At 41.0% G+C, this 492,390-nt stretch overlaps 4 protein-coding genes across 5 annotated transcripts; 2 read left to right on the top strand and 2 right to left on the bottom strand.

Moving 5' to 3' along the window:
• Positions 1–5,895: 5,895 nt before the first annotated feature.
• On the bottom strand, positions 5,896–271,450 carry LOC306758407 (receptor-type tyrosine-protein phosphatase N2-like; the record flags this gene model as incomplete). The annotated part of the gene is made up of 22 exons (XM_079243734.1): positions 5,896–5,967; positions 9,917–9,990; positions 19,367–19,431; positions 24,307–24,360; positions 32,915–33,081; positions 33,522–33,641; positions 42,285–42,362; positions 50,355–50,428; positions 53,141–53,288; positions 61,626–61,820; positions 72,884–73,096; positions 123,940–124,004; positions 175,183–175,262; positions 199,451–199,537; positions 209,130–209,503; positions 212,867–213,153; positions 214,892–215,162; positions 217,150–217,294; positions 219,451–219,565; positions 230,337–230,450; positions 249,903–249,953; positions 271,363–271,450. The coding sequence occupies 22 exons, from the start codon at positions 271,448–271,450 to the stop codon at positions 5,896–5,898; spliced, it is 2,937 nt and encodes a 978-aa protein (XP_079099860.1).
• Positions 271,451–283,980: 12,530 nt separating this feature from the next.
• Positions 283,981–300,831, top strand: LOC306758406 (properdin-like; the record flags this gene model as incomplete). Its single annotated transcript, XM_079243733.1, has 14 exons — positions 283,981–283,986; positions 287,241–287,480; positions 288,001–288,055; positions 291,368–291,506; positions 292,995–293,158; positions 293,252–293,419; positions 293,949–294,158; positions 294,239–294,406; positions 294,494–294,685; positions 295,975–296,148; positions 296,298–296,516; positions 298,530–298,605; positions 299,756–299,807; positions 300,757–300,831. The coding sequence occupies 14 exons, from the start codon at positions 283,981–283,983 to the stop codon at positions 300,829–300,831; spliced, it is 1,938 nt and encodes a 645-aa protein (XP_079099859.1).
• A 3,617-nt stretch (positions 300,832–304,448) lies between these two features.
• Positions 304,449–373,735, bottom strand: LOC306758204 (extended synaptotagmin-2-like). 2 transcript variants are annotated; one of them, XM_079243434.1, is made up of 24 exons: positions 373,615–373,735; positions 372,035–372,427; positions 354,458–354,499; positions 352,360–352,494; positions 352,185–352,261; positions 351,614–351,686; positions 348,452–348,541; positions 338,609–338,664; positions 329,122–329,242; positions 328,741–328,917; positions 326,309–326,391; positions 324,999–325,047; positions 324,432–324,521; positions 324,211–324,306; positions 321,780–321,881; positions 316,550–316,624; positions 316,244–316,330; positions 316,006–316,155; positions 314,599–315,029; positions 311,009–311,107; positions 310,800–310,931; positions 310,619–310,724; positions 308,933–308,982; positions 304,449–308,841 (listed from the first exon to the last, which is right to left on the bottom strand). In XM_079243434.1, the coding sequence occupies exons 1-24, from the start codon at positions 373,618–373,620 to the stop codon at positions 308,796–308,798; spliced, it is 2,766 nt and encodes a 921-aa protein (XP_079099560.1). In that variant the 5' UTR covers positions 373,621–373,735; the 3' UTR covers positions 304,449–308,795. The 2 variants fall into 2 exon arrangements, with proteins under 2 accessions (XP_079099560.1, XP_079099561.1); XM_079243435.1 differs by lacking the exon at positions 321,780–321,881.
• A 10,829-nt stretch (positions 373,736–384,564) lies between these two features.
• On the top strand, positions 384,565–469,887 carry LOC306758881 (vasoactive intestinal polypeptide receptor 2-like; the record flags this gene model as incomplete). The annotated part of the gene is made up of 13 exons (XM_079244307.1): positions 384,565–384,615; positions 414,386–414,491; positions 430,175–430,288; positions 441,958–442,049; positions 453,775–453,872; positions 456,330–456,462; positions 457,500–457,650; positions 458,805–458,865; positions 464,602–464,671; positions 465,608–465,699; positions 466,950–467,079; positions 467,153–467,194; positions 469,726–469,887. 13 exons carry the CDS (start codon positions 384,565–384,567, stop codon positions 469,885–469,887), a joined length of 1,302 nt encoding a protein of 433 aa, XP_079100433.1.
• Between the last annotated feature and the right edge of the window lie 22,503 nt (positions 469,888–492,390).

The raw sequence follows: 492,390 nt of genomic DNA, 5'->3' as shown, positions 1-492,390 counted from the left end.
CCCGCTTACCTCCGTTATCTGGGTAGCTCCCATTATCTCGGGGTTAGCTCGGTTAGCTTTTAGCTACAGAAGCCTCAGAGTTCACTCGATGTCCATCATCCGCCATGATGCTCACAGCCCCCCTCTCAGCTCCACCTCTTTGCCCATATTTGTGTTTTCCGGGCGAGATGACGCGCATGACGCTACCAACATGGTGACGGTAGGAACCGCCCACCGACCTTCAATTCAGCTCTTCAGGAACCTATGGGTGACGTCACGGAGACCCCGTCCATCTCTATATACAGTCTGTGGTTCTAACAGGTAGACGCGCCGTCATGTATTTCCCTGCTAGCACTCTGAGGAGCCCCTGTGCGGTCTACTCTGTCATTATGATACATGCGCCATGTGTGTGCTCTGGTTCTTTGGATGGCATGGTGATCGGTGGACCAGTTACCAGTGGTGTTTTTCTGATTCCACTTCTGCGTCAACTTGGGGGACCGTTTTTTCCTAAACTGGAACTGACTGGTCTTTTTCCTCCTACGTGGATAATAAGAATTGTCGCAGGTGGTCTTGTGTGTTGAAAATAGACCTGACTAAGGCTACTTTGGTGTTCACGTTTAACACTACCTCTGAACCCCTTTTGTCACATCCTCCTCCTAGTCGATATCGGGGTGGTACTTTTAGTAACTCCTGTTGTCATGTGAGGTTATTTGTGTATGTTCCGGGCCCTCGCCGGGACCCGTTAGAAGATTTTCTCTTTGCAGTGATGTCGCATCGGCTGTCCTATGCTGATTTCCCTGTTGTAGGTCTTTTCCCGGGTCCCACGTCTGAACTTGAGAAGTAAGTGGATGGTTGCTTTGTGATGACTGGCATGTCTGCTCAGAGTAATAATTGGTTATTGCTGGCTGAGCAGGTAGAAGTGTCCCCTATCCCTTTCAGATATGTATTTCCTTGGGTGTTCCTTTCCTTGTTACCCGCACACAGTCCCCTCCTCTCTGGTTCAGGTGTGACGAAGTGAGATTTTACTTGCTTCATGAGCTCCTCTCTGGGTTCTGGTTTTGTTGGGGTTTTGGTCCATGCTTGGTGTGACACTGTTTATGCTGTTAATTTTCTGTGGCCTGCGCCGGCCTTTGGTGGTGGTACAGTGGTCTGGTTCTTAGGGGCGTGCTGCCATCGAAGTGGGCTGGTATATATGCCCCTGTCACCCTTCTCTTGCCTACAGCTGTCTTCCTGGGTTTCCCATCTGCCCCCTTATCCGGTCACTCGGTCCAGACACTCTGTTCATCCTGACGACTCAGCTGCTTCTGCCTACGTCAACGCTATTGGGGTTTCATTGCAGTACTTGCTGCCCTTTTTGTTCTGTGTTTGCTGTGTCGTCCCGTGTATCAGAGCCTTGTTGGTTAGGCTGATTGACTCTGCCTTAGGATGTCGCATTCCTCGGCTTGTATATTACTCTCTTCCTGCTTCGGATCTCCCTCTCTTTGATCCTTTTTCCTTCCTTTTTGATAGTGATGGCTTTTCTGATTCTGACTCTGACATGTGAGTGTTTTTCCTTTCAGGATGATTTTCTTCAACCCTGCCAGGAGTGACCATTCTGATGTTTTAGTTTCCTGCATCTCTTTGGGTAGTTAGTGTTATTTTATGGGTTTGTTTTGTTGCTTTGTTATGTTCATGAATTGTTTCTTTTGTGTTGATCCTGAAAGGATCAAAAGGGGGGAATGTGGTGGAATTATGCGTATAGTGTAGTTTTAATATGTTACTCATTTATTAAGTTATATTAAGATATATATTCTGCATAGTTAGAGTAGTTCAGTAAGCTTGCTTTAGTAGATTCATGCATAAAACTAAGTGTTCTGCTCAAGGCCTGTTTCAGCTTTGACTGTTATCTCCAAGCTAGCAGTTGTTTTGACTAGTGCTGCCTGCAAGGGTTGTTTGTGTATGCTTAAAGAACACTGTAGCACTCTGAGCAGGGGCAGAGCTCTCGAGACCTCTCGCCCGCAACATCTGTACATGCCCAATAAATTGAACAGAAAACAGTTGATTTATAGATTTATTTCTCATCGGATAAATTCCACAACAGGTGCATTAAGTCAGTGTAGTGGAAACACTGAACTGATGGAGGGAGAGCTCTGAAGACATGCTTTACGAATAAAAGTTGAGTCATTGCAAAGATAACATCCACTTTCAAAATCAAATACTTTTAGATCTATATGGTTTACATAAATGCTTTATTTAAATGAGCAAAATGGTGATTTTCACCAAAAAGCGACAAATATTTAGATAAGCTCACTACGCATCCTTAATCTACACCACTTAACGTTCATGTGTTTAAGGAAAAGGGTAAAAAATGTGAACAGTGGAATGAAAAGTAGCGATTGTTAACCCTCAGGTTTCCCCTTCAACTCCCACCAGAAGCTAATGGTGCTGGAGCCACTTTAGAAAAACAGAGATTGTTTGGTGCCCTGAAAAGCAGATGTTTCACCACCCACCCAGATGGTAAAATGATGGTGTTTAACTGCATTTTCACACAAGTAAGAACTGCTTTATAGTGCTGCATGAACAATGAGACTTTATTCACAAGTTGTTTACACCAATAGAACAAAATATCTTTTGGGTGTATATACAGTGTTAACTAGCAGAGCAGCCACCTCTTTATACTTGATGGAGTGTGTGTGAAGTAACAGCAGCCAGACTGTGGTTGAACATATTCTCTGGGGGAAAAAAAAAAAACATCCTTAGTTTTGACTTGCATTCAAATTGTCAGGCAGATTTGGGTAAATCTCTGTTTCTTCTCTTTTCTCATGATTTAAAGGCTTCATGACTGACTTGCTCTTTGAAAGGCAGAAACATTAAAATTTCAGTCCACATTAAACAGGCTGTCAGAAGAATTTCTTGCAGCATGTTTGGATTTTGTGATGAAAAATGGAGTTGATCCCATCGTGACATCTTTTTGCATCACATAGTTGCAGCAGCCATGATCATCTGTGTGAAGAGGGCAATCCTTGGCTTGTTCACTTTTAAGGTTGTTTGGCCATCTTATTTGTTTAAGATCTTTTGGCAACAACAAGCATCACATCCACATGATGAATAGTCATGCACTAGTAAAATAGTCTATGCAAGTCAAACACCTGTAGAAACAAAACGATGAAACTGACTGAAAATATTTAAATTATGTGGACATCATAGAAACTAGAAGCTGGTTTCCCCAAATCATCTCAATATGGTCTAAGCTTTGTTTGCTATGATGATCCCAACACTATACCGAGCCCTGATATACAAGTCTTCATCAAAATAAAACATTCAAAAGTTTATAGTGTCTAAATATCCTAGATCAGAAATGCGGAGTAAATCCTGCAGACAATTTCAAAATTCATGATGTATTTTCAGATTTTCTTCTCCTTCCAAGGTAGCCATCATCATATTCATTTCCAGACAGGAGGGAAGTTAATCTGCAGACTGTTCAGACTTTGTCTAAATGATTCACAGTAAATTTACAACATGCTTGAACCTGAACCAAAAATTTGCTCTGCATTTTGTATCAATAATTAGTTTAATCAAAAATTGGCACCTAAATAAAGCTGCATTTGGTTCAACTTGGAAATTAAACTTGGAACTCCGTCACACTTTATTTTTTTTCTATATTTCACTGTGTAAACTGCCTTGATATAAATGTGATTCATCAAATACAGTGTGTTAAACAGCCTTTCTTATTAACGTCTTTTTTTCACCCTATGTTAGTTTGCAAAGTGAGACATTTCTAGAACCTAAAAAATAATATGAAATAACGTTTTAACTTTTAGGAAATACTAAAACATCAAGCTCAATTTAAGCATTTCAACTTATAAAAGTGGAAAATGATCTGAAATCTTCTCATAATATGTAACTAAAACATTTTCACTGTGGACAACAGATATTAGAAATAAGAATTGAGTGAAGAAAGATTTAATTTGCTGTAAATGGGTAAAAACAGAAATAATCCAGGTATTTGTTTCCATTACATCTGGAATTGCACAGAAACTAAATATTACAATTAAAAGGGCTAATCAAAACCTCCATATTTAGAAAAAAAAACCACTCAAATATCTAAAGTTTTTCTCTTTAAATAGTTTTTGATATGGTTTGACAGTAGACTGCATTCATGTGTCGCCGGTCGTGACGTAGGGAGGTCATGTGCCCACTTCATTTCCAGTCAAGATAGCACAGTGTGGAACAACAAACAGCAAACTGCTGAGTTTTATCATTAATTTGAAAGGTAAATGAGGGACAAATACTTCAAAAAGCCTCTATAGCACGCAGAAAACCCCAAAATAACGCGCCATGGCTACCTTGCATAAGTTGCAATTCTCATAAAATCTCGTCAGCCAGATGAGATTTTACAAGAAATGAGGTTTATGCACTATGTTATGTTAGTCAAAACTTAAAAATATCATTTTTATTTGGCAAAAAAACTAACAGAAATGCAGCTTGTGAATCTTGAATTAACAGCAAAGCCATTAAGTTTAAGATGATTTTTGGAAAACCAGCCGAGTGTCACTGCAAACTACTTTGCAATACAATGCAGGTTCAACTACTGTACATGTACGAATCTTCCATCAATGCTACATATAAGATTTACTATTCAGGAGCAAAACAATGTCGTTTCATCCAAAACTTAGTCATCACAACACTTTGTTTTGCACTGGCCTCATTTCAGCTTCAATATTTAACTTCTAAGAAATTAATTTTGCTGCAGAAATGATTCAAGGACACCATCCAACTTCCTGCACCAAGGTTATTAAAGGCCGCATGTTCTCTAGTGTTATTCACAGGTACTTTCATTAAACACAGGCACAGCCAACGTTTCACCCTCAGGTTAATCCACTGAAATAAGACCAATATAAAACCAAGCATTACTCGCTCTCCTTATTTTCAAGTGGCTTGTTTTTCAACCCGTCCTTGTTCTTTTCATTTTAAGGCAGAAAAAGTGAAACTGCATTGACAAAACACAATTAGTTGGCCACAACATTGCTCTCACTAATATGAATTACACTGAAGAAATCATACTCCTGCTATTTCACCACATATTTATTTTACCTAAATAAGCAGAATAGCACTAACTGTTCTGTTTCAGTTTTCACCACTTAGTTCGACCAAATATTGGAGATTAAATCACTCGTATCTACGAACCAACACCGAGTTACACTGTGACACTCTAAGGTACTGCATAAAAACAAAGAACATGGCACTAAAAATCAGTTGCAAACACAACTTTGAGTTGGAAAACATGATTAACTTCACACACACACACTCAAAAGCATCAGTTCAGTTTAACACTCAAGTTTGGCAAACAGAAGATGAATGCTGTTGAGGAAATTAGCATTCAACAAGGTTTAATTAAACTGAGCATGCTAATTCAAAATAATAAAAAGTTGATTCTGTCGTAGCCAAACAGATTCACTAAACTGATGCCAATGAGGTTGATGCTGATCTGGGAACAGAAACTATTATCAATACATTCCCAACAGAACAACGAGGAAAAAGATTTTATATTCCACCAGAATGAGCTTAAATGTTATGAGATGTCACTTTGGAAAAACAAGCTGCAGAGATCATTACCACAAAGGAAAGGCTTTGTACACGACTCATCTGACTGCTAACTGGCACAATGTTTACTAAGTCGGAAAGCTGTGGAGAAATGGACGTTTGCAAAAAAAAAAAGACAAAAAAAGGAAAGACATCGAGATGCAAGATAAAACGCAGGCAAAGAGGAAAAGACATGGGAGACAGACAGGGAAAAGGTATGGAGCAAAACTTAAAGGAATATTGATGGAGATATGGCGAAGAAAAACAAAAGGAGGGATAACATGCACCGCCCTCCAGCTGGACCAGCAGAGGAAATGCAGAAGAAAACTGGAGGAGGGGCCTTGTTTTGTTGTTTTACTGGGGAAGGACTTTCAGAATGGCGTTCACCTCTTCGGCAACGGTTGTCAACGCGAACTCAAACTGATCCTACAGGAAGAAAGAGAAAAAGAAGGGTTGGTGAAAAGAAGTGAAACTGTGCAGACGATGGACAGTGAAGGTTGGATTTGAGTGATGCATTCTCCCAAAACAGCCTTTTGGCAAAGAAAAGCAAATGTTCCTACAAACTTGGAGGAACAGCCCGGGGTGGATGACACAAACCTGTAAATCTAAATTTAGCTTTCATGATTGCAGCTTCAGCTTTGTTTGCTAAAATTGGTTTAAATTCAAACATGTTGCATCCATCACTATAGATAAGCCATCTTTAATCTGAAATGGCTAAAAATCAAGACCAGGATAAGAAAAGTCTAACACTGATGCTGGGTGTTGATTTCAGGCTCATCTTCACACATGGAGCATTTTAGCCTGAACCATAGTGGCGCAGCTTTGAGTTTGGGCAGAACTTAAAGCCACCACCTTGCGAAGTAACTTCATTTCCAGTGCTGGGTACTAGTATGAACAGAAAAGTAATTGCTTTAAAGCACCTATCTGAGGTTAGAAGGTTTTATGCTCTAAAACAGACAAAGACCAAACACAAGACACCGGGTTTAATTAAAAATGTGTCTATCTTTAGCTTCTTTGGTTGGATTGGTGGAGCTAATGGAAGTGATAAAAACACAGGGATCCTTGCTGGATTATTTTTGGGAAAATATTGTTGAGCTGAAATTTGTGTAATTATAACATCTATCTAAAATATGCCAAAGTTAAAACAGGCTTTCCTAGTCCTGCTCCTGGAGACCTATTTCCCTGCTTGGCCCTTAGTGGACAGGACATCTGACGGGTGTTTCGATAAAAGGATTTTTCTGTGTGTGCCATTTTGTCCACATCTAAATACACAGATTTGAGATACCAAAAACAAACTTTTAGGAAAGCATCTTCCATATTCAAATTCAAGGTTTCCATATTTTGTCTGGCTGTGCTGTTTAAATATGGATTTAGAAAACTGGTGCTTTTGGCTCCCAGATTGAGGTTTAGCACCACTGCCATTAACCACCATGTTTACGTGGGAATGGTAGACGTAGCTGCGACTGTGCCGCCGCTAATCCCATCAACAGGAGTTTTTACGTTTAAAGTTTTTCTGTGATTTTACAGGCGAATGAAAGTGATGTGTTGCTGAGGACACTGTTGGATAAAATACTAATTTTTCAGATTTATTAGCCTTTGGATTGGCCAATATGTCTTCATTATAGATTGTTACATCACCATCTTTTGATTGGCGACAGTGTTTCATTCATGTCTGTTTTCATGTGTACAGATATTTATTTTCTTTAGTAAACATCAGGAGATAATAGGAGAAAACCAGTCATATCCATGTGGAAAGAGCCTTACATGTTTCTGTGTTTCAACACATCTGCTCCCGGTTGCAACAAACTTGACTCAGATCAAATGGGCTTGAGCAGAGCTTGCCAGAGATCAATTTCATTAGAATCAGGTGTGTTGCAGAAGGGAAACATCTAATCCCTGCAGGATAGTGGGCCTTCAGGACCATCAATGATGGATATGGCCCATTATTTAGAGCGAGATGGTCAAGAAAATCTCTAAAACAGGATCACCAACATTGGTCCTCAATGGCCGGTGTTCCTACTGCAACACAACTAATTCAAATAAGTGCTGCACAAGTATTGTGGCAGGAAAACAATCAATATCTGCAGGAGACTGGTCCTCAAAGATCAGAGTTGGTGATATTTGGTCTAAAAAAATGGAACTGGACTGGGAGAAATGGAGTTGAAAGGTTAAAGTTTCCCTCATTAATGGGATTTTTTTTCTGTAGACCCGGATATAGATGGATAGAGCTTAACTTATATAATTAACGGTGATGAACTTGCAAAGATTAAAGATAAAATGTGCAGGTTCTAGAGGAATCTCCACCACCGGGACGGGCTTATACTGATGCAAACATAGTTGTAAACATGAAATCTCTGTTGATAGATTACCCTTATGGTTACAGCGTGGATCCTCTACGATCTGAACATTACCACCCCCCCCCGCCTTCCAATCATAATCAAACATGATGTTGGGAGCGCTGAGGCTGGGGCTCCGGACCACGGGGGGAATCAGTGTGAGGAATGAAGGGAGAACGCTGTGACAGCCATTCACTCCTGGAACACGTTTTAATAAAACAAAGATCAATACAGCAGATGTTTTATACACATTCTTGTTTTTCTTTCCAATTATGTTCTCATATCAGCTGATAATTGTTTTTAAGACCAGCCCGGAGTCATTGTAGGAACAGTGTGATAAGAAATGTGTGTGTTTTCACATTTAAAAAAAAACAAAACAAAAACGCGGAGGTCTCCGAGGCAGCGCAGGTTTCATTTACAGGTTATGTATTTCAATCCTGTTCGGTAAAATGCTGCAATTATACATTTAACAAAAATAAATGTGCTTTTCTCCTCCAATAGACACAAGCATGCTGGATTTCTGAAACTAGATGAATACATTTGCTTGTTTAGAGTCTCATCAGCGGCTGTGTATACATGCACACTAATCTTCTGATTATGGTCTGGACATCAGCTGCTTAGAGAATATTTCAATCATATTTCGTGTTATGTTCCAAGAATAATTCCATTAGGTTATGCCAACATGGTGTCCCATGTGTGTGATATTTGCATCTATCCATAAGCCACCATATCTTTTAAGACCCTGTTTCTTGGGTTTGTCCTTGTTTAAGCAGCCATCTTGTTTGGTGCTAACTCCACTGCCGGATTTGGTGTTGCCAAGTCTTGAGATGAAAACAAGCAACCCAATATAAGAAAACAAACCCAAAACAAACAGAACATTCTTCAAAGTTGTTCAAAAGCCCAAAGTGGCCTATGTTTATGGAGATGAAGGCATATGTTGTAAATTAGCAGCGCAAACTTCAGTAGGCCACTAAAACTGTAAACAAACTGTTTATGTGTCTAAATAATTTGCTCGATGCTTAATCTGATTATTGTTTAGACTGAGTAAAACTGGTTTTAATTGGGTTGATACCAGAATATTACTGTACATGTAAACACTATTGTGCAGCCACAATGTACCTGTTTTGCCAGTATTTTCAGAGAGGAGTCAGCAAGGACAGCTCGTACACTGTCTCCCTACTAAAACGCACAGCTTGACAAAACCACTGGGCAGCATTTGCACTGACTGAGAATTAAATCTAATAAGTGGTAATCAGCCCATGGTGCACATTGGCTACCCAACAGTGCTCCTGTGGTGCTCATTTAACAAATATTTCATGCCACAAAGCTTGATGAAACCTTCAACTTTTGCAAATTCAAAGGTCTGAACCATTGAAATGATCAATTGGAACATTTTTGGCAGGCTTACTCCATTAAAAAAAATAAATAAAAAAGGCTTTAAAACCATTTGTTGGATTTTGCACCAACGCACAAGAGGACAAAACAATAGAGTGACCTTGTGTTGAAGATTCTGCAGCAATTTCATTTAATTCCTATGAAATCCATTTGGTCAGGGCTCCTGCTGCCCTCTAAATTGTGCCAAGTCTCAAGCTGACAGATACCAGGGAGTCAACAACAGACAAAGCTATCACAGCTTATTAGTTGTGCTGCACTGCTGACATTTATTTCACCTTTTCTGTTAGAGTAAAAACTGTTGTACAGGGCTGGTAACACTCAGAGATGCTTCATCATGTACTTTATGGGCCAAGTTTTACTGCCACAAATATTTCTGGTTTATTTCTCTGCCTATATAGTCCATTCATCATGTAGTTGCCGGCTCCTGCTGGTCTGAAGTCGCTGCAGTGTGTGAGAAGCTCCTCTTACAGACATGCTATTATTTAGATTTAAGGACTGTGTGTAAATTACCCATTAAAGACTTCATCAGGTCTTTAAAATGTAAATGATAGATTTAAGAGGTTGTTGGTGAGGAATCTTTATCCCCTGTGGTGTAAATCAGAGGTTTTCCACATAAACAAACACTCAGATTTCAGGTGTGTTACCTTAGTCTGGACCATTCCCGGCCTCTGGTCCCGCAGGTGCTCCAGAGTCGCAGCAATATCAATTTCCTTGGCACCTATCGTTGCACACAAACAAAAAAATGTTGCTAATTTGTGTTCAAAACAGCAGTGAGATAATCCTGCAAACATCTGTCAAGCTGGTGTTTTATACCAATTCCCCCTTTGAAGAGGAAAAGGAGATTACATTCATCCTCTTTGCACAAACACACAAGCCCCCACAAACAGCTTCAAGGTGATGTTTTGTTCATGGGATGAAAAAAGATCAAGAGGGTGAACAAACTTTTGGAGAGGACTTTGTGTGGGGAAATCACAGGCCTGCATGTCTGTTACTTTCTAAAGGGGGACCAATCTCAAAGCTCCTTGTTGTTCTGTGGTTGTTGTTAGCTTTTCATGAATGCAGCCTGCGAGGGCTACCAAGCCCCTTCCAAAACCTAACAAGCCCCAGTGTGTGAGTTGGTGGAATCCCAGTTTACTTGCCAGTCAGCCCATCTGGATGCCAGACTGGCACCACGCCCTCCAGCTGACAGCAGTGTCTGCATGCAGTCAGCTGAATGACCTCTGCTAAGATAACGGACTTTTATATATTGCAGAGAAATCAACATCCTTTTATATAAATACAAATGCACAAGTTGGTGTGTTAAATCAATTGCTCGCTATTAAAATACGCAAAATTTAGAGGATTTGCCCAAGCTAGGTCTTCAACTCAACTCAACTTTATTTATATAGCGTCAAATCACGGCAATGCCATCTCAAGACGCTTTACAGATAGAGGGGAAAACATAATGAAGGCCAATTCATAACAGCCTATATAAGGAAACCAACAGATTGAGTTGAGTCCAACTCAATCTCCCATCCTGAGCAAGCACACTGGCAACAGTGGGAAGGAAAAAAACTCCCTTTTAACAGGAAGGAAACCTCCGGCAGAACCCGGCTCAGGACAGGCAGCCATCTGCCTCTGCTGTGTGGGGGGAAGAGGACAGAAAGACGACAGACAACAGGAACTGCTACTCCCGGCCAGGGAGACCTGCTGAGACAGGAGACATACATGTTAATGATGCAACACTGTTATGTCTTCAGCCTAGCCTTAAAGGTGGGGAGGGTGTCTGCTTCCCTAACACTAACTGGGAGCTTATTCCATAAGAGAGGGGCCTGATAACCAAAGGCTCTGCCTCCTGCTCGGCTCTTTGAGACTCTAGGAACCACAAGTAAGCCTGCAGTCTGCGAACGAAGTACTCTGCTTGGTATATAAGGAACAATGAGGTCTTTGATATATAGTGGTGCCTGGTTGTGGAGGGCTTTATATGTAAGGAGAAGGATTTTAAATTCTATTCTAGATTCAACAGGCAGCCAATGAAGAGAGGCTAAAACTGGAGAAATATGATCTCTCAGCAAACGCCATCTAACTACGCCCATTTCATCACAAAGAGCAGGGGTGTCCAGCTCTGATCCTCAAGGGCTGCAACTCTGCAGGTTTTAGATTCAGATGTGCTGCAGCGGGAATCTTCCAAAACGTTCAAAACAGTGGCTCTGAGATGTAGGGACAGGACACGTCTACCTGGAGAGGTTGCTGACCCATAGAAATGGACAGCCAAATGCACATGCATGTCTGTGGATGGTGGAAAGAAGCTGGAGTAAATTAAGGTATGATCATCAATGTTTATGTATCAATTGAAATGTAAGACATGAATGTAATGCACTGAGACGAAATGGGTAGCTCAAGTAACATTCTGCAGAATGAACACCATGCTGTTACAGAGCTTTATAGCGAGCTATATTTTATGGATTACTCCGAGAAATACTCTAATATTTCCAGAAACCAGGGACGTGTGGCTGGTTGAAGTCTTTTAAAACCACAATATGTTTATTCTAAGCTGCAGATTTATAAACCAGCAGAAAAAGAGAGGTCTGGGTTTGGAAGTTGATGGGGTGGAACTGGGAATCTAAGCCTGCGTTCACACTGCAGAATTTATTGTTTTGTTCCCAGATAAGATTTTATTTCTCTGGTGGTTGTCACATTATAAGTTGTTGCGGCCGACAGGCGCTGAAGTGACATGAATCTGCATGAAATCACACCCAGCACGCTGTGTTCATGGATTTAAACACGGATTCTTTGCATGTGTGTTGCCGGGCAATCAGAATAAAAAAGATTCTCATGAATAGGTTTCATTGTTTACATTTGAAATGGCTGCATTCTGCATTCATGGCCAAAATTGTCACATCTGTTTTGGGCTGATTTGTTTGACTTTAGTTACATAATTATGCAGATGCATCATAACTACAGAAAAAAATGTCCGAAACGTTCTTTTTTTTTTTTTTTTTTTTTTTTTTTTTAAGTTAAAAGACCTGTAAGTTTACAAAGTTCTGCATTATAATAGTTCAGTGTAAACATCAACCACAGTTTCCATTTCATCTGAGCAAACATGTGACTTTTATGTTGACTGGTCGAACAGACTGATGGACTGGCAACTTGTCCACGTTGTACCCTGCTTCTCACCGACTAACAGCTGGGAAAGACTCCAGCTGCAACAAGATTTTCCTAGAAATTGGGCCAAGAAGTATAGAAGATGAATAAATGAAACATTAAATAGATTTTATTGAACATTTATGGTTTAAAATGGTCAGATCTAACATGTATTTGATAGTGAAAATGATGACTTTAATGTAAGAACTCCATTGCTTTTGTAAATGTTGGCGTAATAGTAAAGGAAGATTTTGTATGCAAGACTTTTGAGTGGAAAGATGACAAACATGGGTTAAGTCAGGGTTGCCCAAGTTCAGTCCTCGAGATAGACTATCCTGCAATTTTCCACATGAATAACTTGTTACCAGGCTTCTGCAGAGCTGGATGGATACAGAAGAGGGAATTGAGCTATTAGTGTTGGATATAAGATGCATGTGAAGGTTAAAGGATAGTAGATCTCAAGGACCGACTTTGGCACCTCTGTGTAAAATGCAGTGAATGATTTCCCAGCTGGAATTAAAAAAGTAGAATAAATATATATTCTGTGAATATAATGTCACTTTTAACAACGTTTTTATAAGTATTTCTTGTTTTTCCATGTAAAAATTTCTCCTGGCAGGCAAACAGAGTGCACTCTTTCTTCCAAACTCACATTGCCAAAGGGGGGTAATTACCTCAGGTACCCAGGCGCTGGTGTGAAAAGCAGAAAGACGAGACGATTCTTAAAAGCTGCAGCAAAATAGATGTTAAAAAACACGGAAGACGTCTCCAGCAAAGAGAGAAATAGCTGAAGACTGAGAGAAAAGGGACAACAGAGCTAAGTGGGAGCAACAATTAAATTCACAAAGACAGACAGAAAGAAAAGAGCATTTTCTTTCTGTCTGTCCTTTTTTCTTCTCCCACCTTCTCCTCCGTGATCCAAAAAGCATAAGAATTACTTTCTGCTTGTTGTGACGCATAGCGCCGCTTTTTCTGCCCGCTTCACACCATCTTCTCTTTCTGTTTCACAGGTTTTGTGAAGGTTTTTTCTTCTTCCTCTTTTTCCTTTTCACAACACAATAGACAGCCTGAAACGCTGCAACACACGAACTGCTTTAATTTTCTTTCTTTTTCAGGAAGGGGGGGGCTCAACAAATGAAGGGCTATTGTGCACTTTCTGGTAACCCTTAAAACGGACGGTATTTAGGATAAAGTGCTTTCCCTTTTTTTTGTACGAAGCTCCCTTGAAGGAACGGAGGGGGAAAAAGCTTGGTATAAAAACTCGGCCTCATTTTGAGCTTCACTCCTCTGTAAGACTCCCACTCTGGGGTGGAGGTCGAGCAGCATCACTGAGAAGGGTGGGAGGAGGTGCTATAGAAGAAGAGAAGCAGAGAATGAAGGGGGGTTGATGGGGGGGGGGGGGTCAACGGGGCCCTTGAGGAAGCCACGAAAGACCCTGAAGCTAAGCGCTGGGCACACCAGCTGGTGTGGACCTGGTTTAGAGAAAAAAAACAGAATGAAATGCAGGGATGCTGAAAAGCTCACAGGCACTCGACAGGTTTCGTAAGATTCTTAAGATGAAGGGAAAAGTGGCGGGTTTGTGTGTGTGTGTGTGTGTGTGTGTGTGTGTGTTTTGCAGGAGCCTTTTAGCAGAGAAGAAAAAAAAAACCGTGAGAACCACAGCAATCCTGCTTCATCGCCATAACTTGGATAAATTTACAATTCATTTCTCGCAAGAAAAGCTGCTGGAATGAGGAAAAAAGGGTCGACTGGTGGGAACGTCTTTGATCAAGAGGGAGGGAGCCTGCAAAGCTTGGGGACCCAAGCTACTCAGGACAGAACAAACCCCTGAAATACAGGACACTGAATGCAGAGCTGCTTATGTAATTGGAAAGATAATTAGAAACTTGCAGAAGTACAAATTTATGCAATGATATGAAGAAAACAGAATAAAGTTTTATTTTAAGTTGCAAAATACTCCTATACTTTTAATAGTAGGAAAGTAATAAAATATTAAAAAATAAGTTATTAAACATTCTGTCATGTGCACATATTGGCTTACATTTGGCATAATTTGCAGGTATAAATGCTGTAACTTTGTATTGTACGTTAACATTGAAGACGAAATACATAAATATCTCCACAATGCACATTTTGAACCTTTAATTTCTTAAAAGAAATTAAAGACAAAAGTCAAATATGTTGTATTATTCGTAAAACTAATATTAAAGGTCACTTTCTGAAAATATTTTTGGGAAGGGACAATATATTTTTTAGTGTAAAAAGTTCAAATTTCCCCAGGTTTTAAAGTTACAAAGAAATTTTAATTGATTATTTATAAGACTAATTTTTCACATTCATTTACTTTTTTAAAAGTTCCATCTATGAGACTGAATTTTATTGCTTAATAAACTTTCTTGTCACATGAACTTCAAGTCTGACAGATTCCCAACAGGCTGCTAGAAGGCCAACATTTAAACATTCCCTCCTAATAAAACAGGGAAATATTAATGTTATTAGATCAGTCATATTCTATTTCTGTGCCATCAAGCTAACCTACAAAACGGTGTCCATTAAAACACTATAGGCCAGTTTATTCCCCGTTATGTTCGTAAATGGGGACGTCTGTTTTACATCGTCATACGTCACCACCCTCGTTTCACACATCTTTTATGGTGCTGTAGTTGCTAAGTCAGTTTATCCACTAGTGGGCAGTGCTGAGTTCAGAGTTCACTTCCATGTTTCGACCATAGACTGTAAAAGATGGACAGAGCCTTTCTGACATCACCCATAGGTTTCTGAAAAGCTACAATGAAGCTCATTGGACGGCTCTCACATTGCCTTCTTGGCAAAGTCACGCACGCTGTTTCTCCTGGAAACTACATAAATGAGTAAAGAGGTGGAGTTGAGAGGGGAGGCTATGGGCGTGGGGGTGGATGACTGACATCTATCAAACTCCAACCTGGCTGTAGATAAGAGCTAACTGAGCTAAACCGGAGCTAATGAGAACTAACCAGCTAACGGATGTAGGCGAGCAAAAGCGACGTCACTCTGTTTGCCAGCTAAACAATGCGGTAAGTGGTGCATTCTGCCTTCTGAAGCCGGATATTGGGTACCTGTTAATCAAAAGGACATGTGCCCAGAAATTTTCCGGTTTCACTGGCTGAGTTTCAGCTACACAACTCAACGCTGCCCCCGCAATTTCCAGTGGAATTGCTCCGTTTTCTCGGCCACAAGATTTTCGAATCTCGACCAAGTTACACACATAAAGGAGACAAGAGACGGATAGAAGAGTCCATATGTCTTTATCTTGAGAGCATATGGAACTTAACAGATCTTTAATGCAATTACTTTAGCGTGTGTTCAGCGCGTTTAGCGCGTAACCCCCCCTTTTAGAAATTCATCTTGTCTTCTAATAAGCAAATACTAGAATTTATATCTTCCTATTTAATAGATTCTAATATTACTTTTTTTTTCATTTACCAGCATCTAATATATGTGTGCAATGCCCTACTTTGATTTTATTATTGAATTTTCTAACAATGCAAATTATTTCAACTAATTGCGGAAAATAATGCTATTAGTTGTGATTAAAAGGTCCAAATAGTTGCCCAGAACTTATTCATGTGCAACAAAATATCTACAAAAGTACATAAAGTGCAGTTAATGAGAAATTCCTGAGTCTGACTGATGGAACAGATAAATTATTTACATCAGCGATAAAAGATGAGCGTCAAACAGTTCAGCTGCTCCAACGTACTCCACGTCAGGTTGGTTGGGATTCTCATACTTTCACCTCCGAGGATTTTCCTGTTTGAACCTGAAGGATTACACCAGTCCTGGATGAGTTCAGCTTTTCCATGATACCTCAGGTTCATAAAACCCGTTCAAAGGCAATTAGATAAGCTGAAATACAGAAAGCCTTCAGAGCCCTAAAGAAAAAAAAAAAAAAAAGGAAGCTCTTGTTCACTTGATGTAAAGGCCATCTAAAGAAAAGATTACACATTGTGTTATTGGGGTTGAAATCCTCTTTTATCCTCATAATAAATCTCTCTCACCCTTCCTGGTCTCATCTTTTCCCGCTTGCAGAGATTGCCATTTTTCTTTGGAAAAGAAGTCAAATGTAGAGTTTAAATGATTGTTGTGAAGCTCTGATCTCGCTATACTTTTTCAGCCTTTTGTTATTTGCAAAGATGTGAAAATAAACCTCCAAATGTTCAAACACTGGGATACTTAATAGCTTTTTAAAATGGTCATGTTTTGAGTTTCTTTGGGTTCGACCAGAGCGCTGGATTAGAACAAACTGCAATCGAAGGGAAGCATTCAGTTCACATTGCCATTTTGTGAAATTAAAGTTATTATTCAGGACAGACATTAAAGTGTCCAGACTCCGTCCAACGGCCCCGCCCAGCGCCGCCCAGCCGCTACGAGCCAAGGAGTGTGATCACAGTGTGACAGCCTGGGAAACGGCCACTCATGCCCAAACTGACCCTTTGATGTGGAATTAAAGACCCAGGAGCTCGTTCTGCTGCTGCAGCAGTGCACACAATGCAACAAAAGATGCGCAGACAGGAAATCACTGCTGTCAGGAAGGAATCCCAGTCTGAGACATTACCAGTGGACATCACCAGAAACCTAAATGTGGTCAAATCCAACTTTTCTTCTCCTTTTACTTAAATATAATATGAACCCGTGTCTTCCAAGACCATATGAGATGAGAGCAATGGTTTTACCATTCCTGCATAATTTAATGCCATGGTAACCATATATATATATATATATATATATATATATATATATATATATATATATATATATATATATATACATATATATATATATATATATATATATATATATATATATATATATATATATACTAGTGGGAGAGATCATATTTCACCAGTTTTAGCCTCTCTACATTGGCTCCCTGTTAAATCAAGGATAAAGTTTAACCAAGTTTGACCAAGCTCCAATGTACATAAAAGATCTTATAGTTCCATATATTCCAAATAGAGCACTTCGTTCTCGGACTGCAGGTTTACTGGTGGTTCCTAGAGTCTCAAAGAGTACTATGGGAGGAAAGTTTAGCTATCAGGCTCCTCTCTAATGGAACCAGCTCCCACCGTGGGTTCGGGAGGCAGACTCCCTCCACACCTTTAAGATGGAGCTGAAAACCTTCCTTTTCCATGATTCTTATAGTTAGGATATGAGCATCTCCTGAGTTGGAGTCTGCATGTACGGGACCCAACTGTCCAGGTTATGCTCTTTGCTCTTATAGTTATGGGTAGTCTAGATAACCATTACTTATGTAGCAATGGGGATGTTACTTGATGCACTGAGAAGTACCTCGCTCTATTACTTTAATATATTAATGTATAAATATATGCCAGTATTGCTGTCTCTAACTTATTTCTCCTTTTTTCCACAGATCTTCCTGAATAAGTGCAGTTGTACATGTTGATCTGTCTTTCCTGTCGTCTCCACCCCAACCAGTCGAGGCAGATGGCTGCCCTCCCTGAGCCGGGTTCTGCCAGAGGTTTTCTTCCTGTTAAAAGGGAGTTTTTTCCTTCCCACTGCAGCTCAGGATGGGGGATTGGATCCAAGTCATGACTCGATGCAATCAGTTGGTTTCTATTGTAGGACATGTATGAATTGGCCTGAAATTATGTGTATGTAAAATGCCCTGTGACAACATTGTTGTGAAGTGGCGCTATAGAAATAAAGCTGAAATAAATTGTGTGTGTGTGTGTATATATATATATGTATATATATATATATATATATACATATATATATATATATATATATATATATATATATATATATATATATATATATATATATATATATATATATATATATAAATACAAACGATAATATGCCCAAAATGTGGCTACATTGTATTTCAGCTATAAGATTTTCTAAAAAAAAAAAAAAAAAAAGAAAAATTCTATTAATTAACTCAAACTTATATTGTGCTCACACTGCTGCACTGGCTTTGAGCCCTGATGACATATCAAAGTGTGCACAGTCAGCTAAACTTAATTAAAAACAGGGACACACACACACTGTTCATGGTTTCTGTGTCTGCATGTGTGGTGAAAGTAATTACACACAACTAATGGATTAATTCATCCAGCAGTTTTAAGGGACAGTCTGTCTGCAACATCAGCTACACCATTAGGGGAAAATAAGCGGGTCCCAGAGATGACGTCCTGGTCAGACAGGTTTTAATAATCATGTGCAGTTATGGTGGTTTTACTTGGATCAGAATCCTGACTTTACTTTCACTTTGCTGTTTACTTGAAAACAGCAAAGTGTAACAAGAGGTTTGAATCTCTGACAATGTGAGGCTGAAACTCTGTAATATGCATGTTACGATTATGAAAAATAAAAATTCCAGTGCAAAATGATAATAGCAGAGATTCAGGCTTTCAAAAATCTATTCAAGGGTATAAAACTTATTTTCCAACCTGCAAAGCTTTATTTCAGGTTTTCATTTTTCACACTATTTTTTTTATTGACTTTCAAGGTTTTGAAACGTTTTCTATTGGTTTTAGATTATGGCAGAATTTTAGTCCCATATTTTTACCTCCATGTACACCAAGCTGACTCGTACAATTTTAGCAACCTTTTTATATAATCATCCTGTACAAACACTCACATCATGTCTTAATATTTGCAGAGTTTAACACTGTTTTGTTGACTTAAAGCAGTAAAGATCAAAACATCAACTGAGATCTGGAAATAAATATTCATTGCTAATGAAGTAAATCTATTTCATATGCCGATATAAAAAAAAAAAAAAAATCTTCTCAGCGAGTGAACAACCATAATTGTGTGTGTTAATGCAAAGTGTCAGTATTCATTCTCACTCATTACCATAATTAGCTAATTAAATGTCATTTCATGGAATGAAGTAATGTGGCAGAATAACATGGTTGCCATGGAAACATCTGGACATGTGGAGGTGGGCGTGCAACACCAACCTTTTGCCATCTTGTTGAGGACCATGTCGATCAGGATGTAGGTTCCGGTCCTTCCTGCGCCATCGCTGCTCGGTGGGCGAGAGAAAAACAGAGAGAGAGAGTGTCAATTAAATTAGTTTCATGTCTAATCATTTCAGATCACCAATTAAACCTTTTTCAGGTTGTATTTCCATTAGTTTCCCTATAATATTCACACTTTTCATTTTTTCCTCTTCAAATCCAGTTTTTTTTCATTCAAAGATATGTATGAAAATATGCAAAACCACACCAACAATTTATTAGCCAGTATGTGGAGTATTCAGCTTTCTTCTCATGCTAAATGATCTGCAGATTACTTTAAAACCACACCTAATTAAAGACAGGTCAACATGTTTTCATTTTTCTTTAAGCATTCTCATGTATGATGTGAAACTGGCCATGCGCTTGTAAAAGAACATGTACCAAATTTATAAGGATAAGCTGCTGCTTTTCTCTGGCGTTCAGGAAGAAGTGTTTACCAAACCATTCCACAAGGATGTTTGGAGATTTCTGGATATCTAGATGACCATTACTCATTTATGCCCAAAAGAAAAGAGACAGCTTGTCTCTGCAAAACAAAGGGAAATTTTGTGGAACCATTTTTAACCAATCAGAACATTTGGCTACGTGTTTGTGAGATGATTGGTTTGAAAAGGGCATCCTAGCCGCTTTTAGGAGTAAAGATGAAGAGGTCTAATGGAGCAATTCAGTGTACAGTAGTCTGAGGATGAAGCTGGAAACCAGCAATGAAAGCTGATCTTTCTTCACTTTAAATTATTTATAAGTGGTGCATCCACATGTAGAGGTAAACATCTACTAATCCAAGCACCGAAAACCCAGTTCACTGCTGCTCTTACTGGATCTGAATCCATTTAAGATGGAAAAATTAAATGGAAAAGCTGTCCTATGTAAGGGCGCCATGATGTGGTATTGACAAGAACTGATTTCAAACAAATGAAATATTAATGTTGTTCTGATCACTGTTAATAAACATTACATTATTATGGTTATGGTTATTTATGCAGAAAATCTCAATAAGCAGAAGCAAATTAATTAATATCTGGCTACCACTGACATTTTTGGCCCTAATCTGAGTTTTAATACATCATTTGAGCTTTAAAAGAGAGGAACAGAATGACACGCTGGAAAAGGAAAAAGGTAAAAGGAGACTTCACCTTCTTCTAACAGATGAGAAGCTAGCACCTGTGATGATACATGGGGGTGAATTAGCACACATGGCACTGGTAACCTCCACATCTGTGAAGACCTCATCTCTGCCAAATGCTATTAACAGGTTTTGAAGCAACATAATTTCAACCAGATGTCATGTTTTTCAGGAATGCCTTGATTAATTCAGCAATACTTTGAGAAAACCAGAACGCTGTTCCATAGTTAAAACATCCAGGTGCTGGACTGACCCGTCTGCAGTCCACACCTGTCACCAACTTAAACCTTTTAGAGTAATAGATATAAAAAGACAAAGGAGGCTCCAGACTGTTGAAACAAGCAGATTTCAACTGATTGCTATAAGACGTGCTGATGTAACAGAGTGGTAAACTCTAACATGAACATTTTAAATTTGCATAATTATTTTCATCATGTTTCATCATGTGACAGTTTCCTTGGACATTTCCTCCACTGAACTGAGGGTTTGGACTCGTTCTGGACTTGTCATATCGATATTAAAAGCGTAATTAGGTGAAAACTAGCTTGAAATACAAAGTTACAGGATTGAGCCTGATTAGTTTTTCCATTGCATCATAGTTAGCAGTTTTAGGCTGTCAGGGTTGTTTTTTGTTTATCCTGATAAGAGAGAGAAATTAAATTTGAAATATTAGCAGGCATTTGGAAATATCTGGAAGACTGACTTAATTAATCCTAATAAATTATATTAATAGCTGAATGCCAAGGCTGCTGCACAGTTTAGATGGAGGTATTAATAAAGATTTACTCTGATAATGCTTAGTCTGTGTTTTCTATTATCTTTTTGCGTATTTTTCTAATTGAAGTGAAGATAGACGAAGTTCCTGTCACGTTAAGCAGATAAGATTTGATATGTTAATGAGTCTTTCCTTGCTGTTTCAAGGGGATTAAAAAGCTTCAGGTGTGTAACTGAGCTTTTAGGTTTCACAGTGAAATAACATCAAAATGTGAACTTCTGTCAAATCAACAGATGTAAACATATTTTCTCCTGTTCTATAAGCATAAATCTAACTTGAAACAGTGTGCAGAGATGAATTAAACTCAGTAATGTATGTGGGAGAAATATTTTGCATCCTAGATTTATTTCAAGCATTGAAAATGGATGTGTACGCCCTGTGAGACTATTTCATGGGCTGCTGTGTTATCCAGCAAACTCAAGTGTGTGCTGGCATGAGTCCATATTTCCAGAATATTTCATTTTCACTGAGACCTCGGTTATTTTCTGCAGTAATTGAGCAGTACCACAGCGGCACGAGTGCGTACGTCTCTCTCGTATGGCTGCACCTTGCCAGCATCGTTACAAGGTGATCAAAGTCTGCGGTGTGTGTGTGTGTCAGTACACGCCTGAGGGGCTGTAAGTAAACGTGTCAAGATGTCTGCTGCCTTCACTGGCTATTTCAAATGATTGAAACAGAAAAAGGAAAGGAGAGAAAAAGGATGCAATGGGAAGAAGAAGGGAAAAAAAACGCTGTGTGATTATTGAATTTGTGCATCTGCACTCTTCCGTTTGCTTCCTTCCTTTCCTGATTGCTTCGCTCTGTGTACATTAGGGCAATAAATGGTTGTGGGATGTTGGCTCTGATAGAATCATTTGGAACTGAAAGCCTCTACAGGAACAGGGAGAGATTCTCACACTCTTCTTTACTGCAGCATGACACACGCTTGGCTGCTTGGGTTTGTACTGGTTTATGGTTAATTGTGAGAATATAATGACTTAAAAAGAACCTGTTAGCGCTCTTGAGGTTCAAAACACACAACTTTATGTCTTACTTCAGTCTAATGTAGACTAGAAAATGCATACGAGTCACCCTCTGATGGCCACCTTCATTGTTTTTTATAACATATAGTGTCTGTGGATCGCTGTGTTTTCCACTTTTAAGTTGTTTCTTCAAACCCAGTTTTTCTTTTTGGCTTTTAAATCATTTTGAGAGGCTGGTCATTTTTATCATTTTCTGCTCTTATCTTTTTAAATGTTTTTAAACAACCTTGTTTTAAGTATTTTAAATTCTCCAGTGTTTAAATTTAGTGTTTTGCTGTTTAAATGTGGTTATGTGTGCAGCACGTTGGACAATGAATTGTTTTAAAGGACTTTAAAAATAAAGAGTTGAGAAGATTAATATACCAAATCATTAATTACTTATAGTTATAAATGCTGTACCTTCTGAACCTTGAAACCCACACAAACTATTTATTTTCTACTATCAGGCTGTGTAGTACCTGGATTTATACTCGCGCAGAAATTTGTGCATAAACTCAGGGTTACAGAGCAGTAATTACTGCTCAAACTCAGCGAGAAACTCCAGAAATCTGGAAGCACATAATCAGAAATCGACCAATCGGAAGGAAGTACTTTCCTATAAATGCGCTGCAAACAGGAAGGCATGTTGGGTTTGGAAGAGGAGGCAAAGCCTCTTCAAACCTTTGCAGAGCATACATTGTTAAGAAAGAAATGTTTGGGCCCTAGATTGTTTTAGAGAAAATTCTCTGTTTGGTGGCCTCCACCCTGAGTAGCTGTTAGCTTAGCATCCTGTCAGAATTCCTTCCTGGTTCACCGACCTGAGCACGCTCAGACTGCTGTCCACTGAAGGTAAAGTCTAGGCACCCTACACAGACAATTGTCCAAAAAAAGAGAAAAATACATGCAGGTTTTTATTTTTACCTCTCAGTAAAAAAAAAAAAAAATATATATATATAATTATAAAAATATATAATATTTTTATAATCAGAACAAGACTACATGTTGTTTGCAGTGTTGCCTAATGTATAAGTGTTACCAAACATGTATGACTGGTATATGTGGGTTTCTTCTAATTACATGGCAAATATTCAACTGGTTTACAAGCATATATGTATTCATAAAGCTGTATCATATTTAATACATACAGTTTCTGAGACCTTTTGTATGTGTTTATGGGAGAAATTTATTTAAAACCCTGTTATATGTGATCATAAAATTGCTTCATGCAAAATGTTGATCTATCATGCAGTAAAAAGTGGTAAAATACAAAAAATTTTGTTAAAAAGCCAAAAGAAGTTTGATCGAGGGTTCCACATGTTTTTTTTTTTTAACAGTAAACCTTGATGAAGTGGTCCATGAAGCCTGCAGTAGAGTGTACATGAAGGAAATGGTTTCATTGTAGTGGCAGTGATTCTATATGAACTAGTGCAGGAGTAAAGTGATGGACAAGAGGGCTTTGTGTTAAAAAGCCTGTTTTTCTTTCATCTGTGGAGAATGCTTTTGCAAAAACTGGCAGATTTTTCTGCTCAACACCAACTTAATTATGTCTCACTGGTCTGAGTTCATTCCTCAGGCGGTGGAGGAAATGCAGATGTGATTACACTTATGTAAATACAACAGTGGCAACCATGCCTACCTCCATTTACTCCCCCTGTCCCAGTGGCTCTGACCAACACGTCGGAAACACTAAAGTGCCTCCAATTAAAAGTTACCGTCCTGTATGGACAAAAACAGCTTTTTCCTATCTTTCTCCCTTTTTTAGGCCAGTGTCTCATTTAAAACACACATCATCCTCCACATACTGATAAGAACTAAAGCAGCTGGTGGGAAAACCTCAAAAGACCCAGCCAAGCAGAACCTAAAGTCATCTGAGAGAACTATTTACCAGTATCGCTGAAAAGCTTGTTTGCCTGTTTTAGGCAACAGATCAAGTGATTTTGAGCGTATAAACATGAAAAGACTACTTTAGCATAATACTTGCCTGCAGTGGACGATGATGGGACATGAGCGACCCCGGTAGCACTTGTTAACTTTCCTGCAAACAAAACAGAAACAGGAAGTCAGTGTTAACTCAACATATACAGAATCACATGGTCATCACCCCAAATGTGTGTGGGCTCTTTAAGAGGGGGGATATGCAGAAAGACTTTCAGGCTGTAAAGTTTTAAAGGCAATTACTACTTTACAATCACTGCAATAGTTTCAGTACTTGGTGACGGCGTTATCCCACACATGCCCCAATTAACACCTAGTTTTGTACCTTTTAACTACCCAATGCTATCCTCATTTTTCAATCATTTCACTTGTTTTCTTATCCCAACAAACAGCTAAATCCCTACATTTTATTGGTGACTGTTTACTGAGACAATGGTATTCTTCGTACACATTTCCTGTCTCCAATCATTGAGCTTACATGACTGGAACAATTTTTTTTATGGAAAGAAAGAAAGAAACTGCAATGATCTTCAAAGTGGATATAGTTGGCATGGCCAAAGGAAAAGTCACCATCTGGGCTTGACTAAGCAGATACTGTAGCTACAAGCCTCCTGGTGGATAGTTGATTGTCTAGTTGATAGGTGGTGATTATCTTTCAGCTATATAAGAATGCAATAAGAAGCTTCTCATTTCCTAAACAACCAAGCGGAGGGACACATCTGGTAGTCGTGGAAAAGACACTAGTCTGTTTCACCCATAAAGACCCAACTCGTGAAAAAATGATCAGGTAAGTCAACTTTTTTTTTTATTATGAGGTCTTTATTAGTCTCTTTGCCAAAATGTATGATACAAAAGTACCAAAATATTTCAAGGATATTTACCATTTATTACCATCTGATAGTTCACATTTTTATTGTGTAATCTTCTTTCTGGTGTCCATAAAGGGGCAAAGACAAGAATCAGATTATGTTCCACAGGACTTTAAACTATACCATGAAGTGATGCCAAATGTCTCAAACTATATGTGTATATATATGTTTGTCATGGTGGGTTCCAATAGCTTAAAGAAAGGTCAAATCAGAGAAAACATCTAAGGAGACGCAGAAGCTACTTAAATTGAGTTAAGAACTGTCCAAAAAATTCAAAACTTGAAGGGTAGCTGTGATGGAAACTCAATGGTTTGGGCCTGAACAGCTGTGTAGCTGTAACAAAACCACTAATGTGAGACTAAATGGAGAAAAAGGCTTCAGTTAGCTAAAGAGCATAAAGACTGGACTCTGGAGCACCAGAAGAAAGCCATGTGGTCCAGATTTACCCTGTTCCAGTCCAGAGTGATGGGCCATCATGGGTGGAGGAGGTAGATGAAGTGATGATACATATGTCTACTGTACAAGCTTGTGGGGGAGTCTATGAACTGGGGTTGCTTAACCCTTTCATGCATGAATTAATAAAAAATATAAATACAGTATTTTACCTCCACAGACAAATGCAATAATATTTTTGTTTATTAGTGATATTTAGAATTGATTATGATTTATTTTAATCTATTCTATAAAATCTGTTATGACAATTATATGATGTAAATAATCTATAAAATATCGCTGTATCATTCTCTTTTCCTATTTATCTCAAAGGCAAACTTACATGATTACATTATGTTCAGTTATATCATATATTTATTCTCCAGTGAAAGGAAAAGTGTTGGATGACTCACTAACATCCACTGAAGTGGTTTATTTACAAAAATACCATCCTTATTCATGAATATGCAAGAAAAAAAAGCTTGTAAATAGGCGTCCACTGTATGGCCACTATGCATGATAGGGTTAAGATGGTCGGGTTTAGGTTCAGCAACATTATCTGTCCAACGAATGAGGTCACCTGATACCTTAATATACTGAATGAGTAGGATGTTCCATCTTCAGCCATGTTTAAAGATGACAAAGCCAGGATTCATTGGGCTCAGATTGGGAATGACTCGTTCAGGAAACAGGAGACATCCTTTTCACACAGGATTCCAGTCATGAACCCCACTAAGAATCTTTTTGGGATGTACTAGAGAAGGCTTTGCACAAAATGAATGCAGCGCTGGGTAGAAATAGACCTTGCGGCAGTGCAGAAGCTGATCGAAACAACGCCACAGCAAAGGCTTCGTTAGTCAAAGCTAACTGTGGTCAAACAAAGTATTAGTGTGTGACCTTTTAAATTTTCTTTGTCCAGGCAGTGTATTTATATGCACTGCTTCTTCTATACGAGCACAGTGAAGCTGGAACTTTTAATGTGGTAAAAACTTCACTTCTTGTTCATCAAAAAGCCCCACGGCTGGTTTATCAACACAAACACGCAGCCGCCATCGGAGAAAAGAGAGGAGACGCTGACTTTGATCCCAGCCGGAGAATCCTTGATTCTTTTTCATGGTTATATCTCCAAATAACAACGCTCATTTTAAACCTGTAATGTTTTCAGGAAGCCTGAAATCTACAGGGTTGCTTCGGTTTATTTATAACTACAAGTCCGAATGGGTATTAAGTGTTTTGACTGAAATCTACAAGCTTTAAATCGGAATCATAATACATTTTCTTATATTTAAGCCAGTATCCCAGCATAACGAAATGTCTTCCTATACAACCGGTCCAAGAATAAACAAACAAACATACATATAACAGGACCAGGCAGACTGAGGCAGCAGTCACCAGAGGCACACCTTTCTACAGATACTTATATCATATTTTTACCAGGATTTGGTTTTTAAGACATGTTTCCTTTATTACTCAGGTTTACATTGAGACCATCATGTTTCTCATCTTTGTTTGAACAGCAGGTTTATCAGTAAATCAGTGTAACAGAGTAACAAACAAGAGGAGAACTGGCTTTTTATCCATTTACTTGTATACACTGGACTCTTGGACCACTCTTCTGGAATGATCTCCAGGAACGCAGTCGAATTGCCTTTTTGCTCAGAAAGGTTCCTAACTCAATTAAATCACCCAAAGTACTGCAGCTAACAGACAGGAAATCTCTGAATATGAAAGAAAGACATTTAGGGTCTTCCTTTACTTCTCTTTTAGCATCTGCTCAAGTACTTTAAACTCCTCTGGCAAAGAAACAACCGGCCCATCATTGTGATGGGAAGCAGACACATTTATTCCACAGTTTAATGCAGCTACGACATTCAAAAAATGGCCTTGTTTAGGATTTATGTAGATAAATGACAACCTGGAACAACTAATTATTTCATTTTTGCAGCTTTTCTTGCTTATTGTACATTAAACTACATTAGTACTGAAGTAAAATCCTATAATATAAGCATTTATAGCCTGCATAGAACAACAGAAGCAAAAAAGACAAATCTACTTATCAGATTTTTGAGAAATATTTCTGGAACAGAAAGATGTTGCAGCTGACTGCATTTTTGTTGCACTCTTATGAATTACAATAATCTTCCCTTATCTGGTTTTTAGTCATGGTTTTGAGTATTTAACTTGGCCATTTGTGTGTTTTCCTGCTGTTGCTCCAGGCTAGAGATACCAGATCTGGAGCTATTGGGCCAGTGTCCTGCAGGTTTTAGATGTTTCTCTGCAGATTAAAGGATCATTAAGATGCTTGGCAACCAGCTGTTGTTAAACTATTTAACTAGAATTAAGTTAGTTGCAGTAGGGGAATGTCTAAAACCTGCAGGAATTGGCCCAAGAGGTCAGGTCTTTAGGTGACCCCATAGTTGTTTTCAGTTCCACATTTCTACATTCATTAGGCTCTATACTTTAAATTTCTTCTATTTTTCTGCATTTCATTTTAATCTAGAATCTTAAAGCAATCCTCTTTTCTCAAGGTAATAAAAAAATTCAGAATCATCACTAAAATAGTCCAGACAAGACTGATCAATTCTTATACCAATGCATCAATACCCTCTGGGGTGGAGAAAATCAAACTGAAAAATTGAATATCAGGATATTTTGCTTCAAAATTTTAAAATCAATTTTTTTGTTAAAATAGTTGGCTTTTTTTTTAAATAAGAATCATTGATGATCTTTTCTTTGTCATTTTTATTGTTTTCATTGATCTTTTTACTCCTCTTCTTGGCCATTACAGCAGCAGAATGATGGTCTGGCTGCCGTGTTGTTTTTCCGAACTGAAATCAAGAAAAATGACAAGCAAAAAATAGTTTTGTATATTTTTTGTTTTTGATCTACAAAAATCAACAATATAATAGAATTGTGAGAATCATAATTTTCAAATCGGCACCCGAAAAATTGGAATGGAATCGAAAAGCACACTTTCGCAGCCCTAATACACTGTGTGCAGGTCTGTATAGATGCTGATCTAAAGAAGATTGTTTTCCGCTAAGATCCTTCTGAAGCTTCTGGTCATCAGCTCTTGCTTGGATGAGTTGAAAATGCAGTTAAAACATGGCCTCAGGAAGGTGAATCTTCCTGTTCCAAGGACACCAGTGGTCAAACAGGAATGGGAATTTTAGCCAGTGTACTGCGCCACAGGGTGAAATTAACCAGCATTAAAATAGATGTTGGTTGGCACTACATTAAGATTGTATAGAAAAACAAAGCAAGTTCTGCTTTAGACATCGCATTAAAGATCCAAGATGTTCAGCTAAAGTGGTCAGGAAATAGTCAAGATCACAATATCACTATACGAGGAGGCTCGTACTACCTGAATAAAGTAACGGCAACCTGAAAGACCTGAAGGTTACCGCAGAAGAGAAGTGATCTGAACTCCCAGTGGAGGCATAGAAATCCTATCAAGTCTTGTTCTGATGAGATGAGGAAGGTTTTAGCATCATGGACTGGATGGTGTCTTTTGTGTTCAAAAAATATTTTCAAATGTTTAAATGTGCTTTTATAATTTCAAACAGTATTTTACCGTTTCTGTAGCTTCTTATTTACATCAGAAATACATTAATTTATCAAGACATTAAAATAAATAAACTAACTAGACATCAGAATTTCTCCGGTATGAATAACTCTGGACCCCGTTGTACAGAAATATCAGTGATATGGTTTACATGTGTGTCTCAGTTCCTTTTACTTTAAGTTGGGATTCCTTTGACCAAGAAGCAACATCACATTGGCTGAAGTCAAAGTTTCTCCACCTAACCTCCCACACACACACACACACACACACACACACACACACACACACACACACACACACACACACACACACACACACACTTTCATTGTCCACCACACCAAAACTGAAAAGCCTGAGCTCACTGCAGACAATCACAAGTGACGTTACCATGGAAACAGCCAGCAGAGGATCGCCGACAGGCAGGGTGTGGGTGTATGAAGGAGTGTGATTTTCAAAAGAAGTGCCCCGTAAGAAAGATTCTTGCTTGACAGAAATAGATAAAGAATAGATGGCAGCAACAGTGATGAAGAAGCTGATGAAGATGAGGATGATGAGAACACACAGAGGGGAAAAGACTGGATGTCCACTCAAACACCGTGAACGTGTGAAGTTAAAAACCTATTTATTTAACATGTCTTCCTGACGAATCAACATGCAAACGCTGTGAGACAGAAAAAACAATGACTTTTCCAACGTGTGTGTAAGCAACGCGCACACTGCAGTGTGACGCTGGCCTATGACCTCCCTGTTTTACACCGCTTCACACATTTCCATACATCTGCTTCTGCGACAACATAAAGCAAGAAAAGGGATCCAGATTATTGGTGATAAATCCTTCGGGTGTCCTTTTACCTCAAAAACATTTCATTGTAGCAACACTGACTCTAGCTTGTCGTGCACGTGTGTGTATAGTGGAGCGTCTATACCTCCAAAAAGTGGAGGTACAGACGCTGCGCTATGCACATCTGTCTACTTTAACTTCTACTCCCTTCCTGCCAAAAACTGGATCAAATGGGTTTAAAATGATGACAGCATCCTTGTGCGCAGAATCATGCAAAGATACCACCATAGTATGAATTTACTTTCCAATATAATCCTGTTCAGCACTGGATGCAGTTCTCATGATTTGCTGTTTCGACAGAGATGGAGGGAGACTGGACAGTTTGGCACCACTAACATCCTCTCAAAGGACAATACCGAGATAAGCCGCATTTTTAGTGTGGACGTTTTACAAGATTAAGGGTCAGAAATGGTCAGGAGAGACAGAAACCGACCAAGAGATGGATGGAGGGTGGGGAACAAAGACAAAAGCAACCAGGAGCGGAAAGGAGGCATGGTGAGAGAGCCAGTCAAGCAAACCAGGAGCAAGCAAAAAAGGCAAGAGGTCATCTCAGATCACTGAGCACATCGGGGATAGAGAAAGCAGAGAGGGAGGAGTAAAGAAAAGGAGGGGAAGAGGAGTAAAAGGCTAGGAAGGGTGGGGAAGGACCCATGAGGCCCCTTGGTTGTAGAGTCACAGTCTCCAATGATCACTTTTGTGACTATGCAACTGGGCTCATATTACTAGCTGCAACATCACAAAAATGACAGTGGCAACCGCTAGTTAGCTGGTAAAACAGGAAGGAGAAGCTCAGAGAGGATTTGTAAGCAATGCTTCTGGTGAGTCCAGTGTGAGTTAATAACATGCTGGCACAGGCATAAGAGAGATATTTCAGCCCGTATCCTCGACCCACCGAGGTGAAAAAAAAAAAAAAAGGTAACAGAGGCAAAAAAAAAGGAAAGGGCAGGTTGTTATCGTGAAAGTACCATAGCTGTAGCAATAAAAGAGAAAAATATCCCCTTCTGCGCTTTCTTCATTGTGTTCTGACCCCGACATCCTGTGAGTAAAAGCAATATTTCCTAAGAGATGGTGGACGGTGACGCCCACCAGACCCTTTTATAAGAGCCGTGACCGCACACTTTTACTCTTCATATCCCACCTAATTGATGTGCGGCAGTAGCATGACAACACCAGGCCCAGATAGAAAACCGAGTTGGGGGTCTATTGCTCAAAAAAGTCCACAGTGAATCAAACAAAAAGGTGCCAGGGTGGCTCCCACCTAATAGGCAATACAGTATATCAGTTTAAAGAGGTCGAAGGGGAGAAGGAGGGGATTGTTTGTAAAGGCGCCAGAGATAAAGGATCAGTCCGTCTGAGTTCCTTCAATACATTTCCAATTACTCTGTTATGGACTGGAAATTGCCCAGGGTGTCGGAGGATATAGACACATTTTTTTGTACTAGATCTCACTGTCATGTCAGAACTCCCGTAGAGCCGAGAGGCTGACTTCGGTGCTTTTTAGGAATGACCCCATGAGGGTTTTTTTTTTTGGCTCATTTTCTGTTGTTTTTGGTTTATCTGGTTAAACTTCTTGCCAAGTACAGAGTAAACAAATGAATGAGGAGCAGAGGAGAACGGCCGATCCACGTGAAAAGCAGCTGGGTTCCTGTGCAGTACATTAACTCGCATGTCTGCACACACAGTTAATTCAGGTTATGGTTATAGCTCCACTAGCCCATTCAGTTGGACGATTGTCTCTATGCTAATATACAAGTACAGGAAGGGAAAGGACTTACCGACTGAGGTGTGTATTCCTGTGGTGTTATGTGGTTATACAGCCAATCTCATTTTGTTTGTACAAATCTTTATTTTTCAGTTTACCAATTACCTCATCGGGCTTTACATGTTTATCGGGACATTACAGAGGTTCATTGATGTCCCTGGTTGGTATTGTGTCATTGTGGACTTGTTTTGTTTCATAAAGGGTACTGTTGAGCAAGTGCAAAGCACTGATGCCGGTTTGAGTGCCATGGAAATGAAGGATGAGATCCGACTTTGGGGGATTCAGTCTAGGATGATTTCACCGCACCGACATGTTTACATTTAAAACCTGATGAAACGTTTGATTTATTTTTCTTTCTTTTAATATTAACATATAGTAAGGAGTGTGGTAAATGATTCATCTGAGCAAAGTGGCCAAATATCCTGTACAGGCCTTTTGTTTTTTACCCTTCATATTCCCACCATCTCTGTTTTCATATGGGCAACTGTAGCAATAAATAAAGACATTTTTATGCTGTTGATGTTCAACTAAACATATATATACTTGCATTTCTTTACAAGCGGACTTCTATAGCTTTGGGATTTTTTTGTTCAGGAAAAGACTAAATATATATATTTAAGCTGATTTTTTTTCCCTATGGATTAAAAAACAAACAAACAAAAAAAAAAACTAATAAAACAAACAAAAAAAAACCCAAATAAAACAAACAAACCCTGAATCCTATAGCTTTTTCCCCATCTTTGCTATAGAAATGAACTTGTATATCAGTTGGAGTACTACTGAATAAAGTTTCTATTAAGCTTCTAGCCTTAACGCCTTCATTATTAGAAGTAACCTGTAAAACTTTAAATGAAATTTAATTCTACAAGAAGCAGTTCCAGCATCAAAAAATAAGAGGGGCATCTTTACAGCTATGCAGATGACTGTACCTCTGGAGTATATATTGTCCCAATAAATAGAATTGGAAGTTTTTGCTTTGGTAATCTAGAGAGGGATGTTATTACTGCTCCTTATTATGTGTTGTTTGTCTCAGTTCATGCAGGCGAGTTGAAAGTGAAGCACACCACAGTAAAAAATAAAGAAAACTCCTTTCCCATTAAAGAAGTCAGTAAAAAAAAAGTTCAGTAAAATAAATGTTTATGAACCTGATTTTCAGATGTTAAATGTTGGGATGAAGCTCCCTACCTGCGGAAGTCGAGAAGCGTCCGGCTGGTTCCTGGAACGTTTTGGTTCAACCAGGTCAAGAAATGGAACTGAGTGACGGTTCGTGTCTCGTTGGTCTGCATGTTCTTCAGGTAGAAGCTCCGAACCAGGAAGTCGTCACACCAAATGTGCTCAGACACAAGGTTCACCTGTAAAGACCGGGTAAACGTAGCTGATGATAATCTGATGTGTGCCACTGAGGAACACATGCAGCTTAGTTTCATTAAAATCTATCCTGGGACAGGTTTGTTATCAAGAATGAAAATTTGGCTAAGATCTCATGGCAGCGTTTGCTTACACTGCACATCGAACAATTACTCTAAAAGGAAGCCCTGGGTGTTGAAACCTGAGCTGGAGAATTGCCTGGTTTCAGGCAATCATCCGTTTACAAGTGGGAATGAATGAGTCCAATCAAAGCTGGCTAATCAGGCACTGAAATATCACAAAGCTTATTCAGAATCAGAATGAATGAGAGTTTTTACTTTTTTCACACCTTACAGACATCTTGCATAGAATGTAAAACCTACACTGTAAAGCTACTCCAGCCCAACCCAAGACAACCAGTCCTACAATGAAGGAGTCATTTTACCTCATAGATGTGGTACAGGTTGGATCCTTCATCAGGCCAGTAATGGTAGCACTGCTTCACCCCACTCTCGACGAGAGGCGTTAGCATCACAATAACCACGCATCCATTCTCCCAAACCATCTGCAAACACAACACAGAGATGTAAATATCTGCCTCTCTGTCTGGATTAGTAGAGAGAAGATGGGACAAGTCGGTGGTTTCTTGTCTTAATTTTATATCTGTGATCTCACAAGCTTTAAATTCTGGCATTAGTCATATTTTTTTTTAACCTGCCAAGTTATTCTGGAAAAGAACAGCTGATCAATGTTTGGGATTAGATTTGTGACACAAAGACCAAGAAAGACTCTGAAGAGGACAAATATTAAATATTTAAGAGAGAAAAAAACTGCAAAAAAAAGGTCTTTTCAAAAGTAAAAGTTGCTATCAACGATCAATTTAAAAAAAAAAAAAATTGTGTAGTCTGTGATGTGTCCGAATGTGCCATTTCTAGGGGCGTCTGAATATCCGGAGGGAAAAAAAGTAGTCCAATCAAAATTACCAAGCATCTTGAAAGGTAGTGAGCATCGATGGTCACTAGACTGGTCAATAAAGACCACAATGCTTTGTAAGCAGCAGCTCAAAATGGTGCAAGTGGTGTGAACATCAAAGAAGGTTAAAAAAAAACAAAACAACAACTAAATTATTAATTTTATATATTTTTTGTTGAAATAAGCAATATATATATATATATATATATATATATATATATATATATATATATATATATATATATATATATATATATATATATATATATATAAGATAAGAACATATTTTTACACAAACTTGGACTGATTTTGAAACAATGTGTGGGGGTTGTCATGGGGACAGTTGGTGGTCACATGATCTGTGACATAATGTAGCCCTACATAGTAAACAAGGTGGTTTAGGGACTAGTGTGAACGTTTGGACACAGCCTCAGGGTTTTCTTTGGTGTCAGTTTTTCCCATGCTTTGTTTTTGCTGCCATCTTTGTACTTATACTTCCTGACTTTCCTTTACAGATTTTTTGTTTGCACTTCTAACACAAACCTCTCAAGTAGGTGGGTCTAATGAGAACTCGTTTCCCATTGGACAGTATTTTTTTTGTTTGTTTTGAGAGACAGTTCAGTGACCTGGAACTTATGCGGTGTTAGCTAGTGGACTCTCCAAAGCTAGTGGTTACACAGAGACTTCTTCACTTGTTAACTACGTTGGATTCTTACAAAGCTGAAATTAAATATTAATAAACACATTGAGTTTTAATATAGTAAAATAAAGCTACATTTTACTTTAAGTATGTTAAACCTGATCATATCACAAATCTAAACACAGTGATATGTAGGATATTTCTATTGACAAGTCGAGTAATTTTTAGGAGAAGGAGTTATGTTCTTATGATGGAGAATTTCATCAGGAAGAAAATCTCAAATTAAGCTTTTAACAACTCAATAATCTGACAACAGAAACGGCGACATGTGTCCTCATTCACCCACTCATTCAGATGCTAATCTAAGGACTAGCTTGAATCGTCTGCTAGCTTCAAGTTTAGAAGAGTAAATGCGTTTTGGGGTTGAAACAAAAAAGCACCTTAACACCTGGTCTGCTTTAAATTTAAGAAATAATCTACAAGGAAATCAAGCATCATGAAAAATAACTGCTGTTGATGCTATTCATGCCCCCGACTGGGCCACTTGACAATGGGACCTCGTTTGCTCTGGAGATCCATTCAACTCTGATCAGAGGCAACAGTCGGCTGTTAATGGGAGCCATAAAACAATACCAGTCTGACATTATCGTATTGCATAACCATGACGGCTGCTCGTGTCGTCCAGACTGATAATTCTTCAACATTTCCTGCGCCAAGTTTTCGCACATCTCTGCCACCTCCTCCTCTCACTTCCACAGTGTTTCACTGATTAGTTTCATAGATCTAAAACTGTGACGGTGCACCTTTTTTTGAGAAATGGTGTTAATTTGCTTTAGTTGAGAGGAGGAAAACTCTCCTGCTCTGGTTGAACAAGCTCTATCTATTATAACATGAGATTTTGTTAAAAATGCTGATTTTATTCAAGCGTATATTTTCCAAGAAAAATTAACTGTAGGCAAGTTCATTCCAAAAGTTTTATAGGGTAACTGTCTTTCAGGCTCACACCAAGGATGTTGAAGATGTTCTGTAACGTGATGAATGTGCTGCAATAACCTTGGCCAGCGCCTGATTAAGCACTTCGATAAGACAAAGTAATTCTGGTTAAGTCAGCTCGGCTGCATCACAACAGTAAGGCCGGATAAAGCTTCAGTAGAGGCCTGTAAAACACACAGATGCTGAGATGAATCCATGATGAGCCATATCACTAATGATCTCTCCAGCTTAAGGCCTGTGTACTTGATGTTGCCTTTTTATGGACACATATTCCTTGTGGGACCTTTCCAAAAGCCTTGTTTAGCTTTATAGCTGCTTTTAGTTATATATTTTAAGGTTTAAGATTTAAGGTTAGACTGCACATTGACGTAGTGGTTACAGCAAGAAGGTCGCTGGTTCGAGCCTCGGCTGGGGTGGGGGGGTTTCTGTGTGGAGTTTGCATGTTCTTCCTGTGTATGTGTGGGTTTTCTCTGGGTACTCCGGTGTCCTCCCACAGTCCAAAGACATGCATGTTTGGTTCCTCTACATCAGAAACCCCCATCCCTTGTCCTCAGGGACCGGTGTCCTGCAGGTTTTTCTAGCGTTCCTGCTGGAACACACCTGACTCAGACTCAGAGAAGCTCTGCACGTCCGCTAAATACACATTGATCTGAATCAGGTGTGTTGCAGCAGGTGGTTCAGAAATGTCTTAAATGCATTGCTAATAGTGGAAAAAAAAGGCCTTTTTCTCTCTTTCTGAGAAGCATGAATATTATTTCAAGGTGATAGAATAGGACAGTGAGAGGCCATGACAAAACATTTCTTACCTTAAAGGCCGCTCATAACAGATATTTTTTTTTTTTTAGATTTTTATGTCCAATATTCTCTTGCAGTAGAAGAAGATGTGAGATTTACTTTCAATACTTAGGTTATTTCATTGAAGTAAATCTTTCTCTCACTGGCTTCAGTACAATCCCAGAGCATGATTAGTTCACTACCATGCTTAACAGTTTCAAATATTTCCTATTAAGATATTCCTCACTTCTTTTAATTTTAAAACGTTTTAGTTGATATTAGACAAAAATAAATAAATAAATAAATAAATAAATAAATCAGTCTTTATGAACCTGCAGGACACATTTTGAAAATCCACCTTCTTTAGATGTTCTATTCGCTTAATGGTGCAGATGCTGGTTCTTTCAGAGAGGATGGTGGAAAATATGTAATTTTGCTCTTACCCCAAAGAGCCAAGTAGATCAAAGTTTTGTAAAGCAAAATTGAATATTTTACTTATTTCATTTCATACATCAGGCCAGAAGATATGCTGTACATAGTTAAAAGAAAGACACAATAACTTACATATATTAAACCTTTTAAAAAGGAAAACCAAAGCAAGAAACTCAATTAAAAGCAATGGCTTTTTTTCTGCTAGTTTGTTCCAGATGTTAGGAACATTATACTCAAATATACATGTGATAACGGGCCTTAAATGGAGCATTGTGGAACTCCACATGCCAGTTTTGCTTGAGTCGCTCTATAGTTGCCAGCAGATAGAAAGTCTGCGTCTTTGAAGTAGGGGGAAGTTTGGCATCTTCTTCTAATCATCTGATGCTCTGTGATAATTTGTAGATCTACAGAACAGCTCAGAGGAAGTTATAAGTAACGGGACGAGGTGTGAGGAGTCATTGCTGTCTTGTCATTGCACCCAACGTTACGCGCTGACGTTGCGGTAACGTATTGTGTCATTTCCTGTTTCCCTAGCGTGTGTCACTGCGGATTGCTACGAGCCGTTGGCTCCTTTAACTTCTTTCTAACTTCTATCTATTGTTAACCAACCACTCACTTTAGCGCACAATATCTTCCCAAACCACTGTTCTATATATTGCATTTATTTTTGGGATCTTTGGCTTTCTGTTTACTGACTTAAACAGCTCAAGCACTCGGTTTTAGCATGGCTGCTAGCTCTCTTCCCACACCCCGGTCCCCTGCCTTTTCTTGCTCGGTGTGTCTGATGTTTAGCTACTCCTCCGCCTCCTTTAGTGATAACGGTAGGTGTATTAAGTGTAGCAGCTTGGCAGCCTTGGAGGCGAGGCTCTGTGAGTTAGAAGCCCAGCTCCGCACTCAGTTAGGGAAGCAGTTAGTCAGCAAGCCCCCATTAGCCAGTGCGGAGCTACCAGTCAGGGCAGCCATCCCGAGCCGTCCCTCAGCAGTTCCCGCGCAGCCGGGAGCCGAGGCGGGCTGGACGACGGTCAGGCGGAAGCGTAGCCCCAAACCAAAACCCACTGGCCACCACCGACCTGTTCACGTTTCTAACAGATTTTCCCCGCTCGGTGACACACCTGCTGAGGCAGAAACCCTGATTATATGTAGTTCCATAGTCAGAAACGTGGCTCTAGAGACACCGGGGACCATAGTCAAATGCATTCCTGGGGCCAGAGCGGACGACGTCGAATCGTATTTGAAACTGCTGGCTAAGGCTAAACGTAAATACCGTAAGATTGTAATTCACGTCGGCGGTAACGACACCCGGTTACGCCAATCGGAGGTCACTAAAATTAATGTTGCTTCGGTGTGTAACTTTGCCAAGAGCATGTCGGACTCCGTAGTTTTCTCTGGTCCCTTGCCAAATTTAATCAGCGATGACATGTTTAGCCGCATGTCATCCTTCAACCGCTGGTTGTCTAGGTGGTGTCCCGATAACAACGTGGGTTTTATAGATAATTGGAGCGCTTTTTGGGGAAAGCCTGGTCTTATTAGGAGAGATGGTATCCATCCCACGTTGGATGGAGCCGCTCTCTTATCTAGCAATAACTTTATTTGATTACTCACTGACCAAAAATAAATTCTACTATAGTAGATGTTTATCAGACAATAATATTACAAAATTTAAACAATCAATTGAATCAATTTTTTCACATCTACCATGTGTTAGCATGACTGAGAGTCCCCCTTTAAGCCTTACTCCTGCTCAGATTGATCAACATGCTGATACTATAACAGCTTCAATGCGTACAACCTTGGATAATGTTGCTCCCCTAAAGAAGAAGAAATTAGGTAAGATTATGAAGGCTCCCTGGTTTAATTCCCAGCTTCGAGCTCTAAAACAGGCATCAAGGCGTTTGGAAAACAGATGGCGTTCATCAGGACTAGAGGAGTCTCACTTAACCTGGAAAGAAAGTTTAAGCGTATACAAAAAAGCCTTACGTACGGCAAGAACAGCTTATTATTCATCATTGATAGAGGAAAACAAAAACAACCCTCGGTTTCTTTTCAGCACTGTAGCTAGGCTTACTAGGAGCCGGAGCGCTGTGGAGCCATGTATTCCTTTCTCACTTAGCTGTGATGATTTCATGTATTTTTTCAGGAATAAAATTGACACTATTAGAGATCAAATTCACAATACTCTTCCTTCTACCTATAATGTTGAGCCTGTTGTGGTCTCCGAAGCATCCTTAGAACCAGGATCTGACTTGTGTCTAAATAGTTTCTGTCCTGTCCAACCCTCTGAATCAACTAAAATAATAGCTTCATCTAAACCATCCACCTGTATCTTAGACCCTCTCCCAACGAGCCTCTTTAAGGACATTTTCCCTTTAATTAATACATCACTACTAAATCTTATCAATATGTCTTTAGTGACAGGATATGTACCACAATCATTTAAAACTGCTGTAATCAAGCCTTTATTTAAAAAGCAATCTCTGGATCCAGAGGTGATAGCAAATTATAGACCTATATCTAACCTCCCGTTTATGTCCAAAATTCTGGAGAAAATAGTTTCAGCTCAGCTACATGCCCACCTGAGCAGAAATAATTTATGCGAGGAGTTTCAGTCAGGATTTAGAGCTCATCATAGTACTGAGACAGCATTGGTGAAAGTTACTAATGACCTTCTTATGGCCTCAGACAAAGGACTTGTGTCCGTACTTATCTTGCTTGATCTTAGTGCTGCATTTGATACAGTCGATCATAACATTCTGTTACAAAGACTAGAACAGGTGATTGGAATTACAGGTACAGCGTTAAGCTGGTTTAAATCATATTTATCTGATAGACTTCAGTTTGTTCATGTAAATGACAAGTCCTCCTCCCAAACTACAGTAAGTCATGGAGTTCCTCAAGGTTCTGTACTTGGACCAATACTCTTCACGCTATATATGCTCCCTTTAGGCAAAATTATTAGACAGCATGGAATAAACTTTCATTGTTATGCAGATGATACTCAACTATACTTTTCCTTTAAACCAGATGAAACAAATCAGCCCAATAGGCTACAAAATTGTCTCATAGACATAAAGACTTGGATGTCTAGAAATTTTCTCCTCTTAAACTCAGATAAGACTGAAGTAATTCTCGTTGGATCTGAAAAACTCAGAGCTAAATTTTCCGGTTTTGTAATGAACCTGGATGGCATTACTTTAGCTTCCAGTGCTACAGTGAGAAACCTTGGAGTAATATTTGACCCTGACCTGTCCTTTGGCCCACATATTAAGCAGGTTACTAAAACAGCCTTCTTTCATTTACGTAATATAGCCAAAATTAGGGACATTCTGTCTCGGAGTGATGCAGAAAAACTGGTTCACGCTTTTGTTACTTCGAGACTAGATTACTGTAACTCTCTATTACTGGGCTGTCCTAAATATGCCCTGAAAAGCCTTCAGCTGATCCAGAATTCTGCAGCCAGAGTCCTGACCAGAACCAGCATGAGAGATCATATTTCTCCAGTTTTAGCCTCTCTTCATTGGCTGCCTGTTGAATCTAGAATAGAATTTAAAATCCTTCTCCTTACATATAAAGCCCTCCACAACCAGGCACCACTATATATCAAAGACCTCATTGTTCCTTATATACCAAGCAGAGTACTTCGTTCGCAGACTGCAGGCTTACTTGTGGTTCCTAGAGTCTCAAAGAGCCGAGCAGGAGGCAGAGCCTTTGGTTATCAGGCCCCTCTCTTATGGAATAAGCTCCCAGTTAGTGTTAGGGAAGCAGACACCCTCCCCCACCTTTAAGACTAGGCTGAAGACATAACAGTGTTGCATCATTAACATGTATGTCTCCTGTCTCAGCAGGTCTCCCTGGCCGGGAGTAGCAGTTCCTGTTGTCTGTTGTCTTTCTGTCCTCTTCCCCCCACACAGCAGAGGCAGATGGCTGCCTGTCCTGAGCCGGGTTCTGCCGGAGGTTTCCTTCCTGTTAAAAGGGAGTTTTTTCCTTCCCACTGTTGCCAGTGTGCTTGCTCAGGATGGGAGATTGAGTTGGACTCAACTCAATCTGTTGGTTTCCTTATATAGGCTGTTATGAATTGGCCTTCATTATGTTTTCCCCTCTGTCTGTAAAGCGTCTTGAGATGGCATTGCCGTGATTTGACGCTATATAAATAAAGTTGAATTGAATTGAATTGAAATTCTTTCAGATTTAGAGATGAGCTGTAGTTCTGTTTTACTGCATGACTCATTAGGTTTATATTTACCCTCCTAGTAGAACTGAAAACAAATATTTTTCAAAGCGAGGCAGAGATGGAGGAACGAGGCAGGAGGATAATGATGCCAGAATGGTGGCAAAGCAGTGGGAAGTTGGTGTATAAAAAAGTAAAAGAAAAGGGTAACGAGTTTAGCTTCTCTGACTGCAGAGGAAAGAGATGAAAAAGAGCATGAAGAAGGTTAATTGAGACTGAACACAGAATCTATCTACAACATACAGACGCACAACAACACTAACCTTTTCCCCTTTTGGCTGAAAGATTCTTTTGTTTAAATCTGATGGGATGAGAAGTAAGAGGAAACTACCAAACCTTTCACGTCTGAAAAATCCAAATTTGATCAGCATCTTGGGTTTTTAAGGCTCTTTAAAAGGCGAAGGACGTTTATGCTGCGACATTATGAATATTATGTTTAAGATGTTTTATTTTAACAAGAACACAGTTTCAAAGGTTCTGTCGTTTACAAATGAAAATATTAGAAGCTGCAAATTTGCAGTCAAAATGGCCAAAAAACAGAGAATTATTTCTGATAAGACAAAGTCCGGAAACAAGAACTTTTTGTCTATTGAAGGATAAATATGTAATAATATGAAGGCAGGTGTTGCTGGTAGATGAGCAGTAACAGCAGCTGAGATTTCTGCTCTCCTATTCACGTCACCGTATCACCAGGAATGCTGCAGGGACCAAACTTGTTTGATAAGGAGACCTTTCAATGAACACAAACACACACACACCCACACCTCCCTAGTGCTCCACTCTACAAACACATGTGCTTCAAGATGGCCAGAATAACTTATTGATCTCCTGCTATCCCGACTCAAGCCCAATCCAACATTTGAGACAGTAAGAAAAGTGTTTGTCGTCCGCTGCATTAACAGTATGTCCCACTGTAGCCTGCTGTGTGTGTGTGTGTGTGTGTGTGTGTGTGTGTGTGTGTGTGTGTCTGTGTGTGTGTGTGTGTGCAGCTGTGGTGGAGGCAGTGAGTATTACAGGGAAGGAGAGATTAATAATGACACCCACAGAACAAGCTGGTCTCCTGTGTGGCTTGGTGCACTAATAAAAATCGGCTAACTCTTGTTTAAGAAAGGAGACCGTATCGATTTTTCTGTCATTATTGTGTGTGCGTTTGCATTTATGTGTGTCCTTACCTGCCAGAAATCTGCCACAGTGGAGGGTAGGGGACCTTGAGTGGCGATGTATGCCGGGTTTCTCGGATCATGATCCATCTGTAGGGAGAGGAAAACAGAAGAGATGAAGCTGGACGTTTTATCTTTTTCATACAATAAATCCCCTTGTGTTATAATTAATCACCTTGTTTTCATTTTCTTTCTGATTTTATTTGTTTATTTATAGGAAATAAGAGATTCTGAAGATCTTCTAGAAAAAAAAAGAGTCTTCATAGACCTACTTGCCGACGAATTAGCATGGTAATATGTCAGACCAATGTAAAGTCAATGGGAACGCTCATATCAGTCACGAATTCCATCCAGTCATTTTGCGAGTTTTATTTTTTCGAACTAAAGACCTTTACACACCCAGACCGATGCCAGTAAGCGACAGGAATGTGCAAATAGTTTGGAAGAGAATTATATATCTACTGGACGCGAATATTAAAAATAATCGACCCCAGTTTGAAAAATAAACCTCTGCAGCCACAACCTGTACTGTCACCAGTCATCGCTGGGCCGCAAACACAGCTTCCTAACAAGATCTTTGGAGGCTACAGCAGCATCAGAAATTTTCCAAATTTATACAAAACTAATTTTTTGGGCTTTATTCTATTCAAATGTGAGACATGCACACAGCTCTTCTGTCCTGCCTGCTTTAAATGATCAGACCATCATGTGGTTTTTCTCACCTCCACCAAAGCCAGTTATTCAGCAACCAGTCGATCCACAGACCACTAAAACCTGGTCTAATGATGCAGAAGACTGGTGATCCAAGCCCTGGATCGCCAGTGAGCTGACAAAGCTACCATTGATGAAACAGAAAGCGTTCAGTGAGGGAGACAGCGCGTTCTTGAAGACAACATATAAAACAGCAGCTCCAGCAGAACAATGTCAGCGACTCAGGAATGAGAAGATCATCAGCTTCAAGTTAAAGCTGGGGTCGGTAATGTTGGGGAGCTAGGAAGATGTGGAAGTGGCGCCCTGCCTTGGCTCCTCCCCCTCTGGTTTTGTTCCTTGCGTGATCCAAGGCTTTTTTATTCGCAGCTTTTTCCACCAACGATTTTCTCTTTCTCGTCTGTTTAGCAGGAGGAGGAAAATAAACCGAACCGAGTCGGGAAATCCTTCCTGCATTTTCTCAGCTATGTTTGCCTTTCGAGTTTCTTCTTCACTACTTTGTATTTTCATCCCAACACGCCGTTTATATGCAGGGTGTGGCTATCAGGTATGCACTGCTAGAGGGGGAGGAGGGGAGCCGGGAGAAGAAGCTTACAAAATATAAGAAATGAACAACTTCATTTTGGTCCAAACGTTTGGATTGGTCAGAGTTTCTACAGATTTACAGTAAACTGAGGGGTCTAACTATATTTCTTAATGTTCATGATAACAGAATGTATAGACTGCTATCAGGATGAGGGACCCCTTCACCCAGAGTAAAATGTCTCAGAGCAAGATTACCTCCCCCAGCTTCACAGGGGGATCAGACTGATGGAAGTCCAGGCGGAGCTATAGAGCTGAACATGTAGGTTCAGTTCCCAACATCATTTAAAAAACAGAGAACCCACCCACATCTGGACCAAGGCAGCACGTTGAGAATCAGACTCTTTGACTTTTCAGACACTTTTAATGTGTGGAAGCTCCATGAATTCCAGCGGGATACCTCCACAACCACCTGGATTTACGACTACCTCACAGACAGACGGACCACAGGCTGTGTGTGGGAGATACTCTGATTACTCTGCAGCTGAGGGGTGTTTTAGTGAGTACAGAGAACAGTTCAGCCAATTTGTGGGTTTACGTCCTGGAAGAAGAGGTGGAGGTGGTGGAGGAAGACATGAACTTAGTGTCCCGCTGGACAAGAGACTAGACTGAAAATGCAAAACAGAAGCATCTAGAAGAAAAGCAGGAGCAGACTCTCCTGTTGGAGGAAATCAAGATCATCCAATGTCTGCACCAAAATCAGCTTTGCAGCATCTGTTTGGAGAGCAACATCAGAACCAGAGACTGAACAAACTGATCTATGAAGCTGGTTCTGTGCTGGGAAAAACTCAAACCGCTGAAACTAACGGTCTAGAAAAGAAAATGCTGCACAAGCGGCTAAATATAATGAAAAATTTTTCACACTCAGTGTGGAATAAACCTAAAAAGTCTTATTACTGCATTTCAGTTTCCGTCAGGGATTAATGAAGTATTTTTCATTTTATTAAAAATGTGCAAAATATTTTATGAGTAACTTAGCGTTCTTGCAAATGTATGTTTCAATCACATATACTGAGCCTCACATATAATAATATCAGTGTTATAAAAGGTTCCTGTGCGTGCAAATGCACAGAAACACACCGGCTCACATGCATGATTAGCTTTTATGTGGGATTTTGAGACACTTGTCACACCTCTGAGAGATCAATAGTTATTTCTTCAGCAAGAACAGCAACAAATCTGACTGACTTACAAGTCCTGCATGATGACGGCAAAAAGAAAAACCTCAGCGTTGTGTTGCCTTGGTACACCATGCACAATTTAGCTAAGAAAAGGAGGCGAAACACTCAGCAGGACTTCTTTCTAAACTCTAAATGAAAGTACTGAGAGCACAAGACTGACGAACGTGACAAGAATTTTAGAGAAAGTGAGCGACATCCCTGCTTATAAGCAAGCAAATTGTATGCTAAATGTAATAATTGGCAAGACTAATTTAGCTGGAAGCAATTACAGAAGAAAGGCCGATAATTTGGGTTTTTTTTCTGCACACCAAATGGTCTTTAACGTTTCTGTTCCTTTTGTGAATGCCAAACAATAACGCACCTCTAATACACTTAAAAGGTGGCAACGCAGAGAGAAGAAAGGTCACATGCTTTCAGGGATGTTTTGCTCGTTAAAAGATCCACAGCTGGAGCGGAGCTGCAGGCAAAAGAACTAGCTGGAGGCGGGAAAGTTGGTCTTTGAGGGCCGCTGTGTGTCCCTGCTTCAACACAACTCAAATCCAATGGATTCAACACACTATGAAGTTCTGCATAATGACTTATTAATTTGAGTCAAGAGTCTTGGAGCAGGGATACCATCTAAACTTGCAGGGTTGTGGCCCTTTAGGACCAGAGCTGGACACCCCTGCAATCAGTCCTTAAAGTGTCTCTATGATGCACATTTCAGTCTAATTTATTTTAATATGCAAGTCCAGAAGGGCAAGAAATAATCAAGCATTTTCCACAAACCCCTTCATTCATTTTCTATTGATCCTGTCAGATCAGCCCCTGTCAGAAACAAGCGAACAGAGGAAGCTCCGCCCTCTGTCCTGCCTGCGGGCTGCATCTGATTGGTCAGATGCTACGAGTTGTTATACTGAGCAGTAAAGGTGGGCGTGGCTTTCCTCTCATGAATGTGCACAACCTAGAGAAGACGTCACTAAAATTTTGAAGCAGAAAAAATTCTTTAAAACCAATCGTTTCCGTTGCCACGGAAACCGAACGTGGAGAGTGCTGGAAAACTCAAACATGCGTTTAGGCGATAAAAAAAAAAGGCGTCACTCATATGTTTGATAAGTATTTAACGTTACAACACCGTAGAAAGCTCAGAAAACTAGAAATAGCATCATAGAGTCGCTTTAACCTCCACCATGCTGCAACATTCAACCTTTGTCCAACACACTCGAATCAAATTAAAGTCTTGTTACGTCTGCAGAGCTGGATGACATGCAGGAGAGGGGATTCAGATTTTTTAATTCAAGTGTGTTTGAGAAGGGATGCATCTAAAAGCTGCAGGATGGTAGGTCTCGAGGACTGGACTTGGGCACCCCTGGTCTGCGCTGCAAGAATCTGGAGTAGCTCAAGATGAGAAACTCCAGAAGTGGCCGACTCTTAAGTGAGAGGCGAATGTTGTCCTATCTTCCTGTCTGTTGCTTACGTGCATGGAAAATGCTCCACAGATTGTGTGTGTGTGTGTGTGTGTGTGTGTGTGTGTGTGTGTGTGTGTGTGTGTGTGTGTGTGTGTGTGTGTGTGTGTGTGGAGGGGGGATTTTAAAGAGAAAGGAGAGGGAAGCAAACTGACGTGAATAAATCAAATCAGACATGAGGTAAAAAGAAAACTAAAAGGATGTCGACGTTCAGAGATGAGATGAAAGGAAAAGAAAAGCCTGGAGGTAAAAGAAAAAAGAGTCACAAGGACGATGAGAAGTCCGCGATGATGGAAAGACAGACACATCAGGTCTGTGGACACTCGGCTTCACTCTTCACTTTGTTTCTCCGCCTCTCTCTCCTTCCCAACCTCTGCAGAGACCAAATGCTTCCTGACATCTCCGAGTGTCTCTGGAATTAAACCCTGCCATTAATAATGGCGAAAAAGGACGAGTGTCTTCCTCTCTCTCTGTTCGGGATGATGTGACGGGTATCGTTCTCCCTCCTGTTTGGTTTTTGTCATTTTCCCCGGAGGAAAGGACAAAGTCAGACTCTGCAGCATGCCGCTCTGTCTTATCTGGAGTTTAATGAAGGTGACTATTACTGCTGTCTGAACCACAGCGGGGCTCAGACTGTGTGTATGTTTTGCATGCGTTGATTGTATTTGTAGTTAAATGGATGAGCTGTAATTGTGAGTCTATATTTTATCAAATAAAATAATTTATGCTGCCTGATTGAAATTGCAGAGGCTGTTAGGAATTTTATTTATTCACCTTTTCTGAATCTTGATTTGTTCTAAAGTAAAACATGTAAATTATTTAGACACTTTAGGATGCGACAGACATTCACTGCAGGCTTTAAACATGTAATTTTCTCTTTTTTTATTTTGCAAAAATGTCTTAAATTATGTTGGCAAAACGTGTGTGTGTGTGTCAGTATATGAAACAAACATTTTCAAGATATATGGGAACATCTCTTTCACCTCCACAAACCACATCCATTGATTGGACTGAGATCTGATCACTGAGGAAGTTCAATGACTTTGTCATATCTAAGCAACAAAACAAAACAAAACAACGAATGCTAAAAGCCGTTCCCTCATCCTGCTAAAAGTGTCCATTACTGATCATAAAGGGATCAGTGTAATCAACAACAGCGTACAGGAAGGGGTGGTTAACGGATGTTTGGTTGTAAGCGACTAATAGAAAATGCAAAATGAAAATAACCACACACACCTTAGTAATTGCACCAGCCTGAAAGGCAGATAAAAGCAGAGTTTTTATATTTTTATGCCGATGTCTGATGCTAAAATGTTTCTGCCATTTAGAGCATCATTTAACCAAGCAAGTTTTTTGTTTTTTTTTTCAATTGTTTATTGTCCATTTTTTCCCTATCCGGGACCTGATGTAGCGTTAGCTTCATTTTAGCTGATGGATGCATGTCGCCGACGCTCCTCTTCATGTATTTTTGGTGTCTTTCTCTCTGTTTAAACTAGTCTGGACCTTCTTCAGGTGCCAACCACAGCATTTTATTCCCTCTGAAAATGGCTCCTGACTACACATAAGCTGCTACAACAGTAAAACACTTCTATCTGGCGCATTTAAAGTCGTCTGCCCTGACATTTGGTCCAGTTTTTGAAGATATTCTTGGCCATATTTACATGCATAAACGACTCAGCTGCTGCAACATGAGTGGCAGATTAGCAGTTTGCTTTAATCAACCAGCAGTTTGTCATGTTTACTATTTTAAAGTAAAGCACAAGCTAAAGTCTTGGAAAGGAAACTCTTATCTGTAATTAGACTCCTATGTTGCTGCGGCCACTCCAGGAAAAAGAAAGTTTATTTTAATTAAAACTGGAAACAGCGACGTTTCACTAAAGACACTCGTATATATGACTATTACGCTGTTATGAGGTGGAAATGAAAAGACAGAAGATTTAATTATTCACAGTCTTTTTCATTCTCTTCAGTCTAACTCTTTTAATTCCTTTATCAAGAAAAGTCAATATAATTGCCAATGAAGTCTGTGAGGCTGATTGAAACTTGAGCTGTGTGCAACGTGCATTACAATGACGGTGTGCACGAAATTTTGTGTGTATGTTTAAGTGGTATGTGAGAGATTCATTTGGTCTTAGTAAGTGTATGCATGTGTAAGTGTGTGAGACAGAATAGCTGTCTGTGTGCTGTAGGTGCTGTGGGGAGCAGCGCTGCAACTAGCAGGCAGTTACAGGGTTAAAACTAGGTTGGACATGCAGATATATCTGCTTAGTTATTTACTGAATGATAATCAGCCTGTCGGCAAACAGGACAACATCATCCGATGGGGGGGGGGTCAGATCCTGATGCTGCTGCAGAGATATGGCCTTGGAATCGATTTAGTTACGGTTAATTTAATCAGGCATGAAGGAAAATAAAATGTTATTTACGTCACTGTGCTGGCAACAGATTAATGGGCCATAAAGGAACTACATGCAAATATGCAAAACATGATTATTTTTAAGGCATTTGTATAATGAATTGGTTAAGATAATGTGATGGAATAACTGTGTGATTATTTTTGCCTCCACCAAGTGTTTGCTTGTTTTTTTTTTGTCTATATGCAAAAACTGCTGAAAGATTTTCATGATTTTTTTCTCTGAGAATGGGTCTTGGTCTAATTTAGGTTCCAGCGTTTCGGATCACCATCTACATCCGGGTCTTATTTGGAGGATTCTTTACCATGGGGAGATTTTCAGTATATCTGCATATAACTCCACAATAAATGGTGAGAAATCCAGGACAAAATTAAGGTATAAATTATTATATTAATCTGGGAATCAAATAGTGCATCCATATAAAATGAACGTAGGACTGGAAAATAGACTGGAAATCACAATATGTGTGGAAATGAGCTGCATGGTGTAGGTCTGTGCTCTCCAATTGTTTCTTTTAGTGTTAAAAAGCATTGTTCCATTGCATTAAAGGAAAAAATAAATACAAAATCAGCTGGTTTTGTCCATCAACCATTGACCAAATTATTTTTAACATCAGTATCACCTCATTGGACAAGCTGGTATCCCTAATCAAAGCCTACATGACAGTCGATCATCTGTAAGCAGACATCTAACAATTATTTATGAAGTGGTTTTATGGTTATTGACAAGCTGCTGGAAGATGATTGCAAACATGTCATCCGTTCTGCCGCGTTCTGGTCGAAGCGTGGGAGAGCGCAGTTGGAGGAAATTCCGTAAATAACCACAGCACATACCATACATTCAAATACATTCATGTTTTATTATTAGTGAGTGGGAGGTGGGAATGGGTGCTTGACAGTCTGAATGCGTGTTCATGTTTCTGTGTGTGCATTTGCATGTCTGTGTGGGTGTTTGAACACACTGTGTTGTCTGTATTTGTGTGTGTGTGTGTATTTCTGTGCATGCTAGCTCAGTTTGTGCATCTCTTTGGGTATGTGTGCCTACATGTGTTTCATCCATTTTTTTTTACATTTGACAGGGTTTGCTCTTTTGTTGCCGCATAGTTTTGATTCCTACTCTCACACACTCTCAGCCGGGTTTTGGTGTGACGCCCAGATTTGAAATGCATAACGTTTCTGTTGCTTTTAATGGAATACCACTGTATCTGCCTCAAGGGGGACGTAAACCTACTACTCCAACACGGGTTCCCAAATTGATTCACTCACTAGCTGAATTCACATAGCTCTTTCTTCCTCTCCTTCCTCTTCCCACAGCTTGTTTTGCTGCTTAAATCTGTGCTCTGCCAAAAACATAAAAAAAATGGCCCCAGCAAGCCAAAAGTAACAGTAAACACAAAGTAGTGTCAAATTAGCATAACCCAAGGTCAGAAACAGTTATTTCCCAAGACCCTCCGGATCAATTTTGTTTTCACAAATGAGGAGCGAGCCGAGGGGCTGCACACGTGTCCTTTCTCACACCTTCCCCAGGCGAATACTCGCTTGGGGTATTTGCTGTATAGCAATCATTAATATTCATGGTGCAGAACATGCACGTAGTGTGAAGCTGCCACTGAAGCGAAGCAAGCGTTGCAACAAAATTTATATTGGGTGGCGGTAGGTTGCTTTTGTTTTCTGCGACGCCCTGTGGGGACTGTGGGAGCCTGGCATCGCGGTGGCGTGAAGCGCAGAGCTGGAATTCAGGGGAGGTACTTACAATTGGGCTGGCGTTGATGTAATCAGAGTTGCCTTGGCTGCTCTCCACCTTCAAGGTGATTCTGGAGTGATCATCTGCAAGAAAGAAATGAAGAATTCAGGGCGTTTTGTCTTGGTAATGTGAGGTTTGGTGCGATATATTAGATGCATTGCAGTGGGGTTTAGAATATCAGAGTACACAGGACTATGACCAAGTACAGCACAAGAGGAGCTAAAGGTTGATCAAAACCAAATATATGAGGTGTCTTCTCAGTTTTTTCTTCTTTAAGGCATCACCAGACAGGTTGTAGTGTCTGGTCAAGGTTTCATCGAACTAATATAAGTCCTGCAGAGATCCATACAAGAGAAAGTTGTTGCTGCCTTCAGTGGAAGATTCACACAACTTTTTAGCTTCAGGACGATCTGCTGCTCATCTCTGCTCAATTCAGCTGCTTTGAAAGGATCAATTTTTTTTTTTTTTTCTGAAGCCTGCAGTGAAAGCAGTAAAACAGTTCAGAGTATTTTGGTTTTTTTCCGCTTTGCAGAAACAAGAAATGCTTCAAATAGGAAGCACAATTTGTTCCTGACAAACCGCTTTCCCAGCTGACGATCTGGATTTCATTAAGCCTCGGCCTGGTGGAGAGAATGGGACAGCGCTTTTTTAGACGGGCTATTTCTACAGAAGCTTAGAAATTTTAATCATTGATGAGGTCTGTGCAGGAGAGCTTTAATAGAAAACTAATTTACAACCCTTCTGCTCACTGCATCTGCTCCCAGCTTCTGATAATAGAGGCCAGGCTCTGAATGTGCGGAGGAGTGTTGCTGAGAGGTGGCGAGCGTAATGCCGCTATGTTTTGGGCGACTGATATCAAGAAGAGCCGCAGCTGAATTTTAGGTTTCACTCATCCTTCATGGCTTTCTGTGCTTCACCAGAGGGGGAGGACACAAAGACATCAGTCCTTGTCCTCTCTTGTAAACATAACATTCACAGTATTGTCGATTTTAACATCAGAACATAGAAGAAGTCGCACTTCAGACCCTAAAATCTTTTTCATGGTTCCTCACAAGATTAAAGAAAGCCTCTCTTTGTCTCTGTGTGGGGCCAAGTGGTCTTTTGTAATTCCTACTTCAGATTAGAAGCTCTACATGAAAATATCCCTGGTATCCACCATTACACACAAAAAAAAACTTTAAAACATTATCAAAAAGCCAGAAACATGAAGAACGGTACTTATAGTTAGGCTATAAAACTCAAAACAAGAGTCTTGGAGAAATAATGAGACCTGTGTACAACAAAGGAGCCGACTGGCCTTAATGCCACTTCAGCATTCCTAAAGCCCGTTCCTAAAGGAACGTTATCCCCGGTCCCCATAACCCTGAGAACTGTCGGACCTGGATCGTCCTGAACTCTCCCCTCTCACTGCTTTATTAACACTCATAGTAGCTAGGTACTAAAGGGGTTGCTGAAAGTACACAGTTATATTTTAGCTGAGTGTTCACATATGACCCAACTTGATTTAGTCAAAATGCCGCTGTTGTTTGCTTTCAGAAGACTTTAAAGGGCAACACATTTGATCTGAACCTGCAGATGCAGATGGTACGGAAAGCTCTCAAACTTCTTAGAGCAGGGGTGGGCAACTCTGGTCCTTGAGTGCCACAGTCCTGCATATGTTAGGAGTTTTCCTGCTGCAACACATCTGGTACACATCGGACCTAATTAGTCATTGATTTGAATCAGCTGTGTTGCAGCAGGGAAACTCATAACATTTGCAGGACTGTGACACTCGAGGACCGAGTTGCCTACCTGAGTCTAAGAGATAAAAGGACATTAGCATTTTGTTATGGCTGGTGGCCTAAAATCTCATCAACTCCATCATCACTATGAGGACTGGCTACACCTGGGCGTCGACCAATTGCTGGTTGGTGATTGGTCGCTCACTCCCCCCACCTACCCGGGACTGGTTGGATCTCTGCAGAGTGCCAGCATAAAAGCCTCCATCAAGCTTCAGTCGTGGCAGTTGTGTTTGGTTTGGACTTGGTGCCACAACTTGCCACTTTGACTCTGCATGCGACAGTTTTGACTTTTGGAGTGTTGGGATCTACTGTGTTCAGTAACTGTTGTTGGGTTTTGCTTCCTTTGGTGAATGCTCTGGTTTCTGTATTTTGTTGGTTGTTTGTTAAAACCCCACTTTTGGCTGCTTGTTGTGACCTGTGGGTCTAAAAATAAATATATTTTTGTTTTCTAACCGGGTTTTTTCTTAATGTAATGTTGCAACCCCTTGTTCGCCTGGACATCCTTTATCTGGGGTCGTAACATTAGTGGGGGCTCATCCGGGATTTGTGTTACCCTATCATGTGACTTGTGTTAGTTGTGTTGTGCATTTTTCTTTTGTGTTTTTTGCCGAGAAGTGGGGAGAGAGTTCCGGAAATGGCTTTCAGCAGTTTTGCTTTGGAGCGGTTCCTGGAGAAACCTTCACTTGAACAGCTGGATAGCTGCCGTAAAGCTGAGCTAATTGAAATACCCGCCCACTTTGCTCTCTCCAACCCAAAGCTGCACCTCATGCGGTTGGCACTGACTGTTCAAGAGTACAATCTGCAAATCCAGCATAAAAAGGGGGCAACTAGTGGGGGCTCGCCCGGGATTTGAACCCAGGATCTCTCACGTGATGCATCCAAACCAAAGCCAAATACAACAAAGAGACGTATCATCCTAATTCTATCACCAAAGTAATTTACTTTGGAAGTCCTGGCGTCATGACTACAGACCTAGTCCATGTGACAATGCATAAAGGTCAGAATGGTGCTTACATGCCACCACAGCAGTCGAACGATTCTTCTTTGCATTGGAGTCCTTGAGGCCAATGGTTCTCGCGTTGGGTTCCGCCTGGTATGCACACAGTGCCTCCCATTCCTTCTCCAGCCGATCCTTATTCTTCAGGTGATCCTCCATGTAAGACTGAAGGAGAAGAGAAAGAGTGAAGGAGGTGAGGGAACGGTGGCCTCAGCTGCAGGAAAAGCAGGCGATTGATCCTTATCAAACAATGACTTAGTGAGAGGCTACATGGAAACATTTCTGCAGGGTTCCCCCCCTTGGTCAAGCTTGTGTCGACCAGTCTGAACCAAAAGATTAACGGTTTCCCTAACATGTTATTTCAATGTAACAAAAACTTGCAACCAAACATTCTGGGAGGCTGTTAAACATTAAAGAGGCACCAACTGGGGCAGCAAGTAATTAGGACCAGATAACTGTTCTCTGCTATGTTACAGAAAACAAGAAACATTTATTTATTTATATCTGCTTCGGTTTTAGTTGACAATATGTAACATCATAGAAGAATTCAGGCATTTATCAGAATGATTCAACGTGATTCAAGACCCTCATTTACAAACTTTATCAGCTTCTGTTTGAATATTAAAACTAGAGAAAAACCAAACACCTGGAGATGCTGTGGTTCTAAGAGATGATTGGCCACGTGCACATCGTCCTCAGGTTATTAGATGCACCAATACAGTCATAACCACAGTGTTTGCCTGTCAGTTCTGCTCCATGTAATGGCAACCAGCTCCAGCCTTACCATTATCTACATTCAGACACTTTTCATAATTAAGGAAGGCAGTGTGACTTTGAACAATTGCCTGCAAATGAACTTGGCATAAAAGCGTAACAAGTGGTCCTAGCCATATCTGATGGTGGAGGGGTGGGGTGGGGGGTTGCTTTGTTTTTTAGCAGACCTGAGAATCAGCAGCTCATGCATACAGAATATAGAAGATGGCCTGTAATAGATGAGGGACCGAAACGAGCTGGTGTAGTTCTTTAAATGGCTGCGGAGATGATTTATGGTGGCAGTTACAAATGGGGGCTGATCTTAATCACAATGAGCTTCCAAAAAAGCCCTAATGGCTTTCTGCTAAACGAGGGCAGTTTGTTAAAAATGGAAGGCAGCTCGGCCATACGTTCGGTGCAGCGGGAGAAAATGGAAAAGTGTCCTGATCAAATGCATTTATTTCAGTATAAAACCACTTCAGCAGTTCGTTGTGTTTGTTTGGAACGGCGGGCTTCATCTCTTTCTAGCTACAGCTTACATAGCTGGAAGCACACACACACACACACACGCACACACACAGTGTAACATTAGCTTTCCTTCCTGTAGAAAGCAGCTCTCCATTATATTTGTCTCGGAGCTGCTAAAAGCAGCGGTGATGTAACAGGAGGTTGGAAACTGCTACCCTCCACCTGCACACGGCCACTTATCAATAGGAGGTAGGATACATCAAAAAAAGCACACATGAAGCAAATGCATAGCCACACATCTAAAGCAAAAACACACACACACACAGAATGGTTTTTATAAGGTCATAAACACACAGACACAAAGAAAAGTTCACCCACGCGCTGAAAAGACGACGCACGAATGGCATCGCTTGCAAACATGCTACTGATACTGAAAGTACATACAGGGGATACATGTAATCCTACAGACGGCACACACACACAAACGCACATACAGTGTCCAAATCAGATGCCCCCCCACCGCCCTCTACCCTCCCTCTCCCTCTCTAATGCCAGAGTAATAGGGTTTTGTGGCTGTGTAAAGGGATTATTGCAATCCAATCAGGAGGTGCTGAGATCACCATGTGTCGGCCAAACACTGAATAATCCCCTTACTGCGGGGGGGGGGCTTACAGCTGCCAAAGGTGCTCAATAAAAAGCGCTATGCAAGACGGCTCTGCCCGAGCCGCCATTGTGGCTCTGGCGCGGCTTCTAAGCACCTGTAGGAAAAGAGCAGCGTGAAAGCCAGCTGCATGCGAGGTGAGATAATGCAGAAGCCATTTTGGATCGACGGAGACTGAAAAGGAAGGGGAAGTGGGAGGAAGAAAGAGACTGTTGCTCGGCAGGGGAGGGCGGCCAGAGTGGACACGAACCAGACGGAGTTCATTTCAAATACTCTGATTTTCCTGTTTTTTTTTAAAATGCTATCTTGCGTGTCCTCCGACCAACACGACCAGTTACCTCCAGTCTGTCACTACACAGGCTGCCATCTTGTTTCCAGTTAAAAGCTGACATCATCCTGATACATGAGCCGAACACTTCCCTCCTCGACCGACCATTAGAGGGATTTAACATCCATTTCCTTTGGCCTGTTCTTTCTACAGACATTGCCCTGTGACCCATCATCTCCACACATCCCATCCCAGCCGGCCTCACAGGTGAGCCGCGGAAAAACCACGACAAATTCCCAGCGCGGTGAATCCCGACGGCGGCTCCCTGCCGCACTATAATCTATTACACTTAGTTGGCCAGCAACAAAAGACAAGATAATGTGCTTTATATATAGAGTTGCTTAATCCTCTTAAGACACAAGCAGAGAGGATGTGTGGGTGGGTGGGGGAGGTAGCGAGGGGAGGTGCGAAGGGTTCTCGACGCAAGTCGCATGAGAGCGAGTAATACATTAACGTCGATAAGATGGTGAAAGCTGTTTCTCCTCAAATTAAAATCGGTGGGTGGAAGATGACATGGAATTTGCCAGAGGTTTACGAGAGGCAATTAATTACTTGGGGTGGGAGTGAAGGGGGGGCGTCGGAGGGCGAGGGGGGGGGGGGCGCCGCTGCTCATCAGCCACCGCGCTATCCCTTTGTTTGAAGCTTGTGATTTTTAGTAATCGCTCAACAGTTGCTTTACTGGAGCGCGGGGCAGGGTGTCACATGAAATATTTGCTTTTCCACAGCGTCGCCGCGCTCCTCTTGCTTTCTGATGGATCTAGCTTCTCGCTGTGACGCAGCTCTGAAAAAAAATCTCTCCCGACTCAAAGCTTCCCTCCCAAATGTGTCGACTGGAGCCCAGGTTTGTTGCCAGAAAACTCCATGATCGGGCCCCGCTGTCTCTAGTTAACGCCGTGGTGTGAATTTGGAATGAGCTCTCTTGTAAGTGAGATTTTTTTTTTTCTTTTTTTGGTAGAACTGACAGCTCTGACTGCAACACGGAAGTATGAGCAGTCACACAAAGGCACTGTTCCAAATCGTAGACAGGATGGGAGAGGGAGAAAAAAAAAAAAAGACAGACAGACTGGCAAGAACGGAGGAGGAGGGAATGGAAGAGCAACACGAAGAGAAAGAATGCAAAGAAAGCCTGATGTGCAAAAAGAGGAAAGCGATTGGTAAGCTATAAAGAGCGAGAGGGGAGTAGGAAAAGCAAATAATAAAGAATGGGAGGGAAGAAGGATGACTTTGCATAAAAGTAAAGGACTCTTGGGAAGAAAAGTGCAAGGTAATAAAAGATGGAGGATGGATGGAAAGAGGTTGCCTATAAATCAAGACTTTGGTAAACATTAAAGCGGCCTGGTAGCTTCAGTTATTACACTGTTACTACTGCCTGAAAACATCATTTCAGGTCATTTTCTCCTTTAAACGTCAGGGTCGCGTGCCCCGCCTGGAAAACTGCTTGACCTTTGAGCCTTTAAGAGGCTAAAAATCTCAGTGGATAGTAAGTTTCAGGTCTTTAAGAAAACATGGCATCTGCATGACAGCGGCGTTACATAACTCCCCCTGCGCCGCCAAATGTTTCAGCTGTGGGAGGATGTAGACGGGCTGGACCAATCAGAGCTGCAATCTGCCTCACTGCATGTGTGGAGCTGTCCAAGGTGCTGAAGCCTCATCAGCCCTGAACCTCCTCTTCTTCTCTGATTCCACATTGCCGTGCGTGACACGGGGAAACAAATGAGAGATATTTAACTAAAGAGCTCACAGCTTTCTCTCATTAGCTAATAATCACATAACACCTGTAGTGATGAGGAGCAGTCTCACAGAATCCACAGAACTTCACCTTTTTTTTGTTTCCACCGTGAAATAAAATCCCAGATCAGTTTCTCATCCAGGCTAAAAACGGCCCATTTGTTTTACAGCTAATAAACAATATAGTTCAATTAAAAATGAGTCGTTTTGTGTCTAACATACATTTTATATGCATCATCTATTTCTATTAACCCGCCTTATTTCTGGTACAAATGAAAAAGCAGCAAAGAAATCCGACTGAAAGGTCACATTTTCATTATTCCAAACACACCATAAGTCTGCATGATATGATCTCAAACACAATACCGAGCTCATACTTGGATCTGCAAAATAACAACAAAAGCAACTGAGTGTATTTGTTTAAATACGAGAAAAACTGATCCTTGTTTTCAGCTTTTTCTTCATCCCATGTCATAATTATGTCATAATTCAGCCCAATGTTACAGAAAAATATGTGATGTTTCCACCTGATGTTGTGACAGAACATGCAGCGGCTGCACTGGCCAACCAGTTTTCCCATTAAAATGCCAAAATTTTAAAACAACTTGTTCCTTTTTATCTATAGCATCACTCATGAATCATGACCACACGGCTGTTTTTCATGTTTAGCTAAATAAAGAGCAGATTTAACACATCATGCAGGTGATTAAGTGATGGGTGGTGTTTTTATGCAACTTATTTCCTGCCAGAAAACTGATTTGGAGACCCACCCAAAACCCGTCTCACAGTCCTGTCAACCTCATACTTCCATCGAACTCACTAATGTTTGGGATCTACAGAGTAATTAGGTTTCAGACTTTATTATTTACATAGTAGGATGTTCAAAATATTCCTGATTAGATATCACACAGTCCACTATGTGTTGATCTGGATTTCTTTAAATGTTATGATGATGTTAGAAGCATCAACATCAGGTCATTTTACTAATGTGACATCTTAACTAACAGGATCACCTTACAGGAACGTCATGTGACTTTCTGAAGGAGATGAAGGGTTGTATCCATGCTGGAAAAGTGTTTTTGACTTCCTTTAAAACCACAGAGTGTTTTTCTCAGAGCGACTTTATTTCAACATGTGATGTTTGCTTAAGTTCAGCCATTAAAACTACAATGTTTGCCTCATGATGAAAAATATAAACTAATTTTTCATGAGTTATGTCCAAGAAAATGGATATTTTGTTGGATTTTACAGGTTTACTGTGGTAATTTTGTTTTCCTTGTGCTGTCTGTAGTTTAACTGGAACACATTTCTAATCACAGTGAACTTAGTAAATGTGATAACTATGGCTGAACCTTCAACATAATCACTATTCCCTTTAATGATACCTGATCACTGTACGTGGATGCCTGCGGGACTATTTGCAGGATGGTTGTTTGTATTTAGCTTGTAGCATTTAAACATTTTAATGCTAATCTTGATTTTCTGGGGACAATCCAATTAAAGAAAACAAAAAAATAATAAAAAAAACACACTAATATATTTGATTTCCTGACTGTTTGAAGCTCATTTAGAGGATTTCAAACCTTAAATTAATCTCTCCAACCTACACAATCAGTGACGATGATCGAACTGGATGGACTTTATCCCTCTCCCTCCTTTCATCAAACCATTTCTACAATTTAAACAAAAGCGCTGGTGTTATTCTCATCAACCCACACACTGACTCTCCATTTTGTTCCTCTCACCTGTGCACAGACGGCTGCATCTAGCAAAGACGAAACAAACACGCCTAAAGATCTGTGTGCATTTGTGTCACACAGTCCAATCTCCTTCCATCCACATGTGGCCTCGGCACTTTGCATCACATCGTCTGGAGGGTGCGTTTGCAGGAGTAACATTTTAGCCTGATTCTGTGCTCACACACTCCAGAAACACCCTCTCTGCAGTGGCACAAGGGCTGCAAAGGGAATCACTTCAACCGCACACAACTCTGGAGCAAATCTCAGGGGTAATTAGTATCTTTGTGCCTATTGAACACATCAAAAAAGCCTGCTCTATCTCATCTCGCCGGCAGCTTCATAATGCACGGGGAGGGAGAGGCGGGGGCGGGGTGGGGGCTGGGATGAAGAGGTGGTGCTGCTGAGGGTGCAGGGTTGTTGAAGTGAGTAGCTGTATATCGCAATTATGATGGCGCTCGACAGAATGCAACAGAGGTTCAATAGAGATTTTCATCTGTCGGGTAGAAGAGGGTGAGAAGCCTGCTTATAGAAACTGTGGGTGTAATGAGATGTACGGAAACACAAAGGCATGGAGGAAGATGAGGGATGCAGCGAGATGAGAGGTGTGTGTTTGTGTGAGCGAATGAGGGAAATGATCAGTATATGAAGCGACGCAGACACAGATGCATCGGAGATGGAGCCAAAACGGTGATAAGATAAAGGACGCGGCGGGGAAAGCTGCTAAAAAAAAGAGGAAAAAATGATCAGAAAGGACATTAAAAAAAAAAAAAAAAAAGGTTCTTACCATTTAATTATGGAAATATGTCATTTATTAGGAGAGTTAATTTAGCTAAATAAAATGTGTCATTAAAAGCCAGAGCAGAGAGGGAAATGTACATTTTCATAAACCATCAGCGATGTTACAGCAGATAACAGAAAACCTGAAGAAAAATTTGATAAAGCCAATTTTTTTCACCAATTTGTGACCAATTTTGGTTGTTTTTCTTCCAATTTCGTATGTGGGAAGCAATTTGTGTTCCTCCATCACACAGTGATTATATTTCCATTCTTAGTCCTGTCAGACGTGTTGTTACAGCCTGCGTATCAAATACTGCTATTGTTTCTTCTGACAAACAAACAAAGTTGCTTCCTGCCTCGTCTGTGAAAACATTAGATCCTGAATCTTTTTGGTGTGGCCGTTTCCAGCAGAAGGTCCAAGCTGGTGCTGTTTGGTTTGTTAAATCCTGATTTCTGCTACATTTCCACAGCCAACCGTACCTTTACCTGGTAGGTATTTCATCCACAGATGCATCAGCTCTGTAACTTCTATGAATTATAATCCATGAATGCAACACAGAAACGAAGGACAAGAAGGTTTCTCGTCCAACACTTTGTGCTTTCTTCCTGTTTTGAGGCTTTAAACAAAAATGAATCCACTATTTAGCCCTGCTGCTTTGTTCTTTGTGCCAAGTCATAAAGGAGGTGATGACTCCTTTCACCAATCAGAGGGTTATCCGACGTTTTTAGGTTGGATCGGTGAGACTGAGACCCTAACTGGAGGGTGTCATTAAAGTGAGATTCTCTGCTGGTTTTTGCCTGTGGAAATGTGTGCTGGATCATATCTTACCGAACTGGACACGCTGGTGGAAAAAGAGCTTATATGTGTGAGTTTAATAAATAAACGTGCAGTCAGGCTAAAAGAAAAAACAGAACAACAAAACCTCATGAAATCTGAAGAGTTTTTACGCTTCTTGACAATTTTTTAAACATCTTATTAATTGTTTTTCCACTTTGTTTAAAGCTTGTTTGTTAAGTTTAGGCAACAAGCTTCCCAGCCAGGTTGAGGGTTTATCCCATAAGAACCCAGATTATGCATGATACATAAGAGTTTCTGAGACATTTAGCAGCACTTTATGGTAGAAACTTTGCTACAAAACACAATCTGAGGGTTTTTTTTTTCCCCTTAATGGACACTAGAAAGCAGAAGATTACACTATATGGTCAATATGCCTATAAAATCTTGGTCCTTTTTTTTTAAAATTAGATTTTGTTAAAGGGATAAATAAAGACTCATGAAAATAATTATCTGACATATCTGATCATTTTTTTATGTGTTGGGTCTTTATAGGTTAAACTGGGCTGGTTAAGTTTGAGAAAGCCTTTTGCTTGTTGTTCATGCAGTCGGGATGTAAACTCAGCTCTGACAGTTTGGAGATTAATTTCACAAGCTTAAAATTGGACATAATTGAATGCAGTGGTATGCATTTATTTTTTAAATCGAATTATTGAAATTCTTGCTATAAAATAAATGTCTTGTAATATTTAATAAAAGTTGATCAAATGTTACCTATAAAAACTCTTGATGTGCAATCTTAGAGCTGGTTTGGACACAAGAATGACATGTTAAGGTCATGCTTGTTTATTTAAAATGCAAAAAATGCTAAAAAAAAAAAAAATCCAGCCTGAAAAACCACCAGCCATTCAAAAATATTAAAATATCTAATCATGTCGCATCATTGTCAGTTCATTTCAGTTCAGTCCAGCTTTATTTGTATAGCTCCAACACACCAATGCATTCTGCAGGCATAATCAATTCATGCCTAACTGGGATCCGATTAAAACAAATCCATATTAGTCCAGTTAATAATAACTGTGTTCATACAAGCTAATTCTTAAAGAAATGATTGGACTGCAAAGGAAAGCCAATAAAAGACCATTAGAGCTGGATGTCAGTTCAGATGTGGGAAAATGTACATGGAGAAATATTAGCAGTAATCACCACCTGACTGCACTACACTTTAATCCATGAATGATATATTAGCAGGACTACCTCACAGGGTACTTACCAGTATCATGTGACCAGTGGAGATGTCCATGTTTGAGTGGGCGGGTTCTTCACTCCAAGAGGAGATGCTGCTTCGTGCAGACGGGCTGACGGCTTGACCGCCATCGCTGAACTGAGATGAGACGCTGTTGATCCTGGAGGAGATGGGCTCAGGACGCTCAGGCGGTTTGACCGCCATCCGCTGCCGACAAAGCTCCTGAGGAGGGAATGCAGGCCGAGATGAGTCACTGCTGTCACGCAGCAAAGACGACACTCCATGCACAATTTCATTTGAAGCGCCTTCACAATTAACTGACATAATTAGGAATAGAAACTCGTTATTAGAGGGGTTCCATCATATAGCATTCATAGGGAATAATAAACACAAGGGGTGGCAACACATACACAATGGAAACTAATGGAATCCACATGTGTGTGGTCAGGCTTTATAAACGTCTAAATCATTAAAACTTATATATAAAAAAAAGAAAATCATTAAAAGTAAACCTAGTCTGTGTAAAGTATCAGTTTATGGCTTGTTCTGGGTCTGTGTGCACTCTGACAGTTTAACATGAGGTGCAAGAATCTAAATTGCCTGAATGAAACTTGTTCTTCCATCACAGGAGGCTGAGCTGAAGCACAGCAGAGAGGGACAGGCTTGCAAACTGCATTCACACAAAAACTCAAGCCCACCTGAAGTTACCTTTGTCATGATGCTTTCATCCCATTCCTCTGTCTTTTTATATTTGAGATGTAAATATGCAGCAATCATTTTTTTTGCTGCTACAACATTGTCTATTGTTGTCTATTGTCTGAATTTGTGCTCATGCTTAGAGATGTGTTTTTATTTTGTTGCATCTTTATCCTTCCCCCTTCAGGTGAAGTGTAGAGATACTTCATTTTTTTTCCCCAACACCCACCCATCCTTCCTCATGTTATCTTTTCCTCATTTATAAGTCGGCGCCGGTAGAACTAGCTGCTGGGCCTGAGCTTCAGTTCGGTTCTGTAAACTTGTCAAATGTAAATGTCTGTATGTCTAACCTTGGACGAGCTGGCTTGAACCTTGAATTTCCCCTCGGGGATAAATAAAGTATCTTTGATTTGATTTGATTGATAAAAAGCTAAATGGACTTAATAAGCAAATGTGTGTTTAATTGGATTTTTACAAAAAAAAAAAGCGACTTTTATAAAAAAAAAAAAAAAAAAAAAATTGCACTCATTTATTCTGATTAGTCCGCGGTAATTCTATTATAACAAATCATCATTTGAATTGTTATGTCCTTGTGTGCAAATCAGTCATGAAACACGAAAATAAAAAAACTACAAATTCAAAGGAAAAGAGGAGCTTTTTAGGAACACCTAAATGCTAAATAAGTGTTTCACTTCACCAATTACTGAATACTGGGTTGTAAAAAATTATATATAAATATCATGAATGCTAGAAAGTTTTACTGGATGTATAATAATGATAATAACAATAAAAACTTTCTGAAAACTTTATCCAGCTTTGCCAGTCAGTCTCTCAGCAGCAAATACAATATCTTCATTCACACGCCTGAACAAACTGTCATTTTTTTCTGTCGGCTGGATACGTGACCACAATGAAATATTGACACAACGTCTAACTTTTCTCCCACATGTCTTCTCTGCACAGCTCCCAGCAGGGACGTCAGTGAGCCGTAATAAATGATTGTGTCACTCGGTACAGAAGGAAGGACAATGACGGAGACAATGCCGTTCTAAATGAAGAGCTATGATTTCACTCAGTCTGCTTTAAGGACTGCAAATGAGACATGTTGATCCTGCAGTAGCAGAACTGTGCTTTCATTTTAAGATGGAGAAGAAGAGGAGTGAGCTTTTCAGCGCAGTGTCTGTAGTGATTCAGTCTACCGAGGTGATGAGCAAAGGGCAAAGCTGTCATTTTAGCGAGCAATCTACATTCCCACCACCATCTACCAAGATCGCAATGCAAGAGGCAAAAACAGGCCTCAGCTAAAGGTTGTCGGGGCTCAGCCTTAGAGATTTGAGAGGTGAGGAGGTGCGGCTCCTCTGCATCCAAAAAGCAAGATGAGGTGACTGAGTAACTTCTGAGTGTGCTGTACATGTCCAGCTATAGGGAGGCAGAAAGAGGCAGAAAGAGGACATGTTGGATGATTATTTCTGCTTAAATCCCACCAGAAGCTTCGTCTGGATACAGAGCTGACCCCCAAAGTCAGAAGAGTCGCACTCCCAACACGGAAACAAAAACACAACTGGGTACTGTTGGACATCTTTTGACCCGGTTTGTTGTCCTATAAGGTCGTTTTAATTGACTATGAATAATCAGTAAAACTCGTCATTTTATTCTTGTAAAAATCTGGGGATGTTGCAGCGTGGGGAAAAAAATACCGGACAAATCATGTGAACAAGCAAATGGTTTATAATACAAACTCGCCTCAGCTTTTCTGGAGCAGCAGAAGGTTTGCTGGAGTTGTACTGGCAGTCCCAGTGTCATGACAGAGCTCACTGTCTGCAGTATTTCAGGTGAATATCAAAACATCTAAAAAATAACTGATTCAAAAATAGAAAATAATTACTTTTCATCTGATTAGATGTGATATGTTCACATAAATGTTAAAAAAAAAAGAAGTCATCTCAGGAGATGTAAATCACGGACACTCCTGAAGTTTTGCTGTCTCTTCTACAGGTTAGGGCTTTATAAGCAGGCTAAAACATTATCGATCCCTCCCCTCCGTCTCTGCATCTGTCTTTGGAGGAGAGGCGTTGGGTGGCGTCTAGCTTTTTTCATAGATTCAGTACTTATGGCTCAGCTCCAACATATGAAGTGACTCTTTTGGCTCCAAATGGTCCTTCATTGAAATCTATTGCTGCTCTTGTTTTAGCCTAATTTAGCTTTGATCAATAGTTTCTGTTGGGAAGCTATTCCCAGTTTTCATTGAAGTATTACTTTTATCCTTTTTTTATTGAAAAAAAAAAAAAAACTTGTTTAAAATTCTTATCAATTCCAATGTACATCTGGATAAAGAACCAGAGCAAACAAATCAAATGCAGCTTTCTTTGTTTGCTGTAACGTATCGGCTCTAAGAGCTGAAGCCCAGCAGAGAGGGAGGGAGCGACAAAATGTAATGATTTTGTCTTTTTTTTTCCGAGCACCACTAATTTTCTTTCAAAGTTGTAATTGGTCATCTTAAATATGCATTTAAAATGTGTAAAACTGCAGAAATTTTATTAAATCACATTTTTGACATTCACACTACAATGTTTGTTGGTTTAAGGAAATTAATATCATTAAGATCACATCGTCAAAGATTTAGGTACAAAGTTATTGCATGAAAGTTTTAATTTATTTCAAAGCAAACAAGGGCTTTAAAAAATTCAGTCCAAAACTGATCACAATTGAGAGAAAACAACATTTTGTTTTAAAACAAAAAGAGTCCCGATTTGAACTTTTCTTTAAACTAAATGGTACAGGAACTTCCTGATGATCTGTAAGTGGTGACATTACATTTTACATGTTCATTAATCTAAAAAGAACTTTTCATATTTATGTCACTTTATTGGACTTAAAGTTGTGCTATTCTGCTAATATCCATCTTTTTAATGAAAAAACAAACCTGTAAGACATTTAAACAGCAAACAGCTAAAGCATGTGTGCTACAGATGGTGTGAGAATAAAGGTTTTGCATCTGAAATGGAGCAGGCTGTCCAATACTCATAAATCAGTTAATAATCAGTCACAACACTAAACTCACACCGGTTCATTAATTACAAATAATACAAGAAAACTACATCACATTACGAAGTGGACAGCAAAATGAAAAGTTGACCCATCACCTGGGACATCCTTTATCTCACATTAGAGAAAAGCATACATCACACGTATCTGCCCACAAGGACGCCATCCACAACAGAAGACCTGGGCTGAATCTCCGCGACAATCTGTGTTTCTTAATGAGAGAGATGCTGATGATTAACCGACGGTGCGTTTGAGTGACGGTGGAGGTAATGTGAGCAGGCCTACAAGACTTACTCATTAGTCTGTATCAAATCTAATGGATGTTCTGTAGGTCGGCGCAATGACACTGATCTATGGGCTCGGATGCGGACTCATAAATGCGTGCAGATTATTAAAGTGCTATGCTATGTGACCCGGGGATACTGACAGAGCTGCTGCTGGGAGGCAACACAAACATGCCTGCATGTGGAAACTGAGCGAGCGTGCAGCCAGTCGCTGGTGTACAGGAGGCGCTGAAGCAGAGCTAAATTTATTCTACAGTACTTGTTTCATGGACTTTTTTCCCTCAGTGCCTTCGGTGCTTAAATTTCTAAACGTCAGTGTTTTTTTTTTTTTCATTTCAAAGAAAATCTGAGGCAGTCTTCAAACTGTTAAGAGATGAACACAAAATTATTTAAATTATTATTGAAGAAAAAATGCCTTCAGCCAAACTGCACATCAAAACGAGGAGTTCTGTTTTAGTATTCAAATTAAAACTGAATCCAAACGTGATAGTTTAGATGTGTTGCTACCAAAACTGGAGCTAAAATCTTCACATTAAACAGATTCAGTATCAAGTTAGCTTGTTCTGAAACTTAGTTGTGTGTATAATCACTGGATGCAATGATCTGGATGTTATTCTGCATCTCCTCCCATAAAAACAAACAAAAAAAAAACCTCTAATCAACAATCTGCTACAAATGATTCAGGTATGAATCTGTTAGCCGCACACAGACTGTATATAAAGGATGGGCGGAGCTTCTGTGACGTCACCAGTAAGTTTCTGAAAAGCTGAAATGAAGCTCATTGGGCGGTTCCTACCATCGCCATCTTAGTAGCATCACGCATGTCGTCTCTCCCAGAAAATACAAATACTGGGCAGAAAGGTAGAGCTGAAAGGGGGGGCTGTGAGTGTGGGGGTGGATGATTGACATCTAGCAAACTCCGACCTGCCTGAAGCTAAGAGCTAACCAAGCTAACCTGGAGCTAACAGGAGCTAACCAGCTAACTGAGGTAAAACGGGCGAAAGCAAGGCCCGTTGTTACTCGGCTGAAAACCGCGGTGGTTCTACATTCCTCCGTCTTTAAGCGGGAGATCGGGTACCTGTCAATCAAAAGGACACGCCCCTAATATACCAAACTTCGAGATTAAATTACTTTTAAACGGGCAAGTTAAAAAAAATTCACTCCCCCCACAGTTGTCATGAAGGTAAACCTGACCTATTAAACTGAAAATGGATTTTTGAACCAGACTGTAAACATGTTTATTTCTGCTGTGAAGTTGGTCTTTTTAACATGGGAGTCTATGGGGATTTGCCCTGTTTTGGAGCCCCTAATGGATGAACGGGGAACTGCAACTTACACTTCGGCATAGGCTTCACTTTTAACCGGTGGAGGTTGCCTCTTGTAGACGCATTAGTGGATGACTTCACGTCAAGCCAGACCTCAGCTGACCTGCTGTTTGGCATCATGACAACTTCAGCTGATCTACTCTGAGTAATCCATGAGGTGGTTCTGATTTACTGTGTGAAAAATCCACACCATTTCCTGGGAAATACGACGGTGTGCAAGCAATGGAGACCATTTTGGTGTACATTTCCCATGATGCACTGCAGTCTTGACATAAAACTAGTAAATAATGATGCTGTCATATCAATAATGTTTATATTCACATAAAACATTATTTATATTTGAAAATCACTTTGCAAATATACTTTACAATAATAACATACAGCCATCGAGGGAAAAAAAAGCCCAAAGACAAACAAGAGTAGCCGCTCACTGTTTGGACAGAAGTTTCCTAGTGGAAAGCACAGATGGGACTCTTTAGGACAGCAACCCCCACTCCCAGCTGTTTGACTAGTTTCTGAGAAGAACTATGCAGAAGTTTCACACACCAAACTGAAACACATGATATGCAACAAAGTGGACTTTGCAGCTGCAGCAAAATCATCAGGAGTTTAATTAAAACTGCTTCGAAATGGCTTCCCTCTGAGAGCTAATTAGAGGGGGAATAAATCTGGATTAATGTTATAACAGGTTAGGAATGTAAATACTGGAGATTTATTGTCCCAACATCTCTCAGCTCCAAGCCGATGTCCATTCAAACATGGGAATCTTTATTTACAGCACATGGATTCTTAAAGCACACCTCATCCCACTAATCACTGAGCCGAACGGTCCAGAGGTCAGTCTGCGGAGCATTTCTGACTACTTTATGTTGCCGTTTCGGGATTTTATGCCGTTGGTGATGAAGCAGGTGGAACTTACGGTCAGATGTCCACAGAAAACTCTTGTTTCATGCTTAATGGTATGGAAACCTATTAGTGCCAGATGGTGTTAGTAAAACACAACTGGTGGAAAGCTGAAGGTCATCCAACAATAAATATTTTAATGTAAAACAAAACAAATAAAACTTTCTTTTCCATTTGGACCTTATTGGGACTTTTTTTTTCAGGTCATGAATCAAATCCTTCATGGCGAAACAGGATCCATTTGAACAACCACATTAACCTTGACAATAATAATAAAGGTAGATAAATGTTCACAATGATGGATTACAAATGTCTGGCAAGCTTCAGATCTTTTTTAAATTGGCCTCAAATTACAATGAAATTTATGAGAACAAATGTATGTCTGGTAGGAAAGACATCAATCTTGAAATTAGAAGCAGTTTTCCTAAAACAGGAGAAATTATGTGACTTTAAAAAATGATTATTGATAAATGAATCAGACATGGTAAGACATCGTGAAATGGATCATAAAAACTAAACTTTTGGATAAATTTTCACCCAAGCTGAAGGACAACGGATCAAATCTGATCTACATGAAGTCAACGATAGTTTACAGAAAATCTGAAGTAAAATGAAACGCTTTTATTTTACTAAAATATCACAAATTCTCATTATTTCTTGGAGAATATCTTCTTATTTTTTTTGTTTTAAATGAAAGATGAATGAATGTCAGCCGTGAGATAAACATGTACGCTCGTGTCAGGACAGGTACATTCTGTGTGCCACACTTTCCTGCAAAAAAAATAATTAAAAATAAAAAATTCAACCAGAATTAATGTGACTGTAAAGGTTTCTGAGATGATGTTGTTGTGAAGTGGTGCCATACAGATCATACACATCCTTCTAGGGAATCTAGGTGGCCCCATGACTGTCATGCATCAACCTGGGGGGGGAGGCAGGCATGTAAGGGTGTGCCACCCAAGGCACCCCTTTTTCTTATATTGGGGGTCGGAGTGTGTAAGTTCATGTTGCTGAAAGGACCAAAACTAATTCAGGCGCCCCAATTGCTTCAACTCTGTACACGAACAAACAAACACAAAAGGGAACAATGTGGGGGTGTCAAGAGGAGGTTAGAAACAAAGAAGGGAAGAGCAGAGAGAAAGAAGAGGCGGAGCTTATAAGGATATTTGATGCTGATGACCATGTGTCAAACTGCAGCTTTTTCACAGTTAATCATCAAATGTACAAAATGTATCAAACATTGCAGATTTTTAAACTATCCTAAAGACTTATAGGAGGATAAAAATGGAGAGATTTAAAAGCTGGCTGCATATTTTTCTTTAGGTTGCCCCATTTTGCATCCATATTGTTGTTGCTTGCTGCAGAGATCCCTGGTTCTACTCCAGTGTTACGTCATCTTTTCCTCAAAGCACACGCAGCAACGCCACCCAACGCAGGAAGTGATGCTCCAAGGTTGTCTAGTATCGATGTTACTGGTGGGAAATTAGTATCAAACCAAAGCCAGAGATGTTTGGGAGCTTAAAACAATGAACTGTTTTAGTGAACTGGTTGATGATTGGTGGAACACAAACCCACCTTTGATAAACCAACCTTTGTCCCTAAGTTCAGCAGCAGCATTCAGCATGCAAACTGAAGCACGTTGCATGGCAGGCGGATCTGCTTATGTCTGCTAAACCATACGAGTAAATCTCTGTAAATGCAAAGTCTTCTTTTATATTTCAGTCACAGTAAAAAGGAACACTTGTGATATTAATATTGAAATATCAGCATTACTAAGGAAGAATAAATGAAAATGGCACATAGCACAATTGAAAAGTATTTCAGGCTTGCCTAAAAAAACTTAGTTTAAATGTGAATGTCTGCGTAGGTATTATGCAGCTTAATCTCTATTAGTTCACATACAATGTGTGAATATGATCTCTGTAGAGGACAACTCTGATAAAGTGAAGCAGAACAAAGTCAGCGAGGTTTTAGGTCTCCATCATCATCTCTTCTCCAAGTTTCCTGTTTGGGAGGCTGTTGGTTTTAACTAGTTAAGGTGGAGTATAATGCATAATTTACTCTTTCCAGTAGTTATTCTGAATAAAGTATTTAAAATATCTGTTCATGATTAGGATTTTATAAGCATAAAGTCAAATTATAAAGAAGGAGGGGGTGTAAGAAGGTGGGATTCTGAGACAGGAGTGTCTGACAGGAAAGTCATTTGTTTAACCTAAATAAATTTCTGTCTTTATTTTCCGTTTTGCATTAATTCTGCAGCCTCAGTGGGACCTTCCAATAATAAATCAAATATAGTCATCTAATTGAGTTTAACTCTCCGAAATAATTTGAATATTAAAATAGATCTGATAGCTCGTAAATAATCTAATGATGTGACAAAATAAATATCTCAGATGATAAATGGCTCCAAAACTTCATGCAGAAACCTTCCAGTTTCCCCGCGGTTCCTCTGAGATGGTGGTAATGGTTGTAATGGTGGTAATGGTGTCCAGCTGCGAGCAAAGCGCCGCCTCTGCTCGCAGAACAAATTGGACTTTTAGGAGGAGATAAAAGTTTGGATGAGATGTAAAGATAAACCGAATTCTACGCGGCAGACTCCCATGTGGACCGCAGGGTAATCCAGGGACTGCATGACTGACAAGCACCATGCTCCCTCCCACCCCCCACGCTGCACACACACTCCTCTGTAGACACTCGTCAATCAGCATCTCCTTTGTCGGCGGCAGCCAATCCCGTGCTGCCGTTACACCGGGGCCGTCTGACCGGGGGGGGGGGGGGGGGGGGGGGGGGGGGCTGAGAGCCGAAGGTGGCGAGAGGAATCAGAGAGAGTCGGTGGCACAGTGACTTCACGGCAAGGTGATGAGTCTGTGTGCGCGCGCGTGTGTGTGTGTGTGTGTGTGTGTGTGTGTGTGTGTGTGAGAGAGAGAGAGAGAGAGAGTGAGAGAGAGAGAGAGAGCAAGAGTGTGAAAGCAAGGCCTCAAACAAATGCGCCAAGGGCAAGAATCATTAACATGCAGGAGCTGGTGAGTGTGTGAACGTGTACAGTATATGTGTGTGTGTGTGTGTGTGTGTGTGTGTGTGTCTTTGACAGTCAGCATGAAGGAGCTGCAGTAGTAAGGCCGTCAGGCTGCCTGCCGCTTCCTGTCTGCTTTAATTGCATCTAGCCCTGGAGACTGTTGGCTCACACACACACACACACACACACACACACACACACACACACACACACACATACACACACACACACTCACACACACACAAACAGAAAGACCGAATCCAGCCCAGGGAACCCCTCTACACAGCAGTGCTGACAAAGAGACAAGGTTTACACGGCTAAGAACACCGAGGCCTTTCACCGAGGATGACGAAGGCTCGCTGTTGAGGCTCGATAAAGACGACAGAAGGAAGAGAATCAACTCCAGGAGCGCTGAGAGCGAAGCGAGACCGCGTAAAGCTCCTAAGAACGAGCAACACGATGGGGTTTTTGTTAGCTTTTAACCAGATAAATAATGCACAAACACAGTCCTGCGCTTGCATTTTGATTAGCCTTTTCCAATTACAGGCTTTAAAGTCATTCTGGAAGGCAGCTAACCAAGAAGATAAGCTTTCTTATTAAAGAAAAACAAAGTTTTTACGAAGCTACGCAGCTGAAATATCAATGAGATGGGTTGGATTAATGTTGGGAAACTTCACTTCTAAAGTAGTTAAATCACCATTAAGGAAGTTGATGTTTTGGTCTTGTTGGCAAACGGTAACGTCACGTCTCTACAGAGCCCAAAGCGATGAGGTAAAGCTTTGACGCAGCAGCGCAGTCTATTTCAGGAGTTAAAAATCCCCGGAGAAGAGCATAAAATGTAAGCACTTAGGGGACGGGCTGGGCTCATTATAAAATCAATGCTCACAGGACCACTCTCATTTAAAAACATGGCGGGGAAAAGGTCAGAGAGAAGCACGGAAAAATCTCAATCTAATTCTTTGCTGCAAAAGCCACTTAATATTGGATTCTGTAAATTAAATTTCACACTTGGCTATTCTGGCCACAGGATAATTGCAACCAGCAGAGGGGCAATGGAAATAACTGGAGGTGGAAAACCGGTTGGGTTTGTTAGATTTCTGAAAGTCAAACTAAAACAATTATAGTAAGAGACAAGCAATAATCAGAACTATTTACCATCAGCTTCTTTCTGTCAGATCGCAGCAGATTTGCCAAAACTCAAAGTCCAGAAAGGTTTTTATTTAAAAACGAGTCATTTAGTCACAACGGTGATTAAAAGTGCAACTAAAACGTTTTATGATTCATCCTGCATGAAGGGATGAACTCTAATCCATCCAATAAAAGACTTGCTTTGGTTGGATGTTGGGCGGAGCCAACTCAGGGAGACTGCCAATCAGAACGCTCCGTTCTGATTGGTAGTTCGTTCAAAAGCAAATATGTAGGAAGGGATAACGTTCTGCTAGTAAAACCATTACAGCTTTAAAGTCCTGTAGTGTGAACAGGATAAAAAAAATCATTTATAAAGATAAAAAGTCATTTATTTCCTGATGCAAGCTTTGTTGACACCCCCAGATGACCCCATTTACTGTAAACTGCAGGTAATATAATGGATTTTGCATATCTGAGGACATAAAATGAAGAAAAACAGCATGTTGCGATTGGACAATGTATGCATATAAAAACTAAAAAATGATCTATATATTTAGAAATAAAATTTACTATTTGCTGTGTTTGAGTTAGAAGTTTAAATTCAGCTCCTAATACAAAAGAAACAGGACAAATTAGAGAAAATAGAAAATTAATCTGGAAAAAAAAAAGAAATGAAAAGTTTACTTTTTATTTACTAAATGACTAATTCTCTTTTAACTTTTTTTTCCAAAAAGTAGTAAATTAATCAGTTATTAAAATAAAATAAAAAACAATAAAATAAAATAAAGAATAAATAAATAAAATAAAAAAATTAAAAAAAATAAAACATTGATTAGCTTTGTCAATCGCAGCAATAAAAACAGATTCGCAGATGGAAACACCTCCTACCTGATAGGTGGCGGTAGCATCGCTGCCGGTATCCGTCCCCAGATTGGTGAGCTTTTCCTTCAGCTTGTGGTGGGAGCGATGGCGGAGGCAGTAGACCACGGTGGAGGCCAGCAGCACGCCGACAATACACAAGATGGACACAACGGTAAGGACCAGGAACTTGGTCGACTCGGCTTGGCTGTACTTGGTGGAGATCTGGTTGATCTGGCTTCCCTGTGGGCCACAAAGGAACAGATAAAAACAGGTTAATATGGTTCTATTCTTATTTTTATCTGCTGCGAGTGGCTCTCTTTGCAGCTCAACAAAGCGTGATGCAGCGGAGATAAGAGTTTTGATTCCTCCACCATGCTGGAAATGCTACCATGATGGCGGTAGACGCTTTGGGACGAAGTGTGAAAACTGTGCAGGCTTTTAGGTTTTACTGATCTGTCAGACAAGAGGAACTAATATTTAAATTCAAGTGGTGAAGTGTGGGATTGGAGCAACCCTGCAGGCTCGGAGAGCTTTGTGGCACAAGGATTTACAGCCTTCGATTAAAACATCCAGCCAAAAACAGAAAAACCACACAAAAACCCTTCATTTGACAAGTAAATCTACCTGAAAACCAGGTTAATATTTTATATTAATGAGTCACCCCCTCAAAAAAACAACACACGTGACTGGCCGCAGGAGGATAAACATATACAATCACATGGTTCTTTCCTTCTTTTAATAGAAACGCATAAACATGCATATCACTGTGCTCGATAAAACGTATAATCACAAGCGTTTGTTCCACCATCTGTGCTCAGGAGTGCACAGAATACATAAACTCCTGTTTAGCAAGGCGTTCTGGGTGTCTCCAGACACCTCAACACACCTTCACTACTACAAAGGTATCTGAACAGAAGCAAGGGACGATCTGGTGTCTTGACAACTACAACCAATTTAATCCGGCGTGTGAGAACCAGATCCCAGAACAAACAAAGCGGAGATGAAAGGTTTCTTTTCAGCCTGTCTGCAGCGAGGAGATAGCACAATGAACACACGTTCCACGATAAAAGTCTGAGCTGCTTCCTGCTTCTTGAATGTGAAAAAAAAACAACAAAAAAAAAACTGCTTGAATAATTTGAGTGAGGGGAAGTAAGTCTTTATTGAGCTGTTAATTATGTTCTGCAGCTCCAACTGCTGCTTGTTGTTCATTTCCAGACATAGCGGGCCTTGTTGCATTTGTACCTGACGACTAAGAGTTAACAAAAGGCGACATAATTCCCCATTTGTACACACTACGTAATGATGTTACAACAAAGAGCGAGGCAAGAAGGAAAAGAGAGGAGCTGCAAATTGCACTGCCAATGACAAGGCTTACAATTCCTCCTGACAAGAGAGTTTGCTGGAGAAATCAATAGCAAAAACAGCTTTTTCTCAGCTTGTTTCTCCTTGGATGCATGTTTCTTCACATCTTTGTAGAAGAGAAGAGATGAATTATTCCCCCTTTCCCTTATAATAAAACTTCCTAGACCTTTTACTTTGCTTTGCTTGTATGTTTAAGCTGTTAAAAAAAATAAAAAAAATTTAAAAAGTCGAGTCTTTTTACTTCTGACAAAGGCGGCAGGTTTTCCTTTAGGGTGAAGGAGGACGGCAGGGGGGTTAGGAAGAAAAACAAGCCCTGTCCCTCGGTGGTAGAGGTCACAGAGATTAGGCGAGGTGCAGCGTGGTGAGTTAATGGAAAGGAGGCTTTGAAAGCAGTCTGGAGAAAGGGGGCAGCCCAGTCGGATCCCTCCTGCCTGCCTGTCAGCGCAGAGGAACCCTGGGAGGTGGGAAAAGGAGCGCTCTACAACGAATTGTTCTGGAATTCTTGTGAGGTTTCAGGGTGTGACCATCCCCCCCACCCCCCAACCCTCATTTTCCTCAACGCCATCTACGCCATCGCCACTCGATAATACTCGATAACACCCCCTCTCCCTCAACCACAACCCCCATGATTGCATTCATTGCTGCATTCAGCACCTAATAAAGAGTGGCCGCAGAAAGACCCACAATGGGGGACAACAGTTGTCCGACGCTTTGTGAGCTTTCCAATTTGCTTGCCGAGCTCTAAGCCGTACTGTAAAAAAAGCCGGTTGCATAGTAATGTGACAGGCCTGAAAGCAAAACCGTGGACTTCCAAGGCTGCACGTAGGGCGCTTTTCCAGCGCAAAGGGGAGAAAAACAGATAATAAAGGAGAGCAAATAAAAGAAATTCAGCTGCGAAAGGACCGATCTGATCACTGTTCAGGCAGGTCATAAATCCTGAAATATGGTTCGGTGTGTGATCCTGCTACACCTGGATGGCTGCAGACATTTTGCATCAGACATCTGTAAAGGCTGATATAATTAATCTGGGTATTTTTAATGTTTCTTGTGGTTTTAATGGAAAAAAACAAAACAAAAGCAGCAGCAGATCAGAGCCGCTGAGGAAGCGTCGGAAAGAAAAGTAGCTGAGCTGCAGCCTGCAAGTGTTGTGGGCTTGGCATGGCCATTAATAATGCATTATTGCTGATTCCACATGCTTCCACGGCAATCATCCTTTGCAAAATGTATATCTCCCCCCCCCCCCCCCCCCCCCCCAACCACAGATCAAATAACTTCATTTGTCATTTTACTCCCTGAGTCATCTCATTGTTTTGTCAAATGAAGTTTCATGGAGAGGCATTGCATCTTGCTCGGCCAGTAATGGCCCATAATTCAAAGCTCTAACTGTAACAGCTCAGTCATCTTTCATGGAACAGATGCCGGCATTTGCAAAGTGTGCACACACACACACACACACACACACACACACACACTGATTCCACCCCTCCACCCCTGGTCTCTTTATCATGGCTGCCTAGCATGTCTGTCTATTGATTCAAACAAATGTAGCCCGACCCCACCTGCTTAATCAAGTTTGGTTGCAGTTGTTAGTAACAGTAAAAGGGGTGGAGGAGTGTGTGTCGATGCAGTAGAAGGAGTAAGAGGGAGCGACTTGGAGGGGTGGGTGACTTGTTAGTTTGCTGCTGTGAAAAATGAGCAGCCATTCTGCCGGCGCTGCAGAGGCAGATGTAGCAGAAATTTGCAATGATTACAAACCAAACGTTTGCCTGCGACGGGAGCCGGACGTTGGCATATGTACGCGTACGCCGTGCAAACCACCTCTTCACTACTGTACAACAAGCTTTTTAATAGCTATACATTGCTTTCGCTGTGCTTTTTTAAATAATGAGAGGTTGTCAGCTGGGCTTTGCAGCTCCAAGGCTTTTTCCATCATCTCTCCTGTGGCTTAACACTTTCAATCAAATTACAGCACTGAGGCTTGATTGGGGGAGCTGTGATGGCTGCTGAACTGCATCTCAGTGGAGGGAAATTAAAGGACAGATAATTTCATTCATGTTGCTGATATGATTATGGGTAAAAAGGAATAATCTTAGACAGTAAGCAGTGTGACTCCTGGGCTGAAACGATGGTTAAAATGATCCCAGCCAGAAGAAACCAGAATCCAGACTTCAGTCGGCATCATTACCGGCTCAGATGTCAAGACTTCTCATTATTTATCAAAGAAAATAAATACATAAGAATCCAGCTTGGCTGGGTCGGTTTTCAGAAAGCAGCAAAGAAAAAAAAACTCTAAACGGAGAGACAACGGGAGCTCCTTTCCCGCTTCAGCCTCCATTGTCCATCTGCTCCAACGACACCAATTGTACTTGCAAATTTTTCATTTTCTGACTCGCTCTGAAAGCGTTCAGTTCACCCAGAACGGCGGAATATTTCTAAATGGCGTTAATGTAGCGCATGCCACTGCTGGTTCCATCCCCTGTAGGAGACACACACCCAGACACACACTCCCTACAGGCAGCCAGACACCTTCAAACACGGACAAAAGCTCCCCAAAAACTACTATGAGAGGCTTCGTTGCAGAGAATCTTTTCAGGGTGTTTCTATCTTTCCTCCAGAGAGTTTTTCATTCAGTTTACGGAGCGACACGGATACATGCAGCTGTTTCTGTGGGAGAAACAGAAGTGTGTCCGGCTCACGGCATCTGCATTTGAGTTAGTGGTTTGTTCAGTGGAGTGCTTAGAGGTCTCCTGGTTGATGCGTGGGTGACAGGGTGTGTGTGTGTGTGTGTGTGTGTGTGGTGTGTGTGTGAATAGGGGTGTGGATTAGCGGGGCTTCCATAGACAAAAGGCAGATGGATTTGCACGGCTCTGGCTTATTCAGAATGGGTAAAAAAGGTCAGAGGGAGAGCAGCGAGCAGCAATTGTTTCCCTCCACGATGACTGCTGCAGAAAACAAAGACGTGTCCCTCACCTCTGATTCAGCTCAGGCCCTGCAAAAAGTTCAGCCTGGACCCTAAAATGTGTCGGCCAACACGCGCAAACGCACCCAAAGCGAGCGAGTCAAGGGCTTAGATGAAGCTACCGAGGCTGGTGTGTGATTTGACTCACCTGAGTGTGAGATACGCACGGGGGTTGTCACATAAACTCACCTCACACGCCTGTGCAAAACGCTCGCGCACACACACACAGATTCATGTAAAAGGCAAATATCCATGTAATTTAAATTTAATTTCTTAACTATTCATTTCAGCTGACAGCATGAACCGGTGTCTGGAAAGGCAAAAGGGACCCAACAACCCCCCAGGATGAAAATCCGGCTACATTGAGACATTAAATTTTAAATGTTGCACTTTAGTAGTGCAAAGCAGCAAGTCCTATTAAAGTGGCGGCTACAGCGTTACACTGAGATGCAGCCTCCGGGCCGGGATGCAAGTCAGGTCGAAACTCAGAGATACTCTCACTGCCAGCTCACCTTCAAACAAAATTTACATGCCTCCTTAGTTTTCTCTTCCTTTGAAGGGATTAGAGGGGAGATAAACACTCACAGCTGCAGTAGCATTAGAGAAAATAGACACAGTTTAATGGAAATCAGAAGAAACTCCTTATCTGAGTGGAATGAATGAAGAATGTGGAGCAAGAGCAGAGCAGACTCGTCTACATCTTTGCAAAAAGATTTTTTTTTTTTTTTTTTAGAGGCGAGAAATTTAACAGTAGCAGAAGGGAAAATCAACCTCCATGAACATGTTAATAAACTGGAAATTCCTACCAAAGATCCATGGCGATGGGACGCAGCAGACGCCTCCTGCTTCGTCTAGTTCCCATTTCCCTCCGGCTGCGCCGACACACTCAGAGACAGCAGCAGCAGAGGAGGAAGAGGAGACGGTGAGGGCGAGATGGAGAGAGGTGCATCTCCTCCCATCATCTCCGTTCCCTCACTAGATAATATTTGTGGAAAAAAAGAGAAGAAAGTTCCCGGCTTCTTCTTCTTCTCCTCCATTTCCCTGCCAACTGCCTCGGACGATGTTTAGAGAAGAAGAGAAATGCAGCAAAGATTTGCCCTGTTTTTTTTTTTTTCTTTCCTGGATGCAACTCAGCACATGTTAAAGAGGAAGAGGAGAAGAGAGGAGTGGAGTGAGATGACCGGCAGCCTCCACCGCTTCCACTAAGATGATTTTTTTTTCTTTTTTTTTTTAGAGAGAGATAGAGAGAGAGACTACAAAGTGCAATGTGGGGCTCCTCCTTATATTCCTCCCATCCCTCCCTCCATTCCCAGCTCTGTCTCCAGCACATGTCACCTCCCCTCGTTGCCATGGCGACGGCTCCACATGTTGCCGACAGGAGGTGAGAGGAAGAGGAGTTTAGGAAAAGAGAGTAAAGGAGGGGGTAGGGGCAAAAAGGAAGATAAGGAGAGCATGGTTGAAAAAAAATGGAAAGAGGGAAAAGAGGAGGAGGAGGAGGAACGGGATGAGGCTGTGAGGAAAAGATTAGAGGAAAAAGGGATAGAAGAAGAAAAGGAGCAGCAAAAACATCCGTCTTCACAAGAAATTTGCGCGCTAGGTCTGAAATTTAGAAAATGATTCGGAGGCGAAGCGACTTTCTCCTGTTTTTCTGGAAATAAATGAAAATATCTTCAGATCTGCTGCAAAATAAAATCTGCTTCTGCTCCGTTCAGGAAAATGAAAGATCTCTCTGGGAAATAAGCTGGATTATCCACACTGCTGTGTCTCTGCAGATTTTAGGAATTTATCATATACGCTTACATGCCTCAGAGGGCATGACCTTACATAAATATCATACATATCCTCACAGAGAAAGAACAAGTCAAGATCTGATTAACAGAACTCTTTATCTTATTCTAAAACCTGTTTATAAATCAGTACATTTACAGTTTATACAGTCACAGCTGAAAACACACATTCACACAGCGTTTCCTTGTCTTACTTTCAGCCTATCAAGTTTATCGTTCCCCAGAACACATTCTGACGTATCTGAGGCAACGGGCCAACGAAAACTTTGGTGTGTAAACTTTGGAAACCAGGAAGGAAACTATTGACCCTGAAATGAGCTGTTTTATCTCCTGAACCACCGTCACCCAACAATAATCATGATCATGTAAACTATCACCGATTTAACCAAAAGAACAAACTGCTTTTATCCAAGTGGAACAATAATTCCTCCATGACATCTGATTTTCTTTAAATATTCATTTATTCATGTCTTGTTAAGCATCTGACCTCAACATCTCTCAAGTATAAAATTCATGTAAACTACAGTCAATGTGCAACAACTGCTCAGCAAAGAAACCGTTTTAAAGGCTTAAACTGCATCTCTGCAGTTTGTTACCTGCAGCCTGTTGCACAGGTCCAGCATTTGTTACGATCTTTCAGTTGCATTATTGGAAAAAAATGCCAGTGACACACGGTGAATGTGTGTTTGCACCAACAAGATGATTTCCAAAGAGCAGATAGCTGAAACTGTAGCTCGTCTCAGGTCACGTTGGAAAAACAAAAGAGGAAAATGGTGGACAAAATAAGAACAAAAGAAGAGTCAAGCCTAAATGATCAGAAGAAATAAATCTGAAAGGCATGTCTGGAAGGTTTGGAAAGAAATCCTGGAAGATTAATCCATCTAGTGCTGGCTGAAGCTTCATCACAAAATGGTCTCCATGGCTGTTTACGAGCCGTTTGTATGGAAGGGAAACAGGAAGTGGTGCGCCACATGACACAGGAACTGAAGTGAAAATCAGTGAAGACAGGTGAGATGGAGGGATGCATCCTCCCCACAGCCTGGGCATAAACATTACTGAAGCAATGTGAAAAGAAATGGTTGAAGTTACTGCCAATGAGACTGCCAATTGGTGGATTTCCAACCCCCCTATGCAGCCGTACAAATCCCCCCCCAGCACATCAAGCCCCGAACAGGTGAGCTGAATCATACTGTGGCACTACAGTAGCGTGCTAAGAAGTCATGGTTCCTGGTACTTCAACATGTACACTCACCCACCACTCGCTGCACTAAGAGCTGCTCAGAGGGCGTGACCTTGAAAGATACTTAAACATCACCAGAGCCGTACAGCAACCCCAAACATCCAGCGCATATGATGAAGCACATAAACGATGGCGTCAACAATAACGCCAGCTTCAGCGGCTTTCATTCATTCATTCATTCATTTTCTAAACCGCTTAATCCAATTCAGGGTCGCGGGGAAGCTGGAGCCTATCCCAGCTGGCTTTGGGCGACAGGCAGGGTACACCCTGGACAGCTCGCCAGTCCATCGCAGGGCGCTTTAGCGGCTTATACACCTCAATGTGCACCTCCACTGTCAGCGGGACAGAAGAGGGGAAACAAACACATGACCACGTCTTTATTTTGAAAAGCTGCTGATACAAATCGAACTTGTTACAGCTTCTCCCCCCAGTAGATGGCGCCCTATGAGACCACTTCTATCCCCTATAGGAAAAATCGTCGCATCACAATAAGGACCTTCACTGTAGCAGAAAGGTGTCTCATCTGTTGGCTGATCGGTGCATCGATCACTGTCTCTGCTGGCCAACAGAGAGAGAATAATTGAATAATTTCTGCTGTCAGGAAAGTGACCTGTACATGTCGACACACATGGACAAACATGGCGCCATTAGGCCTGATCAGAAAATTTAACGTTATTAAACGTTGAGCGTAGGCACGGCAACCAGCGGTGGTTTCTCAGCAGCATCAGGGGAAGAGCAGAGAAACACGCTAGGAACATGTCTGCTAGTGTGTGTGTGTGTGTGTGTGTTGGCTGACAACTCCCACCTACCTGAGGTTGCAGCTGGAAGAGAAAATGAGGGAGCAAAGAAAGCAGATGCTGCCAAATGCAGATGACAAGGTCCTTTCTTGGTTAGTGCGTGTGCACGGAGGGAAAAGGGGCTCTTCAGTTTATCTTTCAATTCAACTCCCCCCTCCCCCCCCCCCCTCACACACCCCTCCAACTCCTTCACACACACCCCCACACAACCTTTTGTCCCTCTTGGTGACAGCTGGAGGTGGCAGGCAGTGAGGACTCAGCTCTACTCTCTCTGCAGAAGGGGGGTGGGAGGGGGGAGGGGAATGGGGGGGTTGCTTTGTGGTTGGAGGTTTGGGAGAGGGGGGATACCAGTGCCTTTCAGTCTAACTCCACCCCACCCTGTCCTCTTAATGCTCCTCTCGACCCCCACCTACCTAACCCTCACTGTTCTCAACGCGAACTAACAGAGCTGGAAGACAGAAAGTTGAGGGAGCTTTTGGTGCCAATATTTAATATCCTTCCTCTTCCTGCAGCAAGGAAATCACTTTTCCTGTGTGCAGCTACGCCCATCCAACACACACACACACACACACACACACACACGCGCGCGCGCGCAACCACTGCCAGATATACCTGCTTCACCTCGTCTGTCTGCATCACAGTTGCAACAGCAGCCTGAAAGCAAGAGGTTTAATCACCTCAGTGGAAACTTTGGTGCATCTCTGAACTCTCAACTGGCCGACATGCCCATTTATTGCGTCTAAATATTTCTTTCAGATCACAGGTGTGAGATTAACTCTCTGCAGATTGGTTGGGGGTATTTGTATTAGAGATAAAAGGGCATTTTTATTTACAGTCCTGTGAAAAATCTGAAAAAACGAATGTTTTTCCAACACGTAACTAAAAAAAAAAAAAAAAAACCAACATCCCTCATTTATGAGCCAATCCTGCGCACAGAGCTTTAAGCTTTTTATTGATCAACTTGTAGGTAGATTGAGAAATCTTCTTGAAGAAAAGCTCTGATTTGCAGACACACATGTCCTAGTGGTAGGAGAGGGAAACACTAAGCTTTCTCATTCATTCTTTATTCCATCATAAGTAATTATTAGTAATGATGCAGATTCATTACCTAGGAGATGCAGGTGGCAGATGGGTGGGAACTTATCACTGATCTGATGTTACCAAATGATATTTCAGACTCTGCTTTCCTCTGGAGCATCATCAGCTGGTCTGATTGGTGACATCAACCAGTAGCAGAAGCTGAAAAGAGGTCCTCTGATCTGGGAGCTGTGTAGCAGCTCTACTAACTACTGTCCTGGTGAATATCCAGGTCAGGTTTGGTCAGCTACATCAGGACACAGCTCAGAAACCATCACTGAGCTGGGTTATGTGCTCCACATGGTCTTATCTCCGGCTCACAATACATTGATCATGAAGTCCTCCTTATGCTAGATCCTGTGTACCATTAAGCTCTGCCTTTCATTACTCGCTGTGGAAATCACTGCAATTTCTACGCTACAGCTAAATGGCAGTCCTTCGATGTACGCAGGCTTTTACTTTGACTCTTTTTTTTTTTAAATATATAAAATGCCTTGTGGAATAGTTCCTTTGTATCTCTCTGCCTAAATTCAGATTCAGTATAGCCTCTGCTCTCATTCTGGTCGACAGATGGTGGTCTCTAGTATCAGAACTTGGGGAAAAAGCTTTTAAATATTCTGCTCCTTCCACTTGGATAATTTACAAACTGATTTAGAATCATCTAAATGGATTTCTCTGAGGGAGTTTAAAGCCGGGGTAGGGAAGCTAGCAAGATGTGAAAGTGGCGCCCTGTATTGGCTCCTCCCCCTCTGGTCCTCCGAGTGTTTTCCTAGTTCGCAGCTTTTTCCACTGACAATTTCCTCTTTCTCGGCTTTTTAGCAGGAGGACACAAATAAACCGAGCCGGGTCGGGAAATCCTTCCTGCAATTTCTCAGCCATGTTTGCCTTCCGAGTTTCTTCTTCACTACTTTGTATTTTCATCCTAACACGCTGTTTATATGCAGGGTGTGGCTATCAGGTATGTGCTCCAGGAGAGGGAGGAAGGGAGGCGAGAGAAGAAGCTTACAAAATATAAGAAAGAACCAACTCCATTTGGGTCCGAACGTTTTGATTGGTCCGAGTTTTTACAGATTTACAGTAAACTGAGTGGTCTAACTATATTTCTTATTGTTTATGATTACTTGGTCAAGTTTCTAATCCCAATGAGGTTTGTAAAGAAGAGCAAACTCAAATCTGTTGTAATAATGTGAGAAACTGATTATGTTCTACTAAAATCTATCATCTTAAAATCTTTTTGCTAAAGGTACTTCTATAAGCTACTGAATCATAAGGTGAAATAAAGTATTTCCACACTCAGTTTATGTTAAATATTACCAAACATGCTACCAAGCAGCACCGTACATAGCTGCAAACGGTCTTAGAGGTCCCCGTTTTATGGAACGAACAGGACCACATCATCTGCAAATAGCAGGGATGTAAATCAGAGCCTAAGAGGAAAACCAACTATGTCTCTATGAAGTAGGTCTGGCAAAACACCTTTAAATGAGGTGATTAGTTGAAAATATCATGTGGAAATAAGTTGCGACATGGAAATGTTTCATCAGTGCAATAGTTTATTAGCCTTGACGTCTATGTCCAATGTTTTAAGCAGGTATTTTCTGTTTGAGTCAAAAGAAATGAATAAATATAGATATTAGAAATGTTACTTAATCAGATTTCTACGTGTTTCAATAAACAATTATTGTTGTTTGGGAAGAAAAGCAGCAGAGGTACCTTGATGGCTTTTGTATCTCCACACATCCTTTCACCTCAAATGCAGTTTTGCAAATCCAATGACTCATTTCTTTGGTACAGGATTATCTTACTTTTTCTATCTCAAGGACTTTATTTCTTCAATGGGTTGTTAAGCATTGAATTTGGTAGTTTTTCTTAACTTGAAATCATCTGCATTTTACTTGGCTGTTTGAAATCGGTGTGTTGCAACTAAGGTCACGAACACAGAGTTGGATGATATTTATAAAGCCTCTATCTAAAGGAGCTTACCATTGAACACATTTCATTCTAAATGGCCCTGGTGTGAATGGAAAGTCCTGTACGAGGCCAGTGGAGGGGATGTGCTGTGTGAAATACCAAAGGTTTGCAATGTTTTTTCTTTACAAAGATCTGATCGCAATAGATTTTTTCTGAAAGCAGCTTTGTGTCCATGTTGAATAGCCCTCCAGCATTTAGTTCTTATCTGTGAGCAGAATCTCTAATGTTAGTTTGTTTTAATTCTCCTATTATGCCACTCTGCTCCTTGCAGCTGCAAGGCGATTTTGGCTTTCACAAACAACTAAAGTAACAAAGAAAACAGCAAAAAGAGTGACTGACTGGAGAGAAGAAATGTGTAGGATTTGTATTGTCCTTAGTAGCCAAAGAAGATGCCAATAACCTGAACTACACACATGCATGCAGCTATTTTTATTGGCACAATTCTATAAGCAGAAACCAAATACATGACAAATACAGTTATTTTAACATTATTAAGAGAGGTTTCATCAGAAAAGAGACAATTACATGAGCTTCTATTGAGTCTGTTTCCAATGGAGGAACAGAGTCTTCTGTCTGAGGAGGGAATGTTGCTTCATCCTGAATGATGGATGAGAGTTGCTTTCTTCAGGGGACTGAACTTGTGTCTTTGTGGCCACTTTTATGTTTTTGTTAAAGAACAGAAAAAGAAATGGTGTAAAAGGTAAAATCTAATAGAGAAGCAAAGAAAGAATAATGGGATGATAAAAAAGGGGCCTTTACTAGAAGAAAAGGTATTTGAAAAACTAAGCAAAATAATTATATTCTCATGTGGCTTTAAAGCCAATGACGACCTCTGCTTATGTTCATTATAGCTCAGTATATTGCCAATATGAAATATTAATACCTACATATAACCATGAAGCTTTTATGCCTCAACTTCACCAACCATTTCGCCACATTTTCTGGGTCAGATGTGATTTCAGCTGTTCAGTCCATGGTACAGATGTTCATCCACTCCTCCCACCGCCTTAGGAGCATCACAGCAAGGTTTCATTTAATTCAAATGGTAAAAACGGGACTTTTCCAGAAGGAAGAACTAGACGCATCAGATGCAGCAGATTTACAAAGCAGTGGTTCTCTTTATAAATCTTATTCATCATTAAACTGTGTGCACACACACAAAGGAGATTCCAATGTTTTAACCATGATGTCATCTGTAGGTTTCTGAAGAGCTGAATCGAAGCTCATTTGGTGGTTCCCACCATTTCCATCTTGGCAGTGTCACATGTGACGTCTCCCATAAAAAAATGGGCAAAGATTGAGAGATGAGAGGCGAGATTGGAGCGTGAGGGTGGATGATTGACATCTAGCGAACTCTGACCTGCCTGAAGCTAAGACCTAACCTGGAGCTAACCAGCTAATGGAAGTAGGCAAGCTAAAGCTAATTAACACTGTTAGCTGGCTAAAAACCGCGGCTGTGCTACATTCTGCCTTCTTGAAGTGTGATATTGAGTACCTGTCAGTCAAAGGAACACACCCTTAATGATGCAGAATTTCAAGACTAAATTCTGGATTAGTTATAAAAAAAAAGTGACTCCCCCACAGTTGTCATTAAGGTAAACTTGACCTATTAAACCTGAAATATTTTTTTTGTACCAGGCCGTGAAGTTGGTCATGTCAACATGGGAGTCTATGGAGATTTGCTGTTTTGGAGCCCCTAGTGTATGACGGGGGAACTGCAGTTTTTGGCACTTCTGCATAGGCTTCACTTTTAGTCGCTGGAGGTCGTGGTCTGTTATCAACACACCGAGGCGTAATTTGCTAAACAATTAGGTACGTGTGATCACAGATGCAATGGTAAAAAAGCAGCAGTTTTACCATTTACCTTCACCTGCTTAGAGATGATCAGCATGGATGCACAGATTTATTATTATTATTATTATTATTATTAATAAATATAAGTGGTAATTGTTTTTTTACAAAGTCATGTGAAAGTCTGATTTTATGACCAAAAAAAGTAAAAACTAAGCTTTTCTCTTTCTAAGATCTTATAGAACATTTTCCAAAGCCGATACACACCTCACACAGCTTGCAGTTATTTACACCACCTGCATTTAAAGTAAGAAAGAGTAAATTATGAGCCGTGGGGGAAGGACACACAACCAAAAAACAGAAAATCACTTTCATGATGCACAACCATCATGATATTGTCCATTTAAACGTTGTGGTAAATTATGTTTCCAATTTCCACCCCATATCAGAGAGAGATTGCTATAAAACTCTGTGCACACATGGTCTAAAGAATGCACACACCGACAGACCAGTTCAGCTCTTTCTTTGCCAAATTACACCTTAAATACAAAATTTCCACAAATATTCAGCTGCATCTCGTCCCAATTTAAGATGTAGAATAATATTTACCTACTTTAAAATGAAATTTGACATGTAGGCATATATATTTAAATGAAAAAAAGGTTATGCAGACTAGACCGGTTTGCTTTTATGCCGACTAACTGCTTGGTAAGAAACACCCTCCAATTCCAAAATGCAGCATTGCACGCAGGAAGAAAAGGCTCATAAATATTAAAAACTGAAAACACTAACAACTCAGGAGGATGTCAAATTTGCATTCACAATTTTTTGAAAGATTTAGACAATTTTTACCTTAAATATAATCCAAGATTAAACCATTTTTTTGCAACAGAAGCGGATTCTCCTATAAAAGGACGCTGATAATTTCCTTCACGTTACCATGACAACAACATTTTGTGTTATAACTAAGATTTATTGTATTATTATTGCAGATTTTTTGTAGTATGGTGCAAGACTGATATAGTTCTCTGATGCATGAAACCAGCTTGATCTTATTTTGTACGACCCCCGTACAGAATCCTGGGTGACAAAGTCCCCGCTGTCATTAAGTTTGGACGAACAGAAGATTTCAGATCAACAGTCTCCACATAATGAGCTCAGAAAACATCACTCATCTCACAGCCGTTAAAAAACAGCCACGTCTCCCTCTTTGTCCGATGGCTTCAGAGAGACATGGACATCAACTTCACCGTCAGCTCTGTCAGATGGGAACAACATCAGAGGCCACCATCGCCTGGATACTCGCATACAGCTTGTGTGATATTCAAACGGTCACCGATGGATACCAAATAAAAGGGTCACTCTCTTCTTTTTCACCAAAATGACAGCTCACTCAGCTCAGGACCACCAAACTATTGTCCTTTGTGTGAAGCAAGATATTTGGGATTCTGTGACCCACCATTGCTGCCCCCGTGAATCTCGTCTTCAAGTATGGCACCCAAGACAAAAGACCCATCATCCGCATGATATGGTAGCCCCTCAGCCCTGACGCCCCCTGGGACATAAATCTTCAACATACAGTATGCAAGCATAACATCTGGTCTGACTGAAAACCTGACAGGCTCTGAATATTTTATACAGTTTGTCTCATAACAGAGTTGCACTTGCAGCGAGTTTCTTTATCATAAAGAAGAAAGAAGAAGTCAAACATTTACTTTTTACGCACAAAATACCAGTACATAAAAGATTCTAACATAACTCTCAAAGTTTTAAAGACAGAACAAAAATCTCAGGACAACTGGCTGGTCTGGTCCGTGTCCCACAACCCATGAAGCTAAAAGCCCGCTGGACTGGGATGGAGACATCCTGTCATGTTCATTTTCAGCTGTGTGGTGGAAGTGTGTGGAGCTGAGCAGTTTTAAACAAGCGTGGAAGATATCACACACTGGATATTCTGCGTAGGAATAGCAAAAGAAGGTGAGCATTTGGTTATATTGTTGATTATTGTTTCTATATAATTGATTTATTGCAAAAAACTTAATAAACTATTATTTTTCATGCAAAAAATGACAGAAATGCAGCTGTAAAGTGTGACAGGAACATAAAAGTTGTGCATGCAGACCAGAAGTTCGCCCTCCTAAAGCGTCCGGTTAGCAAACAGTGAACAACAAAGGCTGTATCCAAATGTCCACACTAGTCCCTAACCCATCCTTTACACCATGGGGCTACAGAATTTGGCCCACTATATCAGGATATTCTGTTGGCGAACATGAAGCTGGCAAGTTTACCTTTGTTGCAGGTCATGTGAGTACTGGCTGTCACCACAGCAACCATGGTGCATTGTTCATAATCTAACACAAAATAGGGATTTCAGCTATTTTCATAAACAGGTGCAGCCAAGGAAGGAAGGAAGGAAGGAAGGAAGGAAGGAAGAAAGGAAGAAAGGAAGGAAGAAAGAAAGAAAGAAAGAAAGAAAGAAAGAAAGAAAGAAAGAATGGCTCGTGCGCTGCCACAAGTTTCCAAAGGTTGTTTATGAAGACACAAAGCAAATCATTCATCTGTACATCTCTTAATCTCACCAGGAAAGCTCGTACAATCAGGTGTTTATGCTGATATTATACCGATATTATCAACTGAAATCGACATTAAAATGCAATATTGGAAATGGTCAGTTTGGGCTTTTACTTTGTTAAAGAAACAACTTTTACACAACATGCACATATATATCAAAATCTTCAGCTATGTTTCCTTTAACTCAAAATGACCAAAAATAAGAGATGATGTGTATAATTTTTCAGATATCTTTGTTTGGAACAACTCACTTAAAAAATATTGGTGTCGGTTTCCATCAGTATCGGAAATTAACAGTTGGATAAAATAGGAATATTGGATATCAGTAAAAAAGTAAAACCTTCTAACATCCCTAGTTCATGTATGCAGAAACCACCAGAGCTGGGTGTCCGTAATGATGTCATCTTCTAAGCTGATGTGCTCTTTCTTCTTCAGTTCTTCAGCTCTGCCAGGTGCTCTGCTCTGACTTTCCGCGTCAGTCTTTTCTCCAGTTCGTAGTTCGGTTTAGTTTACGATTCCACATTGAAACCATCAAATTAAACGTCTACTTTTCTTTATTTCAGAAGATAAGAATCTCAATTTAATGTTAGATAAAACTGTGCTTTATTATTACTGTTGCACTCATCATCATTTTCACTTATCTATGGCACAAAGTGGCGTTTTAAAATTAGAGTTAATAATAATAATAGGAGGGTCTGCATCAGATCATGGCAAAAGGTTGGAATGAGAACTAGGTTAGTGCATTTCGGTACCCTTTCATAATAGTTGTGATTAATATAAAAGATCTGTATATTCACAGCTTTTTCCACATTTGGTCCTGAGATGTTGCTTTTGGAAAGCTGAACTAGTCTCGAGTAATGTGCTTGATGCTGGATGTAAAGCATACATACATATATACATACATATATTTATACAGTATTTAGACCACATTCTGCAAGAAATCTTATCTAACTGGATCAAATACAACTTGAAACATTAAGATGACTTTCAGTGGTCTGAACACACTAAGACCACCCTCTGAAAACAGATGCAAGGAGCTATTAGGAGGTCTCAAGCTCCAGTCCTCAAGGCCTGCAGTCTGGCAGGTTTTTCGTTCCTTCCCTGGTCTAACACACCTGACTCAAATGAATGTGTCATCCTGAAGAAGTTAATCAGAAGCTGTTTGATCCATTTGATCAAATTCAAGTTGATTCAGGTAAAGTTTTTTTTTTTTTTTTTTAGTGTATATGTGTGTGTATGTAAATGTGTTTATATAGGTGAATGCATATGGCTGTATATGTGTATATATATGTGCATATGTCTGTCTTTTCTTTCTCTCTTTATCTCTATCTTTTCTCTTTCTGTGTGGTGTTTTCTCTTCTTTCTCTTTCTGTCGCTCTTCTATCCTCTCCAGTCATGTCCAGCAGTAGAAACTCTGTTTTACAAACAATTATGCAAAATAAATAGAGAAATAAAATAAGAAACCAGAAAATCAAGGGAGTCATTCTACCAGTAAAGCTCCCCCTTGGGAAAATAAATTTGCTCAGCAGAACAGCATCCAGACCATCATTCTGCTTGCTTAAATGCTGGACAATACTCCAAAAAAAGAAAAATACCAAGTTGATTCAGATGTGTTGGGTCGGGGAAACCATGAAGACTGGGGTTGGAGACCCTTGCACTAGTGTGGAAGTGTACAAATAGAGGTATCAGAAATTACAGTGTTTATTAAGATTAGTGCAAAATCATAGACTGTTGATTTTTTTCCCTGTATCTCTCTAGTCTGTTGCTCATTTCACTCTCTCTCTCTCTCTCTCTCTCACACACACACACACACACACACACACACAGTCTGTCACCTATAGAAGCTCACTGCACATGCTGGAAAATGGCTTGACAGAGGAAGCCGATGTAAGTGTCCTCCCTCCGCAGTCACAGAGACGAGCATGAAACAATTCTCCTGACAGACTCCATCGGAGCTACATCACCATCAGGCAGTCTAAGTCTGTGAGCTCCATTTCACCAGTCCAATCACATCCCGAGAGCTTAAAGGCACCGTGTCCTCACCGTTGTCCCCGCCATTAAGTCAAGAAGAATGTCCTCGTCAGAAAGACGTCTGGCAACCATTTGTTTAAATAAGTTAATGCTGTCCTGGCAACCTGACAAGACATTTATGTTTTTCTGGGAAAAACTTCAATATCGGTCATTCATTAGGCATTGAGTTTATATATAGTACGGAGCAAAGACGGGGGGGATCATAGCTATAAATCTATGATTTACTACAAGCAGTTCAGCTTTGGGAAGGCCGACAACAGAGATGACCTGCTAACTGCTGATGGTGATGCGCCCACAAACAGCTGCATATTGAACATGTGACCTTGTATCGCTTTAAATCCAGAGTAAAATCTATATTATAAACCTTGACCACAAACCACAAGTTGTTCAGGACAACTTCTTTAACCTTTGCCTTCCATGTTAAGAAGCTTGCACCTATTGGTTTGTCCTTTCTGGGATGGAAACAAGGCAGTACCGCATGGCTGTGATACCTGCAGTATCTTTGAATATTAAGAGGAAAAAAGGAAAAGTCCCTTTTTTATTTCCATGTACATTGAGGAAAACAAGTTTTTCATAGTCATGGGTGTGGAATTGGGTGGTGACAATAGAGAATAGAGACATTTTCCCAACAATATCCAGAAACTCCAGAGTTGTCTTTAACATTTTTTTGTTGCACAGAACAGCCGATATATCCATGATCTACACCTCCAGTGTCGCTACAAGTCCCACCTTCTAAACAATTACTTATATGAAATAACTTATATGATTGGCTCTGCTCCTGGTTTCCTGCTCACGTGATTGGCTGGCCCCATAGTCAATTCAAAGTGCTAGCTAGGCAGTGTTAGCACAAAGTAGCAGTAGAGTATGAAGCTACGAGTGGTTGTGTCTTCAGTCAGAACTTCAGGAACACAGAAGAGAAAGGAGGATATTATTTTAGAGTGTCAAAATAAAAGTTTAAGGTACAATGAACGTATTTTGTCAGTGGTAGTCACTTAGCTAAAAGCTTGTTTCCTTAGCGTACATTGGTTTAGTCAGTCAAAGCCGCCAGGTAGTTTAGAGAGACCAGGAGATGCTGAGGCAGGCGAAGAAGCAGAAGAGCTTTAGAGCTCACAGTTTTGACTTTGTCTGCATAATTAATTCAAATTTCATTAAAGTCATAATACAGTACGCTGAAGTGTTCAATTGATCGCACCTGAATATCGTCCAGTTGCCAACATGTTTGCCCGCAAAAAAATGAACCAAATTATTTTACCCTGTTTTTCAATCAACTCATTGGCTGCCAACAGTTGTTCTATCAGATGTCTTTGGCGGCTAGTAACTTAAAATGAAAATAATAATAATGATGTAAACATGAACATTTTCTCTCCAGTCACAAACTGTATGCAACTGCAATGAGTTGAAGTTATCATACACAGATTTTCTGGAAGGATCATGATGTTTATGACTGCGTTTGTAATTCACAGTTAATGATCTGTCAACTTTCCTTCAGGGATTCATTAAGTTGATTAATTTTAATTTTTCAGCTTTAAGAATTACAGAAATTTTCCAGTTAAAATAATCCTGCATTCAGTTTCACCAAAACACCAAACAAAATCACTGAATAGAATATTTTTTATAATAAACCTCTGATTGTTCAGATATTCTCTTCACTGTTACGTGATATTGTAAATGAACATCTATAATAAGTACAACGAAACACTCGTCTTCCAGGGACCAGACCACTGCAGGCCACTTTCACATCCCTACAAAAGTCTAAATCAATTCTGGCTCTTGTTGGTGACAAACTTGTACACACTGGAACTTTAAAACACACCAAACAACTTCATTTTCTACCTGCATGGTGCCTGATGCACCTCATTACAAGGCTCCACAAAAAAACCAAAAGTTTGTATCCAGCTGTTTTGCAAACCAGAAAATCAAAAATAATCAGTACTGGTATTGGTAATCAGTAACCAAAACCCACAATTTTCCTGAAGGCTAAACAAGTGGGACATCAATTTGGATAAATAACGTGTCGCCCCGCAAAATAAATGCAAAAACACTTCTACAAATCAATGCACTGCAGGTTGAAAATAAAAGAAAAAAACATGCAAACGCGTTATATAGTTTACCAAAATGTAGAACAAGTGCATGCATGTGATGTGTTGGGAGTAAAGCTGTCGTGGTGATTCATCTCAATCATACATTCTGCTATTACTTTCTAAATGAAAAGCGATCCGCTGAACGGAAAATTGTTCCATATTAAAGTTGTGAAGATGCCGATTCCATCAGATATTGTTAGCTTGAACAAATAGCATCACTGCCGCAGCATGCCCTCTCAGGAACATTTCATCTTGAGCGTGTGTGTGTGTGTGTGTGTGTGTGTGTGACAGCAGCAGAGCTCCAGACTTATTTCAGCAACTCAATCTGAACAGTTGAGCGCTGAGTGTATCTGCCACCTGGCTGGAGAAGCAATGACATTTTGAAAGAGCTTGTTTTGTCTGGGAGCCCAGAAAATATTTTCTGTTTCTCTCTCCTTCCCTGAAACAAAGAAAAAAAGGGTTTTTTCCCTGACAGAAGGAGGGAAGGAGGGATGGATGGCTCTCCTTTAACCATCATCTGTATCAGCCATCTTCTGCATCACTCTGACAAAGATGCCTCAGAGCAAAATAAAGGGATCGTTTTTTCCTTTAGAGAAGCAAACGGAGGGGAAGTGATCACGACGACTCTTCTCAGGTCACTGAGGACAGTTTTACATCTGCCTGTGGGGTCTCTGTGGATTGTTTTCATCCCTCTGTCTTACAAATAAATGTGAGATAGACGTGCAGACATCACTGGGCTGTGCAGCAGCAGGCCTGCAGCCATGGTTACCGTTGTAAAAATCTCGTCATTTAGGGCGTCCTTAAGAAATTCCCAACATTGCGTTGTGTCATTCTGCTGCTCTTTTTAAATAGTAAACTACGCTTATATGCACTAGATATTTAAAGGTACAGAGCTTCAAAAGTCTAATCACAATCATATCCAAATGAAAAAGTTCTTGTAGCTTAAAATGAGTATTTATAAATACAACAGAAGGCGACCATGTTGCATCGCCGTCTCATGATAGGGTAGCTGAATGGAGACAAACTTGTTATGCATCTGTCACGGTGGCGACGTGGGAGGTGAAGGTGTGGACCCAAATGCAGGAGTCATGAAGCCAGGATGCAGAAACAGCCGTGGATTTATTCCAAGACAGGAACTCAGGACAAACACAAACACAATGATCCAGCAAAGAAAACCAACAAGCGAGGACTATAAATACACTGAACCAAACGAGACACAGGTGACACAGATGAACTAACTGAACATGGGACAAAAGCTAAACAAGACATAAGGGAGCCAAAAAGGAAAAACTACAAAATAAAACAGGAAAACTAAGACATGAAAAGTCTTAACCATGGCAGCATGTTTGTGGTGAATCCCTGTGTGTTGTCAGGGTTCCATTGTAGTGGAGCACCAAGAACCAAAAAAATAAAAAGAAATAATAACCAGGAGAAAATGAGAGTCTGCGTGGGTGCAGCGTTCACCAGATGGAGACAGTTCATGAGGGACTTCAGAAGTGAGGCGGAGGTTGCAGCTTTCTGCTGGACAGGTAAGTTCATTCAGTATAACAGTGGAGTTTATTTTGGCGTTTTGTTAGAAACAGGGCAGGTAGTCCAGCAGCAACGCATCAGAAATGCACCACGGCGGACCTGCTGGTACCGCTCCCTTTCACCAGAGTTACTGCCATCAGCTGTGGTGCAGCCGCTCGGTGCATGTTGTTCTGTGTGGAACATAAAGTACCGAGGAAACAAATCTAAAAAAAAATGGTTTAAAATTAAATAAATCTACAGCAATCTTTTCCAAAACAACTAAATACGTTTAGTTGCAATAAGAAACTGGCTAATGAGCTCTCTGATTGGCCGTTAACTTCAGGAATCTACCAGCCACTGTGATGATCAATATCATGAATTGTTTGACTGTATGATCTCAGATATGAGTATCATAACACACATATTGTCTTTATAAAACAGAAATATTTCTTTTTGACATAAAGGAGCAGGTCTCCTTACTACAGAGTGTGTATTGGAAACAAACTGGCGGTACAATATATGCATCAGGATACAATATGCAAGACAATATATTGCAATTTTACTTTACTAGTAGTAAACATTGAACGCTGTTGCGTTCTTGACATCAACTTACTGAATAAGAACTGATAATCTACATTTAACAAACATTTATCTTTATGTAAATCTGCCTCGTCAGTAAAAAAAAAAAAAAAAATTCAATCAAAGATTGACACATTGCTTTTGAATATGGATATAATATTGTCACACAAAATACAGCGATATTTCGATATATGGATATCTTACACCACTACCCGCTTGGTGTCAAACTGGTACCTGCTCTGTTTTCAGACACAGTGACGTTTCTATGAGTGTGATACCATCCTTGCTGATGCATCTTACATCATTTCAAATTTAATGTTTGGGATAAATATTAAAGAGAAAATCGACCGATATTCACCTTTAGGAGTCACATTAGCCTTCTTTTGTTGCTCAGTATGATCCACATGAGCAACAGATCAATGCCAAACTGGAGTCCACAGGCTGGATTTTTTATTTGATGAAAGGTTTGCATCCTAGGACTGGTTACAACTCCCAGTTATACTGGCCAATACTGCAGCTACACTAACTATACCCCGCATTACCATAACAGCAGGGAACATTCACATGCATTGAGTACAACTAAAGCAATCATTTTGCTTTGTTCTCCCTCACTTTGCTTCCCTGTATACATGAATTGCAGTGATGAGGGATCAGAAGGACGTAAAGCTGCTTGGTGCAACCTATGTGCGTCTTTACGTGGTAAAATGACTGCAGATTGTTTCTAATCGCTGTTATTACTGGAGGGAAAAGTAAGAGCACTTGACCTGTTTTGTCTAAAGTTTGATCGTTCTGATAAGCGACAGAAATCCAACTGATTAGCTCCTGATATAATTTCACCTTTCCAGCATCTGATTACATTGAGTCTTAATATCACTACTCAGCTCTGGTATTTCCAACAACCCCAAATTATGGAAACATGGCAACATTTTCTCTCTCGGGATAAATATGTAGCTGAGCCACTAAAGATGTAAGAAAGCAGTGTTTCAATGCCTCGCAAGTTGAGTCGTGCATGTTTACGTGTGTGTGTGTAGATGCACCGACATGCTGCCCGGACAGCTTCAGTGCAGCGCTGGGCTGATGCTTGTTGTAGAAGGTGAACGCCATGCTCGTAGCTTCGCCTCTTCCACGTTCAATCACCTACGTTTCTGGCTGATGTCTGCCTCTGAGTACGCTGATCATGCATGTGTGTGTGTGTGTGTGTGTGTGAGTGCAAACGCCTGATTGCATACATTCAGCAGCATGTGTGTGTATGGAAAGGTTAGGAGCTGATGAGGTGGTGTGTAGTTGTGTAGTTGTAGATGAATTTGTGTGTTAATCACTATGTACTCCGCTGTTTTCTTTCCCCCATGTCTGTGAGGAAAATGTGTTTACAAGTACATGTTCTCCCGTTCTTCCTCTTTTAAGCTCAACAACATTTTCTTAAAAACAGCAAAAACTGAGAAGGGAGCAGTTCTGTGGTTGCTGGAAAGAATCACAACTTTGAGCTGAAATGAGCAGAAACCATAAAGAACCAGTGTTCATTTATATTTACTGAGGACCAGAAAGCAAATCTTTATTAAACTGTCATGTAGAGACAGCAAAGTACTGTTTCTAGGTCACTGTGTACCCACAGAACAACTTTAGAAGCCATTTGCATCGATTGTCCTTTATGAACCTACATTTTGGGGGAAAAAATCCTGTGAATTTACACACTCTATACTGTCATTTATTTTATCATTAGGGTACTGTTTAACTAAGTACAGTACAGATACTGTAAAGTACTAGTATGTGCACAGATTCCACAGTGTGTGGAATATATCTACAAGTGGTTTAAGGTATATGTTAACCTTATATTTGGCTACCGTAGTCCAACGTAGGGCTACAGATAGAGCTTTGGTGACCAACAACCACCCATTTAATGATGCAGCTTCCACTGGACGTCTCCCAGTACACCATGCACCTCCTCCCATTTTCTCTCTTTACTCTCATGTATAAATTTATGTCACTGCTGGTTTAAATTTGTGTTTCTCTTTTCTCTCTCAGCAGGTAATTCAGGCTCAGAGTCGTGGTGAGGTTCTCTCTTCACGTGAAGGGGTTTTTTATTCCTCTCTACTGTCGCCCACTGCATCATGCTCAGTATGAGGCACTGAACAGAAAAGAGTTTATGATGCAATCTGTTGGTTTCCTTTAGCTCGACAATTATTTTTATAAACTGTCTGTTTGCAACTTTACACAAAAACTACAACAGGATTTTATGATCTTGTTTTTCTGGTCTTACTTGAATTTCCATTAGATTTTGGGAGTGATCCGGATCACCATCTGAACCCAGGAATTTTTTAAGGATTCTTTTTATCATTGCAAGATAGGGACATATGAAAATGACCCTAACTGGTTTTACAAGATATTAATACTGTATCTGGATCCCGGAAGAATTCTGGATCCAAAACAGGAGAACAAATTAAGACATAAACATGCAAGAAACACCACAATACAGCCAAGACACCGTGGATATATTATAGGACTCCACTAGTGTATCCTTATTAAATGAATGTAGGACTAGAGGATCGGCTGGAAATGAGCTGCCTGGTGGAGGTCTGGGATCTCAGAGTACTTTTCTACTTATAAATTGGTCCAATGTGAATCATATAATGCATTTGTTTTAAGTGGATTACAGTGAATTGGATTGAATTGCTCTGATTCTGTAAAAGTGCTTTTTTATTTAGATAAGACAGAAATATTGATGCTGCACTGAAGCCCAGGTTGGCCTGGAATTTAAATGAGGACTCACGGCTGACATTTACATCTGCATGTTCTCCGTCCTCTTGGCTTCTCTGTGATGCACCGAGTTTTTTGTGCAATTAGAAAATTCCTGAATCCAGAAATCCGTGTTGTTATTCAGACATGTCTTTAAAACAAACTCCTCTATTAGCTTGCAGACTCTGATCCAAATTGGTCTGACTGGTCTGACACGACTTTACTGCGAGCTGCATCTTGAGACGATCATCAGCTGATTCTGGCATTTGCATTCGCACCGTGCGCATGCGTGCACGGAGCCATCAGCTTCATTTGACAAGGCTGTTCACAAGCAGCCATGGAATATTAAATACTTATGGCCCAGAGAGCGCATACTACAGAGAGGAAGTGACCCCCTCTGAGGGAACTGTTATTTCCACAATGACCGGGACTCTCTGCAGAATCATTTAGTCGCCATTCATCTCATTTCTTCTTTTCCGAAGCAACAGCAAATCATAGGTGAGGTTGCAATTTTCACAACAGGAGAAGAAGAGAAAAGACAAATGTTTGAGGGGGGCAAAAAAAAAAAAAAAAAAAGTGAATAATTATCCATCATTCAGCTCCCCATGATTCAGGACCCATGTCATCGTCATGGCAACAACCCCCCCGGGTTCAAATGCTCCCCTGCAGCTTCCAAGGCATCCCACCCATCCCTCAAATGTGCATCTCCAGCGGGATGGCCTCCTGACTAAACACGACTGTCAGGAATTCCTCTGAATGCGCACGAGCGCTGCTTGAGACTCGCACCTCCTCCTCCTCCTCCTCCTCCTCCTCCTCCGGCACAGAAGCTCCCAGTCTATCCTCGGTGCTGCAGGCCATCATTCTTCAGAGCTAATGGCACAGAGCAACAGTGATGTAGGACAAATAAGGTAAGTTAGAGCAAGCAGCACACATGTAAACACGAATCATTGAGATTATTCTGCAGTGTGCTGTACTTTAAAGCCATCAGCACATGTAAAACATCCCCACACCGCTGCTGGGGGGGGGGGTTGTTCGACAAATATGAGGCATCTCTTCAACTGAAAACCACACAGCATACAACAGAAATAGTTTATTAACTAGAAAAGCACTCAGAGAGCGCAGACCTCCGCCAAGCATTTTGTGATTAACACCCAACATAACTTCAAACTGATCCAGAATCCATGATCTCTTCCAGATCTCCACCAAAATGTCATCATGTGTTCCTTGTGAGACCCCCGACATGTCCTGAAAATGTCATCACAATCCATCCATATGTTTTTGAGTAATGTTGCTAACAGACAAACAAAAACGTCACCTCCTCGGCGGAGGTAACTAGGTTATAAATGATGTGCAAAGTTAATCAAATGCCTCAACAAAGCTACTAAAGGAAGAATGTTTATGTGTTGCAAAATATAAATTAAAATTAAATACAAACACATCCTGTATTAATGGATCAGGGATTAATTCAGTCCTCTAACTGTGGGAATCTAAACCCAGATCGACTCAACCTGGCAGGAAACTAAACAAACTTTGTCTATGAGTTTCCATTTCTGATGGTGATGCCGTAAAACTTGTCTGATCTATGATCATTTTAATCGTGTCCATAGCAACCGATGAGCAGCAGATTAAGTCACTGTAGACAGATGAGCAGAAACCTGTGTAAACGTTTAGTTAAAATATTTCTGATGTGAACTTTTGTTTATTTAAAAAAGTAATGAAAGAGGCTTTTTTTTTTATCTGATTTCCTCTGGACGAGCTGCTACTGACCAACCAGCTGTTGATGCAGTTTGATGTTTATTTATGGATTATTTAATATTGCTTATTAACCCAGCGGAATCAGGCAAGTGAACATTTTTTTTTTATCTTTGTTTTCTTTCATTTTCAGCATAAAACAGTTTTTTTAAATGTAACAACAGAATGGAGGTCTTGGTCCATACCAGAAGGACAATTTTAGGTTAAAATTTCTAATTTCAAGGTATTTCATTGAGTGTCCTAAAAAGGGTTAAAACCTGCAGGATGTCTTCGGTAACAGTTTATTCCTCTGAAGTTGGGAAATACCAGTGAAAGTGTAAAAAACAACAGATTATGTACATTATATGTATATAAACATGGGAATATTTTGTGTTTGTAAAAGAATCTCCTGCAGATAGACGACAAGGCCGGGCGCTGTTTAGGAGTTTTAGACCACAACTGTAAAACAATTGTTTGTTTGCATTCTGGCAACTTGTTCACATGGTAACAAAGTTTTGGGTGAATAAAAAAACTTTGACAACCGGAACCGGAGTCTTGTGACGTCTTTCCCGTCATCCTGCACCTGAGCATTCACACTTTGCACAGAGTGACCTCCATGTCCTGTTTGTACTGCTGCATCTTTTCATTTATTTAGTCGGATGAAGCAAAACTTGGAACATTTATGGCATCAGTAAAAACACAGGTTACACGTGCCAGATGAACACACTTCTGATGTTGTGTTTCCCAGTCTTATGAGGAAATAATGAACACTTGTGTCATGGTTTCTGTTCCTATTTGTGTTTTCAGATTTCAGATCTAGCAGATCATTCATCATGCGTCTGATCATTCAGATCATTTCACTGCTGTATAATTACTTTTTCTTTTCAAATACACAACTTGGGGTTTAGTGTGCAAACATTAGCTGTGTCTCCATCACCCCTCAAATTGTGCAAAACTGAAATATCGCAATAAAACACACTAATGGAAACACATTTCTAAAATACTCAAATATTGCTAAAAAGTTTTTACACTCTCATGAGACGGTTTTGCAGACGTTTTGATGTCGGAGTATTTGGTAAAAGTGTAATGGAAACACTTTCCCGCATTAACATGTCCCTGGATGTGACGCAGGGTGGTCATGTGACCACTTCCTTTCTGGTAAAGATGGCGCAGCATGGAACAAAAAAACAGCTAAATCAAGAGCTTTACCGTGAATTAAAAAGGGAAATGAAGGTGAAGAAACACTACGTGGCTACCTTGCAAAAGCTGCAAATCCTAGAAAATCTTATTAGCCGGACTACAGCTGCAGCTTCTGCGCTGAAAATCGCAATAGCAGGTAGTCAGAATTTTACAAATGTCACTCTTATTTTGCAAAAAAAACAAACAGAAATGCAGCAATTGTGGTGTAAACAAGGCTTTGGACTGTAAATCTGCAGTGAAATATCTAAACTTCCCCCACAAAGCAGAGCTTGTCCTCTCAGCCTGGAAGCTGGAAAATAGTCTCCAGCTGTAAGCTGCATAAGTCAGAGGAAGATGCCGCTTCGTCAATGCAGTTCCAGAGATAAAATAGTTCCCAAACCAAAAAGAGCATGGAAAAAATAATAATATTGAGCCTCAGGTGAGTTAATAAATAGTCTGAAGCATGTTTGTGTTCAAACAGAGAAAACAGTGACATGAAAAAGCTCCTGTCTGCTGCAGAAAACCTGCAGATGCTGAAATGTGTTTGTAACACAGACCTTGCATCATAAAACCGGGATGTGAGCTGCGAGCCAGGATGTGGTGCTAAATGATCAGCGCAGATATGAGCTGAAATTAAAACCACAGAATGCATGGCAGTAATAAAGACATCATTTGTCTGATTGTAAAAATAAAGACTGTCCATTAAAATAAAAGGGCTGTGCCCCAAGAGACTTTCATGATTTATTAAACTTCAGACCTTTTGTTGCTCAAAAATAAAGAAATAAAACTCAGAAAAAGGAGAACCACTTTGCTTATATAGACTCATAATTATGTGCTCTCTGGAAATCCCTTGCCATGCACTGACCGCCTGTTCCTTCTGACCGCCTGGACCTATGGCAGTGAGCCAGGCTGCCAGTCTCACCCCCGCCCCGCTCCCATTCCCCGGCGTCCTCCCCGACACTGTCACTGAGCTCACAGTGTCCTTACCGCGTCCCGACTTAAGGTAACGGCTCCAATTTCACAGTTTAATTATGGCTAATGTGAGGAAAGCGAGCCAAAGCTAATGAGACGGCGCGTGTTGGCCGCCAGCACTCACTGGGAGGAAAGTGTCTGGACAAGGTGCTGAGGATTCACACACAAACCTGGGGGTTTGATCCCATTCAGAGACCTGCAAGCCTACTGGAAACAATCCTGAACATTTAGCTTTAAATGCTATTAAAACACAAAGAGTGACAATTACAAAACACAGAGTTGTGACAATCTGACACCAGAATGATCAAAACCTCGCAGTTTGGTGCATTTATGATAATAAAAAAAAACACTAATCGTGTCAAATATGACAGAAGAGGTAGAAGCAAAGACATTTCACATATGAGAATAAACTACTGCATTTCCATCCAATGAGCTGCCTCTCCTGTCGGATCAAGTTCGATCTCCTTCCAGAAGCAAAACCTTTGTTCTTCAGTTCACACTAAAGCTCAAACATCAGGAACAACGACATGATCTACATCAGGTTCTGCTTAACCCTACGAAGCCGCATGTATGTCAGACACATGCAGGTTCTGAGACATTTTGCATCACTTTGTGGTAAAAGCTTTGTGTGAATTCTTGTTGTACACAACCCGATCCTGGTCTTCTGCCCCCTGATGGGTATAATAACACTACAATAATGAGCAACAATAATTTTGACACATCACATATGAATATAAAAAAAAAAAAAGATGTAAAAAGATTTCAGATAAAAGCCCCATTTCCTCCTGGGTCGGGATTTAAAGGGTTAACGCCCCAAAACATTTTCTTTCTACATAGACCACCTGTTTTTTTTGTTCATGTAAAACTGCTTGTAAAAGTTCAACTCTTTTAATTCTAAAATCCAGACCTTTTATTTTTTCCTTTTTCTGAGGAAAGCCTCATTTATATAAATATGCTTATAAATTATGTAAAATTAATTTATCAATAACAACGTTATTATTGTTATTGCTCTTGCTATATGTTAAACTTGTTAGGTTTTTATTATTCGCAAATACAGTTGCTGCTTCAATCATATACTGTTATTACACCATCATTATTATTATAATAATTATCTCACAAGTGACTTTAAATCTTTTTTATTTCTTCATCTTATTGTGCTTTTTTTGTGTATTTTGTGCGCTCTACCAAACTGCAAGGACAACTTCATTTCCCCTTGCGGATGAATAAAGTTATCTTTCGTTCTCTCCATCTTAAGGCCAACCGAAACAAGAAGATGTGTTACTGACAGTAGTCTGTAGAAACAACACAGATAAACACTGACCAAGCCTTTTCTTATCTGTTTCAGGAGAGAAAAGTTTTGACAATGGAACAAACACACACTTCTTCCTCATTCACTGTTTACCTCATATCCTCATAAAACCAACTCCAACTCAGCGGCATTTGGCGTCACCGCGCATCAAAAATGTCTTAGAAGGACGTCATGTCTCTAGATCTTTCTGACCTCTCGTTGATCTGTGGCTGCTCCTGATTGGACGATACCGTGAATTGATTCCGTTTTACTGGTGGAAAGTTTGACAGTTTTATCATCATTTCCAGGTCAAAACACAGGTTCTTTAACAACAGCAGTGTTAGTGATCTTTCTTATGATGAAAATATGATAAATAATGGGACCATAGAGCAGGGGTGGGCAGGTCCAGTTCTCTAGGGCTGCAGTCCTACATGTGTTTCCCTGCTGCAACACATCTCACTGAAATTAATTAGCAAACTTTTGCAGAATTTGACTTCAAGCTCTCCACAATATTGCTAATTAAATCTGATTAAGCCACGCAGCTTCCGTTGCTTAGTAACCTACTTGTGACGATGTTGACGTGATAATATGATGACATGGTGTTCTCACCAAGGATACAGCAGATTGTAGAACTTCTGTCCTACACATTATCTTCTACTTACTCTCCCTTTGGGAATCTATTCCCTTCATTTTTAACTTTTTTTTTCCACATGTTGCAGGTTTTCTATGTTTGTATTGTTGTGAAGCACTTTGTTACCTTGTGTCTATGAAAAGCGCGATATAAATAAAGTTAATCTTATCCTAACTTAATGAATCGGTTAGAATTGTAAAACACACACAGTTTGAAAAGTAAACTTAGGCCACAGCAGGCGACTCTCTCACCATCGAATGATGCTTCGACTCGTTAAAAAAGCAGCCTGGAATTACTTTTCCATCTTAGTTTCTATCCTCAACTGCACTGATATTTGAGACTTTTCTAGGCTTTGATATCTTGAACTTAGTGACTTTAAAATCCGCTGCCAGTCAAGTGGATCAGATATGAGCAGGATGTCTGCTCAATTTCAACCTGGAAAAAATGCCAAAAGGCTCAAAGTGTTGATTCATTACACAGCTGGGAGTTTAACTCCCCCTTTTCTCCTTATGATGTCCATGTTAAATCCAGATCATCTGCCTTTTCCTTTAGTTAGTCCTTTTAAACATAAACATGTAGCTCTGAACTTCAATCACACACCTTAAAAATGAGTAATTAGATTTATTTGGAGGCACCAGACAAACAGGCATCAAGCGAAGCCTCGATTTTCGCTGCAGTTAACGCTCTAATCAAGTTTTCCTTTGTGCCGTTTCCTCCCTGATGGCAATCAGCCGCTTGTGACAGATACCTAGAAGACAGGTATTCATCCATTACACTCAGCATTTCTCTCATTTCATGGCTGGTGTATGTTAGACACTCACTGTTTAAATATTATCAAAACACAGACAATTCAATTATTTCCCTGGACAAAACCCCAGCATGAAAAAAGACTGCGTCGGGGTCGGATCTAAAAGGTAGAGGTGCCTTAAACGTCCTGCGAGAGATGACAGATAAAACTCCCATCAACGGTCAGATTTTATTTTTCATCCTTTTTTCACAGTAGCACAAAATGATCAATTTGCTGAAATCTACAATAATGTTTTATCTTTGTTTGTTTCGGAGGGGGTGCTAGGCTAGGGAGAGCTGCTGTGTTTAGTGGGAGGGGGCTGACTTTAAAGCAGCCGTTGCAATCTTTTCAAAGTATTCATCACCTGATAAAAGCTGCCAAGGTCAGACCTGTGGGAGATTGCTCGATCGAAAACATTATTTGTGCACCAGGTTGTTTGCCTGGAGAGCACTTTTAAAGGTGGGAAAAATGCTTGAAAACAGCAGAAGAGGTGGCTGAAGTGCAATAATGTCTTGTGCATTAAACTTTCTTTTAAAAAAAAAAAAAAACATCTTAGGAGCTGATAGCTTCGTGCTCCAAAAGAGGCATGGATGCAGAAATCCTCTGATGTTTGGTGTCTCGCTCTGAAGAAATGGCACAAAGTAGATAAAACGTTTGGATTCTAACAACAAGATGTGTCTGCAAACCTTTTTGCATTAGTAGTGTCCATAATAACATATCCAAAAGAAATGGGGTATATCTTAGCAACTACAAAGGCTAGCGGGAGCCGTGTGCACCATCTTGGTCTCAAAAGAAAGGAGAGACATTTGAGATTATTAGAGAAGTGTCAGAATTGAGATGAATGATGAAAACATTCCCTGTATTCCATGAAACAAGCAATGAAGGAATAAAATACCACAGAAGAAGAAGAATTCAGATGTTACATTGTGTTTGTGAAGCTTTTGTGAATGCATTTAAATGATTTTTACTGGTAATAATAAGCATGTTCACAAAAACTGAAGGATTTATCGATTTAAAATAGAAATTGCAATTAAAATGATCAGTATCGGCTCAATTCCAAGTGTGTGTACTCGTACTTGGTATGAATAAATGTGTACCACACTAGTCAAGCTAGCGCAGATGTGTTTGATGCTTCGGACGTGTTTTAAAAGAAATAAATGCCTTGAATGTTAAAATGTGACTTTTTTGTTCCACTAAAACAGTGATCCTCACTGTTAATTCAACAAGAGCCGAACTCGGTATACTAAGACAAGAAGAGAGCCGCCACACCCCAAAAAAAGTATTCCCACGCTACGTATCCTGCTACGTTGCCAAATCAGTAACATTCAGCTTTTTAGCAAGGGATCCTAAATATTGCACAGAGTAACGGCCTTCTTATGCAACAGTATATGGTGAAAATACAACAATGCCTCCAGAATGTGGGTGTTTCTTTTTCATTATACATACGGAGCTACCGACGGAGCAGCTCTTTGGTGGAGTTCGGTGCAGCTGAAATCAGCCAAAACTGGCAACTCTGACAGGGTCAGTTAGGGCCGTTAGGACAGCAAAGTTTCTGCAAGCAGCCTGCAGCTCTTGTTTGTGGAGAGAACTGCAGCGTTGAGGATCATTATGACTTGTTCAGATGCATTTTCAGACAGCCAGAGGCTGCTTCACGAGCCGCAAGTCAAGAGTCGGTGAGCCGCATGCGATGAGGAACACGGCACGAAAAGCTGGATCTTTGTTTCAAAACCACACATTTATAGTTGTATTTGGGTAAAATGTGCCAAATCAAAATAAAACTTGTTGAAATTGTTAGATCTGTAATGTTATTATATTTGTTTTGGTGAGGTAACTTCAGAAAGGATGGATCATTTATTACAACCTAATGAAATCGTCACAATAATGTTCACATAAACAGATTTGGTATCGGAAAATATCGGTATCGGCAGATATTCAAGATTCAGATATCGGTATCGGATCGGAACTCCCAAAAAGTGGATCGGTGCATCCGTGATTAAAATGTTGCAGCAAAATGCAAAGACGAGCATTTTTTTCTTTCATGTAACTCGGCGCCTGATCCCGGTTTTACAAATCCACTCCTGCCGTCACAACTCATGTCATCTTACCGGCGCAGCAGTGATTTAAACATCATGTGACAACTTCCGTCAGCCGTGAAGTCACTCTAAATGTTCTGGAAGTTCAGATCTCAGATCCTGAATCTATTGGACGCAGTGATTCTGCTCAGACTGACAACGGCGACGCTGGACTCGGCTGGTACAGCTGAAGTTCTCAGCGTGAGCGTTTGTTTTCAGCGTGATGGGAGCGTTTAAACGAGCACGTTGTCGTTTTTTCAGGTGGCTGAAGCGACATATTTTTCAACATGTGCTCTGCTGTAGGGACTCTGTGTGTGTGTGTGTGTGTGTGTGTGTGCATCAAGGTGGAACTCCGCTGTGTGTAATGCAGTAAATATGTGGAGAGAAATAACGTGCTGTGGTGTAAATAAGATAAATAACATCAGACTGTTTTGTTTTTACTACAAGGACATCCGGGTTGAAGTATAAACCTTTTCAGAGCAAATGAAACCTTCAGACTTCAGTGTTTTAGCCACAGGCTGCCTGTTGGTGCGTGAAGACGTCTTATCTCAACTCTGCACCCTTCCATTAGAATACAGAGCAGTTCATATGTAGTTTTATGCGATAATTCACCATCTTGTGCTCGAAAAAAGATGTTTATTTTTGTTTCAAAACCATTTGTCTCTATCCGCCACCATGTCGTCATCATGGTTGTCCTAGATGCAAATGTTAAAGCAACACCGCTGAACTGCAGATTTTGAAGGCATCACCATCTAACAAGTTCATTCAGTATCCATATTGCATCCTGTCTCTTCTCTGAGATCTCCCCATCCCGTAAAAGTCAGTTCCCTGTTGGTTCTTGTCTCTTGCTCTGCTACTCTTTGTTTTCCTCGCTTCCTCAGATAATGTTGTTTTATTGAATCAGTCGTTCTGGACGTTCAAAACAGTCAGTCTGCTAATATCTACTGCGCCATGAAGCGAGATGTAACTGTAACATGACGCGCAGAACGGCGTAAAACAGCGGTAAAATGTTTCTGTGTTGGAAAGCTGCAGCTGCGATGGCTACAGGAATGGACATAATACATGTCAGTGTGGCAGAGTTTTTGGCTCGTAAAGTAACACAGCTGCTTCGAGGAATCTCATGCTGGTTTTCAACTGTTTGATTTTATCTGCTGGTGCGTTATTGTCACTGTGCAAACTTTCATACCCCCAACATAAGTCATCCAGTTCTTTCTAGTAATTTTCTTTGGATTTCCATTCCTTTTTTTTTTTTTTTTTACTTTTGATTTTTTTGTGAACATTAATATATCTTGTTTAAATCCTTTTACCATCTAGAGTGAACCGAGTCTGCATATAAAATCTGTATCTGCAACTAAAGTGGATGTTTTCAGCCGAAACGAGCTACACAGAATTCCTCCCAGATGCAGAAGTTTGCATCTGATGTTTGATCAGCAGCGCAGCCACTGCGCTTAAAAAACAGGATGATGTTTGTTAGGAAAAAAAAAACAAAAAACGAAGTCCCAAAATGATGAATAAAAAGAAGAACTTTCCAAAAGATCCTCCAAAAAAATGCTGCCAGCACGTTTCCAAACCATTAAAACATCTACATGTCCAGGTCGTTCTCAGCGTGTCATGTTCTTAAAATTCAATTTAAAATGACATTTAAACATCTCAGTGGGGAAGAGCAAACCTCCTAAAGTCCTCATTTAATCCGAATGTTGGATTGTTCCATTTCTGGATTAACTTGCTTTCAGCAAAGCTGATCCAAGCAGAGCCACCGGGGTGAATCACTCTGCCATCATCAGCATAGAAATCTGTTTCCTACTGTTTATGATCCGCAGGAAAACACACAAGCTAACAACTGAGAAATCATTTGTGCTAATTACTCACCACACGGTTCATGCTGTGATTGAGAACAAGTATATTAGATAGCTCCGGCACGCCAGACAACGGTAATATGTATTTAAGTAGCCCATTATATGCACAAAGAGGCAACAAAACAAAAAGAGGTCAGGTCTGCTGCTCTGGATGAAAATGTGAGGAAACAAAAGCAAAGATGAGAATTACTTCTACGTGGGAGTGATTAGCTTATCGACGTGGCATCACTGACGACTAATTATTACCAACAAATTTACTTTTGGCATCTTTCAACCACATTGGAAAGTTTGCAACCTGAGTCATAAACATTAACAAAAGAGATTAATAAGCTAAAAGTGGCTTATTCAGACTTTTATTATCTCAGTGGCTTCCTTTGATGAAAAATAAAAAAGATAATACATTCCACAGCTTCAACCTTGAGTTTGCAGCTCTTTTCATTGCAACTAGTTTGAAGTGTGCAACTCAAGTCTTTTCTTTGTCTCAAATACGCCCATGGTCTACAGTTCAACCACAAACTTTCTTCTTAATGCATTCAGAACGTTGTCAGCTAGCCAGTCAGCAAATCAGTCAGAAATCCAGCTTGTAAATGATCTGTTTCACATAAAACCTAAAACATGTGCGCCACAATTTCTCTGTTTTCTTTGTGTAATGATAGAACATGGTGGCATCACGATGCATTCACTGACAAATAGGAAATCACAAATTCAAAGCTCCGACTAGTAAATAAATGTTTGGTTTTCCTCGTTGAGGTAAAAAAACATTGAAGCTTCATTTTTAAAGCTTCTTCGTTCATTTCTTAAGGTTAATATCTGCACACTGTGAGCTTTTGTCCAGATTAACTTTCCAGAATCAAAATCAAGAAGTCCGGATCTGGAGCCGATTGTCTGGAGCATCGTGCCCAAAGTCGGTCCTCCAAGGAATCCTGTCCTGCAGGTTTTCTGTGTTTCCCTTTTCCACCACACCTGTTTCTTCCATTTCATGTTCAAATTGTTCAAACTGTGTGTCGCTTTCACTCAATATGATAAGTTTTGTTGTGTTCATTGCTTTTATGCATGTCAGATTGGCTGTGGTGAAGACTGCCGTCCCGGCGCCATGGCATGACGGTACCGCCGCCGTAAAGGAAGCGATCCATCCAGTCAGAGGGGAGGAGACAAGATGCTATTCTGTTGCTCTGCTCAACTTAACGTTTGTGTTTTTTTTTCAGTCCAAGTTTTCTTCACAAACCTAAATGTATTTCTTTAGCTGTCAAAACAACATCTTCATACAAAAAACTATTTTCCTGGCAGTATATTACTCATTCCATAAGACAAATCTGAATTTAGATAAAGAAGAGAAGCTGCTTTTGGGCTTGTAGGTGCCTTCTTACAGCGGTCAAACCGACAGAAAACCACGTTACTATAACAGTTTTCAAGCCCTACATTTCCATGACGCTGCAGGATGAGCCATTATCATTTCTTGCATGTGAAATAAGAGAAAAAGATGTGCGTAAACCAGCCCGATCAGCCTTTATTCGGCTATAATCCATGCAGAAGATAGAGGATCTGCACAGATCAGGTGCTCAGACTGGCTGACAACATTTTTTTGCTTCAAAACTGACTTTTCAATTAATCAAAATATCCATTTACAAGTTGATTAATCATTTAATCACTCAACTGCTAGCATAAATGGCTGCGTCCGACAGCCGATTGTTTATGTGCTTATTCTTCTGCAGGTTTGTGAAAGATGTGAAGTAAATACGAATACATACATGCATTCATTTTGCATTCCCACAGGCATCTCTGTGCATGCCGCCTGCGCACACACCCACACCACAGCTGTATAAACAGATCAGTCCACCATCACACATTAGCGCTGTCAGATGCAGGACTGTAGCGTACATCAGCCAAGGCTCTGATGTGTTCTGCTAACCCCATGGAGGGAGGAAGATATTCTAGGAAGCTTGTTATAGTTGCTGTGGTGGGTGGGGGTAATTACGGCTGAGCCTGCAGGCCCTGACAGAACTCTGAGCCCACCTGTGGAGCCCAGTGCCTTGTGTCTCCGAGCCTGCCTGTCAGTGTCCGGTAAGCTCTGCAGACGAGCAAACCAGCCTCCCAGCTAAGAGAAACCTTCAGCTGCAGATGCCACGCAGTGTGTGGTGATGTTGTTTCTACCAGGAGAAGAAGGGATTTGACAAAAGCAGATGTTCAGAAGAAAAGGAACACAACATCCACACACAAATAAGCACCTATTTTACACAAGCAGGATTGTGTCAATGCATCCTCTCCCTCTTTTAATAATTCTCTCTCTGCCAGGAAAACATCCATGTTTCAGACGTTATGAGGGAAAAGTTTTTTTTTTTTTTTTTTTTCATGTTTAAAATATAATCCGCTGCTTTCCTTTTCTTCTCGTAGCTCTGGGGTTGAATAAATGAAGCCCCTTGATGTTTACCCAGAGTGATTCTCACCACAGAAATCTGTCTTTGCAGAACACTGAAAAAACCCAAATTACATGCATCTGTAATGAAGTGTGCATTGAAAATTCTGGATGGCAGATAACATCCTGCAGTGTCATGCATCAAGCTCTCACTGACAAAGTGTCTCTGTAGGTTTTTGACAGGAAAACGTGTAGGTCATCAGCGAAGGAGAGATTACAGAGATCATAAACTAATCTTTTGGCAAGTAAAACTCACCCTTTAAATGTAGCCTCTCCTAAGCTCGGAGGAACCAAGTGCGTTGGAGCAGCAGCAGTTTTCATCGAAAGAGAAGTCTAATTTAAGCTTCACCAGTTGCAAAACAGCAGAAAGTCATTCTACCAGCTGATTCCAGATGTTAGGGCATCAGAAAGATGGGCGAAAGGAACAGGAACTTAACCTGAGGCTAGCTAAGTAAGAGGAAACTAGGCGGGCGCATGCTGAAGGGAGAGCTTTCAGCAGAGAAATGCAACACAACATACTTCTACTGTTGGGATGTGAAACTATTTCACTACATTTCTTTCCTGTTTAATGCCTTCGCTACCAATCTGATCCCATTACAAGCAGGAAAACTGATGAACTCAATGCTGCCCCATTGATGTTCAGCCCCACCCCACCCCCAGCTACATGATGATGCTGATGCTTGATGTGCTACATCCATCAGCATGTCTGTATGTAACCCCTCTCCACATGATGGACACGCCTGACACTGTTTAGTTTCCCATAAACACCCAAAAGGGGCGAGAAAGCGACGGTAGGAGGTCTTGGTCCGTCATCGTACATACAACACATGACGGCTTTGACATCTGTCCTCCCCAATGTTTTCCACTGTCATTTCACACTTTTTCAAGACTGTTTCAGGTTTTTGGCTCATTTGCTGGTAAAAGTTAAAGCATTAGTATCGGTCTTGAAGGCTCTGTCTGATGTAGTCCAGTGCAGAGACATGAATGTTACCTGAGGTACCTTATTCACCAGGAAATGCTCCAGTTTTAACCTCTACATGTCCTTTTTCTACACATTATTAGTTAAAGTTATGCAAAAATGTAACAAGTTTTAACTTCTGTCATATTAAGCACTTTTGAGCTCCTGATTTCAGCCTCTTGAGCGTATCGTTTTCATCAATGTTTCATTTCAGTCTGTAGTCTTCGAAAGGAGAGTCTTGACTCTTCCCAACTAGGCTTTGTGACGCATTTCGCCTCCATTTCCAAGGTTCACGTTATTTTCTGCATTTTCCATCTCAATTATGTTGCTTTCCTTTTGGCCAACGTCCCTCTTTGCACCAGTAATCTGTGAGAAAAGGAGCAATGACTCATGAAGGTTAGATTTCAAGCTGTTAACGGCTTTGTGACAATTGCTTTGGTTTAGATCCGTGTGTCGTCAAGGACACTGTTTTTATAAGGCTCGTGAACTAATCTCTAAATTTCCACATACTGTTTATAACAAGTGACTGGACAAAAAACATTAGCTACCTTACAATCACACCAAGATGCCACTGGCTAATCAGGCGTGAGGCGTTGTTAATGAGACATTTAGAGTATCAGGCCATTTGTTCAGTGGTGCATACAGACAACAGTGATACCGTGTGTCGTCCAGTAGAAATTACAGCTGGCTATTTAGGACATTAGAAGGAGCCTACGGGCTTATAATAGCAGGCTTGATGCTGCCATTGTTGCACACCTTCCTCGCTCAAGCATGGCCTCCTGAGAACACATTTTGTTGGGGAAAAATCAAAGATCCAGCCTGTTGTTGTCTATTAAAATTCTGGGCTTTTATTTTCCAACCGTTTCTGGATGACCTCAACTGTACCAAACAGCCCATTTAGCACCTGGGGAAAAAAGGGAGAGGGGGTGTGATCATGCTGTCTGTTGTGCCATGCTGTTTGCCAGAAAGCCCAGCGGGTGTCCGCCAGCCGCTTTAAAGCAGCAAGCTGGTCTGCTGAAGAGTATCTCACAGTCACAACAGTGTCTGTTGGATGTGCAGGTAGACTTTCTTCAACACGGAGACACTGGATGGTGCAGAAAACTGATAACAGAAGAGACTGTTGTGTAATTCCACAACGAAAATCTGAATATTTTTAAGCAATAATGTTGTAAAACCGTGTTCGGTGGTCTATCTTTCTTCTCCTTCTCAGTTGCTGCAGAAAGTGAAGTAGTATGCTCGTGTTGAGCTGCTACTTCAAAATTAGAATAAAAATAGCGATGAAACTGGTACTTATTATGTAGTTTTAATGTTACGGCTGAAAAGATGAGAAGCAGGGAGCTAGCTTTGTTCATTTCCGGTATGCATCATACGTCACGTGCACCCTCTGTCCAATCAGAACCCTTCCCAACCCGCCGCTCTAAAGAGGAATTAAGCGAGGACGTGTTTCATGAAAACCTCCATTTGGAGTTATTATTTTCATGTAAACTCGTAGGAAAATACGTTAATTTCATATAATTTAATACCAAGTTAAAAAACCTCACGTAACCGTCACCATTGACAGTGAAAAAGGACTTCTCTGAGAACGGCTGTGTGCCATTTTATTTCAGGCAAGTCTGAGAAATGGCTCATCAATAAAATGCTATAAAAACAAACAACAACAACAAAAAATTAATATAACGATTATTTTATAATTAAGTCAAAGTTAAGGGACCCTCCATGCAGTGAGTTAAAAACTGTCCCTATTCTGTTGGAAGCAAAACTGTCTCATGCTACCAGGTAGACCACTGAGCCCGACAGACACCTGGGGTAGATCCCAGCATGCATCTGGCCTTTAGGGCCCCTGTGGTGAGCTCTGATTTCCATATCAAAGAGCATTTTGGGCACAGGGAGAAAAAGAATAGTCAACACTTCAACAGCCTCTCAGGCCAATGGAGCCATTTGAATATCCATGGCAAAAGATGGAAACAGACATAAGAGTGAATAAACACACACTCATACCCCCCGGTGTACCTAGTGTGCACACGGAAGTATGCACACTAGGTACACATTCACACTCACTCCGGCAGATACATGTAGTACATGCAGATGCATGTTATTGTTTTGATTTTCCATTATTTATGTCGTCCTTTCTGATAGGAGCTGCAGGTGGAACAGGGCGCCGTGGCAAACAGACACCCCCGATCCAGTATGCATGCATCTCTGCTTCATGAATATTCTCATTCAAATCCAGCTCTCGTTGCGGGCACCTGGGCAGGCTGCAAACAACAATCCTGCGTCATTACAAGCGATGTTATCACTCTGCTCTCCTCAGCTCACAGAAAGATGATGTATTTCCTTAAAAATCATTACAGCAACTGTTACTTTAGGCTGAGTGGGTTAAAGGGTCCTACATCACTGTGACAGAGACGTGCTAAAATAATCCAGATCATCTGCAGAGGATATGGATTATGTTGTGAGAATATTTCTCTCTCATTTAACATGACTGATTTAATGCTGGACATTGTATGTTTGTTGCATGAAAAGAATAAATATGTTAAAAAAAAAAACACACAAAGATTTTATCTTAAAGACAATCAGAACAACAGATACCTATGGTAGGGATTTATTAAGTGAAGCGTTTAACATATGGATGCGGGTCAGAGCAAAGCCGTGGGCAGAAAACAAGCAGAGAGAATCAACATGACAGACGGACACGCATTCAGTTTGTGGTTCCTTCTCTGTTCTGTATGTTGTGGCTGGATATTATTTACACTGTCAGAAATAAAACTATTTAAATAACATTTAAAACAAAAAAAAAAAAACAAAAAAATCAAAACAGCACAACTTGTTGAATTATGAATTATTTAAAATAATCAAATTAAACTCAAACAATGATGAAGAAAAAAATGAATGTTGAAATAAAATAGAAAAACCAGATATGAGTCAAAGATGAAGGAACGTCACATGAATAAAAACGTCCAATTACTTGTCAGATTGTAAGATATACAATAACTGATACACAGTTCAGGCAGAAATGGCACAAATCCAACTTTTTTGTCAAGAAATTTGATTTTTTTTTTTTTTAAATAACAAACATGTTTTTTCATATCAAACCCAGATCACTTCATATGTAGTGATTAACTGGATTCATATGTCATGTCTGTCAGAGCAATCTTGCCTAGCAACGCTTTGTTTGAGAGCGGTGGCGGCTCTCCATGTCATATCTCTACTGAATCCGCCATCATTCAGACTGACCGGAAGGAAAGCGCCGCCTCCCTCCTCTCTTTTCCGCCACGTTTGCCGCTCGCTCCAGACAAGCGGCAGGCGCGGCAGGAGCGTTGGGAGCGTTTTGGGTGTCGGACACAAAAGTGGCAGTTTAGTGACCAGCGTTGAGCGTCAAAAACGCTCAAAACGCGTTTGGTCTGAACGCTCCGTAAGAAAAAAAAAAAAAAAGATGGAAATTTAACATGAAGAGTTGCAGATTCAATCTATCGGCTTCACTGTATTCTGCTGGAAACAATTTGTCGAAATAAATCTTCTCTCTCTTTGGTATTTATATAAAAAAGGAAGCAGCTTCATCCTCTATGGCCAGGTTTATTTATTTTCTGCTTTTTCAAGGTTCTCTCAACATGGTTTTTGTCTCCACCAGCAGCAGCCAGCCCACAGTTTCCTCACCGAGAAGCTGCAACTAAAAGCTTTTCTACCTGGGGGGGCCACAGAAAAAGCCTTTTTCCCACCAAACCTAAAAGATTTCACAGCAGTCTGAGCAAGAGCAGTAGTTAGCACATTTACACATAAATGGTCCATGTTACACAGATCTAGTCCATGCAACTTGTTCTGGCTGTTTTAAACTAAAAAAAGGAGAACAAGTGTGTTTTTTATTCCTTCAAGCCTCAAAATGTCCAGATGGAGAACAATCTGATTCCTGTCCTCTGCAGGAGAGAACAAGGAGAAGCTGGGAAGTCTTTTAAAATGGTTTTGAAGGTATTTTTATGTCAGAAAAGGGACACGAGCTACATTCACGGCTGGCTGTTGGGCTATAACATATACTGTCTTGTATTAGTCAATACTGCAGCAGAAACTGAGCAACAAGTCCGCTGACAAATGCAAACTATCGGTTATACGTTACATACAGCTCCAAGAGTCCTGTAAATGAGCATTTCTACATGTAGCAGAAGATCATTTTTGTGCCCTGAAATATAAAAGTCTTACAAGCTTTTTCCAATGGATGTGACAAACAGCCAACAAATGGCATGATAAAAATCATTTCTAGTTTTTAAAGGCATAAATCTTCATAAGGCAGCTGGATGATGAGAGTTAAAAACATGAAGGTATCATTAGCATTTCTTTGATTTTAACCATCAAAATTACTTCATTAAATTAAAAAAACAAACAAAACTAAACCCTCTGGTTACGTTGAACTCATGTTGCATCAGTCTTAAATATCGATTGAAGTTAAATTACCTGCTTGAACAAACGATCCATGCTGGCATTTTTCACAGCAGTAAAGTCTCTAGGAAACATGTTTACTTTATGTCAAAATTATATCTCCATTTAGAAGATGTGCCTAATGCACATCTTCTAAATGGCAAGCATAACCACGAAAACTTACGTTTCAACTTAACACTAAACATGTTTTCACAAAATGTCAACAGCGCCTCTTCCGTCTTCATAAACTCTGGAAACTCCAGGTTCACCAGTCCATTCTCAGCTTTTCATAATTGTTTCATAGAATCCATCCTCACATGTAACATCACTGCTTGGTTTGGATCGTTTATCATCACTCATAGAAATATTCTAAATAAAATCATCAAACTGGGCAGAAAAATTATCGGCCAGCAACAGCAGTCATCTAAAGGAGGCCTGTACGGCACCAGAGTCCTGAGAAAAGGTGCACAGATCTCCACAGACACCCCACACCCACTAAATTCTTACTACCTCCTGCTACCCTCAGAGGTCCCTTTGACGGAAGACAAGGATAGCATCCTCTACTTTCATCCCAACCTCTATCTGCTTGTTAAACAGATGATTAGCATACTCTGGCTCTTTATTTTATTTCATTTTTTATCATGATAAACAGTATGAGTGGACTTGTTATATATAAGTTTGCATGTTTTTATTGTGTCTGCAGCACTGTCTCCTCTGCAAACGAAGTTCCTAACACATAAATAAAGTGAATTTGAAAGGGCAACATATGTTTAAAGAAGAAGCACTAAATTCCAACCTTGTCTGTTCAGATTCTTAACACTTGAATCAATGTGAAGCCACTAGCAAGCGCCTGCCTGTCTGTGTTCTTCAGCAGTAATTAGGCAGTGTTAAGTGGAGACAGAAAGGGGCACGAAGTTTTCTTTGTTTTGTTTTGTTTCATTAGTCTCTCCCTCCTCTCTGCATCCCTCTATTTATGAAATTGCTCTTTCAGACAGAGTGGGAGTGCCTTGATTTGGGGTGGAGGGGATTAGTGCCACTCCAGGACAATTATAATCTGGTTCCTGCCTTGGCAACCTTATCTCCCACCTCCCTCGTAAAAATCGCAGTGTCCCTTAATTGGATACAAGTCTCAGTGTGGAAGCAACAGTGCCAAGTTCTGCGTGGCCTGAGTGATTCAACGGTTTCCCGTCCTGAAGCCACGTGAGGTAATGCTGGTCTGAATGGAGGATAATGGAGGGGACATGATGTCATTTAACAAGCAGCGACATGCTGCGTGAAGCTTAATGAATGACTTCACTGAAAGTGCTTAAATAAAGGCTTTTATGCCTAAGAAAACAAAAGAGCTTATTAATGTCAGGAAAAAAAGCTCAGCTTTGCTCGTATCATTTGACGTCTTTTTGAAAGCTAGACTCAGCGTTAGCATTAAAGCTAATATCCTGCAACTCGTCTTAATGATCCAGTCCAGCACAACAACAACAAGCTGTGACTTTAGATCACTTCAGTTAAATCTCAGTAGCTATGGGTCCCATTAGAAAAAACAAATCACAGGTTTTAGACAAATATAATTTATTAATAGAAATAATGGTGAAAACTCAGTGGCTGCAACAAGCTCAGTTGGTGCACAGGCAATAATTAAAGGATAAGGAGGCAGGAGGGTCGGTGGTGGAATAAAAGTAAAACTTTATTCCTTGTGACCTGTGTTTGACTCTCTGACCATTGTCTTTTATTTCACTTGCATTCTCACTTGTTGTTTGTTGCAACTTGACACCCAACCTCTACATTCGAACAAAACTAATGAAATGAAACTATGAAACTACTCTGCTATACTGTAGGAATGTACTTCCTTGGTTACCCGAGCCGCGTTTGCTTTACCTGCCTGTGTTTCTCATATGTTTAAGCGGTGGGTGCATGCGCTGCCTGGACATGTTGCCATGGAGATGGATTTGAGTAGAGGTAACTGCTTATGTGAAAGAAGGAGAGATAAATGAAGACAGGGCTGGAGACCCTTTTGGAACCTGTCGATATTCTCATTCCTTTTAGTTTATTGCTCAAAAGGAGAAAATATTCACTAACATGTGCTCATAGAACAGGCAACAGATGTCTTTCAACCAGTACCAAGTCAATGAGAAATCTATCTAACACTAGAATAACCAGAATTTTCAGAAGAAACACCATAAACGTCCACATCAGCTGAGACTTTGGGAGAAGGATCCTGGATCCAGAGAGAGAGAACTGCTGGAAGGGAGTCAACGCCTTGTATTATCAAGGTGGGGAGCACCGCCAGAGCTAAAGGGACTACAGTTTGACTCGGAGCTAGCTCTTCTTCTACTGCAGTAACAACATAAACATTATAATCTATGCGGTGTTTTACTCAGTGAGTTCACATTTTGCACTATTTGCAGACGAGGTGAGAGTGTGTAAGACGTAGAGGGAAGGGCTCAACAACAACAATAAACCTTGCGGAGAAACCATTTGGCTTTTTGCTCCTTTAAGACCGTTAGTAACGTGCGAGTAATACTTTAGAGCAGGGGTGGGCAACCCCAGTCCTCAATGGCCACAATTTGCAAGTGTTCAGAGTTTCCCTGCTGCAACACACCTGATCTATTAACAGACTGGTACAGAGCTTGGCATAAAATCGTGCAATAGTCTGCTTATTAGCCATTGATTTGTGTCAGGTGTGTTGCAGCAAGGAAACTCTGCAGGACTGTGGCCCTCGAGGACCGGAGTTTCCCACCCCTTAAAGTGTAAAGCTTTAGAGCAGAGGTGTCAAACTCTGGCCCGCAGCGTGATTGTGTTTGGCCCATGAGGCAATACAAAATGACTACTAAAGCTGGAAACAACCATTTTCAAATGAGAGCCTAAGCGGAAATACTGTAGCTGGTCACACCTGATTTTGCCACTGAGGTTAGATAAGGTTCATCGTCATATTTTGAAGATTTTTTTTCAATAAATATTAAAGCTTTGGCCCTCTGTACATTTGAGTTTGATGCCCCTGCTTTAGAGAATAAAGCAGGGGTGGGTAACTCAGTCATACGTGGTACGCAATCCAGCAGGTTTTCCATGCATCCTTGCTCCAACACAGCTGTCTCAAGTAGCTAAGTCTTTGTCCAGAAGCTGATTGGCTGTTAGATCCATTTAATCTGAATCAGGTGTGTTGAAGCAGAAATACAAGGGAAACCTGATGGATTGCAGACCTCGTAGGATGGTACTCCAGTGTTTTCCTCATGGGGATCCACCATGCTGGGGGCCTTGCCTATTCAGTTTACCAGGTCGTTGCCATGGGGATGGCCTCTGACAGGTTGGCCCCTGTGTTACAGCCATTTGGCTGCAGTACGGATCGGGGCCAACCCTGAGTCGTGGATGTTCCAGTGGTGGCATGCCCTATGGTTATGGGTAGGCTGTTCCCTGGTCTGAGGGGATCCCCAGGATATCGATTCCTCACAGTTTTCCAATCCAAATGTTATCTCTTTTATGTTTATTCTTTTACTATTATTATTGTCGGTTAAAGACACAAAAGACTATTTTAGAAGCTTTATTAGGCAACATGAGTTTGGGGGTGTGTCAGTGTGTGTGTGTGTGAATGATGATGTGTATTTGTTTTACTGATGTTTTAATATATGTAAAGCACTTGGAACTGCTTCTTATGTGAAAGGTGCTGTACAAATAAACTTAAAAAAAAAAAAAAAAAAATTATGATGTCGTGGTGTTGCAGCGTTAAGCCTCTGGGGACCAAGGGTATTTTAGAGAAATAAACCTGACTTTTTTTTGTTTAAATGCTAATAAACACCACCTTTCAATGCCCCATGATACCTTCTTTTCTTTTATTTTTTATTTTGAATTGAAATATCATAAACTGCTATGTAAATGAGTCTCCTTTGCTTGAAATAAAGAGTATTATAATTTTGAAGCATTACTAAAGGTACTGAAGGGGAAGCACAGCAGCTTTCCGAAATCACTGTCAGCTGCACACTCTGTATCTGTTACCAAGTTATACATCTGTTACGACGCCGTTGTGTCGTTTATGTTGAAATAAACTACTTGAGTAATGCAGATGTTTGTTTGAGCAATTACGCATAGTATGCGTGCATAAAAGCTCTTTTCATCATTTATCGGCCTTGTAAATACAGAAGGCAGCTCTCCGACTGCTAATGACACCAATGCATAGTGATTGACACTGTTTGGAGACGTTTCCTGAGGCATCATCGGCTCTGATTGGACAAAAACACGTGTCATGCGCCAAAGACAAAGGCTCTGATTGGAACATATATTTTGACACAACACTGTATCCCCTATCAACGGGCTACAGTGATGTCGGAACTACCGTCTGAAAGCCCGGAGTCTACCAATAAAGAGGGGAAATAAAGTCAGTTTCTATCTTTTATGGTTCGACAGCTATGCTCGATTAAACACAACATGGTCCCTGGCATCGCCGACGATGCCGGCGTCCCCAGAGTGTTAATGATAACTGTAAATTACAGCATTTATTACATCTTGAATATTTTAAATAAGTCATGTAGTGAGCATACATTTTCTCTTTTGATAATTTATTTTTTCAGTTTGTTTGGAGGCTTATTAAACTACATATAATTTCTGTTACTACATATACCAATCAACCAGTTTTACACCAAGTAGCACCTGAACAACAATGTAGTCCTACATCTTTTCTCCAACTGTTCTTTCTTGTAAACTGTCTACTACCAGAGCTAAAAGGCAGAAATTTCCAACAGATGACATGGAAAAAAAGACATTAGTGCCCCGAATCTGTAAAGAAAAAAATAATTAAAACAGGAGTAAGAAAAAAAAGAAGTATTGCTGCTTCAGTTTCTGAAGAATATATGCAAGAAATTGAAAGAGCAGTCACGAATCATGAATGACCCACAGTGAACAGCAGGGGTTGTGCTGACTCACTCAGAAAACACAGAAGCACACGAGGACTGCTCGAACATCACACAATGGCTGATTACTGACACTCTAATGCTGCATAATTTTCCTGAGGCTTCGTCATTATCCATACCACAATAAAAAAAAAAGCCTTTTTTTTTGAGAAGTAAAACCTTCAAAAGTTTTCTTTAACTTTGGATGAGAGTTGGAAGGAAACAAAGCGGACGACTTTCCTGCAGGTGCTGATTTAAAATGTTTATTGGTGTTAACTTCTCTATTTCAGCAACAAGTTCTGATTATGATCCAACCAGATTCAAAAGAATCGATCAAAGATAACATGACAAGATAAAATGGTAGGCATAATTTTGTTTTTTTTTCTCAATTACATTTAGTATTGGGCAATGTTAGTTTTGAAAGATTAATGTTCAGAAACTTGTAAAATACAGAGTAAAAAAAATACACTAACCAAAACACACACTTCGTGCACCAAGATAACGCCGAATTTGGATTTTTTAAATAGCACAATTTTGATTTTTTATCATTCACCATGAAGTTAAATCCACTTATTAGCAACATAACATCTTAAAATGCCTCAGAGCTGATAATAAAAAATCACTACAAGATCAACTTTGTTTATTTATGTTGTTTTCTGTAGAGCACTAAGTCACAACAACAGTAATTTAAAGTCACATTTCCCCTACGACTGCCCTCCCTGAGCCGGAGGTTTTCTTCCTGTTAAAGGGGAGTTTTTTCCTTCCCACTGTTGCCTCGAGCAGCTCAGGATGGGGGATTGGATCAAAGTCATGATTTGATGCAATCAGTTGGTTTCTATTATAGGATATGTATGAATTGACTTGAAATGATGTGTATGTAATGTACCCTGTGACAACATTGTTGTGAAGTGGCGCTATACAAATAAAGCTGATTTGAATTGAATTGAATGTGAGGACAGATTTACAGACTTACTATTCTTTTACTAAAATAAATGATTAAAAGAACGGTTTGCCATAGCTGGTCTATCCACAGCCACATCCCACTCCGACTGAAAATTAAACATAACGTATCCAGCTGCATTTTAGAGGCCAAAACAACATAAATTAAAGATCAGTTTTACTTTCACTTGCTTGTCTTCATTGGTTTTAAAGTCTTTTAATTACCCTGTTATTTTTCTACAGCAACAATAACTTCGCACCATCTTTATCCAACTCTGCGACATGATGAGAAAATGATCATCTAACCCTCCACCATTCAGCCAAAACCGAAACTCCACCCTACAGGCCTGCAGGAGTCATGCTTGCACATCTTCTGCCTCCTCTATGCTGGCAAACCAACTTTTCATTTGTGTTATTTTCGAGCTGTCACTGTGATGAAGTATGCTAATATTCACATTTTACAGTGTGTGATAAAACTATAATAAACACCGTATGGAGGATGATGGATGTCTTGTTGCAGGCTGGGACCTGCGAGCGAGACGGAGGGATTTTCTATACGTCCCTTCCCATTCCTCCTTTCTGGAACATAGGTTCGATTGGTCATAATTGTCTCCTGTTTTCAGCTTGGTATTGATCACATCGACAGACACTCCATTCCACCCCTGTCCTCCTCCAGCCTTCTAACTTTTCTCTCTCGTTTTCTCTTACAACCCTCCTCTTCCAGCTGTTTCTTTCTCAGACCTTACTGCTGCCACTTTGATAAGCTCAGTAAATGGCACGCTGTCATTGGTACAAACTAACTCTTAAATCGATAGGTGGGTGCAGATGCCTAACAGTCCATTTACTGCAGAGATGATGGAGTTTATCAATACTAAGAGATGACAGGGAGGGAGACGAGCAGCAGACTAAAGGGAATGTTGATGCACAGCTTCACTTTTTCATTTATGACTTTGTCATTTATGTATCTACTTAAAGGCAATTATATATGATTTCTTGTATACTGTTAGTGATTAACACAAGAAGAAAAAAAACAACGTAAAGAAGTTAAAGAAAGTTTAACGATTTTCCATCCATCCATCCATCCATCCATCCATCAATCTCCTGCTGTTTATCCAGGGTCAGCAACTTAACCAAGGATCCCAGACAACTTCTTTCCTGGCTACTTCTGCCAGCTCATTCAAGGGAATCTCAGCTCTCATCTAACAGGTCAACCAAGAGACGTAGTCCCTCCAGCATGCTAGATGTTCCCCTGGACCTCCTCCCAGTGGAGTCACATGATAAGGAAAAATGCATGCAATAAGTTGACCAAACGCAATAATTTTCATTTGTCTTTCTTTTCTGCTGCATTTGTTTTGAAGACAATGTCAACTAAACACGGCAATACGGCAATTAACAAACAGGCTAGCTCCATCTCTGATCAAGCATGAACTAGTCTTCACATTGAGCTAAATGTTCTTTTGAAATTAAAGTAACTTGATCTTTAAAAGGGTGTACTTGCATTATTATGGCATTATTGTTATTTTATTTTTTTTTTAAAAAAAGGTCTCAAAGTGACAACAATAATCACTTAGCGCAATATTATCTTCTATCATAATAATTTCTGACACAATTAATCGCATGGCAAAATTTATGATTAGGACAGTGCTTGGCGCGCCACTATGACCTATGTAGCCAACAAATCTGCACATTGAAGTGCGCAGATCTTAAATTGGGAGACAGCTTTACAACATAAATCTTTAAAAGAAGGTTCTGGTTCCTGGTTGGAGCTGGATCAAGCAGCAAGTGATTGGTGTCAGACATGAATTTTTTTTGTGTTTTAGGCAGCATTTACATCAGAAAAGTCCGCTAGACTCGGTCCGATTGGGGACTCAGCACAGTTGTATGGGGATGTTTGCATGCAGACCGAGGTCACGTTCACGCTGCACTTTGGTCAAACTCGCCAAACCATTAGAATAATAAATCCCCATTCCCACTAAAGATGGCGCTGCACTAGTATTTAGCAAAAGAGAAGACAAGATCCACGTGAAGAAGAAAACTCTGTTGTGAGTTAAACATGGAGACAAAACTATGGCTGTTTTGTGTTTTTATTGTGTCTTATGCAAGTGTACTGCAGAAATACACTGCAACAATGGACGCAGTATGAACAACTGACAAGGCAGAGGACCCTTAACACCATCGCTATGTATTTACCCACAATGCAACGCTACACCAAATGCAGTAAGTGACTCTTTTTTTGCAGTCCGCTTCCTGTATTTGGTCCGCTTGAAACAGGCTGAGAATTACGTTTGTCGGCGGACCGAGTCCGTTTCTTTGGTCTCAATCAGAATTCATTCAGCACATTCACATTTCCCCAAACGAAGCGGACTTTCCGAGACAATGGACAAGTGTTTAGATAAAAAAAGACTGATGTGACTGATGGGCTCTGAGATTTCTGTCCTGATGTTTTTAATTTAGTCTGAAAATGGCAAATAAAAAGTCATGTACTCACATCTGTGACTCCAGCCTCCAGGATGCTGACTTTAGCTTCCTTTTCCAGGGCTGCTTTCTGCTTCACTGCAACGAGATAAAATAAAAAAAAAAAGCTTTTAGAGCACCACCATTAAAAACACTGTTTTTTTACACTAAACAAGCCATGCAATTTTAGTTATAATAATTAGTGTATTTTAAAAGAAAAAGGCATCAAAAAGCTCCCAACACAGCAGCCCTGCACACTGCAGAATGCAGTCACACTTCTATAACTTCTGATTAATCCTTTGTGTTGGAATAATGTGTTGCACACATTCATGTGTTGTTACTATTAAGTAGTGGCAGCAGAGGTAAAATCTTCATGATTACATCTGAGCATCTAAAAATGATCCATATGATGATGATCTCTGGTTCATGCAGCAGTAAGGAGGTAGAATAGTCGCTGACAGTCAGGAGCTGATGAGTGGAAGAAGCTTAAGTGAAAGCTCAATGAGAACGATTGCAGCTTATTGACAATCTTCTGCTTCTTCCTGCTCTTGTGTTTCTAATTGTTCCTCCATGCAGAAATCACTTCCACCAATCCAACCTCTGCTTATGCTTTCACTTGGGTTTAAGCAGACACATGTTAGTGGAGGTGAAGCTACCGAACTTGTAAAATTAAGCCAAAAAACATCTCAACCAAATGGTCCACCAATGCAGATCCAAAAGAGCTGTTACTGCTGAACACCTTCACTTTCTGACATATAAACGCCTAACCTGGCTTGTCACAGGTCAAATATTATTTCCACACAAATTGAATTAAACCTTGCAAACGTCTCCTTTTTTCTCCCCTTGTACGCAACAAATGGAAAGCTTCAATTGAAATTCACAGCAGCGTGCACATTAAAGGCAGAACAAAATGTTATGAAACAAAAAAGAAAAGAAAAAAAGCATACATAATTACATTCACTTTGCTTTGCATCTGAATGCAGCGGTGTGGAGACGGAGAGCGAATCTCCTTTGTTGACACACCAGGCAGATGAAGGATATGCAAATAGCAAGTCTTGACTCTGTCATAGTCCACCAAGAGCTTTTATAATTAGTCTTTCAATCTGTCAGAGCATAATTTACTGGTCACTTTATGCAATGTGTTGTGAAACCATAGATCCTGACCTTAAACCGCATTGTCTGAACGAGTGGCTCTTTGCATTGCAGAAACCCACATCGCTCACTGATGGACACAGAATTCTCTGCTAGCACTTACAACTGTCTATTACATAAAAATAACACCACTTATGGCGCTCTATTGCTTGTTAAGTGTGTGCATGTCTAAGTTACTGCATGCATTATGTTCAAGGGACCTATTTAGGATGAGAAATGTACTATATGTTCCCTATGCAGTAATAAAACTGCAGCAAAGTGCCGGAGTGATGGCTGACAGCATCTCAACACCACACAAAGACGTATGAACACCTTGTCTGCGATATCCAAGAGGGCCGACATGTCTTAATAGGGCTGTCAGCGCGCAGCGTCTGCAGACTCCCGTCGGTGAGAAATCTGAATAGACTTCTGTGTTGCAAGTGTCTGATTGAGATGTCGGTTGCTTCTTGTTTTAATGTTTCAAAGTCATCCACAGCCTCTCGTGTGGCTTGTGTTACAAGTGAAAAGGTGAGACACGTGTTGTAGTATTGTAAAATAGGCCATGGGCCGCAGTGCAACACGTCCCCACGGTTCAGCTCTCATGGAGTCGTGCAGCACCTGCATGTGGTGAACTGCTGGTTTGCTGTTGGAGACGACATGAATTATTAACTGACTTTTGGTAACAGGAAATATGACTTTTCAGCTGTAGCCAGGGGCAAACTGGAACAAAAAGCCCTCCCTGGCATCTTGGCCTGAACTGGCCCATAAATGTCTCGCTGTGCTTCAACAAAAGGATTAAATTGAAAAACCTAATTATAAGATGCTGCTTTAACCAGTGAACACAACCAGTTAACCAGCTGTTCTACTCCTGAAAACGCTGATTCCACCAACTAATTTCATTAAGGAAACAAGACGAATATCTCAATACCCAAACGTCTTTATAAGATCAACATGGCAGCAAAGCAAACATCTCAAAAACTAAAATATTTCACAAGATAAAAAACATTTTTACTGGGTCAATTCAAACCAAACATATGTGAGTAACAACTAAGGTTACAACAGTTACCGTTTTTACCACTCCAACTTACAATCTGCTTCTTAAAGCTTCTTGTTTGAGAAACAGAAGACAATGCTCCCATGTAACTTCAGTAACTTTTTAACTAATGCCTGCAACTGGTCGACCCACTGGGTCCACTGGCCTTAAAGGGTTGCAGGGGTCCTCAAGGGTCACAATCCTGCTGGTTTGTGTTGTTTCCCTGCTCCTACACAGCTGGTTCAAATCAAATGGATCCAAAAGCTTTTTAAATTGTTCACAATGACCCATAAATTCCAGTAAGTGTTGGAGCACAGGAACCACAAAAGCATGCAGGAGCGGCCTGCGATGATCAGTTTGACTCATGTGAGTTAAAAGAAATGGCACGCTGAAAAGCTGTTGGCTGAAAAGCAGTGATGCTTTCTTTTCCAGGGATCTTATTTAAGTGTAACGACGTTCAATTTTTGGATAAATTAGCATGTTGGCGAGTCTGTTCTGCAACCTCTGGACTCTATGGTGAATCACATATCCTACACGCATGCTGTTGGGTCTAATTTCTGACACAACCACTGTTGCAGCAACACGTCCTTTTCCTGAGAAAAATGTTCAAATACGTTTTAACGCAACATGGTCAGAGATGGTAATCAGCAGCCAAATTTGGATACAACTCAGTGAAATGAAAGACTTTGCTGCCTGAAGAGAATATGCTAATTGATGAAGCAAAACCTATTCGAGTTGCCTGTGCATGGAGGTCTAATTGACCAGCTCTGGCTTACACACACTGGACGGCACACCTAAGCGCACACACACACACATTTAATTCCTGACATTGAATCATATCAAGCAGCCTGAGATACACCGACACAAACAAACATGAAACAGCTCAACGACGTTCTCGATAGGAGGGAATCAGAAGCAAAACGGTTGCACGTCTGGCTTCCTGGAGTGACTTCCATCGCGGCCAGCAAATCACAGGTGCCAAGCTTCTTCTAATTAGCCAACTAGTCTTTGGACCTTCCAATACCGCGGCACCGTGGCCTCTCCGAAATGTAGCCAGGAGCTATCCGGACCATCCACTCGTCTCCTCTCCTGCAGACTGCAAATGAGTCCAAGTGGAATGAGAGCACAGCTCGTGCACAGGCGAGCCGAGGTGCCTCATTTGTACCCCAGCAAGCTTTCTCTCCCAAACCCAAATTGGATCCATTTTTAAGAGGCTGCAATGGGCCAGGTGTTGTGATCAGACCAACTGGCGACTTTTCTTTCAGCCTGACAGCCAGCACACTGTGAAAATAAGCTGTAATGTGACAAAATGGGAACGAAAAAACGATGGACTGCAGGCTGAGAGCAAGCTGAGGGGAAATGATCTATACTCAGATTATTCTTTTTTCCCCCTTGTCAAGAATATTCCATCTTCCATTATAACTTCTAGATACATTTGGACTGCAGGGAAAATTGGGCCTGAAGGAAGAAACATGGACCAAATCTCATTTCTACAAAAGGGGCCCCTTTATTTTCCCTCCAAAACACACGCAGGCGCTTCATTTGTCACCGGTGCCGCCCCCATCCTGAATTTTGCTTTATGTTAACTCAATGTTTCTAAGGTGCCTAGAGGGAAGCACAGCGAGTGCAGGGGATTCAGAAATGCTTCATTTTTCACTGCTGACAAAAGGAAAAGGCCCTAGCTGGCTCCGCCAGTCCTGGACCAACAGAATAGATGCTTTTGCTGCACAGAGGGGTCGTTATTTGAACAACTAACCACCCCCAACCACCCAACCGCTATACCTCTGACTCACCCTCACATTTCAGAAGCCATATAACGAGAAGAAAACAACAACCATCTTTCAACAGCAAAATGCACCAAGAGCAGCCAAGCGGCTTCACTGCAGCGACACAAGACAGGGATGTAATCACATTACTCGGTCATAAGAGCAACGATTGGGGTGCAAATTAAAATATATTGCTGGCTGGTTTTCTGTGCCCCAGTAAGATCTGATCTGATTACTAAAACACTTCCACAAAACAAGAGCTAAGTGGAGAAAATACTGCAGCAAAAGCAGCCCGAAATGTATTTAAAAAAATCAGGAGAAATTTTGGAGCCTGTATGAAAAACATTTATGTTCATGTTTATATTTGTTTGGCACTAAAGAAAACTAGAATTATCAGAATATCATGCAACAGAATAAGCCTGGTATTTTCTGGCAGAATAATCATTCTGCAGCACATTCATTTAATAAAATATGTAACCAGTAAAATCCCTGGCCTGCTCACAGTTTCATGAGGTGGGATTCATATCTGTCAGCTTATTAATTCATGTATTCACACAGACAGAATCCTCTATGTTTCTATATCTTTGACTGCAGCAGCTGTACTCACGTGCCAAATTTATTAGTTATACACAATCAACTGATTTTTAACAGTATTTCTGAACCGCTTAGTCCAGTTCAGGGTCGCGGCGAAGCTAAAGCCTATTCGAGCAATCGTTGGGCAAGAGGCAGGGTACATCCTGGACAGGTCGCCAGTCCATCTCAGCAATCGCATTGCATTGATTTTTTTTTTTTTATACAAATAGCCAATCAGCAAGTCACATGGCAACAGGTCAATACATTTAGTCATACAGACATGGTCAATACAACTTGCTGAAGTTCAAATTGAGCATCAGAAAGAGGAAAAAGGGGCTTAAGTGTCTTTGAATGGAGCATGGTTGCTGATCTACTGGGATTTTCACACACAAGCATCTCTAGGGTTTGCAAAGAAGGTCTGAAGAAGAGAAAATATCCAGCAAGCAACAGTAGTCTGGACAAAATCATCTTCCTGATGTCCAAGATTAATTGATGGAAACTTAATTCAGCACTGGTATGTAGAAAGTAAAAGCAGAACAGCATCTCTGAATGCAACCCGTCCAGCCTGGAAGCAGATGGTCTAAAGCAGCAGAAGACCACACCGGGTTCCCTCCTGTCAGTAAGAACAGGAAACTGAGGCTACAATTCACACAGACTCACCAGAACTGGACAATAGAAGATGGAGAAACGTTGCTGGTCTGATGAGTCTCCATTTAAATTGCAACACTCAGACTGTAATGTTAGAATTTGATGGGAACAACATATTTGCATGGATCCATCTTGCTTTGTACCAATAGTTCAGGCCGGTAGCAGCGATGGAATCGTATGTCTTCAGCCCCTTAGCACCAACGGGACTTGCTTTTATCTGATTGTCATTGCTGACCATGTCAGTTCTTTTATGACCACAGTGTAGCATCTTCTGATGGCTACTTGATAGCACAAAGGTACAACCCAGTGCCAGAAAGGCCTACCAAATAAAGTGGTCAGTTGTTCTGATCTGGTGCAAACTTTGGCCATATTAAATGATTAATCACATACCCAAATGTAGAAGACAGCAAGATTTTTAGATGTTTCCCTGCTCCAACAAAGATGATTTAAGTGGATGGACTTTCATTAACAGACTGTTATCAAGTTCTTTGGAAGCCTGCAAGAGTAGTGAGGTGGTAAAACATGTATACCATACAGGTAGGATCGTCCATCACAATGAAGACAGACTCCCATTGACTTTTCCTGTTAACAGGTGTGTTTTGCATCTGTACGCCTTTTCTACATGTCAACACTGAATAATTACTGTATTCCTGTTTATATAACCTTGTTGTAATGAAGAAAACACAGCGAGACATCAACAGATTAAATTTGCTGCACATGAAAGTGTGATTTTCATCCATTATCATTATAAAAATATTCATTTCTGATCACATGATGATTATTCTGCTTTGGATTCACTGACAGAATTTGACTGATGTGTCGGGATGCAACTTTTGCATTTCCTGAAATTTAGCATCAGGGTTATTGAGTTTGTACCTCCAGTAACGTTGAATGTTTGGTAGGACGCAAGCATCATCTTGACAAACTTGCATAATGTCCATAATGTGTCCCTTGTTGTGTTGCACACTGTTCGCTGCTTTAATTGATGACATTTAGCTCTTTGCTTCTACCCCATTTGATTCATTCTCATTTTAAAAGGCAAGTATTAAACACCTCTGTTAGTTTACATAAACAATTCATTAGGCAGATATGACACTGGGGACCTCGCCAGGAAAAACATATCCCGACCGCCCACAGCAATTAATGACCTGAAAACAGCCGATGCCTCGTTACGCTGAGCTAGGAAGCTGTACTCCTATAACAAGCGTTCATTAGTGGATTTACACTCACACACAATGAAATAATCCCACATAGAATTAAAATTCTGTTTTTTCTCAGACACCGAGTAAACAGCTACCCTTTCCTCTCTTCCAGGAGGGGAATTGTCATGAAAACTAATATTCCAAAAGTGGTGCTGACCTTTGAGAAATCCATTGTTGAGTCAGAAAAAAACAATTCTCCACAAATGGAACTAACCTCCAGTATATGGAAGAGTAAAAAAAAAACAAGGTTTTTACTCCTAAAAATGTGATGGGAAACTGGATTTGTTCAAGTTGGGCTGTAAGCCTTGGCTTTTCCAATCCTGCTATGTTTTCTCTCCCGTTTCTGCTTTTTACTTGATTTTTTTTAACAAAAAATGTATTCTCTCCCTGTCAATCTTTAGCGTTATTGTTACTTGTAAAATATAACTGGCAAATCAATAAATAGATGACAGATTTGTTGTTTATTTAGTTACTCTTAACTTTCTGCACGTTGAAGCTGGCGTTAGATCGTCATCTCCAACACTCAGACACTAAATTCCCACATGTGGGACTTTATTGCCTCCATCATTTACCATCTTAATTCTACTTCATTCTTATAGGACACACAAATGCAACATTACACACCAGACATCAGTTGTCTTTCTCATCACATGCTCATTTTCTCTGACATGCTCAAAGCTATGAAACAGCTCAGCCTCTCTTCACAGAAATGCATTTACTGCCTTTTATTCACACAGAAGCTCTGAAATGCACGGCAACAACTCAGGAAAAAATGAGCAGAGTACAACTTTACATGGCTGTGTGACAACTGGGAAGTCGGTCTTCATCCCGCTGTGTGGGGCTGACGTAAGGGGTCCAGTCAAAAATTATAAACTGGTCTAATTATCTCTGGAAGTCATAACAGTCAGAAACTGCGGTCCAACACAGCCTGCAGCGTAATGCCATCCCTCCATGTTGGCGTAGTTACAGCCAGGAAGTGGACCAATTCTGAAGCTCCCAGAGTACTGAAGTTAAACAATTTAGAACTGGTAATGGGAAGTGATTTTACTGGCCTGTTTCAGCAGGTCTGGTCAAATCTAAACAGCTTTCTAATGCAACATGACAAAGTTGTTCCAAAGCGCTGGGTCACGTGAGTCAACACACAACCAGGAGGTGATGAGGCTGCCAAGGATGCGTTTAGATTACTTTCTCTGGTTGGAGGGAATTAAATAAAAAGATGTCTGGTCAAAATAACCATGTAACAAACCAAAAGAGCTTTAAATGAAACTCTACTGAGCTGTAACACTTTGTCTGAAAGGTAACATCGAAGAGTTATTTAAGGCTGAAATAGTTTCACACCCTAAAAGTCCACATTAACAGCAGATTTTCCTTTACTTTTAGGCTCCAACTCCTCTTTTCTCTGTCATTTACTTCCGTTTTCCATCTCTCCTCCTACTCCTCTCCACCTTCTAGCCACCCTTTCTCTTTCCCCCGGTGAAGAGTGTTTTCAGGAGGTGTTTATAGGGGCGATAAGTGGCAGGTGACAATTGCTTGGCAAGGCCAGAGATAAGGCTGCCAAAACCAAGGCAACCATCTATCAAGCCTCCCACGGACGAGCCAGGCTTCGCTCAGCTGAGGGAAGAAAATCTAACGGCAACACAGCCGAGCTGGAAAACCTGCAGACATGCACTGGATTGTCCCTGTAAACAATGTCCATTTTTCATTTAGTAGAGGCACGTGGATTTCTGACAGACAATAAGCCTTTAGATGGACAGAGTCCAGTCTAACAGTCTTAAGTGTAAACCGAAAGACTGAACATGTGACTAACTGAAGAATTATGCACCAATTTTTTATGGTTCTATCGTTATTTTAAAGAACATAAACTGGATTTGAAAAGCTGGAATGTTTTTAACATCTACCAGCTCAAGAAAGAAACGTGTGGAAGGCTACAAACTAAGGGTGGGAAAATCGAAAAATCGGAAAGCGGGATTTTTTTCTTCACAATTTTAAAATAGATTTTTTTCTTTCTAAAAAAAAATCCATTTTTTTATTCAAATAATGATCAAATTTTTGTCATTTTTATTTTTTATTGATCTTTTCACTTGTCTTCTTGAGCATCATAACAGCAGAATGATGATCTGACTACTGTGTTGTTTTTTTCTTATTGAAATGAAGAAAAATGACGTGCAAAAAAAAGTTTTATACATTTGTTTTTGTTTTAATCTAGAAAATATTGGAGAATTGTAAGAATCGCAATTTAAATCGAATCGGCATCCAAAAATCGGAATCGGAATCGAATCAAATCGGGACAAAACCATATTGTCACAGCCCTACTACGAACCAACACCGTCTTCAGTCCCTTTCTGCAGTTATGGAAGGTAAAACATTGGTGTCAAATGTCAACATGCTCAAATTGCTAAATACCAAAGATAGACGTTCTAATAAATAAACGTCAACTTTATCCAAAATACCTTGTATGAAGACATTCTGGCACAGAATGATGCACGAAAATGTAACTGATTACATTCCGACTAAGCATAAAGATAAAAAACGTTTAAAGTTTGACAGATTTCCATGTATGTTTTCACACTTTGGTGGCCTTTGACTGGTTTTCCTGTGATCAAGTCTAATATCTGACAGTCAGCTGCTTTAAACTTTCAGCGGTCACCTTTACAGACTGCAGAAGGTGGAGGAGTGTGGGATGTGGAGGAGCACAAACTAAGTGGGAAGCTCCGGAAATAATCAAACTCTGATCTTTATAAGAAGATTAGTGGAAAGAAAGGGAGCCTGGTGGAACACATTAATGCAGCACTATCAGCCTTTAACACTCAACTCGCTCGAGTCTGCTGTAAAATCCACTTCACATTTAATTTATAACACAATCATATACATGTGCTCAATACAGACTACATGCTGGATAACTCATGTAATGCATGTCATTTCTGTGGGTTTAAGGGTTTTATTTTGTCATATCTGATGCACCGCAGCAGGGATTTAAGTGTAAAACGCAGTTTTCCTAAAATGTCTCCATGTCAGTGAGCTGGGATGATTCCATCATGCAGTCTTGCTGTCTTAACAGGGTAGCCCTGTAAAACAGGTGGGACCGGGTCCAGCTCTCAGCATCTACAGGTACACCTCAGAAAATTAGAATATTGTGAAAAAGTTCAATATTTTTTGTAACTCAGAAGAAAAAACAAAAAAATTACAAAGATTCATGCAACTTTTAGACGCAACCCTTCTCCAACACAGATGAATCAAATAAATGGCTCATCAGCAGACCTCTGCAGAGCTGGATGACATGCAGATGAAGGAGTTCAACCATTTCATTCAGGTGTGTTGGAGAAGAGATGTTTCTAAATGCTGCAGGATAGTAGATTTTAACGCTGTGTTAAGACCAAACGTGTTTTGGGAGTCAAAAGAGCCCCGTGTCTGGGTTCACCACAGGGATCCTCCAGGAGCTGCGAGCTGATCGCTCTGATTGGTTGATGCCCCACGTTGAGCGGCCAAAGTTCAGCTTTGTCCCATCCCTGGCTTTTGACGCGCGTTCCTTCTTAAATTTTCGGTGCGTTCCATGTGGAACGCCGATGCCCAAAGCGCGACGCGAGAAAGCTCGACGCCCCCTTGCCACGCCTCTACATAGACTTTACATGGAAACCTGCCGCTCTTGATGCTAAAAACACGTTTGGTCTGAACACACCGTAAAGAACATCAACTTCCCAGTTTTTCCTGGTGTTTTAATGTTTTAATGTCAACGTCAAGTGAAGGTTTTGGTCTGTGTGTAAGTGGAATTTATGCAGCCGATACTACAGATATCTTCCAAATAACCTGATTTAAACCTTCTACATAATCATTGTAAATGTTGGATTATTCTTTTAGTAGCCCATAGAACGTATGCAGATTTTCATGCTATGGTTTCCACTATAGACGGTTAAGTTTCATATGTCTTGCAAACGTCTCTTCTCTGTAAAGGTCAGTTTAATGCCGACTCTTTCTAGTTGCTAGTAGTCATCTAGTTGTTGCGACGTGACGGTCAAACAGTAAACCAGAGCCATCAGGAGACGCACCAGGCTGGAAAAGCATGTTGTGAAGAGCAGTTTGAGGGATTCAGGATGCTGCAGGGCAGCGGCAGTTTCAGGAATCTACATAATGTGTCAGTTTGCCGTGAAAGAATCAGAGTTCAGAGCTTTTAGGTTGGGAAGCTTTGCAGTGATACTTCAATAAATAGTAACTATTTTGACATTGGTTGTTTATAGGAGGATCTGTAGTAACTTTCTTTAGGATTTCTAAGTGTGACACTAAATGACATTTTTAGTATTTTTAAATAATTTTTTTTTTTTCACACTGCAACACACGTATCACTAATCAAGTCATTTTCTGATTCTTGTCACACAGCTGTTTGTATATTTAAAAAAAAAAGAAGAACAGACTGAAACCTAAATGTTAATACTTAAAAGAAAGAATGATTTTGTGCTTGTGAGATATTGAAAAGAGGAAAAAGCAGCAGCATGAAGATGAAGAGACACTCCACTTACTGCTCCTGACAGAAAAATTGACATGGAAAGCCAACAGTTAACGCCTCCCTCTTCCATCACTCGCCCTCCAATCCTCTTCCCCTTCCATCTACTCCTGCCCCCCCCCCCACCTCTTCTTTCGCTCTGATGGATGACCTTTACAGTATATGACTCATCTTCTGGGATGACTGGGTTAGAGAACATGCTAGAGTGCCTGAGAGTAGAGAGTCGACAAAGTGGCTGGCGGCCAGACAGGCTTGCTAGCTGTGTAGCATCTAAGGCGGCTATGGCATTAAACCTAATTATCAAGAAAACATCATATTTGCTCCTAATTTACCAAATGACCTAACTTGACCATAAAAATATGTACAAAACCAGCTGCGCTTTGTTAACGCTGCAGGGCAACTCCTCAGGGTGAGGTTTTAGGCATCCCATCTGAATGTTCATGCATAAATATATCATCTTTAAATATTTACAGAAACAGAATGGAAACGTTGCAGGAAAAAGTAAAAGTGTTGGTAATTCTGCTAGACTTTTACCTGGAATTAGAGAGAAACAGACAGCAGAGGCCAAGGATGGAGAAGTGAACCAGATGAAGTGAAAGATAAAGTTTAACCTGAGATAATAAGGAACGCTGTTGCTTTTAACAGGTAAAATGCAACAAAAACAAACAAAAAAACAACAACCCAACTACAAGCTCGCTCGTACAAGACTTTTACCCCTGATTTAATTATAACACTAAAAGCTTAAAAAAAAAAAAAAAAAAAAGAATATGGCGTTATGTAGCTTGATGAACTGCTGACCCATTCAATGTGAATGGAAAATATTGTATATGTGACATGACAATATTGCTGTCTTTAGAATGTCAGAGGAACTTTCACAGAAAATGGACCCAAAATCTGACTGAAGGTGTCACCTAATCCAGTGTTTTTCAACCGTTCTTGAGCCAAGGCATGCTTTTTTTTACTGAAAAATCACAAGGCACACCACAAACCAAACTTTTTTTTTATTATTATTATTTTAAAGTCCATATAATTAACATAAAGTCCATCTCGTCAAAGGCTCTTGAATAGAAATCAGATAAACACAAGAAGGAATATTATTGTCTTCACTGGGACCTGTTTGGATGAACACAAAGCTGTTTTTTGGACCAGTGATATTGGGAAATTCTCAGGGCACACTAGTGTGCCACAGCAAATTGGTTGAAAAACACTGACCTAATGTAAATAAACCTTCAACGTTTTATGGCCCAAGCAGAAAAAGGTGAGATTGGCGACGGTTTTATTGTAACCTTGTGGAACAGAAGACTCTCAGATGTCTTTTTTCCAGGACTTTGATGGACCAGCAGCATCAGAAGCAGCTAAGGACACATTCACATCAGCCATTTTGATTTGAATCAGAGTCCGTTTGCTCGGAAAGTCTGCTGTGAATGTGCCAGAAGAATTCTGATTCAGATCAAAGAAGCGGACTCGGTCTGTAAACAAACGCATGGTGCAGTCAGTTTCATACTGCATCCATTGTTGCAGTGTATTTTTGTGGTATACTCGGATAAGACAATAAAAAAAAAAAAATAAAATAAAAAAAAATAAAAAAAAACAGTGATAGTTTTGTCTCTATCTTCAACTTGCAACAGAGTTTTCTTCTTCACGATGGTCTTGTTCCCTCTTTTGCTAAAAAATATTGCAGCGCCACCTTTGGTGGGAATGTGGATATATTATTGTAAAGGTTTGGTGTGTTTGACCAAAGTGCAGTGTGAACATGTTCTCGGTCCACATGGATACACCCCCCTTACAAAGGAGCTAAATCTGATGAAGTGAGATCAATACTGGTCTAGATGGAGGCTGGTCTGTGAGAAATCTGCGAGACTAATCTGGAGAGACAGATGCTGCACATTTTCTTAACAACCCAGTGATTAAATAACAAAGTGTTCTGTCAGAGTCTCCTTCAGTACAATCTGCAATATTCTGCAATGACATTCTTCTAGGGATTGCCTAATGTCTGTCTATTTCTGTCATAAGTGGTGGTGGAGGTGTGGACCCAAATGCAGGAGAAGGGAGCCAGAGATGCAGAACTTGGAGGTTTTAATCTTGGAATAAACCGAAGGCAGAACTCACCAGGGAAACATGGTCGAACAAACACAATGATCCAGCAACTAAAAACAGAAAGCAAGCTGCATGTATACACACAAACAGAACGGGAGACACGTGGAATGACTTAGAGTCCAGGTGAGCTAATGAAGAGGAGACTAGACATCAGGGAACTAAACCAGGAAAACTACAAACTAAAACAGGAAACCAGGAACTAAAGAGAACATGACGCATCACATCCTGACATGTTTCTACTTTTTCTTTTGGTAGTTGTACTACAAGTGTATCATTTTTCTTTGCATATTTAAAGTTTTTTTCCAGTTTATTTACATGTGTAGAGTAAGTCTCCTCTGGTGAGGTGGATGTTATATCAGATCAGCTTTTCTCTGGTAAAAAAGTCAGCTAACATGTGGCCACCAGACAAACAATTTCTGGAAATGACACCTCAGTGATTGATCTTGCTCGGGCATGAGTGTCCAGTTCCAGTTCTTAAGGGCCACAATCCTGTGGGTTTTCCAGGTATCCCTGCTCCAACAAACCTGACTCATATTAATCAGTTATTCTGCAGAACTTCATAGCCTGTTGGATCCATTTAATGTTAGTCAGGTGTGTGGGAGCACACACACATTGAAAATCTGCAGAACGGCAGCCCTTAAGGACCGACTTTGGACATTAGACGCTGACAGAGCCACAACATGCTACCTGCCTTCTCCGTTTTCAGAGACCTGGTAGCTCATCCATCCTCAGGAGGCTTCTATAAGATGTTGATAAGTCCTTATATCTATCAGATTCAATATTTAAACAACAACAACTCAAGAACATTCAGTATTTACATGGCGCTCCACATCAGTAAAGCACATTCCTGACATTTTTAATGGGATTTCTCCCTCATACGTGCAGTAAGCATGTCTAAGTTCAATTATTTCTCCGTCTTTCAACTAAATGACAACACAGAGTGGATGCATTTTTCTCTTTGGACAATCTTGCACTTTAATTGCTCACATATATGCATTTTGTGTGTTTATTTTGGTTGCCATGCAGCCCGTGGGCACTGCGCTGCAGCCAAGGTCAGGTGGATCGGCAGTAAGGCGGCGGGGGCTTTTACAGGACAATCACACAGGCCTCAACACAGCTGAAATTCCACTTAAGAGAAGTATCTTCCATTATCACTGGAGGGAGGACAAGCGGTCCGAAGGCATCAGGAGAGAACCTTGAGCTTACAATCATTTTCCCACCTCCTCATTTAGCCTGTGCAACGATCTCTTTGTAAAAGCGAAGATGCTCGAGGTTGCTCATCTCGTTCAGGCTCTGGCTGCTTTTGCTCAACGTGTTTTGACAAGACAAAACTGATTCTGACACAAACTGATGAAACAAGGGTTAAAGAAGCAGTGACTGCTCTGCTATATCCAATAAAATGATAGCAAAGCAAATAAATAATTTGATTTAATCTAAACAATCAAAGGATGAAAACGGACTTAAAACTAGGGTCAGTTAATGCCTTTATTTTATTTAGAGCTACTTATTTTACACACTTCTGAGAAGTAATAACCAGCTGCAGGAGTTATCTCTGCAGAACTTGTTTTTACTGCCATTACCTTGTTTATTTCTCAGCTGGAGTAAACAAAAAAATTACATGCAACTTTTAGTAAAAGCATGTGGAGAGTGAGACATGGACAAAGAAAGAACTTTGTGCTCCTCAAGGAACATCGCTTCACCAGTGGGCTACAGTCAGTGGTGGAGCATGCAACATTAAAGTCATGCACACTGTAACCATCTGACGGACTAGTTTAACGGTAATCTGCATCCATCCAACCATCCATCCTTCCACTTATTTCAAATCCAGGGTTGCAAGGAAGCTGAAGCCTGGTGTGAGGCCTTGCTACAAAATCTAAAGTTGAAAGAAATTATTAAAGTCCAGACAAAGAAGAAAATAAAAGAATGAGATGGGCTCATTCTCATTTACAAGGAGAGACAAAAAGTATGCACAGTAAAGAAAATGCTTACACCTCTCCGAAAAAAAAGTCAGTCATGTGGAACATGCATGCAGGCAGATGTTCATACAAAGTTCATAACTAAAATAGTCTGATAAATAATTTGGATTAAAAGCATTAGGAGCCTTTAAAAACTAAGAAATTAACTCTAAAATCTGTCGATAAGCAAACAGGAAGTCAATGCGGAGACTTCAGGGATGCCATAATATGCTGACTTATTTTACCCGTTTTTGTTTTTGAGGTGCTTTGAATAAGTTAGATCCATTTCTACCTTCCTAAAATTTTATGATTTCTTTGCCTCATCTTAGAATTGGTACAATTTATCTTCCAGCCAACATGTACAAATAGCAGTACCTTTAACTTTCAGGAGTTTTTGTTTATTATAGATGAATGGCAGCAGTGCTGAAGCCAAATAAGAAGTTACCAAAGGTTTGATTGATCAAAACTGAAGCTGTCACATGGACTCTGGTGAAGACACAAACATTTGGTGTTTTACTAGTCAAAGATGATGCAAAATGATTGATGTACGATATGAAAAGGATCGCTGTTGGCCCTTGAGGGCTGCTGCTCTGAAGGTTTTAGATGTTTGCAGCTCCAACACACCTGATTAAATGGATCTCCTCAACAGCTTGTAGTTTAATTCCACCCTGGCCTGAACCAATCATCTGAATCAGGTGTGCTGAAGCGGGAAACTTGCAGGACAACGGACCTTGACAACCAGAACTGGAGGTCCCTGCAACATGCTATGTTTATAGACTGTAAATTCAAAGTGGTCAAAGACCCCGTGACAGTCGTCAAGACGTCATTGTGTTTAAACAAGAGAGCTCACTAATGGTTTGAAGCCTTGAGCGGATTTCACCATGAGACCTCACTAAGCAGGACCAGTGAATCCAGCAAGTTACATCATGAGTTGTCAGAGAAAAAAAAAACTTCCTTTTTCATGATACAAGAAATGTATCAGAGCCAGAAATGTTCCACAGCCAGCACCAAGCGCCCATCGGGTTTTCTGCACTTCAAGCCAATTTCACTGTGGATTTCCTTCTGATACCAACCTACCCACCATATTGGATTGAAACGTTGCAGAAAGAAAGGGCGAAGCAACGTCTCCAAGGTCAGACGTGTACTTTAACGTTGTTCTTCTTCCACATATCCACCAATCCAACAGTGCAGCGCATCACACTCGGATGTTGGCAGCAGGTCCTTAGGGTCCTGTTGGTAGTGGGTCAGTGATTTGGACTCTGTCGTGTTCTTGGAAAGTTTTGATGGTGTGGTGTGGTGTTACGCTCGGGGAGGCTACTGCCATGCAGGGTGTGTTTCGTCTGCAACGACATGAGCACTGTTTGTCAAAAAGTTTTATTATTTGCTTATCCTGTCTGAAGTTTCGCTCTTATGGATGATGGATGTCTCTTACTGGTTTTAATAATTACCTCAAAGCATCTGCAGGTCTTCTCACATCCTCGAACACGCCATCTCCGAATGGCTCAGGCTCAAAAATAAATAACTAACCTTCTACTTTGCTTTGATGTTCCGCAGTCTAAGTTACATCCTGAGAGGAAAGCAAAACAGATACAGATCAAAAGTCTGCTGTGTTCATATCAGCTGGGAAGCACTTTCATTGAAAGTGACACACGCCCGGTCGAGCGTGTAGGCATCTTTACAGCAGGAGCCCAGAGAGAGGAGCCTGACCTCAAGGATGCTTCAGTCCATGCTGAACAAAATGTTCACTGTATATTCCAGATGTATTAATACTCACTTCACTTGGTTTGACATTGTTATCCAGTAGCACTGAAGGGAAACTCTCAATAGCAGAGTTTCATACAGATGTGACAAGAAGGGAGCATCGTTTCTTGTAAGTCAGCTGACATTTTCACCATGACATCTGAGCACTAAATAGCAATTTTCCTTATTTCATTCACAGCAGCCAATCATTTCCTTCAGTGTCCTTTCACCTTTCGAGCAGATGTGACAGATCAGGTATTGGAATAAGTCAAAGGAAAGCAGCAACTTGAGTCACCTTTCAGCTCCAGAAACTTCTGGCGGTCTGCAGGATTCCTTTCACTGCACTGGCCACATCAATGCAGAGGCAAACCGCCGTGCAAGGCAGCAGCAAAGTGCACGCATCCTGGTATCAGCACAGCCTCAGGCCACAGAGGCCTCATGGCTAAATCCATGATAAGAGAATTTTCCACATCTCCACGTTATCCTTAGCCGACAAGCCACCTCATCCTGGGGGTCCCCATTACAATCCAGACAGGAGAAAGGAGTCTTGTGAAGCTGTCTGATTGGAGAAGCGACAGCAACCTGTGAAATCTGGTGATTGTGGGGCATTTTAGGCCTTTAAAAAAAGAAAAGGCTGTTTGTTGCCTGACAACTCCTACTGATGATTACTGATAATAAAAATCATTAATTATAAGAAACTCTTGCTTGGTTGTTATGTTTGCTTTGGAGAAATGCCAGATGACTGTAAGCAAAAAGAAGAGGAGGACAGAGGAAGGTGACTGGGAGGGAGGCTCAGTATTTAGCAGTTCCCCCTCATAAGTGTGAGTGATGAAGTCTACATTGTAAACAAAGGGTAGCCTCTGGCATGAAAAGAAAAAAAAAACACGGATGGGGGGAAAAAAGCAACAAACACTAAAAACAAAACAAATAAACCTCCAAAACCTGGGCTTTTTGCCACACTAGCAGACATTTTAAAGAAGTGCCAGGGATGTGACTGGTGGTGAAACTGGCATGAGGCTGCCAGTAAACCCAAGCTTCATTTGTGAGTAGATTCAAAGGATAAACGAGGGAGGGGGAGGGCTGTGCCTCTCGGAGTCTACGGCGTATGCATCAACTGGCTTTCAGGGTCGAGCAATTTCTGAAGCAGCGAGTGTTGACAGGTACAGAGATGAAGACATGAAAATCTTCTCAAAACGGTTTGTAGTTTCAGCTTATTAAGCTCCGGTTCACAACAAAAATCAGCTTGAGGCACTGAAGGTACAACCCAATTCAATGCGATTACAACCTCAATTCCATAAAGGTTTGGATGTTGTGTGAAAAAAAAAACAAGAAAATACAGAAAAAAAAAAACTTTTAAAATCTCACAAACCCCTATTCTTTTTTTTTTTTTTTCCAATAAACACATTTGATGTTAAAACTGACATTTTATTATTTCATCATATTTCATTCTGGATTTGATGGAAGCAAGACGTCTCCAGACATAGCAGGTAGATGTTTACCATGTGTCCCATGTTGTTTTCTACTGGTGAAAGGTCTGGACCAGAGGTGGCAACTCCTGTCCTCAAGGGCCACAGTCCTGCAGATTTTAGGAGTTTTCCTGCTGCAATCCACCTGACACACATCAGATTCAATTAGCACACATGTGCAAATCTCCTATTGATTTGAATCGGGTGGTTGCAGCAGGGAAACTCCTAAAAACCACTGGATTGTGGCCTCTGAGGACTGGAGTTGCCCAACCATGATCTGGACTGCAGGCGGACTAGTTCAGCATCCAGTTGCAGGAGAAGGCTCCAGGTTTGGCTGCTAAGTCGGTGAGAGAGTGAATGATGCAACCGCAGATATAGAAATAAAACTTTCATATTTCCATTTAGAGTTAAAACTACTAAATCAACCATTTGGGTAAAAAGGGAAAAAAATAAAAAATAAAAAAAATAAAAATAAAAAAGATTAAGTCTTCAGAATAATCAAGACGTGCACCGTTACTGAAGCCCAAATCCACCATGGTCATAAATGATTAACCAACTTTGATTCTTGCACTTTTCTAAATGTGAAGACAATTTTAGAGATTACAGCTTTAAATGTTACACTCGTAATAACGCCTGCTGGTAAGTGCGAGGTCACAACAAGTCAGCCAAAATACAATCATCATTTCCACATTTTACGCTGTGACACTGAGTGAGACAACGAACTTTCCCAAAAGTATCGCCACTAGGATGGCAGCTTCCATTCCTACAAGTACTTTATATCATGAGAACTGACCCGTCCACGGAAACGTATAGACCTCAAGAGGAAAACATTATGTGAGGCAAATATGATTTGCATCTTATATCTGCTCCAACAGCAGATATTTCTATTTGATGTTATTCATGTGATTCAGGTGACGGAGACATCCATCACTGCTGCAGCTACAGGAATCATTTAAATACAAACTTGGTTATTTTAGCTGGAATTATCACAGCATGTTTCTTTCCTCCGCTTTGCTTTCCACAGCTGGCTGCTGTTGGATTTTTTAAGAAGCTTCTCATGTCATTTCCGCCCTTCGGCAAGAGGCAACTGTCACATGATCTGACAGAGTTATCTGCACAAAGTCCTTTTGTCTAGCTTAGTCTCATAGGCGCTTGCATACAATGCTGGGAACACACATACTGAACACATGCAAGCCTCCCTCTGAGACTGAAGCTGGAGAGAGAGGAAAAGGGAGATACGTGGTGTAATTGTCACCATGTGAAGCAACATATTCCCATTTGAGACCAAACATTTTCTAGCTCTGTTGGCTAAGATTAAGGGTACATTCACATCAGGATAGTCTCCTAGACTCGGTCCAATTGAGGAGTCAGCTTGATGTAGGGGAGGTGTATCCATGCGGACTGAGATTGCGTTCATGCTCCACTTTGGTTAAACAAGCCAAATCTTCACAATAATTTATCCCCATTCTCTGTCTTTATTTTATTTTATTTTATTTTATTTTTTGTGTATGTGTGTGTGTGTCCTGTCCAGCATTTAAGCAAGCAGAATGATCGTCTGGATGCTGTGTTCTGTTGATCAAATTTACTTTGCCAAGGGAAGCTTTATGGATATAATGAGCCCCTTGACTTTCTGAATTTTAATTTTATTTCTCTATTTATTTTGCATTAGCACTGCTGAACCAGACCGGAGAGGACAGAAGAAAGACAGAAAGAGAAAGAGAAAGAAGAGAAAACACCTCACAGAGAAAGTGACAGAAAGAGAGAAATATGCATACAAATGCATATATATATATATATATATATATATATATATATATATATATATATATATATATATATATATATATATATAGATAGATAGATATGCATATACATACACACACACGTACACACAAGTCAACTTTAGATTCATAGTTCCCCTGTGAAGGCCTAAGCTATCAACTGTCAGAAGCGCCAGAAACTAACACGTTAAATATAAAAAGTAACACAGAAAGAAAACTAGCTGCTGTTAGTGACTAAACCTGCCGGACAACTCAGTGACTGAGTCACATGCACACCATACAGAGTGGAATGTGTTCAGAGAAGAGTGATCCTGCCAATGTGGCTGGCATTTATCCCCATTCTCACCAAAGGTGGCGCTGCACTAGTATGTAATAAACAGGACCTACATGAAGAAGAAAGACATGGAGACTAAACCATCCTTGGTTTTTTTTTTTATCTTTATCTTATGCAAGTAAACTGCAAAAATACACGGCAAAAATGGACGCAGTATGAATAACAGACAAGGCAGAAGAGGTATTTACCCACAGTGCAATGCTACACCAAATGCTAGAAGTAATTTTTTTGTCGTTTGCTTCATTTATTTGGTTTGCTAGAAACAATAGACTGTATATAGAGATCGATGGAGCCTCCATGACGTCACCCATAGGTTTCTGAAGAGCTGAATTGAAGCTTGGTGGGCGGTTCCTACCATCGCCATCTTGGCAGAGGCATGTACCCGGAAAATACATATAAGGGCATTGAGGTGGAGCTGAGAGGGGGGCTGTGACCATCACGGAGGATGATTGACATCAGCTGCCTGTAGCTAAGAGCTAACAGAGCTAACGCAGAGGTAACAGGAGGTAACCAGGTAACGGAGGAAAGCGGGCTAACGCTAAGTCACATTGTTAACTGGCTAAAAACCGCGGTTGTGCTGCTTTCTTCTGAACTGAAGAGTGAGGCTGGGTACCTGTCAATCAAAAGGACACACCCCTAAATATGCCGAACTTTGAGGTTAAATTACTTTTAAACTGGTGAGTTAGAAAAAAAAATCACTCCCCCCACAGTTGTCATGAAGGTATACCTGACCTATTGAACTGAAAATGGATTTTTGAACCAGGCTGTAAACATATTCATTTCTGCTGTGAAGTTGGTCTTTTTAACACGGGAGTCTATGGAGATTCGGTCTGTTTTGCAGCCCCTAGTGGATGAAGGGGGAACTGCAGTTTTATGCACTTCCGCATAAGCTTTACTTTTTACCGCCGAAGGCTCCATCCATCTTTCATATACAGTCTATGTTAGAAACACACCGAGACCTGTGTTTGTTAGAAGACCGAGTCCACCTCTTCAGTCCCATTCAGAATTTGTTTGGCACTTTCACATTTCCCCAAACGAAGTGGACTCTCCAAGCAAACGGATCAGGATTTGGATCAAAAAGGCTGATTTGAATGTTCTCTAAAAGACTACAAGCTTAGATTTTCACTTTTTATTAAATGTAAATTAAAAGTGTTTTGATCCCCACCCCCTAAAAATTAAAACTCTTTATAACCAAAACACTTCCGTTTTAGATTCTCAGTATTGTAGGTCTGTCGTACAAAGCAGGATCAAAATACCTGGGACATCTCGCTGTTACCACAGGTAACTTACCCAGACATTTGTGATCCTTTGAAGCAGTGCGAAGCTGGTTATTAATTTGATAATTCAACTCAGTTGAGTTTCGATTGTGACCATAAAATGCTCACATAAAAGGGGTGGAGCTTGTAGCACCCAACCAATCGCAAACATGGAGAAACCTTGAAGGGAAGCTACTTCACCATGGAGAAGCAGAAAATGGAAAAATAAACCAAAGAAATCAAACATATTATCGTTGCCAAAAGCAACACTGTTGCCGCAGCAACAGCCAGGAAGGGATGCTGGCAGGCATACTGCAGACTCTGTTCATGTGGTAACTTCTGAGATTATATGATATTCTTCACTAGTCTTTGACCAAATCCAGAGCTGGCACAGAGAATCAAGATGCTGTTCTGTAAGACTACAACTGAATATTCATTATCTGACAATTTAGGGTTTGCTGGTATTACAATGGGGGGGGGGGGGGAACACCATTATGGTAACCAAGTGGTCTTTATGCACTACAGCTCATCTTTTATTGATAAGAGAGCTGACAAATATATTTAAAGCCTAACATTTAACCAGATTACACTAAGGAGGACTGTGTGCTTTCTCAGGCTTGGAGTCTGAGAAAACACACACGTTTTATTTCTTTCAACATAGGGCATCTTGTTGCAGCTTCGTTTTACATCATCGTACATCAGCAAAGTGTAAAAATTACGGCTTCAGGAAAATGTGGAAACCAGTTTTGACAACTTTAAGAATGTATTTTCCTCTTCAGCATGAACAGCAATCTGCCACTGCAGTGGCAGCAAATCCTTAAAGCCCATTTATCCTTCATGGAGACTGACGGAAAGTTTCGTTCATCTTCTGCGTCGGTTACTCTTGTAATTTGGTTCAATTTCTGGGAGTTTAGGTGTTCGTCATTTGATTCAGAAAACTGAGCAATACCACCGAAATTTGTGGGGGCAGTGTTGAGTTGTGTAGCTGACACACAACCAGTGAAGGGAACAAACTAGAGAAGAGGAGGAGGAACATGAAGAGGAAGATGCAGAAACAGCCAAAGAAAAAGCCCCGGAAGAAGCTGACAACAACAACAACAAAAAAAAAACCTGTAGCTTTACTGTTGTTCTTTTGATGTTTTCAGACAGTTTAGACAACTTTATAGTGGTGCATTACAACTATCAACCAGTTTAAAATTGCAGACATGAGCTCTGAGCTCGGCACTGCCCACTAGTGGATGAATTAATAACTATAGAAAAGTAGAAGAAACGGGGAGGTATGAGGGCGGCAACATATGTCAGCGTTTGCAACAGAACAGTACCCCATTTACCTTAAAAATGTGCCTTCATATGGCTATGACTGAATGAAAATAAATTGATAAATACACTGATTAACAGGAAAGCTGAACAGTTCTTATGTTACTGCTTTTCTGCTATCGTATTTAAATCGGATGCTTTCTACACCTTCAGACTTGCTGTTGTATATTTGTGTGTAGACTTGGTTTTTCCTGCAGGATTCCCAGTAAACATGCTGACAGCAGTTTTGTCACATAGTGAGTTTTAAACATCCAGACTTTGTTTTGGAGTTACAAATAGGTTATGGTGAGGCTCCGGGCAGGGCTGAGACTCAGGCTTTTAGTTATGGTAGTTAAAGTTAGGAGGCTAGGGACTGTATTTTATCAATGAAGAGCTCCCAGATTCTATATGAAGCCAGACTTGTGTGTGTCTGTCAGCGGGTGTGTGTCGGAGATCAGGTTCAGAAATCAGACGCAGACCTGGAGCCCAAGGTGACCTCATTACCAACATTTGTTCCGCCTGTCGCTGCAAATCACACACTGTGTCCATCAAGATCCAGCAAATGCCATGCAGCCATGGCGACTGGTAACCCGCACATCCCCATGGCAGGGAAGTACAGAGAGTCGATGCCTCCTGATCCGTGACCCAGGAGGAAAATCAGCAGTAACGAAGTCTCCGTCTGGCCTGAGGAGGATGACGAAGGTAACGTAAATGTGACCCGACGCTGATCTCAGGGTGTTAAAGGGAAGTTTATGTAGCATATAGGCAGTTCCTCCCTGACCTGTAGACCTGTAAAACGTCTGCTGAGCAGAAATATCGATGCGACCTGTGCAACAGCTTGCAAATAGTTTATGACTGTAACAGCAGGCTGTAGAATTGCCATTAGAGGTGTCAGCATTACGTAGACTGCAGCTAGGATGATAGCTCAACCTCATGACTTTCAGCTGTAAATTCGCTCTCTACACTGGAGTCATACAGCTAAACTCAGTCCCACTTTATTAACCCAGAACTATACAAAATCCCAATGGCTTTGTAGTAAACAGGGAGGAATACAGGTCTAAAGATGTAGCAGGGGCTTCATTTTCCAAATTATTTTTCCTTTTTTTGTGAATAAATAGAATATCTATGATACTTGAAGAGCTATACTTGGATTTTTCGCCCAGAGGAAGGTTGCAAAACAAATCAACTTATCTAAAAGTGTTTCCACTTACAATAACAAGGAAAGAGCATTTTCTCAGATTATTGTTTTGTTTTGTTTTTTGTTTTTTTTGGCCTCCAGCAAATAAATTATCTTAAGACCATCAAACAGTCAACATATCTGGAAAAACATCCATTTGATGTGATTTTGTTATTTCAAGTTAATATATCATTTGATAGAAATGGATGATTGCAACCCTTTAAAGGTCTAAAATAGTTTATATTGTGTTCATGCTGGGGGTCTAACCACTCATCTGTTTATGTCAAGCAACAATGATCTGAATTAAAAGTATTATAAAAGTCAAACATTGAGTTATTTGTAAAGTATGATTCGGGGCATGTGAGATAGTTTCTATTTACTTTATTCAATCAATCAAAATGTCATTTTCCAAATAGGTGGTGTGTAACTACGATAAAACAACAAAAGCAACTCTAAAAGTCTCATTTCTGCTCCCTTACATACGTAAATGAGGACCTCCGTTTCTAACATTGTCATACGTCGCCGTCGTCATACTTCTTTTACGTTACCATGGTTGTTACGTCAGTTCACTGCTCTCCACTAGTGGGCAGTGCTGAGTTCACTTCCTCATTTTAACACCGGTTGGTGGCTGTCATTGTGGACACACTCGTGCAGCCCATGTGGCTGTTCTCCTCAAATGCTTCTGCGTCTTCAGGTACTTTTTTTTTGGAAAGTTTCTGCATCGTCTGCGATCCTTTTTTTCTTCAACTTCTGTTTCTTTGTTTCACTGGTCAGCTACACATCTCAACACTGCTCCCACATTTTTCAGCCGTATTTTTGTTTTCTGCACCAAGTGATGGATCGTTAAGTTCTTTCATAACAGACCAAATTATGTGCATAACCAATGCAGAAGGACAAAACTGTCCATCCTTTTGTGTATCCATCTTTTTAAGCGTTAAGGAGCTGCCCAACGTTTGCACAGATGTTGATATAAGGATGTATGCAGATGATGCTGTTATTTTTACTTCTAAAGTTCAGTTGATGCAACCCTCTTTTTGACTGAAATTCAAAACTGGCTGGAGAAAAAATGTCTTCTACTCACCACCAAAAAACAATGAAAGAATGATGTTTTCAAAGCAGGCCATATAAATCACCTACTGATATATTGTTAGCAAAATAAAGAGCTGAATATCCTGAATATAATAAGTTCAAATATCAGTTATTTTAGACTCGACACCATCTTGGACAAAACATATCAAGACGTTTCTAAAATCTTCAGACGTATAAGAACATCACTGACAGACGGTGCCTCCATGATACATTTGCATAAATGATATTTTCACACACAAATAACTAAGTTAGTCTCTTTCAGGCTGAACAAATACTATAAATACTAGATATGACATTTCTGTCTCATCATCATGGTAGTAAACTTCACACAATTTATTGTGCTTCAAACATTTTAGAAACTTTGAAGTCTGCTGCATGACCTAGGAGACATCACATTATTTGGCTTCTCCATCTCTTAACCGATGTGTTTAACAGAGAACTACTGAGAGGAACTTAAGTCCCACAAGAGCAGTGAGGAATGCTGATTGTGTGGTGTTGTTCAGAAAACATGCTGTCTGTCGGGGGCAGCTTGTTATGGAATAGTTTACCAGCTTGACTCAGGCAAAGTTCCAGTCTTTCCCTACTTAACAGAGACTTGAAAACTCTTCTTGGGTCCAATCAGGTGTGTGATCATGTGCAATCTGTAACTGGGGAGCATACACTTGCTCATCCTACTGACAGGTGTAAAGCTTTTTGTTATAGAAAATGTGGATAATAATAATAAAGATCAAGCAGACATTGGCTGCAATTACATGAAGTATTTTAATCAAGGATTAATAATTCGGTATTAAATAATTCTGAATTTAAGCATTATTCTTCTAGTTTACATGAAAATAGTCATTTCAAATTGAGATTTGCATGGAAAACATTTATTGGCCTTGACTTAATTCCGCTCTAAACTTGGGAGTAAACTCTGATTGGATATTGGACGGGCGTGACGTATTTATGTTTACTGGAAGTAAATAATCTTTGCTTCCTGCTTTTCATCTTTTTGGACATAGCATGGAAAACCACACAATAAGAACCATTTTTGCTTTGATTTTGATGATAACTTTTAGGTAAAAGCTCAACACTAGCATACAACTTCATGTTTTCTGCAGCCGAGGAGGAGAAGGAAGATAAAGTACTGGAGACGGGAAGCAGAAGACCGCGTTGAATATGTGCGTCATCAGGAGGAACAAGTAACAAGCATGCGCAGAATCATCAGAATTAACTTGGAGTGGAATAAACATTTTAATGAGAGGTTTATCAATTTGGCTTTAAAATGACGATAAACCAGCTACTCACTTACGGACAAAGTTTAATTGCGAATTGTCCTTTCCATTTAGAATTAGGTGTTTAAATGGTCATTTTCCATCTGTTTAAAGCAGATTCAACTTTAATTTGGAATTAAAGAAGAATAAAACTCTCATGTAAACATGTCCATTTTTTTTATTTCATGTATTTGTTGTATTTTCAAGAATACAGTTTTAAATCCCTGACAACCTGCTCAACCTGCTCAGGGATAACAAAGCTAATGGCTAAATACCGACATACTTACACAAACGTCTTCATTAATGTGTACTGTCCCAGTTTTGATACACTGATAAAATTAATTTTACACAAAAATGAAAATGTAGGAAAAAAATGTCCAAAGCATTATGGCATTGAGACAAATGAACCAAAGTATGGTTATAAATAAATTGCATTATTTACAAATGGGTTAACCACTTAGTACCCAAACGTTGGGTACCCAAAGTTACTCCCTTTGGGTACCCAACATTCCAGTGGCACTTTAATACAACACTGTCGTGGAGTCTAATTGGTGGGAGGTTTGATTAGTGGCCTTACAGCATGTAGTTTGCATGTTGTCACCATGTATGCGTGGCAGCCAAGTTCTCCGACTTCCTCCTAACGTCCAAAGACATGCATGGTAGGTTGATTGCTAGCTCTAAATTGTCCCTAGGAGGGGGTGTGAGAGTAAATGGTTGTCTCTCTGTGTGGTTGTCCCTGTGATGGACTGGTGACCTGTCCAGGGTGTACCCTGCGTCTTGTCCAATGATATCTAGGATAGACTTCAGCTTCCTGTGACCCTGAACTGGAGCAATTAAGAAACTGGATGAATAGAACCATTTGAACTTAAAAAGGATCCTATCTGGGAACATAGTTACTGTTTGATCAAGGTTTCACTTGATTGAGCAGTGATGTGTAACAATATGAGGTCATCTGACTACCTGGACTTACTGACCAGGATTTCTCTTAAAAAATTTGATTATGTATTTCAATCGTGATGCCACAGACACATTTGAAGATGACAATGGTAGGATTCATTTTGTTCCTACTCTGAAAGGGTGTCTCATGCAGCTGAGAAACCGGATTGGCAACCACGAGCCTGAACATAACTGAGTTTCTCTGCGATGTTCTGGAGAAATCTTTCTTGTAGAAATAAACACATCAGTGCAACTCAGGATGGAAATAAATGTTACACGATATGGGTTTATCTTAACAGAACCTCAGTAACATTTGCTATGTTTGCATGGGAGTTTTTGTTCCTGTTTAATTCCGAAGAAAAATGAATTCTGCTTCAACCTGATGAAAAATGACCATGTAAACACCTAATTCCTAATGCAAAAGTCTATTCAGAATTAAATTTAATTTCCAAAGAAAGTAGCTGGTTTATTAGCATTTTGATTCTGAACAGTTCAATCCCTCTGTCATGTAAACCTTCATTCCGCTCCAAGTTAATTCTGGTCATTCTGCGCATGCTCGTTTCCTTGTCCTGTCCCGATGACTCGCGCTGTTTTGCTTCCTATGTACAGTGATTGAGGTGATCTTCCTTTTCCTTCTCAGTTGCTGCAAAAAGTGAAGTAGTATGCTAGTGTTGAGCTGGTACTTGCAACTCAAAAGACGAGAAGCAGGGAGCCAACTTTGTTTATTTCTGGTATACGTCACGTGCACCCTGTGTCCAATCAGAACCCTTCCCAACCCGCCGCTCGAAAGAGGAAATAAGTATGAGGACGAGTTGCAAGAAAACTTCACTTAGGAATTGTTATTTCTATGTAAACTCGTTGGAAAATACATGAATTCCAAATTATTTAATTCAGAATTATTAACTCAGAATTTAAAAAAACATCGTGTAAGCGTAGCCATTGTCACTTATAGTAGAGCTAATCTGGAGCGATGGAAGCTACTTAAGAGGAAAAAGCAAGAAAAAAAGCTGATTGTCTGCTTACTGTTCCACTACAAAACACTATTTAAATATGGAAGTGCAACTTCCATGCAGGAAGGTTGAGTCGAACACTGTTCTGCTGCAACAGAAGTGTGTGTGTGTGTGTGTGTGTGTGTGGTGGATGGAAGCGGCTGGTGATGGCAGCAGCCAGTTAACTGGTGAACATATCTGTCTTGGCAGAGCCATTATGCAGGAGCTGGTCCTACGCCAACCAGCAGTGGAGCGAGAGAGGGAGTATCAGTGTGTGTGTGTGTGTGTTTCAGGCAGCCTTCGTTCTCAGCAGCCGGTAGTCATGGAAGCGATGGCCACGTGTCTGGAGGAATGCAGCTTTAGTGGCAGATCCAAGTATGTGCCTGAAACACACACAGACACACTTTCCGCCTACGGCTTCCAGTTCATGCTGATGCTGTACGGAGGCTGACAATTTTTTTTTTTTTTCTGTCTTGTACCAGAGATTTCTTTTTCTGCACCTGACATCTGTCTGCTGGGCCAAAGCGTCAGAGATTACACATCGAGCTCATGTTGATGGTTTAAATCCTGCTGTAAATGCAACCGTTAGTTTTTCATTTTAATGCGGAAAGGCAACAGAAAGGCCAGTCCAGGCAGGTGTGAGAACACCTGAGTACATTAGCATCCAAAATAAACCGGCACAGCAACGGCCGCCAGTGTCAGCGTTTGTGTGACGGTTAAAGCTTTCACAAGGGTGTGATCTAACTAACAGGCAGGCTGTTAGTTCACATTCACTTAGTTAGTCCTTCACTCGGTTGGGATTTTAATGGATTTTTGTTGCAGAAAAAAACACATCAAGAGGACAAAAGCGATAATGAAAATGGTGGGTCATCACCACTTTAACTATCAATTTGGTTTCATTTCATTTAATTAAACAGTGAAGTTTCTGTTTCACTCTTTGGTTAGAAAAAGGACAAACTGCTCCTCACTTGCCTGATGTTAAACGCATCTCACAAAGTTTTTGTTTATTTGTGCTAAATTATCTGAGCAATTAATGTTCTATGTAGATTTCTAATAAGAGTAGAAAACAAAGTTAAATTAATTGGTTATGATTGTCGATTTCTATTTGTTGTCTTCTTCTGATATTGGTCTGTGTATCATTGGTTCATTAATACTTAGTTCAGAATTAGAAAATCAAATCATAAATTAGCCTTTTTTTCATTATTCTTTGAGAAATCAAACACAAAACTAAAAACAGGCTGTTTTTGCACAAATGATCTAAAGTTAATATTTGAAAAAGTTTAACTTGACAAAAGACCCACAGAAAGAATTTTTACCATCAGTTGTCGGATTCCTGTGACCCGGACATTGCTGTGTGTGTGTTTGTGTATGTGTGTGTGTGTGTGTGTGCTGTCCAAGTGGCGATGTGATCATTGTATCAGTGTAGCAGTGCAATGGTTCCTAAACACGCCGAGCCCCAACCCCCAGGATAACATACAATGGTCTTCATTGCGCTCTGGTCATTAGCAGCCATTATAAAATGACTTGTTTTCTCTGAAGTTGTCATGCAGGAGGTACATCACTACCACCAACTGAATGTCAGATGTGGCAACTGCATTTACCTCTACGAGTCATCCTGAGGCCATCGTATAAATTTAAGGCTGGAAAGCAACCAGAATCTTCATCAACAAGGAGGATGAAGTTGTTTTGGTTCGCCACTGTGACAAAGCACCAACATGCCCCAAATCCGCTTCTCTCACCGAGATAATTCCCAATTCTGATTGGATTTCAATTTGACACCACTGACAAAAAAAATAATCTGAAATCTGAACCATGAACTGACCACTTAATGTTCCGATTCGATTGCAGCTTAAATCATTTCATCATCCAGCTCTCGTTTAGGTGGCATTTAGGACCACAATGTTTCCACGCAAAGTGCAAACTTTTCCTTCTGTGTGTTTGAAGAAAAAATGCATTTAAACCGTGGAAGGACAACAGCTCCATGCAGGGCCAGAAATGATGCAGTGCACATGCCCGGCCTCTAGAGGGCAATGACACACCTGAGTGTGCACTGCATCCTCAAACACAACAGAGGCGTTGCATGCTAACCGCTAACACATCTAACCTCTGCGTCCTCTCTGACAGCAGAAACGTTCTACCAGGTTCTGCTTCACAAGACCAAACTAATTAAAAACATGCAGAAGTACAAGCATGACGTGGCGGTTCGCCATTGTTCTGCTTTTTCGCTGGTTAAACAGGGTCTGAGTGTGCAAGTGCAAAATTACGTGAAAGACGTCACCGTCGGCCAAAGACTCAGATTCCTGTTTACACAGACAGGACTCGCCTTGTGTTGAAATAAAATTTCACTCTGGAAGCCATTTTTATCTTTGTAACGCCGGAATGCAACAAAACGTTTTTTACGGTCTCTCTGACATGACCAGACCAAAACCAAACCTAAAAATGACATGTTGTCCAGACAGGGAGATTTTTAGGTTTTGGTTTTTATTTCAATAAATTGTCTAAATGACGGTATGACCACATTTGTGATGTAATATGTAGCATGAACTTTTAGCATTTTCTGTATATTTCACCCAAAAGTTAAATATTCTGTACTACATGTCAGCAGTATCTGTGATAATTATCCTTTCAGACCTGATGATTTCCATTTTTAACTCATTATTTACCCACAATGAGCATTTGCTGACCATTCAGAACAAGTTATATGTCTTCACATTCTGCAATCGAACCTTTAATAGTTCAAAGTCGGCGTCTCTGTTCTGTTATTCTCATTTTTCTTTTACTGACTGACACACTGGTAGTCTGTCCCCACTGCCTCCAGTTCAATGAAAGGCAACCACAGCGATGCAGGTCTGATGGACTTTCTCTGAAGGAAGGGCTAAATCACATTCATCGCTGGCTGCGTGCACACCTCTAATGAGGACTGTCCTGCTTTCTAAAACTAAATAAGTTCCACAATTATGGCTAACCAGCAGTGAAGCCAAGTCTGGTAAGAAAATCCTGCTAAAGCCTGTAGCACGTAATTCGACCTCACGGTAAATCACAGCTGCAGGGGAAAAAAAAAGCAACTATAAGCGTAGAGTGGCTCCACGTGATCCCCGCCCGACGACGTGTAGACTTTTAAACCTTTCAATCACGTCAGAGCGATCTATAAAAAATTAGCTGAATCTCAAGCAGAGTCATGATTCTATTCAATATTCACAGCTAGAAACAAGCAGCGGCCTATTAAAGCTGGATTCAAACGGAGCTGCTTATCTTTTTAATTAGGCCGCAGGTTGAGAGTGAGCGATGCTGCACTCCGGGCTGATGTATACGTAACGTGGAGCTGTATTGATTGCAGAGAGAAGGACAACATGGAGGCTCATTCAAGGTTCTGGCTCCGTGAACTGTTCAATACTGGAGCTAATAAATAATATCAAAGGCAAAACCTGGCGAAAGGTGAATGAGATGAAATCTCTTTATAATGCAAAATCCAGACGATGAGGAGAAGAGGGGTAGGGCTGAGGAAGGAAGGCAGATATTTCTTTTTCCAGGCAGCCACGGCGACAGGATATTACAGGAGTGTGCAGCTGAAGAAACAAATAACCAGTCTTTCATCAGTAGCAGATTAAAACACAGACAGAGGAAGGGATAAAGAAAGCATCCCTAATTATATTCTCTGGACTTTTTGTCTTTTCTTGACTGTTTTGGCACAGCTGATTTTTTCTCGGACAGCCCCCCCCACCCCCCTCTCAGTTACACACAAAACAGCCCCATCGCCCTCTACCTCACCAGGTTATCTGGTCTAATAGGCAATATAAGAAGCTATTAACACTTCAAGGTGCTAATGCAACACTTTCCTCAATCTTATTACCATTAAAGCCATTTTCTCACCTGCAGGTGAACAAGTGGAATTAGACAAAGTGTTTGGAAAGCAACATACCCCCCCCCCCCCCCCTCACATTCCCCTTTCATAAATCTACACAAGTTAACACCTTGACCTTTGTCGGTCTTACATTGTTGACTTTACTGCTGGAAGCTGCATGTCAGAAATGTAATTTTAAAGATGCAAATTAGTCCGACATATTCAGTGGAGCGCTGGCTTCCCTAACAGCAGCCGCTTTACAGCACTTTAAATAATAAATCAGATTGAACAAGCAAAATAAGCTGGTTTCAGTGTTCTGTCGCAGAACACGGCAGGCAAAGCAAAACAATGAGAGGAGTAATATACAATAAAAATGTCAAATAAACAGAGGTAAAAAAAAAAAAAAAAAAAAAACAGCCTCAACCTTACTGAGCTTGAAAAACAGTCAGTGTTGAGATTTTCAGAGTTGGATGTGTACAAAACTAATACGTAACTGTCTCTAATAGAAAATATCATCAGGATGTTAGAAATACTCATTTTCACTTGTTTTTTTTCTTCAAAACAAAAACAAGGGTAAATGAAAATAAAATGGAGAAAATACATCTAATGTCCGATGATTTCTACATCCAAACCTCTGTGTGGGAAAAGAAGTTCCCACACAACAGATCACATTGACCTGATACCAGCAATAATCAATCTTTCACCATAGTTCCAATCAACACCATATTATAGACATTAAAAGACATTTTACCTGTTATAATATTGACTGATGATGATAAATGAGCTTATTTCAGAAAATTTTGGCCATTTCACATTGTGCTTTTTATCCGCTGGGAATCTTGCATGCCTTTATTTTCTGGTCACGTCAATAACTTTACAAAAAACTATTTGTTACTATTGGACTTTGGTTGTTACATTAGCTTAGCAAAGACACCAGCGTTAGCGTTCACACCAGCTTCCTGCTGCCAACTTGTTACATTTCACAGCATTTTTACCTTTTTAGATTTTCCTTATTTATTTTAATGTATTCATGGTCTCTCAACATGCTTCTCAACCCAGTTTCCATGACAAAAAGTCCAGAAAATTTCATCAACTGACTGTAATTAAAGAGATTTTTGCCGTTTTTCATACAGCAAAAAAAAAAAAAAATTTCCCAAATTTTAGAAAGTTACAAGGCACATAAATATTTTGTTTTAGAACATTTTGACTCTTTATTGCAGGATGCTGACTTAAAAAAACAAGAAAAAAAGACTTAATTCTGGAAAAATATAATGCATTATAACAAAATGCATCCACGTTGAATAAAACAAGGACAAAAATAAAGATATTCACATTTAGATTTAGAAGATACACACACACACACACACACACACACACACACACACACATACACACACGCCACTGAACTGAACATTTCTCCAATATTTCTCCTTCAGCTTTGGAAATCATCATGTTTGGGTTTAAACACAACATCTAATTATGATAATCGTGTTAGGCAACACATGTCTTCCTTCTACAAGTTCATCCACCATCTTTTTGGTCACCATGGTGACAAACTTCACAACAATGGTGTGTACAGCTCCTTGAATCTGACACCGATGATTAAAAAAAAAAAAAAAAAAAGACATATTGTGTGTGTGTGTGTGTGTGAGACACATGGGACTTGAGGAATAGGACAGGTCTTGGGAAAGACGCTCTTGATGTTCTTTCTCCTTTCTTGAGTTGATATATAATTTATCCCTTCCCCATCACTCTCTGTAAGCGCAACCTTCTCAATTTCCCTGATAGATCCGTACTTGCCCTTTCCAGCAGAGAAATCCTCTGAACATTAACATAAAATGAGCACAGTAATGTGCGCCATGGCCTCCTCCTGCAGCTCTGTAGCTGAAACAGCAAGTAGATGCCCGCGACAATAGCTGGCAGGACGTTTTCGGCTTTTTGGAAAGGAAAAGAGGTCACTTTACATAAAGACAACGTTAAATCTTCCCATTTTCTTCTAAACTAATAAGTTCAAGTCAAATCTTACCACACTTCTTCAAATGTTTGCATTCATTCATTCATTTATTTTCTAAGCCGCCTAGTCCAATTAAAGGGCACAGGACGCCGGAGCCCATTTGTTTGCAACCAAAATTGGTCTAAATATGAGGTCAGTTTCTACAGACTTACGTCTTCCATCGTAGTTTGACAGTCGTATTGATCAAGTGCCCAAAAGGCACATGAAGCTAAGAATCACATGAGCACACAGCCAAACCAACCCGCCCATCACCAACGTCTCTACAACACTCTCAGCTGAAGAAATCTGGCTAGCGGCTGCAGTTTGAAGTCCCCAGAATGCAAATTGAAAATTAAGGTGCTCTTCCTTAATCTGCTGATTTAATCCAGCTCCAACAAAAAGAAAGGAAGGTAAAAAGCTGAGAAGAATCCAGAGGAAGGGCTCCATTAATTATACACAAAAAGAAAAACTACAAAAGAGGGCCTGGTCTTTGAAGATACTGAGCACTAAATGTCACCCGCAGCCTTTGAAGCTTTCAACTGCCTTTGTCTCTCATTTCTCCTCCACATGAAACGCAGTGCAGCAGACAGATACTGCCAGAAACTGTGAGGGACAGTTCTACTTGTGGGTAAAATCCTTTCACAAATACAGATAAATAAAAGTGTACTCTCTCTGCATTCTCGTCTCCCTTTCACAACTATATCATCTAAAATGTCTGCAGACTCAGATGCGCTGTCTGATAAGCCATTTACAGGAATTTATCACGGTCACAATGTTATCTGAAGGCATCCAGAGATCTAAATATTTACCGGCATCACTGAAGATCTGAATCTTATCAAATCTGCTGTTTCTGTTGTTGGTAAAAAATAAATATTATGTCTACTTTGTATGTTGGATTGTTTTAAATCTTTAGGCTGCAGATTCAGTTCCTCGCGGCCAAGCAGTGGCTCATCTGCCTTCCGTATTTTCACACAGCCAGAAAAGTTGATGTACCGTAGGTCAGTAAATATACTTTCCTGTTCATGCACTGATGAAGGCAACAGTTACAGAGAAATAACAGCCATATTGGTTTGCTGCAGCAGGTGAGGAATTGTTCAAGGTAATGCAGGGGTGACGCTATGCTACATCAAGCCATACTGGGTTGATGTGTTTTCCTGATTAGTCCATGAACAGAAGATGCTTTACTCTCTGTGAACTTGTCTTCTTGCAGTTCCTCCCAGTGAAAACTGGATGTCTGTAGGGAGAAAACCTTGTTTCTGTTGCTTCAGTCTAAAAAGGTATCAAAATATATATAAAGACGGACGGAGTCTCCATGAGGTCACCTGTAGGTTTCTGAAGAGCTGACATGAAGCTGATTGGGCGGCTCCTACCGTCACCATCTTGGCAGCATTACGTATGTCGTCTCTCCCGGAAAATACAAAAATGGGCAAAGAGGTGGAGGTGAGAGGGGGCTGTGAACATCGAGGTGGATGATTGACATATAGCGAACTACGACCGGCCAGTAGCTAAGAGCTATTCGAGTTAACCTGAAGCTAACCAGCTAATGGAAGTAAGCAGGCTAAAGCTAAGTCACGCCGCTAAACGGCTAAACACCGCGGTTGTTCTACATTCCTTCTTCTTGAAGTGGGATATTGGGTACCTTTCAATCAAAAGGCCACTCCCCTAAATATGCCAAATTTTGGGATAAATTACTTCTAAACAGGGTAGTTCGAAAACAGTTCACTTCCCCTCACAGTTGTCATGAAGGTATACCTGACCTGTTAAACTTAGAATGGATTTTTGAACCAGGCTGTAAACATGTTTATTTCTGCTGTGAAGTTGGTCTTTTTAACATGGGAGTCTATGGGAAGTTGCTCTGTTTTGAAGCCCCAAGTGGACGAGGTGGGAACTGTAATTTTTAGCAGCAAAGGCTTCACTTTCAACCACCACTGGTTGCCGCTTGGTACGAACCACTGCAAGATTCCATTACAGCCCCTAAACTCAACCGTACAATACAATATCCATACGCGTGAGATTATTACATCATGGAACAACACGATGATCAAGAAATAAAATAAGTTTAAAAAAATGTCTGACTGAAATACTGTATTTTTAAAAAAAAAAACGTATTTAAAACAATTTATTCTGTGTCTGTGTGCAATATTTGGTTAACCTCAATGAAGTACCATCTGACTGATGGACATCAAGCAGTAAAGGGAAAATATGAAGACAGGAACATGTCAGGTGTCACGCTGCAAGAATCAGCCACTTCCAGAAGTCTGGATGGTTCCAGCAATGTGGCGAGACCTAGCAAGAAGGTAACCATAGCAACTGCAGGTGTGTGTCCCTCCTCATCCTCTGCCTCTGAGGGCATGTTTGCAGACTCCCTAGTTCACACCAGACCTGTGCCTGGCGGTGCAGTCAGGTACCCATGCAGGTTGTTTAGCCCACAGATGTAAATGGTTTTAAATGGTCAGACGTGACACTTGGGTGCCTCTCAGCACTCTTAAATGTCTCTGGAGTTTAATAGAATTCCTCATCCAGTTCCACATCTCACTGTTCACTCAAAAGCGATCATCGGTTGAGTGATGTGGCCAAAGGACATTCCTTTCTTTGCCTTTTCTGTGACTCTTCCAGTCTCTTTGTATTTGTGTTGAGAAGCCTCATAATGGTGAAGTGCAGCTGATCAGTTGTTAGGCATCTTAGTCTCATGAGGTCAACATGTGAACAGCATGTTGAAGACTGCTTAAATGCAGATTCTGATTGAACCAGAAAAGCTACTGGTCGATTTATGGATCACACACTTGTGAATCTTGCCATTTAGCATTTTGTTTTGGACAGCAAGTTGTGTAAAAAGTACTGAAACCCTGACGAGTTGGACATGTGCATACAGAGAAAACCACATAAAGTTCACATGTTCTCGCTTCTTCCTTTTCTTCCCCTTTAGTATTACTGTGAATGAGTTTAGTCCACGAGGATTAAAGCAGAATAAACAAACAGCCCATAAGAAACAAAGGTCATACACTGAGTCGCTTCTTCATCCCGCTTAGTGATTGCCATCATGCTTTGTGGATAGCCATTCTGTTTGAGCTTCTTCTTGCATGTCCAAATTAAACTTGAACACATATTTTACAGATTAAGACACATGTAATCTGAAAACACCATCACATGATCCATTTGTAGTGTCAGATGTAAATTTGGTGAATCTACACTTCAGATGTCCTGTGGTTGCAGTTACATCCTCTAAATGCGGCACGAGGAAGGACGTGGAGCTTGAGGAATCTCTTTAGTGCTTGTTTTCTAATAATACACCGGCAGGGTGTTTATAGTAGCAAGATATTTCTAATTTACTGCAAAGACGGGAAGCGAACGCACAAATTCAAATTTTGTAAACGATTAGCTCCATCCCAGCTTAGCTCTTGAAATATTGATCCAATTCTCTCACATCAAAGCTTTAATTGTGATTCCGAATTCATCTCTAACAAGCCCTTAATAGGCAGATCCATCCGCACTCCTGTTCTACTTTCCCGTGCAGGCAGAACCATACAAAGCCAAGTCTTCATTAGTAATTCTGCTTTTTTCTACCCTCTCCCCAGCAGCTTCTCCTCTTCCACCCTCTTTCTTTGTAGGTGAAAGAAATCATGGGAAAAGGAGAACGGAGGAGGGAGAGAGGAGAGGGGCACACTAAAGAGAAGACAGAGAAAAAGTGAGGGGAAGGAGGAGGAAGGGGGGGCACTCAAGTGCAGTTGTAATCAAGGCCTGCACACTCAAGAGGGGCCAATCAATCCAGCTGTCTGCCTCTACATCTCATCAGGCATCTTCAAGACGACTAGAAATGAGATGGCGGGGCCCAGTAGCCTCTTCGGGCTGCAGACACAGCGAGCAACAAGCAGCTTCAGTCAAGAGTTGGTCATAATGGCGGCAAGGGAGAAAAAAGGTCCTGAAAGTTTCCAATAAGAAAGAAATAAAACACATGGCTCCCATCCTGCTGAGAAAGATGTAGATGCACGTGCAGGTGCGCGACGTAGGTGCCCGTGCAGGTGCGCGACGTAGGTGCACGTGCAGGTGCGCTGCATAGGTGCACGTGCAGGTGCGCCGCGTCGTAGATGCACGTGCAGGTGCGCCGCGTCGTAGATGCACGTGCAGGTGCGCCGCGTCGTAGATGCACGTGCAGGTGCGCGTCGTAGATGCACGTGCAGGTGCGCGTCGTAGATGCACGTGCAGGTGCGCGTCGTAGATGCACGTGCAGGTGCGCGACGTAGATGCACGTGTGTCGTAGATGCACGTGCAGGTGCGCGACGTAGATGCACGTGTGTCGTAGATGCACGTGCAGGTGCGCCGCGTCGTAGGTGCACGTGCAGGTGCGCCGCGTCGTAGATGCACGTGCAGGTGCGCCGCGTCGTAGATGCACGTGCAGGTGCGCATCGTAGATGCACGTGCAGGTGCGCCGCGTCGTAGACGCACGTGCAGGTGCGCGACGTAGATGCACGTGCAGGTGCGCCGCGTCGTAGATGCACGTGCAGGTGCGCGTCGTAGATGCACGTGCAGGTGCGCGTCGTAGATGCACGTGCAGGTGCGCGTCGTAGATGCACGTGCAGGTGCGCGACGTAGATGCACGTGTGTCGTAGATGCACGTGCAGGTGCGCATCGTAGATGCACGTGTGTCGTAGATGCACGTGCAGGTGCGCCGCGTCGTAGGTGCACGTGCAGGTGCGCCGCGTCGTAGATGCACGTGCAGGTGCGCCGCGTCGTAGATGCACGTGCAGGTGCGCATCGTAGATGCACGTGCAGGTGCGCCGCGTCGTAGACGCACGTGCAGGTGCGCGACGTAGATGCACGTGCAGGTGCGCGTCGTAGATGCATGTGTGTCGTAGATGCACGTGCAGGTGCGTGTCATAGATGCACGTGCAGGTGCGCGTCGTAGATGCACGTGTGTCGTAGATGCACGTGCAGGTGCGCATCGTAGATGCACGTGCAGGTGCGCCGCGTCGTAGACGCACGTGCAGGTGCGCGACGTAGATGCACGTGCAGGTGCGCGTCGTAGATGCATGTGTGTCGTAGATGCACGTGCAGGTGCGTGTCATAGATGCACGTGCAGGTGCGCGTCGTAGATGCACGTGTGTCGTAGATGCACGTGCAGGTGCGTGTCGTAGATGCACGTGCAGGTGCGTGTCGTAGATGCACGTGCAGGTGCGTGTCGTAGATGCACGTGCAGGTGCGTGTCGTAGATGCACATGCAGGTGCGTGTCGTAGATGCTTGTGCAGGTGCGCGTCGTAGATGCACGTGCAGGTGCGCTGTGTCGTAGATGCACGTGCAGGTGCGCATCGTAGATGCACGTGCAGGTGCGCCGCGTCGTAGATGCACGTGCAGGTGCGCCGCGTCGTAGATGCACGTGCAGGTGCGCATCGTAGATGCACGTGCAGGTGCGCCGCGTCGTAGATGCACGTGCAGGTGCGCCGCGTCGTAGACGCACGTGCAGGTGCGCGACGTAGACGCACGTGCAGGTGCGCGACGTAGATGCACGTGCAGGTGCGCGTCGTAGATGCATGTGTGTCGTAGATGCACGTGCAGGTGCGTGTCATAGATGCACATGCAGGTGCGCGTCGTAGATGCACGTGTGTCGTAGATGCACGTGTGTCGTAGATGCACGTGCAGGTGCGTGTCGTAGATGCACATGCAGGTGCGTGTCGTAGATGCTTGTGCAGGTGCGCGTCGTAGATGCACGTGTGTCGTAGATGCACATGCAGGTGCGCGTCGTAGATGCACGTGTGTCGTAGATGCACATGCAGGTGCGTGTCGTAGATGCACGTGTGTCGTAGATGCACATGCAGGTGCGTGTCGTAGATGCACGTGTGTCGTAGATGCACATGCAGGTGCGTGTCGTAGATGCACGTGCAGGTGCGCGTCGTAGATGCACGTGTGTCGTAGATGCACATGCAGGTGCGTGTCGTAGATGCACGTGCAGGTGCGCGTCGTAGATGCACGTGTGTCGTAGATGCACGTGTGTCGTAGATGCACGTGCAGGTGCGTGTCGTAGATGCACATGCAGGTGCGCGTCGTAGATGCACGTGTGTCGTAGATGCACGTGTGTCGTAGATGCACGTGCAGGTGCGTGTCGTAGATGCACATGCAGGTGCGCGGCAAATATGCACGTTCATGCCCGTAAACATGAAGACTTTTTTATTTATTTAATCACAATTAATTTGACCTTCTGATAATTTACTTTCTGATGTTTACTTTTCTAAAGATGGAAGCCAAAACATTTGGGTAACTAGTGCAGAGTTTTCTTCCACCTGGGAGGGGAGCAGTGGGGGAGAAAGCTGCTTTTTTTCCCACGTATGTAGTTTCTGTCTTCACACAAGGTTACAAGATTAGTGTTTGTTTACTTGTCTGATGGTTGAAAGTAGTGGACAGATCTGCATGAAATATTCACCAGCTGTGGGGCCTGAAACTCACTACGAACTGATTAATTCTTCATGTTGATCTGGTTCTGGACACGGTGGGTTTTTATTGGTGGAGATAATTAGTCTCAGACCAGTCTGGTTTGAACGTCCTGCTGAATCTCCCCGATGGACATGAAATTTTGGTGCAAATTGGAAGATTTTTTTATGTTTTTTTTTTTTTTTTTTTTTTCATAAAAGTTGCAAAGTATTTGCTGACTATTTTCCAAAAATATTTTCTGGATTTCTTGGCCTGTATCATCACATTTTCTCCAGGGTTTGTTCAAACTAAAGTACTTAGATTACTCTACATCTCCAATGTTCACACCTGGTAGCAGATCCGATGGCTTCAGCTTCCACAACACTAATATTTTAGTCACATTGAGATTGTTATTGCAACAATTACATAAATGAGAAATACGTCCATTCATTGGCATTTTTTCTGTGCAACTTTTATATCCAAAATAAAAGTGATAGATATTTCTAAGAAACTTCAACACGACTTTGTACAAGTACAATCTGCTCATATTTCTTAGAATATTTCTAGTTATCGACTCCACAGACTACATTATTTACTATATATAGCAAATGGTATAATAAAAGACTGCAAACGGTGTCAATTCCTGGCAAGATAAAACCTCAGCGTCTTCATGATAACGCCTTAATATTTCAGTAACTGTAATTTTGTGATAATATAGGTATTATATGTCACATCGTGTGGCAGAGAGGAAGCTGAAAACAGAGGAGAGTAAGAAAAAAAAAACAGCAAGATGAAAAATGGATAATTAGGAGCAGTCAGACAGACACTAATTAAATCTGAGGATATTAAGAAAATTATACGCAATGACTTCAGTCTCATCCATTGTAGTTTAAAAATGTATATTAAATTATTCAGCTTGAGCTCCAACCAGTTTTGGGGAGGTCCAGTCTTGTTCTTTTGTTCAGGCGGGATTTCAGCGTTAAAGGGACAGAAATGATGGGAAATACAGCAAGATTTAAAATTAGATGATAAATAAAAGATGAAGTCAAAGAGACACCTTGACACTACCTTGTCACTTTGAATGTAAAAGATGAAGCCATTATGGGTCCGTTCAGAGGTAAATGAGAAAGCAGTGTTGGTTTTTGTGTGTGTGTGTGTGGTGTGTGTGTGTGTGTGTGTGGTGTGTGTGTGTGTGTGTGTGACTGTGTGTGTGTGTGTGTGTGTATGGACAGGATGGTGCCCGTTTACAGAAACAGAACAGTCGCTGCTATGAAAAGCAGCAGCACAAATCATCATTAGAAAGTGTGAAAGCTGCAGCAGAGTTTAGCACTCCCACATCTCACGTACAGAAATGCACGAGCGCTGCCAACATAAGTCCTCTCCCTCTCCCCCTGCAGCAGGGGGAACGGCGGAGAAGTGATGCAAGCGTGAAGCCAGCTTTGCTACAAGGTGGCCATCTGGGCGAGGTCTGCCAACCCCGCCGTGAACGTCAGGAGCTGAGGCCAACTCGCAGAAATCCTGCCAGCTGCAGGAGTGGGAGTGGGGGAGGGGTTGGCGGTGCCAGCAGCCCAGTGCCAACGCTGGGGAAATCAGGCCGGCTGGTTGGCTGAATGACTGGCAGGGTGGCTGCAAGGTTGGCTGGGGGGGGATCACATTGCACCGCTGAGCAAACTCTAGCTCGGCACAACACCTGTGTCCCCCCCTCCTCCTCCTCCTCCTCCTCCTCCCCCCCCCCCCCCCCCCCCCCAGCCAAACCCTCCTCTTCGCTCAACGGCAGGACTCACAGATGCTTGCAAAGCTCCAGAGGACAGCACAAAGCTCCGCGCTCTCTCTGAAGTCAGACCAAAATAACCACAGGTGACTCTGGATCAGCGGAGGGCTGCACTGGCTTTTCAAGACCCAGATGAGGCATCTTGAAATTCACACGACGCCTCCAGCTCCATGACAACAACTGGCGAAAAACGCATCATTTCTCTCTCTCCCTGCTTCGTTCTCTTCTCTGGCAACAGGTGGGAGAAACTTTGACAATCGATAAGCCTTCGGCGTGAGATGAAAACTGATTAGCAGGTGAGCCGAAATGAAGTTAACCGAAATGGATTAGCCTGCTCCTGCAGGGCACGGGGAGACCGCTGGATGGATCCCAACACCAGAGCTGTTTCCAATGCAATCACGCAGCCAATCAATGGCAACAATTAAAGGAGTTCCACACAATGACTGCAATGACACAAAGTCAGTCAGCGGTGTTAATGATGACAGCGCCAGTGGACAGGGTATGAAATACGGCCATAAAACTATTCCTCTGCAACTGGTTCTGCAGGAATTGTGCGCCTCCATCACCAACAGCCAACGATGGACGGCCATGAGATGCAGCCGATGTCAAGACTGCAGCACAGAGTTGACAACTTCCCAGCATGCACTTTGCAGAGGAATGATTATGGTGATGAAGACGCCCTTTGAAAGGCAGCGTTAGGGAAGCACTCTGCAGCTCTGAGATATCTTCAAATTGTCTATAATCACAGGATTTGGGAGTGGATAGGCCAACAAAGTCACAGAAAGACATCTAGCAGTGCAGCAACGCACAATTTGAATGCATTACTTAGCCGTAATTACAGATACATTTCCACTTTGTTGTGACACGCAAACACATGCAGGGAAGTGGAGCGGCGAGAGGAAAGACTGCAGTCTGAGGACCTCGGGCCTGCACATCAATAACAGGACGAAGTGAGGTGGATGAAACACATTACTTTGACCTAAAGAGCCCGGTAATTACATTTGGCATTTTGACAAGTGTTTAGCTGCAGCGAAGGTCAGTTCTGTCAGCATACAAGATCTATGCTAATCCACTCAGATGGAAGAAAACGAGGAGACACCAAACTGGGGAGCCAGATGCAAAGCGATGCCTCAAGCCTCCTCTAAAGCACCTCAAAAGTCCAGGTATCTGATGTAGTTCTGGTCTGACCCTGAACGGATCCCCCTTCTGACTGAAAACCTGGTGAAAATTCTCACAGTGAAGTAAAACCATGCTGAGGCGTTGATGTGATGACACCTGCAAGCAGACCTGAGACGCTGTCTGCAGCCTGTCGCAGCATCTCCGGCGGCGGCATCACAATCCAACATCGTTTGCTTGGTTCCAATCATGCACACACGCTGTGCAAAAAGTAAGAAGAAAACATCTGTATGTAGAAAACTGAGACAGCGACGTGTGTTGTGTGTGTGTAGCAACGCGGTGAATGTGACTCCACTCAGATTCCATGTGTCAGTGCATCAGAATGACACGCAAGACTAAATAAGCCATAAACAAACATAACCAAAGTAAAATCATAATTTTAGGCTTTAATTAATGTCAATAAGGGGAAAGAAGGAGGCAAAGAGTAAATAAATTATGTTAAAGTCTTAAAAATAGAATTATTAAATTCTACTATTTTTCAAGACTCCAATAAACCTCAAGTTTTTAAGACAGAAGCCAATAATTTAGATGGACGTGATCACCATGGTAACCCAGAAGCTGGACGAGAGGTTAGTCGTTCCATCCAGGGGATTCTGCTGAGTACGGCTGATACGATGACAAACATCCCACATGACAACAACGCCGTCGTTAAAGTCCTCCGACAGCAGAATCAGCTTTTAATAAGCACAGAAAGCTAATTATGACCCAAACTGAACGGGTCGCCTGGGTCTCGCTTCACCTTCATCACCAAGATGATGAAATGCAGAAATCTCAAACAGGACAAAGGGGGGTCGTGTTTATTAGCCCACCCCAAGTCAGTGGCCTGGGTTCCAGTTTGCCATGGTGACAGACTCGTTGCTGATCATGGCAGCGAGTGCTGCGTTTATAAAGTTCATTTCACGCCAAAAACAACACAAAGTGCTTGATATGATCAGAACAAATCCTGCATGTTAAAATAAAAACAAGCCGCACAAATCAGAAGAAATAAAATGGGGGGAAAAAATGGTAAATGAATAGAAATAAACATCTGGCTTGATGCTGATGTGAGGAAAGAACATCTTGGGGATCCACCTACACTGAGATCCAGCCCCCCCATGGCCACAGAGCGAGCCACCACAGGATGATCACCATGGCAACAGCGCTGCAGGCCAAGCAGGCAGAGCCAATGGTGTCGCGGATCCCCAGGAGGAAAACAATGAAGTAAAATATGATTTTAAAAAAGTTCAAACAAAGGTCAAATACACCTGAAAACACAGAGTTTGACAGATAAATAAATTAATACAGAAAGAAATGGATAACTAAATAAATAAAAGTAATTCAATAAATGAAGATTGATGCGATGGACTGGCGAGCTGTCCAGGGTGGACCCCGCCTCTCGCTCCAGGAACCTTCATCGGACCAAGCCGTTTGGAAAATGAATGAATGAAAGATGGAAAAGATAAATCACGTATAGGCTAACCTAGAAATGTTGGTCTTGAGCAACTTTTTTAAAATAAATTCTGCTCATTTTCTCAATTTTCATGTTCCTATAAAACAATATGGATGTGCAAATCCCAATCCTGCATGTTAGACATGAGACGCTGCTTTAAAACGCGACAGCGGGGAGTTGTCACAGAGCATTTGTGTGACGAGATGGGAACGAGCGTTGGAAAATGTGAGAATTGCTGGAGTGTGTTGGGAAAAAAACGTGTTTTCAAACAGAAAAAAAACCTTCCAGCTCATTCTGCAGAGTTGCCTTCCTCACATTTTCTTTAGTGTCTCCAGGATCCCAGTTTACCTGCATCCAGAAGGTGCTTTCACACCTGGTAATGACTAAAACCACTAACCGGATGGAGAGAATAGCAATGTGTAGGACATTCTATGAATACAAATCAAGATTGGATAAAATATATATTATATAGATATATATTACATATATATTTCTTAACTTTCGTCTTCATAAATCATGCTGATTTAAGAGTTGCAGTAATTACTTCTACATTATATTATTACCAACTGGGCAACAGTAGGCCTGCGTGGTCATTTAGTCAAAATCCTGCATCAGCAGCAAACATCAAACCTTCTGAATTGATCCCAGAGATTAAACTACTTCTGACATGTTAGTTTCATTATTATTCATTATTGTAGAAAACAATATTAAGCGTTATTAGCGATCATCAATGTGACACCAGCAAGAAACTCTGCATTCATGACATAAAGCAACAGGAATAACAGACAAACTGGACTTTTATAGAAACAGTACTGGTCTGTTTGGGAACACTTTCCCATTGGATTTAATGGGAAAGTGTAAAAGATGTGATGCTGATTCTCTCCTGCTTTTTGTTGTTGGAGGAACATAAATGTCCAACCATGAATCACTACTAGTGTGTGGGAGCAGCAGTCATTCCTTATACTTTATAGACATAGTTTGTGTGACACGTTGAGTATTATTGTACAAAAACACTCATAATGTACATGAGTCATAGTAAAAGTGGGCAGGCATTGGAAAAACTAATTCTACCTCCTTTTACAGACCACAATGATGTAAAGAAAATGCTTATTAACATTTTTCTTCTCTTTTTCCATGTTGTTTTCCTACATTATGATACGAACAGCTTGGCACTGCTGACTGCTCGACATAAAAAGACGTTTCAACCATTAGCAAGGAGCAGCCGCTGGTTTGTGATGCGTGTTTTCGTTTAGAAGATGTAAAACCTGGAAGTAAACTGTTGGCTGGTTTAACTGGGGAGAGGTGGGGAGATGGGGGGAGAAAGGAAGAACAAAGCTCCAACCTGTGCCGGATCTGTCCTGACGCGCTCTACTCTCTGGAGAGGACAGCTTTTGGGCATGAGTCAGTAACCATCTTCACGCCGACGAGCATCATTAGCATGTTTTCAAAAACAACTGCTGGTGGCGTTAAAAAGCCGAAGTCAAACGAACAGACGGAGCAGGGATAAGGCCATCTCAGCTGCTCTCCTCCTGCTTTAAGTGCTAATTGAGCTGCCCGCTGTCTTGACCCTGACCCCCGGCCTATTCACGGGGTCCCGTTCTCACGGCCGTGACGCACCACTGGAAGTAGCCTCTGGGTCTTCCACCCACCCTCCATTGGACAATAAGGGTCACCACCTCGCTGCCCACCATCTTGACATCCACCCCCACGTTTGACAATGGCCCCCGGTGGCCCCGGAGCCTCCTACAATGGGCAGACGCACGTGACAGGAGCGGTAACGTGGCTTCTTAAAATGCAACACAGAGTCTGGCTGCTAAGGTTGCATTAATCGTCCTTTTGGCTCCTGAGGGCCGAGGTCAGAATCTATCCGGTGTAAGAGGCAGAGAGACGACCGGGTTTTAATCAGCTGCAGTCAGAACCGGTCTCTGGGTTAGACCAGGGAAACCGACCCAGCGGAACCGATGGATGGGTCACAGAACGTGTCGCTGATTACATGCAGTTCAGGTAAATGTAGTCTGTTCACATGCATCAGAATAACATCCCAAAAGTCAAAATATCCGAAATGGGACTGGTGATAAATATGTAACATGTTTCATACATTAATCAGATTAATCTGAACAATTATACCATCAGATGGGGAAATATATATATATATATATATATATATATATATATATATATATATATATGAAATATGCAATGAAACATAATATTAAACCAAAATAAACTTTATATCTTGAATTTATTCATAAATATATAATATAATATAATATAATATAAAATAATAGGCAAAAAATGTCTGCATTCAATAATATGTTTTTTGATCTTTTAATATAAATTAGATACATGATAACTGAACTAACTGGTAATACACTATTTGTTATAGGTTTGGGGACACCTTCCTATTGGATTAAATGGAAAAGTGTTAATATATCAAGGGTGCAGTACTAAACTTCAATTTCAACTCAGATTTTTTTAAATACATAAAATTAAACATCTGAATTATTCATGCAATTTGACAAATATATAATTTAGTTTAAATTTTAATATTGGAGCAATGATACACGCCATCACCCGAACCACATCTATCCTGTTTCCTTTCATTAAACATCGACACATTTTTAGGACAAGTCGAGCAATAATCGTGGAAGTAAAGGTGTGTAACGTATAATTAAATCCTCAGAATATGAGATAAGAACAAACATTAATCTTTGACGTGTTAAAAACTGCTAATAAAGTGAAACTGAAATTATATCTGGATAAGAAATATATTCTTGTTTTAATTTACTCACATAGACCAGGAAAAAAAAAAAGAAATCTTGTCCCAAAAAACACACAAAAAAAAAAAAATAAAAACAGTTTTTCATTAAATATGTTGAAATTTGGTCGTATTTACATTTTTACGTGTAAATTGTGCGCCTGTGTCACCAGGGTAAATTTTCAGACTCAATATATTCAAACTTTGTGATATTTTGACGTCTTCCCGGTCTCATCCATTTGTCCCACTGGCTTAGTCATGATTTCCTTCAGCTGGATGAGACGTGTGTGGTGTAATACCCCCCCCCACACACACACACACACACACACACACACACACACACACACACACACACACCTGTGTGTTCAGGCCTTGAGCAGAAACCATGCCGACAGACCGTTACTCCTCCGTGTCACTCCCTCTCTGCCACACGGTGACCGATTTGATGTCAGACCGCATCAAATAAACCTGAATAACTTTTAAACGCGGGTTTGTGTCAGAAGAGACGGACGTCCACTTTCTTCTCCGCGCCGCTGACTGACTGTAAATGATGATGAAACGACATCGTTACAACGGCCGTGTAAAGCTTAATGTCTCAGAAAAGCTCCATAAACCCGGCTGGACGGGGGGGTGGATTGATATTCTAGTTGAACATGACAAACGACACTTTAAAGGTGTCCCGCCCACACTGTTGCACTTCAGCTGAGAGGACGCTGCATTTCATCTCCAGCACGTTCTGTCAAATGTTGGCATTAATGGCAATCGAGGTTCATCCGTGACCCCGCCGAGCCAGCCGGAGCGGCGGGCAGGAAATGAGAGCGCCAACAATAGCACTTAAAAACAGGAGAGAGGCGGTTGCATAATCAGCACAGAAAGTGTGTGTGTGTGTGTGTGTGTGTGTGTGTGTGAGGGTGTGTGTGTGTGTGTGTGTGTGTGTGTGAGGGGGTGAAAGAGAAATTGAGAGTGTGTTGGAGGAGGTGGGGTTGCAATTATCAACCGGGGATGGAAAAAAAAATAAAATAAAAAATAGACAGCGAGCTACTTGTTATTTAAGTTATTTTGACAGGCTCAATTTCGCAGTGCAGGTGAAATGGAGTTGCAGTGTGTGTGTGTGTGTGTGTGTGCGTGTGTGTGTGTGTGAATTAGAAATTATCAGGAAAGTCTCCTCTCTCTGGACTGACAGCTTGGCTAATGGCAACATTCCTCCCTTCTTTATTCCACTTCATCAACACCTTCGTCTCATTACCGAGAGCCACGCTGCGGCCTCGTGCGTGTGCAAACACACACGCAAACACACCTACCTGCACGGCCGTTCCAGCTGGAACACAGTGGAAGGATCGTTACGGAGTCCGTCAACACGCTACACAGCAGCCTGAGCTGATTCAGAGGATCTCTAACAGAATCACCGACGTCTTCTTCAGAGACGAAGGTGTCGATGAGCGAGCGGAAGTCTGCTGAGTCATCACTTTCATAGAGCGCATAAATTTCCCTCATCGTGATTAAGATGCTTTCTGAAAGCCGGGTGTCGCGCAGAGCTTCGCCTCTTCTCTTAAAACAAACAAAACTTGGTTCACCTGCGCACACACACACACACACACACACACACACACACACACACGGTTTGCCGGGTTTGTTATGGCTTATGCAAGTGTCTGAAATGCCAACATGATGTACAGATGCTGAAATCCAACAGAGTGTAAACAGACTCAGTAGAACGTCCAAACAGCCTCGTCTGGAAGGATTTCTTCATCAGAACTGACCTGAATTTTACTGTCAAACCTTTTATCCATTAGTTGCTTTTGTTTTGGTCATAAACCAGCTTGGGGAGGTGGAATCGCTGCTAAACTGATGTCAAAAAGCAGAATCTTTTAATTAAATTGGAAAAACTTTAAGTTTGAGTTTTTGGATTTGTGGCATTTCAGGTGTATTACCATGGCGATGTTCTGAAGGCATGAGGTGACACAAAAGTTGTTGCCGTGTCGGTGAAGTTTAACAAAACTTCCCTCAGAGTTGGTTTAGCAGGAAAACCAGACATGATCTGATTGTAATTTCCGGGCTGTGAGCGTTTAGGTTTCATGCAATCAGGCTGCGATGTGAGTGATCCGGCTGAACACACCGAGCCGTCGCAGGTTAACGGCGTTACGTCGTCATGAAGCTTCTCAGTGTTGGTGTTGTTGCTGAGATGCTTTTATAAATGAAAAACTCTCCTGTCAGAGTTTTTCAAGAGAAAAACTCTGACATTCCGGTTTAGATTTTTCTTGAAGGTCAACGGGACACCACGGAAAGATTTCTTGCCATTTCAGGTGATTGGGGGAGAAAAAAGCCCCCCCACCTACATAACAGAGCTTAAAAAACATTAAAGATGCTTCTTTAAACATAGAAATTATAAATTAACTTTACTGCCCACAAAATTAAAAAACAAGTATGAAATTATTATTATTTTAACCCTTTAAACACCACTTTGGCCACCTCATCACTATTTTTTATGGAAAAACTACAAAAGAAATGTCTTAAAATACAAGTTGTGGCAGGTTCGGATCTAAATACATGCTTTTCCTCTCATGCTTAGTAAATTTAACATGCATTTTCCATTTCACTCAGTCTAATCCAGCGTTCCTGGGAAGCTGCAGCTTCCAGACATTATCAGGTGTAAATTACAACTAATGCCCTCAAGTATGTATTATATAGGATGTATGTATTTTCTTCTGTTCATACCATCATGTTATGAAATTGGAATTTAAAGGTTTAAAGTACTTTGAATAATCACATATGTTTTATTTCGGACAAAAGGTGACTGAAAACAAATTAACTAAAATTAATCTGATGTTTTAACTGCAGATTTTGGGAGGTTTTTTTTTTATTCCCTTTATTTCTCTAATGACCCAAAAGGAAATTATAAACAGGAGAAGAAAAAAACACAGAAAAAACTTAAAATGCATCAAAGTCTACTTCTCTGCTTTTTTCAAAAACATATAAATGATAAAATTAAAATAAAAATGAAAAATAAATAAGCAACCACCCAAAATGTATCTTGTTTTTTTAAACAGTGACATCATGTCATCAAACCAACATTTAAAGGATTTTAAACAATTACATTAAATATTTGGCAGTTTTTGTTTAGGCTGAAGTTGACTTAAGAATAAAAAAAAGAGGAAAAAGTGTAAATCTGCAGTTTCTTATAAAAGTTTTTAGGAGATTGATTTTTGTTCTCTAAGATACCAAAAGTCTAATAAACTAAAACACCCTTTCCATTGCTTTCCAACGTGCTGTTTTTGTATTGTTTGATAACAGATGTCAAACATATTTACACAATTCGATGACTTAAAACTGTATGTTTGATTCTTTTCCAACCACAAAGTGTCTTTTTTCTGCATGCAAAGAACACCAGTCCAACGGATGTCCAAGTTAGAATATGATGAAAATATGATGTTTGCTTCAAAATGAGCCAAAACTGATTCATTTACAGTCAAACTGAATGTAAAGACTAAGCCGGCCATAAAGTGGATGGGATGCCAAGAACAGGCAGTAGCTGACAAAAAAGCCACAAATAATTCACTGATGTCATAAGTTTAAAAAAAAAAAAAAAAAAGCAGCTTCCTGGGAGCCCCAGGTGCAGCAGCAAGCCGATAGAAATGGCTTTTATTCTCTTCTGTCAGACTACAGACAACGTTATGCAGCCAAGGAGAACCTACCTGCCACGTTGGCCACATCTGCAGTGCTGACGTTCTGCTTGTTGGGGCTCACTTTGAAGGTCACGGCCGGACCCACCACCCTGTGAAGCACGCACACACACACACACACACACACACACACACACACACACACACACACACACACACACACACACACACACATTTAAAAGCTTCAGAAAAGCATGCTTAGAATTTATGGCTCGGCATTGTTTTTCAGAGAAGGGGGGGGGGGGGGGGGGGGTAAAGGAGTTGTGCTCATTAAAGCTCGGCCATACGTTGCACTTCAGGGACAAAAAAAACAAAAAACAAACGGTAACCGGTGGCGATCCTTTAGGCTGTTGCAATCCCCATTACCACTGAGAGATAACCTCTTGAATCTCAATGTAATGTGCCTGCAAGCATTTAAGCATGCAAGGAAATGAGGTTAAAGGGGGGGGGGGGGGGGGGGGTTCATGTTGAGAGGATCTCCGTTATCAAGAAAAAGACGCTCAAATATGCGTTTCTCAGATGCAGGAACTCGTCTCGGGAAGTTTAGCTGATTACACGTTTGCATTTGGAACCACTGTGACTAGAATACATATTGAGCGAATGAAACGGGGGTGGAGAAGAAAACGGATGGAAAGAATAGCTTTTTAGAGTCTTTTGTCATGTGCGCCTCAGTGTTCATTCAGGATTTTTTGGTAATAACGCAGCTTGAAGTGAGGCGCTGAGCGGGAGACGGAGAGAAGCTGGGTGGTCAGAGTGGAAGCAGAGTCTCCCAGTGTGATTAGCTTTTTGTTTTTCCTGCAGCAATTCAGCCTGAAGGCGCAGCTGGAAGATACATTAGCCAGGCTCCCTCCAGGACGCATTGTGCGGCGCTAGAAGAAGTCGCTGCTACTGTAACAACACTGTTATAAAATATGGTGACATCATTAATGCAGCAGGTCGCTTCCGAACGTTGATGGCAGAAAGGGGCGAAAAAAAAACGGTCCAAATGTGTTCAGAGTGGTTTCACGTTGATGGATTTAAATGTTTTCACTGCGGAACTGAGTGCATTTTGCAGGCGGTGAGGTCAGCCTCTTTATTCGAACAATTCAGGTAAAAGGATCAGAAAAATAATTAACAGGGAATTCACAAAATAAAGTTGTTTTTTTTTTCCTTTCATAAAACCCACCGAATGTTTGACTCGTTTACTGCTGTAGCTTTCTGTACACAATCTTCATTCAAGTCTTATTAAAGTCATGTGATGCAACATAAAACAGTTCATTTCTTTTTCTTTTAACCCTTTAAAGATCAAACTAAAGAAACAATAAGGAGAACGTTTGTTTTCTTTTATTTTATCTGATGTCTTGATTTAGCCCTTAGAACAAACAAAAAAATTAAATATTTTTTTTATATTTGCTAATAAGTAATTAAATACAGAAAAATCTAAATAACGTATTTATTTACAGTTTGCGTTTCAAACAGTGCACGTTTCCTGGTACGCCGATTACACTGGTGCACACAGTAGAACTTGGCTGATAGATTAGCAGCTTTGGCGACAAATAAAAGGGTAAGTGGCGCCAAATCCAGCGACTTGTTCTGGTGTTATTGCAGACTTTTGGTGCGTTTTACACTTTTCAATAGGCTGCAGGTCCAGCTACAGGCCACGCCCCCATCCAACAACACCCGCCACGGGCTCGGCCCTCACGCAGCATCCAGATCCAAGCTGCAGTCCGAGCACGAGGCGATCACTTAACTTTATATATAAAGCACTTTAAAACAACCACGGTTGAAAAAAGTGCTGCACATAATAGGCTAAAGAAACAAGAGAATATAACTCTTAAAACATAAATAATCAAATAATTGGTCATGCTTCTAAAATAGTTAAACAATTGTAAGAATAAGAGATTAAAACAAAAACTAAATAATTAGTCAATAAAACCAACGAACGAGAAGTCGAGTCTCACTGGGCAGAAAGCCAGGGATTAAAAATAGGTTTTAAGATAAGTTTTAAACACGGACAGTGAGGAGCTTGTCTAATGCACCTCTGCTGCACGACCAGACTGAAATAATCTAGCAAAGTTGCCTCTGAATGATCCGCCATGACATACAGTCAGATATTAATGTAGGAAGTTAAAAGTACTGTAACATGTTAATCAGAGAACAGCTGGAGCTGTTAGTGGATGTAAAATAAACCTTTAGGTTTGGGATATTTTACATTTATATAACAGTTTGAATTAAAATGCATTCATTCATTCATTTTCTGAACCGCTTCATCCAATTCAGGGTCGCGGGGAAGCTGGAGCCTATCCCAGCTGGCTTTGGGAGACAGGCAGGGTACACCCTGGACAGCCCGCCAGTCCATCGCAGGGAATTAAAATGCAGTTAAATGCATTTTTCCACACATTGCCAGAGCTTAAGTTTACCATATCGTTGTCCATGTCCATTATTTGACTTGATCCTCCACTAAATTCCATCTGAAATAACAAAAATATTGTTTTTTGTGCCTGATATAGTCACATGATTAAAATATGATTAATCAAAATTAATTAATCACAAACTCTGTACTTAGACTATTTTGTTTTAATCAAAACCCAACCCATATTATTCACCATGTAAGTAGAATAAAGACAGGTAACGGATTCCGTACTACAGCAAAGGTTTTACCCTGAAACGATGCAGAAAGTTTCAGAAACTGTATCAAACATCCTGAAAGGTTTAACACACTTTGTTTTCTTACCAGTAACAATAAACTCAGCAGGGTTTCACAGCAGCCAAACATCTTTTCCCAAACGTTGGGTTTGCTTTTCAACACCTCTGGAAAGTTTGCCTGACATTCCCAGCCATGCAACTTCTTTATTCATTAACTGTTATTGTGGGGTTTTAATTGGGTTTCCTGGGTCCTGAGGCCAGTATATCAAAGAAAAAACATGGTCAACGTGGCTCATATTCAGCAGCAGGAACGTTACACATTCCCAGCATTTAAGGTGCAATAACAAACTAATTAGACAGAGTCAAATTAATGATCCACAAGGGGGAAATATAATGAAGCCAAGACTTGAAGAAAAGTAGAAAATACTTTTCCTGGTCTTCTTGTTCTAAACTACAGTGTTTTGCTGCAAATGTAATAGAAAAATAAATAATTAAAAAAAAAACTAATATTTAGATTTGGTGTTTCAGAGAAGAAAAAAACAAAAACAAAAACAAGCTGGTTTCTGCCAAACGCAACAAATCATTTTCCCCCATCATAATTTCTCCTGTGAGCGATGCAGCATGCAGTGATTCATCAGGTGGCAAAGTCTCTGTGTGTCATGCAAACAGGGAAAATCACTCACATGGAGAAGATCATATGTGCATGTGTTGTGCTACTCAGGAAAGCTCCGGCACAAAGACGCCACATCCACATGGAACTATGTAAATACCTTCACCAGGGGGTCACTGCATCTTCAGCTGCTCATTTTATCACCCCGAAAAGTTGAAACTCCATCATTCACTGTATCGTAATGAACGTTTTCTTGTAGTTTTGCCCAGAAATGATGTTTTATGTCCTGAACTGAAATGATTAATCCTAAAATCTCAATATGCGTTATAAATTAGAATACTTTGAGTAAAAACAACACAATGTGTGTATTTACTGGGGACAATGACAACACCTGTGCAGACTGAGTCCTGCTAAAAAACCTGAAAAACTCTTTCTTCTCACTGTTAGTGGACTATAAGTGGAAGTTTAAATGACAGATTGGTTATTTAAAGTGGAACTATTATGTGCATTTCAGGCTAATTTATTTTTATTTCTGAGACCAGAAGAGCTGGGATTGATCGAGTTATTGTCTCAAATCACTTTATTTACTTCAGACCGACCCTCTCCGTAGGCTGTCAGATCAGCCTGCGGGCAAAACGAGTGGATTGAGACTCTTCCGCATTAAGCCCCGCCTCCCGCCACTGCACTACATCGGAAGCGCGCACCGCACCTGCTTTCGCATCATTCTAACATCTCATAAACAGAAGGATTAGGCTCATATGAACTCAATAAAAAAAAAAAAACAAACTACAATGTCAACACATAGCATCCAGCCCTACATGTTGGAACCTGAATCAGACCTTGAAAACGAAGTGGAAAACAGCAACCCACAGCAACGAATGCAGCAGGATGTCTCTCTTTGGTAAACTCACCAGCCATCGTTGGAAATAACTTTATCCCACGTTTTCCACCCATCTGATGTATTTGTACATGCCCTTGTTAACCAGGAGAAGGTAACCAATCACCGAACCTTATCCCCCGGGACGTCACAAGGATTTCCACGTAGAAAAAACTCTCTAAAGCGACGTGTTTTTCGTCGCCATGGAAACCGAACAGAGAGAGTGCTGGAACTCAAACTCAAACATGCGTTTAGGTGATAAAAAACAGTGCCGTTCACATGTCTGATGAGGATTCAACACTGTAACACTGTAGAAAGCTCAGAAAACTCCAAATACCATCATAGCACCCCTTTAAGTGATTTAAATGAACATAAACGTGTGATTGGTGGAAAGCGTGGAGGAAGCATGCTAAAGCATGTCATAGTTGGTATAAAATGTAAAACGAGACAATATAGTTGCTTAAACATGCTTAAAAGGTGTTGAGCTAGTTCACTGAACTGTGATGTTTCCTGGTTGGTCTAAAAATCATCTGTAACGTTGAAGGATTGTATTCATAACGTGAAGAAAGGCAAACTTCAGCTATTAATTTCAATCATTCTAAACAGGCTTCTGGATCACCAGATGAGGACCTTGTTTTTTGACACTTTGGCCTTTATCCTTGAAAGGCGGCTTTTCTGGATGCCACAATTTAAACAATTCGTCGACTTAAACTGAAGAAGGAAAAGGAGAAAAAGTCAAATTGGACTCATTTAGTGAGAAGTGGAGCTGCAGTGATGGAGAGCTCAGGATCACCATCTGTCTCAGTTTTACAATATTCTACTAGATGCACTAGATGATGAATAAATACACACAATTTTAACTACTCGACTAAAACCCTGTGTTGACCGGTCATTAAACCTGTTAACATCAACTGGAGTGCAATGGGAAAGTGACACCGGTCTGAACACCAATCACACCAATAACTTTGCATAGATGGGTTTAAATCTGCCCCAGCTCAACTTGGCTACAGTGTAAACAAAAAACAAGGGTCCAAGCTAATTCTCCCCGAGGATGCAGCAGTCAGGGCAACAAAAAGTTCACCATTTCACTACAAAAACACACAACTACTGACCACACAACTAAAACTACTAATAACTACTAATGACTGACACAAAACTACTGAAAAAGCAAGAAATGGGATTTTTTTTTTCCCCCTGCAACTGAAACAAACTGGAAATGTATTCTCCATCTCCCCATATAAAGCTAATGTCTGCAGCTCAGCCAAAAGTTAAAAACTGCTCTGTAAATTGTCAGAAATATGGTTAAGAACACAGCATAATGCCATGTTTTCATGTTGGAGACTGACACATCACTCCGACGCTTGATTAAAACAGGTTTACACATGGAAAAGGCTTCAGCAGGCTTATTTTAGTGTGTTTATCTGTTTATGTTTAAAGTAAAAGAAATAAAATAAAATAAATAAAAATCTGGACACAATAAACCTGGCATGAAAACTGCATAAGTCTCACACTCCTCACATTAAATGCTACCGCAGTGTGAATGTGGAAAAAAAGAATTACTTTTTTTGTAAACATTTATAGCGACTCGTGCCTCAGTTTTGGTACAAGCACAAGAGTTTCGCTATCAGGGAGGAATTTATTTTTTGTACATCTTCATGTTTATCAACATTTCCATCGTGGACATGCAGGGTTGGAGCGTCCCAGCGCTCTCGGCACAGCCATCTTTCTTACACTGACCGCTGTTGTATAAATATTCCATTCAGTACATTTTAAGATATTCAGACAATACAGTTTTAATGCCTGTGTTAACGTACTGAAACAGCCCTGAGCTGCTGCAACAAGGTGTGCAGCGGTTTATTTCAGACTCACTGGAGTTTCTCAGCCAGAAAATTAGCTAGATATTTCCTATTGCTTTCCTGGATTGTAAAGCTACATGGTATACATTACAACTCAAAAGCCTGAACGCACTTTCCTCCTGATTTAACGGAAAAGTCTGTTGAAAGTTTCAGCTAACGCTGTTAGCGTTTGGCTAGTTTACAGTCCAGATCTTCCCAACAAATAAACATCTGCTCAAAAAATATTGGTCAACTATAGCAGCGTATCCATTACATGTTTTCACAAAATAAAAGCGATATTTGTACATTTAGATAAAAACAATGTGATTTGCATGTGTTTCCATGGAATAGCGTTTAGCACATTAGCCTCAAGTCTCGTAAAATAAAAGGAACGACATTTTATAAAAATTGTGGCTTATGCAAGGTCGCTATGGAGCGTTGTTTGGGTGTTTTCTATTTGCTGTAGAGATTTTGCTATGGCTTTTCTCCCTCTTTTTCTTTTCTAAAACTAAAATTTGCTGTTTGTTCCACACTGCGCCATCTTTACCAGAAATGAACTGGTGGCATGACCCCCTAAGTCATGTCCAGGGACACATATATGCAAAAAAAAAAAAAGTGTTTCCATGAAACTTTTGTGATACATTAGAGCGTCAGAACGTTTTTGCGATATTTGAGACTTTTTTCAAAATGTAGGTGTTTCCATTCGCACTTTTTCATTGCAACATTTAGTTTTTGAGCAATTCTAGGTGGAACTGAAATGCACCAAGTGTTATTCTAAGCATTGTTCTGCTTCTAAATCATGTCTTACATACCCAAAACCACCACTGAGTCAAAAACACAATGTTCCCATTTTCCAGCAGACTTTTTACCAATCCAGAAACTTTATGCTTCAAGCAAATCATAACACTTTAAAAGGAGATCATCACAAATTATCCAGGGATTAAAATGAGTTCAAGGTCATTTTCCTTTCCCACTGAGTAGCCATCCTATCCTTCTGTTGGATGACTCCTCACCCAGTGAAGCCAAGGAAACGTTTCACACTGTAGGCCAATTCCAATCTTTTAACCCTAAGCAACTCGTATCGGATCCTTTAATCACTGTCTGAATGACACAGATCTAATTTTCTTCTTTTTCTTTTTTTTAAATCTGACTCAGGCCACTTTACCAGGCGGTCCTAAATCAGGTCTGACCTCAGAGTGAACGCTCATGCAGACACAGAAACCAGACAAACATCAAGAAACCTTCAAATATGTGCTGCGGGGTTCTCTTTTCCTTTTTCACTGTAAAAGAAAATGCATCACTTATATATGAAGTAATAAAGATGAGTAATGCAACCAAAAGAGGGGCAGGTCGGGTTGGGGGTTAGACATTAACGGGTCAGGTCCAGGTTTCACTTGGAGACATCCACAGAAAACGCGCTCGTTTTGGTAATCATCCTATCGGCTTCAGGCGGGTGTGAGTAGGTAAAACTGAACCTGTGCAACACCTGGCTCTGTACTAAACTAATAAACCTCTGCACAAAATACTATTGTTAACATTTGTGCTCTGCTTTTTTCTCAGTTTCCCAAGTTTGTCGGTTCCGATTGTACAAGCATCCTTATTTATCCTTAAACACGAAGCAGTGTGTGAGGCGTCGTGTTATCCTGTGTGCATGCATGTCACTTCGGAACCACGTACCATTCACACTTCAGGTCGCACTGAAATGATTAATGTGCAGTTTGAACTAGCAGTTTGAACAAAGATTAAGGTAAATGGCAAAGACTTGTTACTGGTTTTGTTCATGCATTCCTCCATGCGTCATCGATTTGGTGCTCCTGATGATTCTCTTCTTTGTTTTCTTACAGAAGCCATAGAAGGTTTTCCTTTAGGTTGCTTTAAAGTTCTAGTTCTGTTCTGGTTGACAGCTGTTTCCTTTGTCTACCCTTCATCGTTTTTCTCCTCTCAAGGTGCACCTTTCTTCTCCTGAGATGCAGTTCATGATAACCAGACTGTAAGAACCTCTTACAAAGCTGTTTTTAAGCCACACGTCAAAAAATTAATCTTTGCAGTCAGTTTCCTTTATTATAAATCTACTATTATCCTCTTTTCTGCATGCAGGTGATTCTTTTTTCCTCATTTAAGTCATTTGTTTTATCTTAATTCATAAAACTGATGCTCACTTTAACCTTTTTTGGCAGTGTCTAAAATTGAATTTTATTTAATTAGTGTATTTGTGTAGAAAAAACAGGAAAAAATAGTTTTATTTTATATATATATATATATATATATATATATATATATATATATATATATACACACATATATAGTCAAAAAGACTACATCTTATAAAAAAGATGCACTTTTAAGGTGATTAACAGGCAAAGCTACACAGTAGATTACATGCAGTGCTCCCAGCTCTGCCCCCATCGCTCTCATGTCCATCCAGTTCAGGCCCACTCTCTCCTCCTTGTGGTGGATTTTTGATACGACCCCTCAGCTCAGACAGACATTACATCACCTCAGTACTCTTGTTTCAACAAACAAAACAAAACAAAAAAACCTTTAGTCTACACTCAGTGACGGTTATGCAACAACCATCATTATTCGACAGCCGGCTACAGTCAAAGGCTGCGAAACCACCCACATCAACGCATCCCTGCCGCCCGCCGCGCTGTCCTCAACCACTACCAGGCCACGGCTGCAGCTAAAACACATTTCCAGGGCCATTTCTGCTGAAAGCGCTCACCGTCAGTATTATCTAATCAGTATCGAATTGTTCTAAATGAAATGTAAGGGTGTGAGTCACTCTCCAGGTTTGTTTTGTGTCCTGGCACAGTGTGTAGGCTCTGTTTTATGATTCATACGCAGCCCTAGTGGAAGTTTTGCTGCAGGCCTGCTGAACTGCTGCTGCTGCTGCTCTCCGGATGTAGTCTCCAGAGAAAAGTGGTTGGGATGGGAAGCTTAGCAGTCTTGTCGGCGGCTGAGGTTGAACAGGTCGCTAACTACTTTGTTCAGGGATACTTCTGTAGCTGTAATATGCTAATCCACTGATACTGTATGAAGGTGAGGGTTCAGGTGGGCCTGTGGTGATGCTGCCTGGTAAATGGATGAAGGGGAGTTTGTGAGATAAAATGCATGGGAGGGAAATAAGGGGGGTGTACAATGTGGGATGAATATATAAAGTCCTATCAGCATAGTCAGTGGAACGACATCTTCCACCCCAAGGGTCTTTTGAAGGTTTTGGCTTGAAAATACAATTGCATATTTCTCTGTGATTATAAACTCTACATACACTCACATTAAAGCTAACACTTGTGGGATTTTATCTGAATTGAAATCATCACCACAGATGCTACTATATTAAAGAAATTGAAATGGAACATGAGAAAACTTTTATATATTTTATATATTTTTTCTTGCCTGAATATTTTTTGCATTTCAAAGTATATAAAAACTTTTTAAATTGCTCCTGTAGACAAAAAAAAAAACCAAAAAAAAAAACAGAAAACCATGCTTCAACATGTGGACAGTACCTGTGCAAAGTTTCATGCAGCTGAAGCAAAGCACAACAAAGAGATGGCCAGGCCTTTTTCAGTTTGGCATCGTTTGGCAGAATTTGGCACAGTTTAGCATTATGTTTGAAAATTTTGATTTATTTAAGTATTGAAAGGCAGAAATGATCCAACTTCATTTGCAGGTCTGAAAAAAGTTGGTTTCTGAATCTTCTTTCAAGGAATAATTCAAATATCTATCACTCTATTTATATAAAACCATAAAGAACTATGATGTTTGACTTATGACAAGAAACATGTTTACTAGAAAACACTATTTATAGAAGAACAAAAGAGAACTACGTTTGTGGTAAACATTTTGTGTGATGACAAACAGAACATATTTATTCAGCTATATACCGTTCACATTCAGCATCCCAGTTTCCCCAGCCGGCCTGCAGGAGGCCTCTGTGTCAGATGTGAATTCTTGCACACGCAACGCGATCCCAGTATCTTATAAACAATTTCCAGGACTGTTTCCAGAGTGCAGGATGTCTTCTGGAGTTGTATAACACACAAGTTGTATATTGTGTGTTAGCTTTATGCCAGGCTATAACTTTGGCTGTGATTGGCCGATCAGTATGACCGACCCCACATCATAATTCTGTGATAGGTTAAAATCACAGTGATGTCATCATGTTTACTTCAACGTGACCAATCAACACCGGCAAAGCTGGAAATGTTTGTGGCGCAGATTTGACTGGCACCTGCCTGGTAAATGATGTTACCGGGCAGGAAATGGTGATTTTGAACGGCTAACTACTTCCAAAGCTAAATGTGGAACGTACCTGTTTACTAAATACAGTTTTTTTTGTCTGTGGATTAACTTTTTGGAGGCAAAACAGCAAAGGTAAAACAGAATACGTAATGATGCTTTTCAAATGTAATGGATAAATTCAGCCATCTTTTGACTCTGGTTGAGTGAATCTTGGTCATAGCGAGATGAAACTGGTATGCTTGGGGAACCTGTGGGATGTGTGCTTTCAGTAGACGTGTTTGTTCATTTCCATGACGCTGGGTGGACTCTAGGGTCCATTATATTTGTTTACGTATTTCTGCCATAGACTGTATATAAAAAGATGGACGAAGCCTCTGTGACGTCACCCATAGGTTTCTGAAGAGCTGAACTGAAGCTCGGTGGGCGGTTCCATCGCCATCTTGGCAGAGGCATGCGTGTTGTCTAACCCGGAAAATACAAATATGGGCAAAGAGGTGGAGCTGAGCGGGGGGCTGTGAGCGTCATGGTGGATGATTGACATTGAGCGAACTCCGAACTTTCTGTAGCTAAGAGCTAACCGAGCTAACCCTGAGATAACAGGAGCTAACCAGCCAACGGAGGTAAGCGGGCTAAAGCTAAGTCACTTTGCTAACCGTCTTAAAACCGCGGTTGTTCTACATTCTTCTGACTTGAAGCAGTAGATTGGGTACCTGTCAATCAAAAGGACACACCCCTAAATATGCTGAACTTCAAGATTAAATTATTTTTAAACAGGCGAGTTTGAAAAAATATCACTCCCCCCACAGTTGTCATGAAGGTAAACCTGACCTAAAAATCGAAAATGGACTTTTGAACCAGATTGTAAACATGTTTATTTCTGCTGTAAACATGTTAATTTCTGCTGTGAAGTTGGGATTTTTAACATGGGAGTCTATGGGGATTTGCTCTGTTTTGCAGCCCCTAGTGGATGAGGGGGGAACTGCAGTTTTATGCACTTCTCCATAGGATTCACTTTTAACCGCTGGAGGCTCCATCCATCTTTCATATACGGTCTATGATTTCTGTGGACTTTCTTTACTTGGTGTTTTAATTGTTTATTGTCCGGTCTGTGTTTGGTGGTTATGGTAATGAGTTTTATGAGCTTTTAGCTAAGAGTGGGGACTTTTGGATACCACTCATCTTTTGTATTAATTGTACAAAGTTACACTCATAAAAATGTGATGTTTACTCCTGCAGTCCCCGGTACCGGGGACTTAGGGTGGAACAGGTTTTAACAGCTCATCAAACTTTTAAACTGTCAGATGCTTGTGGTTTAATTTCTCTCCTTTGCAAATATATCTGTCATGTGATAACTGGTTTGTCTTGGGTAAAATTGAGTGTGTGAAAGAGAAAAACATCATTGTAACTACTCTGAGGCAAAATCCTCCATTTTCAAACAAAATCATCTCTATTTTAGACATTGTTGGCACTTAAAATGGCAACATGTTTCATACTTCCCATCCTATTATAAAACCTTTTACTGCTAAAACTATTTCAATGGATGGATAACAAAAATGGAAAACACAAATACTGACTTGATGTGAGCAGGTTAAGCTGGTGCAGTGTCTCATTATTGGATATTTAGACTCAGAGTTGCTCCAGTCAGACACATGAGGACTTTGAGCATTTGACAAAAATGAGGGGCAATTATTGTGTCCTGGAAGACAAAACAGCAGCTAATCTATATTCTTTTACAGCTTTGTAGCACTCAGATAAACAATATGCAGGTGAAAACCTACAGTCTTGTTTGATAAGGAAACCTTTAAGGCGGATTTCTCTTTCTTTTTCATCTAGAGGCACAAAAACCACATCAGAGGAGTAAAAGTGAGTGAGTGAGTCAATAATTTAGCAGGAAAAAAAATCAGTTCCGTCTTTGCTGAGTTCGGTCTTGTGTTGCATTCATTTCAGTCAGGAAATGTCTGACTTGTTAATCTGTATTTATCTTAGTATAAAATGTTTAAACACCAAGCATGACAGATTGAATTCAGGTGGATATGAAAGGGCAGCAGGGTGGTTGGTGTTCGGCAGGCGTCACGTTGGAAGGTTTCTGGTTCGAATTTTCACTACTCTAATTTCTCCCTGAGTGATATCTGCCTCTCTGTGTTGGCCCTGTGATGGACTGGTGACCCGACCAGTAGCTACTGGGATGTACTCCAGACCCCCACAACCGTGAAAATTGCTTAAGATGTAGAAGTATTGTGCAAAGAACTAAAACCATTATTTTTCATGTAAAAAAAATGCAAATTTTGACAAAAAAAACAAAAAAAAAATCCCTGTAAACTAAATACTTTACAAGTCAAGCTGAACATCAGTATTGGATATGAACGTTTTCACTCGATCACGAGCTTCTGTGAAATGATCTTTCGGATAGTTTCTCTGGCTTCTTAAAGCTCTTCTGCTGTTTGTCTCGTTTCTGTCCAGATGATCCCACCGCTGTAATAATGTAGTCCGATCACACCCCCAGCAGACCAGCTGATATGGATTTTCAGTCCATTTCTTCTGTAATTTCACTCAACTCAGTCTTTTCTTTTTAGCTTCCCTTCCTGAGGAACAGCTTTTCTTCCAGAGAGCATTTCCAATGAGCTGTTCAGCCAGCAGCAGATTGATCAATTAAAAAGTACAGGTGAATCTCTCAGATCCAGAATCAGGTCTTTACTGGATTTCTTAGATACGATCAGAAACAAACCTGACATGTTTCTTTTCCCTCCACAGTTAACAGCTGTTTGGAAATCCTATCAATATTCATGGAAAAGTATCTTTGCATCAATAAACTGTTAAATTTAGAGATTCAGCTGAAGAAGGAGACGTGGCAATTGTCTCGGAGCCTTTTGGGTTCTTGAAATCCTTTTAAAAAAAAAAGAGAAAATGGAGCTGGATCTTATTCTGGGTGACAGCTTGTTGGTAACAAACAGCCTACAGATATTATTTAAGGTGTGTGTGGCCAACACACTGGTTCATCTGCTGAGCGCGGCGTCTCTGCTTGAATGATTCATAGGTCAGTCTAAAGAAGCTTAAATGAGAGAAAATGCTTCTAAAAATGGTCATGTATAAGCAATGCTATGGAAATGAGCTAAAAAGCTGCCAATCTACAAACAGAAACTTGGGAAGACCTTCAGAAAGCCTGGAAAGCAGCTGCTCGACACCATTTACAACATCTGGCTGCAAATATAAGCAGCTGAGAGGTGGATTAAGACTTTTATAGAGTACGGTTGTGTGAAATATGATGTAAAAAGTGGACTTTACCAGGTAAAAGAGAAGCAGGGAGGTAAAAGCCACAGGTAGTCTGGGTAAATCAGGACGTGTCAGTCTCAGACCTTCGTCTCTGAGCTTAATCATTCTGCTGAAGGTGACTGCTGCTGCCACAGTGATGAAAAGCCGGACGGCCTTGAAAAATAAGCGTGGCGCCTCTGACAAATTGTCAAGGCGGCTCCCCCTGCTGGGCTTTTACTGTGCTCGCAACAAAAGAGACCCCCGACTTTCTCCTCCTCTCTCTGCAACCATATCTCCAGTGTCACTCTCTCGCTTTCTCTGCCTCCAATCCATCACCCTCCCCTGTGTGTGGCTCCAGCCTTTCATTCCCAGGACAGAAGAACAAAGACAAAAGGTGCATTAGAACAGGAGAACAGCGCGGGCCACCCAGGATGCAATACAGCAGCCGAGCGGCGCGGCGAGAAGCCGAACGAACAACAGTGCCGGGCAGCTGGGGGGGGGGTGCAGGGCATGTAATGTGTGTGTGCTGAGCATGAAGGTATGTGTGTGCAAATAGCACAACATTCTGCAACCCAACCCTCACCTGTAACACACAACTACAAGAATGCCGACAACTAAATGCTAAAAGTTTCAGCTCGCTGCAGACGCACCAAACATCCACATTTAGAGGACAAACACATGAATCAATACGTCATAATTCCATCAAACTGAGCTGAAATAACAAGATAACAGAGAAATAATCCAAACTGATCCTGCACAGATCTCCATAATCACAATTTCATAAACGCCCGAAAGTTTAAATCTGCGCAGAATTTTATCAACCAGCAACAAAAGGTACAAAATAAGCCAACGATCTGGATTCTTTCCACCCACCAGGGCTCAGAACTGGGTGTCAGGACATCAGAGAGCGCTTTTCCTCGGGTTTAAAGGTCCAATTATGCTGTCAGGTAGTAAATGATGCAGAGACAGACATGAACTAAATAGTTGGGAAGCTTCTGATTGTGAAAGAAAAACTCACAAAAGTCTGAAATGACTTGAAATTCAAAGTAGTGACAAATAAAACTTTACTGAAATCTATCAATAAAATCTGATATTACTTTGAATTAATCTTCAACAAAATGATTAAAAACAAAAAATAGGCCGGGACAAAAATAGTGGCAGAAAAAAAAGAACATTTCCAAACTCCAACATGCCGTACATGTTCAGTGACGTGGTGCGTATCACACTGAACATGGACCGCAGGAAGCCAAGGAGAGATCCGTCTCCGGGACAGAAAATCAAAGGCATATTGAAGGTAAAACTATAAACAGCAACTTCTGCATTACTGATTCAGAAAGCTTATTTGATATAATCAAAATATAAAAACAAAGAAAGAAGAGGAAAAGTTCAAAAAGAGATGTTTTTGCTGTTGCTTAGCAACATGCACAGCAGACTTACACGTTATTCAGAAGTTTAAAGTGGAACTATTATGTGCATTTAAGGGTAATTTATTGTTATTTCTGAGACCAGAAGGGCTGGGATTGATGGAGTTATTGTCACAAATGGCTTTATTTACTTCAGACCGACCCTCTCCGTAGGCTGTCAGATCAGCCTGCGGGCAAAACGAGTGGATTGAGACTCTTCCGCATTAAGCCCCGCCTCCCGCCACTGCACTACATCGGGAGCGCGCACCGCACCTGCTTTCGCCGTCATTGTAACATCTCATAAACAGAAGGATTAGGCTCATATGAACTCAATAAAAAAAAAAAAAAATCCAATGTCAACACATAGCATACAGCCCTACATGTTGGAACCTGAATCAGAGCCTGAAAACGAAGTGGAAAACAGCAACCCACAGCAAGGAATGCAGCAGGATGTCTCTCTTTGGTAAACTCACCAGCCATCGTTGGAAATAACTTTATCCCACGTTTTCCACCCGCCTGATGTATTTGTACATGTCCTTGTTAACCAGTAGAAGGTAACCAATCACTGAACCTTATCCCCCGGGACGTCACAAGGATTTCCACGTAGAAAAAACTCTCTAAAGCGACGTGTTTTTCGTCGCCATGGAAACCGAACAGAGAGAGTGCTGGAACTCAAACTCAAACTCAAACATGCGTTTAGGTGATAAAAAACAGTGTCGTTCACATGTCTGATGAGGATTCAACACTAACACTGTAGAAAGCTCAGAAAACTCCAAATACCATCATAGCACCCCTTTAAGTGTCATCAGGACTGCTGCCAACAGGATGGCAGTTCTTCCAATGGCAACCAAAGAGGCCAGAAGAAGGAGAACCTCCTGAGACATGAAGGAGGCATTCAGCAGGACAGTCTGGGCGACTCGATGCGACTCAGCAGAGAATTTTCAAACACCTTTGTGTTCAAACTGCACTAAACTCAAGCAGATCAAACTGTCTGGGCAACGTCACATAGTTAAAACAACACCTGGCTGCAGTGTGACGCTCCCACAGTAACAGTTCTACAGGTTAAAAAGAGATGAAATGTCATGCAGGCGGATCTCTCATCATTTTTTCTGTTTTGTTTTGTTTTGATTATGGAGATCACCTTCATTGTGACGCTTTGCAGGAGAATTACTGCGAGGAAAGTTCTCGCCGTCCCACTTAGCTCAGCTACCGGGTTATTTTTCAGCTGCTGGTTCTGTCAGTCCACATGTGAAGGCGCAGCAAAACCCAGGGATGGTGGAGGATACCTGGTTTCTCCCACTCACATGAAAAGCTTCTGCGTAGCTACATACCAGACTACAGGGAGGTGGTCTGGTGGTCCAGCGTGCTGTTAGCAGATTAAGTTCTGCTCAACCCGTTTACCATCTCGTCTTTTCCTTTTTATTGTAAATGAAAAAGACTAAACAACATTAAACACGTTAAATATAAGAACTAAAAAAGACAAGTAGCTGATGTGATGGAGGAGGGAAGGAGGATATTTATAGTTACTAGATGTTTTAATGTGCAGGTTGGGTCTTTAATCATAAACAGGATATGTCAACGGGTCTGGTTTGGGTGTTATACTGGATTCAGGTGGGATCGGGTCGGTGGAACTGGACCCTGTACGTTTTCTGACCGTATGCAGTTGTTTTGGTTTTTCCTCCTTCCAAACTGTAACCTACATCACTTCCTCCTCCTCCTTCGAACTTCATTGTGGCTTCCAGGCGTTACTTTCTCTTTTGGTTGCTGGATAGTCTGTCTGGAAGCGAAGACCGCCGACTTTCGCTTCTTTGGTCCGCATCAGCGTGCGGTTGGTTTTCATACTGCACCAAGCACAGCGAAGCACAGTCCGTTTAAAGCAGACCAAACAGCAGCAGTGTGAACAAAGTCAGCATCGCCTCCAGACTGGGAGCGTGTCGGGCGTCAGCTTCTGCTTTTAAACACTCCGGCCAAAACAACTGGTGAAATTTCACTATAAAGTTGTGACGATGATGGTTTTTTATTTTTTGTTGTTTTAAACTAGTGCAGGGCGGGCTCTCGCTGGGACATTAAATTTCCCTTTGGTGTTGCCTAGCAACATGTACAAATTATAATCTGCCAAAGGGCCGCTGAGGAAAATGAGAACTAAAACAAGTTTTAGCCACTATGGTGGACCAGGAGGCATCAAACGCGCTTACACACGTTAAATCACACAGACATCATACATACAGACCAGCAGCCACACAGATGAGGAGACTGAAATGGAAGCCAGACCAGAGGAAGCACGTTTCAACAGTTTCTGATGACGCTATCTTGTGTTTAGAAAATGCTAAGTTGCGATAACAAGTATAGTTTGTGAAAAGACGCCAGGTGAAGCTGTGGTCCTTAGGTGTGTAAATGGTGGCTCATTCTGTTGTCACTTGTGTTTGCAGAGTCTTTCAAGACAAATTGACACTCAGAGTTTTAACATCACAGCGTGTCGGCTCATCTTTCCTCCTCTGCTCGATGAGCTAGCTACTCTGTCCATGTCCGTGCTTCAGGACGAGGCTGCATGATACGGAAAGTGGCGTTTTACAAAAGCTGTCAAGAGAGGCACGTTTCAACAGGAGGCCACTTTGCTTTTCTTTGATTTAAAATAAGCCATAGCCCTAAATGGCTGCTTGGATTAAGATAAACTTCTTTGCAACAATTCTGTTTTAACATTTCCTGATTTGAGAGTCTCTTTTCCTATTTCAAGTGTGAAAAAATTATTAAAGAGGAGAAAAACTAAACCCCATTAAGAAAAACTGGAAGCAGTAGGAACATTTCTTTCCCTAAAAGACAGAATACCATTATACCATCTTAATAGACAAAATGTGAAGGAATCTCTGCAGAAACTATGAAACTACCGGTTATCTGTGATTGCAACATAAAAGCTGTATTTTCCAAACTGTAACTTCATCATATCGTATTTCTGGGATGATCAGATGGAGTCATTGTGGATTGTTTTCCTGCTGACGTCCAGGAAAACAGAAAAAACCTTGTTGTAAAACTGATGACTAAACCTGCTGTTTTTCCGTCTCCAGCTCATTGTGAAGCTGAAGAAGTTTCTGTCTCTGAGCGTTGTGAAGTCCTTGTCACTGCCAGATCAGACCTCTTCCATCCTCTGTTGGTTCGTTGTCGGAAAGTTTCGCTGAACAGCCTTTAACTCGTGACGTCGATACTGGAGTCGATATTTGGATATCAGCCAGTCAAAATATAGGATTCAATGCATTTTAAATATAGATACCACTCTGCTGATACAAATATTACAAATTAGTTTACATTTTTATCATTTCCTATCTAATAAACGTGAATAACTATCAGATTCTTCCCCCCCCCCCCCGCCCTCTGCTCAGCCACACCGCTCACCAGTTTACCTGCTGCCGCCACCAGTTCATCACCTCCATTTAAGCCAGTACATACGCAGCTTGTCTTCACCTTCATGCCCGACTCTCCAGCACTTATTTCTGGACTTCTCTTCCCCGACCTGATTGAATCTGAACCTAGCCCTTATTTGAAGCATTTTTCAAGACGAACACCTTCAGCTGGGAGTGAGTTGTGCTTCTGTGTTGATATTCCCATGCAGTTTCTGCCTCCTCCATCGGTGCCGTGGTTACTGGCGCGTCTGGCAGCATCACTCCAGCTTTAAGCACCCAGCAACCAGTTCTGACAACCTGCTAAATGAAGAATCATTTGTGCTGTTACTGGGATCATGTCCTGCCCATTGCAATAATCTGATCATAGCTTATTTCTATCATTTCAAAAAATTTACTTTTAAAAAAATCATTTTTTCTTGTCTTCAAAGCATTATTAACTGTATTGTTTTACTTTCTTATCCAATTCCTATTGTAATAATTATTTACTATTTGTTTTCCTTGATGTGAATCACTGAGTTGCAGCTGAGCTTGAAAGATATAAATAAAGAAATTAAATACTTTGTTCATGATTTTATAGTTTTGCTTGTGAGTGCAGCTCGGTGATGGAGAAGCAGACATTTACTGTTTCAGAATCATCTCAAGTGAATCTGAAGAAGGCTGTTTTGTTTGACCTCGCACATGTTACACAAGTTGCCGCTTTCTCAAGTGGAAAGTAAAAAAAGCGTTGGGTCTAGAAGGGATGATACTATTTTAACTTGGTCATGTTTACACACTGCTATGGCACAAACTCCCCTCCAGGATGTACAATAAATCTGAATCCACACTCTGCCCTTTGCTTTATGATCACCAGTGTTTCCATCCCACAGGAGGTCCACCACCTGTCTGCCTTTTCATGTTCGAATCTGATCCCTCCCATCCGCCCCGAAAAACCTGCTTCTGCGACGTTTTGCTATGCAAACCTTTTCTGGAGATTAATGCGATGGATTGTGATATTTCTAACACCAGCTTGTGTTAGATTCTTATGCTTTTTGTTCAGCTTTGAAGCATTAAAGTGTCTGGATGAGCCTTGGTTAGACGGCAGCAAACAGCACACTTGCAGTCATTCACTGAAAGTGAGGTCACTCACATGATCGTTTTTCATCACTTTAAAGCAGAATTAACTTTTATTCAGAATTAAACAGGAATTAAAGCTCCCATGTAAACGTAGCAACTGTAACTGGTAGATTGGCCTTTTCACCATTTCAGACAACACTGGGTGATACTAGAAATTTCTAGATTGATCTGATACCAAGTAAATCCAAGTATCCTTGACACCAATGCCGATACTTTCGGCTTGAAATTTCACAAACATTTTATGAGTTTGCATTTAATCATTAATCATGATTACTATAACAACGATTTATCAAATCAAACATTTTTAACAAACTGAAGGCAGAAAAGAGAAATTTAGATTTAAGCTTCTTAGGTTGTAAACAATGTGAAATGACAACATTAACATTAAAATTAATTAGATAACTTATTCTCTCAAACAATTTTTTGAGAACAATAAAGTCAACAGTGGAAATTAGTTAAACAGAAGTAAAACCTCCTACTGACTGGCTTTCATTTACATTCTTTGTTTCTTTTTGCTCCATCGACCTTGTTACGGCCGGTGGCCTGAAATCTCGTCATTTCGTCAACTCCATAATCGTCGTAGGGGATTGGATACACCTGGATTCCCTCTGCAGAGTGCCAGCATAAAAGCCTCCATCAAGCTTCAGTCGAGGCAGCTGTGTTTGGTTTGGACTTGGTGCCACAGCTTGCCGCTCTGACTCTGCCTGCCACAGAGTTTTGACTTTTGGAGTGTTGGGATCATCTGTGTTCAGTAACTCTTGTTGGGTTTTGCTTCCTTTGGTGAATGCTCTGGTTTCTGTGTTTTGTTGGTTGTTTGTTAAAACCACAACAGGGCCTGCGCTCACTCTTGGCTGCTTGTTGTGACCTGCGGGTCTACTAATAAATCTACTTCTGTTTGCTAACTGGGTTTTTTTCTTAATGTAAAGTTGCAACCTCTTGTTCCCCTGGACATCTGTTTTCTGGGGTCGTAACAATCTTATCAAGCTGGTATTGACGATATTGATGCTAGCCTTGGTATCAATACTGTAGATATTTGGATCTGCCCAGTCTTACTCTCAGAGGTCAACTTATGTGTACTGTCACCAGCCGTGACCTCCGATTTAAAGTATTTTGGTTTTGACATGCTTTTGTTGTTTGTGAGTACAAAGTCATAGCGGAACATTGGCACGTGCGCCTGCATGCACGGCGAGCACATCCCATCCCGCAAGCGCTCACTTGGCTGTTTCGCAGTTACAGGAGTTTCTGATTTCATTAAAATTCTGTTAAAATACACAGAAATGTTAAACAGGAATACCCGGTGGGAGATACTGAGCCCCTCCGTAGGTTCCCTGTGTCACCACATCTCAGCATGAAAATGTCGATTGCCAGTAGCAGAAAGGTTAAATCAACTTCAAAATACACTTGTTTGGACTTTTAGATCCTATATAGTAAATCAAAACTGTACAAAACCTCTGATAACACTGACTTGTTCAGGAAAACACACACACACACACACACACACACTAGACAAAATGCTGTCACTACATGCTGCATAATCCTTCGACTTGAAACCCCTGCAGTCGCATTCGTTCTGCTGTTGCGGCTGATCTCAACCCACTGCAAAGTCACCGGTGGTCTGCAACGCTGCCACCACCCAGCGGGCCACAAACCAGCAGACATCCAGTTAGAAACAAGCAAAGACGGGCAAACTGAAAGAGAAAAATCAATCAAATGTTGGGGAAAAAAAATGCAAAGAAACAGAAAGGGATGATGAATGCAAAGCTAGAGGTGGATAACGACATCGGGAGTGAAACAACACGGAGGGTTCAGGCAGAGTTCAGGCTCATTAATAAATGATTGCGGTGAGTGGCAGCTTGAATCCAGCGTGTCAATAATGTGCTCATTGCTTTTTTACCCCCCCCGCTCTCACCAAGAGGATGAAAAAATGTTGACAGAATGAAAATAAGGCCACGTCCTTGGGTTCCTGCTCTGCGAGGGCACTCTGTTCCCTTCCTCTTTTCACTTCCAGTATTAAAGCCTTGTGCCTCTCTGCTTTGATCCCACCAGTTTGCCCTTTCTGATCCGACATGCTGGGGGGGTATCTGTGGAGGAGCCAAGACCGCTCATCTTCTAAAGGGGGAACATTCGAAGAGTTTTAGTATGTAATGCTTCCCTTTGAGGGAAAAATGCCGCCCACTCGAGCCCACAGGTAGAAGCTGGTTGTTGTTGGGAAAGTAAAGCACACCATGGCTGTTTTGAGTCATCTGCAGACCTTTGATCCCGCTGCGTTTCTCGTCTGTGGGTAGAGTTTGTTGTAATTTTAAAATGCCGCTGAATAGATGTGTTTTTTCTTGACGCAATTCTCATTTTTATTTAACTGCTTGGCTGTCTGACAGCTGGGAAGGTTGTCTGGCCAGAGGCACTGCTACACCATAGGGCAAAGTGGGACTTAAAAGGACTTTACAAGCATTTAGATGCTTTATTTTTAGGCTTCTTATGGAAGAAACTGCTTCAGCTTTAACTGTCTGAACGCTTGTATTACTCATGATGTGGTTTGATCCCTTGTGGGGACCCACTAACCTGTACTGGTGATAAAACAAGGCCCCATAAGGTTAATTATTTTACTTATTGTCATAAAAACTGTTATAAAGAAGGTAAATGTATATAAATAAGACAGTCATAGTCTGTAAATTCCTGGCAAAAATGATGGAATACCTAAACTTTGAGGTTCTGGTCTGGAAGAAAGAGGCATTTGTCTTCCCAGTAAGACTCTCTAGCTCGTCCTTGGAGATCCCAAGGTATTCCCAGGTCAGACAGGGTATTTTTCCCTCCAGTGAGTCCTTCTCCTGCCCCCGGGTCTCATCCCAGTAGGATGGAAAACCTTCAAGGGGGAGTAACCAGGAGGGATCCTGATCACATGCCTGAACCACCTTAGCTTGTCCAGCGGGGATTTCAACGTTTTCTTAGGACACGCTGGGAGATGTAGTCCCTCCAGCGTGTCCTACGTCGCCCCCAGGGTCTCCTCCCAAAACACTAAATAACTTAATCTAATAGCAGAACTGCTATTAAAAGGTTCCTGGTTGGAGCCTCAGCCGTGGGGGTTCGAACAGAAGCTTTTCTGTGTGTAGTTTGCATGTTCTCACTGAGCATGTGTGGGTTCTCTGTGGGTGGCCTCTCTGTGCTGGCCATGCAGACACTGTTTGGTGCTCCCCTCTTATAATCAGCCAAAGTGACGACTTAAGATTTATTTGTTCCCTCAGGTTCAAAGAAACAAGTGAAAATTAAATATCACACACTGGAGCAGCTTCAGAAACACTGCTGCCATCTAATGCGTTGGGGGTGTAATTGCAGGAAAACTAAGCAATCATGCTGAAGATGGCGGGTGTTGGCTCACCCACAGGTGACTGCCAGGTTCAACATCATAAGGTTCAAATGAAAGTCTCTTTATTAGGCCTCTGCAGCGCTGAATGATGTGGGAATTTCGCATTTAATTCAGGCATGTTGGATAAGGAATGCATCTGAACTTTGCAGGATTGTAGATCTTGAGGGCTGGACTTGGAAAAACCCGACTTTTCTTGGCGATGTGTTTGAAGACAGTTCAACACATCAGGCTGACAGACTCAGAGGCATTGTGTGATAGTTGGACATCTGAAGTGGGCGTGGCTAACACAGAAAAGCATGAAGCGGAAAGTTACTGCTTCTTCATTTTTGCTGATGCCGGTAAAACGGATTGTTTTGATGAAATAGTTGATTGAGGTGGTGAGAAAGTACAAGCAAAAAGAAACCCCTGCTGTGGACATTCTTAGATTAGATTACATTATTCTTACATTAGATTCTTGTGAAAGACTAAATAACTGCGTTGACTGCAAATAGAAGTAGACGTCACTGCCAGCAATGATCTCGGCCCACATCCTGAGCTGCACAAGGCGACGGTGGGAAGGAAAAACTTCCCTTTTAACAGGAAGGAAACAATTCTGCAAAGTCGTTCTGCACATCAGGGTTTAGTTTCTTTAAACTACAAGAACCGCTCTGATGAATTCATTAGAAACATTTTCCATTTTCCCACTGCAATAGTTTTGGAATAAAAGTGGGATTTTGTTTTTCCATTGCAACATCTGAACCCAATTTGGCACCAAAATACTGAGTAAGATATTCTATAAGCAAGAAAATAATCATCTAACATTTAAAGTTGTAAGTAAAGTAATGTCTCTTAAAGCCTCCTTTATAAGTGCAGCATGAGGCGTCTCTTGAAAACGTCTGCAGACTCCTTTAGTCCTGCATCATAACAGCCAAACTCTTTTACTAGCTTCTTTTAGCATAGCAGATGCAATAAAATAATTTCACAATATCGAATAAAAAAAGCATTCAGAGCAGAAAAAAATCATGCATGTGGTTCAGTTTTACAGTATGTTGTGGAAATTTCATCGTTCTTGCTTCAGGTATTCATATATTTTATAATCCTTAGTATATATTCATTTCTGCTTGTTGTAGGTCTGAAGAGGTCTGTTTATTCTCAGTCTGCTAATTCTCCTTACAGACATGCATAAGGTGTAAAGTAATCAATGACATAAATAGGAAAATGTTCAGTAAAATGTTATGTTTCAGACCCCATAGATAATTCTTATGAGAATCAGCTGAATTAACCCTTTAATGACACAGTTAAACACAAAAAGTGTTATTGTGATATTACAACACGATAAAACTTTTTCCTGAATTACCAGCTGTACAGCAAAAAGTGGTCAGTGTTCAAATTTCCTTCTTGTTTTCACGTGAAAACTTCGTCTTGACGAGTATCTGGGACGTAGCCTGGTCTCTGATTGGAGGGGAAAACTGTCTGGTTCTCTGACACAGCATCAGTAAAGGGTTAACACAGCAGGAAGGCCGGAGCGCCTCAGCTCCTCTGTTTTCTCAGAACAAAGCAGAAAAAATACTGCAGCGATACGTACGAGAGTTCTGCCAAGTCCGTCATCTGGATATTTGCCCGCCGAGCCAGAATCTCTATCAGGTGAAGGCCTTCATCTGTTTGGAGCCCACTGATGATGATGATGATGATAGGGAGGCAGAGAGGAGGAAGACAGAAAGAAAAGAGGGCAGAGGTCAGGAGAGACGGGGAGCGGGTAGGGACGAAGACGGTATAATCGTTTATTATTGGATTAAATAAACAACATCAAACAGAAATGTTTATTATGAATTACATTTTTATCTAACATGGAATAATATTCACGTATAATCTGACAGAAAAAAGATTTTCAATAATTCTTGTGTTTTTATTTTTTATCACTCAATTATTATAAATATATTGGTGGTTCAACAAAGAAAACTGTTCAAGTTGGACACCTTAAACGGCATATAAACATTAAAAAAGCTAAATATCTCTGTGGCTGGAAGAAAAACATGAAATTCGTGCAGGAAATAAACATTTTGAGACATAGATCACATAAAACATTGCTTCAGCTTTACGTTGAAACATCACCAATGTTTAAAACGTAGCGATTTGTGCCAAACTGGTTGAACCCATTTCCTGTCTGCCGGCTGTGTCAGAACCAGTCCGGACAGCAGAATCCAACGAGCCGAATGGGAGCGGTTAGAGAGAAAACGCTGACAGAGCCGAGCTTTTCCACAAAGCTTCCAGGTGAGGTCAGAACGGTGCCAGGCAGCGAGGTCGGGAGCGCAGCGGGGCGGCGAGGAGAACACTGAGGAGGTGAAGAAGGTCGCGGTCTGAAAGCTCCATATCGACACGCCTCTCTGCCTCACTCTCAGTTTTTTTAGGTTCTGACCAGAAGTATCAGGGTCAGAACCTAAACACAACAGAAATGTCTTTAACAGAGTCAAGAATGAGAGTTTCCTGCCAACGGAAGAGCAAACGGCTGCTTCCCAAACTCTGACCTGCTTTCGCAACTTCAGGTGCAGCTGTGGAAACCTTCACTGCCTCCAACGTTCCTACGAATGCAAACGCCTGCATGGTGGAGCAGTGGTTAGCACTGTGGCCCCACAGCAAGAAGGCCACCGGTCTGAGCCTGAGCCGTGGGGGAGGGTCAAACAGTGACTTTTCTGCGTGGAGTTTGCATGTTCTCCCCGTGTATGCGTGGGTTCTCTCCGGGTACTCAGACTTCCTCCCACCATCCAAAGACATGCATGTTGGGTTAACTGGTTGCTCTAAATTGTCCCCCGGAGTGAGTGTGTTAAAGGAAATGGATGGATGGAAGTTTCATCTTAAGTTGATGACTATGTAATCTGAGTATTTCATGTAAGATGTTTAAATTAATTACCAAAATCTCACAATTGAAAATAGTTAAACTAACAAATATCTGCAGGTTATCTGACTGGGGAACAAATTTTGACAGAAAACCACCTGAAAAGAAGTTATGAGTTTAATTCAATGTGGAAACAATTTCAGATTTTTTTTTTTTTTTTTTTTTTTACTTCCACTTACAAAAGCTCAGGCTCCTTCCCCACCAGAGAGGTGACGTCCCACGTCCCTAGAGTCAGTTTCTGCAGCCGTTGATCGGACTGCCAGGGTCCCCGCCTCTTGCTGCCGCCCTGCTCACATTACACCTGAACCCCTACGGCTCCTCCCGCAGATGGTCAGCCCACGGGAGGAGGGGCCCATGTAACCCTTTCGGGCTGAGCCCGACGGGCCCCACAGGCAACGGCCCGGCCACCAGACGCTCGCTCTCGTGCCCAACCCCCGGGCCTGGCTCCAGAGGGGGGCCCCGGCGACCCTCGTCCGAGCAAGGGAACATTTTCGCCCATGGTCGTCATCATCATCATCATGATAGGAGTCTTTTACAAATGATATCATCTTATTAATTCCCAAAAAGCTGATTTTCTACATAAACCAAGAATGAAACAACAAGTCTAGTGGAGAGATCAGGGTGGAAATTTGCAGCCATGTGTTTATAGGTCAGAGATATACATCTACATCCAATCATGTGGCCCCCGCTATGGAACTCCCTTCCTCCCAGCACGAGATGGGCTGAGTCGGTGATCGCCGTTTAAAAGCAGCTAGAAACATTTCTGTTTAATCTTGCTTTTACTTTTACGTTTTTTCTTATGTTGTTTTAATGTTTTTGTGTTTTGCTGTGAACAGCTTTGTGATTTTTATCTTGAAAGGAGCGACATAAAAAAAAACAACTTTCCTTTATATTTCACATTTTATCATTTTTCACATTTACTTTTTTTCATTTAATAAGTTCACATGCCAAATTTTATTTTTTTTCTATCCATTTGTTGCATCTCTCCACCATTTCCTTTCTTTACTTTCTTTGCTGATTTAGCCATCAATAGGGGGCGTATGGCGGGAAAATGGCAAAAGTTCTGCAATGTGTCTTAAACGTTTATAGATATTTTTCATTAAAATAAGTGCCATAAAAAAAAGCTAGTTGTGTTTAATAAAATAGTAAAATCTCAAACATATTTAAGAGAAGTAAAGCAGTAACTTGTCAGTGCAACGCATGAAGCTGGTGCAGTCGAGGCCAAACATCTCATGTTTCCACTGGAAGGTTCAATTCTGCTTCTCAGACACGTTTTTGCACAACTTGATGTTAACTAGTGGACCAAGCTGAAAGGCTTGTCATCAATCTGGCAACCCACACATGCTTTTAGTGAATAAATACAAGCTTTGTTAGTGTGTGACACCCACCAGCATGGCTGGTTGATGGTTTGGGCTGGGTTCCCACTGGTTTATGGAGATAAAATCATTATGACTGGCAAACTGAACATTCATTCTGTTACGGAGAACATTTAACGGTTATTTACAACAACAACTGCTGTGAATTTACAGTAAAGAAACTCATTACTGTGAAAACTGACACTTCACAAGTCAGGAGTGCAAATGGCAGCAGAGACGTGGAAGTCAATTAAAGCTGGAACGATGCGTGCACGGCGCCAGCGGAACGAGGAGAGGGTGTGTTTAGTGCGTTTGCACTGGGAGGCCGACGTTAAAGCTCAACATCCCAACTCCAGTCTAATTGCTTCCCATCTGCTGCGGCCTGACCTGACCTCCGTTGAGCCTTTTCTGCTGAATTCCACCACATCACTGGCCTGCACACACCTGCAGGTTGCACAACATCTCCGCTAATTTCTGCTAAACAGTCAGTCATATTTAGTTTTGGAAATGTGAAAATATCCATTTCCTCCTAAAATAAGCCATCTTACACGGTAAAGACGGCAGCCGTGAGCAGATCCAAACGGAGGTTTGAAAGAAGGACGATGCTGAATCCGTAAGAAAGCCTTTCCTTCTGAAAATAAGCGAACATGACAGACTGGAGCTGAGTCACTCTTGACAATAAACTCTGATTGTCTATATTTGAGAAGTCACTGACAGCTGGTGATTTCTCTTTCCCGGAGAGCCGAAAGCGGCTTCGGCAGCCCAAAATATTCTGAGAGTCAGCGTTCTGCCATGCAGAGAGGCTGCCTCAGATCTGACACCAGTGATCACTCTGCCTGCCAGCAGATGCCGAACGCTGATAGCTGCAGCGGAGACCTCGCAGCAGCTTGTACATCAGCACCGCAGCGCGCACTGTGTTCCGCTCTGATCCCGTCTCAAACACTACAGTCTGGAGCAGCAGGATTTCTACTTCTACTCAGCAGCTTTGATGAATTCGACTCTAATTTTCCAACCATTCTGATTGTTTTTAATGGCAGCTGGTAGGAAGGAATTCAGCTGAGTCCAGCATCCCTGCTGAGGGAAAGCAGCTGCAAAGGAACCAAACGCAACCGAAAGCCTGAAGCCTGGTGCAGGAAGTAAGGCTTCTGTGTAGGGAATGTAATGGTGGCCTGGCGGTCTGGGTGTGCTTTACGTGTAAAAGTGTGTTTATAATCTACTTAGGTTAAATACTTGAAGGTTTACTTTTATTTTTATTCAATTATTTGATATTTCTGTATCATTTTAAAGCACATTGTATTGCTCTTTTATATGTGCAATTATAATAAATTTGATTTGATTGAAGAACTTAGGAGGTGTAGTGGTTAGCACTGTGGCCTCACAGCAAGAAGGCCGCTGGTTCGATTCTCGGCTGGGGGGGGGGGTTCTCCAATGGTGGCCTTTCTGTGTGGAGTTTGCATGTTCTCCCTGTGTATGTGTGGGTTTTCTCTGGGTACTCCGGCTTCCTATCACCCCTAAAACTCTGAATTATCCATAGGAGTGAGTGTGAGCATAACTGGTTGTCGGTCCTGGGATGGACTGGCGACCTGTTCAGGTGTATCTGCCTCTCGCCCAGTGATTACTGGGATAGACTCCAGCTTCCAGTGACCCTAAAACGTTAATGATAGATGAAGAACTTTGGCCCTTGACGGCCACCATCCACTAGAAGTCTCCTCTATGTTCATCTTTACCACAAGATGTCACTAATTCTTTCACACTACCTGTACTCCGAGACTCCAAAGTCCTTGAGGACCGCTGTCCTGCAGGTTTCTATGTATTCCTGCTTCAACACACCTGATTCAACTTAAATGAAGTTTTGCACAATGACTAGCTAGTTCGAGTCAGGAAAACATGTAAAACCTGCAGGACTGTGACCCTCAAGGACTGGAACTGGACACCCCTGATGTATTTATTTAAAATTAGCCTGATACAGCGACTAGACTGGAAGACGTCTGCTACATGACTGTAGAATAGGACAGAAAGAGGAACGATTTTTATTAAAGTGCTTATGTTAGAAGTGTCTCCCTATCATTTCATGACACTGTAAAGCATGTATGAGAGGCAGAAAACAAACATCTAAAGTGGAGTGATGTACTATTTGTTTTTAGGGTTCATGTTCTTTGTAACTCTAAACCAATAAGCAAACACCTCCTACAATCAGAACGCCACAAACACACTTTTACCATAAATCAGTGCTTCACATGTTAAGCAGCATTCAGGACCATTTGTTCTGCATTATCTCTGATCACAACAGCTTTGACCAGTCCATCCTCTTTATGGAAAGTAATCAAAGCAGATTTTACATTGAAAAGACAAACAATTTGCCTAAATTCAGCATTTAGGATCCAACTTTTACTTTGTTGCCACAAATATCCTTGTTTTTCTAATAATCTTACCTAAAACAATAAACACTTGCAAAAATAATCACTTTATTAGCATGCCAGCGCTCACAACTAATGTGTTGAGCATGACAAACAGTAGCTGCACCGTGCATCAGTGTGACGGCAGAGGGATCAGCAGCATTTTAATGCATTCATGTTTGCAATTAGCTCAAAGTGTTTTGTATCCAAGTACGACCTTATTAATTTTGTTTATTTCAGAGCAAAATCCATTCATAGATTGGAAGCATGTTGTGGAGTTTTTAACATTAATTGTGTGACCCCGAGGAAAATGTGACCACCAGAGTCCAGACACACCATCACTCATACAATTAGATGTCAATACAGAACGAAGTCAAAGTAAACAACTGCAGAATAGTGTTGATTTTAGGGATTACAAAAGAAACTGAAGCTATAATTTGCATAATAATTAGCCAAGTAATTGATCCATTTTTTAAGCGATGACTCAAATAAGGTGTGTGGGAGTAAACACAGAAAAAGGCATCTATGGGTGGAAAGTTTCAGGGGAGCAGGTGTTTTTCCTTCAGCTGTGATGAATCACTCTTCCGACTATTCACTTTTTAATATTCACTTTAAAATGCAGTCCTATTAGTTTTTAAGGAGAAACTGGATGCACTTTAAACCCAATGTGAAACAGTTCTCTGATATATCAATAAACTTTGGAGCTCTGCTTTGGTAAATACAGTCCAAAGTTTGAGTGCATCCCTTCTCTCTCAGCACTGTTCGGGTGGTGCTTTGTTCCAGGCAGCTTCTATTTCCTCTGATTCTGGGAGTTTATGTAGAGAAGCCTCATCCATCCAGCTGGGCACAGACCCTTCTGCTTCCTGTCGGCTGAAATCGGGCTGAAGACGGGTTAAAGACAGGCTAAAGTTGGGCGGGGTGAGCAAACCCCACACAGACATGGGCGGTGATGAAGACCAACAAAGGGAAGAAGTTAATCGTTTAAGACATCATATAAATGGTGATTTCAAAATGAGCTTTTTAGACACTTAATTTCAAAGTCTGCCAAAAAAGAAAATAACAATAATAATAATTAGTGCAGGGGTTGTTTTTTTATTTGTCCGTGACTTAAAATGCCACAGAAGATATTTCTAAGCATTTAGAAAAGGGATTTCTGCATGAAATATTCCCTTTAATTCTTATCAATCTGCAGATAATTCTCAATATCAAAGGAAAGCAAGATAACTGGAGGAGAGTTCAATTATTTCCAAATGCAAAATACTCTGATTTACATAAGTACTGAGAAACTGGTCACTAGGAATGAAATCTAGAGTTGCTTTGTGAAGACTGAAGGTTGTTGTGTCTTTTACTTCCTCGCTATAACAGACATGGAGAAGTCTAACGGTAGTAAGCAGAGAATAAGCTAATTTACTATCAAACTAGAAGAACAACATAAAATCATGGAGCATCAGCTCATTAAACACAGTAAAACACGGTGAGTGCGATGTCATATCGTTTTGTTTTTTTCTTACACTGGAAGTTTACTCAAGTTAGAGGAAAGTATTAGAAAAAAAAGTTCTTTTAAATGAAAACCTTTCCCCTGTTAAGGATCTCCAGCCAGTGAAAGGTTAACATTTGACCAGAAGTTCCTGAAAATGTCCTGCAGTGACATGCCAGAGGAGCTGTGAACCCTGCGGAACATCTGCACGCGTGCACCAGTGCTCCCAGTTCAAAATGCTTAAGCTTTCACTTTCCTGCCAACAGCAGCCGGAGTGTGCCAGAATATTTCGGTTTCAGTTTTCAGTCAAGGATAGACCAACTGCAAATGAATTCAGACCATTTTGAACCAATTACAACATATCCAAACGTAAGATTTGGCCAAAACGACGTTTTTGAGGCTAAGCTGTCTAAGATGAGGGAGTATGTGATCGCTGCTGGCAGGATGGAGGAGTACATTCAACTATTACTTGGACTTTTAAGGAAACTTTCTGCACAAACTTGGACCGACTGGACTGATCGGAGACATACTGAGAATATTTCACTGTTGAGTCACAGAACACAGTTATATACTGGATCAGCAGTAAGGTTTGGCGTCATCACTGTTCAGCTAAAAAAAACTAAAACATTCATTCATATCTAAAAGAACTATATGCACAGGATCTTTATTAATCCATCCCACATTCTGTTGCAACTACCTCAAGCTCCCATTGGCTCCTGTTTAGGTTAAATACCAAGACTTTTTTAATGAATGTGGTGAAATAAACAACTTATTTACCTGATTATTGAATCAAAGAACAATATGCAGATGTATAAATCTCTCCCTGAGCTTCTCTGCAGTCACGTTTTGGTAAACAACAACAGAAAAGTCTGTGAAACATGTGGATAGTGACATTATTCTTCTCCCCAAAGACGATTTTACCCAGAAAGAACCTGTTCTTTAAACAAGCGTCCTCGTTTCCCCTCTGGTGGCTTACATTTCTCACGTTGTGATTGATCCGACACTTCAATCTCTGGAGAAAAGATTCGACAGAACTTTGACTGTCAAGGACAAATTTAATCTTCTTTTGAAGTACGTTTATGATTCAGACACGTCAGGAGACCCTTTGAAGAGTCAATGAGAAGAGAAAGGAATGTGCTGAGTGCGCCGAAGACCGACATCCGACCTGCAAAACTAACAGAGGACATAAAACTTTCAGCTGTTCACCTCTGATCAGAACACAGCCTGAATCGGTTTCTGAAAGCGAGAAGACTCGTGCTTTGATGCAGAGGTCATAGTCAGAATAAATGCATCAACACCCCCTTAACTTTAAAAAAAAAAGTAATGGTTTGTGTTTTAAAAAACACCTTATTGGTTTTTAGCATTTTTATGAGAAGCCTTACATTTCCCTCCATTTGTGAATTTATTTTATTTAATTATTACTTCAACCAAATTCTTTTATTTCACAAATAAACAAAACAGCATAAAATTCAACAAAACAGAACGAGAACCAAAGTCAAGCAAACAGCATTTGTGTCCTCATTAATGTTTAAGACTGCCGTCACTTTTAAACATTAGTCGCTTAACAATGGATAAGACCATACACCCTCACACATTCTCCTCACGCCTGTCTGAAGTCTCACTCACACTTTGTATGATCCCATAGTCTCACATGATTGGCCACATGGCCATGCGAGCCAATCAAATCAAAGCACTGCCTCGGGTAGAGCTGAGGACCAAGCAGCAAAAGAACTTGATGCAATCGGCTCTCAGAGCCGGTTCTTTTGAGCAAGACATCACTAACTGACGGGTATCCAATGTCCCGCTGCAAGGTGGCAGAATGTGACACAACCGCGGTTTTTAGTCTGTTAACAGTGTGGTTTAGCTTTAGCCCACCTACCTCGGTTAGCTCGGTTAGCTCTTAACTACAAACAGATTGAATATTCCAAGGCTGCATGTGCTTATGAAGACTGCACATCCGCAGATGGCTAAATGTTTAACAACCTTACAAGGTCTACTAGAATTTATAATAGACATGTTTCCAATTTCACAATGCACACACGGAAAACATCCCCTGCAGATGAAAAGCTTTCAGGCACCTGGTTTATCAACATCTTTTCAATTCAAGCAAGGTGCAGTTGTGATGCAGAGCAGCTCCTTACAATATAGCAGAATGATTCAGAGTTCATCACTTCTGTCATAATAATCTTTACGGGAGAGTTTGGACATTTAAAGAAAGGTGAAGGAAAAAGGTCTTCCTCAATTCATAAAGAAATGTGCAGAGCATTGTGCTCATGAAAAAGCATCATTTAGTGCATAGAAGTCGTTCGTCCAATGTTTTTTTTTCCCCTATTTCAATTCAACATTTATGGATTTTCTACAGTATATGTTCCAATGACACGTAACAAAACAGAAGGACGAAATGAAATGTGCCACAAAGACCTTGAGAGCTTCATCTAAAGCGGAAGAAGTTTCACAATCAATACAAAAGCAGGAACAACCTTCAACCCGAAACGAATGGAATGGAGAAGAGATGTTTCAAAATACTGTAAACATTCCTCCATGAGTTCACACCTCCTTCCCAACATGGGTTTATTAAGGTAAAGTACAACATCAGCTCCACATTACTAACTCCAAACTGCCATTTGCCCTCAGGCGGGTCCCCACCTTTATCCATCCACCTATTTGAGGGGGAACCCAAGGCATTCCCAGGCCAGCCGAGAGATATAATCCCTCCAGCGTGTCCTGGGTCTTCCCCTGGGTCTCCTGCCGGAGGAACATGCCAGGTACACCTCACCAGGGAGGCGTCCAGGAGGCATCCTGACCAGATGCTGAAGCCACCTCAACTGGTTCCTCTCCATGCGGAGGAAACTCATTTCAGACACCTGTATACGAGATCTCATTCTTTTGGTCACAACAAACAGCTCATGAGCATAGGTGAGGGTAGGAACGTAGATCGACTGGTAAATCAGAAGCTTTGCTTTCTGGCTCAGCTCCTTCTTCACCACACAGATAAGTGCCGAGACCACATTACTGCAGACAAAGCACCGATCCACCCGTCGATCTCAAGCGCCATCCTTCTCTCACTTGAACAAGACCCCAAGATATTTGAACCTGTAATAAATCTAATTTTGCTTCTTCCATCTCTGTGACTTTATACTCACTCTGTGTCGGTGATGACGTAGCCAAAGACGTCGTCATCCGGCTTCTTCCTGCTGGTTTTGACGTCCAGCTGAAGCTCAGGAACGTGCATTGTCTTCTTATGAGGTTCCTCGTACACGAGAGAAGCAGGAGGTGGCACCACCTCCTTGATCCAGCCCTCCACCTCTGACACCTCCTCCACAGACTGGGTGGCATCCTTCTTCTGCACGGCCACACCCACCTCGCTGGTGCGACTCTGGACATTTTCCAGACCCACCTGCTGGCCTCTGGGCATCTCCATAGCAACATCATAGCGGTTTCTTGATGAGGGAGGGCCAGAGAAAGAGGTTTTGTCGAGGAAGGCGAGGAGTTTGTTCAAGAGGTTGCCGCTCTCAGGCTGGAAAACGAGTTCAAAGGAAATTACATGTCAAAAAGCACAAACCTGCAACTAAAACAAAGGTTGTCACCACAGGTTTACTTTAGTCTCTTGGTTCCAATAATAGAAAATTGACACTCACCAGCCTCTATCAGGTACATCTGTTCAATTACTTGGTAATGCAAATTGTCAACCAACCCCATGGCAGCAACTGCCTTAAGCCATGCATTTACGTATGTATGGTCAAGGTGACTTGCTGAGGTTCAAACTGAGCAACAGAATGAAGGAGAAATTAGATTTATGTGACTGAACTTGGGATGGTTGTTGGTCTGAGTATTTACTGGGACTTTTACACACAACCATCTCTAGTGTTTACAGAGAAGCTCTGAAAAAGTTGTCTGAACAAAAGTGTCATGTTGATGTTAGAGAATGATGGACAGACTGGTGGGGGATGACAGAAAGCCAACAAATAAGCACTGGTTCCAACCAAGATAGGCAGAACATCATCTCTGAACAGACAGCACATCCAGCCTTAGAGCAGATGTTCTCCAGCAGCAGAAGACCACAGCAGGTTCCCTCCTGTCAGTAAGAACAGGAAACTGAGGCTACAATTCACACAGACTCACCAGAACTGGACAATAGAAGATGGAGAAACGTTGCTGGTCTGATGAGTCTCCAGTTCAGCTGCAATGTTTACCAGCTGAAACTGAAATACCAATTTCTGACCTATATATCTGTAAAAACATTCAGATAGTATTTTCTACAGTACCCTTAACCAGCAGCCTGAGCCAGCAGGGTGAGGGATGTTTTCTTGACACACTTTGCCAAGAATGCCTGCCAACATGGCAGTACTCAGCCTACCTGAGTCCTGCTGCTGACCATGTCCATCCCTTTCTGAGCACAGTGGAGCATCTTCTGATGGAAACTTCCAGCAGGATGATGCACCATATCACAAAGCTCACATCATCTCCACCATGACGATGAGTTCACTGTCCTCCAACGGCCTCCACAGTCACCAGATCTACATCCAGCAAAGCAGCTTTGGGACGTGGTGGAACGGGAGATTCTCATCATGATGTGGAGCAACTGTGTGATGCTTCATGTCAACATGGAGCAAAATCTCTGAGGAATGTTTCTAAGACCTTGTTGGATGTATGACACCCATCCAGTGCTTGCAAGGTGGACCCGATAAAGTGACTGGTGAGTGCAAATATGTTGCAGCACAATATTTATCCAACAAAGAAAAGTGTAAAACCAATATTTAGTATAAAATAATATTCCTTTAAACATACCAAACACTAAACATCAAGACCTTTGTCTTTACATTATTTTTTTCATCCAAATATTATTTAAAAAGGTGTTTTTCAGGCTATTTACATCAAGCACCAACTGGAAAATTGAATAAAAAGTATATAAACTCCTTTCAGATGTGTGTTGTATTTAAGCTTCAGGTGGACACATGGAGATTTCAGATTCACCAGCGTTTGTTGAAGCTGCTTAAAGCGAACAGGTGGGAGCCTTTCCTGTCAGCATGAACATGTTGGCGTAAGAACGTAAGTGTCTAAAGTTAAAGAAAAGCCAACTTGTCAGTGTGTGCTGACTACGGTTATTATATCCCATTATTCTCCGACTTGTCAGGAGCCAAATGTCAACGCTGGCCAAGAAATCGACTTCATCAATCTGATCTTTACTCTGCCCAACATCACTCGCTGTGCTGCAGACTTTCTATGTTTCCCTGCTTCAACACGCCTGACTCAAATGAAGGTCTTACCAGTAGCCTTATGTAGAGCTGGTCAGAGATCCATTTCATCAGGTGCATGAGGTAAGATAAGGTAACTTTACAGAGTCTAGAAATATGGAGTGATTGTGACCTGCTGTGTTTTTTTATTCATATTCACATGTAAATTTCTCTCCATGTGTCTCCATGTGGGACAAGCGTAATAGGGCTGCAATCATTCCTGCAGCACCGGTATGCTGCAGGAAACAGATTGTATTTCTGCTGCCTTTAAGAAGACCTGATGAAACAATCGGTCCAACAAAAGCCTTAAATTAGTTCTAAATGTCTGATGCCAAAGCACCATAATTATCATCAGAAGTAATGAAGGAACAGCGTCAGCGTAACAATGCACTGATGATTATTACTGAGACGGTAAATATTATAAATACATGATTGACAACTATTTTAACAGCAGAACTGTATTTTGAGAACTGTATTTTAAGACAAAACTTTTGGGACTTGATTTGCTTTCCGTTCCAACCCACTCGGTCCTTCACAACACCATGTTGCTTCTCTTTCATGATGCTTCAACTTGCATCAAACATTTCAGTTCTTTTGAAGTCTGCAGGTGAAAAGGTTATGTTGTCTTTTTTCCACAAGCAGCTTGCTTACCTCCTCCTTCACATCAGCCTCCTCTGCATCGGTGTGCCGCTCTATTGAGGGGGGGGGGGGGGGGGGGGGGAGGGGGGGGGGGAGTGTCAGAATATTTGCATTTAGAGACATGGAAGAAGATTAGTGAAGTGTTAAATGTATTAAATTATGTAGAAAGGAGAATGAATTAGTTAATCAAAATAATAATAATTACTAAAAATAATGAGTAAACATAGTTTATTCTCATATTGCTCTTTACATTATTGCCCTTTTTTTTTCCCCCCAATTCTGTGACATGTTCAATAATCACTGATTCTGACATCCCCTGCTGTGTAATTTTTGTGTCTTACATCTGTACATGGGCAGGAGTGTGGAGAGCTGTAGGAGGGAGCAAGTTTGTCTTGTCTTGTTTTGTCAGTATCTTATGTATTGTTTTGCGTATTAATTTGTGTAATTGTTGATTATGATGTATTGTTTTATGTTTTTGGACCCCCTCGAAAACGAGATGGTACATCTCAAGGGGCATTCCATAAAATACATTTCTCTAATTTTTCTAACTTCTCTAATTAAAAGCCACTTTTTCAGATTTCAAGGATGCTTTTTTGTTGCCCCAACTGATTGATCTGGAAATGTTATTTTTCAATTGGTGCTGAAACTAAACGTGCACACGAATAATCTTCTCTGCAGCCACTTTTACTGCGCTTATCAATTCAAACTACATTAAAATAGCCCTTGAGTGCTTTCATTCACTGTGTAAACATTTTAGCCTGATTGGCCTCAGTGGACAAAGAAGCATTAACAGACTGTTCATGGCCTCCACTGAGCGCAGGAAGCTCATTTACCTCCACATTGATTTTTATGTTGCAGTCTTGCGTTGAGTTGAGAGCTCTTTTTTTTTATTTAATCCCACAAACAATTATGTACGAATGCTTTGAAAGCATTTGCTCAATACTTTAATTATGCGAAAACACAGAATGAATCATTATGAAATTACCCTCAAGTGCTGCCAGTGTCACAGAAGAGCTCTTCTCTGGTGTTGGAGTCGGCGCATTCTGCGGCAACTTCTCTTCGTCTTCATCCCTGCCAGCCGCCGCCTCCTTTCTGTCGCTCTGGTCTTCCTCCAGGTCTCGGGGTCCAGGTCCTCTAACTCGGTTCAGACCGCGGTTTAGCCCCTGGTCCTGGTCGACCACCTGCAGAGCGTCAGCTATGAGGCTGGACAGCTGGTCAAAGTCATGCGGCGTCAGGTTATCTACGTCCACGTGCTGCCTGCCGACATTCTTCACAACGTTCTCGATGAATCTCTCTAGAAGAGTCGGAGACAAAGAAAACGACAAGTGAGTCGAACTGTTTGAGTTTTAAAGGCTACTTTTGATTTTCAAAGCAGCCCCTGACAAAACAATCTCACCACAAGGTCCATTTATGCTACCGTGGTGCTTTTAGTCTCAACATTTCATCCTCTAAATGCATTAATGGATTTGAGAAAACGGTGACAACATGTAAGTGGGTGACTCATATAAAAGCTTCAGCTAAACCTGCAGAAATGTTCAGCTGCATGAAGCCTTGACAAGTTAGGAATCCAGCTAAAACTTTACTGATTTAATTTGCATTCCTGACATCAGGTAAAGACTTAAAGGCGTCACAGCAACACACAGCGAACATGCTGCTGCCTGCTGAACAAAAGAAAGCAGACTTAGCTATCTAACATGATATTCCAGTTAGCAAAAAGTAAAGTAAAAAAAAAAAAAAAAAAAAAAAAGCTAACGCTGGTTTCCGTATTTAGTTTGCAAGACAATACTTTATCCGAATAATTTAAGGTCCGTTTGCAGGACGCATTTATGTTTTGAAGCTTAAGGATTATTTTTGCACCCTTACGTATTTAAATGGAGACATTTGTTTCAGATGTGGTCATATATCGTCACCCATGTGTCTTTTATGTTGCCATAGTGAAGTCATCGCATCCACTAGTGGGCAGTGTTGAGCTCAGAGTTCCCTTCTGGGTTTTTGACACCGGTTGGTAGCTTTAATGCACCGCTATGAAGTACTTTACAATCCTCCAAATCCTTCCTTGTTTTTAGGTGTGTGTCAGCTATACAACTCAACACTTTGTTTCCTGGTGGTATTACTCTGTTTTCTGTGTAAAGTCACAGCAAAGCCCAGTGAAAACGGACCAAATAACAGGCTGAACCAACGCAGCAGACGGACCAAACTGTCTGTCTGTGTCGAGCATAAATGGGCCCTGAAGTGGAACCTACTGAAGTTAGGCAGATTTTCTGGGTGTAACGTCCCATAAAGGCTAATTTAGCATCCATTTTGCATCCTGTCTCTCCTCTGAAACCTCTCAAGCCAGTGAAAGTCATTCTAATGTTGACTCTGGTCTCATCTCTTGCCCTGTCCTGTTCTCTTTTTTATCCTCGCTTCCTTTGATAAAGTCTTTGTGTTTCTTTCCTCAGTCAGCCGCCGTGTACATTCAAAACAGCCTGTGTGTTGCTATCCAGCTGATACGTGTGACGCGGGGCCCTAACGTGAAATGCAGCTGTAAAGTGTCGTAGCGTCCTGGAAAATTGCTGTGAAATGTGGTTTCTTAGCCTCTGGATGCTGCGGAGCGACGGTAGCTTCAGGAATGTGTACGATGAATGTCAGAAAACCATCAAAACCAATCAAATACATCTCTTTAAACTGAAGACGTATTTTTTTACAACTTTAATACCATTTGGGTCTATCTTGAGAGCCTCTCCGGATGCAGAAGATAACATCACGACTTGGGTTCGGTTTGACTGCTTGGAATAAAAATGTAGGTTTTTCCACACATTTTCTGCACTATTACAGCTGGAATCCTGCAGAGAACTGGAGCTAAAATTTGCACGTACAGCACAGAGGCTCAGTCTGCAGTACTGATGGCGATCAGGTGTGTGTTTGTAAGCGACTGAGGATGACAAGACGTCCAAAGTGAAAGAAGTGTCATGCTGACCTATCTGTCATGTTATACTGTTACTTTCTGATTTTCAAGCTTATCTGGCTTTTTAAAAAAAAACAAATCGCACCATCCACAGATGTGAGTGGCTCTCTGGCTGAGGTCCCTTCAGTTCTTCCCATCTTCAGAGGCCTGGATTTGAAGGATTCCTTTGTGAATCCAGATTTGTCTGTGCCGCTGCTGTAGAAGGGCCTAAGGCGCAGGGACGGGGCCTTCGGCTCAGAGGGGTTCACCCCCTCACTGTGCAGGGACAGATACTGCCTCAGGGCGCCCAGGAGAAGGTCACCCTCAGCCTGTGTGGCGAGGAGCTGGTCAGATGGAGGCCTCTGCTTTTGAAGCGGCTGGAAAGATGAAAAAGATGAAAGACTGGAGGGAGACAACTTCTCAGTGGAAGGCTTGGATTTGGAGCGATAGATGTCCCTTGAGATGCCCGATGGGAAGCGGTCATTCTGTAATAAATGAGAACACAGATTCAGACAGGTTCGCTGTGAAACCAGAGGAAAAGCTGCTGCAGAAAACGCTTATCATGGATCTCCAGGTAGATAAGTCACTTAAATCCAGTTTCTTCCTCATCATGACGCTCAGTTTGAACTTCTGTAAGTCATCTTGACTGTGTCTACATCACTAAATGAATTGAGTTGCTGACAAGTGATTGGCTGCTGAGCTGTTTGTGGTTAACAGTTGAGCATGTCGACAAAAGTGCCTTAAAGTTCATCCACTTTATTTTTTTCTACTTATTTAATCTTATTGTGTTTTTGTGCACGGTGCCAAATTATAATGGAGGGAATTTTTTCTCGCATGTATCTTATAAACCACTTCTTATTCTAATTATAGAGCAGCAATTCAACACCAGAAATCATAAAAATATTGACTTGTCTTCACCAAATTCGACATCTAAGGACGTTTCTGGGTCCCAGTCTTCCCAGATTGTACATGGATGCAAGAAATAAAAGAAAAAAGGAAGTCTGGCACCCTCAGAAAGTTCAGAAAGCAAGCTGTCTGGAGGCAGAGCTTTTTCTATTTAAATAATGACTCTGTGCGATGAGGAAAATCCTGTTGGTTTTAGACTTTGCGATACCAAACAACCATCCTAGTATCAATTTGTAATGTTGAAATAAAAATAAGACACATGATCATTAAAGTAAAAACATTGTAAATTACTGCGTCCATCACGAAGCCATGAGTACCTGTTACATTTTTTTTTTTTTTTTTTTTTTAAAGTTTCTGACTTTAATTCTGCCTGCAGTCAGTATCCGGACGCCAGAAGCAACTCTTTGTTTTAATGTATGGAATTTCATTTGAGCAAAACAAAACAAAAGAAAGAAAATTATTGACTTGGAAAAAGTCAATTCAGAAAAAAAAAACAAAAAAACATTATTAAACCACTCATGTAATTATAACAACAAATCCATCAGCTACAACAAAAGCAAATTGTCACTGCAGACTCCATTAACGCCCACCTAAGATCACAGAAATGGCAGCAGCCCGCACAACGCTAAAATCATAATTACAGCACCGACTAACGGCTCCTCACAGTTGTCATTACGATGTGTGTGTGTGTGTGTGTGTGTGTCTCTGTGTGTGAAGCCATTTCCGCAATTCATCACCGCCGTTATCTTTATTCATCACAGTTGATGCAGTTTGCGCCGCCTGTGCCCTCCGGGGCTCTTTTAGTCTCCACCGCTGTTTTTCTCTTCCACTGGTGAAGCTCGATGGGAAAGGGCACGAGACCCCGAGCAATGCCTGCAGGCGCCTCAAAGTTCTACTTTCCAAGTACAATCCCCCAGCTGGAGAGATGCCACGGCAGTCCTGGCACAGCGACGTGGTCACGCCCCGAGTTATTACTCACAAACTATCTGTTTGGAAAACATTTAAGCTGGGAGAAGCTATCAGTTACGTTACAGAGGCAAGAAAAGAGCGACAACGAACGATGAAGGCAAATTCCCTGATGAGGAGGTTAGAACGAAGCTGCTGTGTGTGGGAGGACCTGTGCACACGATGCACCAGGTATCTACGGCAGCGGTGTCACCCTCCAGTCCTCGAGGGCTGCTATTTGGCAGGTTTTTGTTGTTTTCCTGCTAAAACACACCTGATTCAATTCAAATGGATCCAACAGCTTCTTGTCAACCTGTTGCTTCATTTTGGTCAGGTGTGTTGGAGCATAAAGACAATGAAAAACTGCAGGATGTTGACCCTCTACGACTGGAGCTTGACACCTGTACCCTACAGGCTTAACACACTTTTATTCAAGAATTTAAAGATAAATTGTGAGAAGAAGAAAAAAAACTGCAGGAGCATCACAATCTGCAGCTGCAGGGATTCCTTCACCTTTCCAGGCATGTTCCCACTGGAAGCTGATGACATCTTAGGAAGGAGGCCCAGACGTTGGAGATACGTCTGCAGATTCCTGCTCAGCTCCACCTCCACCGGCTTCACCCTCTGGTCTTGTGGGTCCAACGCTTCAGCTGCCAGCCTGCAGAAGAGGAGGAAACAGCCTCACAGCTTCTTCATGCAAAAATACTGCTGTGAATGCAAGAATTTTCTACAGAAAATGAGCTTTCTTCCCAAACTTTCAATATTAGAAGTGCCAAAATACAGAAACACAAACTGATCTAAACCACCATTAAAAATCTGCTGAAAATTGATAAAAAATACAAATTAATAAGCAAATACAGACTTTTCCATTCTTTTCTACAGTCATTTAGCAGACACTTGTATCCAAAACGACTTACATATGAGAGTGAGAACAACACAAGCAAAAAAATAAAACAGTAGAGGAAGTCATAGATCATAGACTAAAAGCTCCTGCTGACAGGGATCATCACAGCTAAAATAAAATCTTTTTATTTTTACGCTCAGGTGCTTCTGCATCAGACTGTTTCCATGTTGCTACAAGGTCCAGGAAAAGACTGCATGTCATGTTGCTGCCTGCAGCTCAAACTGCAATTGCTTCAACCACAGTGAAATTTGAGGTTTTAAATGGTGATAAAAGTTCATCTGGAATCCCAATGTTCAAAAGATCTGGATTGTTCCTGTAACTTAACTTGCACACTACTACAACAGAAGTTGGGGATACGCCCTGCTAGCGCTTTCCTGAACTGCGCAGATCGAGTTAAATGACGTCATCACACCAGAAAGGTTTGAAGCTGCTTTCTGCTCAAAGTCGACTCCTGGATTCATCTGTTCAGTGTTTAACAAGAAACCTTTTTCAAACCTAACGTTTCGCCACTCGGCTGCCAACAAGCTACGGTAGAAACAAAGTTAGCAAAACACGGTTGAGCTAACAGTGGGTGAACCATAGACATCATATAAACAGACACCGCATTGTATCACGCTGCCTATACACTGCAAAAACTGAAGTGTAAGTAAGATTAAAAATCTTAAATTAATACATATGCTTTTTTTTTTTTTTTTTTAAAGATAATTCTTAGTTTTTATGCCAGAGAATTCCTCGTTTTAAGAGTATTTTTTACTTGTTTTGGGGAGTCTTGACAAGCCAAATTTTCTTGTTCTGTTGGAAGATTATTTATCTTATTTTAAGCAACATTTTCCTAATTTTTCTAAATTTTTTTCTTGTTATTTAAGCCTGAGTTTTTTGCAGTGTACAAACTGACGTCTCATCACGCCGCCATCTTGGATGGGTCTCCCATGCGCCTCCAATACATTTGTAGGGTGTAGGCCCAACCACAACAATAACTTCATGAATTTTTACATGATTTTTCTCAGTTTGGTTTGTTACAAAGGACAGAGATATTGTTATGATACAGATCCCTGCAAAATATTAAAAACTACATGCTTTTATGCTAAAATATTTTATAGCGCTATTTTAACTAAGATATAAGGTAGCTACAATTTAAATAAATATGATACTAACATGTTTGATTGTGAAATCAATAAATGCATCAATAAACAATCTATTTTTATCTGGTCAAATAAATTATTATTCAACCTTGTGAAATGTAATTCCACACAATCTGCTTTCAATATTTAACTGGTTATTGCAAACGTATGCTGAAAAAAAATACGGGAATAGTTGCTGCTTTCTCCTGACTCTTTTATTTACATTTATTAATTTATAAATATAGAGATACAGTTTTACAAAGTCTGATAATAAAGTATTGTCTTAAAACACTCAGAGCGCAAACCTCCGCCAAGGTCTTTTAAAAGTTCCTGGATCCAAATGATGATCCAGATCCCCACCAAAATTAAATCAGTTCTCCCCTATTACATTTCTAACTCGTCCTGAAAATTTCATGAAAATCTGTTCATAACTTTAGTTATCTTGAGCACAAGCAGACAAACAAATAAAGCCGTAAAGCCGTAACCACCTTGGCGGAGGTTGTGAAGCATCGAGATCATATTTGTCCATAAACACCTCATAGGAGTAAAATTTATCATTTGCATTTAGTAGATTATTTACTGTGTTAACATTATTTATAAACCAATTATGTAGAAAAGTGTTTTGTTTGTGTGTAATATATACGCGTTGATCCACAGAAAACAGTTGTGTGGGGAATACGTTGACTCTGCAGCAAGACTCGAAAGTGGAGACCCATCCAATATGGCGGCGACGTTGGTTCACTCTATGTATACATGATGTCTATGGGGTAAACTGTCTGAACATGCAACCTGGTGTTAGCATTGTAGAGAGGTCCTCTCTGTGAGGGTCTGTAGGGAATCCTCCTCAGTTTGGCCAACTCCTGTGACAGAACCTGCTGGGTGGTTTCATCGGCCCACGTCAGACCTACAGACAGAAAAACAAACAATGTCAACACCTACAGAAAGTCCAGGTGTATTCCTGTGTCTGCAGCGCTTTACTGAAACTCCACGTAGGATACGAGGTGACGTGTTGCTGCCAGAAACCACCTCCTGCAGGAGTCTGGTAGTAAAGTCCTGATATGCAACCTGCATGTATTCTTTTATCTATTCTTTATTTGAATGAGAGGATGCATATTTATGAAAGTACAATGTATTGAGGTAAATATGGCAGATTTAGCAAGATGCTAACCTGTAGTCCTGTTAAAAAACATCACATAAAAATACTGACAAAAATTACAACAGGGCAACATCATATGCATGACAAGAATATTAATGACAATGACAGTTACTTAAAAAAAACAAAAAAACATTTTGGTTTGTTTAAAATATGTGAAATTGCTAAAAATTCAAGGTTCAAAGTTTAACAGTGCAAAGAAATTAGACGAGCAAAAAAGTTCAATGAACAGTGATGATTAATTATTGTTTAACAGGCTTCACTTTAGCACAATTTAGAAAAAATGACACCTTGAAGTGTTAAAATCCAAATCTATATTATTTTGGAAAGAAAAATAACTGAACGGCGGCCATTAAAAGTCCTTGACAAGTTTTCTCCAACTGTGAAAGGCACAACAGCACAGATAACGGACTGGAGGGGAAAGATGATCCGGCTGGGTTAATTAGTATTTCTATTAAAGATGAAATCATACAGCAAATTATGTTTTAGTAAATTATCACACAACCTTTTTAACAGGCAAAATGCCAAATACAAAATGAATCTGTGAATGAAAGAAAAATCTCTTCATGATCATATTGAGTCATTTCCACACAAACACTGAATAAACACTAAATCATCATTTACCGTCAAAGTAAATGTAGAGCAACACCCCCGATGGGCACAAAATGTTCACACAAGTCAGAAAATGATCACTACATAAGATCGGTGTGCAGGTCATCATGACTTAAAGAAATCAATGCTGCCCCCCCTCCCCCCCAATTATTTTTCTCCAAAGTCACCAAGACGGCAGAAACCAACTCTCAACCTCTCAAAACACCATCTCAGTAGCTGGTGACATCAAACTTTCGTCTTACGCAATCTTTAGTTTTGTTTTGGTCGGTCTTGTCAAAATTTTATGTTCTAACTTATATAAATTATATGAAAATCTATTAGTTTAGTTGAGCTTTTGGATCCTTTTCTCTGTACGTTTCAATAGTACTGTAAAGTTGTGCTTAAACTGGTTTGTGTTTTCCTCTTCCTGACCGATGTCCATTACGAAGCCAAAGAGTCGTCTTTGTCTTGTTTCTTTCATGTCCTGGGTCATGGCTCCATCATCTGGGAGTCAAACTGCGTCAGTGTCAGCCAAGAATCCCATCTGGACTCAGAAAGTTAAAATATCGGTACAAAGGGGGGGAAAAAACATGGAAATCATCTTAAATTTCTGCAACTATACAAAAGGACAAGCTTGATGAGCTACTCGGGCATTCACGTCTGTTGCTTATGCTTAACATGCATCCAAACACAGCTTTTTGGCAACTGAACAGAGGAGCAGGCGCCAACGCCAGATGGGCTAGCGGAACGAAATGTTACCGGAAATATGGCCGCTGTGCGCAAAGCACAACATGGACCGAGGCATTTGGCACATGAGCGATGACGCTGCTGAAAGATTGGAGTCACACAGAATGCCGCTGCAGATCGCGGAGGATGCACACTTCAAACGAGAACATCGTTTCTGTTGGCTGACGGGGCCTCGGAAAGAAAACTGTCTGGGAAGTAAATACTGATGCAAAACGAGAAGCCGGTGGGGTTTGTTCATGCGGTCAGTAGGTGAAGGTTAAAACAGGCAATGCAATGTGACTTTTAAGATCTTTTTCTCCAAGAAAAATGACCAAAGAGGTGCCTCCTCTCATCGCATCAGATCATTCATCAGCATGAAAGAATGAAAGCATAAAAAAATTGTAAATCAACCATGTCTTATGACCCAAACATTTTCTAAAAGAAAATTTTCTGCATGTTTATAAACTTATTTATACAAAAGGGATGAAATGTTTTAGGAAGTCTGGGAAACTTCGCTGGCTCACGTGTTTTATTGTGGCCAGGTTAACGGTCTTCATCTCAGGAATCCTGAATATCCTGAAATTCTTCTGCTTGCCAGCAACAGTTGTGGAAATGTCTGGATGTGTTTGCTCCTTTTAATAACAGACTACTTTATAAACAACACTGGATTTGTGGGGAGCCTGAAGCTAAAAGTTGAAACTGTTGCAGCCCTTAACGGGCACAAATGTGAAGTCAAACTGTTTCAGATGTGTGTTTTGTGCTGGCAGTTGTATTTAGTAAAAAGGAGCCTCAGGGAGCAGATAGAACTTTGTGTTAGTGCAGCAGAAAGTAGCCACGTTTACATGGACACTCCCCTCCACCCCATTCGGTTTGAAATCATCCCAATTCAAGATTTCAGAGCAGCTGTTTCCATGGGAACTAATGTATTCCGATCCGGAATTTACGTCACGGGATTTATCACAGATGGAGATGTCTGACAGTCACAGTTATTGTGGTTTTTGCAGAACTCATGCGCTCCTGCTGCAAACAACGAAGAAGAAAAGGCATAGCGACAGCGTTTGAGGATAAAAACTTCCTGTCGCTGTGCGGGAATTCGCTTGTTCCATCTTCCCAAGTCAGGAAACATCACTTGTTGTGTGTTTACATCTAGTCAGAGCGTGCGCTGCCAGAACGCAGCTTTCTGATTCAGTGTTTATGTGATACCACGATCAGTTTGGGAAAAGGAGGATTCCACCTCTGTTATCAATTTTAACACTTTTCATTCAGAATGAGGTGGACATGTGGATCATTTTCATTTCAACAGAGCTCTCAAACCCATTATTTCAATTCTGACATTGATTCAGCCCTCAGATGGACTGGCGAGCTGTCCAGGGTGTACCCTGCCTTTCGCCGGAAGACTGCTGGGATAGGCTCCAGCTTCCCCGCGACCCGCCATCGGACTAAGCAGTTAGGATAACGAATGAATGACACTGATTCAAAAACAAAAATTACAACTTGGTCAATGAAACAAAAAATCTGAACGTATTTCGTGTTACAGAATCAAAATGAACCCAAACTAATAATCTCCTCACAATGAGGCATAATGGTGCTCAGAGTTACCCATGTCGTAACCTACATAACCGCAACCTGCCAAACAGTCATTGGCTCAGTACGCACTGACATGTTCTGACTAGTGAAACGGAAGATGACACACTTACACCGATGTCTGAAGCTTGGAACATCATTGAACAAATGTGAGTGGGTATTCATGCAAGCTCCGACACCATTTAACACTGTAGAATAAAACAAATGCTGCAGCAAAAAAGACAACAACCAGTAATGTTTATTGTTTGTGTGTATTTTATGAAACATTGGACAACAAATATATATTATATATATAGATATAGATATATATCTATATATATATATATATAGATATAGATATAGATATAGATAGATATAGATATATATATAGATACAGATATATATAGATATATATATCTATATCTATATATATATATATATATATATATATATATATAGATACATATATATATATCTATTGTAAGCCAGGAAAGACACGAGCGGTGGAGTGAGTACCATTAACGAGGGGAGGCAGAGGCAGGCTGAAGGTGGTCCACGTCTTTTCTTTTTATTTTCTTTGTAAAGTGCCAAGTGCAATAAAGTGCATCAGAGAGTTAAAACCAGAAGATGGCTTCTCCAGCAGCCGAAGACAGAAGAAAAAACCTGATCTGTTCACGGTGCTTTAAATGCCATCTGCTGAAATTGGATAAACCATAAAACTCTACAGGGGTAACACAAAACAACATTAACCATAAACTCATATGTAGACTCTCTAACGCCAAACCATAACCAAAACTAACAAAAAGAAAACCCCCAACCGAAATATACCCCCAAACAAAACCACGCAGATGATAACTAAAGACTAAATAATACTACATCCTAAAACCACCACCCCCCCCGTCGCGTTCCTCCCCTTGGTCCAGCCCGGAACGTTCTCCAGCGGCGTCTGGTCCCCGGGAAATCTTTTGGCCAGACGCTGCCTCCCTGGACACAAGAGGAGGACATAAATAAAAACAAAACCCGACATACACTCTCACCTACACTCCACACTTCGAACATTCACGCATGTGCCCCACACCTAAAAGAAAGTACCAATTTAAAAGATGTACACATATATTGCACTTATCCCATCATAACTGTCGTGCTGCCCCGCAGGACCGGCGGCCGCCATTACCGGAAGTGACGCCTCCCCGGCCGGACCCACGGGCAACAAACATCCCAACAAACAAATATATTTATTTTAAAACGACAATCATGTGCAATTTCTTTATGTGCAAATTAGCACTTCCCCAAGTGCAGAGTGAATAACCAAATGCTGTGAATATTTTAAAGTGCAATGTGCAAAGTGCTTGCGTGAACCCGTAATGAACAAACCTGTTCATTACACTATATATATAAATATATATATATATATATATATATATATATATATTTTTTTTTTTTTTTTTTTTTAACGAAAAATAAAGCAGTTTTATATTTTAATGAGAACCTGAACATGAACAAAAGGAAGCAAGAAGATAATTCATCTTATAAAACCTGCCCCATTTCTGAACAGATGAAAAAAAAATAATAATAATAATACATAAAGTCTCTTCCATTTAGTTGAATTTACTCCGGTAACTAAACCTCACCAAGTCACCAAACATCAGCTTAGCTAATTTAATATACTCAAGTCGCACATCTCTTTAATTCAGACGTTTATTTTTTTATCTTACACACTCAAAACTAGAGGTACCAGCTTGTACCTAAAAAGGTACGAATGCTTGTCGCTGGGGGTGTACTCTTTTGAGAGACATTTCTGTACCCTTCAGTTCTGGTCTATTTTTGTACCTCATCAAGTTCAACCTCACCTTATCAAGTTATGTTTTTTATGTTTTCCCAGCATTAGGCCTGGTCCACTCCACTTAGCAATATCATCTTATCTTTAATCTAGAAATAATCTTCAAAAACTCAAAATACTGACCAGACATACACTTAGTTTGCAGCATCTGACCTTCATTGTCTGGTGTAGTAAATGACTGTTAAGTAGTACTACTGTCATCACTCAACTCTGCTCTAGTTTGTAACATTACAGCCATTAACGATACATTTTTCAATGCTGCAGGTTCCCTTATGGTCGAAATGGTACAAATTTGTACTTTATGTCACTTTGAACCCTTTTTCGTACTCTGAAGGTGCTTCTGGTCTCTTAAAGACCAGTATTGTACTTTTGAGAGAACATTTCTTTAAAATGTACCTATAGGTGCAGAAATGTCCTTATCTTGTACCTCTATTTTTGAGAGTGTATGCCAATAATTTATTATTCTGATTTTGGAATATTTCTACAACATTTAAGTTTAATGTTGTAGACTTTTGTTCTGAATTAGTACGAACAGAAGCCTTTTTAACAGCAGATTGTCCTCCATTGTCCTCTGAAACAAGAGGAGGTAAAGTTTGCAGAGTTTCAGGAAAAGCTCGTTGTTCAGCTTTCATACAAGCTTCTTTCCTTCAACTCCATCCTTCAGTTTAAACTGTCAACACTTGACAGAGTTCTCTCTAAATCCTTCCTTAGTGATGATTTTTATTCTCCTTTATGTAAAACAAACAGGTTTTATGTTACAGGGATAAGTGTTACCCCAAACCTCGGTTCACTATCCAAAATAATGTTGCTGAATAATGTTAATGCATAATGTTGTGGCTGTAGTTAAGAAGCATAATCACCTACCAGAACAGTCCTGCAGGGATCTTTGCTGCTGTTCTCAACTTTTTATGGTAGAACTGTTCCTGACTCAAACTTTTCAGGCTGAATTTGGAAAGTTATACTTGAGAAGAACAACGGGACAATCGTTTTGGATTTATTCTGAGTTTTGTTTGAGCGGCGATAACTTCTGAACCAATCACATGCCCTCACAAGCCACCCCCCCCATCGCCCAACCTGTCAGCAAGCCTCCAGGAATTCAGCAGAACCCTTTCATTCTCAGGATAAGAATGAAACAACTACAACGCAGTTATGACAGTTATGAGTCAAAGCTAATCTAGATGTGCTGAAAATGAAAATGCTGACAGCAGGTCTCCTTATTTCTTTATTTCTTGATTGGCTGGGATAACTGCCCTCTTGGTCTTCCTGTTTAACTCCTCCCAATATTAAAATCTACTTTTGTAACTATGCCTGCACCACGCTACCCCACCGTCCATAATGATCTACTCGCCTTTAATTAGTCTTCAGGCTAAGGCTGATGCTTGTTCTTCAGTTTTGCATCTGTCTCTTTCATATGAACCCATCCGGTTAACATCGGACACACACCAACATCAGCTTTAATATCCAATATGAATCTCTTATTAGGCCTTCAGTTTTATATCAAAGCTGTACATCCTTGCAGTGAACGCACAGTAAACTAGTATTACCTCCCTTTTCACTGAAGATAAAAGGTAAAAATGCAACTTTCGGATCTGTAAACTGCATCACAGAGCAGAACAGAACAGCAGGTGTCCTGGAATAAACCTCAGAAAGAGACACAACCGCTGCCAATAACGCGAACGTTTTCTATCAGCTGGATGCGAGCACCAACCTTGAGCAGAACAGAATCTAATTACAGCAACTCGCCTCGTCACAGAACATTTCAGCGCCCGGACACTTTCTTCAGACCCCTGCAAAATGAATTACAACCTCAACTGCCAGGAATCAGGCACAAGCATCTCTTTAACAGCTGAGCAGCTTGTCAGGCCAGCTTTCGCCATCAAAGAGCCGTAAAGCTAAGCTTTTAATGGCAGCAATGGTGGCTGGGAAAATGGGCGTTAGCAGCGGGTGAACAGACGGCGTCTGACACGACAGGTTAATAAACATCAGGGCCTCTGCCAGGAAGTTCAACGTGGCTCTCCGCCTCTCGCCGACTACACCGCCTGCAGAAAGGGGTGCAGGAGGTCAGAAAGATGAGATGCAGGGTGAAGTTTAATACTGCTACGAGTTCTGATTTAACTTAATAATGTTCATTTCAGGATGTAAATGTGTCTGAAGGACGTGAAAGATTTTAGATCCCACCTGAGAATTAAAAAACTATTCAAGGCACATTCACATCATTTGCTTGGAAAGTCTGCTTCGTTTGGGGAGCTGTGAATGTGCCAAACGAATTTGATTCAGAGCAAAGAAGCGGACTCAATCCGCCTACAAGCGCAGGTCTTAGCCCGTTTCAAGCGGACCAAATCCAGGAAGCATTTGACGTAGTGTTGTGTTGCGGGTAAATACAAAACAATGCCTCGTCTGTTGTTCATACTGCGTCCATTGTTGCAGTGTATTTCTGCAGTATACTTCCATAAGATAAAATAAAAACCCAAAACAGAGATAGTTTCGTCTCCATGTTTAACTCGCAACGGAGTTTTCTTGGGTCTTGTTCTCTCTTATGCTAAATATTAGTGCAGCGCCACCTTTGGTGGGAATGGGGATATATTACTGTACAGGTTTGACCAATGCAGCGTGAATGCGTTCTCTGTCTGAATGGATACACCCCTCTACAACTGAGTCTCCAATCAGACAGTCCAGCAGACTATCTTGATGTGAATGCACCCTCAATCCACCAACAGCAACACCAACTGTAACCATGGCAACAACATTGCAAGCCTCCACAAGCTGATTTATTACAAACAATAATGTACAATATTCCCAACAAGGCTGAAACACAATAATCTGAGGACGACCGACACGCAGTAATCTGTTGTGCTCATTTGCTACATTACAAAGACAGCAACTGAGATTTGTGTGCGTTAAAATAATGGAGGTAAAAACAAAGTCAACCGCTCCCTTTTCTGTGGCCTGGAATGCAAATGCATCATCGTCTGCAGAGTTTTGTCCTGACTTCTGCAGAAAGCCAGGGCCAAACGTCTCATTTGCATGATCCTTTTCACTTCAGAGACAAATACCTTCTAACTTGTCACCTCTGGGTGGAATTTCTCCAGCTCTCCTGCTGCCTGCCGATTTGGGAAATTAAACCAGAGGGCAGCGAGTGTGCCAAATCAAGCTCAAAAGGAAGGTAGCAGAGTGGGAGAAAAAAAAAAAACAAGAATCATTGCTTGTACTTTTGACATCCTCCGTAGCCCTCCACTCCCTCCTCCATCTGCAGTCGAGGTCTTTTCATTCAAAGCTAAGCTGGATGATGAAAGCAGGCGAAACATCAGCCTGGTGGGACGTTGGTTCGGCCTCTGCCTCCCTCTCCTGGTGCAACACACCAACAGCAGCACAGAAGCCAGCTGGCGACGTTTACTTTCATTTACATGTAAAACTGATTCCACAGAGACAGAAACTGAACTCGGACTAAAGAGACGACTCCCAGTGAAGCGTTCATTGTTCTGCTTCAGTCACCCTTTTTAAGTATTTCTGATGATCATTTAACAAAGTTTAAAAAAGAAAAGAAAATTCCTTAACCTGAACAACAGGATCAATCAGCCCAGTCCCACCAGAACCAGTGAAACTACAGCATCTGCAACGCAGTTTAATGATCCAGGCTTCGTCTGGATGGATTTGTGACAAAACACTGATCAGTGAATATAAAACTTTATTATTTCTCTGCTTTGATGAAACAAACTGGTTTTCTATTATTCACCAATTGAAAGCCTGATTATGTATGTACAATATAAATCACTGCTGAGTGTGCGTATAGTGCACCCCCAAACATCCCAGAGAACACTGCAATATCTTGTTGGTTTTTGTTTATGTAATACTCCCCTTGTCTATGAAGGAAAATAAAACCATAAATTACCTAAACAGGTTAAACTGGTACACATGAAAGTCTATTTTTCCAATCTTTAAAAAAAAAAAAATCCCTTTGGATGTTTATAACTTCTAAGCTTCTGATTCTTTTGCCATTTGAGGTATGTTAAATTCAGAATGCCAAAAAAATAAAATAAAATAAAAAGACAACAACTAGCATGACTGCTGATTGGTTATTTATTAAAAAAATAAGATTATTTTTAAAAAAAAAAATAAAAAAAATACAGTTGAAGATTCTTTAAGTCTTCACTGTTCATAATCAGAACCCAATTTTTATAGATAATAATAAATAAATAATTTTCTTATTATACAATTATATAATTTCCTATTTATTTTAAACTTACTCTAACTCTAACTATCCGTCCCTTTTTTATTGTGTTGTTTTGTCTGGGTAATGTTGCGTTTATGAAATCCTTTACTTATACTGTACACTTCTTGCTTTTACATTTTTTAACATTTTTAACTCTCATGTTTTCCTTGTTGGGATTTTTAATGTCAGGGGCTATGACTGCACAGTCGTTGCCATGGAGATCGCCCTTATCTACAAGGTGGGGGTCCTGCAGTGCAGCCTTGTAGCAGCCTTATGGTGTGAATGAATGTGAAAAAGATTATGAAAAAAGGTGTGTTTTTAAAATTGTTAGTTGTGTGTTTTTATGTGTAGCATTTTTAAATATTTTGACTGAAGTTCATTATAAATAAAATTAAATAAAATCTAATCTGTTTAAAGGTGAATTTACATTTTCTGTACACATTTAGCATTGCATTGATTTATCAAAGAAATCAACATTTTGTTCCTCAGATCAAGGTGCATCTCAACCAAACAGTAACCTCTGCTACCTATGCGGAACTGGGGGGGGGTCTCTTTGAATGACAGGTACCCGATATCCAGAGTCTAGCACAAACATGCTTTTCAGCCAGTGTAGGTACCCGATCTGTTCGGGGCCATGCGCCTACTGATGACATCACACTATAGATTGGCTGGATGCTGGGATTGTCATTTTTTGCAGGATACACTGAAAATTTTTTATGATTCATCATCATCAAATGAACTTACCACAGCCTGACCATTATGCATTCATGTATTTATTGATTTTTTTTTTCTTCTTTTTATGTTTTTTGACCATCACTTCTAAAACTCCTGAGAGCAGAAAGGCCGCCATTTGGAAGGCATCGAAAAATTTCACAAGTAAAAGTAACAGTGTTATTGTTAATGTTTGCGACTCACTTTTAGTTCAAGTTTATTTGCAATAGTTATTCACAATTTAACCAGTAGTACACAAATTCCAAATTAATGTTTTGTTTTTTTTCCCCCGTCTGCATTGGATGTAGAAGTATATCACTAAAATGAAACGCTCTGCTTGGGGGTGTTTTAAGCACATTTGCAATGTGTTGAGAAGCTGTTATGGTAATAAAATGGATTCATCTTCACATTGAAAGGAGTTTTATTGGTTCGGGAAAAACATGTTTAGTTTGCCAAAGAAAAGGTAAAATAATAGCAAAAGTATCTATTGATAAGTTGGAGTCCACAAGCGTTTTATTGCTCTCTTCAGGGCAATATAGTGTGACGTTATCGGCAGGTGCAGCCCGAGCCGATCTGGTACCTACACCGGCTAACACTGTGACTTAGCTTTAGCCCAACTACATCTGTTAGCTGATTAGCTCCTGTTAGCTCGGTTAGCTCTTAGCTACAGGCAGGTCGGAGTTTGATAGATGTCAATCATCCACCCCCACCCTCACAGCCCCCCACTCAGCTCCACCTCTTGGCCAATTTTCGTAACTATAATCTGCGAGGTCATTTATCTTGTTGGAGTTGAACTTTCTACTGACCAACTTCTGAAACTGGCTGAGCAGAAAGTGTGTGTGCTTTCACATGGATGTGTAGAGTAAAAGCAGAATGCGTACCTCTCTTGGACAGCTTCTCCAGGAGGATCCTGAAGCGTTGCACTACAGACGGGGAGACATCGTAGGTGTAAACCTCCTTCACCGGAACAGAGTGACACCTCCCAAACATGCCATCTGCCCTCACACACACACACACACACACACACACACACACACACACACAAACAGACATTTTCAGCAGATTTATACTTTACAAGTCACTCATATTTTATTTTCCTCAAACACTAACATCCTTTATACTTAGGAGAGTGTGTTTCATTGAAGGATTTCATGAGCTTTAAGCTCAGTTTCATGGAGAATATATTGAGTTTGACAGTGTTCATAAAAAAGGTCCCAGATTCATGATGTTCTTGAAATGCCCTCCTGCTTTGGCAGCGCAGGCGTCTCATCTATATCACATCAGCATTACCGCTCATCTGCTGGCCAGTTGGCATAAAACTCTACACAAAAAGGTTGAAAAAAGAGAGATTTGAGGTGATTGTTGCAGAGTTTAATGGCTTATCTATCAGAAAAACTGGCAGCAGAAGCACTTTCAGAGGAAATACAATTCATTTGGGCTTAATTTTTTTTTTTTTATAATTATTCATTTTAAACGGTACCTAACTGGATCATAAGTATTAAAAAAAAGTCAAAAAGATAAAAACACAGAGAAAAGAGATTTTTTGTCATTATGAGTCCAATTACTCTTGAACTAAACTGTTCAAGGTTTTCATGCTGGAAATGTTTGATTCAGCTTCATTCATGTTACACATATTCACAACTGTGTATCTGAAGACATTTTTAAAGTTTTAATCCATTAAAAGATCTATACAAGTTTGATTTATAATAACTTTATAAAAGCCTGTCAACAAGCACCATAACCAAACCAGGGACCCCTGAGTGGGGGGTCTTCCAGAAGTATCATCCTTTCAGGAAAGGATCTGAAGACATAATAAATCTCACTTTTCATGTCTGCAGTTGGAAAACATTTCTAACTATCCAGTGTTTGCTTCAGGAACATCAGCAACACATTAAGTCCAATACCAGTCCAGTCCACTGCTCTCAGATCAGACTAGACCCAGCAGGAGGAGGAGCTGGAAGCAACAGTGAGTCTTAAACTTAGAAATGAACACAGTTTGGGAATTTTAATACTTAAAACACCAAAGAATCTTTTCACCTTAAACTGTTTTATTGCAGCCACAAAAAACATTTGACAAATCAGAAAAGGCTGAAAAGCTGCAGATGCATTAACTTGAAAGAGATCAAAGTAGAACATCCTCCTCGCGTTCACACCATCTTCGTGAAGAGAAAACTGTTGCACTCAATGAACCTGGAAGGAGAAGAAGCCTCACTTCCAACAAGGGAACGTTCATCCACTGATTATTTCATCTGAAACAATCAGGCTAAATGTGTGGTTTTTCTTCATCTGATGCTTTTTTCATTGCTAGATTTGCTTCTGTGCAGCTTGCTAAAGGTTCTGCTGCAGAGCTGCAACCAGGCTGGAGGTCAAGGAAACAGGAAACCGTTGGTGTTCAGTGGAAAAGTGAGTCAGTTCATCCGAAAACAAACCAAAAGTTCATAAAAAAAAAACATCAAAACACAATAAATAGTCACGTATTTGATCTTATTAAGCATACAATGACTATTCAGCATTAATTCCTTTCCTTGGATTTCCAAACAGCACTGCATCGTTGGCTTTTAACCCATTTATCCGGAGATTTTTAAGCAAAATGCAGTGTGTTTATTTAAATCAGGGCCCCTACAGACACAAAGAGACCAGAGACAAGCTTTACTTACAAATGTTTAAATAATGGAAGCACAAAATCAATAAGCATCTCTGGCAAATGTGCAAGAAGCAGCACACGAGGTAAAAATGTCCTTTAACTGAGCAGGACACAGAGCAGAAAATAAGGCGGTTTAACATTCCTGATCAGGAGAGAGGAGGTAGTCATGCCAACAGACAGAAAAGTAGGTAGCTGGGGACCCCTGGTGGAGGTTAAACAAAAGATCACAGCAAAGCAAATATGTGGCTGAGTGCAGGAATGATCTGCCACTTAGTGACTCAGATGCACCTTCCTCCTCCTGACTCGTACTCTTCTATCACTGTGACTTTCCACACAGTGGGTAGTGTTAATGCGAGCTGTGGGAAAGGCCAGCAGGAAGCTGCCTCGAAAAAAGCCAAGCCGTGGGTCGAGAAAGCCTCTATGAAGATGAGTCAGAGGGCTCCTTCGTGCAGCTCATAATGAGATGGATTTATTCCACAGAGGTATGAGGTGGGGTAAGTCTCAACCAGCTGTGGAAATACAGATCTGCTGCAGCAAACTTGCAATCACCAGCAAAACTAATAAAATCTGCATTAATGTGGATACAGTCTCCATACCGCTTTATCTGGTTTCATCACTTAAATAACCTGCAGCCGTTTCCTCGCTTCAAAATATAACCCGTACCGCATCTGTCTGCACTCTCAGACGCTCCGATCAATACATGGAGTTGTTCCAGCCGCAGCGGCTGCAGGTATTGATCGACAGTCGCCGTCTGGAGTAAATGAAGCTCTCTGACTGATACATAAGATTTGGGAAACATGAGACGTCACAAACTAAACCTTCAAATATAGATTGTTTATCTGCTGCTTGGCTCCAGATATTTTACACCCTCGCAGCAGATGAGATACCAGCATCATCAGTGATAATAGGGATGGATTACAAATCCTTCATATTCACAATCAATCAGCATCCTGGGAGGTTAGTTGTTGTCACTGTTCACTGAAACTGTGGTGAAAGGTGGATTATTGTTTATATGAGGTCAATACAACAAGCTTTTCTGTCTGCTTGCTTCTGGTTTCCTCACAAAGAGCTTTGAAGGTAAAAATAATGTTTTTTTTATTAACATTTTATCATAACTAATTAATACAAAATAATAAGATAAAATTAAACTAAATGGGAAAATTTGAGACATTTTAGCACGGATGTTTGGAAACTGTTTTAGATGTTTTTACATCTGTCTGAAAGCAGTCAATCTTTTTGTGTCATTTGAATTATTGACAAATTAAAAAATGCAAAAAATAGAAGAATATCCAATCTGCATAAAAATATAAAAACAGACCCTCAGCAAAATGCATAAAACAAAAATGGGAAGCAAAACCTAAGATGAAGATTGGCTAAATGTGTGTAAAATGCATCAGGCATCAATAGTTTGTGAATCTGGAAGACATTCTCCTGGAAAAAATAAGTTTTATTGTTATTAATTATGAAACCTAAGGTCCAAAGCAAACAAACACAAACAGCCTGTTGGAGCGCAGAATGCAGATCTCTCACATCTGTGATAAAACAACAGGATACACGTTTCATTACAAAAAAAAATACTTCGTTTCATGGTCTGTATGACCTGTACACGGCTGTGTGTGTGTAATCTTTGAGTAGGAAACGTATTATTGAAAGACAGATACAATTCTGTTATTGCTGGTAAAAAAAAAATAAATAAATAAAAAAAAAAGCCTTCACAGATAAATGGTGTAAACAGGAAACTTTGCTCCCCTCGATCACCGTTCAGGTCTTATTTACAACAATTTACCAAAATCATGTTGATATTTTTAATCATTTTTGCCTCCAAAATTCACAAAACGTAGTAATAATAATTTTAAATAACAGCTAATTAAGTTGTTTCCACAAGAATTATTCCTTTAAAACAAAAGTCACATTTTACGGTCAGTTGTCTTTCAGATATGAACATCTGTCCATCAACCATCTCATACCGGCTGCTTGATCATCTACAAAAAGAATTTACTATAGAGGAACTAAATGGATTTTTAAAAATGATTGGCAGGAACTACTTTTTTGTTTTTGAACTATAATAAATGATCCCAGTCCAAGTCTTTCATAAATTTCTCATTCACTGTGATAAAAAAAAAAAAGAAATGTGATAAAATGTTTTTTTTTTTTAGCTCCATTGCACACTCTGCTTGCCCAAAAACTGCGTAAATCACCACCTGGATTTAACTAAGCAAATAGCTACAAGCCTACTATTAGATAATTACTGCATAATTACTCCAACTGGATTAAAAACTGGAAGGATAGTGGGAGACCTTCATCTTGTGGTTGGAGAAAATCTATAATACTGAGGATCAAACTTAATTTCACAATAACCACAAAAAAAAACACTAGCAGAAGTCACAGCTATGCTTGGTAGTAATAGTACATTTATTTCCATGTGCATGAAGGAATTCAAGCAAAGAAACAGCTGTGAAGACATTAGAAAACCAGTAAGGATATTCAGGGAAAAAAAGGTTGGCTACAAATCATAAAAACTGGACAATGGGGCAAAAGAAGGAGGAGACATGGTCTGATGAGTCCAGACTGACCCGGTTCCAGAGTGATGGAGCTTAGTTCCTATTGTATAAGCCTGTGGGGGAGTCTATGACCTGGTGTTGGTGCTGTTGGTCAGGTCTATGTTCATCTATGTTCGGCAATGAGGTCAGCTGACTACCTGGATATACAGGTTATTCCATCTTCTGCCAGGTTTAAGATAACTATACAGAATTGATCAGGGTCAGATTATGAAAAAGTGGTTCAGGGAACAGGAGACACACATGGGCCAGGCCACCACATAGTCCAGTCCTGACCCCCACTGAGAGTCTTTGGGATGTACCGGAGAAGACTTTGCACAGTAGTTGGGACTTTCTCCATCATCAGTACAAGACCTAGCTGAAAAATGAACACATCTGGATGGAAATAAATCTTGTAACACTGCAGAACTGTGTTGTGCGCTGTTGTTTACAGGCCACCCAAGTACAATAAAGACTTTATCAGTGATTTTTCACGCTTCTTAGCAGAGATATTGCCCAAATATGACCGCATACTGATTGCTGGTGACTTTAATATTCATGTGTGCTGCACTGATAAGCCTATGGCGAAAGACTTTTTGGACCTTATCGAGACTTTTAACCTTGTGCAGTCTGTCTCCGGACCTACGCAGGAACACGGACACACATTAGATATTGTATTGTCGTACGGCCTTTCAATATGTGACCTGGAAGTTTGTGATGCTGTGTTTTCAGATCATATGCCGATTTTATTTAATGTGCCTTTCCTGTGCAACGCAGATAAACCGTGCGCTCCTGCGCGCCTCTGTCGTGTCGTTAACTCGTCCACTGCGGCTCAGTTCTCCACTGCCTTTAACCAGTCCATTTTATCTAGTGATTTTTTGAGCCCTGATTGTGACGATGAGTTCGCAATTCGTCTTGATTCGTTCTGTGTGTTTATTTTGGACAGTGTGGCTCCGCTAAAAGCTAGGCGGGCAAAGCCTAAATCTGAGCCTTGGTTTTTGAACTTTTTTGAACTTTTTTGAACTTTTTTGAACTTTTTTGAACTTTTTTTTGAACTTTTTGAACTTTTTTGTGAATAAGGTTGTAACCACAAGGGCTCTTATTTCCCCTCAATCTGTCTGTCTGTCTGACTCTGTCACATGCACTGCCTTATTCTCTCAGTTGGAGCCTGTGACTCTCTCTACTTTGGAGAAGGTTGTTAGTGGAATGAAGCCTGCGGGCTCACCTGATGATTCCATTCCTCCGCGCCTCTTTAAAGAGGTGTTTCCAACCATAGCACCCTTTGTTGTACATCTTGTGAATGGAAGCTTGGTAAAAGGAGTGGTGCCAAAATGCTTTAAGCACGCTGTTGTTCAGCCATTAATAAAAAAGTCTGGCCTTGATAACAATGATCCTTCAAACTTTCGTCCAATTTCTAAGCTTCCATTCCTGTCCAAAATACTAGAGAAAATTGTATTTTGTCAATTGAAGGCATTTCTGGATGCACATGAGATCCCTGAAGTTTTTCAGTCTGGTTTTAAAAATTTGCACAGCACAGAGTCTGCTCTACTTAAAGTCTTTAATGACATTTTAATGTATACTGACTCTGGTCATACTGTTGCACTGGTTTTGTTAGATCTGACCGCTGCGTTCGACACAGTGGATCATGAAATCCTACTGTGCCGACTCGAGAACACAGTGGGCATTCACGGGGCTGCCTTGGAGTGGTTCCGTTCCTACTTAGCAGATAGGAGTTTTTGTGTGAGATTGGGTGACTTTGCTTCAACCTCGGCCCCCTTGAATTGTGGCGTGCCACAAGGATCAATCCTTGGTCCGCTCCTTTTTTCATTGTATCTGTTGCCGCTGGGGTCTATTCTCCGAAGGCTTGGTGTGTCTTTTCATCTTTATGCTGATGATAGCCAAATTTACATTCCCCTCAAACGTCAAGAAAGCTTCAGTGCCACTGAACTCTTAAAGTGCACTGATGAAATTAAAATTTGGATGTCAACAAATTTTTTGCATTTTAATGATAAAAAAACAGAGGTTCTTCTTCTTGGACCTAGCAGTGTTGGTGATGCTGTCTCAGTTAACCTTGGATCCTTGTCACAGTTTGTTAAGCCTACTGTCTGCAATCTTGGTGTGAAAATGGATCAGGAACTTAAATTGGACAAACAAATTAGTGCTGTGGTGAAAGCAAGTTTTTTCCACCTGAGACAGCTTGCAAAAATAAGGTCCTCACTCTCACGACATGATTTTGAAATTTTGATCCATGCTTTTGTAACCACACGGCTTGATTATTGTAACGCCCTGTACTGTGGGATCAGTCAGTCCTCTCTCGCACGGCTGCAGCTGGTGCAGAACGCTGCAGCGCGTCTTTTAACTGGATCTCGAAAGTCTGACCATGTTTTACCAATTTTGTCTTCCCTTCACTGGCTCCCTGTCCGTTACAGAATTGATTTTAAGATTCTTTTATTTGTTTTTAAATGCCTGAACGGTCTGGCCCCTCGCTACCTGTCAGACCTGCTGGTGAGGTATTCCCCTACACGCTCTCTGAGGTCCACAGATCAACTTCTGCTTGTGATTCCTAAGACGAAGCGTAAACTGAGAGGTGACCGAGCTTTTTCTGTTATTGGTCCCAAGTTGTGGAATAAGCTGCCCCTGTACATTAGACAGGCTGAATCGCTTCTTGTTTTTAAGTCTTGTCTGAAGACTCATTTTTTCTCTTTGGCGTTTTACTAATTTAAAGGATTGTTTTACTATTAACAATGTGCTGATGCCCCAATTATGATGTAAATATGTATGTTTTATTGTTTCTTCTGTACAGCACTTTGGTCAACTTTGTTGTTTTTAACGGTGCTTTATAAATAAACTGGATTGGATTGCAGAAGCAGATCACAATGCCACAACAAACAGCTGTAATCAAAGCTAAAGAGAGTCCAACGAGGTTTTAGCGCCTGACTTCGTCTGAGACCAGCAGCGTGTTGGCGTGTATAAATAGTTCTTGGCTCTTCACACCTCTTATTGCTGTCAATACTCTTCAATGTGCAGAGTTTAGAAGGGAAAGAAGAAGTGATGAACTGTGAAATGAAGGATCATGTCAGATACAGCTGGCCTATTTCTCACACTGTCCAGTAATTAATTATTTCCCTAATTGGAGCTGATTCCTATTAGAACAATAAACTGTAAACGATATCTAATAATAAAGTCATGAATTTACCACATACCAAAATGTAGATGTGCCATAAAAGGTCTAATAGAATTGAAAATTGGGGTACTTGTGTGCTACAAACCACAGTTTTTTTTCCTTTTTCTTAAGTCAGATTTCTTCCAGCATCATTTCTCTTTGTTTTCCTGCTGGACATCTTGAATTATCCCTCATAATTAGGCTCAAGCATGTCAAGTGTGTGCCATTTATCCCAGTTTGCAACCTGAGGGCCATAACTCATTGCCAGACATGTCTTCGTATGATTTATGGTGTGGTTTAGAGCAGCAGGAGGATTCACAGGGCTACTTTCTGAAGCACGAGCTCTATTAAGATGGAGGAAGGAGATGGACCGCCATTGATGGCCAGATGTTGATGCAGCAGCTGAGACTAAACAGCATCCACAGAATGCTAAATAGTTCAGACAGAAAGTCGGATTAGTTTCACTGATATGTCAGAACATACAATACCTAATTAACCTGTTGAAGCCTGACACAATGAGGATTTCTCTTTATCTGAAGCCGTTAAATTGTGAAATAATAATAATAATAATAATAATAATACCCCTTATTTTTCTGTACCATTTCAAATTGTATACATCACAATTACTGTAGTGCAAAAGGTCTCCACCAGGGGGCAGAAGACTTGTAACAGATGATGTACAACGGGTTTTAACTCTAAAGCCACAGGGCAGAAATGTCACTTTTTTTTTAATTTGAAGTCTTTATTTGGTCCATCTTAGTGTTTTTGTTTTTTTGTTTTTTTTTGCAGTTTCACCATACATTACCACATGATGAGTCAAAATGATAGTAGTGTAATATTCTGCTTTCTGGTGCTCCCCAGGGGCAGGTGACCAGCATTTTTTGGTCTACAACAGGGTTTTCAGTCAAATTTCCATCATAAAGTGATCAAATAAAAATAGTATGTACAACATATGATGCATTTGGCTATATAGGTTAAAGTTTCTACCATCAGGTGATGGAAAGGGTCTCAGAAACTGTAGACTGCATTACATGGTTAATGTTATTTGCTCCCATTTTTGCCAATTCATTATTGAGCCTAGTGAGGATACTACTGAGGATGCACCTCTTTGGTGCAGTCACATCTTAACAAGGGATTAAATAAATATGCAGATACACTTATGCTTATAGATGAAATACCAAGCATCACACAGCAACCTACATAGTTGTGCATTTCTAGACTGCACTGCCAGGACATGTTGACTGAAATCAGCAGCCTCAGTTCTACTTAATGAACTGGATTAAAGCATCTTAATGGATCTGGAACCTCAGGGGACATGCAAATTCATGCTTCATGGACTGCACTCCACAAGATCAATTATATCTGGCATCTCGTTCAGCTACTGTGACCGGCTGGAAAATAAGGGTTTCCTTCAGATTTAGTTGCCAGCAGGTGATAAGTGTTTCAAACATTTTTCATCATCAGCACAAATATGTAGGAGGCAATTTCAATCTGAAACATTCAGATTTAAGTTGATGAACAACAAATTATTGTTGCATTTTACCCGACTGATTATGGATATACAAATATACACACATATACACACACACACACACACACACACACACACACACACACACACACATACACTGCTCAAAAAATAAAGGGAACACCTAAACAACACAATGTAACTTCAAGACAACAACACTTCTGTGAAATCAAACTGTCCACTTAGGAAGCAACACTGACTGACAATCAATTCCACATGCTGTTGTGCAAATGGAATACACATCAGGTGGAAATTAAAGGAAATTGGCAATACACCCAATAAAGGAGTGGTTCTGCAGGTGGTGATCACAGACCACTTCTCAGTTTCGATGCTTTCTGGCTGATGTTTTGGTCATTTTTGAATGCTGGCGGTGCTTTCACTCTCGTGGTAGCATGAGACGGAGTCTACAACCCACACAAGTGGCTCAGGTAGTGCAGCTCATCCAGGATGGCACATCTATGTCAGCTGTGGCAAGAAGGTTTGCTGTGTCTGTCAGCGTAGTGTCCAGAGCATGGAGACGCTACCAGGAAACAGGCCAGTACATCAGGAGATGTGGAGGAGGCCGTGGGAGGGCAACAACCCAGCAGCAGGACCACTACCTCCTTCTTTGTGTTACATTGTGTTGTTTAAGTGTCCTTTTTTTGTACAGATATATTTTTTGATAGCAGTTTCCAAGGCCTCAGGTATGGACATCTGGCTGTACCTCCCTGACACCCTTTTCATTGTTGTGCCCTTCTGGAGTTCTGACAGTTGACTAACTTTCCTTCGAGTTGCCTCGATCTTGGTTTCTAACATCTTCCATGGTGCCTCCTTCTTGCCCTTGATGTTATGTCGGCCAGGCTTCTCCAGGATCAGTGTTGCTGTACTGTATATCAGCTCAGTCCGGCCAGGCGTCTGAGTCACTTCAGTCAACATAAGACTGACATCTCCTTTGGTGAAGTGGTTGGTATCTAAAAATTGGTGGCGGTGATTTAGTTTTCTGCTACCAACTATATTTCATAAACATGCCCATAACATTAATTTTGCCCAAATGATCCTCACTACATATTGATCAACATGATAGTTATATTAGCTAATTTTCTTTAACATCTTAGCACATATTCAAAGTGAAGACTTTGGTTTAACAAAATATTGTCCTATTCAGGTTCATATTCTATGTCCTGCATAGAACATATGACTATTTTTCGTTGTTTCCTCGTGCGATTCCAAGGTCAAGACACAGGAGAACTACAGAGTGGAAGCCAAATATTTGTGTTATTAGTAATTGTCAATGATGTACAGAGTTTGCTACAAATACATGTTCACAACAGATCCATAATGAAACCACGGGAAGCTGTCTGAGCTGCTTTTTTTTTTCCCAAAACGACTGTCAAATCTCAGATGTTTAATCGATCGCACCACCCACACTAGCCAATTAGTCTAATCAGGGCAGAACAAACGGAGTTCTGCGAGTTCATGTTGCATCCCGACCTCAGCGCTGTTCTTCAAGCCAAAGAGGGCTTTAGATTTGCTTTACACACATCTCTAATAATCCCTTTGAGGCAAAGTGTTGCACGTCTGCAGATGAATCTCATTAAGACCTGACTGAAAACTAAAAACTGCAGCAATGATGAACTAATCAAGACACTTTCAGCAAAAGCTGCCCTTGCCACGGGGCGTGATAAAACTAATGTGAGTTATGTTTTAGAAACTGCATGCAACAGGGTGCAGATGGGTAACGAGACAGCAGAGCCCCCACTCCACTCCCGTCTGTCGCCATGGTAACATCCACTGTGGTGCTGTTTTGACCCTCACAGTAAATATCAACCCCTTTACAAGACTGAAATCAACACGGTTTAGGCAAACTATCCAGACGCAGTCATGAAGTTTATCATGAAATAATGTATTTCTTGGCATTGAGGTCCAGCTGACATCACAGCTGAAAGTAAATAAACAGAATAATCACAGCATGGAAAGGATCAATAAGTTCCTGTAGATGCTTCTGCAGCTTTGCAGAAAGAGTTGCTTTAATTTGTTCACATCAGGGCAGCTTGGACATCAACGGTTCGCTTCACTGACCGTCAGGGAAAAACGTGGGCGGGGCTGTGACAAATCAATGCTTTCAAGCTCAGTTCTCAGGAGCTAAATATGGCTGCCCACATTTCTGGGTGTGTTTACTTCATGCTTGTATTATGTGAGTGAAGGCATAAAGATTTTTCATATCTAGCCCAGAAGCAGAAGCAATGTGCTCATGATGACACGCAACAACCAGGTTTTAGTAAATACAGACACCTAAATGCTCATTTCACACCTAGGAAAAAAAAACAGAAGAGCTTTTACTCATGACAGTATTCTAAGACAAACCCCAGAAATTTTGTTGCAAATGTACAGAAAGTTCCCTCATCAGGGCTATAGATGAGCAGCGATGGACCAATACTCTGCCTGTATGTCGCATGCTATCCATTTGCTCAGAAAATGATAAACCTGTCGCCAGGTTCTTTAATAAATTAGTTTAAATGCAGTGAGATGTTTACTGCAGGGTGTGGGACGTTTGTGAGTTTGCCATATGCAATGAAATGATCATCTTTAACTTTAAAATAATCATAGTAAATGAAATTGTGTTGCAACAGAAAGGATTTAATAACCAACGCAGACTGATTGTTATAGGTGGTAAAACTATCAGTCTGTTGTGGTAACAGCAGTCTCTCTGGTCTTCTACTGTAATCTACAAGTCAGGGAGTGGTAGTGTTTTGTTCTGTCTGAACAGCACAGGAGCAATGCTACTTATCTTACATCTCCCTGCAGGCTGGTCTCCCCTAGATATCTTAACTAATGCCAATTAAAGCGTGACCGGAGGCCATTTTCTCTGCTGGAAATCAGTGTTTCTGTTCTGAGCTGGCTTCCTCTAAATGAGCTTCATTACAGCTGTGGCAGTAAAGCTAAGGAGCCCGATCAAACACCTGGAGGGTAACAGGAATTGGTGTCAGAGCCGAAGATGGAAAACATGGCAACCTCTTAACTGTTCATGCCATCTTGTACACAGTATGCAAACTTTTTTTTTTTTTTTATGTAACCAAAGTTTAAGGTTTAACAGTCAAACTTTTTATGTAATTCCAGCTATTGCCTGATTTAAAAGAAATGCAGGTGTTTGAGTGGAAGGTCTGGGCGAGGATCAGGGGAGGGGAGTGGGCAGGTGGTGACCAGAAATGATTCAATGACAGACAGCAGCCGAGTGCTAGCAAGACAGAAAGATGGATTCACAAAGCTCCACAGAGCAGCCTTTGAGATGGAAGACTTTCCCTTCCAGAATCCCCTCAACGACAACGCAGCAGTGGAGGAACAAGGTGGTCCTTAACCACATCGGTCTGAGCCATTAGCATCGTTAGCGCCATTAGCATCGTTAGCGCCATTAGCGCCGTTAGCCCCAGCAGCCCGGCAGGCTCTGCCAGACGTGCTGCTGCTACGATTTGAGCTGCTGCCTGTCACCAGATGAAGATCAGCCGGTAAAGAATAAAGTCCAGTTGGACTTTTACACCCATCCAAAGCACAAATCTGCCTCAGAAGCTCATTAAAAAACAAACTTGTGAATGTACATCAGAGCAATATGCATCAGTGGGCATGGTTCGTCTGCAAAGAGAGGACCTGCTGACTTTTTATCCGATGTGTTGCTGCAGGGAAACATACCTAATACATACATGCATACATGAAACCTGCAGGACACCAGACTTCAAGGACTGGATTTGGGGATCTCTTTCCTACATGAAGAGGTAATCTCTGCATCACATCCGATATTTCCCTTTCCGTTAACAGCTGCCTTTTTGATTTAAGATTGGTGTTTTTTCCACTTGGAGATTTGCCTCGACACTTTTCCAGAGGTTATTTTCTAAATTTCTTTACTAAAATTTTAATGACTTACATATTTGCAAATGTGTTTCAATGAAATTTTAAAAAGTTTTCTGAATTTTTTTTTTTTTTTTTTTTTTTTTTTGTGGGTTTTTTTCATGTAAATATGTTTTGCACTTCTCACCCACCGTAGCTCAGGGAAGCACCTGCCTGGGCAAGGAAACTAGAACTCACACTGAATCTCGAGTCTGATTCAGTCGTATGTGCGCAGTGTGCATGCGGCGGTCAGCCACAAGCAGGACAACACCTCCAGCACTAAGGGCGGCCATCTGCTGTTAGCAGGTGGCAGGCGAGAATATGGGGTAGAGATCAGAGTTAAACATAATAAATATGATGCAACTGCTGCTACAGTATAGCAACAGGTTGAATGTATTTTTTTTAAAGTGTAAAAAAACAAATTGAGGAAATAACCATATAAAAACTTTTCATTCCGACAGGTTGAAATAAACTTGTCCACATTGCTGGTCTTCTCCCTTGTGAAAACATCAACAGTGCTTATGTGACCTATGTGCCTTTGCTGCGCAGCACTGCTGAACAAATTCACACGACCAATAATACCCATCACACCCCCAAGCGGGAAAAGTCATTAAAGCAAAGATGGAAGTATTCCACCGCAAGGTTGAGCGATCACCAGGAAACGCACAAAGTTACACACCGAGCTGTAGAAATCATTCTATTTATACAACTCTTCCCAAACAGATTTAACTGGTTACACAACAGCATTAAAGCAGCGACAGCAAACATTATTTTTCTAATCAACTCATCAACAGATGAATATATTTAAAACTGAAACAGCACTCGGAGAGCACAGACCTCCACCAAGCAGTTCAACTTTGATTTCACACCGTTGCAGTCCTGCAGTCATTTAGATATGAACACTAAGATTCACTGATGACACAAACATACCTTTAGCTTTTAAAATAATATTTATAGTCAGATATTCATGTCGAAATAACCTCGTTCAAGCTCTTCTTTTTCCTTCATCAGTATATTAAACTAGTGTTAGGTATGCAGATTGAAAATAAAGACCTAGCTTAGCGGCCGCCAACTCTGGTCATCGACATTCACAGTCCTGCAAGTGTTGGGAGTTTCCCTGCTGCAACACACCTGAATCAAATCAATGGCTTATTAGCAAACTGTTGCAGAGTCTAATGTGTATTAAATATTTAAGTGTATTAAATATCTGCATCGGATTCGCTGGAATGTAAAATGAAATTAAACGCCTTCACCTGTTTAACAGCTGTGGACTCAGTTCAGTTTCTATGTTCCCTACGTTCTCGGTAAGAAACTCTAATGTAGAGTGGTCTTTAAAGGTTCAATATTAGAAAAAATACTGAATGACTGGATGTAGCCATCTCACTCATTCTGGCTATAAATGACTTTCTCCAACCTAATGAAGCCGACCCTTGTACGCTGTAAATGCACTCGGATTCTGTCAGTCACAAAGAAAATATCAAGTCGCTGATCAAGCAGCGGCTCACCATGTGCGCAATTCTTGCATTTGTCCTTTCGTTTTTGTTCATTTCAGGGTCACTTGTTTGAAGACTGCCAAAAGGCTGGGTGAATACTGGCAATACTCCCCACTTACATCTCCATTATTACGTCAGAGCTCCATTACATCCAAGCACGTTTTCATGTGCTGCTGTATCTTGCCTGTGCATATGTCTGCAGGCAAGGACCATCGTGGACATGGAACATGTAACACTGCTGACTTTGTCTACCAGTCACAGTAATGGTTTTGTAAATGTTGGTTTTGTAATCATGTGAATGTTGGATTTTGGTGCACACGGTTCAGGCTTCATTTACCTGTACTGGTTTAATAAAATAAAAAAATCTATTATACAGTAGCACTTGAAACATGCCCGATAGCAAAGTAAGAGACTTATTTTGTTTTAGTAAAGATGCTGGGATGTTGAAGGAATACCGCCATCATATTTATGTACCAGTACACTGTATCCATGTACACTGATGTTATTGTTGCTTTATGATGCAGACGTAAAAGGTTCTGAAATTGATATGTTCCCAGTGCACGAGTTAGCGGCCTACACAATTATAGCTCATTGATTTTCCAACCGTGGTTACACAACAGTTACATTAGGTTTAACTGCCATAAAAGTCCATTTACAACATTATATTGCTCTTGTCTTGAGCTACAGGTGCACACTGTACTTTATTGAAGCGGACCAGAACTCCTGGACAATATCAAGCATCTACAACTGATAGCTAGTGCTGATACTCCCCAAAATGATTGTTGATCAAGAAGAAAGAAAAAAAGGCCTGAGAAAGAAGATTTGGCCCATTGATTGGCCAAGAGACAAAACAGAAATGTGTCCCTTCAGTGGTCTTATTCACTGCAAGTAAACAATGGAAGAACACCAAGGTTATGTAGTGTTGAGGTTTCTGTTTTCATTTACAGGAAACTGTAATATGAGCAAGAGAAGAGGCAGAGAACATTTCAGCATCTTGCGCTACAACACATCCAACTTGCCGTCCTCCTTTTCAGTTCAATTGGAGTGCTTTTGAGTTCAAATGCAAGCAAACCAGGACTAATTCACACTTAGACGGCTCCAAACCAAGTCAAAGTGAACGAAAGACCATCAGTGCGAATGCGCTCTCAGAGAGCCATTTCCCCCTACCACTACAAAGAGTTACCATGGAAACCATCCTGATCAAAGTAGACCGAGGCTCAAACCACAGCTAAGGCTGCAGTGCAGGACCCTCCCAACAACTAAGGTAAGGGAGTGCAAGCACCCTGCAGACTGAGCTGCAACTTGCAGCATCTAAAGGCAAAGACAACAGCCTTTCTATGAAAATCTATCCAATCTAAATGCTTCATTGTAACCAAAGTAACTTTAAATACAATATGTTGCATTATCCTGCCCAAATAAAAGAACGAGGCTCTCGGTTGGATCATTCGTTCATTCGTTTTCCGAATCGCTTATTTTGATTAAAGGTCACAGGGAAGCTGGAGTCTATTCCTGCAATCATCAGGCAAGAGGCAGAATATACCCTGGACAGGTCACCAGTCCTTCGCAGGGCCAACACAGAGATACAAACACCCATTCATGTTGACTACTATGGACGATTTAGAGCAATCAATAAACCCAGTGTTTCTTGATTCCGGTCCTCACCCCCCCACAGTTCAATAATCTGACTGGTGCTTTGGAGGTGGAACATGTCTAAAACATGCAGGGCACGGGGGGCTGAGGACTGGATTTGAGAAACACAGAATTAACCTAACATGCATGTCACCCATGCATACATGGGGTGAACATGCAAACTCCACACAGAAAGGCCACCGTTCAAACCTCCCCGCAGCCAAGGATCAAACCAGTGACCTTCTTGCCAACAGTGCTAAACACTGCACCATCGTGCATTCAAAAACAGGAAATTCTAATTTAGTGTATATCATCTAGAAATGCAGCAAAGCATTAGTAGGACTTTGTCTTGTTACCTGGCAGAAGCTGCTGACTGACCCTTTGTGTGCCATTTGAATCATCTTGCTGCAGGTGAACCCCAGCTAACCTAAACCTTCTGAACAATGCAGCCACAAAAGCATTTTAAAGTGTGCTGTCAAAATCTTTCCCAGCAACAAATCTGCTCCATCTGGTTTTCAGCACAGTAAGTTACAGCAGGCCTTCAACACAAGCTTGTAAAAATACCATATAATGCCATCATTTAACATTCAAGTTAAACATATCTTGTAAACTATTCATCAAGCAAAATATCCCATAAAACAGTTAAGTAGCTTTTAAAAGAATTGATTAAAATGTAAAAAAAATCCCTTTTCCAAAACTATCTGGACAATCATTTCATACTGCTGAACAATGAAAAAGTGAAGTCATGAAGAGCTTCTGGTTTTCTCCCAGTAGGAGAATTTAGTTCAGAGCTGCACGACAGCACCTGAGCTGTCAGTCACCAGTTCAACAGACTGGCCTCGTCAGTGACGAGCAGCTTGACGGGCGTTATCGCAGCAGGTCAGACAGACGGCCGATGGGAGCAACGACTGAAGGTGCAGCCACCGCTGCTTCTCCCCTCTGAGATCCAGCTGTCACTGCAGCTCCACCTTCCATGACTCAGCCGACATCCTCTTCGACTCCAAGCGTGGACGATCTGACAGGTGGCGCGACCAAACACAGTGCATCAATCATTAATAATTAATCATAAGACTAGGCGCCATCTATTTTCCACCAGTGTATGACGGCATGAGTGATGAAGAATCCATAGGCAGGACAAATACAGATAAAATCTATAATGTGGGTTTGATAAACACGGCCGTACAGGTTATGAGTCATTTTAAGTGACAGAAGGCAAATTAAAAAAAGCTGTACATGAAAGTTGAAGGGATTAAATAAAGAGCAGAAAACCAGGAGAAATAAAACCAACCAATTACCAGAAAACACAAGAAAGAAACCGATAAAAGGCTTGGCTGGCTGTTAAACAGAAAAATAGGAGCTGTACAGTAGAATCTATCCACCAAGAGGAAGTGTACCAAACATCTTCCAAACACAGACTTCATGCAGTAACCTCTGATGTGTGTGTGTGTTAACCTTTATGTTAAATGAAAATTAAATTAATGAACATCTAATAAAAAAAAATTGCAATAACTACATATTCTGGATCTGATTCGGGCTTAATTAGGCCTTGATTCGGGGTGTTGTGAAGCACAGAAACGTTCAATAGTTTTACGAGTTGCAGGAGCCTCCTGGCAGCGTGTGTTCACAAGTCGCCAACACCTCCAGCCTTTTACCTCTGCAAGGTTCCAGGAAACTGAAGACTCTTTCGCCTGATCTCCTCCTCCTCAGGCTGATCATTCCCCACCAGGAGGAAATGATGCTACATCTACTTTAAAACATGACATGAAGCAGTAAATCCTTCCACTAGATCATTTTCCAGCTCCTTTATGGCAAATCTTTTACCAACAATACAAAAACAACAAAAACAAAAGACTTATTTAATACTGAAAAACCATCATATTGATATGGAATCAGTTTATTCTTTTTGGCTTCCTTTTTATCAAATTGACAGGAGGTCACCTGAGGCGGCCACAACACAGACAGAAAGCCCGCCTGAGCGCGACCAGAAATAGAATCCCCCCGTGGACGTCAGGGTTTTACCACCACACTGGACAAATGTGTTATTTTTCTGTTCCTTCCTCCTCTGCCAGAACATGATTACACAGAACGGCTCTAAGGGAGACAGCGCAGACAGGAAATGACCGCGCTAATGAATTTAGCGCAAACGCACCTTAAATAAGGAAACGTCAGGAGGGAGGTCAGAGGCTGCTGGTGAGCGGCGTGGAGCCACCTCCCCCTCCGAACAGACCGCTCACATGCTAAACCAGATTACGCAACATCTCTCTGCTGGCTCTCGCTTGGCCTTAGATCCTGCAGAGATGCTGATAAGCGAGGTGAGCTCTGCACAGCTGAGAGCTTCCCTGGAAACTGCTGAATCCTGGTGGTCAGCAATTACACGACAACAGAAGCAAATCAAGCCGACAGGAAATTAGATACGAGCAACAGAACCCCGGCTTTATGCCTCCGATAAAACAAAATTATGCAAATTGTTTTCTAGAAAACATGTTTAAGCCTTTTCTCTGGCTGCAGTTTATCAAAATGCTTCATTTTAAACCCTTAAATTAGGACTGATTATAGAAAATTTGAAGCTGAAAAATATTGTCTGTAAAAAATGGATGTTTGGCTAAAAAACAAATAAAAGAAAATAGAAGTTTCTGTCATGAGGTTCCTGTCTGCAAGGCAAAGCAAATTCATTTGTATAAACACACTTCATGTAAAAGACCATTCAAGGTTCTTTACATAAAACCATTTAAAGCACTCCAGCAGAGTGCTGGAAACGTACTTTCTTTATAAATGAAAGGAATAAAAATAAAAACAGATAAAATGCATGAAATAAAGTTCCAGTGTGAGGACTTAACAGTTCTTTAACTTGGATTTAAAGCAGCTGAGAGTTTTAAGCAGACCTGCAGCTTTCTGGGAGTTTCTTCCACATGTGAGGAGCAGAAAACCAGAACCGTGACTCTGGGAACCGGACTTAGACCTGATCCTGATGATCTGAGGGATCCAGTTGGTTCATAACAAACCAGAAGGTCCTGAATGGATTCATGCCGGCGCTTTATAAACTGCAGGATTTAGAAGTCTTGACAGACAGGAAACCAGTGTGAAGATCTGAGGACTGGTCCTATATGATCCACCTTCCTGGTGCTAGTAGGACTGGATCAGCAGCGTTGTGAACTAACTGAAGCAAGCAGGCGACTTCGCAGCTGTCTTAAATTGATGCTGAAATGTTGTGTTGATGAATGTAAAAAAAACCAGAAGTGAAATATAAAATTATGATCCTGATGGGAAGTAAGCAGATAACTACTGTCCCATGTGACTCCACGTAATGACACCAAATCGCTCCATGACATCATAAAATCTGGTTTATCCTCAAACTTATTTGCTGTTAATTAAAAACTAATCTTTGTGCACAACATAATAATAATATGGAATAAGAACTTCTCCCTTTAAACTGTGCCAATGTACATTTTACATGTTAAGTCTCTGCTTTTCCTGTGCAGTATTAGGAGTCAGAATCTAAACAAAATAAAGCTAAAGTTCTTCTGAAATCCTCCAAGGACCTCATACCAAATACAATATATCTGCATGTATCTGAATATGAATTTTGACAGCTTACCGTTGATGCAGATCTCATACGCCGAACACAGCTCGTTGTCAAACAGGCACCCTGTCGGCAAAGCAGCACAGAAATAAAACAAGTTGGCTTCTAGTTCAAGCAGATACTGATAAACAGGTTCTGCTCACAGCACAAGTCTAAGTTTAGTCTCTTTGTCTGCCAGAAGGACAGAAGACGACAAACATATGTTTAAAGTTTGACCTCAGATTTCTGCTCCCACACTTTGCAGCTTCATGTGATGTCATGAGCTTTCCTAGCTGGGATTTATTACAGCCGTCATCTAACATCATGTAAACATTCCCCACTTTACTGAATACTTCAAAATGTCATTTTATAAAAATTAAGATTTATTTGACTGATTCTATTTAGGAAAAGCATTTTGAGAAAAGCTTCTGGCTCCAGTTGACGCCGATCTTCATGTCGGACGACGGCGGTCTGAGAGGAAATGGCTCACCAGGACGTCAGCTCTCGTGTTTTTGGCCGTCCGTATCAGCCGTGGGCAGTAAATGCTTGCAGTTATCCTGAGTTAACTCTGGAGTGAGGCAGAGCAGGATGATGCATTAAACCAGCTCCTTCTGCGCTCCTCAGGGAGTGGAGCAGAGGCAGCCATATTTTTATTCTATTCCACTTACAGGAGATCTGGCAGCATGCAGTATTCCGTTACGCTCAATGTCTCTGCCTCGCTCAAACGGGAGCTCTAAAAATGACTGAACCTGTTTGTAGAAAAAGCTCTGACGCATAAAGTTCTCATCTGCCTCACGAGGATTTAGTGTCATTGTTTATCTGTGGATGGGAGCGAGCTCTGAGCTTAACACGGGGCTGAATGAAGGCAAGCGGAGCATCACTTCCATGTGTGGAATCGGCGCTTTCCGAAGCCGAAGAAGAAACAATAACACCAACACAGCAAATGATAACATTTAATAGTCAATATTTGTAACAATGCCTCTGTTTTTAATGAAATATCAGTTTAAAATGTTCATTTTGTTCAATATGAGCTGATGCTAAAAAAAAATCTATTACAGGTGTGTGTGTGTTTGTGTGTGTGTAAACCAGCAAAAAACACCCAAACACACATTAGGAAAGCACAGCCAAGCTTTGTGGAGCACCACCTGAAACAAACAACATCAAAGGGATGCTGTAACCATGGTAACACTTGCTCGTCTCTGAGCATCTCTGCATCGCAGGGATCAAAAAGATGGTAAAGACTATACCTCCCCTCCCCTCATCTCATCTCAGTGCATTTACAGAGGCCAACAGCATGTTTTCACCATCATGCAGCTGCACAAATTCACACCCGTCAGCTAAACACAAAAACGGCTTCAGGACGCCGAGAAAATCAACCATAACAGCCCGGGAATGATTCAACAGCGCCTCTGTCAGCAGCAGGGCTGCTCACAGCTGCCAGGCTCCTCTAGATGATAACTTATCTGTTATAACCCTACAAAATGACTCATAAACCTGCAGCCTTCATGCTGGAAATAACTAATGCTTTATTTGTCAGGCCAGCAGGCGGAATTTTATTTGGTTTTTCTTGCTTTGCTTTTAGTGGGTATAAAGGTCTGATTTCTGGTTCAGAACACATTGGCATGACATCCCTATTTCATTAAAGTTACAGACAAACTGAAAAAAAAAAAAAGGAAATAGTTGATTTTATATAGCAAATAAAACCTTTTGAAAGATTCTGCAATAGAAAAAAATAGGTGGCAGGTAAGGGTGTCATAATTGGATATAAAAGAAAGTGGCTCATCATGCGTGATCGTCAAACTGAAGTAAAAACTAAAAATGATGTAAAGATTCACAGCTATAAATGTACTGATAAATAAGTCCACGTTGGCCTTTAAGAACAAACATTGGCCAGTTAAATAATGCATGCAAGCGTCACCCCAACAGTTACGGAAAAATATAAATATTCACCTGTACAACTAAAGTAAAGATGGTTCCACAGTGGAAAAATATTCAAGTCTCATTGAGTAGGCTTGAATTTTTGCTATTCTAATTATTCACAAAAATATGGGAAAAAAACTGGGTTTCAAAAACCTGTTGGATGCATTTATTTATTCATAGATGTATGTGTGTTTGTTTGCATGTTCTATTATGTTCCCCCTGCTTGTGTTCCCTGTTTGTTTTCTTCTCACACAAAGTCAACATGCTGCTCACGGTTTACCTCAAAGCATTCATGTTTGCCATTTTCTGCCAGTCATACTGAAAAGAGGAGCATTACATTTACATAAATTACTCCAAAAAAACAAAGTTTTTGAAGCTTTGCATCTAAGTCTTGCCACAGCGGCCTCATTACTTTCTCCCCAATTTGTCTCTAATGAAGACAAATCACAGGAAGGTCATCTGCTACGAGTTTGAAACACGTTTCCTGGGTGCTCATTATGTTTCTGTTTTCATTTAAGTGGCAGAGTTTGTTTACATGTCTGTGGAAAAACAGACAGTAATCAATGTGGTTTCCAGCAGAAGAAACCTTGTTAAAAGCCGAGACATGTAAAACAGAAAAGTCAGTTTCATTACAGCAGCTTTAGACGCTTCATGTAGTGTTTGGAATAAATCCTGCAAAACAGCATAAGAGCAGAAATATCCAAGCCAGGAAAGAAATACAACGAGGTTTACGACATATGGGGACGAGCTGGCTTGAACCTTGAATTTCCCCTCGGGGATGAATAAAGTATATTTGAATAATATAAAATGCTGGAATCCCACTTTGAAACAGCGCACTTCTTCTAACACCTATGTATTTGGAGCACAGAAAACGTGATATAAACACAATAGAAATAAGATTCTAAGAATCTGTTCTAGTAGCAGATTAACATTTTTTTTTTTCCTCTAACTGAACGTCATGGTGGTCAGGTGTCAATCAAGCCAAGTGTCCCACTACCCCAGGCTTATTCTATTTAATTCAAGCATTTATTTTATTCACAGGGTTTACTAATGTCATTCTTTTTACAAAAAACTATTATAAAAAAAAAATATATATAAAATAAACTGCAGCCACTACTACTAGAGATATTTTTAAAAATTAAAAATATTTATTAATCATCTCATTCTAATTGTAAAGCAAGGGAAGTTCATTTGCACAGTACAATTCAACAACACGGTGATTCAAAGTGTTTTATGGTTACAGTGAAACAGAAGATAAGAAGCACCATCCATCCTCTGCCGCTTATCCGGGGTCGGGTCATGGGAGCAGCAGCCTAAGCAGGGAAACCCAGACTTCCCTCTCCCCAGCCACATTTGCCAACTCTGCGGGGGGGATCCCGAGGCGTTCCTAGGCCAGCCTAGAGATATAATCCCTCCAGTATGTCCTGGATCTTCCCCTGGGTCTCCTCCCAGAGGGATTTGTCCGGAGCACATCACCAGGGAGGTCCAGGAGGCATCCTGACCAGATGCCTGAGCCACCTCAACTGGTTCCTCTCGATGCGGAGGAGCAGCAGCTCTACTCTGATCTCCTCTCGGATGACCGAGCTCCTCACTCTATCTCTAAGGGAGAGCCCGGCCACCCTCCTGAGAACAGGAGGGTCTTTAACTGGGTGTTTAAACTAATCTGCAGCTTTCCGTGAGTTTCTTCCAGACATGTGGAGCATAGAAGCTGAATGCAGCTTCTCCAGGTCTGGTTCAGACTCTGGGAACTGATGAAAGACCGGATACAGATGACCTGAGGGGTCTGCTATTGGTTCATGCTGGGACAAGAGGTTCTGAAACATTCAGAACTTTCTAGACCAGCAACAGAACTTTGGGATTAATTCACATCATGACAGGCTGGACTCGGTCCAACTGTTCAGTTCAGTTTTTAGACCTTCTAAAAGACGAGCTTCACTCTCCAGCAGAGGCAAGAACATATGGAGCTTCATCTGATCCTAGCCGCCTGGTTGATGGGATCCTAGCCGCCTGGTTGATGGGATCCTAGCCGCCTGGTTGATGGGATCCTAGCCGCCTGGTTGATGGGATCCTAGCCGCCTGGTTGATGGGATCCTAGCCGCCTGGTTGATGGGATTTCTATAGGAACTTTTTCCAAACTCTTCCTCATCTTATCGTGAGCTAGCTCTCCCATCCCACATTTACCAACAGTGCCATGCTCTGAACCCACAATGCACTTTGTTTTGCAGTCTGCTTCTTTTATTGATTGGTCGCATTTAGTGGCAACCTGCTTCGTTGATACAAAACAGAATTTGTTTGCACATTCAAAATGCCCCAAGAGAAGCAGACTCTCCAAGGGATAAAAAAAAAAAATAAAAAAAAAAAGCAGATGTGAATGTGTCAGTCTGTCCTGTGACGGACAGGCAGTCCGTGTAAAGACCTCAGAGCTGGACCGATGTGGTCCCCTTCCTTGGTTGTAATGAAATGACTACAAAGAGTTCTGAATGAGCAGGAGTTAAGGAAGACCTTAACAGGAAGATTTCTGGCCTGACTGGTGGTTTTTAGATCTGATTCTATCACTACACCCGGGTATCTGGCCTGACTGGTGGTTTTTAGATCTGATTCTATCACTACACCCGGGTATCTGGCCTGGTTGGTGGTTTTTAGATCTGATTCTATCACTACACCCGGGTATCTGGCCTGGTTGGTGGTTTTTAGATCTGATTCTATCACTACACCCGGGTATCTGGCCTGACTGGTGGTTTTTAGATCTGATTCTATCACTACACCCGGGTATCTGGCCTGGTTGGTGGTTTTTAGATCTGATTCTATCACTACACCCGGGTATCTGGCCTGGTTGGTGGTTTTTAGATCTGATTCTATCACTACACCCGGGTATCTGGCCTGGTTGGTGGTTTTTAGGTGTATGGAACGAAGCTCTGTGGTGACTTAATCATTTCTCTTTCGCTTCAGTGACAATCAGGTCAGTTTTGTTTCCATTTAACTGAAGAAGAATTTACTGTTAAGACAAAATATAATAAAATACTCTGAATAAAATTCCCCTCCAGGACAGAACAGTAACAACAGAAGTTGGTTGAAGTTGTAGACAGAGACAGTGCCTGCTGCTCGTGGACTTATTCCTGCCACCTTGAGGGTTTTTGCTCGCTGGTTTCATCACGTCTCTGCAGCAGAGTGTGAAATAGGTAGCAGTATTGCACTCCGGACCGATGCCAAGCTGGCAACACGAGATGAACACAATTTCAATCAGCTTCATCCTGCGAGCAAAGAGAGGCGTCCAGACTGTGGCCTTTAATGCCTCCTGGCACGGTCATTACAGGCTGTGTTAGCTGGCAAACAAGAACTACATTTCCCAGAATGCCATCTTTCCAGTCGCATCAAACACCTGCTGTACTCAAGGACAAAAGCCAATGATTGGGTCAGAGTGGTCACCAGCAAAATTAAAACTAATGCATAAACAAGAGGTTTAGTTTGGGCATGAATGACTTTACATGGTTGACAACGACTAATTCAGCCATGAGCTAAAATGGTTTTAATGGTTTGTGTAAAATAACCACGTTAAAAGGCTGTTTCCTAAAAGAAAGGAAGACCTCCGGTGTTCTGCCTGCAGCCTAAACCAAGTGAAGGATTTCTCTGCAATTAACTCTGCATTTAATATGTATCAAATGCAACCTCAGAAAAACAGGAAGCAATTTCTTTATCTTTAAAGCTGAATTAAAGTTCCTGTTTACCATTTTTCAAAGCAAATTAAATAACTAACTCCATTTGGTAAACTAAGGTTTAACAACTACAATTGACAAATTTGCCTGAGCGTAAACATTTCCAAATTGCACACAGAGATCGCCAGAATCATTTAAACTCAAGTAAAGCAACCAGGAAGTGGGTGTGTTCAGCCAGATCACCGGCCAGTCCCGCTCTTCCAGTAGGAACACCAGATCCCAACTCCATCAAGCACCTGCAGGATGAGCTGAGTAAGTCAGGGTTCAACCGCCACCATGACCACCAGAATCTGCTGCTTACATCCACAGGACCACCAGGCCGATTCACTATTTAATCAATTCATCGTGATGGGGTACGTGCCAATTCAATATCGATTCATAAATGTTTAAGAATGAATATATTCTAAATAGATGACAAGAACGTCGCTGCAAAGTGTGGCAGGAAGATTAAAGTCACGTATGCTTCCTGGAGGCTTTACGCCAAGGCTCTTTAACTCGGTCCAATGGGGGCCTGCTGGTTTTCAATGCATCCCTGCTTCAACGCACCTATTTCAAATAAACGGGAGGACATGGCTGAAGTACTAATGTGGACTAAATTCTTGTAGCAGAAGTAGCTTATACCTCATATCAGGTAAAAATGTGTCAAGATGTCAGCTGAAAAAAGCAGACAAGTACCAGTTTGCTCGTGACATCAGCTAAGCTAACCACGTGACACAGCTTACACTGAAACATCCTTATGATCAGCTTTTCATATGATGCAATTTTCATGATTTATTTTAATTATTTTAAAGTTATTTAAGATGTTTTTTTTTTATTATAATCTTTGCTACTCCGTGAGGACCATGTTAGCCAGTCAAAACAGAGCTGCTCATATTTTCAGGAATAAGGAAATTTCTTGACCCTGTTTCTTACACGTTTTATTTTCCACACCATAATGTTATCTCTGAAGCTCTGGGTCAGTAGATAAGTCAGAGTTGCAAGGCAGAGCCTTTTTAAAGCTTTTGTAGTCTTAGATGATGGAAAGGCGGTCCTAAATTTTGACTGATAAAAAAGGGGCTTTTTAATTGGCTGCCTCTGTGGTGTCCAGCCTTGTTTAGCAGGAAGTCCCCCGGGTTATCCATCAGGCTACTTTGTTTTTTAAGATGACAGCCATCCAATTAGTTTGGAATTTATTTCTGACAAAAAAGATCAATAACAAAAAAATGCCGCTTGACAACTTAGACAAGCAAGAAAAGGAGGGATTTAGATTTGTTCTGTTTTATGGAAGCAGTGTGTGGAAATCCATTTCTCAATTAGGAAATGTGCACAAGCACTTCTGTTTGGCAGTTTTCCTCTAACCTGTCTGTTTCCTGCAATAACAACAGCTTCCATCATATTTGCATCATCTTATCCCTCCTCATCTGTCATTTCTGAGACCACTGATCCATATTTACCTGAACTGTCTGACTCTAAACCAAGCGCTGGAGACTTGCATCAGCAACTCCTCTATATATGTTGGTAATAAAACCCTGTTGCATCAAAAATGCTTGGAAAACAGCAAAGAGGGTCAACATTTGTGTCACTGTGGAAACTGTTACAAGCCATAAATATCCAGGGTCTGACTGCGATCTCTCCAAGCATTGTTGTGAGCAGGAACAAAGCTTGCAGGGGCCAAATGGGCACATTTTCCTGAGATAAACGCTGAGAACAGACACGGGTTTGCCTGCACTGTGATGAGAAACCAGAACAAGGAAAAATATCCGCCAGCAGAGCCAGAAATAACAGCTTGCAGCGAGAAGGCGACAAGCTTTTTACTCAACCTTTGAGTTCTCTCCTCGCTGATCAATAGACTCACAAACATTTTCAATTTAAAAAATCATTAAAGCAAAATAAAGTTTTCCTCACAGGATAATTTTGGGTTCTTAAAAAAAGGTTAATACAGAAACTATCTTCATTTTTCTCTGGTATAAAATATTTCTGAGCCTCCACAAGTAAACTAAGAAAACAGTCATCGCTAAACCTCCGATTAAAACCTGAAGCAGGGTTCCCCAAGTCCAGTTCTCCAGGTCGACTAACCTGCAACTTTTAGATGCATCCCTTCTATAACAAATCTAAATCAAATGAGTGACTTGTGTCATGGTCTCTACAGAGCTGAGCTGCAGGACAGGAGATATGGAGGACTGGACCTGGGCGCCCCTGGTCTATCCATTCCTCCCAGCATCTAACAATGAACTGGTGGAACTGAAGCTAGGATGACAAAGAGATTCAACCTGAAGCTGGTGAAGTGTAGAAACAGTTTCACGCTACAGTGGCTTGCAAAAGTATTCACACCCCTTTAACTTCTGCACATTATGACACATTACACGCCACAAACGTAAATATATTTTATTGTAATTTTATGTGAAAGACCAACACAGTGTCACGACTGTGAAGTATGATCTGAAAACCGCCGTTCCCAAACGCTCTCCATCTAATCTGACTGAGCTTGAGATGTTTTGCAAAGAAAAATGGGCAAATCTCTCAGTCTCTAGATGTGCAAAGCTGGTCGAGACATACCCCAAAAAACTTGCAGCAGCAACTGCAGCAAAAGGCAAGTCCACAAAGTATTGACCCAGGGGGGCTGAAAACTTTTGCACAATGCACTTTTCAGTTTTTTTATTTGTCAAACAAAAAATAAAACATGTTTTATTTTCAATTGTGTGACACTTTGTGTTGGTCAAAACATCTCAAGCTCAGTCATTAGATGGAGAGCGATTGTGAACGGCGGTTTTCAGATCATACTTCACAACTGACACTTTGTGTTGGTCTTTCACATAAAATTCGATATATTTATGTTTGTGGCGTGTAATCTGTCAAAATGTGGAAAAGTTCAATGGTTATAAATACTTTTGCAAGCCACTGTACATGGTCATCATGTGTCTGTGAAAAGACTGTCTACCTGTGTCTGTGTACCTGTGTAACCCCCCCCGACCCTGAACTGGACTAAGTGGTACAGAAAATGAATGGTTGGTATTCTGTGGCTCCATAGTCTGATCTTTACAGGGGAACTCTAGTTCAGTCCTCCAGATCTACTATGCTGCAACCTTTAGAAGCCTCCCTTCTCACACACCTGGACCAGATGTCTGCATGCTCTTGTAATGGAGCTTTGTGATTAATAACCTGGGCTGCAATACTGTATATTTGTATAAAGCACCAGAGATAAGTCAATGATCCGCTACATATTTCTGAGTATGGTGGCTTCTGCTAACATAAGCTTGTCTAGAGATCTCTCTGTCAGACTTTGTCACTTCTACAACACACTCATCACATCATCCATCTCTGCAGAGATTTAGATGTGTTGGAGAAGCAACACATGTAAAAGTTGTAGAAAAGCAGCTCGAGGAGCCGGACTAGAGCACCCTACTCTAGGATCTAAAGCCGAAGACACCCGCAACAACAAACAGTGGAAGTAAGATTAATAAATAATGAAATATTCCCCTCTGCATCATCAGAATCAGCTTCAAACATTCAGTCAAGTTTGTTTTGTTCTTTAAACATAGTACAGCATGCAGAGCTAAACTTTGATATTACAATGGGTTTATTTCACACATGGTCACGTCACATTAGCAACTTCTTTTGGAAATTCAACGCTGTTCTTTAACAACACAAACACTGCCTGTATCTTACAAAATAAAACTGCATCAGCGGTTTTAGCTGCTACTTTCCGTGTTGCATTTAAATTTTACAGCCGTTGTCCTAATATTTTGTCACCATATGGTAGTTGCTGTATTTGTTATTCAGACGGTGATGTTAGACATTTCTACAGTATTTCATTTGCAATTAGAGCTCAAATTCCCACAATGATTAGTGTACAGGGTGAAAGAAGAGGGCAATAAGAACAGATTAGTGTTATTTCCATTAGTGGCCTGAAGCAACATTTGTCATACACAAACGTTAATGATTAAAAGTGATGCTTCTTGGGTAAAAACTGGATGTTTCCACTGAAAACACTGAATGAACATTTACATGGCAGTGTCAACAGAGAATATGAAAATGTGGCAGATGTGCCAAGTCATGTACGTCATTATCAAAATCTGATGGTGTTTGTGCGCCGCGGCCTCCGAAGCGAATCGTTCACCAAGCAGCTTCACAAACAACCACAAACCAGTCGCACAGTCCGTGTAATTGCACTGCAGTCAGGGCTGTACATTGAACCTGAGAGAGATGCATGTCAAGCCTCCATGGCCCTACACGAGCATACGGTGGGGATGTTGTAACCAACCCTACAAAGACCCCACACGTGTGTAAATCTAGCATTAGTCAAGGGTTTGGCTGCCACCAGGTGTGCCGCGGTGCTTTCAGAAGCATCCGTGAAGCACCTCGCTGTACTTCTGTCAAATATGCATGGAGAACATGAAGGCATCAAGTTCATCAGTTCAGATAGAGCCAGACAGACACACGTGAGCATTGTAGAGCATCTGGTAAATTTCAAAATAAAAGCTCCTGAGCAAGTTGTGACAGCTGAAATATCCGGTGAAATCAAGTCAGCATTTGTCCGTGATTTTAGTTTTTATTTTTCACCATGGTCGACAAGACTTATCCTCAAAATGTACAATCACAACATACCAGGATATCAATGGATCAGGGACTAAATAGTGTGTTTAACATACTTACGAACATTCTAGCTGTCTGTAAAAACCATTAAAAGAACATGTGATTATATGATCTCATTGATACAGTTAAGCAGACTGGAGCAGTTCCAGTATAAGCTGGCACGCCATGGCAAATGGAGTGAAATGGAAGAGCGGCTAGAAAGCTGCACATGAACCCGTTAAAACTGGCCGTAATACATCATACTATACTGGACTGCTCTTATCCAAGTCAGCATCACCTCCCTCACTGAACAAGTGGATGTTTCCAACTCCTGTTATTCCTCCTCTTGGTCGTTGTTGGCTATTCATTATATTTAATACACCACTGACGGGTAAACACAATGTTCTGCTGCATCCTGGCTTCCTGTCTGAATATTTATAACAGCCCTCTCCTACAGTAGCAGCCTCCCCCAGAACAGCCTTGGACCTCTAAAAACCTTCTTAAGTTGGATTCAAACAATCCAATTAAAGTCTGAGGTGTTAATTCAGCCTTCAAACTCTCCAGATGCCAAACTGTTGGGATCTGGAGGGATTGAAAGCTTAATATATGCACTGCGGAGCGTTCTGCCCAACTTCTTGGTCCTCAACATGTACATTTTAGTTTAGGGTTTGGAAATCTGTAGCCGGACGTAGCTTGACATTATTACTGTGGATGAAAACAGGCCCCTGTTTGCTCAACTGGATGAGACGTTATGCGTGTATATGGATAATGGTGTTTGCAACGGACATGCTGATTTTCATACTTAAGCTTAATTTATTCTCCCTTTATGCAGATCAAACCTGATCCACAAAGACAAAAGTCCAATTAGACAATAGGAACTATCGCTAACAGGCTAGAAATCCCAGGGCAGAACTGGGCCCGGTTCATATAAGACAGGTGGACACAATGTTTTGGTTTACTGGTGGGGAAATAAGTTTTGTAATAGTTTCGTAATGCCAGTTTTTACCAATATGCATGAAGAATTGCCACTGTTAAAAAGGTAAAATGGAAAAAAAAAAACAAAAAAACAAAACTCATTTAGGCCCTCTGCTGCATGTGGAGAGCTAAAATCCCTTTCAGCTACTCAGGTAATAACTGTTGTTCACAGTTAGAGGTGTTCTGCCAAAAGAAAGATGACTGTGTCTTATAATGAAGGTTTATGAATAAATGTGTGTGCCTGCAGGCACATGCACCACATGGCCCGTTCTGGAGAGGAGGACAGGGTCCAACACTGGCTTTCAGCACATGGAGGATTTTTTCTTGCCCTACTGCGACAGACCACACTGTAAAACTGGCAAAACATTGAGTTTAACCCTCTTCTTATACTTTGCTCCGGTGTTTTTGGCAATGAATAAAACTGTCTTAAAGCTGCTCAGGAGATTTTTTTAAACTCTTACTAAACTGGGAGCCGCATCAGGAAATCCAAAAACAAAAATGATGCAAGATTTTGGTTTTTTAACCGTTTGTTGAAGTCTAACAACATTTTTTTGTTTTGTTTTTATATGACAATGGCTTATGGAAACATCAAAAAACAAAAGAAGAAGAAAGAGTGAAGGTCTGCATCAGCGATGATTCAACATGACTGATTAAATCTGAATCTGGATCGATACATGAAGTTAATCACTTTCACGTTGCATCATCCCTTTCCTCGGCTTAAATCATCCAAATTCCTTCATCACTCAAAGCATTATGTTGTTAATCAACACCGATGGCATAACCCCGACCCCCCTGCAGGAAGTTAGAATGAAGCAAAAGTTTAGGAGTGTTTCTGATGAATCTGATGTTTCTGCAGCTGCGACAGCAACGCCTCTCCTGGAGCTGCTCTCCATGTCCTCATCCATCGCAAGCACAGTTACAGTGAATTACCTCTGCAGCTGTCCTGCCCCGACGCAACCACACAATCATCAGGACTGAAAATTTAATAAACATCGCCGTGGCGACGGTCACACCGGCTAAACCTGGCGGTCCAGGTCCAGGTTAATGATTGAGGAAATGATCAAATCTCACAGTGGACGGTAAACACTGGCATTAATCAGAGTTTAGACAAAAGCACACATGGAGAGCAGAGCAGAGAAGGATCTTTTCTTTTAGAATTATATTCTCTGTTGGAACGGGACTCCTCACATATAGTAACCTCCATATAGATATAAATGTGTATAATATACATATTAAAAGTCAAAGTCAGCCCAGCTCCCGGCCATAAAGAGGCAGAGGGAGGATGAGGCCAGAGCCCCTGCAGTCAGTGGGCACAAGCCCCAGGGGTCTGAGACCCCGCCATGCACTGGCCGCCCAGGGCATACGGGACACTGAAATCCACAACGATCAACCTCCGTAAATTATGAGCAACCAACCAAGCAAAGGTCCAAAAAAATATCACGAACATATGATGGAAAAAATATCAGTTACCATGAAAATTTTCCATTTTATTTTATGGTGTTGCCTGTTTTGTTACTTTCTACCTCATTTCATATTTTATTGCCATTAAGAAAAATTGTCTAAACGAAGCTTGAGGCTCATTAAATCATGGTGCGCTCAAGGGATATATTTGGGTGATGCCAAGATTACAGATCATTATTATTCAATAATAATTACATCAAATTATATCCAATAATATAATTGTCAATTTTATTAAAATTCTTGAATATTTTGTGTCCATTAAGTTTGTAGTGTAAACAGCAGCAAACTTTTCGCTATAATTACGTTGCTAGCGGTGCGCTTGTTTGTAAATTAAAAAAAAAAAAAAAAAACTGCTATATTTGTGGTTGTGTTAGTATGTTGCACATTTTTAGAACGGTTTGGGATTTTCTTCTTTCGTACGGTATTTGTACATCTTCACAAATGGGCAGTTAGGAAGGCAAACCAACTGGTAATGATATGTTCATGAGCTCGATTCGCAAGTTCATCACGTGGTTGCGTCACGACGGTTTACCAGTGCTAAACAGCGGCCATTTAGGTTTTTTTCTTTTATTAGACCTGGCTATTATGTTAGTTTCTTCTGTGCGTTCATTTTTAAGTAACAGAATGATTTATATATTACGACTCTTATTAAAGACTTGGTGACGGAAGTGACTTTTTTTTTTACACTTTGATGATTGGGGGAAGGAACTATGTTACGCCAGGTGACATGACATGGAAAGTGTTACGATTTGACCATTTTCATTCATTTTTACTGTTTAGTGAAACTGTTTGCTCTTGGTTTGTAAACAATGAGGTTCATGTTCTTTCATTTTGCTTCAAGAAAAATACTTTATAATTTTCTAAATCATTCCTTTCATTGGACGTATGTATAAAAACACTCCTCTTTACGATGCCACGGCCTGTAAATCAACACCTTTTCGCAGAATCAACATCTGACAGCCCACGCTTTCTTCCCAGCAGGTTGCTTCTGCCTTTTCCATTCAATATCAGGCTGGTTTGACCTTTTTGTCACCATGGAAACTTGTCTGTAAACAAGCGCATTGTCCACTATGACTCACACGTGTAAAAGAAGCACAGAAGTCATGACACAGAAATCCAACAACATTTCACTTTGATGAAAGTCTTCTCAACCTGATGGTCATGAGTTCCCCGCTGCAGCGGCTCCAAACTGGGACTTTAAAACACTGTGGAAACGTTAAGCTCACAAGGTTGACGTGAGTCATTTCTGATTAGGATTTCTAACATCCAGAGCCCACTGGGGATGAACTAACCTACTCCATTTTCAGGTTTATATCATGCATATTTAAAAGTTTAACATTTTCCATGAGGCAGTATAAACTAATCACTTTCAAGTTTAGTCCATTAAAACATGTAGGAGTTTAAAGATGTACTTTAATTTTACTTCATTACTTCAGTTTAACAATAGATTTTTCACTCCAACAAAACATTTATGTGGCAGCTGAAAAATGTGGCTGCGACATTCATGAGTTTATTATAAAGTGAGCAAGATGGTCAAGATGCAGCTCATGAAAGAAGGGATTAAATAAAAGCAGAGGACACCCAACAACCGCCATGTGACCAAACTGCAGGTAAGGAAACGACGGCGAGGCGATTTAACCGGGGACAGCAGTAAATATAACACCATGGCAGGTGGCAGGAGCTAATTTCCAGATGTTGCAAAGCAGAAAGTTGAACAGCTGATATTCTATATAAACTACACAGCTTGATAGGATTTTAAACAAGAAACACTGTGGTGGGGAAAAAAATAAATAAAACATGCACTTTTAATTCTAGGGCTTTGCATATCAGGTCATAATAATAAGAAACTATCTGACTTTTAGCAGTTCAACGCCGCCTCGGATGATGTGGTACACTTCATTTAACAATAAAAAGTCAAAATACTTGTTTCTGAACAGCTTTCTGCAGGTTCCACCACAGGTTGAGGCCTGAACTATGGACCATGTCAGTAGATTCAGTCATCCTGTTGTAAACTTTGCTGGTGTTTGGGATCCCCGTCCTGTTGCATGAGTGCATTTCAGTCAAGCTAACTGTCTGAACAGAGGGCCGCATACAGAATGCTTTGGAGTTAATGGTCCACTCAATGACTGCCCTGTGGCTGCAAAGCAACCCCACATCATCAGCCTTCCGCCGCCATGCCTGACAGTTGGTGTGAGGTGTTGGTCTTGGTTTTTTCCAACCCTTCTGCCGTACACAACGAGCAAACTTCTCTGCTCAGCCTGGTCTGTCCAAAAGGACATGCTCAGGAAGTCTTGTGCTTTTATTCTGATGCAGCTTTGCAAACCCAAGCAATGCTGCCATGTTTTTCTTCTCAAACAAGCCATAAATTGTTGTTTTTCTGACATTAAGATTTAAAGAATGAAGCCCAGAATGTGTGAGATGCATCTTTCAGGGTTTTTGCCGTTTCTCTGAGCGTTGCAAACGATGACTTTCTGGTGAACTGGGAGGATGAAGCAAGTCATTTAATTACTGTCCCTAATGGGAAACTTTGTTTTTGATATTAAAATATTTCAACATCAAACTATAAAATATCCCCTTACATACACATAATATGACTTTCCAGTAAAATTGCCAAATAAAACCTGCTAAAATGTCTTTGGTTTGGTATCACCTGCCTTTGAGAAGCAGTCCAAACTGGGCACAGAGTTCTGGTTTCCAACCTGCTGGCTCCCATTCAGTAGGTGGTGAGGAACCCTGATTTTACTGGACATCTTCACCAGCCTGCTTAATGTAGCTAAATCTGTGGTTCCAACATTTCCAAACCAAGAAAAAGTGGAGAATGTTTAAAACTATTCATTTAATTTAATAAAAAGACTTAAAACTTGTTTTTTGCCCACATTAAAAAAAACCTGTAACTTCATTCAGAAGTTGATCGCTCCTTATCACAGCTTTCTTTTGTGAAAGATCATAAGAAAACTTCCAAAAAATAAACCATGTCTTTTTGTTTTTGCATTGTGGTGGTCTTCAGCAGACCGTTTAACAAAGTCCTGCACCAATCAGCCATGTTTTTCCTTTATCACCATGCAGCAGTACAACAACAACTGTATCATATGCAATTTTTAGGACATGCCTGTTGCCATGCCCACAGAAGGACATCGACAGCTGTCTTCAACGTGAATAACCTTTCTCAGAGTAAAATAATAAAAGGTGACAGAACTCTAGATTGATTCCAACAACCCTTTCCAGAAAGACGGACAGCAGCCATTGATGTGTCTCCTCTTTGGCATTGTGTCAACACACACCTTAATGCTTCAACGTGACAAAAACTCTTCTCTTAGAACAATAAAAACAATGTAAACCTGCAGCAGACGTATCTACGTGTTCATGGGATCAGTTCTTAGTGACAGGAGAGACCATGTCCTTGCAAACATGAGGAGCTCCATGGATATCACCACTAGGCTGCACAATTAATCGGATTTTGATCGTGATCACAATATTGGTATCCACAATTAAACAAACCTGATCATCAACAATATTTACATTCAGAACACCAGCTCTGCTGCATGCGTCTTTGATCACACAATTCTCAACCAATAGTCTCCCCACCACCAGGGGGCGAACGCGTGATTAAGGCTTCATTAAGCTGCCAAATACCAAGCGCACTCATCTTTTACCAGAGGCCATATCGTTGGATATTTGGGGTCCGCATTTTTCCTGTTGCCGGTAAAACAGATTGTTTTGATTAAATAGCTGATCAAGGTGGTAAAAAATACCAATATTTTTACAACATGTGTCATTAAAATACACGAACCCTGCCCTGCCGCGGGCGAAGTTGTTCGTTAAATAAGAAAGAAGCAGCTTCATTGCACAAAAAGCAGACATCGCCGCCCGCATTGATCCCTCCCGGCTTCAGACGAAGCTTCTCGTGGAGGATGTGACGAGCTTTACACTGATGAGAGCAAGTCATGTCGACAATGGAAAATACAGCTGCATCAAAACACTGGATAAGAAATATGAAATTCCTTTGTGTGTGTGTGTGTACACACACACACACTAATTACATACACACACACACACACACACACACACACACACACACACACACACACACACACACACACACACACACACACACACACACACACACACACACACACACACACACTATTCACAAAAAGTTAGGGATATTCAGCTTTTGGGTGAAATGTCACAACAAGCCTAAAATGCATTCAAACCTGTACAGGTGAACTTAATGTGATCTTCTCTAAGCTTTTAAATGCACATGTCCAACTGTTAAATGTTTCAATAAATTTTGCACAAGTTGCTGTTCTCTAACAAGGAGCTTAACGGCAAAAATCACGGCAGGTGTGTGATCCTTGAATTGACCAATAAATGTCCTGGTTCAATTAGAGCTGGTGTTTAAACAGTTGTCCTCATCATGCTGTTCACATTTTGACATCATGAGACCAAGACGACACCTAACAATGGAACAACAGTCCCTTGCCATTGCGATGCTTCAAACAGGACGTTCTCAGACAGAAGTGGCCACTGAGCTTGGAGTGTCACAGAGTGTCATCAGCAGGTTGCAACAGAGATATGGAGAGACTGGAAGAGTCACAGAAAGGCCTAGAAGTGGACGTCCTTTGGCCACATCCCGTGCTGATGACCGCAACATTGTGAACACTGCCCTGAGAAACCGGATGATGAATGCCACTCAACTCCAGGCACGTTTAAGAGAGGTGAGAGGCACCCAAGTGTCACGTCAGACCATTCCAAACCGTTTCCATCAGCGTGGTCTGCGTGCTAGACGACCTGCACGGGTACCTGACCACACCACCAGGCACAGGCATCATCGTCTTGCATGGGCCAGGGAGCATTTACGCTGGACGAGGAACCAGTGGGCCTCAGTGCTGTTCTCTGATGAAAGTCGATTCACACTGAGCAGAAATGATGGCCGGCAACGATGTTGGAGACGTCAGGGAGAGCGCTATGCATCAGCCACTGTTGTCACCAGGCGAGCTTTTGGTGGTGGCGGTGTTACAGTGTGGGCAGGGGGGTCCACTTGGTACAGAACTGCCCCACACTTTGTGAATGGTACAGTGACAAGCCCATACTACCTGAATAACATCATTAATCCAGTGATTGTGCCCCTACATGAACAGCACAGGCCTAATTTCATCTTCATGGACGACAATGCTCCTGCTCATCGAGGCCGCATCATCAGGGAACGGCTGTTGGAGACTGGTGTACCTCAAATGGAATGGCCTGCACTCTCTCCAGACCTGAATCCCATTGAAAACCTGTGGGATCAGCTGAGCCGTCGTGTAGAGGCTCGAGACCCTGCACCCCAGAACCTCAATGACCTGAGGGCTGCCCTTCAAGAAGAGTGGGATGCCATGCCTCAGCAGGCAATAAGTTGCCTTGTGAACAGCATGAGACGTCGTTGTCAAGCTGTAATTGATGCTCAAGGGCACATGACCAGATATTGAGACGTTCAAATTTTTTGTTGTGGTGTAACTACCATTGTTGTTACCTTTTGTGTTGAATGAATTTTTTGAGATGAGGAAATCAGTAGTGCATCCTTCTACTTAAATGTCTTTTATATTATATCACTGTAGCATGAACATATTGCATTTTCCATAGATTTCACCTGAAAACCAAATATCCCTAACTTTTTGTGAGTAGTATATATATAAAACGTAGAGTTGCCAGGTTGGTTGTTTACAAGGGTGCAATAAAAACATATTTTTCCAGACAATGAATGATCGTGATTAATATTCGTGATTACAATATTGCTCAAAATAATCGTGATGATTATTTTGGTCATAATCGTGCAGCCCTAATCAACACTGCTGCAATTTAATTTCTAATTAGACACTAGTTTAAAAATTGATTACTTTGACAGCCCCCGTCAGCAGAGTAGAGCACGCCAATCTTCATAGCACCGTGGCCCCGATATGGCAAAGTAATGCAGAAGGCACAACACACCACAGTAAACAGAAGCATGAATGCAGAAGCTACAGCAACACCAGTCCAGTCTTCAAGATCTACGGTCCTGCAACTTTGAGATGCATCACACCTGAATCACATCAATGACTCAATATCAGAACTAAATGACCTGAGCATGAGGTAACTCAGCTACTTGATGCACGATGGTAGATTTGGACACCTCCAAGTCCTACTGCTCTACCTTACAGCAGCTGCTGCTCAGCAGGAAGAGCAGAACAGGCAATACTGCAAGTATCCTTGGAAAAGACATGAACCCCACACTAGAAATGTGTTTGTCGGGGTATGAGTGTGTGTGTGTGTGTGTGTGTGAAAGTGTCATGTAGCGTCCTCCAGGTCTTCCAAGTGACCCTGCTGAAACACTCCTGTCTCAGACTCAGACAAGCTCCCCACATGGCTGTTAAATACGCATTGACTAGAATCAGGTGTGTTGCAGCGGGGACACTTGGAAAACCTGCAGGACACTGGTCCTGGAGGACCTGGATGAGGATCCATTTTGTCATTATAAACACATGGAGACGTCATCTGAACACTGTTACGACCCACCTCCCTCCGGTACGACATAAAATAAAGATGCACAGATGAAGTTATGCAGGGGATTTATTGTCCCAGGTGGCCGAGACAGAGAAATGTCCAGAAGGGATGGGTGGGGGTGTGATGCAAAAGTCAAAGAAACAAAACATCAAAAGAAAACAGCTAATCTAATAGATTTCAATCACAGAAACACAACTGTCTCCGCTAACAACAACACACAAGCGGAAGCAGCAACGCTAACAACAAACACGCCGCAAAGTGATGCTAAAGCTATTTGGCACAGTCTTTCTCACACACACACACACACACACACACACACACACACACACACACACACACACACACACACACACACACACACACACACAAGGATCTTAGAAACAAAAGAAAAGCCTTAAAAGGCTCCAGACAAAGAAAAACAGTCTCTAAAGCAAAGTGGCTCAGAGGCTAAGCAGCTGCTAATGATGCTAATAATCCTGCAGACCACGGGTCCATGTTTCATGTGGTCCAACTTCCTGCAGCGACTCTGGCTGGGGGGGTTCTGGCTATAAAAACCTAGAATAAATGCAATCTTGGGTTTTCTGTTTGAAAATGTCTAATCTAGATGAAACTCATGATGTGAGCGCAATTCTTGCCATTCTTATCTGTTCTGTGCTGCACTCCAGTAACACCAGTTCTCCGGGTCAGAGATCCCACAATGGAGAAGCTGGTGTGTGGTGAACGTCAGCGGAGCCCGTGGCGGCCATACTCTCTGCATGCTGCTTATGTAATCTGACGGAGATGGGAGGTGGAGGAGGAGGGTCTTGACATAGACTCTCTCACACACACACACACACACACACACACACTCCTGAGCACCAGTGTCTACAACACATCTCTGTTTCAGTAGCCCCGCAGGCTTCACAGCTCAGATCAGAGGGGAAATATTACATATCAGCTATTTATAGACTCATCTTCTGCCAATACACACTCACACACTCTCTCTCTCTCTCACACACACACACACACACACACACACACACAAATGTTTGCATTTCCGATCAATACGCAGCTCCCTCGGGAATGCGGGCTGGAAGCTGAAGAGTGTGTATAATCTCATTTTTCAGTGCTGTTATTACTGATGTCGCTTCTTGTTTGCGAGTAAACAACACGGGCTCGTTACCGTGGCAATCTGAAGAAGCATCATTTGCATTTATCATTTGGACAAAAATAAGAAGAATCAATGTGTTTAGAAAGTGGTTGAGATGGCCGGTAACAACATGATGGTAAGAAACTTTTAAACAGTGATGGAAAGAGTTTTACACACATTTACAGGAAAGTAAAATGACTGAAAGTTGTTGGAAATTAATGAACTTTTGTGGTTTTAAGGCTTATTTTTATTTTATTCCTTTTTTTTTTTTTAATTTAATATTTTACCATTAAGTTCAAAGAAACTTTTTAAAAAAGAAAACACCCCAACCAAGTGGTAAAATCTCACTCAGGCCGATTTATTTTCATAAATCTTTGATTTAAGTTATGACAGATTTTTTATGAAGTTCGACATTTTATTCCAATTTTATTTATTCTGTTAAATTTATTTTCATATCTAAATGTAATATTATATAAAGGTTTATTTAATTTCTTTAAACAAATATATTTCAATATAATTAATTTTTCAGTTTTAAAAATCTAAATTTAATTTTTACACAATTTGCATATTAATACGAGATGTTTTTTTAATTTTTTTTTTACAATACTTTAAATTTTCTACAATATTTTATTCTCTTCTTTGGGTTAAAATGTTCAACTTGTATATTCATTTATTTTTGTTTGTGTTTTTTAATTGTAAATCATACATCTGTTTACTTATGTTGTACATATTTAATGTGTCATGCATTTTTTTTATGGAACTATACAGGTTTATTATTATCATCACCATAGTTAATATCTAATAATTTTTCTTGTTTTGTCACATTCTACTGACTTTAGTGTAAAGTACAGTGCTGAAATCTGCTTTATTGGATTAACCCAAAAAGCCTCGTTATCTGGAAACTGAGCAGAGATTCAGGCCTGTAGAATCTCATCCAGGATCATTTCCGCGTTTCCACGCGTGGAAAACCTTAGCAGGTCTGCAGGTCTGTTCCTGCTCCTGTTCTGGGGTCCAGATGAACGACTGGATGGATCCGCGTGTTTGTTTTTCCTCGGCTCAGGTAGAACCGCAGTGGACCCGGTTCCGGACAGCCCACTGACACAGAAACCTCCAACAGAAATCCTTCACAGCATTTTGTCCAGAAAAATCCACGAAGTTTAAATAAAAGCAGAGAAATAAAAGAAACAGAAGCAGCAGAGGGTCTGGTTCTCATCCGTAATGGACTCACCGAACCTCCGCTCAGCAGAGGAAGCAGGGAAGCAGCTCAGGGAGGCGATGAGGAGGAGCAGGAGGAAGGAGGAGAGCGGAGGAGCCATGTCGGTTCTGGTTTATCCCCTCTGGTTCTACGCGGCCATGTCTCCCAGCGGGCTCGGTTCGGCTCGGTTCGGCCCCTCCGCGGCTGGAGGAGCAGAGAGGAGAGACGCTGGAGGAAGAGGAGAGAGGAGGATGCAGGGCGTTTCTGATGCTCCCAGCGTCAAGCTGCAAACTGGTACACACACCACTTCCGGTCGACCTTTCACAATAATATCACATTAATTCAGCAGGTCGTGAGGTTTATTTTGGAATCAGATCTATAAAATAACTCGAATCGTAAAAAGATTTTGAAAAATCTGTCAGCTTGTTTTGATAATATAAACTGTACAGTTATCAGCTGGAGCAGTGGTTCTCAAACTGGAGGTCGGGACCCCAATTTGGGTGGCAAGATAATTAAAATAAAAATCCTACTTATAAAAAGAAAATGAGCCTTTTATGGGTTATGAAAATTAAACCTTTATTGCGAAAATACATATATCAAATCACTGTTGGAATATTTTTTAAAAATTGAAAAATTTTATTTTAAAGACCTTTGATGACTTTGACTGACCTCAGTATGTTTACCAATGTTTGTTCATGTGGACGTTATTGAATAGTTTATGTACTGGTACAGGGCAGTGTGCAACTGGTAGGTATAGTTACATAGTGTGCGCGTTGTAATGCAAGTACATTGTGTTGTTTATCTATGATATGTTTGTATTGTTATGTAGGAATTGTGTACATCCAGCTGCAGAAAACTGGGATTTAAATAAAATGAATAAATCATTGTGTTGAGGTGTGGTTTGGTCACATGATCATCCGTCTTTAGGATTCAAGAGCTTCAGACATAATCAGAACCACCAGATTGGTTCAGTTCATTAGCAGATCACGTAGCAGGAACCAACAAGTGTCACACAGTCAGGTATCCTCATCTAGCTGCATTCATTTTACAGATGTTTCATAAAACACGATACAAGTCTGCATAAGATTTGTTGGAGTTTATGGACAAACATTTCTCATCTCCATGTTTTATTGACGGCTAGACGTCTCTCTCCAGCACCGGGTCAGTGAAGCCCTAAGAAATTAATCTCTCGTTTTAATCAGGTGTCAAAGTTTCAACACAACCTCAAGCAGACACCAGTAGATTTACATTAAAACAAGTCTAATAGAGGCGAAAATGACTTACATGGCAGCAGAGGAGCTGGAACTGATCCGTTCGGGTCTGATTGCAAATGAGAAGCAGGTGCACCAATTAGCAGCCAGAACAACAGGTGAACAGGAAGGAAGTGCAACCGAACACACACGGGGATCAACTCTACAAACTAAAAACACACCAGGATCAAAGATAATCAAGACCCAAAAGAAAAGAACAGACTGGAGGAGAAACACCACTCAGTTCCAGCTCCAGCACACGACCACACCAGCATCACGTCAGACATGTATCAAGCTGCTGCTTAGGAGTCTTGAAGGGGATGAGTGTGTTAATCTCCCAGTGCTGCATAAGCATGTTCTGGTTTTCTGTGGAAAGAGTTTCTCTACATTTTTTTCTAGATTTGTCAACGTTTCCCATTCATGTTGCCAAGAACTCACAGAGTGGAACATCGTTGCTTTTAGAGCAAAAACATGCTTGACATAAAGCGGCGCCGACCCAGAAATAAAGGGTTTAGTCCACAAGTGTCCCACATTTCCAGGGCCCAAACAGTACCCACACACCAGACATATCAGGTTACTTATGGCCCAGTTATGGCACTGGAAAGTGGCAGAGATGTACGTTGCAAACCTGGACATGGGTTACAGAAAGTGTCGTCTCAGCCAGCATGTCCACGTCGGGCCAATAAGGGTCAAATCTGGGCTGCAGAAAAGGGTCCTACATTAGTTTGTCCTCAGTTTCCACATCTGTGTTCGTCCACATGGGTTTCCAAGTTTGTTCTACTGCAGGGGTCACCAGCTCCAGTCCTGGAGGGCTACCACCCTGCAGGTTTTAGTTGTTCCTCGGCACAACACGATTCAAATGAAGCTTTTCACCTGCCTGTTACAATAACCCCTGGAGAATGGAGTTGGGCTGGATACTGGGTGGAGTTGGACGTCCAATGGGCGGGGTTTTGTGTCAAATGGGCGTGGTTTGGTGTCCAGTGGTTGGGATTGGATGTCCAATGGGCGGGGTTTTGTGTCAAATGGGCGTGGTTTGGTGTCCAGTGGTTGGGATTGGATGTCCAATGGGTGTGGGGTGAGGGTTACAGTTAGGGTTAATCCAATCCAAATGTTGAGTCAAATTGTCAAATATGCAGCCCCCTCTCATTCTCCAGGCTGCAACCAAGACCCTCTCGCTTGTTAAGGAGCCACTTATTTGGGTCAGGTGTGTCATACCAGGAAAAGACTAAAACCTGCAGGATGGTGGCCCTCCAGGACCAGAACACTGACCAGCTGGGGTCTCATTAAGCGTTAGCTTCAAACCTTTTAGCTTAAGACAGATCACATTTAGCCAGAAGTGGCAGTTCCTGGTCCAGAAAGTAAAAGTCCGGTCCGGCAGCGGTTCCGATCCAGTCACCAAACCAGCTGAATTTAATGAGAGAGTTTATTTGCCAGGTAAACGAGCCTGTTAGTGAAAACACCTGTTCTAGATGTACAGGTAGATCCAAAAACATGGCAGGACTTCTACTTTCTGGACCAGGAACTGCTACGTCTGCATTTGGCCCATACGACACGTAGTCTGATCCAAGTTAAGCCACAAATATCCAAGATCAAGTCCAAAAGAATCTTCTGTTTTATTTGAAAGTTAGTTTAATCCAGAGTTATCTGGTCCAGGTCCTCGGGGCCTCCAGAGACATGTTCCTGTTCCAAAACACCTGAGGCAGATTACTGAACATCCTCATCAAGTTCTTTGCAGCCTGTGAAGCCTTTTGTTTAATTCAGGTGTGTTAAAGTCGGGTTAGCTATAAAACAGGAAGGCCGGGGGGTTCCTGAAGACCTGGACTGGGAAACACTGGTTTAATCACAGCAGCTGGAAGCTCTGCAAACATTTCCTTACACTACAAACATCATTTGTCTGGATGTTGGCTTATTACATCTAAAAGAGTGCTTTGCATATGATTTGGGGAGATAAACATAATAAAATCTTTAGAATAATATAATTTAAGTCACAACAACATGTTGAGATGCTCGCAGACATGTTTAGTTCATGTCAGCTCGCTGTGATCCAGTTAAAACAAATCCACACAAGTCCAAGGGATCATAACTGTGTTTAGTCGATTCATGAAACATGGCTGCCTCTCAGGAGACTGGCGAAGGGAATAAAATCATTTTAGTTTATTTAAAAGGAAATAAGATTATAGGTGTAATGACACTTGAAAATAATGAATAAATGTATGACAAGACCTGCCAGGTTGAATTTAGAAGACTCATACAAGCAAATATCGTAAAACAAAAATGAAAACATTTAAACATATTTTTATATTTGGCCACAAAAGAGATCAAGCCGGGTAAATCCCAGCAGAGGGCAGTATGAGAGCATAAAACCTGGTCTGGTTGGAGGACTGGATGCCACTAACAGACCCTCCCAGAACCTTTTTGCAAATCTCTTATTTTAATATCCGTCCAAATCAAAATATTCATGTGAAGTTCATTTTGATCCCACAAAAGTCCTATTTTCCTTGCGTGTGACTCAGCACTGCTGTTTTATGTGAAGCAATCATCCTCTGAGGTGGAACTCATCAAGACAAACTGGCGCTCCGTTAAACAGGAAGTCCAATCAGGAAACAAGACAAGCTGAGTGGAGGAGAGCTGATAGCTGGGAAAGGACACGGCAGCGGAAGGAAAGAGCCTTTCTCTCTTCTCCTTCCGCTTGTTGGGAAGCTGCTTCCACACATTTGGAAGAACTTTGGTGAAGAAAACAGCTCCGTGAAGAAAAAGCTTCACGTTTAATAAATGTTCTGCAGAAAGTCCTGCAGAGGTTTTGTCTACATACGAAGTCTGACAACGTATTACCTGACACGACACGTCATCCTGTTCTGATGTGTTTATATGGCTGCATGAACACAAACATGTTTGTTTCTGAAAGACGCAGGAACTGTGGGACCGAATTATCTTTCTTTTAGAAAGCACGCTCCAGCATTTCCTGTCTTATTTGTACATGTATTTGCAACATTGTTCTGGTATAAATAAAGTATTTTTCATACCAGAGGAGATAATTAATAAGGAACTAAAGCTCTTTTTCTTTGCATATGGGAGTTTTGATCAGTTCTTAACATGTCTAGACCATTTCATTCAGATAAGAACCTTCCTGTTTGACCAGTAAACAGGAAGTAAACTGAACCCAAAAAAAAAACAAAAAAAAAACATGACAAGGCAAACACAGAGGAAGAGCAAAGAAATCAAGAATAATTCAAATAGAAATCTGAACAGAAGTATAAAAACATGGAAACCCAAAAGGCAAAATTTACACTGAAACCTCCAAACTTTGGCTGTCTGGTTCTGGAAGGAACCAAGTATTATTCAGCTGAAAATGTTGGTGTCGTCTTTCTGATCCGACCTGCTTCTGGGTTCCTCCATCCATCCATCTTGTTCTTCCTTTATCTGATTAAGGGTCGTGGGAAACTGGAGCCCCACCCCTCCGGACATGTCACATTGTGGAAAATGTTATTTTTTACCTATTTTTTTTGTTAAATTATTCTAAAAGGCCAAATAAGGACCTCGTATAATTTTGTTGTTGTTGTTGTTGTTGTTTAAATGACCTCATAAATTAAAAACAAAAAAAGAATTTTCTAATATTTTTTCATGGTTCAGGCTGAAAAAAATGGCGATTCTAAATCCATGATTGTCAAATAAAACTGATTGAGTTTTCATAGATGTGATCAATCTTCAGAACATAGTTCAGAACCAAGAACTAATAAAGAATACAATTGAATAAAAGAATATATTTAAAGAAAACAACTCGGGGGGGGGGGGGCTCAGCTAGTGGGGTTCCTGGTTAATCAGATAATTACAGCTCACTCTAAATAAAAATATCTTTCTCTAGAAGTTGCACTTTTAATTCTTCACTGTAATGATGCAGGACTTCACTCACATGCAGGTTATTATAAAACTAAAGACAAAATCAGGACTAAAACATGATCAAATGAAGTGTCAGGATTCATTTTGTCTCTCTATATCATCAGTCTGCACCTTTTTTTTCCTTTACAACATTCCGAATTTACATTGCTGGAAAAGTTTCATGCTGAAAAACGTACAAGGTTTCAGATTTTCTCTCTTCCTACGAAGCAGCCTACCTGCGTGTGTTCACAGGCTGTTTGTTTATTCATCCGCCCACGAGCCAGTGGAGGCTGAGGGGGAGGGTCAGAGCTGGGGGCAGTCCCAGGGATGACGTATCGATACTCTGGAGTCGATACTTCGATATCAGCAAGTCAAACTGTCAGACTTGATACTTTTTTGAGTGTTGATATTCCAGTCTGCTGACACAAAACATGCAATTTGTTTCTTCTCTGACTTTTAGACAATAAAATAGTGTGTGAAATTCAGCAACAGCGATTTCCTTCTGGTCACATGATTGTGGCAGCCTATCAGATGCCATGATGTCATCATGACGCTGCTGCTGTTAGCAATGAGGAGGTTTTGTTTTGATATTTTAAATGTTTTATGCAGGTTATTCCACATTATGTTTTATTATATTTATCACTTTATTTTATATTTATTTTATTTATATTTTATATTTTCCATTTAATAAATCTGAATAATAATGATCATTTTTTTTGTCATTTTACTTTGTTTTATGTCATTTTTTTGTTTAATATACAAATCAGCATAATTTATTATTTTAAAAGCATTAATTTCACATATTTATGTTCTTCATGTTTTATCTATATTCCATATTGTCCTTGTAATAAATCAATATATCAATGCACACAGCACAATTATGACTTTCTTTTAAGTGACCGAGAAATATCAATATTGATATCGGTGTCATTATCGCTATCAGTATCGAAGAAAAAGAACCAAAAACTCACAGTACTGTATCGACAGAAAACATCCGGGATCGACCGTCCCTGTTCAGAGCAGATAAACAAGCGAAGCTCCAGTTTGAGACTTGACGTCTGCTGCAGCAGCAGGACGATGGAGACTCTCCAGGTCCTACTGGTTTTGGGTCTTATGCTGGTTTCTGTGGAGCGCTCAGGTTAGTCTTCATGTTCAAATTCTGTCACTCTAAAAAGATCATAGAATAAATGAGAGGAAATCGTGGACTAAATTCAGAATTTACATCTTCACCTTCTTATTGCTTTTGCAGAAATTTAAGCATTTTTTTATCCGAACACATTTTCCAGATTGTTTCTTATTTTATCGAGAATTAATCGGTCCCAATGGATTAAAACCAAACAGAAATTGATCGCAAAGTTTAAACCAGTAGTGTATATGTCCTAAAAGTTCTTCATTTTATAGATTAATTGTTTGAAAGCAAAAATGACCTCATTGTAAGTCATTTTTAGCAGCTGAAAGTTGGTTATACTTTTGCATTTCTGCTTTTGTAGACTATTCCTTTGAAATTTTAAGCCACTTTTGAACTGTGACAAATTTATTTTTTAGCATTTATGTTTTAACTAGTTTTCAATGAGATTAGTAAATTATAAACTTTACTTATGACGTCAAAAACCTCCTGCTCTACAAGGCTCCACTGTGGTAACATAATTCAGCCTCCTTTTCTTATCAAACTTGATTTATTTACCATGATAATCAGTATATTTAATTATAAGTTGATGTTATAAAATGTTTGGGAACCATGTTTGCATCAACTGAATCACCTCCTTTTGTTTTTTTTGTTTTTTTTTTTCTAATTAATTGATACAGAATCAATGTGAAATAGCATGAAGAGATTCATATATGTGTTTAAATATTGAAGGAGATTTTCCAGCTTGTTGCTCCACTTCTGCAGCTTGTTCAGCAGGTTTACAGGAACAGAATAAGCTTTGACACAGCGGGACGTTTGCATTGCACAACGTTCGGCTGCACATGTGAACCAACTCAAGCAGAGTTACAATCATCACGTCTCATCAATACCCAAACAAACAAAACCGTGTCTGTTTTTCTCCCTGCGGGACCTCACCGACCCTTAGAAGGTCTGTCCATATGTAGGGACAAGACAAAATGTCCTCATTTAACAGAAATGTGTTACAGAGAAAAAATGTCCTAAAAAATACACACGTGTCCTTAGAGAGAAAGAAATATACACACATTAACATCCTCAGAGAAAAGACATATCCTCAGTTGGCAGCTGTGTCTTCACAAAACAAGCAATGTCCTCACTAAAAGGGAAATATCCACATGTCCACATCATGTAGTAATGTCTTTACAGAGAAGAAATGTCCTAAAATTTAGAAATTTCCTCTCAGAAGGGGGGATATTGTCAGAGCACAGAGAAGAAATGTCCTCAAAATGTAGAAATGTCCCCTGAGAAAGGGAAATGTCCTCCAAGTTCAGGAATGTCCTCACAATGATGAAATGTCTTTAAAACCAACAAAAGAGCAAACTTCATGGATCAAAAGCCCACAAAGTTTTGTGTATCTCTCCCATGTCATGTTAACACGTGTGTGTGTGTGTGTGTGTGTGTGTGTGTTTGTGTGTGTGGGTCTGTGTGCTCAGAGGGTGGGCGGTGTTTTGCTCGTTTCGACACGACCTCAGGTGAGTGTACTCAAGAACTCGGTGAGGCACAGAAAAGCGAATGCTGCAAGAACCCAGAGTACGGATACCAAGAATCAGATGGAGAATGTCAGTTTTGTGGGTCAGTAAAGAATCAGATTGTCAACACACACACACACACACACACACACATACCAGGAACAAACATTGAATTTCCAAAACTGTAAAGCAGAACCATTCATGTGAGTGTGTGTTTGTATCCCCAGCCCCCCTGTGTGGTCTCCTTGGACCGCATGGTCGCTATGCAACACCCTATGTGAGGATGGAGTGATGACAAGCACCAGGAAGTGCTTTGGGAAATCAGAGTGTGAGAATCCCAGTGAAAATATTCTTGTGAAACCATGCAAACTTGGCTGCTGCAATAGTACGTACACACATATGCACACAATAACACACACGCACAAGTCACATGAAACAGTGTCATTGGAGGGTGAATATTTGTTAATGTGTGTGTGTGGTGTTAATGTATGCAGAAAAGGAGGGGTGGGCAACGTGGCAGGAGTGGTCTCCCTGTTCTGTCACCTGTGGAGGACCCAATTTGACTGGATTGAGGACGAGGAAGAGAGTGTGCAACAGTTCTCCTGAGTGCAGGCAGGTCTGCGACGGCCCCTCAGAGCAGACTGAGAAGTGTGCATCTCCGAACAAATGTCCAGGTAATCACATGCTTAGATCCTGCTTATAGGAACGTCCTTTACGGGACTGGTTGGTTTGTTTTTTAGCTTTGAGTCAGGTGTGAGAGGGGGGCAGGTGAGTTTCTGGACATGGCTTTGCAAAAACAATGAGAAATAAAGTATGTGATGTGTTTGCATCTGGTCTAGGTTGTTATGGGAACGGGTTGTGTGTGGGTGGTAAGCTAACCTGGTGGCTACGTAGCAAAAAACGTGGCGATAAGTAACTCAGGAACACACCAGTTCTGGATTTCCACAGTGCTGTTCATTTATTAAACTTACCAACCTTACAAAGCCCGGTTGGACGGCTACTGCCTCATCATAGATGAATAAAACAGAAGCTACACAACCCGCCCATTACCATGAGGTTGGGAACCAAAACAAGCAGAGCGTTCTTCTAGAAAAATGTCCATCCATTCTCCACGAGGCGACGTCCCAGTTTGCTGGGCGCTGTCCGATGACATCACCAATAGTGGACAGTCAAGGTGTTTGTGAAGGTCATACCACAATTACGACTGTTACAGGGTGTGGAAGTTGAAGTCCTTCCAGCGATTGAAAACTGCTAATGTCCATGTTTGTATCTCCCAGTTCATGGCATCTGGTCTGGTTGGGGCGACTGGTCTCAGTGTTCTGGCTCTTGTGTTAATAAAATAAGCAGAAATAATATAATGGTGCTTCCTATAGTTTGCTACGATCAGTACTGTTTGTACCGTATGATGTTTTAAAGTCTGCTGTTGTCTCAGTTGCTAACCTGATGCCTGTCTTTCTCTCAGTCCATGGCAGTTGGTCCAGGTGGTCCAGCTGGGCCGAGTGCTCGGGTTCATGTGTCAACAACCAAGGTAGAAGCGTAGTCATGCCCTCAAGAACACGAGAGCGCACCTGTTCCAACCCCGCCCCCTCTACTGATACGCAGCCACATGGCAACAGTTGCCCGGGAGACAGCTCCCAGAAGCAGAACTGCATCGGGCTACCCAACTGTCCAGGTGAGAGGGAATCCGACTGATCACCACATCTTTTAGATAGTCAAAGGTTACTTTATCGGTTACAGGTGTCTGTTTCCACAGTGAACGGTAATTGGGGGGCGTGGCTTCCACTCGGGCCGTGCTCCGTCACCTGTGGGGAGGGACTACAGATCTCAAACAGGAAGTGTGACAATCCACTTCCTGAATTTGGGGGAGAATACTGTAAAGGGCAAAGCACGGAGACCAGCGTCTGTCAGAGTCCCTGTCCTGGTAACCAACACCACACACTCACACACACACACTCACACACATTCAGATGTGAGTCAGATTCATGCTCATCTTTCTATGTCTCAAACAGTCCATGGGGTCTGGACCAACTGGTCAAACTGGGGCGAGTGTTCAGCTGCCTGCATCCCACAAGGTCCAATTCCCAAAAGGACTCGTCGGCGCACGTGTACTAATCCCGCCCCTTCATCCAACCCGCCAGGACACCCTTGCAATGGTGAAGACAGCCAGGCTGAGGACTGTAAACACCTGCCTTACTGCCCAGGTACACCTGCTGTCTGTTAATACAGAAACAAAAAGGCTACGGGACAATAAGAAGAATTCACAATGATAAAAACCCAAGATGTGACAATGAAACAGAAATTTTAGAAAATGACAGAAGTTACATTTCTAACTAGTAATATTAATGGATTAGATTTCTAAAGAGCTTTTCAAGACACCCAAAGTGTTTTGCATTATTTATTTATTCTACATTCAAAAGTGATGGAGCATGATGTGTAGCCACAGCCTGAGTCACTGCCCAAACACCCCAACTAACTAAATATCTTTCAGGCTCGTAAGTCTCCATATGGAGAAAGTAACAACTCCAAACTGTTCACATGGGGTCAATAATGAAAAATCACTACTTTGGAATGATTATCAGGTTCTTTCAGTAGCTCATAAATGGCTTAATGGTGTTGGGGCATCTCACTTATTTGACCTGTTTTTAAATTATGAGCCTTTGTGCATCCCCAGGTCCCTAAGTACCAGCCTCACTACTCGCGACTGTTCCCGATGCTAGTGGAACAGCGTACCAGAGAGGGAGGCTCAAGACCCATCTTCTCAGCTTAGCTTTTAACTTAAGTTTTTATTATTTGTGCTCCCACTTTTATTTTATTTTAGTTGCTCGTATGTTATTGTTTTTCGAATTTTTTTTTTTCATTTTTATTTGAACATTATTAACTCAGTGATTTCCTCATGGGGATACTCCACACCTACTTGCTCAAGCTGCTTTTCTGTTGCCATGGTGATCATCCTTATCTCAGTGGCTGGGGTCCTACACTGCAGCCTTATGGCTGTAGAGAGGCGCCCTCTGTAGCTTTGGGCAGGATGGCTCCTGGTGTGGACAGATCGCCCTGATATCGTTTCCTCTCAGCAGCAACAAGCCAGATGTTTATTTATTTGATATTAATTCAACTTTCTTTTTTCTTTTTTTAACACCTACATTTAGTTGAGACACAGAAATGAGGGAATATTAAATTGCTACATGATATTATTTGATGCATAAAGGCTTGTGGATCATTTAAATAATAACTCATTACCAGATAGAGTTGAAAACTGGATGTCTTTATGTATCAGTGGATGGCGTTTGGGGAAGTTGGTCCTCCTACAGTCCCTGTCCTGTCACCTGTGGAATGGGTCAACAGGTGCAAACCAGGGCATGTGATAACCCCGCCCCCAACCATGGCGGCAAACCCTGTCCTGGAGAGAGTCGCAAAACCAAAACCTGTTCAACCGCTGCCCACTGTCCAGGTACTGTCTGTCTGATTCTAGTTCCATATGATCAAAGCAGCCCCCTGAGGGCTTCCGTCAACCTCTAATCGTTCAGTGGCAGTTGACAAGTTGTATTTGTTTCCAGTGAATGGCGTGTGGTCAGACTGGACAAGTTGGGGTGAGTGCTCTTCACCTTTTGAAGGTCGAACTATCAAGTGTAAACAGCGGGGCGGCAAGTTTAACCGGACGCGTACCTGTCTCCATCGTGAACACGGTGGGGCCCTCTGTGAAGGAGATGAGCTGGCAGAAATAGGGGTCTGCTACGATGTTGATGGCTGTTACTGTGAGTGACATTAACTGTGACCTCAAACACGACTGTGCTCAAATTATTCACGTCTGACTGTGGATATGTGTACCGTCAGAGATTTTTCTACAAATGAACAAACCTAATCATATTTTACTGACAGGATGAAAAGTAAAGGCAAAGCAACAACAAAAAATGGGTAGATTGCCATTTTTATGTCCCATGAGAGTTTGAGTACAAACATGGCCTCAAAATCAGTTTTTTGTTGAAAATATAGGATATAAAGTAAAACCTTTGGCTGGTGAAAGTTAAATTATCAGCATATTTTTATATATATTTACTGTAATGTACTTTTTACATATTCTTTTTCATGTTCCTGCATCTTCAGTTTGCAGTATGTTTCACATGCTGTTTATGTTCCAGTCAAAGGTAACTGGGCAGGCTGGGAGCCATGGAATTATTGTACACCACCTTGTGGAGACGGGTCGAAACGCATCAGGAGGAAATACTGTAAACCTGATTACAGCGCGTACAGGTAGGTTTGCAGGCTGCACATGTAAATATCAAACACACATACAGTCAATTTTCATGAATGGAGGAACGTCTTTTGGCAACTTCATGCAAAGACCGGGTGGATTTTTTTGTCCCCCAAGAATGGGTCTTTGTCCAACTTAGATTCCACTAAATTTTGGAATCTGGCTATTAATAATGTCATTGTTATGTCAAATGCCAAAGGAATGGGTTTTCTTTTTTATCATCAAAGAATCTGATATATTAAAGTGATAACACCCTATAACATAGGGTGGAAACGACAATATGGGTGGTAATGAGCTGCTTGGTGGACGTCTGTGCTCTCAGAGGGCTTTTCTAGGTGTTTAAATATGATTATATGAGCTACTGGTGAAGAACAAATGAAGATGGTGCATAAAAGACTTTTTAAAAGTTTCCAGCACACCGAAAAAGGCCACTCTCAGGATGATGCGAATATCCCTTTGGAGTGACGCTGCTGCAGCTGTAAACCTCCATCAAATCATATCCAACATCATCACCCTCCGAAAAGCAAAAAATACTGTTTTCTTATAGATATGCTCGGATTTTCTTTTTTTTTTTTTTTTATGTCTTTTTGTCTTTTTGAGATAAATAAGAAAAAAGAAAGTTATTTTTGCCATCATTTTAGGATGACGGTAAGTAAAGCAGCTCTGATGATGGGGAGCAGAATAAATTGAAGTTTTAATTCAGACAGTTGCAGCAAAATCTTAATAATGGTCATTTTCACACAGTTTGACAGCATCTGGACTCAACTGGGAAACCTGGGAACGGTTGAAATCTAAAAATACACAAATAAAAAATATCTTTAACCCTAAATGCATTCGGCGAGTGCAGACCTCCACCAAGCAGCACTTCATTGTATTCGAACAAATTTTGTCTGAGAGGATTCGTGCAATTGACTCCAAATTTGGCAGGAAGCTTCGTGACAAGTTAGGGGACCAAGCACTGTTCAGCTTTCTGATAGGACAAACCGCATTACCGTGGCAACCCAGGGGAAAAAAGCCTTCTTGCCACTGTTTAGTCATATTTCCATGCAATCTGCTCCAAAATTGACAGCGCGTTAGGTCCTTAACACGTAACACCATGCGGAGTTACACTAAACAGTTGGATGGATTGTCACAACGTGGAGGTGAGGACCCAGAAGCAGAGACGGGAGCCAGAGATGCAGAGTCAGGATGTTTATTTCCATAAAACCTGGAGGTACAACAACGCAGGAGGCATGACAAAAACATGAACCGAACACAACGAACCAGCCATGGGGTGTGTGAACACACAGGAACAAAACGAGACACAGGCGAAGTGAATGAACTAAATGAACTCAGGTGAACTAATGAACAGGAAAGCAAAACAGGAAACCAGACATGAGTGAACTACACAAGGAAAACTTCAAAATAAAACAAGAACCAGGAACATAGAAAACAAAACAAGACATGACACGGATGTTGCTTTCTGCTTTAATTATCTGTCTTACGCAACATAAAACTTGATGCACCGTAATATTATTATAATCTATATGAAAGGTAAAACTGACCTCATGTGTTTCCATACCATTTGATTATGAGAGTATAGACACAGAATATTAACAATGTTACAAAAAAATAACATTTCTCTCAGTGGTACAGTTCCTTCCAGATTAATCCAAACATTTTACAGAATCTAAGTGAAACTTATTGAAGAAAAAACCCACAAACATCTGCCCACTTGTTTTTGCGTGACATTGTTAAATGACTTCCCTCCATTTACTGAAAAACGACTGCAGGCACGTTTACATGTTTGTGTTAAATTCTATTATATCAAATTATTTCATTAACAAGTAACTTTGCATGAATAAAGATTAAATGTTGCAAACAACACTGAGAACTGTCTAATACAAAACAAGCTGAAGATGCAGGTGTGTTTTCTAAATACTGCAACATCTCACTGTTTCAGTCCTACCATTCGTTCCAAGAATGCAACATTTGTCGGAAAACCCCTCGTCGACTGTGAAGACCCACCTGATGGGGTAGAAAGGGAGCGTGAGCCCTGCTACAACGCTCCTCCCTGCTCATAACAACAAGCCGATTCACGATGGCTAACTATTCTGCAGAGTCATGATTCTTCCATCCTGGATGTTTTAGTGTTTATTTTCTGTTGAAATTCTATGAATCATGGAGTTTGTTCTGTTTTCCATTAAAAAATATTTTTAAAACTGTAAATCTGGTGCTGGTGTTGTGATTTCTGCTCTGTCCTACATATATATATGTATATATACACTATTCACAAAAAGTTAGGGATATTCAGCTTTTGGGTGAAATTTCACAACAAGCCTAAAATGCATTCAAACCTGTACAGGTGAACTTAATGTGATCTTCTCTAAGCTTTTAAATGCACATGTCCAACTGTTAAATGTTTCAATAAATTTTGCACAAGTCGCTGTTCTCTAACAAGGAGCTTAACGGCAAAAATCACAGCAGGTGTGTGATCCTTGAATGGACCAATAAATGTCCTGGTTCAATTAGAGCTGGTGTTTAAACAGTTGTCCTCATCATGCTGTTCACATTTTGACATCATGAGACCAAGACGACACCTAACAATGGAACAACAGTCCCTTGCCATTGCGATGCTTCAAACAGGACGTTCTCAGACAGAAGTGGCCACTGAGCTTGGAGTGTCACAGAGTGTCATCAGCAGGTTGCAACAGAGATATGGAGAGACTGGAAGAGTCACAGAAAGGCCTAGAAGTGGACGTCCTTTGGCCACATCCCGTGCTGATGACCGCTACATTGTGAACACTGCCCTGAGAAACCGGATGATGAATGCCACTCAACTCCAGGCACGTTTAAGAGAGGTGAGAGGCACCCAAGTGTCACGTCAGACCATTGGAAACCGTTTACATCAGCGTGGTCTGCGCGCTAGACGACCTGCACGGGTACCTGACCACACCACCAGGCACAGGCATCATCATCTTGCATGGGCCAGGGAGCATTTACGCTGGACGAGGAACCAGTGGGCCTCAGTGCTGTTCTCTGATGAAAGTCGATTCACACTGAGCAGAAATGATGGCCGGCAACGATGTTGGAGACGTCAGGGAGAGCGCTATGCATCAGCCACTGTTGTCACCAGGCCAGCTTTTGGTGGTGGCGGTGTTACAGTGTGGGCAGGGGTGTCCACTTGGTACAGAACTGCCCTACACTTTGTGAATGGTGCAGTGACAAGCCCATACTACCTGAATAACATCATTAATCCAGTGATTGTGCCCCTACATGAACAGCACAGGCCTAATTTCGTCTTCATGGACGACAATGCTCCTGCTCATCGAGGCCGCATCATCAGGGAACGGCTGTTGGAGACTGGTGTACCTCAAATGGAATGGCCTGCACTCTCTCCAGACCTGAACCCCATTGAAAACCTGTGGGATCAGCTGAGCCGTCGTGTAGAGGCTCGAAACCCTGCACCCCAGAACCTCAATGACCTGAGGGCTGCCCTTCAAGAAGAGTGGGATGCCATGCCTCAGCAGGCAATAAGTTGCCTTGTGAACAGCATGAGACGTCGTTGTCAAGCTGTAATTGATGCTCAAGGGCACATGACGAGATATTGAGACGTTCAAATTTTTTGTTGTGGTGTAACTACCATTGTTGTTACCTTTTGTGTGTCAGGGGGTGTGGGTTCTTTTCAGGATCCACCAGAGGGAGCCAGAGGAACCATTTTCTGGAGGGTGTTTTCACCACAGGTGTGCAGACCTGCACACCTGTAGAGAATTAGAGCTCTTCTGCCAGCACTATATCTGCAGCTGATTGCCAGTCCTTCGTCGCTTGAGCGTTGAGCCTCTGTGGTAAAACCTAAGCCCTCCAGCGAGTTCCTGTATCCTCTAACGTTTGAGAGACTTTACAAATTCTTGTTTTTTTTCCAGAGACACTCCTTTGTGAACTCTCCAGAGCTACCTGCGATTTCCCTCCCAGCAGCCAATCATCACCAGCAACCACTCCCTACCAATAACCTGGCATTCTCTCCACTGGCTATCCTCCGGATCCGATCAGCTTGTCGCTGCCTATCTGCCCTCCACCGAAAGGACCCTCACTGGCACCCACTGCCAACATCCATCCTCTCGGACCTCCTGACACCACCCGAATTCACGGCAACTCCGAAACAAGTAGGACACCTTCACTTCCCTGAGAATTATTCCATCATTTCCATTACTCATACATCTATCTTTGCAGAGAACCCCGCCTTCGGGTCTTTCCGGAACCATCCCCTCAGTTCACCAAATAAACCATTTTCACATTCTCCAGATTGCTTAATCGTGCATGTGGGTCCAACATCTTCACACCATGACATTGTGTTGAATGAATTTTTTGAGATGAGGAAATCAGTAGTGAATCCTTCTACTTAAATGTCTTACTTTTATGATATTATATCACTGTAGCATGAACATGTTGCATTTTCCATAAATTTCACCTGAAAGCCAAATATCCCTAACTTTTTGTGAGTAGTGTATGTATGTATGTTTATGGATAGATAGATAGATAGAGGACATTTAAGTACAAAAATATAAAAAATGACATATTTATATAAAAATGATTCAGTTGAATGAGTCACTAAACTTGAGATGTTGGAGCCTTTTCACTTTTATCAGGTGTGCCTGAGCAGGGAAACATCTGTTCTAACTGAAGCAACCTCTGAAGGAGGCTGTGTTACGTTTTTACAAGCTCAAGCAGCTCCTAACAAGTGAGTTTGTCCTAACTGTAAAATTTTGGAAAGGGGGGGGCGAGGCATGTTTTTTCTCCCTCTAGAACAGGGGTGGGCAACTCCAGTCCTCGAGAGCCACAGTCCTGCAAATGTATGTGGCCCTGCTGCAATGCATCTGATGTCAAACTCTGCACCACAGCTGTCAAGTATCCCCTTTTGGCCAGGAAACTACCGTGTTTTATGATGTCCTCCCGTACTTTTAATTTCCCGTAAATCTACCGTATTTTGATATAGGGAGACAATACACCAATATGAGGTAACAAACCCCCAACCCCTGCAAAGAATAAACACACAGCAACCATCGGGAACGACACCTCTCCTACTCCCACCACAACCGTCACCGGCTGCCATAGAAGTTCCTGTATTTTTATAGCCAGAACTTGACAGGTGTGCTCTGCACCATTCTGCTAATTAAGCCTGATGAGTATCAGGATGTGTTGCAGCAGGGAAACTCCTAACACAAGCAGGACTGTTGCCCTCAAGGACCAGAGTTGCCCAACTGTGCTCTAGAACCTGGATGTTTTTGGAACCAGATCAGCTGGTGGTCTTTGGTTTCTGATGGGAATCAGATTCAGAGTTAGTTTAGTCTTTTTTTGTCACATGACTCAAAATATTTTGGAATAAAAAAAGTACAAATAACCCTGATGATTAACAAGTGTGGCCAGAAGAGCAGCACTGCTGCTGGCACGGACTCATCAGACTTTTCACATTGCCCTAATTCCCTGCAGTGATAACATGGGCTAGAATCTGGGCCAGAGACTTGTGTGGGTGGTTTAAGTGGACTGCCACACCTTATTGGTGGCTTCTGCTTAAGGACAGCTGGGAGTGTAGTGTAGTGTCTGAACTGTGGCATCACGTAGACATGAGGATGAATGTGGACATGCTAACTAAATGTAACCTGGAAGAAGCCAGAATGACATTTATGATACATATAGTTTTTTGGCATCACTTTATGGTGCAAAGTTTAATAAAAATCCTGTGGAAAACAATCTGATTTTTGTCTTCTGTGCCTTATTGGACACCAGAGAGCAAATTTCTTTATCACATGGTGATAAATGGTAAATATCCCTGAAAATGTGGTTCTTTTTTATTTTTCACTTTGTAAAAGGAACATATAAAGACGTCATATTCAATAAATTGGACTTTATGGACTTTATGTGTATAAATGATGGATAAAACCAATATATAAATTGGTTTTTATGGGTTAACTGTGCTTCTCTGATGGGATTACATGAATCCCAGGTTCCATACATAGATGGAGTCGTATGTCTCTTGTATGCATGTCTCTTGATTGGTCCAGATATGGACTTAGGAATGTCTTCTTCTGTGTTTTATATAAAGAGAGTTGACACAGATGGTCAGCAGGATTCCTACAACTGGCTTCAAGAGTCTGCAGATCTGTTTTTATTATAAACCGTTTTAGTATTCATCGAGCTGGTGTCCGAGCTCTTTTTACCTTCAAGCCATGTTTTTAACATCACCTGTTTCTTGACATAAGTAGAAATACGAAGGACTCAGTAAAAAAAAAAAAAAAGCTGGAGAAAACCTGAAGGATGTCTCATCGGAGCATTGAGGGCTTCGTCTCCAACGCTGAAGAAGTGGCTCCAACACATTCCTGGAGAAACATCACACATCTCAGTCCAGAACTCATGCAAAAAAGGTGCAGAATAATCCTGCAATTGTGATCAAGCAGCTTCGATGGACATTTTCATGCTGGTGCTTAATATTTTACAAATGCATACTGGATCAGATGTCTTTTGTTCAAATTAAATATGTTATTTTTGTAAATTGGTAAACATTTTGCTAAAAAAAATGAAAATCATTATGCAAAATACAGTTTTAGAATGAACAAGGCTTAATATCTCTTTAATAGCCTAACACGGATATAAACCAAAGTACATGAATAAATCTAAATGCTTTTTAAAAAGGACATTTTCCCAGTCTCTGTTGGGAATAAATTTGTCGCCACAGATTCTTCTCCAGTTGAGTAAATGTGTGTTTTTACAAACTTGCGCCACATGTTTGCCTTCAGGTCGATGAACTTCCAGGAAAGTTCGGCTTTTCGATACAAAAACACACAAACCTTCATCAGGACTTTACTCAGACTAGGTCAAACCTCCAATGACTCAGTCTTACGGATCAATAACCAGTTGGAGCTGCTGACCCTGTGTTTGACTCATCCAAACATGCCAGTGGAGGAAGTGAGTGGTGGGCCGCGTTAAACCTGCTGGAAGAGCACACAACGAGAGGAATTTGGTTGGGACTTCAGTTTTCTGCAACAGCAGCAGGATGATGGAGAATCTGAGGGTTTTGCTAGTTTTGGGATCCCTCCTGATTTCTGTGGAGCGCTCAGGTTGGTTCGAACAATCCTTTTCAGTCCAGCTCCTTCTCCCAAACATTGTTGAGAATATGTGTATGTGTGTGTATTTGATGTTTGATAAACCAGTGATGTGTCAATGTAAGAGAGATATCAGCATAGAACCAGTTTCAGGTTGTATTTTTAGACAATTTGTTTGCAGCAACTTGTCCCAAAGACACAACTGCATTCATTTTTAGCTGCGTCAAAGAAAACATGGATGAACAACAGCAAAACTCAGCAAACAGAAAAATTATGTTTGCACCATGAGGGAGCTAAAATTACTTTTTAAATAATTAGTAGAAAAATAATCAATATTTTGCCTTTTATACACATTTTATATGGTATCTATTTTATTTTATATTCTTTGGTTTTTTTTATCTCACACACTATATACACGCATACACACAAAATGTCTGACTTTTAGACAGACAACTTAGGCTTGGGGGGGCTGCATGGTGGCATGGTGGTCAGCACTGCAACCTCACAGCAAGAAGGTCACTGGTTCAATCCCCATTTGGGGCAAGGCTTGGACAGTGGGCTCTCTGTGTGCAGTTTGCATGTTCTCCTTTTGGTTTCTGATGTATGTGTGTGTTCTCTCCAGGTACTCTGGTTTCCTCCCACCGCCCAAAGACGGTGTTAGGTTAATTGGTTACTCTAAAATGCCCATAGGAGTGAGTGTGGTCCTGCGATGGACTGGCGAGCTGTCCAGGGTGGACCCTGCCTTTCGCCAAAAGACTGCTGGGATAGGCTCCAGCTTCCCCGTGACCCCTCATCGGACTAAGTGGTTAGGCTTATGGATGAATGAATGAACCTATGCTTGGCCAGTCATAGTGATAGTCTCCCCATCATGATGGCTCCTAATGCAGCAGGAGGATGTTCTCCTGTTTCAAACCAGTTTACATCTATTTTTCTGTGTGTGTTTGAATGAACAGAGTGTGTGCGGTGTTTTACTGAGTTTAACACAGAAGCAGGAGAATGTGGCAGAGAAATTGGGGAGGTGGACAAAGATGACTGCTGTCAGAATCCTCACTATGGTTACAAGGAAGCAGATGGAGAGTGTCACTTCTGTGGGTCAGTCCACAAACACTGTAACTAAACCACACACACACACACACACACACACACACACAGAGTCTTAGTATATTTTATTTTTCCAGTGTTTTAGCTTCCTGACACAGTTAATGGGGTTGTGACAACACCTCTTGAGGCATAATTTAATGTGTTTGCTATGTTGCGTCGAGGTTGGTTTCACAGACTCTAAACTTAGGGGTTTTTTTTACAAGCAATTTTTTTTTTTTTTTTTTTTTTTATCCTTTTTTGCTTTTATTGTAAAGCACTTTGTGCTACATTTTCATTGTATGAAAACTTTCTTAATAAAGATTCATTGATTGAAACACAAACACACACACACACACACACACACACATAGTTTAATTTGCTCCTAACTCTATAAATCACCACTTGGATGCTACCAAGATCCATGGTTTCAATGCGAACCAATGAAGAGCTTGTTTACTAATTGTTTTATAAACTTTTCAGTCATTTCTAAAGTGTTTTACTCCTCTGTCAGCGCTTCGGTCCGTGTTTGCTGATGTTTAATCTGACTTAAAGTCAGCTCATTGGCAGCCAGCCGTTATGTACCAGAGAGCCACACTGGCAGCGTTTTGGAGCATTTTGGTTCATTATTCAGGACAAACAGAATATTGAATTCTCAGGCTGCAGATATGGAGGGCCGATTTGATGTGTGTGCATGTAAAGAATCAGGTGTGTTAGAGCAGGGAAGTGTAAAAACTGCAGGATGGTGGCCCTAGAGGACCAGAGTTTTTTCTTTGGGGTCACAATGCATTGGGAGCACACTCCAAGTGCTCACCCTGAAGACACTCCGACGCACACACCCAGCCAAATTGGCCTTCTATATCTGCAGAAAGGTACCTTTTGGTGTCTTTGGCAGCCATTGAGTTAAGGTTGGTTTAGCTTAGTCTCAAAGTCAGCTGCCCCTCAAATCCCTTGCCCCATTGTTTTACAGACAAATAGCTCAATGTGTGCACCATGGTTTTTCATTTGAGACGAGGCCGTGCCCCAACTTCCAGTCTGCAGAATGTAAGCAGAAGGAACCGGCTGGACCGCGGACACTTTGCGGTATACTCAGTGTTTATTGGAGCTACAAAAAATGATGGTTAACGGTGTGTGGAGACTGAAGACCATGATAAACACGACAAGAGGACTATACCTCCCTGTTTCACCTCTTACACACAACATCCAGATCATTTCATTGATAGAGAGTTCTCATTTGTTATTGCTTCACCATTGATCCCATAGGTATTGAGAGTCTCCTTATGCTTCCATAACAACAACAAAACAAGCTGAAATACACACTACAGTCCTTAAAATGAGTTTATGAGAGGAATGTGGTCCTCAAGGGCCACCGTCCTGCAGGTTTTATGCTTCCCTGCTCTCGCCACATGTTGGGTTTTAGTCTCCATCATAAACAAACAAGCACACAGATGCACTGGAAACATTTCAGGAACTGTGTCATGACAAAAACCTCTTTCTCTGCAGTCCACCTGTGTGGTCTCCTTGGTCAGCATGGTCACGGTGCAATGTCCTGTGTGGAGAGGGAGTGAGGCAGAAAACCAGGAAGTGTTTTGGCATCAACAATTCCGGTTGTCACAAAATTTCTGACAATCTGCAGATGGAACCCTGCAATGGCACCTGCTGTGGCGGTAAACACACATGCACACAGTGAAACAGACATACGACTGTTTAGGTTTAGCATCTTAAACTGGTAATTTTCTATGTTATATATGGTTGTGCAGATAAGGGGTGGGGCTCGTGGCTCCCCTGGTCCGCCTGTTCGGTCACCTGTGGAGGAGTCGGATCCAGGATGCGGCAGAGAGTCTGCAACAGTTTACCTGCGTGTCGCTTTGCCTGCAGCGGCGAATCTGAACAGACAGAAAGATGTGAATCTAAGAACCAATGTCCAGGTAGGCGACTGGTAGCCCAGATTCTGCCTCACATGGTTTGGAGTCTTCAAAGGCTGCTGGGCTGCAGGTTTTAGATGTTTCCCTGCTCCAACACACCTGATTCAAATTAAATGGCTGCAGCAATATCCTGTCAAGTTCTGCACCATGACCCATTAATCTGAGTCTGATGTGTTGATGGAGGGAAACATCTGGACAGCAGCTTCAACGAACCCCCCATTGTGTGCATGACGCCCCTGAAACACTGGCTGTTAGCAACACCACCCAATGTAAGCTAGTATGTTAGCAATGTTTGGTGCTAGCATGTCGATTCCACAGCATGGTGCAGCGTTTTTAGCCAGCTTCCAGCTTTGACAAGCATCAGCAAACAACAACAGCTGTGTTTACAAAGTCATTCATCTCAAATGTGATTATAAAAGGAATTGATTTGGTGCTTACCATAGTTTGCTATGATCAGTACTATTGGTGCAGTATGATGTTTTAAAATCTGCTGTTGCATCAGTTGCTCACCTGATGCCTGTCTTTCTCTCAGTCCATGGTGGTTGGTCCAGGTGGTCCAACTGGGCCGAGTGCTCGGGTTCATGTGTCAACAACCAAGGTAGCAGCGTAGTCATGCCCTCAAGAGCACGGCAGCGTTCTTGTTCCAACCCCGCCCCCTCTACTGACACACAACCACATGGTCAAAGTTGCCCTGGAGACGGTTCCCAAAGACAGGACTGCAGTGAGCTCCCAAACTGTCCAGGTGAGAGGCGGCAGGTTCATAACTATTTCCTTCTAATAGGTGAAAGAGAAGTTCAAGGTTATGTTTGGCTGTGTCTGCAGTGAATGGCAACTGGGGGGCGTGGTCCTCTCCTGGGCCGTGCTCTGTCACATGTGGCGAGGGACTACAGCTCTCAAACAGGAAATGTGAAAATCCCACCCCGAAATATGGTGGCAAATACTGTGAAGGGCCAAGCACAAAGACCAGCGTCTGTCAGAGTCCCTGCCCTGGTAACCAGTGCAAATACACACACACAGACACCTACACACAAACATTCACAACATGGACGCTGATGTAGATCTCTGTGCTCTTACCAGTCCATGGGTTTTGGTCTGGCTGGTCTAGCTGGAGTGAGTGCTTAGCCACATGTATCCCGCAAGGCAAAATGCCAACTAGAACTCGAAAGCGACTTTGTTCTAACCCCGCCCCTTCAACCAACCCACGGGGCCAACCTTGCCAAGGTGAAGCCAATCAGGTGGAGAACTGTGCCAGCCTTCCACACTGCCCAGGTAAACCTTCCTTCTATGTGCATGTCTTAACACGTCCTGCAGCAGCTAAATGACTCATTCATTCCAAGACGTTCACAATCAGCCTTGGTTCACCACTTCTAGTGAACCTCAGAGTATCCATTTATTTCCAGCTGCTCTTATTGGATAATAATAACGCCATAATTCCATCATAGAGGCAATGCAACCTCACTGGGATCAAAGAGCGGACAATAACAAACATCAGTTGTTCAGTTGTCCACCTAGACACATAAAATACTTCCAGGGTCCAAATAGGGACAACAAGGTTATCCTTAAGAGACTGTAAGTATGTGAAGGTGTCACCATGGCGATGTTAATATTCGCAGGCTTCCACACTAATATTTAACGTCTACCAGTGGTCAACGTAAAGCTAGCACAGAATTCCAGGAGACCTTCTGAAGATACAAACAACTATAGACATTTATACTGGTGTCAACATCAAAACTCCAGTGACTTCCTGGTGTCTGCTGAAGCATGGTGCCAAACATAGGGCCCAGGGGCCAAAACTGGCAATTTTAAGGGTCCAATCTGACGACTGGGAAAAATTTGGTGATATAACGATAATTACAAATTTCCAAGGCAGAGAGATAACTTGTCCTATCTTTTTAGGTTTTCTTACTGAATAGATGTGCCTTCAAGTTGTACTATTAGCCAAGTCGGCTCTGGTTGTCAGGAAAACTACACACATGTGGAAATATACATGGAAATATACATGTATGTACATTTTGAATCACTACTCTCATTATATAGAATATGCAGATTGTAATCTGTAAATTGTTATGCAGTGCAATGGTAATACATGTCAAATAAATGTAACATGCAAATAAACACAAACAAAACAAGCTGGAAAAAATAAATGGAACATCAAAATATGACATAAAATTTATAATTCTGACAAAATGTATTTTTGAAAATAATTTGATATTTTAATTTTTTTTAAGTATATCATGAAAATGTCAATGTGATGCATAAATTAAAAGTATATTTAATATTTTTTACTTATATTTCTAAATAAGATAAATAAATCTACATTGACATATAAAATATTTTTGTGTGTATGTGTGCATATAGTGTGTGAGATAAAAAACCAAAGAATACAAAATAAAATAGATACCATATAAAAATGTGTATAAAAGTGTGCTGTGTGGACTCAGAACTGAAATAAGTTCAGATCAAGATGTTGAATCTCGTAGGTTTATCTGTTTAGGTTTAATCTGTTTGGAAACTCCAGGATGAATTTATTAACAAGCATTTCTATCTGTGTGTATTAGTAAACGGAGCTTGGGGATCTTGGTCACCGTACTCGGCCTGTCCTGTTACCTGTGGAGTGGGCCTTATGATGTCAACCAGGAAATGTAACAACCCTCCCCAGAAATATGGTGGCAGCTCATGTCCTGGAGAAGAACGTCAAACAAAGATTTGTTCGACCAACCTTCACTGCCCAGGTACACAAAGCATCTGGCAGGGGTCTCACTGATCTGCCTGCTGGTCTTTAGCATCATGACGTCTGTATTAAAGGGTCTCACACATCCATGTTCACACTGAAAATAATAATTCATTTTAACTGATCTAATAGTTGTGAGTGTGTGTGCAGTGAACGGTGTGTGGTCAGAGTGGTCTGACTGGAGCAACTGCAAGGATCCATTCAGGAAGGACAGGGTCATCCGCTGCAAGCCGGCAGGTGGCAGCCAGAATCGAGAGCGCAAGTGTCTCCATCGAGCCTATAATGGATCTTTCTGCATTGGGGAAGATTTATCACAGACCAGAGTGTGTTACGATGTCAGCGACTGTCGTGTGATTGAAACACAACCGTGTAAGTTTCATTAATCTCAACTGAAACCCTCAAACGAGGAATATCTCAGGATTAGAGTTGAATTACAGAATAATTCAGGGAATTTGGTCTGGAAATTATTCTGGTAGTTAAATATAAGGCAAGCGATGCTGCTAAACTAAAATTGTCAGTTTTAAATCAATCAATCAATCTTTATTTATTAAGCATCTTTCGTACAGTAAAAATGTTGTGCAAAGTGCTTTACGTTAAAAGTAAAATAAGATTTTAACAAAAAAATAGTAATACTGTCAGGAAACATAAAACAAAATCACTGTAACTAAAGCAAATAGTTATTTATTCATCATTACGCCAACCGCTTAGGCCGATGAAGGGTCACGGGGAGCTGGAGCCTATCCCAGCAGTCATTGGGCGAAAGGCCAAACAGAGACAAACAACCACTCATGCTCACACCTAGGGGCAATTTATAGTAACCAGTTAACCTAACATGCTTGTCTTTGGATGGTGAGAGGAAACTGGAGTACCCAGAAAGAACCCACACATACACGGGGAGAACATGCAAACTCCACACAGAAAGGCCACTGACCAAACCTCGTCCCAGCCGAGGATCGAACTGCTGTGAGGCCACAGTGCTAACCACTATGCAACCGGGCAGCCCCTGAAGCAAACAATACAATATTACTTATTAATTGTTATCAGTGTATTGATATTAATATTATGATAGGACACCAAATATTATTTATTTCCTTAGGAGGGGTGGCATAAAAGATGGTTCCTCCTGTTTTTTTCTCTGGTATCTAAATGAAAAAAGATAGGAATTGTTGTTAACTCAGAGAAATCAAACGTTCCCAAAGACAACATTTATTCATTGGTAATTGTTAAGAACTTTAAAAGCCCTTCTTTATTATGGATAAAGAAAACAAATAAAATGAGTAGTTATGAGTTTATGTTCATTTATTTATGTATTCATTCAAAATAAATACCCTTGCCTAGGATAAAAAAAAAGTGGATTTTTTTCTCCATCCAAACTCTTTTGTCTGGGATATAAATATCATCCAGATGTGTGTCAAGAAGAAGAGCTTTCAGAAAGAGCTCAGCTCTTATCCTTCAGAGGAAGTGAAGCCAGATCAGAGTCTTCCTCAGTCAGCATCAGTAGGGTCTTCTCATACATAAACACCAGTTTTTAGTTAGTTTTTTTTTTCTTGTTCTGTAGATTTGTTCTTATTGTATCAAACTACTGCAATTTACTTTTTCAGTTTCTTCACTTCTTTCGCTATATAATGCCGTATTTATCATACATAATAATTTCTGGGAGCTTTTGCATTAATTTATGTTGAAAACTTTATTCAAAAACCCTGTTAAACATAATCTGACACTGTCAGTTGTACACACACACACACACACACACACGCACGCACACACACACACACACACACACACACACATATATATATATATGATATACATATATATATATATATATATATATATATATATATATATATACGTATATATATATATATATATATACACGTATATATATATATATAACATATATATATATATATATATATATATATATACGTATATACATATATATAACATAATATTTACATATTATGTTATATATATGTAAATATGTCTATACATATAAAATATTACATTTTGTTAAAAGAACCATATTAAGATTGAAGATTTTATTGAATGAGACTTTTCCTCCTGTTTTTTTCTTGGGTTGGCCTTTGAAGGATTAATACAAGAGAAATTTAGCTTTTTAATTCACTAAAAAGACTTTGTGCACAGCGATAAAACATGAAAGTAACACCAGTTGAGTCTTTAGTACCTGGAAACTGCTGTATTAGATAAGAAAACAACCGGCAGTCAGCAGATGACCTCGCGTTGTAGATTTAATGGCATTTTACAGCTTTATTATTATTGGTGTTTTTTAAGCTAAAAACATTTTTAATGTGGCTCAGATTAAGGTTACAAAGCATTTTGACAGTTTTATCAACCAATCACATGAGTTTTGTGTTCCAGTGAAGGGCACTTGGGGCGAATGGGGACAGTGGAATTTCTGTAAACCAGCCTGTGGAGAATCGTCCAAACGCATAAGGTTGAGAATCTGCAACCCTCATTTCATTGGATACAGGTCAGTTCAGTTTACTTGGTGACTAATATCACATTCAGGGTCTGATTTAAAATGGTGGATGTTCAGTGGGATGGTCATTGGTTCCAAATCAGCAACACGGCACCTTGTTTTTTGCAAAAACTTCCTAGACATGGTAAAATAATCTTACAAATGTCTTTATAATTCACAAAAAGAAGCTACTTACAGTGTAAATACACATGGAACAGTGCCAGTAATTGAAGTGAATCCACTTCTGTCCACATGGTTTCACATAGTAAAAAAAAAAAAAAGTAAATAACTCCTGGGAACACTGCAGCAAAATTTGGGAAAGATAAAAAGCCCCATAATATACATTAAAAAAAAAAAATCTGGTTGTGAGAAGCTCAACAACAATGTTTTATAAGTGTTTTAACACAAATTCAGCCCCGATCCTTCATTTTAGCCATTCTAAAAGTGAACTCTACGGAGAAAGGGCCATTTCTATGTGGGAACCAAGCAGCAACCTTTGCCAATAGCCCCTGGCTGCAGCCTGGAGAATGGGGCAGGGCTGGATATTGGGCGGGGTTGGATGTCCAGTGGCCATGGTTGGATGTCAGATGGGCGGAGTTGGATGTCAATTGGGCGTGGTTAGGGTTAGAGTTAGGGTTAGGGTTAATCCAATTAAAATGTTGAGGGGGATCTGCAGTTCCCCCCTTCATCCACCAGGGGCTCCAAAACAGAGCAAATCCCCATAGACTCCCATGTTAAAAAGACCAACTTCACAACAGAAATAAACATGTTTACAGCCTGGTACAAAAATCCATTTCAGGTTTGATAGGTCAGGTTTACCTTCATGACAACTGCGAAGGGAGTGATTTTTTTTTTCTAAATTACTTTAAAAGTAATTTAATCTTGAAATTCAGCATCTTTTTGATTGACAGGTACCCAATCAACTGCTTCAAGTAAGATGATTGTAGAACCATCACGATTTTTAGCCGGTCAACAGCATGGCTTAGCTTCAGCCGCTTACCTCCGTTAGCTGGTTAGCTCCTGTTATCTCCGGGTATCTCCAGGTTAGCTCTTAGCTACAGGCAGCTTGGAGTTCGCTTGATGTAAATTGTCCACATTCACGCTCACGGCTCCCCTCTCAACCCAGATTTGGATTTTCTGGGAGAGATGAAACGTATGACCCTGCCAAGATGGCGATGGTAGGAACCGCCCACCGAGCTTCAATTCAGCTCTTCAGAAACCTATGGGTGACGTAACAGAGGCTACGTCCATCTTTTATATACAGTCTATGGTGGGGACATTTAAATGTCCATGAGTTGTTCATGTGCAGAGAGGGGTCTGGCTGCAGACCTCCACTGGCAGTACAGTTCCAGTGCCACCTCCACTCTCAGGCCAACTCCACCACATGGCAGGAAGAAGCAAAGACCGTGTCTAAAAGTCCACACAAGTCCCAACAGAGCAAATCCCCATAGACTCACATGTTAAAAACGCCAACTTCACAGCAGAAATAAACATGTTTACAGCCTGATACAAAAAACACTTTAGGTTTCATTTCTAACTCCTCCATTTAGAAGAAATTTCATCTTGAAATTTTGTATATTTAGGGGTGTGTCCTTTTGATTGACAGGTGGCAGATATCCCAATTTTTAGCCTGTTAACTGCGTGATTTAGCCCGCTGTACTCCGTTGGCTGGTAGTTTCAGTCTCCATAGCAACATTCTGCTTATTGCAGATTAGTTTTCATTGTTTTTAACGTTACAGAACATAAAGCTATCAACAAAATAAAATAAAACAAGGACCTTATCACATTATAACACAATGGTTTACGTGAAATATATTATGTAATAACTTACTATGTTTCACAGTTTTATATTAAAACTATCATGTTATAAGCTGAAAGGTCCCTTTTATGCTTAATTTGGGTGACAGCTTTATGCTTCTGTACAATGTCAAAAGTTTATCTTCGTCTTTCTCATCTTCTTCTACTTGTGTTTTATTGGCGGTTTGCAAACCTTCCTCTTCATCTTATTACCTTCCCGGTAGCGTGGGGTGAGAGAGGAAAGTTTGATAAAGATCTTTAGTATTTTCCAGAACGTCTGCTTTTGTTTCTTGTAATCCCATCATCTGTAACCTGTGTTTGTGTTTCCAGATCTACCATTGGTCTCAAGAAAGAAAATGCAACGTTCTTTGGGAATCCAAAGCCAGACTGTGGTCCAACACCTGACGGGGGACTATTCTATCAGAAGCAAATGTGTCTTAATGCTCCTTCTTGCACCTAACACGCTGATCTTGACTTTAACTTTTATAATGTGTCTGATGAAACTTCCTCACTTGTCCCAAACTCTGCCACATATATGGATGAAGCTATGTTTATTTCCCAAATCATATTTTTTGTTATTAAATTTATCTGCATGACTTTTTGCACTGATTGTACTTTGTATATTATTTGTCTGCAAAGGCATGATTTATCACAAGAATCTAAGTTTGTCCAACTAATGAGCCATGCAAATTCCTCATGAATATATGCAGTTTTTATATAAGATGGACAATACGACCTAATAGTGTGCAAATAGTAACAAAGTACTCATCCAGTAAGCTGTATATTTGATTGGAAACACTTTTAAAAAAAAAAAGTTAGAATCAGATTGTACATATATTTCACTTTATATAGTTTGTTTAATAAACAAAACCATTTTTAATAAATGGCTCAGAAGGCCGTTGCAGTTGTAACCCAGTTTGTCCAGTTCTGGTGTTAATATGAATGTTTCACCTTTCGAACTTGCCAGACTTGAAGTATCCAAAATTGGAGCTGAAAAGTTGAATATCTCATTTAAAGCAGTGAGTAATGGGTAAACTGGGTTTTATTTTTAGAGGTGCAGTCCAACAGAGGAGGAGGGGAACCTGAGATGGGAGACAAGTAATGCTCCACTGCAAGTATGTAAAGGTTGTTAATCATGCCGTGAAAATTGAACACGTGTGACGGCGTCCAGAGCACGTCAACAAGAGACACGGACAATAATCCAAATAAGAAATGTTGGCGAAAGCGAAGGTTGGACCAAAATGATCTCAGCTTGCAAACTTATCATGAATGTTAAAAATAAAAACAAGACTTTGTATGGGATCTGTAATTCATGTAGAATCGATCACGTAAAACAACCAGAGAAAAGCTACAGTTCTCACAACCACTTTGTCTCAAATCCACAAATCAGTTTGTGCTTCACTTGAAGATTGAGATGCCACTTTGCTGCATGAGAGATAAAAACTTCATTGATCTGGAGTGGAATTCTGTTGCAGGTCATGCAAATGCATTAACTGAAGCTAAATGCACAGAAAACAGGAAGATATTTTAATCAGAGATAAAAACTTATGCAATCAAAACAGTGTTTCAGCAAGCAACGGGAGTACGCAACGTAAAAGGCTCTTTATTTACATAATATCTCTCCATTACAGGTCACCGTAGCAACACGTTAATCAAGTGAATCAGATCAGGTGGCTTTTGACTGGTTAATGAGAGAAACGTGCTGTAGCTTGACAATGGCTGTTTACCATAAGAAATAAATAGATTTTGTAAAAAAAAAAAGGAATAAATATTTGTTTTAAAATGTTTACTCTGGGATCATGGTACACGCAGATGTAATGACTGATCCGTACATCAGCTGATTTTAATGCACTTCTCGAAAGAATGCTGCACGTCTTGGTGTTCTAGGGAACATTCACATCAGCCCTATTGATTGAAATATAGACGTCAGCATGGAGCAGCCTTTTCCTCATGGAGGTTTCCTGTTTCTGCATCTTTCAACGTCTTCTGCAGGTTGAAGGGAATGAAGCTGAGCAGACTTCCTTGTTTTTGTTGTCCGCTGGAAAGGAAAGTTCCTGCTATCTCTTATAGAACTTCAAACCGACGACACACCAACATCTCTCCTCGATGACAGATTTCTTTTCACTTTACATGAACAGTTCTAATGATTTCCACCTTCTCTTCTGGCTCATGCACATGTTTTGTGTTGAGGTGTGTCTGAAGAGTAGAGTTACGATTTCCAAACCGCTGTTGTATAGTTGGTGCGTGAGTCTTAGTATCTAACATGCCACAGTGATGTTCTGGCTCTTTTACTGATCACCGATTGATCCCTTAGGGCGCATTCACATCAGCCATTTTTATTTGTATCCAAGTCCGTTTCCTCGGAAAGTCCGCTTTGTTTGGGGAAATGTGAAAGCACCAAACGAACTCTCATTCAGACCAAAGAAGCAGACTCAGTCCATCTATAAACGCAGGTCTCGGCCTGCTTCAAGCGGACCAAATACAGGAAGTGGAATACAAAACAGTCACTTCTTACATTTAGTGTAGCGTTGCATTGTGGGTAAATACATAGCGATGGCGTTAAGGGTCCTCTGCCTCGTCTGGTGTTCATACTGCGTCCATTGTTGCAGTGTATTTCTGCAGTACACTTGCATAAGACACAATAAAAACACAAAACAGTTTTGTCTCCATCTTTAATTCGCAGGTGGAGGAAACGGTTTTCTTCTTCATGCCAGTCTTGTCCTCTCTTTTGCAAAATACTAGTGCAGTGCCGCCTTTGGTGGGAGTGGGGATTTATTATCTAATGGTTTGACCAAAATGCAGCGTGAACTCGATCTTGGTCTCCATGGATACACCCCTCTACAACTGATCCGAGTCCCCAATCGGACCGAGTCTAGCGGACTATCCTGATCTGAATGCAACCCTAGATGCCGCCCTGTGCATTATAACCATCTAATGCACGGCTCATGATTTAATCCTGACTCAGGGCATCTTTAGGTCACTGCAGCAGGTGGTCATTGAACAAATATTCCTCTTTATTTTCAAACCAAAGGTTATTTAATCAATCCTTTGCATTTACGGTAAATGTGTGTTTTATAAACTGTTGCATCACATGAAAGCTATTTGCTTTCAGGCTGATGAACTTTCGGTAGAAGCGGAATTTATTGGGAAAAACACACAAACCTTTAAGAGGACTTTACTCTGCAGCAGACTGAAGCTGCAAAGACTCCATTTAACCCTCAAACAGAGTGTAACTCATCCAAACTTAGGTGGGGAGTCAGGAGAACGTGCAGACCTTAAACGCACCACGAAAAGCTTCAGTTCTCTGCAGGATGATGAAGACTCTCGGGTTTTGCTGCTTTTGGGTTCCCTGCTGGAAGGTTGAATTAAAAAATTATCAGTTTCGCAGCAGAGCTTGTCTGCCTGAACACGATCTTCAGTAGAAACAGGCTTATATAATAATTATCCGTAAATGACAATAAAATTTTCAAGCATTGACATGATCTCTATAGATAAAGTTTCTTCCCATTTTAATTGTCTGTACTGTTGATCGATAAATAATAAATAAAAATTCAGCTAATTTAAAGTTCTAAGTGAAATGATTTAATGATAATGACATCTTTAAACAGAAGTCGAAAAATTACGGAGGTTTTGGAAATAATTATCACAGATTTTATTACGGACACCATCATTTAAATGTCTTTTTAGTAAAATTAAATACTTTGTGTGAGAGTTCAGGTACGTATGACTATTAGGGGCAAGTTCATATACTTATGTGTATGTTTGGATGCATTCACTGACCAGAGAGATTTCAGAATTTCTCAACTTCAGCTGAAACAAATTAAACAACAAACACAAATCATTTATACTTTATTCAACTAAGTATTTGTGAAAACAAATTTTACATTTTAAATAAACTTTACAACTGCAGATAAACATGCCAAAGCAAAGCAGTTTACCAAGTAAAGCTCTTCATTCCTTGCAAAAAACATTAAGATATGAAATGAAGCAATTTTTCATCTTTTTGAACACATATGTACGTTTATTACATACATATAATGTGAAACATGTCATACACAAAAGTGAGGGATATTCAGCTTTTTGTATGTCAGAATGGCACTAAACTCACCAGAAGCTTTCAAGGTTAAGTTATTGTGATCTCATTTAAATTTTTAAATACACAATTTTTCAACAATTTTTTAACCGTTTAATGACATGTATCATACCTGATACAGTTTCTGAGACCTTTTGCATCATTTCATGGTAAAAACTTGCTCAAAATCCTGCTTAATATTATCCCATAGGTGCCTTCTGCCCCCTGGTGGACATGTTTGGCACTAAAATAATTTACATTAATAAACTGTAAAAATTCAATGTGTTAATTTTTGTAAATTAAGAAAAAAAAATAAAAAAATCACCACATGATTTTTAAAGCACCCAGAAATAACATCAGTGGTGTGAACTTTTTTTTTTTTTTTTTTTTTACATCTTCTGTAAATTTTACCCTTAAGCTGAATATCCCTAACTGTGTATGTATTATGTATTTGTGTGTGTGTGTGTGTGTATATTTTACATATATGTATACATATATATATATATATATATGTATGTGTGTGTGTGTGTGTGTGTGTGTGTGTGTGTGTGTGTGTGTGTGTGTGTGTGTGTCTCTCTATCTATCAAGGTAATAAATTTAAGGCACAAGGTATGTTGATAAATAAAGACAGATAAAGTTGAGCCCAGCAGCACGGCTTATTAATGTGATGAACAAACATTTTTGATTAAACAAAGGAGACAGAGAGGATGCGAGCCGTAAAAAGAGTAAAGAAAGAAAAACAATGACAAGTTACAGAATGCAGTTTACATGTGTAAATGTAAAATATTTGATGAAAATACAACATGGCAACAAGTACATGCTTAGAAGGTCAACAGTCCAGCAACCACCCTGGAATCAACACAAAACTGGTGCTCTTTGGCTGTGTGAAAAGCTGTGATTTATTGTGTTTATATCGCCGGTAATATGCATCCTGTGTTTGTTTGGGTGATAAAAAACAATCCTTCGGAGTGAGGGATGAAAAGTAAACAGGCTGTTCAGTACATAATGTTTATATCTACTAAAATAAACAACAAATACATGTTATGTTACTTCATGAAAGGTTAAGACTATTCAGCATGAATGAGGCATCACTGACGACGATAAACTGAGCGTTGTTGCAGCTTCATGTGATTAGTTGTCTTCTGCAACGAAAGCATTTATTTAAACTTGAAGGAATCCCTGTAATATTAGATAGAAAATATATTCACAAATGATAGTTGCTCAAACACAAAGGCTGTTTCTTTTTTTTTTTTTTTTTTTTTTAAGTAACTTTAAATCCCAAAGGCAAATCATGGGAAACCGAGTTGCCATGATGAAAAAAAAATGGACAGGAAGTTGTCCATTTTCTTTAAATCAAACCATTTTTCTGCTGTGACAGCAGAGTTGCTTCTCTAAATGAAATGATAAAAACTGAAGTTATGTTTCAGAAATGAAGATTAAACCCGATAAGCATGAAGGATTTCATCCCAGAATGTTGGAAAGTTAAAATAAAAATATTCTCCAAATGGAAGTCTGGTTCTCCCAGATTATTACTCCTGATGCGATGATGATATGACGTAAATCTGAAAACTACAAATTGGAGAATTAAAGTATCATATTTGTTGCATAGATTTTCCTAATTTCTTTACACATATTCAACATGACATCTATACAACATGCAGTCATTACCAGGGACCGACGACTCCACCCTGAGATGCAGACTGGTCAGCATGAGAGTTTCCCACTCGGGAAGGTTTAATCTGGTTTAGTTTAATCTGGTTTAGTTCAAACTGAGCTTCAACATGGATGCAGAGTCTGTTTTGAGGTTAAATATCACCAACCACGAGCGTGATTGCAGCTCACTTTGCCACATGGAGGGATTCAAAACAGACGCATTGAACTGGATTTATAAACAGCCTTTACAAGTTCATTTATAAATATTAAGTGTTTTATTGTTGGCAGCTTAAAACAATGCGTATAAATATCATTTGGGGCATCGCTCATACCATTCAGCACAAGAAACACCTTTCCACAAACATGCCCTGTTGTTTGAGCCAGTATTTATAAGTTCATGGAACCAGATGGATGATACCGGTACTGACACACATTTGTAGAACAAAATCTATGATCTATGCTGATAAACTGTCTACTTGCAGACTCCAACGTGTACTGAAAGCGATGTGATCTGTGGTAAGTCTTCTGCAGTGTGAAAGAAAAAAGGAACACGTTCTTGTCCGATTCTTTCTGGAAAAACACTGACGTGGATCAGGAACCCGCCCTGAACCAAGTGGGCATTGGACAGTCCACCACACAGATTTGTTTCTTGTGTGTTTGTGTTTTTATCACACATTCAATGTCATAGTTCTCAGAGCGGAAAGGCGGGGCTAATTTGCATAATAACAGACCTTCGAATACTAAATAAGGCAGAAGTCTGAGGCTACATCTAAGCAGCGATAAGGCATACAGGGATTATACAGCATTAAACATGAATTTACACTGATTTCTGAGGGTTGTATCAATGTTTCATCTAAACAGTAGCTTCAGCTAGATGAAGAGATTGTGATAGATTACTAATCACTTAATTTCAGATTCAGTTTTGTGCTGGGTAGTTGGAATATTTTGGTATCGATGCCTGTGTTTCCATTACCCCTAGAATGGTGCAAAATCTAAATATTGCAACAAAAAAAACGATAACGGAAAAAAATTAATTTTGAAAAACCTCTCAAATATTGCTAAGAAGTGTTAAAGCTATCATGAGGTGGTTTTTCAAACATTAAGATATAAAAGCATATCACCAACGTGTAACAGAAACACTTATTTCGCATTTACACGTCATCAGACGTGACGTAGGGGTCACATGACCAGTTAATTTCAAGTGATAATGGTTTCAGGATGTCTGCTTTCATCTTCTGATGAGGACAGAGGAACAGATGTGGCAACTGAAACAGCTGTTTCAAAACGCAATGTTTCGCATCTCTGTCCTCCTGAAAGTGATTTTATGTGAATAATGGCTAATGCGCTAAACGCTAATCAGTGGAAACATCTACAAATTGTACTTTGGCGAAATTTTAAAAATATTGCTTTTATTTTGGGGAAAACTGTTATAAAAATGCAGTTTGTGACATGATGAACAACTTTTCTCTTTATCTGTTAACAGCTAAGACAGCAGCAATTAGCTTAGCTTAGCATTAGGCACTGTTAAAACAGGAAAACAGCTAACGTGGCTCTGTCTCCTGAACATGTTCAGGGAAAAAGTTTAGTGGAGCTAAACGTTAAGGTTTTTTTTCTGGGCAAAGAATTAAGGTACCAAAATAACTGAAGGGGACGGATATTTAAGTCCAGCATTCCTAGTCTCTAAGCTAAACTAATCTAAGCTAAGCTAACAATCTCTGCCCATAATTCTTATACACAACATGCTTTCAACCAAATCTCAAATCTTTCCCTTCAAGAATTATGTTTATTATTTAAAGCTCTGATTTAAAATTAGTTTATAATTCATAAAAAAATAAAAAAAATAAAAGTATTTCCTCTGGTGGACAATTTAAACATGGATTGCTGTTGATCAAAATACATGTGTGCAAAAAGTTGCATTGGATTAAAAGACAAAAAAAAAAACCAAAACATGAACACAAAACAAAACCTTATTTCAGTGTAACAACTTGTCATATATTTCTTTTGAGTTTAAAATGGAAAATCTTTAGTAAACTAACAGGGCAGCATTACTTTTAACCCAATAAAACCTGGTTTTATTCCTTTTCACGTGATCTACTGAGCCGTGTCATTACAGTGGCATAAATCCAGCATGTTGTCACCAAAAACCCTAAATCTATTAAATACTTATCAATCTTTGGTGCGACTTCTTCTCTGCTCCGCTTTAGAAATGCTGAATAGAATGTTTCTCATTAAAAGAAAAAAATAAAATTACAATCATTTGGCCAGCAAGACAGCAAACCTTTCCACATCACCCGCAGTTCATCCAGCATCACTTTACAGTATTTACAAACTTTCCGTAGAAAAAAAAATCCGTTACAGCTTCTATAAATATGGAATATAGACGTCCACAACAGGAGATAATGCATCATATTAGTCTCTATAGTCAGGTTCTCCTTTAGTCAATCATACTAACATCTTAAAGGGGACGCTTGCCTTGCGACTGATGGATTAAATGAGTTTTAAAAGCTTCTTCTCTCAATCAGTTCTTTATACATTTACGATAAAAAAAAAAAAAAAAAAAAGAATAAATGCTGTACTGTGGAATAAGTGGAAGTGTATCCAGTGAAAGTGTGGTGATAATGATGATGCTAATGATGAAGACAATTTATAGTTGGTGTGGTTTCTTCTGGCCATCTTCACTCAGCTCAAACCTGCAGAAGACAAGTTTGGAAGCTGGTGTTTTATCGTCATGAAGTCACATTAGAGTCACGAATCACTGTTAGAGGCGGAAAAACTACTAACCATTGCGTCCAACCTTTGGTGATTTCCTCCTGAGTCAGATCCACAAGAACCTGATGAGAGACAACAAGGTTTTTTTGGGCTGATATTTTCAAAAATAGAAGTCACAGAAAAAAAAACCGGCAGTTTAATCAGAGTTAAATGACATTAAATGAAAAGGAAAAATATCCCTGTGTGGGAAAATTGGATTGAAAAATCTAATATCAGGATTTTTTTGCTTCACAATTTTAAAATATTTTTTTTTTTGTGAATTTATCTATTTTTTTATTAAAAAATCTTTTTTTTGTTAAAAAAAAAACCCCAACCTTTTTTGTTAAAAAAAAACAAAACAAATTTTTCCCAAATAAATAAAAATAATCCATTTTAAATTGTTTTTTTTTTGTTTTGTTTTTTTCTGTTTTTATTGATCTTTTAATTTGTCTTCTTGGGCATTGTAGAAGCAGAATGATGGTCTGGCTGTGGTGTTGGATTTTTCCTCACTGAAATCAAGAAAAATTACAAGCCAAAAAAAAAAAAAGTTTTATACATTTATTTACATTTATTTTGTTTTTAAACTACAAAAATCAGCAATATTGAAGAATTGTGAGAATCGCAATTTCAATCGAATCGGCCCCCCAAAAATCGGAATTGAATCAGGACAAAAGCATATAGTCACAAAAAAACAATAAGAAAATAAAATAAATAATCTACAAAGTAGAAACGCAGATATAACATTCTAACTATTTATATAGTATTATTTATTATTTTATTATTATTATTTTTCATTATTTAGTATTATTGTTATTGATTGATTAGACTGAGGTAAAGATGGCACGGCAGATTGAGAAACCTACATTATAAACCTGAAAACTGTTTACTTGTGATACTTAACGTTAATTTTACCAGACATGAGTCACAGTGTAGAGGTGGGGGTGCATACAAAATACAAGGGCTGTAACAACAGATCGATGTATTGATCATATGGCCAGTGAGCCAATTACATCAATACAAATTGACGGGGCGGCTGTAGCTCAGGAGGAAGTGAGGTAGTAGTCAGGTTCCCCTGACTATGTGCATTCTCATTCTACGTATGTTCTCAATCTCATATGCAAGTCGCTTTGGATAAAAGCGTCTGCTAAATGACAATAGAATAGAATAGAATAGAACAGAATAGAATAGAACAAACTGATACATTCATCACTTATCAAATGCACTTTTATTTTGAAAATACCTGTATTGTTTTCTAGCTTCCGGGGCTCATCCTGTTTTTATTTAAACTCTGGTTGCTTTTGGTGAGTATGATCTAACTGCACATAGCTGGTCAATTACCTCCTTTCACATCAGATGGTTATGAATCAAATAAATATCAGATTGTGACTGAATTTGACGTATATCTGCAAATATTGAATCACTATTCATGAAACGGATAAAGTATCGCATCGAGATCGAACTGGTGACATACAAAGTAATATACAAACAATAAATATACTCTTATTTAAAATACAAGCTGTAAAATTTCCAAAATTGGAATTTAAATTGGGGACAAATAAAACTCTAGTTTTAGAGATGAAGAGTTACAGTTGCAGAAACAGGGAGAGTCCATGTAGGCTTATAATTCACTTGTTATTTCATGTTTATTTTGTAAATGATAAAATATGTTTGAAATGAACATGGGAAGGAAAGTGATGAGGAGGAGGAATAAGCTCGCACCTTTCCCAGAAGGCCTCTGTGCTTGTGGAACAGGCCTCCACCGTTCTTCACCGCCACGTCCAGAGTCCGTCTTTGGAGCTCCATGAAGGAAACACTGAAGTGAAACCTAAGCAGGGAGACGCGTGTCGGCTTAATCACGTCTGACGATACAACAAGCAGTGCGTGGAAAAGCTGGACTCACTTCTCATCGTAAATAGGGTTTAATGTTTTCTTGAGTGTGTGCGTTTTCCTCCTGCCGGACCTCCGTTTGTCAGGAAGCAGGTAGAGACGGACGTAAGGATCCGAGCCATGGTCGCTGAACGAGATCAGGTTCCTGCGGAAGCCAATGAGAAGCTGTAATCTATGACGGAGAGCAGATCAGAGCAAAAAGCGCATTTTGTGGGCTCTTACCTGCAGGAGTGAACGATTACAACCAGTTTGTTGGTCGGCGAGCTGTGTCTGATGGTCAGCTGGATCTCTCCAAGTGGAAAGTGACTCGGACCGGAACCGCTGCAGAGACGGAAAGGCCGCGTTTTAAACCAGCGGCTGGGAGCATAAAATATACTGGGCTAAATGCAAGTTGTAAAACCAAAAGGTTATTATTTTAAAGACACACTACAGAACTTCTATAACATTTTTTTTTTTTGCTTTTTATATATTGTGTGTTACAGTGACTAATATTTTTATTGTTTTTATTTTACTTCTATTATATCCTGCATGTTGTTGAGCTTTGGATTGTGTACAGCGCTTTGGTCAACTGTGTTGTTTTAATGCACTCTATAAATAAAGTTGGAATTGGAACTTTTTCCATTTTCCCGCCACGCCTCCTATCGATGGCTGATCCAGCATCCATCCTGCGTCCTACCTGACCTCTCAGCTCTCTCCAGGCAGCAGAAGACGACCTTACGATGACTCTTGTTTTGTCTCTTTTAATCTTTTTGCGTTTCTTTGCTGAATGAACTGTAGAGATACACATGACACTTTCCACTCCTGCTCTCAGCGAAGGCGGATGCTTCTATCTGCGCTCCTGTTTCCTCCCTCTCCTCCCACTCTGGCCTGCGACTTTGTCCTGTCTGACTCTGAGCATCTTTTTACATCTCTTACTTCCACTCAAACTACATCATGGATTTGATCAGCTGGTCTATCAACTCAATTGATCAAATTTTCTCAACCCGACGATCGGGCAGAGGGGAGCCTGCATGTCCTGAGGGGACGCTTCCGGCTGGATACGTTCAGAACTCATGGGCCAGGTGGAGACAGATGTGTCTGGCGGTTTTGTCCTCTGAGGACGTGGAGGACGTTTACATCTTTGGATTACTGGTGATCGGGATTCCGCTGATTGGCGCTGGTGGAGTCCAGATCTACCTCGAGACCTGAGAGATTCTGGCAACAACTGGCAGGCTGCCAGAATTGTGGAACAGTATGTGCCGAGCTAGCAGTGCACAGACTCTTGCGTTGACCGGACTCGACTGTAAGGAGGATGCCAGTCTGGTCCACGCTGGTCATCTGGCCATGGTCCCAGAGCTGGTCCGCAAAATCGATAACAACATGGAGAAGATGTCTGCTAGTATTGGTGGAAATTGCCCCCCCCCATTCGACTGTCTGGAGCTGCCTGCCTGAGATCTGCTATGGACTCAAGGCCGAGGGCAAATGGTTTTCTTCGCCTGGAACCCAAACAACAATCATATCTGGATTCGGCTTCCCAGCGGCCTTGGGCCGGCGCAACCCCCCCTGAGAATGGAAGAAGACATGTTCATAGACGCTCTGTCCCCCCTCCTCATCTACCCCCTACCTCATGATTCACCGCCTTCCTGGACTTTGTGTGTCTTGTTTAGTCTGTGCTTCAGTGAATGAGGTGTTTTTTTTCTCTGTATTTTCGGACCGCGTCTTCCTGGCGTGGCCCGGAGTTACATGACCTTTTTTTGCCGTCGACCCCTATGATCCTTTATCTATTGTAAGGCAGCGCTGTAATAGCTGCATGGCCTGAGCTTAGCTCAGTTCTGTATTGCTCTTTTGTCATGAATGTTACATGTTTGTATGTCTGACCTTGGACGAGCTGGCTTGAACTCCGAATGTCCCCTCAGGGATAAATAAAGTATCTTTGATTTGATTTGATGACAGATGTCACTGTGTCGCCGAACAAGTCCAGAACGCAGAGTTTTAAGGTTAGAACGTTACATAATGTGACTTTAAGACTCGGTGTCCATCAGAGCCGTCATCGTAATGAGACAGGAAAGATGGACTGGAACAAGTAGAGCTCAAAAAACTTCCACCTCTACATATTCATAATTCAAAACAAAAATAACAAAAAAAAAAAAAACAATAAATAAATCCAGATATACTGTAAATTTACGACAAAGCATAACATCATTATATATTGATGATCATGTTTCTACAACTACATTGTCTTTTAGAAGTAGCTCGAAACCAGTGGGAGAGTACTGATACAAGTGTTTGCAAAGCAAGAACTGTAGGCTGACCGGGCCGAGCCTCGGGACAGCTGGACTCTAACAAACAAGATAACTTAACCAGCAAGTTGCATTAAATCTGTCTGATTACTTGTGAAATAATTTTCTACAGATTCAAATCAATCGCACAAGTTTGACGGAAGCAATAATTTTCATTGGTCTTTCTTTGCTCTCTTTGTTTTAAGAAAATAGTAACTAAACACGGCAATACAACAAGCTTCCCTCTGCACCTAAAACACAATCATCAACTGCAGTTTTTCCAGCTGGGAAAAAAGACCTTAAACAGGCTAGCTCCATCTTCCTGACAGTCCACGATCACTGCAGTGTTTAACCAACAGATTAAATACAAACAGTCCAACATGGCGTTCAATCAGACAGCGTGGTTGGTAAAGCCATGCTGCCCTTTAATGTTAAATTTTACCATTCCACCTCTGGTCAAGTCCAAACATTTCCCCTTATATGAGCTTGGCCACAGACTATGTGTTACATGGTGTTTAGAGACCATGTGTTCCAGATAACCACGTTGCCAAAACCCCAGGAGAAATCCTGTTCTGTTTTAGCCGACTGGGGACTGGATGAGCATAAACTAGTCTGCACATCAAGCTAAATGTTCTGTAGAGATTAAAGTAAGTTGATTTTTGAAAGGGTGTACTTGCATTACTATGGCATTTTTGTTATTTTAGAAGAAAATTGTCTCAAAACGACAACAATAATCACTTAGCGCAATATTATGGTCTATCGCAATAGTTTCTGAGATGATTAATCGGATGGCTAAATTTGTTATTGTGACAAGCCATCCTATAACGCCATTTAAAGACACATTACGCGACTTTCTGACTTTAAACTGAGTCTTCCAGACATGTTTGATGACACCGTGACATTTATCGTGTGCATTTCTGGAGCCACAGCGGTCCGAGGTGGAGAAACTGCACGGTACAAGTTTTCCATCCGGAATGCCAAGTTTTGCTTCACACACTGGAAAACGGATATAAACACAGACACACGGTCGCTGATTCAGCAAAGAAACACAAGATCATTAAAAGAGAGAAAGAGACAAAAGGAGTCATTGTGAAATCGTCTTCTGCTGGCTGGAGAGAGCTAACAGGTCAGGTAGGATGCAACGTGGATGCTGAGTCAGCCGACGATGGGGGCGCGTCACTATGACAAAAACAAAGTTCTGCAGTGTGTCTTTAAGTGATGTGCAGACTCCGCCCACCACCTGAAGAATGACACTGAACACCTTGTTGCTTTTGATGATGATGAGCTAACACTGCTTTGAGTCTGACTAAAGCTGCAGTTCCAGGACTGTAAACACTAAACTGGCCGCTTTCAGCCACATCTGCAGGATCTTTATGCTGATTTATTTCCATCTATAATGCTAAAGCTGTGGTTTCCTGCGTGCATGACAGAGTTTACTGGACTGCATTAAAGGTTTCTACTGACAGCTGAACTGTGACTGGATCTATGTTTACAGTTCCTTATCTACGCTAAGTTCTGGAGCAGACTTGTGGACAAACAGGTACTGATAGATACTTCTGCAGCTGCTGGAGTCTCTGCTTCAGCTCCTGAACAGAGTACGGGTTGGAGATGTCCGACGCGATGCTGGGTGTTGGCTCTTTGCCTCCAGCCAGGCACTGCTGGGAGCCAGAGATGGCCAGGTTAGAGTTGCTTCTTCCCATCTCAGCCAAGCTCGGAGCTTCTGCTTTTCCAGCAGCTCCCTGTGCAAAGTCTGTGCTTCCAGAGGACCTCGCAGACTCCTCAGCCTCCCACCGCCGGTTCAGCAGGTCATGCGCTGACACGGAGGCGGAACGGGGGATGTCGGAGTTGACGAAGGGGGACGACTTGGAGGATTCTGAGGAGAAAGAGGGCTGCGGCTTTGCACTGGAAGAGCTGGGTCCGCGGACCTGCACAGAGGTCGGGGTGGAGTTTGTGGATGAGGATGCGTCTTTATCCAGACAGAGAACCTGAAACAAGATAAAAGGCAGAGAGAAAACAAGAGGTTTATATAGGGCTGCTTGATTATGACAAAAATTATAATCACAATTATTTTGCCTGAAATTGAGATCTCGATTATTTGACACAATTATCCAGTATTTTTAAACAACGCTGCGTGTTGTGGCGTTCTAGACTCCGTGCCGTGCATTATAACCGTCTAATGTACAGTTCCGAGTTGTTTAATCTGCTTTCACCGCTTATATAGGAACTATTTTACGTTGGCCTGGATGTACGTTTTATGCCAAACAATCGCTGTCAGGCTGCAGCGCGTTTCTCTCATTCACCTGTTAAAACACAGCTGATCTGAACCAGCTGATTAACGTGTTGCTATGGTAACCCCCGCTTAACGGTGGGATATTACAGTGTTTAACTCGCCGAACTATGTATAGGAAAATAATGCAGCCAGTTGTCACTGACAATGGTATAAACTATGTTTAGGTGAACTTCCACAACCTACTGCAGTTATTCTACATTGACCTGCAGCCGGAGCCGACTGAGACTGGCCGCCTGGGAGTGCTTTAGGACGGGAGAGGCTCCCGCTGCTCCTTCCTTACAGTAACTGCAGAACAATATGTGCCTTCAAGTCAGTCGCCAAAACACCAGAAAAGTCTCCAATAACTCCAGTAAAGGCTGCTAGATTTGTCGCTTTTAACAAAAAAAGTCTCCAGATTTAGCGAGAAAGTCTCCAAGTTGGCAACAGTGTCTGAATGAAAGCAAAGCGGCTGTGGGAGGAGTTTACAGCACAGCGCTGCAATGCCAGAGACGCTCGATTAGCAGCTGAAGACAGCAGGAGAGGAAACTGCAGAGAGAAAAATAATCACACCCTTTTATTATCATCGTTGAAAACCCAGATTGTAATTGAGATTAAAATCCGATTAATCGCCCTAGGTTTATATCCGAACATGTATCAACAAACAGGCATTGTGTTGTTCCTCAGGTGTTTACCCGAAGGGCCATCTTCATCTTGAGGGTGCAGCCTGGTCCGGAGCTCTTGAGCGGGAAGCACTCATGCAGCGTCATGTCCGGTGCTTCTAGCAGGCGACTCAGAGCCACTGATAATGTCCCCAGTTGGCAATTATGCTTCTCATCTTTCACCTAAAACACAGGGAACAAAAAACATAAGCTGAGAGGATAATATCTGTCACAGCTGCCGCATCCCAGACTCAACCGGACAGACGCCCACCTCCACCCCCAGCTCCTGGACTTTGGGGTTATGGATGAGAAAGGTGAAGTGTTCCTCCCACACTGGGTTATTGGTCTTATATCTGGTCTGGAGAGAAATGCAGAGGAGAAAAATGAGTCAGAAGGAAAACAGAAGCTCTAATAAAAGACGTTTATTTTAATATTAATGTAGAGAAGAGTTTCAAAAAAAGAGCAAAACCTCAAACTCAGAGCATGAAGGTCTTCTTTTAACCCTAACATGTGAAAATGTACACTTTTAATAAGACCTTAAACCTCTTGAGACGTTTCGATCAAAGCAGACTCTCACCTTGCTCTCCATGCTCTTGTGTCCCACTGTGAACTGGACAGATGGGCTGGGATCACTGGTCACCTTTTTACCAGACTGCAGCAGAAGAAAAACAGGTTTCAGCTTGTTTTTACCACAGAATAAAACACAACATTCTCCAACGTTTAATCATTTCACTCTGAGCGAGGAATGAAATGAAAGTTGATCTGTTGAGCTCCGGCAGCCTCGCTTCAGGGCGGCGATATAAACTACTCGGGGAAACGACATCAGGCGGAAGTCCCATGAAGCCATGAGGTCAGAGAAACACACCACATTCATTTAAGTGAAAGGATCAGAACTGAGAGGGACGAGTGTGAAGGCAGGTCAGACAACAACACTGTTATTTACAACATTGTTAGATGCAGGTTTGGCCTTCAAACATGATTAGAAGATGAATTTAGTGGAGGACAGTGAGTTAATGGAGGCTGCTGAGGAGGTTTTTGATTCCCGTTGCTAACGTCACTGAATGAGCTTCAGCAGCGTCTCATCACATGAAGGACAAGCTAGAGTGATGCTTTCTGCATTAGACCGTGCAGATCAGATCAGATTCATTGGCTCTCTGTCAAACCCAGGAAAGGATGTAAAACTCTTCTCGCAACACTGGATCTTAAAGATCTCATGCTTCCATATTTTCCCAGCAGAGCTCTCAGACTGCGGGTTTAAATGTGGTTTCTGGAGTTTCTAAAAGGATAATCTTCAATTATAAAGCCATTTTTTAGTGGAACCAGCTGCCAGCTTGTGTTCAGGAACCTAAAGGCTTCAAACTTTCCTTGGATAGGAAGGGAAAGTTTAGGAGCAGCTGGCCTGATGCTTAGTCATCCCTTTAGGCATGTAGCCATCTGCCAGACTCACACACTGTACATAGCTGGGAGATGTCCCATAACATCCACTTTACTCCCTTTATAAATATAATATTATTATGTCATTAACCTCTTCTTGATGAGAACAAGAGATGCGTGGAGTATAGAAGATCTTTCTTCTGGTAGAAACTCAATTAAGAGACTCAACTGAACACTACAATCCAAACAAAACAATGAAAACACTAGAACGGCACTATTTACTTCAGAGCTTGATTACAGATGTCTGTCTCATCACCGTGGGAAATCACGTCCAACTAGCTGTGTTTCCACGACCCCTAGAACTGGGAAAAACCTAAATATCCCAAAAAATACCAATATGGGCAAAGAGGTGGAGCTGAGAGGGGCACTGTGAGCATCATGGTGGATGATTGACATCAAGCAAACTCCGAGCTGCCTGTAGCTAAGAGCTAACCCGGAGATAACAGGAGCTAACCAGCTAACGGAGGTAAGCGGGCTAAAGCTAAGACACGTTGTTAAGCCGATAAAAACCGCGGTTGTTCTACGTTCTTCTTATTGAAGTGGGAGATTGGATACATGTCAATCAAAAGGACACGCCCCTAAATATGACAAATTTCGAGATTAAATTATTTTTAAACGGGTGAGTTAGAAAAAAATTCACTCCCCCCACAGTTGTCATGAAGGTAAACCTGACCTATTAAACTAAAAATGGATTTTTGAACCAGGCTGTAAACATGTTTATTTCTGCTGTGAAGTTGGTCTTGTTTTGGTACTTCCACATAGGCTTCACTTTTAACAGCCAGAGGTTGCCGCTTGGTTTAATTTGTCCAGATATCTCGTATGTCTTCCCTTGTAAGTCTTCTGGCGCTTACGACATCTTGTGGAAGTGTTCGTGCACATGTCCAGCCTTTGTGTCTGACCAGTATGGCATGAGTGTACTCTGTCTTTGTGTTGTTACCTTGATGGCCTTACTGATCGAGGCCTTCTTCAGCCCCGCTTCGTTGAACTCTAACGGATTGCGCTTTGATTTCCCCCAGTAACAAGGCAGGAGAGAACAACACACACACCCAATACACACACAAACCAAGGGAGGTTATTTTGGGAAAGAGAAAATCATGCAGGGAAGAGGAGGAGGATGGGTTGATGAGGACACACCAGCACCGCCGGCATCACCGAAGCATCGGGATGCCCCCACACAGCAGGACAGACAGAGACAACATGGATGATCACATTGTTAATGTCATTCCCCCGATCACATGTGACATGAGGCAAAACTAGAGCTCAACAAACACTTGATTCAGGCTGAAATTCATATGTTAAATTATTTATAAATAATTCAGCTTTTTATTTGTAAATAATAAACAAGTTTTTTAAGTGCATAAAATAAGAAGAAAAATCATTCAAAACATGCTACTGGTGTTAGATCTCTACAGCGGTGGAAAACTACCAGAGAGGTTTGGTTCTCTTGACTTAAACATTACATTAAAGCATCTGAATATGTGAAAATATAAAGCGGATAAAAGGTAGCTCAGCTGATTGAGGACCATTGGTTGGTCATCATTGTGGAAGATCTAAAAGATTAATCAAGTTCCACTGAGACGAAACCCATTTTTTTGCATAGATTTTTGCATTTTTTTCCTTTGTGCAACTACAAAACTTTTACTACTTTCTCAATGAAAACGTTGGAAAATTGGCTTCTCATTTCTCATGACAAACAAAGAAAACTGTCCCATCTGTTGGTTTATGCAGGGAAACGTCTGTCTCCACCACATAGAAGCAAAACGCAGAGCTGCATCAGATCAGAGCAGTCTGGTGTTGACTATCTGGCTGTCAGAACTTTTACCGTGTTCTTCTACACATGACTGTGATCCATTTCTTCCCATCATCATTCTACACACATGTAATTTTAGGCCTTGTTTACCCAAAATTCACTATGTCTGGTTTACTTGAAGGGAACCAAGAGCTACGTTTGGAGGCACACCAGAGTCTGCTCTTTTTAAACTGTTTCAGAGGTCATTTGCATACTCATACCCATACCTCAAATGACACAAACTTTCCAAGAAAAGAAACTAGGATAAGACCCAATAGGCTGAAGTACTTCCACGTGCTGGCTCATAATGCAGACATGACTTGGCATACCATGTCGGATTAACATACAAGAAGTCCATATTTACAGCCCTATCTGCCAGTTTAGGTTGCTCTAGAAAAACAGCATACTGTTCTGTGGGTTACACTAACATTTTACATCAAATTTAGTATTTTTAATTTTAAAGTTAAACATGACATTTTCTATCTCTTTCAGTTTTGGAGAAGGCGCTGGATGCTAATAACTTAATGCTAGAGTAAATATAAACCTTAGGACCTTACTTGCAAAAGAAATGAACAGATAACTGCAGTTTATTCACATTATCATACACTTCATCTGGATTTTTAAGTGGATTTCTTTCAAGGTTTAGTCACACGCTTCAACAACCTGCAATTAATCTGAAACAATGAAAATGATCTGCGTTTTCTCCTATTTCCAAGTATTCAGAGGGAGGAAGGCTTAATTTAAGGATTGTGTGCGTTTTTTTCTTATAAAGATCCATAAAGATGGAAGGAGCCTTTGTGACGTTACTTGTAGGTTTTTCATTCATTCATTCATTCACTGAACCGCTTATTCCAATTCAGGGTCGCGGGGAAGCTGGAGCCTATCCCAGCTGGCTTTGGGCGACAGGCAGGGTACACCCTGGACAGCTCGCCAGTCCATCGCAGGGCATGGACTGGCGATGGACTTGTAGGTTTCTGAAAAGCTAAACTGAAGCCCAGTGGACGGTTCCCACTGTCGCCATCTTTGTAGCGTAACGTGTGTCATTGCTCCCGGAAAATACAAAAATGGGCAAAGAATTGGAGCTGAGAGGGAGGCTGTGAGCCTGTGGGTGAATGATTGACATTCAAACTCCAACCTGCCAGTAGCTAAGAGCTAAGCAAGCTAACGCAGAGCTAATGGGAGCTAACCAGCTAACATTACACGGCAGGCTAAAGCTAATTCATGCTGTTAGCTGGCTAAAAACTGCAGTTGTGCTACACTTTACCTATTTGCAGCAGGATCTCGGATACCTGTCAATTAAAGGACATGCAACGGTTTATGCCAACATTTGAGATTAAATTACTTCAATAAGGGACAAGTTGTAAAAATTTCACCGCACACACTGTTGTCATTAATGCAAACCTGACTTATTAAACCTAAAATGTGTTTAGAACCATGTTTATTTCCACCGAAGTTGTTCTTTTTAACATGGAAGTCTATGTAGATTTTCTCTAATTTAGAGCCTCGAGTGGATGAGGGGGGAACTGCAATTTTCGGCACTTCTGCACGTTTACCACCCAGGTTGCCGCTTCGCATGTATGTTAACTAAGGGTATGCCATTCTTTTGGGTATGCCAAACTTAGGGAAAACCCGCTGGATTTCCTGTGTCTACCTGCCTGTGGACTGTCATCATGTATGACACATCACAAACCATCCCAGTGCTGCACTTTTGCAAGTTTGACTTCCGCCTTTTGATTCTTAACATTGTTTTATTAATCAACAGTTAGAAAATAAATTGCTTTAAACATTTGTACCTTAAATAGCACACATCTGTATCCAAAGGTATCTCAACTTAAAAAAAAAAAAAAATCTCCCCACCCCTAATCTGTACACAACAAACTAACAAGACCATGCCTCTGATTTAGACCCCACAGTAGCCATGTTTAAATGGAAATATGTAAAGTTATTCCCTGAATGTTAAGTCAACCAGGGATTTGTCCTCGGGGTCATACTGTCCTTAATGGTCAGCGATGGGGATACGTGCTTTTAGTTCAAGCAGATTGGATTCATCACACGATAACTCACTGGGTGCGTTTTGCACTGACTACCCATATCTCTATTCTGAAGGCCTTCATAAAACTGTATTGATTTGTTTGCCATTTTAAAAAATCAATCATACTCTGCTAAAATCTCATGTTGGCAGCGAAACAGAAAACATTGCCTTGTTTTCATATAAAGATAAGATGGGCCATTAATACAGACAATGATGATCAGATGAACCTCAGTGGAACAAATGAGGAAGGATGCATTCGATAGCCTTTAACTATAAACCCACAGTGTATTTTTTTACCCTTTTCTGGTTTCATGTTTTACATCATATCCCTCATCTTTGGACTGAAACTACTAAAAAGTGAGAACAAATACGTTTTAATACATATGTGTAATTTTTGGGAACTAAACCCATGCACTGGTAAAGAATCATGCTTTTCAGGCAAACAATAAAAAACACAAAAAGGAAAACAAGCATAAGCTCTTTAGAAGAGATAATCACACATTAGCATTCTGCAAACTAGTCGAAGATGCAGAAAACAACCAGCAGACTCACAAATAAGCTCCTATAGAGAGAAGCTGTGTTTTCGCAGAACACGAGGCCGGCAGCTCGCCTTTCTTTTAAGTAGCCAGAGCCCAAGTTCCCCTCGAAGACGCTCTTCAGAGGGGGGAGGAAAGAGAGGAAGCAGAGAAGAAGAGGAGGCTGAGAAGAGGAAGGCGAGGTGTGCGCTAAACAGTTCATCAACTGATGAGAAGAAAAAGCACCTAGAGACGTTTGAGATTTGGACTTCTAACCACCAACAAATGAGAACGACGTTGAAAACATTTATTAATTTCAGGCTCATTTTTCTGATTTTCACAATTCTGGCAAATAATCGGCAAATAAATCACTTATAAATCAGTCTAAGGACACAAGTATGAGTCCATACTATATCGCACGGTAAAGTATATTATTGTACTGTATTGTAACTGTATTGTGTCATATTGTATCAAACCATATTGTATCATACTGTAATGTACCATTTTCAATTGTCTTTTATTGTTTATTGTACTGGATCGTATTGTATCGTATTGTATCCTCTTGTATTGTACCGTAATGTATTTTATTGTACTGTAATGTATTGTATCATATTGTATTATTTTGCATTGCATGGTATTGTATTTTATTTTACTGTACTGTAGTGTCATATTGTATCGTATTGTATCATACCGTATTGTATTGTATTGTATTTTATTGTACTGTATCGTGGTATCATATTGTATTATACAGTACCGTATCATACCGTATCGTATTTTATTGTACAGTACTGTATCGTATCTTATTGTATCATGTTTTATTACATTTTATTGTACTGTATTGTATCATATTGTATTGTATTTTATTGTACGGTACTGTATCGTATTGTATCATATTTAATTTTATTGTACTGTATTGTGATATCATATTGTATCATACAGTACCAGATCGTAACGTATCGTATCTTTATTGTACTGTACTTTATCGTATTGTATCATATGTTTTATTGAACTGTATCATATTGTATTTTATAGTACTGTATCGTAGTGTATTATATCATATTGTACCATATTGTATTGTCTTTTATTGTACTGTTCTGTATCGTTTCGTATTGTATGATTTTGTAAGGTATTGTATCGTAGCTGTGAGAGAGGGTGTCCTAACAACGAATAAGCATCTTGAGTGAAATCATTACTTAAAAACTAAGAAAATTATTTAACTTTATTTCAAGTAAAACACCCTCTCCTTGTCATTCCTCAGTAAGATTTGAACAATTTCCATCTAATAGAATATTAATGAAATTTTAATTTCAAGGGCTGCGGGGGAGCTGGAGCCTATCCCAGAAGCATTCAGGTGAGAGGGTAGACTCTGGACAGGTCGCCAGTCCATCATTGGTTCATTTATTGATAATACAGTAAAATCAGTTGTGGATTTTCAAGTTTGCAGCCTTGCAAAGGCACTTGTAGCTTATGGTAAGGCGTTAGCTTTAGCATGCTTAGCTCTGTATGTATTTCAGAATAGCTGGTGGGCAAAGGTTTTTTTAAATGTGTTTTATTTTTATCAGGTTACAAAGCCACTTGTTTCAAACAGGAAACGTGTCCAAAGTGTTGATACATTTTTGTTAAAAGTTTATGAGGCCTCAACGTGTTTTTTGTGAAATAAAAGGAAAAAAAGCCTCAAATCTAACTGTACTGTTCAGCCCAGCATAAATCCAATGTGTCTGATAAGGTTGGATGTAATCCTTGTTAAATATATTCATCCTACTTTCATCCACTGATTGATGTTTTAAGTTGTGTCATAGTTTTTAAGCTTGGTGTGTTTTAATTTATCTAACACCTAGTTTTCCTTAGAAAAAAAATAGTGATGAAAACTACTTTTCTATAAAATTAACAGTGAAAGATGGGAAGAACCAGAAACATTTAGGTACAAACAGTAACTTTAATTTCAACAAACCAAATCTGTAAAAGCTAACTTATCTAAATAAATTGGTAAAATATAAAAGCTGAAAACCGCTGTTATCGCATTTGTTTGTGGTAATTCTGCTTAAAGTTAATGAGACCGTTGTAACTACTACACCTACACGCTAAAACACTAAACAACCAAAAGGATCCTCAACAGTGCAAAGACCTTCTACAAACGGCTGCAAACAGATTTACCAAATACAAACAGGGAAAAATGGAAATACATACATGCAACTATTGCAGCAGAATCCCAGATGAGAAAAACAGGAAAAGTTCAGGATATAAATGAGAGAGACTGAAGTGATGCCGACAACGTTAACTCTGCAGCAGATGCACTTAAAGCAAAACACGGTGTGTTTTAAACTTATCTAAAATATTTTTCAACCAAATTAGACTAAACAAAATTTTATAGTTCGAAAGCTCCACTTCTACAAAACTGTCCTAATTATACCACCAAACTCAGAGTTTCCTTCCTCCTGCTGGTGAATGTTGTGATGTTAAAAACTCACCGGCAGGTTTCTGGCTGAATCCAGGAAGACGATGAGCACGGCGGACGACAGGCCGTCGTTGGCTTGACCTCGATTGGCTTTGGCGCTCACCAGCGCCTGCGAGAACACAACACATCCAGACTGAGACAGATCCTGCGAGTCTTCTGCCATCATCTCCATGTTCAACATAACTTCATGTTGTTTGGTTTGAATAATGAGTCCAGATCAGGTCGATTCGGTACCTGGTCCAGCTTCTCCGGTGTGGGCAGCAGAGACAACCACTCCAGACGGAGGTGCAGCTTCCCAGTAGGAACGTCTTCCAGTGCAAACCACTAAAAAGAAGACGTTTCATGGTTTGATGATGAATTATCAAAACTTTATTCATCTTCATTTTTCACACTATAGAACGTTTTGACGACTAAATTAACTCATTTCTGTTTAAAACTTTATTTCAAACCGTTTTAAGCATCATCAACTTATATTCAACATATTTTGAACAAAACTTAAAAAAATAATTTCTTCATAAATTGCTGAATGTAAAAACGAGTTTATTACTTGAGAGTGACTTAACAGTTATAACACTGTATTTTAACACTAAACACTGCTGTAAATCAACATTGGCTTTTTTTCTTCTTCTTTGTTTTGCAAATAAATGCAAATATCTGGCCTTCTGTTTGTGTTTTGGTTCTTCAGATAAATAAAAAGAACAACAATAATTACATGTTGGCATTTTAGAGGAAGAAAAAAAGGTGAATAAATCAAATCAATTCATAATAACAAACAAAGACGGAAGATAAATGTGGCGTCACCTCATCCACCATCTGTTCCTTCTGAAGCTGAGTTAGATCGATGCTCAACCTGAAACACAAAACACAAACGATACAAACCAGTTTAAAACTGCCGACTTCACGTCTGGGAAATATCTGATTGTGGGCAAACAAACAAACAAACAAAAAATACTGTATGGAAATACAAACATAATTTAACAGTTAAAACTATTAATAAATAAATGGAACTTTATCAATGTGAAATATCCTGTTTTTTCTGTGTTTTCTAATAAACAAAAGGAATGAGAAAAACAGAATTATAATAAATAATGTATTTTTTTAAAAAAATGAAAGAAATTAAACGTGTTTTTCTTCTGAAGAATTTTTATTTTAAAAGAAATATGTTTTGTGCAACAACAAATGAGGGTTAAGAAAAGAAATCTTGAATATTTAAAATGCTGATTGACGCTTCAGACTCATCACAGCAAAGAAAACTAAAGTCAAACATTGTTTTTATGCTTTGTTTAACATGTCCAGTCCAGTATCATGACAGAAACAAACATATTTTCCAGTGAAACCTGCTTTCAGGCTGCACTAAACTGCAAACGATCTTTTTCATATGATTCCTGTCAAAACTGAAGCAGATTTGTCAAATCCAAACATTTTTATAGAAACCATATCTTTTTATATCCCCTCTGTGATACACCAAACTAATATAAATGTTAATAATTAATTCAAGCTGTATTCCATCCCGTGTCCTCTTATCTTCCATTTATGTTCCCTCTTTGGTAACATTTCAGTTTCAGCTGCGAACCGACAATAAAAGTTTTTAATCTTCAGTTTTCAACAAAGAACCCTTTGATGCATCATGTCCACTGCTGTAGATGCCTTTTTAAAGGCTGACTTTTACTATATTCATAAGTGAGGATGGTATTTTTGCAATTTTGCCACTTCAGTCGACATTAGGAAAGTCAAACTGTACTCACTGAAGAATAAACTAGTTTAGTAGAAAATGTCATACATACACGTACATGTAATGAGTAACTTTACCTCAGTGATAAACAGGACAGGAATATGATGCTAGGCAATTTCTATTACAGAAATATGACAATATTTTCTAAACATTTCTACAGAATAAAAAAGATAAACTAAATAAAAATTAGAATAATATGAATGTACTGTAGAGACGGTACACTGTTTTTTTTTTTTTTAAATTATTCATGCATCAGAAAGTTAATAAACCAACATTAACAGATGCCAAATGTTTAAACAGATGTGAAAATACTTCTCAGGTGCATGCAGAGTCAACAATCGTGATATTTTTCCAACTAAAACACAAAAAGCATCGTTACCTTCCCAGGTAGTCATCTTCATTGGGGTCTTTATCAAAGAGCTCAACCTCCAGATTGTGCGACTTGGAATTGTAAAGCAGGGCCTGAAAATATCAACAAACTTGTGTTAATAAAGTGTTCATGCAAACAGAGAGACTCAGGGTTTCTGGGGCATAAACAAACATGTCAGTATGTTTCATTCCTTCAGCTAAAACAGCTTGCCACTAATAATTTCCCCCATGTGGTCTCTTCCCTTAGATTCCAGAGAATCGAGCACATTGTAGAGGTCTGAATGCATCACAAGCAGGAGGACTCAACGAGGACGTAGAGACGTCGGCTCCTTTGTGATCCACGTTGCTGTAAGATGGCAGAGGCTGTATGCATCCTGCCTTCTTTAGACGCTGCATATATTCTTTCAATGTTGTGAAAAAGCTGCAGGAGTTATAAATAAGTAGAGATTGTTTGGTCTGGGATTTCACCTCGGCAGGAATGTTTACCTGGACAGGTGTTGCATACTAACCAGGTGCTGTATTTAACCAAACACTTGCAGCATTTCTATCACCCCTAGAATTGTGCAAAACCTAAATATCCCAATAAAAACTGGTGGAAAAACCACTCATATATCACTAAAAAGGTTTTTAGGCTTTCATAAGGTGGTTTTCCAGACGTGTCCGTATAGAAGTACGTTGCAGAAGTGTGATGGAAAGACTTTTTCTGCATCTCCAGACGCGACGTAGGGGGTCATGTGACCAGTTCATTAAAGGTAAAGATGGTGCCAAACAGTGAAATGCAGAGTTTTTTTTAAATAAATTAGAAATGGAAGTGAGGGAGAAAGGCTTGGAAAAGCTGAAGCAAATCCACTGCAGCAAGAAGAAACCCTGAAATAACGCCGCAAGTCTCATAAAATCTCATCAGCGGGGTGAGATTTAACGAGAACTCCGGCTACACACACTGTTCAATGGAAACACACACATCCTGACTGTAGTTTGTGGAAACTTTACAACTCAACTCGTACAACTCATGGACTCTGTATCTCGCCATCCCCGGCGAAGGTCCATGACCATCATCTTGTTGAGGTGCAGATTTGTTTTTAATTCTCCTTTAAGTGCAACTAAAAGCAACATTTCTGAGACTATATCAGAAATATGGGGTCACATTTGATTCATGATAAAATAAATAAATCCCTTCTTATTTCTTTTTGTACTTTATAAAAGTTAACAACATAGATCATCAGGATTCCGGTAAATCTTTGGATCTCTGATGAGTCGGTTAGTTTTGGTGTTATTGATCCAGTTTGGGCTGAACATCGGCACCAGTTTCTGATTTATAACAAATGTTCATTTAAAGGATAAAGACCTGCATATCCAGAACCAACATGGAGGTTGGGTTTTTGCTGCCATCCATCTGTTTGTCTGTTAGCAGGTTTTCATGATGGTTTTCTTAGAACCGGTCTTGGTCTGACTGAGATTTTATTAAATCTTGGGAGTGATCCGGATCACCATCTGGATCCAGGAGTTATTTTAAAGGATTCTTTATCTCTGTGAGTTTGGGACGTTTTCAGTACATATGCATAAAAACTGCACAATAAACGGATGTCTGGAAGTTTCATCACTACAAGAGAACAAACCAGGATGTAAACAGGCACCAAACACCACAGTGCAGCCAAGACACTGTGGATTCATGATGAGTGTATCTGGAATCTCACAGGAGATCCACAGAAGCTGAATGTAGGACTAGAACGGGGGGGGGGTAGCCAGGCACGCCAGCGCTCTATATATTCAATGCAGAGCGACTCAGTCTGGAGTCCCTCCCCTTCACGGAGATTTGCATCAGCCTGAAACAAACCGGGCTCTCTGATTGGTCGATCTGAGGAGACTCTTGCCTTGCGTCACCTCGTATTCTTCAAAACATTCAAGATGGCGCACGGACGTAGCGGGAGTTTGCTTCTTTTTGCGATTATGTTAAAAAAGCCACAGCGAGTTGCCAGTAACGCCACGTAGTCTCAGGTTTCTACAGCAAAACCGACACATTTATGCCATTTATGTCTTCTGTTCTGCCCGCCATGTTTATTTTCTTCTCAACACTTCCAGACGTTGTAGGCTGCTGCTTTCCTGGCGTAACGTCCAGCATTTTTCTGATTGGTTCACTCAGCGCTTGTCTGTCCCGCCCCAGAAACCCGTTGATGTGAGCGAGTGGCCAGACGAGTCCCCAGACGAGTCCGGCTTGCCAGGCTAGGCGGGGGCCACTCCGGTGTCTGACGGCTGCAGTCCTGCAGGTGTTGCAACACATCCTGATACCTCTCAGATGTAAGTTGCAGACTTCTGCAGAGCCTGAAGTCTAAATCTGCCCAACCCTGCGAACTAACCGCTGGTCTGAGTCAGGTTTGTTGGAGCAGGGAAACTTCAGGACTTAACAGAAATTCTCATTTCCCAGCTGTGTTTCCTGCCGCTCACCTCGTACACTTCGTTCCACTTGGGGTTGAGGGACTCGTTGATGACTTTGCTGTGGAAGAGATGCGTCTCCACGTTGATGACTCCATAAGGGTCCGACTTGCCTTTGATCAGCCCTCCCAAGATCTTGTCTTTACTCATTAAATCCTGGGCTTCAATCAAGTGGATCCGCAGGATTCCCTGAGGAGACGGACGGGTTTTAAAAGGCATCAACAGAAGAGCGACAGAAACAAGAAAAACATGCTGAATATCTTCACCTATTGCCTGAAACTGCTTAAATGTAAATCCAGATATGTACGATTCAATAATTTACATTTCAGGACGAAAAGACATCATTCAAAGCAGAAGTGTTTGTGTTTAATAGTGTATTTGTGTGTTTGTTACCTCAGGAACGGGGAAGCGCAGCTTGGCCAGATCAGCATCCGCCACCAGAGGCACGTGGATGCAGTTGGGCAGCACCAACTTGCTGCAGATGATGTCCTGGATGATGCTGTCACACAAACCACTAAATAGGATAAACAGAGAGTGGAAAAAAAAAAGTGTTTTTATTTTTTTAAATAACATCCCACATTAACAGAGTACAAAAACATTAGTTGAATAAATCTCAGCTGTGTTAAATCTGCAGCCGCCTGTATGTAAAGAAACATCACGAATATAAATCGGGTCCTAACAAATATTCATCCAGAGAGGAAACCAGCAGCGTGGGCTGTACAGGAGCTGCTGTTCAAGCAGCCTGACATAACACACTTTGTGCATCTGCATTCATACATAAGAGTTTAAATGAGGCCATATGTTTGATTTAGACAAAACACACACGTCTAATGGCAAATGACTTCTGATTAGTGAATGAAAATAAGTCAATTTGAGTAGATCTGATCAAACCAAGGGGGTTGCCACACAAGTCCAAACACACCAGAATCCAAAAAGTAGAATTTAAGCACATGTCAGCAACGTTCTTCAAATGATTCTGCTAATTTTCCTGCTTAAAACGGCTCCATCTGCAGGATAACAGATTTATAGTCTCTAGAAGGAATATGCAATGCAAGACCTGGAAAATAAAATCACATCAATAAAGCTGCATGCAAGCAAGAAAGAGATTTTCATATTCTTTCTGATCAAGCATGAATTGATTTTTTTTTTTATCATAAAACAAAGATGAGTCCGTTGGCTGGGACATAATGTTGCTTTATTGTGATTCTCATGACTGCATGCTCACCCATCACAAATTGTAAATAAAAAAAGTGAAATTGTATAATAATATGAGAGGATAAGCAACCTGTAGTTCCTCTATGTTCCGCTAGGTGGCAGCAGTGATCTGCATTACAACATCCTCTGCAACTGCAAACCTCTGCAGGAGCTGATTAAGGTTTCGTTTCAGCTGAGAAAGATTCATCTAAAAAAGTCTTAAACTCATTTCTTCTTAAACTGGCAGGAAAGTTGGAAAATGTGTTTGAAACATGCAAACATAAACGGAAAAACTGTGTAAAAACCACATTTGTGCAGTTCTAAGGAGCTTGAAAGTCAATATTTTGTCCAAGCAGCTTTGTTCTGCAGCACAGTCTGAACTTTCTCACACAGGAATCCTTGTAACTTCTTTAAGGAGTCTTCAGGAACAGCTCTCCAGGTTTCATGAAGGACTTTACGAAACTCTTCTTTGGATGTTCCTGCCTTTGGATTTGTTCTCTGTCCAGATGATCACACACTGCCTCAACAACGTTGGGGTCCCCGGCTCTGGAAAGGAGTCAGACCTCTGCCAGACTGTTGATTTTCAGTCCAGCTCTTGTACCATTTGGCAAACCTCAGCTTGTTTTCTCTGCTTCCCTTCCTAAAGAGCATTCAGCCTTCCATGGAGACAGCAGATGGATCCGCTGATGGATCCTTCAGGTCTTTGCTGGACGTAACTTTCAGATCCTGTTCATCTGCATCTCCAGTTCATCATGGAGAAATGTGCTACGTTTCAGCTCTTTGGAAACCACCTTGTTCCTGGAAAAGTATAATTATCCGTCTGTAAAACTGTCATCCTGCAGCTGATTATATGGAACGTATTTTACATCTAAAGTCTCCTGGTAACAAAGAGCTGAAAGATTCAGACCTTTCTATGCTTGAATGATTCATCAGTCGGTGTGGAAATGAGTCGAATAAAGCAACCAATGTCCAAAGGAAAGCTTCCTCCAGACGCTTGCAGAACTATTCATCATGACAACTGTTACCAACTGGGCTCACAGTGGTAACAAAAGAGGGAGTCAAATACAGGATGAAGTATTCCCATTCTCTTTATTTACCGAACTTATTCAAAACAAACTCATAATGGGGTCTGAGTGTGTAAAATATCAGTAGTGAAATGCTGTGAATGGTTGTGTGAACATGTGTGCAATGCTGTTCAAAAATGCAACCCAAAGCTTAACAAATTATAATAACCGTGATGGTAAGAGAAAATGCTGCCCAGCCAGAGGAGAAAACCCAGGGAGTGAGTCTGGCAAAAGCAGGCTTTATAAGTTAAGCCACTCCCACCTCTGCAGGTGCATTACATTCTCTCCTAATCACACCTAATACAAACAAACTGAGATGGCAGGCCATCACACTCCCCCCCACAAAACAAGGGCAGAAGTGACCCTTGCAGTACAAGCCTTCTAACAACCTGTAAGAGACAAAAGACATGGTTAGTAGAAGACAAACAGCAAACTACCGGGGCAAAACCCTCGACAGGGCATCAGCCACAACATTCTCCGACCCCTTGATGTGACGAACATCCAAGGCATATGGCTGAAGAAACATACACCACCTCATCAAACGCCGATTAGGGTTTTGCAAGGAATGGAGGAAAGTAAGGGGATTATGATCGGTGTACACCGTAATAGGCAAACCACCACCCACATAAACCTCAAAATGCTGTTGTGGTGATTCCTGTTCCCTGGTGGGCGTGGTCAGCTGGGAACTGGAGGCACAGCTGATCCACATTTCAGCAATCAACGCACCACCTATTTAAGACCAGCTCTGCCTGCTATCCAGCGCCAGATTGTTGATTGCCCTGCGGTAAACCAGCTCTCGGCCTCAGCTTACCTTGCTTGTGCTTGACCCTGATTTGTAACCTGTCCTGTCTTCCCCCTGCCAGAGAAAGCCTGCCTGCCTGCTCGTTCGTTTGCTCCCCTGCCTGCCTGCCTCCTGATGCTCGCCAGTCTGCCAGTCTCTGAAAGTTCCGCTGGAAGAATTCACAGGAATCTGTGGGAAATCAATAAACCTCTCTCTGTACTCAAAGTGTCCGCTCTTTGGATCCTACTAGCCCCTCACCTACAACAGCTGTAGTCCCCAAATCAGAGCCAAAGCCTCTTTCTCCACGATGGAATAGTTCCGCTGGCAAACACTGAACTTCCGGGAAAAAAAACTAATAGGATGCAGAAAACCGTCCTGCCCCCTTTGTAGCAAAACAGCACCAGCTCCTACATGACTAGCATCCACTTGCAACTGAAAAGGCTCACCCATTTTGGGAGCAGCCAATACTGGGGCAGACGAGAGCAAACATTTAACATCCTGAAAGGCCTTCTGACACACAGGTGTCCACTCAAACTTAACCTTGGAACTAAGGAGACTGGTTAAAGGGGCAGCCACAGTCGAAAAAGCCTTACAGAATTGCCGGTAGTAGCCAACCATCCCCAGGAAGCGCATAAGTTCTTTCCTAGTAGAGGGAGGAGGAAACTGGTCAATAGCCTGGACCTTAGCCCGCACGGGACGAACCTGGCCCCGACCGACAACTTTACCCAAGTAAGTGACCGTGGCCCTAGCAAACTCACATTTTGCAAGATTTACTGTCAGTCGAGCCCACGCAAGACGCCGAAACAGTGCCTGCACTCTCTGTATATGTTCTTCCCAGGTGTCACTGTAGATGACAACATCATCTAAATATACTGCACAACCTTTCAGGCCATCTACCACCCGGTTCATCAACCTCTGAAAAGTAGCAGGTGCATTTTTCAGGCCAAATGGCATGACCGTATAAGAATATAAACCAGATGAGGTGACAAATGAGGCTATCTCCTGAGCACGTTTTGACAGGGGTACCTGCCAATAACCCTTCAGTAGGTCAAACTTACTCACAAATTTTGCCCCCCCTACTCTATCCACACAGTCATCCACACGCGGCAAAGGGAAACTATCAGGCTTTGTGACTTTATTTACCTTACGAAAGTCAGCGCATGGCCGAAAAGTATGGTCGGGATTCCTCACAAGCACACAAGGAGAAGACCAACTTGAACACGAAGGAACAGCAATGTTGTTTTCCAACATGTAACGTATTTCAACCTCCAACTGCTCCTGTTTCTCTGGTGATGTGCGATAAAAACTTTGCCGTATTGGAACAGCATCTCCGACATCAATATCATGCTCGATTACATGAGGAACAGAAGGGTATCTGAAAACAAAGAGGGAAATGAGAAGATCAACCCCTTCAACTCCTCCCTTTTAGGTCCAGGTAAGTGCCCCAAAGAAGCATCCAGATCACTCAGCGCTTCAGAATTCTTAAGGCGACACTGCAAAATACCATCATCAGGCCCACAAATATCCTCCGACTCACCAAGTGAGGAAACAGAGTGCACGATCCCGTCATGAGCTGCAACAGCAGCTGGATGAACATCATTCGGACTACTCGGACAGACATGATAAGACTTCAACAGATTTACATGGAAAAGTTGGGACTTCCGTCTTCGGTCAGGAGTAGCAACCACATAATTCTGATCTGAAACCCGCCGGACAACGGAATATGGACCAGAAAAACGTGCTTGGAACAGAGAGGTAACCACAGGAAGTAGCGCCAACACTTGGTCACCTGGATTAAACTTGCGCTGTTCGGCTCCACGGTCAAAAAACCTTTTCATCTTCTCCTGAGATTTGCCCAGGGTTAGTTTTGCTTGCTTCCCAGCCTCATACAATCTCCGCCGAAAACCATTCACATAATGGGTTAGCGTAGTAGGGGGCGAAGTTTTCTTCCAGTCATCCTGTAAAACAGCCAAAGGACCACAAACCGTATGACCAAAGACCAGATCATTTGGGCTATATCCTGTACTCGCCTGCGTAACCTCTCGTGCTGCCAACATGAGCCAGGGCAAACCATCTTCCCAGTCCCGATCCAGTTCAGTGCAATAAGCACGCAACAACCTTTTTAGGGTTTGGTGAAATCGTTCTAAAGCTCCCTGACTCTGTGGATGATATGGTGTGGACATGGCATGTTTCACATTAAGTTGGTTCAAAACCTCCGCAAACATGTTTGACGTAAAGTTTGTTCCCATATCACTTTGAATGACCTTTGGAATACCAAAAACAGAGATAAATTGAGACAATGCCTTTACCACAGATTTTGTGGTTATATTTCGCAGGGGGTAAGCTGCTGGGTAGCGAGTTGTCAAACACATCACAGTTAGCAAATATAGACAACCAGATTTTGACTTGGGCAATGGGCCTACACAATCAATGAGTAAATGTTCAAAAGGTTGTTCCACAACAGTAAGTGGACACAAAGGTACAGGCTTCAACGGCTGATTAGGTTTTCCAACCAGTTGACAGGTGGGGCAAGTCTTTACATATGCCGAAATGTCCTTTTTGAGTTTTGGCCAATAAAAATGGCGCAAAATCCAATCATGTGTTTTCTGAACACCGAGATGTCCTGCCGTGGAACCATGAGCAGTCTCCAGAATGTTAGTCCGTAATGTTGCCGGAGCAACAATCTGAAAAATGGCATCAGTCATAAGATCACCTCCATGTTGAACCCACTTTCTAATCAGCAATCCGTCTTCTAAAAAATACCCCCGGTCAGTCAACTTCAGCTCCCTTGCTGAACGCACCTGCTGAAACAGCTCATATAAAGATGGATCATTTTTCTGCTCACTGGCTACTTCAGCACGGGTTAGGGTTGGTAAATGATCTGGCAAAGGGAAAGACACATTGCCCATTTTCGAAGGATTGTCAGTCAACAAAGTTCCTGAAGTAGCTATTCGGCTCTGCGCCCGTGTGACCACACATGCAACAGAAGGACTTTTCATCTGCTTAGCCTCTTCTTTTTCCACGACTGAAGTGGGAGCTTCTCCCCATATTCTAGAACCGGCCAAATCATTTCCCAAAATTACTTGAATTCCACGCACAGGCAAACCAGGACAAACTCCAAGAGCAACCTCCCCCAGTACTAGATCCGAGGACAAAAAAAGACGATGTAAGGGTACAGTCAAAACATTCAACCCCATTCCTTGTACTTTAGTAAAACTCCCAGTATGGGTATCAGATGAGGCCATCACATAAACCTCAAAATGCTGTAGTCCCCAAATCAGAGCCAAAGCCTCTTTCTCCACGATGGAATAGTTCCGCTGGCAAACACTGAACTTCCGGGAAAAAAAACTAATAGGATGCAGAAAACCGTCCTGCCCCCTTTGTAGCAAAACAGCACCAGATCCCGGACGAGCCCCCACTTGTTACCAACTGGGCTCACAGTGGTAACAAAAGAGGGAGTCAAATACAGGATGAAGTATTCCCATTCTCTTTATTTACCGAACTTATTCAAAACAAACTCATAATGGGGTCTGAGTGTGTAAAATATCAGTAGTGAAATGCTGTGAATGGTTGTGTGAACATGTGTGCAATGCTGTTCAAAAATGCAACCCAAAGCTTAACAAATTATAATTACCGTGATGGTAAGAGAAAATGCTGCCCAGCCAGAGGAGAAAAACCCAGGGAGTGAGTCTGGCAAAAGCAGGCTTTATAAGTTAAGCCACTCCCACCTCTGCAGGTGCATTACATTCTCTCCTAATCACACCTTATACAAACAAACTGAGATGGCAGGCCATCACACAACTTTAAAACATTAAAGAGAAAGTCGGGCTGATTCGAAGCAAAATATGAATAAATGAGGAGCAGATCGGGACTTTTGCACCGTACTGTATGCTACTTCCTGATCTGCTTGCTAAATAAACACATCACCACATCCAGCTGTCAATCCCAGGACTGAAACGCCCACCGAGGCTCCAACACATCTCACCGTGTCCCGTTCGGTGCGTTTGTAGGACATAATGAAAAATCTATTTCTCCTTTATTAAATTAATTTACAGATGTATCTATCATTTAGTACCTGAGCCTCTGAGCACACGTGTGGAGAGACGAAACAGCAGCAGAGTTACCAGAAGTGTGACAAACCATGACTGTAAAATGTTAGGACGAGTTTTGGGCTGACAGCCTTTTCTGTGAGGAGTTCCAGGTTATGGAACGCGCCCCCAACAAACTTTAAGACTTGATAAAGACAAATCAGGCCTGCACTCACCTTTAGTATTGTAATTTTTTCCATTTGGGTGGCAAAACGGTAGTTTAGATTGAATGTATGGACAATGCTCTTATTTCAGACTGAATTTTATTGACAGCATGGAACGTATTTTATTTAGTTTTGGTGTATATATACGTATTTGTATTTTGTCTGTATATATAAATAAATAAAGGTACATATGTGGAACTTTTAATTGTCACAATGTAATATAATCTGTGTATACTTTCTTGTTGTGTAAAAGCCCAATTAGGGACGGGCTGAAAATTAGCCTTGACTAAAAGCTGCATTCTTGTCCCTATCAAATCATATAAAATACAATAAAATAAAATAAAAAAAATGCTGCCCTAACAGGGCTTTAGGTTTTCCTGCTGTTTTGAGGCGAAATTCAAAAAATCAAAAGAGGATATATTAGTGTCCTCAAACAAACAAACACACACACACACACACACACAGACACACAGGAAGAAGAGGGTGGGGCAAGCGTGGGTCTGTAGTTGAACACACACACACACACACACACTTTTTCTTGAAACTTGTTGAACGAGGAGAGCTGCATTTCACAGGGTGGAGGCTCGGGAACTGTTTGTTTCTCTGCTGAAAGACAAACAGTAACGCTGCAGCAGGCAGGTCACTGTTAGCACGCTGTTAGCATGGTGCTAGTGGCAGTCTGGACGGGATGGCGACCGTTCGAGACCTTCGGGTTACGTTTCAGGCTTCGTACAAACAGGAATCTTTTTCTTTTAGCAGAACTGCAGCGGTCACGCCGTCAACTAAAGATTTCTGGGAGAGTGTATGAGCTAACGGTGAAGATATGTTTAAAGGCTCAGAAAAAAAAAAAGAAAAAAAAAAAAGCACCCAGCGTTCACGTTTAGAAAGTTACAAGAGATGTTAAAAGGTTTTAACGGGAACAGACCGTAAAACTTTGACAAGATTACGTTCAGGTATTAATCTCTACTGTGGCTTTTAGTCAGACAGTCATTTTTATTGTGTTTGTTTTTCCATTATTTAGCTTCGGTCTTATTTGTGGTTTATCTGGTAGAATTAATGCTGTGTTAGAAAAATGAAAATTTCCAGTTTATTAATAAAGTTGTTTTTGTAAAAACACATTTTAGACGACAAAGGGAATAATCACTTAGTTTTAATCTTAGCTGGATATTGCTGGACAGAGTTTGATATTTTTATGTTAAATTTGGAATTAAAGGCAAAACTTAATTTTGACAAACATTATCAGCTTGACTGGCTTCCTAAGAGCCAGTTGAGTGAATGCATCATACACACAGATCTAACTAATGCTGGTATTGCATATTATAGAAAAAAATGTAAAAAAAAAAAAAAAAAAAAAAAAAAAAAAAAAGAAAATAATAAAATTTATATTACATTTTAAGAAATTTACATCTGAAAGGATTAATGTAAATTAACTTTATTGTTCCAGTTTGAATAAATTTCAATAACATTAAATTAAATTTTATGTCTTTTAATCTTTCTGTGTGGTGTCCTGCAGGCTTTCAAAGTGTCCCTGCTGCAACAGTCTGAATCAGGTGTGTTACAGCAGGGACACAAGGAAAACCTGCAGGACACAGACCCTTGAGGACCAGGACTGAGGATCCCTCTCTAATTTTATGGATATATTCCCATAATGCATTACTGCAGGTCAAACGCTGTTTGCACAGCGTATTGTCTTAGTAATGAAGAAAGCAACGGATTTAATGTTTCATTTATTACCTCAGTTGGACGACGTTTACTTGCTTTGTTTGCATGTTAACTTAAACAGGTATAAATGCATAAACAATGCTTGGGTCCAAACAGCTCTCTTTCACTCATCCAGTCGAACCAAAACAGTGCCGACAGGTTTTACAAAGGGAGGCCTCGTTTTCCCTGTTAAAGCCTCATTTTATTGTTTTCCTGTTCAAATTCAGAATAGATTTTAAATGCGGGGCGTTACATTATTTGAGAGAACTTGTTGCACCGCACGCCCTTCTTCCCAGAAAACTGGCTCTTTATATTACAAGAATCTCAAAGTCAAGAACCGGGTTGAGATGTTACCTCCCTCTGTTGTTCTAATACACATATCTGAAATCACCAACACTGCTTTTCCAATCCTGCTTTCTTCCTCCTTTATTTATTTTATTTTCATTCTTTGATTTCACATTCTTAAAAATCTGTTTGATAACTATTTGTTGCAGGGAATTTAAACAGTCAGGCCTCTTTGTGTTCTTTGTTGTCCTGTTTCTTCTATAGTGTGGCTAACATTTCCATCTTCTTAAAAACGCTCCAGGATGTCGTCCAAGATCACAAAACAGTACAAAACGTGACAAACTGCTTCAAATGATTCTGGTACTTTGCATTCTGCGTACATTTCCTGCTATGTGTGTGTTTATGGGACCTACAGCAATACTGTCTTTATCATTTTAATGTTTGTGCTGCTGCTACAATTCAGTTTGCCTACAGGGATAAATACAGTAAATCTTAATTCTAATCTGAATTCTGGCCACAATCAATCTTCCTGAAAGAAAACAGTAAAACATTCATGGCTGCCGTGAATGGAGAAAACTCAGAAATACTCATGCCGTTACTTACTTGACACCAGGAATATCCAGCATGTTTGTGAGTCCCGTCCAATTGATCTCCAGAATCTGACAGACACAGAAGTATGGTTTTAATTTAGAACAAAGGAAGACACAGACGTACTCCTAATACTGTTTAAATGCTTGTTTTAACTAAATACTTGTACAAATTTAACAGTTTACATCTCCAAATGATTAACTTGTTTTATTTTCCCATCTCAAGCCAAAAGGATTGGGAATGAGGATGCTAAAATTCTCCTTTCAGCTCCTTGCCAACTGCGTCATGACTCAGCAGAGCAGCAACAGCAGCTCAGATCAATCGATCTGATAATCGATACAGCTGGACAAATTGGGCTAACATTAGCGCAGACAGGAAGCGTGTGCCGAGACGCTGCATCTGACCATCTCAGGGAAAAACAATACTTAAATTATCAGCTGCGACTGGAAATGATAGCCGTCTCTGCAACAAAAGTCTCCACCGCCTCAATGTTTTGTTTCTAATTTTAGAAGGTAAACCAGCATCACATGCACCACTTCCTAATGGAGGTAGTGGCGACGTCTCAAATTTATATTTGAGGCACATTTGAAGTAGCCATGGCACAAATATGTCTGGTATTATTCCCCAACTATGTAGTTTGTAATCTCTTACACAGTTTGTGGCGATATTTCAGAGTCTTAACAGCCCATGAATCATAAATATGAGACCCTGCCCTGCTTTATTAATCCTTTATTCTGATGGAGGAAATCTGGATGGTGCAGCTGTGTTTGAATCAGAAAGAAGTGGACAAATAAAAAAGGAGAAATGAATCAATCAGTACAAGCAGGTGTGCTGCTAGCCATTTGGTTGCCCTGAGCACAAATGTATTGCGCCATTGATACACAAACTTTAATGTTCTGTTATAGCAGATATTTACTGTGATATGAAAAAGTAAAAGCTTTTAAAAAATAAAACTATTTAAATAAAATTGGCATTAATTTAGATCAATAAAATTTACCGCTGCTACAATAAACTACAACCATCCTGACATTTAGAGAGTGTCATTGAACATTTCAGAAGCTCAGAATTTACAAACCTGTCAATCAAAGTGACTACCGATAGTCTCAGTAAAGGTCTGCGATTGGCTGGAAGTTAAAGGGGCATTCCTGTTAATGTTTTTAATTTGTGTGTGCGATTTTCAAAAAAAAATTATAATTATTAGTGTAGTTGTGTTATTATAAATAAAATTGTTGGGAACACTAGATCACACTTTGTCATCCAGAGTAATTAATTATTTATAACCCTTTAAAGCCCAACCCATAAAAAAAAATGGTCAGAAAAGTAAATTTTTTAAATTTGGTACATTTTTATTTGGTAGATTAACTAAATGTAACAAAAGAAAATTACATTTTCTTGTGAGGATATTTACCATTTCTTACTATGTTATATATCAAAGTTATTACAGTGTAATTTTCTGCTTCCTGGTTTCTTATTAGGCGGCAACAGGATTTTGAGCAAGCATCCATAAAGTAATGCAAAATGTCTCTCAGACTGTATGCATCGAATCTGATATGTTTGTCTTTATAGGGTTAATTAAAAAATGCTGTGATTATAATTATAATTGACCATTAGCCTAGCAAAGATTCTAGCCGTTTATATCAACTATTTGTTTACCTAAAGTGCAGACTGAACACTATGGTGGGTAACTCTGATAACACATTCTTGTTGGAATCTTAACACTAAATTCAGTCATTTGCTTCCTTCTCAAAAGAGAGGTGCCTCAACCAGGATTGTACTGTTCAGAGTGGGAGCTTAACCTGGTTTTATAACCCAGTTACAAGGCCTGTATACTGGAACTTAAACTGGGTCATCTGAGAGCAAGGACTGTCAGATGGTATAAAGAAGAGTGTTTGCGTATTAACTAGAAGGTCTTATTAATGACAGATTTAAATAATGATAATGGCTCATACCAAATTTAAAGACTGCCTCTTTTGTTCAAGCTTAACACTGCAAAGTTTGACACACCCTGGATTGGCATTTTTGGTGAATTTTGCAACCAAACAAACAGCAGTTATCAGATAGCCTTGGCTTGCCTTGACGGAGGAATCACACACATTCCAGACACACCCTGATATCCGACACGGCAATCACTGTAGTTCAAATGTTACAAACAGCAGTAATAACACGCAAAGCGTTAATGATCATTAGTTTAAATTATAAAACAGTAAATTCAAGAAGTTTATTAGGAAAACCTGCTTATTTACAGTTTTATTATTTAATAGTGTAGAAGCAGCAGTGCAGAACTGAAAGTTAATTTCACAAATGCTGAGATAGTTTAGATTCCACATACTGCAGTGTACTGTACAGTCTGCCATCTTTGACTCAGTGCTTGATGTAATCATACCAGACATGCAAGTCATAAAAAGAAAAGTCCTTGTCATCGCACCGTTGGAATCACTGGGCTGGAATCACTGGGCTGGAATCACGAAGAACACGTTTTGAATGTGTTAGAATGGGAGATTTGCAACCTGAATTTGCAGAAAGGCCTGAATGATGTGAAGGTTTCCAACAGAAGGCAGAAGTTTATAATGGTGCAAGTGAAAAATTAGGATTAATGAGTCCTAAAAACCTGCGATGAACTGGCGAGCTGTCCAGGGTGTACCCTGCCTTTCACCCAAAGACTGCTGGGATAGGCTCCAGCACCCCTACGACCCTTCATTGGACTAAGCCGTCAGGATAATGAATGAATGAATGAATGAGTCCTGAAAACGTTAATTATTGAAACGTTTCACATCAACAACGTCAAAATGTCTTAACTGAACTGGCATTGCCTCGGGCAGAAGTGCAGTAAATGCCAGATATCTGGGCGGCACATGAACACAACATGCCGAGTGCGACAACACGAGTGGGGCGGGGTCTAATTTAACTTCATCAGTAACGCCTGAAGACACGGTAAACTTTGAGAATATCTTACAAGTTTGTTACATGTGGTGTCCAGAGAAAGGAAAGGTAGCTTCTGATAAGTTGTTTTAGATTAAACAAGTTGAACAGATATTCCAGTGAAGATATTGATGATGCCATGTAACGTTATGCAATCGGTCCCAACGCTACCGTAGGCTATGTGTTACCCACTAGCTGAAATTTCAATTGAGTATGTTATAACATTTTCAAACAAGCACAGGAAGAATAAGGTTACAGTAAAAGTTGTATTGTAAATACCTCATTGGTATGAGACACCTTCCTTATTTGACCGTTGGGACCGACACGACTACAAACTTTTGGATGTAAAGCACTGCATCAGCTGAAATGTGTCCTTGGTAAAGACTATTGTTTCCATATACAGTACCAGTCACATACTTTCCTATTGAATCCAATGTGTAATCAGTGTAATCAGAATCCAGACTGAATGTCAGACATTTAGGTTGCACTGTAAGTCATGGACAGAAGCTCCAGAAGTAGGAGTGGTATGTTCGTTGTACCATTAGACAATACAAACAGACCCACTCTCCCATTGCTGAAATGGTTTCCTGTCTGGATGTAGCTGAGATAGAGTCAACAAGCAGCAAATATCGAGTCTGAATCAGACAAAGAGGTATTTTTACCCCAATAACAACAAATTAATGTTCAGAGTAATCAAATCCATTAAAAACACAAGGAAGAAATCAATGTTTTATATTGTGAATCACTTCAGTGTGTTTCTTTTTAAACTGACATGAACTGACTTTTCTCCATGTTCATCCTCACACACCCATACTGGATGTCTAGTCCATGGGCCAATCACCAGGCTCATGTTGGGAAGGCACCCAGCTCAAAATAACACCAGTCCACCCCCATTAAAGGATGATAAACTGGGTGCCAGCATGTATGTGGACTTCAGGTGGACTTGTGATGCACTACTATGACATTACAAGGTGAAGGTCTGCCCACAGTAAATGTCTGAAATGAACAGAGATTGCAAAGCTGCTAAAAGTTGTAATAGAGGCTCAAAGTGTCAGACGCTGGAGATGCTGGCAAGAAAGTAAACAATCATGGAAAACTGTAAAACTGTAAAAGCTAAATCCTGCATGATATTAACCTTAAAATATTCTGATCAATATTGCTGAACTCAACATTCATCTTATGAAATCTCAGAGTATTATGACACTTATAGGAAAGGAGACGTGCATCTTTCTGACGCTTGGTTTAAACCTCCAGATATAAATCGTGTAGAGTACTGCTGCTCTGTCAGGTGGCCACAGGAAGAGAAAAGCCAGACGGGATTCCACAGAACAATGAAAATACAATTTATCAGAAAAAAAAATGTTTGCTTCTGCAAACAGCAGCCTCCATAAAATACATTAGATTACACAGAGTAGCGAAAACTGATTCTCTGAGCCATTTATCTTTTATTTCTATGACTTTACCAAAGGGAAGTTGGGATTATAAAAAAGCAACATTGTAAACCAGACTTGGTTGGCAAAGAAGTTCACTTGGACTAAATGGATCATTTATCCATTCAGGCTACGATTGACTTCTTTTACAGGATTAACAGTGGCCTCAGTGCTTCAAAGTCTTGCAGTTTTCAGCAGAACCTGGTGTGTTGGGGACATACAAGGAGAGAAAGTGGCCAAGATGTCAAATGGTCTTCCCCTTTTTCTTAGGGGATTTCACTTCCTCTTAATTTCCTCTTATGTTCTTGTATCTGATTACTTTCAGTGATGTTTTGTCCTTTATTTGGGACCAGTTTGGGTCACGTGACAATAAAATGCCATACATATGAAATTAGAAGCACTCAGAGCGCGCAGACCTCTGCTGAGCCAAAGGATCACTTACCTGGGAAAAACCTCAGGAGACCCTACAGCCTAAAGCACACTTCAAGCACATATCTTTATCTAGTTCCCTCATAGAATAGTCTTTAAGTTCTGAAAGAAATCAGCTTTTTTTTTCCTTTTTTTTAATGTAATGGCTGCAATCTGTGTTAGCTGCTGTTGTAATTAAAATGGACCATGATGTCATTTTATATAGTTTTGCCTGATTCTGGGCATTATCCATCAAGTTGGAAGCTCCAATAGCAAAATTGCCCCATCTCTCAACGCTTTCAAATATTCCTGGATTCACACAGTGATCCGGATCGCCCCAAAAATCTGATCACTTGTTCCTTATTCTATTTTTAACATTTCCTGAGAAGGTAATCAAAATCCAACCATAACTTTTGGAGTTTTGTTGCTAAGAGACAGGAAAAGGATAAACCTTCCTGGGTTTATGTAAAGTCCCAAAAGGTTGCAGATGATTTGGCTGTTTGGAATTTCTATGAAAGAGTGAAAAAGGTTGATTTGTTGCCAAAACACTGCAGCTGCAGAAACATGTTGAAACATTGATCACCATCCCAGCCAAAACCACACAACTCCAGCTGTGAGAATCCTATGAGTCAGATGAATAGAGATTAAAATGGCTACATCACCATGGCAAAGTATGAACCCCAGAAGATTATCCAGCCTGAGAAAGTCTGATTAAATCAGTTCTTTACAGAGTAAAAGAGGTTCTCATCACGATGTGGTGGAACGGGAGATTCTCATGGTGATGAGGTGGAACGGGAGATTCTCATCATGATGTGGTGGAACGGGAGATTCTCATCATGATGAGGTGGAACGGGAGATTCTCATCATGATGTGGTGGAACGGGAGATTCTCATCATGATGAGGTGGAACGAGAGGTTCTCATCACGATGTGGTGGAACGGGAGATTCTCATCACGATGTGGTGGAACGGGAGATTCTCATCATGATGAGGTGGAACGGGAGATTCTCATCACGATGTGGTGGAACGGGAGGTTCTCATCACGATGTGGTGGAACGGGAGGTTCTCATCATGATGTGGTGGAACGGGAGGTTCTCATCACGATGTGGTGGAACGGGAGATTCTCATCATGATGAGGTGGAACGGGAGATTCTCATCATGATGAGGTGGAACGGGAGATTCTCATCATGATGAGGTGGAACGGGAGATTCTCATCATGATGTGGTGGAACGGGAGATTCTCATCATGATGAGGTGGAACGGGAGATTCTCATCATGATGTGGTGGAACGGGAGATTCTCATCATGATGAGGTGGAACGAGAGGTTCTCATCACGATGAGGTGGAACGGGAGATTCTCATCACGATGTGGTGGAACGGGAGATTCTCATCACGATGTGGTGGAACGGGAGATTCTCATCACGATGTGGTGGAACGGGAGATTCTCATCACGATGTGGTGGAACGGGAGATTCTCATCACGATGTGGTGGAACGGGAGATTCTCATCACGATGTGGTGGAACGGGAGATTCTCATCACGATGTGGTGGAACGGGAGATTCTCATCACGATGTGGTGGAACGGGAGATTCTCATCACGATGTGGTGGAACGGGAGATTCTCATCATGATGAGGTGGAACGGGAGATTCTCATCACGATGTGGTGGAACGGGAGATTCTCATCATGATGAGGTGGAACGGGAGATTCTCATCATGATGAGGTGGAACGGGAGATTCTCATCATGATGTGGTGGAACGGGAGATTCTCATCATGATGTGGTGGAACGGGAGATTCTCATCGTGATGAGGTGGAACGGGAGATTCTCATCATGATGAGGTGGAACGGGAGATTCTCATCATGATGAGGTGGAACGGGAGATTCTCATCATGATGTGGTGGAACGGGAGATTCTCATCATGATGTGGTGGAACGGGAGATTCTCATCGTGATGAGGTGGAACGGGAGATTCTCATCATGATGAGGTGGAACGGGAGATTCTCATCATGATGAGGTGGAACGGGAGATTCTCATCACGATGAGGTGGAACGGGAGATTCTCATCACGATGAGGTGGAACGGGAGATTCTCATCACGATGAGGTGGAACGGGAGATTCTCATCACGATGAGGTGGAACGGGAGATTCTCATCATGATGTGGTGGAACGGGAGATTCTCATCACGATGAGGTGGAACGGGAGATTCTCATCATGATGTGGTGGAACGGGAGATTCTCATCATGATGTGGTGGAACGGGAGATTCTCATCACGATGTGGTGGAACGGGAGATTCTCATCATGATGTGGTGGAACGGGAGATTCTCATCATGATGTGGTGGAACGGGAGATTCTCATCATGATGTGGTGGAACGGGAGATTCTCATCATGATGTGGTGGAACGGGAGATTCTCATCACGATGAGGTGGAACGGGAGATTCTCATGATGTGGTGGAACGGGAGATTCTCATCACGATGTGGTGGAACGGGAGATTCTCATCACGATGTGGTAGAACGGGAGATTCTCATGATGTGGTGGAACGGGAGATTCTCATCACGATGTGGTGGAACGGGAGATTCTCATCATGATGTGGTGGAACGGGAGATTCTCATCATGATGTGGTGGAACGGGAGATTCTCATCACGATGTGGTGGAACGGGAGATTCTCATGATGTGCAGCAACTGTGTGATGCTTCATGTCAACAAAGAGAAAACTCTCTGATGCCACGGCAGCTCCTAGGGCCTTGGGTGACTGTACTGTACTTTTTGCTCTTTATTCCTTTCATAACAGGTGTGGAGACTTTTTTTTTTGCAGTTATGTGTTGATCTTTTCTTATCATCTGACTACATGTGACAGCTGCTACTCTGGATCCTGTTTTCCCATTTAAACAAGCCAGGAGTGAGACTGACACAATACTACCTATAAACGATGACAATAAACACAAGACGTAGTCATTGTATGAAATGGAACCATATGCTGCACTGCAATCTAACATCTGCTGAGAACAAAAGCAGGACATGCACCATCTGAGCTAAACTACAAAGACAAACTGGTTTCCTTCTGAGGAACACCAGTAACTTCCTGGTGAGTCACATTGTCAAACCACAGCTGTCAACCCGGCACTCAGGTATCCTGTCAGAACACGACTGTAGCTCTGAGGGAGGAGAACAGGGCGGAGTATTCACAAACTGTCTTGTTTTAATACACTGAGACGAGATAAAACAGTTTAACATAAAAAAATAAAGAAAAAATGACAATCCTAAAGTTTAATGTGATGTAATGTCATGCAAGTCTTGTGCGACTTGGTGAAATTGTGTTCTTATTGTGGATTTTACAGAATTTGATCAAACGGAATAATCTCATCTAATCTCTGTGTTTTAACCGCATGTCGACGTAAATAATACCCTGGTTGACCGAGTCAGTACAGGCGTCTCTGCTCAGCGAAGCATCTAAAGGAAGCTAAACGCTTTAACTAAAACCTGCCTCGACATCATCATCATCATCATCATCATGAATATAGCTGTGAAACTGCACTTTGCCAACTTTACCACCGACTGAAATACCTGCAGAAAGTCAACCTGGGTACCACATCCGTCAGAGTCACGTCGGTATTTTCTCCAGTTAAACTCCAACAGATTAAACTCCACACAGCTGATGACAGACTAAAGGCCTGTACGTATTCTGTCAGAACACCAACGACAAAGTTCAAAATAAATGTAACTGTGCCACCAAAACAAGTCAGAAACCCTGATTTCTAAGGTCTAAACATGCCAGTGGTGCCCCTCTAGAGCCTCAAAACGAGATACAGCGGAGGCTAAATCAACATCTCGTAAATATATGAACCATTATAAACAAAACTGACAGCTCTGTGCTTTCTAACATACTTCTAGTGAAATAATGTGGCAATCTTTGATTCACATTTCAAAGACTGACCAATGAAACGTTGGTTTGCTGTTTGTTTTGTTGCAAATATGATGGTATGGACTAAAGATGAGTTTGCTGACTAAAAACCATGAAATATGTTATTTTTTTTCTAAACTTGTCAAAGACATCTTGTGACGTAAGGCGTCACAACATCAAAACATCTCCAAAACGCACCCACCAAGCACGCATCAAACAGTTTGTGAAGATGCTCCAAGTGTGCACCCCGAAGACGCGCCAATGCAAATCAGCCTAACATTCCACAGTTCTGAAAGATGAGCCAAAACACATGAGGCTCTCTGCTACAACGAGTTAGAGGTTTTAGCCACCGCAGAGCCTTTTGATTGGTCTTTTAATGATGCACCTACAAAAACTAATGTCATCCAACATGGTGGAAAGTTGCAGCATGCAGACAACCGAGGAAACAAACTGAGGTGCAGATCAGGATGCGTTTCTTTCCATTCATAAAACACATCACTATACCTCCCATGGGAACATTTTCACAAGCAACATGATTATAATGCTGAACAAAGACACAAAAACTTAAAATATTACCATGGATTTAGCATCAGAAAGTAAGAAACAGCCTTAGATGCAGAACAAAAGTCTGTGCACCAAATAAAAAAAAAACCTTCATCTGCAACATTTTGCTGTTAAATCTTCATCAGACGGCCTGAAACGCAGCAAGTTTAACATCCAACCAGCGAATATAAGCTGCTGCATTTCTGCAGAGATAAAACTGAGTCCAGCTTGATTAAACGATTAAAAGCCGAGGATCATTCCTGTCTGCTTACATCAGCCTGAAAACGCAGGTTTCCTGAAAACGGGATAATCTGTGTTTAGAACTTTTCCTCTGAGAGTCCGTATCAGAGCCTGAATCTAGATGACAAACCTTCCTGAAGTGCAGGAAGGAAGAGAGCAGTCAGGAAGAGCAGATTAAGGAGGAGTGGAGCTCAGCAGCTTTTTAAAAGACTGAAGTGGAAAATATTACGTTTTGATGAGCTCTGCAGCACTAGCAGAGATTTAAGTAGCAAATACACACAGACAGGATCAAAGTTACTGACAGTTATGACCTAAAAATCACTTAAATAAAGTCATTTTATCATAAAACCAGGAAATTCAGCATAATAACTGATTGCAGGATGGATGAAAAAGTGTCACTGGAATGAGAGAGTGGTGTAAAATCTACTCACGGGTTTCTTGAGGAAAAATGCGGTCACGGCTCCGATCAGAGGCAGGTCCCCCAGCAGAGGGTCCAGCACCACTCGCAGTATTCCATGAAGCTGCACAGGAAAGCCAGACATCATTAACACGTCTCTGCTAAACATCTTACTGTCACAAATCCCGTCCACAAGTTATATGTCAGACCAGAGGGTCACGGTGTGCAAACAAGCCCAACATGGCGCCATCTGACTGGTTCTGGACAGCAACAACGGTGGCTTTATGGGATATGCACAGATGTTAAACCAGGTGAGAAAAAAAGACAAACATCTGGCATCAAGTCCTTCATTTGGCTTTAAAAAAAAAATAAATAAATAAATAAAAAAATCAGATTATCTATTTATTTATTTTGATCGATTTCAATTTTCTTAAGAAAAAAAAAATGCCTTAAAACAAATTGCATGAAAAACCTTTTATTCCTTTTTTTAATATCAATCTTTTATTCCTTTGAAACCTTTTATTCTTCTTCTATTACAATAAAAATATAACTAAAAAAAATAACAGATGTTCAGTATCAGCATGTTAGTCAGAGAAAGTGGCAACTTTTATTTTTATTTCAAAAGTTAAATATTGCTTTTGTGAAAAAACTGAAGTATCAGATAAAAAGAGACAAGAACGATGCAGACGGCCTTTTAAAGGTAAAGCGGGGAACAAAACATCAGACACCAAAGATGGAAAAATTTTAGACATCATTAAAAACTGTTGTTTTAATTTGATTTTAATCACTTTACTAAAATAAATGTCATGTTTTTACTCTCTTTGAATTTGCCGTTTCTATCTTCTGGTAGGTACTCCACATACAGTCCAGCTGCCATATTTGTACTATGGTGTCCCTGAATGGACGGATTCCGTTTGATCGACGCCAGAGCACCGTTTGGGACAAGTAATAACCTTAAATGAAGAAGAGATATCAATAAGAGTTTATAAGTTACCAATTTTGGCCACTGACGGCCACCATCCATTCACAGCTGAACCTTACATATAAAGTCATTTCTTTACCGATCTTTTTAATTTGAGGTGTAATTTATGAACATGTTAAGCTAAAGTGATTTAAAGAGATCAATTAATTGATGTGGGCATGATTTAGCAGTGAAATAATGTATTTCTGGCTTTAAGGCACTTTTTGTATGCTCAGATTCTTGTGTTAATATGAAAAACTCCATTACCCATGATGCATTTGGACAGCTAATTAAGAGCAATGCTTTCCCTGTAACATGTACATGAAGTTTGTTCACTAAAGTTGATGTTGGACTTCAGGCCAGACTCTCCTATCATCCTTTGTTGTGTCCACAGTGAAGCCAAGAAAATCTCCTGTTGGGCTTTATTTTCGTTTTTCTCCAACGCAGCCAAAGCGACTTGTTCAGTTCATGCCTTTTCTACGTCTTTTCTCACAACCACACGCAACTTTTCACAAAGACACTTTGGGATTTCTTCCAGATCTTGCATCAGATCAGAACACCTAACCACAAAAAGCAACACTAGCCATGAGCGAACAGCTCGCTGGAAGGATGCACAACATCGGCAGAACAAACACACACACACACACACACACACACACACACACACACACACACACACACACACACACACACACACACACACACACACACACACACACACACACACTTATTAAGAGATAAAACCACTCCTAACATCACGGTTGTTGCTTCAGGCTTTTGCATGACAAGCCATGACTGAATCAGCTCTTTGTTCACAGATATGACTCTGCAAGAGCAGCTAACAACAAAGTAGACCTGAACATTGATTAAATGATCCACTGAAAGCCAATCTACCGGGACACAAGCTCCAAAACGGTCCAAACTGAAATGAAACACTGTGTGGGCATTTCTCATGCTGCAGTGACTCACAGCTCAGACATTCGACGGCCCGTCTGCAGCACCAAATTTGGTCTCAGCCGCTCTGAGTAATCGAAAAGCAGCTCATGAAAATGGACGCAGTGGAAAAGGTTGAAAATGTACGTCTGTCTGTCCGTCCGTTAGCCCACCGCTGCCTGCAGGAGAGGCTTTATAAACCAGCTGCTGCTGTTCATGACCCATCACAGGCCCATCACCATGACAGCAGGAAGAAAAGAAAGCTAGAAGTATGGCTTATGATTTAAGCATCAAGCTGAAGCCTGAATGAAAGGAGCTGAGACTGCAGCTATAAACTCACACAGAAGGGAAATATTTACAGCACTTCATAAACGCTGCTTTTTCTCTCAGTAAATCAGACCGAGTCCCATCTCTGCTCATGTTTGCTGCCTTTCTGATCCCTGAAAAGTAAGTAAGGTCCGTTTTACACCAACAGCTGAGCGGAGAACGTTTTCTCAACCAGTTCTGTTACATAAAACTATCTGTGCACGGTTCCCAGGTCAGGCTGCTGCTTCAGGCTGAAGGAATGAGGCTCATTAAGCTCTTCACATGTCTGAGTGTTCAGCGCCTGCTTCCCGTTCTGCTGGATGGTCCAGACAAGCATCCCATGGGTTGGGTTTTTATTTCATCTGGAATGGCTGAGTCACAGGTATGTATGTAGTGTACTTAATTTTGTCTTTTTTTTCCCCACAATTAACAAATAACTATTCTTTAAAAAATAATTAAGTAATAATTTGTTATTACTATTGTTAGTAATGGTAATAACAATTATAATAATAATAATATATATTTAATCATATATATTAATAATGTATATTAAAATATATATTAATAATATATATTAGAATATATATTAATAATATATATTAGAATATATATTAATAATATATATTAATATATATATTAAAATATATATTAAATAATAATAAAAATATATATTAAATAATAATAATATATATTTGATGATGATGATGATGATTCAAAAGGAATTTATTATATTTTGTTAACTAAATTTTTGTGGGGGAAAAAAATGAATAAAATGACTAAAAATTACTGTAAAAACAATAATTCATGTTTTATTATTAATAACTTTTATCATTCATGACTTTCTCTTTGTCAAGTTGATAAATCTAATAAAATCAACTCATATTTGCCAACAGCAGGAAAAGAACAGTCATTACTGGATTCCCAGTGAGCTGCTCTTTGTTCTTACTGGGTTTGGTCAACCAGTCAGATCAACACGTCTCCGCGCTGCAGACGTACCTGGATACTTTTGATTCCAGCTCTGCAGTAGTACTTCCTGATTTCCACGTCGATTTCTGTGTTCCCGACAAAACTGAGAAGAAGAAAGAACAGCAGTAAACATGACAGCAGGAGAAATAACCTCCTGAATAAACAATATTATCGCAGTTTCTCCACGATCACAAGTTACTTTTTCATTTTTTGGGACAAAAAGAGTCATAAAAGAAGTTAACGTGCATAACTGTGAAATCATGTAGGTGAAACTGCGCGAACAAAGCTAAGATGTGTGTGTGAGCTAAACATTTTTATGTGTGTATGAAAGCAAAATCAAATGAGAAAAAGAGGCTGCAGCATTTTACAGACAGTAAAAAGTCGAGAGATTTAAACTCAAAAATCATGCGACACACACACGAGTTCATGGCTGTAAGAAAGTTTTATTCAATCTTGTGACACAAAGAATGTCAACAAGCTTGAAATGAGTCATTACTGATTAGGTTTTAACGCACGCTGAGAAGTCGTGGTGATCTGAATCTCCTGTTTGAAAGAACCAGACAGACATTCAGATAAACTGGATCTGTTGGCGGAGGAGTACCTGATCTGCAGGTCCATGATGACCTGCCTCTTGTCCACATTCTCCGTGTAAACCTTCACCCCGTTGATTCTTGGTGGCTGCAGAAAGACGAACAAAACCTTTCAGAATGAGCACGTCTTCCTCTTTTTGCACATGTCAACGTCAACACGCGGCCGTGCGGACGGGATCTCGTCACCTTGTCGCCCAGGTCGACCTTGGTGAAGCAGAAGGAGCCGAGATGAGCGTTGGCCTGCTTCACCTCTGGCTCGATGGTCTCTCTGAGCAGCTTGTCGGAGAACTGGCAGATGAACGGCCACATCTGCTTCACCGTCTGGGGGGAGGCGGGGTGAAGGGAGACAACGGGGGAAGGAGTGTGATTGTTAAACTGCATCCAAACGCTACACGGTAAACTGAAGCCAGAGGTAAAGTCATGGAAACTGTAGCTGGAGCTGCTGGGGAGCATCAGGTTTAACGGTTTAAACAGCACAGCGAGGTCGAGATGGTTTTTGGTGCTGATGTGGAAGATGCGACATCATGCATGAAACAAATACTAAATTTATTCAGAACTAAGCTTGTATTAATCAAACACATCTCATCCATTTTCTGCTGCTTATTCGATCTAGATCAGTCCAGGCACTGGGAGGAAAAGCGCTGGTTCTGCATCCTCCTTCCCTGGTAGGCGTTCAGGTTGAACCACTTCAACTAGTTCCTTTCATTCACTGTGCTTCCATCACACCTAGAACTGCACAAAAACTAAATATCACAATAAAATTTAAAAAAAAAAAAAAAAAAAAAGCTAATGGAAACACATGCATTTCTAAAAAAAAAAAAAAAAAAAAAAAAAAAAGTGTCAAATATCGCTAAAAAATGTTTATATTTCAGACATTTTGATACAGAAATATTCTGCAAAAGTGTCATGGGAATTAGCATCTATGTGTCCCCAGACATGCCGTAGGGGGTTATGACCAGTTGATTTCCAGTGAAGATGGTGTGGTATGGTACAAAAAACAGCAAATTTCAGAATTATAGAAATGAAAATGAGGTAGAAAAGCTTCAAAAAGCCGAAGCAAATTCTTCTCAACAAGCAGAAAAATCCAAAATAACGCTACGTGACTTGCATAAGCTGCAATTTTTGTAAAATCTTGTGATTTTACAAGAACAGAGGCTTATTCGCTAAACCCGCAAATCGCAATCGTTTGTCAAAACTTACAAATATTGCTTTGATATTGTGGAAAAATGGAAATGCAGCTGATGTCAAGGAACAGTCTGAGCCCCACCTACATAACAAAGCTCCTCACTCTTCATCTCAGGCAGATTTTGGTCATTCTCCTCTTTCCAGAAGCTTAAATTGATCCTACACTGTGTATATCATCTGGACGATAGAAAATGTCCATCGTTTCATAAAAAGCTCTACTGTGTACACCACATCTAGCTGCTTTACTGCACTATTTTACATCAACATGTGCTTTACAGCATGCATGCTGCAATACATTTAGAAACATGAAGGAAGACGGGAGCAGACGTGTTTCAGAGCAGGATAATTCACTAAAGATGAGCAGCCAACCCAAACTGATCAGCTTGTTCCTAAAATAGGAAATTTCTGTCTCATGGATGCGGTTTGGATATAAAAAGACCGACATGGAACAGACAACAGACTAGCTCACAGTCCCAACAACGGACTCCGACACAACTAACTCATTTTATCACCTGCGCAGGAATCAGGATAAAGAATACAGGATGAAGAATAGAGTCAACCAGCAAAAGCAGCGTCAAGTGGAGGCGAAAGCTCATAATAAACTCCAGACATAAACGCTGCAGCAGGTATTTACCTGTGGAACGTCATACAGTCATAGTTCCCCCAGATGGAAGGAGATCACTGCTGCTGTTGCCTAGCAACATCTGATACATAACTGACTAATTGACACAAATTACACAAACAATTTTATATAATTATGAGGTTATAAAATGAGTTATATCTGGATATGAGAGATCAGCCCTATGGATCATTTATATTCATCCTAAACTGGAACATTTCCTCAACATTTAGTCTAAAATGAAACCCTTTCCACACTCGCTCTCATTACTTCTATGTTTCTCCCTCAGTGCCGCTACACCTCCATCTTTCTCTCTGCAGAGTAGAATCACCTGGTCAGGGTCTCTCAGAGCTCCAGATTCACATCCTATTTATAAGCCCTACCTGTCCCAGCTTCTGCCTGCTAACAGGCTGCAGCGGACGATGCTGAGAGGTGGAGGAGTGTGTGCAAGCAGAAGAGATGAAATGTGTGTGTGCATACCTTATTGATCCACTCCACTCGCTCCACGTCTGGATAATGGACCTGGAATGCAGACAAGAAAAGGCTGGAGTCAGAATTATGAGGAAAAAATAGGTTAAATAAAGCTCCTTTCCAGCAGAGTCACACTGAAATCTGTGCAGCTTCTTGTTTTAAAGGGTATTTTTCAGCATTTAATCTGACACAAGCTTCATTTTACCCATTCAGACCTGAACATTTGTTGTAAAAGTACATGTAATCTGTACCAAACCTCCTAAAAGCAGAGCATTTGCTAGATGGGATTGTAAAATTTCATTTCATTGTTCATTTTGTTTAGTTACTGACAGACCTCAATGAGGTGGATTCTTCGTTAGGGGTCTGGCAGCATCCTGTTCGCTGAAACAAACTCAATGAGACGCTTCTTTTGTTTCTGTTCTTGATCACCTAAATCCCACCTAAAAGGTTCCCTAGCGGGATACAATAAATAAACTTTCACCACTGGGGGGTTGGGGATTCGCACATCCAACCTGGAAGTTAGCTTTAGTTTGGAAGGGGAGTTGATTTGCAGGAAAGGCTTTTCATAAACCAGTAAAATCTCAGCAGTGACATGAAATTAAAACAAAGAAGAGTCGAAGCAAACCATTCTGATGAGGACTGCAGTTATCATCAGCTGCTTTAATGTGGATTATATAATCAACTCTGTTAAACTGAGTTATCTTTGGATTTCAGTGGAGTGGATTATAACTGAACAGGGATTTTTTTTTAAAGGTCTTGAAATTGTTTAATGACACTTGTAATTGGATGCGTCTGATTTTAACACAGTGCTGCATGATTTGGTTTTGTCCCTTTTCTGTCATCTTTCAGTAATATTACAATCTCTGGATGAAGAAGCCCCATAAATCTCAGCTTTTCTACACTGTGAAATGTAAATCAGCATCTGTCCAAACAGCTTTTACTCCTCCTCATCTTTCCCTCTAAGAGACTAAACCTCTCTGTGATGCTTCAATGCTCTTTTAATATTAATCAAATTATTATTACAAATAAAATACATTCAAATTAAAATGTTTAACTATTACAAAAAAATTAAATAAAATAAAAATTAAAGAACAAGAAAAAAATTAAAATAAAATAAAATAATAAATAAATTAATAAATAATGAAAACGTACACATTTATTGCTTTTTATTGAGTCTAAAACATTTTTGGCAAATACTTGATAAATACTTTAAATAAATAGTTAAAATAATCTAAAATGTTTAAGACAACATTTTGCTACGAATATAAATTATTTTTGGGAACACTTGCATGCAGATGACAGTTTAAAACTGTAAAACAAAATCCACAGAAAGTTAACCCTACTCCCAGAAACGTGCATTTCTACAGAGGAGTGGTATAAATGCATATTTCACATATTTAGCACTAAACAAGTGTACAGGCCTACAGGCATCAGACGACATACAAGCAGCATGAAGGCTAAACAGAAGAAAAAAACCTGTGTCAAACCACTGTAATCAGTAAAATAAAATAAACATGGTTTGATTTAAACGAATCAAACATATATTTTATAAAACTGAAAAGGCTTGATTTTTATTGTACTTTATTAGAATAAATTTAGCCTTGTTTAAATAGTATTTTGTTCTGCTACAAACACACATCACAGGCCAGTCCAACAAAGGTTAAAAAAAAAAAAGTCCACATTGTGCTTTTAATTATTCAGCAAACTTCCTCCCTGTGATTACAGCGAGGCTTTGCTGTAAAGCCTAATGACTACAGATCAATACACACTCACTCCTTTGTTTTGGTCTGATCTTACTTTTCAGCTCTTTTCCTCACGCTTCGCACCAGATCTCTTGGAAGAAACGTCACACACACAACACGCCTTTTAAAAGGTCATAAACATCCACACACACTCATGAACTGGCATCAACACAGCTGTGAAGATGGCAGCGGGCCTGATAAGACATCCATGTCGGTCAGCTCTGATGTAAAAACTGAAGGTTTGACCCAGTGAAGAAAAACCAAAGGGTCTCACACAGGAATAGTTTTCATCTGGAAGGGAATAGGAATGGGAAGTAAGCCAATAAATAGCTGTCATTTCCCAGTGCGGTCAAAATCTCTTGTTTGACCTGAGAGTCATGACAATTCGCCCTCTTTCCTTTTTTCTTGTAGGGATGACTTCCAACCATACAACCCTGATTCACTTTAATTCCACCCTAATCTACAGCACTCCACCACGCAGCTATCATTCATGACGGAAACGAACTCCAGGACCCAAAGCATGCCGACTACCTGAGAGGACTGAGATCAGCTCGTCACACCGACAGCGTCTGAAAGGCTGTCAGTGCAGCAACATCACAGCTGTAGAGGAGGGCGAGGAGTCCAATCACACACACCTGTTACGTAACAAACACACCGAGACCATCCTGCAGAATTCTGCAGCTGCTGTGCAAAAGCAAGAGCATAAGCATGGTCTGATCAAACAAGCTGGAGCCAGGAGGACAGGGAGACTTTCTGTTTGCGGTTCCTCATTTCACTGTTTTGCATTTATGCAGATTTACCAGCAACACATCAAAGACCTTCATACAGACAAGTAAAAACCACCAAAGCACATCCCTAACCATCCATTACTGCACAACACAAGGACCACGTCATATGTACACATGAAAATATATTTATTCAGATTTACAGCTTTTCTGAAAGCTGTAAAATGGTTTGTTTTATTTATCATCTAGGGTGTGGCGTTGTGACATGCTAACAGAGCACAAATATCAGAAATATTCAGAGAGAAAGACAACAACCACCTAACGGTTCTTTTAAACCCCATAATGAGGTCCAGCGTCACCTCCACCAGGTAAAGCTAGCATGACTATGATCATTTTAAATGGTAAATGGACTTGTACTTCTATAGCGCTTTTCTAGTCATGCAGACCACTCAAAGCGCTTTACACTACTTGTCACATTCACCCATTCACACACACACTCATACAACACACTCATACCCCGATAGGCACATCGGGGGGGCATCTTGGGGTTCAGTGTCTTGCCCTAGGACACTTTGGCCTGTTGGGGGATCAATTCCAGGCTTCCCCTAACTTTCCAGTTGAAGGACAACAGCTCTTCCTCCTGAGCTACAGCCGCAGAATAACTGAGCAAAGTGCAAGAAGTGCTGTCACAAGACAACATGACAGTAATTTACAACATGTAAACAGTTTAGATCATGTGCAAACAAACAAGCCCCATAAACAAACTGAGGAAATAGCTGACAAACAAAATGTAGAGAAGAACAAACAGGGCACAGGACCTGCATGGTCTAAACCCAACCGTAACTGTTTATCGAGTGAGACTTTAAGTAAATTCTTTACAAATGAAGCTGAAAATGTGACAAAGAACGGAAACAAGTTCATCTCTTCAGCAAAATGGAAACATTTGACTCTTTCTGAGCTACAATGACGCTGCATCTTTCAGAGCAGGGAAGGATCAACGTCTTACACCATCCATCTTACCTCGCCAGAAACACTTAACCCTTCAGCTTTCCAGTGGAACAATGCCCTCTTTATGTACAACATTTAACACAAAGGGTGAGAATGAAGCAGTTCGCTGAAGAGCTGACAACCAACTCAGTCTTGGACTCATGATGACACAGTCTGAAAGTCTGATTCACTGATTCCACTTACATCCCTTTTACCTGAATTAAACTAAAACTGCCAGTTAGATCTAAAATAAACTATTTTTCCAGTTTCATTATAACATATCAATGATGCAACAAATGAAACTAGAAAAATTAATGTAATATGTTCTCTTTATTTTGGTTTTATCTTGAGTGAAAGAAGGGAAATGAAGAAAAGTAACTCAGTCAAACATCAACATATACTTGTATGATCATTGGTGTGAGCACTTCTGTACAAGCAGAGGCTTTTTGTAATTTGCTGGCCTCATAAGTTCAGGTATGTTAACACAAAGACATCAGCAATGATGTTGCAGAATGATTTGCTCTTTAAAATGGACATTTCCAAGCTTTTTGGTACCACATTCTACGTAAGAAAAACTATCTTGAAGTGGAAACATTTCACAAAAACTTTCCCAGAAGTGGAAAGTCCACAAAGTTCGATCGAAGTGCTCTAAGAAACTTGAAAAAACAAAAGCTAAATTTCAGACTCTGCAGGTCTCAGCATGTTAAAATGTAAAAGTTCATGTCAGTAAAGCTGCAAAAAAATATCTTTGAGGCAAACCAAACCAAATTCCAGATGTTTGGTCACTGCATGAAAACCATGTCAGCATGAAGCACGGCGGTGGACGGATCATGATATGGGCTCGTTTTGCAGCTGCAGGACCTGGACACCTAGTAGTCATTGTGTGGACTATAAACTCCTCTGTGGGGCAAATTATTGCAGAATGAAATGCGAGGCCATCAGCTTATCTGAAACCAAGTGATGTAACAGGACAATGATCCCAAACACAGCAGCAGATCTACAACATAATGACTAAAATGAAGGACCAAAGGGCTTTAATGGTCCAGTTTAAGTTTAGACCTCAGACATACGAGATCTGTGCATAAAAAAATGCAACAAAACTGTGTGACATGAAACACATTACAACTCGCAGAAAACCACTGCTTTCAGTTTCTTTTTCTAAAAGGTTCAACAAGCCACTTAACGAGACACACAGCGTATCTTCATTCTGGTTTAGTCTTTATTTATACCGATCAAATATGTTCATGTGAAACTGTTTATCAAGTTTAAGACCTGATACAAACTCTTTTTAATGTATTACTTTAGATTTTTACTCTGTACCTTCCCTAAATTAATTTAAAATCACAATATTTGTCAGTCACAGAGAAAGACCATTAAAGCAAACATTACTTCCAGGTTTGCAACTTGGTTTTAACGGTGTATTCATTATTAATGTCAGAAATGTTGGGATAAGTAGTACTCAAATGTTCAGACAACATTCCACCAGGCTGGTGCTGTTACAGAGTGTCTGTACAGTAAATGATAGTCCTGCAAACTTGTGGATGCCTTGCACAAACAAGCCGACCTGGATTTGGTTTCATCTGCCTGCAGCAACACACCCACACCAGCACAGACCTGCCCATCTTCTGTTTCCGTGTCTGAGCTACACCACATCAGTATAACTCACACTGGGGGGGATCAGACCTCAGGCAGATCAGGCAAAGATGTGGCTTTGTAGGGCGTTTTGCAGGTAGTGAGTCATCTAAGAAGTTTTGTGAGATTGTTTAAGGGTGCAATCACATCAGGATACCCCGCTAGACTCGGTCCGATTGGGGACTCGGATCAGTTGTAGAGGGGTGTATCCATGGAGACCAAGATCGAGTTCACGCTGCATTTTGGTCAAACCATTAGATAATAAATCCCCACTCCCACCAAAGGCGGCACTGCACTAGTATTTTGCAAAAGAGAGGACAAGACTGGCATGAAGAAGAAAACCGTTTCCTCCACCTGCGAATTAAAGATGGAGACAAAACTGTTTTGTGTTTTTATTGTGTCTTATGCAAGTATACTGCAGAAATACACTGCAACAATGGACGCAGTATGAACACCAGACGAGGCAGAGGACCCTTAACGCCATCGCTATGTATTTACCCACAATGCAACGCTACACTAAATGTAAGAAGTGACTGTTTTGTATTCCACTTCCTGTATTTGGTCCGCTTGAAGCAGGCCGAGACCTGCGTTTATAGATGGACTGAGTCTGCTTCTTTGGTCTGAATGAGAGTTCGTTTGGTGCTTTCACATTTCCCCAAACAAAGCGGACTTTCCGAGGAAACGGACTTGGATACGAATAAAAATGGCTGATGTGAATGCGCCCTAAGGGATCAATCGGTGATCAGTAAAAGAGCCAGAACATCACTGTGGCATGTTAGATACTAAGACTCACGCACCAACTATACAACAGCGGTTTGGAAATCGTAACTCTACTCTTCAGACACACCTCAACACAAAACATGTGCATGAGCCAGAAGAGAAGGTGGAAATCATTAGAGCTGTTCATGTAAAGTGAAAAGAAATCTGTCATCGAGGAGAGATGTTGGTGTGTCGTCGGTTTGAAGTTCTATAAGAGATAGCAGGAACTTTCCTTTCCAGCGGACAACAAAAACAAGGAAGTCTGCTCAGCTTCATTCCCTTCAACCTGCAGAAGACGTTGAAAGATGCAGAAACAGGAAACCTCCATGAGGAAAAGGCTGCTCCATGCTGACGTCTATATTTAGCCATGGAGGGAAATAAACGGCTGAAAGGATCGGGGTGGATAGCTTGTGTTGAAGAGAGCATAAACCACACCTTCACACTGGAAAGATTTCCAGTAAGACAGCCAGAAAATGTTTACCTGAGCCATAATTGTATGAAGGAAACTTAAAAGAAAAGCTAAATGCAAACTTTGCAGGCAAAAGAGAAACTGATGATGTAACGAAAATGACTTTTCTGTCAAACCAAGAAAAGGCTCTGCAGAGACAGGAAGTCCATAACAGAGTTGAGATAAAAACCAACGACAGGTACACACAAGAGGTAATGATGAAAATCTGACCCAGAAAACCTGGAATATTCATAATGGAGGAGGATAATTGCAAATTAGGAGCCGGCATGGCAGAGAACAGGAAGTAAATTCGGAATAAAACAGGAAGCAAAACTAACTATTTTTCATAAAACCATAATATAAAACCTTCAAAAAGGTAAGGAATGTGGATATTTACCATTGACATAGAAGTAAAATATAGAAAACTCAACATGAACTTCCAGCATCTTGAGAAAAACAAAGAACAAAACCAAGCTGATGTGAAATCTTTCAACCTTACCTACAGAAAACAACAGACTGTTAAATCCTGGAACTCTGTAAGTCTATAAGAAGCTAAATAAACACAACAAACTCTGGAAAACCATCAATCATAATAACTTTAACTTAAATACAAGAGAAAATAAAACTCCAACTGGACTCATATGGGCTCAATATTATGTCCTAAAGATTTTGTAGCTGTTAGTTAATGTTTAAAAATTATTTCTGCATTTATATTTAAAAAAGAAAATCAAGTTTTTGCCCAGAAAAGTAAATTTTGTCAATCGGTAGAAATTTGTATGGTTGTAAAATATATTTACAGTTTTGGGAAGAAATAAAAGTTTTTTTGTGAACATCCATTTCAGAGCACAAAACGGCCTGCAAACTTTGGAGTTGAAGTTGTGAATTTTGCTGCTGTCTTTACACCACTATCTGATTGGGTGGTAACTATCCAATCAGAGGGCCAACACAGAGAGACAAACAACCACTCCTAAGGACAACTCTGGCTTCATCCCTCAGTTGACAACCCAAAAATATTCATGAACTGCAGAGTTTTTGCAGATAAACATGGGCAGATTTATCATGTGAGTAAATAAACTGCTCCATTCACAACTACATCAGAAGACTTTAAGCTATTCTGTGAAAAATGTCCCCCACAAAACCACGTGTTCTCCCAGGCTGTCTCAATGTATCAGCACAGCAGTGAATGTATGTCAAAGTAATTCAATCAATAAGATTCATGAGATTTATAACAAGATTAAAGTGGAAGAACTCACCAAACCCATCAAGTAAGTTCAAAACATTCATATTTATAGCTTCTTCTAGGAAAGCGAAGCAGCTATAAAACAAGTCGTGCTGACCAGCCTCACCCTGCAACACACATCCACTTTTCTGTCACAGAAATTTGTGTTGGTTTTCTCTGTAAACACATTAAATTTCCCTCATCTGGTGGGAGTACTTTGTATAAATTTAAATGAAAACCACCCTGGTCACCTCTCAGTCAGGCTTATTAAGCCTATTAGGCTCCAAGAATAAAGTGTAAAGCAAATCGGCCTGTAATTCCCTAAACATTGTGTTCTGGATCCACTGCAAACCTTTAAAAGGGCAAATCTTTCCTTCAAAAACAGATGTGTGTAAAAACCCAAATACACGAAGATAAAGTTTAGTACCTTGATATAAACGTGAGTGTGAGGGAATTGAAGCAAATGAAAACAGTCTGAAGGCTTGTAGGTCAAATCAGACCGGAGTGGCCGAGGCCTTTCTGTTCCTCCACATTGTTCCATTCCCTGCTACAGAGCCGAACACCGCCCTCTGGCACTTCAAAACAACACGAAATCCCCACCCATGCCGAGTCATTCGAGTCCGCACAGATGAAGAGTGGGAGGAAGACGAGGAGGAGGAGGGAAGAAGTTATGCTGCAGCTGCTGCTGTTTCCCATATTTCCCAACGTGGGCCTTCAAAGGAAAGAGGGTTTTACAGATCTGCAAGAGCCTTTCCTGGAACAAAAACCAGATTCAGACTCACGCACAAGAATCGTTCACCTAAACCAAAATCATCCCTGCTGTGACGAAAACAGCCAAATCATCCAGATGCCAGACTCAGAGACGCTCCTCTACAATGACAAGGTTGTTTTCTAAAAGAGTTTACGCCGCCGACTGATAACTTCCTAAAACTCTGAAGCCCCATATTTGAGACGAGGACAGCATCATTAAAGACCTGAAACACCTCCTGAGAAGAAAAACACAGTAAAAACAGACACTGAAAGAAGAGTCATGCTCTCCGTTTTTATGCATGTAACCTCATTTCCAGTAAATAATGATTCGCTTGCATGCATATTTCACTGAGATCATGCTGCATTCACATGCTTACAATAATCCTTGAAATGATACAACTCTGTCTCCACTCTGATCTCTTCCTCATTTACTGCCTCACTCTGTCAATCCCGTCGCATATCAGAGGTACATCCAGCAGCCGGGAGATTTGGTAGAAGTTTAAAGGCATTCAAGTGGTGTTGGACTTTTTTTGTACTTGAAATCACCACAACATAAGTTGCCAACCGTAAGGATGCATTCACATCAGTCCGCTAGACTTGGTCCGATTGGGGACTTGGCTCAGTTGAAGGGGGGTGTATCCATGGGGGCAGAGATCTTGTTCATACTGCACTTTGGTCAAACACGTCAAACCTATACAATAATATATCCTCATTCCCACCAAAGGTGGCGCTGCACTAGTACTTAGCAATGAGAGGGCAAGGCCCGCGTGAAGAAGAAAACTCTATTACAAGTTAAACATGGAGATGAAACTATGGTTGTTTTGGGTTTTTATTGTACCTTATGCAAGTATACTGCAGAAATACACTGCAACAATGGACGCAGTATGAACAACAGACAAGGCAGAGGATCCTTAACGCCATCGCTATGTATGCAATGCAACGCCACAAAGCAACGCCACAATGCAACGCCACAAAGCAACGCCACAATGCAACGCCACAATGCAACGCCACAATGCAACGCCACAATGCAACGCCACAATGCAATGCTACACCAAATGCAAGAAGTGACTTTGTTTTGTGGGGGGAGTGAATTTTTTTTTCCTAACTCGTCCGATTAAAAGTAATTTAATCTTGAAATTCAGCATATTTAGGAGCGTGTTCTTTTGATTGACAGGTACCCAATCTCCCGCTTCAAGAAGAAAATAGAACAACCGCGGTTTTTAACTTAACCCGCTTACCTCCGTTAGCTGGTTAGCTCCTGTTAGCTCCGGTTTAGCTCAGTTAGCTCTTAACTACAGAAAGCTTGGAGTTCGCTAGATGTCAGCCATCCACCATGACGCTCACAGCCCCCTCTCAGCTCCACCTCTTTGCCCATATTTGTATTTTCTGGGCGAGACGACACAGTTGCCCCTGCCAAGATGGCGATGGTAGGAACCGCTCACTGAGCTTCAATTCAGCTCTTGAGAAACCTATTGGTGACGTCATGGAGGCTACGTCCATCTTTTTACAGACAGTCTATGCTTTGGACAGTGGGAGGAAGCCGGAGAGAACCTGTGCATACACAGGGAGAACATGCAAACTCCACACAGAAAGGCCACCTTTCCATACACCAAGTGCTGTTGAAATCTGCATCAACATTTATCACTCATTCTGACTGGTTTGCCTTGTCTGAAACCCTGTACTGTGTTTTACACCCCAGTAAAATCGCAGTTATAGTTCATTCCCAACTCATTTAAACAGAGAGCTCCACAGCACTACAGTCTGAACTAAGTTTACCCATCTGGCCCCATTCCTTCACAGCAGTAACAAACATTTCACACTTCTGATCCACTAACCACGCTCAAGCAGCCAGCAGTCACCTCAGAGAGCATCTGGTGCACATTAGTACATGAAAAAAAAATCACATTTAATGCCGTTTTATACAACATGCTGCCATATCTTGACCCATATCTGACTGCTGCCGGATTAAGATAGTTTTCTTTTTTATTAATGACTCCGTTGAAGAAAAAATTTACACCACTTTTATGAGATTCTAGCTCTGCTCAACTCTGCTCATGAAGAACATTCAGATTTTCCAGCCTCCATGAATCAAAGGATTACAGGGTAATCGAGTAATCAGAGATGGACATGCTGAGTTTACAGACTGCAGGGAAACACGGCTGAACTGATGGGATGCGGCCGCTTTCAGAAGAACTCGCAGTACTGACAGTGATGCTGCTTAAGGTCAAAGATTAGAGCCATTTTAATGAGACAACTGGCGGAAAGTGTTGGTTTAACAGCATTATTAACATGTTCAGAGGCATTTCAGAGAAGTCCTCTGTGATAAACCTAAATGAGTCGTGCGGTGTTAGTTTACTCTGTGTAAGATGAAAGTGTAAAATTCCTTCAGCCATTCTTGGCCTCCAAACTATGAGGCGCTGCCCACGCTGCCTATCAAACCTCATTCCAGGCATATTTGCTTTAAAAGCGAGGCAAAATGAAAACAATAAGGTCTCCGCCAACATCTATAGTCCAGGGGATGTGTAAAGTTTAGTCACTGATTTCCAGCATAAAGCAAGTGTTCAGTTTGTTGTTTCTACTGGAGACAATACGCTCTGGTTATTCTTTACATTAAAATGCACATAAATTATATACTTTAAAAAAAAAAACCAAACTACGTGCATGTTTAGTCCGAGTTGTGGGTGGGAAATGGAATCGAAAAGAATGAATATTAAAGTATCCTTTGCTTCACAATTTTAAAATTGATTTTTTTTTTTGATAATTTTTCTTTCATAATAAAATTTTATGTCATTTTTATTGTTTTTATTGATATTTTTACTTGTTTTTTTGGGCATTGAAGCAGCATGTGTCATTAAGAAAAAATAACGAGCAAAAAAAAGGTTTTGTGCATTTTATTTTGTTTTCATGATCAGCTAAGTAGCCAAAAATAACCATGTATACTCGGGGTGGGAAAACTGAATCGAGAAATCAAATATCGGGATTTTTTTGCTTCATAATTTTAAAATAATTTTAATTTTAAATAAAAAAATTGTTTTTAATCTACAAATATCGGCAATATTAAAGAATTGTGAGAATTGCAAATTAAATTGAATCGGCACTCAAAAAAATCAAACGAATTGAATTAGGACAAAAGCATATCGTCACAGCCCTAATGTATACGCTGCGATTTCCGATTGTTTTGTGGTGGCTGTCACTCTGCGCGTGCTTGAACCATGTGGGAGCTACATAACGTAAAGAGTTTCCAGAAAAGACTTAAACGCCAGCGGCACCAGAACAGAACAGGACAAGAAAAAGAAAAAAAATGAAATAGGTACTGCAGATGTCCAGAGCACTACAATCTCATGTGTGAATCAAACTGGATGGATCATTTTACCTAAATTTCATGTAAACATGTCAGCTGGAATCTCCGATCAGATTGATTCCATATCACGTAGATGAAATATTTGTCCTTGTAATCATAGCATACTCACGACGCTGCAGGAAGAGCATAACTCTGCAGGAAGTTACAGGAAGTTATGTTGTTTTCTTCGGTCCTGTCCACATGTACACAGGTATTCTGACAGATGCATCACTTGAAGATAGTGGCAAGATGTTACAGGTGTTTGGGATGTTAATTATTAAATGTTAATCAAAATTTTGTTTTTATCTGTGTTTCCCTGCTGCAACACACCTGACTCAAGTTAATGGGTAATTAGAAAACTTACACAGAGTTTGACTGCAAGCTCTGCACAAATCTTCTAATTAAGTCTGAAAGGTATCAGACTGTGTTGCAGCAGGGAAACTCCTAAATGAGCCCTTTTCTCTTTTTAACTAACCTGGTGTTCATTTCTGCCTATTCCCCACACTCCTGATGTCACCTGGATGATTTGTGGCAGATATAAAGAAATGGTTTTTAACCACATTATGATGTATTTCATAATGAAAGCAACCAGTTCTGGAATTATTTCTTTAATCTGCATCTCTTATATTTTCAATGTTTAAAAACTCAAATAAGTCAGATGACAATTGACTCAAAGCGCTAACTTTATTGACGATATGACTCATTTCTCATTAATAAATTTTAAAAGAGCTTTTTGGGACCTTTGTAAAAAACGTGACTTTTGCTCCAGATATTACACAGTCGAGCCCTTGATGCCACTTCTGCCCAGAGTTCAGCTTTGGTTGGCGCTACATAATGATGACTGCAGGACTTTTCTGATTTTTGAGGTCAGTGTGACAGAGGTGATGCAGATAACGTATCTGGTGTGACAGCAGAGACAAACTGACAGCATCTGAGTGTCTGTCGGGACTAAAGGTCGCTGCTGCTTGTCTAACAAAATCAAAAGGACACGTTTACGCTTCCTTCCTTCCCCATCTTACAGGGTTCCCCTTAGTCAGTCAATGTGCATCAGCATTGTTTTGGTTTGCAGATCTACTAGAGGTGTAAGAAAGTTTACTGAAACATCGTCGTTTTTTCATGCCGATACTATATCGATATCTAAAGCACTGTATGAATTTTTTCATGAACAATTTACTGTATATGCATATATTAACTATGGAGGTTTTGTGTTGAACTTTTTGTTTTTTGTCAATGTTTACTTGAAGTGTCCAAAAAGTTTTGATTTATTTTACTTCTATAGACGTAAATGTTATATAGGGTATAACAGGGAAAAGGAGCAGTAAAAGTCTACTTTCTCTCAATAATTACTTTGAAATTAAAATTGACATATTTTATATGACTTATTTTAGAGATCTTTACAGATGAAGTTAGGGGTGGGTGATATGACCAAAATCTCTTTTTCCAATATAGTTCATTTTATATCCACATAACAATATACATAACCATATAAAATTGTGTGTGTAATGTTGTGTCAGTCATCAGTTCTGTGCCAGATGTTCTCGGCAACAGCAGCAGTGATCTCCTTCCATCTGGGGGAACTATGGTCGTATGGCGTTCCACAGAAATACCTGCTGCAGCGTTTGCATCTGGAGTTTATAATGAACCCTTTCGCCTCTTTTGGGAACAATCTCATCGGTTTGGGTTGGCTGGTCATCTTTTAGTGAATTATCCTGCTCTGAAACACGTCTGCTACCGTCTTCCTCCATGTTTGTTTGTTTCTTGCAGCATGCCGTAAAGCACATCTTGCCGTAAAATACTCCAGTAAAGCACCTTATTGTGGCGTAAACAATAGAGCCTCATATGAAATGACAGAAAATGTCCAAATAATATATATCATATCGCCCAGCCCTAGATAAAGTAGCTTTTAAATTCTTTATTCATCTTGTATATAAAGAGCAACTGTTTTTATTCACTTCATAGGGAAATTTTCCTATTCAGTGAATACAATGCTGACAGTTTTTCTTTTTTTACAATAAATTCTGGCAGAGAAAAATCACAATTGATTGTTTTGCTTATAGAATTGTGATACATTGCAATATATTGCACAGTTGTCCCTGTACAGTGATACATATCAGATCCTCAGATTCTTGTCAACAGGCTTAATGTCTACGTAAGTCATAAAAAACAAGGTTTTTCTAGATTTTTTTTTATGGCTGGGCGTAATTTTTCCTCCAAGTCTGTGTGATACAAGACGAGCTGATGTGCCAATCTGAGATGGAAGGGTGATGGTTTCTCTTTTTAAATTTTTTTCTCAGGAAATTTCAAATTTCCATTTAAATATCTGGAAAAAGATGAACAACAAACTTGGATATAAATACTTTTTTTTTCCTTTCAGAAATCATGTTCTGTCACACAGAAATAGTGTCATTTGCACATTTTACTTGGAATAATACGTTGATTACGTTGGATAATACGTTTAATTTAAGGCTATACCACCCATCACTGCTAATATTTGTTGTGTTTCCTTAATAAAATTTAAAAAAAAGATAACTGCAAAAGGCAGAAATATATAAAAACATGATAACCTAAAAGACAAATATTCCACATATTTGCATGATAATGTGTTATTCTCTGACTTGGTAAAGAGAAGTTTAGAGAACTTTAGAGAACCCCCCCCCCCCCCCCCCCCCCCCCCCAAAGATAACATGTTAGTGCTAATTTCACAAATTCATTTCTATATTCCAGGTTTAATTTTGACAATCCTTGAAAAACATCCTGCTTTAATTTGATAAATGAAGGCTACATATGTTTTACAATTATCTGGCAGGATCCCCCGAGCTTCAGTTAAGTGTTGTTGGCATCATTAAAATGAAAAATAGGAAAAGAAAAGCAGCAGAGTTTAAATAAATGAAGCTTTTTTCAAAACAATCTGATAGCATTTGAACACATCGCCCTCCCACTGGCTATCGTACCGCCACGTAACACAAACATGGCAAAACGCTGAACTGCTTCAGTCACATTAACACACAGACAGGAAAACGAGAGTGGAGGCCGTGAACCAGGCCAGGTCAGAGATAAGAGTTTTCTTGTTAACCTGATAACAGTGACTTTTATTACTACAAGTGCAATAAAACTTTCACCATGTTCTTCATAAGAGTAAACGCACAATCAGCTTTTCACACAGCTCAGTATTCACAACTATACAACCACAACACAACTGGCATACACATGTGAACCATGATGGCCTCTATGGGTGGGGGTAATTCTCCCATTTTAAATTATTTGAGACCAAAACGTAATAATAATAAGTGATGAGGTAATGTTGACAAAATGCTAGAGGAGAAAACTGGGAAGGCAGCAGTGACAGGCTCACAGAGCGAGAAATCAGACTGCTCCTGTCTGCACAAAGGCAGCATATGGAAGCCATATCACAAGTTTCCAGTCTGGGAAGGATGGCGGAGGAGGGTGGGGGCCCAGATGCAGCTGCTGCCAACCAAAGGACCACAGAGAAAATGCTGCACGTCATTACAGCTTCCACTTAACTCCCAAAGAGCTAAAGAAATCCAGATTGTCCAAAAGGTTTGGGTGGGTGGACAATCCAAACTTTGGGGGATGGAGGGGTGGGGGTATTTTAAGGCCTAAAATGCCAGTTTCCAAAGTGGGATTAATAAATTCATTCCCATTCATTTGTTAACCCAGGATTTACATTTATATCTCATCATTCACAGTAAATGTACGCTTTTTGGACTTTGGAGCTGAGAAAATGTCCCATCTTTAAGAATTCCACTGGTACCGGGATCCCAATCTGCTACAACGTAGTACTGGCTGATAACAGCCCAGCCAGCATGTCCACATGGGGCCCATAAGGGTTAAATTTGAGCTGCAGACAAAGGTCTCAAGTGGGTTTGTACAAAGTTTCCACGGTGGCCCCATCTGTGTTTGTCCATATGGACTTAAAGCTGGCTCTGACTGTTTTCAACTGGGCACAAAACTGGGGATGATTTCGCCCACATGGGCTGTTTAAATTTGTCCTGTTTTTGCCCAAACCCACTAAGCTCACCTACACTTTATGGGACCATGTCACAGAAACCATGTAGGACAAGCAAGATTTGCCCAGTTCAACCCATGCCCATTCAGTACCCATATAGTCCAAATTTAACCCTTATGTGGTCCTTAACTGTGTATCTATTAGGACACAAAACCTGGGCTGAAACTGAACTTATCCTCCCAAACTGTTGAATTAACTGACAAAAAAGCTTCATGGCGTCAGTAACATACAAGCCATTTGGATCCAATAAAAAAAAGAAAAAAAAAACTTCATTTCTTCAATCAAAGGTCTCCTTTTTCTCCCACAGAAAGCATGAAAACGTTGGCCGACCTGGTGCACCAGTTTCTGCATAACAATCACCAAACCAGATTATCTGCGCCTGTCACTTTAGATGAACATCATTCTATATATTACATCAGCTGGGATGATAATGTGATGACCTTAGCATGAATTCACCATAAACATTCCCATTGGTTCTTTTTCTTTGGTGGGAAATATGTCATACTTCCAATTCACTTGCTCTATCTCTTCAAATAGTTATAAATATACATTGGAAGATAATGGTGAATTATTAAACACTTTGCTTTAACAGTAGACATGGTTGGGGGGGAGGGGTACAGAAAAAAAATGAATAAGTTGCATCATATCTAGAGGTGTGTAGGGATTTGTCTTACTGTAAGACAAGCGTGCTGACTCTGTCAGGACTACACCGTTACACCTCACTGTAAAACATCAGCAAACTCGGTGTCATGACACTGACAGAACGACAACTGAAAGGTTTAAAAGTTTTTCTTTGCAATCTGAAAATGGTCCTCTTGTAGTAGCAACTATAAGCAAACACGCTCATTGATGCTTCATGCAAGGAGCAAGTAATGCTGGTGAAACGTGAGGTGTGTCATTACCACAGAAAGACAAGAGAGAAACTGAATGGCAGCTATGTGGAAAGCATGTGGCAAGTCTGCTTCTCCAGGCTCGTGTCGCAAGCCTGACTGCACGCCAACGTGCAACCACACCAAACATCAGCGGGAAACTAGAACGAGCTCAGAGACCGCCCTGCAAATTTTCAGGAGCCTTGAGGGTTCAGAGGACATTCCTGCTAAGTGATTCATGGAGAATTCCTTTCTGGTGGTTAGCAGGACTGGAAAAGAGAGAAGAGAAACGCTGGAACTGACGGTGAGCTCAGAGAGCAAAAGCATGGAATGACCTTTGCGATGGCTATTTATGAATCCCCAGCAACGAGCATCAACATTTGTTTTTCCCTGCCAGAGTATCGGATGTCAGACTCGTTTCGGTCTTTATTCCTGGTTGTCATTGTCAGCACAACGATGGCCCAGTGTGAGAAATACCTCCCGGACGGTGATGCGGAGTAAAACCAGGCAAGTGTTAGACAAAGAAGCCACTGAAGGAAACAAGCAGAGTCTTTATGAAGTTTAAACACTGCCTCTATTCAGACAATAAAATGGCTGAAAGCCTGTTTTTTTTACCCATTAATGAATTTTATTACCTCTAGAAAGACTTAATGAAATTCAGTTAACTCATTTCCAAACAGTTCACCTGACATGAGCTATGCTTTTCTCCATTTACTGCAATTTTAACTTGAGTAATCCTCGAGATTAATGTTATAAAAAGGCTTCCAGGCAAGCGTTTAGAAAAGTTTACCTCTAAACCAGACAAGTCAGCAACAACGTGCTCATCTGCTCCTTTAATGTTGGGATATTCTGTCTGTAGCCGATCTTCCTACATAGGTTTGTAATTACTGTCATTTTGAGTAAACAAATAGAGGAAAACCGTGTGGGACAACCCGGTAAAGGATGAGTTATCTCTGTTACCCTGCTTGGAAGTTAACCAGTGAGTGCTGGGATCCTTTAGTTGATGTTAACTGGGAAGATGCTCATGATAATGAGCTTCAAAGTATAAAGCAAGGACAGCATGATGGTGGTAATGTAGGAGGACATACCCATAATGGCAGCTCCGTTGTCGGCAAACTTTGTCTCACTGCTTTGTCTTCATGCTCCAGGAACGCTAAAGCACGGTTTATCCTGTAGTCCTTCCTGCCGTAGTTGTTCCTCCAGCAGAAAAGCATGGCAAGTCCAATCAGAACCCAGCTAAAGCTGAACTCAAAGTATCCCAGCACGTAGATTGGGAAGATGATGGCGAACGTTTTGGCAAATTTAATCCACATTTGAGTGACATCTGTCAGAGATGACTGCTGCTCTTCATTCAACGCATCTGGGGACAGAGGTGGGCTCATGCGTGCTTCCACCGGGGTGCCGGGCGCTGCAGCCGGTCCATTCGACCTTGGAATTGTTCCCGTAGAACCATCCATCCTGTTACTTACTGTGCTTCCGCCCTGCAAAGACAAATTCACAGCACTGCAACACACTGAAGCTGTAGGACAAGAATTTGCAGCATACAGAGGCTCGACAAGTCCTCACCCATGTAATTACAACAATGCAAAGCTGCAAGGTTTCTATATCCATGAGCCAAACGTCAAAAATCCCAGCATCAACTGGCCTGCAAGCGTCATTCTGGGTTGAAAACTACAGCAGACATAAAGGCATGACCTTGGATACTGCAGAGGTACCAATAAGGATACACAGAACAAGTTTATACTCAAGTATATGCATCTCATCAGCAGAATCGACGCCATAGCAAATAAAAACAGACTAAACAGCTCAGGTTAATGTTAACTGGGGTGAGAAATGTGAATCCTATGCAAAAAATATCTGATAAAGACTAAAATTTTAGACGTGAAACTTCACCACGCCGCCATGAAATGTTGGGATGGTGCAAGTCCAGCAAGCATCTCCATGAACGGTTTAAAATGTCATGTAGGGTTGTTGTAAGTCAGAGTAATGCAGCTATTTATGTGTCCACGTTACATTAATAGGCTTTTAACATGTATAAAGTTGCTAAATGCTTTTTAAAAAAAATCAAAATGATATTCTTAGTGAACCTCAGAATATGTATTTTCCACGTTGAATCAGGTTGAATGAGGCTGAGCTGTCATTCCAGTTCGAGTATCAACTTTTAGTCACTTGCACTCCTGAGTTATTTTATAACAGCTGAACATGCTAAAATTAACCGAAATATAATCTGTAACAAAACTATAACAACTACTCATTAATTCGGCATAGATTTAATAAACATAAACATGTCTTTTTTTCTTGTATTTTAACTTTGAAAAGCGCCTCACCCCATGCTACAGCAACTTACACTGGAAACGACAAGTGTGCACCAACTATGAAAGCTGATCTTTCTCCTCTTGTGTTGGGTTTTATTTAACTAAATATCCGCCGAAATTGAGAGTATCGACTTCCTCATCCTAAACCTGCCTCGCAGGTTTGTTTGGTTTAGTGTACATTTGCCGTGAGTTAAAAATCTTCTGAATTGCCTGTTTTTTGAACGGAGTCTTGTCGTGACGCCACAGGAGTGACACGTATGAAGGTCCGCCGGCAGAGCGGCGTAAGACTGTAAACACGAGCGGAAAACCTACTTCTTCCTCAAGGTTTATCGCCAAGCAAGCAACACACTCACCGACATTTGCTTTTCCCTGACAAAAAAAAGGCAGAAAAATCACTCCAGCAGCTAGTTCCCCTGCATGCCGACCAGTTAGACCCGCAGATCCTCCTTCCTCTTCAGATCAGTCCCCAGTCTGTGAAGGAGAGCCGTCAGTCTCCGCGAAGCTGCAGGAAACTGTCATCGCGGGAAAGAGGTCACTGTCCGACGGAGAGGGAGGAGGGAGCTTTAAACCGTGAACGCAACAGCAGACCTGGGCGCCATCTTGTGGCGGAAGTCGAATTGGAAATGTTGTCTTTTCAGTCCTCCATATTTACAGTCGACTACAGTAGTTTTTTTTTGTTTTTTTTTAAAACACCTTTACTCACCAAAGTTCATAAATACGCACCAAAAATTAAAGATGAACCATTGTTGTATCTGCAACAAATGATGACTCCCATTGGTAACAGTACCCTTTGGCATTTTCTTGCCAGCAGACTGTCACAAAGACACATATTTTCTATATTTCTTTAGTTTCTTTCATAAAATTATCACTATAACAAAGTTAGGATAACAATATGCTACAACGTAGGACTGATAACAGTCCAGCATGTCCATGAGGAGCCCATAAGGATTCAATTTGGGCAGCAAACAACTGTTCCAAGTGGGCATACATGGCGTGTGTGAAGGAGATTATGTGGTGTGTGTTTCTAGATTAATACTTTGGTGTGTGAAGGCTTTTTTAATAAGCAGCAGAATTTTTTTTCATTGTTATGTAAAGCACTTTGTGTTGCTGGTAGCATGAAAGGTATTTTTATAAAGTTTGAAGTTGGATTTGTTCTAGTCCAATTTAAATATATATATATATATATATATATATATATATATATATATATATATATATATATATATATATATATATATATATATACATATATAATTGAAGGTATAGTGAGTAAGAATTACTGACAAAGCTGTAAAGATGGAAATAGTTTTACTTCAAATGCTAAGCATAGTTGGAAATGGACGGTGGCCGTCAGAGTACAAAATTCTTCAAGACACAAACGTGTTTTCAGTTCCCGTGGTATGAGGTGTGGCAATGATTGTACAGCCAGTAACTAATTCAACATCTTGCATGTACCTTCTCTATGTTGTTCTCACAGCTATCAAAAATCAGTTTGAAAGCTCAGAGAGTTTACGCTTCACTGACAACTGACAACACTGAGTTGTCCAATTAGAGACACCATACTAAATATGGTGGCACAAATATGGCGGTTGACATGTATGTGGACCCAGGGCAAGTAGGTATAAATGTCTCATTTAATGAAAATAAAAATATAACTTTTACTTTAGTTAAAACAATTAACTGCAAACACAAACAGATTTTAATGATTAGATTTCCTGTCATTGACAGTTGATTTAATTAAATTCTGCATCTTTAAACAAATTTTAAAGCAATGTGTACATAGGGCGAGCTAAAATTTTATCAGCAGATAAACTAGATCTCAAAGAAAAATAAATAAATCACCAGTTCTTTGTGATGGAAAAAACTGGTCTTTCTTTTTTTTTTTTCTTGAATAAAAATTCTGTGTGGTTGGATAACGGAGGGATCTTTTGCCCACTAGATGTCATGAAAGTCTGAAACATCAACGTCAACATTTTGAACAGTGCCAGCACTTTATGGGCTGTGAACACACCTAGTAAATGCAACAACTAAGCCATCTAAATTTAACCAAAGTTCCTGTTTAGTTTCTGTGCTCAGGTTTCCGATGAGGACTGCCTCGCCTCTATACATGCTGGTCAGTTGTAGAATGTGCACAAAAACACATTTTATCTAATTGGAATGCAGGAGACTGGCTCCATTTACTGAAGAATGATTTCACACCTCATATTGTTATTACAATATTCAGTCATATTACACAATGCATTTTCTATAATTTTTGCCACCTCTTTCAAAATTTAAAAGTTCATCTCGAAATAAAGTTAAAAGAGCCTTTTAGGCACCATTAAACTTTTTACCTGTTTCCACTGTGAGATGGCAGACATGTGGATCCTCTGCAGGCAATCCTCCACCGCCGGTAGTTGCTATTGTTTGCTGGGCGTAGTGACCAACGGCGTCTGTAGTCCTCTCACTTTAGTTTTTCAGCCATAAAAGCTGCTTAATGTTTCTTGTTCCAGTTCAATGAGTTTAGAAGTCATTTTTAGGATTTTGTCTAAAAAGATGAGGTGGATTTAATGAAACGCCTTTCAAGAGCTCACAGAACTTTTTGCGGTAGCATCTCAACATAAGCATTGCTGACATTTAGATAATAGGATTCCACTGTTAGGTTTTAAGATGAGCTTGTGGTCAGTAATAGTTCAGAGATTCAGACAGGTTCATATAACTACACACTCTCTGTCGTCTGGCCCCCGAACACCAGTGAGAAGCGATGACAGATTGTCTATGGTGAGCTTCTTGGTCCTGAAGATTAAGGTAGTTTTCCTCTGCACCTTGGAAAATATTCGTTGGAGCTTGTTGGGAATAATTTTCAACAGAAAACTGATGATATTTGTAACAGCACAGAAGAAAAAAACACCATCTGGTTCTTTGCAGGTCCTACAGAGACATTCATACAGTAACACTTAATATTTACACATTATGTTTGAAACTGAATCCAAGCTAATATGCAGAAGCAGTGTATGTAAAACTAACTTCACTCTCACAGTCCTGCTTTCATAGAGATTAAGAGGGTAAGTTGCATCTAGATGATGCTAACTGGGTGAACTTGATGAACTACACCTCCATAAAAGCAGAAGTTTTTGCAGTTAGTTGTTTTGGAGCAGGTATCCGTTCATGCAACGCAGAGAAGGAAAGACATCAGCATAATCTGAGTTTAGAGAAGTCCTTTGTGCAGCCCATTAAAAAGGCCAAACATTTCAGAGTGCATGATTCTACAGCTGGTAAAATAATTCATAAGTGGAAAACATTCAAGACAGTTTCCAGTCTTGAAAGGAGTGGACATCATGTCAAGTTAACCCAAACATCAGAGTATGTCCAAAGAAACTGCATAAAAAAAGCAACTTTACTGACCCTTCAGGCCTCAACTAGCATTTCAAATGTTAAAGTTCATTGTTTTCAGCACATTTAGGAAAACGTTGAACAGGTTTGTTTGGGGGAATTGGAGGAGAATGAATGAAAATACCGTAATTGATTTAGATGAGCAACTTCTGGAAGTGTCCTTCAGATGGACCAGACCAAAGTGGAGAATAGACTGGTTAAAATGCACATTAACACAGCTAGATGAAACCAAACCCTGCATATCAGATCACAAACACCAACTGGTACATGCATGGGGTGGATGCTTGTCATTTGACATCAAGCTTTTAATGCATGGATAATTCATAGTATTTCATTGTTATCCAAATATTTTACCTTTATAAACATATTTAGTGATGCTTTTCTTTATTTTTATATCTTATTTGACTTGTACATTAAATGAGCCACTCCTGTCGAATGAAGTTACTAATCTGCCTGTATTTGTGGCTGAAACTGACTCATGTAACATCACAATGATCCCAAACACAGCTGCAAATCTCCAACAGAGTGTCTGAAAACAGAAGATTAAGGTGCTGGAATCATCCAATCACAGCTCAGACCTCAGCTTGACTGAAGCTTTGTGGTGGGACCTCAAGACAGTCAAGATCAAGATAACTTTATTGTTCTCAAACAGAAGCAGAAAGTTGTCAGTGGCACAGCTCCTCCAGCACATTTGAAATCATTTAAAACACCTAAAACAGTGAGTTGCAGCACATTATTTGGAGCAGTTATTGCAGAGAAGATGAAGGATTCCTTGTGCAGGATTTTCTGGGCCATTGGAGTTCTGTAGTTCTGCAAATTTCTTCCCCAACAATATGAAAGACTGATCAGGTCATGTACACAGCAGCCGACACATTAAACCGAAAGAAGATGTAGTTCATCATTTGCATGACTGTCCTGTTTGAATTCCACAGATGGGATTTAAAAGCCTTGTGCGTCCAGTAAATATGAGACATATGATTTTAACTGGTGTTTTTGCCAAAGATAAGAGAATCTAGAGGCTTAAATGTGGATTTTTATCCACAAACTCCATATGAGTTGGCTAGCATAGATGTATTTGTCTCTGCATATCTACAGATTTTCTGCAACAGAAATCAGAAGCAGCCTTTTCACTGCAAAGCCTGGTCTGCTTCCACCGGTCAGACACTGCCCACATCCTACATCTGCTCTGCTGGATCTGAAAGTTAACACATGACTGGATGCAAAAATAGCTCATTTCTGTTTGTAAAGTACGTTGGATTCATTTTGCAGACACCTTTTTCTGAAACAATTCACCAGTGAGGGATAAATGAGGAACATTGACCAGAGAGATTCAGACTAAAACGGCAATCTTGTGATAAAAAATGAAAATAAGAAGCTACTGAGCTCCAGCCAGGAGCATCTAGAACACATTTTCCTTTTGGATAAAGACGCTGACATCTGTGGCAAGTCAATTCAAACATACTGTTATCAGACATTTAAATTAAAATATTAATGTTCCTTAACACACCTGAAGTTTTTAAGATCGGTATTTATACCTGGATCATCTTTTATCGTCCACTTTCTGCTTGCTACTCCCTTCTTGGCAGGTCGTTTTCTTACCAAGACGACAAGAAATTAAAAACTGATAAAGAATCAAAATCAGACAGAAAGAAACAACCAGATAACATCGACCCTTCCCGTCTGTATCTGCAGGGTACATTTTGTTTCAGCTCATACTCAGGCAGCCCTGTTTCAAACTGTGTTTTATAAACAGGACATAAAGTAAGCTCAGCATTGCTTTACGTTTTGGTGCCAGCGCTTTGCAGTGTTGATACTTTTGCCCACAGCCAGGCTGCTGCTGCTTTCTGGCTTTGTGTAAATATGTGCCACTTCATCCCTGCTCTGCTTCCAGGAGCTTATTATACAAGACAGAAACCATGGACGTAGAGAATGTGTGTATTTATAATGGAAAGAGGAGTTTCTTTTCCACTAATCCCCCCCGCTGAAACCAGACACTGAGGCTTTGTTTTTTTTTTATTAGTTCACATTCAAATTGACTTTTAAAGACACTTTGTGTGAGCTCAAACTAAACTATTGTCAACACAGAGAACTTTGAAAGTTAAAATTTCATTTTAAAACTAAAGAAAAACTTGAAATGCTGCAGTTTACAATTTGCTTTATGTTAGAAAATGACCACTTTCAATATTTTGCCAATCATTGTTTATTTAGAAAGCAATAAATATGCAAATAAAAATGTGCAAAGTGCTTTATGTTAAAGTCCAATGGAAGAGAAAAAATAATAATATCCCTCAAACCCTCCAAGTCAGGAACCCATGTGTCATTTGGTCATGGTTTCTTGTTTTGTTTCTGAGTTTTAGTTTCCTGTTTTAGTTTGTAGTTTTCCTTTAAGTCTAGTTTCCTGTTTTAATTTGTAGTTTTCCTTTAAGTTTAGTTTCCTGGTTTGCGTTCCTGTTCATTGCTCACCTGGTCTCATTAGTTTAATCATTCCATCTGTGTCTTATGTTTGTGTGTGTAAATATACTCTTTGGTTTCTGTTCCCTGTTACTGGATCATTGTGTTAACTCCCTGTTAGATCAGTTTAGTTCCTTGTGTTAAATCTGTTCCTCGTGTTAGTTCTTCCTTCCATCGTTTCCTGGAATAAAACCATCTTAGTTCTGCAAGTCTCACTCCATTCTCCTGCTTTTGGGTCCACACCTCCGCCGCCAACATGACACCATGAAACCCACATACACACAACATACAACTCACACCTACAGATGACACGGGTAACATGTAAAGTCATGTCTGAAGATTTTACGTGTTCCAAAATCATCAACTCTATCACTAAGACATTGGAAAAATAAAAGATGTTAAGATGAAACACAAATATAGTTAAAAGATAAAAACATTGAGATGTGATACAAATTTCAGCAAATAAAGACATCGTACATAAATATGAATATACAGTAAAAGAATCAACTAAACTTTAAAGGTAAAGTATGTAAGATTTCAATATTTTCAAAATAAATTAACTGAAAAAAATAACTACAATTATAATTAGATAGTTTTCTAAACATGTGATTCCAGTCTGTCCATATTTGATGCATTATTAAATTACAAGTTTAATTAATGACAAAGATCCTTCTTGAATGTTTTCTGACCAGTAAAAAAAAAAAAAAAGTACTTTTTTCCACCAGTAGGGGGAGTATGAGCCCATTTATTGCAGAGCGGCTCTGAGCTACAGCTCACAAGCGATTCCTGCCCTCATTGGAGCTGGCAAGGAGGAGGGATGAGGGGTCAGTTTTGCTCATTACTGCCAACCTGTGGTCGTTTGTGGAGGTAGCAGTTTTGTGGTTTTGCTCACGATCTGGTGTTTGCCACCTAGTGGTGGAAAGAATCGCCTTAAAATCTTACATACTCTGCCTTTAATGGGATAAAAACTATTCTAACCTCAAAAATGGATTAATCAAAAGCTTTACTAAAAAGGTAAGTTTTAAGCTGCGTCGTGATGATATCACTGCTCTCAGCTGTCAAATGAAAGTCGGTATAAAGCGTGTTCCTCATGGAGACAGTCTGGATGCTCGTTGTGGTGCTGCTGCTGCCCTGTGCTTCGCAAGGCTCAGAATAAATTGTTGTTGCACATTCCTTCATCTTCATATCATCCTGCTTCATATCTCTAATAAATTTCTGTCTGCACAATCTTTCATTTGTAACAAACCTGCAACGATTACATATAAAAGGTAGGAAACATTAACCTGCAGACAGATAACAACCAAAGCAACATCAAGTTTCCACAAACTCTGACTCAGTGGATGGCACACTTACATTTATTTATTATGCACATTCCTGAAGCCGTCATCGCCCTGCAGCATTTTCAGGAGGAGAAAACCTTTTTTTTTTCAGGGTCTCTGGCGGCAGCTGCATTTTGCTTTACAGCTCCACATCACACAGCAGATACTGGATACAAACTTACTGGCCACTATGTACACCGTGGCTGACTCAGCAGAAAATGCAAGAAAACACAATCAGATTAAACAATATGCAACAGAGTGACTTTTACTGTCTGGAAAGAGCTCGGAGAAGAGATAGGATGTGTTAAAACAGAGTGAGAGAGTTGGCCAAAGTTTACGTTAGCCTTTTAGATACATCTTTTGCATGTTTTTCACTGTGTTGGATCTTTGCTATTTTTAGTAGCGCTAGTTTAACTATAATATTTAGTCAGTTCTGTAAAAGCTACAAATACTGTAGCTTTACACAGCTGGAAACTACATTGTTGCCACAGGATAAAATCGTTTGCAATGTTTTAACTGAATGCAGTTAAATAATAAAAAAGAATCAATTTATATTGATCATATATATTGAGGATGAAACATTCACAGTTCAATCACCAGGTCAGACATGAACAGCTGTGTTGAAAACAAATGCCGTGAGAGCAGAAACTGTCAGGAAAAACAGCTGGCATGTGATGTTGTGCAGAAAGCATCATCCTTTAGATGCTGCTTGTTTGTGACGTTTCCCACCGAGTACATACTGCATGTCACTGTGACATCATCATGAGAAATGTGTTGTTAAAGGCAGGAGCGTTACACTGGGCAACTTCAGCCACCTTGTGAGGGGAAACTGCTGATGTAGCACAAGTTTAAAGCTCAGTTTCCAGCTTACTGAGGAAGTTTTAGCCAGACTTTTGACCAAGTTCAAAATTTAGTTGGCTGAACTTTGCAGGTGCAAGTTTTAGAAAACAAATCTGAAAATAAAAACTCATATGGCTTCATTTTATAATTAAACCTGTTTTGATCTGGTTTAGCAGCAAAGCAGCTTCGTTTTAACAGATGAAGCATTTCTAATTCCTCTGACTCTTCATGCAGCACCGTGGAAGGCCGAAAGACATGGAAGATCAGGCCTCTTTACAGGACAAAATGATGTAAATGCTGTAAAACAGATTTTTCCTTTGAAATATCTCAGATCAGAAGCTGTATTCATAAACGTATGGGAGTTTTTTCCTTCCAACTGTTGCCAGTGTGCTTGCTCAGCATTGGAGATTGAGATGGAGTCTCCAACTCAATCCGCTGGTTTCCTTATACAGGCTGTTATGAATTGGCTTTCATCATGTTTTTTTTCCTGTCTGTGAAGTGTCTTGAGATGGCATTGCCGAGATATGATGCTATATAAATAAAGTTGAATTGAATTTAATTGAATATGGGACAATAATATCATCTTGAGGCATTTGGAATGAAATAATATTCTTGCAACGCTACAGGTGAAATTATCAGGCGTTTTTTGGTTTTTTTTTACCCTTGAAACGTCTCCTTTAAGACTTTTTTTTTTTTTTTGCATATTGCCTGATATGCAAGTTTGCTGCAGTGACTGATGAAACAAGTGCCCCAAATGAAACCATCGTACATCTGTTTTTGTCAGTAAACACAGTATGCTTCATATCCGGTTTTTACTGCACAGCTGACGTTCGCCTCAAGTCCACGTCTGTTAAATTCCACAAACTCTACATGTGGAGGATGGATGGCTGGTTGAGTTCAGTCTTTTGTCAAGGAGTGGAGGTGTCAACAAAAATGCAGAGACAGAATGGCAGGAGGCAGACAAGTGTTGGGAACAGGTTGTAATACTTAAACTAAACTGTGCAGAAAACAGGACAAAGACCAAACAGGCAACTGCAGATATGAAGCAGCAGCTAAATCTGAAACCAAATACAGACACAGAACAAGACACAGGTGGAACGACTTTACTGAATGAAACCAGGTGAACTAATGAACAGCAAGCAAAACAAGAAACGAGACACAAACTAAACAGGGAAAACTACAAAATAAGACGGGAAACCGGAACTAAAAAGACACAAAAAGTCTAAACATGACATCCTTTCTGATACATGAAACACAAGTTTCATCAGGAATCTGACAACTTATAGAACTACTTGCTGCTTGGCTACATTTAGACAGAAACACTACAACAGCAGAGTTTCGAGAGGATCATGATTTGCTCTAAAATACATTCTTTCTACAAGGCAACGTCACCATTATGGTCACCACTTCACTAGCTGCCATGTTTGTGTGTAAATAGGACACAGTGGAATGAAACACTGACATTTTCTAGTTTGCTTTAGGCAATAAAATCACTTGGTTAGGATTAGTTATCCAAACTGCTTGGTTAGGATTAGTAAAGGATCATGGTGATAGCGAAAAAATACAAATAAAACATAAAAACATTCTTTTTACAGCTAAACTATCACAAGTTCTAATGCTATTTTTACCTTTTCCATACAGTCAGAAGAAAAAAAGACAGAAAAGATGTATAATTTTAGAGAAAAGGATTGTAAAATAAATCTTTTCTATGATCTCTAGTATTATTTTGGTAAAATAGATGTTTCATAATCTTATATTTGAGCTTCATTTTGTGCCTCTGGTTAAGTCCTCATTTTAATCTGATCAAGTAGAAGTTTAAAAATCACGACTTCATTTTGTTTCATTTTCAGAAAGTTCCAACACAAAGCTAAACTTTTATGAGACCTGCGAGACAGCTGATTCTGATACAAGTCTGGTAAAATATAACTACTTCTCAAAGTCTGAATAGCACCACAAAAGAAAATGAGGAAGATCATTTCTTGACAAAAGCAAACAGTTGTACTGCAGCAGCTGTTCCAGTCTGTTGGAAACAGGAGTAAATTAACAGTCACAGACAGGGACAAATTTACTCTTCAATACTAGTATAGATGTGTTCGAGAACAAACCAAACAAAACTGAAAAACTGTGTTTGATTTGCTGGCATGTGTTTACTCTGTTAATTCCCACCGTCTGTGTGTACGTTCACTTTCTTTAAACCATTTTGTTTCCAGCCAGTCTAATTTACCCCACAGAGAGATTACTCCCAAAGCGACTTAACAGCAGTCAGCCTTGTCAGTCTCAAGGAAAGGAGAGGAAAAGCTAGTCGGTGAATATATAAACTTCATTTTTAGTTTTATTTCACTTTTAGTTTAAAAATTTAATTCAGTTGTAAAAAAATACTGTTGTCATTTTATTTTCTTTACCTTCTTTTATCAAGACAAAATTGGTCATTACAATACATGTATATATAATATATGTTGTATTTTGATACTAAATTTATCTATTCTAATGAGTAAAGTATATTGGATTAATTATTAATGTCCTCTGAAGCAGCTGATTTATAATTATACAAATCTTACCCATGAATATAGGCTACTCAAAATTCCTTCATTCATTCATTCAATGTTATGTTATGTTATGTTATGTTATGTTATGTTATGTTATGTATTCATTTATTCAGTATCCTACCACTTAGTCGTATGAAAGGTCGCGGGGAAGCTGGAGTCCATCCAAGCAGTCTTTGGGCGAAAGGCAGGGTACACCCTGGACAGCGCACCAGTCTCACAGTCACAGTCCATTATATTGTATTGCATTGTATTGTATTGTATTGTATTGTATTGTATTACTTTATATAAACTAACATTATTTTCACTAGGTTGATACATAAATACTACTTTAAGCCCTTCAAACTTTAAGAGGATCATTTAGATGAAAGCAAATAAATGTGGAAATCAAGTGTTTTTGTGATAAGTTGATATGATAACAGTTAATATAGCTACAAAAGTACATTATAATTCCCTTCCCTTCTTTTTTAATAATTAAGATAAAATTGAAAATAAAAGTATCTCCGGAATTAGCTTTATTTTGAAGGCCCATACCAGAAGTCGGTGACGTGATTGCTGCGAATTGACGTCAGACGTCAGCTGCAGGTTGGTGATGAGAGCGCGCGCACACAGCTGAGTGGTAGCGACCCGTGCGGATCCAGGAGTTCATCTCTATGGCTCGCGCGCTCCTCGTTCTTCACTGGGATTAAAGATGATTTGGAGGCTGTGAGCGCGCGGACAAACTTTAGATGAAGGTTTTCTCCTGTCGAGACAGTTTCTGTCTACCTGAGGACTCGACATGAAAAGTTTGCTGCTCCTCACCTGGTGTCTCTGGACGTGTCCGCTCATGGTGAGTCTCCTCTTCTTTTTCCCCACACAGTTTTTGTGTCGTGAACGTCTCACTTATCTTAATTTTAGAAGAACTAAATAGTTTAAATAAATTCTATAAGCAGATAAAAATAAAAGAAATGAAAGATATTCCGCAGAGTTGCGAGGAAACTGGTTTTGTCCCAGCTGCAACTAACTGGCCTAATGATCATTTTAACCAGCTCTGTGGTTTTTCCATTAACCTCCTTCTTGGCTGTAAGGATGAAAAAATGTCAGAACTGGAAGGAAAAATGGTTTTAAAACGTTTTCTGGTTTCAAGGCGTCAAAGACAACTTCCAGCCACACAAACTGGAATAAAAAGTCTCTTAAAGGGGATTTGTAAACTATTAAGTCATGTGATCACACCTTTTCCAGTGATTGGTATTTCTTTTCATTTCCTCACATAAATAGTTGTTTTAATGATGCAGTTATATTGTTTATTTTTCCTTCTGTTAGTACATAAAAAGTCATATTTTACCATCTAGTCAACAAATATATTGAATTAGTCGATTAACTTCATCAGGTTATGAACTGATGTGAATTAAACTCAAACCTGTTTACATGATGGTGTTAGAAAAGGCTGAAATAATCTATAAAAAGTCTTATTTCTATCCTGTATGATGTCCATAACTTTAAACGTGTTAAAAGCACCAAACTGACTGGATTATTTAGTCAATAGAGGGATTTCTTTTAAAGGAAAATATCAAGAAAATGTTTATTTTGTTATTTTTAACTTATATGGACATAAAATGTAACATTTTTTTATGACTTTCTGTGGCGATGATGGAAATTTAACATGAAAAATGCATGAATGAATTAGTTTTATTTAGAATTAAAGCAGACCTGTTAATGTGATTTTATTCAAACAGTGTTTTGTCAGAAAGAAATGATCAGCTGATGACACCAGAGAGAGAGAGAGAGAGAGAGAGGCATATGAATCAGTGGTGAGAATAATCATTAATAATCCAGACCAGGGTCTGGTCCGGCCTCTGGTCCAGACCAGGGTCTGGTCCGGCCTCTGGTCCAGACCCTGGTCTGGTCCGGCCTCTGGTCCGGCCTCTGGTCCAGACCCTGGTCTGGTCCGGACCCTGATCTGGTCCGGCCTCTGGTCCGGCGTCTGGTCCAGACCCCGGTCTGGTCCGGGCCCTGGTCCGGGCCCTGGTCCGGGCCCTGGTCCGGTCTCTGGTCCGGTCTCTGGCCCGGCCTCTGTTCTGGCCCGGCCTCTGTTCTGGCCCGGCCTCTGTTCTGGCCCGGCCTCTGGTCCGGCCTCTGGTCCGGCCCCTGGTCCGGCCTCTGGTCCGGCCTCTGTTCTGGCCCGGGCCCTGGTCCGGCCTCTGTTCTGGCCCGGGCCCTGGTCCGGCCTCTGTTCTGGCCCGGGCCCTGGTCCGGCCTCTGTTCTGGCCCGGGCCCTGGTCCGGCCTCTGTTCTGGCCCGGGCCCTGGTCCGGCCTCTGTTCTGGCCCGGTCTCTGGTCCGGCCTCTGGTCCGGCCTCTGGTCCGACCTCTGGTCCGGCCTCTGTTCTGGCCCGGGCCCTGGTCCGGGCCCTGGTCCGGGCCCTGGTCCGGGCCCTGGTCCGGGCCCTGGTCCGGGCCCTGGTCCGGTCTCTGGTCCGGGCCCTGGTCCGGCCTCTGTTCTGGCCCGGCCTCTGTTCCAGACCCTGGTCCGGTCTCTGTTCTGGCCCGGCCTCTGGTCCAGACCCTGGTCCAGACCCTGGTCCGGTCTCTGTTCTGGCCCGGCCTCTGGTCCAGACCCTGGTCCAGACCCTGGTCCGGTCTCTGTTCTGGCCCGGCCTCTGGCCCGGCCTCTGGCCCAGACCCTGGTCCGGTCTCTGTTCTGGCCCGGCCTCTGGCCCAGACCCTGGTCCAGACCCTGGTCCGGTCTCTGTTCTGGCCCGGCCTCTGGCCCGGCCTCTGGTCCAGACTCTGGTCCGCACCAGTAGACCCGAGTCGTTGGATCTCAGAGCTCTGCTTGGTTTGTAATCTCTGAACATAAGACTGATGCGTTCAGGGCCTGAACTGTTGTGGGAATCTGTAAACAGTGTAAAGATTTGGTGTGATGTGTTCAGATCTCATGTTATATCTGAGCATTTCATATTTCAGCTGCAGAATTTGTCATTAAATTACAATTTTCTGGTGTGTAAATGTAATTTCCAGAGCCGCGGTGAATTTCTAGAGGTGATCCAGATGTGTTGATTCTCTGAATAGAGACGCTGCATTGCTGCCATGTTTGCATCACTGAGCTTTCAGTTCCAGCTGTTGTCTCAGACACACAGATGTGTGGACGCTGCTGAGAGCAGGAGGCTTCTACGTCATTCAGGAGTCTTAGTGAATAAATCAAGTCCTGGACAGAGAGGTGGGAAGTCTTGAGACACGAGTCTTCTCGCTTAGCGAGGATGGACCGAGATGTGTTGCTGCTGCTCGTACTGCATTTTTCTCCATGTTGACATGAAGCTAAACACTGAATCTCCCGTTCCACTAGGGCTGCAATATTAATCGGATTTTGATTGTGATCACGATTTTTTATGGCTACAATTAAACAAAGCTGATCGTAATGATACTTACAACCTGCTGCATGCGTCTGATCACTCAGGTTCTCCACCAGTAGTCTGCCGACCACCAGGGGGCGAATGCGTGGTTAAGGCTTCATTAAGCTGTCTAAAGACCAAGTGCGCACATCTTATACCAACAGCCAGTTAAGTATCGTTGGATTGGTTGGACATTTGAGGTGGGCGTGGTTAACACAGAAAAGCATGAAGCGGTAAGATGCCGCTTGCGTTTTTCCTGTTGCAGGTAAAACAGTTTGTTTTGATTTAAACAGCTGATCAAGGTGGTAAAAAATATAAACATTTTTATAAGGGCTGCACGATTATGATCAAATTAATCATCACGATTATTTTGAGCAATGTTGTAATCACAAATATTAATCCCAAGCATTTAGTGTCTGTGAAAATATGTATTTTTAATGCACCACTTTTATGTATGTATGTATGTATGGAGATATAGATATATATAGATCTATAATAGATATAGCGCTCATTCATTATTCCCTCACCATTTTTCATACAGCGCAGGCAGCACTCCTTTAGAGAAATAACTACACAAAGAAAATCTCATATTTTTATCCAGTGTTTGGATGCAGCTGTATTTTCCATTCCCGACAGGACTCGCTCTCATCAGTCTAAAACTTGTTACATCCTCCACGAGAAGCTTCGTCTGAAGCCGGGAGGGATCAATTTGGGCGGTGATGTCCGTTTTTTGTGCAGTGAAGCTGCTTATTTTATAGTAAACGAGCAACTTTGTCCGTGGCAGGACAAGTTGTGCATGTGGCAGGGTTTGTAAAAATTAGGACTGCACAATTAATCCCATTTTGATTGTGAGCGGCCCTCCAAAGAAAGGCCCCCCCACACCATTACTGACCCACTGCCAAACTGGTCCTGCTGGAGGATGTAGCAGGCAGCAGAACGTTCTCCACGTGCTCAGTGTGAACCTGCTTCCATCTGTGAAGAGACCAGGGCGCCAGTGGAGAATTTGCCAGTCTTTGTGTTCTCTGGCAAACGCCAAACATCCTGCACGGTGTTGGGCTGTAAGCACAACCCCCACCTGTGGACGTCTGGCCCTCATACCACCCTCATGGAGTCTGTTTCTGACTGTTGGAGCAGACACATGCACATTTGTGACCTGCTGGAGCTCATTTTGCAGGGCTCTGGCAGTGCTCCTCCTGTTCCTCCTTGCACAAAGGAGGAGGTAGCGGTCCTGCTGCTGGGTTGTTGCCCTCCCACAGCCTCCTCCACGTCTCCTGATGTACTGGCCTGTCTCCTGGTAGTGCCTCTGGACGCCACGCTGACAGACACAGCAAACCTTCTTGCCACAGCTGGCATTGATGTGCCTCCTGGATGAGCTGCACTACCTGAGCCACTTGAGTGGGTTGTAGACTCCGTCTGCACAAGTGGTGCAATAAAAAATACATGTTTTTCCAGACACAATGAATGATTGTGATTACAATATTGATGAAAATAATTGTGATTATTATTTTTGGTCATAATTGTGCCACCCTACATTCCACCACATCCCAAATCTGCTTTGCTGGATGTAGATCTGGTGACTGTGGAGGCCGTTGGAGTCCAGTAAACTCATTTTCATGGTGGAGATGATGTGAATGTGGAGTTGAACTGGAGACTCATCAGACCAGCAACGTTTCTCCATCTTCTATTGTCCAGTTCTGGTGAGTCTGTGTGAATTGTAGTCTGTTTCCTGTTCTTACTGACAGGAGGGAACCTGTTGTGGTCTTCTGCTGCTGGAGAACATCTGCTTCCAGGCTGGACATGTTGTGTGTTCAGAGGTGGTTGAAGCTTGTACATATTTATTTCTATCATCTCCAACCAGTCTGCCCAGTCTCCTCTGACATCAACCGGTAATTCTGGTCCAGTCAGCTGCTGCTTGCTGGATATTTTCTCTGTAAATCCTGGAGATGTTTGTGTGTGAAAATGCCAGTGGGTCAGTAGTTTCTGAAGTACTCTGACCAACAACATGCCACCATGTTCAAAGTCACTTGAATCCCTTTTCTTCCTCATTCTGATGATCAGCTTAAACTTCAGCATGTCGTCTGCATCGTGTCTGCAATAAAAGTATTGGCTCATCTGTCTCTACATGCATATGAACTTCAGGGACATCCCTTTCCTAATCCAGAGTTTAATATGAAGTCTTCCCACCTTTTGAAGTTCTAACAACTCTAAGTGTTCTGGGAAAACTTTCCACATTGTTTACGAATGTTTGTGGGAAGTTTAGACCATTCTTCCAGAAGCACATCTGTGATGTCAGACGCTGATGTTTAACAAGAAGACCTGGCTTGCGGTCTCCACTCTAAAGGCCTTTACACACCTACTCCAAACATTTCGCCAGAATAAATCACATGGTAATATTTTTATCGGATTAGTGTAATGTCATCTAAGTGGGAAAGTTCACATCAGTAAATAAATTCCCCCAAACGATTTTGTGAGTTTTATTTCTTCAAACCAAGGTTGATCCTTTTGTATTCGACAGATATATAATTGGCCAATCAGGGAAGGCGTGTTGACTGGGATAGATACCTGGTTGTGAGCTATGCAGGTGTCACTTTCGCTATTTTATTTAAACTTTGTATCATCATGGCTGTAAATGATGGGTAAATGTCAGACCCACCGCTAGGTGGCAGTCTTTCATTACTGGTTTAATGGAAATGCTGCAGAAGAAGAAGACATCCAGTTGAGTTCTCTCATCTGTCTTATGCGTCTTTTTTTTTTCTTGGCCTTTACATTTTGCTGACAGTCGCCTCGTCTTCTGCAGTACCTTTTGATAAATGGACGCTTGCACCTCTGCTTGAGTTCTGATGGAGTAAATTCAGCTGTGGTCTTCCTGCCCTCCCTTTTTTTTTTTTGTGTGGTTACCATCATTAAAGCATGTCGCCTCATGTATCGCAGTCTGATCTGATTAGGAAGTGGATGTTTCCACAAACATGCGGTTATGTGGAATGATGTACGTCATGTTCAGTTCTAAACCTTTGTTAAATTATGCTTGTTGTTGGATTGTGTGGTTTCTTTAAGTCTAATAAAAATGTTCTTATTGTTCAGTGTTTAGTTTGTATTGTTATAGTTATCTACATAATTAATAACTATATTTCTAAGATGTCCCTCCTGTGTGTTCACTTCCCTTTTTTGTAATTCTCTTGTATTTTAGCTCTTCCCTGTGCCTTATAAAGACGAGCACCTGTATGGAACTCACCACAGCCTTTTTACTGTTGAACCCAGGGGTCACCTACAATGGCTGAGCATCTTTATTTCTTCTCTGCTTCTTAAAGCAAGCAGCTAGCTGCTAAAGCAGATCCTCCAACAGTCCCACGGATGTGCTAAAGTCTGTGGTTCAGCGTCAGATCCTGGATTAAAGAATGAAACTCCCAAAGTTGTCCTCCCTTCTTTAGAACAAGATGAACCCAGCTCCTCTGTCTGTCTTTCCTTTTGCAGCATCAGCACACTGTTGTCATGGCTTGATGTGGAGTCCAGGTTCTTAACGTGCATTTCTCTGGTCTGCATTTCGGTGACAACGATTATCGATTTGTTTTAATCACAACTTTATCGAAAGTCACGCAATGAACTGGTGATCAGGACACTTCACTGTAGACAGAATCTCTAAAGTGCATCAGTGCCCGCTGGCAGTAATGGACCAGTCAATATGATCTGTTGTTGCATATTGGCTCCATAAACTCTGATTTTGGCTCTCTGTGTTTTTAAAGGTAGACTTTTAGGTATACGGGTGACTCTTTACTGATGTTTACACAAAGCTTTTTATACACCTGGAATCCCCTGTTCAGTAAAATGTGCTTCCTCATCTCCCACTGGGGAAAGATGTTAAAGTGTCAAGTAGAAATTTGAGCGCTACAGTTAAACGCTGAGATGATTCTGTTTGGTAGCAAAGAGAAGAGGGTCAGTGTTGGTAAACACCTGGAGACTTGAGCTCTTAAAACCACCAACCAGGTCTGTAACGTCCGAGTGTTGATGGACTCAGTTGTGACTTCCAGCAGCTGCATCGAAGCTTTACTAAGAAGCTTTATACCATCAGAAACATCAACAGGATGGAAAGTTCAGTCTCCCAGAAGGACCAGTAGAAACTCCTCAATCATCTCCAGTTGACTGGATTACTGGAATGGTCTTTTCACAGGACCTCCCAGTAAAACCAGTAACCTGGATTACTGGAATGGTCTTTTCGCAGGACCTCCCAGTAAAACCAGTAACCTGGATTACTGGAATGGGCTTTTCGCAGGACCTCCCAGTAAAACCAGTAACCTGGATTACTGGAATGGTCTTTTTGCAGGACCTCCCAGTAAAACCAGTAGACTGGGTTACTGGAATGGTCTCTTCCTAAAAAGAGCATTAAACATCTGCAGCTCATCCAGATGCTGCAGCATGAACTTAATAAGAGGTCTGAACTCATCACACCAGTTTTAATATTTACACTGGTTTCCAGTTTATACTGGTTTCCAGTCAGTCACAGGATAGATATTAAAACCCTGCGGATGGTTTTCAGAATCCCAGAACACATCTGTGATGTGGTCAAAGAATATAAACAGAACTCTTCGATCCAAAGAACCTGGTCAACAAGTCTGGGGCGGGGTCGAGGGGCGGGGTCGAGGGGCGGAGTCGAGGGGCGGAGTCGAGGCCAAACATGGAGAAGCAGCATTTAGCGGTTATTCTGTAAATATATGAAACAAGCTGCCAGTGGAGATTAAACTGTCACCGAACTCGACACAATAAAAAGATTGATTGGTGAGGCAGGCAGGGAGTCGGGAGGAATTTTATAAAGGTGTGTATTTTTTTGGGGTGGGAAAATTGAATCGAAAAATCAAATATTGGGATGTTTGCTCCACAATTTTTATAATCAAATTTTTTTTTTAAATGAATATAAATAATCCATTATAAAATTTTAGTCATTTTTATTGTTGATCTTTTTACTTGTTTTCTTTGGCATTATAGCAGCAGTATGATGGTCTGGCTGCAGTTTTTTCCTAATTGAAATCATGAAACTGACTAGCAAAAACAGTTTTGTACATTTTTTTTTTGTTTTGTTTTTAGTCTACAAAAATCAGCAATATCGAAGATTCGTGAGAATCTCAATTTAAATCGAATCGGCACCCAAAAAAATCGGAATCGAATCAAGATGAAAACACATCACAGCTCTAGTATCTGTCGTGAGTTTTAATCCTGAAACGTCATGTCGCTAGACACGGCGTCGTTACGCCACCGTCAGGAAAGCGTCCCTCTATGGACTCATTAAAACGGCTCTAAAACTCTTGTCCTTGTCTGTTGTTTCTCTTCGTTGCCGTTGGACTCATACCACCAAGTTTTAACGGTCTCATCGGTAAAGATGGCAGAGTCATAGATCACATTTGCATTTATCGCACAATTTATTAGGCCAAAACTGTCAAATATCATCTGGTTGCTTCCTCTTAAATGTCAAGATTTGTTGCTTTTTAAAGTTATTATTAAACAAGTGCAAATTGGAGGCGATGGAAATGTGAAACTGTCTCATCATGGTGAATGTGTGACATTTCTCAGTGTCCTGAGAATTAACATTGTGGTTTCTAGATTTCACTTTTATTCGTGAAGCGTGGAAATGTCGTTGACCAAACTAAAATAAAATTCTAAGGGTGGGGTTTCGGTCTTCTGGTGAAAATAAGAGGAAAGATCTAAATTAGAGGAAAAGCTGCGGAGTAGCAGCTGGATGAAGTACATAGTGCTGTTAATATGCTGCAGAAACTATTAAACAAATGGCTGTAGAGCACATCCATGCAGACTGATGAGGTTCCCCGCTGTCAGTCAGGGCGCGCTCATCAATACTCTGCATTTGCAGCTCTGCAGTATTGATTAGAACTCCAGCAAAGATGGCTCTGTTTGCACACAAGCCCCGTGGATTCTCTGACCTTTTACCTCTATGTTTATATTTCACAGATAATTTACACTTTCCATCTCCTGTAGACCGTCATTATGATCATATCTAAATATCAGAGCCGGGTTGGGTGTAGAAGTTGGAGTGGCAGCCACACTCTGAGCGCAGGCTGCTGCAGTTCAACACACACACACACAACACACATGGACGTTACTCGTACAGGAGACAACAAGGCAGGGAGGCATCGCCTCCAGTTTATGCACGTTGCTGCAGCCTCAGAGCACCAGAGGATGGCAGGGACTCAGGTGTGATCAGGCTCCGGAGACTTTGCTGTATCAAGCCGATCAGTGTGAACACGGGCTGCAGGATACGGTGATCTGAGCCATACGGCGGAGCGTTGGAACCCTCGTTCTGTCGACGTTCCCGGGCAAAATTATCCGTGTTGGAAAGATGGATGTTGTCAAGGTTACGGCATCTCTGCAGATGCTCTGTTCTTCATCGTGCACGTACTTCCATGTTTTTCATGGTCCCTGCCAGGGCTGACCTTAATATCAGTATAAGGATTAATTAAACCGGTTACCTTGATTGTTTCAGTGTCATTTTATTTGTAGCCCCACAGCCAGCAGTTTGTTGCAAATATTTTCATAACAAAAGAGCAGATATTGTAGAATTAAACCCACATTTAGGTATTCATGGTCATTTGTTTCCATTTATTGAAATGCACAAATTTTCAAACATTTTTAAACAATTGACATGAGCAAGATTACAATGATTATTAGTTCACTCGGTGTTTGGTCCATGTCCGACCTTTTTAAAACCAAGCCATTTTTTTTTTTCCACTTAACATCTCCAAAACCACAGCCTCTTTGCTGCATGCTACTAGCCGCTGCTTTGCTAGCTGCCGCCAGCCGTGGGACAGTGAAATGCGTCAAATGCTCTTTCGCTGTGCTGAATTGACAATCCGTGCTTTTACATGGGAGTTTTATTTCAGGATAAGTGAATTCCGCTTTAAACTGATGAAGAATGGCCAAGTAAACATTTTAATTCCTAATGCTAATTTCTATTCAGAATTAAACTTATTCTGGCTGGTTTATTCTTATTTAATTCTGATCTATTTAATTCCTCTGTCATGTAAACCTTCATTCCGCTCTAAGTTAATTCCGGTCGTTCTGAGCATGCTCGTTACCTTGTCCTGTCCCGACGTTGTTTTGCCTGCCGTGTTCGGTGGTCTATCTTTCTTCTCCTTCTCAGTTGCTGCAGAAAGTGAAGTAGTATGCTCGTGTTGAGCTGCTACTTCACATTTATAATAAAAATAGCAACGACACTGGTACTTATTATGTAGTTTTTACAAGTTACGACTGAAAAGACGAGAAGCAGGCAGCCAACTTTGTTTATTTCCTGTATACGTCATACGTCACGTGCACCCTCTGTCCAATCAGAACCCTTCCCAACCCGCCGCTCTAAAGAGAAATTAAGTGAGGACGTGTTTCATGTAAACCTTCATTCAGAATTATTTTCATGTAAACTCGTAGGAGAATACGTTAATTCCGAATTATTTAATTCCAAATTATTAATTTATGAATAACATAAAACCACCATGTAACCGTAGCCAGTGTGGTTTTGTATGGGATGAGAATCCGGCCATAATCTGAAACCAAAGAAAAAATCTGAAAAAGAGGTTTTGAACCTTGAAAAGTATTTTGAATGTCTGAAAACAAAGTTTGAATCTCTGTCAGCATAATTATTTACTGGAATATTTATTTTCTATAAGTTCAACATTTCAGCTTCATGGTTTTAGAAATTCAGACATCTTGTTGCATCTTTTGCTGTTTTCAGAGACATTTCCAGAGTGTCAGACATGGCATTGTCGTCTCACAACGTTAGTTTGCAAAAAACTTCTGAAACCTTCAAACATGAGTTTAAAAATGTTAAAATCTTCAAACAATTTGTACGTGAGCTCTGGGTTCAACTCTGGTTTCTGTTTCTGCAGACTTTCAAACCTCCATTTTACCTTCATGCCTGCAAAGATTCAAACTTTTTTTTTTCTGACTTTTAAAATACTTTTCAAGGTGTCAAAACTTTATTTCAACTTTTCAGTTCCCAAACGCTGACTTTTAAGGTTTCACGCCATTTTTTTCTGTTTCAAAATATGGCAGGATAATAATCCCATCATTTCTTTTACTTTGTTTCTCCAATTTTACTCAAATTCATGGATCAACTGGTTCTGTGTGAACTGGTTCACTGCCCAGCACTACTTTCATTCATCAGATTTCTGTCCCACTTTCTGCTTTTATTTTGTCAGTTTTTGTTGAAGTTTTATTCTCAGGGTGACACTTTTAAAACCGGTACATATACAGTACTTGTCAAGACATTTCCAGACTTCTTTTCCATACAGTCGGGAAGATCCCAGAGGAAACGGGCCGTGTCGTCGGAAGGTTCCGGCTGTGTTGAATAATTAAGGTGTTCATTCTAAGTATTGACTTTAAAGCTCGTTAGAATTCAGCAGACTGACTGTTATGCAGTTAAACATTTTACCATGTTTCTGCTGCCATGTCTCGTTTTTCCTCATAAAGCATTAAAGAAAGAACAACAGGGGTTTAAGATGTTTGCACAGAAATATCCAGACTGCTTAAAAGTAAAAAAACAAAAAAAAACAAACGTAAAGTCAGGGAACGTGTCGGATGCAACAATAATAACTTAATAATTCAGCAGGCTGTCACCATGACGATGTAAAATGAATAGTTGGAAACTAATTTGTCGGCTCAATCAGCTGAAAGGGGTTTCTCTTAAGACGTCTCGAAGCTACTTTACGGCTTGTGTGATTAGTCTGCATGAGAACATGTGTAAAACACCCTTCTTACTCCCAGTGAATCCACTAAAGCGACATTACTCTGTTGCAAAAGTCCGTTTTGTCTTCGGTCAGAATTCCTTTTGCTTTGCTGCAGCAAAGCATTTGAACTTCCTCCAAATTTCCTTTTAAACTTTCAGATCTCCCATCAATTACCATGTTTAAAGTGACATTAAACACTCCATCACCAACTGTTTTAATTGCCCTCTTGTTTCCCTCCATGTGTTTTTGTAGTTGTGAAGTTTAAACAACTTGATAATCTCCTCATCTTTGGTAGCGAGTTTCCTTTTACCAGTTTGATCTTTTGTTTGGCCTGTCTTTGTCTTCCTCTTGCCATGTCATCGCTGTAAATGAGAAGTTGTTCTCAGTTTATATTACCTGGTAAAATAAAGGTCATATAAAGACGTCAGAGTCTTTGTTTTCGCTGGTTTCTCCTCCACGTGCTTCTTAACTCACCCAGACCTGAGCTGCTGTGGAAGCACTGGACTAGAACCAGCTCTTACTGGGTTAAGATGAGGATGTGAGTCGAGTCACTTCAGCCAGTTCTGGTTAATTTAAGCTGAACCAGCGTTCACATATTCAGTGACCATGGAGGGATACTCCGGAAGGAAAACTCCCCCTGCTTCTTAAAATGAGCAAAAACACCAAATTAAAATTCCATCAACCTGTTCTGAGATGAAGTAGAATAAACCAGCGGGTCTTATGAGCCCGTCGGAACGTCTCCCGGTCCTGACATCATTGTTTACTCTGCTGCTCGGATCAGCGTGTCAGTGGAGCAGCTTTCTGATGACCTACAGAGTTTAAAACCATCCAAACTGCTGACCGCCAGTTTGTGCTTCGGTGTCGGGTCTCATTTACTGTTTAAGGGACGTTTGGAAGAAGAAACAAACAAACAAGGTGAAATCTGAATAGAGCTGAAAGAATGTCATTGATTTGGAAAGTAATGGAAGTGGAAGGCAGACAAAGGAAAAAAAAAATCAATGATATCCCAGTTAGTGTGTGAAAACAGGCTCTTTCTAACCTGCTGGTTTTCATCGTGTGTTCTGACTTCCTGCTGAGCTCCCACTCAGCTCCACAAGGACGCCGAGCACCAAAATCTATCACCCAGTTAGCGCAGCTTCGGAGAGTTGAGATTAAATGACACAGTTCTGTCAGCAGGAGGGAGAGGGAGATGTTTGGTCTGCAGCATTCACAGCGTCTCCAGCTGGAGGAGGATGATGAAGCTCTAACTCCTCCCTCATCCCCCCCTCGGCTGATGGTAAGGCTTTCAGCTCGCTTCACGATGGCCAATACTTTCAGCTCTTTGCCCTTCCAAGAAAAGGCATCAAATTGCACTTTCAGAATGAAATCTAGGAAGGAAGGAGAGGGAGGGTTGGTGGGATGGGGGGGTTAGTAGCATTTGGTAGGGAGAACGGGAGCTGATCAGAGGGGTGGCTACAAACGTGTCTTTGGGGTTCCTGGTATCATTGTGACGCTGGCTTAAGGTGGTTTTGCTCTGGGCGGGTCACGCTAGGTTCTAGTAATAAAAATGGAGCAGATACATCGACCAAATGAACTGGTACCTTTGGACATGGTGCAACCAGGTTAGGTGGTGTGGTCTGAGCAGCAAGTCCTTGTTCTTTGGGCCCGACCTCCTCCTGCATGGCCAAAGTGGCTCCCAGGGGGCCTGTGATTGTAGGCTGCTTTGCCTTGGGGAGAAATACGCTCATTATCACAATCTATTGCATAATGACCAGGTTTTTGGCAGCGCCTGCATATAACACTATTTGGATGCTTAACTTTGACTCTAGGGACTCTGCCAGGGTGGTGGTCCTGGGGCCTGTGGGGTACTGGCTCTCCGCGCGGCCCGTGCTTTAGCGAAGCCTGCACGCTGTTGCCCTGTGCTACTCGGTGCCCCTGCTGCGTGGCGCCTGGAGGCTTCCTTTGCTCTGGGCTCGGGGGACGGGAGCGCTCTCTGCTTTGGCTGCCTGGGCCCCGTGTTCGGTGGGCCTGCTGGCCCCTGGAGGCCTCGGGTTCCTCCCTGACGCTTCATTCCAAGGGCACCCTCCCCTTACTAGTACTGAGTTGATCCTTGATGTTATGACCACAGGTTGCACATACACATGTGCATGCCCACCAAAGTGTTCATCTTTCCACCTACTTCCTACTAAATGTTGCAGATGTTTAAGTCTCTCTGCAGGTATGTTTGATAACGGTTGTGCATGTTTTTTTTTTTTTTCTCTTTGCATATTATTTCTCCACTTTATATATCTTATTGTACTGTAATACTGTAGTAGTTTTTTGTGCATACTGTTTTTCACAGCTTAGACACACTTCTCTTTTCTCTTTTTCTTTTCATTTTCTTTATTTTTTTTTTTTTTACTCTTAGTCTTTTCCCCTGTCAGATCCAGCACTGCTGTATCAACACCGATGAGGATTTCAGTGAAAATAATTTAAAAAATATTCAGAATATCAAGGGAAGCTATATACATGACATGTCTCCCTTGACAGAGCACACCTGTCTGGCAAAATATGCCACACAGATTGCTGTTCTGTTTACTGTGATGCTTGTAGTTGTTTTTATTAAGCACTTGGTGGACAGTGTGCCCTCCAGAATCCTGCCGTACAAGGGAATATGGCATTTAGTTGATACTTTTTTATTTGCACATCCCTCTGCAGGTAGATCAAGTGTAGGTTGTTAAACTTTACAGAGTTTTCCTTTAATCATTTAAAAACATGTTCCAGTTTAATGTACGTACCTGTGTCTGCATGGAGCCCATTTCAGGAATGCTTTACTTTCCATTAATCTGGTGGTAACTACGTGCCTCTGTCATGTGTGAATTACCACTCCGGTGCCTCTCCATGACATTTTGCAACAGCTGACTTGGCTGGATCTAGTAAAACAAATGCAGCACTTGTCAAAACAGCTGAAGTGGCATTACTCGTCATGACCCATGGACTGTTTTATTTAGAGATCTGGAACAATCTGAGAGCTTGTGAAGTAAAATAAACTCAGATGATCCCAGATACGGCTCCTCCAGAGGCACGGTACACTCTGGATGGACTACCAGTCCATCACTGGGCCAACACAAAGCCGTGCTACCAACCGAGATCTGAAACATGATCCGACATGCTGTGAGGCGACAGTGGCAACCGCCACATCCCTCCAACTCCTGTAAAACATCAGCTGCAGCCTGAAAACGCGCCTACTCCGAATATTTCGTCTGAATAATTCGCAAGGCAGGATGTTTGCATTGGATCAGCGTAAATTCAATGTTCACATCAGTAATAAGTAGTTTTGGGAGTTTCTTTAACTGAAGCATTTTTTTTCTTATATTAGCATCTGATAGGTATGTAATTGACAAATCAGAGAAGGCATATGGACTAATAACTCACTGGTTGGGAACTATGCAGACGTCACTTGCTGCCATTTTGTTCAAACTTTGTATCATCATGGCTGAGTGTCTTTATTATTGCTTCTTAAAGCAGCTAGCTGCTGAATCCTCCAACGGTTCCACAGACGTCCTGAAGTCGTGTTCCAGCTTCAGATCCTGGATTAAACAGTGAAACTTGCCAAGTTCTCCTCTCCTTTCTCGGCTACGCAGTGCCTCTTCTTGTCTTTCCTTTTGCAGCATCAGCGCACTGTTGTTGCGCCTGTTTTTAGAATTTTTATGATTGATTTGCAATTTCACATCTCCCTTGGTGTGAACAGACAAAAACATTGATCATTAACCTCTGAATTATTCGCAACGTTGCGCCGTTTATTCCCATCGGTCCCAGTGTGGAAAGGCCTAAATGCTGGATGTTTAGCACAAGTTTCCAGTCGAGCGACACTTGAACAACTCGCAGCAGAAACTAGTCTGGTGACTTCAGTTTGCTGGGAAGAAACAGATGTTTATAAGTCTGAAGTTACTTTTAAACTGTACCTGAACTTCCTCAATTTTACTAAAATAAAGACGGAGGTCATGCTTGTTAATCCCACCATCCCTGGTTGTCCCGCCTCTTTACACCTGTCCTTTCCGGCATCGTATGAAAAGGCTAGCATTACAGATCTAGGTGTGAAAATGTTTAAAGCTGGACTCGCACATAAATACTGCGGTGAAGTCCTGCTTTTTCCAGTTGAGACGACTGTCTAGACTTAAGCTAGGGATGCACCGATACTGATACCAGCATTGGTATGGACTCAGTACCAAGCGTGTGTACTCGTCAAGCCAGCGCAGATGTGTGTGATGACACGCTTCGGACGCGTTTTAAAAGAAATAAATGCCTTGAATGTTAAACGCTTTTGTTCTGATTCAATTCAGATTTTTTTTTGGTGCCGATTGGATTTAAATTGCGATTCTCATGATTCTTTGATATTTTTGTAAACTAAAAACAAACAAAAAAACAAATGTACAAAACGTATTTTGCTCGTTATTTTTCTTAATTTCAGTGAGGAAAAAACAACACAGAATCCAGACCATCATTCTGCTGCTGTAATGCCCAAGAAGAATGTACAAAAATGAAGGAAATCAATAAAATAACAAAAATTTTATTATGAATTATTTGTATCTATTTGAATTTTTTTTTTTTTTTTTTAAACAAAAATATTGATTTTTAAAATTGTGAAGTAAATTATCCTGACATTCGATTTTTTTTTCTGATTCCATTTCCCACCCCTAGTAATCATTGGTTTATATTATAGCGGTATATAAAAACTACAGTACATATACATTTTAATTACTCTTCATGTAGTAAATATGAGTACATTTGTGAGCTGCTGGACAATCTGAATGTCCCCACAGGAATAAAAATGACCTAATTGAATGAATGTCTGTCCTAAAACCACATAACGTGTTGAGCGTGTAGTCTGTTGGCTGCTCTGTCGTGTAGAAATGGTTCTTTTCCCACACACAACTGGTTCCCGTTGTTTAGTCTGCAGCAGTCTGATTTACAGCTTTCTGAGCAGACGAGATGAATCAAACGAAACTCACCAGTTTTATTGCATGGAGGTGTGTGTTATGAACCAGTGTTACTCCAGCTGTTAGTGTGTTAAAAGGGTCACCTGGACTTCTCATATTTTTACTTTTTAAGCATCTTATGAGTGGAAACACAGAGCACCTACATGGAGAACTGGCAGGGCTGATACTGGTAGAGAAGGTGGATAAGAGCTGATATCTCCACCTGCAACAGGATCAACAGCAGCCAAAACTGCACCACACCCACGATCTTATGCATTTAAATAATTCTCTCAATACATCACGCCTCCTTTTTAACATTAGCTCAAACAAGACATTAAAGCATCGCTACAAAGGAAAGTAAAATCCTATCTAGGCTTGCAACTGTGATCAAGCCTACACACACCTTCTTTTAGAAAAGGTAGAAACATCCTTCATGTCTGTCTCCAAATGAAATAAACATGTTTTATCGCCACACAAGATGGGAGGAAAACTTCACTCATTTTAACATCAGCAGTGTGTTTTCCAGTTAAACAAGCCTCAGATGGGACTGTTCAGGTGTAAACACACATTATTGTATCAGTGGGACATGAATTTCAGCTGTAAGCAGATTTCAGGAGTATATATTCATTTTAGATGCAATTAAACGTTGCAAAGACGCTGAAGCCTTTCCCCAATAATCATCAGGCAGGAGGCAGGAACACCCTGGACGGGTCACAGGTCAACATGCATGTCTTTGGATGGGTAGAGGAAGATGTGGTTCCCGTGGAAAACTCATGCATACACGGAGAGAACATGCAAACTCTGCACAGGAAGGTTTGATTCCCTCCCCACCAAGACTTAAACCAGCGACCTACCACTGCTAACCGCTACGCCACTGTGCAATCCACTCTGTTGACATTTTTTTGCATTAACGTCATCACCTGGGGGTAGAAATTCTGCATACGTGTTTCACATTTGGTGTGTGGAAGCTTTGGAAAGCAAAGCGTGCTGATGTAGTAAAAAATTATTTTTATTCATATGAACATTCTCCAAACCTGTTATATTTTTTACTGTGAAATATAAAAAGATCAATTCCAGACCATTTACTTGTTTAGCATCGTTATCAGGGTTCCTCGTGGGCTGTTGTTGTGAGGGGGGCTGTAATTAGAGATGCACCACAGCTGCATGTGTGACGTTGTGCAGCTTCGTGGGAAACTTTTGCAAGTTTAAGACGTGTTTCTGTGCTGTCTCTGTCTTTACCAAACAACGGTCAAAAAAATGTTTGGCTTTGGCTTGGACACCTTAAAACGATTTTTATTACCATTCTGCCTTTTAGTTTTCTTGGGTTTTTGGTCTCTAAAAATGACCCTTAATGTGAATAAATGTGTCAGGTTTCCCTCAGTCCTCTGACCTGCTACAGGAGGTGGAGAGACACCGTACCGTTGTCCGAACTTTGTCCCCTCCGGTTATTTTCAGAATACATGTGCAGATCCTGATCCCTGGTGTGACTTGGTCTGTTAGCAACCATTAAAGCTAACTTTACATCATTTGGTAATTGTGCTTTTGTTATGGGTGCCATCATGTGAGCAGTATTAAATAGTCATTAATCTGAGGCAGAGGTCATAAATAACTGTACTCAAAACAATTGACCACATTGACCCGATTATGCAAATTCATGCAGCGCTTCTGAGCATGTACACAAAGCGCCTTATCGATTTGCTAACATAGAATTTTGATCAATTTTTTTCCCCCGGAAATAAAGTGGGAATCAGCGTCTTTCTTGCCGATGGACGCGTCCGTAAACAGTCTGGTGAAGCCAGGAATTGATCCACTGACCTCCGGCTGGTGTGACTGAGCGACAGCCGCCTCCACAACTGACTGGAACAAATGTAACGGGAATATCGAGCTACTGACTGGACCACAGCAGATTAAAAGATGTTTTTAATTTCACCTAAATGTCAATATCAGAATTTATGCAAAAATAAAGCATCACCCTGACACCCTGAGTTAAATCCACTGTTTTAGTGAATGAGGTTATGGACTAAAACCAGACTGAAATGAGCATAATTCACACGAGCAGATTATAAATAAAACAGGAGAATTTCATCATAACTTGAGTAAAGCTGAACTAAAGGTATCTGTCAAACTGAACAGTTTTTATCCAGAATAATGTGAATATTTTAGCCGCCTTTCCATTCGTACATTACGATGCAAGATGTCCTTTTTAAGTGGTGTTTTTTCTCAGAAACTGAGTCCACTACGTCTTTCAGTTCACAGAAATAGTGAGGCGAACAAAAACCTTAAATGAAAACCACATAGACAAACCTTCAGCTCTATTATTGAAGAGGGCGTCTAAGTTTTAATGAGTTAATGGTGCAGGGGAATAAACACAGTATGATTCAGCTGCGAGTCAGAACTCTGAAAGCCGCCTCCTCATATGGAAACACGTATCAGTCGCAGGATGCTGCCTGGAGTCGCCCGCCTGCTGTGCTGAAAGGTGTGCATTGATTTCTTTTTTTTTAAGGACACAGATAATACCTTTTTATGTGGGTGGAGGTAATTTTGCACCACACCAGGTGGTGAAACTCAAGTATTTGTGAAAGCTGAGATGAATATGAATCTGCTTTAGGAGTGACGACCTGAAAGGTGGGGGGGGGGTGACTTTCATAGTTTTTTAAAAAAAAAAATTTTTTTTTTTATTTCATGTCTTGTCCAGTATTTAAGCAAGCAGAATGATGGTCTGGATGCTGTGTTCTGCTGAGCAAATTTACTTTTCCAAGGGGACCATTACTGGTATGATGAGCCCCTTGATTTTCTGGATTCTTATTTTATATCTTTATTTATTTTGTATAATTGAAATACAGAGTTTTTTTTACTGCTGGACCAGACTGGAGACAGAAAGACAAAGGGAAAGAGAAAGAAAACACTTCATAGAGAGAGGAAAAGAGAGAGCTCAGGGTGGAGTCGTACTTCGGGGTCCAGTCAGAGGTCAGCAGTTATTTCTCTGGGCTCCTGTTTATTTCTAGCTTTTAGGTTTGGAGCAGACGTAGCCTGAAGAGTCATTGGTCTGTTATCTCAGAAAACAGGCTAGTAAAATGTATGTATCCCCCTCCTTCCTCATGCTGCTGCCATCCCTTCAATGTGCCTTTGAGCAAGGCATTGAACCCTGAACAGACGTAGTCAGAGTTTCTCAGCCTTAGAAAGCTTTTTTAGCTTTTCTCTGTCGTGTGTTTATAGCAGAGTTCAGCGCAAGGCGATGTGTTCATGTGAAACGGTAGCTCTGCTTTTGACAGAGCCGCCTCCTGCAGAGCGATTACTGAGATAAAAGAACCCTGAAAACCACATTTTCCTCATCATGAGCTCTGCTTGCCAACTGGCTTTGCTGCCTTCAAACAGGGACTCTGATAAGGACTGTAAACGGTCTCATATCCAGGTTTGACTCTGGGGATTTGCTACACAAACACAACTGCCTGTTTGTTGCTGTCTGGTCAACATTTACACTTGAGGCGGTTCAGTAACACTCGTACCCATCATGATGATCATATCCTGCATTGATCAGCCATTTGATGAGCATCGCTTCCCTCTTCTTATATAAATGAGATCAAAAGGTCTTTTGTTTTGTCAGAGGTGCAGATGAGCCGAGATTTGATGCAGATCAACACATAGTAGACTGTAAACTAGTCTTGAACTTGTTCAGATTAGGGCTGGGCGATATGACCAAAATCTCATTTTATATCCCCCTAACAATATACATAACCATATAAAACTGTGTGTAATGCTGTCAGTCAACAGTTCTCAAACTTCGAATCAAATCAAACTTTATTTCTTAAGCACTTTTCATGCCATGGGCATCACAAAGTGCTTTTTTTTCTTTTTTTTTTTTAAACTCTTAAAATATCCATCAGTCTCTACATCGGTTTGACTAAAGACTGATTTTGATTGACTCAATTTCTCTAAATCCTAATGCACCAACCCATGAGCATGTCATTTTCAAAGCACTTTGTGCTCTAAGAGGATGTTATCCTCAGACTGAGGGGCTGAACATCTGCATAAAAGGTTAAAATCCACTCCATGTCCATCTCAGCATCCCTGCAGGAAAGCTACGTACTTCTTCCAGACGTCCAAGTGGTCGGCCGGCCTGTAATACGCCTTTCATGCCGGGTCTCCTGAGAACAGCCGCATGGCTTTAGTGTAGTTCTGTGGAAAGATTCTGTCAGATGTTCAGTGATCTCCTTCCATCTGGGGGAACTATGACTGTATGACGTTCCACAGGTAAATACCTGCTGCAGCGTTTGTGTCTGGAGTTTATTATGAGCTTTCGCCTCCACTTGACGCTGCTTTTGCTCGTTGACTCTATTCTTTATTCTGTATTTTTTATCCTGATTCCTGTTGTGTTGGAGTCCATTGTTGGGACTGTGAGCTAGTCTGTTGTCGGTTCCACGTCGGTCTTTTTATATCCAGACCGCATCCAGACAGAAATTTCCCTCTTTTAGGAACAAGCTCATCAGTTTGGGTTGGCTGCTCATCTTTTAGTCAATTATCCTCTGAAACACGTCTGCTACCGTCTTCCTCCATATTTGTTTTTATATTGCAGCGTGCCGTAAAGCACATCTTGACATATAAAATACTGCAGTAAAGCACCTTATTGTGGCGTAAACGGTAGAGCCTCATATGAGACGATAAACATTTTCTATCGTCCAAACTATATACATCGTCATATCGCCCAGCCCCAGTTCAGATGATTACAGACTGTTTTAATATAATGGGCACTGAGAGGGCTCGAACAGTCAACCAGTTGGAGCACTATGGTAGAAACTTCAGGCTTTTTCAGACGTTTACTTTTTGTTTCTTTCACTGTTTACAGAGAGTTTAAAAACACTTTGTGACAAAGCCACCTTGCAGTGCCTGTCTAACCAGCTGTCAGTAAGACAACTGTTAGGGCTGCACACCTTGTAGTCTTGTCACTGATACTGGAAGTAGGTTACAGGAGTGGCTCTTACGTAGGTGTCATCCATGTCGGGGTTTACATGGCCGGGGTATGTCACAATGCGGCCGTGACGTCACCATCCCGTGTCTCACTGAACGCCAAACAGCGCCAGAATATTATGTTTGTGCTCTTTGGGTTTCAGCTGTGGGAAATATTGATGGGGTTACAAATGTGTATTGTTGATGGATTTTTGTGAGTGTTGGTGGATTAACTGGGAGATCAATAAACTACCTCAAATCAAGTTCTGGGAAAGAATGGGATCAGTCATTAGATAAACTTGGCATATGTAGCTGCAAGGCAACGGCGGACTGGAGCACTATGGGTAATTATCGTAGCCTACGCTAGATAGGCCATCTCATTTTATTCACAGTAAGCACACCTGGTTGTGTGCAGACGTAGAACACTTCGTTGCCTACACAGTCTGCGTTCTTGGAGGTGTGCACACCCTGAATTGAGAAACACCCATTGTCTCATTGTTTCCTGTTGCAGTGGATGTTCTCTCCCCTGATTGGCCAGATTCTCTGCCTTCATAAGACTCCACCCACCATTCCACAGACATGCAACATGATTATCAATGCAGATTCTTCAGCATTGTGTGTGTGTGTGTGTGTGTGCTGGTTAACTGGTGTGGACACGATGTACAAGACATTCATGTTAAATGCTGAGTCTACTGATGCTTGTTGTGCTTCAGTCTTGTCGCTAACAACGGAAGTGAGGAAGTTCTGTCCCTTTTATGTTGACATGGTTTGTGACAAAGCTAATCTGCGTTCAGCGTGAAATCTGCATGAACTTTCCAACTTTCCTTTGTTGTGTCTGTTGTCTGGGGAAGCATGTCGCTGCAAATGCTGTTGAAGCTGGGAATGAACCATTTGGACCTGCCTGGTTCGCCATGACTACAATTTGCCTCTTGCTGTGTTCACCCATCGGTGTGACACAGGTGTAGAAGTCTGACTTGAAAGAAGAGATGAAAAGCAGAGTGAGAGAAGATGAGAGAAGAGTGAGTTGGATGAGAGAGCAGTGTTGGCGAAAGCCTCTAAAAGCAGCGCTGGACAGATTTGCTCCAGTGTGTGAATGAAACATGGAGGACACATCCAAGCGGCGTCTTCCCCCGTCCATGAAATACATTTCCATCCACTTTGAAGTTTAGATCAATGGCTGCCTTCTGGTGTTTGTTTTGGTGTTTATCCAGTTTGCTGAAGTTTGCTGTGAGTTAAAGCTTCACTGCCGAAGTGGAAGCTTTGGGTTGAAGTTCAGAAAGTAGGTTGACAAGACAAAGAGCTGGAACTTCTTCATTTAGAAGGTAAATGGCTTACTGCATGTTAGATTGATAGGTGACCTTTGGGACTGCGATGCAGAACCATCCTGATGATGAGCAACTCTGTTTAGACTGATGTCATCCTAAAAGGTTCAACATGGCATTAATAATCTTCCCTGATGGAGGAGCATTTGTTGTCTCTGTTGTTCTGCAGCTGCACCTGGCTTCACAACACAACATACCTGCTTATATTTCACTGCACTGTGTGATGGAAGCATCTAAATAAATGGTAAATTAACTATGATGTTTTAAACAGTGAAACTTGTTCAAAGCAGGTTTGTGAAGCGAAGCTCTGCTGCGACATTACGCAATGTCCCGGATGATAAAGGTTGCTGAGGTTTCTCAGCCTCGGAGCTCTGCAGAAATGAACGATAGATGCCACTGTGTGATCAAACGAGTCTGAAATGTTTTTAAAGTCAGAAAGTTACATAATACATCTTTAACCCTCTGGGGACCAAGGGTATTTTAGAGTTGTAAACCTGACTTTTTTTTTTTTTTTTTTTTTTTTTTTTTTTTTTTTTAGTTTAAATGCTAATAAACACCACCTTTTAATGCCCCAAAATGTCCTAAACCTTGTTTTTTTTTTTTTTTTTTAAAATTTTGAATTGAAATATTATAAACTGCTATGTAAATGAGGCTCCTTTGCTTGAAATAAAGAGTATTATAATTTCAAAGCATCACTAAAGGTACTTAAGGGAACTGAAACACCGCAGCTTTTGGAATCACTGTCAGCTGCACACACTGTATCTGTTACCAAGTTATACATCTGTTACGACGCCGTCGTGTCGTTTATGTTGAAATAAACTACTTGAGTAATGCAAATGTTTGTTTGAGCAATTACGCATGGTATCCATGTGTAAAAGCTGTTTCGGCCTTGTAAATACAGAAGGCAGCTCTCCGACTGCTAATGACACCAATGCATAGTGATTGACACTGTTTGGAGACGTTTCCTGAGGCATCATCGGCTCTGATTGGACAAAAACACGTGTCATGCGCCAAAGACAAAGGCTCTGATTGGAACATATATTTTGACACAACACTGTATCACTTGTGAATGGGCTACAGTGATGCTGGAACTACAGCCTGAAAGCCCGGAGTCTCCTGATTAAGAGGGGGGAAAAAATGTAAGTCTTTTATGGTTAGACAGCTATGCTCGGTTAAACACAACATGGTCCCTGGCATCGTCAACGATGCAGGCGTCCCCAGAGTGTTAACTCTCCATATACAATGTCTCTGTCTTCTGTTGGAGTTTAATGACATAATGGACAAATGTTGGTTAGTTTTAAGTCCCTTTTGGTTCATGTGTTCAATCACATTACTGTGAGAATCAATATTCACTGGCAACCATCAAGTATCCCCGTTCAGTTGCTTTACACGAATATCTAACCAGCCAATCATATGACAGCAGCTCAGAACATTTTGTCATATTTACAAGGTGAAGACGACTTACTGAAGTTCAAGCTCGGCATCAGAGAGTGGTCTAAAGTGGAGAAAATATCCAGCTTGCAGCAGTTGTGTGGACTAAAAGAGGTCTGAATACGACACAGACTCACTGAAACTGGGCAGTAGAAGACTCATGCTGGTCTGAGTCTCCATTTCAGCTCCACATTCAGATTATTGGATCAGAATCTGCTGGAAACATCCTGAAAACATGGATCCATCCTGCTTTGGATCAGTGCTTCAGGCTGCTGCTGGTGGTGCTTCTTCTGCTCTGTGTGGTCGTCTCTGGATGATGGCGGTAACCATTCTTCCTTAAATTTCCCCTCGGAGACACATTTGTCTTGTAATGTTGGTTTAAGCTGTGCGATGCAGACCAGCTGCTTTCTTTAACATGACAATGAGTCCATGGGACTCCAACTGTTTTGGTTTGCAAGTGCCTGAAAATGTTGGTTAATTCTGGATTTGGACTCCAGTTTCAGTTTCTTTTTGTGGTCACAGATCCGTGTATGAACCAGATCTCAGTCCAACAGAGCCGCTTTGGGATGCGGTGCAACGAGAGATCCTCCTTATAGATGTACAGCTGACAGATCAGCAGTAACCCTGTGAAACTGTCATCTGGAACGAAATCTCTGAGGAAGGAACACTGGGTTGAATCTGTGACACCAAGAATGAAGACGTTTCTGAAGAAAACGGTTCTAGCAAGGTGATAAAGGTGCTGCACATATGTAATGATTAAATTCCCAAAGCTTAAAAGCAAAAGAATAGTCTGTATTACAGAGGAGCTGTAAGAAGTTCACCTCATTCCCATGTCAGCATCTGGCGGCTGCCAAACGTTTGGATTAAATCTCTAAATCCTTCCGCAAGTGTATGATGGGAACGCATTCTGATAGAATAACAAGTTTATGTAGCCAGTTTTTATTTCAAATATCTGCCTGGGAAATTAAGTCTTAAAAAGCTCGACAGGCAACTCTTATTTCTAGTGTGTGTATTTTTTCTATGCATGTAGCCTCGGTGACAATAATGTCACCGTACTCCTCTAATCATTCATCTGCTGCCTTGTTCAGCTCTTACTTTGTCTGCAGCTTGGAGCTGAGCAACCAGCTTCTGTCTCTCTGAATTCAAAGCCAAACTCTGAGTTTATTCTGCTGAAGTGATGAGAAAAGATTCAATTTCTGTCTTCAGCTTCACGCCTCTCCAGTCTCACTTTTAGCTCATCCATAAAACCCCTGGCTGGAGGAAGCTGCTGTACAGACAGTTTATCATATTGGGTCATTTAAAAGGAAAAAGCATGTTAAAGCCTGTATTTCTGGTTTCGGCTCCCATCATTCGCAGGAATTATGTTGGATGAACAAAACGTTATTAAAGTGGCTGGTAGCACCGGATTAACCTCGGAGCGTATCATACAGCTGATGAAAATTGAAAGTAGGCTCCCCTTAAAGCAAAGTCTGCAGGGATTGTAGCTTACAAGTAAATCAGGTACTAATCCTGCTGAAAATGACTTAACCCAGGTGGTGCTCACAGGTTGTCTCCATCGGCACCCTGTGTCTCTCAGAAAAACACAACACACACATGACTGGATTATTTAACACCTGAAATTGATGTAGCTTCGCTTTGATGGAGTGTGGAAGGTAACTCATACTCTCTTATTTCCAGGTATTACAGAAATATTGAAGCAAAATGAGGAAAAGTTCACGTGCCTTGTTTGTTACAAGAGCAAATGTTGGGAAACGGTGGTTAAAAGGGATTTCAGGGTTACTTTGTGTGTGTCACACGTCCATGTATGTATCACTAAATCTAATACGGTGCAACAAAACTGAATTTAAGTAAAGGCGACGCGTCCTGCACATTAACTGACTCTGGAAATAAAGTAAACAAAACTTCATATGATGACTTTCAAGTTGTGAAGCGCTTTGATTTTTATGAGACAACAAATTTATAAAAATCATGTTTTAAAAGCGACCACAGTCCACCAACCTCGAGTCCAAATGAAGGAAGTCCTGGAGTACCAGGGAGCTGATAAACCCTCGTCCATCCATCCTGTTAGTCAGCTTTCACCACGCTGCCGCTAATCAGAATAAAATAACATTATATAGAATATGTATAATCAAAATCAAAGCGAAAATGGTTCTTATGTGGTTTTCTATGTTATCTTTGAACGAGAAGCAGGAAGCAGTTTGTTGATTTAAGGTAGACATACAGTATTTTTCAGCCTAAAGGTGGACTAGATTATAAGGCGGAGCCTCAATTCCAGCCTGCTTCTGTGCTGAAGTCATGCGTAAGGCGCACCGCGTTATTGGACGGATGCTAAAACAAAGTAACAAAAGCAAAACAGTGAGTTTGGTTGAACTTTATATATCTTATATAACATATTATGTTTGATCAATCTGTTGTCACAAATCCATCGACTTCTTTATCTTCTGTATCTGAACAGCTGGACAGTTTCGCCATCAAGCTTACCGTGTTCTCTCTCATCTGAGTCGATGGCTGTGTCTCAATCAGCGCACTAACACTACTTCGCGCACTATGTTTCAGTGCGTTTACACTGACTTTTGTGCAAAAAACTCAGTGCACTGAAAGTACCCGGATGCTGCCCTAAACCCACCCATAAACACAGTGTGGAACGATGGACACTTCGCGCACTAAATCGACGCCATTTTGCTGACGTAGTGGAAGAGGATGGACTTTCCATCAGTTTACCAGGTAAATAATGGCGGAGTTTAACGCCGGTCCAGGCGGGGATTCATTTGTATAAATGTAAGTATTAAATTATTCCGTTATGATTGTGATGTATACTGCAGCCTGCTAATCTATCCCTGACGACAGTTCTGGATCTGACCATTTGTCAGACTCGGTGGTTAGCACCGTAGCTTAGCACACTGTTAGCAGTTTTTATCCGCTGTAGTGGACATATACAGGTTATATGTGTTATAAATGATGAATGTTATAGGTTCTGTATGTTCATTCATCCTTGTTGAACGTCCAGATGAAGCATTGTGGTGTTTATAACGTAAGCTATTAATACCGATATAGCGCCAGTTTTTAGAGAGCGGTCCGTTACTATGGTTACCACTGATGCCATAAATCTGCATCGTATGGTCAGATCTGCACTGCTGAGACTGAACGAGAAAATATAGATATAAAATAAACATAGTAGTGAATTTAGTTGGTATGATTATTAGAGTGCAAAGTGTGAGGTGTGTAACTTTCTTCTGCATGGCTCCACCTCGTCTGTCCCTGATTGAAAATCGATCGAGTGTGTGTGTGTGTGTGTGTGCGTGTGTGTTTAGTTTACGTTGTAGTTGGTGTCATGTAATATTTACTGAATGTTGTGTGTTTTGTGTATGGTAATAAATTAATCATTACAAAATATATAATTAGAAAAATGTAAAGAGAAGTTCATTGTAGATCTTCATTATATAAAGACACACAATTTGTTTCCCATTCGCTAAATTATTTATTGTTTAGATATAAATGCAGTCATGATCTGGGGAGTAACACATCATTGCCATCCTCTGCTTCTCATCAGCCTCACAGACGGTTCCTGGAGATGCTGCTGGTTCTCCTTCTGGTTGTTCCCCAGCTGCCCTCCTGACATCTTCATCATCATCATCATCATCATCATCATCATCATCATCTTCATCATCATCATCTGGCTCCAGAAGGTCACCGCTGCTCATGCAGATGTTGTGGAGGACGGTGGATGTTCTTCACCTCCTTCCAGAGCCTTCAGGAAGACAGACCTCCACCTGGTCTCTAGGATCCTGAAAGACGGACCTCCACCTGGTCTCTAGGATCCTGAAAGACGGACCTCCACCTGGTCTCTAGGATCCTGAAAGACGGACCTCCACCTGGTCTCCGGGATCCTGAAAGACGGACCTCCACCTGGTCTCTAGGATCCTGAAAGACGGACCTCCACCTGGTCTCTAGGATCCTGAAAGACCTCTCCACACACACCTGGCTTCTGACAGGCAGCATATGAAGCGAGCTTGCAGGTGGTTTCAGACAGGCTGCCTGAGGAGCGTCATGAGGAAGATGGACTGCTACAAGCAGGAGGAGATTCAATAAAGGATTCAATAAAATGTTTCTGTAACAACTTTGCTGCATCTCTGTGTCTGAGCATCTTCTTTACAGCATTGCATTCCCGATATTATCATTTATAATCCTAATCCTAATCCTAATGTGCACAGCATCAGAGTAAACACCAGTTAAAACACGTGTTTAATGTAAAGGACATTTTTTCCACTGAAAATATCGTTGCATATTTAAAAGTTGTTTTATTAGTGTTTTGATTTGCACTTTATTAAACTAATAAGCCTGTGGGAGACATGCAGAGACACATGACAGTCTGATGTTGCTTTGTATAGTTAACAACTGAGATAGATCACTATAGCGTAGGCCATAATATATGATGATATGATACATAAAGTTATGTTTGCTGGATTTGTTCATTTATTTGTTACAACTTCCTAAAAAGAATTTAGTGGGACGAACCGTCCCTGAAACGATAAGCCAATAATGAAGCGGGGCTGGCAATAGCCACGCACTCTGGGCACGTATGCAGGCGGGTCATACATGTTAGAAATAAATAAATATACGTACCAACTCATGTTCAGCCAATCGGAGGAGGATCCTTCGTCATCTTTAATGCGATGGAGTTTCATGTGAGAAGCAAATTCATTCTCGTAATTTAGCGCTTTGTTTTACTTTTGGCGGCAGAAGAATTGTGGTCAAATGTGAGTTTGTCACCACCGGTTAGTGCACTACGTCCAGTGTTTCATTTGGAACAGTACTTACCCACCGTAGTGCGCACTACAGAGAAAAGTGAGTAGTGCACACGATGCACTAACGAATTGAGACACAGCCCGTGTTGTTGCTAGGTGACTGTTCAGTAATGATACGGGCTTTTTGCGAAAGCTCGGGCAACAACTGATCCAGATAGGTTTGCCCAGGCTTCCACAATACATCACATATGATGACGTGACTCGCCCCACGCTGCCTCCCAGTAGAGGTGTTTTAGCCGTCTCTCATCCATCGCTCCCATGGCTCTGACAACTTCCTTTAAACGCCCTGTTCACGCCAACGTCCAGGGTTTGGAGTCCTTTAGTTAATCCTCCCAGAATGATGGAAAGCTCCGGATTCATTTGCTTGACTTGATTTTTTTTTTTTTTTTTTTTTTTTTTTTTTTTTAACCGTAAACATAACCGGATTTAAAGGCACACCGTCAATTTTAGAGAAAATGAAAAGCTTTTAAGGCGCCATATGGTGTGGAAAATATGGTTATTAAATCACGTTCACCCCCTGTCCAATCAAAGCCCTTCCTGACCAAACTAAAGCAGAATTCAGTGCAGGCAAATTAACGTCTTCACCATGGAAACCTCTGTCTGGAATTGCTATTTCCATGTCAACCCAATGAAGAAGTGAAAACCTTGTGGAACTGAAGCCTTTGTGATTTTTGCATCCAGAATGTTCTGATAGAAATTTATCAGCCGTTTTGTTTTGACAGGAAATGGGTTGATGTCATGATGCTTTCTGCTCCCTTCCGCCTGCATGAAGCGCAGTCAGACAGAAAAACTGCATCTGCTGATTCAGAAGGAATATGGACCAGATTGCATGCAGTCCAGTGACTCTCATCATGCAGAAAATACAAGCATTAGTAAAATATATTGGTCTGAATATTAACTTTACATCTGTTTAATATTAACAAAAGCTTACGGTGTGATGAGTGGTGATTGACATGTCAGAACTGACTTGTTTCCAGGAGAAAAGTTGTTTTTGTTTGTCATTGGGATGAAAACCTTCGTTTTGTCAGCTTTAACCTACAAACTGTTCTCTTGTATTACATCATCCTCAGGTGGACGGCCGACATCCAACCTGTAACTTCCTGCTGGAGGTGGAGAGAGACCAGGCAGAGTGTGAGAAGAGGCTGAAAGAGGAGGCGGCTGCCGGCCAAAATAAAGGTTAACATCACTCACAGACATGACGCTCGGCGACTGCAGCTCCCTCAATAACAACCTGCTAGACTGCAGATCTGAGCTGCATGCTAACAGTTTGGAGTCTGGTGTATTTACCGGTGATGTGGATATTTTGACTCCATGTGTCATGTTAATTTTCACTCTCCACATCCTTCTGGGACACCGTACAAACTGACCTGATTGCCTGACAGTAGCTCATGCTCACAGCAGTCATTTCAACCTGGTGGAAATTGTTAGTGAACCTTAAAACATAATCAGTGCTCACACGTTCCTCGCTTACAAGTGTGGGATGAGTTTTCTTTACAGGAAGTCGGCTTGCTAGCTAACGCTGCAAACATAAGTAACAATAAAACACAGAAACTCCGACTACTTTGAAAAAAAATTTTTTTTTTTGAAGAGTTGCTAAGCTTGAAACATTGTCCACAGCAGCAGGCTTCTTCCCATATTTTTCCAGATTTGCCTTTGACTGCTGCAGAACTTTGCTTGTCATTCGGACTATTTAACAAACAGAGCGAATTGGGACAAAATGATTCTGTGTTTTCATCGACTTCGTTTGGAGATCAAACTGAACACTGCCTCTGTGTTGGACAGAATATCTGTAAGTCTGCAGTTTTACAATTTGAGGGCGGTTGTGTTGCTGTTACTCCTGAGAGACTCTTCCTCTCTGAGGTGCTCTTTTTGTACTCGGCATGTTTGTAACCTGCTAATTAGTGTCAACAAGCTGGTTTTCTTACCACTAACTTTTCCAGGATGTTTCTCAATAATTGAGATGCTGTATGTTGCTGCCATTAAAATAAAAACCAGTTTATATTTTTCCATCCATCTACTTTCTTCACTGCCTGTTCCAGTTCAGGGTCATAAGGAAGCTGAAGTCTATCCCAGCGATCACTGGGCGAGAGGCAGGTACACCTGGACAGGTCGTCAGTCCATCGCAGGGGGCTTAAATTATATGGAGGACTCCATCTGCCAAAATAAAAAATAAACAAGTTAATATCCCAATAAATAAATAAAATAAACTTTTTGTTCCACTGAGAAACCTTTAAGATGTGACACAAAAAATATTTTATTTTCAATTGTTTTAATGTAATTTGTTAATCCTCCAATATAATTACTTTTGCCTGTTAAGTTAAAATATTTCTTTTTAGTTTGTCTTCCAATTTTATCAATATGAATTGATAAGATTTTTAAACTTTTAGACGTATTAAAATTAAAAATTAAAAATATATATTTTTATTACACCTTATAGGTTTCTCAATAGAAAAACAATATTCTATTTATTGAGATATTTGTTTACTGCCTCATTTTCATGCATATTTCTGTATTTTTTTATTTAGTCAGATTCAGTTGTTCATTAAATTGACAACTTTCAGTATTTTATGTTTTCTGTGTTCTGCAGCTTGGAAATATTCAGATTTACTGCAGATGATGTGCAAGAATCGTTTATATCTTCAGGCTTTGAAATTTGCTTCCCTGCTGAACTTTAATCTGTTTTTATGTTTTCTATACCAAATAAGAGTAAAACAGACTTGTTTAATGTCATTTTTAACAAACTATAATGTGATGCTTTCCAGCTAAATCATAACTGGACAGAATCTGGATTTCAAACACATGAGATTATTTCTCTGCTTGACTAAATTTCAGCAAAAACGATATTGAACATGCGTCCTGTTTGTATTTTATCATCCTTCCTTACTGTTGTGGTGTGCATATTTTTGTGCTGGCTCATGTCTGGATTTATTTACTTTTTCACGTTTTTCTCATCATGAATAATTCAAATGAAAATAATTACAGAATGCAGATTAAAAATAACACGTTTAGATTATATTCTACTCCTGCACATTACATTCATTCCATTCAATAACACAAGCCAGCATGGTGAAGCAGTAACCCGGCCTGTTACAATAAGTCAAGTTCGTGATAAGTTTGCCAGATGCAGTAGTTTTCATTGGTCTTTCTTTTCTCTCTTTGCTGCAAGACAGTGTTAACTAAACACGGCAATACAACAATCTTCCATCTGCACTTTAAAAACCAATTATCAACAGCGGTTTTCCCAGCTGGGGAAACTAACAGGCTAGCTCCATCTTCCAGACACTTCTCAGTCACTGGGGCGTTTAACCCACAGATTTAATACAACCAGGGCAGTGCGACGTGGCGTGCACTCAGTGGTTGGTAAAGCGATGCTGCCCTTTTATATTGGTAAAAAAGGGACTTTTTGAAAAATGTTGACCGCCAGTAGGAATTACCTGGATGAACATACATGTGACAAACAACAATTCCACAACTTTCAGTATGTTGATCTCTGAAAGGATGTACTTGCATTATTATGGCATTATTGTTACTTTAGTTTAAAATGGTCTCAAAATGAATATTATCGTCCATTGCAATCATTTCTGAGACAATTGCATGGCAACATTTGTTACTGTGACAAGCCTAGCAGTGACTGAATCTGTATTTCTAAAAGATTTTTTTTATCCTCATGTGAGTAACAGTCAACATGATGCGATGAGGCATCTTAACTCTTGACGAGCATGTCGATGCTGTTCGATGGATCTCTTTTCAGGGGAACTGTGTGTTTATCTCTGTGACTGAACAAAAGCAACACCAGAACGTGAATGAAGGCTGAATGTTTGGTTTGTTCTGTCTTCCGTATAAATCTCAGACAAACATTTCCTACATGAAACTGTGAATGTGATCACGAGCTGCTCCTCAGACGGTGTGTTTTCCAGCAGCCTCATTTAGAAATGTAAACAGTTTATATGCTGGGAGTGGGAGTAATACATAATTATTACAACACTGTAAATCTGGTGATGCGTTGTGACGTTTCTCAGAATTTCCCTGCAAACGGGAAACTCTGCAGGCCACATCTAAAATTAGAGCCCAATTAGACCTTTACATAACTTGTCTTCTGATTAATCTCAATTTTATCATTGTTGTGGTTGTTTTTTTGTTTTTTTTTAATCATGTCACCTTATTATTTATTATTTGAAATGGTCAGCTGAGGTCCAGGTGATAAGAAACTTGTGGAAGTTTTTCTAGATTCTTCTTAAACAACATTCCTACGCTCCTTTTCTTCCTTTTCCCATTAGAATTCTCACACTGCTTCAGTAACACTGAGGTCTTTCCTCCGACAGACCTGTTGTCAAACTAAATATCGCGATTAAAAAAAAAAAAAAAAAGAAAAAAAAAAAACCTCATGGAAACGTGGGCATTTTGAAAAAAGTCTCAAATATTGCTACAAAGTTTTACGCTCTCATGAGGTGGTTTTCCAGTTTTTTGACATAGAAATATATCACAGAAGTGTAATGGAAAACCTTTTTTTGCATTTACGTGTCCCCGGACGTTTATTGGGGGTCTGGACCAGTTTATTTCTGGTAGAAATGGTGCAGTGTGGAACAAACGGTGAATTTTAGAGTTTTATAAAATAAAATGAGGGAGAAAAGCTTTGAAAAGTCGTAGCAAGTTCTCCACAGCAAGTAGAAAATCTAAAAAATAACACTGCGTGGCTACCTTGTCTAAGCCACATCTCTCGCTAAAGCTTGTTAACCAAATGAGATTCAGAAAACTGCGGCTTATAAGCTAAAAGTAACTAAATCACAGTTGTTGTTTGTGGAAACCCACAAATATCGCTTTTATTTAGAAAAAAAAAAAAAGTAATAGAAATGCAGCGACTGAACATGAGTCAAGTTGAGTTTCTTGCCTTTCTCTGCAGACGACTGACTGAAACTTAAGTTCCAGTTTTAATCAGCGTGTCAAAGCTCTGTCTGAGGGGGGGGGGAAGGATCCCAATCTTATTCTTCTCTTTTCATTAAATCTACAAAAACATTAATTTCCCCTAATTTTCTGATGCTCATTCAGAGATTAACATTTTATTAATCAGGTCAGTGTGTGTCTGTGGACAAGAAGCTGTTTCAAACATCAAAATAACTTCATTTATGACGCTGTAGAGGAATAGTTGAACCAACTGAAACGAATTGCTGAACAGCAGCCTTGCTGTGTGGCGTTTACATGTTCTCCTGTGTAAGCGTGGGTTCTCTACGAGTACTCCGGCTTCCTTTCACCTACATATTTCAGAATCAGCTTTGCCATTAAGCTAGCATCCTGGCACAACCAAAAACATCCAGTTCAAGAGCAGACAAAACAATATACATATGAAATAAACAGGATCAGGCAGACTGAGGTTAAAAAGGCATGTTTGGTTAATTGCTACCATTAATCCTTTCTCACCTGTAAGTCACATCTGTCAAATGAATGTAGAGAAGAATCAAAGATTGATGATTCACTTGATCTGTGATTAGTCATAAAAACACGTCTTCCTCTTGCAACAAAATTAAGATGTTGACTGGTAATGTGTTCGACAGGAAGGTCTCTCAAGGGCGTCGCCCTTTGTCTCAGTTTACCTGCATAAATGATAAAGGAATAAAAAGGATATTAAAGATGGGGAAAAAAAGCTAATTCTGTTCTTCTGCAAAGCAAACTGGTGCACATAAGACTCACTCAAAATGACAATCCTCTGCATCACAGATTATTGATGTAATCTAGAATCCAGGCCAGAGGTGGTCCTCCTTGGTCCTTCAGGGCCTCTATTCTGCAGGTTTTAAGTGTTTCACACCTGAATCAAAGGAAAATACCTCTCCTCAACAGCTTGGAAAGTTCTACCAAATCATGTCTGATTCAAGTGTTTTTGCACACATCTAATGTATCCAATCATCTGATATAAGCATATTGTTGCATAAATTACATCTGGCGGCTCTTTCTTGGTCGTCACTGCAAATGAGAAATGGTTCTACGCTGACTGTTTAAACAGAGATAAAATGTAAATAAAGATACATGATCTACAACTACTGGATAAAGAGATGAAACAATAAAGTTTTCAAAACGTTGGCACATTGCAGAGATAAAGCGCTTTATGGACGTTGCATTGTTCATTTGCCATGATGGCTGTGTTCAGTTTGTGATCTGAAGGCTCCCGTCAGGCAGAAGCTCAAACAGTATCTGGTTTGGCATTTATCATGGGGGGGTCTGTGGGAATTCTGCAGGATCTCTGGGGACTGTAGCTCGGCACTCTTTCTGCAGCACCGTGCCGGGAGAGTAGCAGGATGTGTGCAGATGCTGCTCTCCCTGCCGATCATCAGAAGGGACATACTCGTACACTCTCACCTGATCCTGTAAATCTCTTTTATATAGTGACATTAATGTCCTGCTTCGTCCTGCTGTGGATTCTGCCACAAGTGCCAAAACGAAGAACAATAAACTGCTATCATCTATTGTTCAGTATTAGCAATGGCTGCCAGAGATCTAAGTACTGATCAGAGGCAAAAGATCCTCTGTGATCAGTAACAAATGGAAGCAACAGCCAGCTGACGGAAAGCACGGTGATTTCTGAAACGAGAGGGGAAAAGAAGTGATGAGGGATTAAACTGGATGGAAGTAAGTGACACTGCTGCAGCCACACAGGAGGAGGACCGCCTCAAAAAACCTGCTTTCAGACCCACAAAGAGATGCTCAAGACCAAAGTCTGATGATCTAAACAAGTTTATAAACCAGTCATCAGGAGGATGACTGGTTCTTTTCCACAGCTGGACTGCGGGCATCCTGTCTATGCATCCTTTTATCAACTTAATTACATTTACATGCAATAAATCATCTGCTTGTCATCGCCTTTCAGGTTAGAAACAATCCTCAGAAATAGTCCGACTAATGTGTCATCATTCTGTTTTTATTGACTGTAGAGCCCCCGGTGTCGTAGTCTGATGCTGGCAGCTTACAGAATCCAAACATGACTTTGCAGCTCCGCACACGCGTTCTGTCATATTCATTTCACACTCCAATCTGGTAACTGGTATACGTAACCTTTTTATGCATACATCCTGTTATACATGTGGCTTGTGGTGCTCCCGTTTCACAAGAGGTCACTGTCCAAGCGCACGCCCATGGAGTCTGTCCACAGTCTTCGTTTATCTAGACCAGTGGTTTTCAACCTTTTTTGAGCCAAGGCAATTTTTTTCACTAAATAAATCACAAGGCACACCACAAACCACAAACCAAAATGTTTTTTTTTTTTTTTAAAGTCCATATTAATATAAAGTCCATCTTGTCTAAGCCTCTTGAATATAAATCAGATAAACACAAGAAGGAATTTTATTATCCTTCACTGGGGCCTGTTTGTATAAACAGTTTTTTTTTTAGACCAATTAGGTGAAATGGAGTCATTTCTCAGGGCACACCTGATAATCTCTCACAGCACACTAGTGTGCCACGGCACAGTGGTTGAAAAACACTGATCTAGACAATATGCGATGCAGGTTCATCTCTTATGGTCCATGATTGGCTCTTTGGTCTTGGTGGTGCTGATGATGTTTTGTTGACACGGCACCAACAGTTTTTAGATCTCGATGAGTTACAATCATAGACTAAAAGATTGATGGATCCTCCATGATGTCACCCGTAGATTTCTGAAGAGCTACAGGGAAACTCATTGGGCTGTTCCTACGGACACGTGTGTCTGTCTCTGCCAGAAAATACAAAGAATGGGCAAAGAGGTAGAGCTGAGACGAGTAAACGTCATGGTGGATGCTCATCAAACTCCGACCTTCCAGTAGCTAACCAGCTAACCAAGCTAACCTGGAGCTAACAGGAGCTAACCAGCTTATGGATCTAAGCAGGCTATAGCTAAATTCGCTGTTAGCCGGCTAAAAACTGCAGTTCTACATTCTGCCTTCTTGCTACTGTATAACATGTGCCTGTCAATCAAAAGGACACGCCCCTAAATAAGCCAAATTTTGGGATGAAACTGGTTAGAAATGGAGGCGTTATTTAATAAAAAAAATAATTTAAAAAAAAAAAAAGCACTCTCCCCCCCAAATTTTTAATGAAGGTAAACCTAATCTATTAAACCTCAAATGGATTTTTGTACCAGGCTGTAAACATGTTTATTTCTGCTGTGAAGTTGGTTGTTTTAACATGGGAGTCTATGAGGATTTGCTCTGTTTTGGGGCCTCTAGTGGATGAGGAGGGAAGTGCAGTTTTGTTGTCACTTTTAACTGCCAAAGGTTGGTGCTTGGTCACAAATAATGACTGTCCACAGTCATTATTTGTCATTATTGGGGAGGGGGGTTGTTCTAAAGGAGTCAGTATAGTATGAAGGGCTGAGCCTGAAGCATCTGCTGTAGATCTTTTATTCCTTCAGGTGAACTGGTTGGTGATGAAAGTGACAGGAAGGGAGTTTGTGGTGTGCCACCAAACTGGTTTCTTGTAGCTCAAGATAACTGGTGTCGGCATCATTGGCCTGCTGTCATTGATACTGCTGATGGAAGTGGGATATCGCTTCACTGAGCTGCGACTTGGGGCGAACTGTAGAAAGAAATGTCCTTATGAGGTGTTGAATGTCAATGGTTTATCTCAAATGTTAGCTGTTGCCAGCAGTTTTCAGTCCTTTTTTTCTTGAACAAACCCATCCTTTTAAATTTCTTTTTGAAGATACCACATCAGAAAAAATAAGTCACTGTCATTCCTGGTTGATGTGACTTCATTTATGAGTAGTTTGGTTGATAGTGAGCAATTTTATTTCTCTTCATCACAATTTTTGTGCATTTTTTAATGTAAAAATATGCGTATTGTAATTAAACCTTTAAACAACTCAACACAGAATCACAAGTAAATTAAGTAGATAAAGGCCAAATTTAGAAGTCCATGAGGGCCAACCTGTGAGATTAAACTTTCAAATTATTATTAATTATATGTTCTGCTGCTGTAGTAAATACAGCCAATAAGAAATAAGGCAGCTCAGTTTTTTTTCTATTACTTATTGCATCTTAGAGAAAATGGCCATCAGGAGTAGGACACCTCAATATGGCTGGAAAAAACATCTATCATTTTTTTCCATTTTCCTTTTCTCTGACAACATTAACAGCAGCCTCAAGGGCCGCTGTCCTGCAGGTTTTTAATGTATCTCTGCTCAAACACACCTGGTTCACATTAAATAGATCCAATAGCCAATCAATTGAGTCAGGTGTGTTGGAGCAGGGATGCATGGAAAACCTGCAGGATTGTGGCCTTTGACGAGCTGAGCTTAAAACCCCTCTTTTTAGAAGAACAAACAAAAAATGAAAATCTAAAAATCTAAAACAAATCTGAAACAGCCTTTATAGCAGGTAAGCCGTGTATTTTCTCTACCGGCTTCTTAATGCTAAATGACGTGTTGGATCTCTAATTGTTGGCCATTTTGTAGAAGTTTTTGACGTTAAAAGGAAGTAAATATTGAGTTTCGCCTGCAGAAAATTCTCCTGGATTGAGGTTTAATGAAAGTCAGTTCATAAGACGCCGATCTGTCAAAGCGGCTTTTCAGACTAAAGAGGAGCTGTCACTTGGAAACAGTCTCTAAATGTGTTTCTAAGTGTTACTGTGAGAGCACACGGAATAAAGATGGATCACTTGGATGGAGTGTTTTTTTTTTCATGCATCGATGAGTTTGGGTCTGTGTTCGAGCCATTTCACCCCCGAGATGTGGGCACTCACACTTTTTCCTGCTCTCCTCCTCTTTTGTCCTGGTTTAGCCTCCCCATGTCCATCTGTTATTTACTCTCTTTCACCTCTTTTCCCTTCATTTCCTTTCTTTCTTTTCCTCTCTACTAAGGGCTATAAAAATACCCATTGAGCTGATGGCATCTGAATTTAACATTTTCACTTTGTAGATACTGTACAGAGAGGTCAAGACCAGAATAAGCTTTAGTTCCTGCTTTCAGCATCCACTGGGAACCACTGTTAAGGTTAAAAGATGGAGGCTGGAACAAATTAGCCGACGTCCTTAACCTCTGACGTTAAGGTGATATGTAACACGGGTACAGAAATGTCATGACAGCCAGTTCAGCGAAGAGAACCATAACCGAAGAGGGACAAGGGTAGAACCTGATGAATTAAATATAGAAGCATAAAAAGTAAAAAAAGTGGGACTGAAATAGACAGAATCAAAAGCAGAATCAGTGAAGAGATGTAACATTAAGATGGGATGGAGGACGTGTTATGCTCCGATCTGACTTTCAGTTCCTCACATGGCAGGAATTCACAACAAAAAGTCATTTGTCATCATGGTGTAAAGAAAAGGATTCAAATATTCTCATTGAGCAGCATTTGTTGCTCAATGGGAGTTAAGCAACAAATGCTCAACTCTTGCCTTGACTGGCTGGGGTGAGAGAACAGAGAAACAACTCTTAATGGGAACATTGATTAAACCAGGAACTTCAGATCAGATACATGCCGACGTACGTCCAACAGTACCTGCAGAGACTGCAGAGAATGGAAAAGACACCTGGACAAGTTTGACTAGTCTGATAGAATTTCCTTTGCAACATCACTTAAAAACATAAAGATTAAAAACACTGGCTCATTACCAGGCAGGTGCAGAAGATAACAAGTACCAGGGAACCACTAAAACCTGCAGGATGGTGGCTCTGGAGGACCAGAGTTGATGACCACTGCTGTGGAAAATGCCCATTCCCATGAGCTAAGAGTTTAACATTAACATGACAATTTAACATTGTTGGTTGGAAGCTTTAGCTTAATTAACTTATTGAAATTAACCATAAGGACAAAGTCCATCTAGCTAAATCACAACTAAATGTACAAACAAATTTACCTGCATGTGACATGATTTGGCACAATTAAATGGGAGTTTTTCCCCATTTTAAAACATTTTTCTAGCAATCAGTTGTCGTCCATTATATTGATTAGAAGCTTTTCAGGTTCCAGTAACCTGCAATATAATGGCACGCTAACAAATCTTAGAGTATAAAGTGCATATAGGCAGAGCAGCCAGTTGCTGAGTATAAAGGCAGTAAATGCATCATTGATTAGAGCTGCACCACATATCCACTAATTGCCAAGAGAGTTTTTCATGGTTTATTTTTGGTGACTATTTTTGGAAACATGATCTGAGTATGGGAGGTGAGGATGGTTATTTCTGCAGGAGCTCGGATTTCTTTCACTTCCGAGATGCAGGTTTGCCCTCTGCGGCAGCGTGTTTCCTTCCACAACGATAATCCATCACACTTTTCTGAATTAGTAACAGCCTCTTTAAGCTGCAGAGCTTTTACCAGTGTGTTTGTTTTCAGAGTTTTACAGCTTCCGTCTGATGCCAGCTTTAGGAAATACCTTAAGCCCACTGTCTCTATTCATCCATCACTAAAAAGTCCAGCCAACTGGTCGCCACCAGCACCATTGCCAGTAACCCTCACGCTTAGAGCTGGTGTGCTATTTTTATCCAGTTTGTTTTTTCTCGAGTCTGTAGTATCCTTATATCCAGCCAGGGTCACTCTTATGGTGTCCAAACCTCCTGCTCTTATACTGGATGCAAATCACAGCGAGCAGGGATCCTTTACCAGGAGTGTAGCTGCATCAATGGTGGGTCCTGCTAGTGGTTGAAATTCCTGCTACAAATGCAGTAATTTACTGTTTTCATGGATGAGGTTCTGATGTGCTGTCATCCCTTGTTCTTCAGACGCAATGCTAACTGCTTGTCTTTATAAACTGTTACCAACTTGGTTCACAAAGTTAAAGAAAGTCGCACACATAGACGAAGCCTTCACCGGTTAAAAATGAAGCCTATGCGGAAGTGCATAAAACTGCAGTTTCCCCTCCATCCACTAGGGGCTGCAAAACACCAAATCCCCATAGACTCCCATGTTAAAAAGACCAACTTCACAGCAGGAATAAACATGTTTACAGCCTGGTTCAAAAATCTATTTTAGGTTTAATAGGTCAGATTTTCTTCATGACAACTTTGAGGGGAGTGAATTTCCTGATAACCCCATTTCTAACCAGTTTCATCTGAAAATTTGGCATATTTAGGGGCATGTCCTTTTCGCCTGCTTCATATCAGAACAGAGTAAAACAACCGCGGTTTTTAGCTGGTTAACAACGTGACTTAGCTTTAGCCCGCTTACCTCCATTAACTGGTTATCTCCTGTTATCTCCAGGTTAACTTGGTTAGCTCCTAGCTACAGACAGCTCGGAGTTTGCTCGATGTCAATCATCGACCTTGACGCTCACAGCCCCCCTCTCAGCTCCACCTCTTTGCCCATATTTGTATGTTCCTTGCAAGACGACACGCATACCCTTGCCAAGATGGCGATGGTAGGAACCCCCCACTGAGCTTCAATTCAGCTCTTCAGAAACCTACGGGTGACGGCACGGCTACGTCCATCTTTTTATATACAGTCTGTGGTGGCACACTAGGACTGGGCGATTAAAAAAATGTCAATAGTTTCATATGAGGCTCTTATCGTTTACGCCACGATAAGGTGCTTTACTGCTTTCATTGATTAATATTAATCTGTCTATACCATTAATTTAGCTTAATTAGCATAGCATATCTGAACATGAGTGAACAACCACACATAGCAGCTGTTAGCATTAGCTTCGCTAGCATAGTGTTCTACTTTCAACCATCGGCTTATTGGCGGCAAAACTTAGTTACAGATTTAACTGCGTTTTACAACAAGAATCACTTAGTCGAGCCCTTCAGCACTTACTATAATCATGAACGCATCCTTATTCACCAAAGGCTTACTCAAACCCGAACGTATTTACAAACGTTTTTACTGGAACGTTAGGACCCCAGGTTGCCCGTAAATATGCCTGACTAAAAGTAAACCCGAACTTTAGGACCCCAAGCTGCCTGTATATGTGCCTGATTAAAATAAAGTAGCGGAACCGCACAAACAATGAGGGAATTTGCAACAGCCGCCCCCAGAATAGCATAGCTATTATGTAGTTCAAGTAAATTCACTCAGTCCCAGTTGAAGAACTTGGTGTAGCGTTGTCTTCATCTGGCACTGCTGGCAGCTGGATTATACGTGCCACTGGACACAGGTAAGTCTTTCCTCCCACCTGGACCTCAGCTGAGCGGACACACCCATCAGCGCCTGCCGCCACCTTCAGAACTTTGCCAATAGGCCAGAGACCCCGCGGAAGCTGGGGATCAACTATCATGACAACAGTGTCTGACGGAAGATCGCTGGTGGTCTGCTGCCATTTCTGACGGACTTGAAGAGTGGGCAGGTAGTTCTTCAGGAATAGGGTCCAGAAGTGATCCGCCATCATCTGGCAATGGCGCCACCGTCTCTTGGTGAGCGTGTCAGGTGCGAAGGTCACCTGCGTTAGGGAAGCATCCCGCCGCCCCATTAGCAGCATATTCGGTGTTACAGGGTCTGGATCGGCCACATCCGAGGACACATAGCCTAGTGGCTTGGCATTAAGGATGCCCTCCACTTCGACCAGTAGTGTCTGCAGGACCTCTTCAGGGAGGGGATGCATACCGACGATGACCTGTAAGGCCCTCTTAACAGATTTTATTTCCCGCTCCCAGGCTCCACCAAAGTGGGGAGCAGCTGGAGGGTTGAACCGGAAGGTGATCTGCTGGTCAGCAAGCCTATCTTTGATGTCCGGGGCCATGGCAGCAAATGTCTCAGCGAGCTCCCGTTCCGCTCCCCGAAAATTTGTCCCCTGATCAGAGAGGATCTCGTAGGGGGTTCCTCTGCGTGCAATAAATCTCCTCATTGCCAAGAGGAAGGCGTCAGCATCAAGACTTGTCAGGAGGTCCAGATGCACACACCGGGTTGTAAGACATTTAAAGGTTATTCCCCAGCGCTTCTCACTACGACGTTACCCCTTCACAACATATGGTCCAAACCGGTGGAAAAGAACGGTGGCTTCAGGAGCCGCAGACGAGCTGGAGGTAAGTCTGCCATCCTGGGAACCACTGGTACACCCCTCCACTTCCGGCATTCCGTACAAGTCCTCTGATGTCCCTTCACTGCCTGCCTCCCACGCAGGATCCAATATTTCCGCCTGATCTCTGCGAAAACTCTGTCAGGTCCTGGGTGAAGCAGCCGTGCATCCATGTCCTTGACAATAAGCTTTGTCACCAGGTGGCTGGGATCTAAAACAATGGGATGGACTTCCTCGAACTCAGAGGAGATCATGCGTCTGAGACGCCCGCCGACCCGGATGAGACCCAGTGACTGGTCCCACTCTGGTGCCAGCATTCTGAGCTTACTGCTCGATGGTACTGGTCTCCCTCTTTTGAGACACTTAACCTCCTCCGGGAAGCAATCTTCTTGGCTTGCTTTAAGCAGAAAGACTTCTGCATCCTGAGGGTGCAGCTCTGACTCAGAGGGACCAGTAGCCGCCCCATGAAGCAACCTCTGAGTCGCTTGAACCAGTTCCATCCAGCTACCAAATTTGGTGATGTCAGGTATGAGTCGTGTCGGACTCAACTGGGTGAACCCACAGATGGCAGCGTGCTTGAGCTCATTGGTGCCTTCCCCCTCTTCAGGATCTGGGAGAGACGGCCACTCACTCATAGGACCATACAAGAACTGTGGTCCCTGGAGCCATCGGTTCGGGGGAACCAGTTCAGTCAATGTCCTTCCCCGTGTGAGATTGTCAGCTGGATTATTGCTCGTATCCACATATCTCCAGGTTTGCTTGGCTGTCAAGTCTTGGATCTCAGAAACTCTTGTGCCCACAAAGACCTTAAACCTGCACGACTCTGATGTCAGCCATGCTAGGACGGTGGTAGAATCGGTCCAGAGGTAGGTCTGAGTGATGTTTAGAGTGAGCTCCTGGTGTATCAGCGAAGACAACTGGGCTCCCGTCAGCGCCGCACAAAGCTCAAGCCGCGGCATTGACTGTTGACGTCTAGGAGCCACCCTTGACCTTGCCATGACAAATGAAACGTGAGTCAGGCCACAGACCTCGGAAGTGAGGTAAGCTACGGAACCATATGCTTGCTCGGAAGCATCGCAGAAGACATGAAGCGTGTAGCTTGCGGCTTCTGTAGCTGCCTTTAACGGTACATATGTCCGTGGGACGGTTATGTTCACCAGCCCAGGGAGTTCTTCCTCCCACCTTGACCAGGCTTCAAGGATCTCAGGAGGTAAATTTGGGTCGTCCCAGCCTCTCTTCTTGGACCAGAGTTTCTGGACGAGAACTTTGGCACACGTGGTGTATGGGATGATGATTCCTAGAGGATCATACTGGCGGGCTAGCATCTTGTATATGTAGCGCATGGTTGGAGTTTTGCCCTCTGTAGATGCAGGCTTAAAGCCAAGCCGATCAGTTGGACAATGCCATCGCAAACCTAGCGCAGGCTCTTGTGGGTCCGTGCACTTCTCCGCCAGCCACTGTTCTGCACTCTCTGCTCGAGCTGAGGATGGCAGATGTGACACGGCCGTGGGAAAATTACTCGCCCATTGTCTGATCTCAAAACCCCCAGTGGCTAGACATTGTCTCATTCGGTCTATGAGATCTTTAGCACCTTCCAGTGAAGGGAGACTCTGTAGACAATTGTCTACATAGAAGGATTTCTCCACTGATCTCACGATGTCTCCATGAACCAGGTCATGATCTCTGACGTGCTTCTGCAATGCAAATGTTGCGCAGCAGGGACTGCTTGTAGTTCCGAATGGCAGCACGCACCATTGATAGACGTCAGGTGGGTCTTCTCGTCTGAGGTTTCTCCAGACAAACCGCAACAGTGGCTTGTCCCATGGGACGAGATGCACTTGGTGAAACATTGCTCGAATGTCTCCACTGATGGCTACTGTGTACTGTCGGAAGCGCAGGAGAACCCCAATGAGTGACGATCCAAGTGTTGGGCCTGAAAGAAGTTGGTCATGCAGGGACAGACCCTTGTGGGCAAAGGAGCAGTCAAAGACGAGGCGGGATTTACCATTATGATGAACGAGATGGTGTGGTATAAACCAGGATTCATCTGATGCATCCACTTCCTCTTTACTGAGCTTAGTGACGCATCCTCCACTAATGAGCTTTTGGATCTCTGCTTCATACTTCTCGGCCAGGACAGGATCCTTAAGCAGCCGCCGCTCTGTGCTGCGGAGCATCGGCATGACTGCCTCGTGTGTAGCTTTTAATGGTGGTACACCCTTAGCCCGAAGCAACGGTGTAGCATATCGAAGGATACTACCGACCAGTACTCTTTCTGTACCAGACTCAAGGATGTTAATGGCTTCGTGATCAAGCAGGGATCTCACTATTAACCGTTCGTTACAGAATGGTAGCACATCCAGCTGCCAGAGACGTTCAACATGTCTGTATAAGTCCTCTGGCTCTGGCCTAATGGAGGTGTAGAAACACGCCGAGGCAGAAGAGGAAAACCCATCTGGACCCTGGAGAGCCCATCCCAGTGCTGTATGAACCGCTGCTGGTCCACCTCTAGGACCAGCTCTGAGGGGCTCTGTGGGGGTGATCAAGTGGGTACAGTCAGCACCGATTAACAGCAGTGGTTGCACCTTGTTAAAGGTTTGTAACGGGACCCCTTGCAGATGATTGTAATGCTTCTGAAGCGTTGTCACAGGGTAAGATTGTTCCGCCAAAGTGAGCTGACTTGCAGTGTAGGCGTCTTTAACCAAGTGAGATTCTGCAGGCTGTGCTGAGATAAATGAGATTCATACATGTGAATGTGAAGCATGGCAGGATATGACCATTAATGAGTAGACAAGTATTTCACCTTTTAAAAAAAAAACCAAAAAAACCCAAAACAAAACAGTTAACATTTATCAATTCCATCAGATTTTATGGTGAAATCAGTCTTTTATGTCTCATTTTCAGTGTCAGCATCTTACTTACAAAGCGACTCTCGGTTTTGACAGAGCCGGGATGCGATGGAGCGTGGGACAACATAGCGTGCTGGGAGCGGGCAGAGTTTGGAGAGATCGTCACCATCCCCTGTCCTCGCGTACTCAAGACCATTTTTGGCAGAAACGGTAAGCTATGATTTATTAAGCAAGCATTGGTTACTGGCCCTGCTGTGGACTGGCGACCTGTCCAGGGTGTACCCTGCCTCTCTCCCATTGATTACTGGTATAGACTCCAGCTTTCCTGCGACCCTTAGTTGGACTAAGTGGCAAAGAAAACTGAATGATGGCTGGAGAGGTTTATGGACATCTATCACTGGAAAGGAGGCTGAAAGGAAACATTGTCTGTGTGTTCTGATCTGCTTCATGTGTGGATCAGGGAGCCTGGCAAAGAAAAGCATTGATTGCTCATGACAAATGTCTTGATCATTGTAATGAAGTGGAGGAACGGAGCCGTCTGTTTTCATACTCTGGTCAGATGATTTACAAGCTGCTGATGGTTTCGAACATTTCCTGAGTTGCTCTCTTGATTCCTAACTTCTGCTCCACTAACTCTAAGTTGTTCATCTTTTTATATTTGATGTCACATCAGACAACTTATTTAAATGTTGGAGTGTTATTGCCTTGGTAGTTTTCTGTCAGCGTTTAACTGTGTGGAGCAAGTTGAGCTAAAAATCTAAATCTACAGACCCGGTTGGATCAGAGGTTTAACTGGAGTCTTTTGCTGTTGGTCTGTGTCTTCTGTTGTTTAAAACCACGTCATTGTTTTTTTTATCGACACAATTAGTGGTCCAGAAAATAAAAGGTTCCAATATAAATAAGTCACAGACTGACAAATTGAAATATTTAGGTTTTTAATCAATGGTGCTCCCCTTGAAGAGCTTTCAGTAGAATGGCAAGCCATCTGTTCTGTGATTGGACAGTTTGATTTGTCATAATCCAATCTTATAAAAGTGTAAAAAAAAAACTGGTTTAAGATCTGTGTCTGCATCTTTTCTCTTTGCACCTATGTGGATATCTGCAACAGAATGTCTAATTTTCTTCACAAAGATGAATATTTATGGCTTTTCACATATTTTTCACAAACTTAAATTTTAGTCCATGGTTTATATTGAACCCATAACTTTTTTTTTATATACTTTACCTCCATAACAGGCTTAATTCAGTGAATAATAACTCAACATAAGGCAAACTTGTGAGGAATCGGAAGCATCTATACCAAGCAAAACAATGACAGAAACTTATTTTTTTGTAGGATTAAACTGTTTCATTTCCCTAATTAAACCGAGTTTCCGACCCCTTGGAGAAGGGAACGTAAATTAGGTTTGGAAGATAACTGTACATCTTTCTTTGGTCAAATCTTTCAAATAAAGGTCTGAGATATTTATTCTGAGACCTAAAACAAAAGTCTTTCCTTTACAGCACCGCATCTAATTATTCCTGATGGTTTCTGTTAAAGTTGGACGTATATTAAACAAGCTGGAAAGCTGCAATTAAAAAGACAATTGTGAAATGTTAGCTCTAAAGCAACCTTCCCTGAAAAGATAATTAACTCCATTCACTCTGGAGGAAATTGCTTTTACCCTCGAACTTCAAAGAAGAAAAGAAGAGAATAAACTCCAGGAAAGCCGGGCTTCCCATCATCTGGGCTTTTTAAATGCCCATTGTCTTTCCTGCATCATTAAAAAGGGATTAAAAGCCATGTGAAATAGAATCACTCATATTAGCACCTTTTTTAATCTCTGTACATCTTCCACAAAATGCTTTACAGTTTCTCATTCACTCAGTTGTGCAAGTACTCATACATGACTTTGTACATATGCAGCTAATATGTTCATTTGTAATGTTTTTATTATAACAAATTAAGACTTGATGAAAAGCAATCACTGATTCATTTCTAGGTCGAGATTTATTTAGATGTTGCACGGTGTGGTATGATACAATATGGTCTGCAATTTGTTTAATAAAAACTAAGCCAAAGTGCAGAAACAGTAAACAGCAAACTGATTAGCTTGTAGACTCGTCTTTTGAAGTGATCATTGTCTCTGCGATGTTAGAGGTGTCTCACTTGGTTGTTGGAGAAGTTTGGTCCAATCTTCTGTTCAGGTTTGCAGCATTAATGTGCAGCTCTGCACTTTGGCAGATTTTCTCACTCTGGAGTCTTGAATTCCATCATTTATCATGTCTTGCATCCTGTCTCTTCTCTGAGCTCTCTCCTGTCAGTCAAAGTCAATCCGAAGTTGACACTTGCCTTATTTTTTGCTCTGTCCATTTCTCTCTCTCTTTTCCTCTTACCACCTCATATGATATCATCTTGCATTTCTAAAGCAAAACATAATGCAACACGATGCTCCGGGCTGGAAAAAGAAAGGTGTGAAGTGTGATTTCTCAGCCTCAGGATGCTGCAGGGCAAAGGCAGCTGCAGAAATGAGCTTAATAAATATCAATGTGCCATTACAATGAGTCAGAAGCCCAGAGGTTAAAGGTTGGAAGCATTTAGATTTGCTTTAAATCGGGTTGAAGTTTGGGACGCTACAACACCTTGACTCTTTCCAGTCATTCTGTTGGAGTTTAGCTGCTGTTTGGTCTCATGGCATGACCCAGTTCCAGACCGTCAGACATTGGACTCTGGATTACTTTGATCTGTGGAGGACATCATTGTGACTTCAGTAACTACGAGGTGTTCAGGTTCAGTGGCTGCAAAAATAACCTGTCTAAAACCTCTAAAACCACCTTCCCGTTATCGACAGGTCTGCATGCTCCAGACCAGCAGACCTGATAACTGATCACCCTCCAAATACAGAAATGGTGAGGATGGACCTGCTAAATACCTCATATACAAGAACCAATATTACATGTTAACGTAAAACCTTTAAAACTTTCACATAAATCAGAGCTGAGCGCCTCATGGCTTTACTGAAGATACAGTTCTTGCTGTGGACTGGGTGTAACTCTGGTTTTGAATGTGTTGAAGTAACCTTCACACTATTTAGAGTTGTGCTACAGCCAGTCAGCTGGTCTGACGTGCACAAAGCCTTCTGTCCTTGTGTCCCATGAATCACCCCAACTTCTCGCCTTGTCTGTTCGGTCAGTAGCTTCCCTCCTGATCCCGTCGCATTTTCCAGCCAGCGACCAGAGGGCAGTTTGGGTTTCCGCTCTGCTTTACGTTGATGACTGAACATTAGTAAGCACCCAGCGGCGTTCACAGAGCCAGCGCTGTCTGACCACCCCCCATCTCTCTGGGGCAGATCCAAAGCACCGGAGTAATTGGTAATTTTACCTGAAATAGTTGTCTTGTTGTGCAAGATCAGCATTTAGCATCAGCAGGGCGCTGATCTCCAGGTTACTGAATATCTTCTGGTGATGCAGTGAAAGAGCTGAAAAACAAGAAATTAATGAGGCTTTTAGCAGAAAAGGAGAGAGAAAAAAACATTTGGTAGGAACTGAGCTCACTGCATTTTGCTGTTGGATTTGTGTAAAAACTGCTTTTTTACTTTGCTTCACTTTTATTGAACTAACTTTGGGATTGTGTGTTCAGTGTTATGAAGAAATTTTGTTCTTCTACTTCTTTTTGCTTAACAACATGGCTTGTGGAGAGAAGAGCGTTAAAATCCAGTAGAGACCACATTGTAAATAAAATGTATAAAACTGCGTCGATGGAAGCGAAACATTCAGCTCTTCTGCTTTAGCATCCACTGGCCGAGGGGTCAGATTTTCAGATGGGGGGGGGCACGATTTTCCCCCATCTGTCGCCTGCTGGATCAGCCCTCGTGTCTGACATGTTGCTCAAAGACTAAAACGCCACATTTGACCCCCTTGAGATGTTGGTGACATCACACGACCTACAAGCAGCTCCATCCTTGCAGCTGAGAAATGTGAGGTCAGGAGGATGCTGCAGGCTGTCGGGCTGAGGGAGGCTGCTGGACCCGATGGCATTCCTGAACATGCTGATAAGTTTGTGTCGACTCGCCGGCTGTCGACATCATTCCATCTTCACCACAATCCTGAAGGAAACCACACATTTCCAGCCTCAGTGACTATCAGCCAGTCACGCTCGCTCCAGCAGTCATTCTAATGGCTTCTTTCCCAGAACCATCAGGACCCGAAAAATACACAAATTGGAACAAGGCTTTTAATTCATCATAAAAATACATGTTCAATATCTTTCCAAAAGTGAACTATTGTATTGTGTTTGTGTGTTCACATGTATGCATATGCAAAATCCAGCTCCGCTTGGGCTTTAACGGATTCATACTTCATATTGTTAAAGCTGGGGTAGGTCATGTTGGGGAGCTAGCAGGATGTGAAGGTGGCGCCCTGTCTTGGCCCCTCCCCCTGTCTTGGCCCCTCCCCCTCTGGTTTTGCTCCTTGTGTGATCCAAGCTTTTTCATTCGCAGCTTTTTCCACCAACGATTTTCTCTTTCTTAGCTGTTTAGCTGGAGGAGGCAAATAAACAGAAATCCTTCCTGCATTTTCTCAGCCATGTTTGCCTTACGAGTTTCTTCTTCTACTTTGTATTTCCATCCTAACATGATATTTATATGCAGGGTGTGACTATCAGGTATGCACTGCTGGAGGGGGAGGAGGGGAGCCGGGAGAAGAAGCTTACAGAATATAAGAAATGAACAACTTCATTTGGGTCCGAATGTTTGGATTGGTCAGAGTTTTTACAGATTTCCAGTAAACTGAGGGGTCTAACATTTCTTATTGTTCATGATTACAGAATGTATAGACTACTATCAGGACGAAGAACCACTTCACCCAGAGGAACATGTCTCTGAGCAACATTACAAACTAGAGATTTAAAAGGAAGAAATCACTGTTTAGAATTATATTGACAAATAACTGATTTTTTTAAGATTTATTGAACTCCAAATAGTTAGTTATGAATATTTTCCTGGTTTTTTCTACTTTAAAGACTTTAACGCAACAAACATTATCTGAGCAACATTACCTACTATAGCTTTAAGCTGTATATAAACACTTTAGAGTCACATCCTGCTTTTAAAATGGCAAAGTCAAAAACATTTTTTCAAATGACCACTAGGTCTTTCAGACCCAGAGAACAGTCGGTTCTGGTTCTGAATAGCCGTTTTATAGCAGGCAGCTGCTCTGCTATCTTCCTGGTACTGCTTACCGCCACTGACCTGATGCAGACGCCGTACCAGTATAAACCAGCCTGTACTGGGACGAGGTGGTGCAGGGAGAATAGTCTGCTCAACACCCTGAAGACCAAAAAGCTGATGATGATTTTCAGGAGGAAAAAGAACAGACATTCCAGCAGTAATCACCAGGGGGCGCTGTGTGGAGGAGGTAGAAGACTTCCACTTCCTGGGAGTCCACACGGAGGAGACATTGACCTGGAGCATGAAGGCTGCACTTCCTGGGAGGTATCAGGATCAACGACACCCAGAGCCCGGAGTCCTTTTCTAGTTACTGCATAGAAAGAATGGTGACATGCTGTAAGTGTGTGTGTGTGTGTGTCTCACCAGCAGTTCAGAGGACCTTGCTCCACAAGGTCATTGACATGACTCAGAAGATCGTTGAAGAACTGTTGTTTTTCTTGTCTCAGAAAAGCTCAGGACTCGCGTCTTGAGCTTTTTTTTTTTTTCTTTTCCAGCACTTCTCATCCTGCCTCCGCTCTCTGAACTGTAAAAGTTCAACCAAAAGTAGGACAAAGATTCAGAAGCAGCTGCTTCCAGCAGCAACAACCAGACTAAAGAACAGCTTAAATACACGCATTCTGTACTTAGTGCTGGAACGGAAACGTGAAACTTGGACGACGCAGAATGTTTGGATGTGTGTGATGTGGTTTTAATTCTAACAAGGTTCATTTTAAGGATGCACTGATACCATTACCAGTATCTGTATCGCCTCAATACCAAGCATGTGTACTCGTACTTGGCATTAAGTGTTCCGATACCTCAATCAATACCCGATACCACACTAGTTAAGCCAGCGCGGATGTGTTTTATCTTTGTTTTATGCCCATGAGGCATTCATATTATTGAGATCCTGTTTGGCCATTTTTATTATTATTCCGCCAAACTTTGGCACGCTACTCTTTCTGCACCATTCAGGTCACTTCTTCAAACGAAACATTACTCACGTTGAACAATAGTCTTTAACTGATTGCACAAGCAGTTCTAAATGATTATCTCCAATGATTAGTGTAGTTTAACTACTGACTTAGGAATTTTAGTTGTATTTACAAACCATTTAAAATTATCTTTAGCTTCTTGACAGCAGTTCAACCTTTCACATCTTTTTGCAGTTCTGCTGATTGTGTGCTACTTTACACATTTAAGTCTTCAGCTCTTTTGCCAATTCCACACTAAAGGAAGTTTAAAAAAAAAAAAACCCATTCCCATTCCAATGGTTCTGCAAGATACGACTGAGACCTGTGCTGGTGTAGTGGTTAAAGGAATTGACTCTTCAGATTTTGTGGGTTTGAATCCCAATGCGGTGCCGTAATAAATCAAGTTGGATAGCTGTGCTGCTTCTCCAAATGCTTATGCAATTATGTATCAATCATTCAGCATAAAAGGGCATTCACATTTGCTCTTCTGCATAAAGAGCGATTTTCTAGTTATATCTGTATTGGTGATGTATCTTCACCTTCAACACACTGCCGGCGCATTCGTGCGCCTGATTTTTGCAAACGCTAGAGAGCTGCCGGTGCATGAATGCGCCAAAATACAGTAACACAGTTCACTGTTGGTGAACTTGCAGGGCCACATTTAGAAGGCGATGTGTCTGAAGGGAAACTGTTTGAGCTATTCTTTAACGAAGAGATTATCGCTCTGTTCGTCCATGAGACTAATCAGTATGCAGGCTAAGTAAAAGATGCAAAGGGGGGGCGGAGCAGCAAGATCTAGTCATGTAGCTCACTATGAAATTAAAGGTTGAATGCAGCCCTGATCTTACTCAGTAAAAATTTTCAAAGAAAAACTGTAAATAAATTTTTGTTTGTGCTTTTTTTCAAGAAATATATGCAAAAGACAATGAAAAAGACACTATGAACATATTTTTTTTATTCTTTATTACAACAAAGATATGTGCTTTTGAAACAGGTAGGCGTGATTTGATTTGTTTTTGTTTGCTTTGTGTTTTTTGACATGTATTTTTTTTTCTTTTTGTGAAAAAGAATGCAGTTTTATAAGGAAAAAATGTCATTTTTTTATGCAGTCTGGATAATTTATTACAACCTAATGAAATCTTACACAGTTATAACAGCAATAATAACCATAGTCACAATAATGTTCACATAAACAGATTTGGTATCGGCAAATATCGGTATCTGCAGATGTTCACATTTCATGTTTCTGTGAAGGCTCAGAACTCCCTAAAAGTGGATCAGTGCATCCCTAGTTTTTTATTTTATTTTTTTTAAAGCGTTTTTACACTGCTTTATACACTGACTGGTTGCATTTTAAGTTTACCTCAATCCAGCAGGATACTCTGATTCAGTGAAGTGGATCTTTGTTCACGGTGATAATGTTAGAGGTTTCTGTGGAAAACTGTTCTGTTCTGTGGGAATTTTTGACCCTCAGCCACGGAGACGGATACATCACTAGTGAGCAGACTCCTCTGATTGTGGCAACAGAAATGTTGGTTCATTTCACATGATGCACCGCAAATTCTTCTAGCAGGATATGAAACACACTCAAACACACTCGGCCACTTTATCAGGCCCACCTTACTAGCACGGGGTTGGCTCGTGCCAAAAATCTGAATATAGCAGCTGGAAGTTTGATTGGTCTGATCAGGCAACATTTTTCCATCCTCTGTTGTCCAGTTTAAATTGTACACAAAGTGAAAACCAGTTCACAACCAGCTATTTGATGGATTACCATCACTAACTGGTATCAGTATGGTGGATGACAGGACTGAGCAAACTGTCACACAGTCATATGATGTGAAGAACTTTGGGTGAAGGTCAAGATTTATTTCCAAACATGCAGTTTTTACTGAATGTGAAGTGATTTTTAATTTTAGATAGTTAAAAAAAAAAAAAAAAAAAAAAAAAAGCAGCCAAAATGCATCAAAGTTTCTCTTTTTCTGGAAAAGCTGCAACCAAGGTCTCCATAAAGATAAGCAGGCTGGTGAAGGTGACCAGTAAAATGATAGATGGGCTTCACACAGACCTCATTATCTGCTGTATATGATCAGCAGGCGGTGCGGACAGTCGGAGTCACTTTGGGAAACCAGAAATACTCCGTCAGAGAATTTAACCTCTTCCACCGAGCTGTAGATGTAAAGATAACTCATCAAGGTTATAAAAGTCAAGATGTTTGGTATCTTTGTTCTTCAAGAGTTCTCTTAGACAAGGTTTGCTTTTATTACTTTAACCCTTTCATGCATGGTGGCCGTATAGTGGACACCTATTTACGAGTTGTTTTTTTTGCATGGTTATGAATGAGGAGGATATTTTGGTAAATAAACCACTTCAGTGGATGTTAGCGAGTCATCCAATACGTTTCCACTCACTGGAGAATAAATACATATGTGATATAATTGAACAAAATGTAATTACACAAGTTTGCTTTTGCGATAAATAGGAAAAGAAATTGATAGTTAAATTCTATAGAAGATTTGCACAATATAATTATAAACATTTTATAGAATACATTCAAATAAATCATGATAAATCAATAAAATAAAGTATCGTTGCATATGTCTGTAGAGGTAAAATACTGTATTTAAAAAAAAAAAAAAAAAAAACCCAATTGTGTTGTTTTTACTAATTTATGCATGAAAAGGTTAAGTAGTCTTCAGGATGAGTTCTCCAGGCTGCTTGAAGGACTTTCCAAGCCTTTTTATTGTTCTTTATGAAGATGATCCCACTCCTCTTCAGGAAAGTTGAGGTCCAGGTTCTGGTGAGGATTCATCAGAAGGCTTCATCATTAAACTTTTTTTTTTTTTCCCCCCCATATTTCCTTCCTTAATAGTGTCTTAAATGCATCAACTGAAGACTCAGATGCATCTCAGGTTTTTGAAGGATTTTATTTTTAAGCACGTTGTGAGGAACCGTTAGCTCCCTCCGGAGCTTTGCAGCCTTTTTAATGGGAAGATGAATTATAGGCAGTCGTTCAGTTTCTTCTGTATGTCTATGAATGTCAATCGTTCCATTTTCTTTGTGTTTTCTGCCAACAGATCTGCTCTCCTGCAGGGTGTGTGTGTGGGTTTCTTCCAGTCTTTAGTGGATGTGATTAGAGGTAGAAGTTGACTACTGAGGACATACGGTTTATTTTCTAAGATTGTTTGAATTGTTTTTGTGATTTGTGTAAATGAGTGGAATACGTCACAACATGTTACGTTGATTATTTTTTTAGCACTCTGCTGTGATAGGCCAGTTTGAACTGAGGGGGTGGTGCGTCATGGTGCATCCAGGAGGTGCAGCCGAGCAGAAGGGTTGGTGGAAGTAGTTTGGTGTGTTGAATGTCCCAGTAAATATCTGGTTCTCTACCACCCCAAACAAGCAGCTGCTGTTCCTTTGCTCCCGATCCCGTTCTGCTGCAGAACGTCGTTCCGACCGACACGTTTCCTCGTTTTCGATGAGGACACACCCCACTTTGCCAGATTTTCAGCTGGTGGCTCTTTTGTAATCTCCGTGTTGGTGCAACATTATTATTACTGGTCTGTCAAACTGGGTTATATGTGACATCCGTTTGTAGCTGGAACCAAATAAACTGGAACAAATTGTGTCTTTGTAGCAGGTTGGGCTAACAAAGTGTCTAAAGCTCCAATCAGAAATGGTTCGTTGCCACGTTTTCAGCTGCGTTGCCACAACACGGGTTTATCTGATAGATTTGCTGCCTTTTCTAATTATCTAGTTAAATGACTCAAACAGTGGATCAAATTCCTGTTTATTTAAATCAAGAATAATACTTCAGTAACAGCCTCACATCCACAAAGCTTCCTTTCTTCTACATTAATAAAGCTCCCTCTTGGCAAAGAAAATATTTGGCAAAACACAGCAAGCAGACTGTTACTGTGCTTTTTTTTCCATATAACATTCCTCTGAAACGGATCAGGTTCAAGGACTGAACTGAAATCAGTGACAAGTTAGACCCTCAGAAACCAGCTGAAAAGATTGCCGTGATGTTTGCCTGCAGACTTGTGGAAGAGACTCGTACTTAGTGGCAGTCTAGAGACAGATAATGTTCCAGTTGTGTTTTAACGGAAACAAGCATCCTGCAGCTAAATGCCACAAGGCCTCCATGAGGAGCTGACATTTATCACTTCACTCTAAAGAGCTGCAGGAATGTTGAAGCACTTCATGTAAAACTTGGAGGAGGCCCAGAAGGAAACTTCAGACATGATGATGATGGTGGGATTAAGCTGACATTCAGATGAACTTCTTATTTAGTGTTGGGGAATAACTGGTGACACAGCATCATGTTTTCATTGGGTTTCATGCGGTGTTACTTTGGGCACCAAATGGAAGGTGATGTGTGGAGAGGGGCAGGTGTTTACAAGTTTTCTTCTAAACAAATAAACCTTTATTTAGACCAGAAATGAACACGAAACTCTGGTAAACATTATGGTCTAATGTCTGCGACTGCATCTATATTTATTTTCTATCATGGATGTGCTACTGCCAGTTAAATGACACTTTATTCAGCCCTCATCAGTGTTGGCAGCTCTATGCAAGCAGTTTATCCTGTTTGTCTGAAGCATTTCTGTCCCAGGGCTGGATGCGCCAACAGGTTCAGCCAAAGGTCAGACTGTATAATACTTATAAAAATTTAAGTGCTCAGTATCTCAGACTCTCCACAGGCCTCAGTATTTTACATGTTAAAGCTCATCAGTGCAGTTAGAAGAAGACTAGACTTGTTTGGAAAGGTTGCAGGAGACAACATGAAAGCAAAGCTTCGGCTCACATAGCTGCTTCTGAACAAACCCCAACACTTCTGGAACAAAAACACAACTGAGAGGAGATGTTTGCATTTCTGTAAACCAACACAAGCACATCACACCAGCTGTTAAGCACAGAGGTGGAGGGATGAGGATTTTGACTTGGTTTGCAGCCACAAGACCTGCAGTCACTAAGAGGACCACAAACTCCTCTGAGTGCACAAAATATTCTACAACCAGAAGCTAAAACGGGTTTATTCAGCAGGAAAACCGTCCTGAAGAGCACAGATCCTCATCAGCATGAAGGTGTTGCAAAGGTCCAGTAAAGTCCAGACCTCAGCGTGATTGACACGGTGTGTCGGGATCTGACATCTGTGCACAAAATCCACAGATGTTAGTTAACATGTAGTTAACCTAGTTAAAGCTGTTTTCTAGTCTATGCATGAGTGAAGATCTGCAATTAGTCACTTCACTGGACATTAGTGAGTTTTCTGATGCTACTCACTGAAGAATATTGTAAAATGTCATATATTTACATTAAAATGATCAAGTTTGCATCAGTGATAAACAGGACAAGCTGTTTTTATTCAGTATGGGATATTTTCATGTTCTGTTGTTCATTATCTCATTTTCAGACTTGAGGAAATACAGTATATTATCATATTGCAATGTCCTGGTATTAACTACCACCCAAAAGTTTGGGATACTTCTCTAATGGTTTTAATGGGAACCAGTCTTGAGCTGTGGTGAATAAGACTTTAACCTGATGGGAAAAACTGGGTTTTTTTCTGTCCTTGTACTCGTCTTGGGGCTATAAAGACTTGTAGAGAAGCAAAATAAACCTTTTCTTCTCCACTGGAAGAGGATGAACGCTGCGATGTCGCTGCATCCCAGCTGCTCTGGAGTGAGATTCTGTTCCTTTCTCTTCTCTTCCACAGGTAACATTAGCAGGAACTGCACGACAGCTGGTTGGTCGGAGGTTTTTCCAAACATAAGCAGTGTGTGTGGGTCGGACACGAGCCAGGACAAGGTACAGTACACACTCATTTCCTCTGGGCTTTCTGTGTGGCACAGGAAGCTGTAACACCACATGGACCATTAGTGGCTTGTAATTGATAAAGCCTGCAGGGTGGATTGTTAATTAACACTGGGTTGTGGTTAGAGGCTGCATCTTTAAAGGGTCGATATGCCCAGAGGTGGTGTGATGCAGGCGAGCGAGCTGGTCTGTCTGGTTTTTGCATCGTTTAATGACACCATTTGCCTTCACTCTTCAACAAGAGTGTTAGTGTTATCATTACATGTTGTCAGAGACTGTATAATCAATGTGTCAGATTTTCTGAAAGGTCAGACAGTTGACCTATTCGTCTGTTGTAGCACTTGCTAGACCACATTTTGAAACATGAAAGAATATATTAAGTCAGACAGAACATAAATGTTCTCCACAGAGGTCTTCAGGGTGCATTATTTACATGTTCTGTTGGGTTTCAGATCATTATGTCCATTTAACTACAAATATACAAAGTGTGAATGCAGGGACGGGATCCAACATTTATTGAAGTATTGAAGTAAGTTGTGTTGGACAACAGGTGTACAGAAGGCCTCAAAGTGGTATCACATAACCCATGTGTGTTAACTCTCCTGCTTCCAAAGTTCTGGCTCAAACAGAAGGAATGGGAATTCTACAGAAATGAGAGAAAACCACTCAACAGCCCTGAGCTTAAAGCATCACTTTGCCGTAATTACTGCCATCTAGTGGTGAAGCCAGAGAATGCAACCATCTCATATGCGGTCTGCTATCTGGCAACAAATTTATCTGTAGTTTAAAGCTGGGGTCGGTAATGTTGGGGAGCTGGCAAGATGTGGAAGTGGCGCCCTGTTTTGGCTCCTCCCCCTTTGGTTGTGCTCCTTGCGTGATCCAAGGTTTTTTATTTGCAGCTTTTTCCACCAATGATTTTCTCTTTCTCGGCTGTTTAGCGGGAGGAGGCAAATAAACAAAGCCGGGTCGGGGAATCCTTCCTGCATTTTCTCAGCCATATTTGCCTTCTGAGTTTCTTCTTTATTACTTTGTATTTTCATCCCAACATGCTGTTTATATGCAAGGTGTGGTTATCAGGTTTGTGCTGCTGGAGGGGGAGGAGGGGAGCTGTGAGAAGAAGCTTATGAAATATTAGAAATGAACAACTTCATTTTGGTCCAAACGTTTGGATTGGTCAGAGTTTTTACAGGTTTACAATAAACTGAGGGTTTTAACCATATTTCTTGTTGTTGTACAGAATATATAGACTACTATTAGGATGAGGAACCACTTAACCCAGAGTAAAAAAAAAAAAAAGTCTCTGAGCAAGATTACCTACTATACCTTTAAATAACCTGTTAAGTTACAAAAGGCATGTTTAACTTCTTCAGTGAGGTTGCTTCACATTCTGTTGGGGTAAATGTACTGCAGTAGCAGATTATGCTGCAACAGAAATGGTGCTGTTTCAACATTCCCAATATTTCACCACAAAAACCCATTTTAAGCAAAATAATTACAGGATTTTAAAGGGTTAAAACATCCTTTGATCTTCCAAATTACACATATGAAATAATAAAACTTATTTTGTATTTAAATAAAACAGCTGGTCTTGAATTTGATGAAGATAATTCATTTCAATTCAGTTTATTTGTATCACGCCATTTCACAACGTCATCTCTGTGCTTCACAGACTGAATCAGTTCAAGCTAATTCATACCAAACAGCCTGGTCAAGGGAAAATCAACAGATTACATCAAATCCTGATCCAATCCCCCATTCTGAGCTACACAAGACAACAGTGGAAAGGAAAAACTCCTTTTTAACAGGAAGGAAAAGCCTCCAGCAGAACCAGACTCAGGGAGGGCAGCCATCTGCCTGGACCGGTTGGGGTGGAGAGGACAGAAGACACCACCATGCACTGCAACTTTTATCCAGGAAGACCTGCAGAAAGAAGAGAACTATGTTAATGGTGCCAATACTGTCATATGTTTCTACGTAGAAGATAAGGAGCAGAGTGATTAAGAGGAATTGCTCTTTTGTGTGCAAAACACTGGAAGAATTGCAAATATTTAAGAAATAATAAAAAACACAATTTAGTTGATCAGATATTTGCTGCATCCCAACTGTTCCAAATAATATTTCTTACATACAAAGTGGTTTCCTAAATCAAACACAGAGGAAGCGGAAGAAGAGTTCCTGGTGTTGAATTGTTTGGCCTTTTTTTGGCCCTTTCTGGCCTTTTCTGGCCCTTCCCGGCCTGTGTTGTGATAATTGGCGCTGCGCTCTGCTTTCAGTGCCGTGGTTCATTTCAGGTCACATCTGACTCTGAATTGTCCTTGTACAACTGCCAGCTCCTCTCTCTCACCTCCGTTTCTGTGGACCTGGCTTCTCAATGGGCAAGCTGAGTTCAGATCAGACACACATTCAGGTCAACGCCACACTGGCTGATCACAGCCATCAGTCTTTATTGGCTTTGTTCGACAAAGGAGAAAAGAAAGGTGGTGTTTAGTTCCCACAGACCATTGTTACAGGTATACCTGTTCAGATTACATATAGACCTGAATGAGAGAGAAAAGATGTCTGGGAAAATGTTTATATTGGAACCAGTGCACCCACTGGTGGGTTTTACTGACTGATGGACAGAAGTGAGAAGACTAAGTGGATCAACAACGCTTCATGACTGGAAGAAGATAAGACAGTATCTTCTGCTCCTCACTGAAACCTGAAAAGAGGAAAAATGATGGTGCAGCCGAAGAGACGTCGTTTGAACTCCATTTAAAGCTTATACAGCAACTAACTAGCATGCACATGCTAACGTCATACTGGAAGCTAAATGGGTTTTATGTGCTCATTTCGTAGCATTGGCTGCAGCTGCAGATAAAAGATGTATGAATGCAAATCTGACTTACAAACTATATAAAGAAGACTTGGATGCTGCTTTCTCAGGTTTATAAAACTAGATTCCAGCTTCTGTTGTCTTTGGGTTCAAAGGCTTTTATTAAACAGGAAATCGGCTTTAAAAGTCCCAGAAAGAGCTGCCTAAACATTTATCATATGTCACATATTTTCACACATTCATGCACAAAATGATGGCAAAGCTTTGATTTAAAAAAGTGGAAAAATGGATTTCTTTCACTATTTCACCAGTATATACCCAGAATAATCACTGAGGTTCTTGTCACAGAAATTCTAGAAGGTACCAGACTGAATTTAAAGCTGCATTTATGTTTATTTCAGCCCTGCTCTCGTTGTTGGATGTGTTTCTCATAGCTGATGTGAAAGCCATGGTGAAGGGGAGGCCGTTTCTTAGGGTTCAATAGTGAATTTTTTTTCAGGTTTGAAGTACCGGAACTCATTGATCAGGGAGATGACTATCCCTGAAAAACCAGTGCTGATACATCTGGCACAAACTGGACAAGCTGTCGCTGCTATTACATCATCATGAGCAACATATCACATCTGGCCAGTAGGTTTTTCTTTGAGTGACACGTTAATGATAGTATGCACAATAGTATGCAGGGTGCTACAGTTGTACTCTGCTGGACTTGCTCTTATTGGGGATCGTTTTCTAAAACAGGTTCTGATCCATAAAAAAAAAGCATAAGGCACAAACCCGAATCAGCTCTGCTGAAAATCAGGATTTTAGGAAACCCTTTATAGCATACAACGCTGATATACAACCCAAGCGCAGATGATGATTTATGAACAAGAGGTCAGATATGACACAATCAAAAAACTATATAAGTAAACAACATTAAACGGCAAGGAGTCATGCATTACACGGTTTTAATGCTGACTGTCGCGGCGTTCTAGAGTCCGCATTGTGCATTAAAACCGTGTAATGCACGGCTCCTTGTTGTTTAATGTTTGACAGCGGAGATGGCTCGTCCAGTTTGTGCATTACACGATTTTAATGCACAGTGCGAACTCTAGAACACCACGACGGTCAGCATTAAAACCGTGAGATGCACGGCTCCTCGTTGTTTAATTCGTTTATAACAAATGTTTATTTCTTTTTTACAAAACTTGCTAAATATACTTAAGTATAGGAACTTTTTAATGTTTACCTCTGTCAGTCACGTGTTTAAAGCCAGCTGATCTGAACCTGCTGATTAATGCGTTGCTGTGGTGACATCCGTAAAGAAGTGATATAAGTGATTTAACTCGCCGGACTCAGAGTGTGTGTGTGTGTGTGTGTGTGTGTGTGTGTGTGTGTTCATATGTATGTGTGTTTATATGTATGTATGTAGATATGAAAATAATGCAGCCAGTTGGCATTATGAGTCTCTCTGACTGTGGTCTAAAATGTGGTGGTTAATGTATTCTTTACTTTATACAACATAACAATTGATTTTTTTTCTACATTTGTAGTCATACAGTTTCTATATTGGAAGGTATTTATATCTTGAAGGAGTTTGATAGTCATTTGTAGCAGAACTGGAAAAGCAGATGCGACACCAGTCAGAGGGTCCGGACGTCTGTCCTCGTTCAGGACGTGTCCAAACTTTTGATTGGTACGGTAAGTAAGGTGAAGAGGGACATTGATAACTAGGATTTGACACACAGAATTGCAGCTGTTCTTTTGTACTTGGAGTAAATTTGACTTCGTCAGCCTGGCTTGACAGTCAGATGTTCTCCAAAAGATGCAGACCAGGAGGAGGAGCAGATACCGGCGGGGAGAGAATTTCGGGTCAGATTTCCATCTGTTTCCTTTTCAAAGAGGAAATGATCTGGTATTCATGCCAAATACTACAGCGTTCTCAAAACAAAACTCTTCTTTTCATTCTTTTCATCCTCCAGCACAAACAGTTTAATGAGCTGTGCAGTCTTCAAAGCACAAAGGCCTCATTGCATCACATGCGAGCTGAAACCCGAGCGACGTCTTTCCTGTCCTGATGAAACCGTGAAGGTCCGAACAACCACGTGCCGCATTTCTTTATCAAGTCCCCCGTTATTTTTGCCTGCTTGATGCTTCATTTTAGTCACATGCAACAAAAAAAAAAGCAGATTTTGGAATGAATTAAAGCAGAATATTGAGAGGATCCAAAGTTTGCATCAGAAAATATTCAGATAAGTTCAGTTTAGGATGAAGCGACATCTCGTGCGTTAAGGTGAAAATTGCAATCAGCTCCATTTCTGAAAAGTTCCAGACATTGTTTCCAATTCAAGGCTAAAATGATGTCAAATGAATGTATCAATAGATACAACATAAACATAAAAAACCCCAAGATTTTATACAAACAGAAATAAAACACAGATCAACAGTGAGCAAATCTTTTATCATCTGCATACTCAAGAAACTACATATTCCCACTTTTTTTCCTCATTTGCAGTTATTTATGCTACTATTTACCTGCTATGTTCACAAAACCAACTGCAATCAGCTGCTTTCAACATCAACATCTTTATTTAAGCCATAATAGTTTTTCTTCTTTTCAGATTCATGAAGAGCTTTCTGCTCACTTGTTGATCTTTAGCTGCTCCTGATTGGACATTACAGTCAATTTAAGCTTCCTGATTGGAGGAAGGTTGGACAGGACACATCATTACACATCATGGGTCAAAATAGACTGATCTTTTATAGTTGGAAAACGTGATAAATAATGACATTATCATCGATCACTCATTATGGATTTCACATAGTTTCTAAACAAATCCTACATGTTGTGGCTGAATTTTCAACCTCCTGGGACATAAATGCATGGAAAACCTATGTAGATCATATAAAGTGTACATTAGTTGAACGCTGCTGTTTCTGAGAAACTGTTGACACTATAAGTGATAATGCTCCAGATATCTAGAAGTTTATGTGATGTCAGGGCCTGATAGCATCCATCCAAGCGGCAGCCTCCGGCAGTTAAAAGTGAAGCCTATGCAGATTCGCATAAAACTGCAGTTCCCCCTGCATCCACTGGGGGCTCCAAAACAGAGCAAATCCCCATAGACTCCCATGTTAAAAAGACCAACTTCACAGCAGAAATAAGCATGTTTACAGCCTGGTTCAAAAATCCATTTTCGGTTTATAGGTCAGGTTTACCTTCATGACAACTGTGGGGGGAGTAAATTTTTTTCTAACTCGCCCGTTTAAAAGTAATTTAATCTTGAAGTTCGGCATATTTAGGGGCGTGTCCTTTTGATTGACAGGTACCCGATCTCCCACTTCAAGTCAAAAGAACGTAGAACAACCGTGGTTTTTAGCTGGTTAACAATGTGACTTAGCTTTAGGCCCGCTTACCTCTGTTAGCTGGTTAGCTCCTGTTATCTCGAGGTTAGCTCGGTTAGCTCTTAGCTACAGAAAATTTGGAGTTCGCTCAATGTCAAACATCTGCCCCCCTCTCAGCTCCACCTTTTGCCACCTCTTTGCCACCTCATATTTGTATTTTCCGGGCGAGACGACGTGCATGATGCTGTCAACATGGCGACGGTAGGAACCGCCCACCGAGCTTCAATTTAGCTCTTCAGAAACCTAAGGGTGACGTCATGGAGGCTCCGCCCATCTTTTATATACAGTCTATGCATCCATCTTAGTCCAATCCAGGGTTACAGGAAGCTGGAGCCGATCCCAACAATCACTGGGCGAGAGGCAGGTACCACCTGATATCCTCAGAAAATAAACGTGTGAAGGCCATGGTACCATCATCACCTTCTGCTCCATTTAAGACCTCCACCCACCTGCTGGTAGACCACCTGGCTGTCTGCAGGCTCTACATACACTCTCATTCATCTGATTCTGACTTAAACACACGTTGTGTCTGCCTCGCTTTGCAGTCTGGAATCTGGCTGTAATAACTACAAGTTAAATGTATAAAAGTGTGTGTGACAGTCCCTCGGCTCATAAAGGGAACGAGAGCACAGATGTAAAACAGGGAGACGTTTATTTCAACACAAACAATCCAATGGAAATAATGGAAACAAAGCGGTTTCATACATATATGTATGTGAAAGGGCCTGCATGCCGGAGTCGGGGCAGAACGTCATGCAGAGTGCAGCGAACGTGTTTTATGTGGTGACATTTGAAGAAAAGAAAGCCTGCATAAAAAGCCGACTCTCCAGCTCTTTCTCTTCGTCTGCAGCTTTATCTGTGAAATATTCATGTAAATTCACAGTTGTGTTGAGTTTTTCTTTGTTGTTTTGTTTACTTAGGCTCTGCATTTCCAGCAGAATGTTTTTCTGGCCTAAATATTCATCAGGGAGATTCAAGTTGCCTTAGAATTAGTAGAATAACTTTCACTCTGAGTGTTTTTTACAGGGAAGCGGCTCCCGCACTCAGTGATCAGTCGGCTTGTATCTTTATTAGACAGATGAGACGCTGTGATTGACAGCTGCTCTGAATGAAGTTGTCATAGATACACTAACCTTTTTAATAATGTTGAGCCTATTTGTGACTGATTGTTGTCTGTGTGTGCCTGTATACTGAGGATTTTTAGAAAAGATTCCGTATCAATAACCTGTTTTTTACATTAATAATTTTTTTAAAGGTATTTATTTAGTCTTTGATGGCGTCTTTCCTTCTGAACTGTAGATCAAAATGACAATTATGTTTCACAGCACAATCTGTGGTTCATGGTGCCAAAAGCTGTGTTAATAGTTAATCATTAATGCCATCACAATGCATTTAAAATGTAAAAAATCCTACATGTTTTCTGTCGAAGGGCTTTGATTATGGAAGAAAGACCAGAAATCAATCATGTGTTTACTTCCTGTCATATCTAAACTTCCTCATTGTGATATAAATTTGTGTAGATCCTTTTACAAAGCTCATATTCAAATCAAATCAGATACTTTATTTATCCCAGTGGAAAAAATTATTTTTTTTCTCAAATCAAAGAATAAACCTTACATTTTCCAGTACTTTTTATTGTATTTTATAAAAATTTCACCTGATATTAAAATTAAAGTTATTCACAAGATGTTAAAATGAAATGTCAGATTTTAAAATTGTAGTTTGGATTCAAATGTCAATTTCAAATTGAGCTAAACTTTATTAATCACCTCTCTGGACCAGTTTGTAATCATCCTAAAGGTCCCCCGGTAACGCTTTGCTTTGGCTTTTTGGCTCATTTGAGATTCCCAAATTCATGTTTTAGGTTTGCTTTATAACATAACTACTTCTGTGGGCTGAAGGGCAGAGTATAATAAGGTGTGAAAGTAATTAAAAAAGTTTTTTTTCCCCCACTAAAATGAGGTCTGTTTCCAATAATATGCTGTAGAAATGCAATTACATTCAAATCAAATCAAATTTTATTCATTAAAGTAAGTACACCCTCTGAAATGTTCCACACATGGAGCGTCATGAAAAGCTCACTGTTTAACAATAATCATAGAAAATTCAGAAATAATGTGAGAAGTATCAACAGTCACTTTGTTCAGCAATGACTTAATAATACATAATATATTTAATCATTTATGTATTTCTGAACAGTTCTTCTGAGGTAGACATGCTGCTGTGTTTGGGATTTTTTCAGATCGTTGTCCTGTTTCCTGGTCCAGTTCCTGCTTCATCTGTCAGACACGATAATGGCTTTGAGCTGGAAAACAAAACAAGCTCATAATTAGATCACAATTAAATCTGCGATGAGTACGAGGCGTTTTCAACCAGTCACACTCCAGTCCGCTTGTTGCTAAAACTGCAGCTTCCAGCTGGTTTTTTCCCGCCAAGAAAATCCAGAAGGGAAACAAAGATGTGGAAACAGGCGGAGGAGGGAAGACACTGTGAAAACTGAAAATCAATTTGCATTTTTTCCCAAACTGTGAAAGTAACTGACTAAAAACCCCACCGTGTTGGAACGGTGGAACATGTTACGGCGTAAATGTTGTAAAGCTAATACAGAAAGCAAGATGTCGGCTGATGCACCATTTCTTCCATCTTACAATCATCTCTTTCTGCAACTGAAGATGAGAAGCATCTAGAAAGAAGCAGATTGTCCTGAATGTGTCTCCTGTAGGAAGCAACCCGCCTCGCTGGTTCTGTGTGGAAACAAGCTCCTTTTCCACTCTTTCATGTCACTTAAGGAGTGTTTTTCTTTCAGTGCAGAACTGCTTTGCATTTCATTTAAAATGAAATCTTGATGAAAAGTTTTCCTTTTCTTCTGTTTGAGGAGCTTTGTGTGAGGAAACGTAGAGCAGGAATGCACACACACACACACACACACACACCTTCAGCACATGGTTTTCCACACTGCTTATGGATCTATGGTCAACCTTTTTAAAAGATTCTTTATGTAGAGAAATAATCCATAAGCTACATTTATGCGCTGAGAGATGCTTTAATGTCTGGAAATTGTCCTCACATGAAGGACTTTGCATGTTTTTGGCTCTTTGCTGTTAAACAGCATCTTCCTCCTCATCGCTTGTTCCGCTGGTTTTAGGTCGCCAATGTGTCCTGTTGTGTTTTCATTTCATTTTGCCATTTCATGTCGCTCTACATCTCCCTCTAATCATTTCCACTCAAACTGGAAGTCAGACCTGTCGCTTTAACAGGACAAAACAATCAAATTCTAATGCTGACACTCATAATGTACAGTCATGATTGTTTTCTTTAAAGCGGCTCTGTGATGCTATTTCTAGTTTTCTGATCTTTCTACAGTGTTATAGTGTTGAACACTCATCAGACATATGAGTGGCGCCGTTTTTTTAAAACCTAAATGCTTGTTTGAGGTTTCCACGGCAACGGAAACAATTGGTTTTGAAGAGTTTTTTTGTACTTTGAAATTTGAGTGACGTCCCGGGGGTGGGATTCTGTGATTGGTCATCTTCTCTAGGTTGTGCACGTTCGTGAGAGGAAAGCCACGCCCACCTTCACTGCTCAGTAGAACTACTCCTAACAGTTGACCAATCAGACGAAGCCTGCAGGACAGGGGGCGGAGCTTCCTCTGTTGTTTCTGGCAGAGGCTGATCTGAGAGGATCAATACAGAACGAATGAAGTAGTTTGTGGAAAATGCTGGATTATTTCTTGCCCTTCTGGACTTGCATATTAAAATATATTAGACTGAAATGTGCATCGTAGAGACACTGTAATGCTCTAATCTGTCGATGCAATTTGTTCTTTAACTCCAGCTAAATGAGCAGTGCTGCAACACTAAGAAAAGGTCACGATTTTGCATAAACTCAGATGTGTCCAAACATCCGCCGCACACATTTCAAACCAGCGTTTCATGGCTTTCTGCAGAGCAAACAGCTGAGATGATGCAATATGAAACCCCTGCTTCTGTTATTAAAGTTTCATAAGTCGCTCTGCTTAAAGTAAAAAGTGTAACTGTAAGCAGTGTGAAAGCATGCGTGTGTAATCATGTCAGGGGATCAACAGAATCATTACAGCACATCATCACAGGGACAGAAATGTCCACACTTTATGTTGCACACATGCATCCAGCTCGTATCAGATTAATATTTCATCTGATTGTTAATATTTTACAAGAAACACAAGAAAATCAAGTCTCATCAGAAGAGGGAACATTTTTCCAGCATTTTCCCGTCTGCTTCCAGGTTGGACTCAGAGATGTGATCCTGCATGCGATGTTTGGAACCAGTTCTTATTTTACTTCCAGCAGCTTTTCATCTCAAACCAGTCTGCATCTTCTCCTCTGACGTCAACAAGACACTTCTGTCCAGACGGCTTCCTCTCCAACGCCAACAACTGTGTTAAGAATCACTTTAATCTCTCCTTTTCCTTCATCTGATGCTCAGTTTGAGCTTCTCTGAAGGTCTGAAGCCAGGTGGCTTTAACACAGTTCTCTCCTCTTTAACAATGTGTTGTAGAAGAACTGAAGAGAAACAGCTTTTTATATGAAATCTTTCACTGTCGAGGCCTGTATGTCTGCCTTCTGTCTGTAATGAATAAAGTATCTGTCACCACTACAAGCACTGCATGTATAATCTTTCATTCTGAAGAAAACTGAGACGTGAGATGACGACGGAAGTGTCAGATTCAGTACATTCAGGTGGAACACAGTGGAAAATGTAAATGTTATCTAAACACAATATTTTCAGTGGAAACCAGACTGGCAGCCTGATTTATGGAGGAATGAGTGGATTAAAACCTGATGAGCAGCCCTGGAAATATAAAAGAAAAAGCTGATCAGTTTTCCAGATGTTTTAGTTGAGATATTGTGCAGCGAAAACAATCAAATACATTTTAACGTCGATTCAAAGCAGCTGGGAGTTCCAGCAGACCTGCAGCTTTCTGCATGCGAGGAGCAGAAAACCTGAGTCTGGGAACAGAGCGTAGACCTGGTCCCGATGACCTGGCGGATCCGGTTGGTTCATAACAAACCAGATGATCCTGCATGGATCTTAGTTCTGAACCATTCAGCGCTTTATAAACCAACAGCAGGTTCAGAAACCAGTTAAGACTGGATCCATTCTCTGGTGTCAGTGAGAACTGGATCAGCAGCAACTATCTGCAGCGGTCTGATGGACTTTAGAGAGACCTGTAAGGACAGCGTTCCAGTCGTCTGGTCTGATAAAGATAAATCCTGCTGAGTCATCAGTCTTTTCATCCGCCAGATGATGATGCTGAAGTTCCCGTCAGAGTTCAGGACGACGCTCAGATTTCTGGTTGATTTTTAATCTTCTGTCTCCAAAAAGCAAAACTTCAGTTTGGTCTCCATTTAGTTCATTTAGTTTGGGACGATGGTTGTGTGTCTAAAGCAAGTTTATGCTCTCATATGTGTAAACGTGTCTGCTGGACTGCAGAGACAGAAGATGGGAGTAAAACAGCAGTGGTTTGTCTGTCTGCAGCTGGTCTTCTACGTGGTGGTGAAGACGTTGTACACTCTGGGTCACAGTTTGTCGCTGATCGCTCTCACGACAGGAAGCGCCATCCTCTGTCTGTTCCGGTAAGTCTGGATGACACGTATGATCCAGCCAGACGGCACGTCGATCATGTTTTAATGCCTCATTGACCAAATCTAGATTCTGTTTGTGTTCATGGTAAATAAATGTAAAAGAAATGTAAAATATGCATACACACGTTTTTCTTACCTGACTGAATGATTGTCATTAGAAACTCTGCTTTTATGAGCTGCTGCTTCCCTGCAGCAGCAGACGACATGCTTATCTTCAGCTCTCAGCTTTGTTTAGATGATCTGGAGAAATTTCACCTCATGCTTGTAGAAGTGAAGCTCGCAGACGGAGCCGGTTTGATGGACACCACCTGCCAAGCGAGCTCCAGCCGCCGGATTCTTCGCTAAACTGTTTTAATATTTTGCTTTTTGTAGGACAGAACTGACTCCAACCAAACTGATCCACAGGATTTGTCCCGTTTGTCCTGTTCTAATCTCCCATTTCACCACCAGTAGAACCACCATGACTGATAGATGGCGCCAGACACTATTTAAGCTTCTTGTATTTTGTTTTCCACCTTACAGCTTTTCCATCTTCCCCTCCTTGTGTCCGTTAATCTCACGTGTTGCTTCTCATCTCCTGTGAGAGCCGTTGGGTATCCTGACACGCAGCTTCCACCTTGACATCAACAGTTTTTACATCATAAGAATCTTTTTCCTCCAACTAGACTCGACATGAAGAGATGTTTTGACAAACTGTCTTTGTTTTTTATAAGGAGAGAAAATAAAATCCACACATCTGGAAATGCAAAATAGGAACCGCTGGTTCAGAGCTCTTACTGTACAAACGGCTCATATTTATGTTCTGACAGTCCAACATATGTCTGAGATGATTGGTTTCCATTTACCTGCTGAACCGTTCATGGTGCCGTCATCTTACTGCCAATAGGCAGCTTTTAAAATCACGTTCTACACTAGCGGGGCTCGAAAACCCTGTTCCCACCAGCAGCTCTGGGTCAGGACCATAGACCGTATATGAAAGATGGACGGAGCCTCCGGCGGTTAAAAGTGAAGCCTTGTGTTCAGCATATTTAGGGGTGTGTCCTTTTGATTGACAGGTACCGATCTCCCACTTCAAGTCAGAATAACGCAGAACAACCGCGGTTTTTAGCCGGTTAACAACGTGACTTAGCTTTAGCCCGCTTACCTCTGTTAGCTGGTTAGCTCCTGTTATCTCGGGGTTAGCTCGGTTAGCTTTTAGCTACAGAAAGTTCGAAGTTCGCTCGATGTCAATCATCCACCATGACGCTCCCAGTCCCCCTCTCAGTTCCACCTCCACGGGCGAGACGACATGCATGCCTCTGCCAAGATGGCGACGGTAGGAACTGCCCACTGAACTTCAATTCAGCTCTTCAGAAACCTATGTGTGACGTCACGGAGGCTCCGCCCAACTTTTTATATACAGTCTGTGGTCAGGACGGGCCGGTTTGGTGCCGTTTGCTTCTGTAAATCAAGGATTCGAGGTTTATTTGTCATTTTCATCATGTTTGCACAACAGGACGAAATTTAGTTTCTCATCAGGGCAGAATAAATATAGTAAACACGATAATAAAATCATAATAGACTAAAAAAATATTAAAAAAGATGGTTATGAGAGTCAATCTCTTGACAGGTGGAGGGCTGTTAAAGGTGGGTGTGAGATGGGATGGGGGGGGGGTCCATTAATAAGTAACAGCCTGGGGAAAGAAGCTACTCAGCTTCCTGCTAGTCTGGCAGCTGATGCTGCTGGATCTCCTTCCTGATGGGAAGATAAGATGTGCAGGGAGGGGTGGAGCAGCTCCATGATGATGGAGCGGGTTTATCGGCCTGACATTCTTCTGGACCCGGCCTGGTTGGCACTCCCAAGTGCAAGCTGTGTCAGGAAAGGGGGTTCTGGAGCTGCTTGCCCCAAAAGCATCCGAGAGGGAGGAGTCCTCTGACAGCATGAGCAAGTTTTCAGAACTTTGGTAGACACTTATCAGCTTTTCTGCACAGCGAAAGCTCGGTAAGTTCTAGACCAGTTCGTCTGCGTCACCAGACAGGAGGCTCGCCCACATCAGCCCAGCTGTGTGTATAAACTCCCTGGCTGCCAGCTTGAGCCCCTGCTGCCGGCGTTTTGGAGCATTTTGGCTCAACTTTCATGGCAGATGTGGAGTACTGATTCTGCTGAGGCTTGCTTCGGGGCGTCTACAGGGTGCGCCTGCAGAGCACATTCCCAACGTGTTGGGTGCACACTCGGAGGACACATTTTGGGTGCATGTTGTACCGTGTACAGAAAGCACAAAAGACGTTGGCAACCAGTGAGTTAAAAGCATGTAGATGGATGGTAAATGCATGACGGAGCAGCCAAAGGCCACGCAGGAAAGGAAGGGACTCATAGCTAAAAGTGTTGCTTCATCATTTCACTAATTTTGTCACATTATCACCTCTCCATCATCTGTACTGTGACTCATGTCTGCATCGTGTTTGCAGGAAGCTCCACTGCACCAGGAACTACATCCACCTCAACCTCTTCACCTCCTTCATCCTGAGAGCCGTGGCGGTGCTGGTGAAAGATGACATCCTCTTCAACCGGACCACGCAGTGCTCCAGCCAGCCGTCTCTGGTGAGCTCGCAGCCTCTGAACCTCTCGCAGCGAGCTGAGCGATGTCATGCAGGAGAGGGTTCAGGCCCAGAGCAGAGAGCTGCTCCCATGTTGACGCTTCTCGCTACAGCTTCAAAATAAAATGGAAATGAGTTTTTCTGTCTTTTTCTTGTTGTTAAGCATCTGCTGTGATGTTTCCTGGAGACTTGCAGAGGCATGAAGTTTGGGTGGACAAATGGAACTTAAAGAGGCTGCTCTTTTAACTCGTCTTTATGGTGATTAGGTTCTTCTTTCTGTTTCATTGTTTTTTCACGCTACATATAATCCTCTCTAGAAGAATTTAATTTACTGTTTGTTCTGCAAAAGATGAGAAAAACACAGAGAGGTGAATTCTTATGAAGCTGGTGAATAAACTGGCTCTTCTGGCTTTCTGGGCAGGGATTGGCCACCGCTCACCACAGCGTGCCAAACTCCATGTCAGTGCATCAGATCTCACTCTGAGAGGATATTTAACATGTCTGTGAAGTGGAAGATGGTTGTAAAGCCAGGAAGTTACTCCCCATTAGCTGCCTGTTTAAACAGAAGCAAGTGCCCTTGTCTTTGGCATGATTCTGCCCCTCTGCAGAGGAGACATTTTGAGTGTTTGCTTGGCCTCGCAGCTGCCTGACTCCCCACACACCCCTTCACACACCTCTCCTCTGCTTGCTTGGCAACGAAACGTCTCTGTCAGGGGACTTCACACACATCCACTGGCTGACATTATGATCTGCAAATTAAAGTTGTTCCTCCTGATGGCCTCGCTGGTCACACGAGAGGGAAAGGGGGGAACATGCGCTCGCAGAACAGAATAATTAGCATAAATACTTGATTAAACAGCGTCTCTGTGGAGTGTGTACCGACACGGTGGTCCGAAACACTCCTGCAAAGGCAGCTGTAGATCCTGACTGCTTAAAGACAACTAGAAGGGCAGTCGAATGTTATCAGCTTTGTTTCAGCTCTGAACTCTTCTGCAATGTGTGTGTGTGTGTGTGTGTGTGTGTGTGTGTGTGTGTTTCCAGGTGGGATGTAAAGCCAGCCTGGTGTTTTTCCAGTATTTCATCATGGCTAACTTCTTCTGGCTGTTGGTGGAGGGTCTCTACCTGCACACTCTGCTGCTCGTCATGTTCTCTGAAAACCGGCACTTCATCGTCTACATGTTCATCGGCTGGGGTAGGTCGTCCCTAACCCTCCTCCACGTTAAACCTCCATACGTGCACGGACCAGCCTGATCTTCCAGGTTTGGCATCGTTTCCATGTGTTTCGCCGTCGCCTTGTTGTGCGAACTTGACGATGAACTCTGTGCTGCAGCTCAGAGATGTTTTCTGCTAAACTTTCTCAGATTCAGTTCGGCTGGTTGTCCTCAATGGGAAACTTTTAATAGAAACCTTTTAAAGAGAAAATATTTCAAGAGGCATTTAAAAAAAAAACTCAACTCATCCAAAATGACAGAAGAGAAAACTCGACAGCAAGAGAAATGTCAAATAAAAAAACTTTCTGGGGAGTTTTGGATCCTCAGTCGTTAAATCCTTTGTGCAACATGTGGTTCTGGTTTCCCACAATGTTTTCTGCACCACCTGAGAGCCTCATCATGCTCCGGCTCACCTGCTTAACTTTACAAAGTCCTCGAACGCACCTTTCTAAACCAAACAATATTATGTTTGTTGCCTCCAGACGGAACTGTAACACTCCCAACACGGCATTTTCAGCATTTAAAATGTATTTTTGTGTATTTTTTTTGGTGATTATTTTAGTCCACACCAGAACCTGAGTTCAGAATCTTGTTCAGAAGAAGATGTCGCCTTCACTGCAAAAACTCACCCTTAAAAAACAAGAAAAAATATACAAAAATGAGATAAATGTTGCTTAAATAAGATAAATTATCTGCCAACAGAACTAGAAAATGTGGCTTGTCAAGACTTCCCAAAACAAGTAAAAATACTCTTAAAACAAGAGGAATTCTCTGGCATCAAAACTAAGAATTATCTTACCTTTAAAAAAAATAAGCATTTGTTTACTTTTTTGTGTATTTTTATTCTTACTTGGATTTCAGTTTTTGCAGTGCAGAATAAGATGGAGAGAGTGGTCTGGTGCTGGAAGCAGACAAAGGAAACCAGCTGGTTTTATGTTTATTTAAATAAGTTGTAATTAAAAGCAGACTTCCAGCCTGTTCAGATGGGAAACGAGTTCTGAGATGAACATAGAGGACACCGATGAAAGCATTCATTAAAACATGACATTACAAAATCTATAAATTTGAAATCATTAAGATCCGTAGTTGAGGAGAAAAATGGATTTGTTCCACTGATGCTTCATGCTGTTTGCAGGAATCCCCACCGTGTTCGTCTCTGCGTGGGTGATGACCAGGGTTTTTCTGGAGGACACGGGGTAAGTGCCGCTTCAGTCTGCTCGGTTTTCAGCGTGGAAACATGGCGACAGGTGTACTTCTAAAACCCCCTTTGGACCTGCATTATTGATCTGAGATGAGTTTTTCTTTAGCTGGGTTGTGAGCATGTGATGGACTCTGAGGACGTTTTCGTCCTCCTCCATCGCTTCACTTGTTTCATTATTGTTGTTGTTCGGTCTGTTGGCAGATAATCAAATGGAAATGTGGCGCCGGCTGCAGAATGTTAAGTGAAACTTTCAAGGTGTCCACAAGCACCTCATTATTGCTGGGGGGGGCTTTTATAAGGCGGTGTGTCGGAGGACTGCTTGTCTTTCCCAGTTTGCTATCACAGCTGACATAACGGTGCAAGCTGGGCCGAGTTTCTGGGGGCAAAAACCACCAAACAATTACCATGGTGACGTCTCACCATGACAACAGAGGACAGCAGGGATGGAGGAGCAGAAGTGAGGAAGGCTGGCAGAGAAGGGTTGAAATTAAAGTGTGTGAAATCTGTTTTTGCTGCTTCAGAGTTCAGAGCACGGCTGGAGACGGAGGACTAATTCACAAAGAGGACGATGATATTTGATATTTCTCTTTATAAAGCTCTTTATCATTTCTGACACCAGCTGATCTCCAGAAGGAAAACAGCATGTGAACTTTGAGTCTTCTCCATTCTAATCAGACAAAAAGTCAACAATTTTAGACCTAAAAAAATAAATCGCAGTGAGATGGAAACCATCCAACTCTGTTTATTATCTCCCATTTATATTTGACGTTATTTTATATTATTTATTTGGAAATGTCCACAGCATGGATCCATATTGTGAAACAACACAATAATTTATTCTGGTAAAAAGCAGCAGATCAAATTAAAATCAAACTGCAAAGATGAATGTAAGGTTGTTACATTTTTCTGCACATTTCCTTCAGTAATATATTCACTGAATCATACCTGATGCTCTTTAAATTGATAGTTTTCATGTTTTGTTTTATGCTAGTGTTTGGGTTAACGGGAGGGAAGGGAGGGGTTTGAAGTTTGTGCACTGTGAATGCATAACAAGGAAAATATGCAAATAAACATTTAATCACGAAGAAAAAAACAACAATTTTAGACCAAAAAACAAACAAAGCTCCATCTGTGTCCCTGAAACAATAGTTCTTTTTTCGTATCAGTTCCAGGTTTTACCAGAAGAGTCTGAACTGATGAGTCTTTAGTCTTGTTGTAAGTGTAGAAAGTCAGTTGGATGTCACGGTTATTAAAAGTACATGTTGTAAATCACAACGTGGGACCACAGAGCTGGTTCAGCGTTTCTCTGCTGGGTTCTGAGCAGCTGTCAGAAAAGTCAGATCTGAAAAATAAAAAGGGTTTTGTTAAAGAGAGATGATGAAATAGGTTGACGGGCAGATTGCAGCTCCTCTCGTAGCAGACTGTCGCAGTGAGGAGGAAGTAAAGCCTGAAGGTGAAACTGTCAGTTTAGCAGCTGATCGACTTCCCACCGTATCGCTGGTTACTGCGGTCATTCTCACTGGGTAAATGTCACAGCGACGAGTTGGCATCCCTTTCTACTGCAGGGTGTGTTAGAAACAGCATGATGCTGTAGATTAACACCAGATGAGGGATTAGGGTTTATTACCTGACCGCTGGGCCTTCTTCCTGCAACATGATGTTGTGCTTCTAGAAAGGAGAAGAGTCTGTTCCAGCGCAATGCTAGTTGCTCCTCATGTTTTGTTTCTCCATCCTAGGGCCTCATTTCATGAAGCTGTCGCACGCACAAAACCCGGGGTATGCCAATTATATCCCTTTTATCCCGTTAAAAGGGAGTTTTTTCCTTCCCACTGTCGCCGTGTGCTTGCTCAAGACGGGAGATTGAGTTGGACCCTCCAATCTGTTGGTTTCCTTATATAGCCTATTAGCTTTCATTTTGGTTTTTTTTCCTGTCTGTAAAGCGTCTTGAGATGGTATTGCTGTGATTGTTGAAAGTTGAATTGTATTATAGTCAACTTTTGGGATTTATAAAAACACGACTTGGCGGTAAAACGTCCCTACCTCCACGCCAACTCTAACCCTGCCGTACGCACAACATCTGGAGAAACGGGAAACGACAACACCTAAAGCAGAAAATAAAACCAAAGAAATGGTGTAAAATTTGAGAAATTTGTTCAAAATCAAATATAAACTTTTATACAGAAGGTTGTAACATTTGCAAAAATATAAGAAAGTTCATATTTGATATTTTTACTGCACCACGTAAAACATCAACCACTAAAATCAGTTCGGAAACGAAGCAGTTCTACATGTTATAAAAGCCATTTCACACAGTTAATAAGTCATGCAGAAGCTGCCATAATAATAAAGGTCTAAATGAATAATTACAATTAAAATGACGTGGTCGCCATGACAACAGCCCATCATTAAGCTGATCAGGGTGTTTCCTCCACCTGCAGATACAGAACATGAAGTGATGGTTGGATATAAAATGACACAAATGTGTAAAGATGCACAGTGGCTTATCTGTCCCTGCTGGTAGAAGTGACTGACGGACTGGACTGATCACTCCTTTTCCCAACCCAGAGCAGAGGAACAGAACGATGTTCTCCGTAGCCAGACGTGGTGTAGCAGCCATCAGGCAGATGGAGGCAGGTGGAGGTGCCTCCATGCCCAGGAGGAAACCTGTTGTACATGTCCGAACTGGTGGGAATGCTCCTTGGCTAGATGATGAACCAGAGCTGGTGGAGAGGGTGGTCCAGTCAGGATTTCTGGGAACCAGACTGGCCATCAAGCCTCCTCCTCCAAGATCCACGTCTGATGCGTCGCTTCCTGCTCTAAAGCCCATTTCTCCAGTGTCACTGCCAGCTCCACGGCCCATGGCAGCGCCCAGGTCCTGTCCGGCGCTGCAGCCACCCATGCCACCTGTGTTCCAGACCTGCTCCACACCTGCATCCAAGGAGGTCCCTGATTCCTGTTCCCGAAGACATCGCTCCTCCTCCGTCCCAGGCTGCTCCAGGATCCCAGGCTGCTCCAGGATCCCAGGCTGCTCCAGTATCCCAGGCTGCTCCAGTATCCCGGTCCTCTCCAGTATCCCGGTCCTCTCCAGTATCCCAATCCTCTCCAGTATCCCAGGCTGCTCCAGTATCCCAGACTGCTCCAGTATCCCAGTCCTCTCCAGTATCCCAGACTGCAGTATCCCAGTCCTCTCCAGTATCCCAGTCCTCTCCAGTATCCCAGGCTGCTCCAGTATCCCAGGCTGCTCCAGTATCCCAATCCTCTCCAGTATCCCAGGCTGCTCCAGTATCCCAGGCTTTTCCAGTATCACAATCCTCTCCAGTATCCCAGACTGCAGTATCCCAGTCCTCTCCAGTATCCCAGTCCTCTCCAGTATCCCGGTCCTCTCCAGTATCCCAGACTGCTCCAGTATCCTAGTCCTCTCCAGTATCCCAGTCCTCTCCAGTATCCCAGGCTGCTCCAGTATCCCAGTCCTCTCCAGTATCCCAGGCTGCTCCAGTATCCCATTCCTCTCCAGTATCCCAGGCTGCTCCAGTATCCCAGTCCTCTCCAGTATCCCAGGCTGCTCCAGTATCCCAGTCCTCTCCAGTATCCCAGGCTGCTCCAGTATCCCAGTCCTCTCCAGTATCCCAGGCTGCTCCAGTATCCCATTCCTCTCCAGTATCCCAGTCCTCTCCAGTATCCCGGTCCTCTCCAGTATCCCAGTCCTCTCCAGTATCCCAGTCCTCTCCAGTATCCCGGTCCTCTCCAGTATCCCAGTCCTCTCCAGTATCCCAGACTGCTCCAGTATCCCAGTCCTCTCCAGTATCCCAGGCTGCACCGTCATGATGTGATGTTTCATGTGTTTCATCCATTTAACCTGCATCTTGTTCTGGTTCCCAGTATTTATACCTATTGGTTTCTGTTCCCACTCGCTGGTCCATTGTGTTGTTTTATCTTCTTCTACTTCTGTTATGTCTCTGGACTGTCTTACATTCAGTTTATTTTTGAGGATAAAATCTTGGTTCAGCATTTGGTCTGCCTCCTGCATTTGGGTCCCTACATTTCCACAAGCTGAGCATTTTTTAATACTTTAACTTAGTGTTACTTAGTCTTTAACAAAGTGTAACAAAAATATATTTACCATTTCTTACCATGTGAAATTATTATAGTGTAATCTTCTGCTTCCATTAAAGTGCAAAGAACAAGTATCTGATTGTGTCCAACAGGATTTTGAGCAAAGCTTTTACCATAAAGTGATGCTAAATATCTCAAACTTTCTGCATCAAATATGACTGACTTTAAGAATTATTTGATTCAAGTGTGTGGAAGCAGGGAAACATGTAACATGTAGCAGTACGGGTTACTGTAATGCTAAAATAAGTACAAAGTAATTAAACCAAACTGTATACGTAAATAAATATTTACATATCCAGTTTCAAATCTATACAGTAGAGGAGCAATAAGAAATTTACTAAAAAATAATTCACCATATTTTTACCACAGATCCTCATTTCAGATCCTGGATCCCAGTTTTCTCTATAAAATACATAAATCTGTGTTCTTCACTTTGGTCAGTTTTTAACCAATATGTTTGAATCAAAAATCATAATTTCATATTTTTACCATTTTTTTCTGTTTCATTTAAGCCAATAAAAACGTCTGACACATGTATCGCATGTATAGCGCCTAGAAATGCAGAATTTCATGGATTACTACGTTTTTTCTTGATGATCTCGTAAATGATTCATTGTCTTTAAAGAGAAATAAGCTATAAAGTTTAAAACATGAATTTAGACATGCATTTGACTTTTTCTTATTTTCTTGGCAAAAGAGAAAGTCATGAGTAGCGAGGATGTCTGGGTTGTTTTTTCTTTCGCAGCCATAATAAAATCATTTTTCTTTTTCACTTTTTTTCTCTTCCAATTTGTTTCTATAATTTCTTCCTTTGGAAATTTCAGAAAAACCATTTAAACATCGATAAAAATAAACACAAACAAGCAAAAGACCATAAATTCAGGCCAATGATGAGGAAAACGTGAAGCAGAATAACTTTCAACACGCTGTGCTGTTCCTACATCCAGATCTGCAACCTGAAGCTGTTTCCATGGAAAAATCTGCATGTTGAACATTGTCTCGGAGGGCTGGATGAGGCACCGCAGCAGAGCAGAAAATAGCTGTTTTCCCCTGATTCTGTGCTGCAAAGTGCCGACTTGATGTGATGCAAAATGATCTCTGAGCAGTGCATGTTAGTCTCTGACTTGCACCGGTGCTGCAGAGCATCAAGTCACATGACATTAAAACCAGCAGTCAGGACGGGTCAGGTGATTCCTCGGTCGGCTGCATGATGGTAAAAACTGCCACATTATCTCCTCATGAGTCTCAGAAAGTAGATTTTCTCAGATTTACTGTGTTGTGGCTGATACTTAGGTAACGCCTTGTTTATAATAACTACATAAAAGTGTTGCTCCTGCACCTACCTGTCATGATCAGCAGCTGTTTGGAGCTTACAGGCTGAAGATCTGACCTCTGCAGTGTTTTTACACTCCAACCCTCAGGTCACCTGCAGGTCATGTTGAGCCTAAAGTCAGTAAAAGTTGCACAACATCACTGGGAAGGGACAGAGAGGGAAGTAAATCAGCCCAATCCACCTGGAAATGTCAAGTTTTTAAAGGAAAACGGGACGTAACTAATCATGATACAGACACACGTTAAACCATTTTAGCATCTTTATTTCTCTGTTTTATCTCTGCAGATGTTGGGAAAGAAATGACAACCCCGTCCCTAACTGGGTGATCAATGGACCAATCGGATTCTCCATCATGGTAAATCGATTATTTTCCTCCTCGTTTCACCTGCTTCTTGGTTCAGTCAGCATTCAGGTGGAAATGTGGATTAAGTGGGAAAATGTATATCAAGGCAAAATGAAAAAATCCATTTTCCTAATGATATTCTATGTATTTATTACTATATTTATTACTCTGCTGATCAGTGATCAATGACAGGCTAACAGTTACTTTCTGCTCTGTGGATGAGACATCCTGAATGAGTCTGAATGTTGCTTGTTGTTTGTTATTCTTTATATTTTTATGGAGAAACTGCAAACAAAATTGGCTGTTACGGATAAAAAAAAGTTGCTTGAATGGAATAATATTCTTTTACTAAGTAAATTCGTATGTATTTTGGTTTTTAAAATAACTAATTTCTCCTTTTATAAAACGAGTGGATGGACTTCCACTTGTACAAGAAAACATGAGGAAATAAACGGGAATGGAGAGAAAAATAAATATATAAGTAAATAAGGAGAAAGATAAAGATGGTTTGGAAGGTAAATAAATAAATCACGTTCTGAAATATAAAAACAACAGATAAAACAGATACATATTTAATAAACATTGATTTCCCTCCATATTTCCTAAATTAATGTTTTTGTCTTCATGTTTCTGCCTTGTTTTAATAATTTTTCAGCACCAACCTTTGCTTTTGTCTTCTCAGACTTTTGCACAACCATTCAGGTTTGACACAAACTTCCTGTTTATGAGCAGTTCTTACTTCAACCATCACTTATTCCACCTCACACATCCATAAATACGTTTCTGATCACATTTGAGGTTAAAGTATGTGATGTAGTTGTCTAATCCCTCTTTACAGGATGTTTTAAAGGTCTGCGCTGGCTTGTTTGAGGCCAGAGCCGCATCTAAAACGTCTCATTTAAATCTCCAACATCATGTTCTTCTGTCGCTTTGTCTCCGTGTCTGCAGGTGAACTTCATCCAGTTCATCAGCATCATTCGGATCTTGGTTCAGAAGCTGCGCTGTCCAGATGTCGGAGGCAACGATCAGTCGCAGTACAGGTAGCTGGTCGCACGGTCAGGTCTCGTGTTCCCCAGAACACACAAACACACACAGGATTTCACCACCTCCTTTAACTTCTACTGGTTTCAAACATGCAAAATAAAAAAAGTCTCATTTAAAGTGTTTATTAACCCAAATATCTGATCAGCCAATCACATGGCAGCATCTCAGTGCATGTAGACATGATGAAGACGACTTGCTGAGCATCAGAACGAGGAGGAAAGGAGGTTTAAGAGACTCTGAATGCGTCATGTTGTTGCTCTGAGTGTTTACTGGGATTTTCACGCACAAACATCTCAAGGGTTTACAGAGAAGGTCTGAAGAAGAGAAAAGATCTCTGGTTGATGTCAGAAGAATGGGCAGACTGGTTGGAGATGATGGAGGTCCAGTAAGCACTGGTTCCAACCAGAACATCATCTCTGAACACACAACCCGTCCAGCCTGGAAGCAGATGGTCTCCAACAACAGAAAACCACACCGGGTTCCCTCCTGTCAGTAAGAACAGGAAACTGAGGCTACAATTCCCACAGACTCACCAGAACTGGACAATAGAAGATGGAGAAACGTTGCTGGTCTGATGAGTCTCCAGTTTTTATGCGTTACTGTTGTGTCTTGTCCTGCTAAAGGTTTACATGCTGCGTTAGAGGAGAACCAGTGTTATGCTGTTAGCTTCCATTTCCTTTTGTGGGTCTGGTTTTTATACCTTATACTGGTTCCCTAAACAAACTAGGAACCATCACATCTTGTTTTTACTCTGCAGCGTTGGGAAGCACATTGTTTTGGATAAAGTGCCCTCAATGGAGTTTGTCCAGGGGTAAACAGGGGTGGCAACATTAACAAAAGAAAACCAGGAAAATGCGCAAATGAAGGCTTTATTTTTGGACCCACTAGTCCCTAAAAGCATCAAAGGTCTGAAATTAACAACCAAACAAACCCGACAACAAAAGTGTAAACCAAAGCTGGCACCAACCCAGCGGGAATCACAAAAACGTCAAATATAATAAATATAAAAAAAACCCTCTTCTTTGTTGTCTTGAGCTTCATGCTAAGGTCACAGCTACTAACTGTTTCTTACTTTTACTGCTCCTTTCACTTTCCCTCTTTCCTTTCTTTTAATAGATTGATTCTTTTTTGCCGCATTAAGTAAAGTGAGTAAAGTTTATTCTGCTGTAAATCCAGCGGCAGATGGAGTGGCACGCCGTCTCTGGTTTGATCAGGTTACATCTGATCATCGCCATTTGTGTTTCAGGCGGCTGGCCAAGTCCACCCTCCTGCTGATCCCTCTGTTTGGGATTCACTACGTGGTGTTTGTGTCTCTCAGCGAGTCCATCGCAGAGGATTATAAAATCTTTTTTGACCTGGCGCTCGGATCCTTCCAGGTGCGGTAACACCTTCTCCACTCATGTTTCTGTCGGCACAGTCTTTCTGATTTTAATGATTCCTTTCTTTCAGGGTCTGGTTGTGGCCATTCTCTATTGTTTCCTGAACAGTGAGGTGGGTTCTTATTAAGTCTAATCACAAATGACTGCAAACTAAACTAGTTGAGAAGCAGAATAACCAATCAGTGCTGCAAGAGACGTTATTTCTCCATAATTTGACGCAAATGTGAGCGTGTCTGCACGCAGCTGATAACGTCCTCATTTAAAAAGGCTCCATTTCATTTGGTCTCGGGGGGAAATGAACAGTGAGTCGTACCGTCTCTTTGTTTTGATTGCAGCCAAAGTTTCTCGTTATCATTAAATTCCTCATTTAGAAATAATTTATTCGCGTCATCCTAAACAAATGATAAAACGAGACTGTTGTGAGATATGACATAGGAAAAGCTCAGTTTACCCGTAGATCTGCATTCCTGGTGGTTTTGCTCATCCAGGAGGAGCTCAGAGTAGAGATCAATGAGGTAAATATTTAATATATCAATAAAAAACTGATTCTATTGGTCTTTTAAAATGATCCATTTATATCTACTTGTTGTGGGTCCACATACATGGCAGCTGCCATCTGTGTGCCCCCACTGTCTCACTACGGCGTCTCTGAAGGGACAAACAGCTCTGACTGTACACATGTACACAGTGGTGAAGTAGTACTACCTGTAGTACGGTTATCTCCAGATCCACTCAGGTAAAGATGTGTTTGTTTGGAGCAGGGGGGTGCAGGTTTTGGATGTTTTGGATGTTTCCTGCTACAAGCTAGACGTTGGAGGAAATGATCACCATGTTTGGGCAGAAACTGACAACCAGCTGCTGAGGAGAGCCATTGGAGCAGGGAAAATCTAAAACCTGCAGAACCGTGGTCTTCGAGCACTGGAGCTGTTTACCTCTGGTCTGGAGGAAGTTTGACCTCTGATGGCCACCATCCATCAAAACTGTGCTTTTAAGGCACACTAGCCACGTTTACATGAGTTTTAATTCCTTTTTATTCTGAATAAAGGTTATTTCCACTTTAAACTGGTGAAAAATGACCGTGTAAACACCTGATTCCAAATGAAAAGGTCAATTTGGAAATAAACTCGATACTTGAAGCGGCTGGTTTATTCGCATTTTAAATCTGGACTTATTGATTTCTCTATCATGTAAACAAAAAAAGTTAATTCCGATCATTCTGTGCTCCTTACCTCGTCCCGTCTCGATGGACGTGTTCCACGTGTCGTTTTGCCTCCAGTCTTCGGTACTCTGTCTTCCTCCTCTCCTCCTTCTCACCTGCTGAAACAAGTGAAGTAGTTTCTCGTGTCGAGCGTCTGCTTCTAAATTATAATCAAAATAACGGAGAAACTGGTTCTTATGTAGATTTCAATGTTATGATAAAAAAAATGACAAGCAAGAAGCAAATTTATTTTATTTCTGGTAGACGTCCCGCCCGCCCTCTGTCCAATCAGAACTCTTCCCGACCCTTCGATCTGAAGCAGAATAAAGGAAAGACATGTTCCATGTAAACCTTCATTCAGAATTATTTCCATGTAAACTTGTTGGAGAATAATGTTAATTCTGAATTATTTTACCTTGAATATTCAGTTCCGAAAACATCATCCAACCGTACCTTTCATGTACTAACTGTAAAGCAGTCGTCTGAAAACACCTGGAGAGACACCTGAGGTATTCTTGGGGTCCAGTCAGGTGAAAGGCTTGGTGTCTTCAGGAGACGTCCTTGTTGTCTTCAGCTTCTTAGTTTCTACTACTTGTAGACATTCTTGGGATCTTCATGTCAGACTTAAGTTGATCCAGGAAGATCTTGTTAACAAACTGTTTGCATGTGATTTACTTTTTCATCCATCGTTGTAACTTAGAGTATCCGTGTTACGGTATCAGTACTGGGAACATTAAGTGGGTCTGATGTCACATGAAGATAAAATGTCTTCATTAAAAGAAGTTTAATTATCTTTTTTATTTGTGTTTAAGATAAAGTGATTGCTGCAGAGTAATCAGAGTATTTCTGTAAATAACGGGACAGAGTCTGAGGTGTGTATTGTGAAGAGAAATGTGCAGTAAAGCCGTGGCACTCCATTGCTGCTGATCACCATCTCAGACACACAACCTGTCAGTTGTCTCTCTGTTTGTCATAAATCCAGGTAGTTGTGGAGGTTTCCACCTGGAATCAAATCCTAGTGGAAGATGATCAGTTCTGCTGCAGAACTAATGTTTCTCCACTATGTCTGGATTCCCTGATGTGTTCTTGCTGGTTTTCCCTTCTATTCCCAAGTCCTGCTTTGGTATCGTAGACATTATAATATTGTAAAATAGGGCTGTGGTTTGGTAGTTGGATTTTTTAATTCGCATAAGCCTTTTGCCTGATTTGGGGCTTTTGTTGGTGACTTGCAGCATTTCTTTGCAAATGAAAAAGTAGGAATAAGTTGAGGAAGTGTGACTTCAAGTGAGGAGCTTGTATTAATTTCCATCTAGTTTTTTTTTTTTATTACATAACGTTGAAGTTCAGAAAATCATATAGAAACAGCTGTTTAATTACAATAATTTACAGTTTTAGTTTAAACAAATAACAAAGAAGGAACATTATTGTTCTTTCTATTCCTTCAGGTTCAAGGGGAGCTTAAGAGGAAGTGGCGGAGCATATGCCTGAACTGCCATCTGAGCAGAGCTCATCCCTGCAGCAACAACTTCGCCTCCAGGAACGGCTCAGAGTTTCACCGCAACACCAGAGCCCAGTCCATCCTGCAGTCGGAGACCACCGTGCTGTGAGAGCATAACAGGTGCCCAACACACACAAAAACAAACAAAATGCAGCGTCCAGGTTGACCTGGGTCCAATAGTTTCCCATGTTTCTAAAATAAAAACGATGCTCAGACGGGTGGGACCTTCGGCGTTGGAGCAGATGTTGGTTTTAGCATTACAAACTTCTGTGAACCTTCAAGTGGACCAAAACCTGCAGGATCCATCCCATGAGGTGCATCTGGGTTTGGACTGAACCAAGAGACGCTTTACTTTTCTCTTCAGTGTTTTAATGTCGTGTTTGCTGCTTTGGACCAACAACTTTATCTGAAGCTGTTTGTTTTGTTGTTTTCCCAGAAGCAATGAGCATGGTTGAGGTATAAAATGTACATACTTGAATGTTCTGTACACTAAGTTTTTAATATTTTTTAGGCAATGCCGGTCAGAGGTTTGGATGCACATCTTCATTGATAGGTAAATTTTTCTTTTTTACATTGTGAAACAATATAACAGATACTTTGTAGGTTTTCCTTTATCTTTACAAAAAAATGACAAAAAACAACTCCACTGCTGGGTCAGTGTTAATATGTGGAGTCATCACCATAGACTCCATATAAAAGATGGACGGCGCCTCTGTGACGTCACCCGTAGGTTTCTGAAGAGCTGAATTGAAGCTCGGTGGGCGGTTCCTACCATTGCCATCTTGGCAGGAGCATGCGTGTGAGCGTCATGGTGGATGACAGACTTTGAGCGAACTCGGAGCTGCCTGTAGCTAAGAGCTAACCGAGCTAACCTGGAGCTAACAGGAGCTAACCAGCTAACGGAGGTAAGCGGGCTAAAGCTAAGTCACGTTGTTAACCAGCTAAAAACCGCGGTGGTTCTACGTTCTTCTTACTTGAAGCGGGAGGTTGGGTAACTGTCAATCAAAAGGACACGCCCCTAAATATGCTGAGATGAGTTAGAAAAAAGTTCACTCCCACCACAGTTGTCATGAAGGTAAACCTGACCTATTAAACTGAAAATGGATTTTTGAACCAGGCTGTAAACATGTATATTTCTGCTGTGAAGTTGGTCTTTTTAACATGGGAGTCTATGGGGATTTGCTCTGTTTTGCAGCCCCTAGTGGATGAAGGGGGAACTGCAGTTTTATGCACTTCCGCATAGGCTTCACTTTTAACCGCCGGAGGCTCCGTCCATCTTTCATATACGGTTCATGGTCATCACATTACCATGTGAATCAGGTCATCAGGCCAATAAGGAGAGATGCAAGAAGTTAACATTAAAGCTGGGATAGGTAATGTTGCTCAGAGACATGTTCCTCTGGGTGAAGTGATTCCTCGTCCTGATAGTAGTCTATACATTCTGTAATCATCAACAATAAGAAATATAGTTAGACCCCTCAGTTTACTGTAAATCTGTTAAAAACTGATCAATCCAAACATTCGGACCAAATTGAAGTTGTTCATTTCTTATATTTTGTAGGATTCTTCTCCCAGCTCCCCTCCTCCCCCTCTAGCAGTGCATACCTGATAGCCACACCCTGCATATAGATAGCGTGTTAAGATGAAAATACAAAGTAGTGAAGAAGAAACTCGAAAGGAAAACATGGCTGAGAAAATCCAGGAAGGATTTCCCGACCCGGCTCGGTTTATTTGCGTCCTCCTGCTAAACAGCCGAGAAAGAGAAAATCATTGTTGGAAAAAACTGCGAATATAAAAGCAAGCCCCCACGGCCCTTAAAAAAACTCCTGGATCAAAACGGTGATCCGGATCACCACCAAAATTAAATCAGTTCTTGCTTTTAACATTTCCAACAATTCCTGAAAATTTAATTAAAATCCGTCAAACTTTTTGAGTTATCTTGAACACAAACAGATAAACGCCGGTAAAACACAACTTCCTTCTGGAGGTAAGAAAAAAGGCTTGGATCACAAAAGGAGCAAAACCAGAGGGGGAGGAGCTAAGACACCACTTTCACATGTTGGTCACTCCCCAACATTACCTACCCCAGCTTTATATAAGTGAAAATATTCCTTATTTTAGGTCACTGTATTGTTTTCAGAGATGCTAGAAAGAGAAATGGATGGAATATCTACATGTGGTCTCCACTATGAAGCATGGTGGAGGGAGTGTGATGGTGTGGACTGGCTTTGCTGGTGACACAGTTGCTAAAACATGTAAAAGATGTAGGCAGGCTTAACCTGCATCATTACCACAGTATTCTGCAGCAACAGTCATCCCGTTTGGTTTGCACGTCGACGGACAGCTGTTTTTCATCAGAACGATAAAACTCCTCGATGCTCTGTAAGAGACTCAAAAGCCCTCGGAGATGCTCCAGTCTAAAATATTAAACACGTTTATGATTATTAAATTAATTCCAACATGATTCGTGTTTTATTTCAGTTTCGATGTTTTCGGTATCGTTCCACAATGTTCCAAAGAGACAAAAAAATAAGTCTATAAATTCATGTCTAAACTTTTAGTGCTACTGTATGTTTGCAAGTCAGAGATGATGTGTGATAGTGTTTTTATTATTATTTCATAGTTATCTGTTTTAAGCAAAAAGAAAAAAAAACAGTAGATGAATGTGTTTATTCACCTGTTGGTTTGCACTTTGCTAATAGCAGCTTGTTATAAATGCAGCTGTGATGCTAGCACATGGAGGCACAATACTGTTGTATCTACTAGATAGAATCTAAAAAAAAGAAACTTGTAAATTTCTGTGTCTTTTCTAATTAAAGTTGCATTAGCGTTTTGTTTTCACAGCATACATGCTGGGTTAAACTGTGTAGATCAGTAAAGCAAAAGAGACTGAAGAGAAACAAATTCTTTGCATTTACCTGACAAAAGCCTGTTAATTTCATATCTTTCCTGTAGATAACCAGTGTAGGGTTTGTGTGAACAGATTGTTCCAAATTTATTTTTGTTTTTTACGCAACTTAAGGAAGGAAAGGAGATTATAAAATGAACACAATTTTGTTTTTAAAGCCGTTCGCTGTTCCCATCTTTGCATTAAAAGAAATGAAAGGGGAAACAAACTACAAATTTTTCGATGAAGTCGACTCTGTAAATCACGTTTTAGCAAGTTTTTAGCAACTCGCCCGCTGCTTTCAGTCTGAAATTACAAACAGCTGTCAGGATGATGTTTTTTTTCCAGATGTTTGGCATCCCAGATGTTACCACAGAAAAACCCAACAAGTATTCCCAGCATCAGTTCTTTTCTTGGTTGGTTTTTTTTAAACATGATTTTGCAGCAACTTTCAAGCTAAATTGTATTAAAACTGGTGGAGAGCAGCAGCAGCTTTGGTCAAATAAGGACTAGAACTGTGGTTTTTTTTTAATAGAATTGGAATTTACAGTGTCAGCGTTGGTGGAGAATATATTCTTTGTATATATTGTTTTTTTTGAAAACCTCGACTTGACCGGTGGATGACTTTGAGTGCAAACCTGTAGGCTTCAGCAAGCAGAAGCTTTTGCATTAAGTCAACCATGTTTCTGACTAAGATGATGGTTTTCAAATTTCTGTCCCATGTTGGACATTTTTACTCCAACAGAATTGATTTTTAGAAGCAGTCCATCGTGGCCAAGCCCACCTGTTTGATACTGGTTTACTGAAACCAACTTCATGTTTGACCCAGGTCGGTACAGAAGCACCTTTTATGCTCCTGATGCTGGTTTTTACAGGGTTGTTTTTTACCAACTCACATTCGTTTTAATGTAATTTAATGAGAAACTTTTGCTAACAATTGTTGTGCATGTTCCAGATCTTCACTGTGAGCTTTGATGGCTTTGACACCGTGTTCAGTGTTTTGTTTTAAACAGTCCAAGTGCTCAGACTGAAGTTTTCAGTTGATTAAAAAGGGAAATAAGGGGGCATCCACCAGGCACGGGTGTATTTTACTGTTTGATTTGACCACAGCAGTCATTTCCAGACTGTGTCTGTTCTGCTTTTGCAGTCTGGGAGTTTTAACTTGGAGAGGATTTATTTAAAAATCGCATCATTTGCGTTTTGAACAGGCTGAAGCTACGGTGGGAAGGCAGAGTGGGACGCATTCTGCACACATACGCTGGTGTTTTGCTAAAGCCCACACAAAACAAAACTCCTCAGTTTTGAATAACTGAAGTGGAGGTTTGTACAGACTTAATAAAGGATTTCTGTGCTCTCATACCTGCTTCAGCAGAGATTTTGATCATTGCTACCCGACACACTGCTGAAAATCCTCCCAGCCTCATCCCACATTAACACATGCAGCCTACGGTTCGGTTTCACCTGCAAATACCTGTTCAGCAAGCCAAGTCCTAAATGCTGGAAGCTAAAACAAAAGCGGAAGAAAAAGAGCTTTAAAAGAATAAATATAAATCGGGTTTTTGTTATAAATTCCACTTATTGATGATTAGAGAAGAAGAAAGCTAAGGGAAAGAAACAAACAACTGATGACGTGAAGCTATTTGTTGCCTTTTGCTGTTAATGTTTATGTTCTGCAGCAGTTTAAATAAATCATTAACTAAATGCATCGTTAGAACTGTCTCATCTTTGGGTCAGTAGTTTGTCCGGCTGATGGTGCAAATACCTGATTAATATCAGCTGCACTCACTAAACCAGTACTGTTTAAATGGGTCATCCCCTAAGAATCCCATACTGCTGACAACAGATTCTGATTTGTTTTGTTTGTTTTATCATAATTAAAATGTCTTTTTCCAAGGTTTAAATTTTAAGTAATACAAGAAAAAAAAACACTGTTGTGGTCACAATAATATTAAAGAATAACTAATGAATATTAATATTGACATGAAGTCAACATTTAAACTGGGAACTGGGATGGACCAGTTCATGCAGAAGTGCCTGGTGGATACGGAGAAATGTTTATGAACATAAATGATGTTGGTTTTATTCATGCAGCCGGTGTTTTGCAGCAGTTGCATGATGTTCTTGTGTTTGCCTTTTATTGCTTTTTTGTAAATGACTCTCTTTCTTCTAGACCGAAATGTCAAAAACAAAACGCTTGCTTTTGCTGTTTATTTTATGTAATAAACTGGTGCCACAAGAAAAAACACACACACACACTTGACTTGAGGCATACAGAATTAGAATATACCTTAAATCATTGCCTTTTCTACTTACTGTTCTGAATAAGTGTCATAATTTTAATATATTTTGTGTTGGTCCCACTTTTGACTGTTTTTCTTTTACATGATACCTTTTATAGCTATTACCATGCACAGTTTAAGGGCCAGACTTCCCAGTGCCCTGAAAGATGGTATTAAATATTAATCAGGTAACGACAAACGGCTAAATGAATTTTTATTGGTCCAAAATCTGGCAGTTGACGTGCCGTTAAAGGGAAAAAGTGTCTCCATATTTTATAGATAAACTTCGGTGTCATCTGCAAAACGATGACTCCGAAAAGACCTTTGCACAACTATAAACATAAAAATAAAACAGTGGGCCTGTAATGGGTCTGTGTGGAACACCACATTACAGATTAATAACCTGTAGGAATGTAGAACTGGAAAGGGATCTAGAAGCAGAGAAAATCTGGACTTTTGGTCTATAAATATTTTTCACTGGTTTTACTTTTTGGATTCAGCACCTGAAAGAAGGACGTTATTGTTTCAGCTCTTCATTCTGCAGTTTAAACTTCCCTACAAAGCTGATGCAGCTGTATGCCTTAAGAAAAGTGTTAGTGTTCTGCAGGTACCTTCAATGTGTTGCTTTGTGTGTCAAGGTGACATTAATGTGACAAGTGGTTGAAAGTAAACACAGCCATATAAAAACCCTCTTTGTTGGCTTGTCAAGTGAAATCACGTTTAATGTTGACTAACATGATGCTGATTGAACTCATTAGACACTATGAATGTCATGCAGATGATTGATAAAGGCTCTTTGAAAGCATTGCGCTGTGTGAGTGTTTTTGTTTTCTGTATTTTGGGGTTTTTTTTTGGTTAAATGTGCCAGCAAGTCAAATTTAAATCCTGACACAAATCAGACAACATGGAGGTTCATCAGAGCCCAGCAGTCTCAGATTGATCATACTTCCATCAGAACTTTTGCTGACTTCTTCCACATTTGACCGTGAGTCATTTCTCCTGTCCTGAGCTTCCCAGTCAATGCCGTGTGCCGAACCCACAATGCAGTTTGCTTTGTAGTCAACTTACTGTTCATATTTGCAGACAGACGAAGCCTCCTATCCGACTCGGGGTTCATTTGCACGGTCATAAAACCCCAAACGGAGCGAACCTTCTGAGCAGACTGACTGGGATTCGTGTCAGAAAGGCTGGTGTAAATTTGCCTTTATGTTATGGTGGCATTTAGAGCAACATCTCTTATAAACTTCAAAAAGTATAGTTAATGTGGAACTTATTCAATATTTTCTGTGCCTTTTTAGGTGCATTGGGGCCTAATTGTTAAACATTCTGAGGGTAATAGGACTGAGGGTGCACCCGACACAACAAAAGCAGTTCCAATATGCTGACATTGGACTGGAGATGAGCAGGCGAGTGTGTTAAAGAGATAAGATCCCAACAGAGACCAAGTCATGCAGGACTATGGTCTTTTTCTGTTATCACCATGCTGAAAAACCTCACCTGCATTAGTTGCAGTTCTGTCAGTCCACCTGCTTTCAGGAAGCTGTTGTCTTCATGCAAACTGACTATTTGTAAGCACATTTCAAATGTTTGATGTTTTGCCAACATGTTATATGGCAAATCCATTTTCTTTACCTTATACAATCCAGTGTTCATTTAAGGGCTTTTCAAACCCAGCACGCCATAAATACGAGATAAAACCCAAGAATGTGCTGACCTGCCGTATTTAATAGTTTATCTGTGAAAGCTCCCAAAGGAAAGCTTTTTACCGAACCTGGTTTCTTCTTTCTAAACTCTTTCAGTAGATTATAAGCACAGCACAGCTGTGCGTCATCTTGTGTGACCAACCACACAATAATAATCCTGTCAATCTTTGTTGGTATTTACTCACTGCAGCGAGGATTTCAGTCCACGCTGCATATTTCATTCACAGCTTGCACCGTTACACAAGCTGGAGCAATCTTTTCTGGAAAGGAAGAATTCTGCTTGCACTCCAGTCAGAAGGTAAATGGATGAGCCAGACTTCATCTGGTGACATTCTGAAATCTCAGACCACCTCGGCTGTCAGACACGATGACAAACCTTGTTTTATATCATTAAGTAACAAAAAGAAAACATAAATTTTAATGACAGATTGTGGAAAAAATGAATTCACACATCTTTACACTTTGATTTTTTTAAGACAGTACAGCATCGACGCTGAGAGGACAAGCTGACATATAAACCATGTGATTACCTTTTAGAGTAAAAATGATCACAATATAAGATGCTGGATGAATGAGTAACATATCCAACAACACCTGCCAGTAAAACTGGGACTGTAAACTTATTTACTGCAAGTTTGAGTGGAAGAAATCACTAGAGCAGCCCAAACAAGTTCCAACTTTAAAAGTCCGTCCAGGAGGCATCCTAATCAGTCGCTCCCAGATGACTGAGCTCCTCAGCCGCTTGTATACACCACTTCATTCGGTCAGAACATAGATTATTGAGAGCTTTTCGTTTTGGTTCAGCTCCTGCTTCACCATGACGGACCACTGCAGCGTTCGCACCGATCCGCCCGCCGATCTCATGCTCCATCCTTCCCTCCCTCACAAACATGACCCCAAGGACGTCATTCCCCGCCTCCTTTTCCTCTCTATGAGCGTTGTTAATGAGTTTAAGATAAAAACTCCGCCTATAACACAACAACCGGAGCAAAGAAACAAAGTTAGACTTGAAATCTCCGTCAAGCTTAGAAACTTTGTTAGAAATGAAAAACCAATAAAACAGCAAAGTTGTCCTCTACTGCTGGGATCTAATTAGGCTGATTTCACTCATCAGTTCAGACTATGGGCAACATGAGCAGTGAACTGCATCGGATCAGACTCTGTTCAGTGACTCATGCAACCATTTGAGTGAAAAACTTAACGGTTAATTTCATATAAAGTCTTTCAAGCTTGACTCACAAAATTCTGTGAAAGGATTTTTTCAACCTAAAATAACTTATTTTAATGAAGGAGAGATAAGATACTACCGGATTATGTCTGCATATTTGACCAGGTTGGACTGCTGATACGTAGCTTAATAAGTGAATACAGATAATATACACACACGGATGGTGAGCCCATTTCCCTTCTTCTGTCGTTTCTTTAGCTTTAAAATGACCCTACCTGTCAGATGTGGCTCGGCTGTATTCCCTCCCCGTCTGCTGAGCAGCTCACTTTGGTGGTACGTTGACAAGACTCAAGCTCAGAGGGATCGGGTTCTACTGGTGGAGGCACAGAGACTCTGGAAGCTGCCTCTAAATGTTCACCAGTCGTCCTTTTTTGTTTTGAAATCTCTTTTAAAATCCCACTTCCACTGACCTTTTCTAAAACATGACTGTTTACATAGTTTCATGTATAATATGCAAATTGATATAGTCCTATTGTATCTTTTTATCATCTATGTTCCTTTTTTTCATGTGCTCTACATTTTTATAGTTGCACAGTATTTTGATACCATTTCGTTTGTTTAAAATGTGCTCTGTAAATAGATCGGATGTTGTCATCCATTGGGTATGGTAACATGGTGTTTTTTAATTCAGAATTAATAATTCGGAAGTAACTTATTCTCCTACGAATTTACATGAAGATAATTCCGAATGAAGGTTTAATTTCTCTTTAGAGCGGCGGGTTGGGTTCTGATTGGACAGAGGGTGCACGTGACGTATGACGTATACCAGAAATAAACAAAGTTGGCTCCCTGCTTCTCATCTTTTCAGTCGTAACTTGTAAAAATACATAAGTACCAGTTTCACCATTATTTTTATTATAAATGTGAAGTAGCAGCTCAACGCGAGCATACTACTTCACTTTCTGCAGCAACTGAGAAGGAGAAGAAAGATAGACCACCGAACACGGGAGGTAAAACAACACGCATCATCAGGACAGGACAAGGTAATGAGCATGCTCAGAACGACCAGAATTAACTTAGAGCGGAATGAAGGCTTACTTAACAGAGGAATTAAATAGCTCGGAATTACCCCTCCCTGAGCCGTCACCTTATCGTGGTGGAGGGGTTTGTGCATCCCGAAGATCCTAGCAGCTATGTTGTCGGGGGCTTTATGCCCCTGGTAGGGTCACCCATGGCAAACAGGTGTCTAGGGGAGGGACCAGACCAAGCACGGCTCATCGACCTCTACAATGACGACCAACCTGGGCATGAATGTTCCCTTGCCCGGACGCGGGTTACCGGGACCCCCCTCTGGAGCCAGGCCTGGAGGTGGGGTACGAGAGCGAGCGTCTGGTGGCTGGGCCTTCGCCCATGGGGCCCGGTCGGGCTCAGCCCGAAAGGGTTACATGGGCCCCACCTCCCGTGGGCTCACCATCTGCGGGAGGAGCCGTAGGGGTCGGGTGCAGTGTGAGCTGGGCGGCAGCAAGGGGCGGGGACCCTGGCGGTCCGATCCCCGGCTGCAGAAGCTGGCTCTAGGGACGTGGAACGTCACCTCTCTGGTGGGGAAGGAGCCTGAGCTTGTGCGCGAGGTTGAGCGGTTCCGGCTAGATATAGCTCGACGCATGGCTTGGGCTCTAGAACCAGTACCCTCGAAAGGGGCTGGACTTTCTTCCACTCTGGAGTTGCTCATGGTGAGAGGCGCCGTGCAGGTGTGGGCATTCTCATCAGCCCCCAGCTTGGTGCCTGCACGTTGGGGTTTACCCCGGTAGATGAAAGGGTAGTTTCCCTCCGCCTCCGGGTGGGGGGACAGGTCCTGACTGTTGTCTGTGCTTATGCGCCGAACAGCAGTTCAGAGTACCCACCCTTTCTGGAGTCCTTGGAGGGAGTGCTGGAGGGTGCTCCTTCTGGGGACTCCATTGTTCTGCTGGGGGACTTCAATGCTCACATGGGCAATGACAGTGAGACCTGGAGGGGAGTGATTGGGAGGCATGGTCCCCCCCCTCTGAACCCAAATGGTGTTTTGTTATTGGACTTCTGTGCTCGTCATGGATTGTCCATAACGAACACCATGTTCCAACATAAGAGTGTCCATATGTACACCTGGCATCAGGATTCCCTGGGCCGCAGTTCGATGATCGATTTTGTAGTCGTATCGTCGGACCTGCGGCCACATGCCTTGGACACTCGGGTGAAGAGGGGGGCGGAGCTGTCAACTGATCACCACCTGGTGGTGAGTTGGCTCAGGTGGTGGGGGAGGAGGCCGGTCAGATCTGGCAGACCCAAACGTGTTGTGAGGGTCTGCTGGGAACGTCTCGCTGAGTCCCCCGTCAGAGCTAGCTTCAACTCCCACCTTCAGCAGAGCTTCAAACATGTCCCGAGTGAGGCGGGGGACATTGAGTCCGAATGGGCTGTGTTCCGTGCCTCTATTGCTGAGGCGGCCGGCCGGAGCTGTGGCTGTAAGGTCGTTGGTGCCTGTCGTGGCGGTAATCCCAGGACTCGTTGGTGGACACCAACAGTGAGGGATGCCGTCAAGCTGAAGAAGGAGTCCTATCGGGCCTTCTTGGCCTGTGGGACTCTGGAGGCAGCTGATGGGTACCGGCGGGCTAAGCGGCATGCGGCTTCGACTGTTGCCGAGGCAAAAACTCGGGCATGGGAGGAGTTCGGCGAGGCCATGGAGAAAGACTTCCGGACGGCTTCGAGGAGATTCTGGTCCACCATCCGGCGGCTCAGGGGGGGAAGCAGTGCTCCATCAATACTGTGTACAGTGGAGGTGGGGAGCTGCTGACCTCAACTCGGGACGTAGTGGGTCGGTGGAAGGAATGCTTCGAAGACCTCCTCAATCCTACCAACACGTCTTCCGATGAGGAAGCAGAGCTGGTGGACTCAGGGGTGGACTCTCCTATCTCTGGGGCTGAAGTCGCTGAGGTGGTCAAAAAGCTCCTTGGTGGCAAGGCCCCCGGGGTGGATGAGATCCGCCCGGAGTTCCTTAAGGCTCTGGATGCTGTGGGGCTGTCCTGGCTGACACGCCTCTGCAGCATTGCGTGGACATCGGGGGCAGTACCGCTGGATTGGCAGACTGGGGTGGTGGTCCCCCTTTTTAAGAAGGGGGACCGGAGGGTGTGTTCCAATTACAGGGGAATCACACTCCTCAGCCTCCCTGGGAAGGTCTATTCAGGGGTCCTGGAGAGGAGGGTCCGCCGGATAATCGAATCCCGGATTGAGGAGGAGCAGTGTGGTTTTCGTCCTGGTCGCGGAACAGTGGACCAGCTCTATACCCTCTTTGGGGTCCTGGAGGGGGCATGGGAGTTTGCCCAACCAGTCTACATGTGCTTTGTGGACCTGGAGAAGGCATTCGACCGTGTCCCCCGGGGGCTCCTGTGGGGGGTACTCCGGGAGTATGGGGTACCGGACCCCCTTGTAAGGGCTGTCCGGTCCCTGTACGACAGGTGTCAGAGCTTGGTCCGCATTGCCGGTAGTAAGTCGGATTCGTTTCCGGTTAGGGTTGGACTCCGCCAAGGCTGCCCTTTATCACCGATTCTGTTCATAACTTATATGGAAAGAATTTCTAGGCGCAGCCGAGGTGTTGAGGGGATCCGACTTGGTGGCCTCAGGATTGGGTCCCTGCTTTTTGCGGATGACGTGGTCCTGTTGGCTTCATCTGGTCGTGATCTCCAGCTCTTGCTTGAGCGATTCGCGGCCGAGTGTGAAGCGGCTGGGATGAGAATCGCCACCTCCAAATCTGAGACCATGGTCCTCAGCCGGAATAGGGTGGATTGCCCTCTCCGGGTCGGGAGTGAGGTCCTGCCTCAAGTGGAGGAGTTTAAATATCTCGCGGTCTTGTTCACGAGTGAGGGAAGGATGGAGCGCGAGATCGACAGACGGATCGGTGCGGCGTCTGCAGTAATGCAGGCTCTGCGCCGGTCTGTCGTGGTGAAGAAGGAGCTGAGCCAGAAGGCGAAGCTCTCGATTTACCAGTCGATCTACGTTCCTACCCTCGCCTATGGTCATGAGCTGTGGGTCATGACCGAAAGAACGAGATCTCGTATACAGGCGGCTGAAATAAGTTTCCTCCACAGGGTGGCCGGGCTCACCCTTAGAGATAGGGTAAGGAGCTCGGTCATCCGGGAGGGGCTCGGGCATCTGGTCAGGATGCCTCCTGGACGCCTCCCTGGTGAGGTGTTCCAGGCACGTCCCTCTGGGAGGAGACCCCGGGGAAGACCCAGGACACGCTGGAGGGATTATATCTCTCAGCTGGCCTGGGAACGCCTCGGGATCCCCCCCGCAGAGTTGGCAAATGTGGCTGGGGAGAGGGACGTCTGGGCTTCCCTGCTTAGGCTGCTGCCCCCACGACCCAACCCCGGATAAGCGGCAGAAGATGGATGGATGGATGGATGGAATTTAAATAATAAACCAGAAATTTATATCGGAATTAAGTTTAATCCCAAATAGAAATTTGCATTGGGAGTTAAGTGTTTACATGGTGGTTTTTCATCAGTTTAAAGCGGAATGAACTTTTATTCAGAATTAAACAGGAATTAAAACTCCCATGTAAACACACAGATTTTCATCCAAAAACTCAATTTACTGCTGTTTGGTTTTTAGCATCTGTGCTAAATTGCTTTATAATAGCTTGAGTCAAGCCTAAATTAGGTGATTGAATTTTATCTAAATCCAAGTTTAAATTGGGAGTTTACAGGAACTTTTAATCCATTTTAATACTTTGATCTTAAGAAACATCACTTCTGTTGAGAACTTATGTCCCAAAACACTCAGCTTTAAAGTTTCAGGTCAAACTTTGCAACAGAAAGTTGAAGACATTATGAAGTTTCCATGTTTTCTGAACTATCCCTCCCCCTCCTCATCGTCAGTGTCCTTCCTATGAGATGTCTCCACATTCATCTGTCTGGCCTTGAGGTGAAAAGCTGGCTGTTCACTCATCTCTGAGCAGACAGGCTCTTTTCATGGAAGCTGACAGAGTAACTTGAGGCAAAGACTCTGCTAATTGGGAGAGAAAAGATGTGCTGGATGAGGGGCTTCGTACTGAAGCTTTGCATCGCTGGTTGTCGTGCGTGGAAACCAGTCCTCCAGAGCAGGGAAGTGATTCTTTACCATTCTGTCTTCAACAGCCAAGAGTTCAGAGAGACAGACAATGTGCTGTTGCACGAGACGAGAAAAAGGAAAGCAGAGAAGCAACGATAGAATAAAACCCTCTGCAAGTTGTCAGTAAGACTCCTGAATATTCACTTCTTGTAAGGAAACATGTCACATATGCTTTAATGTCTAAAAACACCAGCAGAGCTTTTAAAATCATGCTGCACAGGTTTATTTGTGTTGCACAAAGGAACAGCAGGTTAAGTGCTTTGGCCACTTAACCATCATGGACACCACTTCTCACCTGCTGCACCAGACCGTGAAGGACGTAGACGTCCGCAGTGTAGGACGGAGCACTACCGCAGGTCCTTCATTCCCACTGCTGTCAGACTGTACAACTCGTCTGTACAGTCATACTTCCTCCATACTGCAGCATGTAAACATGTAAATAGTTTGTTGAGGTTGTTTTATTCACACTTATATTTGGATTTGCTGTGATTGTTTATCTCTTTTCCACTGCTTCGTGCACCTTGTCCCGGACTAACTAGTGAATTTATCCACCCTGAGATGGAATAAGTCTAAGTCTTTGTGCAATGTGAGAAAAAGAGGCTGGACATACTTTAGTGCAGTGCAGCAGCTCCTTCTTGTCCAGTTCTACATAGAAATATGAAATAACAAGGGACTGTAAAGGTGAAGCTTCGTGAAACGCTGAATCGCTTCGATACAACTGCCATGAAATCAACTCGCTGCCTTGGAACCGTTGATACAGTGAAAAGAGCTCCATCTTCTGGCTGCGTATGTAGTGCGTGGAAAGAATAAATGATTGATGGAGGTTTTTATTGTGCATGTGGGAGAAGTTTAGATGTAAAATTGGAGAAATTGGCCCATGCTAACAACAACTCTGTTTTCCACGTTGTCATGCCTGCAGAAGTCCTTACTGAGCTCAGCAGGTATTAAAGCTGGGGTAGGTCATGTTGCGGAGCTAGCAAGATGTGGAAGTGGCGCCCTGTCTTGGCTCCTCCCCCTCTGGTTCTCCTCCCTGTGTGATCCGAGGCTTTTTTATTTGCAGCTTTTCCTATCAATGATCTTTCTCGGCTGTTTAGCTGGAGGAGGCAAATAAACCGAGCTGGGTCGGGAAATCCTTCCTGCATTTTCTCAGCCATGTTTGCCTTCCGAGTTTCTTCTTCACTACTTTGTTTTTTCATACTAACACGCTGTTTATATGCAGGGTGTGACTATCAGGTATGCACTGCTGGAGGGGGAGGAGGGGAGCCGGAAGAAGCTTACGAAATACATAGACTACTATCAGGACGAGGAACCACTTCACCCAGAGTAAAAAAAAATAGACTTTGAGAAAGATTAGCAACTATAGCTTTAACATGAAGTCATATAAGTGGAAATTTAACCTTTTATTTCAGAAGTTGGGTTGAAATTCACTCATTCTGTAAAAAACTGAAACTGAAACAGTTTACAGTAAAATCTTTGACCCCATGGGTCGGTCAGTCTGCTTTGTTTTGATCAGCTGTTCTGACATTTTGAGGTCAGAGAGCTGCAGCGTGTTTCCATGTTCAGTCACCAAGCTGATAAGAGTCTGCATGGAGGCGGCCGGGATCAGCGCGACCGCTGGACGCTCAGAAAGCGGTTTCACTTTGTTGCCAGAGGGAATGAGTTCAGCTAGAGGTTACCGTCCTCTTATTTTTAACTCTCTTATCTCATTCTGCAAGTTTAAAAAAAGGAAAATCTGCTCGACGAATTCAGTTTATGCAACAATAAAAAAAATCCCCGATGATAAAACAGTATTTTTAACTTGTCTCTTTGTTCAGGCTTAAAATAAGATCAGAAGTAAAACATCAAACACAGGAAACAGCAAAAGCCACATCAGTTCTTAATAGATGAGCGGGATCTATTGCTGTCATGATGTCTTCTCTGCTGGAAGCTCCACCTCCTCATCATGCTCACCTGCTCCACCTGAGCTCCACCTGATTGCTCCTCGTCTCCACCAGCTTCCTGCTCTGCTTGAACCTTCTCCTGTTTCCCTGCCAGATGGTCAGCAGATCTTCTCTTGTTGACATCCAGCGATCTGTCCTGTTTCCAGATTCCTGTCTTGTTCCCTGGATTTATCTCACCTTGCTTCCCGGCCTGTGTCTTGCCTGGACTCTGAACGACCAGTTGTTGCCTTCCTGTCTGGATAAGTAGCCGATCTCTGCCTCTTGTTGTGACCCAGCCTGCCGAACAACCAGGTCTCTGCATTCTGGATCCCAACTAGCACTTCCTGCTGGACCGGACTCCTCCTCCAACTGAACATCCCCGATTCAAACAAACTTTACTTTAAGTCCTTCATCGCTCTGCGTGTGTGGCTGCATTTCCGTCTCCTTAAGGATCCTTCGTTACGATAACATTTCATGTTCAGACTTGTTCCTTTGCATGTTTGTTGAAACCCGTTGAGCTCGGTCTGCTTCTCCAGTCATTGCATTTCATAGCTTCATACCCACCACTGAAGAAGATGATGGACTAAATGTTTGACATCTTATTTCATACATTCAAATATTTGTACTGAAGGAAACGTTGAAGTCTGAGGTGGATTCCAACGTTGGCTTCTCTACTGGAAGACATGAACTGTTTTTGGCACATTGATGAATAATCAATCTGAATGTGGCTTTTAACTGGTTATGAATATGTTATGCATGAACAAAATCTACCAGATGACCACATTCATGCTCTAAGATTCAACAATACATGCAGATGGCCTTAAAGTGTCACACACACACACACTTCTCAGTTACACTCTGCTCTAATGCAGACGAGAAATGGGTCAAAAAATGTCAAATTAAACTTTACCTGCCTCCCCTGCTTTTCACACTAATTACACTGGAATTTCTCTTCTCCCAGTACAGCTTTGTCCCTGTTTACATCCATCAGTGATCTGATAGGATGTAATGATAGAGGTTGTGATTGATGCCAACTTTAGTCGTGATCCATTGTTTCTGCTGCAGAGGCAGGTGAAGGAAGGAGAGGCCTGCCGGCTGATTTATCTGATTTATCCCACCAGTTCAGATGCAAACTTTTATTTGTTCCTACCAAACAAGTATTTATTCATTTCTTTATTTTAAGGAACAAAAAACTGCGTCTATCTGAGGAAGAAGAGGAAAACTGACTCATGGATGTAAATTGAATGGTTTGGAGGCAAACTGCAGGCTGGGAACTTTTACTAATATGACGTCTGTATGTGGTTAGAAACGTGGCCTGATGTCCAGGAGGCTCTGAAGTCAACTGAGACTGTGTTTACGTGTAAAACGATGACTAAATGTTTGATGAAGAGGGTCTGGCCAGTTTATGGTCTGGAGTGTTGCCAGAGTTCGAAGGTCACCAGCAGAGCGTGACGTTACAGGAAGAACCGGAGGGTTTCGGCGAGCGGAGCTGTCACTCCACTTCAGCCACGACCTCTGAGACGAGTCTCTGAGACGCCTGCTGAACCTGCAACCATCAAGCCACTGTCAGTCCTCTGAGCGAACGATTTACCTTGTCACCTTGGAGGAAATCCAGATAAATCGACTCAAATGAAAGTCACATTTATTTTCCATGTCCGTGAGCTTTGGTTGACCTCAACCGAGTCACTGAACGGACACGATACTTCTTTTTCTTCAGGGATCTCTGTGGACTTTGTGCAAAGTGGACAGAATTTCAAGTCATAGCTCAGCAGTTCAGCTGTCGTTGAATTTCCATCTCAGTTTTGCTGCGTTTGAACAGCTGGGAAATCACAGCACTTGCACAGTTCATCAGTTTTCTGAACAACTTTGAGACAGTGTGCATTTCAGAGAGAAAATTAAATAGAGTGCCTTGCCCTGACAGCTGTATTATTTGGTTTAGTCCGAACTACAGGGCAGGAAAAATGAAATAAATCGTGATGACGGTAAGAGCTGCTGGCCCAGTTCTTCCATATTAGTGGGAAAATTGACTGTATAGGGATGTGCAAACGTAAAAACTCCAGCTATTAAATGTTGTCCATGCCTGACACAGAAGATAAAAACTGACAGTGTGACATGGAAACTCCTTTTCTTCCAGCTGATCAACAGTTTCTGCACGACCATATCCTCACCTTGGAAAGAGTGGACCAGAACTGGTAAACTGACTTTGCATGGAAATGGAAATGTTTTGCCGATGTTATCAGCTGCCATGAAAAGCTGAGAAGTTTGTTAACAAGGAGATGTGTAATCATTCAGAGGATTTCAAGATGCACCGCAGATCTTTTGCCTTTTTTCCGTCACGCACCTCCTAATAATCCTGCATCCTACCTGACCTGTTGGCTCTCTCCAGCCAGCAGAAGATCATTTTAGGATTACTCTTGTTGTCTCGTTCTCTCTTTTAATCTTCCTGCATTTTCTTTGCTGAATCCACTATGTTGCGTGTTTAAAACGGCCAGTTTTCCAAGGTGAAGTGAAATTCTGCTGCAACGTCCCGGATGTAAAAGTTGCATCGTGTCGGTTTCTCCGCCTCGGACGCTGCTGGGCAGCAGCGGCTCTACAACTGAACATGATAGATGTCACTGTGTCATCGAAAAAGTCCAAAACCCAGAGTTTTAATGTCAGAAAGTTACATAATACATCTTAAAATTTAATTTATTTAACTGCTTATGAATTCATGTTTAACCCTTTAAGGCCTGGCCCACGGAAAAGGGGAAGAGAAAAGGCCAATCTTTGAATTTGAGGTCTTTACTTGAGATTACCTTGAGACATGTTGTGATTATTCTAGTCTAAACTTCTGCTCTGTTGTCTCTTTGGGGACAGAAAACCAGTATCAGATTGTACCCAACAGGATTTTTTTTTTTTTTTTTTTTTTTTTTTTATTATTTGTTTTTCTCACCCTAAAGTGAGGCAAAATGTCTCAAACTGTGTGTATCAACGTGTCACACTGGTGTCTAATGGATTAATATGAATCTGACATCAGTTGCTGGGAAATTATTGTCACTGGTAAATTCTGTCAGTATCATGGTGCTGCCTCAGAACTGTAAAAATTAATTGTTTGGTTTTTTTTTTAAATAACGAAGCACAAGTTAGAGTCAGTGCCACGGTTTTACGGAGGAAGAACCACAAGTGTTTGTGTGTGGGTGGGTCGTAATGCCACGGCCCCAAGCAGCTGTGGCGTCATTCAGGTGATACTGGGGCATCTGCTAAACTTGTAAAAGCATTGAATAAAAACTAATAAAGCAACCCAACAAATGGTTAATAATGAAGCAGAGGAGTTGTTCCAGTTTTTTCCCACCAGATGTTTTTCTTCTCTCCAAGTTATTTAACAGCAAATCTGGCATTAAGTAGCTACAGCCAATAATCGATTTAATTTCTGCAGTAATTAACGTAATGCAAAGTAAATAACAGCAGTGCTGAAGTCTTGATGACGTGAAAGTGCAGTTCAGATTTGTTCAGTGGGGGAATCGTTCAGGTAGAACCAGCAGATCAGCTCGTCTCCTGGTCTGCAGCTCAGTGTTACCGGAAATGTCTGACAAAGTCCTCAAATCAAGTTGGACAGTTTGTCTGTAAATCCCTTCCTTCTGAAGCCTGGACTAAATTCTGCTCTAAATCCATCAGATATTTAGTGACGTTCTTCCCCGTCAAACCCCCACTGTAATGGCGGTAAAGCCTGCAGGATTTCCTGCCAGCCTGAGTTAGTCAAGAATGTCTTTAGATCACACACACCAGGCTGACGTCCTCGGGACATCGTCACCACTCACGTCGCTGTCACACATCAGAAAATCTTTTTTCTGATCATGGAGGGTCCCTCAGAGCCACTCGACAGCAAATTAGTGTCTCCTGGCTGGAAGCTCAAGAAGAAGAAGAGATTCTGTTGTCGGTGGAAAGCTGCAAGTTTCTCAAAGTGCCTTTGTTCAAAGGCGACCATCACTTCTCTCATTTCCGGCGGCTCTTACAGGATTCAGAGAGAAAACAGTTTCTTCTCAGTTAAAGTTAAAAACGTGAAGTCTAAACAATCTTCTGTTGTTTACTAATTCTAAGAGATTTTTATACGTAATCTTAAAGACACGACACACAGAATGGATCAGATGGCAGGAGAATAGCAGCAGGCTTTCAGTTCACTTATCAGCAACAGATACAAACAACTAAAGCTGCATTCACGTCAGGATAGTCCGCTAGACTCGGTCCGACTGGGGACTCTGCTCAGTTGTAGGGGGGTGTATCCATTCAGGCAGAGATCGTGTTCACGCTGCACTTTGGTCAAACGAGCCAAGCCTTTACAATAATATATCCCCATTCCCACCAGAGGTGGCGCTGCACTAGTATTTAGTGAAGAGAGGACAAGACCGGCGTGAAGAAGAAAGTTTCCTCCATCTGCGAGTTAAACATGGAGACCAAACTATGGCTGTTTTGGGTTTTTATTGTGTCTTATGCAAGTATACTGCAGAAACACACTGCAACAATGGACGCAGTATGAACACCAGACGAAGCAGAGGACTCCAAACACCATCGCTATGCATTTACCCACAATGCAATGCTACACCAAATGCAGGAAGTGACTTTTTTGTACTCCACTTCCTGTATTGGTCCACTTAAACAGGCCGAGATCTGCATTTGTAGGCAGACCAAGTCTGCTTCTTTGGTCTGAATCAGAATTGGTTTGGTGCATTCAGATGAAGCAGACTTTCAGAGCAGATGGATTAGGATTCAGATAAAAAAGACTGATGTGAATGTTTCCTAAATCACGTTAAAAAGCTTCTGTCAGTGTTTTATGTAGTTTCTGTTGGGTAAGTTGCCAAAGGATGAGAACCTCAAGCTCAGTCTTCTGCAAAAGTACTGGATGATGGACTTTCACATACATAAACTTAATGTAACAGAAAACTTCCCAAGACAAAGTCTGAAAGGACATTAAAGCCTGGATGCCTGGATGGAATTCACAGTGGGATTATAGGGGGTCTCCAGTGCTTCTACACAGACATGTTTGTCACGTAGTGATATTACAAGTTCAGTTATGTTGTTATGAAAGAAGTTATTGTTTAGTGTTCTTGAAGCTAAATGTAAAGTTTAGGTTTGTAATGTGACATATCTAAATATTAGGGCTGTGACGATATGCTTTTGTCCAGATTCAATTCTGATGTTTTTTTGGGTGCCAGTTCGATTTAAATTGCGATTCTCCTAATTCTTTGATTAAAAACCAAAATAAATGTACAAAACTTTAATTTTTTTTGCTCGTCATTTTTCTTTGTTGTTTTTTCCTCATTGAAATACAGTAGACAGCCCATCATTCTGCTGCTATAATGCCCAAGAAGACAAGTAAAAAGATCAATAAAAACAATCAAAATGACAAATTTTATACTGTATTATTTTTATTTATTTGAAAAAAAAAAAAAAATTTTAACAAAAAAAAATCAATTTTAAAATTGTGAAGCAAAAAAAATCCTTATCTTTTGATTTTTCGATTCGATTTTCCCACTCCTACTAAATATAATCCATAATGAGCTTTAAGACTTTTTCTGTTTAACAAATGCTTCCAAAAACATGACGACTATAAAGAAGCAAGTCTGGGACTGTTTGGTTTCGGTCAACACCAGAAAGTCCTTTCCATTGGCCATCACCCTCCGGATCAATATGATTGACATGTAATGATTCAGTTTTGTTTTACCTTTTTAAATAGTTAAAACAGAAGGTGACTGATCACCAGAGATGGTTGCGTCATGCATTATGGAAGGCCTAAAGGAGCAATCAGATTATGTGGCATGGGGATTGTCCTTGAAGATAACTTTTAATGAAGCAGCGGTGAGGAGTAATGCCGACATACTGGAGATGAAGACCTAAAAACACTGCTTGATAATGATAAATTATTTGGGCAACAGACAGACAATCTTATCGACTTCCATGAACTATTCTATTCTATTCTACAGTCATTTAGCAGGCGCTTTTATCCAAAGTGACTTACATATGAGAGTGAGAACAACACAAGAATGAAATCAAACAGTGGAGGACATCGTAGGAAGGTGCTGGTGGACTGTCCAGTTGAATGCAGGTCCTTACCTGAAGGGCTACAGGCTTTTAATTTTTATTTATCTTTCTTCTCCCTTCCCACCACACAATGTTAAAAATATTAAAATACAAAGAATTAATACCATAACAACTACTGTCCAACATGCTAGCTTGCTAATCCTGCTTTCCATAAACTACTGTTTGTTCATTTAACCAAGATGAGATTTAAAGCTCAAGCCAACAGAGGCAACACTTTATCAGGTTGTATTCTAAATTTAGCTGAGTGTGTTGTGTGCTCCCTGAAGTTTTTAAGCCATTATACACTTTTACAATGAAAACATAGTATTAATTTGGATCTTAAGTTTATCATTTTCATGGTGAGTTAATCAGCTCTTGGTTTTCCTATCAGAGATATTTACAGTGCAGGATGTAGCAGGATAATGGATGGCCTGTGTTCCCAGTTTGCTCTGCTGGATTTACAAGCTAAACACACTTGTCCAAGCCTCTGTGTTCCGCTGCAGGTTAAACTACAAGAAGTCTTGTGCGGCGTTGGGTCAGGAGTCAGTTGTTTAAAGTCTTGATCATGTAGTTTAACAGGCAAATTTTTATGTGAATTTCTCTGTATGATGTTGTGAATAGAGGACATCATCCAGAGGAATTTGCATGTCTACATGTTTCTAATGGAAGTGTAAAGTTAAAAGCTACAAAAAAGTAAAACTGGGGCGATCTGAGGGAAAAAATATATCTCCATTCCATGATCCCTGTAGGCACATCTGTCCTACTGCTCATGCATTAAACAAAGAGAGGAGGAGACGACTCCTTACTGAACCTGTGAAACAAACTGGAAGATGGTGACACAGCTTCCAGTTCATTCCCTCCAACTCAAGTCTTCTGTACGGAAGCGTAGAGCTGTCATCCTCATAAAAAATAAAAAAAGTTTGGGCCTTATTACGTTATAACGTGATAGTTTTATTGTAAAAACGTGAAACGTATCACATTATAACATGATATGTTTTATTGTAAAAACGTATAACCAATTGAACGCTGGAGGGATTACATCTCTCAGCTGGCCCGGGAGCGCCTTGGGACCCCCGCAGAGTTGGTGAATGTGGCTGGGGAGGGGGGCTTCCACGTTGCATGTGCGATCAGAACCCCAATAAGCGGTAGAGGAGGGATGTATAGATGGCACTTGGATGCACCGATGATGTTTGCATTCATAGCGATTCTCATGCCACTCAAGTTTCAATGAGAAATGATGCCACGTCATGGGGATTGGACTCATTTGTACAGACCCATGCCTTTTTAAACTGTCCTTAAACTACGCATATTTATTACAATGGATCGAAAGTGTTCCAAAGCACCATAATTTCACAATGTCTCAACCCAAGTATGAAGAAAAACTCTATCAAGTCCTGTAAATGAGCCATTTGTAATCTCCTACCAACCCCGCACACAATTTCCGCATCTAAAGTCGAAAATGA

Source organism: Telmatherina bonti (assembly GCF_933228915.1).
Source record: "Telmatherina bonti genome assembly, chromosome: 7".
Classification (NCBI taxonomy): Eukaryota; Metazoa; Chordata; class Actinopteri; order Atheriniformes; family Telmatherinidae; genus Telmatherina; species Telmatherina bonti.
The sequence above is the reverse complement of the archived record's forward strand: the minus strand, read 5'-3'. Positions and strand labels throughout refer to the sequence as shown.

What these genes read in the sequence shown, in the direction of transcription:
- LOC306758204 (XM_079243434.1), bottom strand. An exon ending in AGGTCGACCTGGGCGACAAG is followed by an intron (nt 352,262 to 352,359) that starts GTGACGAGATCC and finishes GTCTTTCTGCAG; the next exon opens with CCACCAAGAATCAACGGGGT. An exon ending in CTCTCTATAGGAGCTTATTT is followed by an intron (nt 316,625 to 321,779) that starts GTGAGTCTGCTG and finishes CTTCTGCTGCAG; the next exon opens with TCTGGTAAAAAGGTGACCAG.